Raw genomic sequence first — 576,716 nt, forward strand, 5'->3', positions numbered from 1 at the left:
AAAACCAATGAAGTAAATTAGATTTTGCGTTGGGGCTGGAATTCTCCCTGAAAAAATTAAGTGTTGAATTTACCTGAAAACTTGACATTTTTTTCCAGTGGAAGTTCAGAGAAGAATCTCCCACATTTTGCACTGAAGAGGTTCTTATTGTTCACATTGTTAAAAATCAGTGGGTGGGGTCTTTTCCCGCTGAAGTGCACAGCACCATAGCGCCCGCTGCACTTGCGCTGATCTGTCAGTGCAGAGATAGGCAGATGCGCAGTAGCCCTGCACTGCTGGCCTCCCGATTTGCTGGCCAGCTGAATCACTAGCCTCCCTCCTTCCCTACCGATCCTGGTAGCAAAATGATCCACCAGGCCCTGCCCTGTGCCTGATGGGCAGTGCCAAGATGACAATGCCCAGGGGGCACCCCTACCACCCAACTCTTGGGCAGAACCTGATTGCCCCCATTTCATTTCAGCGGGTTTGGACACTTAGGTCTCCGTTAGTAGGGAGCTACTGTAATCCCTGCTGGAGTGAACCACACTGGCAGAGATGGGGGGATGCTAGCGGGCCCAGGTCTGCTAATTACATTGAAATTATATATTAAAATGACCATTTAAATGGTCTTTGCATCTCCTCACCAATTTCAAGTGTGGAGCTGATGCTGCTGGAACTCCAGCACTGGGAGATGTTATCAGAGTGGGAACGCATGAAAAAAAATTAGTGCATTGGGATGGGAGAATCACTCCCTAGGAATCTGAGCAGTAATTTTGACTCTTGCACGTATGGAAAATTCTGTTTGCCCCATTGGCATGTTTAAGCATAATCTTGTGGGATTGGCCTCTTCCAGGTTTGCACAGATCAGGTGTTAGTGTGGATAGAGGATTGGCTGCCTAATAGGAAGCAGAGAGTTGGTATCAATGGGTGCTATTCTGATTGGTTGGTGACTAGTGGAGTGCCGTAGGAATCAGTGCTGGGGCCTCAGCCATTTACCGTTTATATAGATGATCTGGAGGAGGGGGCTGAGTGTAGGGTGACAAAATTTGCTCATGACACGAAGATGAGAGGAAAAGCAAATTGCGTGGAGGGTATGGAAAGTCTGCAGAGGGATCGGGATAGGCTGAGTGAGTGGGCGAGGACCTGGCAGTTGGAGTATAATGTTAGCAAGTGTGAGGTTATCCACTTTGGCAGAAATAATAGTAGGAGGGATAATTATTTAAAAGGTGAAAAGCTGCAGCATGCTACAGTGCAGAGGGACCTAGGGGTCCTTGTGCACGAGTCGCAAAAGCCCAGTCTGCAGGTGCAGCAGATGATCAAGAAGGCGAATGGAATGTTGGTCTTTTATAGCAAAGGGGTTAGAATATAAAAGTAGGGAGGTCTTGATGCAACTGTACAGGGTACTGGTGAGGCTGCAGCTGGAGTACTGTGTGCAGTTTTGGTTGCCGCACTTGCGGAAGGATATATTGGCCTTGGAGGGAGTGCAGAGAAGGTTCACTAGGCTGATACCAGAGATGAGGGGGTTGGACTATGAGGAGAGACTAAATTGACTGGGTCTGTACTCGGAGTTTAGAAGGATGAGGGGGGAATCTTAGAGACATATAAAATAATGAAGGGGATGGATAGGGTAGAAGTAGAGAGATTCTTCCCACTTAGAAAGGATAGCAGGACTAGAGGGCATAGCCTCAAAATAAGGAGGGGGGGGGGTGGGCAGTTTAGAACAGAGTTGAGGAGGAACTTCTTCACTCAAAGGGTGGTGAATCTCTGGAATTCTCTGCCTGTTGAAAGTGGTGGAGGCTACCTCGCTAAATTTATTTAAGTCACAGGTAGATAGGTTTTTGATAGACAAGGGAATTAAGGATTATGGGGAGAAAGCAGGAAAGTGGAACTGATCCACTTCAAATGAGCCATGATCTTATTGAATGGCGGGGCAGGCTCAAAGGGCTAGATGGCCTACTCCTGCTCCTATTTCTTGCGTTCTTATGTTTATTAGGTGTGAGACACTTCTATAAGCAAGGTAAATGCCATTTTTAAACATGTCTGGTTTGAAGGAACTCCTTAAATGTTAGTTGACATTATACACAGGTATAATAACTCAAACACTTTACCTTAAATTTCCTTTTCATTAATAATGCTGAAATGGCACTTAAACATTTTGAGAAGAAGCAACTTATATTGACCTCATAGTTTGAGATGGCAAAATGAATTTTTTGGCTGGGTGTTTAGCATTAGCATTACTTTTAGCTTTTAACAATGATTCTTTTCATTTGGCCAAATCACACACCAGTGTCCAAGGAGAGACATTACTTTTATTATTTACATATTGCGAAATCTCAAATAGGCCAACAGTTTTGTTGCACTGTTCCATCCCATGGCAATTCCATAGAATCCATACAGTGCAGAAGGAGGCTATTTAAATCTGCACTGACTCTCTGAAAAAGCATCTTACCAATGCTAACTACTGTGCCATTGTACTGCACTCCTTAAACTCACCACTCAGCATAAATTTTGTATTATAACTTTTCAAATGTCAAAACGATAACAGGAAAATAGTGTCAATTTTGCATGTAGGATGTCATGATCCATCTCGTTGACCACTTAAAACAGATGCCAAAACTTAGTGAAGGTGTGGCATTGCAAGTTCTGAAATGACTTTGATTCGATCGCAAAAAGTTACTAACTTTTTAATGTTTTAAAATGCAGTACAAAGTAATCATATTTTGCATATGCACTTTGAAGATGTACATCTTCAATCATTTGCTTCTTTCTGATGAGATTGCAGTTTTTCATTCTCATCTTTGCTCATTTGAAGAATAATGTTTTGAATAAAATTTCCACTGTTTCATGTTGGATTTTGCTGTCCTTTTTTGTTCCACAGTGGGGATATACTCAGGACTTCCTGATCCACACAAGTCTATAGGTGCAGCCCTAAGGAGGAGGGAGACTGGCTATCATTGTTAGAATGTCTGAGCCTCCTGGGGTCTTGCCTTCATTGAGCAGGAGAATGGGACAGCAGGAATGATCTGCCAGGTCCACTGACATCAGATATGGAAAGTTAAGGATCAATGTTTTCCTACATTTGACAGTAAGAACTGTCAGAAATATCAAAATTCCATGTGAGCACATTGAATTACTAAGGAATTGCACTATCTTGTCATAACTCTGAAGATAATTATTTGGGCTGACAGTATAGAATTTTGGGTTTCCAAAAGATTTGGGTTCATGTTTCAAGCTTTTTGTGGATCTGAGGTATAGCTGACACTCTAGCCATCTATGGAAGGAGAAAAGTGACTTCAGAACCTTTAAAAATGATAGTTTGGGATTTTATCTACTGTATTTTATTTGACTGACATAGAAAAACATGACCAGTATGTTTCTGTGATGCAGCAATTTAAATGTGTCTTTTCACATATGGGATCTATAGGTAAACCCAAACCACTCTAATGGTTTTGAAGACCAACCAAAGCTATTCCATTTACTATGAATTTAGGAGAAAATGGAAACTAGTTCCTAAAGTCCTCAATTCATTTCAAATATCAGCAAGTATCTCCAAGGAAACAGTGGTTTTATTAACTCATTAGAAATTGAGGAGCTCTACTTTCAGTGCGGCAGCCAATTTCAGTTAGCAGATTTGATGTATTTTTGTTTTATCCGTGGCTGCAGGTGGACATTTTCAATCATCATAGCTAAGCTGTAGCTTTGCTAAAGAAATGCATCTGGTAAATTCCCACCATCTACTTCAATTGCACAGAGCTCAGTGACCTATTCATCTACCATAAAATGCACCATGTGCAGCCCACTACTAGTCTACCTGAGTACAGTATAAAATTGAAATGCACTTTTTAATGCACTTTAGCTGTTGCTTTATAATATAAATTTAAAATTAGGATGTAACAAAATGGAAGCACTAAAAATGGAGTTCCCTAGTGAAGTACTTATTGAATAATTCAGAGGCCCAGGCTAATGCTTGGGACTTGAATTCAAATCTCTGGTGGAATTTAAATTAAATATGGAATTGAAAACTACTCCCATTAATGGTGACTACAAAATTATCATCAATTGTTGTAAAAACCTGTATTGTTCACCAATTTCCTTTTAGAGAAAGAAATCTGGCCTCGTGATACCCAACCCCCAGCAATATGGCTGACTCAAACTGGCTTCTCAAATGAATTAGCAAGCCCTTCAGTACAAGGGCAAATGGTGTTGAGCAACAAATGCTGGCCCAACCAGAGATGCCCATCACCCATGAAAGACAAAAAGTACCTACTGCTGTTCTAGAACTTTACCAGATAGAAGGCAAACAAAATATCCCATCTTAAATCTATACAAATACATCATTAACGTGCATCATCTGGACAATAAGCACTGCAATGTCTCAACCATAATGACCTTGTCTATAATGCTAGTCTAGCTTTAGCCGTCTCCTATGGTGGGTCATATAGATGTTCTGGTAAGATTGAGATGAGGTCAGATGGTCATAAAGTACATTAGTAACTGCAATAATCTTAGCTGTTTTTTAGTCAAGAAAAATAAATTTCCAAGGAGATGTGGTAGATAACAAAATAATAAGTGGAAGATAAACTGTTAGTGTGTAAAGATTATTGGAATTAAATTGAGGTGATTCTGGGAACATGAAAATATATTATCTAAGCATAGAAATAAGACAGTTGTTTTATTTTCCTGTTGGAGATGGTCATTCTCCTCTTTGCCAACATAGTAATTCAGACACACACCAATTTCCTGTCACCAACATCATTTACTGTGCACTAAAGGAAAAGTCTTCTTCCACGGCCTACAGTCAGGTAGTCTTCACCTCAGGACCTACAACTCTGGTCCAGATAAAGTTACAAGTTTAAGAACCTCTGCTGGCTGCTTCCTATAAGACAGCTTGTATTCCACAAAGCCCATGGGTAGATCTATTAATGATTTCCCCCATGACTGTCATAATAGGCTGATACCACAGTGTACGTGTGTCGTGTGATCACAACTCATTTTGATCAACTTTAGGGAGTCAGTGACCAATTTCCCAGATTTCACTTCAGCTCTTGAACTGGCTTTTAGGACAGACTATTACCTGGTTACTGATGATTGGGGTGTTGAGGGTCATGATGGCACTGCACTGTGACCGTACGGGACAAGAACAACTGGTATTCCCAAACAATTTTGTAAGAGTGTTTGGTGTATGCTTCTCAAACCTTGATAAACCCAAATAGTTTACTTAAATGTAAAATAAAAAATAAATTTACAGTTGCAAACTTTAAGAGGAACCTAGTTTGCTGATGACTAAATTCAAAAGCAACAACTTCCACCTCTTTGAGAAAATATGTTAATGACTACTCAACTGTGTAAACCACATTTGAACTACTTGTAAAATGAATGTGACCTATTGTATTTGGAAAGGGAAATTATTTGGAAAAACAATAATTAATCTCCACTTGGAGAGGTTAGGATTAATCAAGGATAGTCAATATGGCTTTGTCAGGAGGAGATCACATCTAACAAAGTTCATTGAATTTTTTGAGTGGGTGAGTAGATGCATAGAGGAGGGCAGTACGCTTGAGGCAATCTATATAGGCTTCAGTAAAGCTTTTGACAGGGTTCCACATTGGAGACTGATCAAGAAGGTAACAGCCCACAGATCCAGGACAATTGGATCCAAAAATGACTTAGTAGCAGGAGGCAGAGGGTGATGGTCAAAGATTGTTTTTGTGACTGTAAGTCTGTGTCCAATGGTGTACCATAGGAATCGGTGTTGGGTCCCTTGCTATTTGCAGTATACATTGATGATCTAAACAGGAATATGTGTGTGTGGGGGGGCAGGGGAGTATTATCAGTAAGTAGCAAGGAGAAAAACCTTAGATTAGAGGATGATATAGATGGGCTGATCAGATGTGCAGAAAAGTAGTGTTTCTACAAATAAGGTCCAGATAAAGGCTGATATAAAGACACTTTACCTGAATGCACGAAGCATTTGGAACAAAGTGAATGAGCTCATGGTGCAAATCAGCACAAATGGGTATGATCTAGTGGCCATTATGGAAACGTGGTTGCAGGGTGACAGGGACTGGGAACTGAATATCCAGGGGTATCAGGCATTTAGGAAGGATAGACAGGAGAAAAAAGGAGTGGGGAAGCTCTGTTAATGAAGGATAATATCAGGGTGATAGTAAGAGAAGATATAGGCTCCAAAGAGCAAAACGTGGAATCGTTGTGAGTGGAGATAAGAAATGGTAAGGGGAGAAAGATACTGGTGGGTGTGGTCTATAGGCCCCCAAATAATAACTTTGAGGTGCGGCAGGCTATAAACAAACAAATAATTGATGCATGCAGAAATGGAACGGCGACAATTAGGGGGGATTTTAATCTGCATATTGATTGGATGACCCAAGTTGGACGTGGTGGGCTTGAGGAAGAGTTCTTGGAATGCTGTTGGGATAGTTTCCTTGAACAGTATGTAACGGAACCTACGAGGGAGCGAGCTATCTTAGATCTGGTACTGTGTAACGAGGCAGGTAGAATTAGGGATCTTCTTGTGAGGGATCCTCTTGGGATGAGTGATCATACTATGGTTGAATTTCTGATGCAGATGGAGGATGAGAAAGTAGAGTCCCGAACCTGTGTCCTCTGTTTGAACAGAGGGGAGTATGATGAGGGTGGAATTGGCAAATGTAGATTGGGGGTGCAGAGGAACAGTGGAGGATTTTTAAGGAGATCTTTTTCAGTACTCAGCAGAAATATATTCCCATGGTAAAGAAGGACTGTGGGAGAAGAGATAACCAGCCATGGTTATCGATGGAAATAAAGGAGAGTATTAAATTTAAAAGCTGATGTGTTCAGAGTGGCTAAAAATAGTGGGCGATTAGAAGATTGGGAAAGATTTAAAAAAACAACAAAGAATGACTAAGCGATAAAGAAAGGAAAGAGTATGAAGCTAAACTAGTTCTAAATATAAAAAATGATAGTAAAAGTTTTTACAAATATATAAAGAAGAGACTGGCTAGAGTGAATATTGGACCCTTGGAGGACGAGAGGGGGGATTTAGCAGTGGGTGATGAGGAAATGGCTGAGGCTTTAAATAAGTTTTTTGTGTCGGTCTTCACAGAGGACGATACAAATAGCTTGCCGAATATTAAAGATAGAAGGATGGTAGGAGATGAGGTCCTTAATGCAATTACTGTCACTAGAGAGGTAGTGCTTGATAGACTAACGGGACTGAAGGTAGACAAGTCCCTGGGACCGGATGGAATGCGGGCTCTGAAAGAAATGGCTGAGGTGATAGCGGATGCTTTAGTACTTATTTATCAAAACTCACTGGACTCTGGGGAAGTGCCGGAAGATTGGAAAACGGCTAATGTTACGCCACTGTTTAAAAAAGGTAGCAGACAGAAGGCAGGGAATTATAAGCTGGTTAGTTTAGCGTCTGTAGTTGGAAAAATGCTAGAATCCGTCATCAAAGAAGAAATAGCGAGACACCTAGAAAAGAATGGTTTGATCACGCAGCACAGGTTCGTGAAGGGGAAGTCGTGTTTAACAAATTTATTGGATTTCTATGAGGATGTGACTAGTGCGGTAGACAGAGGGGAACTGGTGGATGTGGTGTTTTTAGATTTCCAGAAGGCATTTGATAAGGTGCCTCACAAAAGGTTGCTGCAAAAGGTTAGGGTGCACGGAGTTGGGGGTAAGGTGTTAGCGTGGATAGAGGATTGGTTGTCTAATAGGAAGCAGAGAGTTGGTATCAATGGGTGCTATTCTGGTTGGCAGTTGGTGACTAGTGGAGTGCCGCAGGGATCGGTGCTGGGGCCTCAACTGTTTACCATTTACATCGATGATCTGGAGGAGGGGGCTGAGTGTAGGGTGACGAAATTTGCTGATGACGTGAAGTTGAGTGGAAAAGCGAATTGCGTGGAAGGTGTGGAAAGTCTGCAGAGAGATCTGGATAGGCTGAGTGAGTGGGTGAGGATCTGGCAGATGGAGTATAATGTTAGCAAGTGTGACGTTATCCACTTTGGTAGAAATAATAGTAGGAGGGATTATTATTTAAAGGGCGAAAAGCTGCAGCATGCTATGGTGTAGAGGGACCTGGGCGTCCTTGTGCACGAATCACAAAAACCCAGTCTGCAGGTGCAGCGGGTGGTCAAAAAGGCGAATGGAATGTTGGCCTTTTTAGCGAGGGGGGATAGAATATAAAAGCAAGGAGGTCTTGCTGCAACTGTACAGGGCACTGGTGAGGCCGCAACTGGAATACTGTGTGCAGTTTTGGTTGCTGCATTTGTGAAAGGATATGGCCTTGGAGGGAGTGCAGAGAAGGTTCACTAAGCTGATACTGGAGATGAAGGGGTTAGCCTACGAGGAGAGATTGAATAGACTGGGTCTGTGCTCGTTGGAGCTTAGGCTGAGGGGGGATCTTATAGAGACATATAAGATAATGAAGGGGATAGGGTAGAGGTAGAGAGATTCTTCCTGCTTAGAAAGGATAGCAGATCTAGAGAGCACAGACTCAAAATAGAGGGGGGGGGGGAGCAGTTTAGATGGGAGTTGAGGAGAAATGTCTTCACTCAAAGGGTGGTGAATCTCTGGAATTCTCTGCCCATTGAAGAGGTGGAAGCTACCTCACTGAATATATTTAAGTCATGGTTAGATAGGTTTCTAATTGTCAAGGGAATTAAGGGTTATGGGGAGAAAGCAGCAAAGTGGAACTGATCCACTTCAGATCAGCCACGATCTTACTGAATGGCAGGGCAGGTTCGGGGGGCTAGGTGGCCTACTCCTGCTCCTATTTCTTATGTTCTTAAAAGTGAAAAATGGAATGAAACTTTTAAATGTATGTTGACAGGACCAATAATGTAAGGGAATAAAACAATGAATAGCAGAACGCTAGCAAGTACAGAAGGATCTTGGTGTGCATGTCCAAAGATCCCTGAAGGCAGCAGGACAAGTAAATATAATGTTTAAGAAGGTGAATGGATTACTTTATTAGCCAAGACATAAAATATGAGAGCAGTATAAAACTCTCGTTAGGCCACAGTTAGAGTATTGTGTGAATTTCTGGTTGCCACACTTTAGGAAGGATATGATTGCACTGGAAATAGTGCAAGGGAGATTCACTGGGACTGGAGCGTTTCAGCCTAGAAGAGACTGGTTAGGCTGGGGTGGTTTTCCGTGGAGCAGAGAAGGCTGAGAGGGGACCTGATTGAGGTGTACACAATTATGGGGAACATAGATGGGAATAAACTTTTTTCCTTACTAGAGGGATCAATAACCAGGAGCATAGATTTTAGGTAAAGGGCATGAAATTTAGAGGGGATTTGGGGAAAAATTTTTTCACCCAGGAAGTGGTGGGAATCTAGCACTCACTACCTGAAAGGGTGATAGAAGAGACAACCTTCACAACATTTAAGAAACATTTAAATGTGCAGCAGTACACAAGGTAACGGATCAAATGCTGGAAAATGGGATTAGGTGCTTGATGGCCGCGCAGACACGATGGGCCGAAGGGTCTCTGTGCTGTTAAACTAAAAATTTGCGAAATTTCCAATTGTACAGTATTTGAAATGAAATCCTACAGCCCTCTAGCCTCTCCTAAATAAAATTGAATAGTGTATTTCACTGCAATGTATCAACTTAATTCCCTTAAGTAGCAATTTATTAACATCCATTCTCAACCAATGACAAGCTGCAAGATCACATGACAGCACACGGGTCACATGACTCAGTGAGATGGCTGTGCTGATGTTAAGACGTGTTTTGCTGCTTCTCTGTTTCGTCCGGGAAACCATCTCATGGAACCGGAATGGCTCGGAACCAACACCGCTTGTCATTTGGCACGGCATGGGTAAGACAGCGGCAAAATAACGTAACATTAAGTCGACTTATAAACGCAATTTAACTGGGAACCAGCCGGTCACGGAAGCGCCGTGACTGTTTCCATCGCTCTCCCGTTCACTGACCGCGATCGCTTTTTGAATTAAATGTTTGTATATTTCATTTCTCGTTTTCCACATTTGGTGTAAATCGTTGATTCAAAATTCTCGAAAGAGAAGTGTACTTTTTTTAAAAAACCTACTTTGAAGTTTAGAAGATAACTGCTTTAAAAAGCTCTTCATAAAAGGTATAGTGTTAAAACTGCCTCGTGGGATCAAGTCAGGCAAATCCTATTACTGTATAATGAAGCGACGCAGTAAAAGTGAAAGCGAACTTTGTTTAAAACACGACAATAAAAAATCCCAATTTTTTTTGGGCTACACAGTGGTTAAAACTGCTGCCTGTGCGCCAGAGACCCGAGTTCAATTCTGGCCTCGGGTGACTTTGCGTGTTCTCCCCACTGTGTGCGATTTTCTCTGGGTGTTCCGGTTTCCTCCCACAGCCTAAAGATGCGCAGGTTAGGTTGCTTAGCCATGCTAAATTGTCCCTTGGTGTCAGGGGTAAATACATGGGATTACAGAGCTAAACCGTGGGTGGGGTTTGATTGTTGGTGCAGGCTCGATGGGCCAAATGGCCTCCTGCACCGTCGGGATTCTATGAATGTTTATTGAAAGAACGCACTATTTGCATTACAGTTTGGAAAGTATGTGCAGCATTTCTTGCCATAAAAGCAAACATGAAGTACATAAAATTTTAAAAGGGATTGATGAAGTAAATGTAGACCAAAGTTTCCTCTTATGGGGCAACCTAGAACAAGAGGTCACAGGTATATTTTTAAATCTACCACCTCTCAACCTGAGGTGAGGAACTACTTCTCGCAGAGGGTGGTAAATTTGTGAAACTTGCTGTCCTGTAGCGCGTTGGAATCCGAATCATTGGTTTTGAGAAGGAGATAGATATATTCCAAACAAAATAAAGGGATATGGGGACCTGTTGGGGAAGTGGATTTGAGACCAGGGAGAGATCAGGCATGATCTAATTGAATAATAGAGCAAGCTCGAAAGGCTGAATTTGCCTACTTCTGCTTCTAATTCCCATGTTCCTATGTAAAAGCAGTACTTTGCTGTTTGTTTTTCCAAATGTGATGCACTGACAGCTCAAAATGCACCTTTATTATTGGCATTTGATTCTACCCTGACCAACTGGTAAACTTGCTCAAACAAAAAAAGCCCACTCTCCATTACGCAGAGAGTGGCTAGAATGGGGAACCGGCTACCACGTGCAGTGATTGAAGCAAATGGTACTGATGGTTTCAAGGGGAAGTCAGAAAGTACACGTAGGCATGTAGTACACAAATGGGTTTAGAGATGGAGTAGGACGGAGGAGGTTCATGCCAAGTGTGACCATCGACGTAAATCACTTGGGCCAGATTCTCTGTTAAATTCTATTTAATGTATTGGATTAGCTCTATTCTACTTGCACAAATTGTTTACATTTTAGGTGATAGCTGCTGTAATCCTCTCAGTATGGGATTTGTCAAGAAACTAGTGGAACAAGAAATTCCAGGAATTTACGTTTTATCATTGGAAATTGGAAATACCATCACTGAGGTGTGTCTGAATGAAGGATAATGAGATGAAATGGATAATAATTGTGATGTAATATTTTGAACACAGAATTATTTTGTAAAAACACCAGTGGAACATTATTGAATTATTTAATATATGATTTGGTACTGCAGTGATCTTAACAGTAGCCCTGCTTTACAGCATTGCATGGATTTGATAAATACTTTCCTAAAGAATAGATTCACCCTCATCTCCAATCCATTTGAATAGTGTGATTAAATTGGGTTCTTTGTGAATGCATACTTCAGCTAAGTACAGTAAGAGTATACATTGAGATACCTTCAGAAAGAAAAAATGGAGACAAAATAAATTTAATGTGATCTCTTTCTAGCCAATGGTTGTTGTTTATGTTTGAACCTATAGTTTGTGTGGGCTGGGTTTTGACACTGGAGAGTATTACATAACATAGCCTGATGCTGTCCTCATCTTTCATCCATACTTGCATAAAAATAGAGTGGCACACTGGTTAGCATTGCTACCTCACAGCGTCAGGTCTCAGCTTCGATTCCCGGCTTGGGTCGCCGTCTGTGTGGAGTTTGTACATTCTCCCCATCTCTGAGTGGGTTTCCTCTAGGTTCTCCGGTTTTCTCCCACAATCTGAAAGACGTGCTGGTTAGGTGCATTGACCTGAACAAGCATTGTGTGGCAACTAGGGGAATTTCACCATAACTTCATTGCGATGTTGATGTAAGCCTTACTTGTGACAAATAAAGAACAACAAAGAAAATTACAGCATAGGAGCAGGCCCTTTGGCCCTCCAAGCCTGCACCGACCAGGCTGCCCAACTGAACTAAAGTCCACTACCATTCCGGGGACCATATCTCTCTCTCCCCATCCTATTCGTGTATTTGTCAAGACATCCCTTAAAAGTCAATAAAGAACAATCAAACTTTTACTTTAAATCTGATACAAGGTACTTCATGCAATTAGGAGTAAGATCTTCAGATGATCTGAGCATTCATAAAGATTGTGATGTTAAATCACAATTATATGGCCTAATAACACCAAGGCCATAGTAATCTGACTGAGAATAGCTAACAGTACAAACAGGAACGTGAATCTCTGACCTCCTATCCATATGGTTCAACATCATACGATAATCAAAACATGGTTTAAGTATCAGATCAGTCATGATCTCATTGAATGGCAGAGGAGACTGGATGGTCTACTTCTGCTACTGCATCTCATGTTCTTATGGACAAACCAGGAATGAAGTTATTAGACCCAAAAAGTTAAGACAAAAATTCAATGCTAAATATCATGAAAAATGTTGATTTTTTTTTCAAAAATAAAGAACTTGCCTAGAATTAAGTGCAATCTCTCACAAAAATCTCTGTACATTCAAAACTTTTCTTAGGACATGGAGAACAGTTTCTTCATGAATGTAAATGACCAGGTTGCGCTAGTGTGTAATATATTGTCCAAAGACAAGAAACTACAGAATGGATACAATGCAATGGGTTTCTCTCAAGGTGGTCAATTTCTGTAAGTATAACCAAATGGACCTACAGGTAATTAATTATATATTTTTTGAAATGCAGTTGAAGGGTGGTTTGGCCAATTTTTTGACACTGTTTTCTCACTGCTGGTTTGCTATTTGTTATAGGAGGGCTGTGGCACAAAGATGTCCTTCTCCTGCCATGGTAAATCTAATCACATTTGGAGGCCAACATCAAGGTAATATTTATTGGTGCAGTGTACTCAATCCAAGTTTACATTTGTTCAAATGTATAATCTTCAAATGTTGAAATTCTTATATTGTTTTAAGGGTTCAAAATCAAACCATTGGAGATTTTAAAAAATATTTATACACTGATATTGGGATCAGAGCTTTGAATAAATTACATCAATCTTACTGAATACTTCATATTCTCCAAAGGACTTCCCTTCAATCCAGATTGATTTCAAAATGTGGAAAGAAAAATCATTTTGTCTTTGTTTCAGACTAAGCTTGGACTTTGTTTCTCTTTCTCCCCCATTAGGAGTGTATGGTTTACCCCACTGTCCTGGAGTGAGTTCCCATATCTGTAACTGGATAAGAAAAATGCTGAACTTGGGTGCTTATAGTAGCCCAATTCAAGAGCAGTAAGTATAATAGCATTAAGAGCTGTTATGATAACCCTGCCTTGCACATTGTTTACCACGGGGATCTGTAATGGACCTCCCATTATTTGTCATTTATATAAATGCATTGACTCTCTGGGGGTAGGATTGGTAAGTTTGCAGATGACACAAAGATTGGACGGATGGTTAACAGTGAGGCGGAGTGTCTTGGGCTACAAGAAGATCTCAACAGAATGGTGAAATGGGCAGAAAAGTGGCAGATGGAATTTATCCCAAAGACTGAGGTGATACACTTTGGAAGGAGTAATTTGACAAGAAAGTACACAATAAATGACAGGATATTAGTAAGTTCTGTGGAACAAAGGGACCTAGGCGTGTTTGTCAAGGGAAGGGCATGTTTTTAGGGTGGTGAAAAGCATAAGGGACACTTGCCTTTATTGATTGAGGCATAGATTACAAAAGCAGGGAAGTCATGTTGGAGTTGTGTAAAACTTTAGTGAGGCCACAGCTAGAGCACTGTACACGGTTCTGGTTGCCAAATTATTGAAAGAATATGATTGCAGTGAAGTGGGTGCAGAGGAGATTCACTAGGACACTGCCTGGGATGGAACATTTAAGTTATGAAGAGACGCTGCGCAAGCTTGGGTTGTTTTATTGGAACAAAGAAGACTTGAGGGGTGGCCTGATCAAGGTGTACAGGATTATGAGAGACATGGACAGTGTGGACAAGGAGCAGCTATTCCCGTTAGTTGAAGGGTCAGTCATGAGGGGACAAAGGTTCAAGATGAGGGGGTTTGGGGCATGTGAAGGGAAAACCTTTTTTGCCCAGAGGGTGGTGACAGTCTGGAACGCACTGCTTGGGAGGGTGGTAGAGGCAGATTGCCTCACATCCTTTAAAAGGATGAGTACTTGGCAAATCATAACATTCAAGACTATTGGCTAAATGCTGGCAGATGCGATTAGGCGAGAGTTCAGGTGGTTGGAATGTGTTGGTGCAGACTCAATGGACCAACGGGCCTCTTCTGTGCTATACGATTCTATGAATGAGCAGCTCCGTTTAAGAGGAAATGTTGGGCAGGCCCAGATTATTTCCACTGGAATTTAGAGTTAGGTGTGACTTGATGGAAGTATATAAGATCCTGGACAAGGCAGATGTGAAGAGGATGTTTCATCTTGAGTGAGCCTAAAACCAGGGGGCACTGTTTTAGAGCAGAAATTTCTTCTGAGGGTTCTGTGACTTTAGAACTCTGCCTTAGAAGGTGGCGGAAGTAGTGGTCATTGAATATTTTTGAGGTGGGGTAGGTAGATTCTTATTTCAGATTTCCAAGAGTGTTTTCCGTTTTAGATTTTTGTTAGCCAATGAAAGCAAAAGTTGTGGAATTCAAAGCCATCATCTTATTGAATATTGGAGCAAGCTTGAGAGGCCGAATGGCTTACTTCTCTTCCTGTTTTACACGTTCATTAAATACCCATAATACGAAAGCAAATATGCCGTTCCCTGTCCTGAGCTGATTTGTGGATGAAACAATAAGAACCACACTCTGGAAGCTAACAAAAGTACATTTACCATGTTTTATAAAAACAGGTTTGAGTCAGGGAAATCAAGCCAGTGGGAACACTTTGAGGTGACTGATATGGGGGGAATGCGAGTTGATAACAAATCACACTGTAAGGAGTTTGAAATTCAGGGGGAGCTGAGGACAGCAAACTTGATTTAAAATTTGGTTACCAGGAGGGAAACATTTGGAGTCGAGGTCAGTTTCTCAGAGTGGTTGCCATTTGTTTATGGAAATAGGCTCACTCTCAGTAATGGGTTTAGAGGAGGTGTAGCAAATAAGTGAGGGCCAAAAGAAACAGAGGAGAATGATGGAATGGGTCTTTTTAAAAAATGATTGAATTCAATGTCAGTGGATGCAAGGTTTATTTGAAAACGACTCTAATGGGGGAGTGAGAGAAAAGAGGAATTTTTGGATTTCATGCATAAAGTGTTTATATAAAGAAATATATCAAATCAGGAAGGATTTATGAATTTACTAACCTCAGACATCAATGAGTACCATAATGGGTTTTGGGAAAACCCTACAAGAAGGATGCCGAGGCAGAGATGGTACAACGCTGCAGTGCCGAGCTATGTCCAATCCCAAGATCAAGCTATCCCCTCCCTATAATTCTGGAGTGCTCCATGTGCCTATCCAATAACCGTTTGAAAGTTCCTAAATTGTCTGACTCCACTATCACAGCAGGCAGCCTATTCCACACCCCAACCACTCTCTGGGTGAAGAGTCTACCTCGGACATCCCTCCTTTATCTCCCACCGTGAATCTTATAGTTATGCCCCCAGTAACAGCTACGTATTACTGTAGCTGTTACTGCTACAGTAGCAGGAGGAAATAGTCTCTGCACGTCAACTCTATCGATCCCTCTGATCATCTTATAAACCTCTATTAAGTCACCTCTCATCCTCCTCTGCTCCAAAGAGCAAAGTCCCAGCTCCCTCAACCTTTCCTCATAAGACCTACCCTCAAACCAGGCAGCATCCTGGTAAATCTCCTCTGCACTCTTTCCAATGCTTCCACATCCTTCCTACAATGAGGTGACCAGAACTGAACACAATATTCCAAATGTGGTCTCGCCAATGTCCGGTATAGTTGCAGCATAACCCCACGGCTCTTAAACTCAAACCCCCTGTTAATAAACGCCAACATACTATAAGCCTTCTTCACGGGATCTTTATAAGCCTTCTCCACTTGAGTGGCAACCTTCAGAGATCTGTGGATGCGAACCCCAAGATCTCTCTGTTCCTCCACATTCCTTAGAATCCTGCCGCTGACTCTGTAGTCCGCATTCAAGTTTGTCCTACCAAAATTAATCACCTCACTTATCAGGGTTAAACTCCATCTGCACTTTTTGGCCCAGCTCTGCATCCTATCAATGTCTTTTGCAGCCTGCAAGAGCCCTCCACCTCATCCACTACTCCACGAATCTTGGTGTCGTCAGCAAATTCACTAACCCCCCCCTTCAACCCCTTCTTCAAGTCATTGATAAAAAGCAGAGGGCCCAGCACTGACCCCTGTGGTACACCATTGGACCAAAGTGCCAATCTGTGCGTGGAGCTGCAAAATGTAGGTGAGGAATTAAATGAGTATTTTGCATTTGTATTTCCTATGAAGAAGGACGATGTAGATATAGAAAGCAGGAAGGGGATCTAAGCTATAACTGAACAGATTAGCTTTGAAAAGGTTGAAGTGTTAACTGTTTTAGCAGGCTTAAAAGTGGATAACTCCCCAGACTCAGATGAGATGTATACTAGACTACTGTGTGAAGCCAGGGCGGAGTTTGCAGGGGCTCTGATGCTAATTTTCAAATCCTGTCTGGCCAAAGGAGAGATGCCAGAGAACTGGAGGACAACTAATGTGGTACCTTTATTCAAGGATGCAAGTAGTGTCTAACAAGCCAGCATGTCCCAACGTCAATGGTATAGAAATTATTGGAAGAAATCCCGAGGGACAGAATTAACCTCCGCTTGGAGAGGCAAGGATTAATCAAGGATAGTCAACATGGCTTTGTCAGAGGAGATATGGCTGAAATTTTCCTGTCTCACCCACCACAAGAATCATAGTGGACGAGACCAATGACTAAATGTGTAGGTGAGGACAGTGCAGTTGATGTAGTCTACATGGACTTCAGTAAGGCTTTTGACAAGGTCCCTCATTGGACACTGATTTAAGAAGATCCCATGGGATCCAGGACAGTGTGGCACATTGAATCTAAAATTAGCTTAGTGGCAAGAGGCAGACAGTGTTGGTCAAAGCTTTTTTCTGTGACTGAAATTTGTGTCTGCAGAGCTCAGTTACTAAGTCCCTTGTTGTTTGTAGTTGTACATTATTGCTCTAGATGTGTGTGAGAAGTATGATCAGTAAGTTTGCAGGTAACATGAAAATTGGTGATGTGGTAAATAGTGAGGAGGAAAGCCTTAGATTTCAGATGATATACACGAACTGTCAGATGGGCAGAACAGTGGGAAATGGAATCTAACCCTGAAAAGTGTAAGGTGATGCATTTTGGGAGAACTAGCAACACAAGGACATACATGATGAATGGTCGGACGCTGGAAAGGACAGAGGACCAGAGGGACTTTGGGTGCATGTCCAAAGATCCCTGAAGGCAGCAGGACAGGTAGATAAGGTGGTCAAAAACACATTTGGGTTTCTTGCCTTTATTAGCCAAGGTATAGAGTATGAGAGTAGGGAGGTTATGGAGAAGTCCAAAACATTCATTAAGCCACACCTAGATTTACTGTGTGCACTTCTGGTCACCACGCTGTAGGAAGGATGTGAAAGGGCAAAGAGGAGATTCAGTCAGGATGTTGCCTGGGCTGGAGCGTTCCAGCTATGAAGAGAGGGTGGTTAGGCTGGGATTAGAGCAGAGAGGGCTGAGACAGGGACCTGATTGAGGTGCACAAAAATGAGTCTTAAGTTTATTTATTAGTGTCACAAATAGATTTGTATTAACATTGCAACAAAGTTACTGTGAAAATCCCCTAGTCACCATACTCCGGCACTTGTTTGGGCACACTGAGGGAGAATTTAGCATGGCCAAGACATCTAACCGCGTCTTACGAACTGTGGGAGGAAACCGGAGCATCCGGAGGAAATCCACACAGACATGGGGAGAATGTGCAGACTCCTCACAGACAGTGACCTAAACTGGGAATCAAACCCAGGGCGATGGGCACTGAGGCAGCAGTGCTTGCCACCATGCCATGAGGGACATAGGGTAGATGGGAAGAAATGTTTCCCTCAGTAGAGGGGTTAATAAACAGGGGGCATAAATATAAAGTTTAGATTGGATAGAGAAGTTTTTCCTCAAATCCTGAGAGGGTGATGAGAATTTGGAACTCACTCCCTGAAAGGGTGATAAAGGCGGGAATCCTCATAATATTTAAGAAGCATTTAGGTGAACACTTGAAAAGCATAAAAGGCTGCAGAACAAGTGCTGGAAAATGTGATTAAAATAAATAGGTGCTTAAAGGCCAAAGGGCCTCTTTCTGTGCTGCAAGACTCCATAGATTGAGGGGCTTTCCATGTTTTTTCCACTTGGGTATTCTCAAAGATCCCTAAACATACGTGCACTTAATTCTGTTCATTTCAGTCATCGTTCTCATTTTGAATCTCTTCAGTCTTTCCATCCTGTTGGTAGGTCGGTTATCCACAAGTTCAGTAAATGTGACACTATCCCACTCGTCATTGCCAATCTCTTTATCTTACTCGAACGTAGTTGATTGGAGAAAGGATCTGACAATGATGCCTCCTTCCCTGGATTTTCCCCTCACCAGTTTAACATAACCATGAAGGATATGGTGAATTTGAAATTAATTTGTCATTGTTTAAAAATGTCAGTTAATTCTGTTTACTTTCAATTGTTTTCCTGTTAGCTTGGTACAGGCAGAGTACTGGCATGATCCCTTGAATGAAGACCTATACAGGAACAAAAGTGTTTTCTTGGCAGATATTAATCAAGAAAGGGTATGTACTTAATGTTACTTAGTGATCAGCATTATTTTTGTCTTTCACTATTTATTTCTGAGCCTTGGGTTAACACTTTTGCTGTTCCTCATTTAATGAAATAGGTATGCCTGGGTCATACTGTAGCAGCTAAGTTTCAAAACAAGCAAAGCAGCCATCAGATGACATTTTAAGCCTGGGATTTGAATGAGATTCGAGCAGTAACTGTCCCTATTTCTGTTACAGGGCATTAATGCAAGTTACAAGGAGAACCTGATGAAACTAAAGAAGTTTGTAATGGTGAAATTCTTAAGAGATACCATGGTTGACCCAGTTGATTCAGAGGTGAGAATGCTTGCTCTTGACACTAACTTATTGCTGCTAGATTACTAGGCATGAACTAAAATTAATCAAAACACTAATTTCAATTGTTCTTGTTCTGTTTCACATTTTACAACTCTTGCAAAGAGTTATCAATGCAAGTAAGAAAACTGCAAATTGATTCCAGTATGCAGTCATGCAGTGTATATCTCCAACCGCAACCCTTCCTCCCACCAATTGTGTGTCTTGGACAATTGTGCAGTGTCCACACAAGCAGTATTCTGTCTCCATCTCTCCACAACCAACCACCTGGAAATTCCTTCTCCTGACCTCTTCAATAAGCTGTGAAGCTCATGAACATTCATTTTATCACTAAATTGAGACCATCTGTTCAGCTGCTCCTGCTGAAGTTCCCCTTCCTCTTGCTCATTTAGCTCCTTATGCACTATTTCTCATCCAACTCCTATCGAGCCTTCTGGTAAAACACAAGACCCATTTATTAATCCCTTAACTCCATCCTCACTAAATTCATCACTACACATCTATCCTTGACTGGCTTCCATGCTGGCTAATCTTGAAAATAGTGTCCTCTGAAGTGTTGTTTCTCTTTCTCCCGTCTTCCTTTTCTCTCTTCCAAAATTGGTTTCCATCTTTTCCATAACTCCTTGTTTGCATCTCTTGTGCTTGGAGACAGAGGATGTGGGTGAGATCCTAAACCAATACTTTGTGCCAGTATTCACTAATGAGAAGGACATGGAGGATAGTGAGATTAGTGTGGAGTATGGTAATATGCTAGGGCATTTTAAGATCAAGAAAGAAGTGTGTTGTAATTCTTGAAGAGCGTTAAGATGGATAAATCCCCAGGGCCCAATGGAATCTACCCCAGGTTATTGAGAGGGGCAAGAGAGAAGATCGCAGGGGCCCTGACACAGATCTTTGTACCCTCGCTAGCCATCGGAGAAGTACTGAAGGACTGGCAAGTAGCTGATGTTGTTCCTCTGTTCAAGAAAGGAAAAAGGGATAATCCAGAAAATTATAGACTGGTGAGTCTCACATCAGTTGGGAAGCTATTGGAGTGGATTCTTAGGATTTACGTGCATTTGGAAAAGTGTGGCCTAAGTAGGAAAAATCTGTATGGCTTTGTGTGGGGCAGGTCATGTCTTACTAACCTGATTGATTTTTTTTTCCGAGGAGGCAATGAAGATGATTGAGGGTAGAGCAGTGGATGTTTACATGGATTTTAGTAAGGCCTTTGACAAGGTCCTTCATGGTTGGCTTATCCAGAAGATTAAGATGCATGGATTCCACAGTGATGTGGTTCCTTGGATTCAGAATTGGCTTGATCATAGAAGTCAGATAGCAGTGGAAGGATGTTTCTCTGGTTGGAGGTCTGTGACTAGTGTGTGCAGCAGAGATCCTTACTGGGACCTCTGCTGTTTGTTATACAAAGAACAAAGAAAAGTACAGCACAGGAACAGGCCATTTGGTCCTCCAAGCCCTTACCAATCATGATGCCTGCTTAAACTGTATGCACTTAGAGTACATATCCTTCCATTCCCATCCTATTCATCTATTTGGCCTTTAAATGTCGCTATTGTACCTGCTCCCACCACCACCCCAGGCAACATGTTCCAGACATTCGCCACCACCTGTGTAAAACAAAAAACTTGCCTAGCACATCTCCCCTAAACTTTTTCCCATGCACATTAAACCTATGTCCCCTACTACCTGATTTTTCTATCCTAGGAAAGACCATCTGACTATCCAATGGATGAAAATGTAAAGGGTGGGGTAGTAAGTTTGCAGGTGACTCAAAGGTAGATGCAATTGTGGATAGCGTAGAAGATTGTCAAAGGATACAGTGGGATGTGGATCAGTTGCAGATTTGGGTGGAGAAATGACAGATGGAGTTTAATCTGGGCACGTGTGAAGTGCTGCACTTTGGGAGACCAAATGTTAAAGTAAGGTAAGACCCTGAACAACACTGATGTACAGAGGGATCTTGGGGTTCAAGTGCATGGCTCCCTCAAAGTGGCCATTCAAGTAGATAGGGTAGTAAAGAAGGCATATGGCATACTTGCCCTTATTGATTAGGGATTGAGTAAAAGAGTCATGTTGCAACTTTATAAAACTTAGATTGTGGAAGGATGTGGAGGTGGTGCAGAAGAGGTTTACTAGGATGCTGCCTGGATTGGAGGGTATGAATTATAAGGAGAGGCTGGACAAAGTAGGGTTGTTTTCTCTGGAGCAGTGGAGGCTGAGAGGAGACCTGAGAAAAGTCTGGGGGGAAAAAAAAAATGACTGTCAACTATGCCTCTCCTAATTTGAGTTGAAGTATCTAATACTAGGGAGCATGCACTGAAGGTGAGAAGGGATGTGAGGGGCAAATTTTTTTTAGTGGTAGGTGTCTGGAACACACTGCCAGGGGTGGCGATGCAGGCAGATATGATAGGGGCTTTTAGATATGTACATGAATATGCAAGGAACAGAAGAATATGGACCAAGGGCAGGCAGAAGGGATTAAATTTGGTGTCATGTTCAGCACAACATTGTGGGCTGAAAGTCTGTTCCTGTGCTGTACTGTTCTGTTTTATGTTCTCAAATGAGGGATCCATCTTTGCTGCAACATGGCCAGATCCTCCAGGTTCTGAATATCCTTCCCTATTCAATTCTCTATGGTGAGCTTGGTAATCAAATGCATAAGTCAGGCAGTTCCACAATACTTCCAAACAAATGATTGACGTTCCAGCTTAGGATGCTTCCCACTTGATAACAGAACATCAAGGATGCCAAAGTCCTAATTGGACAAAAATAAAGAAAGCTTACACATGATCAGTTAGCTGTTTTCTGGCATGCAAGTTGGGTGCACGTATTTTCCATTTATACCCACAGAACATATTTATCTCAAGTTTGGATGTTTTTTTTTAAGTATAGCTAAATGTGTAATTTTTATCCACAGCAACCTCTGAGCAAGCTATTATACTGCTCTTAAAATTATAGCAGAACAATTTTAAACTACAACTTCCAAGAAGCCAAGACACACTGCACTCCCTATAGTGCCTTCTTTATAAACAGTCTAATTTTAACAAATCCAACATTAAAGCATTGCTTCTCATCTATTCCAGTGGTTTGGTTTCTACAAGGCTGGCCAGGCCAAGGACACTTATACCTTGAAAGAGAGTGTTCTTTATCAAGAGGTAAGATATTTGTTATGTTATGTGATTTATCTCTTCTAATGTAGAAAGACACTTCCCTAGAGGATCAAGTGTCACTTAATTGAATCTGACTGGAAGTTTCAAAAAGACCCATCAAGATAAAATAGAATTGCAGATGAGCAGTGGGAAATAACTGGAGTTGGAAAGGTTATAAATCAAGTTTTAATCAAACATTATAAAAGGGATCAAATCAAAATGTGAAATTAAACATTTGGCACCTATGAAAACATAATTTCTCTTTAGCGTTTATCATTTTTAGTTATCACAAAGATCAAGGCCATTAAAGCATTCTTCAAGCCAGAGTTGAGGTTCAGATGTGGCTAAGATGAAGGTGGCAAACTTTTAATCAAGTGTCTTGATAAGTGGTGAGTAGAAGGTGGGGGAGCAAGTTGAATTATCAAACTGTTACATGATTGCTATAGCCACAACTCTGGTAATTTCGTTGTCAAGCATTGCTATAGGGATCCTAAAGGGAATTTGGGAAAGAAAACAATGTAGACTAGAAACTAAAATTCTCTGGCAAGGAGGTTGAGGAAGTGGATGTTGTCCAAATGGATTCTGTGTTCAAAGAATTTGCTTTAGTTATTGCTAAGTAACAGTGAAGAAGGTTTAATGAGTAATTCAATTTTATCTTGATTATCATCATGAGGGTAATAGTTTCTGTTGGCCACTGAGTCATGAGTGCAAATCCTGATGAGATTAGTATACAAGGCAGCTTGGGAATTGAAGCAAAATGCAATAGTTTGAAATGAACAGCTTCACCACAGTATTAGAAATAGTTCAGCCATGTCTGCAAATCACACTCTAATGTTGTAAAAGTGAGGGTCCAATTTTGAAGACTACATTTTCTTTTTTATTGGAAAAATATTTTGATTACGCAAATTCCACTGAAAACTTTGCTTATAATGGAGATTTGCCCACCAATGCCATTGTGGTGACCTTATGCTGGAGGGATCTGGAGCAAATGGAATAGAACCTGTCAGTTGTGGCTCAATGTTAATAGCCAGATGACTAAAGTGATAGACTATGCCTGTATCTGTACTTGGCAGGAGTCAAACAAATGAGTGGCTTGATACAAAATTCAGATGAACAATTGTTTTACTCACAGGATCGACTGGGATTGAAGGCAATGGATAAGGTGAAAAAACTGGAATTTCTAACTGTGAATGGGGATCACCTTCAGTTTTCAGAGGAATGGTTCATCAAGAACATAGTTCCTTACCTAAAGTGACCTTTTTATTGAAGATTAAATGATTATTCAACACATATCATATTGTAACACTGTCTATTATCTAACATAGTGCATAGATTGAGGTAAAAGGAGAATTACTTTAATTTTGCAAAAGCATGTGAGTTTTGGTTTTACAATCAAGTTACTTAGCAACTGTTCTAATGCACTGAATTCAAGTAATTAATAACTTCAAAATTTTGCTTAGCTTTACTAATACTTTTATGTACTGAGAATGTCTAATATACATACAATGTGATTCAGATTTTTTCCCTTCCCAGCTATAGTTTTTTGAATGAGAAATTACTGGTGGTTTACATTTTTTCTTCAGCATAATCAAAACTAGGTCCTACCTTTAACTGGAATGAGTTTATCCAGCCACTGGCACAAATGATAATGCAATATTACCCAAAAGCAGTTATGAGCATATTTTCTGGCAAGCCAATTTCCTTTTAAGGTATTACAAGTGCCAGGACACATTTTCCCTACAGCTGTTCATTCAAATCAAGGTTAAATAATGACAATCAGAATATTGCTGGTGGTTGTGATTGTGCATTGCTCACCATGAACAGCAGTGATTGAGTTGAGTTAATGTTGTGCCAAAACAATTGGGGAAGAAATTGTTCTGTAATGACCAATTTGGAGTTTTGGAATTTCACACTGAAGAATAAAGCTGAATGTATGTGATTGTACTGAGGTCTCATATTGACTACTGTTTCTCCAGGATTTATGTATGGGTTTGCTTTTCTAATAAAAATTCCTAACAGTTTTGTACAAGTATTATCATTTCCTGCATAATCCAACTTTGAAATTCACCCCAGGTTCAGCTCTAAACAGCTGTAGTTTAAGTATCGAATCCAGAGTTATACCTAGCCCATGAAGTTTGAGAGAAAGAGTTCCTCAAAAAATGTTCTTAACAGAACAGAATTTTTAAAAACCACTTCAGTTAACTGGGTCCATAGCACCCAGTTTTACTTGTGGTTAATAATCAGCAACCTTGAAAGTTGAAAGAGCAACTGAAGAAAAAACAAGACTCTGGATAAGCAAGTTGGCAAATTTTATTTTGCAGTTTAATTTCTGACATATACAAGATTGAATAGTAACCACAAGTAGCAAGAACTGAGTTTCCCCTCTTTGTATAGTTATGCAGATCGAAGTTGTTTAGAACATACAGTATCAGGTAGTTGACCCACTATATTTGTACAATTGATATCCTGTACAATGTGTAACTTGGTCAAAAGCACAAGAACCATTGTCCAAGTACGTGTTAAAAGCTTACTATTTCATACAAAATGAGAACTCAAGTTCAAGGCAATTTCATTATAAATTGAAGATTGAAATAGTGAAGTTAATTTGAAAGATTTTGCTGTGGCAGCCTTGTGACCCAATGTTAGCATATAAATCATGGATATTTATTGCCTTTGATAAATTCCCACCACCATTAGCAAACTTAAGGACTGCATGTATTTCCCAAAACCACCATACAGGACTCACACATGTAATTACACTGTAATCAGAGCTCAATGACCCATTCAGAAATAATATAATTTGTTAGTCCATAAGTCCCACTTGTTAGTACAATTCAATATTGATAATTTCAAAATTAAAACTAGCAAAAATGTACCTTAAATGTAGATAAATGAAAACTGAAGCATAAAATGAATGTGATATAATGATGCTTTCACTGTGGATGGAATTTATTATAAATTGAAACAAATCTTAAAAAGTACTCAAGTGCAACCTGTGCTGAAATGTTAATACCCAGTTACAAAATAGCCATATTTACTGAAACACTGAAGTAAATTAATGTTACAGAGAGGGGTCAAAAGTAATTAAACCATTTAGGATATGGAATGATTTCTAGACAGAAATTTATAGGGAAAGAACCCTCTCTGAAAGCAGGCACCAAAACTCAGGGAATGTATTGTATGAGCAATATTCTCAAAAGATGCTGCAAGAACTAGACCCTGAGAAAAGGGGGAGCAAATTATTTTAAGCCACAATGGAGAACAAAACATTGAGGGCCCCAAATTCAACTCTCAACTGTTATGCTCAGAACAAAATTCAGGCCAAGCAAACTGTAGCAGTACAATTCATAATGCCACATGGGTAAGGTACAAGATGGAACAAGACTGTGAGAAACAACGTTGGGTGATGCATTTTCACTAGAAATGCCCATCTAAGTTTGGATGGTAGGAATGCTTTAAAGACAGTTCATAATCTATCACTGCCTACATCCAAGTTCTGCAGGAAATTAGACTGATGCACTTTAAATCAGTTTTCATTATTCAAAACCAGGTCCACAAGATTCAGCAGCTAACTCCCTTAAAACTAAAATTCAGGATCTCATCCTTCCAATCACAATTTTTGGTCTGGTTCATAATCAAAGTTCCTAACCATGGATGTGTTACATTGATTGATCTATAAAAGGCTACATGGTTTCAAGGATTAAAACAATCCCAGCAGTGCAGTGAATAGCTGTTCCAACTATAATTTAAAACTAAAAGCAGTGACTGTTCCACAGAGTAGTCCCCAAAGCCGAAGTGATCGAAAGGAAGAGGGCAAGTAAATGAAACTAAAAAGACAATTGCATATCAGAACTACCTTATGCACTGATGGCAGACCTTCAAGGTTAGAATAATATCAATGCATTTTAAATTTTAGAAATAATTTATTTAAGCAAGGGCAGGAAAAAGAAAAAAGTCTCTCCTCATCCACCCAAAGAGCTCAGCAATATTAGTCTTTAATAAAATTGCATTTTGGTTCACTATACTCACTCAAGAGTTCTCTCCAATTGTTTCCATCTCTTAAGTCTGTACTACTCCCAGAGACTCATGAATATTACCAGAATCTTAGGCCAGCCATTATGCTCTAATCCAGCTACTTTAGGCCATTTTATACTGGAATTGCCCTTTCCAGTACATCTGAGGTATATGCTGTAGCAGATTAATTACCTCTCATGAGGAGTGATAGGACAAGTTTAAGAGTAGAATGTGCAGAAAGTTAGCTTGTTGCTTCTACAAATTAATCAGGCTCATCATTACTAGCGACAACATTAATATTAAGCCTGTAGATAAACGTTCTCAGTAGCTACACTTAACCGGATATTTCTGTTATTGTCGTCTCCAGTTTCTTCCCATTCCAGACAGTCTTGAATTGTTCTGGGATGGGATGCTCAACCTGGCAAAGAAAATCAAACAAGTTACCAACTGCTATAAATTTTTTTAAACTTGATGAATTTTCATAACAGTAATCTGAGGACCTTTACTTCATTAGCAGTAACAGCATCAAGAAATTTGTCAGATGTGGGCATTGGTGTTTATCTATCCCTAATTACCCTGAGATAGTAGCACTGAGCTGCCTTCTCGAACCATTGCAATCCCTGTGATGTAGGGACCCATAGCACTTTAAGAGTCCCAGGTTTTTTTTACCCAGTGACACTGAAGGAATGGCGATATATTTCCAAGTCAGGATGGTGAGGGAGGCATCCAGATGGCAGTAGTGTTCCCCCGTGTCTGCTGCCCTTGCCCTAGATGATGGCGGTTATGGGTTTGAAAGGTGCTGTCTGAGGAGCCTCGAGTTCTTGCAGTGCATCTTGTAGGTAGTACACACTATTGCAACTGTGCTTTGGTGGTGGAGGGAGTGAAAGGGGAGCCAATCAAGCAGGCTGCTATGCCCTGGAGAGCACTGAACTGCACTCATCCAGGCAAGAGGACAGTATTCCATCACAGTCGTGATTTGTGCCTTGTAGATGATGGACAGACTTTGGAGGAGTCAGAAGTTACTCAATGCAGGATTCCTGGTTTCAGACCTGCTTTTGGAGCCACAGCATTTATATGGCTCATTCAGTTTAATTCATGTTCATTGGCAATCTCCAGGATGTTGATAGTGGGGGAATTCAATGATGGTAATACCACTGGACGTCAAAGGGTAATGGTTAGATTCTCTCTTGGCATTGCCTACCACTACGTCACTCGCCACCTGTCAGCCCAAGCCCGGATACTGTCTAGGTTTTGCTGCATTTGGACACAGACTGCATCAGTATCTAAAGAGTCAGAAATGGTGCTGAACATCAAACATCCTCACTTCTGATGTTATGATGCCAGGAAAGTCACTGATGAAACAGCTGAAAAGGTTGGGCCTAGAACACTGCCCTGAGGAATTCCTGCACTGATGACCTGGAACTGAGATCATTTATTTCCAACAACTACAAGCATTTTCCTTGGTGCCTGGTATGACTCCAAGCAGACAATATTTTCAAGATGTCTCTTCGAGTGCTTTATTCAGAACAGACTCAATAACCCTATGTTCTTTTTAAGGCCAAGTGTGTTAACCAACTTCTCATGCAAAGTACATTCCAGGAAATGCCCTCCTGGTGGATATTGTAAGTTCGTCATTCATCACTATGGGTCAAGTACGATGCCCCACTTTGAAGTTTTGTTTCATTATTGAAGTTAAAAATGCAATGATCTTTTTGAACAGGCTTGAAGGATCACGTTGGCTACTTCAGCTCCCACATGCTTTTATTCAACACTTCCCGCACAAAATTGGTCATTTAGGAGGCAAGCATACGAACCACTTACCATGTCTCAATTCACTGGTGCTCCAGAATTTACTGTATCCCTAACCAAGCAGTAAACCTACTGTGTGTTGTTCTACATCAAACTGTGGATGTGTGAGCTCCTGCCATCAGACATTTTGGTGATTGAAGTGGTGGTGACAACCGTACCTGGTTAGTTCTATTTGAACTTTTAGAAAATGGCTCTAGCCTTTAGTGGGCGAGCCTCATCAGACTGTCAAGATCTGTTTGACTCAGTAAATGGTGGTATAGGCAAATCAAAAGAGAACACAGATTAAAACTTGGATCTGTAGCATCCAACACTTTGGCCAGAATCTGTGCAAAATCCAGAAGGTTTCTACTTTGGCAATTTCTAAAACAGGTTTGGAGTACATGTGACAGCAATGGAAAGAAAAAAAGATGACAAGTAATTGGATTACTGTTGTATACTCAGTGGCTCACTGGAGTTCACTGGTTCACTCTCTAATCCCTACAGAATTGCAAGAACTAAAACAGGTGACAGGATTGTACTTACAAAATCATCATTGTTTGGAATCAAGACATTCATCTCAGAGGACTTGGCACTGACAATCTCACAACTGAGGGAATCCTTACTAAGGTAGATATGGCAGCCATCAGTCTTATTAATGGATATAGTTGGCACTTTACCCAACACCTGCAAGAGGGAAAAAAAACAAAAAGAACCAGTTTGGATATTTGCAGAGAGAAAACATCTGAATGAACAACTTGGAGAGGGGTCCACTTATTAAAATGTTAAACAAATCAAAACAGATTAGTCAATTTATGCAATGCATATACAAAGATTAGTGGTATAACATAGGAAAACTAAATTAAAGAAACATGGAAAAGTACAACCCCCACCCTCAATTTGAAGGAGACAACGTCACTTGAATTTTCATATTGGATTCTTAAAAGAAACAGATCCTGATATACTGTATGTTGACCTAATTGGTTTGATGCACATGTACTGTATGCGCCAAATGTGATGTTCAATACAAAAGTATTTTAAAAGGAGCAGCATAGTAAGAATTGCTGCTTCACAGCTCCAGGGACCTGGGTTCGATTCCAAGCTTGGGTCACTTTGTGTGGAGTTTGCACATTCTTCTCGTGTCTGCGTGGGTTTCCTCTGGGTGGTCCAGTTTCCTCCCACAGTCCAAAGATGTGCAGGTTAGGTTCATTGACCATGCTAAAATTGCCCATTAGTATCCTAAGATGCGTAGGTTAGAGGGATTAGTGGGTAAATATGTAGGGATATGGGGGTATGGCCTGGGTGGGATTGTGGTTGGTGCAGACTCGATGGGCCAGATGGCCTCTTTCTGCGCTGTAGGGTTTCTATGATTCTATGAGCTAGATCATATCTAGACATTTCTGAACATTCTTTGAAAACATCATTCTTCCATTCCTAGGTATGGAGCAAATTAGCACTACAATATCAGTCATCAGGAACAGCTTTGTTAAAACCAAGAACAAAGACTGACATGTCAGAAAAGGCATAGCTTGAAAGGTTATAACTATTTCCCACAATTGTGCACAATCCCCCTTTGTGTAATCGCATTTTTCCCCCATATCAGATTCAGCAATTAACACATTCCTTTATTTTACTACTAAAAGTTAAATTAATGGGTTGTGTAAATCTGACAGTCAGCTCCTTAAAAATTCTCTGTGATTTGTGTGAAAAACGGTTATCATTCTCTCCACTATCCCTCATGTCGTCAATGCTTCCTTTGAGTTTTATTGTTCAAAAGTATGGCACACTTAATCCAGCTACATTTTTTCAAAGTTTGGCAGGGGTGAAAAAAGCAAAAAACCTCAAGTTTTACATTTACTTTTAATGATATTTTCTAAAAAAAACAAACTATTGTACAAAATGAAAATTACATTAGGGATAACAGATTTCAATATTTAGTGTGCTTGTACTACACTTGAAATCAACCAAAACTACATTTTCCTATCAGATGTCAGCTGTGGTATAACTGGCAGCACTTTTGCCTCAGTAAGATGGTTGAGAGTTCAAGTACCACTTGAAACGCAAGCATAGAAATCTAGGCTGACACCCAGGTCCTTAGTATCAGAGATGCCATTTTTCAGCTGAAATCTTAAACTAAGGCCCCATCTCCTCTCAGGCAGGCACAGAAGTCCCGATGGCATTATCCAGAAGGAAACAGAAGTCAACCATGATGCCCTGGTCGATGTTACTCATAAATCAATACCACACACAAAAAAAAGTCATTATCACATAACCACTAGTGGGCCTTTATTGTGCATGAATTGGCCACCATGTTTCCCACCTTGCAACTACACAAGGACTAGAGCTTTAAAAACTTGTGCCTTAAGGAAGTCCCAAGATTGTGACTAGTGCTGTATAAATCAATTATTTTTAAACCCTGGGCCTGTGTGTTTGCATATTTTAAACAAGACAAATGAAGCTGTCACTGATAACTATAAATTTGGTGTCATTTCCTGCAATGTTCTTTGTTAGCATTGAAAGCTGTTATTTCTGAGCAGAATGTTTCATTATTTTTCTCCTCCCCTGCTTCAATTACCTGAATTTTCACATCCTTGGAATTTATGATCTCCACAATTCCAACAACATCATCAAAAACTAGACCCATTTTCTTACAGTTATCTGTAAAAGAAAAAGTAATAAATCTGTCAGACTATAGAAATCTGAACCATTACAAATACTATGAAATCTCATTAGTGTTTGCATTTAATAAACCATTGCCAAGGGGCTTAGACAATCTGTTTAGGAATACATAGATACAAAGGACTTCATTCTTTTCTAAACATTGATTATACATTGATTAAATTAATAAAGCCTTGCAGATCAAGGCCAACTGTACCACCCCTATAGATAATTTGGCTAAATTTAACATTCATCGGGTGGCAAGCTTTGAGCCTTGAAACAGTAGCATGTTTTCCACATGTCTCATGAGGGGTCACTGGCTCAAGACGAGAGGGATGAGGTATAACTCAGATGATAGAGGGATGTCTTTTCATACAGAGGATTGTGGGGGCCTGGAATGCACTGCCAAGTAGGTGGTGGAGGCAGGCATGCTAGGGTTGTTTAAGACTTACCTGGATAGGCACATGAGCAGACTGGAGATGGAGGGGTACAAAAGAATGTTCTGGTTGAAGATCAAGAGCCTCAGGACGTTCCTGGGAATTAATAGATTCCTATCGGCTGTCCAACAAATTTTAAGGCTCACCTTGTCACTATTGAGAATCTTCCATTAATGTTTGTATAGCCTGTTGTATGTTTGTTGATGTTTACTAATGTCTCCTTTTACATCCACAAGTGATTCGGTCCACCTTGTTGGCCAACAAGGGGCATACATGCGGTGGGTTGTACGAGGGTTGCTCTTGGATGTTACTTTGAGAGTTGCCTAGTGCTTCACGTCCGTTAGTGTATGCTTAAACTGGACCAATTGACGGGCAACACGACAGCTCAGTGACTATCATTGTCTGCTGTGCAGTTACAGGGACCCAGGTTGGATCTCCAGCTTGGGTCAGTGTCTGTGGGAGTTTACACATTCTCCCCGTGCTTGTGTCGGTTTTCTCCAGGTGCGCCGGTTTCCTCCCATATCCCAAAAACGTGCTTTTTAGGCTGATTGGTGTCAATAAATTGTCCCTGAATTGGATCTCCCTTAATCCGGCGCACATATAATTACCTATATTTGCACCCCCTTTATTGTAGGGTCCACTACAGGTAGACAAAAATGTCGACGAAAGACTTGAATAAGGCACTCACTGAGTGTTAAAATGGGCAGCGTGGGCTTGTAGGACCGAAGGGCCTGTTTCCTGTGCTGTGCTGTTCTTTGTTTTTTGTAAAATGCTTACAATGTTAAAAATAGCCAGTTGATATTTTTGCACACACTGCATTTCTCAGTGGTAACGGTTAGCACTGCTGCCTCTCAGCGTCAGGGACCCGGTTCAATTCCTGGCTGGGGCCGATGTCTGTGCGGAGTCTGCATGGTCTCCTCTGGAATCTCTGGCTTCCTCCCAGAGTCTGAAAGATGTGCTAGTTAGGTACATTGCCCATGCTAAATTCTCCCTCAGTGTATATGAGTGTGGCAACTAGGGAATTTGCACAGTAAGTTCATTGCAGGGTCAGCTATTTACCATTTATATAGATGATCTGGAGGAGGGAACCGAGTGTAGGGTGTCGAAATTTGCTGATGACACCAAGATTGGGGGAAAGGCAAATTGTGCGGAGGGTGTGGAGAGTCTGCAGAAGGATCTGGATAGGCTGGGCGAATGGGCCAGGAAATGGCAAATGGAATTTAATGTTGGCAAGTGTGAGGTGGTCCACTTTGGTAGGAAGAATGGTAGGAAGGACTATTACTTACGTGGCGAAAAACTGCAGCAGGCGACGGTGCAGAGGGACCTCGGGGTCCTTGTGCATGAGTCGCAAAAACCCAGCCTGCAGGTGCAGCAGGTGGTCAGGAAGGCGAATGGGATGCTGGCCTTCATAGCGAGGGGGATTGAATATAAAAGTAGGGAGGTCTTGCTGCAGCTGTATAGGGCATTGGTGAGGCCGCAGCTGGAGTACTGTGTGCAGTTTTGGGCGCCGCACCTGCGCAAGGATATTTTGGCCTTGGAGGGAGTGCAGAGGAGGTTTACTAGGCTGATACCGGAGTTGAGGGGGTTGAGCTATGAGGAGAGGCTGAATAAACTAGGCTTGTACTCGTTAGAGTTTAGAAGAATGAGGGGAGATCTCATTGAGACGTATAAGATGATGAATGGGATGGATAGGATAGAGGTGGAGAGACTCTTCCCACTCAAAAAAGACAGTAGGACTAGGGGGCACAGCCTCAAGATAAAGGGGGGGCGGTTTAGAACGGAGTTGAGGAGGAACTTCTTCACTCAAAGGGTGGTGAATCTCTGGAATTCTCTGCCCGTTGAAGTGGTGGAGGCTGCCTCGCTAAATATTTTTAAGAAGCGGGTTGATGGGTTTTTGATAAGAGAGGGGATTAAGGGTTATGGGGAGAGGGCGGGAAAGTGGAACTGAGCCACGACAGATCAGCCATGATCTTATTGAATGGCAGGGCAGGCTCGAAGGGCCAGATGGCCTACTCCTGCTCCTATTTCTTATGTTCTTATGTTCTTACTTGTCACACTAATAAATAAACTTAAAAATTTCTCAATAATCAGAGACCAAGTCACGCCTCTAAGGATAGAAACACAGAAAATAGCAAGAGGCGGCCACCTGGCCCTTCAAGCCTGCTGCACCATTCATTTTGATCATGGCTGATCATCAAATTCAATATTCTGACCCTGTCTACCACCCTTCTCTTTCCTGCACCCCCTACTAATATTTCTTGAGCCACAAAAGGTATGTCTAATTTCTTCTGGAAAAAAAACACACAATGCTTTGGCCCCAACCACTTTGTGTGAGTGAATTCCAGAGTCACCATTCTGGGTGCAGAAATTTCTTCTCACTTCAGTGGTTTATCCCTTATCCTCAAACTATTGTTTGAACTCCCCTAGGGTCTTCTGATTTGGAAGGTGCTCAGGGGCAGGAGGTGCGCTGGCAGCTGGAGCAGATAAGGGAACCCAGAGGGCAGAAGTGTCAGCCTCTGCAGCTGTTCAACAAGTCTGACATTCTTTCAGGATGGATGAGCTGACTGACCATGGCATTGTGGTGCAGAGAGCATAGTGGGGGGTTGGGTGGAGAGCTCAAACAAGTGTAGTGGTAGTAGGGGACAGTATAGTAATAAGGAGCACTGACACCGTTTTTTGTAACAACAAATGAGACTTCAGATGTCTATGTTGTCTGCCCAGGTGTCAGGATTCTTGACATTTGCTCAGGGCTAGACGGAAACTTTCAGCAGGAAGATCCAGTGGTTGAGGTCCATGTAGGTACAAACAACAGACAGGATGAAGGAGGTGATTCTGCATAGTCTTTATGAAGAGCTAGACACTGAATTAAACAGAACCTATGTGCAGATTGGCATGGGACAACTAAGATTTCAGAAATAAATGCATGGCTCAAAGACTGGTGTTGGAGAAGTGGGTTCCAGCTCATGCAGCACTGGTACCAATACTGTAAAAAAAAAATGGGATCTGTACCATTGGGACAGTTAATATTTGAACAGTGCTAGGTCCTAATGAGCCACTTACCTAGGGAAGTAGAGAGAATTTTAAACTAAGTAGTGGGGTAAGTGATTAAATTTGGGAAAATATGTGGTAAACAAGAGCAGAGACAAGGCAAGAGAGAAAGGTACTAATATGGGAAATGATAAACAGACCATGATAGGAAGGAATGCTGAGCAAATCAGCAGATAAGGCTAGATGTTATAAAAACATAAAGGACGAAATTATAGACATTTGAAACAAAACAGATGAGCTGATAAAGAAATTAATACATACGAGCTGATAGCCACTACAAGTTCCATCCTGCAGCCATGTCTCTGGACTGAAATATTTAATGACATGCAACATTGAAGGAGGACAGGAAGTTAGGGAAAGGTGGAGAGGTGGTAGTAATAGCACAAGGATACAGATGACCAAAGTTCAGGGAACCACAATGTAAAAGTGGCTTGGGTTAAGATCAGAAATGATAAAAGTAGTAGTCACTTGTGGGAGTGGTGTGTACAGGCTCCCTAGTTGCAACTACGTAGGAGGACAGTAGGCCAGAGGGAGTATAGGTGAGATCATGGAAGCTTGTCAGAAAGGTACAGTGATAATTGTGAGGGACTTTAATTCACAGACAGGAAACAGTAGATGGGCAAGGATAGTGTAGATGAGAATTTTGGCTTCATTGGACCAACCAGAGCACAGGTTATATTACCTCACTGGCATTATGCAGTGAGGCAGGATTATATGTTACTTATTTTACCCTGCTATTCAAATCCCTCTGTGGCTCACCCCTCCCCATCCAAACTGCTCCAACCTTGCAACCTCTCCTTCAATTTCTCTTGTGCACGCTCAAGTTCATTCACCCCTCCACTGGTGTGTCACAGCATTAGTTATCTTGGCCCTAAACCTTTCTGCACATCTACCAGTTCTTTCATCTTGAAGATACTCTTAAATTCTAGCTCTTTGAGCAATCTTTTGGTCATCTATCCTAATATCTCATTGTGGCTTGGCATTAAACCTCATCTGATAAAATTTCTGGAGATTTTTACTAAGTTAATGGAAGTAGGTAAATGTGAGTTGTCATCTGCATAATCATAATAGGATTGAATTTTACATTCAGTTTGAGGGAGAGAAGAGTGCAAAGACCAGTATTTTAAAACTTAAATAAGGGCAATTATATGGGCATGAAAGTGCAGCTAGCTAAAGTGAACTGGCAAATGATGTTAAGTGATAGGTCAATAAAGGTGCAGTGACTTTTGAAGAGATATGTTGGAATACACTTAATAGATGCGTTCCAAAGAGAAATGGAATGTCTAAGGGGAGACTCACCATCCACGGTTAACTAAAAAAGTTAAAGACTGTATCAAACTTAAAGACAAAGCATATAATCACAAAGGCAGACATTGGACAGAACAATTAATGAGGGAAACAATTAGAGGATGAGAGGAAGTTAGTTTGTAATATAAAGATGGATAATAAGAGGTTTTATAGATAGTTAAATAAGACTCAACAAATTCAGTGTTGGTCCTACAGGAAGAGTGTCTGGCGAAATTATAACAGAAAGTAGGGAGATGGCAGACAAATTGAACAGGTACTCTACAGGAAACAGGAGGGAGGAACTCAAGAAACCTACAATCAACAGGGAAGAGGACAAATTCTTGGGATTACAGGCTGACAAATCTGAGTGTGGATGGATTTCAAAAGATTCTATTAGATTGGAAAGTAGCAAATAACATTCCTTTATTCAAAAGGGAAGGAAGACAGAAAGCAGGAAACTACAGGCCAGAGGTAAAATGTTTTGAAGTTATTAAAGACGTTATAGTAGAGCACTTAGAAAAACTCAAGACAATCAGGCAGCAACAACATGGTTTTGTGAAAGGGAAATTATATTTCACAAATTTATTGGAATTCTTTCAAGGAGTCACATTGGCTGTAGGAAAAGGAGAACAGGTGGATTTACTGCACGATTGTCAGAAAGCACTGGATAAGGTGCCACATCAAAGGTTATGGCAGAAAATAAAAGCTCATGGTTTAGTTGGCAAAGCTAGCTAGCAGGAAATAGTTGACATAAATGGGTCTTTTTCTGGTTGGCAAGACGCAACTACTGGTGTGCCATAGGGATCAGTGCTGAGGCCTCAAATCTTTTTCAGTTTATATAAATGACCTGGATGAAAGGGTCAAAGGTATGGTTGCTAAATTTGCTGAGGACAAAGGTAGGTAAAATAAATTGTGAAGAGGACATAAGGAGGCAAAAAAAAAAGGACATAGGTTAAGTGCGTTGTCAAAGGTCTGGCAAATTAAGCATTGTGTGGGTAAATGTGAAAAATTCTCCATTTTTGCAGGAAGAATAAAAATAAGATTATCTAAATGATGAGCAATTGCAGAGATGCCAGATTCAGAGGAATCTGGGTACCCTAATACATGAAATACAAAAGGCAGTTACAGGTCTGAGATTCAGAGGGATCTGGGTTTCCTGGTGCATGAAATCACAAAAAGCAGGAACAGCAAGTAATTAGGAAGATCAATAGAATGTTATTGTTTGTCATTTGTGAAGGGAATTGAATACAGGGGGAGGGATGTTATGCTTCAGTTGTACAGAGGATTGGTGTAGTGTTTGTTTAAAGTTTTTATTTATTATCACAAATAGGCTTACATTAACACTGCAATGAAATTAGTGAAAATCCCATAGTCGCCATACTCCAATGCCTGTTTGGGTACACCAAGGGAGAATATACCATGGCCAATGCACCTAACCTGTACATCTTTGGACTGTGCAAAAAAAAAAGCTGGAGCATCTGAAGGAAACCCACGCAGTCACGGGGAGAGTGTTCAGACTCCGCAGACAGCGACCCAAGCCAAGAATTGAACCTGGTTCCCTGGTGCTGTAATTTAGCAGTACTTACCACTGTGCCACCCTTGTGTACAGTATTTAGTCTCCTTATTTAAGAAAATATGTATGTGTGTGTTAGAAGCAGTTCAGAGAAGGTTTACTGGAAAACACTAGGAGTGCAGCAGATTGTCTTGGACAAGTTTAGAAAAGTAAAAAGCAACTTGATTGACCTTCAAGATCCTGAAGGGTTGACAAAGTGTTTGGTTTTTTTCTTGTGGGAGAATTTAAAATTACAGGTTACTGTTTACAAAAATAAAGGGTTTCTCATTTAAGACAGACTGTTCAGCTCTAAGATCATTGAATTTCTGGTGGCTTGATATACTTGTAGCAAGCAAAGTCATTGACTAAACATGACAGATGTGGAGAACTTTCTTCTTGAGGGTCATGAATCTTTGGAATTCTCTTCTCAAAAGGCAGTGGAAGCAAAGTCTTAAACATTTTTGTGGCAGAGGTAGATAGATTCTTGATTAACAAGGTGAAAGATCACAGTAGGCTGGAATGTGGGGTTTGGGTTACCATCAGGTCAGCTGTGATCTTACTGAATGGCAAACAGGCTCAAGGGGCTGAGTGACCTACACAATTTGTACGTTCATATGATTGAACTGAAGAGACACAAGTCACAATTGAGTCAATGAATTTGCTTGCCTGATAAAAGTATATCAAGCTACCAAAAATTGAGAGATTTGAGCTGGAACAGTCAAAATATTGAGACTAACCATTTGCAAATAGAACAAAGATAGAAAATGATTGAATGAAGCTTAAAGATTTAACTTTGATTAATTTCTGCTTACCAACAGTGATAGAGTTGATCTTGCCTTTGATGCTCAGTGTGCTTTGTGCACATTTGTACACATATGCAACCTGCTTCAACTCTGTGTCCTGAATCACCAGGTTACTGGCATTTTCTTGGTTTTCCTACAAGCAGAGAACAATGTATTTTTTCCCTGATAACTAAAGGTAGCATGGGATTAATTTGAAAGTGCTCCCATGTATTGAAGTATGCTTGTTATTCAAATTACTTATGCAGGAGTTATATTGCTGGTCAATCTATCAGTATTCAATTATGGTACCTCCAAAATGAAAAAGGTCATGAGGTGATGTGAAGAATTGAAAAGAACATACAAGATCCCAATTCCTCCTTTCCACACCCCACCCAAAATATCCACAAATGCAGTCAGTCAATTTTTAAAAAACGAAATTGTTTCTTTTTCCCCTTCATTTCAGACAGCTTCTTACTGGTACCCTCTGGAAATTCATCCATAATTCGTGAAAGTCTGACAGTGATTACCATGAGAGATCACAGGTGAATCAGATCATACAAAGTTCTCCACAGACGAATCCTGATAACCAAGCAAAGGGCCCTGATTAGTATACCCATTTGAACTTAATAACCCCAGTGTCCCCCTCACTCATAAGTAAACTGATCAGAAATTCAGGCGCAGTTGGTTTTCTGGTAAATTTACATACAGCCTCTGACATCAGCCCATCAACTGTCTCATTCATGCCACTGTCACCTCAGGCTCAAATTGTACCACCAATAGTGTCCCCACCCCCATCTCTCCAAGTTTTATGATCCTATCCTGCCTTAAAATCTTGCCCCTCTATCTCTATAGAAGCTTTCACAGCCCTCACAAACTCTCCTGATCATGCATCCACAGACATACAGGCACTGGGATCAAAGGGACAGCGATTGAGGTGCAATACCGATGACTTTTCTGAGTTCAGGGCTGCCAAAGCCTGTTCCAGCTGAAATCAGCTATCCAAATGAATACTAGAAATTGAACTAAAGATTATTTTGCATACATGGCACATTTGGTGATACCTGTACACACTAGATAATCAAGGGAGCTTTTCCCAAATCTCTCTGAAATCATACAGCATATTATAATTCAATCTAACTTTGACACTCACCACTCTCCATTTCTTCCCTTCCAATTCTAACATGGGTGGCTCCTTCTTGGCTGCAGGTTTTGGTGATGGTGTAGCTGCTTTGAATGGCTTTGGACCAGTGTGGGCAGGAGCATTTGTGTTTCTTAACGTTGGGTTCTTGTGAGTTTTACTGCTGTCCGGCACATGCTTCAGCTCTGGATTAACAAATAGATGCTTATAGCTTAATCCAAGACACATTTTTCTTGACATTACTGCATCTGCAGCTGTATGCATCTTAACTCCATTTGTGGAATAGGACTTTACAACAAAAGTATTCAAACTTTTGTCTTCACAGACCACGTTAGTGCAATTTTGTTTGCAAGTTCTCTGAATAATGCAGATAATCTGAGTATCTTAATTTAAGATATATCTACTAAATAAGCCCTAGCACCAAAACACCTTTCTCCAAATATTGTGACTACAGGGTATTCAGCAAATTAATGGGCCAAATGGCCAGGGCATGAGGAGGCAGGAGGCAGATGTGGTCAGTGGGCTGCAATTTGGACACTGCTTTACCACATATGCAACTCTGCCTTAGTTATATAAGCAGCACCTTCGTGCCAACTTTGGAGTCTCTGTTGGCATGCTTTCCCTTGGTTTGCACTGATTTCAAACAGAATCCAAGTATGTTAGCTCATTCTGCATTTCTACTGCTGAAATGAATTACAATTTCCAAGAGCAACACAATGTTAACTCTACAAACATTTTCAAATTTGCATCATCATTAATGGACCAACAGAATCTTCTACCTTATTACTCCTCTTCTGAATGAAGTAGCTTAGGCCTATTTTACTTTTCAAAGCTAATGGATAACACCACATTTTACTAAAGTAATGTATATGAATTCACCAATAAATCAAAATCATCATGCTTCTCACAAAGGAAAGCTCTGAAGTTAAGCAAAATATACTGCCCAAATATATTGTGATCTAACTGTTTGAATTCAGAAATATCTAGATTTAATAGATACTGTGGTCCATTTATACAAGAGTGATGATGTCAAATTAGATACCAAAAACATCCAGTGTATTACTTACTACTTGTAATTGCTGCTCCCTTGTTAAGGTCTTCAAATAGAGCTGCTCGTGAAGTAGTTGTGTCTGATTGACAAGCCCCTGAAGATGGAAGTGGTGGACCAGGTGGTGGTGGTGGGGGAATAGCTCCTCCCGATGGTGGTGGTGCAGAAAGAGATGATGATGTTGCTTTAGGACCCTTGAAAGAAAATTGAGGGGGGGGATGGGGAACGAAATCACTTTTCAAAATGCTAAGTACATCCCTATGAATATTGCTAATATACAAGGCATGATCAATTTTAACAATTCACTGCACTCAGGTGAGAAAATTTTTCCATCACAATCAAAACAAGAAAAAGCCCAACATAATTAAAAATCTACTTTTCCAAACCACTCAAATTCACACAAAGTGCAAACATATGTGCTAAGGTTCATTAATTGCATATGGGTTTGAGGCAAGTTGCGGCTTCACTCTTCTTTACCCTCATGCATTAAGTTTCACAACTTAGGCAACTCGAGCACATGGGGAGAGAGAAAAGTTGATTACTTCCAAAATAAATAATTTTAAATAATGCTGACATTGGAATATGATTTTTCTTTCAACAAAGCACAACTTTAAGATAAATCCTTCCTTGCTAGTAGATTGGAAACAAAGAATATTCAGAATCATTGAAACTTATTGTACAAAAAGGCTTGCTTCAGTCATTTCATTCATATCCCTATTAGAATCCATCACATATTCTGCTTCCCCCATTTAAAAAAATGAACATTCTAATAACACCCTGCATACGAAAAAACTCCTCCATCAATCCTGATCTTAAAATTTATGCTCTGTAACAACTCACTAAGTGGAAACAGTTTCTTTTCTATTGACTTATCAAAGCTCCTCAAATCTAAATACCCTTCAGATCATCTCCTAACATTTTCTGTCCTAATGAAAACAGATTCAACTTCTGTAGATTCTGCTCAACTTAAAGCCTCATATTTAGTGCACATTTTGATACAAGGCAAAAAAGTGCAGTGAACAGTGTTTTTAAACGATTGATAGGATAGTTGGAGAAAGCTTTGCTCTACACAGCAAAATCTCTAGGTGGTGCAATAGCAATGCGAGTTTATGTTGCAGCCAGTGTACTCGTTTAACATCCCATTAAGAATAATGATGGAAGCCACAGTCTCACTGGGCACAACTGAACAACATTATGGCTCCACGATGAATAATCTACTTTCCAAAGAACCGTACAACATGTTTACAGCACATAAATGGTCCATTATGTCACTGAAAATCCAACCCATTCTCACACTACACATTGGTGTCTATTCCATTTCACATATTTATCTGTTTTGTTTATGGAACCTCGTTTATACAAATGAGCCTCCTGCATTTGCCCATCTAAACAGCTGTAAAGTACTTGTGCAATCCAGAGGCACTAAGATGTTATACAAGTTTTTCTTTCTGGACAGAACTCCAAAATAACAACCCAGATGTTATTAAGCATAGGCCGAAATAAAGGGCAACACATTCGGCATCAAACCGGTGCCTGAGCTGTACAGTGATAATGGATGCAATAAATTTAACCTTATTTGGTGGATACAAAGTGAAGGTTAAAAAAAAAATTAGATAGGAAGAGGATACCTGGTTAATGTTACTCTTGCACTGGAAATCAAGTATTGAGTGAAGATGTACAACAAGATCAGGAGAATTCTGTAGCACACAATCTTACTTCAAAAGAATAGTTTAAAACCCAGTGGTTTTAAAAGTGAAAAATGGTGTTATTTCAACGTCATGATATGCACAGAATGATTTAACACAATTGTTGAGATTAGCTTAGTAATAATTAACACAAATATTTGGTACTCAATTGCAACTGACCATTTTCACATCTGTCAAAGTCAGTCACTATTACATTGTCTCAAATTCTCTACTTAAATATCCCCTCCTCACCACTTCAATTCTTACCCAAATTAAAAATGTCCCCAATCATGCTTTAGACACTCAGTTCTCCCCATTCTCTTGTCCTACCTCATCACCTTCCTCCTCACAGTAGAGTGAAGCCTTATTGCACACGGTGTCAATTAAAACTATTCTGGACTACAATCTCTGAATCACCAAGCTAATTAAAACTGAGCCCATTTCACCATTCAGGTAACTTGCACACCTTGGTTCTAAATGTGTGTGGAATTAACTTTGCACTGAGATGCCTTGAATAAACAACTTGCTTTTCATGGGAATGTCTAAAAGACCACATCAATTAAGTTTTATTCAAAATATTAATTATTTATAAACCTTCATATCGAGACTAGCAGTACGCATTGTAATTGGCTAATTTTTCTGCTGCCATTTCTGTAAGTAAATGGATTCCTTCAAGATGGTCCAAGTATCTGTTTCACACACCCATTTTCACAAAGCAATTTTTGAATACTGCAATTTGAAAAATCAAGGTAATCTTTTTATTCCAATGTTTGAGAATACAGACACATGCACAATACGCAGATCATAACATCCCAGGTTTGGTTCCCAATATGTACCATCTTAATATAGGGAGTAAAGGGGATGCAACTAATGCCTCAGCACCACTGGACTGAGGAGAGGGGAAGAATATCGGAGATAAAGCTGCTGTTTTCCACGTTGAATCTTTGATAGCAAAGATTAGTAGGCTCCCCTACTGTGGCAGTCAATGGATGGATACTCACACACAGGAAATTTCGAACAGGGTTCATAGGCTCACAACTTTGTTAACACTGATTCTTGCAAAGTTGGACATTGCGATGAACTGGAGCATTCCCTTTATTTACACTGAGTCCACCGCTCAACCAATGCAAACTTGGTCTATATGACAGGAGACAGTGAAATATTTTACTGAGTCAGAGATCAACACCAAATCATTCCATGCAGAAAACTGGGACACTTACTGTTTTGTTCCAGCAAAGCCCTGTGGTGTGGTGTGCCTTGATGTATGCTTGAAGTTCAGTCCAGAAGTTTATATAGGCTTTAACCCACTCCACATGCCTTTTATCGCTGAAATTGAATAGTTACACATTAAAATATTACCTTTCCACAAGCTCCTCCCATCCATCTATGTTTTCTCTTTTTTGCATCTAATCTGTTATGCTAATTTCAGTACAAGTCATCTATTACGGAGGGGGAGATAAGAGGCAAGCAGGAATTTTGAGCTGGGATGGAATTCATGACAGAGGATAGGGACACCAAGGACTGGACTGAGGCAGCAGCTATTTCCACCGCTTTCTAGCTGCATTTAGTGATGTGATCAGACCAATATTGGCTCACCATGGAGTTGCTATTGTAGTGGTTGAAGAATAAAAAAAGCCTGGGCCACAGAGTTAAAAATTCTCAAGTAGGAAAAAAGCATAAAAGGACTGGATGGTCCAGCATCTGTTTGTGTTTTGGATCTTTTCTTTGTTGCTTAGTGCAATATATGCAATTTTGCATCATTGTTCAAGGCAGTTAGAAATGTTCACCCAAACTCCCCTTTTCCAACCTTCCACTTACTGCTCCCATCGCCACTTCCAGACTGATCTCAAACTGTTTATTTTCAGAAACAAGTGCAGGGCACAAGTGGTTGAAAACACAGCAATAGGTCCCCTTAACTAAACGTGGGGAAATTTAATATTGTTCAGTACACAGGAGTAGGCCTTTCAATACCTTGAGCTCATTCTGCCTTTCAATAAGATTATGGTTGATGTGACTGGGGCCTCAAATCCTTCCCCCACCTCCAAAGCCCTCAACTCTCTCATCAATTAAAAATCTGCCTACAACCTTGAATATATTTAATGACCCAGCCTCCTCTACTCGCTGGGGAGGAGAATTCCAAACACCAGCCCTAGAAGAAATTCCTTCTCATCTCTACCTTAAATGGGAGACCCCTTATTTTGAAATTCTGCCCCCTAGTTCTAGATTTCCTCACAAGAGAAAACATCCTCAGCAGCTACCACGTCAAGCCCCCTCGGAATCTTTGCAAATGTGGGATACCACGAAGGACAGAATATGTATGATTTGTATTCAGGAATTTAAGTATATTAAATTAAAGTATATCCTTGTCTACAAAGAACGGAGTTAAATCTTCATGGAATGTTAACTGCAAAAGAAAATTAGCTGCTCTTTGGAGTTCAGGATCATCTTTAAATGATGGATTTCAATTTATTTCACTATCCTGGCATTACATTTTGTAGCATTATAGATTCCAAATATTTTTGAGAGATTAATCTATGGATCGGAAAATGCTTGCTGATCAGAGCTGCATTGGACGTGACCTAAAAGGTGGAGCGAAATGGGCAGAAGAAAAACAAGATACTTTTATGACTTGGGTATTACAAAATCATTACAGGATTATCTGAATTGATGAACATGGATACAGAAAGCATCACTACATATCAGAAACACTTGAATTTCAGTTGGTCTTTTTGTATGATTGATCATGTTGACACCCAGTTTCAAAAGATGAGTGTTTTGGTTTAAATTTTGAGGGATATGCTTGAAAATGATGAAGTTGCCATTATGTTAGTCCGGAAGATTACTCAGATAATCAAATCTATGAAAATAAACATTTTTAGAATTAATAAAACGTCTTCTAAATGCAAAAGGAGTTAAAGGAAATGATACTAAGTGGCAGTCATACGTGTCTTTGTACTCCTTCAGAACCCTATTGGTATAAAACATAGCAGCATCGGTCATCTCCTTAACATAAGGACCAGGTTTGGGAGCCTAGAAGGAAAAAGCTATTATTAGTTTTCATGTAAAGTCTTGCTGTTCGTTTCACAATTTTGCAATGTTATGTACAGAAATTATGGATGCCATTCTTAGGACTTCAAAGGGAAAAGTATTCATATGTACAATTTCCACCATCTATGCTCATCACTGGCAACCATCTATGGAGTGGCGCTAATTGCTTCTCATTTACATAGATACAAAGACAATACTTATAATGAAGCCCGTCACCTATTTCAGGCAGTTCCAGTTTTTCGCACCCTGCTAATCCCTTCGATTTAAAAAGGTTTTGCTGATTTCTGGCAAAGTCAGATCATCAAGCAATCAGCTGCTTACACACTGGATGAGATTGTTTGAATTGATATTAATTTGGACATTATTAACAAATAAGAGGCAATTTCAAAATGGAAAGTTCACGCATCCTCTAGAAAGTCTTTTATAAAATATACATGACAAATGTTTATCACTCCATGTAAAAAAAAAGCTGAATATCTAGGTAAGGTTTCCACACAAATCAATTGGCTATATTCATCTAAAATGCTACTTCATTGCTAAAATCTATTTTAGTTTTAATGCCTGTTGGTATACAGAGGACATTACCAACACGCCTGCTATAATTGGCAGCGACTGTGCTAACAATTGCAATTTGCCTTCATTTTACTCACTCCTGTTCCTCTCCTTCAAGCTGGGCATTCTCTTGCAGTTTGCTTAACAAACAAGTGATTTTAAGAGAGCTAATCTAATTCAGAAAGTATCAATTTGCACCTCTTAATATGGAGGGCTAAATATGGGAATATAATTTATAAAAACAATTTGAAAAATATATTCACTTTGAAGATTAAAGTAAATCTCTAGATAAAGTTGCAATCAAAAAGCCCACATATGAAAACTGAGGATGTCCCTGATCAAAAGCATATTAAAAACAGATGCATGCCATACCAAAATTAGGTCACAGCTCCCGTATTAACATTACTGCGCAAAATTACACACTTAAATTGAACAAGTAGAATACATACAATTGCCAACCATCCCAGGCCAGGAATGCTCTCACTAATTGCAGATAGATGATTGAAATGTTTGCCTGCACGATTTTTCTCTCTGAACTCTTGAATCTGCAGAATTTTATTGGAGAGAGGCTGAAGTAGCTGGGTCAATTCATTCTGCAAAAATAAATAAATAAAATGGCCATCTTTGAAGAAAACTAACCATATTAATAAGAAATAAGTTAAATCCACAATCTGAAAAACAGCAAATTACTTTATTCAAAACACTGAGCTTAAGCAAATCAACCACAGATAAAATTAAAGATGGACAAAAATACTTCGACCAATTATTTGCATTTTTATTTTCCAGTTGCTATATTAGTTTACTTTTGTATTTAATGAAAAAGATGAAAGGCCTGTTATGTCATTCATGCATACATAGCAATACCATTTTTTGATCCTTTATTGCTGTCCTACTTAGAATAAATGCAACAGTATGCAAATAGAGGGAACCAAAAGGATAGTAGGCTCTTGGAAAATGAATGCCGCTATTATTGCTAATTACTTTTACTAAATTATATGTTGAGGACTAGCCCAAAAAAAGAGAGAACTTTTGATCTCTTTTATACATGACATTTCCATTCAGTTTGTCTAGCTGAAAACCAACACCTCCAAAAACAATAGCATTTCCTAACTACTGCACTAAGCAGTTAGCCCACAATATGCCTCCACAGTAGAACTTGAACCCATGATCGCCCAGTTCAGAAAAGAGCACACCAGGTACAAAGCTGACAAAACATTCGTACTCAAATCTATTAGCTAGCAATGAAAACTTACAATAAATTCACATTTGAACAAATACCAAATCACGGAAAAGTAGTCAAAATCTTTTATTTGACTGCTAATTCCTTACTTTAAAAAGTACCTAGACCAAGAACAGATGAAATTTGATCATTCATTTTTTGAGAATGAGAATGCTGGAATGTAGAGGGAGCCCAAATAGTCACAAATCTAAAAAGTGAGTTTTGTCACTCTGATGAAAGTAAAGGTTAGTCTTTCAAAGATCTTCTGAGACCATCAACCGGCCAAAGGAATCCAAAGTGAAATGGTCATGAGGTACCCAAAAATGGTTCGCAAGAAGCAAATTGAAAATAGACAAGTCTACTCATCATCACATAGTATTCTCACAAAAGGAGATAAAGTTAAAATTTGCAAAGGTGAAGCAGAGTGTTTGAGGCAAATGTTAGTTTACAGGACACAGTTTTACTCTCATGTCTTTTGTAATATTTCTGATATAAAGTTACTGGTGAAAACTGCAAAATATATTTCATCATCTAAACAAAATCTATTGTGCATTACTTTAAATGGGAACAGCCTTCTTACTGGCATGTATTTTGTTACAAATGCAAGGTTATAGACTATTGTCAATGTCTTGAAAAGTAGAACAATTGTTTTCAAAAACTCCAGCTTAAAGACATCAGTCAAAGATGACAGAGGGTAGCAGTGGAAGGGTGCGTTTCTGAATGGAGGACTGTGACAAGTGATGTTCATAGTAAGAAGTCTCACAACACCAGGTTTAAGTCCAACCAGTTAACCAAAATTAAACCTGGCATTTTGAGTCTTCTTACTGTGTTTACCCCAGTCCAATGCCAGCATCTCTACATCACAAATCGTGTTACTCAGGGATCAGTGCTGGGACCTTTGCTGTTTGTAATAGATATAAAAATGATTTGGAGGAAAATGTAACTGGATTGATTAGTAGGTTTGCAGACAACACAAAGACTGGTGGATTTGCAGATAGCGATGAGGACCATCAGAAGATATAGCAGGATATTCTGGAGTGAGTCTGTTTTAACGCGAGGAGCATAACGGGTAAAACGAATGAACATAAGGCCTTAATGTTTGCAAGGAATTTAGATGTGGTTGCAGTGACAGAGACATGGTTAAAAGGGCAGGACTGGCAGCTAAATATTCCTGGGCATAAGTGTTTCAGGCATGACAGAGGAGGGTCAAAAAGAGGAGAGGGAGTGGTGTTGTTAGTTAGGGAGCACATTACAGCGGTGCAGAGGGAGGATAATTTAGAGGAGTCGGGAAATGAGTCGCTGTGGGTGGAGTTCAGGAATAGGAAGGGAGAAATCACTACGCTAGGGGTATACTATAGGCCACCCAATAGCCCGCGGGAAGTGGAAGAAAGTATATCTAAAGAAATTCTGGATAGGTGCAGAAAAAATAGGGTTGTTGTAGTGGAAGATTTTAATCTCCCTGGGGTGGATTGGAAGGTGCCTAGGGCTGGGGCTCCGGACGGGGAGGAATTTGTAAAACGTGTACTGGAAGGGTCTTTGGAGCAGTATGTAGCTAGCCTGACTAGAGAGGGGACTATACTGGATTTAGTTCTGAGAAATGAGCCTGGTCAGGTGATCAAGGTTGCAGTAGGGGAACATGTGGCAAACAGTGACCACAATTCTGTCTACTTCAGGATACTAATGGAAAAAGATGAGTGCTGTCCGAAGGGGAGGGTGCTAAATTGGGGGAAGGCGCTAAATTGGGGGAAGGCTGGATACAGCCAGATTAGGCAGGAACTTGTAGATACTGACTGGGAGGTTGTTTGAGGGCAAGTCCATGTTCGGCACGTGGGAGTCTTTTAAGGGACAACTGAAAAGGTTGCAGGAAAGACATGTGCCGGTTAAGAGGAAGGATGGGAAAGGTAGGATTAAGAGCTGTGGATAACTAGGGATATTGAGGACTTGGTCAGGAAGAAAAGAGAGGTGTATGTTAGGTCTAAGCAACTGGGAACAGAGAGAGCATTGGAGGAATACAGACAGAGTAGGAGGGAGCTCAAACGGGAAGTTAGAAGGGTGAAAAGGGGACATGAAAGAGTCTTGGCAGACAGGATTAAGGAAAATCCAAAGGCATTTTACTCCTGTGTTAGGAACAAACGGGTGGTTAGAGGGAAAAAAAAAATCGGTTCTCTTAGGGACAGAGGAGGGGAACTATGCTTAAAGTCCGAGGGAACGGGGGAGATCCTGAATGAATACTTTGCGTCAGTATTCACGAAGGACAGGGACTCGTTGTCCGGTACTGTCTTGGAGGGAGTTGTAGACCCATTGGAGGAAATATCTATTATGAGGGAGGAAGTGTTACGGTTTTTAGGTGGTATTAAAACTGATAAATCTCAGGGGCCTGATGGCATTTATCCTAGGCTGTTAGGGACACGAGGGATGAAATTGCTGGGCCTCTGATGCAAATTTTTGTCTCTTTGGACGTAGGTGAGGTCCCAGAGGACTGGAGGATAGCGAACATGGTACTGTTCTTTAAAAAGGGTAGTAGAGATAACCCAGGTAATTATAGGCCGGTGAGTTTGACGTCAGTGGTACAGAAGTTGTTGGAAAGGATTCTTAGGGATAGGATGTATACACATTTAGAGTGTGGCAATTTGATTAGGATAGGCAGCATGGCTTTGTAAAGGGGAGGTCATGCCTTACGAATCTGGCAGAATTTTTTGTGGAGGTGACAAAAACGGTCGACGAAGGACGAGCCGTGGATGTCGTCTATATGGATTTCAGTAAGGCGTTTGACAAAGTCCCTCATGGTAGGTTGGTGGAAAAGGTTAAGGCTCATGGGATACAAAGACAGGTGTCTAGATGGATTGAGAACTGGCTTGGTAACAGGAGACCTAGAGTAGTAATGGAAGGGTCCTTTTCTAGCTGGAGGTCTGTAACTAGTGGTGTGCTGCAGGGCTCAGTACTTGGACCTTTGCTATTTGAGATGTCCATAAATGACTTGGAAGAGGGAGTAAGTGGTGTGATCAGCAAGTTTTCTGATGACACGAAGATGGTTGGACTTGCTAATAGTGAGGAGCAGTGTCAGGCAATACAGCAGGATATAGATAGGCTAGTATATTGGGCAGAGAAATGGCAGATGGATTTTAATCCAGATAAAAGCAAGGTGATGCATTTTGGAAGAAATAACGTAGGGAGGAATTACATGATAAATGGTAGGCCTATTAAGAGTATAGAAACGCAGAGGGACTGGGGGTGCAGTACACAAGTCCTTGAAGGTGGCAGTACAGGTGGAGAAGGTGGCGAAGGCAACCTATGGTATGCATGCCTTTATAGGAAGGGGTATAGAGTATAAAAGCTGGCGTCTAATGTTGGAGTCATATAGAACGTTGGTTCGCCAGCATTTGGAGTACTGTGTCCAGTTCTGGTGGCCTTACTACCAGAAGGACATGGAGACCCTGGAGAAAGTGCAGAGGAGGTTTACCAGGATGCTGCCTGGTATGGAAGGACTGAGCTATGAGGAGAGTTTGGGCAAATTGGGGCTGTTCTCCTTAGAAAAGCGGAGAATGAGGGGAGATCTAATGGAGGTATATAAGATTATGAAGGGAGTAGATAGAGTGAACAGTGGTAAGCTTTTTCCCAGGTTGGATACAAAAATTATGAGGGGCCACAGGCTTAGGGTGAGGGGGGGGGGGGGGGGGGGGGGGGGGGTATAATTTGGATGTTAGAGGGAGGTTTTTCCACACAGAAGGTTGTGGGAGCCTGGAATGCACTGCCAAGTAGGGTGGTGGAGGCAGGCACACTAGAGTTGTTTAGGGTTTACTTAGATAGGCACATGAGCAGACTGGAGATGGAGGGATACAGGAGACTGTTCTAAATAAAGATCAAGAGCCTTGGGACGTCCCTGGGAATCAATTGATTCCTATGGACCTTCCAACATATTTTATGGCTCACTTGTCTTACTTCTGAGCTTCTGGAGATTCTGTAAATGTCTGTATAAGTTGTGCATGTTTATTGATGTCTTTTCTTTTAATCCACAGGTGATTCGGTCCGCCCTGTTGTCCAACAAGGGGCATACATGCGGTGGGTCATGCGAGGGCTGCTCTTGGATGTTGCTCTGAGAGTTGCCTTGTGCTTCACCTCGTTAGTGTACACTTAAACTGGACTATCTGACGGGCAACATGACAGCTCAGTGACTATCACTGTTTGCTGTGCAAATACATGGGTTTGGGCCAGTGTCTGTGGGAGTTTGCACATTCTCCCCGTGCTTGTGGGTTTTCTCCGGTTTCCTCCCACACCCCAAAAACGTGCTTTTAGGCTGATTGGTGTTAACAAATTGTCCCTAAATTAGTCTTCCCTCAATCTTCCCCAATAGACGTAGACAAAGGTCATAGGTAGAAGAGGGCACTCTCAGTGTTAAAATGGCGGCACGGGCTCGTTGGACTGAAGGGCCTGTTCCCCGTACTGTGTTGTTCTTTGATATAGATCAGTTGGAGACTTGGGCAGAGAGACGGCAGATGGAGTTTAATCCAGACAAATGTGAGGAATGCATTTTGGAAGGTCTTTTACATATAGAAATATACAGTAAATGGCAGAATCCTTAAGAGTATTGATAGGCAAAGGGATTTGGGTATACGGATACACAAGTCACTAAAAGTGGCAATGCAGGTGGAGAAGGTAATCAAGAAGGCATACGGCACGCTTGTCTTCATTGACCAGGATATTGAGTTTAAAAATTGGCAAGCCATGTTGCAGCTTTATAGAACCTTAGTTAGGCCACACATGGAATATAGTGTTCAATTCTGGTCACCACAATACCAGAAGGATGTGGAGGCTTTGGAGAGGGTACAGAAAAGATTTACCAGGATGTTGCCTGGTATGGAAGGCATTAGCTATGAGGAGAGGCTGGAGAAACTTGGTTTATGGAGGTTGAGGGCAGGCCTGATAGAAGTCTACAAGATTATGAGAGGCATGGACAGAGTGGATAGTCAGAAGCCTTTTTCCAGGGTGAGAGTCAATTACTAGGGGGCACAGGTTTAAGGTGCAATGTTTAAAGGAGATGTACAAGGCAGATTTTTTTTATATTACACAGCAGTGGGTGCCTGGAACTCACTGCCAGGGGAGGTAGTGGAAGCAGATACGGTAGTGACTTTTAAGGGGCGTTTGACAAGTACATGATTAGAATGGGAAGAGGGAAACGGTCCCTGGAAGGGTCGTGTTTTCGTTAAGTCGGGCAGCATGAGCTGTGCAGGCTCAGAGGGCCGAAGGGCCTGTTCCTGTGCTGTAACTCTTTGTTCTTTGTGATGCAAAGTTGAGTTAGAAATAACTGGATAAATCCAATGTAGATACAAATTTAAATTGATTCATTTTAGGACCAATTAGGAACTCAATATTTCACTTGTACAGTTTATATTTGTTCTTGGTACACTGATTGCAACATTTAGCACCCTTTCTTTTCCAGTTATCTGCCACTAATCCTTTGCAGCAGGAAAAGCGTTAGCATTGATGATTTTTGTGTTTATTAACTGAAGGAGAAAACATCAACCTACTATCGTCATAAAGCTTAACAAAAATCATTCACAGAGGGCAAATACGAAAAAGTAACACTTTAAACACAGTCATACCAGAGTTTGTGAGCATTAAACACTTTTGCAAGTTTCAATTGTCATAATTTGCTACTCTTTCTGAAACTATCATAATGTGGCTGCTTGTGCCTCATTTACCCACAATATTTACTGCTAAAATACAGATTGTTGTATTTTGTAGCATCCATTGTTAGCAATTATTTTGAGGTGATCAGCATTTTACAACACTTATGCAATCTAGTATTTGTTTTTTTTTAAATCAAGCGCATCAGGCATGAAAGGTGCTGGCAGAGGGGGACTTCAGATTAACCAGTCCATAGATGATTGGAAGTGCAGCTCATAATTAGCAGCTATTTTTAGTCTTATATTACACTTCAATTAGTCTCCAGTGGGAACCCTGGCGAGGATAAACAACCAAACATTGCAGAGTTACAGTTCATTTATCAGGATCGTCACAGTTGTAATAAACTGCATGAGAATATTTCCAATTACAGAAGCTCATGAGAGTACCTAGTGATGCATTTATCTCCCTGTTGGTGTTCCACCACCCCCAACTGGTGATGCAACTGACTAAAAACAGAAACACAAAAAACACTTGCCAAAACAATGTGAACAATTGATTCAACTTTAAAAGGCTTAACCCCTCAACCAGCGTTGAGTGCAATAACTTCCCCCACTGAGCGATATAATAAGCAGACCAAGACTGATCAAATTCAACTCTACACATTTAACTCTGCAACCAGATTGCTGATTGAATTCAAATAGAAGCTCTGAATGTGAAAATAAGATAAGAACTGAGTAGGACATATTGTCACTCAAGTCTGCCAGCATTCAATCACTACCTTCTACGTCAATACCATTTTTCTGCTCTTTTTCTATCCCTTGATTCATTTACTTTTGGCAGTATTGAGAATTTATTCAATGACACAACATCCAAAGCTCATAGAAGGTTCACCAGGCTGATACCGGAGATGAGGGGGTTAGCTTATGAAGAGAGATTGAATAGACTGGGTCTGTACTCGTTAGAGTTTAGAAGGCTGAGGGGGGATCTTATAGAGACTTACAAGACAATGAAGGGGCTAGATCAGGTAGAGGTAGAGAGATTCCCGCTTCAAAAGGATAGCGGAACAGAGGGCACAGCCTCAAAATAGGAGGGAGGGGCAGTTTAGAACGGAGTTGAGGAGGAACTTCTTCACTCAAAGGGTGGTGAATCTCTGGAATTCTTTGCCCATTGAAGTGATGGACGCTACCTCGCTGAATATATTTAAGTCACGGTTAGATAGATTTCTGATAGACAAGAGAATTAAGGGTTAATGGGGAGAAAGCAGGAAAGTGGAACTGATTCACTTCAGATCAGCCATGATCTTACTGAATGGCAGGGCAGGCTCAAAGGGCTAGATGGCCTACTCCTGCTCCCATTTCTTATGTTCTTACGCCCAAAGGTCAGACTTCTAACCCTCTATCACCAAGCCTTGCACTGATACTTGATCACTGATGAAGCACTTCAGAGATGCAACTTAGCATAACTCAGACTCTATGAAAAAAGTACCGGGCCCTGGTCTACCACAGAGAAGGAAGTAAAATGGATGCACAAATAAAAGAAACAGAAGTGGTGTTCAGCTTCAACTTGGATTCGTGAAACACTTATGCTAAAAATTTCAACAGAAGTAGTAAATGCAATCAGCATTCAAGTTTCCATGCGCAATCTCTGGCCAAGTATCCTACCATAGTCGTTGAATCAGCTGCTAAATAATACATAACAGGAAATAAAAGGCTTGCATTAATATGGCATGCCTTTCCGACATTAAAAAAAAGTGCTGTACAGGCAATTAAGTACTTCTTGGTATTGCATTGGTGATTCAGGAACTACAGCAGCCAGTTACTGCACAGCTAAATTTCACAAATAGCAATGTGATAACGACCAGATAACTACAGTGATGTTAGATAAGGGATAAATATTATTAAGGACTTCCCTGTTCTCCTTTGACATGATGCCATAGGATCTTGTGTCCACCAGAGAAGTTCAAAGTCTCAACTGCAAGATGGTACTTACAACAGTGCAGCATTTCTTTAGGACTGGTACTGGAGCATCAGACTAGATTTTATGCTCAAGTATCTGGAGTGGGGCTTAAACCAAAACCTTTTAGCTCAGAAGTGAGAGCGCGCTCTCACTGAATCATGAGTTACACCCAACAGAAGTTTCTGCATTATCCTAATTGATCCCATCCTCTAATTCCACCTCCTCGATTGCAGATAAAGATATTTAAATCAAGGCGTGGGTACTCAAGCGGGGGCTGGTTGAGCTCAGCTGGCTGGACAGGTGGTTAGTGATGCGAATGACGCCAACACTGCAAGTTCAGTTCCCATACCAGCTGAGGTAATTTATGTAGGTCTGCCTTTCCCCTTGCTTAAGGTTTGATGATCCTCAGGTTAATCACCACCAGTCAGCTCCCTCCTCTGACCAGTCTAATGTCTACTAGCAGAGTGTATCAAATTGTATTCAATCTAACCATACAAAAAGGTGGTGGTAATGGCTGGTTTTAGTCACACAAATGCAAAGCAGTGAAAAAAACCATTGGATCTAAAACTGATTGCAGGAGATGTTACTAACTTGAAAGGTTTTCACAAGCAGATACAACATCCAACAAATCAAACACCTACCAATGGAGGCTGCTGGCATTTGGAAGCAATCACCAGGAATGATCTTTGCATCTTCACAGTTTCAATCACCATGTCAGCCTAAGCAAAGAGTAAAGCAAAAATAACTGAATATACTACAAAATATTTACAGATGGCTAGCCCTCACTTATAGAAATCTACACTCGGGTTCAAACGTAGAGTTTGCACTTAACAGGTCAATTTTCTGATTCAAAGTACATTTGATAACAGTGTGGATGCAAAATGGAGATCTCGATTCACATCACTTTTTGTCAATGAACATTGCAGTATTGCTAATGTATCCTTCCACCGCTAGCAACTTGTTAGAAAAGTTCAATCCAATTGATTAATCATCCTAGCATTAATTTACCATTAGAAGAAAAGACTTAAGAACTACTAAGACGGAACATTTCCAACTCAGGTCAAAACCACTTACAATGTCCAGGGAAGGGACCAACAAACCAATCAGCACACCAACAGCCAGGAATGTGACAATTTCTGTGGTGCACAAGCACTAGTAAAAACACTACCATTGTGAATCAGAATTTAAAAATATGATTGCTCACACAAAATAATAGAGTTGGTTTGGATACAAATTCAGTAAATGAATAGCATTCCTGCAAAGCCTCAAGGAACTCACATCCTTGTACCTTAAAAATGGCTTTAATCAGTCAATTTTGATTATGGGCATTTCTTGCTTTCTCCCTTGAGCTAGGTGAAGACACCACATCTTTCTCAAATAGAACGGTCTATCTAAACTCAGACTGAAGGCAGCAACATAACATCACAATGGTCCCTGTACTTTTGGAGAAGAAAAAGACATTTTAGTTTGGAACTGTGTACTGTCTATGCAACTCGTCCAGATTATGTTGAAGTTTGTCACAACAAACTGGTGCAAGTTCACTTATCACTTACTGACTAATAGATTATTATGCTGGCTTACAGTTTAAGAAATGGCTTAGCGAATTGTTAATTTGTGTCTGTTAACGATCTTGTCACGGCTGACTCCAAGACCAGCTTCTAACCTCACACTTCAGCACAAAGACCACCCACTTCCATCTCCTTTACAATCAATTCACTCAAGGGCGTCTAAACTTATCTGCTCCCTTCATTACCTCTAGCTTTGACTATCTCAATGTGCTGTCAGCTGGTCACACCATTGCACCTCCATAATTTTGGAGGTCATCCAAAACTCTGCTGCCCTTATTTTAACTCGTATCAAGTTTCGTTCACTTTTATTACCGTGTTCAGCAGCCTACACGGACTCCCAGTCAAGTAACACCTCTTAACATTCTCATCCTCGTTCTGAATCCTTCCCTTGCCTCATTCCCGCCATACCTCTAACTTACTGCAGTTCCATAATCTGCACTCGTTTAATTCTGGCCTCTTGACTATCCCTGATTTTATTCATTCTGTGCCTTTAGTTGCATAAGCCCTAAAGTCTGCAATACACTCCTTACATCTCTCCATCCAACTCTCCATCTTAAAACCTGCCTCGTTGACCAAGATTTGATCATTGGGTTTATCTCCTTAACTGGCTTATGTGAAATGCCTTAGGGACATTAGATTACATTGAAGGCAATTATGTAATTGCAAGTTGTTTTTGTCTGAAATGGAGGCAATTGCACGGTTGCATAATAATTAATAATCAAGAATCTATAGGTAGTGGGGGTGGGGGGCTTTCATCCATCTATTTCCTTTCCTGAAGGTACAGCCTTACTGGTGTGTAGTTCCAGAGGCTCAAGTACCTATCTTCATGAAACTAGCTAATTACATACAAACTTAAATATTAAACTCAGGCTGATTAAGCACCTTCAAGTAAAGTTCAACAATTATACGTGGAATTTTCCTTCTCTATCCTTGTCATGTGGGTAGAAGGGGGCATTCAATTTTTCATTTTTTTTTTAAGCGCCAGACTGTTTAGGTCACAGTTAATATTCTAGGGACCCGGGTTCAAATCCCACTACAGCAGATGGTGGAATTTGAATTCAATAAAAAGTCTGGAAATAAGAATCTACCAATGTCTACTATCAAAAAAACCTATCTGGCTCAGTAACATCATTAGGGAACTAAATTTCCAACCTACATGTAACTCCAGGGCCTCAGCAATGTAGTTAACTCTTACCTGCCCTCTGAAATGGCCTAGCAAGCCACTCAACTTAAGAGTAACTAGGGATGGGTAATAAATGCTGGCAGCCAGCAATGCCCACGTCCCATGACTGAATATAAAAAAAACTTCCTACCAGAATTCAAATTAACTCATCACAAGGATTTAAACCTTAGACTTTCCTAGTGTGTTGGCTGAATTCAAATCCAGATGATTTACCTAGAGGGCTAGCACAGAAGAATTCCTGAATCAAATTTTTCAAAAGCTAATTGTGACAATTTAGCCACACTGTTTATTCTATTTTTCCACAAGGAGCAAATTGATATTGTTGGCAAAAGTAGATCTTGGGGAGGATGTGCTGACACTTCCTCCTCCCACTATCCCTCTGTACACTTAACAATCCATTAGGAACTTTTGTGGAACCAATGATTGAGGTATCATTTGACAAATCACTTAACAGAATTACTCACATGTTTCCCAATATCGCCACCAATCTCTTTACTTAGTTTCCCATATGTTGCCAATGGTCCATCAAGCAACTCGTCAAATGCCTCTACAAAAGGAGCAAGCTCTGTACAAATGAGACCACAAACCCAGATTAAGATCATGCACTAGTATAATGTTAAACAAAATCAATATATACACACACACATACACTATATTTTATATATCTCACATACACATTTAAAATTACTCTGATCAAATAATGCACATTACCCTACAAAGATTCATTAATCTAAACAGACAATGAAAAGGCTTCCACGGGACCCAAAGCAAACTTCTAATTTGATCATATTCAACAACTCAGTGAATAAATATGCAGAAACGTTTAGCTTGTATGAACAATTACAATTCGTTTTCAAGTTAAAAGAGAACGCAGAGGAAACTCCAAAGAGTGGATGGAACCTATTGCAGCACATTCTTTTACTCAAAAAGCACTGAATTATTGCAAAGTTAACATAGAATCAGTGAGCCACCAAATCCTAATTGTTCCATCCAGTGTTAAGAGAACATGGCCCTTCCTCAATAACATACATGTTGAGTTTGCTGTCAGTAAATAGGAACCAAATCTTCATCCAACACTAACTTTCAATTCAAAATGGCATTGGAGTGTGGCGACTTCTTGCGCGCTCCACCCAGCATATCCTTTAATTCTATCTTTCACTCTCATTCTATACTTCTCAAACTGTATTCTAACTCGTTTAAACTCTCTAACAATGCACTATTAAGTTGATCTTTCTCTGCACCATTACAATGACTATAACACTACTTTCTGCACCCTCCTTTCCTAAGCACTGTATATTTTATCTGTATAGTGCATAATAAACTAAATTTTCATTGCATACTAATGTGACAATAATAAAACAAATAACACTCTGCTCATTTTATAAATTATGCATTCTTCAAAAAAAAACTCAGTCTGCCTTTCATAGAATCAATATACTAGAATGAGACCAATATGTAGCACCAAAAAGTACGTGTCGAATAAACATACTTTCAAACTGCATGCACATCCCTGGTTAGATTAAAGACAGGAACAAAGGAATTCATGTCTACTATCCTGATCAAGAATACTACCTTAACAATAGCACAGCTACTGCAAAGTATTTTAACATCACCATATGCCAAACTTCTCCTCTGCTCAGGCACTCAGGATTAAGGATGCTTCCACACTAAAAATTAGTACTTGGGTGACTGAGTCCAGTACACAACCTACAGTCTGGCACAGGAGGGATACACTTTGACTGGAGGAGGGGCTGGGTGCCAGGTTGCCACAAACGTTCCCTGTTGACACTTGGCTTCAGTTTGCTCTTGGGTGATGAAACGAAAGGAATCCAGTTCCATCCTTTTTTCCCCCACTTTGAGCTCGGGATTCCTAAGTGTGGGTGGAGATATTGCACTTCTTCAAGGAGGCTTTGAGGTTGCCTTTAAGAAGCATTTCCTCTGCCCTCCTGGAACTCATCTGCAGTGCTGAAGCTGTAGGTACAGCACTCGTTTCTGGGGTATCACATGGATGATGTAGCCACCCTCAGTGTGGATTGAACGTAATCAATGCTTCAATGCTTGTTTGAGCAAGAACATTGACATTGATGGGATAGGAGCACAAATGGATTTGCAGGATCTTGCAGAGGCAGTGCTGGTGGTATATCTCTAGGGTGACTACTGTATATAGTTGACATCTGACCCATGGACGGTACCACTACTCCTCTACAGAACATAAACTTCTAATTGCCTATTAAAGTTACTCGAACAGACAGGCACTAACATCTCTCCTTAGCTATGCAACAGACTAAAATCAGCCTCAGCTGTGCTACCCAATCCCAAAGCCATAACCTAGAAACACAGACAAAATAGCTCAAACAGATCATTTAATACCACCACAAAACAGGGCAAAGTCCAGTTATGATAATTATTTGCCAATACCTTCAGAGCCACATGCTGCAACGTCAGAACCAGTTCCATGTCTAACGGATTGTTCCATTGTCTCCAATCGTAAAACAGCTTTCTCCAGCCTCTGCACAAGGGCCTCCATGTTTGCCATTGCTCAAACCTAGGGAGGGGAATAAAGACCAATAAAAATGAGTAAACTCTGGAATAGTAATCAAATTTAAAAATATGACATTGCTCAAGCTATGCTACTCCAACCACACATGGCACAGTTATTCAAAATGAATGATCACGAATAGGGCCATAGTAAACCTTTGCTAAACACTTTTGCAAGCAGTTGTATTCCCTACATGTTGATGCACAAAAAAGCACAGTAAAACCAAGTTCTCTTTCTTATCAAAGACAATTACAAGCAAGTTATGTTCAAACTAAGAACCAAGTGATATCCTAAGTCAGTGATACTTAAGGTTTTGATAACAAGACCACATAAAGACAGATTTCAGGAACATGTTAAATTGGTGCTCAATTTGGCTTGTATGAAAGCAATAAGAAGAGGCTGCAACTATTGCCATTTTTGCAGTGTTCTTAATGTGCAGGGATGAGAGGAGTAAAGATAAAAAAAGTCCAAAAATCTGTGACAACGAATCATCCGCACATTATAGCAAAAACCAGCAAAGTTGCTGCAACATGAATGGAAAATTATAGCATTTTTAATGATCTATTTGAAAAGCAAATGCTTCCAGGCCTCAAGGGGGTGGAAACGTTAGTTTTCCCTTTCTTTACCTTCTTTTACCATCAAGTCTGTGGACCAATATAAACAGACCTCAGTATTTTAGCATCAATGCAGCAAGGATATGTAATATAAGATGAAGTCCAAACAAACAACAGAACTTGGCCATACTGGATTATGTACTTGCAAAGCAAAAGGACTATGGAAAGGGAGATGCAAAGATCAGAAAAATAATTTCAAAGGACAAACTTCCACAAATCAAAATCCTGCCAAAATATAGAAATTTCTCATCCCAGAAAGTAGAAATGGCCTACAGGACATTTCAAGCCCAGGAGAAAATTGATGGGGGCCAAAGTATTTGGAGGGTTACCCAAAAGCTCAAGCAGGTGGATCTTAAAGGAGAAGAAAGTGGGATGGCATATAGGTTTAGCAAGGGAATTCAAGAGTTTTGGGCCATCAATGGTGGAATGCATCACATAGCAGAAGGATGTTGCATAGACAACAGAAATGGATTTTGGCTAACTTTCTAACCTAGAGAGATGAAGACCAATTCAAGGGACAAACTCAGTTTAGACCAGAGAATCAAACTGGGACTTGCTTAACACAATGAATTAGCTATTCACTGTATAAACGCTGCCTACTCTGTCAATTAGCACGTATACCTGCCTTTAAGTTATTGGTGAAAAATCAGAAGAAAATGATAATTCGTTTCTGTCTGCTTCCGAATTAAGAGCGCGAGATGACTCGCATGTTGGTCTATAGTTAGGGGAACATTTAGGACAGAAAGAGTAGAGAAAGAGAAGCCATTTCTGCCGGTTACAAGAGGACTCATGGATTAGGGGGCAGGATGTAAACACTTTAAGAGCGCAACTAGGAAGCGCACAACATGGTAAAAGTTTGGAATTCCTTTCAATTAATACTTCATTTGCTGTTTATTTCAAAACAAAGATTAATCTTTGTTAATCAAAGATACGAGATATGGGACACGGCATAACAATCTCCGGGGCTTCAATCAGCCATGATTTCATGCAATGGCAGAATAAGCCTGAGGGGCTAAACGCCCAACTCTTATTTCTATGTGCCTAGTCAGGGAACATGCACACCTACACATGCTTGTTCAGCTGTCTTACAGAAATGCGTGATGTTTGGTTCACAACTCCACAGAAGGAATGATTAAATCAGTGATTTCAAAGCCATTCAATTCAAAAATTTCCTCTTCAGTTCACATCTAAACCTTTGCTTAGGTCACTGCCTTCAGGACAGAAGAAAGGAGAATACCAGCATATTTTTAAAATCCCAAGAACGGGTTAATTTCAAATCTAAATAACTACCAATATTCTTGAAAGGCACAAATAAATGTTAAAAACTTAATCCTATACCATTAAGTTTGGACGTTTTACAAATATGTTCAGAATTAGGTATACATATTATAAAGTTCAACTTGCCCCACCCAACTTACTTGTGGCTGATCTGTTTAAAGTATATTACATGATATCTCCCCTGTTGCAAAATGCAACAGACAGCCCAGATACAGCACAATGCTGTGCAACCTAAGAGCCACACAGCCAAATCCACAAGCAGCAAGTTGCTTTTTTTGCTTTACTTAAGGATGGAAAACAAACACTGATCACTTGCCAGCGATGCCTGCATCGTATAAAGAATAAAAAAAAGTTTCATTCCAGTTACCAACCATTATATTTAAATAGATATCAACAACATAATGACTGACTAATTAGAGATGTTCTTCTAGAAACAACAAAGTCTGTGCAACTACAATATTATCCTGTGCCAGCTTTTAAAAGGACAAATAGTTCCTCTTCTGGAGGAGAGTACTTCTACAATCTTTAAAAACTCATGGGTTAAATAAATGAAGTCATTTCAACCAAGGATCTGTGATTCAACCACTTTCTAAATATACTGCAGCTTGAAACAACTGCTAATCTTATACCACAAATCAAAGTAAAGAAAAATGTCAATTTTTTAAAAAATGGTATATGAAAGGCCTTCATTCCAAAGATGTGTGGGTTAGGTTGATTGGCTATGCTAAAATTACCCCTTAGTGCCCTGAGATGCATAGGTTAGAGCAATTAGTGGGTAAATATGTAGGGGTATGGAGAGGAAGGGCATGGGTGAGATTGTGGTCAGTGCAGACTTAATGGGCCAAATGGCCTCTTTCTGCACTGTAGGGTTTCTACGATTCAAAGCTGAGACAAAATGGCATTTTCTGCTGCCACATGCTCAACTTCAACAGGAAAATTACCAACGCATTGCACTTAAGCAGTGCGGCTTCTGTTCACAAAAACCTTCTGCTTTCTCTGAAAAGTTAACCGTTTGATCCATTTGAAAAGCAACTATGCCTCATGGATTGTAAAACTGATTCATTAACTCTTCCAATACTGAATTATTTTATCTGAAAAAAAATTACTAAAACATACAGTTTTACTTCTCCTGAATCAAGGTCTTTCTCTTTCTTCGAGGTAGAATGTATTTGGACAAGCCAAGAACAAAAGTTACAACTGAGGTGATCCAGCGTAGATCAAACAACTGAATGCTCAATATTCACAAGACTGAAGTGTACTGCAACCAATTTAAGTCATCTTCAACTGCTAATAGGACAAACAAGACATGCAACAGAAAACATTTAATTTAGTCTTTACAGACAAGCCAAAGATTAAAGCTCTGGATTAAGGTTTTCAGGCCTGACCTCACTATTTTGTTATAGGAACATTCAGCCCTTCAAGCCTGATCCACCACCACTCATAGATTGTGCCTCAACTCCACTTTTTGTCCTCATCCATCAAAAATCTGTCCAACTCTGTCATGAATAAATCCTCCGCTTCCGTGGGGAGAATGCCACCTATTAATGGCCCTCTGCGACAAATGTCTCCTCATCCCAATCTTAAAAAGGGAGCACTTTTAGTTCTGTAGTTCTATTTTCCCCAATAAGTGAAAATTCTACTGGTATCAACCGTCAAGTCCCCTAATACGTTTCAATAAAATCAATTCCCATTCTTCTAAACTATACTGAATAAAGACTAAACCCGTTCAACCTTTCTAACAGGATAAGCCTTTCACCTTGGGAAGGAATCCTGTGACCTTTTTCTGAACTGTTCCACTAATGCAATGAAGACCAAAACTGCATAGAGTATTCCAGATATGATCTCACTACCTGGATATTCCATTTCCCTTGGAATAAATGCAAACAGTCCATTTGTCTGCCTAATCACTTGCATACTGTACCTGCATACAACCTGCAGTGATTCATGTACCAGGACACCCAGGTCCTTATCTACCACCAAGATCTGCAATCTCTCACCATTTAAATATTCTGCTTTCTCGTTTTTTCCTGCCAAAAAGTGAGTTCACATTTTGCCACATTATATTCCATCTGCCAAATTTTGTCCTTTCACTTAAACTTATCTCTCCCTTTGCAGACTTCTCTTGACAACTTTTCATATCTTGGCAGACAAATTTAGTACCATGCATTTGGTCCGTGCATCCAAAACTTGATGCAGATTGAGGCTTCAGTACTAATCCCCTGTGGTATTTCTATAGTTAAAGTTTACCAATCTGAAAAAGATCCATTTGTCCCTACTCTCAGCTTCCTGTTAGCTAACCAATCATTTATTCATGACAAATACATTCCCCTCTATACCACGTGCTTGTGTAGTAATCTTCGATGTGGTACTTTATCAAATGCCTTTTAGGAATCCAAGTACACTCTATCGGCAGGTGCCCACTTTACATCTTAAAAACTCCAATAAACTAGTTAAACATGGTTTCCCTTTCACAAACCCACGGTGACTCTGTTGACCCCATTACAATTTTCTAAGTAACCTGCTCCAACATCCTTAATAATGGTTCCCAATGACAGATGTTAGGCTAATGGTCTGTATTTCCTGTCTCTCTCCATTCCCACCCCCACCGCTCTTCTTTTGTATAAAATGTGTTTCATCAGCTATTTTCCAATCCGCTGGAACCCTTCCAGTATTTAATAAATTTCAGAAGATTATACCTAAAGCATCTACTCTCTTGGCAGCCAGTTCTTTTAAGACTATCTGGTCCTGGGGACTGGCCAGCCTTTACATCCAATAGTTTTCCCAGCACCTTCTCCTTGGTGATGGTGGTTTTTTTTTAAATTCCTGCTTCCCATTCACCCGTTAATTTCCAAGAAATTTTGGGATGTTTTCTTAGCCTTCTGCAGTGAAGACAGACAAAATACCTGTTTAGCATCTCTGCAATTTCCTTGTTTCCATTATCTTCCCCAGACTCTCTCGCTAGAGGGCCAACACTAGTTTCAGCTACTCCCTTCCGATTTAAGATTTGTATAAAAATAGTTTTTTTTATTACCAGCTAGTTTGCTCCTTTTTAAACCATTCTTTGCTGGTTCTTAAAATCTAACCAATTTTTGACCTACCACTAAGCTTTGCAGATTTTGCAGTATTTCTTTCAATTTGGTACCATCCTCAACTTCTTTATTCAGCCATAGATGATGCATCCTTCTCAAAGAGTCTTAATGGAATAAATATTTGCTGAGAGTCAAGTATCCCCACTGTCCTAGCTTTTAAACTAGTTTCCAAGGTTACTTTTGTCAGCTCTACTTTTAAATTACCTTTACTCAAATGTGAAACACTAGTCTTAGATCCACACTGAAGATGAAATTCTATGTTAACATTGCTTACCAGGTATAGAATAGCCTGCTCTAGGGTTAGTGCTTGAACACACTTAAGAGATTGTCTCACTTCTTAGGAACTAATTTTCCAGGCTACCTTTGTCAATCTGACTTGCCCAATCTTCACGGAGATTAAGTCACCTGTGATCATTATAATGCCATTTTTACACACCCATTTATTCGTTCCTGTATTCTCTGTTCTGCAATGTAACTAGTGTCAAGGTCCAAAGTTAAAATACATACCAGATTGCTACAACAGCTACAAACCACTCATTAGGCATGGGATTTACCTAATTTTCACTAAATAAAGTTGCATGCGAGTGCCTCATTTGTGTGCCATAAAACATTCTTCCTACATTTTGTTTAATTTAATTTCCAGTTGTGGCAAGTTAGGGCAAGCAAAGAAGCATAATCAAGTCTTTCCTAGAATCCCTACAGTGCAAGAGGCCATATGGCCCATCAGTCCTACACCAACAACAATCGCACCCAGGCCCTAACCCCGGGACCCCACAGATTTATTCTGGTAGTACCCCTGACACTAAGGGGCAATTTAGCATAGCCAATCCACCTAACTCTCACATTCTTGGAGTGTGGGAGGAATACCACACATACACAGTTAGAACATGCAAACTCCACACACACAGTGACCCAAGGCCGTAACGGAACCCAGGTCCCTGGTGCTGCGAGGCAACAGTACTAACTACTGTGTCACCATGTTGCTCAAGGTAAACACCGGTAAAGAGTTTTAAACTCTTATTACAGCATCCTAAACATTAATCACTCATGCCACATAATTGGATTGCATTGTTTGCACACAGGTTTTCAAATTTAATCAATCTTAATGGAATAAATGGCAGCACAGCTGCATCACAGCTCCAAGGACCTGGGTTCAATTCCAGCCTTGGGTGACTATGTGTGGAATTTGCACATTCTTCCTGTGCTTCTGGGTTCCTTCCACACTCCAAAGGTGTGCAGGTTAGGTGGATTGGGCATGCTAAATTGCTCCTTTGTGTCCCAAGATGCATAGGCAAAATGAGTTAACCCTGGGAAACGTGGGGGAGGGGGTTTATAGGATAGGGTGGGGAGAAGGCCTGGGTAGAGTATTTTATTAGAGTCAGTACAGACTCAATCAGCCGAATGGCCTCTTCTGCACTGTAGACATATCATTAATTTGAAATTATACTTCCCATTCATTCCAGAAAGATAGCCCCTCCCCCATATTCTCACTGATTTCAGTCATACAGGAAGGAAAATAACCACAAGATGACATCAGAGCAAATATATGCCTTAAAAGTTCCCACTCAAATGTCAATTTTGAGTGCATTTAAGTTTTCAGAAACTCTGGATTCCTGATCACGAGATTCATTGATTGCATGCATTTACTTAGTTTGTAGGGTGAGCGAATGTTTTATTTTATTACCAGGCTCTCCAGTGTGGAGATTCGAGGGTTAACACCACCCTTCTGCCACCAGAATACCAGAAGCGTTCTAAAATGCACTTAATCGCTGCACTAATAGTTCACCCAGATTGTCTCAGTTTTCGAATTCCTAACATGGTCAAAATAACCTTGTCAATTAGCAGGAGCTCGACCCCTATCAATCACCAAAAAAGGCTCAGACTCAAAAAACCCAACCGATCCGAACCCAACCCTTCTTCGTCCAGCCCAGTCAGGAAGTGAAAAACGACTCCCTCGCAAAACAAATTTAAACCCTGAGAACGGAGTCGATTTCTGCCCCCATCAAGGCACACTTTCCTATCACTATGGAAACCAACCTCCCCACCCCCGCCGCCGCCCTACCCCAAACCTTCATCCTCACCTGAGCGCGACAAAAATAAACACTCTTTTTAGAAAAAAAACACGGCCGCAATAATAACAGGTCGGAAAAGACGGCGGAGTTGCATATACATCAAGTGCCACTTCTGCCGTTAAAGAAGTTGAATTAGTTCACATTTTTTTTAACTCCGACCCCGCGCACTTCCCTACCTACGCCGCTCACCTGAGATCGAGCCGCTCCTCCAACACCGTAACCGGAAGTACCACCAGTATCCCACAACACCCCACGCCACCTTAGACACCCCACATCCGTTGTCGCCTTATAAGGGAAAAAAACGGCCTTTCGGCCGGGGAACGGGTTTGAAGGCTGAAGCTCAGTCATCGGAAACGAGAGAGAGGAAGGGGTAACATTTACTTTCTCCCGCATTTACTTCCTATCGCCTATTTGACTTTTAAGGTGGTGTTGTGTTTGTTAACATGAATGTTTACCCCGCGTCTTGCTTACAGGCCTCTCTAAAGTTTATTTTCATTATTGCCACAAGTGAGCTTACATTAACACTGCAATGAAGTTACTGTGAAAATCCCCAAGTCGCCACACTCTAGTTCGGGTACACTTGAGGGACAATTTAGCATGGTCAGTACACCTAACCACCACACCATTTGGACTGTGGGAGGAAAGTGGAGTGCGTGGAGGAAGCCCACCCAGACACAGGGAGAATATGCAGAATCCGCACAGTGACCCAAGGTTGGAATTGAACATGGGTCAACCTGGCACTTTGAGGTAGCAGTGCTAACCTTTTGCTCTCAACTCTCATCTATTCCTGCTTAAATATTTCCTACATTGTGCAAAGAGCTAAACGCAATCACAGAATATTATGATGACCACCTTATGTTCCGCCAAGTAGTTTTGAGAATAGTTGATTATTCACGATTTGTATATGCTGAGGTACATTTCTGCCACACCATATAAAGCACCAACAAACTGGCTTTTTCAAGCAAATTGCAAGACTGAAAACTCCAACTTTCTCTGTTGGCATACTGAAAATGCCTGGTGATATGCCAACTATAAAGGAAATCTAAACCCAAAAAGAGAAGTCAACAATGTTAGAGAGCAAGTTTCATTGTTTGAAAAGCAAATGTAAATAGAAATAAATTTACACAAAAGTTTAGTTATGTCTGTGTATCAAAGAACCAGTTTCACGCACCCAATTATGGCACAAAGTTGCCATTAAAGATGGATTTAAGCAAAATTCTTAAACGTTTTGATTATTTTTACATTTCTTTGGTTGCCAACTGTTAATATCACAATCAAAATGCTGATAATCAGACACTCAGCGGTACCAGCTTACAAGCTACTATTTTGAATACATCAGGCTCTATCTTACCACCACTTCTATCAACATACCTGCTGTTTGATTTGTCATTTTGCATATTTGACATCCAATCCTGGACATGCAAAAATTTCATCTAAGCAGCCAAAATAGTATACAATTTGTGCCATCTAACTCACCCATCACTTCTATCCTCGTTGATCTACATTAGCTCTTGACATGGCACATCTTCATTTTAAAATCCCTCCCATGGCCTCAGCCTCTTCCAAACTCAAACATTTTCCAGCCCTGCAACTTCAAAATCTCATCCAATTTTACCTCTTGGGCATCTCAAACTTTAATTGTTTCACATTGATAGTTGTGCCTTCAGCTGAATCTTAAGCTCTGGAATTCCCACCCTACATCTCTGCCTTTCCTGATCCTTAAAACCCTGCTGTTTGTCCTATATCTCCACATGTGGCTCACCACCAAATTTTGTTTGGTAACATTCCTGTGAAGCATCTGAGGGCATTTTACTGTGTTAAAGGTGTTGTTAACACCAGGACCAAAGTTGCACTCTGTTAAGATCAGCCAACTTCCTATTCACTAGGCATTCAATCTGACACCTTTCCTGTCAAGATAACTCAGCTGCTTGCTAGACACTGCCTTTGCTAGGCAATGTTAGCACCAGAGCAATTTTAGTTAATTTGTTGTTGACACACATTGCTCAGAATAGTATTTAAAGCTTATGTTTACATGGCTCAGTTATTTACCAGAAAATTTTGCTGATCCATGCCAAAGCTTTCCATAGTGTTAGAATAGCTGAGTCTGGTTTCCTGGTGATAGTATACCATATTTAGGCACACTTTGGTCATATGAATAAAGGGAGGTAGATAGCAATAATCCTGCCAGTTGTAAATATTAGTTTAACATGTAAAAATTGAACAGTTGGGGCAATGTTAATTTACTTGCCTCAAGATGATCTTTACCCTTTAAATGCAGTTTAATTGTCAGGCCCAAATCTTGCCTTTATTGCCGACCTGAAGAAAGCGAATTTGCAATATTGGGTCCAATTTTAACTTGAGTTAAGAAAATCACTTAAACGTTTCAAGAGACATAAAGTTTCTTGATTTCATTTCAGTGGTGTGCCAGTGGCAAAACACTTGCTTTGACTAGTTTTTTTTAAATAATTGCAGTCTACACTGTTGAATATCCTCCCTTTTCTTGGCACATTAGCAGAGCAAGAGGTAACTTTCTCTTTTGATTTAAATTTAAGAGTATTTGCAGAGTTGGAGTGTGCTGAGTTAACAATGTGTTCAAGGCTGCCATTTCTCATTTCCAGAGAACTGGTTTTGCTTGTAACATGGGTGTGTTAAAATATTGCCCTTTGCACCAGTCTCTTGTTTTAACAATATTGATTTATAGTTCCAAGCAAAAGGATGAAAAATGCAGTTTCATATTCGTTTGGTAGTATGAACTTAACTGCATGTTCCTTTAGCTGTTCGCAACAGGCAGAGTACAGGTCATACCCAATGAGCCTGTCCTTGCAAAAGTGTACAGTATTAAATGAGATTCTGCAGTTGGACAAAAATTAGTGACAGACAGTAAGATTCAGTTGAGCTCACCAAGCGTGGACTGGAAGCAACGTAATATTTGTAGGCAGAAAGAACATGTTACACATTTGTTTACTGGTTGTGATAGCCATTCACTGGTTCATTCCATGGGAATGACCAGTCAAGATGCCTGGTTTAGATTTCAAAAAGTTAGCTATTGCCCATTGGAGTCCCATTTCAGAGATATGAACAATTAATCCAGGCTGATACAGTATGGAGGGAATGCTGCATTGTCAGAGGTGCCATCTTTCAGACAAGTTGTTAAACCAAGACTGCCTGCACACTTCAGATACAAAATGATCCTGATCCTATGGCCTTAAAGAACAGCAAAGTAATTAATTCTGGGGTCATGTATTTCAATGCAAATCATGTTTACTACATTACTGTTGACACACAAGCTGCTGTGCTACTGTCATCACAAAGGGATTACATTTCAAAAAGTACTTCATGGATTGTAAAATGCTTTGGAACATTGTGATATGCAAAAGATAATTCAAATGTCACTTTCTCACATCCTTGTCAAATAATCCACATTCGTCTGTCAGCAATACTCAAGGCATGACAGATTTACCACCTCCCCCCCCACCCCAAACCACCACCACCAAGCTGGGACATTAAGAGCAATGTTACTCCTCATTTCTGCCCATTCTATAGCCAAGTAAAACAGATAGGAATTATGTCTAAGAAAACCTTTTGTCAAATATCACACCCAACTCTTATTTTGTTAAGAAGGCATAGCCTTACAAGGCAGTTCCTGCCAAGTTCAATACATTTATTGAATATTAATTCACTGATTAGAAACATGGATACATTCCTTGAACAAATACTCCCTTCTTGAAAACTTTAACTTTCTTGCTATGGCATATCAGGTGTCTTTCTCTGTGAACTCTTTTCTCTCTCTGGAAAAACTGTTGGGGCTGAAGTGAATTAAATTAATTGCAATGGAGAATGGTGTTCTAGACAAGTGTCTGGCGGCTGTCACAGTACTCAGCACGAGACAAGTTAAAAGATGATCTCAGCCCAAGTGATGGGCAGAGGGGAGAGTCTTATCACTGGTTTGAATATTCTGGCCAGAGTAAACAACCAGCTCTAGAAATAAAATATATTAATGGATGCTACTGGGTTGTAGAAGCAATCTTCACCTAGCCAAAGACAACGAGGAGGGAGCTTCGTAACACCTTGGCCAGCTCAAGGAGACACTATTGGGGAAAATATTTTCACCTGGCTTTGAAAATAGGCTAACAACAAGTATGAAGTTATGTTGATCAGATTGTGAAGGGCCCATTTCACATTCCTGAAAGATGTTTCATTTTGCAATGAACATAAAATATATTTGTCCCTCTCCTGAAGACAGAAGGATACAAAAATAGTTTTTGGAACAATGGACTAGGTTGTGAGGCTGAAGTTTTATTGTAAATGCAATCTAAATTGCTCTTACCTCATCTATCCCTCAAGTTCTTCCCCATGATTTTCTTCTTACCCAATCCACCCATATTTAATTTTTCTAGATCACTCTGCAATCCTGAATGTCAAGAACCGGTAGCCTGGGGCTACAGTAGGTAAATTAAACATTGTGGAGGGGTGCTACTGCTGCATAGAGGAGGCCACTTGACCTATCGATTCTGCACTGACTTTGACAGATCATCCCACCTAGGTCCTATACCTATAACCCCACATATTTTCTCCACTAATCCCCATAACTGACACACCTGTAAACACTAAGGGAAATTCAGCATGGCCAATCCACTTAACTGGCACATCTTTGGAATATGGGTGGACCCAGAAGGTGATCATGTGTTTCCTCCAAATCCATCAGACAAGTTGTTTTTGTTGGGAGTAATCCAAGAGGGGAACACAAGTCTAAAACAAACAGGGACTGGACATTCTCACTTTTACTAAGAGGGTAGCCAAGCATTCAGTTGTGCAAGCACCAAGATCAGCTAATTCAGTTTTGGGTCCTTCAGCTGTGCAAATACTGAGTAATAAAAACTTGTTTTGCCTTTGGCAATTGTATTTCTTGGAAGAGTTGTTAAGCCAGTAGATCTTATCTCAGAACACACAATGGTAGAGATAACAGAAGGACAATGCATTGGATTTCTCAACTACTTGAAGGTCTCACTTCTTCCAAACAACTGGCTCAAACTTGTGGGCACAAAGTCACATTCATTTTGCCACAAAGAAGTAATGCCATGATGCAAACTTGTGTTAATCAGTTTCCTCATATTAGAACCCAAACATTTTAGAACTTTGTGCACTTACAATTATCAGCTGCAAAGTTAGTTAAAAGGAAACGCACTACATTAGATATGAAAATGACAGTTCAATATTTTCAAGTTTATAAATACTCATTTAATTTACTGTTTATGAGCAAAGGTAACATTTCAGCATTCAAATAGGTCAATTTTAGCAATTCATGATAAAGTACTTGCAGATACAAGTCCTCACAATAAACACTATTGACTGATTACATAATTTCATAAATTACGTCAGTATTGTTTCCCCAGGTACAAGTGGATAGATGCATAGTTGATTCAAGCAAAATCATCCTCAGATGTACTACTCCCACGATATGCTCAAAGTATAGATACAATTATAAAAATCCTGAGCTGAGCATGGAATTGCAATGCAGCAATCCTTTTCTATAGAAATCTGTATCCCTATGTAAGCATTTAAAGCCAGATTTGAAATTTGTAGCAGAAATTACATCTTGTCAGTTGACTGATATTCCTGAGATGATGAGCTGGCCTGCCTCTCCATCTCATTCTGCCATTACTTGGATGAATCTGTTAGATAATAAATTCACATTGCCAAATACAAAATACTTGCATACTGATTTTTATCTTCCAAGGTAGGAAAGAAACCTAAAGAACAGAAATACTCAACTTCCAAGAATCCTGGAAGGAAGGAAAGGAGGAAAAAAAATGACCGAAGTACAACACTAGATCTTACATTTTCCTCTAATTTGGATGTCTTTTCTTTAAGAAAATGTTAAAAAGACTTGTATTGAGAATACAACAGTAATAGCTTCAAAATGGTACAGTTGACATATGAACGCAACCATATTAGAATTTCCTTGGGAGTCAGCATTCAAGATTTCAGCCAGTGTAAACAAAAGCAGGCACAAGGCTATCGTCTCTGAAGTCCAGCTGTGTGTAATATTGTTGGCTCATGTTGGCCTTGGTTCAGATTTGGAATTCCAGTCTGTAGTGGAAGCTGCATTGTATAGGTGTATCCAAGGTTGGGGTATTGAGGGGAGGCTGGGTAGAAATGTTCATAGGTGGGGTACTGTGTATACAATGCAACACTGGAATCCAGGTATGAGGTAGAAGGCAGGACCAGGCCAGGTTGAAGGATAGTCTGTGGAATCAGGTATGGTGCAACACTGGGGGGGAGAAAAAAGGTAAAAAAGTTAATCTTGCTAGTGTTGATAGTATTTGGCACGATAATATATGCAGCACCTGCTCTTATTCTTTGTGGTGGTTGGCTGATTCATTCAAGTGTGCAGAACTTTTTTCCACAACTATTAACTCATGGAACTGACTTGTGCACTGCCTGTGAACACAAGAAGTCTCACAACACCAACAGGTTTATTTAGTAGCAAAAGCCACTAGCTTTCAGAGCACTGGCTATCCCTTCAGCAGGCGAGTGGGAGTTTTAATCATAAACAGAGCATGTAAAGACACAAACTCAAACTTACAGAATAACAATTAGAATGCAATTCTTTACAGTTAATCAAGTCTTAAAAGGTACATACAATGTGAGTGGAGAGAGTGTTAAGCACAGGTTAAAGAGATGTGTATTGTCTCCAGACAGGACAGTTAGTGAGATTTTGCAAATTCAGGCAAGTCGTGGGGGTTACAGATCGTATGACATGCACCCAAGATGCCAGTTGAGACAGTCCTCATGTATGCAGAACTTGGCTATCAGTCTCTCTGCTCAGCAACTGTGCACTGACATGGGTCATGAAGGCCGTCTTGGAGAATGCTTACCCAAAGATCAGAGGCCAAATGCCCGTGACCACTGAAGTATTCCCCAACAGGAAGAGAACAGCCTTGCCTGGTGATCATCAAGCAGTGTTCATCCATCCATTGTTGTAGTGTCTGCATGGTCTCCCCAATGTACCGTGCCTCAGCACATCCTTTCCTGCAGCTTATCAGGTAGACAACATTGGCCGAGTTGCAAGAGTATGTACCATGTACCTGGTGGATGGTATTCTCATGAGATGATGGCATCCATGTTGATGATCCAGCATTTGTTGCAGAAGTTGCTGTGGCAGGGTTGTGTTGTGTCGTGGTCACTGATCTCAAGGCTGGGTAAATTGCTGCAGACAGTGGTCTGTTTGAGGTTGTGCAGTTGTTTGAAGGCAAGAAGTGGGGTGTGGGGATGGCCTTGGAGAGACGTTCATCTTCAGTGATACGTTGAAAGCTCCGGAGAAGCTAACGTTGTCTACGGGAAAGGATGTCCCGAGGCATGGTACATTGGGGAGATCATGCAGACGCTATGACAACGGATGAACGAACACTGCTCGACAATCACTAGATAAGACTGTTCTCTTCCTGTTGGGGAACACTTCAGCGGTCAGGGGCATTCGGCCTCTGATCTTCAGTTAAGCATTCTCCAAAGCAGCCTTCATGACACACGACAGCACAGAGTCGCTGAGTAGAGACTGATAGCCAAGTTCCACACGAGGTTGGCCTCAACCAGTATCTTGGGTTCATGTCACACTACCTGTAACCCCCACGTCTTATCTGGACTTGCAAAATCTCACTGTCCTATCTGGAGACAATACACATCTCTTTAACCTGTGCTTAACACTCTCTCCACTCACATTGTCTGTACCTTTAAGACTTGATTAGCCGTAAAGAATCGGATTCCAATCATTATTCTGTAAATTGAGTTTGTCTTTATATGCCCTGTTTATGTTTAGAACTCCCACTCACCTGGCGAAGGGGCAGCCAACGCTCCGAAAGCTAGTGGCTTTTACTACCAAATAAACCTGTTGGATTTTAACCTGGTGTTGAGAGACTTCTTACTGTGTTACCCCAGTCCAATGCTGACATCTCCACATCATCACTGCCTGTGAAGCAGCTTTCAGGCTGTTACATGACTGCAGTCAAGACAGAACATTGAATTCATGTGCATCATGGAATATCCAGAAGCTATTTTCTGTAAATTCCTATTGTGAAGTTAAAGTACAGTACAATAAAGCTAATATTTTCCTTTCATGGGATGATAGCATCACTGAAGGCTATCCCGAATGCCTTTGAAGATATTGCCCAAGATTCTTCAGGAGCTTTTCACAAAGTTTTTGGCATGATGGTGTAATAATCTTGTCAATGTTATCAGTGAGATTCAGTGGCAGTACTTTTACTGGAATCAGAAGATAATGGCCTCAAACCCCACTCCAGAATTTGAGTAGGCAATCTGCACTGTTCAGCATCAAATGTACATTGCTTTGGTTGCAGGCGCCTTCTTTCAAATCAGTAAATAAATTGGAGAACCCATCTGCCTGTTGACATAGGCACAAGAGATTCCATGGCACTATTTTAAGAACAGGGGAGTTCTGTGTCCTGGCTAATATTTATCCTTCAATCAACATCATCAAAACACATTAACCAGCTGCCACACCTTTAGATTGAAGATGTGATCATCTTGAAGGCTCAGTGTGACTGCATTCATTGTAGCTCAATTTCAGGAAGTCTCACTCAAACATATCCACATATTGAAGTAGTGGGCCCAATGCCCATTTCAGACAATGGCCCTGAATTTCCATACTTTAGTGAAAACTATACTCCAATTCCCTACCATATTTTACACCTGGTTTGCCATTTTTAGCCTGTAAAGCAATCATAATGGCAAATAACCCAAGTATCAACAGGCAGATAATCAACAGGGGACATTATTCTTGAGCCTCATCTTTCTCTACCCAAAGAGACACCTGCAGTACAAGTTGATGAAAAGTAATCAAGACCATCGATTTGTTTTCCTTTTCCAATATGGGCACCAATCTGAATAATCAAACTTAATAGCCAAGATTAGATCTCGAGAATACACCACCATCGATAAGGATGTTTAGAAACATGGTCATACTAACTTGTCCTCAACTGTCCAAAGGTATGCAAATTAGATGAATTGGCTATTATAAATGCATTGAGTTACAGTGATGGGATGCTCAAAGTTGGTGCGAACTTCCTCCTGCATTGTAGAGATTCTATGATTCTAAGATGGTTGGATTAGAGGAGCATTTTCATTGATGTCCTAGAACAGATTCTATGGAAAAAAACTGGAACAAATCCATTTTTGTCTCCCCCCGCCTTCAGTTAAACAACACCCACTTCACTTGCTGAGGGAGGCACAGTACAGGTCAGACCTTTCCTCACAAAAGAGAAGGGGGGCAGGCAAAGTAATTCTAAACTGTTTTTGCACACTTCATAATTCGTTTACAAATTGCATTATACTTGGCATGTGAGCAGGTTAAATCTTCTAGTTCAAATGCTGGAAGGAGATCCAAGGAGGAGGTATCAGTATGGAAACCCCTGCTTGTTCGAGATTAATTGAGATTGGGCGTCAATATCAGTGAAGTAATCCTCTGAACCTTAAAACAGCCCACAGAAAGGAAGTGGCAAAAAAATACTTTACTTGGCTGAAGTGTGGAGCAGGATGTCTAGAATAATGCACCTCTTTATTCATTAAAACTAACTTTCCTCAAGCCCAAAGAAGCATGTTTGGTTTCTTACCTATGTTACAAGGTTCAATTTAGGTTTCAACACTATGCTGTCAAGATCATAATTTAAGTAACTCAGAAGGAAACACAAACTTACCCATATGGTCTCTGTATCAGAGTTGAATGAACTTGTTGTAGACCTAGACCCCCTGTCATTTAGTAAGGGGGAAAAAAAAAGGAAAATAAAAACGTTAAGAGTAGGTTTTGATTTATATTGATAAAGGAAATTTGTCATCTTGCACTGAGATTGAGCTAAGGCTGAAGAGAATCCAGCCAAAGTATACATAAGCATCTCAACTGAGCTAGATTTTGTCAGCTTTAAACAAATTAAGTGCATGGATTTCCAGTGCTCTTGTTGAACATTAGCTATAACAGAATGGAATTTATCTAACACTTGGTTAAAATACTGAATTTCTGCTAACTTCGTGGAACTGAACGGGACGAGTCAGTAGATAAACAGGATAAATTTTCTAGCATTCAACAACATACTAAATTAAGTCCAGAGCAACAATATCTGAATGTTAAAGAAAATTCTAAGATCAAACTGCCTTCCATTAGTATACTTCCTCCTTCTGAGAAGCATGTGGATACAGCTGACAGCAACTTCTCCAAAGTTACAACCAGCAATGACCCATGCTTTTTCAACAGTGACTTGTGCCTTTGGTTCGATCACCAGATTATTTTTCACTAGGAATGTCAGCAACCACTGTAAAATAGTAACTGACAGGAACAAAACTTGACTGGTTTATCTGGGCAAATTGAAATGTAAATTAAAATTAGGATTTAAAGACATTCTGTGGATGGACATACTCAGCTTTTCCTTGTGTTAAAATAATAAATCATCTACAATGGGGATGAAGTAGAAAGGGTCAAGAGCTTCAAGTTTCTAGGTGTCCAGATCACTAACAACCTGGTCCCCTCTATGCTGACACTATAGTTAAGAAAGCCCACCAACACATCTACTTTCTCAGAAGATGGAGGAAATTTGGCACGTCAGCTATGACTCAACTTTTACAGATGCACATAGAAAGCATTCTTCTGGTTGTATCACAGATTGGAAAGGCTCCTGCTCTGCCCAACACCGCAAGGAACTACAAAAGGTTGTGAATGTAGCCCAATCCATCATGCAAACCAGCCTCCCATCCATTGGCTCTGCCTACACTTCCTGCTGCCTCTGCAAATCAGCCAGAATAATTAAGGACCCCATGCACCACAGACATTCTCTTCACCTTCCTTCAGGAAAAAGATACAAAGTCTGAGGTCACATACCAACCAACTCAAGAGCAGCTCTTCCCTGCTGCTGTCAGACTTGAATGAATTTATTTGCATTAAGTTGACCTTTGTCTACACTCCAGCTATGACTAACCCTACATTCTGCACTCTCGTTTCGTTTTCTATGAACTGTATGTTTTGTTTGTATAATGCACAAGAAACAATGCTTTTCACTATGTTAATACATGACAATAAATCAAATAAAAACATTTGAGTTACTTAATCCAGGCCCCAAACTAACATTATTGTGGATTAAAACAGAAGTACATGATTGCCTCAGAATACTTTCTCAAGGTAGCAAGAATGGGCAATAAATGAGACTTTGCCAGTAGCATCCACAGCACATTAAGTGGGCTGGTGTTTATTGCAGCTCGCAAATAAACTGCACCAGTCATGTTAGGGCAAATCCATGACCTTTTGCACTGGAGGTTGCTGTAAGTTAAAGATCCAAACAGTAGTGCTTTCTGTAGGGCATACAGGACCTGTGTGAAAAGGGCAATAAACTACATGTCTCCTTATGACGATTGTGATGTATTTCTAAAAGCAGAGCCTGAAGTTGGAAGAACGTATAAGATGATGAATGGGATGGATAGGATAGAGGTGGAAAGACTCTTCCTATTTCTTATGTTCTTAACAAGTTGGAATATTGGATTTGATGTTAAATCAGGTACTAAAATAATAGAGATTCAATTGAAAGAACAAAGAAATTAAAATTTCCTAAAATGACCACTCCAAGGAAAGAAATTCTATAATTGCAAGTTAATATTCATTGCCAGAGGGGTCATTTGGCAGTAATTAAGACTTAGCAGCATTAAAAAGGGTACATAGAACATTACAGCGCAGAACAGGCCCTTTGGCCCACGATGTTGCGCCGACCAGTTTTTTAAAAAAAACTGACCCACTAATCTAAACCAATCCCTTTTCGTCCATAAACCTATCCACAGATCTCTTAAACGCCCCCAAACTAGGCGCATTTACAACTGCAGCAGGCAGGGCATTCCAGTCCCTCACCACCCTCTGGGTAATGAACCAACCCCTGACATCCGTCCTATAACTACCCCCCCTTAATTTAAAGCCATGCCCCCTCGTGCTAGCTTTCTCCATCCGAGGAAAAAGGCTATCACCATCCACCCTATCTAAACCTCTAATCATCTTATATGTTTCAATAAGATCCCCTCTTAGCCTCCTTCTTTCCAGCGAAAACAACCCCAAATCCCTCAGTCTCTCCTCATAGGACCTCCCCTCCATACCAGGCAACATCCTGGTAAACCTCCTCTGCACCCTCTCCAAAGCCTCCACGTCCTTCCTGTAATGTGGGGACCAGAACTGCACACAGTACTCCAAGTGCGGCCGCACCAGAGTTGTGTACAGTTGCAACATGACGCTGCGACTCCTAAATTCAATCCCCCTACCAATAAACGCCAAGACACCGTATGCCTTCTTAACAACCTTATCTACTTGATTCCCAACTTTCAGGGATGTACACATACACCTAGATCCCTCTGCTCCTCCACACTATTCAAAGTCCTCCTGTTAGCCCTATACTCAACACATCTGTTACTCCTACCGAAATGAATTACCTCACACTTCTCCGCATTAAACTCCATCCACCACCTCGCGGCCCAGCTCTGCAACCTAAGTCACCCTGCAAACTGTGACACCCTTCCTCACAATCTACCACACCTCTGACTTTGGCGTCATCAGCAAACTTACTAATCCACACAACTATACCCTCATCCAGATCATTAATAAAAATTACAAACAGCAGTAGCCCCAAAACAGATCCCTGAGGCACACCACTCGTAACCGAACTCCATGACGAATATTTACCATCAACCACCACCCTCTGTCTCCTATCTGCTAGCCAATTCCTGATCCAAGTACCTAGATTACCCCCAATCCCATACATCTGCATTTTCTGCAGAAGCCTACCATGGTGAACCTTATCAAACGCCTTACTAAAATCCATATATACCACATAGTTAGACATAAATGGACAAGCCCAACTTTTTGCTTCTACCATGCTAGTACAGAAACTTCACCCTGTTAATACATTTAAACGAGCAGCCAGAAAATAATACTATTTTCCCACTACTTAGAGCAGTGACATACTGTAGATAGCAGTTCTATATTTTCATTCCAAATTTGCATGAAGTTGTTTCCCAATTTGTGTATAATGGTGAGCACCAATTCTCACTGTTATTCCTTAACATAATGGTCCAGAATTTGTGGCGAATGCTATTTGGACTCTAATAAAATCAGTGTGAAAGCATGGAATTTACTAACGTACTCTTCAAGATGTGGTGGTGCATAGCTATCAAGTATCGTGCAGGGGATAAGCTGCACTCACCCAGTGGTCTTAAATTGTGTATGTGCATGGCAATCTTAAAGGGACTGCACGTATGAAAAATGACTATACACAAAAGAGAGGGAACTTGTGTCCACTGTACTTTACAACACACTTGCTTTAGCTAACTTACACTTGGTATCCATAACAACCAGAGATTCAGTAGAGCACCAAAGAGATCTGCAAGCAGGCCATTTACCCCTTTCTCAGTTTGAGAAACAGATATCTTAACCACTAGTACTAGGCATTTCCAGTTATTTCCAAGATCGCATTTTAATCCACTGTTGCCCTCAATAGGTATCCCAGCCCTTCTGAACTTTAACCTTTACACAAACTGTTTTAGCAAACTTTAAAGCAGTGTGTCAAACTGGCATCTCATGCATATTGACCAAGACAAGCTTGAAGTGCTTCAAATACCAATTGCAAACAAAAGCACTGCCAGCAATTGAAACAAAGATAGTACCTGAATCAGAACCAGTGACCAATCTTCAAATATTTCAACCAAATGGGAATTAAACTCAAATAAAAGTCAAGACTTGAGCAATCTACTTCCTCACAGAAGTCAGGTTACAGCTGAACATTACATCATCAAGACTAACAATGACCAACTGCATGGGAGATCAACGACATGCATTAATATAACATCTTTAATGCAGGGAAAAGTGCTTCATTCACATATGATCAACAAGTGTTGTATTTAAAACTGGTGGAATCTGGATACACGCTTACCTGCCTCTAGTTTTAAAGGTTGATCACAGACAAAACTTAAAACCCAGACTTGGACCAAGTCAAATCTCACCAATTTTCTTCTGTTTTGGGTGGGAAGAATTAGCACCTGAGGATCCAAACATACCTGAATGTACCATGCGAGGTTTGGCCCCAAGAAAGGCAAGGTTCACATTAGTTTTTCTTCCATCAATGATGGGATTAGGATCTTTACACGCCCTGTCTGCTGCAGCCCAATCTGCCATGGTGACCTGGAATTTAATCCACACAAGAGAAAATGATTAGGTAAGAAGCAATACTGAAAAGGAGTATGGCTTTAAAATTTAGTGATTTGTTTTGAAAAGACAAAATCATGCAACAACAATTATTTGATAGCTTTTTAACAACTAAAATTCACACTTAGACTAGAGCAGCAGCTATTGTCCAGTGCTTTATACAAGTGGATATTCATTTGCAAACTTGGTGGGAGTATCTATTTGCAGGTTATTCAACGGATATCCAAGCTGATTCAATAATAATTTGTATAGCACCTTTGTAAAAACACAATGGCCTTCCCAGCCACATGGAGAAGATTAGGCTTGATGATAAAGGCTTGGATTTCAAGGAGTTTCTTAGAAAGAGGAAAGCAAGGAAGACAGGCAAGAAGAGCATGAATTCCAGTTGCCTGGGCAACAGAAGGCACAGTCACCAAATGATGGAACAATTGTCATGGATACTGAAGAAGCCAGAATTAGAGAAGCAGAGAGTAGCAGACTGAAGGAGGGAGAAAAAAAAGGAAAACATCAAGGGATTTTAAAATAGGAATCAGAATTTTATAAAGAATAAGATATCTGCTTGATGGGGAGCCAATGTGGCTTAATGAGCATAGAGGTAATATGGACTTATAGTTGAGACATGGGCAGAGGTTTTGGATGACTACATGTTTACATAGAGTAGAAAGAGACCAGCCATAACTGAATTGGAATAAAGAACAAACTTAACAGCACAGGAAAAGGCCCTTTGGCCCTCCAAGCCTGCACCGACCCATGCTGCCCAACCAAACTAAAACCCCTTATCCAAAGGGAAAGAAAATTACCGCACAGGAATAGTCAAGTCTAAAGGTAACAAAAGGCATGAATGATGGATTCAATAACAGATAAGCTGAAGCATGGACCAGGTCTCTGGCTGGAACGTCATCTCAGGGATACCAAGATTGCAAACCAGAGGTGCCAAGGTTGAGAACAGTCTGGTTTAGTCCCAGACAATTGTCAGGGAAGTATGTTGGTTTGGAACAAGGGCCAAAAAAAAAGTTCCAGCCATCTCAATATCTAATAAAATAAATCCTGCTCTTCTAGTACAGAATGTAAAAGAAGTACAAGTAAGTGTCCCAGGAACAATTAAAATTAACAGGCTACAAGATGAAAGCATGTAAAATCACTGGCACCAACACACCCCTCCCTGATGAGAACAATGTGTTCTATGTCCATTTTGAGCAAGAGGACAGCAAAGGCATGGCCTCCACTGCAGAAGCCTCAGATGAACTGGTATTATTGCAGATGTCAGAGCAGCCTTTGCAAAGGTCAACCCACTGAAAGTGACTGACCTGGATGGAGTACTCTGATGAGTACACAGATCCTGCCTAGACTGGCTGGCGGGTATTTGCAGACATCTTCAACCTCTCCTTACAATGACGTCCCTATCTGCTTCAAGAAGACAACCATCACCTTAGTACCAAAGAAAAGCCAAGCAGCATGCCTTAATGACAATTGTTCAGTAGCTCTGACATCCATCATAACGAAGTGCTTTGAAAGGTTAGTCATGGCACAAATCAACTCTGGCTTCCAGATTGCCTGGATCTGCTACAGTTCACCTACTGCCGCAACAGGTCCACAGCAGACACCATCTCCCTGATCCTGCACTCAATCTTGGAACACCTAGATGCCAGACTCCTATTTATTGAAGGCTGAGCTGTAGTCAACACCATTATTCCTATGAAACCCATCACCAAACTCTGTGGCCTGGGTCTGTCTCTTCCCTCTGCAACGAGATCCTGTACTTCCTAATTCAGACTACAGTCAGAATCCGTACAGTGCAGAAGGAAGCCACTTGGCCCATCAAGTCTGTACCGACAACAATCCCCCTTCAACCCCACCTATTTACCCTGCTAACCTCCCTGACACAAAGGGGCAATTTATCAAGGCTAATCCTCCACCTAACCCTATAGAAAAGTTCCCTCACTGACCACAATCTCTACACAATGACGGAGTATAGCATATCGAGATCCTCTGGTGGTCTGAGATTATAAAGGGTTATTACATGGCAAATTATTACTACTGGTTGGAAAGACTAATGAAAGAGCATCAATGTAATTATTTCCAATTATCCGTAAACAAGAGTGGAAAAATATATTTTATGGTGAAATAGTTGAATTTACCATTCACAGGCAAACAGCTATTGAAATAATCTTTTTTATAAAAAACAACAAAATTGCTTTGGAAATAGGAGAGATTAGAATTTGTGGTTTGGAGAAAAACACTTTAATGAGCAGATTTCAGGTGCTGCAAGACAGTGTTTCCAGTTCTCCACACTGATATAGTCAATCAACCAACGAGGACACAAACTAGAGTGCAGTTAGCTTGAGAATTGCACAACTAGACCAAGCCACTAACTGGCTATTCCATTTGTCTGTGCTTTTCCACAGGTGATGACGAGTAAGCTTCAAAATCATTATCAATAATCAATCATTGCCATGCTGTTTTTGATGATCATTGCTGCAACAACCTTGCACTAAAAATTATTTTGGCAACTATCTTGTTAGGTTTGCATCCTTGATTAGCTGCTGTTCAATAAGCTTTGGATGTTACATACATCTTTTCCAGAAGGATTAGTCTGCTGTCAATTTGGCAAAAAACTTGTAGGCTTTAAGGAGCATTTTAAAGGAGGAAAGAGGGGTAGAGGTAGGGAGGAATTGGGCTTAGGCAGCTGAAGAAATGAAAAGTCAGGGACATGCAAAGAGGCCAGAAATGGCAGCAATTTTAGTGGGTTGTTGGGTCGTAGGTTACAAAGCCAGGAATAGGCAAGGTGATGGAGATGGGAAAACAAGGATGATAATTAATAAACAATGTGATGACAGACTTGGAGCCAATGTAGATCAGCAAGCGGAGGGCGGATGTGCAAAGAGGAGTTGATAGCAGGGTTTTGGAATGATTAAGCTTACAAAAGGACACAGTTAAGATAGCATTTTCCAACCAACAGTCAAATCCAGTAGGGCAGCAGGAACATAGTCAGGAAAAAATTTGTGGGTGGAAGTATGCAACTTTGGTGATGGGGGAGGATACAAGATTGGAAAGGGGAAGCACATTGAGGTTATAAATGTTTTGGTTCAGATTTATTTGTCAGATATAGGGATAAAGTCACTGGCAAAGGTGTGGCGTTTAGGAGAAGACAGAAAGCAATGACATTAATCTTAACAGATATTTAAATGGAGGAAATTTCTGCTCATCTAATAGTGGATTACAGACAAGCTTCATGGCTATGGTGAATGAAAGGTCAATGTCCATACAAAGTTAGGAATTTGAAAGCACATTGAGTGATACGCTGGGGTGGAGGTATGCAAGGATGGGAAATTTTCTAGGAACAAATACAGAAGGAAATGGGGACTAGGAGGAAGATGGTCATATTACAACACTTCAAAAGGTATGTGCTTGACTGGGAAAGGCCCCATACCATTAGAGAGCCTTTTGTTACAAAGTCATCTTTGATCATGCCTTATTTGCAATTGACACAATAGGTGCAAGAGACCAGGCAACATGACGAGATCAAAGGCTCCAATTTATTAGTACCAACACCCATCCAGATCCTTCCTTCCCTCTCCATATCTGCTAATCCCAGCTCTTGCCATGTATTCGCTGTTCAGTGTCAGAGGGTACAATCAGTGCTCAGTGAGGGACTATCCTTACACTTCAATGGAATTTCAGGCTCAGCACAAGGTTGACCTCTTCAGGTTGCCTTCAACTCCTTGCTTATTTCTTCAGGCTGGAATCCTCCCCCAATCAATGGACCCTTTCACCCACCTACAGTACGCTCCCTTGGGCCTTTTATTAGATCTTTATCTTTTAATTGAAAACTGGCTGTCTTAGTTTCTGTTTCTCTCACCAAATGTAATCTGTCTTCCCCTGAACTTGCTACATTTCATTCTCAGTCTGATGTTGACTTTGTTATCAAACCTGTTGACTGGCATACCAACCTCTACCTTGCAGAGAGAGCATGCGCAAACTCAGACTCTTCTTCCTACCTCCTCCTATGACCCCACCACAAAATCATTGTTTCCAGGACTGTCACTGACCTCATCTCCTCTGGAGGCCTTCCCTTGCAGCCTCCAGCTTCAGTCACCAAACCACCTCACACCCCTCTATCTCCTTCCCAAAATTCAAAGACATCCTGGTAGACCCATTATTTCAGCCTTTTCCTGCCCCACTGAACTTATTTTTTCATATCTTGATTGTCTTCTCTTTTGTCTAGTCTTCCCACTTACATCTGTAATTTTTCTGACACCTTGCATCATTTCAACAATTGGGTTTCTCAGCCCTCACCACCACGGACATCCAATCGCTCTATACCTTCATTCCCACCTGAACAGGTGGAGGGCTCTCCACCATCCTGGAATGGAGGCCTGAACAATCCCCATTCACCACTAGCCTCCTCTGCCTGGCTGAAATTTGTTCTCTCTTCAAACAGGTTCCCAACTCATTGCATTTCCTTCAAATAAGATGTGGCTATGAGTACCCACATGGGTAGTTATGTCTGTCTTTTTGTGGAACATTCCTTTTTCCAGTACTGCTCAGGCCTCTTTCCACAACTCTTTATCCAGTACATCGATGACCACAGTGCCATTTCATGCTCTGATCTGCAAAAATTCAATTTTACTTCAAATTTCCATCCCACTCTCAATATCACAGTCCATTCTAATATTCTTTCAAAGCCCACCAGCTCCCACAGCTACCTCAACACACCCTTTATTCTGCAAGGACTCAATTCCATTCTCCCAGTTTCTCAGCCATTTTGACACTACCTTCCACATTTCAGATAAGTCTTCCTTTTCCCTCAGTGGAGGATTGCCCCACCCAGTGCCTCAGTTGTGTCCAGCCCATTTCCCACAATCCTCCCTCCCAGAACCATATTAGTGTTTCTCTAGACCTCACTTTCCATCTCACCAGCCTCCATAGTCAGGCTCATCCTCCACCATTTCTGCCAACTCACCAATCCTTGGTTGTCTCTTCTTTCTTTGGTTGATTTCCTATATTTTCCTGGGTTGTGACAGTGGCTACTTGGTAGTTTGGTTCCTGGAATGTATGATGAGCACATCATCCTGTTAGAAGGAGGTTCAAAGATGTGTGGGTTAGGTGGACAGGCCATGATAAACGTACAAGGTTGGGCCTAGGTACAGTGCTTTTTCAGTGAGTTGGTGGGCCAAGTGACCTCCTTTTGCACTGTAGGTATTCTGTGGTTTCTTGTCCTACAAAAGGGAGATCTCAACTGTGGATGTTTGAATGACTCCTCCTTTAGTTGAGTGTTTCCCGATTGGGGAAAATTTGGTGGAATCCTGTAAGACAGGGCCCCGAGTGGCATCTCTGGTGTGGCTGGAGATAGAAGTTTGCTTTGAAGCCTGGGGTGCCATGAATACTCCTGGCCTGTTGGCCCTGCTTTTAATTGTGTTATCATTGTTCTAACCTTATCTTGGCTAGGTAGGTTAGGGCAGAAGCTACTTTGATTATCCACTCCTGGGCAGCAGAGTGGTTAGCATTGCTGCCTCAGTGCCAGTGACCCAGGTTCATTTTCAGCCTTGGGTGACTGTGGAGTTTAAACATTCCCCCCCCCCCATTTGTTTGGGTTTCCTCTAGCAACATACCAAGGTTTAGGCTCCTGGGGACAGGGGGTGGGGGGGGGGGGGGGGGGGGGGAAGAAGGAGTGTCTGCAGACCACAGCATGAGCCCAGATAGTTGGGCTCTGCATTATCTGGGCTTTTCCCCCATGAGGTTAGGGCAGCTCTATTCCTGATATCCTGCATGCAAGAGCATACCCAGCCAAGCCACACCTTCTTTTGATAGGCATGCATAACAGCCCCCCAAATACTATGGGGAGGGGAATGAAGGTTAATCTATGTTGTACTGGATTTTGGGGGTTTGTTGCATTATTTGGTAAAATGGAAAACCTTCAATGAAAGCATTAACGAAAAAAAATCTTTTCTTCACCACGTCAACATTCCTTGCAGGTGAAGCAGTGATTCACTTTAATCTACTGTATTTGGTGCTCTCAGTAGAGTCTCTGGGGAGACTGAACAGCTTCGCTCAGTTCACAAACGCAACTGTAACCTTCCCTTCAATTCAACATCTTGCCCATGTTCACATTTCTGTCCTCAGCCTATTGCAATGTTCCAGGTGAAGCCCAATGCAAGCTGGAGGAACACATCTTCCAATTAGGCATCTCTTTTTGACACCAACCAAATAAACTAACTCAAATTAACTTAGGGACAAATTAAAAAGGGGCAGCTCCCCAAAAGGAAGGGGACAGCAAGAACAAAAAACAAAGTCAAAAGGAAACTTAAAACATTAAATCAAAATGTAATTGCCGGGGTCTATAATACACCCCAGCCCGTGATGCCCAGTGGGCGTGGAAGGTGTCAACTGCGCCCGTGGACACTGCATGCTCCCTCTCCAGGGACACGTGGCTGTGAATGTAGCCGCGGTAGAGGGGCAGGCAGTCGGGATGGACAACCCTGTTGATCGCCAGCTGCCTGAACCTGTTGATGGCATGTCTCACCAGGCCCAGGAGCAGGTTCACGAGGAGGTTACCATCTCGACACCCCACCAGGTGCCCATAGATAGGAGCTTGGGACTGAAGTGCAAACAAAACATCAACAAAACATGTTTAAGGAAACCAAAAATGGGGTGCACGCCATTGTGGAGGAGGCTTGACATCAGAGGTATGCAGGGTCTGGAGGCAGAAGGTCGCTACCTGTGCGTGGAGGCACACCAGATCTTGGCCGCCCCCCTCAAACAGGAAATGCAGAACGTTGGCAGAGACCCAGTGAAGTCGATTGTCCCAGAAGAACCACACAAGGGTTTTCTGCATATTTGTGACAAAGCCAGAGGGAGGGGTCAAAATGACCAGCCGGTACCACAGCATGGAGGTGACCAACTGGTTTGTGATGAGAATTCTTGCCCTGTAGGACAGCACTCGGAGCAATCCTGTCCAGCAACCCAGGCGGGCAGTGACTTTGGTTTCCACCTCCTGCCAGTTCTCCAGCCAGGACTCCTCAGCTGGGCAGAGATGGGCCCCCAGGTAGAGGAGGTTGGTACTGCTCCAGGTGAAAGGCCTGAGCTCCTCCGGAAGGGTGTCCATCTCCCACGGACTGACCAGGAGTCCAGAAACTTAGCCCAGATGATCTGGCAGAGGACGTGGCAGAGTACAATGCCTGGCCATTGTCGCATCCTTCGCAGGTCAGCCGGGTCCGTGAACATGAGGGGCACATCGTTGGCGTAAGCCGACAGGACCACCCCTACGTCTGGGTCGTGCAGAGTCAACCCTGACAACCTGTTCTGCAAGAGGCACAGGAATGGCTCCACGCGTGTAGAATAGAGTGAGCTGGACAAGGGGCAGCCCAGCCGTACTCCTCTCCCAAAGTGAAGGGGTGCCGTCAGGGACCCGTCAACCTTAATCAGACACACTGCAGCAGAGCACAGTAATTGGATCTGGGTGACGAAATGCATCTTAAACCCGAATGCCCGCAAAGTTGAGTAAATACTCGTGCTCCACCCTGTCAAACACTTTCTTCTGATCTAGACCATCCCTCTGGGAGTGGTGGATTAGGTCCCAGACCAGATGGATATTGTCATGGATAGATTGGCCCAGGACTGTGTAGGACTGGTCAGGGTGGATCATGTGGTCCAGCATGGATCCAAGGCATGAAGCCAGTGCCCTGGCAAAGATTTTATAATCCGTGCTGAGGAGGGAGACCAGGCACCGGTTTAAGTTGCCAGAGATCCCCCTACTTTAGCAGCAGGGTTAGAATTGCCCTGCACCATGAAAGGGGCATCTGCCCAGTGGCTATGCTCCCCCCCAGGACCCTCGCGTAGTCATTCCCCAGGACATCCCAGAGCGCCCTGAAGAACTCTACAGTCAGCCCGTCCAGTCCTGGAGTCTTGCCCCATTGGAGGCTGTTGAGGGTGCCGGTCAGCTCGGCCACGGTGATGGGGGCCTCGAGCCTGCCAAAGCCTTCCAGGCTGACTTGTGGGAGGTCCTCCTACAGAACTCTGCAGGCACCCTCGCTGGATGGATCCAGAGAGAATCTGGGGCAATGGCCCAGATCTGAGACGGGGAACTGTCATCGGCCAGCAGCGCAAGGAGCTGCCGACGGTTAGCCCACCCTTTTTCCAGCAAGTAGGAGGGGGAAACGACGATCCAGGTCCACTTGGAACTGGAGCAACGTCACGTACGCACCACGGGACCTGACAAGTTGCAGGTCCTGCAGCATGCCCTTTTCCTTGTACTCCAGCTGCAGGGCTGGGTCCGCGTCGGGCTGACTGAGGCGTGCCTCCAGGTCGAGCACCTCCTTCTCCAACTCCTCGAGCCTGGATTTCCACCAATTCGGCACTTTACAGACTTCTGAACCAAGTTTGCATGAACCCTGTTCACCATTTCCACCCCCACCTCTCCCCTCCAAAGCTAGTCTGTATCTCATTTTCATGTTCTGCCTTCAAACAATGCTAACCTTTATTGCACTATTAACATCTGCTTTAGTCTTTAACCCTATCATTACCACTCCCTTTGTCTTGTGTTCCATAATGTGTGTCATTCAAACCTCTCCCCATCTCATTTTGTTCCACCTCCCTCTTTCCCTTTTTAAACATAAATCCCATCACATTTCTACCTCTCCAGGTCTGATGTGTCATACAAGAATTGAAATATTATCTCTGGTTTCTTTCTCTACAGATGCTGCCAGACTTGCTGAGATTTTCCAAGACCAAAGGCTGGTCCTGAGTGTGGATTTGAGAGGTCAAATGAAGGGATGGACATGACATTTGTTTCCAGAGGAAACTAAAATGAGCCATTGCAGTTACTGCTATGTTGTATCGAGACAAAAAAAAAAGGATTTTCCTACAGATGTGCACAACGCCTTTAATTTCAGAGAGAAGTTCAATTTACTTGACAACACCAGAAATTCAAGGATCAAATCCAGCCAAGGAGTCACCATACAGCAAGAGGGTAGTGATATAGTGCAGACTAGCACTTTATTTTGGGAGAAACATGAACCATACATGATAATGGCACCTGTACACATCATAGCTTCATAAACTTAAGGATGAAAGCCAGTAAACATTTGAACAGTTCACTAACATCTGTCTTCAGAAGTTTGCAGAAAACATTAGAGGCCATAAAACACTTAAACCAATAAGTATTTCTTATAAGCATTCTAATGCCTCTTCAAAAATAGGTCATTCATGCCATTGGTGTTTGCTTACTTATAACGAGGGAGTGTTTTTAATGACTTCAATCTTTTTTCATCAGGTCATGGGGGAATTTTAGAAAATTGTCCGCTATGGAATTGCAAATCTACATAAGATTAATAGGCACCTCTGTGACCATCTGAATACTTGTGATTGGGGGGACAGTTTTGTTCAGTTGGCTAGACAGACAGTTCACGATGCCAGTAGCACAGGTTAAATTCCCATATTGGCCAAGGTTATTCATGAAGGCCTTATCTTTTCAACCTTTTCCCTTGCTTGAGGTTAAATCACCCATGAGTCAGCTCGCCTTCTCAAAAGCGCACAGCAACCTATGGTCATAGAAACTAAAAGCAGGAGATGGTCATTCAGCCCTTCAAGCTTGTTGGGCCATTAATTATGGTCATATTCAATATTCTGATTCTTCCTCCTACCCCCATCCATCCCTTTAGCCCTAAGAGCTATATCTAATTTCCTCTTGAAATCACACAACTGAGTCATTTGAGGTGATGGCAACTTTACGTTTAACTGTGTGGCTAGAGTTGGAAGTACGGGGTTGAGTCAAAATCCTCCCTAACAGCACTATTATAGCTCACCACCACTTTCTCGAGAGTAATTAGCTTTGGGCAATAAGTGCTAGCCTAGCCAGAGATACCTACATCTCATGAATTTTTCAAAAGGATTCTTTGACCTTCTTGAGCGTTGGTTGGCAGAATGGCAAAACCAAACAGTATGTTGATGGTTACAGTTGCTTTACTTCCTTGGTTACTTCATAGTGGTAATAGATGCTTGTTAAGTAAATATACAAGTGTTGAGAACAAATATAAGGCGTTTTCTACCAAGATTAGCGAGAGTGGCGAGACAGTATCACCCTTCTCACACCTGCAGGTAATCAACAATTACTGTTGGATAACTATAGAGTCTAAATAGAGTTTTGACCCAACAAACTTGTTCCTACTTTTGATTAATTTCAACCGGAGTATCTTAAAAGTCCAACTCTCCTTTTCCTTCCCAGAAAGATATGAGGATGGGACGTTTGGCCTTGGTGTGGTTGATAAATTAAGATACTCACAAAGCCATAACCTCGAGATCGCCCGGTCAACCTATCCGTTATCACCGCTGCTTCTTCAATCTCCCCGAACCTTTGGAAGTACCTCCTGAGAGATATTTCGTTGCTGTGATAAGGTAACCCACCCACGAAGAGCTTCCGAAATACTCTATCCTTGTTCATAGCTGGTAGCAAGGATGGATGGGGAAGGGGGGGGGGTGGAAGAGAGAAAAACACAAAAAATATACAACGCGTACAATTTTTAAAAAGCGTTAAAATCACGAGAGGAGCTGATTTATATGATTACCAATAGCTAACTCATTAGCGTTCAGGTAAAGATAATTTGTACTAGGCACACTTTGAGGGTAAGGAGTTACTCACTAGCCAGCTGAACGCGTGTCTGCTGCAGAATTCGCCTCTTTGTCTCACCGCTCACTCCTCCTCCTCCTTAGTTGCTTTTGTTTCTTTGTAACTCTCACAATGTATCCACACGGGAGCCGGGAGGGAAACACCCTCTCGCTAAGCCCGTTGGCTCAACCCTGGCGCCCGTACCCGCCTCTGTGAAAGGTTGTCTTCTCTATTGGATGCTCAACCTGTCCGTTACTGACACGTCCCGTACTTCCTTTAGCAGCAATCAATTCATAACGACCTAAGTGATTTTAGGTCACCACCATCTAGTTCTCAGATAATAAACCTTGCTTATTGATCAGGCTAATATATTGTTTAATTGATAACTGCGAGTCAAGATTAATATCTAGAAATATTTTGAATGACAATGTGGAAAAGGCAAGGGTAACGAAAGAACTCGGACGCCGTCTGGTGGAACTAGACGGCTAACATTAGATTGGGTCAAAAGATTTTCAAATTCATTCTTTAGATTTTTTTTCCATCCCAGCATCAACTCTCTCGATTTATTGAAGCCTATGCAATTGTCAGTGCATTGATGTAACATAGCTAAATCCAGCCGGACCCGCCCGGGCAGTGGGTTGTATGACCGCACCTATCCTTTCTTCTCCAATCTGAAGGCTACTACTGAGATTGGAGTTCAAAATGGACCTCTGCAATTACCTGCTGTCACTTTATTTTTAAAGTTGTATGTAATATCTCGATGCTCCTCTGATTCCAATTCCTTGTACAATCTCCACCATTGATGGTACCTTCCATCTCAGGCTACTAACAAGGAAGAAATGCATTGAGCTAACCTTAGCCAGGAGGCATCCATTGATGTGGCAGCCACTTGGCATAATTGTTATACAGAATTAGGTCTCCTTTTTTTCTGTATTATCTATTTAGTGTTAACTGGGGCACAGTTGGTGGTATTGAGTTATAGATTCAGCTCTCAGTCCAGGACTTGAATACAAGATTGCACTGTTTGATGTGCTGTTTGGGCGGTATGACAGCAGTGGTTAGCACTGCTGCTTCACAGCTCTTGGGACCTGGGTTCAATTCCTGGATTGGGTCATTGTCTATGTGGAGTTTGCACATTCTCCTTGTGTCTGCATGGGTTTTCTCCAGGTTCTCCAGCTTCCTCCTACAGTTCGAAGATGTGTGGGTTAGGTTGATTGGCCACGCTAAAATTGTCCTTTAGTCTTCTGAGATGTGGGTAGATATGGAGGTAGGGCCTGGGTGGGATTGTGGTCAGTGCAGACTCAATGGGCCAAATGGCCTCTTTCTGCATTGTAGGGATTCTGTGTGCTGATATTTGGCAAGGTGTCAATGTCTGCCCTCAGGGTGACTTAAACAATCCTAGTGCACTATTTTGAAAAAGGGCAGGGGGGTTAAAGCCAGTGTCCTGGTCAATATTTATCTATCAATCAACATTCCATAAACAAGATTGTTTATCACATTTTGGGAGTTTGCTGTATGCAGTTTAGCTACTGTGCTTCCTACCTTACAAAAGTGACTACACTTCAAAATAGTTTAATGGCTGCAAAGTGTTCGAGTGATTCGGTATTCACGAAAGTGCAATATAAATGCAAGTCTTTCTTTCTAAGCAAAGACATCGACAACAGCAACCTGTTTCTACATAGTGTGTCCCAATGTAACTCACACAGTGGCATTATCAAACAGAATTTTATATCAAGACACACAAGATGATATTAGCGCAGGCGGCCAAAAGCTTGGTCTAAGGATTATGTTTCAAGAAGTGACATAAAGGGGGAAAGTAAGAGAGAGCGGAAGGAAGATTTAGGGAAGGAATGCCGGAGCCAAGCACCCAGCTGAAAGCATGCCTGCCAAAGGTGCAGGAATTAAAATTGCAGATGCCTATGAGCCCAGAATTAGAAAATCTTTTGAAGGGTTGTGGGGCTGGAGTTGATTATAAAGATGTGGAGCGGTGAGGCCTTGGAGGAATTTGAAAACAAGGAAACTTTACTCAACCAATCTGTATCAGAACTTGCATATATTTAGTCACACAGGTTGTATCAAATAAATGTTCTTAGATGTTAAGAAGAGTTTTATTTACTTAATCAATCAGTAACCATCTTTAAGGGGAGATGGTGATATAGTAATGTTATTGGACTAGCTGTACAGAGCCCAGGCTGTTGCCCTGGGGACATGTGTCCAAATCCCACCATGGCCACTGGTGGAATTTGAATTCAATTAATAAATCTGGAATTGAAAGGTAGACTTGTTGCAAAAATCTGTCTAACCTTAATATCAACTGCTTTTTAAGTTAGGAAACTGATTGCTGTTTGCAGAATTTTCTTACCTGTACACAGAAACCCAAAGACCATAGCTGTTTGAGTTACAATTGTTTTCTTCTTATTCAGTTGTTCACACCATCAACTCTGCTGACTGACCTGTCATACATTTATTTATTACCTTGTATGATTACAGCACATATTATAGATTCATTATAGTAACAGATTCAGCATGAGATTACAATGTATACTTGATCCCATATTATAATAATTCAAGTTGTCGACATTTGATTTCTGATAGTTGTCGGTTGGGTACGCGAGTGAAGCTATCCATCTTAGGCACATATTTCTCAGGTGGAGTTGTTAGTTTTGCTCTTATATCCATGCTGTGTTTATCAAGACAGAGTGAGTGGGTCTTGAAGCCAATATCCTCTTGTACACGCGCAAGTTGTTTGTACAGAGCAGTCAAAGTATCTCTGAAACACAGGAATAAGAATTAAAGTAACTATAAAGCTTTGCCTTCATTTTTTAAATCTTCTGCTCTCAGCAAATTCCACCATTTATCGCAATAATTCTACACTTCACACTCAGCTGCAACATAATCTCACAATCTTAAATTCCAGAATTCGCCATGATAATTTCCTTTCTCAGCTGACACATTGATGAGGCTCTTAGGGCAGGGCAATTAAAGTTCTTGCTGCAATTTTCTTCTCACCTCAGTTATGCCACAGTTGGGGAGGCATCAAATGATGCACCTGCTTTCGCAAATGACGCAGTGGGGCGTAAAGTGATTCGCGGGATTGGTTCTGATTTTCGTGATTGGTGCCGATTTTCGCGACTGGCGCCGGTTTTTGTGACCAGTGCCATTTCACAAGAAATGGGCAACGTTAATGTATTTAAATACTGTTTAACATCTGTTTAACGAGTCCGGCGCTTAAATGTCGAGGCTTGTTTCCGCCCCGCTCCCCCCCCCCCCCGCCCCTTTATGACCTCGCCGGGAAAGGTTCTCATCAGCGAGGAATAGACATGCTCCCCATAAACGGGCAGCAGTCGACTTGGCCTCACCGGTGATAGTGGAAGCCATTGAGGGCTCCAGGGAGGCCAAGGGCAAGGGGGTGTGCCTCTTGGGCACTGTCAGATTGGGACCTGGGCAATGCCCACCAGGCACTTGGACAGTGCCAAAGGGTGAGGGGGTGTGGAGCCAGTGGGGACAGTCCAATGGGGAGGGGCTAATGGGGAGCTGACCACTGCCATTCTGCAGCAATTGGTGGGGAGGAGAGCAGCGGGGCCACTATCGGTCTGGACAGTGGAGAGGGTTGGCAGGGACTGTATCTCCGCAATTGCAGTGGGGCGGAGGGTAGCTGCTTCTTGCTGCCTGCATTAGTAGGGCCTTAGAACTCTCTCTTTTCTGTCCGACCCCTGCTACTGCTAATGTGCATATGCAACATCAGAAGCTTGCACATATGCACTACTTCCCTCTGCAGGCTTTCGGGTGCGTTAAGCGCCACCCACAGGTTTCTGCAGTGAGCAACAGGTCGCTCAGAATTTTGCAGGCGGAGTATGTGTGGGGGGCTGGAAACACGTCCAAAAGATGGATCTGAAACTTGCCCTGTTTCAAGTCCACCCAGTACTTTGTCTACACAATCGTTCAATTTTCTGATAATTATCTAATTAGAGTTTTTTTTGTGGGTGTAAATCAAATTGGCGTAGAAGGAAATTTTGAGTCAAGATGTTTGGCTTAGAGTATAAGTAGTGTGTTCATTGTACTTTTAATAAAGAAATTGTGGGAGTGCAGAAGAGAATGCTACATAGTGATTGAACACGAGCTTGAGAGTGTGGAGCAGCAGTAGAGCACAGGGCTGAGAGCACAGAACGGCGGTTTAACACAAGTCTAAACTTGTGTTCTGCAGAGGTGGAAAGCAAGTCCAAAATTGTGTTGCAGTGGTTATAAGGCAGCAGTTAGAGATCAGCAGTTGAGCTCTGACAGTTGAACCTCGGCAGTTAAAGAGTATGGAGGTCTACACAGTCCTATTTTGCAGATGGTTTACTTCAACTAAATAGTTCAATTACTTTCAACTGCCAAGTAATTATAGAGCCTCACAATTATTACAGGGTTATTTAAGATAAAGTAGTGATGGTATTTATATTCTTTGATTTTTGCATAGTAAAATTATTTTGATTCAAATAGTGAACCTTGTAATTTCATACTTCCATTAAATATTGGAATTTTCAGTGTTCCAGAAGAAACAAAAACATTACTAGCCTGTAGGGAGATCAGAGAACCTAATATTGCATTACATTTATATATTTGATGGAAGAAGTGATCCATTGCAATTATTACATACCATTCTTCCAGTTGTGTCTCTTCCTTCAAGATAAGTAAAAGTGCTAGTTTTAAAATGAAAAAAGAGGCTTTCATAGGGGCATAAATGAACATACTAGATATTTTCTAACAGTAAGAGTGTTTGAGCATAGTGGCCTGGTTACAGTTGTTAGCTACCTTAGGGTCAGTGGTGCATTTATTGGACAGGTAGAGCATCATAAAATAATTTCAATTGGCTAATTCCTAATCAGTTATATTACGAGGATGGAAGGTTGGGTAACAATTGGAAAGAAACAATCTGCAAGGTTACAGTGGGAGAAGACAGGAGAATGGCATTAATTGAAATGCTCACTTGGAGAATCAATGTAGGCACAATGGGCTGAATGGCCTCCTTCTGCACTGTTAGAATTCTGTGATTCTGTCAAGTAAGTCATTTTAGTCTATTTTTAAAGTTATTTATATGTGATTATCGAGCCCGGGACTGAATTCTCCGGGCCCAAAAGCATCTCCCACCCCACCAGTGCAATTTCACCCTGGCAGGGTTTAGAATAGCTCCCTAGATTCTGGGAACTAGCAGGAGACCCTATTGGAGTAAAGAGAGGCCATTGGGGCCCCCCAGAGGGTTGGGCAGTGGGGTGTGGTGCCCTGTGGGCATGGGCACCATGGCAGTGCCAGCTTGTGCCCCTGGCACTACCCAAGGGGCAACATTCCCTTGCCCAAGGGGCATCTTGACACTGCCCATCAGGCATGGGGCTGTGACAAGGGGCAGGGGGGGGTCCCAGTCGCCACACTTACGCAAGGATATTTTGGCCTTGGAGGGAGTGCAGAGGAGGTTTACTAGGCTGATACCGGAGTTAAGGGGGTTGAGCTATGAGGAGAGGCTGAATAAACTAGGCTTGTACTCGTTAGAGTTTAGAAGAATGAGGGGAGATCTCATTGAGACATATAAGATGATGAATGGGATGGATAGGATAGAGGTGGAGAGACTCTTCCCGCTCAAAGGACAGTAGGACTAGGGGGCACAGCCTCACGATAAAGGGGGGGGGGCGGTTTAGAACGGAGTTGAGGAGGAACTTCTTCACTCAAAGGGTGGTGAATCTCTGAAATTCTCTGCCCGTTGAGGTGGTGGAGGCTGCCTCGCTAAATATTTTTAAGACGCGGGTTGATGGGTTTTTGATAAGCGAGGGGATTAAGGGTTATGGGGAGAGGGCAGGAATGTGGAACTGAGCCACGACAGATCAGCCATGATCTTATTGAATGGCAGGGCAGGCTCGAAGGGCTGGATGGCCTACTCCTGCTCCTATTTCTTATGTTCTTATGATTGGTCAGGGCTAAAGGAAGGCCAGCTATTGGGGTGCACTGGGAGGGTGTTCTGCTTCCTATTGGGGGGGAGGGCTCTGCCTCTCAGGGTGAGCGTGTGGGGAGAATTGTCACTGCTGGGGGGGAGGGGGAGGGTGCTGGAGATCAGGGCACTCCAGGATGGGGGAAGAGGGGTCAGGGCTGGCCCAGGAATGCTTGTGGGGGCTGCGATCAGGTCATGGTCCGGGCTGGAAGGGCAGCACTGTGAGAGCCCTGGACTGGCCAGCAAACAAGAGGCTGACAGTTCGGGCCACTGCGCACGCACAGATTCCAGAACTGTCAGACTCTGGCGTGAATAGGCACCACCCCCCAGCTTTTAATGATATTCATAGTTGTGATCTGTGCAGTGCACAGCATGGGAGATTCGAGTCTGAACTATCACTGAAAAAACAATCGTGAATTACAGGAATTTTCCCGCCAATTCAGCACTTAAATTTTTTTGGGAGAATTGCTCCCCAGGTGTTTCAATTTCTTTTTAAAAACAACTTCGGCAGAAGATAGGCTGTTAGTCCTTTTTGATGGAATATATAAGCAACAGGAAGGGGGTAACAAGACATTAAATGAAAAAAAAATATTAACTGGGATATAATGATTTCATTTGATGATTAAAAAAGTATTCAGTGCACCATACTTCTGTTGACAGTATTAGAAAGGGCATGGTATGCCTATATTAATACACCTTTGCAAAGTCAACCATCAAAATAATGATACAACTAAATATTCCCTTTTTAAAGAGGCTAATGTGGACCTGACTAGTACTTTTTGGGCATCAGTCTAAACTTGATTTACCAGAAAATTAATACATTGATTTGTACACAGAAATCAAATACTTGAAAAAGTAGTCAGTAAGTCTGTGAGAAGAGAACATAAAGCATACTGAGATTGGGCAAGTTTCTGTTTGAGTGCATCGATGGTCCCCTCCAACTGATGAACCTCATCTACCAGTCCATACTGTGCCTAGGGGGAGAAATGACATACAATACTTAAGAAGAAATCTTTGCATCTTTATCAAGTTGCATAACATTCCATGAAGATAAATCTCCTTCAATTTTCCATTACCCATTTTTGCCTCACATCCATGCCTCACATCCATCCCTCGCATCCTGCCTGGATTCTGGAGCATTAACAACAGTTGTTCTAATATGAACATTATCTAAACAGACACAATATATCAAATGTGTCCTCCTGTAAACGTGAATTAAGAAATTGTGCAACTCGTGAATCACCATGTTACTTCCATTTAAAACAAAATCATTGCATTTACATAGTGCTTTTAGTGTAAAAGATGATCCTTTATCTTAAGGTAGTTCAAAATACAAAAGCGAGAAAGTGACATTTTTGTTTTACAGAGACTTGATTAGACACTATCCGGAGCACCTTGTTCAATTTTGGGCACCAAATACTAGAAAGCTGTATTAGCCTGGGAGAGCCATGGAGAATTAAAGAGTTAAATTATGAGGGCTGAGTGCGTAAAACTGGCTTATTGCTGCCTGAAATTGAGAAGGTTGATGAGTGATCTAATTGCCATTTAAAATGCTTAAGGGATGAGATAGGATAGATATTGAGAAACTATTTCCATTTGTAGGGGAATGATCTTTAAAATAGGAATTAGATCATCCAGAAGTGAAATCTACAAACATTTTCTTCTGTCCTAAAAATCTGAAACTTTCTCCTTGTGATTATGAATTAATTGAAAATTTCAGGACCGAGTTCAATAGATTTTTAGTAGGAGGGTATCAGTAAAGTTAGAGGAAAGGGGAATAATTGAGCTGAAGCACGGATCAGCCATGACTTAAATGATGGAAAATACTCTAGGGGCTGAATCACATACTCCTTCTCCTATGTTAAAAGGGTGCTTTACAGAGATGTAAAAAAATGTATGGAATTAAGGAAGGAAATATTAAGACGGGTGACCAAAAGCTTAGCCAAAAAGGTGAATTTTAAGGAGGTTATTAAAAGAGGAGAGGGATATGGAGAGGTGAAGAAATGGAGGGAATGGTGAGGCAAAGGGAAATGGAAAGGCATGAGGAGTTGCCAGGGGTTGTTGAGCTGCAAGCAATCGGAGGGGAAGGTGTGAGGCTTTAAAGGAAATTAAACATGAGGGTGAGAATTTTAAGCTGAGCTTTTGGGATGTTGAAGGAAGGTGGGGTGGAGTGTGGGGGCTAGTGTACAGGGGTTTCATCATTGTATATGTGGAAGATGATCTCGCCATTCTACTCGTGATGTCACGAAGGATGACATATACGTCAGGTAAAAAGGGAACTGAACATTGATCTTTTGGGGACTCTGGTTGCAATGGTGTGGCAATAGGAAGAAAAGCCATTTCTAAAAATAGCCTAAAGTGTTTGCCTCAAGAATTTGTGGTGGAGAAAAACACTCAGACTGGGGTATTAGTGCAACAGCATTTGGCTCAGGAGATGGGCAGGTTAGACGTACCAAACACTGGGTTGGGAACACATGCCAGAAATACTGCTAGATATTTTGTGAATGTTAGAGAGCCACCTGTTGCTGATCATCTAAAGGTGGAAAAGTTTGCTGAAAAGTCCTAATGTATTGGGTAGCAGCATATTATCTAATCAAATGGCTCACAAAGCCCCAGGTTCAATCTTTTAAAAGTGCTGAGCGAGCGGAAGTGGCCATAGTTGCTGACAGAACAACAACACCTGCAGTCCTAGGATCACAGAGTGACCCAGGTAAAAAGTAAGTGCTGTTAGGGAGGGTCTCATGGGATGGAGTTGTGAGGAGAGAGGTTCTATGGGGGTCAGTAAAAGCAGTAAGAAGTCTCACAACACCAGGTTAAAGTCCAAAGGTTTATTTGGTAGCAAAAGCCACTAGCTTTTGGAGCGCTCGCTGCTCCTTCGTCAGGTGAGTGGAAGTGGGAATAATCAAGACTTGGTTACCTGTAAAGACTCGCGTTCCAACCATTATTTTGTAAATTGAATGTGTGTCTTTATATGCCCTGTTTGTGAACACAACTCCCACTCACCTGACAAAGGAGCAGCAAGCACTCTGAAAGCTAGTGGTTTTTGCTACCAAATAAAACTGTTGGATTTTAACCTGGTGTTGTGAGATTTTTTTTACTGTGTTTACCCCAGTCCAACACCGGCATCTCCACGTCATGGTCAGTAAAAGGGCAGGGGGTTGCCATTGCCCTTGATCGTGCACACAGTAGTGGAGATCAAGGGGCCCCCTCTGCTCCAGCTGGCATACATCCTAGACAGTTTAACTAATGATACAGACTGAATGTTGGCAAGCCTGCCTGGAGCTATGAAAATTGCAAAAGAGATGGAAATAGGCCCTTTGGTGGTTATTAATTGGCCACTTAAGGGATTCAGCTGGAAGCAGGGCAGGAAGGTCAATCATGGACCTTCCTGTCCAGGACCTATTTCCAGTGGAGGTGGGGAGACGCTGTGTGTCAGTCCCAACACCAACCCACTTCAATTTTGGGCCCTCTTCCCACCTCCTTCAGTTCTGGTGGGACAGAAGATTCTGCCCTTTGCGTCAGTATTTGGGGAATGCGGAGTGGTTTGGTTGTCATGCTTCCATAATCAAAACAGTCTGCTGATATTCATACATAAAGAAAAGGAACTGTGGACTCTGTTGAAATCATAAGTTAGTACTTTTTCAGGAGAGAGAAAACTGGTGTTGAAAAATCAAACCAACAGGGCTGCACGAAGAATCCAGTTACTGCTTTTTGTTTTACAAAGTTCACCACTTAGTACTTGGTCAAGACATAACAAAGCCTATTGAAAAGAGGCTAGTGTGCAGATATACCAGGAAATTATAGGACAAGAACAGCTCATCTTCCAAATGGGACTCAATTACTTCCACGTGTTTTTCACACTTTGCATATAGTGAAGGCATTAAGATTGTGCAGATGCAGTACAAAGTTCCCTGTCATTATCTTAACAATATGCTCAAAATAGCATGCCTTGTTAATTATCAAGTCTTGCACGTTCTTGATTAAACTTCCTTGGTGACCTGGGAATATCATAAAATGTAATAAGCCTTTATTCTTACTTCATCTCTGGTGAGATCAACATTAGGTCTGTAGGTACGAGTCTCAAGCCTTGTATGAGCCACTTTTAAAGGGGCAGCCTTAGCTCGAAGATCTGCTTCAAGACGTCGAATATCCTCTTCAAGATCTGTGATCTCCTCCAATATCTAAGAACAAGGACAGAGAACAAAATTTTACCATAATAACAGAAAAAGTGAATGTAGCCCAGTCCATCACACAAACCAGCCTCCCATCCATTGACTCCATCTACATACATTTTCCTCTGCTTTGGGAAAGCAACCAGCATAATCAAGGACAGCCCCCTCCCCCGCATACTGTACGTGCTCTCTTCCACTTTCCTCCATTGGGAAAAAGATACTAAAGTCTGAAAACACGTACCAACCAACTCAAGAACAGACTTTTGAATGGTCCTATCACATCATAGAATCTCTACAGTACAGAATTACAGAGAGACCTTTGGCCCATTGAGTCTGTACTGACCACAATCTGACCCAGGCCCTATTCCTGTAACCCCATGTTTACTCTGCTAATTCCCCTGTCACTCGGGTCAATTTAGCACAGCCAATAAATCTAACCCACACATCTTTGGACTGTGGGAGGAAACTGGAGCACCTGGAGGAAACCCACGCAGACGCGGGGGCAAACTCGAGACAGATAGTGACCTGAGTCCAGAATTGAACCAGGGTCTCTGGTGCTGTGAGGCAGCAGTGTTAACCACTGTCCCATATTAAGCTGATCTTTCTCCTCATCCTATCGGTAACTGCAACACTATATTCTGCACCCTATCCTTTCCTTTTCTCCTTCGTACTCTATGAATGGTGCTTTTTTGCTGTATAGCTCACAAGAAACAATATTTTTCGCTGAAACCCATGTGACAATAATCAATCAGTTCAATTCAAGTGGCTTCATGAAATCAACACCTTCATTTTTTAAACTGGCATTTTGTAGACCACACGCATACTTTTTCTTCGAATTGTAAAGTCAGAATAAAAAGTCTAGTGTAGAACATCATCATGGTGAAGAACAGTTCAAAAGATGAGATGCGTCAGGTTTGCCACGTTAGCATTTCAAATGCCTGAAGAGGTAGACAGTGAATTCTCTAGTCTTGAGATATTGGGAAAATATAATTTGGAGTAGTAAACACTGGCTTGGATTTTGCAGTCAGCAGTGAATGGATGACACCATGCATCATGCTTACAGCTATTCAAATTTTGAATGGGCTTTTGCAAGGCAATTTGTGATCTTTGGGAGTCCCTGTGCAGTGCCCCCTACTAGGTGAACAAGGCAAGTAACACAGTGCCTCTTCAACCAGCCAGAAGAATCCTTACAGAGACACAGAGCCTAAACCAGAAAATGTAGGATGGAATATTCAATTCACAGTAAAAAAAAATCATGTACAGAAATCAAAATACAAAGAAGGAAATAAATATAGGATGAAACTCAATAGTTATGAAAGTAAATTTTCAGTGCCAGAGAGACTGTTTGGTTCAATTGAGACTTACCATGCCATTAAAAATGGGCTTGCACTTGAATGGCAAAGTCCTAGTCTTTTCTGACATGGTTAATGGGCAAGTACTTCAACATCATGATACATTCCTCAAGTATTTCAATGCCGAGTCTCTTGACATGATACTGTTACAATAAAACTTCTGGAGGAGCAGGTCAAATCCGACAGATGTTTTACGATTTCTATATTTAATTATGCATCTAGCACACAAAGTCACTGTCCGACGTACTTATTGAATAACAGTGAGTGCTAGCAGTCTAAATCATTTATTCCTACTGCAAAATCCAGAGTAACATAATCAGTTTTGAATTCAAAAGGATGTAGAGAAGAGAGAGGAATACTGGATAAATATTTTACAAAGGAATGCAAAAGAATATAATGAAAATACAAGGAAATGGGATTACAGCATGTTCTTCCAGTTAAACTGCTATTACTGGCATAGGTATAACAGGTTAAATGGTTTCAATCGCTGCTATATGTGTTATGATTTGATGAAGAAGTACAACACACTAAAGTTAGATGTAACATATCATATTACTTTTCCACCTTATTTATCTGAAAGCTTGAAGTACGTGTCTATGCATTAGTATACTGTGTTCTCCTAAATACTGATTTCAAGTCCTAGTACAGCCTGTTAGAATTAACTTTGATCTAGTAAGCATCATTGGTTACAAAAATGTCCTTTAATTGGTTAGAAATGTATATTTCTTTTAAAAAAGTTGAAATACAAATAAATATGGAAACTGTATATCTAAACAGAATGAAATCTGTTACATTTTTCTCCTGCCACTTCAATTCATTAAGCGCCTGTTCAAACTCATGAATTCTCTTCCTGAAGGCAAAGTCTGTAGCAACCCGTTGTGCCTCAATTTCATTATCAGTCTGCAAAGACAAAAATCAAGAGACAATTTATAGATAAGCTTAATTTCAAAAGATGTTTGCCACCTACTAATCCTTTCCCCTTTCTGCAAGACCTCCCCACACCCCCCACCCTGACATTTACAGTTCAATTTTGTGCTGTTCTGTAAATCTGTTGCCCTTCGTGACATAATTGACCCTTTATTTTCCCTCTCTCATTGTGCTGAGGTGTGTTCCCACAATGGCATGACTGAAATTAATAAATGAATGAAAGTTTGTGGATATGTGCCAACTTCTTACCTCTCCATGGCACATATTCCCTCCATTAACGTGACCTTTGTGAAATTTTTTGGTTATTTCCCATCAATTTTCTAGTTTTTTTTCCTCCTGTTCCGTTCCCCAGTACCAAGGTGGCCCAAAATTCACTGATCAAAATGCTTCTCTTGCAACATCAGCAGCAGAGTGTGAAAAACCACCCTTGAGCAATTCACTAATCAATTTTCCCACTCTGAGAAAGCCCAGTTTAGTGTGTTTCACTTCTCAACATGACACAAACTGTATCAACAGCTTAAACCATGAAGTTTCACGACACAAACTTAACACAATGCCAGCTATGCAGGATTACTGGTCTTCAAGCTGGAGTTTATTTTGTCACAAAATAAAGGCTTTTAAATGGGAGAAGGGAAAGTCTGTGATGATAGTAGGCAGTTGCTATAGATACATATATATTTTATGTTTCTGCAGAATGTTTAAAATATCAGCTTCTTTCTACAGACAGTGTGACTGAAAAATCATTTTACTCGAGGATTGTAAAAGAAAGTTAAATACTCATTTCAGCTAGGAATTTGTTGCTTTGATGGAGCTAGTGGACTTTTGTTTACTCAAGATTCCTTGGCAGGCTCATGTGATAATGTGGTTAACATGCAGAGAGGAAAAAAACTTTTGCAGTTTAGGGTCACTGTTGGAGGTTTGCTAAAGTCAGAGGCATGTTCTTGAGAACTCATCTCTCTGAAAGCTTCAAGACAGTTAACACAATTTATAGCAAGTATGCCTGGATTTGCTAACTACTTATTTAAAAGGGGTTTTAATCTATGCATGAATGAGACTTATTTGAAACTGGAACAGTCATAAGCCATAAAGTAAACTTCTTTCCTTTCATTTTTAAATATTGTTCAACCATTAATGGTTAGACTACTTCATTTGTTTCTGCTATTGTAATGTCAGGTTCTAAAGGGTGAAGGTATAAAGTTCTCGTTAAAACTTACATATTTAATGGTGGCTGAAATTGCTTCCCGAAGACTGGTTGAAGCTTTCATCTCTGCATCTGCACGATCCTTGTTGTACCGGCTGAACATATCCCATTGCTGTTTAGTGGTGGAGCTACCCGTAACAGGGCAACAAAAAATATAATTGAAAACCATGCTCATCTGTGCCCCCACCGCCAAAATTTTAACTTATTCTCGTTTGCTCCTTTCAGAGATCATGTGAAACTTCTCACTCTGGATTCCCCACAAGTGATAAAATAGAATCATAGAATCCCTACAGTGCAGTAGGCTGCCATTTGGTCCATTGGGTCTGCTCCAACTCTCCAACAGAGCACCCTACACAGGCCCTAATCCTGTAACCCAATCTATTTACCCTACTAATCCCTCTAACCTACGTACTTTGGGGCAATTTAGCACGGCCAATCCAGCTAACTTGCACATCCTTGAACTATGGAAAGAAACCAGAGCACCCAGAGGAAATCCATCCAGACACAGGGCGAACGTGCAATTTCCATGCAGACAGTCACTTAAGGCCAGAATCGAACCCAGGTCCCTGGTGCTGTGAGACAGCAGTGCTAACCATGTGCAGCATTGCACATGATTGCACACAATTTTTATACTGGGGTCACACCGAACAGAAAGATACCAGTATCAGTGACAGGTCTATGCTAAGTTATTCAGCCAACTCAGCAATTAGCCCCAGGTTCTGGTTGCTCACTTCAGATTGAATATTTGGTGACACATGATGGTAAATTTACAATGTGAATGTTGAGTAAGGACAAATCAGATTGAGTGTGATGTTCATGATGTTGCCTGTTGAGACTCATTCTATTAAGACTTACACATGTGAAAATGTTTACTTAGGGAACATATTATGGGGTTGCTCATGAAATTATTGCTCATCATGTCAACAGATAGGAGACAAATGTTGAGTCACTGGCAAAGAAACAACTTCATGAAAATATTTACTTCAAGCCAACAGAAAAATCACAAACTCAATGTCAGTTCATAAATCTTTAGTCACAATGGCTTATTGAACCAATTGGTCATCTCAACTTCAATGCCCCAGTTTGCGCTCAGCCAAATACATTTTGGATGTTATAAATAGCCTTTAAGCCTTCAAGGTAGAGAAGAAGTAACCTAAAGCAGAGTTCCTGCTTATGAACAATATTCAATTACTAATGTACGTGTGTGCATTGATCTCCAGTGAAGACAAAGTCAGTCTCAGCAATGACACTCTGGCTGGTGATCTGTTGACTGTCTATATCTCAGCTCACAGAAAGAGTAGCCACTTGGGCAATGTGCTTCCTGGTTGATGACACCCCTGGAACTGTACCCCAATGTGGGTTAGCACCTTGATGTAAAGGGGATGGAAGGTGGAACAGAGGGTGGAAATATACAGAGATGTAAAGTCCAGAAGGAACAGAATTGGAAAATACAAAAGCATTTCTTACCCTGGAGGGATACGTAATGGGTTCGGTTTGAAGGATATATTTGGGGAATTATTGTTGAGTGATAAGGCGACTCCATCAATATCCAAAGCTTCCTTTTTATTGCTGATATCAAAGACCAGCTGCTGACGAGCTTCCATCAACAAACTTCAAAGGAAGAACAGTACATACTGTAAGTATACATGTATAATGTACAACATATATCTGGCAATCTGCTGCTAAAACACTGTTTCTGTATCAATGTAATGTAGCACAATGTGACATTCTATCAGGAGGCATTACAACATTGCTCTGACAAAGGGTCATCGAGACTTGAAATGTTGGCTCTATTTCTGTCCCGCAGATGCTATCAGGCCTGCTATTTTCCAGCATTTTCTGTTTTTGTTTCAGATTCCAGCATCCGCAGTATGTGCTTTTAACAACATTGTTTGTATTAGTCTCAAACCATACCACTTCATACCTCAATGAGCATTGCCGTTATTCTAACATTAAAGAACAGCATGTGACAAGAGGTTTTATCTCAGTAATCACAGAACCAGTGAAATCTATTGGTACAGGGCAGTGAGTTCAAATCTTTTGCGATTTGACTGACAGACTCATTGTTGTGTTGGGAATTGGTTAGGCAACAAATGGTGTTTCATCAGGAGGAGAATGTCACTAGGAACATCAATACAAGAGATGTACTTGTTTCTAAGCCAAATACAAACTAGAATGAGTAATGTCCAGCTCCTCCAGTTGAAGGAGGAAACTATGTAGTGGTGTGACAGCAACACAAGATATCAAATGGAGAAATATATTTTAGATTTTTATTTAAGTGGGTAGGGAAAGGAGTGTAGATCTTCTCAGAGATAATTTAATAAACTCCCTCCACTGCACTGGAGAGAGGGCAAGAAGAGGACTTCAACTAAAAGGGAACTCTCGAGTATGGAGAATTTAAAAGAATTTAATATTAGACAGTTTCAGGGAGTATGATTCAAACAGCTGTTTGGAGGAAGCTAAAATATCCCGCAGTTGCAGTTATTTACATCCTAAGGACTACCCGATGTAAGGCTGACATCATGGATTTGGTTGTGTGGTAACCGCCGACAGACACAAGTGTATTTATGTAATGCTTTTAATATGGTAAGTTTATCAAGCTATGTTAGAGATGCACTTACAGAAGAATTGACTGAGACAACTTAAAGCCTGCTCAGAGAGGAAGGCTTGAAAGGAGGCTTTGTAGTTGAGTTAGAAAACAGAAAGATTTTGGGAGCGAGTTCAAGAGTCTCAGATCCATGAAGCTGACTGTTTGGCCACGCATATTGGAATGGATGGAAGGAAGATGGGAAAGGATTAGGGGGGCACATAGAGATGCAGATACAATTGCAGCTGGGTGAGGTAATGGAGCTTATCCTTGCATTTCGATTCAATGCACTCAGGGAATGGGAACAAATGGTATTTGTTGAGAGCAGGGGCAATGGGCAATGAGACTGAGAGTGGACAAGATGCAGGCAGCAAAGCTTTGGACGAGTTGACTATCGTGCAGGATTAGGAAGAGTGAACAAAACATTGGAGCATTTGAGCCAAGAAGTGACAAAGACATAATCCAAAATGCTAGATTCATGTACTCACTCATGTACAATACTGCAAGAGGGTTAAAGGGAGAATAAAATGGGGAAAACAAAAAATTAATCTCATTAGTTGCTAAGAACAAAGAACAGCACAGCACAGGAAACCGGCCCTTCAGCCCTACAAGCCCACGCCGCCCATTTTAACACTCAGTGAGTGCCTTATTAAAGTCCTTCTATCTACAGCTTTTGTCCACATCTAGTGGACTCCACAATGAAGGGGTGCAAACTTAGGGAATTCTATGTGCGCCAGATTAAGGGAAGTTCAATTTAGGGACAATTTATTGACACCAATCAGCCTAAAAACACATTTTTGAGGTGTGGGAGGAAACCGGAGCACCAGAAGAAAACCCACGCAAGCACAGGGAGAATGTGCAAACTCCCACAGACATTGACCCAAGCTGGAGATCCGACCCAGGTCCCTGTGACTGCACAGCAAACAGTAGTAGTCACTGAGCTGTTGTGTTGCCTGTCAATTGGTCCAGTTTAAGCGTACACTAACGGATGTGAAGCACTAGGCAACTCTCGAAGCAACATCCAAGAGCAGCCCTCGCACGACCCACCGCGTGTATGCCCCTTGTTGGCCAACAAGGCGTACCAAATTGCCTGTGGATGTAAAAAGGAGACATCAATAAATATACAGCAGACTATACAGACATTAATGGAAGATCCCCAATAGCTCCAACTTAAGAGACAGGTGAGCCTTAAAATTCATTGGACGGCCAGTAGGAATCTATTAATTCCCAGGAACGTCCTGAGGCTCTTGATCTTCAACTAGAACATTCTTTTGTATCCCTCCATCTCCAGTCTGCTCATGTGCCTATCTAGGTAAGTCTTAAACAACCCTAGCGTGTCTGCCTCCACCACCCTACTCAGCAGTGCATTCCAGGTCCCCACAACCCTCGGTGTGAAAAACATCCCTCTAACATCTGAGTTATATCTCACCCCTCTCGCCTTGAGCCCGTGACCCCTCGTGATTTTTGCATCCAACCTGTGAAAAAGCTTCCCACTGTTCACTCTATCTACACCCTTCATAATCTTATACACCTCTACTAGGTTTCCCCTCATTCTCCGTTTTTCCAGGGAGAACAACCCCAATTTGCCCAATCTCTCCTCATAGCTAAGACCCTCCATACCAGGCAGCATGCTGATAAACCTTCTCTGCACTCTCTCCAAGGCCTCCACGTCCTTCCAGTAGTGCGGCGACCAGAACTGGACGCAGTACTCTAAATGTGGTCTAACCAACGTTCTATACAACTGCAACATTAGACGCTAGCTTTTATACTCTATACCCCTTCCTATAAAGGCAAGCATACCATATGCCTTCTCCACCTGTGCTGTCACCTTCAAGGACTTGTGAACTTGCACACCTAGGTCCCTTTGTGTTTCTGTACTCTTAACGGTCCTACCATTTGTATAAGGATTGGCATTTGCAGAGTTTAGATGCTGAATTTGGATAATTTGTTATGGTACCTGAAATAATAGGTATAAATATTGGAAGACAAGTGACTAATAATCAGAAATATTCAGTATATAGTCCACAACTGGAGGACATACCAGAGTTGTTCAAATGCTTCACTGATTTTTTGTTGAAGAGCTTTCTTTGAGCCATCGATCACTTCAACTTCCTTAAGAAGCTGTTCATGCACTTGGTCTGTCACAAGATCAATGTCCTGTCGACCTTCCCGTAAAGTCAGATTCTCAATGGCAACGTCCAGATTTAGATTCTTGGCTTCTAAAGCACGTTCTGCTTCCTCCTTACTCTGGAAAAGGTCAAAGCAAGCAGAAATCAATACGTAGACCTGAATCTGTTCAATAGTACACCAAGAACATCCTTCCCTCTATAGAAAATTCCAAATAGAAACTCCTCTATTCAGAGCACAAAATGAGGATGAAAGGAAGGAAGGTCATTCTGGGTTGTATTGGCAGAGGGAATGGAAAAGATGATCCGCCCTCTTTTTCAGCCAGGTCAGAATTGGAGACTGAGAGACTAAGATTTGTTTGCACTATATATTTTTTTTTAAAATGATGAATTTGTTATCGGGATCAGGTTGAAAGAGCTTGGAATGTTTATTTGCTCTATGAATATATGAAACAATAAATGTATTCCTGTGTCATGCAGCCAGGAAGATCTCCAATACAACATGATCTTTGTTCAATCTCAGCTGACGCTGTGGTAAATCCAGCTTTGCAATTGACTTCTTTGTGGTACAATGAAATGGAGGACAGAGACTAGCGCCTCAGTACTAACAGAGAGGTAGGAATGGGTGATAAATCTGGAAGTAGAGGACAAAATCCTACTGATCTATAAGGCAGGGTCTCATTCAAATAAAACTCTGCAGAGTTCCCCATGGCAGTCAGTCAGATTGACTAGTTCATTGAGAAGTGATCATATGAATTTAGTTGCTGACAGTAAGCCATGGAGTTGGTCATCAATGGTTGATGGATGGAGGGGATTCTTTGGAATTGCAGTGAGAGGCCACTTACCCAATTCTTCCAGTGATTAACCAAGGCAAGCTGGTGCTGGAGGGTCTGCAAAATCCTGGGGATGCTAGGGCTGAGGAGGCCCAAAGGACTACTTGTTGGTGCGGAAGGATTTCCTTTCCATTAAGACAGAGCAGAGATCAAATTTGGGATCTTCATGGTTGATACGTTTCAGGCTATGCCAAACATTGCACTACCCATATGATGTCAGGAGGTTGAACATATTCCTTTCAGTGTTATATTTGGAATTAGATTCCTATCAATTATTTTTATTCTCAAAATATCTGGTGTTTTAAAACATCTTTGTTTCATTTTATAAATGTACATACTTTCCCTCTGCTCAATGTTCAAATTCTACTGCTACACTCAAATATTGTAATTTTAACCAAAGCTCTGCCTCTCAACAGCATAGTACATGAAGCCCCCATGTACTGCATTACCATAACACCCAGGAGTGAAGACTTGATATTGTTTCCCACATTACTGTGGAACTTTTAAAATAAACTTACTTTACTTAAAGCATCTATCTCAGCGTTAAGGTCGGCAAGAGTATTCTCTAAAACTTCTTTCCATCGTTCTACCTCATCCATACGTTCGGCGAGTCTGGTGCTGTTGTCTTCTTGATCCCATTTAGTCTGTCACAAAAATGAAAATATTCACAGTTGCAACAGATACACCTGAGTAAAGCAAAAATCCTGGCATGGAATTTTGCAATTACATTGCTGCGTTTTATAACTTTAAGAACATAAGAACATAAGAAATAGGAGCAGGAGTAGGCCATCTGGCCCTTCGAGCCTGCCCCGCCATTCAATAAGATCATGGCTGATCTGTCGTGGCTCAGTTCCACTTTCCCGCCCTCTCCCCATAACCCTTAATCCCCTCTCTTATCAAAAACCCATCAACCCGCTTCTTAAAAATATTTAGCGAGGCAGCCTCCACCACTTCAACGGGCAGAGAATTCCAGAGATTCACCACCCTTTGAGTGAAGAAGTTCCTCCTCAACTCCGTTCTGAACCGCCCCCCCTTTATCTTGAGGCTGTGCCCCCTAGTCCTACTGTCTTTTTTGAGCGGGAAGAGTCTTTCCACCTCTATCCTATCCATCCCATTCATCATCTTATACGTCTCAATGAGATCTCCCCTCATTCTTCTAAACTCTAACGAGTACAAGCCTAGTTTATTCAGCCTCTCCTCATAGCTCAACCCCCTCAACTCCGGTATCAGCCTAGTAAACCTCCTCTGCACTCCCTCCAAGGCCAAAATATCCTTGCGCAGGTGCGGCGCCCAAAACTGCACACAGTACTCCAGCTGCGGCCTCACCAATGCCCTATACAGCTGCAGCAAGACCTCCCTACTTTTATATTCAATCCCCCTCGCTATGAAGGCCAGCATCCCATTCGCCTTCCTGACCACCTGCTGCACCTGCAGGCTGGGTTTTTGCGACTCATGCACAAGGACCCCGAGGTCCCTCTGCACCGTCGCCTGCTGCAGTTTTTTGCCCCGTAAGTAATAGTCCTTCCTACCATTCTTCCTACCAAAGTGGACCACCTCACACTTGCCAACATTAAATTCCATTTGCCATTTCCTGGCCCATTCGCCCAGCCTATCTAGATCCTTCTGCAGACTCTCCACACCCTCCGCACAATTTGCCTTTCCCCCAATCTTGGTGTCATCAGCAAATTTCGACACCCTACACTCGGTTCCCTCCTCCAGATCATCTATATAAATGGTAAATAGCTGAGGCCCCAGCACCGACCCCTGGGGCACCCCACTAGTCACCAACCGCCAATCCGAATAGCACCCATTGACCCCCACTCTCTGCCTCCTATTTGACAACCAATCCTCTATCCACGCTAACACCCTACCCCCAACTCCATGTCCTCTGACCTTCTGCAGTAACCTCTTGTGAGGTACCTTATCAAACGCCTTCTGAAAATCCAGAAAGACCACATCCACCGGCTCTCCTCTATCCACCGCCCTAGACACATCCTCATAGAACTCCAGTAAATTTGTCAGACACGACTTCCCTTTAATGAAACCGTGTTGCGTCTGCCCTATCAAGCAATTCCCTTCAAGATGCCTCGCAATTTCCTCCTTAATGACGGATTCTAACATTTTACCTACCACAGACGTTAAACTAACCGGCCTGTAATTCCCCGCCTTTTGCCTGGCACCCTTCTTAAACAACGGCGTAACATTAGCCGTTTTCCAATCCTCCGGCACTTCCCCGGAATCCAGCGACGTCTGGAAAATAACCACCAAGGCATCCACTATCACCTCCGCCATTTCTTTCAGAACCCGCGGATGCATTCCATCCGGTCCTGGGGACTTGTCCACAATCAGCCCCCTCCAGTCTGTCGCGCACCACCTCTCTAGTAACAGTAATGTCATTAAGACCCTCCAGTCCTACCACCTTTCCATCGCTAACACCCGGCAAATTATTCACGTCCTCCTCCGTGAAGACAGAAACAAAAAAGTTATTCAAGACCTTAGCCATATCCCCATCCCCTACCACTAGGTCCCCTTTCTCATCCGCTAAGGGACCAACGTTCACCCTAGCCAGCCTCTTCCTTTTTATATATTTATAAAAACTCTTGCTATCCTTTTTTATATTAAGCGCTAGCCCAGCTTCATAGCTTCTTCTACCCTCCTTTATCAACTTTTTTGTCAATCTTTGTTGACATTTAAACCTTTCCCAATCCTCTTCTCGCCCACTGCTCTTAGCTACTCTAAATTCCTCCGCTTTTAATTTAACACTTTCCTTCACCTCCTTCGTTATCCACGGCTTATTACCTCTCTTCCTACTGTCCTTTTTAACCATCGGAATAAATTTCTGCTGAGCACCAAGAAAGATCTCCTTAAAGATCCTCCACTGCTCCTCAGCAGACCTACCTTCCAACGCGCTCCCCCAGTCCACATTCGCCAATTCTTCTCTCATCCTACCATACTCCCCTCTATTCAAACAAAGGACACGTGTCCGGGAACCCACTTTCTCCTCCAGCAGTCACTCAGCCAACCATTATGTGCTGGCTTTTTTGGAAGTACGGTTCAATTAGTCTCACTCTTCTGCTGTTTCTCCAAAGGTCTAATTAAATGATAAATATGATTCCCATAGAAGGATGAGGAAAGTGGGCTAAATAACTTCTCTCATCTGTACTCCTTGTGAACATGTAATGGGGGAAACATCACTTTGGATCACCCAGCTGAAGGTTTGCATCATTTATATTGAGTAATCAATGTATTGAGATATGATGAGAGAGAAATGGAAAGCAAAAAGTAACAATAAAATTCAAGGAAAAAACTATAGTTCTTATTGATTTTATATATAGGTCTTGAGATGTCACTGGTTGTAGCTCTGTCCATACTACTGCACAGCTACAGTGGGAGTATTGTGTGTTTGTTGTCTTTCCAGAACATCAACATACAGATGAAGACTGAGATCTACACCAGTGAGTACCATAGATGTTGTTAATGCAATCTGGTAATCTTTAAGTTTCCAGTGAAGCTGTAAAATACATGTCTCAATGACGTGATCAGCTCACAGTGGCACGCATAAGAACACATCTTGGCCCAGGTCTTTTGAGTAGCGGCAAACAAATGATGGAAGCTGCTCATTGCACTTACTCTAGATCTGGCCAGAATTTTACCGGCACGCCCACCCAGGAATTGGAGTGGGCGAGGCTCACAGAACGGAATTCTCCATTGGCCTCGGGGTGATTTTATGAGCCTTGCCAAGCAAGGATGTAAAATCCCGGCCAGTCTCTTTGAGCTTTTACGTTAGAACATGTGCTTATTTGAGAACTCTCCAAAGAGGATCCAGAACCTGTGTGAATAGGGCCAGTAATGATGTGTTTCCTTAACTCTTCATATTGAAATATCCTTACTGGGACAAGTAAGGTGGAACCATGTATAGATGCAAATTAAAGAGAGGCAAAGAATGATGGTTTGACAGACGGAGAGAGATAACAAAGTATATTCTTAAAAATCTCCAGCAATGATTGAAATCTGAAGGAATGAGGTTCCACAATTCTAAATAATCATTTTCAGTGCCTGCTGTAGTTATGATGCATCACACTATTAAAAATTCAGTTTTAACTGTAAGCACAAGACTTGATCTTTTGTGGTATGTTTATTGGATGTCCATCATACAAAACACCACAATTTCACACCAGTCTATGTTTCCATACAGAGTCATTTAACCAGATACTCGTGTAGCAAAGCTTTCAGGAAACTGGAAAACTCAGAGCAGTGTTCGGATTTCTGCCTTTAACTGTGCCAAATGTTGCTTTCCAATTTACTCTTTAATGACTGCGGGCATTGATAGTTCATTTATTTCTCGCACAAAATTTGGCCTATTACCTTCCCAGCTTTTTGTTGTTGAAACTTTATAAATGATTTGTGTCTTACTCAGAATTTATCTTCAAAATCGTGCCTCTTCCTCAAAATTCCACATTATTCAGAATCTGTGTTTTTGTAATTGTAAATTATACTGCCTTAAATCAAACACCTGTACATTCATTCCATTGAGCCACCCACAGTCCATCAAGAAATTTTTAAAAATGTAATTGTGCATGAACTCATTCACTAACAGTATGTTCAAATCTGGTTTTGACTCCTACCTGGTTGTTGGTTTCATTCCGGAGGGCTCTGCCTTCCTGGCGGATCTGATGGGACATGTAACGCTGCCTTTCTGAATTGGTTGAAATCTGATTATTGTTAGAGAACCAGTCTGGAACAGAATACCTCTGGGCTGCCTTTAAACTTAGTGTTGCCATTTTGATACCGTGAAATCAACTGGAAAAAAAAACCTTCAGAATTATTAAAAGTTTTGACTGGGGCTGAGCACTTTCTCCTCACTTGTTGACATTGTATGTTTATTATGATGCTTTGAATAAGAACAAATGACATTCTAATAGTAAAGAAACTGGACATGCAGAGTGAATACTCTAGGTAACAAAGCATTAATCCAATTTGAAGTTTGGGTAATGAACGCAAATTTGAATAGTTAATACATAAACTTAAGACTGAGTCATAGTCATAGTTTGGTGATCATTGATACACATGATGTTCTGGGGAGGTCTTTGAAAGAGGAGAGAAGAGTGGCAAGGCAAAGGTTTAAGAAGACAATGGCAAAGTAGAGGGCTGTGATGGATGAAGACTCCACACTGATTCAGTGGACTGGAGAGGGAAGCAAACTTTCTGTAGATTAGAATCAGAGAAGCAGAGGGACAGGCTATTTGAAATACTTTGTAGTGTTGAGGAACAACTTATATTTATATAGCACCATATTTATATAGCACTTTCAATGTAATGAAATGTCACCTGGTGCTTTACAGTATCATGACAAACCGAAGTATGACAAAGTCACATAGCAGATACTGACAGGATTTTATGGTCATGCTCATCTGAAATCATAAAATCCTGTTCAAAGTTAACGGACTTCTCCACACTCCGCCCCATGCCTGTTCCGATTCCTGTGGTGAGCTGGATGGTAAAATTCCAGCCATTAGGTCAGATGACCAAAATCTTGGATCAGCTTTTAAGAAGTGTCTTGATGGAAAATGTGTGGTACAGAAGTATAGGAAGGACATTTCAGACCTTGGGGCCTAGGCAACTGAAGGAAGTTGTAAAGGTGTGGAGGGATAGTTTATTCTTCCTCCTTCATGCTCGATTTTTTTAAAAACCACAAACTTGAAATCCTTTTTTCTTTCAAACCTTTTTCAAGTTTTGCCCTTGACCAATTTTTTAAAGGACATCAGAAATAGGAGCAGAAGTAAACCATATGACTCCTCAAGTCTGCTCTGCCATTTAATTTGATCATGGATAATCTTCTGCAGTAATTCCACCACTTTCTTGCCAGTCCCCATATCACTTAACTTCCTAAGAAATCAAAATTTTTGTCCATATCGGCCTTAAATGCACTAAATGATGGAGCATGCATAACCTTCTAGGGTAGATGATTCCAAAGATTCATAACTGAGTGAAGAAACTTCTCCCATCTCAGTCCTAATTGATTGACCCCTTTTCCTGTGATTCTCCTCCATGCTCCAGATTCCCCAGCCAGGGAAAAAAAAGAACTTAGTGTCTATCCAATCAAGTCTTTTAAAAATCTTGTTTGTTTCATTGAGATGACCGCCCATTCTTTGAAATTCCAAAGATTATAAGTCCAAATTACTCAGTCTCTCATCACAGGACAACCTTCTCAATCCAGGAACCAATCTACTGAAAATCTTCACTGCACTGCTTCCAATGTAGGTACATCTTTTCTTAAATATGGAGGCCAAGACTGTATACAGTTTTCTAGATACAGTCTCACCAGTGTCCTATGGATCATGGCAAGACTTTGTTATTCTTGTACTCGAGTCGCCTGAAATAAAAGCTAACATCTTCCTGACTGCATGCTAACTTTGAGTCCCTGGTACAAGCACATCGATGTCCATCTGATCATCAACATTTAGAAGGTTCATGCCTTTAAAAATCATCCAGCTTTTCTATTCTTATGGTCAAAATGAATAGCCTCACACTTCTCCACATTATACCCCATCTGCCATCTAGTTGCTCACTTACTTAACAAAAATTAATACTAATAAAGTGCCTTTAAATGTCCCAAGGCACAGGAATGTTAGAAAACAAATTATGTCACCAAACCACATAAGGAGATATTTAGTCAGATGACCAAAAGCTTGGTTGAAGAGACAGGTTTTAAAAGAGTGTCTTAAAGGAAGAAGGTGAGTGATCAGCCGGAAAGATGTAGGGAAGATATTCCAGAGCTTGGGACCCAGGCAACTGATGTCATAGCAACCAGTGGTGCAGTGATTAAAATCAGGGATGCACAACAGGCTAGAATTAAAGAAGCGTAGATATCTTGCTGGGTTCTGCGACTGGAAAAGGTTACAGAGGGCAAGGCCATGTAGAGATCAGAAACAGGGGTGGGAATTTTAAAAATGCCTATGTCAGACTCCTATTTATTGACTACAGTTCAGCCTTCAACACTATTATTCCCATGAAACTCATCACCAAACTCCATGGCCTGGGCCTCAGCATCTCCCTCTGAGACTGGATCCTGAACTTTCTAACTCACAGACCACAATCAATAAGGATAGGCAACAACACTTTCTCTATGATAATCCTCAACACTGGTGCCCCACAAGACTATGTTCTCAGTCCCCTACTATACTCCTTTTACACCTATGACTGTGTGGCCAAATTCCCCTCCAATTCGATTTTCAAGTTTGCTGACGACACCACCATCAGTAGGTCGGATCACAAACAATGACAAGACAGAGTACAGGAATGAGATAGAGAATCTGGTGAATTGGTGCAGCAACAATAATTTCTCCCTCAATGTCAACAAAACGAAGGAGATTGTCATCAACTTTGGGAAGTATAAAGGAGAACATGCCTCTGTCTACATCAATGAAGATGAAGTAGAAAGGGTTGAGAACTTCAAGTTTTTAGGTGTCCAGATTGCCAATCAATCTGTTCTGGTCCCCCCATGCTGACACTATAGTCAAGAAAGCCCACCAACGCCTCTGCTTTCTCAGAAGAATAAGGAAATTTGGTATGTCAGCTACGACTCTCACCAACTTTTACAGATGCATATAGAAAGTATTCTTTCTGGTTGTATCACAGCTTGGTAAGGCTCCTGCTCTGTCCAAGACCACAAGGAACTACAAAAGGTCATAAACATAGCCTAATCCATCACGCAAACCAGCCTCCCATCAATTGACTCTGTCTACAATTCCTGCTGCCTCAGCAAATCAGCCAGCATAATTAAGAACTCCATGCACCCTGGATATTCTCCCTTCCACCTTCTTCCTTTGGGAAAAAAATATATAAAAGCCTGAAGTCACATACCAACTGACTCAAGAACAACTTCTCCCCTGATGCTGTCAGACTTTTGAAAGGACCTACTTTGCATTAAGTTGATCTTTCTCTACACCCTGGCTATGACTGTAACACTACATTCTCCACTCTCTTGTTGCCTTCTCTATGAATGGTATGTTTTGTCTGTATAGCACGCAAGAAACAGTACTTTTCACTATATGTTAATACATGTGACAATAATAAATCAAATAAAATCAAATCAAAATCAAGAAGTTACTTGACCAAGAGCTAATGCAGGTCAGTGAATAGGGGTATTAAGTGATAGGGACGTTATGAATTAAGACACAGGTAGCAGAGATCTGGATTACTTCAGATTTGTAGAGGGTGGGAAATCAACCAGGAGACAGGAATAAAGGAATCAGCAGTAGATGGCCTGAGATGTGGTGATGTTCTAGTGGTGGAAATAGGTGATCTTAGTGATGGCATGATTATGAGGTTAGAAGTTAATCTCAGAATCAATCTATGTCTCTTTGGAACCTCTTTCTGTCTTCCACACAGTTTAGAATCTCACCTCATTTTGTATTACCTGCAAAGTTAGATGCATTACTCTTGGTTTTATTAACATAGATTGCAAATAGCTGAGGTCCTAGCATTGATCCTAGTGACACGCCACTGGTTACAACTTGCCAACTTGAAAATGTCCTGTTTATTCCTACCCTCCACTTTCTATCCATTAACTAATCCTTCATCCAGCTAATATTCTCAACTCCATGAGTCATTGCATATTAACCTTTTGTGACCTTATTTCCAGCTTTTTCATTATCAAAGTAAATTACACATAGTGACCCCTTTTATCCACCTAAATCAGTTACAGTCTCAAAAAACTCTAATAAACATAATTTCACTTTTGTACTACCACGTTGATTTTGTCTGGTCATATTATGATTTTCTAAGCACATTGTTAAGACTTCCTTCATAATGAATTTCAGCATTTTCATGATGATTGATGACAGGCTAGCTAGTCTGTAGTTAGTTCCCTGTTTTATCTCTTCTTTCTTGAATAGAGGTGATACACTTGCTAATTTCTTCTAATCCTGTGGGAATCTAGGGAAGTTTGGAAAATCATAAGCAGTGCCTCCATTATCATTACAGCTACCACTTTTAGAACCCTATGAAGAATGTCATCAGGTCCTACAGATTTTATTTAGTTTTAGACCCTTAAGTTTCCCTATTACTTTTCTCTGCTGGTACTAATTATTTAAACTCTTTACTTTTATTAGCCCTAGGTTACCCTCTATTTCTGGTATGCAATCTGTGTCTTCCACTACAAAGATAGAAAATGTTTTTCAATGTCTCAGGTATTTCCTCATTTCCCATGATAATACCACCTGTCTCTCTGCTTCTAAGAGACCAATGTATATTTTAGTTACTTTCCTTTTTTGTATTTGTAAAAGCTCTTGCATGAGATTTTTATATTTCTGTCATTCTATTTTCCCTCCTTCTTAACCTTTTCATCCTTTGCTGGTTCTAAGCTTAAAAAGTAGTCAAAAATAATTGTCTTACAAGTTTCAATCAGACTTATCTCTACCCATTCATCAACAGTTTTGAGTACTAATGAAACAAAGAGCTCTCCAGTGCATTTGCCAGATATGATGTTCTCCATTTATGATCTTGGATTTGAATATTAATATGCAAGCTAGCTGCGAGAAGCTTGCATTATGGAGCCTGGTTTGGTTTTCACCAAATGTCCTTCCAAGTACAAAAAGATACAAAAGTCTGAAAAACACATACCAATTGATTCAAGAAGAGCTTCTTCCCTGCTGCCATCAGGCTTTTCAATGGACTTACCATATATTAAGATGATCTTTCTCTACGCCTAGCTATGACCAACACTATATTCTGCACTCTTCTCCCCTATGCACTCTACGAACAGTATATTTTGTCTGTATAGCGTGCAAGAAACAATACTTTCACTGTATTCCAGTACGTGACAATAATAAACCAAATCAAAAAGTATAGTTTCCTGTACAAGTATAAGCCATTAGAAACAACCAAGACTAGAAACATTTGTTAATTTTTCCCCTTTCTTACTCTAGTGACCTCAATTGTTACCTGGGTTGGGACCGGGTCATTCAGGGCACTCCAGCGACTAATTAAGCTTAGCTGCCTTGCCACTTGAAAAGATGAATGTTTCTCAAAGTTTTACCATTAAATCTCCTTGCAATAGTTGAAGGTAGTAATATTATCTAAAAGTTCAACCCAATATAATGAAAATAAACGTTTCCTTTACTTAGTCACACGTTACGAAAATGCCCCAGCAACCCACTCGAATACAGTTGTGACCCAGATGCTTACCAATACTATCCGGCTTCGGGAGGGGGCTGTTGTTAAGAGGGACTCTGGATCAGGTTTTCTGGATAAGGGATCTCTGGAACAGAAGGCTGTTGATTCAGGGATATGGATCAGAATGTCTGGATAAGACGGCTGTTGTTCAGGAGATCTTGGACAAAAGATCTGGCCAGGGCTATTTGGATAAGGGGGATCTGGACCAGGGGGAGAGATTTCTGAATTAGGGGGATCTGGATCAGAGATCTCTGGATCGGAGGATCTGGATATAGATGTCAGGAACACGGAACTGTTCAGGGGATCGGGGGATCTGGATCAGGGATTTCTGAATAAAGGGTATCTGGATCAGGGGGACATGGATCAGGGGGATATGGATGAGGATGTCTGTAATAGGGGGCTGTTCAGGGGATCTGGATTAGGGATCTCTGGATCAGGGATCTGGATCTCGATTCTCCGCCGGCCCTTCCAGCCGCTCCTTTCCAACACGAGCGCCGTTGCTTGGAGACCGGAGCCTTCGCACCAATCAGAAAAGCGACACTTCGATAAACACAACCATGACAACTGAAAAAGCAACAATAAAGCGGAGACCAGAAATCAATAATTCAAACTCCGCGTTTCCTTATGGGGAGAAAGTAATCTTTGAAAAATTAGCTCACAGCCGCAGGAGCTCATTAGCTCCAATCCAGACTGAGTGTAAAAAAACAATGAAGTGACCAGAATTCAGCCGGAAGTTTTAAACTCAGCACAATCTAAACTAAACTGACATTGTAGAACCCCATGTGCGAAGCGAATAAAACAGTCTACGCCTCATCAAGTATTAGGATTAAAGAAAGTGCAGGAAACACTCAACAGGTGAGGCAAAGTTCCCCTTTCTGATGTTCAAGAATGCAATCCCCGCCTGTTAGAAGCCACATTAAAAGAACATTGTAACGGAAGCTGAGATTGGGTATTTATCTCCTGGGAAAAGTATTAACATATGCTTGGTTTACTATTTAGGAAAACATGAACACATCTGGTCCCATCAGTTGCTCAGACAAATATCAGACTACAGACTAAACTGCCAACTCAAGAAACTGCTGTAGTGTCAGGAATCTTCAGAGCACTGGTGAACTTCTTAAATTCCAGGGGCTTTGCAACGTGTTGCCTGGCGCTATATAGATTCTACATAACAAAGACAACGATTCAACATGATCTACGCTTTGAACCAGTTACTCAAAACACAGCTTTTACCGAAATTTATTGTGCACTAATACTGTGCTGTATCATTCTATGGTTTAGGCGAAAAACGTATGTTCACTTTACAGTCACTAAAACTGTGCCAAATAAGTTGAGAAAGAGAGGGGTCCATTGCATCTGAGGTGCTGCTGCACCATACAGTTGGTGGCAATGCAATGGCGTGGGTCCTAATGCTTCTGAAAGGTTGTCAACAGTTCCGTTCTATACAAACAACTGTTCGCAGTCAAATATGCCACAGGTAACTTTGTTTCCATCACATGGCTGATCAGGAATCTCTCCAAGTGTTGGAAGGATGTGCAAGTTGATAATCAACCTGTTTGGCAGTGTTATGAACGGCGTTTCCGTAGCCATCAAGCCTTGCAGTGGAGCTCAACACAGCTTCTGACTCAGAGACCCATTGCTCCACAACATATCCACACACGCTCAGAGGTGTAAAATTTTGTATAAAGGTCTGGGTTAGAAAAGGTTAATGTGGGACTTGGTACACTACTACCCACAGTGATGCAAAGGAACACATCACCTGCGTCCAATGTTGTATTGGACAGAGACCATGTGCAGAGGCAAGCATGGAGACAGCTCCTAGCTGAGACCTGATACTTTATGTATATAATTACATGTGGCTCATAAACACATCATTAAACTCTTCATAAAACCAACTATATTACAAACAGCAGCTTACACCACAAAGTAGTGATTCAACATTTGGAAGTACATCCACTTGTACAATTATACTAAATAATTTATTAATTGGTACATTGAAAATGTCACAGGCATGCTTCCCTTTCTGCTCCAATAAGTTTTGGCAATATATCCTAGTGTTAATGCTTAAGAATATATATATATTCTTGTCACATGAAACATCACAAGCAAGCATGACTGAAACATGCCCTGGATGAGCAATATACCCACTTCTAAAATTATTATCCCACCATCTTGATCATCTATAGGGACCTTAAAAATTATTTGACCTGCTTTATTGGAACTGGCTGCAGAAGCAAATGGGAAATGTAAATCTATCTTTTTTCACAGCTACGAAAATCTGGTTAACAGTGGCTGCCAACAGAATTCCCATGAACAGTTGGATAAGTAATTCAATGAATGAGAACAATAATTTTAGTTTTCTTTTTCAAAATGCAGTTTAGAAATTATATTTTTTTTCACAAAATGCCTCATAAAGCTATCACTAACACACTGCCTCTCACAGGAAGAGATTGTATATAATATGCAGCAACAGGCATTGTTTATATGTTACAAGTTATTTTGAGCAAGAATGAGTTTGCAATAAAGTATTTGTACTTCTTCAGAAAGGCAAATAGATGGCTTTGAACAGAAACAAAAATCACAAAGTTATCCCTGATGTCATGGCTAATATTTGCCTTGGTCAACATCATAAAAGAGATTATCTGTCTGTTGTCACATTTTTTTGAAGTTTACTGTATGCAAATTGAATGCCCAATTTCCTACATTATAACAGTGACTGCACCTCAAAAAGCATTCCATTGTCTTTAAAGATGTGTGGTGATTGTGAAAAGCACAAAATAAATACAAGACTCCCTTACAAACACATGGGGAAAAGTATAAGGTTATCAGAAACCTTGTCTGATATTTGCAGGGTTCCATAGAGCACAGGCGCTTATTCTGCCCACCAAGGTTAATGTGTTTTCTTACAGAGCCATTGGACTATGGAGACAGGTTCAATTTCCTGTCAATGCATGTTGCTGCATATTATATACAATCTCTTTCTGTGAGAGGCATTTTGAGAATGTGGCCACTGGGGTAGAATGGTTTATATGTTGTATAAGAAATAAAAGTGTGGGAAAATGAGAGTTGTTACAAGAGTGAGAGTAGGACATGCAAAGTTTGAGTAGGAGAAAGAGATATATTAAAGGATGAAAGCAGTGTTGAATAATTAAATTCTAACAATTCTAGTGAGGTTATTATACAATCCACCTGTGTTCTAGGAACAAAATTCTTGGCATGATTCTCCTCTGCAACTTCATCCTGATTGTGTCCCCTGCAAACCCCCCAGGGAAACTGGGTGGGGGGGGAGCGATTTTCCAGCCTCGCTGTGTCTGGCGTAGATCGTGCTGATCCCAGAAAATAATGTGCAGGCCTAAAAATGGATGTTACACTAGGCACCAAATGGTTTGGAATCATTCCAGCCCCCTTTCTAACAGTGCAAGAGGCAAATTAGCATATTTAAAGTAATATGATAGCCCATTCAACACAGGATCTTGCCACTCTTGGGGAATCAAGAGACGAGTGAGAATCACTACTGGTCTCCACTAGCAGCAGTCAGGTGTGATGGCCATACTGGAGGGGCCTGGTGGTCAGGGATATGTTTGGGCCATGCCCAGGGGCCAGAATGGACATCACTTTGAAGAGATGTTTGCTGTATTTAAATGGTGTCAATGAAGCCTGATTTCCTACCCTCAATCCAAACAGTGCCTAGCCATGTGTTGGATGCAAATGCAACTCAATGAGCTGATGGTATCAGTTGATGTGGTACCTGCAACTGTGTGAATATATGCAGACATGCCATGTTCATCCCATTCTGTTTCCCCATTTTCAAACAACTGACTTTTTCACAGTTCCCATGAAATAAATTCCATGCTCTTAGCCTCTTCAAGCTCCACAAATTTCAGTACGTGCATTACAAAATTCTTTGCTTTATGTTATTCCATGATGATAATCTACAAGCATTTTTGTTGCTTTTGGAAATGGACATCCACAACATTGGGACAACCGTTGACGATTGCTTAAGTCTGACTGTCTGAAAATCTCTTCACCGCACTTTCCCTTAACTTGTCTTAATTTGTTCTATTGTACCTATTGATTTCTCTTTCTCCCATAAGGTTGTCATTGTCACTTTCTTTTTCATAGTAAAGCCTTTGTTACATCTTTCCTCCCTGAAGAGCCATGTAGCAGTTGTTACATTTTGATGAGGGGAAAAAACCAGACAGCATCCATTATCCAGTAATTTCCTTCTGGCTGGAAAATTCCATTCTTAAAAGCAGGAAGGGAGAAGAGAGAGGGGTCCTTTTTCCTTTTTGTTCTGTTTCTCACTGGGTATGATGTGGGTATGCCGGCGTTGGACTGGCGTAAACACAGTAAAAAGTCTGACAACACCAGGTTTTAGTCCATCCTAATATATTATCAAATAAATAGGTTGGACTAAAACCTGGTGTTGTCAGACTTTTTACTGTGTTCTCACTGGGTAGCCAGTTTTTAACCTATTTTCTGTGTATTATGAGGGCAAATAGTCATGTCTTGCATCATAGAAACATAGAAGATAGGAATAGGAGCAGACCATTTAGCTCTTCGAGCCTGCTTCGCCAATCAGTACAATCACGGCTGATTATCCAGCTCATCTTAGAACTTTTTAACACTATGAGAGATAAATCAACAGGATGTAATTTTTTTTTGAATGTCTGATGAGATACATGAAACCGGCTCCATTGTCCTCACAAGCCCAGGAGATAAGTCCAGCCTTTTGAATTTTCCACTCCTTTCTTTTGGTACTTGCACAAGGTCCCCGTTATGATTACGGATGACATGCTCCCAAATTGTAATACTCCGGGGTGAGGAGAGATGAACTACCTCTCCTTCTTAATTGAACCCCCTCATAGTTGGTTGCAACAAGGTTAACTTAAAAAAGGACGTCTCCTCTCATGCATATATTTTCCCAGTCCAAGTGTATTTCTGACTTACGATGAGCCAATTTAACCAGGCTTTCTGGAGTTAAAGATTGATTAGTTACTAATAAAACATAAAACACATATATACAGATTAGAAATGAGAAGTGAACACAAAAATAAAATTCAAAAAGATACACAAATCAGTCTTTGGCTTGTCTGTGAGCAGATGATGACATGTTGTGGCCATTAACTTGGGTGATTCCAGTAGTGGACTTTAACAGTTGGTTTATTATTATTAGATTATTAGTTCTGCAGGTTATCTGAAAGGAGCTGTCCTGTTTTCTATTCAACTGTGGCTTTGCTAGCAGCAAGGGAGGCTTTTAAAGGCCAGTTAATTGAAGTGCAGGACAGGCTCATCCCTGCAAAAATGAATAGAAAAGGCAGGATTTGGGAACCATGGATGACACGGGAAATTGTAAGCTTAGTCAAAAGGAGAAAGGTCTTGGCATCTAAAAACTAACAAAGCTCTTGAGGAATATAATGAAAGTAGGAAGGAACTTAAACATGGAATTAAGAGGGCTAAAAGGTGCCATGAAATATCTTTAGCAAACAGGGTCAAGGAGAATCCCAAGGCTTTTAATGCATATTTTAGGAATAAGAGTTAGAAAGAGAAATAGTAGGCCCACTGAAGGAGAATGGAGGGAAGTTATGTATGGAGCCACAGGAAATGGGTGAGATCCTTAATGAACAACTTGTATCAGTATTCACTAAGGAGAAGGACATGATGGATGTTGAGGTCAGGGATAGATATGTGAACACTCTAGAGAACGTCAATACATTGAAGGAGGAAATGTTGAGCATCCTAAGTTGCAATAAGGTAGACTGGGGCCGGATGGAATCTATCCCAAGTTACTGTGGGAGACAAGAGAAAAATAGCTGTTGCCTTAATGGATATCTTCACATCCTCTTTGACCACAGGTGAGGTTCCAGAGTACAGGAGAATAGCCAATGCAGTTCCCTTGTTTAAGAAAGGAAGCAGGGATAATCCAGCAAATTATAGGCCAGTGAGCCTGACATCAGTGTTGAGGAAGCTTTTGGAGAACACACTGGAGGACAGGATACATGTACGTTACACAGGCAGTATGGTTTTGGGGAATATCATGTCTCACCAACTTGATAGAGTTTTTTGAAGAGATGACCAAGATCATTGATTAGGTAAGGGCTGTGGATGTAGTTTATATGAACTTTAGTAAGGCGTTTGACAAGGTCCCACATGGCAGACTAGTACAAAAATTAAAATTGCATGGGATTCGGGATGGGCTGGCTAGATAGATACAGAATTGGCTTAGTCATAGAAGCGAGAGTAGCTGCGGAACAGTATTTTTCAGAATGGATGTCTGTAGCCTGTAGTGTTCCGCAGGGATCAGTGCTGGGACCTCTGTTGTTTATATCTATATATCAATGATTCAGAAGAAAATGTGGCGGGTTTGATTAGTAAGTTTGCAGATGACACGAAGAGTCGTGGAGTTACTGATAGTGCAGGGATTATCAGAGGATACAACAAGATATAGATAGATTGCAGACTTGGGCACAGAAGTGGCAGATGGAGTTTAATTTGCACAAATGCAAGGTGATGCATTTTGGAGGATCAAATTTAGATGTCAATTATACTATAATAGGCAGAACCTTTAGGAACATAAACATGCAGAGGGATCTGGTCCACAGTTCCCTAAAAGTGGCAATTCAGGTGGCCAAGGTGATTAAGAAAGCATATGGCATGCTTGCTTTCATTAGCCAAGGCACTGAATACAAGAGTCGGGAAATCATGTTTACTGCCATATGAAACCTTGGTTAGACAGCAATTGGAGTATCGTGTGCAGTTCTTGTCATCACACTACCAGAAGAACTTGGAAGCTTTGGAGACAGTGCAAAGAAAGTTCACCAGGATGTTGCTTGGTCTCAAGGGTGAGGAGAAGTTGAGAAGTTGTTTTCACTGAAAGGTGGAGGTTGAGGGGAGATCAAATAGAGGTCTATAAAATTATGACAGGCATAGAAAGGGGGGATAGTCAGAGGCATTTTGCCAGAATTGAAGTGTCAATTATAAAAGACAACACAGTGGTTAACACTGCTGCCTGACAGCTCCAGCAACCTGGGTTCAATTCCCAGCTTGCGTCACAGTCTGTGTAGAATTTGCTCAATCTTCCCGTGTCTGTGGGGTTTCCTCCAGGTGCTCCAGTTTCCTCCCACAGTCCAAAGATGTGTAGGTTAGGTAGATTGACTATGCTAAATTGCCCATTAGTGGACTAACTAGGGTAAATGCATGGGATTATGGGACTAGGGCCTGGGCAGGATTGTGGTCAGTGCAGACTTGATGGGGTGAATGGCTTCCTTATGATCTGTAGGATTATATGATTTTATGACAAGGGGACACAGGTTCAAGGTGAGGGGGGGATGTTTAAGGGAGACGTGCAGAGCAGGATTTTCATGCAGAGAGAGATGGGTGGCTGGAATGCACTGCCAGAGGAAGTGGTGGAAGCTGGCCTATTAGTAACATTTAAGAGGCATCTGGATGGGCACATGTTTAGGGAGAGAAGAGAGGACTGAGTAAGGGAGGAAGTTTTTTTTAGGGCATCATGATTGGCATAGGCTTGGAGGGCAGAAGGGCCTGTTTCTGTGCTGTACTTTAATTATGTCTTTGTCTGCTATATCACGCCACAAAATAATCATCTTCTGTCCCATCAAATGCATTGGATATCTCATTTCTTGAATGGTTGAGGAACCAACAAAGCCATCGTGTACTGGGTGTATCGTGATGAGAAAGGATTAGTTGGCAATTTGGCAGTAAGAACACTCTTGGGGATGAGTGACCATAATATGGTACAATTCTTTGTCAAGGTGGATAGTGATGTAGTTGATTCTGAGACTAGGGTCCTGAATCTCAATAAAGTTAACGAAGATGATATGACGCATGCATTGGCCATGTTGGACTGGAAAACATTATTGAAAGGAAAGGCAGTGGACAGGCAATGGCAGGCATTTAAAGAACGAATAGGTGAACTCCAGAAGTTGTTTGTTTCTGTTTGGCGCAAGAGTGGTAAAGGGATTGTGGCCAAACCATGGCTTACAAGGGAAATGAGAGACAATATCAGATTCAAAGAGGAAGCATACAATTTGCAAGATAAAGCAATAGACCTGAGGATTGGCAGCAGTTTAAAATTCAGCAAAGGAGGACCAATGATTAATTAATAAGGAAAAAATAGAGTCTGAAAGTAAGATGGCAGGGAACATTAAAAACTGACTGTAAAAGTTTATATAGATAAACTTTGATTATACCACCGTCTTCCAAATGCCAAGTTATGAAAACCTTGACAATAGACTGGAGCAAGTTCTGTAGTACCTATATTAGGCTCACTTAAGGAAGTGGTCCTGGAAATAGTAGATCCATTGGTAGTAATTTTTCAAAACTCTTTGGACTCTGGAATAGTTCCTACAGATTGCAGGATAGCTAATGTAAGCCCACTATTCAAAAAGAGAGGTAGAGAGAAAACAGGGAACTATAGACCAGTGACCCTAATGTAGGTACTGCAGAACTTGCTCCAGTCTATTATCAAGATTTTCATAACTTGGCATTTGGAAGGCAGAGGTATAATCAAAAAGGCAATTTGTTTGAGGATGTAACCAGTAGAGTTGACCAAGGAGAACCAGTGGATGTGGTTTATTTAGACTTTCAGAAGGCTTTCGATAAGGTCTCTCATAAGAGTATGTAAAGTTAAAGCACATAGCATTGCAGGAATGTCTTGAGATGGATAGAAAACTGGTTAGCAGATAAAAAGCAAAGAGTTGGCATAAATAGGTCTTTTCTGATTGGCAGTCAGTGACTAGTGGGTGTTTCATAAGGATCTGTGCTAGGTCCCCAACTGTTCACATCATATACTAATAATTTGGAAAAGGGAACTGAATGTATTATCTCCAGATGATACAAAGTTGGGTGGGGGCGAGGGTGAGCTGAGGAGAGAGATGCTTCGGTGTGATTTTGACAAGCATGTTGGTGTATGTGTGGCAGAAGCAGAATATGTGGATAACTGTGAGGTTATCCAATTTGGTAGCAATAATAGGAAGACAGATTATTACTTGAATGGGTGTATATTGACAAGTGGATACTCAATGCGACCTTGGCATCCTTGTGCATCAGCTGCTGAAAGTAAGTGTGCAGATACAGCAGGCAGTAAAGAAGACAAATGGTATGTTGGCTTTCATAGCGAGACAATGAGAGTACAGGGATAAGAGTGTTTTGCTGCAATTGTATAGGGCATCAATGATGCCACACCTAGAATATTGTGTGCAGTTCTGGTGTCCTTATTTGAGGAAGGATGTCTCTGCTATAGAGGTTTACCAGGCTGGTTCCTGGATTGGCAGGTCTGTCATATGAGGAGGGACTCAGTCAGTTAGGATTATATTCATTGGAGTTTAGAAGAGTGAGGGGGAGGAATCTCAGAGAAACTTTTAAAACTGTAACAGTGTTAGACAGGGTAGATTCAGAAAGAATGTCCCAATGGTGGGGGAATCCAGAACTAGGGGGTCATAGTTGAGGATAAGAACAAACAAGAACAAAGAACAATCCAGCACGGGAAACAGGCCCTTTGGCCCAATGAGCCCGCGCTGCCACATCTTCCTACACCTACCCTGCCCTGCGTGTATGTGAGTAGAACCAAGGTGAGGAGAAACTTCTTCACTCAGAACAGTGAATGGGTGGGATTCATTACCACAGAATGTAGTTGAGGCGAAAAAATCTGATTTCAAGAAGAAATTAGAAATAGCTCTTGGGATTAAAGGGATCAAAGGATATGGAGGAAGGGGACGATCAGGATATTGAATTCGATAATCAGCCATGGTCAAAATGAATGGCGGAGCAGGCTTGAAGGGCTGAATGACCTATTCCTGCTTCGAGTTTCTGTTTCTATATTCAGAAGGTTAGTAGGTCCAATAGCTGATAACATAACTATCAGACAAGGCTGATAACCCTGATGAGTTCATGAAGTCCTTTAACACTGATTTTAACCTAAGAAACAATGAAATATTGGAATAAGCAAAACTTAAGAGGTCCAAAGGCCTGGGGAACCCAGAGACTCTTTCATAAATTAGTTATAGGTCAGAACATTGAATAGAGTTGAGACGTTTTGTTCAAGTTCTACGTGACATTGGTAAGGCCACACTTGGAATACTGTGTATAGTTCTGGTCACCATATTATAGAAAGGTACGTGGCGAAAAACTGCAGCAGGCGACGGTGCAGAGGGACCTCGGGGTCCTTGTGCATGAGGCGCAAAAACCCAGCCTGCAGGTGCAGCAGGTGGTCAGGAAGGCGAATGGGATGCTGGCCTTCATAGTGAGGGGGATTGAATATAAAAGTAGGGAGGTCTTGCTGCAGCTGTATAGGGCACTGGTGAGGCCGCAGCTGGAGTACTGTGTGCAGTTTTGGTCGCCGCACTTACGCAAGGATATTTTGGCCTTGGAGGGAGTGCAGAGGAAGTTTACTAGGCTGATGCCGGAGTTGAGGGGGTTGAGCTATGAGGAGAAGCTGAATAAACTAGGCTTGTACTCGTTAGAGTTTAGAAGAATGAGGGGAGATCTCATTGAGACATAAGATGATGAATGGGATGGATAGGATAGGGGTGGAGAGACTCTTCCCACTCAGAAAGGACAGTAGGACTAGGGGGCACAGCCTCAAGATAAAGGGGGGGTGGTTTAGAACGGAGTTGAGGAGGAACTTCTTCACTCAAAGGGTGGTGAATCTCTGGAATTCTCTGCCCGTTGAGGTGGTGGAGGCTGCCTCGCTAAGTATTTTTAAGACGCGGGTTGATGGGTTTTTGATAAGCGAGGGGATTAAGGGTTATGGGGGAGAGGGCGGGAAAGTGGAACTGAGCCACGACAGATCAGCCATGATCTTATTGAATGGTGGGGCAGGCTCGAAGGGCTAGATGGCCTACTCCTGCTCCTATTTTTTATGTTCTTATGTAATACAGAAAAGATTTACTAGGATGCTACTGGACTTGATGGTTTGAGTTACAAGGACAGGCTGGATAGACTAGGACTTTTTTCTCTGGAATGTAGAAGGTTGAGGGGTGATCTTATAGAGGTCTATAAAATAATGAGGGGCATAGATCAGCTGAAAAGTCAATATCTTTTCCCAAATGTAGGAGAATCTAAAACTCGAGGGCATAGGATTAAGGTGAGAGTGGAGAGAAACAAGTGTTCAGAGGGGCAATTTTTTCACACAGAGCATGGTGAGTGTCTGGAACAAGCTGCCAGAGGTAGTAGTAGTAGAGGTGGGTGCAATTTTGTCTTTTGAAAAGCATTTAGACAGTTACATGGGTAAGGTGTGTATAGAAGCAGCAATTCGGACCGGCTTCGGGGTTTAAAAAAAAAGGGCGGCATGTACAAGTTGGGCTGAAGGACCTATTTCCAAGTGTGGCCTTACCAATGTTCTGTAAACCTCTGACTCTATACAGATTGACTAAAGGCTGTGACTATGGCGACCTTAAGTTAGAGATCATAAGATTCCGAAGAGTGGTAGGAGTGGCCACTGGTATCTTCTGAATGTACTCCAATCTGAAAGAGATCAGAGTTGGAAAAAGCCATCTTAATAGTAAGACAATTGGTAATCCACCTGCAAAACTGATAACTTTGGCATGCTAAAGTTAACCTGTGGTACAGAGCAACTATAACGGTCCAGCTTCATAAACAACAAAATTGCAAGGAGACTCTGGGGCAAAAAAAAATCCAAGTTCAAAACAAGATGGTGGCAGACCATGTCAGTGCTGTGAACAGTGCCCAGCAATTATTGTGCAGTACTTTCACTGCAATTGCCTGGGACACTTTGGAAAGATATGAAAGTTCAGAACTTCAGAAGTTCAGGAGGATCCCAAACGAGTCCATGAGATAGATGAACTGAACCACACCAAGAAGTCATCCAACAATGCTTCTTGGGAGAAATCAAGGTTTCCAGATTCACATTTGGATTGCTGACATATCTGTAAACGGTCATCTTTTCAATTTCAACTAGGCACAGGAGCCAGAGTGATACTCCAGTTGGATAAGGAACCGTGGCTAGTGAAACAATGTCTAAAATCACCTACAACAGTGACCAAAAGACACAAGCTCCAGTTCAAAAGATACATTCCAAGCAACAATCCAATATGTTAACAAATACATGAGACATTATAAATGCTCTGCAACCAAATATTTTCCATCCTGTGCAGAAAAGCCTGCATTGAATTCACCCTCATCCAAAAGATTGACTAGATTAACCAGCAAGGATCTGGCTCCGATTTTAAAAGGATTTTCCAAAACTATTCACTGGGTTGGGGAAACTGAAGAGTGACTATAACATAACAGAAGTGATGCTAAACTTTGTTACTTGTTAACACAATGTTAAAAACCACACTCAATTATGACAACTGAGGCGGGGAGCAGGGGGCGGTGGTGGTTCACCTTCCCCATCATTCAGCTAACAGAACAGTTTTCTGGGATGGTCTCAGTTCCAAAACCAAACTGGTCATTTGCAGTTGTATCAACATGACACAACCCAACAAGTCAGTGGCAAAGGACATCTGTCCTTTGTCCTTGGTAGACAACAGCTTCACTAAATTCTTCAAGAGCAGTGGTCTCAAAACTTGATGCCAACAGCAGCCTTTGGCAGATTCTATTAGACGAGAAGTCTAAGTTGCTGACAACTTTTTGCCACCTCATTTGGCAGATTCTGCTTCAATCATGCCCCCTTTGGCATCTGAGATTTTTCACTGCATGATGATGGCCATCTTATGGAGGCCTGTAAGGTATCAACTGCCATATGGGTGATGTCCTTGTTTACAGTGCAACTGTCGAGGAACGCAGCAGAAGACTTACAGTTGATTTGATATTCTTGCAGGAAGCAGGGTTAATGCTAAATGACAAGTGCAAATTCTCCAAGACCTCAGTTGTTAGGTCATATTGAGAGAAGTAAAGACATCATGGTGGATCCACATAAAACTAACACACTTTATGGGTTTCCATCCCAGTCATCCATTCCAGACCTCCAAAGATTCCTGGACATCCTGAACCAGTTGGTGAAATTTCTGTCCAACTTGACACAGATAAAGAGCCTGTGCAACATCTTTTCAAAAAGATCCAGGCATGGCATTAGTATGCATAACAGCAGCAGGCATTCCATCAGATCAAACACATGTTGTTCACACCAGATATCTTGGCTCACTATGACCCATCTCTACCAACTACAATCACAGTGGCTTTCTTTTCAACAGGATTAGGGTTGGCCTGTTCTAAGAGCAGCTAGATGGATGCCACTGACCAGTATGTTATGTATACAGAAGGCAGTCAGGCACAGATGTGGAATGGAGTAATTGAAGAAGGGGACCTTGCAATAACAAGGGCTTGTGAGAGGTTCTTGGACTATATTGCTGACCTGAAGGTGATCATTGAGACAAATCACAAACCATTAGTCTCATTATTGGATTAGAAATAGCTCACCAGGATGTCTCCTCCACCCCGTCCACCAGAATTCAGAGATTCCACTTATGTTTCAAACATACAGGATAGTGTATGTCCAGGGGAAGCATCAAATGACTGTGGATAAACAATTCATAGACACAGTTCTGTAACACACAATGTCCATCTGATTGACAAACTTGAGTTGTCTGTTTGTGACAGCATAACTGCTTGCGAGATCCAAAAAGCTTCCAGATTTGCTTGGTGCTGATGTGAGATGAAGAGTGCATTCAAATTGGTCAGTACTCCATAAAGCAGTTATAAAAATTTACTTTGAACAGTAGAAACACTTCACTGTTATGATATTCTAATGTATGATGAGTGGTTGGTCATTCCCATCTCCCTCCAGCTGAAGATTCTACAGTGAATCTCCTAAAGCCGCTTGGACATCACAATGTTCACAACACAAGGCCAACTGCCAGGTGTGCACACTGCATAAACCAATCCAGAGGGAGCATCTTATTCCTAGTTTCTTGGGAATGTATCTATTCAAATACAACAGCAAGTCCTTCATCATCATTGTTGACTATTTTGCTTGGTGGATTGAAGTGAAACATTTACATACGACAGGAGATAAATCTTTCAACACCTCACCAGTTCCAAGGTATCCATAATCTAATGGTGACGCAAAAAGGGGTATCTGCACTATTAAAATGCTCTTGAAGAAAAATGCTGACTTTCCATTGGCAGTGTTGACTTGTAGATCCACCCCACTTCAGCAGCTCTGATGGGGAGAAAACTTGTTACTGAAAAAATTAATCAGGATTGGCAGTCAGGGGTCATCCGAATGTCCAGGACTGGGAACATTTCAATAGATTGCAACAAGCATCCACTTACTATATTTGAAACACACCTAAGTTAAACATGAGGTGACAAGGTTTAAATTAGCAACCTTGATATAAAAGGAATCATTGCCCTAGGGATGAAAATCAACAGCAGTCTTACTTGATGCATACTCCAGAGTGCACGATTAGAAGGAATATAACTCTTCTAATCGCTTGTGACAAACCTCCAACAAATATTTGAGTGATTCAAATGTAGAAGCCAAATAGTTGCAACACCAAGCTCCAACTTCACCTCCAGACCAAAGTCAGCCAAAGCAGTTGAGACAATCACTTTTCCAAACCTGAGGAACAATATCTGAGTCATAAAACCTCTAGACCATCAGAATTTGTAAAGTCAGGGACTTCTTGGTATGTGTGTATATGAGTATGGGGTTGTTCCATCTCTTTTTGACCATTCCTTGTTCCATGACATCTCTTCCCAAGTAAGTACTTTGTCATAGCAGTACTGAGAGCTGGACTTTGTGCTACTTAAATTTGTGCTTAAGCAAAATCACCTACATCTGTACTAACTGAAGTTCCAAAGGCTCAAATCAGGCCCTGCCTGCTGTCTCACCAGTTCTAATTTGCCACCTGATCGTGCTATCACTAGTAGTCAGCTTGTTTACCGCTGTGGAGCTACAAGTCAGTTACAAGTCTGGAATGATAGATATTACAAATCATTTAAAGTGAAATGTTAAATGCAAACTGGACTAGATTTTAGAGATCAGCTCTTAGAATTCCCTTATTCAAACCTCCAAGTAAGAACTCTGCCGCAGAGTTGCTCGCTTGATATGAACTCTGTGCTGCTTCAAGAGCTTGACTGAGAAAACTACCATTAATAACCAAGTGCAACAGAGTACCTTCTTATATTCATTCACGGATTTTTCCTCTTTCTACAAGGGCAACCATTTAGTCTTCTCTCTTTTTAATTACAGAGGTTTGTTGCAAAGGAACACTGTTATATTTGGAGAACTTGAAGTTTTGTTTTAGTCAAGGTGAGAGTCATTAATTGGTTCTGTCCCAGAGATTCAGGTCAAGTGCAACAGTTAGACAGTTAATGTTCCCTGTACTCTGACACCATCACATTCCTCCAGATTATTTTCCAGTTGTTATATTACCGATCATGCAGACTCCAAAGCCCTCATTCATACATGTCCTCTTTCCCAGTGCTACTGTGCCAGCCAAACTTCACTTCAACCAGAACTCCTCCATCTTCATCCCATTCTGCACAAAGCCCTGTTCATCATTCCTGTCCTTACTGATCTCGACTGATTCCCTGCTAATAAATTAATTTCAAATGCCTTGCTCTAGTTCACAAATCCTTCCATAACATTCCCCAAGCATAGAATTCTATTCACAGCTCCCACTTCTAATTTGGATTGACAAGAGTTCTCCTCTTCTACTACTCAAAAATTGGAGGCAGAAACACTCCCTAAATCATTCACTTGGTTAGTTCATCCCATTCTCCTACAAAAGTTTCCAAAATATATATATTTTCATTTTTCCTCAACCAGCTTTTCTCTTAGGTCTGATCTTCAAATGTGTACGTGATGTGGATATACCTGATGAAGGGGCTAACCCGAAAGCTACTGAGTTTACTATCAAATAAATCGGTTGGACTGAAACCTGGTGTTGTCAGACTTCAAATGTGTAGTCAGGGGGAATGTTGCAATGTTAGAGGCATTACATAAATCTAAACTGTAATCACCCTCATTACTAAATCCAAATCAGCTTTATATTGTGGTGGATTGAGACCATTCAAACAACATAATTTTTACAATTGGTAGAGGAGATTTTGATCCAATCAGTCTGAGCTGGATTCAACTCAAATACAAGGGCCGAAGAGTCTCGGCGATAGAGCAGATTAATGACTCTCACCTTGACTAAAACAAAACTTCAAGTCCTCCAAATAAAACAGTGCTCCTTTGCAACAAATCTCTGTAATTAAAAAGAGAGAAGACTAAATGGTTGCCCTTGTAGAAAGAGGAAAAATCCGTGAATGAATATAAGAAGGTACTCTGTTGCACTTGGTTATTAATGGTAGTTTTCTCAGTCAAGCTCTTGAAGCAGCACAGAGTTCATATCAAGCGAGCAACTCTGCGGCAGAGTTCTTACTTGGGGGATTTGAATAAGGGAATTTTAAGAGCTGATCTCTAAAATCTAGTACAATTTGCATTTAACATTTCACTTTAAATGACTTGTAATATCTATCATTCCGGACTTGTAGCTCCATAGCGGTAAACAAGCTGACTACTAGTGATAGCACGATCAGGTGGCAAATTAGAGCTGGTGAGCTAGCAGGCAGGGCCTGATCTGAGTCTTTGGAACTTCAGCTAGTGTAGATGTAGGTGCTTGAAAACAGTGGTTAGTGACTGCCCCACCTGCCACGGAATCGGTGCAGGCAAGGGGTGCACAATGGAAATGTATGTTGACCTTGGGTGGGATTTTCTGGTTCCAGGACGATTGAGGCCGTAAAATCCCGCTGATTAACTCTGTTTCTCTCTCCACAAAATACTGCCAGATCTGAGTGTTTTTCCAGCATTTTCTGTTTTTATTTCAAGTACTAGGGCTGAAAGGACAAAGTCTAAGATGCTGCACAAGCCCAAAGTTGTTAATATTTTAATTTAGAAAAAAAAACACACCAAAACCTGTTCATGTAGATGCTACTTGTATGGCAAATCATGCTGAAGATAAACAATTTTCATTTGAACCAAAGCAGGCAAAAAAATATTGGGACTTGTCTGAACATTAATGTAATTGAAATAAACTTTTATTGAAGAGGACCGTAACACTGAACAAAAAGGTTACATAAAAAATTACAATAGATTGTAGTCGTAGAACCTATAGGATTTTGTTATGGAATTTTGTGATACGGTAGATTTGCTTTTAATATGGATTAAGACTAGAAACATACCACTGGCCGACAGTGGAACAAACCACAGGACACTGCCAGGATGATGTAATGTTAATGTATAACTGTTTGCTGGGAAATGCTTCTAGATACATTTTTACTTGTCTGTGAGCAAAGCAGTTGGAAGGTGAAAAAATGGAAGGAATCAAACAATTTTAACAAAAGATGATGCAGCAATCTCAGTTTTTCTTTTGGGGATTATTCAAAAATATTTTGAATTTAGAACTGCATAATTGCAGTGTCCATATCCAATTTTAAAATTAGACAAAAAATCTGTAACACACAACCAAATAAAGCACAAAGATTTCATTGTGAACACTTTGAAACTTATTGTCCACTAATATTGTTTGATTAAATTTTATTAGCTGAGGAAGGACACTTCTCATTCCATGAGACAAGGCCAACATTGTCTCAAAATACTTTCAGAAATTTCACTCAGCAGTCATACAAACGACATTAAAAATGTATAGCAAAATCTGTGTGCAGAATCACATGGCCAACTGACTTGCATGTTGCTAATAAAATTTTTAGTTCAGTGCTTCATACGAAACAAGAAAATTCAATCCCCTAAATGAATATGGGATAAAAGGTATTTTGAAAATTTCTCAGTGCTGAAAATGATTGCTGGAATTTGCATGGGCAAACCGTCTGCCCAGTTACACAAAACTTTGGATCAGACTGTCCTTAGAACAAAATCCAACAAAGCAACTGGCAAACACATCTGTATTTTAGCAAAAAAATCAAGTTCACGATTTCTTTTTGTCACACAAATATACTGGGTGAGAAATTCTTAGAAATTATGAACACATTTACAAAAACATGTTGCGCAAGTATTAACCCTCTTGAGGACTTCAGTAACAATTATGTACCAAAAAAATAAGATTACAATCTATCTTATTCAGAGAATACTTCGAATTTAAGAAATGTTCTGAGCTCTGTGCATTTCTCAAATGTAATGTGCATCACTTGTCAAGACATTGAAAGCTAGTTTGAAGGCATTATATATATATATATAATATATATATAGATGCATATTTAGAAAGCTGTGAAACACATGTTTGGGTTGATTAATTTTTAAAAAAAACTGAATTGCTGATTATGGTCTGCCTGAGTGAGAACTATGAAATACCCAATTACCTGCTGGAGCTCGACAACCTAATGAAGTTCAACATCCACAAAAATGCAGCCACAGCTTCAGCAATGCAATTACTGGGGGGTGATTCAGTATCATTGCAGTGGAACTCTAGGGCTATGGGGTACTCAAGACACCACATTGAACATTATGGATAAGAAAGTGACTAATTGCAAACAAAACAAAAATCTCATTCAGTACTCAAGAGGCATAATACAAAAATTATGTCCTGGGAAGTCAGTACTGAATGAATCAGATATTTCTCAGCTTAATGTGAAAGCTTTATTGGTATCTATGCAGAGGGAATGCTGTTTATTCACCAAATAAAATTCCAAATTTATCAGTTTAACTTAGGTAATCTATGAGTTGATCATCATACCCATTCTTCCCCAAAGAGCTGTTTCAGGTGACATTAGCAGCCAGATTGTGTGTGTGTGCTGGGTTCCAGTGACCTATAATGTAACTCATGTTGCTCTGTCACTGCTTCTGTATATACCACAGGCAGAAATGTAGACATAAACCAGCATTACATTTATTTAAAAAAAATCTTTTTATTATATGGAAACCTGCACCAATGCAGTTAAGATTTATTACAATGTCACTGGCATGGCACTGAAGCGCATTGATACTGCAACACACCGTGCTATGGACTGGTAAAACATAAATGGCTTGCCATTCCCCACATGGTAAATTCTTGAACTCAGCCATGCATCAGGGAAGCAATCAAGGTCAGGCACTTTTCCAGAGGGAGGGGAAATTCAGCTGGCAAGTCACCCAGCACAGGCTTTCCAAATATCTGGATCAAGACTGACCAAAGATCTAGAAGAAGCTCTGCTGGTCATTTATTTTTTGGCTAGGGAATGGTGTTTGGTGCAAGGAGCATAAAAGTGGGAATTTTATGCTTTCACATGAAAAACCTGTTACGTTGCCAGAGAGTTGAATATGACACAATAAAGAAAACTATATTTGATGGCAGCAGAATAAGTTATCCAATGGGTTCAATTACCAATTCTTTGACATATAAAGGAAGAGAAATGAATACTGTCATTTGACCTCACCCACATAGCTCAGAATGGCTTTCTCAATTCCCAGGATACTACATAGTCTCACTGCTGACCAACCACATTGCTGCCAATATACGGTAAAAGAAATAATAAATTCCCAGTTTTTAGTAACTTGTACCAAAGTTGAATTTGTATAGATGCCAAAGGTCAACTTTCTATTTAGTTATAAAAATTAGAAAAAATGTTATACGGCATGAAGCTCATCTGAGGTCACTTTGGAGATTTATGGATTGACATTTGGCCATTTGAGTGGGAGAGTGTTTAATTAAAAAACATATAATGGATTTAATGTAAAAAATATCAGTGGCCTTCATTATGGTGATTTACAATACACAATACATCCTGCAATGAGTTCTATGATCGCCTGCACAAACTGTATCACTGCTGGATTTCAATTAAAAACTAGTTTTTGGTGGCTGCAAAATCTTCATTATCCCTTAGACACATTAATGCCACAATCACACTTAATGGAATTAATAAATGCATTTGTAATTACCCACTGATGTACAAATAAACCAATGTTTTTCATTTAAGATTTCATCTTTTTCAAGATTTGCTTTGACATTCTTGTAACCCTTTAATGAAGGCCAGTGATCTATTCTAAGAACCTCAACAGCACAGTAACAGGTACGACACCCAAAACATTTATGATAATTTCAAATTCACACTCATCTCCTCAAGAAAAAGGCAATAAGCGATAGTAGAGATCCTCCCTCTATGTATAATTGCAACTAATGCATATGTTACACAGCGGTACGCTAAACATTAGTAATAAATAAGAGTTAACTTTCAGAAACAACCACAAAATAAAGGCTCATTTTTCCATTAAAAATCCAATTGATAACTGCTATTAAGACAATTTTTGAACATTTTAAAGTGTACTGTCAAGCATGTGCAGCAGATATAATGTAACCAAAAGCAGTATTTTCTTTATGCAGCATATGAAGGTTACTGAGGTGCAGTGTTTTTTTTTAATCCCAAGCTTCCTTGAAACAGAACGCTCACCATACACAACCACCAACCACTACTAGTTTTGATCCTTCGTATAGTCTTCTCAGCTAGAAAGGAAATCGTGCAAGAGTTCTCCTTGAGCTTGACACAAATGGTGTTCTGTGCTAGGCTAACAGGAGGTATGCTTGCTGTGAGATGAGACATACTTGGTCTTATTTTTTTCTTTTCCTTCTCTTCCTCCCCAGCACATGATTCTTCTTTAACAAAAACTGAATGCAAGTGAAGATGTTGAATTTAAATTTCAATTAACATGAACTCAAACCACCAGAGGGTTATGAACAGTGTTTACAATAAGATTTTAAAATCAAATAAATCCCTCTTCATAAAATTCTCATTTAACAAAACATTTTACTCTACTTAGTACAGGCAACGTACAATGAACACATTCTCATAACTGGTTCCATTTGATTTACTTTTCCACATTTCATTTTTCCACTATTTCTATAATTTACATTTTCACAAATGCAACATATCTCCTTCTCCTCCACTAATTAAATAAGAAGCTGGTCCAATTTTAAGCTGCTTAAAATTATAAACTAATAAGAATGCTGATAGAGAATGAGTGCTTTAACAATTATTTGACTGTCCTGTCCAACCTCTGTTCACTAGCTTTCATAATCAACAGATAAGAATGGTTGTCAAGGAATTGGAGGGGATGCAGATTACGTTTACCAGGGTGATACCAGGGTAAGAGTTACATGGAGAGTTTAGAGAAGCTGGAATTTTCTCCTCTGAGCAGCACAGGTTAAGGGGAAGTTTAATTGTCTATAAAATTATGATGCCTCTAGACAGAGGGCAGTGAAAGGACCTACTTCTGTTAACACAGAGGTCAGAAACTAAGAGGGCATAGGTTTAAAGCAATTGGTAGAAGAAATAGAGGGGAGGAATCATTTTGTTTTCACTCGGAGGCTGGTGGGGGTCTGGAATTTACTGCCTTAAAGGGTGGTATTTAAGAACCATTTGTATATGCGTTGGAGATGTCGTAGCCTATAGGGCTATGGACCAAAAACTGGAAGGTAGGACTATAAACGATAGATCTTTTTGTCTGCCATAGATATAACCGATCACATGGTTCCCTTCTGTGCCATAAATTTTTATATGTTTCTATTTAATTGATTATTTGAAATTATGAAGGATTGTTGCTTGTGGGTCGATAATCAGAGGTCATAAACTTAAAGTGATGGGCAAGAGAAAGAGAGAAATAAGGTTTTTTTCCCCCCCCATACAGAAATATGCATGACCTTAAAAGGAAGTGGAAGCAGATTCCATAGGAACTGTCAAAAGGCAATTGGACACATACTTGAAGAGGACTAGTTTGCAGATTTGCAGGGAAAAAGATGAGGTGTGGAATGAATTGGACAACTCTTTCTAAGAGCCGACACAGGCATAATGGGGCAAATAGCCTCCTGCTGTGCTACACAATTCTATGATACTAGTGTATTGTACTCTAACTTGGTATACTTGATTCTTTGCTTTTGTTAAGATTCTTTCACTAACTTTAGAACACTTTTTTTAAAAAAAATGGGTCAATCCAGCCAAAATATGATCAAACCATCAAAAATCTAATAGATTCCATTTGCTAATAGAAAATATCATTCAAAAATACTTTTTAAGCACAATTCCAAGTACATACCGAAACATAGAGCGGAAAAGGTATCCAGACAGAGTAAGAAACCAATTCAAAATGTTAAGTTTAAAACTTTGTTAATCACGATCACATCATGTTAATTGTTTTGAAGCAAGTGGGGGATGGAAATTTTCCCAATTATTACTTCTGTTTCCTTGGAATGAAGTAAAAACTGCCAATTCACTTTGTATGAATTCATTAACACAAACAATTCAATCCAATTGGAGCAAGTTGTAGAAAACAATTAAGCAGGTATGACAAATACTCTTTTTCTCATCAATTTTGTATTCCTCTCTGTAAAGGCTTTCATTTATTGTACCATGGTCAAATGAGCAAACGTGTGGACCTGGAGACAGAATGTTGGCAAACTGTTCATTCATTGGGAATATTACAGCAGAGCCTAACCCTGTCTCATCTGACATTCACACATTTGCATTAACAGCAGAGGACATCAATCAGAAGCAGTAACCCTGCTCGATTATCACTCTTCTAGTCTATATCATAGTACCAATTGTAATACCCCATTATATCCCAGCTGATTTCATCCAACAGACAGTCAAAACAGGGCTTTTCCTCTGGATGATTCAGCTGCTGTGTTACTGGAGGAAGTTGAGAGATATTTAATATGCAAGACCATCTTCAGATTTCTCCTATTGGTATGTCATCAGTGTTAGCAACAAATACAGTCAACTTCTTTAAGATGGAAACCTTTGAATGTACACCTTACAAACAAGTAAATCTTCCAGCTCACTGGCTCATTTAGGTCTGTTCCTTTCAATTAGAATTAAGTAGTGCAAAAGAACAAATATATAATCCTCAGTGAGTGAGTCTTGGCTTCCTGAAATTCTGGTTCTACCAGTAAGCACACTTAGCATATTTGTCAAGAGGGTTCTTTCATGTTATTATATCAAATAATAAACAGTTTTTGTTTTTAAATGAAAAAAACTATTCTATGAATCCATCAGCACAAATATAGAATGAGAGCCAAAATGTATGCATACTTTTACATGTAAATACATGCTCACCATTTCAGAAACTGGAATTATGTCTCTCAGAGCTTCATTTGTTTACTGAAAAGATACCATCTCTAACTTGCAGAGATAAGATGATATAGGCCTAATTACAGGAGAAACACAGAGTGCAGTAGGCCACCTACAAAACAAAGTTTTGTTAAAAGTTACAGACAAATCACTATTATAATATACGGCATGCACTCTGTATCATACCAGTTACACTTCATAACACTCATTAGGCCTGTATAACTTATCCCTCCCTCTAGACATGAAGTTTGCAGGGGAAGGGATAGAACACAACATTGATGTATAAACATTTACAAAATAGCAAAATTCTCAACTTTGGAGACATTTTAAAGAAATGTAGTCAATTCACAACAATCATAGCTCCTATTCTGTGTCTTGGTTAGGTTGTGTATTGAGAGTGTTCTTCAAAGCTTTTTGTAATATAATCCCCATCTTGGTCCTGACTTAGAAGAAACTGCCATTAAATACATCAGCTACAGGATACTGTCATATTCTTGGCATTATATAAAACTGTTTCAGCCACATAATGAACAAAAAAAAATTCTACAGCACCAGCTTCTGTAAAGGCACTTTCTAAGGACTGATCTTCAAAAAAATAATTAAAATGGATCAGCATAAATGCTGAAACCACCCCTTTCCTATAGCAATAGACCAGTACAAATACCAGATCTGTACCCTCACAGTTTGTGCCCATACCAATACAGATACTAAACTGTAAGGTAAAGGTATTCAGTATAATCAGTTCCAGCACTTATTACATATGTAGTGGTAGATATTGCATCAAGTAGTACCAGACTTGTATTGAAAGATCATTCCAGTACACTAAAACAGATGCTTTGCTAGTAAAAGCCCCCATACTACTATAAAGTAGTACGAGATACTAAGGGGTACCAGGATAGATACAGCATATATTGCTAACTTTCTGGAATCTGTACCCGACTGACACAATTTTGATGTGGTGGTATTGTTACAGGCAGTCGGTCAGGTTTTCACGTGCATTAATTATTTTGTTTTGTGGTGTCTCCAAGTACAGGTTAACAATACTAGCATTAAAACTTAAATCAGTGGGTAACGTTTTGAGAAGAAAATGACAATAAAGGGTTTGGAAAAAGCTGACCTGATTCAATTTTTATACTGGTCAATCACTACATTCTTCCCTTCACTCTTGTAAATAGGAATCATGAGCATCTCTTCAATTCCTAGTGCAGTTATTGTCTGACACTGATTAACAAATAGCAGCTATCGGTCTCACTGCCCTCCCAACACTGGTACATAATGACGTTAGTCTGCAAATGCTGTCGGCACTTTATGCAGGCATTCACAAACTGAGCTGATGGGTATGGTACAGGGACACAGGCCCCTCCTCACAGGAAACCTCTATTTTACAGATTGATGTTAAGGAAATGTCTGTTTGACTGATAAATATGCACTATAAGGAAGCATTCTGTTTAAATGCTATCAGTTTGTAAAGTTGCAAGAGCAGCATTACATGTACACCATTATTGTACATTGTCTGAAGTAAACAGTGGTGATTTGAATTGTGATCCAGACTTGGCATTGGCTCAATTAAATTAGATCATCCATAGAGACCAAATGGAACATGACAAAGGCACCAAGTATTAAAGTCTTGGCGTGGTTTGACTGCAGAACTCTCCTCCCCTTCAAACATAACTCATAGGGAACTGGTAAGTTAATTTGAAAAATATCACTAATCCACTGAATTTATAAGATTAAATCTCATTATATCTTAAAACTACTGAGCTAGTCAGGAGAGCAGTCCTAAAGGAGTTTAAAAAGAGAGCAAAATATTTTTTATGGTTAGATTCAGGAGACTTGAAAATGTCTGTTTTCATTAGAAGTGAGAATTGTTTTTAAACCACCTAAGTGACTCAAGTGGCAAATGGAAGCAGAAGGATTGTAGCAACCTCCTACACCAGAACAGAGGATTAAAATAGTGAGATCCCATCTCAGTTGGAGTGCTTTGGTACAATATTAAAATAATAAAATTATTTGTTCCAAATGAAGAACAAGCTCTTGTATTTGCTGATTTAATTCAAGAGAAGTTGGACAGTGTACTCATCAGTGCAAATTATTAATTTTGTTAGAACAAGTGGACACAATTTGCCAAGACAATTTTCACTTTGGATTTTATGTTCCCTTTATGATATATTTGATGCCGACCTCTCCCTGCAGTGGTCAATATAGAACTCACACAACAAGCCTGCATTGGTGGTTTATTTTTGTTTGTCTCTCCTAAGCAATTTTTCAGGGAAAATGTACTGAAAAATGGTCAATACTTTCTAATGTATGAAGATCTCCAACGAATATGATGATATTCCTGCTCCTATTTTAGCCATGGCTTAGAACCATCTGATGGCCATTGTGGCCTCTCAGCTACTCAGTGAGGGATTTGAAATGATGTCAAAACCATAGCAGAATGTTGAATGGAACTATATATATCGCAAGAGTTAAACTGCTATGTATAAAAATGTAATTAATCAGTTACCAGTGTATTCATTAATGTAGCATCTGGAAGACACATGCAGGCAATGATTTTAATAGGCATAGCCAGAACAACGTGCCTCCCAAAACTTTGCTTCATAAAGAGAATCATATTCATGCAAGAATATCGACATCAGCAAATGTTTTCCAAAGATAAAAAAGTCCTCAAAATGTTTCCAGAGTAAAGATCCCCCTGAAATCAACCCTTGACATGATCTGTAGGACCTATGGCTGCTCGTCCACGAAACAAAATTCTTTGAGCAACATGCCCTGATCAGATTATTTGTGGAGCTTGCAAAAAGGAACCAGTAACATCCAATTATAAAAGCAACAGTAAAAAAATGAAACCCCATGAGGTATTTTGATTATTTTAAGGCCTTCCAGGCAACAGTGTACACCGAGAGCTGTAACACATCTGCACATGAAAGACAATATAAAGGGAGAAAACAGATTCCTTTGACTCTTTGACTAGTCTTGTGTACACTGAGATTGGTGGTGAAATCAGCACCATTGAAACCTAGAGTTCAAAAAAATTCAAAAATGGGTTTAAAGTTTTTCTTGACAACCAAGCACTTTTCAATTCACAGGAAACAGCTAATCAGAATGTGTTTTTGTTATCTGTATTTTGCCCTTACCATGCAGTACTCCTGTAACGTCTAGAACAGAATATGAATTTTTAAAAAAATGTGAATTGTACTTCACCATTTCAAATTAATAAAATTGTAAGACCTTTCAATCAATTCAGTTTGATTTAATCTGATTGTTGTTTATCACAATGGCAGGGTGGAAGGCATTATGAGAGACCAGGAAGGTTTTTCATTTTTCCTTACTGTGGCCATGCTGAAGAATCAGTTTTGACAAAATATAAATGACATCCTTCTTTAAAACTGGAGTAGCCATTGAAAACTTGCATGGCAGAGTTAGAGTATTAGCCCTTATATTTTAGGGAAGGGTGGAATAAATTGAAAAATATTTTAGTTTGCTTTAGAATCAAATGACAATGGACTTGCTTTTTGAGACAGGGGAGGAAAATTCTGCAGTTTCTTCATTGTTTCCATAAAGTTCTAGTTATTTTTTATTCTGTAAAAGTACAAATTTTTCACATGGAGGAGAGGTTGTTTTGTAGGGCTGGGACACAAACAATGCCCATCCATCAAGAAGGCTGCAGCATTTTGTATATTGCGGTTCGAGCCAGTGCAATGACAACCGTTAGATAAAATATGCAGTTCATGAGGTTTTACAAAGTGCAAACGACGTCATGAGATTTGTATCAATGAAACAAGTCAAACTTTTATGAAAAATTTCCAAATAAAAAAAATTGGTATATTATCTTAAAATGGAATGACTGAAATAAAACAAAAATATTTGAAAAAAATTCACATTTCAGTGATTAGATGTGTAAATTAAATAAAGTAATGTCCCAATAAACTAACATTAAAACGTCCCAGCCCTACTTTTTTTTTGCATTCAACTTTTTTTCTTATTAAAACTGATAAGGTTCTGAAGTGCGGAGGTGTCCACTCTCCCACGGTTATAGTGGTACAACTGCTGCTCCAGTACAGCGTAGGACACGGGCTTTCTTACCAACCGCTTATTGCACTAACGGTAGCAATGTTCTGTCAGTATACAACACGGTTACATTCCAGAACTAAATAAAATCGATGCTACTATATTTTTAAATGTAAATTCATATTAAATTAAGCATTAATTTTTTCTAATAAATATAAGGTTGCTAAAACAAAAAAAAGAAGTCACATTTAGTTGTGAGCTAGCAAGTAAACAATAAAAGAAACAGCAAAAAGTTTCTACATTAAACAGAGCCCCCAAATCTTGGAATTTTCAAAAGTTACTCTCACACCATCATTGTTCAAGCTCATCCAAACCCTGGATTTTATCTTCTATATCTAAAATTCCACTACTCTGGTTATGAAACTTAGCCATAATTAGTAGCTATGCTCAATAGTCATTTGACTTAATTGATAACCAGTAAATGGAATTTGAACAGTGGCAGTGTGGAGGTGGGACTTAATAGATCTCAAGGAGCACTGGTAAGAACTCCTTAGAGGAACCTTTTCAAACATGTCTTCATCTCCCACAAACCTTACCACACTCCCAAGTTGAGGACTGAGCAACTGGCTGGACTTCTGACCTAACTAGTGACTACTTTTGAGATCCAAGGTTTGTGGAACATTTTTCTTTGTTCCGTTTTCATGTTGCTTGATAAAGATGAGTTTTGTGCTGCCAAACACTGAGGTAAAGGCAAAAAGGAAACTATATTGAAAAAGAAAAAAGGAAAGACACAGACACAAGGTCTGACGGAGCACACGCGCACACACATACACGCACACACACAGAGCAGTTGGCTGGTTTCATATTGCATAATAGTGCTATGATCTTCGTAGGTAAACAATCCCTTTCCGTCAGTTTATGAAACTATTGTCTCCGCACAGTGAAAGTTACAGTATGGCTGGAGACATTGCTCGTAAACTGACCCCACTGGAAATGTAGGCTGCAATCTTCGGTTCCTTCCGGAAAGAAATTCCCAAACTCAAGCGAAGTACATTGTGCGTAAGGTGTCCTGGTGGATCTGCACAGCCTTGGCAAGAGCCTGTGGGTCACGTCCATTACTCTGTCCAGAAATGTGACTACCTTCAGCGCTGTGAATAGTTGGAAAAAGATGATCAGAACTGCACAAACTCCTACCTCAATAGCTGTATTTTTCATGATATTTTTGACAAAAGACATAATTAGCCAATGCATTTATCTCCAGATAGAGTATAGCCACTGTCTCGAAGTCTAATGTCTATTTTTTCATTTCTTAGTATCACAAGTAGACTTTAACATTGCAATGAAGTTACTGTGAAAATCCCCGAGTTGGCGCATGTTTGGGTACACTGAGGGAGAATTTAGCCTGGCTAATCCACCTAACCAGCACATCTTTTGGATTGTGGGAGGAAACCAGAGCACCCAGAGAAAACCCACGCAGACACGGAGAACATGCAGACTCTGCAAAGACAGTGACCCAAGGCTGGAATTGAACCTGGATCCCTGGCGCTGTGAGGCAGCAGTGCTCACCATTGTGCCACCTATTTGTGTAGAACAGTGTTATTGTCCTGGGAATTGCTGATGTGGCTTATGTAAGCGGCACTGCAAAAATTTATTGTATAGGATTAATTTGCCCCACAAAACTTCATATAATTTTTGTACAATATCTGGCTAAACAAGACATTTCTTCATTTGATACAAGTTTTAATGTCAGCATTTTTTTGGTCTTCACACAAGTATTGTGAAATGTTAGATGAAGCCAGCTTACATTTGGTATTCTGTTACTTTTGGAAGGTGAAAGATATAGTATGAAAAAGAACTGCAGCCAAAAATGTAAGGTGAACAGGAAAAATTAGTTGCATGTAGTAGAAAAAGCTATTGAAAAATCACTTAAATGTCCTCTATTTTCTAATTTTGCTCTTTGAATATGAAGAATAAATGTGAAACATGATACTCTCCCTGTTTGATAATGCGAGACCTGAATTTTACTTTGGAAGCAAAGGTTTAGGGCATTCTGCAAAAACAACATCACCCTTTCCTCTTTATCACCATCCTCCATCACCTTGGTCTACTTTCATCCCAACGCTATGCTTGTTTCAATGAACACTAGCAAGTCTTAGCTTAAATGAGCATTGCCATGCTGAATAGTCAAAAACAATTTTTGGAATAGTTTACAAAATTTTCAAATCAATAATTTATTTCAATTGGCGAATAAATAATGGGCATCGATGACATTGCAACAGAAAGGCTTTTTACAAAAAAGGATTGTGGGAATTTCACCGTCCTGAGCCACTGTTAATGATCATAATTTATTGCCCATTGCTTCTTTTATCAAACTGAGAAATATCTACACTTACGTATTCTTGTAACAAAATATCCATCAAATACTCACAACATATAGTCTACCTTACCTGTCATGCTCTTTGTCCACCAGGTGGTATCTTGCTCTAAATGCTACTAGATGTGCATAATAGGCTGGTGCTGGGATAGAAACAGAACGCGTGCAGCGCACGTAAGTGTGACATAGCTGATAGGTAAGGAGCTGAAGTTCATCTGCAGAGAAGCAGTTGTCATCCCACAAAACATGATAATGTGAGGGGCGACTCGTACCCTGAAACAGAAATAATAATATTGGCAAATTTTAAAAATTTGATCATCCTCCCACAAACATATTTACTTTCCTCTAGGCTGTCTCCTTTAGTCAGCACAGTAGCATGGGCCAAGTTACATACTGGTAAAACTTTGGCTGTATAGTATTCAAAAGTAGAAGTTAATAAAACCAGGGAGTTGGGATCCATGGTTTTATAAAGAGAATTAATTTAAGCACAAAATCAAAGCATTAATGCTAAACATACACAGATGATGGGTTATAACAAAAATAAACAATTTCTGGGGACTGTTAACAGGTACAAAAAAAGTTAATACTGGTGAGTGGTTCTGAGATGGAGAGAGAGAAATTGGTGCTTTCACTACAACAAACAAGATTTAGAGATCTGATAGAGACACTCAATATGTATTATTACTTAATCAATATTAACTATTCTGAGGAAGAGAATATGGAGAAATTAGGTTCACTAGTAAACAGAGGATGTATATTGAATAAATTTTTGTACAGAGGGTGATAGAAACAGAACTCATAACAGCTGGGAATTTGAGAAAAATTGTTTTTGAAGGGTATAGGGAAAGGGTGGCAAATAGGGGTAGATTAGTTTTTGCAAACAGCCAATACTGCCATGACGGATCAAACTGCCTCTTGTGCTGCTAAATGTGAAGAACAGCAAGGTGCTTATGCAAAACCTGTAACAAGAGGCAGCAGTAAAGCAGTGGTATTGTCACTGGACTAGTAATCCAGAGACCCAGGGTAACGTTCTAGAGACCAGGGTTTGATTCCCATTCCAAAACATCGGGGATTAAAAGCATAATGATGGCCATGAAACCATTGCCAATTGTTGTAAAAACCCATCTGATTCACTGTAGGGAAGCAAAACAGCCATCCTTACCTGATCTAGCCAATGTGACTCCAGACCCACAGCAATGTGGTTGACTCTTAAATGCCCTCTGAAATGGCCTAGCAAGCCATTGTCAGGGGCAATCAGGGATGATGGCCTAGCCAATGACACTTACATCCCATAAGTGAGTTTTTAAAAAAATTCTTAAAGCAACAACTTGCATTTATATTGTAGCTTAAAATATCTTATGATAGTTTCCAATAGTGGTATCAGATAAAATTTGTCACAAGATATTAGGACATGTGATCAAAAACTTGAACGAACTTGGACAAAGTTTTAGGGAACATCTTAAAAGAAAACAAGAGAAATGCTTAAGAGAAAATTCTAGAGCTTGGGGCTTAAGAAGTTGAAAGCCTGACAATGAGAAATTGGAAATGCTCAAGATACCAGAAGTGGAGGAACAGAGATTTCAAAGGGTTGCAGGAGGTTGTGGAGCTTGGGAGGGGCTAGGAAGGATTTGAACAGGAAAATAATTTTGAATTTGATGAGTTGTTGGACTGGGGGTCAATGCAGGGGCAGTGAGCACAGAGGTGATGGATGAGCTGGACTTGGTGCATGAAAAGATATGGGTAAAGTTTGCACTTCACTCCAGGTCAACCTGTTTCAGCTGTAATTGTCCCATGGAGTTGCTTAACAATATTGTTACACTTAAGTAGGGCTGAGACGTGTGGTTCATATAGCACCCTATTTTATAATTAAAATGCCTCAAAAGAAGAATTTTCTTGATGTGAACTGACATAAATATGGCAGTAACTCCTTTATGAAAGATCATTGTGTGAACAACAGGTCACTAGTTTATCTACTCTGGTGGTTATGATTTACAATTCCCGCGCTTCAAATTATATATTATATTTCAGCTCCATATGAATCATTAGAATAGACAGAAAGTTTAGCATCTCTTCCATGGTACGAGATAACACAAAGACTAAAACCAATGCATAACCTATTAATTGGTTGCTTAGGGTACCAGTCACCACCCATCAAAGAATGATTCCAACACAGAAGGCCATTCTGCCCATCATTATCATGTTGTCTCTCTCAGCTATCCAGTTATTTCTACCCTCCCGCCTTTTTCCTGTAGCCCTGCAATTTCTGTCTCTTCAGATAATTATCCAATTCCCCTTTGAAAGCCACAATTGAATCTGCATTCAGCACACTTCGAGGCAGTGTGTTCCCAATCCAAGGTTTCTTGTTTAGCTCTGTGGCAGTTTCATAGTCTTGCATTGAAACTGGAAGAATTTCCGAATTATTTTCAAACGTGCCTTCATTTCCATGGAAGAAGGTACTAGAATATTCAAAACCATAATGACACACCCAATCACCAATGTCAAAGTTGCATATAAAAATTTTAATTATTCCATTTATTACAACAATCAAAATTCACTCAACTACACACTGCTGACACTATGCTCCAAATGGCTTCTGCTCCCAAATTTTTATACACCAAGGATAGCATCAGAAATCATGACTATGGCAAGCTTATGATTACATTGCACGAAGGCACTTCTCCAAAATTCAACAATTTGTGCACATATGTCCCGAGGTTTCTTTGTTCCTGCATCCGATTTGTAATTATATCTTTCATTTTATGCTGAATTTTCTCATTCTTCCTACCAAAAACTGCATCACTTCACATTTTTTGGATTAAATTTCATACCACGTCTGCCCCATTTCCACCAGCCTATGTCGTTCCTGAGGTACATCACTACTCTTCTCACAGTTCACTGTACTTCCAAGTTTTGTATCATCCGCAAATTTTGTACACCCAAGTTGAGGTCATTAATACATATCATATCCTAATACCAATCATGCCTTGGAAATCCCAATCAATATCTTCCTATAATCTGGAAGACAACCTTTCACCTATCCTATTTCATGTACTATAGCCAACTTTGCATGCATACTGCCACTGTCCCTTTTATTCTATGGGCTTCAATTTACTGACCAGCCTATTATACTTCACTTTATAAAACTTTTTTGCAAGTCCATGTAGAGAATATCGACCATATTACACTCTTCAACCTTCTCTGTTACTTGATCAAAAAACTCAATCAAATTAGTTAAACATGATTTACCTTTACAAACTGCGGACCTGTTAGCTTAATGTCAATAATAGGGAAAATGTTAGAATCTATTAAGAAGATGTGACAACAAGACATTTGTAAAATAATAATATGATTGGGCAGCGTCGAGATGGATTTATGATAGAGAAATCATTAATGACCAATTTGTTGGAGTTCATTTCTGAGGATGTTACTTACAGCATAGATAAAGGAGAACTAGTAGATGTGGTGTATTTGAAATCCCACACAGATTAGAACACAAAATTAGAACATGGGATTGGGGGTCTTATGGTGGTATATATAAACATATGAAATATGAGCAGGAGTAGGGCCCCTCAGCCAATAGATCATGACTGATCTGATGGTAACCTCAACCCCACATTCTTGCTCGCTTTTCATCCCCCTTATTAATCTAGAATTTCCCTGCTTTGTCTTAAAGATATTCTAATATCTGCTTCCACCTGACTTTTGAGGAAAAAAATTCCAAAGTCTCACAATCCTCAGAAAAAAGTTCTCCTTATCTGTCTTAAATAGGCGACCTTTATTTTTAAACAGTGACCCCTAATTCTAGACTCTCTGACAACAGGAAACATCCTCTCCACATCCAATCTATCAAAACCCCTTAGGATCTTAAAAGGTTTTAATCAAGTCTCCTCTTACTCTTCTAAATTTCAACAGACACAAGCCTGTTCAACATTTCCTCATGAGACAACCCAACTCATTCTTGATATTAATCTAGTAAACATTCTCTGAACTGCTTCTAATGCATTTAGATCTTTCCTTAAGTAAGGAAACAAATATTTTACTTAGTACTCCAGATGTGGTCTCATCAATGCCCTGTACAACTGAAGCATAACTTTTGTAATTTATTCCCCTCACAATAAACACTAATATTCTATTAGTTTTCATAATTACTTGCTGTACCTACATATTAGCTTTTTTTGATTCTTGTATTAGGACACGCAGGTCCCTCTACACCCAAGAGCTTTGAAATCTCTCACCATATTGAGAATAAGTTTCTTTTTATTCCTTTTGCCAAAAATGATCATTCACATTTGCTCATATTATACTCCATTTACCAGATCTTGGCCCACTCACTTAGCCTATTGATGTTGCTTTGTAGCCTCATGTTCACTTCTGTGGTAGTTTTAAAAGATAGGTTGCAGGTCTCGAAGATTTAAACAAAGAACTTTATTGAAAGGATGCTAACATAGCTGCTGAGATAGACAGCCCGCTTGCCTGTGCAAACTGCATATGACAACATTAGTGATATCACATGATCAGTTTCTTAAAGTGAACCTATTCCACCGTTAGTGAAGAAGCAGTAGAACTAACCCGAATACGCAACAACTTCACAATTTACTTTCCTATATTTTTCACAACCATACCTCAGTTGCTTCATCCAAGTCATTTATATAAATAATGAGAGGTTGATGCTCCAGCACAGATCCCTGTGGCATACCATTCATTACATCCTGCCAACCAGAAAAAGACCATTTTGCTAACTTGCTGCTTCTTGTTAGTCAGCCAATATTCTATCCATGCCAATATGCTGCATCCTACATCATGAGCTTTTATTTTTCACAATGACCTTTGATGCCGCACCTTATCAAATGCTTTACGGAACTCCAAGTACAGTACATCCACCAATCCCCCTTTATCTATTGCATGTGATGCCTTCAAAGAACTCCAACAAATTGGTTAAATGTGATTTTCCTTTCACAAATTCACACTGACTCTGCCCGATTGCCACAAAGTTTTCCAAGTGCAATGCCAATAACATCTTTAATAATTCCTTCCAGCATTTTCCGAAGTCAGATTTTAGGTTAGCCGACTTGTAGTTTCCTGCTTTCTGTCTGTCTCGTTTTTTGAATAAAGGGGTTAGTTTGCTTATTTCCAACCTAATGGAACTTTTTCCAAATATAGAGCGTTTTGGAAAATTAAAACCAATGCATCAACTGTCTCACAAGTCACTTCTTTCAAGACTCTAGGATGAAGTCCACTGGACTTGGGAATTTGCCAGCTCTCAGCCCCAACAATACCACTCAATACCACTTCCCTGGTGATTGGAATTTTTGAGTTTCTCCCTCCCTCCCATTTCCTGAATCACAGCTGCTTCTGGGTTGTTGGTTGCATTGTCTGAAGTGAAGACAAATGCAAAATACCTGTTCAATTCATCTGCCATTTCCATACTTTCCATTATCAAATTTTCCATTTGCACTTTTGACAAAACCAATTCTCACTTCATTAACTCTTTCCTTATTTAAACATAACTTACTTTTTGTCTTCATATTTCTAGCCAAATTATATACTTTTTCTTTTAAGCTTGATACAGTCTTTAACATTTAAGTTAACCATGGATGGTAGGTTCTTGCTTTGGAATTTTTCTCTTATTGGTAATGGATTGAGAATTGATTTACAGACTGAAATCAAGAGCAAGAATAAAGAGGTCATTCTCAGAATGGCAACCTGTTACTAGTGGGCTATCACAACTGTCAGTGCTGCGGCCCACAGCTGCTCACAATCTATATAAGTGATTTGGATGTGGGGACCAAATGTAACATTTCTAAATTTACTGATGGCAGAAATCTAAATGGGAACGTAAGGTACAAGAAGGATGCAAAGAGGCTTCAAAGGGACTTAGACAGGCTAAGTGAATGGGTAAGAACATGGCAGATGGAATATAGAACACTAGAGCACAAACAGGCCCTTTGGCACACAAATTGCGCCGATCATATCCCTACCTACCGGGCCTGTCTATAACCCTCAATCCCATTAGATCCCATGTACTCATCCAGAAGTCTCTTAAAAGACCTCAGCGAGTTCACCTCCACCACCATCAACGGCAGCTGATTCCACTCACTCACCACCGAGTGAAAAACTTACCCCTGACATCTCCCTGTACCTACTCCCCAGCACCTTAAACCTGTGTCCTCTCGTAGCGACCATTTCAGCCCTGGGAAATAGCCTCAGAATCCACCCTATCTATACCTCTCAACATCTTATAAACCTCTATCAGGTCACCTCTCATCCTTCGTCTCTCCAGGGAGAAAAGACCCATCTCCCTCAACCTATCCTCATAAGGCATGCCACCCAATCCAGGCAACATCCTTGTAAATCTCCTCTGCACCCTTTCAATAGCTTCCACATCCTTCTTGTAGTGAGGCAACCAGAACTGCGCACAATACTCCAAGTGGGGTCTGACAAGGGTCTTATAAAGTTGCAGCATTATCTCCCGACTTCTAAACTCAATCCCTCGATTAATTCTTCAATGTTGAAATGTTGGGAAGTGCTGCTGTCCAAATGGACCTGGTTGCTCTATTTGTGAGTCAGTAAAAGCGAGCATGCAGGTGCAGCAAACAATTAAGAATTGACACAGTATGTAGGAATTCACCACAAAGATATTTGAGTACAGGAGTAAAGATGTCTTGCATTCAACTGTATAGAGCCTTGGTAAGACCTGAAGTATTGTCTACAGTTTTGGTCTCCTTATCAAGAAAGGATATACCTGCAATGGAGGGATTGCCACTGAAGTTCACCAGATTTAATTCCTGAGGTGGCAGGATTGATTGTTTCATGAGGTAATGTTGAGAAAACTGGGTCTCTACAGTTTCAAAGAATGAGAGGCAATTTCATTGAAGTTTACCAGGTGTGACAGGGTACATGTAGATAGAATGTTTTATCTGACTGGTGAATTTGGAACAAGAAGATACCGTAGCAGAATAAGGGGCAGGCTATTTAAGACTGAGATGAGGAGGAATTTCTTCACTCTAACAGTAATGAACCTTTGGAACTCTCAAAGAGAATTGTGGAATCCAGAAGGTTACGAAAGCTCCATCATTGTGCATGCTCAGAAAATAATTCAACACATTTCTGCATAGCAATAACATTAAGGGATATGGGGATAGAACAGGAAAGTGGCTTTGAAGTGGACGATCAGCCATGATTTAATTAAATGGCGGAGCATGCTCAGCGGCTGAATGGCTTACCTGTTCCCACGTTCACTGTAATGAATTTTATTCAGAAAATTTTGTTCACCCTTTTTGGCCTGCAGTGCTGAATAAATTACATTGGAAGGAGTTCCCTTTTGAGGCTCACACAGGTAAAATGAAAGCTACGAGAGCTTACAAAAGAAAAAGAGACCATGCAGTAACTGCACTGTTTTATGATGGACAGCAGGATGTTTGCTATTTGCTCTGTTCTCCAGTTATTTATTCATCCTCCCTCTTAACCGAATGGATACTTGTAAACCTGTGAAAAAATACTGAAAAATACTTCTATGCTCTTTTCACCTTTATCCCTCAGTAGTACACATAGTAAGTTATCTTGCTTGCATCCCATACCTGTATCCCAGCATGGCTGCAGAGATAAAAATCAAATTCATATGGGTGGGTGATATCTGTGTCTACGGTTGTTCCTGCTGGAATATTTCCACTTCTCCCAACCTTTCAGATAGAGAGAATAAACAAATGTTGTTAGGCAGCACCAAATATTATATACAAGTTCATATTCGGGTCTTTATAAGGGTAATTTGTTGAATTCAATGGATAGTTGAAGAGGCAGCTCATGTTACACAATTCCCCAAACCAAATGGATCACAGGTGATTCAGGTGCCAGTTCTTACCCTCTCATTCTTATCAGCACAGAACAGTCGAGTGTGATGACGTTTTTGCACAACAATATATGTGATGCCAGGCTGATAGTCTTTTTCAAGGCTGATACAGGCTTCTCGAATTGCCAGTAGTTCACAGTACAATACCTACAGCACAAAAGCAAATAAAGTATGATTGATGGAAAAAGTCCAGCTAAACATTGTCTCTTGACAGTACAGGACTTGAGTATTGCTTATAAAAGAGACATGCTGTTGAAGCTTTACTACATTGCACTCATCAGGACAGATTTGCAAGAATAATTGTCAAATGAAACAAACATTTATACAACACAAGGTGGTGCTGAATGGTTGGCAAGTGGACTTGGATTGGTTGAGGTGTTGCCACAGAGAATGCATTAATGAACAGTTACCTGCCAAGCTTTTGTTTGAATTCAGACCAGGCAGGTTGACTCCGACTGGTGAAGGCATTGCCACGGGGAAACAAACTAGGAAATGGCTGCTTGTTCTGAAGTAGAGCCAGATTGACTTGAAACATCAACTTTTTCTTTCTTAACAGATGCTGCCAGACCTGCTGAGTTTTCCAGCACTTGGTTTTTATTTCAATCCCAGCATCCAGAATATTTTGCTTTAATTATTAGGCTGCTTTTGCTTAGTTGAAAAATGAGCAATTTGTGGATAGATTTTTTCTGTTTGCAAAGGACAGGCCCAATGTTTCAATATACTTTCTAGCACACATAAATGAGCCTCATTCACTGAGTCCAACTAATAATCTTAAATTGGTTGTTTGTGCAAGTCTTTGCACAATTCTCTTTCCTAGTGCATTCTCTATGATAACGCCTCAACTAGAGTTTTGACAGCAATATTTAGACCTAGCCTCTCCATAAAGGTCAAGGATACTAATACTATTGAACTATCATGGTCTGGATTTTAGTCTGGAGGTATATTCTGTGAGTACTGGTGGCAGGAAGGGATGGCGCTGATCTGGTTGGAGCCAGGAAGGGTAGGATAGCTTTCTTCCCCTGTGGAGTTTCCAATCATATTGACAGGTTAAGGATTTCCAGCCTGATTGACAGAATGGCGACTTCTTGGGTGGGAACCTTCCAGAAAAGGTAGGTATAGTGGGAAAGTGAGAGACCGTTGTGCTATTGTGGCAAAGGGTTGTCCTATGGTGATTGGGAGGAGTCTTGATCACGAGAAGGCCCCATGGAGGCTCATGGCCAGTTGAAATTGGTGGGATGACGGGAGCAGGAGTTATTAAATAGGCTGCTGGACCTGGCTGTAAATATATTTGCTTCATGGATTCAACCCTTCTCACCTTCTTTAAACTGCTAAGTTTCCAAGGAAACCCTGTTAATTGCTGCAATTAAGAATGATTTTCAAAAACAAATTATTTTTGAATGACCAATTCACTTCCTGTGAGCAGGGCCTATCCCTTGTCCCACCTCCATTAAAATCAGAAGTAGGTAGGTTCTGGCCTTGTTCCAGATGTTTTGGGAGTTAGCATTCAACCCCATGGAGGAAATAGGATTGCATTCTTCATTCCAGCAGCAAACTGGCAAAGCAAAATATTCAGTATAACTTTGTTGTCACATATAATTCATATTTTTGGTGCTGGCTGAAGTCCAGGATTTGTAGCACAATTTGTCTTGAATTAGCTCGAAACTTTCATTCCGTAAGCTTTGAACACAGGATTACAACTGATTAAAACAGTTGTTTACGAGCTACACTGACCTGACGGAATTGCCCCTCAGAGACACCATCCCGGTAAAATATAATTCGTGTGGGCTTAAAACGAGTTGATTTGTAAAACTGGATGAGAAGCTCGCGAACCATCGAAGCCAGATCTTGAATGATCTCCTGTCGGGGTCTCTGAACACGCACAGTGGCGCAGTAACGACTAGGGTGGGCATCCATACTGCCTACAACCTAGAAATGGCAATGAGACAATTACATATAGACTGATCAACAACTGATACTCTGTTTATGAACAATACTGGGGGGCTGAATAATAAAAGGCTTCTGATAGACAGATTTGCATATACATGGATGGAGATACCAGTGATAAGACAGAACATTAGGCTGCCTTTCAGCTAAAATGTAAAAGTTGGAGAGAGGTGAATTTTTTTTCATCATGCGCAAACTGACTGCGTCAAAGATAAACTTTCCCACCTTATCTTTCTTGACATGTTGTATTCTTTGACATGGTTGACAACACTATCTTCTCCATGTCTCTCCCTGGTCAACCAGTCAGGATCTCTCTTCCCCTTTCTTATCAAATTGTAGCCAGATAATCACTTGCTTCTGCTCCCCCCCTCTTGTATTGTAGCTTCTGATGTTACTCAAGGATTGATAATTAGTCCACTCCTGCTTCTCATCAACATGCTGCCCCTCTGCATCATCACTGGAAAATACAGGGTTAATTTTCACACTTACTGACTCAGTCAGTCATCTGGGACATAGGCTAGGCCCCAGGTGCAGCCCTGGATTGGGAGTTTCATAAAACCATGAGTTGTTGAATCATTGCCCCTGGGTTGAGTTGGGGGCGACAGAGGAGAAGGGAGAAAGGGGGGGGGGGGAGAGAGGAGAAAAGAGGGGGGGGGGGGGGGCGAGGGAGAGAGGAGAAAAGGAGGGGGGCAAGGGAGAGAGGAGAAAAGGAGGGGGGGCGAGGGAGAGAGGAGAAAAGGAGAAAAGGAGGGGGGCGAGGGAGAGAGGAGAAAAGGAGGGGGGCGAGGGAGAGAGGAGAAAAGGAGGGGGGCGAGGGAGAGAGGAGAAAAGGAGGGGGGCGAGGGAGAGAGGAGAAAAGGAGGGGGGCGAGGGAGAGAGGAGAAAAGGAGGGGGGCGAGGGAGAGAGGAGAAAAGGAGGGGGGCGAGGGAGAGAGGAGAAAAGGAGGGGGGCGAGGGAGAGAGGAGAAAAGGAGGGGGGCGAGGGAGAGAGGAGAAAAGGAGGGGGGCGAGGGAGAGAGGAGAAAAGGAGGGGGGCGAGGGAGAAAGAGGGAGAGGTTGCCCAGATCCCTCCGTACCACAGTTCTGTAATCTATTTAAATAGTATACTGTTTTTCTGTTCCTCCTGCCAAAGTAAATAGGTCCATTGATTCTGACATTATATTCTATCCTTTCCATTTTTTTGACCACTCACTCAACCTATCTATATCCCTTTGCAGACACTTTATGCCCTCTCCTACCTATCGCTATGCCACCAGCAAATTTGGCAGCTGCATATTCAGTCCCGTCATCCAAGTCATTGATATAGATTGTAAATAGTTAAGGCTTAGCACTGATCCCTTCGGCACTCCACTAGTTATACTTGCCAACCTGAAAATGATCCTCCATCCTGGGCAAGCAAATTAAGAGGGCTAATTATGCAGTGTAAATGGAGTACATCATTTCTGGAACTGATACATCCTTCTATTTATTCCAAGCTCCCCACAAATGATCCCCATCAAATACAAGGTGGGCGGTCTTAATATCAACATGCCCTTTAACTAGCTGATCAAATTCCAAAATATGCCTGGAAAATTCAAGTGCTAAATTTAAAAAAACAACCTAACATGTTCCTTTACCCACAAACAATATTCAAAAGTACAGAATCTGCACTTGCGCACACTACACTTCCCCCGCCACAGCGCATAACATGAGAGAGTATTGTCAAAACAAAATGTGTACAAGTGAATACTTACAGCAGCAATGGAGGGTTTTTTGCCATCTCCAGCTGGTGGATGTGTGACATCAGCTCCCAGGAATATCACAGGCTGCTGGAACACAGATGGTCTACAGACATAAAATGAAGAAATAGACAGTTTTTAAATGGTCTGTTCACAATCACAACAGATTTAACACAATTGTAGCCACAGTTTGTTTCTGGAAAATTTACTTATACATCATTTGCAGAATCTGGTCAGAATTTGAGTACTTGCAAGCTACTTAAATGTGCTGTAATGGTATTATTCTAATTCCAACATCCATCGTAATATAGAAAACCAAAGGTTGTGATTGAATGGAATATGTGGTAGATGTAATGTATAGCCTGCTGAAATTTAACTCCAGCATAAACATTTACTTCTGCAGGCACCAGTTTCATGCTGGTGTGACAAGAATCAGTAAATATAATCTGGATGAAAACCATACTATATGCTAGTGATATCAGAGTCATGTGAATTAGGTCACAGAGAAGGCAACCATCTTATGCGTGAAACAATGTAAATATTGAAAACGAACTCTTAACAATCTACAGCAAAAACACTAGTGAGAAGCTATCAATAACCGCATCCATTCTTTTTTTACTTCCAGTCAAAATGTGTTCTTGTATACATATTCAGGTGCTCCAACTCCTATCTCTATCTTCCCTTTCCCTTCGAATATTTGACATCACTGGCTGGAAGGGTATTAGTAGAAACATAGTTGTCTTAACTAGAAAACTCTCAATTGAAAAAGATCGATTTTAATGCCAGTAAGCGTTAAGAGAAGATCAACTACACTGTAAACCATGCTAACGGCCACTAATCTGCTGCCTGAGTAACTACCCTCTCATTCATGTGATTCTTGACTTTAAAACTTCCACTTCTACGATAGAGAAGATTATAAAATCACTATTGGGCTCAATTCAAGTTAAGTCCTTGAGTTATTTTGTCCTGTATTATATCTAGCAAGCCTAGTTCAAATTTCCTATTTAAGCATCATGGTTGTTGTAACTTAGTTACATATATAACCTTTATATCTTCTCTGTTTTTTCTCCACATGTCTGATTGTATGAGTTTCAGTTTCACAGGTGTGATTACAATCTCAGCCTTGTAACTATATTTCATGCATGGACTCAAGACAGTCAACGCTAGAAATTTGTACTTGTATCACAACCGAGCCAGAACCTGTCTTCACCCGTTTTCAGCAGGAATCACTGAATAGTGATCTGATGGAGAAACTTACGGTGATTTTTCCTAGGTGGGGATACTCAGGTTAATGGCCTCCTATTTGGAGGTCAGCATAGTCTCTACAACCAGAGGTGAAACTTGGATTCTTCCTGGTCTCTGTGCGTCATGTATTTATTCACCAAGTTAAAAAGATATCCCAATTGAATTTCTGACTGTACATCCACTGCCTCAAGTTACTCAGTGGAGAAACACAGCCATTGCTCCACCAAAATAATCTACATGACTGTGTGGTTCATTTAGCCCCAAGATGAGAAATATTAACTTGCACTTTAAACCATAAATCAATCTTCTGTCAATATGCCTGGACAAAATATGACAAAGCACAGCTTTTGCAGTACAGGAGACTTGAGTAGCATGCAACTCTATGACTGAAACCAGTAATTTTCTGGTCATAAAGTCAAAGCATACACCAGCATTACCAACAGAACAGCAAATCTCGCAAAAGGCAAAAAAAATTGACAAATCAAACAAATACAAATTACTCAGTAAATCAAGCTTAAACTTAATTCTTTTTGAGACTGAGTCATCCAAAACTCTGCTGGCTGCATTTTAACTCACAACTAATCTTGTTCCTCTTTGCATTCTGATCTACATTGGCTCATAGTGAAGTAATGCCTTGATTTTAAAATTCTCAGCTGGTTTTCAAATATCTCCATGGCTTCACCCATCCCTATCTTTTATTTCCTACAACTCCATAACTCTGAGATACCCATGCTCCTCTAATTTTGGCCTCTAGAGTGTCCTCAATTTTAACTGCTCCATTAGCGGCTTTGTCTTCAATTGCCTCGGCCATAAGCTCTGTAATATCCTCAGTACTACTCTCTATCCATCTTGCCTCCTTTAAGATACTCCTCAAAACCTACATTTTGATCATCTGACTTAATATCTTCTTATCTTGCTTGGTGTAATATTTTGTTTTATAATGTTCCTGTGAAAGGCCTTGAATACTTCAATACTTTAAAGGTGCTACACAAGTTGTTGTCGATCATTAACGCAGGACTGACGTTAAGCACAGTAAAAAAGAAATGCACTTGCCTTTGATGTGGTACCAGAATGTTGTTGATTCCACCTAGTTTCACATTGATTTTCAGGCAGAGGTTCGATAATGTCTGTGGAGACGTTTTAACAACATTCTTCACTTGAACACACTGAGTAGCCATTCCCAGAAGAGTATCTCCCACACGTTTCACCTCGGCTAAAAGAAAGGTGAATGCATTGAGATTTCTTCATTTTTTAACATCTGTTCCTTTTCAGCAAGTTAACTGCCGTTCCCCAAAAGAGGGCATTCAGATTATCTGTAACAAAGTTACCTGAATCTCCAGTCAACTGATCTTCTGTAGGAATAAAAGTTGTAGTGTGTGACAAGATAGATGGGAGATTTATTTCTAGCACTTCATGGCCAAGAATGTGAATACTCCACTTCACCAATCACTAATGCTCCTGGCTAAAACACCTTTATAATAAATTTGTGTAAACAGTAGGGGTTCTGGTGCCATTTTTATTAAATCTTAAACAGTATATGAAAAACATCCTATCTTAATTTGATTAGCTAAAAAATAGTGAATGCCTAGTGGTAAACAAAGTTTTCTCAATATGAACATTGAAAAAAACGATAGCGATTAAAATTTTGAAAGTTTAACACAACTGAGTAAACACCGGAAGAAAACTCCAGTATGCTGTTTCACTTATGCATTCTTCTAATACTCTGGAGCATCACTGCCTTTGCTCAGTTAGTCATGATGTGGATATGCTGGCGTTGGACTGGGGTAAACACAGTAAAAAGTCTGACAACACCAGGTTTAAGTCCAACCGATTTATTTGATAGTACACTCACTAGCTTTCGGGATTAGTCCCTTCGTCAGGTGAACGGAGAGTTCTGGCCTCAGACAGAGGATATAAAGCACAGACAGTTTACAGATTACTGATTAGAATGCAAATCTTTACACCTAACCTGCTGTTCAAGTCTTAAAGTGGCCAACGTGAGTGGAAGGAGCACTGATCACAGGTTAAAGAGATGTGTATTGTCTCCAGGCAGGACAGTAAGTGAGGTTTTGCAAACCCAGGCAAGTCACGGAGGTTACAGATAGTGCGACATGAACCCAAGATCCTTGTTGAGACCGTCCTCATGTGTGTGGAACTTGGCTATCAGTCTCTGCTCAGCGACTCTGCGCTGTTGTGAAGGCCGCCTTGGAGAATGCTTACCCGAAGGTCAGGGGCTGAATGCCCGTGACCACTGAAGTGTTCGCCAACCAGAAGGGAACAGTCTTGCCTGGTGACTGTCGAGCGATGTTCATTCATCTGTTGTCGTAGCGTCTGCATGGTCTCCCCAACGTACCATGCTTCGGGACATCCTTTCTTGCAACGTATCAGGTGGACAACGTTGGCCGAGTTGCAAGAGTATTTACCTTGTACCTGGTGGATGGTATTCTCACGTGTGATGATGTCATCCGTGTCGATGATCCAGCATGTCTTGCAGAGGTTGCTGTGGCAGAGTTGTGTGGTATTGTGGTCACTGTTCTCCTGAAGGCTGGGTAGTTTGCTGCGAACAATGGTCTGTTTGAGGTTGCGTGGTTGTCTGAAAGCAAGAAGTGGGGGTGTGCGGATGGCCCTGGCGAGATGTTCGTCTTCATCAATGATATGTTGAAGACTCCGGAGAAGATGTCGTAACTTCTCCGCTCCGGGGAAGTACTGGACGACGAAGGGTACTCTGTCCACTGTGTCCCGTGTTTGTATTCTGAGGAGATCGGTGCGGTTTTTTGCTGTGGTGCATCGGAACTGTTGATCGATGAGTTGAGTGCCATATTCTGTTCTTATGAGGGCATCTTTCAGCGTCTGGAGGTGTCTGTCACAATCTTCCTCATCTGAGCAAAGCCTGTGTATACGGAGGGCTTGTCCATAGGGGATGGCTTCTTTAACATGGTTAGGATGGAAGCCGGGGAAGTGGAGCATTGTGAGGTTGTCTGGGGGCTTGCGGTACAGTGAGGTGCTAAGGTAACTGTCCTTGATGGAGATGCATGTGTCCAAGAATGCAACTGATTCTGGGGAATAGTCCATGGTGAGTCTGATGGTGGGATGGAACTTGTTGATGTCCTCATAGTTGTTTCAGTGATTGTTCTCCATGAGGCCAAAGGAAGAAAATGTCATCGATGTATCTAGTGTATAGCATCAGTTGAAGATTCTGTCTGAGGCCAGAACTCTCCATTCACCTGACGAAGGGACTAACCCCGAAAGCTAGTGAGCGTACTATCAAATAAATCGGTTGGACTTAAACCTGGTGTTGTCAGACTTTTTACTTTGCTCAGTTAGCACAGTAGGAAGTCTCACAAGATCAGGTTAAAGTCCAACAGGTTATTTGGTAGCACAGCCACAAACTTTAGGAGCACTGCCCCGTCATCAGGTGAATGGGAGCTGTGTTCACAAACAGGGCATATATAGACACAAACTCAATTTACAAGATAATAGTTGGAATGAGAGTCTTTACAGGAAATCAAGTCTTAACAGTACAGACAATGTGAGTGGAGGGTTAAGCCTGTGCTTAAGAGAGGGTGAAGCCAGGCAACACTGCCTACCCTATGACAGCATGGGAGCCTACAAAAGACTCCAATAGGGTTTGTTTTTCAGGTTTCCTTCGTGGCAATTGCAGCAGCTGCTGCAGGATAAGACCCCACTCAAGAGTCTCAAATGATAGCGGGACAGGAATGTGGTCTGCTAGCCTGTGCCAGACTTAATTGGGGCAGAGTGGGAAGTTGGTGTGATCTCCAGCTGCCTAAGCAAATGCATTCTCCCAGCAACAAATTTGCCATGGAGAAGGGCATTAAATTCTGCCGACTGAGGCAATTGGTTGCAGAATTCATGGGACAAAGGTTGGGGGGGCTAAAATAAATCATGTTTGCTGTGTCTGATCATTCATAGCTGCTGGAAGTGCAGGTTAACCTAGAGTAAGAAGAAAAGCACGCATTACTGTGATGTTCAAAATGCTTGCTCTTACTCGCAGCCATGGCTTGCACACAATGACACTTGGATGAGGTGCTTCAGGGAAATTAATGGCCATGGAACTGTATATCAGGAAAGGATAAAAATCTTCAAATTAGAACAGGTAAGTGCAACTACAAATTTCAAGAATATTTTGTTACCGTAGACAGGCGTTTTTCCAGGTAGAATGACAATGACAAGCTGGAGTCCTGAATAGGTGTTCTTCAGATGCCTGAACATCGGCTCCACACTGTCAGCTCCCTGTGCATATTTACAGAAACATGGTTGGCCCTGAATAGGCATCCCTGCGTCTTTAGATATTTTCCGCAGCTGGTCAGTAAAACTCCTAAGAAGGCAGTTGTAAATTATTGTCAATTCAATGCAATTAAGACTGTAATTCTACAAATTTAAGGCTTTTCAAAGCAATTACTTTGTTTAGAAGTATCTAGCTGGAACTAAACATTTAAAGTCACAGGAAGCTTCATCTTACTTAAGTACTTCTTCTCTACATTGTCTTTGTGCTGCAAAACATGCTATCGCCCACATTTTGATTTCAACTCCGGTATGGAACTGTTTCCCTCGCATATCCCAAACACCATGACTTGGAGTAGCAACTGTTCGATTCTGCAGAGGGGAAGAAGTTGATTAAAAAAAATCATGTCAACCTCACTTTTTTCCAAAATGAAAATCTTATGCAATTCAAATATGTTCAGAATATGAAATGGCCAAATAATATTTATGCAACTTTCACAAACAGAAACACAAAATATAAAAAAGGTCTTTGCCAAATGATTCTGAATCTGTTCATCAATATAAAATTTTTAAAACATTATTCAAGAAGGTTTGAGCTATGTGCTTGGGCTGCTGACTTGAAATGTCTGTGCATAACTGGTGAGACGAGTATCAAACTATTGATGGGATTTGCATTTTAGATACACTTTTTCAACTGAAATATAGATAAGGCAGCAGTTTACAGTCAGAATGAAGGTGTGAACTTGGCAAAATAATTTACTTTTATTTGCTCATGTTTCAAAAACCACTTCCATATAGGCTACTCATCTTTCACCCATCAGCCTCCACACTCAACGGATTGTCCACTGCTTTTTCTGCCATCTGCAGCATGATGCCACGACCAACATTATATCATAGATGTTATCTGACCTGCTGAGTATTTCTGGCATTTTCATTTTTTATTTCGGATATCTAGCATCTACATTTACTTTTGCATTAATGTATTTCATTCACTGTGCTTTCAGAATCTTTCTCACTAACGTATATGCTGACTGTTCAATGTGATTAAAGCTTTTTACCAGAAAATTGGTTGATAATGCAAGCACAGAAGATCTGATGCTGTGTAACGAACATTGTACACTTGTATTTAACTTAAGATATTTTGAAACTACATCATGCTGCTCATTTAGCCACCCTTAGTTACTTACAGTCTGTAATCTGAAATGACTTGGTTCCACCTGTAAAACAAGATATTTCATCTCAGTATGTACCAGGAATATCATCACATAACTTGTTGAAAAATAGATTCAACACACATCCAAGATATCATTCACCCTCTGAACATTGTACATCAAGACACACTCACGTACTGGGCAAAGTGAATTTAAGGAATACACATAAACAAGGTACAAAATTTAACTCCAGCGTATATAACATTAGAATGTAATTTTACCTTGGCATATATTTTCTATTGCAGTCTTAAAGGTAAAAAAAAAGACTACTAGAAAAGTTACAGTCTTGCTCAAAGAGATTTTTAAAAGACTTGAATAATGGCTCATAATAACATAAGAAATAGGAGCAGGAGTAGGCCATCTAGCCCTTCGAGCCTGCCCCGCCATTCAATAAGATCATGGCTGATCTGTCGTGGCTCAGTTCCACTTTCCCGCCCTCTCCCCATAATCCTTAATCCCCTCTCTTATCAAAAACCCATCAACCCACGTCTTAAAAATATTTAGCGAGGCAGCCTCCACCACTTCAATGGGCAGAGAATTCCAGAGATTCACCACCCTTTAAGTGAAGAAGTTCCTCCTCAACTCCGTTCTAAACCGCCCCCCCCCCCTCCCACCTTTATCTTGAGGCCGTGCCCCCTAGTCCTACTGTCTTTTTTGAGTGGGAAGAGTCTCTCCACCTCTATCCTATCCATCCCATTCATCATCTTATACGTCTCAATGAGATCTCCTCTCATTCTTCTAAACTCTAACGAGTACAAGCCCAGTTTATTCAGCCTCTCCTCATAGCTCAACCCCCTCAACTCCGGTATCAGCCTAGTAAACCTCCTCTGCACTCCCTCCAAGGCCAAAATATCTTTGCGCAGGTGCGGCGCCCAAAAATGCACACAGTACTCCAGTTGCGCCCTCACCAATGCCCTATACAGCTGCAGCAAGACCTCCCTACTTTTATATTCAATCCCCTTCGCTATGAAGGCCAGCATCCCATTCGCCTTCCTGACCACCTGCTGCACCTGCAAGCTGGGTTTTTGCGACTCATGCACAAGGACCCCGAGGTCCCTCTGCACCGTCGCCTGCTGCAGTTTTTTGCCCCGTAAGTAATAGTCCTTCCGACCATTCTTCCTACCAAAGTGGACCACTTCACACTTGCCAACATTAAATTCCATTTGCCATTTCCTGGCCCATTCGCCCAGCCTATCTAGATCCTTCTGCAGACTCTCCACACCCTCCGCACAATTTGCCGTTCCCCCAATCTTGGTGTCATCAGCAAATTTCGACACCCTACACTCGGTTCCCTCCTCCAGATCATCTATATAAATGGTAAAAAGCTGAGGCCCCAGCACCGACCCCTGGGGCACTCCACTAGTCACCATCCGCCAATCCGAATAGCACCCGTTGACCCCCACTCTCTGCCTCCTATTTGACAACCAATCCTCTATCCACTCTTCATAGGTCAAGATAAATCACAGACGATTATGCAGTTCAATACAATTTAATTATTGGCATATTCCTGGTGTATTTGTTTATTTTATTATAGTTTTGGGCTTCAGTGTACAAAATTGGATTTTGCACATCACAAGGTACAAAATGCAAGAAAAGTCACCTCAAGAGGTCATGGATTATTTGCAGACATGAATTCTAAAGTAGTCCCAGGACAATTACGACAGGAACTATGTTACCATTATAATTTTTATGTTATTAAATTTTGTCCTGTCACAAGGGCGGCACAATGGTTAGCTTCATGGCACCAGGAACACTGGGTTCGATTCCCTGCTTGGGTCACTGTCAGTGTGGAGTTTGTACATTCTCCCTGTGTCTGCATGGGTTATCTCCAGGTGCTCCGGGTACCTCCCAGTCTAAAGACGTGCGGGTTACGTGGATTGGCCATGCTAAACGGCCCCTTAGTGTCAGGGGTTCTAGCTAGGGTAAATTGCATGGGGTTATGGGGATAGGGCCTGGGTGGGATTATGGTCAGTGCAGACTCAATGGGCCAAATGGCCTCCTTCTGCACTATAGGATTTTAATTTAATCAGATGGGAAGAATCAATAATTATATCAACCCTTATGTAATTGAAATAATTGGGTGGCACTTTGAAGAGCCAACTAGTTGACAGGTGGGCCTTCCTTGGGTTTGTGCCTAGAAATCCTCACTCAAAGAAAATTTCCTATTTTAACAACCACAACCACATCACCAGATGGAGGGCTTTTCTCTCAAATTTTTGAAGTGTTAAAAACTGTGACACTGCCATCTTGTCAGGGGATTCTGTGGAGACTTAAAGGGAAAGAGCAAATAAATACAAAATGTGAAATTACAATTAAAAAAACAAAAATAGTGAACTTTAAGGGATTAATACAGTCACATTTTTTACCTCAACAGAATTCTTAAGTAAATTTCGCATTTGATTCCCTTCCCCAAAGTAAATAGTGGTTCAAATATTTTACAAACAAAATCATTTAAGACTGCGCAGTTCTTCGAGAACAGTCACCATGTTCAATAGAGTACTTCATTATCCTGAGTTGTACCAATACAGAGCCATGGAGCTGGAAAGCATGGTTATCAGAGAATTGATAAGAACATAATAAGAACATAAGAAATAGGAGCAGGAGTAGGCCATCCAGCCCTTCGAGCCTGCCCCGCCATTCAATAAGATCATGGCTGATCTGTCGTGGCTCAGTTCCACTTTCCCGCCCTCTCCCCATAACCCTTAATCCCCTCTCCTATCAAAAACCCATCAACCCGCGTCTTAAAAATATTTAGCGAGGCAGCCTCCACGACTTCAATGGGCAGAGAATTCCAGAGATTCACCACCCTTTGAGTGAAGAAGTTCCTCCTCAACTCCGTTCTAAACCGCCCCCCTTTTATCTTGAGGCTGTGCCCCCTAGTCCTATTGTCTTTTTTGAGTGGGAAGAGTCTTTCCACCTCTATCCTATCCATCCCATTCATCATCTTATACGTCTCAATGAGATCTCCTCTCATTCTTCTAAACTCTAACGAGTACAAGCCCAGTTTATTCAGCCTCTCCTCATAGCTCAACCCCCTCAACTCCGGTATCTGCCTAGTAAACCTCCTCTGCACTCCCTCCAAGGCCAAAATATCTTTGCGCAGGTGCGGCGCCCAAAAATGCACACAGTACTCCAGTTGCGCCCTCACCAATGCCCTATACAGCTGCAGCAAGACCTCCCTACTTATATATTCAATCCCCTTCGCTATGAAGGCCAGCATCCCATTCGCCTTCCTGACCACCTGCTGCACCTGCAAGCTGGGTTTTTGCGACTCATGCACAAGGACCCCGAGGTCCCTCTGCACCGTCGCCTGCTGCAGTTCTTTGCCCCGTAAGTAATAGTCCTTCCTACCATTCTTCCTACCAAAGTGGACCACTTCACACTTGCCAACATTAAATTCCATTTGCCATTTCCTGGCCCATTCGCCCAGCCTATCTAGATCCTTCTGCAGACTCTCCACACCCTCCGCACAATTTGCCGTTCCACCAATCTTGGTGTCATCAGCAAATTTCGACACCCTACACTCGGTTCCCTCCTCCAGATCATCTATATAAATGGTAAAAAGCTGAGGCCCCAGCACCGACCCCTGGGGCACTCCACTAGTCACCATCCGCCAATCCGAATAGCACCCGTTGACCCCTACTCTCTGCCTCCTATTTGACAACCAATCCTCTATCCACGCTAACACCCTACCCCCAACTCCATGTCCCTCGACCTTCTGCAATAACCTCTTGTGAGGCACTTTGTCAAACGCCTTCTGAAAATCTAGAAAGACCACATCCACCGGCTCTCCTCTATCCACCGCCCTAGACACATCCTCATAGAACTCCAGTAAATTTGTCAGACACGACTTCCCTTTAATGAAACCGTGCTGCGTCTGCTCTATCAAGCAATTCCCTTCAAGATGCCTCGCAATTTCCTCCTTAATGACAGATTCTAACATTTTACCCACCACAGACGTTAAACTAACCGGCCTATAATTCCCCGCCTTTTGCCTGGCACCCTTCTTAAACAACGGCGTAACATTAGCCGTTTTCCAATCATCCGGCACTTCCCCGGAATCCAGCGACGTTTGGAAAATAACCACCAAGGCATCCACAATCACCTCCGCCATTTCTTTCAGAACCCTCAGATGCATTCCATCCGGTCCTGGGGACTTGTCCACAATCAGCCCCTCCAGTCTGTCGAGCACCGCCTTTCTAGTAACAGTAATGTCATTAAGACCCTCCAGTCCTACCACCTTTCCATCGCTAACACTCGGCAAATTATTCACGTCCTCCTCCGTGAAGACAGAAACAAAAAAGTTAATCAATACCTTAGCCATATCCCCATCCCCTACCACTAGCTCCCCTTTCTCATCCTCTAAAGGACCAACATTCACCCTAGCCAGCCTCTTCCTTTTTATATATTTATAAAAACTCTTGCTATCCTTTTTTATATTAAGCGCTAGCCCAGCTTCATAGTTTCTCCTACCCTTCCTTATCAACTTCTTTGTCAATCTTTGTTGACATTTAAACCTTTCCCAATCCTCTTCTCGCCCACTACTCTTAGCTACTCTAAATTCCTCCGCTTTTAGTTTAACACTTTCCTTCACCTCCTTCGTTATCCACGGCTTATTACCTCTCCTCCTACGGTCCTTTTTGACCATTGGAATAAATTTCCGTTGAGCACCAAGAAAGATCTCCTTAAAGATCCTCCACTGCTCCTCAACAGACCCTCCCTCCAACGCGCTCTCCCAGTCCACATTCGCCAATTCTTCTCTCATCCTACCGTATTCCCCTCTATTCAAACAAAGAAACAAAGGACGCGTGTCCGGGAACCCACTTTCTCCTCCTCCATCTGCACCAGAAACTCCACCATACAATGATCACTCTCCCCAAGAGGATCCTTCACCACAAGGTCCCTAATTCTACCCGCTTCATTACATAGCACCAGATCCAAGATAGCTCGCTCCCTCGTCGGCTCCAACACACACTGTTCGAGGAAACTATCCCGGCAGCATTCCAAGAACTCTTCCTCGAGCCCCCCACGTCCAACATGGGTCGACCAATCAATATGCAGATTGAAATCCCCCATAACTACGGCCATCCCATTCCTGCACGCCGCACTTATTTGCGCGTTAACAGCCCGCTCCACCTCCAGATCATTATTCAGGGGCCTATAGACGACACCCACCAGCGTCTTCCTCCCTTTGCTGTTCCTAATCTCCACCCACAACGATTCTACCCTTTCCTCCTTTGCTCCAAATATCATCCCTTGCTACCACCGTGATGCTATCCTTAATCAGCAGAGCTACGCCCCCCCCTTTTACCTCCTGCCTATCCTTCCTAAACACTTGATAGCCCTGTACATTCAGCTCCCAGTCCCTGTCACCCTGCAGCCATGTCTCTGTAATGGCAACCAGATCGTATCCATTTGTGTCGATCTGCGCCATCAGCTCATCCACTTTATTCCGAATGCTTCATGCATTCAGATAAAGTGCTTTCAACCCATCCTTCACCTGGACCCTATTTGCCGGAACGCCACCAACCATACTCACGCCCCCTACTCCCTCTATTATTGGGACATCCTCGGCCTCTTCCCTTACCTGTACCCTCTCCTTAACTTTAGACCTCGTAAGGTCACCTACCCTCGCACCCCCCCCCCAATTAGTTTAAAAGCCCTGTCTACAGTCCTCTTTACTCGATTCGCCAGCACTCTGGTCCCAGCACGGTTCAGACCAACCCCATCCCGCCCGAACATGTCCCACCTACCCCAATACTGGTGCCAATGCCCCATAAATTCAAACCCATTCCTCCCACACCAATCCCTGAGCCACCCATTCACTTCCTTAATCCTGTCAACCCTACGCCCATCTGCACACGGTTCAGGCAGTAGCCCAGAGATAACCACCTTGTCGGTTCTACTTTTTAATTCCATTCCCAGCTTTTCATACTCCCTCCCCAGATCCTCAGTTCGCATTTTGCCTACGTCGTTGGCACCCACATGTACCACAATGACCAGATTCTCACCCTCCCACTCCAGGTTCCTCTGCAGCCCAGATGAGACATCCCGGACCCGAGCACCAGGCAGACAACACACCCTTCTGTGCACTTTGTCATTGTGACAAAGGACAGTGTCAATACCCTTCACCCCACTATCCCCAATCACTACTACGTTCCTTTTCCTCTTCTCTTTGCCTATGTCCTGCTGCAGCACTGTACCATGTGCAGTTTGCTCATCAACCTCACCGCCCTCGTTCTCGTCCAGCCTGGAAGCAAGAACCTCAAACCTGTTATGCAGATTAAGAGGCTGAGGCCTCCGCTCCTCACCCCCCTTCCTCCTCCCAGCAGCCCCCTCTTGTCCCTGACCCTTAGAGTTAGCCAGTCTAGGGGGGGTGGATGTCACTTGCACCCCATTGACAATGGCACCATCTCTCCCCCTGATGAGCCTCAGTGTCTGTAGCTCAGAGGCCAGCTCATTTACCCTGAGCTGGAGCTCCTCTAGCAACCTGCACTTACTGCAGACATGGTCACTGGGATGAACCCTAGGGTCCATCAGTTCCCATATCATACAGAAACCACACATCACATGCCCCTCCATTATTCACTGTAGTAGTTTTGAAAAAATTTTTTTGTTTTTTTTGTTTTTCGAACGAACTCACCTGGCCTTTTTTCCTTCCAGCCCTTTTTGATATTAAGCCCTAGTAGCTCACTCTGCTTCCCACTCACTCCGCTGCTCGCTGTCTACACCAGGCCTCCTTTTAAACCTGGCGCTGATTTAAAGCTGATGGCCCACAACTGCCTGCTAACCACTCCCTCAGAATTCTTAAAGCAGTAAATACAATAAATAAATGCTTTAAAAAGTTCTACAAAGAACAAAGTGCTTTAAACTTAATTTAAACAGGTTTTTAACAGGTAAAATCTTAGCTCTCTCTCTGTTCCTTCACTCGTCTGCTCCAGCAAACAATGGAAGGCTTCACCTTGTGGTCAGTTGATATATTGATGAGCAAACAAATATGAGGAATCTTTGGCCATTGAGTAATGTACCAAATCATAAACGCACAGAAATCAAATTCACTAGCAAGTTCAGTTTACAGCATTGCTGTATTTGATGCCCATCACCAGATAATGTTGGCAGTATAAAATATACTTATTAGTCACAAGTAAGGCTTACATTAACACTGCAATAAATTTACTGTGAAATTCTCCTAGATAATATAAAACGCTAACATTCCGAACTTTAGAAACAATTATTTTCCAATGGCTCGGGATCAAATAAAATTGTTAACTCATTATAGCATTTACAAGCATACGACTTACTCTCCCTCCATATTGCAGCATGGGAGCTGGAAGCACACGCCCGGTTACATGAGCCATCTCGTCTCTCACTTTAAACTGAAACTCCTGAACAAAAGGGTCATCGTCGTAGTTTGCACTTTTTACCTAAAAAGAAAAATAATGAAATACTCATCAAAGGGCAAAACTAAATGTTTTGAGAGTATGTATAATAAAAAGACCAAAAGTAAGGTGGTCGATTATTTGAATGCAGTTGAGAGAGATTAATGGGACAAGGACACAGGGGGAAAAATTCAGTTGAAGGTTAAAATCACCATTAGGTGTCATGGCCTGGAGCTTAAGACTGGATGGGAGGGGGATTTTGACGTGCAAATTCAGAAATTTGAGGAAGGTGGTTGTGGTAGGGCAAAGGGATGATGAATATTTTACAAGAAGTGCTTGGATGTGGAGAAGCCAAAGCAAGGCCAAGGAGATTACCCTATGACAAGAGGTTGAGTAAATTGTGTATATATTCTCTGGAGTTCGGAAGAATGGAAGGTGATCTCATTAAAGTTAAAGTTTATTTATTAGTCAGAAGTAAGGCTTACATTAACACTGCAATGAAGTTACTGTGAAATTCCCCTAGTCATCACACTCTGGCACCTGTTCAGATCAATGCACCTAACTAGCATGTGTTTTAAACTGTGGGAGGAAACTAGAGCACCCGGAGGAAGCTCACGCAGACATGGGAAGAATGTGCAGACTCCACACAGATAGTGACCCAAGCCAGGAATCGAACCCAGGTCCTTGGCGCTGTGAGGTAGCAGTGCTAATCACTGTGCCACTGCACTGTCTGTATAACATATAGGATTCAGAAAGGGCTTGACAGGGTATGTACAGAGATTGTTTCCTCTAGCTGGGGAATCCAAAACATGGGGGCACACTCGCAGGATTAGGAGACCATTGCTTAGGACTGAGGCAAGAAGCAATTTCTTCCCTGAAAGAGTTCTGAATCTTCCAAACTCTTGGTCCCAAAGGTTGTGGACGCTTCATTGTTGTATATATTTAAGGCTGAATTAGATAGATTGTTGGTTTTTCAAGGAATCAAGGGATATGAAGAGAGGGCAAGAAACTGCAGTTGATGCTAAAGATCAGCTATGATTGTATTGAACGATGAAGCAGGCTCAACTCCTGCTCCTATTTCTTATGTTGTTAACGTGAATTCTAGACATGAGTATCAAATTACCACCACAGAAAATTGAAAATGCTGCTGTAATCACCACGTTTTCGTGAATATATCAAAATGTATTTCTTCAATGAAATGCAGAGCTAGGATTGTGCCAAACTAAAGAATTCCAGTGTGTAAACTATCCCACCTAATACATTGAAATTACAGGTAGTTATAACAGAAATCTGGATTACATGCAGAAATAATCCAACACTCACTAGCTTACTGATCTCCTCCTGTCTGTCAGGTGCTGACCGTGCTGTTGCTTTAATCATTGTTGAAGTTTGATTGTCTGTCAGTTTCTTGATACAACGCTGTCCCGCGACAATGTTACACACCTAATCAAAAGTGGAACGTCAGTGGAAACACAAAAAGCAATTTTCCCACGTCATTAATATTTACATACTAGAACTATCATTTCACAGCAATAACCAATTTGGTGCAGGTACTCAATTGAAATGTCACCATTATAACTATATGCAGGTAATGTTAAAGATTGTGGTAGAATTACGATCACGATTCACTACACTTTAAAGAAATATGCTTTGCAGATAGGATTTATACAATGCTACTAAAATAAAACATTAAACATGACTGACTGATATCTTTGACAAAACCATTGTGTCTAATGCCTGAAAACTGATATCTATTTGCACCCGAGTGTCTACTGACATCAAAATATATAGCTATACTATTCAATGTGATTTTAAACTAAATTCTGCTCATATTTGCAAAATAAATACTGACTATAGTGAGTTACCGGAATTAATAAACATTGTCCTTTGGGTTCCAAAACTGACTTGCAGGTCAAACAACAGAATTTTGGGATTATGAGAGAACTACATAAAGAGATGCGAGAGCCAGGTGTTTACAGATAAAACCCAAAAGTGATTTTGTTGATTGGTTGGTAAATATAGGCATTTCCACACCTGCACAGAGAAAACTGGTTAGTGACAGGTGAGAAAAAAAGTTCAAGATACGTCAGTGCAGCTCGGCCATGTGGAATGTGCATCCTTCAGGATGTGAGAGGTTGTGCAGGCACAAAGTGCCCTCGATGACTACATCTGCGGGAAGTGTCATCAGTTATAGAAACATGAGCTCTGGGTCACATAACTAGAGTGGCGTCTGGAGTCACTGTGGTGCATTCACAAGGCTGAGAATTGTATAGGTAGTATGTTTAGAGAGATGGTTACATCACAGCTAAGAAACACATTGGCGGAGAGGGACTGGGTGACTGCCAGAGAATCTAGAGGAAATAGGCAGGTAGTGCAGGAATTCAAGGGACAGTACAAAATAAGGGATGAAACTCTAAATGATCTGCAGGAATGCATGTACATATATATACAAATTATTGAAGGTGGTAGGACATATTGGAAGAGCAGTTAATAAAGCATATAGTAAACTAGATTTGATTACTCTTGTACTCAATGCCCCTATTAAAGAGGTCGTTGAACTAGTATAAGACACTGGTTGGGTCTCATCTGGGTGCCATACCTGAGGACGGGATGTGAAGGCATTGGAGAGACTGCAGCAGAGATTCACAACAGGGATAAGCAACTGTAGCTATGAGGATAGACTGGAGAGGTTGGGTCTGTTTTTGGAGAAAAGAGGCCAAGAGAAGACTTGATAGAGGTATTCAAGATCCTGAAAGGTATGGACAGGGTACATCAAGAAATAGAAGGCACAAATTCAAAATAATGGGCAATAGGAGTAGAAGTGATGTGAGGAAAAAAGTTTTTCACCCAGAGGGTGAAATTAGAGAGAATCTAGAATGAACTTCCTGGGAGGGTATTGAAGGCAGGTTTGAATGAGGTATTCAAAAGGAAATTGAATTGTTACCTGAAAAGAAAGATGTGCATGGTTATGGAGATAAGAAAGAACATAATGTTATTTCACAGAGCCAGTTCACATTTGATGGGTCAAATGGCCTCCTTCCGCACTGTAAAGATTCTGTGATTACGTTTCTGTGATTCTGATACTTCCTAACACTGTAACCCACAACGACAGACAGGATTTTCATGATTATTTCTCAATAAGCACGTTTTCCAATTACACTTCAAGAAACATGAAAAAAAACAGTCCATTTGTCACAGTGGCTCTCCTTTTGTTTTTAATGCAGTACTGAGAAAGAACTGAACTCTCAGTACTATACTATTGCAGGTGTCAATTTTGGTTTAGATGCTAATCAAAAGCCCCGACTGCCTTCTCAGATAAACTTGAAGGTTCCAGGCCACTACTAGAAGATGGCCAGGGGAATGCTCCTTGATAACCTGGCCTGTATTCAACGCTCAATCAACATTTCTGAAAAAAGGATTATCTGACATTTATCTCATTGCTGTTTGTGGGACGTTGCCACGTGCAGACTTCCTATATTATCATAACGACAACCGTTCATTAGCTGTAAAGTGTTTTGAGCCATTGAGGTTTTGAAAGGCAGTACATAAATGCAAATATTCCTCCTTCACAGTCTGTCCAACCTCTACCTCAACCAACTGGAAAGGACAAATATTTGTTGATCTTCAAAAATTCATTCAGGAAAATATTCCAATCATAATCTAGATATTTACATGACCAACCTGATGCAAAAAGAGCAAATTACAAATTTAATTTCAGCTTCAGTTTCTTGTAAGGTGCAAATAATTGCACACATGTACAAAAATAGGTATTAAACAGGTATTCGGGGCAGCATGGTGGCACAGTGGTTAGCACTGTCGCCTTACAGCGCCAGGGACCTGGGTTTGATTCCTGGCTTCCTCCCACGGTTCAGAGGTGTGCGGGTTAGATGAATTGGCCATGCTAAATCGCCCCTTAGTGTCAGGGGACTAGCTAGGGTAAATGCATGGGGTTATGGGGATCAGGGCTGGGTGGGATGTGGTCAGTGCAGGCTCAATGGGCCGAATGGTCTCCTTCTGTACTGTAGGATTCTAAACTTGGGTATAGACAGTTGAACAATTTGAAGCAACAATATTTGAACATACTCTCTTGCTATATGTTATGTACATATAGAATACAATGTATTACTCATTGAAGGTTTATAATAAATAAACATTGTTATATATATGTGAATGCTGGTTCATTATATAAAAGGGGAGAACTACTATAGCAATACTTCACTATGTTAAACACACAAATCCAGCAGCTAAATTTAAACTCCATGAATACCTTCTGATGTATTAGTGAATAAGACACCATTCTGTTGTATTATATTAGATCAGAAAGTCTTTGGCTTGCAGTTAGGCCTCAGCACTGCTGATCTAGATAACAGTTGACAGCAATTAACCAGACGTCCAGTCTGGCTGCAACTCAAATTTCTGTTACAGCCGGTAAGATACAATCACCATCAAGGCTCATACACAAATTGCCTCTGAGGTGAGGTACCAGAGGGTTGCTGATTTGTTTGGAACAGTTTCTGGCCTTGAAAGAAGGAAGAAAATTGAAAATTTTTCCCCCCATATCCAAGTTTGTAGAAACTCTATTAAATAAGCATTAAATGCCACAGCTTCTATTGATATAGCAGAACGAAGTTACCCAAGTTTAATTACCCATAGTCTAAGTCTCTATGCTATTGGATGATTGCACATTTTTAATTAAAGATTTGGAGATTCAAGGAGATTTCATTTACATAATTAAAAACTCAGCATTCAAGTGCACAATGGCACTCCAATGAATCCAAAGTTTATACTATATTCACTAAATTTCACGAGTAAGAATGATTCCCTTGCATTCATCCCTCACCTCAAGTGGCAGGTAGGTGTGCTTCTGTTCCTGTCCCACCTGTAAACAGGGTAAGTGTGGGTACTTTAGCTGAAGGTTGTATTTCTGTTTGAAATATTGCGCTACAGTGCACTCCACAGTCTGTCCACTTTCCAGCTGCAAGGGAAACCTGGAAAGCAACAGAATAATGTTCAGTACTGGTTTGCAGCTAAGTCATGGATCAGGTAATATATGACTGGCAGAAATCAATGTAAAACACAACCAAACCATGGGTGGAATTCTCCCAAAAAAATTCTGTGTCAAATTCGCGTGAAAACTGGAGTGATTCACGCGGGTTTGTTCAGTGGGAGTTTAGACAAGAATCTCGCACATTCTGTGCACTGCAGAAGCCACCAGCTTGTGTATGATTAAATTTCAGGGGGTGGGGAATATTCCCACAGGAGAGATTGAAATTAGCAGACCGAGCAGGCCATTGCGCATGTGCCGATCTGTCAGTGCCAAAATCGGTGCATGCGCAGTAGCCCCGCACTGAATCTCACCGATTGCTGGCCAGTCCTGTGAGCCCCACAACGCTGGCTTGCCATTCTCCCTACTGCCCAGCCGTTGCCTTGACCATTCCCAGACCCAGCCCTGACTCCTACCACCCTATGATCTCCAGTACTCTCTCCTCCAGTCTCCCCCACCCTGACTGATCCCAGCTGCAGAATAGCAGTGGCACCCTCCAACTCTACTGAAAGCCCCCCAGGCCCTGCCTATCAGGCCTCACCCCCACAGGCCCTGTCCCCACATGCCCCTCCCACTTGGCACTGCCCCATGCCTGACTGGCAGTCCCAAGGTGCCCTCTGGGTATTGGCACTTTGCCTCAGGCAGTGTCAGGGGCACTGGCTGGCACCGTCAGGGTGCCCATGCCCAGGGGACATCACCAACCCCCTGGGGGGTCCTGATTGCCCTCCCCTTCACTCCAGTGGGGTGAGGCCACTAGTTCACTGAATATGGGGAGCCAGTGTAATTCCCACTGGAGTGAAACACTCTGGTGAGGAGGGAAAGGCTCGTGGGCCCGGAGACTTCAGTCTCACTAATTTCATTTAAATTATATGTAAATAATCATGGTCTGTGCCTCTCCTCACCGATTTCCGGCACAAAGCAGATGCTGCTGGAAATCCAGTGCTGGGAGACTCAAATGTGCACAAACATTGGCTGCCGCGGGATTTTCCTGGCCCGCTGCACTAACTTTTAGCACCATGGGATTGGACAATGTTGGCCCATATTTCCACACTTAATGAAGTTAATGAATTTCAATCTTAATTTGCATAATCTATATGCATAAAATAAGATTTGCACAGCTGTGGCCTTCAGATTGACCCCACTACATCAATATTCCAAATTGGTCTTTTAGTGCCAACCAAAATCCTCAGTGATCAGATTAACAGAATGCCAAAATTTGAGGAAAACTTGTTATTTAGAATAGAGGTACTCGTATGGCTATTTTGTACCATCTTTGTATATTCAAAAATGCACTTAAACTGCTGCCATATGATATTTCCAATCCTTTTTCTATTGAAAGGAAATGATTCATTTCAATTTCCTGTTTTACAATTATAATATCCCATGAATTATGGCAAGTTAGCATGGGAACAGTGGAAAAGTCCAGAAATGGCACAACTGATATACAATTGTGTGCCTCTAAAAATATTACCCCGACTACTTAGATTGCAACAGTTCTCGGTTTCATTTTCACACTTGCATAGCTTTTTTTATTCAAGTCTTCCTCATTCCTCAAACTCATCTAACTTGTGCCAATCTTTCTCCCAACGTTTGTTGTGTTTATTAAGATGAGTGAGGACTGCTACTGCTGTTAGAGACGGCACCATTTTTGGCACTGCACATCAATAGGCATTCCTCCTTCAGAAAATGCACGAACACGGAGAGAGTGCAGAGGAGATTTACCATGATGCTGCCTGGTTTGGAGGGTAGGTTTTATGAGGAAAGGTTGAGAGAGCTGGGGCTTTTCCCTTTAGAGCGGAGGATGACAGGTGACTTAATAGAGGTTTACAATATGATGAGGGGGATAGATAGAGTGGACATGCAGACACTATTTCCTTGGGTGGATGTAGCTGTTACTAGGGGGCATAACTATAAGGTTCATGGTGAGAGATATAGGAGGGATGTCCGAAGTAGATTCTTCACTCAGTGGTTGGAGTGTGGAATACACTGCCTGCTGTGATAGTGGAGTCGAACACTTTAGGAACTTTCAAGCAGTTATTGGATAGGCACGTGGAGCACACCAGAATTATAGGGAGAGGACTTGCTTGATCTTGGGTTTGGGCATAGCTCGGAACAACACTGAGGGCCGAAGGGCCTGTACTGTGCTGCACTGTTCTATGTTCTATTAATCAATCCATAACCCCAACCTCAGAGCAGGAATCTAAACCAATGTGAATGCTACATTTTTTTCAAGTTATTACACCTGGTGCCCTTACAGCTTCGAGTGGAATGCCAATTGATGAACAGTTTCGTACTGTGCCACCACATCCACCAAAAAATGAACTGTCATTTCAACTAACTGCAACTAGCAAAGAGTTGTCTTTATCTAATCATTGGATAACATCCAGAAAAAAAGTTCCTACATTCTCAAGCGTCTTTGTGAATCTAGCCTTTTCTTCCAATTTCACATCAAAAATTAAACATCCTTATAATCCTTACTTTGTACAGCAATAATTATGCAAGAAACTGGATCATTAAGAATGGCAAACCATACGAGTTTCTCTAGTGTTTCAAGGGCTATGATTAAATTGATTGTGTGCTTGCCAATATGAAATACTACGCTCTTAATAACCTTTCTCCCTATAAACATTAAGTTTCATTTGTACATGTGACTTTACTCAGCATATATGGCAATTACAATAAAATAATTTATAACTTCTTACAAAGGTTGAACAAGAGCTATACATTTCTTAGAAAAGACAGATATAATCTTCTGAAGTTTGCAACGGCATTTGAACATAAAGTAGCAAGAAATAAAATCTGGTGCATCGAAAGATGTTTAATATTGTGGCATTGTTATGAGTATATAAAGCAAAGATCACTTCTAGCCATGAGGGGATGACTCCGACCCACAATAATGACTGGAGACCCAGAAAGGAAATGCTAATGGGCAAAAGTGACCACTTCGAAAGGAAACTGATCAAGATCTCTGGTAATATCATTGATGATGGTGGCTCCATAGTAAACAGAAGATGGTGTAGCCCCAAAATGACCTATGTGCTGCCTAATCCCATGGAATGTAATAGGTTGAAGAATCTGACACTCCTATAAATGTGATTTCTTGCACTTGGAAAGCTCAGGCACAGCTATCAAGCCTGTGTAATTTCACTACTCCCGTTATTTGCCATAGAAATACTGAAGAACCCATGCAATGTTCCCACTAGGCAGTGTTTTAAAATGGTTAAGAAGCGATAGAGATCCATCCCAAGGTTCTGTCTAATAGTAAAGGAATACTTGTATTGAAACATTCAAAGGATGAAGTCTGAACAGACCATAAGAACAGTAGTAGTAGGAGCAGGAGTAGACCATCTAGCCCTTCGAGCCTGCCCCGCCATTCAATAAGATCATGGCTGATCTGAAGTGGCTCAGTTCCACTTTCCCGCTTTTTCCCCATAACCCTTAATTCCCTTGCCTACCAAAAACCTATCTACCCGTGTCTTAAATATATTTAGCAAGGTAGCCTCCACCACTTCAACAGGCAGAGAATTCCAGAGATTCACCACCCTTTGAGTGAAGAAGTTCCTCCTCAACTCCGTTCTAAACTGCTCCCCCTTTATCTTGAGGCTGTGCCCTCTAGTCCTGCTGCCCTTTCTGAGCAGGAAGAACCTCTCTACCTCTACCCCATCCATCCCTTTCATTATCTTATACGTCTCTATAAGATCCCCCCTCATCTCATCTGAGTTCAGACCCAGTCTATTTAGTCTCTCTTCATAGTCCAACCCCCTCATCTCCGGTATCAGCCTAGTGAACCTCCTGTGCACACCCTCCAAGGCCAAAATATCCTTGCGCAAGTGCAGCGACCAAAACTGCACACAGTACTCCAGCTGTGGCCTCACCAATGCCCTGTACAGTTGCCGCAAGACCTCCCTGCTTTTATATTCTATTCCCCTCGCTATAAAGGCCAGCATCCCATTTGCCTTCTTGATCACCTGCTGCACCTGCAGACTGGGTTTTTGCGACTCATGCACAAGGACCCCCCGATCCCTCTTCACCGTAGCATGCTGCAGCTTTTCGCCCTTTAAATAGTAATCCCTCCTACTATTATTCCTGCCGAAGTGGATAACCTCATACCATCATTTATAAAAGAAAGGCTTTTCAAGAAAAGCACTCCTGCTTGATTTTTCAGCACTTGTAATTATTTATTACTTACGTCTGATGGCTGGCTGGCCGCCTGGTAACATTGCACACACGGTACTTTCTCCTCATAGGTCCACAGTGAGTTACTTCAACCTTCAATCCTGTGAGAAGTTTGTCAGGAGAAGGCAAAAAGGGCAACTGTTACAAACCAATTTAACTGTAAACTCAATATTGGAAAATAGATTGACTGCTAATAGGTCAAACTTCAAATGAATGCCAATGAATGAAAAAACTGTGTACATATTTCCCTTATTCCACTTCACTCCTTTGTGGGTCACACCCTCACCCATTAAAACACTTCCATGGTTATTTAGTGAATGTGAAATATTCAGGAAAGAATAATCTGTCAATCAATCCAACATTGTTAATTCCATAAATGCTGCCATTTTCAGGAAAATTCAACAATTGCCTACATAAAACGGCATGTCTATATTCATCTAAATGCATTCAATACTAGATATTCCCCATACACACCTTCATTTTAGCATCCTCCTGAATAATGATAATTTTGGTTCTGCAATCTCTTTTGGAGTTGCTCCAGTTATGCAGATAAGAACTATTTATCTGCAGCATTTCGTTAATTGAGGCAGGAAAACAGAATATAACTGGCACATTCATATTAACTCAAACAGGCTGAAATTATAATCCACATTAAATACAACTCTAGAACACACCAAACTAAAAGCCACTGTTTGTGTATGGATTTTCAGAAGACAGTCAATATAGTGACACAAAGACAGCTTATTACAAAACTTCAGACATGATATAAAAGGAAGTGTAGAAAATAGGCGGTATGTTGGCTGATAAACAAAAAAGCAGAATACTAGAGTTAATAGATGCTACTTGATTGGGTGATGGGCTGGAAGTACTGTACTCATGGGTTAGTATTCAGTCCACTTCAGCTTTAAAAAAAACACATGAATTTGCTTTGGTATTGGGAGGGTCATATTGAAATGATAAAGAACTTGGGGGAATGGGGTTTAACAAACAGTGAGGTGGCCAGCAGGTTGGCAGACAGGATAAATGAAGTTCAATGCTGGAAAATGTGCGAGACTCTTTGGGAATAAAAATGAAACAATGGGACTATATATACTTCTAAGAGAATGAGGAATGAGGGTAAACAAATACTCAAAAGGGCCAAATACATAATGCTAGATTGTTCCAATGCACCTGGAACAAAAACAAAGATAAATTGCATTTTGGGTTTTGAGAACAAGACCAAGGAGGTAATGCTAAGGTGCAAGGGGCAATGATTTTGTTTTCAGTAGAAACGGAAGTATTGGTACTATTTCCGCTGGAGATTTCTTAAATTATGAAGGGATTTGATAATAAGAAAAGGTTATTTCTATAGGTTGACAGCAAGAGAGGAATGATAATCAACTTAACATTATTCGAGTCTACAAGAGGTTCAAAGCAATTCCTTTCTGCAGAGAGTTTGTTACAATATGTACACATGAACTATGATGAGGGCTTGCAGGAGCAGCCCTGGTGGGCAAAGAGCTCTGGGGCAACCATATTCTAGACACAGCGTGACTGAAGAACTGAAGTAGTGCTTGTTGGGGCTGGAATGCAGAATCCAGGGAAACAGTCTCCAGAGACAAATTTGAAACCAAAAGGTGGGCCAGTGACTCTATCCGAATTGGGGCAACTTATAGAGAGAATTTCAAGGCACAATCTTCAAAGGTGAAGACTACTACTCCGCACTAGAGAAAGAGTTTCAATGTGATCGGCTGACTTTGCAGTGTTTACTGACACTTGGGTGGCTTGTTGAGGCATCTGTAGAATCTGTCATGGTTGCATCAGCCATTTGTTGTGCAGTCTAGTAAGTTTGGTCAATTTGTCTGTTAAGTCACATATACCTCATAGTATTCCCGAGTGGAAAGTAAGATTTATATTGCAAATTGTTTTTTTCACCTTGTGTAGTAAAGTTTATTTTTGTTTACTCAAAACCTGTGGAATCTGTGAAAGGGCTTTATTCTCTTATCAAGTGTCTTGAATTTCAAACTTTGTCTACTTTAATCAAATATCCCTAACCAGATCTTACCAAATGCTTGGGGTTTGGTCTGGTTCAGGATCATACTACCTGTCATTCTGGATGCTCAATGTCCAAAGCATCCATTTGCATAGATCATGCCAATTAACAAGCTACGTGGCTAATGATTGCTGTCATTCTGAACAGCAGCAATCATTGGCGCAGTAGAATGCGCAGATTCTTCAGTCCCTCCTTTTCTTGCCAATCTCCTCAGGGACTTCTGTTTGGGTATTATTGGACGTGTGCTGCTTTTGTCCCTGGAAGGAGCACAAGGTAAGTGCCTCTACATTTTCATCGAGGCCAGCTCAGAACGTACGCCACTGTGGTAGTTCAACCCAAGTCCTTAGCTTGGTCCCAGTCCCTTTCCACTTCTCTGATGACTAAGACTTGGAGCTTAGTCTGTCTTTTATCTTGCTCTGCTTATTAAGCGAAAAGGCAAGAAGGTTTTTATTAGCGCGAAAATCAAGTTTTCTAATCATCATTTTTATTAGTTATATTTTTAAATCATCAGGCTGTTGTTTTGACATTTGATTTATTTTCTTCATACCTTAGCTTGTTTTTTTTAAATTCATATTTAATGTTGTGCCAAACCAGATCTCAGGCAGCTGCTACTGGGTTTCTTCCTGAAGAGGAATGAGGTGCTCACAAGAGTCTGAATGGTTTTTGGAAGGGCTGAAAAAAGGGGTTAATTTGGTTCCAGAGGAACTGCAAGTGTTGGAAGTGCTCAATACATCTGGTGGCATCTGTGCACAGGGGTCAGTGACCCCTCATCAGGACTAGTGCAGATCATGGACTCAAAACACTGATTCTGATTCTTTCTCCACAGATGCTGTCTGGCCTGCTGAGTATTTCCTGCACTTTGTTTATATTTTATTTTTTAAGCTTCTACAGTACTTTGGTCTCCTATGGTGTGTTCCATGCTGGACATTTGTAAGTATGGCTAATTTCAATTTAATAATCAGAAAATATTTATCACTCAATGTAAAGTTTTTTTTTAAACAAAGTTCACTTGTGTAAATAGAAATAGCACATTATTGCAAGGCAATTGGTTGCTGCTAATTTACTGGCAAGTTTTGCCACTTTTGGAAGTGAAACCAGGAGTCACATATCAGCAGGATACATCACTGACAGTTCAAGATATCCTCATTTATACATGAGATTGTCGTTCAAGGTGCTCATGAAGCTCAGGTCTTTTGGATGTTGCTGGCTGGATATCACATAAGGCCATGTTCAAAGAAGCAGGATAAGAATAAAACCACATGGAAACCATATGATCTATGACCTGGGCATTAGATCAGAACATGAAGAAGGTATAACTTGCATAATTACCCCTGTAGCACTTTCCTCACCAACATCTGGATAAAGGCGCTAATATTGGGAAACGTCCCAAGAATGAATAATAATTTCAAAACCCGTCATCATGGCGTAAGATTTATGGAGCCATTTAGTCACAAGAAGGCTGGCATAACATTGATTTGAACTCATCCTGAGCAAATTGGTCCTCCAAGGGCAGCGAATCGCACAGGTAAACAGCCCAACAGGTAGCAGTAAATGTTAATACCCAAAACCTGGATTTGATTAACCAGGTGGGCATTCTTCTAGCGTCGTGAACACGAGGTCTAGTGGAGAAAGTGATATTTTATGATTAATGAATCCTTACGTCCTTCCTCATAGTGACCTGCTGGCATGAGGGTTCTGTCTTTGTGTTACAGTGGACAACATAGGTGATAGAGGATCCCTATCTCCTGTCTTGTTTTGTCCATGTCTCTGTCTTATTTTCTTACCTTGTGATTCCCTGTCCTTCCAACATAGGTTATTTTGGGGAAGTAATGGACAAAATTATGGAGACTACAATTGAAGTTGAAGACTACTGATAGAAGTGTACAAAATTATGAGAGGTGTTGATAGGGTGGATAGTCAGAGGCTTTTTCCCAGCATAGAAAAGGTCAACTACAATAAGGCACAGGTTTAAAGGTGAGAGGTTTAGGGGAGACATTTGGGAAACTTTTTCACACAGAGTGGTGGGTGCCTGGAGCACACTGCTAGTGGAGATGGTGGAAGCATGCATGTTAACCATGTTCAAGATGTGTTGTGATCGACATGAGGGGCAAATAAATGGATAGAAACTGCAAATTGGTCCAGGCTTGGTGGACCAAAGGGCCTGTTCTTGTGCTGTATTTTTCTTTGCACAATCTTACATTCCCCTGGGATACTGCATGGTGGTTGAGGGATTAGAGGATTCCGAGCATTAATGAAATGCCGTTTTCACTGAAATTGGTGACCAGTTGATGGCGCTCTTGGTACAGCCATTTCACAACTTTAAAAGTACATCGCTGATTGTAGAAGGATTTTAAAATTATAAATGTATTAACAAAACAAGGAAGTTAGAATTGCTAGAGGCTAACCAAGTTTCTGCTAAATGAGAAGATGATCTCTCAAATAAACCTCTACTAAATACAAAACTGCAAGTTATTTCTACTTATTATTTGTATTTTACAGCTTTTTACTAGCATTCCTTCACTGGCAAGTACACCCATTAGCTCAGCTTTCGAAAAATGTTAGCCCAAAATTGTAGAGGATTAAGAAACTGAACAAAACTGAGAAATCCACTACCAATTACAAACTCAATCATAGAAATTATTAGAGTCCGTGAGCATTTCAAAAACAACCATAGTTTCCACTAAACAAATCGGTCAACAAAATGTTTGCAACTTACCTTTTATCTCTTTGGTGAATTTGACTCGGTGGGAATCAGTCAAAGGTCGTGGCTGTTCATCAATGTTATGTATGTCTAGAACTTCACACATGAACTGTATTACAGGCTGTGCTTTATAAAAAGCAGTGGCAGAAACTAGAAAGAAGAAAAAAATTAAAACATTGTAACGAGAGGGATGGCAACACAAAGGGATTACTAGGATTTTCTTTATAAGACGAGGATGCACACATGAAAAGAAGCTGAAGACCTACTGCTACAATTTAAATTAGATTCAATTATTTTAATTGGGCTGGGGAAGGTATAGGAATATCAAAATGTACAGATTGACATGGAAGTGTAATAAGAACGTAAGAACAAGGAGCAGCAGTAGACCACCTAGCTCCTTGAGTCTGCTCTGCCATTCAATAAGATCATGGCTGATCTTTGTGGATTCAGCTTCACTTACCCAACTGGTCACTACAACCCTCAATTCCTTTACTGTTCAAAAATGTATCTATCCTTGCCTCAACTTCTTCACTGGGCAGGACATTCCACAGATTCACAACCCTTTGTGTGAAGAAGTTCCTCCTCAACTCAATTCGAAATCTGCTCCCCCTTATTTTGAGGCCATGCCCTCTAATTCCAGTTTCACGCGTCGTGCGGAAACGCCGTGCAGTGAGAGGCAGACAGTGATATGCTTTAAGAAGATATGGTGAAATGGGTAGGCACGGCCAAATTCAATGCAGAATGAATCAATGCATTTGGTTGGAAGAATGGGGAGAGATAATACAAGCTAAGTGGTGCAGTTTTAAACAAGGGATGTTTGTGGTGCATAAATCTTTTGAGGGTTGGAGCACAGATTAACAAAGGGGTTAATAATGCACATGGGATCCTGGATTCTCTCAGTAAAACCCAGGAACTAATTCTAAACCTAAGAAATACCAGTTTGATCCCAGCTGGAGAAGTATACCCACTTCTGGGCCTGAAACAGAAGGGATTTATGAGAATGCTTCTCGATTGAGGGATTACTATTACATGAATTGACAGGAGAAACTAAGATTTCCTCTTAAAGCAGAGCAGGTTAAGAATAGATTTGAAAGAGCTGTTTAAAATCATGAAGAGTTTTAAATAAAGTAGTGAGAAACTGTTTCCAAAATCTGAAGAGTTCTTAAGCAGAGGGCACAGATGGCAAAAGCACCAGAGGCAACATCAGAAATAACTTAATAAGAAACATGAAACTGGGAATTGGAATGCACTGCCTGATAGGATGGCAGATACAGACTCAATATATTTTTAAAAAGGGGAATTGAATAAACACTTGGAGAAAAATGCAAGGATATGGGGAAAACACGGATGAGTGGGATGATCTATATTATTCCTCAAAAGAACGTGTGGATTCAATGTCTTACTGTGCTGTATTATTCCATCCCCCCCTAATTCTTTCTAAGCAAACCTCCACAACACCTTAAACACATTTAGACTTTCCGATTGGTCAGCATTGTCTTATCATTCTTCATTGAACTGCTGAGGTGTAAATACAGCTGTGTCAAAAAGATGTCATCAAAATAGAAGAACCTTCAAATGCATATAAAAGTCTCACAAACCTAATTTTTTTTTCTCAAGATGGAAAAACAAAAAACTGGGAATCACATTTCAAGAATTACTTCTAGAATCCTGTTTGAAATATGCGTGCATTTCATACCCACCAGTCCCTTCTGAATATGCCTTATTATACTATGGTTACCACTGTAGATAACAGTGCACCCATCATTCTTCTGGTAATTTGTTGGCTAAAGACAATGCTTAATGCATTAAATTATACAGCACAGACATTCCCAAGTTTAATTCCTGGTCAATGTTGATTAGTCAATGTCAGCAAGAGCAGCCGTTGCTAACACTACAAGTTACCTCTGTTCCCATGCAGTTGGACTTGAGAGGAAAGGGCTGATTTTTCTCTTTAAGGTTAAGGATTACTTCTTAGTCACTCCTAGTTGAAAACGTGTGTATAAATACGGATAAATTTAGGATTGGAATCAGCTGCGACACCTGCCAGCTTGAATAGTCTGCTAATGCTCACACAACATAAATTGCCACTTGGAGGCTGCCAGTGCCTGTGCAATAGTACCAAAATAAGAATGTGTAATTGTTATAATGTCATAAGAATGTCCCAAGTTGCTGCACAAGAGTTTTATACAGACAAAATTTGACACCAAAGCACACAGAAATGACAGGTGATCAAAGTTTGGTCAAAAGAGGTTACATTTCAGAATTAACAAAGGAGGAGAGAGATGAAGACAAAGATTTAAGGATTTACTTCCAGAGCTTCAGTCCAGGCAGCAGAAGACAGAGTTACTGTCTGACGAACAGTCTGACAAAATTAGAGGGTTTCAATAGGAGGTGATAATGAAGTTATTTTTTAAATGTCTTACTTCTGATATACAGGCTTTTGCCCTCTCGAAATGAAAGCAAGAATTTAGTCATTTGATACTTAAACATGACCAATTACATGGCAGAAAGCAGTGCTTCTATATCTCAATTCTACATCTATGTATCACGTACATTGAATTATGACATCTTTACTATGGCTGATAGTTGATCATACAGATGCAAAGGCGACAATTACTGGGCAAGTGAATTTGAATCTGAATCAGTTAGGGAAAGGTTATAAACTGGAGTTATTTGGGGGTCCAATTCTCTACATATAAAAAAAGACAAGTTCCACAAAATTACAAATTAGCAATTGATAGGATCAATGTTCCCAGACAGAGCCCAATGATCCTCTTTTTGTTTCTCAGGACTAAACTGGCATGTCATTATCACTATTGCCAAAGTGAAGTCTGGCTTACTGTCATTCTATGCAACCTGCCACATCCGACTAATAATTTATTCTTTAAAAAAAATCAATTATGCAATGTAAACAGATCACCCCAGGTGCTAACCAAGATAATTTTAAAAAATAGTAGTTAGGCAGCAGTATCAGTCGGAGGTCCAGTTTGCTGAATTGGAGAGCAGGTACTGTAGGAATTCTTGTTATGCGAAGCTGAAGGAATTGGTGTAGTTAGGGTGGCACTGGACTCTTTGTTGACCCAATTTGCAGAAAGGAGTTTGAAATTTGTTGAACAGAAGTTGTATCAGTTTGGGACATTTGGTTTTTCTTACTTGGAACAAACTGAACTCTGGGACGATAGCTTCGGTGGTGGACTCCAAGGGAAATAGCAGGATTAGGACAGAAGATATTAATGACTCTTTTAAGAGACTTTATGCCAATTTGTATAAGTTGCAACAAGCTGAGGACACTTCAGTCCTTATAGAGCATCTCATTTCCCCCAAATTTATGGGTTGTCCAGTGGAGATAGGAAGCACAAAATTTTGCATAATGATGGCATGTTGTTGTCTCCAAGCCAAGTGTCTCTGCTCCTGCTATTACTGAGGTGGAGGCTGGATTTGGTCTTGTTTCGCATTAAGATTCATTTTGTGAAATCAGAGGCTGTGCCCCTGCGCAAATTAAGTGGAGGACCCCCTCCTCCTCCTTGTTTTCTCTTTAGATGGTCCCTGTTGGGATTTACTTATCTGGGCATTCTTATTACCTCAAGTTTGCGGCACCAATACAAGGCTAACTCGCCCATTATTGGCCTCTTAAGTGAAACTTACATCATTGGTAGTCATTACTGATTTCCTGGCAGGGTAGAATTGCCTGGATTAAGATGATTGTTCTGGTTGGCCACTTTATCCACTGCAAGTGTTACCTGTTGTCTGCTAAACTTATCAAATAAATTTATGGATCATTTAGTTTTTTTGTTTGGAATGAAAAGAAACCTTGTTTAAAATTAGCTAAGTTGCAGATAGGAGGGCTAGGGATGCTAAATCTTAAAATGTACCAGTTACCTTCCCGCCTTGGATTTATGTGTGATAGATTTAGGGGAGATCACCTCCACATGGCTTTATGTTGAAGTTGATCAGTCCTTGCAGTCACATGACAGAACCCAAGCTGGTGATAGACAAGGGCAATAATCCTATTGTTATTAAAATTCAGAAGATTTGGAGAATGGTCTGTGAGTTGAAGAGGAGATCTCATTTAGCTTGTGCTCTTTCTCCCATTCAGGGTTGTCCAATCTTCCCACTAAGTTTTATGGACGACAGTTTCGATATCTGGAGTAATACGTCTCTGTAAACTAGATGATGCACTTGATGCCATTATCCTGTTATCTTCTGAGCAGTTGTGACAGCAGTTTGATATTCTGAAACACTCATTTTTGTGAATACTTGCAGCTTAGGGACTTCATCCTTAATAAGAAACTCTTCTTTGTGTTGCTAAGATTTCCATGGTGGAAATAAATCCTGCTATCTGCGCAGCCCAGACATTTAGTTAGTAAATTTTATGACAATGTGCTCTAAATCTGATGATAATACATTGGATATGCTGTGGTTTTGGGAGAGCGATCTTTCAGTAAATATTGACGAGGAGACATGGACTGATATTTGGGAATGTGCTAATCAAATTTCAGTTTCAGTTTGCAATAGAACAAAAGAAACTCAGCTTAAGATATTGCACTGTCTGCATATTGCCCCAAGTTTGCAGCACAGGTTTGACCTCACCATATCTTTGTGCCAGGAGTGCTGGGTGAATGTGGGGGATTATCTGCATTGTTTTTGGTCCTGAATTGAGATTAAGGCCTATTCGTTTAATGTTCTTAATGAGCTTAAGATCACCTTTGGTACAGCTTTACAGTTCAATCCCTTGCATCTGATACTGGGTTTTCCAGACAAAAAGATCAGTTATGCGAATGGGAAAGGCTGTACAATATCCTAACATCTGCAGCAAGAAGGAATATCTTTTGCTCATGGATTAGTGATAAGCCACCTTCAAGTCAGAATTTGCATATCATTCTGGAATTTTTGACTTGTTTGCTTCAAGTTAAATTGAATACATTAAGTTTGGGGATCTTATAGAAACTAGAAGCAGGAGTAGGCCATTCAGCCCTTCAAGCCTAATCCACCATTCATCTTGATGATCATCGAATTCAATATCTTGATTCCCCCCTTCCTTCCATATTCCTTGATCCCTTTAGCCCCAAGAGCTATATCCAATTTCTTCTTGAAATCAGATAACGTTTTGGCCTCAACTACATTCAGTGATAGTGAATTCCATACATTCATCACCCCCTGGGTGAAGAAATTTCTCTTCACTTCAGTTCTGAAAGGTTTACCCTTTATCCTCAAACTATGGCCTCTAGTTTTGGATTCCCCCACCGTTGGGAACATTCTTTCTGGCTCTGCATTGTCTAGTTTATTCCCACAAGGTTTTCCTCAAGTTCTTTGGTCTGTCACCATTGTCCTGTGAGCTTAGCTGTGCACCACCGAGTCAATTATGGCTGTATCCTGTTACCCTGATATCTCCCCCATCCTTCAATATACACTTTTGTTACATGTATATTGGAGGTGCTGAATGCAACAGGCAATGAATAATCCGAACCAACTGTGTTGGTAATTTCCCCTCCCCCCTACTTTGTTTGAAAACGATCCTGCTGTACTGTACCAATCTTTGAGAGTTTGATGAGTATTTCTGTACAAAATGAAAAATCTTCATTCAAATATATTTTTAAAAAACAGCAGTTAATCTCTCAGTTTTCCCTGAAAGGAACCAAGACCAAGTGTAACCTTCAGATGAATCACAGTCTGAGGGCAGAGAATAATTGGACCAGACAGCATAAATGAAATTCAGTCCTCATTTTAAGTCATACACAGTATTTTTTTTTAATTTCAATTATGAATTCCCAAGTCCAAATTTCTAATGGTAACTGCCTATGTAAACTCCTCATGCTGTAATTAAACTGCAACCTACAGCGCCAGTGGAGGGTAAATAATTACTATGTGACAAGCTTACATTGCTATTTTCCATTAGAAATAATAATATAAGGATTTATCATGCAAGATAGATTACAGTTTGTATAACAAATATGGGTACAAGACACAGGATAAAAACAACATCAAAATTCATGTCCTTCAAAGGCTCATTTCTAAATTGGAGAGAGTCAAAAATCGCCCACGTTTTGGCTAAATCAGTCCAATAAATTAAATCATGAATTTAATCTTTCAGATGAGACGTTTAAACTTTATCCCCATCTGAGATAGCAGATGGAACCTAAGATCCCATGACACTATTCGAATATGAATTGAGCATTTATTTCAATGTTAACCATGTTTCCCTACATTACTGGTAACAGCTCTTCAGAAATAATTAATAATGAACTACTTTGGCACACTAAGGTTATGAAAGGTGCTACATAAATGCAAGTTTTTGCTTTGCAATCTGCAGGAAGGGGAAAACCACTATTTAAAGATTTATTTAAAGTAGTGAATCATAGAACAGAACTGAGTCATATTTCCAGGCAACGCCTACCATTGGAAGAAAAAAATGTCAAAGCAAAAACTAGCTATATGTTACAACAGTAACTATTCTTAGTGCTCACCCTGAAACTCAATGTTGCATACTTACAAGTCTTTCCCTTTGTTCTTTAAGACTTGCATTTATGCAAGGTCTTAAATGCCATTTATCCAGATCACTGCTCTAGAAACAAAGTTTATGTTCTAGGATAATAAGCAGATGGCGAGCAAAAGCTTGGCAATATTTGGTTTCCAAACTACAAGACTGTCCCCAGGTAAAGGATCATTTTTTTCTAAAACTTACTCCACAATAATACTGACTTCATTTGAAGAGGGGGAATGTTTTTGTTAAGATAATTATTTATACACGTGCAATAGAAATTATTCAATTACTATTACTAATGATCTTCATTGAGGCAAATTAACTGATTCTTTAGGTGCTATTTAAGAATGGAATATTTTTCAGTTATGAGTAACTACTGTTGGTGTAAATTCAGTGGATAGTAAACGAAAGACTTCTGGGGCAACATTTATGTGGAACAGATTAGCTTGATTCAATTGGGATCATTTTCCCTTTTTTTTGTTTTTATTCCAATTCAATCAAATCAAGTCCAATTCAGAGTCTCAACAAGTTGAGACATTCCCGATCCAAGCTGACAAGACAGGGCTCTCACCTCCTGTCTTGGGTTTGATCTACATGATCCAAGCTGATTGGAGTAGTCATAGCTCCACTTCCAAGGCACAATCTCATTTGCATCTTAGCCAAAAGGCTGAGATGCCGCTTTTAAAAATGGCTTCAAAGGAAGCTAAAACGTAACCTAATGACTTCAACTAAGCACAGCATGTTGATACTACATAGGCATCAGTCAATTGCAGATTAAACAATGGTTTCAGGATTGAATGCATGGTTTTGGCTGACATTCCAGTGAGTCATTTATTTGCCTGTTCCAGCAGATAATAAAAATCCAGAGGCACTGACCATGGCTGACATTCCGCCCTCTCCTAACACCAAGGCTAAACAAATTGATTCATTATTCATTGCTTTGCTGTTTTGTAAATCTTGCTATATGCATTATTTACACAGTAAATGCACGACAAAGTTGCAGCATGAGAAGGTACCAGATGGTTCTGTGAACATGACACACTGCACAGATTCAACTTCTTAAGAATTTTTTTTACTTTATTAGAATGGCTCATGACTACATTGATTAAAGGTGGACACATACCAACATACATAGCCTGCTCAAACAGAAATGAACCACTAGCCCAATGAATGTATTTACAGAAATCTGCATGGTCACTGATGTCTTCCATTTAAACTAGATTTGAATTATTTATGGAACTCTTATACCTTACAGAGTGGCCACTGTTTTTTTTAAAACAGTGCCTCCTGGGGTGACGGAGTGGCATAATGGTGAAATTTCCTGGAATATGTCCAACCATTGCTGGAAACTTTAAATAAGGTGGAGTAATGATTAGAGGGGAATATTTATCATGAGTGGGTTTGCTGACAAAATAGCACAGTAGATTCCCAGCATTGCAAATACATGCAATTAAGAAGGTTATCACTGAGTAAAAGAGTTATAGATGTTTACAGCATGGAAACAGGCCCTTCGGCCCAACTTGTCTATGCTGCCCTTTTTTTGAGGCCCCTGAGCTAATCCTAATTGCCTGCATTTTGCCCATATCTCTCAAAATTGTGGAATAGTTCTACAGATCAGAAAAGAACAATGATTAATTTTCTCTGCCCAACAAGCTGTAAATAACTACCACACTTTTAAACATCTGCATCAGTATACATCATCAAGCCAAGAGATAATTTACACACTGCTTTGGTGTATGAAACTCTCCCAGGAGGTTCTCTGCTTGAAATTTAGTCCCTGGTTTATGGGGCTTCAGGCATGGATTTGATCCCAACGTACTGACCCAGTATTGCTAAGAAAATGATTAATTCCAGGGATTGGCCTCAAGCGGGCCTCTCAAATTATAGAATTCTTCTATACTGTGAATAGCCATCACAATCAGTTTCACAAAGCTTATACAATTGCTTTTGGTTGCAGCTGATTATGCCATCTAATAATACCGCCATGCACGGTTGTCACAAACTTTTACCTATTAACTTAGCTCCCTCACCTTGCAATTTATATGCTGTATTTGGTTATACCATTGAACTTTCTGCAAGGGAAGCAGGATAAAGTCCAAGATAAGAATCAAGGAGGTCACCATTATCTCAGATTTGACAATGGTTTAACTTGAATGGCATGGTTGTTAGCACTGCTGCCTCTCAGCCCCAGGGACCCTTTTTTAATTCTGGCCTTGGGGACTGTCTGTGTGGAGTTTGCACATTTTCCCATGTGTGTGGGGGTTTCCTCCGGGTGCTCCAGTTTCGTCCCACAGTCCGAAGATGTGGTTAGGTTGATTGGCCATACTAAATTGCCCCTTAGTGTCACGGGATTAGCAGGGTATGTATATGGGGTTACAACACCTGGGTGGGGTTGTTGTCCCTGCAGGCTCGATGGGCTGAATGCCTCCTTCTGCTCTGAAGGGTTCTATGATTCAACTTATAGACAATATGCAATTAAACACCTGTTCTAAAAAGTTTTGTATTAACAATCTAATTTTTTTTGAAAGGTTGACTAAACGCAGAAGTACATTTTCTTATAATGCACTTATTGAAGAATTACTTGCAATACGCGCATGTACAGTTGTTTTAATTTTACTATCTAAGGGCATTATAACTCTTTTACTGGTTAACAAAAGTTTGTTCGGGACACTGACTGCCAAATCATTTGTGAGCCTGCACAAATGCTGAGATGCAAAACCAGCTGCCAACTGCCAGGAAACATGACCAATACTAGAAATGTCTGTCAAAAGTATCCGCTGGTTTATCTCAGATTCTCAGGAGGCATTGGTGTGTGGCCCCTTCTACTGTTCTGATGTCAGGGCCAAAACAGAGTCAATCATTTAGAATGTCATGCACACTATACTTCTCAAATGAAAATTTGAAAAACATTACGCTTCAAATATATCAAATGTACTCAAGTGATGATCAAGTAAAATTTGACAGATTGTTACATGCCAAATGTAACAGTTTACAGGAACAGACTCGTATGGAAGCTATTTTCAACTTTTCAGTAAGTTTTGAAAAACTGCATTAAAAATCATTGCACTGAAAATCAAGAATGAAATCTGACAAGTATGAAACTTTAAATGACTAAACAGAGTTGAAAGAACCACAACCACAGGGATTTGTCATAACCACAGAAACATTCCATTTAAATGAGTCACACTTCTAACCTACCCTTCAAAACCACTGACGCTTTGTCCTCACCCACATCAGCTGATTAACATAACATTAAGATAGATCCATAGACAATAAATAGTTATCAGAGCACACCCGTTTCCATGAAAATGCAATTTTAGAGTAACTAGAAGTGTAGGGGTATAGAGGCAGCCTCTTCCCAAGCAGGGGGGGGGGGAGGGGGGGGGGGGTGTGCGGTGTGTGTGTGTGTGTGTTATATTTATAAACTACATTTAATTTGTGGCCAGCTAAATGATTACAGATGCCACAAGTTAAATCATGTGGTGCATCCACTGTCAGTAATCAAAATCACTATATGAACTTGTCAATTGCTGTCCATTGTGACACAAATAGGAATGAATAACATTTTAAAATGGTTTAAAACTCCCCAGCAACAGTGCTGGAATATAGCTCCACACCTTGAAAACATAATGTTATTTTAAATTTTTTGGAACAGTGAAGGATTGTGCATCTTATAATACCCAGGTTTCTTATGGGGACCCCTCTTACAAACAATTTCATCAACAAAAGTGGAAGGCGAGTGCTGACCAAACATGCACAACTGGTGACTTAACTATCAGTTTCATTATCTCAAGTTTGCATACTAAAGCTATTGGCACTGGTGTACAAAAGTATCAAAAAATGTCAATGACAGATTATTTACAATAAACTATTAAAACAAATAAATACTAATAACAAAAGTTATTTGTAGAGATATTTTCAGTTCAAGATTAAAATCGGGTTTTGTTTTCAGCAAATGCGTTATGTGCTTAGTAATAACACATAGTATGTGATAAGTGAGGTTTATTTACATCATGTCCTGACTTGATGATATGATTTTTGCTATTGGTGGTTTCAATGAGTCATTCAAATATCTGAAAAATTCTTCAGATGAAATCGTTCAACTATTGTGATATACCAAACAGATCATTTGAAAAATCTACAAATCAAGCACATTAATCTTTTCCTTGTGCGTCAATCTAAAAATGATCCATAGGCCCCGAGCGAAAAGGGTAGAGCAGTTCAAAAATTAAACTAGTTCTGAAACATGACTAATATGAATCTACTTCCATTTTATAAATCAGAAGGACAGTCAGAGCATCGGGCTTAAAATTGGTTTTGTAGATTTGCCTGGACACTGAAGAGTTCAAGATGTTCATATTCAATGAATATTAAAGCAAAGAGCAACACCACAATTCCCAGTATTCAAGCTTAATCCTTTATACTTATTCTAATATAGAAATACTTGTGTTTACTTCAACAAAATACTATGGCTCGTCAGAACTTTTTAACATCCAGGCAAATGTACAAAACAGATTTTGAGCCACACTGTCTTGATTTATTTATTCACGTTGATGGTAGCATTTGCTTGCACCTGTTGCCCTTGTCCTTCCAAGTGGTAGAGATTGGGAGCGTGCGACGCCCTATCAAAAAAGCCTTGGGGAGTAACTGGACTGCCTGTTGCTCATAATACATACTAGTGGTGGAAGCGAAAGCTTAAGGTAGTGAATGATGTGCCAATCAACGGGCTGATTTGTCTTTAATAGGGTCCATGATAAGCCGTGGATAAGAGGTAATAAGCCGTGGATAACGAAGGAGGTGAAGGAAAGTGTTAAATTAAAAGCGGAGGAATTTAGAGTAGCTAAGAGCAGTGGGCGAGAAGAGGATTGGGAAAGGTTTAAATGTCAACAAAGATTGACAAAGAAGTTGATAAAGGAGGGTAGGAGAAGCTATGAAGCTGGGCTAGCGCTTAATATAAAAAAGGATAGCAAGAGTTTTTATAAATATATAAAAAGGAAGAGGCTGGCTAGGGTGAACGTTGGTCCTTTAGAGGATGAGAAAGGGGACCTAGTGGTAGGGGATGGGGATATGGTGAAGGTCTTGAATAACTTTTTTGTTTCTGTCTTCACGGAGGAGGACGTGAATAATTTGCCGGGTGTTAGCGATGGAAAGGTGGTAGGACTGGAGGGTCTTAATGACATTACTGTTACTAGAGAGGTGGTGCTCGACAGACTGGAGGGGCTGATTGTGGACAAGTCCCCAGGACCGGATGGAATGCATCCGAGGGTTCTGAAAGAAATGGCGGAGGTTATAGTGGATGCCTTGGTGGTTATTTTCCAGACGTCGCTGGATTCCGGGGAAGTGCCGGAAGATTGGAAAACGGCTAACGTTACGCCGTTGTTTAAGAAGGGTGCCAGGCAAAAGGCGGGGAATTATAGGCCGGTTAGTTTAACGTCTGTGGTAGGTAAAATGTTGGAATCCGTCATTAAGGAGGAAATTGCGAGGCATCTTGAAGGGAATTGCTTGATAGGGCAGACGCAACACGGTTTCATTAAAGGGAAGTCGTGTCTGACAAATTTACTGGAGTTCTATGAGGATGTGTCTAGGGCAGTGGATAGAGGAGAGCCGGTGGATGTGGTCTTTCTGGATTTTCAGAAGGCGTTTGACAAGGTACCTCACAAGAGGTTATTGCAGAAGGTCAGGGGACATGGAGTTGGGGGTAGGGTGTTAGCGTGGATAGAGGATTGGTTGTCAAATAGGAGGCAGAGAGTCGGGGTCAATGGGTGCTATTCGGATTGGCGGTTGGTGACTAGTGGGGTGCCCCAGGGGTCGGTGCTGGGGCCTCAGCTATTTACCATTTATATAGATGATCTGGAGGAGGGAACCGAGTGCAGGGTGTCGAAATTTGCTGATGACACCAAGATTGGGGGAAAGGCAAATTGTGCGGAGGGTGTGGAGAGTCTGCAGAAGGATCTAGATAGGCTGGGCGAATGGGCCAGGAAATGGCAAATGGAATTTAATGTTGGCAAGTGTGAGGTGGTCCACTTTGGTAGGAAGAATGGTAGGAAGGACTATTACTTACGTGGCGAAAAACTGCAGCAGGCGACGGTGCAGAGGGACCTCGGGGTCCTTGTGCATGAGTCGCAAAAACCCAGCTTGCAGGTGCAGCAGGTGGTCAGGAAGGCGAATGGGATGCTGGCCTTCATAGCGAGGGGGATTGAATATAAAAGTAGGGAGGTCTTGCTGCAGCTGTATAGGGCATTGGTGAGGCCGCAGCTGGAGTACTGTGTGCAGTTTTGGGCGCCGCACCTGCGCAAGGATATTTTGGCCCTGGAGGGAGTGCAGAGGAGGTTTACTAGGCTGATACCGGAGTTGAGGGGGTTGAGCTATGAGGAGAGGCTGAATAAACTGGGCTTGTACTCGTTAGAGTTTAGAAGAATGAGGGGAGATCTCATTGAGACGTATAAGATGATGAATGGGATGGATAGGATAGAGGTGGAGAGACTCTTCCCGCTCAAAAAAGACAGTAGGACTAGGGGGCACAGCCTCAAGATAAAGGGGAGGCGGTTTAGAACGGAGTTGAGGAGGAACTTCTTCACTCAAAGGGTGGTGAATCTCTGGAATTCTCTGCCCGTTGAAGTGGTGGAGGCTGCCTCGCTAAATATTTTTAAGAAGCGGGTTGATGGGTTCTTGATAAGAGAGGGGATTAAGGGTTATGGGGAGAGGGCGGGAAAGTGGAACTGAGCCACGACAGATCAGCCATGATCTTATTGAATGGCGGGGCAGGCTCGAAGGGCTAGATGGCCTACTCCTGCTCCTATTTCTTATGTTCTTGAGTCTTCTTGGAACTGCACTCATCACGGTAAGTGAAAAGGATTCCATCATAAACCCTGCCTGGGTCTTGTAAATAATGGAAAAGCTTTGGGGAATGAAAAGGCAAATTTGCAGCAGAACATCTAGCCTCTGGCCTAGAGTCATTCATGGCACAGAGGGCAGCCATTCAGCCCATCGAGGTTATGTGAGCTCACTGCAGAGTAATCAAGTCAAGACCACTTCCCTCCACAATCCCCATAGCTGCAACTTTATTTCATTCAAAAGCCCATCCAATTTTCTTTTGAAATTATTGATTCTTTCCACTTCCACTACCCTCATGGGCAGTAGGTTATAATTACCACCATTTGCTGCATAAAAATATACTTTCACATATCTCCCTAGCATCTCTTGCTCAAGAACTTAAATCTGCGTCCCCTAATCCTAGTGATGTCAACTAACAGGAGCCGTTTTTCCCTGACTACCTTATCAAAACCTGTCATAATCGTGGGCACCTCTATTAAATCTACCCACAATCACTTTTGCTTAAAAGAACAATCCCAACTTCTGCAACCTATACACGTAGCTAAAATCACTCATCCCTGGAACCATTCTATTCAATTTCCAGAGTACCTCTGAAGGATCTTTGCTTCCTTCCGAAAGTGTAGTGACCAAAACTGGACATAATAGCTGGTGGTTAACCAGAACTTTTTAAAGATTCAGCACAAATTTCCTGCTTTTGCATTCAATATATCAATTTAAGCTCAAGATCCCATATGTTTTGCTAACAACTCTCTCAGTATGTCCTGCCATTTCAAAGATCAATGTACATCTAGTCCCACTGTTCCTGATCTTGAGAACTTGCCTCTCCCTATCCCGTCTGCCAAAATTCATCATGTCACACTTCTCTATCAAATTTCATCTGCCACTTGTCTGCGCATTCTGTTAGCCTATCTTCGTCCTGTTGAAAGTGATTCACAATATCCTCAGTTTGCCACTCCTCCAAGTTTGGTGTCATTGGGAAATTTTGAAATTTCATTATATTCCATGATACAAGTCATTTACATGTACCAAAAAGAGCAATAGCCCTAGCACTGACCCTTGGGGAACACCACTATGGGCACAGTATTTATGTGGCTGGTCCATAATTTAAAGTTTGGTCAATGGTAACCCCTTCCAAGATGTTGATGGTGGGGTATTCAGCAATGGGGGTAATCCCATTTAATGTCAAGTAGAGGTGGTTAGAGGTTGTTGGAAATGATATTGACATTTGTGTGGGGCACATGTTATTTGCCATTTATTAGCCAAACCTGAAAGCTGTACAAGTCTTGCTGCTGTTGCGACCCCTGTAGAGACTGAAAACATGTTATAAAATGTGAACTTCCAATTAATAACTGAAAGGTTAACACGACAAAATTTCAAATTTTTAAACTCCAGAACTGTCTTTACACAATGGGCTTTCCTGGAGACTTCTCTCTCTAGCAAAAGCTAGGCAAGTTATCCAGTTTTGTATTAATTCCTCACAAAACTGGTCTTTCCAGCTCGAGAACAAGCTCTCATGACATTACCAGGTGGTGACCTAGTCTTTTGTTGTCCACAGCTGCTCTCCATCGCCCTGATCTCTTGGCAGACTAACCCACCTGCCTGTGATATTCAGCGGTATTTTAGGAAAGCCTGTCACCAGATTCTTACAATGGCTTCTTCTGCACCCTTCCACTTGGCAACATGAATCACATGGACTTTAATATTTTGCTGCAGTTTGGAGACCCAAAGTCTGTCAGTGAGCGTTACAGTTGCTTTTGCCATTATCTGCAAATGTGAATACCCTGCACCTTCCACTCAGTAAAATAATCTAGAAACGGTCTTCCTATAAAATTAATATAATATTTACAGCCCTATCAACCAGAACTGTTGTCAGACAGACTAACAGAGGTCACATGACTCTTGCAATTTTATTCTAATTTTCCAAGATCTTATAAACATCATTATTGTTACAATGCATGTGGGCATCATCTGTTTTCCTACCTGGGTTGAAGAACGAGGATCCTGGACTGAGATGATTAGCCTCCAACAACCACAACCATCTTCCTAAGTGCAGAGTTGCCACTCCGCCCCCTCGCTCCCACCTCAACCAATTCTCACTAACTTCAATTTACTAGGGCTCCTTGACACCACACAAAGGCAAATTCAGCCTTGAGGTCAAGGACATTCGCTTCATCTTCGTAATACAGCTTTTATCCATATTAGAACTAAAGCTCAACTGAAATCTGGAGTGGAGCCCCTGGCAGAATCCAGATGCAGTAAGAAGTCTCACAACATCAGGTTAAAGCACAACAGGTTTATTTATAGCAAATGCCACTAGCTTTTGGAACTGTCTGTTCCTTCATCAGGTAGGTGGGAGTTCTGATCACAAACAGGGCATATAAAGATACAAATTCAATTTACATGAATATTGATTGGAATGTGAGTCTTTACAGCTAATCAAGTCTTAAAGGTACAGATAACATGAGTGGAGAGAGCATTAAGCACAGGTTAAAAATATGTGTATTGTTTCCAGATAGGAAAGTTAGTGAGATTTTGCAAGTCCAGGCAAGTTGAGGGGGTGACAGATAGTGTGACATGAACCCAAGATCGCAGCCTCAATTGGCAGCTGTATGGTAATGGAGGGAGCACTCGTGAGCGCGCGAGAGAACGAGAGCGTGAGAATGAGACCGCAGTAGGGAAAGGGCTAATAAATTTTGTACCTAGCATGCGTCACAAACGTAACCCTTTCTCATGGCTGATCTCCTTTAGTTTATGCTATTCCTGGCAGTAATATAAGTTATTTGTTCATGTCTTACATGCTTTAACTCATTTTTATAAAGACAGATAGTCTAATGTGGCTGTTATTTTGTAGACTTTGTAAATTTTACCTATTTGTGTTAGTTGGACATCGTTACGCAGATGGTAGTTTATGATACCGGCTTTTGACGGCTGCTGATGGCAGATCGCGATACTGGCTTTTAACAGGACAAGTCCTGCTGGGATCACACAAGTAACTTCAAAGACAGGGATATGGATGCCGGTACTGCTGCAGAAGTGGTTTCGAATCATGACTGGATTAAGCCTGCGTCCTGACTGCAGGACTGTAATTCCTGATTAACTCTGGGGCTGCATCATGACCCAGGAAGGAAGACCGAAGGTCTGGCCGGAATTGGAACTTTGAATCGTGATTACTACTGGAGCTCATAGTGTATAAATGCCCACTTGTGTTTGTGTTCTATGAGAAGTCTGATAGTCTGGACTGGAACCAGTTTCTCCCAAAGCTTTGCAATAAAAACCACTGTATTTTGACTCACCAACAGTCTCAGAGGTATTATTTTACCTACAACATTTGGTGCCGAAACCTGGGATCTGTTTGTGGACTCAGGTTGAATGGCCACAATCTGAGTACTGGAAGAGATCACTGAACTTAATAGGGTGAGTCAAACTACAGTGGATAAGGATTTTTGATGAGAGATTGTGTTGAGAGTTTGTGAGAATGAAAGATGTCTGAACTGAACATAAACGGTCAAGGAGGCACTTGTCTTTAAAACACCCAGTCTTAGACCAGTTAAGAGGGGAAACCCCCATGCGATGGTCAGGAGTTTGAAGTGGGTGTAAAAGACTGGAGAAAGGTGCCTTGAGTGTGATGTTCAGATGTGAGTACGAAAGAGACCGTCACCAATCACCGGAATTGAAGGAAAAGCCGGCTTAAGTTTAATAGTGTAAGCTTTATAGTGCAAGTTTACAAGTGTAAGCGGTGGTACGGAGGGCACTGATCAGCCCTGACAGGTATTACCGGACTCTGATAAGAGCAGCCTAGGGGTGGGAGAGCGAGAAGGGAGACTAGAAGGCTCCAGGTGGTCAGTATAAACTTATCTGTATTATGACGGGATCACAAGGACAGTGGGGAGCCCTGGGATCCCTGATGAATGAACATATAACTGAGAGGGACAGATTCATTGAACGGATGACAAAAGCAGGTGGGACTAATCTCATCCGTTAGACCAACAACAAAAACGGTGGGAAAATGAAAAGAAAGACAGAACTAAGAAAACTGGAGTTCTCTTAGTTCACCAATTGGCCAGATTAATTGAACAAGTCTCAGTCTCGGATGAGAAATGGGCCGACGACAAAGCAAAAATCAAAATGTTAGAATTACGCAGTAGAGAACTAGAAAAGAGAAACCAAATTTTAGAGGACTCTGGCTGGGGATCCTTGCCTCCCTATAGGTTGGCCATAAAACCCACAGCACCTGCAGGAGACTTCGACCCTGATAAAAAGTACAGGTCTATAATCTTGCTCCCATAACTTGGGGCGGGACACTACAGAACCCCACTGCCCGATATAAACCCTTTACCCCAGGAGAAAGACAACAAGTTTTGGCTTCCCTGGGAAAGCTCCAGCTCCGGAGTAACAATAGCAAATTTTGGGCAGAACTACACATCGTTCGGGTTGGACACCAGTTACACTTGCGGGATATACACCAACTGGTACAGGCCGCTTGCCCACAGGACAAGTGGAAACTAATGGGTGACGGGGCAGACCAGGCTAACGCCGTCGACCGAGCTTGGTTGGATTACCAAGGCGGAAGGTGGACGTATGTGATAGAGACAACTGCCAAGATTGATGCAATGGTGGAACCATTTAATCGGTTTAAGGCAGAGGTCCAACGAGTCTTAGGCAACGCACCAACCAACTGGTCCAGAATTACCAAAACTAAACAACAAAGGAGTGAAGAAGCTTCTGAATTTGGGGAGCGACTCTTTAGAGTACATCAAGAATGTTCGGGAGTGCCCGAACCTGCCCGAACAGATAGTTCACTAAAAAATCCTTAAAATGGGAATTCTTAGTACGCAGAACTATGATGAATTAGTAGATTGGGCATCTGGAATTAAAGATGGACCACATGAGAGACCCTAAGGAGAAATCTTAGGTTTTGTATTTCAGTGTGTTTGTGGGATCTGGTTGCTTGTTGAATATAAGTGGTTGTTGTATTAGACTGCGAGCAGGAGTTGTTTGTTCTTGTGGAGTATTTATTGCGGCAATAAATGCAATGCTTTACGCTTTGTTTTAACTTCAAAGGGGCTGAGGAAGTGTTAGAACTTTTAAATTTTAAGTGTAAGATTTCTTGAATTTACTTCTGTTTTGAGTTTAATTACAGTTTGGAAGAAAGAAGAATGAAGGCAACTGTTTGAATCCATTTTCTTTGTTTCTTTCAATGTGTTATTTACATCCCAGTTTAGAATGTTGGATTTGAATAAAGGACAATGTGGGATGAATGTTGGAAGCTTCCATGTGTGTGTTTAATAAAGTAGTTGGGATGTTTATGTTTTTGTTGTTTTTAACGTTTCAATGTTCTTTCCCTAGTTGTGATTTTACAACAGTGGGTTTGATACAGAGTTTAAGTAAAAATTGGAAAGTAAACTGAACTTTCAAAGTCAAGGTATATAAATTGAAGTTTGAAATAACCAGTTTGAATTTTGAATAATCCTGGGTTCAAATTTTGTTAAGGGATTTAAACCTGGGAAGGAACCATGTGCTCTTTCCTTTGTCTTGAAGAAATCATTTGAGACTAAATTAATTCATTTGGCTCCTAGCCAAAAGTATTTTTGTGTTTTGTTCTAAGTAGATGGTTCGTGAATGACAAGCAAGATTGTTTATCACAACCTGGTGATAATTGAGACTTGAAGAGTTTGGTTCATCAGGTTTTCTCCTTGTTAATTTTCGAATTAGTTCCTGACATTTAACTGATAGAATAAATTGAGTGCACAAAATAACCAACTTATAAATGGGAAACTGCCTGAACTTATGAGCGGTAAATAAGTTTAATTTTGACAAATAAAAGGTAATGGAAATAAAGTCTGCATGGGTTTTGTGTTTCAAAGAGGGATGTGTTGTAACATGTTCTCAGTTTGTGATGTAACCATTTGAATGTGAAACAATGTTACAAAGTAATATCTGTTTGTTTTGTGACTTTCCTATACTGAGTAAATGTTATCTGTGGTAATCCTCATGTTCACATGTAAAGTTTGTTGATTCAATGTATGTAAATGCTAATATGTTTTCTGAAAAGCTAAGGACTCTGGAGAGTGTCAATGATTTTACATCTGATGATGGGATTTTTCCAGTACTTAGTTATTTGGGGTTATAAGAGTTAAAATGCTTAAAGGGGGACAAATAAACCATTTGTGCAAGTTATGTTATTCATACATAAATTGGTAGAACAGAATGATGGAGGAGTTTCCTCTATAATTTGTTAAAAAGGAAAACTTCCAACTTTTAACTTGTACTTTAGTTACATTGTGTTAATTCGGTCATAAAAACATAGCATGTGTATGCTAGGAGATAGATTTTGAGCTGTGACTGTGGAAGTTTAAATCTGAAATGGTAACTGTGACAAGAGGTGTTTATTATGCAAATTTGGATCATTTTTAAATGACGAATACTTTGGAGAGTTAAACCTACCTCTTCAGCACTTCTTGGGTGCATGACCCTCCAAAATCCAAATTTGAATGTTATTTCTTTTTGCGTTTGTATCAATGATTTATTATTGTCCTGTGCATAATTCTGAACCTAAAATGATGTTTAGAATATGTGACTATTTGTGTTTGTAGCATATTGTTGTCTGTAACTTCTGGAATATGGGGATGTATTATTACTGTGCATGCCAATGTCTCGGCCTTGCTTGACTGTTGAGTGACTGGGGAATTCCTGACAGACACTGGTCCTGAGCTTGTGATCTGTCATGCTTCACATTTAGGATGAAAGGGGGATATGTGACCTGTGTGCCTCCAACACCTACAGACATGGCCATTGGGGACATACCCAGAGATCGGTGTGGCAGCACCTGACTAGACTCTTATCAATCAGGGGGATCAAGTCCTGATAAATTGATTAGCAATGACCAAAAGGGGCACGAAACCTAACCAAGAACAAGTTACAGTGATGGTGTCCATCGCCAGCAATGACCAGCAGTTGGAGAGCCACCACACCCAAGAAGGGCAGAAGGAAAACCAAAACCAGAGTGCCAAGCCAGACCAAAGAACTATAATACAGAGGACAACCCAGACCAATGCACAGATAAAGGCCAGTGTTTGCTTAGGTACTTGCTGGTCACTCAAGATTAGGTCAAGTTCTTGTATTGGACTTGAACTTTGGTATTTTCCAGTAAGATAACTTATTGTTGGTTGAGTGGGTGCCTATTGATTGTGTGGGCACAAAGAACCCCAAGTTGTCTCTTGTTTTTTAACTGAGTGTGGGCCCATAAGCTGGTAGCATTTGGCTTTGAATTGGTCATGCGGCCATGCTTGGCTGGGCCCAGACCAAAAGGGGGGAGTGCAGTAGGGAAAGGGTTAATGGATTTTGTATCTAGCATATGTCACAAACATAACCCTTCCTCATAGCTGATCTCCTTTAGCTTATACTGTTCCTGGCAGCAATTTAAGTTATTTGTTCATGTCTTACATGCTTTAACTCTCATTTTTATAAAGACAGATAGTCTAATGTGGCTGTTATTTTGTAGACTTGGTAAATCTTACCTATTTGTGTTAGTTGGACATCGTTACACAGATGGTAGTTTACAATACTGGCTTTTGACAGCTGCTGATGGCAGATCGTGATACCAACCTTTAACAAGAAGAGTCCTGCTGGGACTCACTAACAGTCTCAGAGGTATTATTTTACCTACAACAAGCACGTGCGCGCGAGGGGCAGCGCAAGGTGGGTAAGACTGGGAGAGAGGGACAGGGGGGTGCAGACCGGGAGAGAGCACTACCAACGTAAAATGTCTTAGACAAGTCGGCACCTTGCAAACCAGATCTGAATTCTAAATATACTCCTTTCAAGAACCATGATATACATATACTTTTCCTTCATCAAAGTCATTCATGTAGTTTGTAAATAGTTGTGGCCCCAACAATGATCCCTGCTGCATTTCACTAGTTACAGTTTGTCAACCTGAAAATGATTAATTTATTCTGACTTTTTGCTTCCAGTTTAGTTAATCAATCCTCTATTCACGCTATTACAACACCCCATGCCAGGTGTGGTAGCCGTTTATCTGGTGCTTTCTCAAATGCCTTTCAGAAATTGAGCACTTTTTGGAAATCCAAATATACTGAATCTACTGGTTCCTGTTTTCCCAACCTGCTTGTAACATTTTCAAAAAACTAATAAATGTCACACACAATATTCCTTTCATTAAACCATATTGACTCTGCTCAATTACATTATGATTTTCTAACTGTCCTGCTACGACATCCTTATGAATAGATTAAAGCTTTTTCCCCAATGACAGGTGTCAAGCTAACTAACCTATAGCTTTCAGATTTCAATCTCCCTTCTTTCTTGAATAGAGGTACTACAACGGCATATTTTAAATCCACTGGGAGTTTTCCAAATCTAGGGAATATTGGAAAATTACGACTAAAGCGTCCACCATTTCTGCGCTCACTTTTTCTAAGACCCCATAATGCAGGCCATCAGGAATATGGAACTTATCAATCTCTGGCTCAATTGGTTTTCTTATTACATTTTCCTCTAGTGATTGTTTTAAGTTCCTCCTTTTTGTGACTTGATTTTCTACTATTTTTATTGGGATGCTTTTCATATCTTTTAACCTTCCTCATCAGCCATTTCTAGTAGTAATAAACTTTCAGAAGCACAGTCAAGAAAAAAATTTTAATAAAGAAGTCCTATTCTCAAAGCTTCTCAGTGAAAGATATAATCTCCCAAACTCAGATTAGTCAGTTACTGTTTCTTCATGATCACATTTTCTCTTCCACTAGCACTATAAGTGGTGTTTAGTTTTTCCTCTTCTGTGTATTGAGGCTCCATTTCCCACCATTTCACTGATGAGTTATACTCTTCATCCCTTAATCAAATCAAAATTTTCAGAGTTTACTTCTACACTCTGCAGAATTGGCTCCAGACCAAATTGCTACCTGTAGTACAAACCCAGAGAATTACAATTTACCAACCATCAGTGATGATTGTTTCATGTTAAAGTGATTTGTAATTGTAGAGCTGTAAAACAGGATAAAACCTCAGTATGATTTATTCTTGATAAAATTCATTCATTTAAAATACATTCAGCAACATTGTTATGACTAATTCCTAAACATTGTGATTTGTCACAACAGCAAGCGAATGATAACCTTTAATTCTTCACATGAAGAATTTCCAGATTACCCATTGAGGGAGTCATGGGAGTAAAAACTTGGTATTCATCCAGCAGGGAAAGATTTGAAGAGGTGGAACTTTTTTTGCAACTGCTTCACAAGCACAACCCTATCATATTGTCAGTGACCACGAAGCATATTGGACATAATATGCTGTTCGTCCACTGTCATCAATGAGGATCTCATCACCATTAGTCATTTTGAGGCTGGTTGCAGTGTGTCCGAAGATGACTGATCAGGCAAATTCGGGCACGGAATGTCCTGGCACATACTGGACAGACTCATGTAGACACTGTAGTTGTTGCGCTGGTGGCTCTGAACTTGTGCAGCTTGCGCTTAAGTTGTGCTTCAGCAATACACCTCACTTCGTAAGCATGACAGCTTTTGTGGATGAGGCAGCGCCAGGTACGATGGTTTTGTGCCAGCAAATTTGCTGATGACACCAAAGTTGGAGGTGTGGTAGATTGTGAGGAAGGGTGTCATAGTTTGCAGGGAGACTTAGACAGGTTGCAGAGCTGGGCCGAGAGGTGGCGGATGGAGTTTGATGCGGAGAAGTGTGAGGTAATTCACTTTGGTAGGAATAACAGATGTGTTGAGTATAGGGCTAACGGGAGGACTTTGAATAGTGTGGATGAACAGAGGGATCTAGGTGTATGTGTACATAGATCCCTGAAAGTTGGGAATCAAGTAGATAAGGTTGTTAAGAAGGCATACGGTGTCTTGGCGTTTATTGGTAGGGGGAATGAATTTAGGAGTCGCAGCGTCACGTTGCAACTGTACACAACTCTGGTGCGGCCGCACTTGGAGTACTGTGTGCAGTTCTGGTCCCCACATTACAGGAAGGATGTGGAGGCTTTGGAGAGGGTGCAGAGGAGGTTTACCAGGATGTTGCCTGGTATGGAGGGGAGGTCCTATGAGGAGAGACTGAGGGATTTGGGGCTGTTTTCGCTAGAAAGAAGGCGGCTAAGAGGGGATCTTATTGAAACATATAAGATGATTAGAGGTTTAGATAGGGTGGATAGTGATAGCCTTTTTCCTCGGATGGAGAAAGCTAGCACGAGGGGGCATGGCTTTAAATTAAGGGGGGGTAGTTATAGGACGGATGTCAGGGGTAGGTTCTTTACCCAGAGGGTGGTGAGGGATTGGAATGCCCTGCCTGCTGCAGTTGTAAATGCGCCTAGTTTGGGGGCGTTTAAGAGATCCGTGGATAGGTTTATGGATGAAAAGGGATTGGTTTAGATTAGTGGGTCATTGTTTTTTAACTGGTCGGTGCAACATCGTGGGCCGAAGGGCCTGTTCTGCGCTGTAATGTTCTATGTTCTATTTCCTAGGTGGTCATGTCTATGTCAAGCAACTTCAGGGAGGCCTCGAGTGTGTCTTTGAAATGTTTCTTCTGCCCTCCATGTGAGTGCCTTCCAGCAGAGGGTTCCCCAAAAAGGAGCTGCTTGGGTGTGCGCTCGTTTGACATATGGGTGACATGACCAGCCCACTGGGTCTCCTCTCTCATCAGCTGTGTGTGGACTGATGGTAGACTTGCTCTAGAGAGAACTTCAGTGTCTGGTACTTTGTCTTGCCATCTGATGCACAATATTCTGCGAAGACAAGTCATGTGGAAATGATTGAGCTGTCTTGCATACCTTCGATACACAGTCCACATTTCACAGGTGTACAGGAGGGTAGAGAGTACCATGGCGCTGTAGACTTTCAGTTCTGTTGCTGGGCTGATTCCTCGACGTTCCCATACAGTGGAGCGCAATCTACTGAAAGCAGAACTTGCCTTTGCAATTCTGCAGTTAACTTCTGTATCAATAAATCACTGCTTGGGAGAGGGTGCTGCCAAGATAAGTGAACTGGTGCACTGCCTGTAGTTTCTGCTCTTTGATTGTCATTATGGGTTCTGTGTACAGAACATAGAAAAACTACAGCACAAACAGGCTCTTCAGCCCACAAGTTGCGCCAATCATATCCCTACCTACTAGGCTTACCTATAACCCTCAATCCTATTAAGTCCCATGTACTCATCCAGAAGTCTCTTAAAAGACCCTATCGAATCTGCCTCCACCACCACCGACGGTGGCCGATTCCACTCACCCACCACCCTCAGTGAAAAACTTACCCCTGACAGCTCCTCTGTACCTACTCCCCAGCACCTTAAAAAAAGCACATCAATAGTCCCGCGAACTTTGCAGAAGCCACACTGTGACTCAGGAAGCAGGCCCAGCTCCAGATGAGTGACCAGATGATTTAGCAGGACTCTTGCGAGGGGTTTTCCTGCGATGGAGAGCAGCGAGATTCCTCGGTGGTTGTTGCATACTTGCCAATTGCCCTTTCCTCTTGTAGAGGTGTACAATGGAACCATCTTTAAGTTCCTGAGGAATGGATCCTTGCTTCCAAAAGAACTGGAACAACCAGGTGAGCTTCTCGGTAAGTAGAGGACCAGCAGCTTTGTAGATCTCTGCGGGTATGACATCTGGGGCTTTGCCACTGGATAGCTGGCTGATAGCTTTCGTGACTTCGGCTACGACCGGTGGGTCATCCACGGTGCTGTTGATATCAACCTGGGGAATCTTGTCTATTGCCTCATTGTTAATAGATGACGGTTGGTTGAGGATGGCTTCAAAGTGGTCAGCTCATCTCTGCAGGATCTGAGTCCTCTCTGTAATGAGAGTTGTACCATCTGTACTCAGGAGGGGGAAACTCCCGAGAGATTGAGGTCTGTAGAGAGTGTTGAGGGCTTCACAGAACCGTTTCAAGTCATTTCTGTCAGCATATCCCTGTATTTCATCTGCCTTGGCGCTCAGCCAGGCATGCTGCATTTTACACAGTTTATTTTGGACTGTCCTGCAAGCACTAGTAAAAGCATTTCTCTTAGCAGCTGATGATTGGTCATTCTGACAGACCCGATGAAGATGGTGCTTTTCAACAAGTAGAGCCTGTATCTCTTCATCATTCTCATCAACCAGTCATGCTGCTTGCAGGTAGAGGGCCCGAGCATCTTCAGTGCAGATAGCGCTGCCTGCGAGGTGTAGGTCAGCAAGCTTGATTTCTAAGTCTTCAGCCAGTGCTGAAGCTATGCTGGGGTTCTTTAGCTTGGCCACATTGGTTCTTTTCATAACCTTGCTTTCTTGTGGTTGCCTCTTGAGTCTGATGCACAGGCTCATTTTGGAGACAATGAGCCCGTGATCTGTCCAGCAGTCAGCACCACACATGGCCTTGGTCACTCTGACATCCTATGTGGCTTTTCTCCTGACAATGACATAGTCAATAAGATGCCAATACTTGGAGCGGGGGTGCATCCAAAAGGTCTTGTTACAGGTAGGCAGACGGAAGGTTGTGTTGGTGATGAGGAAGTCCTGTGCTGCACAGGTCTTCATTAAGAGTAGGTCGTTATTGTTACACTTGCCCACTCCATGCCTCCCTATGACCAGATTGCAGAGTCACATCCTACTCTTGCATTGAAATTGCCAAGCAAGATCAGTTTGTTGCTACTGCTCACTGCTGATAGTAGGGCGTTTAGTTCTTCGTAGAACTTGTCTTTCATCTTGTCAGGGTTGTTCATTGTGGGGGTATAGGCGAATGGGTGATCAGGGTGGCTTGACTTCTGTTCTGTAGTGGAAACTGTAATGTCATAAGCCTGTCGTTCACATCCTTGGGTAGGCTATCAAGTTTCTGAACAAGGTAACTCCTGACGGCGAATCCAACTCCAGCATCATGACGCTCATTGCTGCTGCGAGAAAAAGTATATCCACCTCCAGTTTCAGTCAACTGACCTATGTTGGCAAAACGAGTTTCACTCAGGGCTGCAATATCAATGTTATATCTTGCAAGCTCTCTGCCAACTAAGGCTGTTCTTTTCTCTGGTCTGTCTGCTGTAGGGTTGTCCAAAAGCATGCGCACGTTCCAAGTGCCAATGGTGAGCGGTGTCACCTTGTGTTTTATTTTGTTTGTTCAACCGCAAGAAGGGATCCCCGCCAGCCGCGGTAAACTGACCAGGGTGTAGTGAAGCAGGCAATGTTTTGGGCACCTTTTCTCGCCCCTTCCTCATTCTACGGAGGTGAGCAGTGCATTCCTGCTCAGTCACCTGGGTAGACGCCGAGTTTCACTGCTGCTTCGGTCAGCGGAAAACGACCATTACCAAAAGCTGCCTGTTTGCAGGTTCGTGACTACAGTTCCAGTGTATCCACACCTGCTGCTTCGTCGCTCGCCCATCGACACAGGACTTCAAGGGTTGAACAGGACACTGATGATGATAATGATGGTGTCGAGATTAGCGCTTGATTTGGATTAAAGCGAGGGAGAGTTGCGCAGCGTCAGCCTCACTCTCTCTTCCTATGGCAGAGAAACACAGCAGTCCAATATGCTTTAAACATGATTCGCTTTGGGATCGATAGAAAGTCACATGGAAAGGACTAAAAATCTCTTCAGTGTGACAATACAAAACATCAAGACTGTGTTCAATAACACATTTTCTTAGGCAAGTTGTCTCAAAATCTTTTTGTAACTTCTATTCGCATTGTGCTCCTTTGATACTGGCTTGCTTGCATGGCATATAATACCTCACTGTTAGCTCAAAAGATAAGGTATGAAACAAACAGATCTTCAAATAAAATACGAATCTAACCACCTAGCTATCAAAGAATTGAGCCTTCAGTGGACTGTATTTCAATTCTATCAATCAGCTATTTATCAGGTTCAGAAACATTGCAAGTCTGGTGGTTTTTAATGCAAAAACACCATTTTGACAAATCTATCAAAGGTTTTCTTCTGATGCATCATGTGATGCAACCTTTTACAAAGTGCAAATCATTTATATTTTATGAATACTTCTAGGGTTCTCCTGTAGACATGGAATTTTTTTTATTACAAAAAACAGATAAGTTAATAAAATTAATGAGGGTTTGGAATGCACTTTTTTTTCCAAGTAGTACTGCACTGGATTCTAACCTCCCTAGCTTCTGATGAAATAGGTTCGAATGTCCTTACTATAGAAAATGAAGTAGGCAGCAAATAACAGCCCTGGGATCAATTCTCAGAATTAAGCTTTACCAAAATCTGAGACCATACAGTTTCTGTTAAGTTGCTTGCCTTCTCTTTGGTTGAAGATTGGTGTATAAATCACAAAGATGGTGAGGCTTTAAAGAAAAATAAGTAAATGCCAATTGAGAAGATTTATCAACAACGTTGCATCTATATAATGCCTTTAACTTAGAAAAACATTCCACGGCATTTCAAAATAGTATACTCGGATGAAAATTAACACTGGATCAAAGGTGATATTAGAAGAATAACTAAAAACTTGGTCAAAGAGGTGCACTTCATGGAATGACTTGAAGGCGCTGAGGGAGGTGGAGAGGTTCAGGGAGGGAATTCTGGAGCTGAAGGCCGACATGGCTGAAAGCACAGTCATCAATGATGGGGTGAAGGGCTCTAGAAGTATTCGCAAGGCTTAGGGGCTTGTTTTGGAGGACTGCAAAATTGTCGGATGGTTGTAGCACTGGAGAATAATACAGAGATAAGGAGGGGCAAGGTCACAGAGATTTGAGCATCAAGATAAGAATTTTAAAACAGATGTTTGGGCCAACTGCTAATTGCAGTTAGCGAGATCAGGGAAGATGGGTAATCACGACATCATGCACGGTAAGATACAAGTTATAGAGCTTTGGATGAGTTGAAGTTTATGGAAGCAAGAGATTGGAAGACCAATCAGAAAAACTTTGGAATGAGATGTTTGGTAGTGGCAAAGCCATTGATAATGGTTTTGACACCAGATTATTTCTTATGACCAAAACTCTAGATGTAGTTATGTAAGAACAGAATCAACTTCATTTATTATGTCTATTACAACAGCACCTTCACCTTCCCTCTCCTCTCCCTTGGAGCTTTCATACCTTCATTACTCAATTTCTGTAATCCTAGGAGTAAGAGTAGCTATTACTACACCTTCTTACAGACCAGTCTGTCAGAATCATTATGCAACATCTCTTAGACACTGACCGCTAAATAAAATTTGAACATGAATAGGTAAATAGGAGCGAGTAAGATTAGGTTTGTGAATGGAACATAGCCAAATCATTCTACTCACCATCTATGTTCAGCATCATTTTCCACATGGCAGGTCTGACAGACTGATGGAAACCAAACCATACTTCTCTACCCCCACCCAATGGATGGTCATATCCTTCAGGTGCAGAGAAGAAAGAGCGTCCAACAGGGGTGTACCTATAATAAAACACAGAACACAAATTAAGACCATAAGCCTAGGGTCTTATACACTACTTGCTGCTTACATATTCAAGAGATGAAATACAGCAGGAGGCCCTGGATGAGTGAATAAGGCGCTTGGTAAAGAATCTTTTAAGATCACATGGAATTATGCTGAAGAGATGAAAGAATTCTCAACATTTTGGCCAAAATTTCCATTTCAAATATCAACAAAAACAGAACTACTCATCATTCATTTCATTGTTATTTGTGCAATCTTATGATGTGGAGAATTGTTGCCATATTATCTGACATAATAGGGATTGGATTTTAAAACATTTAGTTTCATATGAAGAATTCTAGGACAATTCAGAAGGAGGAGATTGTGACAAAATGTTCAATTTGGTTCAGTTATTTGCTTTTTTTCTTTAACACTGAACATATTGCAAAAAACAAGAACAGTCAGTTATTGTTGGTGTTTTCTTGATGGCTGTATATCACTTATAATATAGATCGGCTAACATTTGTATCTTTGAACAAGGCAAATATTTTCATAGTTTGGAACTTGGAGGATGACAATACACAACACTGTCAGGGATCTGACTTCTAGGCAATTTGGCATAGATCGATGAAGCAAACTCTCTTATCCAATTCCAAAATTCTGGGCCATAGCTGTCCTGAGAACTGATTTTGTTTGGCAGCAGTGTTGGGAATGAAGCTGTAGGGGAGGCATTTGGAGGACGGTTGTGGCGCAGCCAATGTTTCTTTATAGTTTCTTTGACAGGTAGCAACGCAGAGGAGAGCATGTGATTGAGTTACATTTGGCTGTGTGTTTAGCAAATAAGTTATTCAATAAGGAGACAAAGCTGGAACGGTGACTCTGTCATAGTATTTCACACAAAGGAAAAGGGGTGACTGTTAAAGATCAATGTTATATTCAAAGGCAGCGCAGTTGAAACATGACTGCTGTTTGACATCGAAAAGAACAGCATGTATATTGTTTATACTGGATGCCAAAACGTTTGTCTACAGGTTTATAAGCTCAGCTTATATCTGATTTGCAGGATCTATTCAATCCATTTTGTGAAGGTGAAGGTACTTTGCCAGTAAGCTAGCTCAGTGCCAAGGGCTTGTTGCTCAATTTCTGGATCTCATTATTTTAGTATGTATTGGGTTTGCAGACCATTCTGATTCATAAGGAACATGGAGTCTGCTTATTTTTGTAATAGTGTACAATTTCTCTGCTTTTTACACAAGCATCTGTCTAGTCTGAATTTGCTGTTCAGTACCATAATTGAACCTTAACAACAAGGAACTTATTAATGGACTAGTTTGTTGTATTTGAACCAAGTACCAGAGGTAGAAATACAATACTGTATACTAAATCACTGTACAAAGTTCCATTTGGACAGTGATTCTCCATTAGATTAGTTGTTTAAATTTTATACTCACATTTAAAATGTTAGTGTATGGGAAATAAATACATATGTCTTTCAGTTATATCATTAAACTGAAACCAGATTTAAATGCATATTAAATTGAAAGGAATGGTAGGAATACTTTTGAAACATTGAATCAAATTTGATTACAAGATCAAACACCAATTATCACAGTACTCTACAGGCGCTGAGCATTGAAACTTTTGCAAATTAATAACCAAAGCTTATTTTAATTTCCATTAACATACTCTCAGAAGATTTACTTCTAAAATGTTTAACAAGAGCAAATGAAACATTCTTCCATTTGTCAAGGTTTAAAAGTAATTGAATGCAAGATAATTGCAATTTGCAGTGTGGAACACCAAACACTTCTCTTTGGATGCTGCAGCCTGAATAATGCCTGCTCATCAATTTAACAGCACAGCTTGCCAACAAGCATTTTGATGAGTTAATAAAATTTCAGTTTGCAGTATTCTTGAATTTAAGCATTACATAAAATCCACCGCCACTCCATAAAAATAATTCCAATCAAAATGAAGCACATCATATTTCTAGCTTACTTACTGTTACATACATTGCAAGTCATCACTTTTCACTGCAATCTTTCTTGTTATTTGATGTTTAAATGTACTAATAACAACAATTTGTAAACCCAGGAGAAACTAAAATTGTTCAACTAATTAACTTTGAAAGGAAACAAACAAGACATCAGATAAAACGTTAGAGCAATCAGAAAAGCTTAAAGAGAGCATTTCAAAATCATCTTGGTTCAAATAATACCACAGCGGCAACAAAAACCAACAACATAGTTTTATATTGAACCTAGTTGCAAAAGGATTAAGACAACTTCATTGCCTTACATTTTGATAGTTAGAGAATTATATTATTACAAGAAAGTTAACTTATTTTGTTGGATCTTCACTCTTGTGGAGATGGCGGGGAGGGGGAGCATTCATCACATTGCTAGGTTACTATGGATAGTACCACAAAATCAACATCCTGTTTTATCTTTTTTACATTAGGCTGTAGCTCAAGTAACCTACTCTTTCTAATTTGTAAAAATGCAGAGTGTTTTCTGTGATCAATTTGTCTCCCTGCAGAAGCTAAAAGGCGTGTACAAAAAGCTGTATTCACCTGCAACAGAACTTACCAAAATGGAAAGAATTGTGCAGCCCAGGGTGCAATCTAGCCCAGGTTGAAGGAATTGACTTTTCTTTGCATTAGTTGTAAATTTCTAAAGTTCTGGCAGCATTATGTACAAGTACATAATTTAAATGAAGAACTGTAAGTATTACAACACAGGCTGCCAATTTAATTCAGAAGCAATTGTGATAATAAATTTTGCAAGTTTAAGTATTCAAACTGATCCAGTAGGGAGTAGGTCCGAGGCTAAAGTACAGCATAAAGAGATTTCTATATCAAATAACAGATCAAGTACATAATATCTGTTCTGGATGTCACTGTGATCAGTGTAAACAGTGACCAAACTAATGACAACTTATGGAAGGATATGTTGCAATGATGAAGGAACCCATATTGCTTTTACAACACCTTAAACTCGATTCTGAATTCACTTTTATTTGTATTTCCATTTGAGATTTTGCTCTTCTCCACAGAAAACATTTCATTTGTCTTGTCAGGCAATATGTGACTATGGCAATAATTTGCCCCGCATGATTCATATATATTATGAACCGTGCCAGAAATATATTACATTATCTGGGTCCCCAAATTCCAATGATATCCTTGATCTTCTATAACTTTGTTGGGACACTGACAAAACCTCAAGTTAAGGTGGGAAACAGGAGGGGACCCCCCCCCCCCCCGGCCGCCGCCCACCGCCCGCCCGCCCAGACTTCCAGGTGCTGGTTTTCACAAGCCTATCCTGGAATGTTTGACTTGCATCTGACCAATGCTGTAGTAAAATTACATTTTCTTAGTTATATTAGTTTATAGTGTGGTAGCCAATATTATACAAATAAAGCAAAGGGAGGGAAGTTGTGTACTGCCAACACGAGATACTGATGAGCCTTATCATACATATATGCATGAAAACAGCTTACAAAGCAGCATAGGCAGAAATGAGGTGAACGAAAGATAACACTTTCCTGCCTTTTCACATGGGGTGTATTTCATTCAGATTTAGGGAAACAAAGGAAAGAAAAAAGCAGTACAACATTCCCAATAATAATAATGGTTTATGTGACTACTCTTAGTGGATTAGGGAATTGGAAAACAAATCAAGAGCTTAGTAAGAATTTTAAGTTGATACTTACTTCATGGAGGGAAGGTGTCGTAGGACAACATCAACAGCATGTACAGGATTTGTGCTGAGTGGTTTGTCTAGGTCCAATCCGGGCAGCAGCTCTGGCATACTACGACCTGTCAAAACTTCATGCAGCAAGTGCCAGCTCACTCTTGAAACAAATTTGATCGACACCCTAAAAATTCGGTCTTTTCCTTCTCCTGGTAACGTCACCTCCAAATCCACCTTCAAAAATAAAAGTTGTAAACCAATCTTAGAACATTCCTTCATGTACACATTTTGCTAAAGAAGTCAGTTCACTTAAAAAGCTAATTATTCACTAATGGCAAATTAGTGAAAATCATCAGGGTCTGCAGGGGTTTTCATGTGAAAATGAGTTTGAGTACTCTATTCCATTTCAGATCAACAGAATAAAACTACAACAATTATAATGATGTTCAATTTTTGTCTGTCTTCTATTTTTTGGGTCGGTTGGTGGATTTATTTGGTGGCAGAGGCTGGGGCACACTGTTGCGAATGCAAGACTTTAATAAGATGATTATGTTTATTTAAGGTAAAGCAAAACGTTCCAGAATCAGGCAGATGGTGAAGTCATACCCTGAAATGTGCTCCTGGGATTTGGCTCTCTGGGGACAGAGATCCAGGTTGAAATTCATAAAAACTCAAGTGTCAGTTTATAAACCGTGACACAAAAGAAAGGTAGCTAGTCTTGATGGATACAGACTTGCAGCCTCAATCAGACTTAGAGGCCCTAGAGAGAAAGAGGTGCCGCTCAGAGGGAGAAACAGAGAAATTTTACCTGCAAGAGCCAGATGCTGGTAATGTGAACTTAGAAGATAGAACAGACAGTACCTTTGGAGATTTTAAAACCAAGGAATCACAGAGTGGATCTTGCTGCTGTAAGTCAGTTCGAGTATGCTGAGAAGATTGAAAGAAGGGATTCTAAAAAGGAAGATGCACCCTGACTTGGCAGGGAGAAGACAGCCTGCCAAAACATTTGGAGTGATTTGAACTTGAATCTACAGGGTTACATATCCACACAGAGCATGAAATTATGACAGGTCGTAATGTATCTTGTTTGTGTGTTAACCTCATTAATAAAGCAGTACCTATTCCGTAGTCTAGTATATTAGTTCAAATACAAACATGTGTGATAACATAGTTAATAATAAAACATGTGAACACACATTTGTTTATTTTGCATTGATTTTGGTTGTTTGTTACGCTAAAAGTTTTAAGTGTGCAAAATCTAATTCAGTCACAGAAAAACTCTCATCTCTTTTTAAAAGCCAATGGTCTCTATGGGGATAATAACACAAAGGCACGAGCGTGCAGAGGATTGGAGGGTGCAACATGTATGTGGCTGCAGTGGCAGGGTGAGATGGAGCTGATGGAGAAAAGTAAGTGAATGGTAAGGGAAGTTCACCAGCAAGTTACTCTGGCTGATGGATGAGTTGGGGGATGGCATGTGAAACATAGAACGGAATGGCATAGGAAGGAAGAACGGGATGCGGATGAGATGACGGGGATAGATATATAGCATGGAAGCTTAGAAAAAATTATTTACAGGGAGGCCACTTTTTTAAATAAAAAAAGACATAAATAGTGAAGAACCTGACGAAAATCAAAACAAAAAAAATTGGAAATACCGGAATCACGAAAAGAAAGCAGGGGTTGCGGTAGGTTGAGTGAGATGAGGAACTGGATAATAACACCAATTTAAAAACATAATAGGAGCAGGAGTAGGCCATCTAGCCCTTCGAGCCTGCCCCACCATTCAATAAGATCATGGCTGGTCTGAAGTGGATCAGTTCCATTTACCCACCGGCTCCCAATAACCCTTAATTCCCTTATCGATTGCAAATTTAATTGCAAATGTTTTGCTAGTCTCTGTTAGTGTCAATCAGAAATCTTTGTACTTAGGAACTATCATATTGGTGCAGTAGAGGTGCTTTAAGTTGGTGCCAAAAGCATATTGCTGAGACGGAATTGACGCAGTTCATCTTGTAACTGGCTGTGCTATACTGGACCTGGGAGTATTTGTAGCTGGGAAGGTTTCCCATTTAGAGGATCAACAAATTTCAGGTTGACCAGCACAAAATTCACAAATAAAAATATGAGTGAGGGACATGTCAAAGAAAAGTACGTCTTTTCGATATTGAAACAACCAATACAAGTCTGTGTTGAACACTAAGGGAAAAAATTCAGAATGGTAAGAAAGTAGAGGCAAGGTGGGGGGCACAGGGGCAGTGGTGGAGCAGAGAGGCCAGGGAGGGATCAGAAAGCAAAGTTGAGAATCTTAAAATCACAATATTTTCTTGATCAAGAGCCAAGCATTAGTCCTTATACCACAAGTCAGCAAGCACAAGGGCGATAGGAGAATGGAAATTAGTGTCTGCCTACATGTGAAAACTAAAGCTTTAACTTCACATGATAATTCCTGATGGCAGGTGTAGATGAGAAACAGGAGTGAAATTCATATCATGCACCATAAAAACACATTCGAGATGCAACTCAATGTAGAAAGATTGATTAGAATTAATGAAAAAAGGCACCATCTGTTCAGCAGCCATACTGACATCTTGCTCAGTTGACCATTAAATCAGAGTTTTTAAAATAATCTTTTGAATGAATTAATTTGGTTACTAGTGAAACAGTGAGAAACTGAAAAAAACTACAAACAAAAGTTGATAATGTTGTGATTGAGACCTGAATGCTCATAAAGATGATTTGCAAGCTACCAAAACCTTTAGAAACTTATACGCTCAATGTTTACCTTGATACATGCATTCCTTCTCTGACACAATCAAGACCACCAGTTAAAATAAGCACACTCACTGACCATGCGCGTTACCTGCTCCATACAAACTGCATTCGACTTAACCTCTGGTAGTTATGAACAAGTCCATTATTTAGAGGTTGAACAGGTAATAACTTTCTTTAAATTAAGTTGAGCAGCTCTTACTCCAGTTGTGCTGACGGGAATGGGATCTGCAGTGTAGAGACTCCTTTTCCCATCATAGACAGGTCTTCTTTCTCCAAATATCTGAACTTTAAAATGCTGAACCATAGAGTCGACCACTTCCCTACAATAAATACAGAATGACCAGTGAGGAATGGAGAAAAGTACTAGAAACAAAATAATCAAATTTCAACATGTTATTTATTAAATAAAGATAACTGAGTATGACTTTTCAATTCCACCCCCTCACCACTCACCTAATAATGAACAATTATAGGTGTCCTTATATCGGGGGGATTATCTTACGACTACAGTTCATGACAGAATTGATAATGAGTATTAGTAATGCTACTGAAGCCCAGTGTGGTTTTACAGCTGGAAAGTCTACAATTGACACAATCTTCTCAGCCCAGCAGTTGCAAAAGAAATACCAGGACCACAATGTATTGCCTTCATTGATCTAACCAAGACAACTGACAACGTGAGCTGCTGGAGAAAACTGGCTGTCCTCCGAAACCGCTCGGTGTGATCTTCTCTTTCCATGATAAAATGATGGAAAAGGTCAGCTATGAAAGGACAACATGAGTCCTCTGAGATTGCGTTCTGGAACCAACATGCTTTGTTAAGTTTTTCTCTATTGTTGTCATAAGCCTTCAGCTCACCCACTTAATAGTGCTGATGGAAAGATGATCAGATTGTCAGCCTGAGGATCCAAGACAAAAACTCTCAGAGAGTTGCTCCAAGCTGAACATATCACACTAGCATCCTGAAATGAGTTGCAAATGGACAGACTCTCATGCCCATAAAGAGTTTAGTTTGATCATCAACATCAGGAAGATGATCTTATCTTGATCAAAGGTGTCCATCCATCAAAGGATATTTACAACTGACACTGAAGACTGCATGCCGATTGTCAATGGTCGTGATCTCTGGAGGCTGACTATTTAGAGGAGCACTGGAGGAGATCGGCAGAAATGGGAACTTCAGCTGGAGGAACAGAGGGTCCAGAGAAAACAAGGCTGACAATTCTTGTACCTTCTCAATCTACTGTTTTTGTAGCAAATGTAGCAGAGATTAGCATATCCAAATGTAGCTCCAGAGACACACCACACAATATTTAGTGGCACTGTGGCTAGCACGGCTGCCTCTCAGCGCCAGGGACCTGAGATCAATTCCAACCTAGAGTGACTGTCTTTATGGAAACTCGATGGGCCAAATGGCCTCCTTCTGCACTGTTGGGATTCTATGGTTAATACAGATTTGGCCAAGCCATTGCCTCATGAGACAGAAAGCTGCCAAGATTGAAGTCTAATGAGAAGCATCTTCCAACTGGGTTCTACTTTACTTTCCCACAGGTGCACTTCTTTTAGGTGATAACCACAAGTGGTTATCTAATCAGTTGTTTACCATTCTAGAACCCTCAATACCATTCCAGTTGAAAATAGCTAACCCAACACTGACCACCCAAAATTGGGGCTTCTTATTTTATACTACCATGTGAATGTGAAGGGAGTATATTGTTTCTATAATTTCCTGCAGGTTAGCCCATGAAATGTTTAAAGGATAAGCTTCTTCATGACCTCTGCCCTGCTTGGGAACACCCCAAGCAAAGTTAATCTATTACCCAACTGACTAAAAGTTCCTTTTATAAAATGGGGCCTCGTTCCAACAGTTACATCATCCGACTGCTAATGGATAAAATTCTTTCATTTAGCTTATAACCTGCCAAAGCAGAAACTGTTCTAAATAGAGTCATTTAATTAGCTGCACCAGTATGGATTACTTTACAACACTACACCTTCGTCCATTCATTTTATCAGATTCTGTTTATCATTAATCTGACAGGGCAGATTGATACTCAGGGCAAAAAAGCCTATTTCAATTTTCAGCAGAAAGTTGGCAGGCTGGTGTTCTTCAACTCTATTCTTCTCAATGATCCTCAATATAAAAGGAAACAAAGTATGCCCTGTACTTCTTGTTCCAGGGGACGAACAAGCTGTCAAGTCAACAAGCCTCACCTCTCTTGATCCCTACAGACCAAAGATCTCTCCACTGATCCAAGTCCAGCATCTTGCACGCATCAGGATAGATCATATGATTACCAACAGTAACGGGAAAAACAATTTATACTGCACAAGAAATGTGATTTGATTAGTTGGCAATTGGACTCTGCTTAGTAGAGGTGTTTGAACAGCTCAAAGTCATTGAGTTAGAGTATGAGTTGGTGACAGTGGAACAAAGGGAAGAGGAGCAGTATATGGACATTTTGCTCTCTACTTTGGTGATACCTCAGAGTTATTGGTATATTAGACAAGCACATGGCAATGATGGAATGGTTTTAATGGAGGTTTTTAAGTTTCGTATAGATTGGGATAGACACAAGGTCAAGTCAGAAGGGTAGTGAATTTATTGTGCAGTTTTCTACAGCAATACATCCTAGAGTCAACAAAGGGGGCAAGCTATATTTGAGTTAGCATTTAACAGTGTGCCAGATTTAATAAACTGCTGAACAAGATGTGGATATCAGTTCAACGCAGTGTTTGGAAGGGAGAAACGAAAAACAGCTAATAATCTAGATTTAGGAAAGGCTGACTTTAATGGGATGGTGGCAGATTCCACTGCAAACTGGGCAAATCCACTAATTGGTAAAACAATAATAGATGTTCACAAATAATTTCATATAATAAAGAACCAGCTTAAATCCATAAGGGGCAACTGGAGGTAAGAGGCAACATAAAACCAAAAACACAAAAATGCAAAGAGCAGCAGATCTTGGTGAATGTAAAAAAATGCAAAGAACACCAAAGAATGACAAAACCAAAATATCAAGATAAACTTAAAAGGGATATAAAATTTAAAAAAAGGTGGTTATGTGCGCACCTTGAAAATTGGTAAAATATTTACAGTGGAGGAACAGGTCAGCATCTTGGTTATCCTAAGGAAACTAATATTGAATCAGTGTCAGAGACTCACCAAATTGAACATCATCTAAATAACATTAATGAAAGAAAATAATAGCACCAGAGCAGCAAATTCCCAGATGGTTTCCATACCAGGCTTTAAAGAGAGTCAGGTGAGAACATTAAACATTCTACAACTACAATCTTCTAGAATTTTCTTGACTTCAGAATCATTCCTTTAGAAAGGAAAATTTGTTATTTAAAAGCGAGAAAGGGAATCCAGGGAATTATAGACCAATTCTCCTCAACCGGTATGGCACGGCAGAGTGGGGTGCTGCAAGAAGCGAGCAAGTATTCTCACAGCCATGGCTGTGGGGCAGACTCCTAACTCAACTGTGTTTTTTCCTTTCTCTCCCTGTCAATTCCCAAAGTTTGGGCTCTCGCTCCAATGGCAATATAGCAGCTATAGCCATCAGAAGAAAACAGGACTGAAGAATATCACATTATTACTCAAGCCAGAGAACTATAGACAGCAAGGTCTACATTGGTGATTTGGGAACAGGAGCTGCCATGGGAGAGCTGGAATCAGTTCTCAGCTACTATGGCCCTTTGAGGTTGTGCTTTTGTGGAGTGTGAAGACTCTGGAGATGCAGATCCTCATGATCCCTCCAAATGCATGTAGCCAATGAACAGTGTGGGTCACACTGACTACAGCAACAATCATTTAAAAGAGAGGTAGCTTGAATGCCAGCATTCACTAATTACACTGGAGTTGCTTTGGGAATTTCAATTTCTGGGTGAACTGAGCTGATCCAGTGTGGAAAGTTCTCCGCAGATCCAGAGTGACCGTGCAGTGCATTTTAACCGGTGCGCCACGGCAGTGGCTGTGAGGCAGACTCCAAGCCCAGTGGTCTACACAACTCCTCTTCAAATGGTTCCCAAGCTTGTAAAAGACGAAAATGTCATAATTCACCTAATTACGATGGAATGCAGAGGAAATTGGCTCTTTTGATATTTAACCAAAAATAAGTGGGCATTGAGTGTAAATGATTTGATTTATTATTGTCACATGTATTATCATACAGTGAAAAGGATTGTTTCTTGCGCACTATACGGGCAAAACATGCTCATTGAGAAGACAGACTGCAGAATGTAGTGTTTCAGACATAGCTAGGATGTAGAAAAAGATCAACTTAATGCAAGGTAAGTCCATTCAAAAGTCTGACAGCAGGAGGGAAGAAGCTGTTCTTCAGTTGGACAGAAGGTCGGGGTGCCTGGGGTCCTTATTGATGCTGGCTGCTTTGCTGAGGCAGTGGGAAGTGTAAATAAAGTCAATGGATGGGAGGCTGGTTTGCGTGATGGATTGGGCTACATTTGTAGATGCTTGCAGTCTTGGGCAGAGCAGGAGCCATACCACGCTGTGATACAACCAGAAAGAATGCTTTCGATGTACTCTGTAAAAGTTGGTGAGAGTCTTGGCTGACATGCCAAATTTCCTTAGTCTTCTGAGAAAGTATAGATATTGGTGAGCTTTCTTAATGATAATATCGGCATGGGGGACCAGGACAGGCTGTTGGTAATGTGGATACCTAAAAATTTGGCCATTTGGATACTGTTGAGGGGGATAGCCTGTCAGGGGGAGACATCAGCAGCAGCCAGGCCTGTGGCATCACAGTTGGTTCTGCTGTGGGACAGGGTCAGGCAAAGAGCAAGCCAGCATAGTAATAGGGGACGCGTTAGTTAGGAGGTATAGACAGGCATTTCTGTGGCCGCCAGAAGACTCCAGAATGGTGTACTGCCTCTCTGGTGCTAGGGTCAAGGATGTCTCTGGCTGCTCACCCTCCCCCTTAAGAATGTCCTGCAATTGCTCAGAGATTGTTGTACATATTGGTATCAATGACATAGGCAGGAAGAGGGATGAGGTCCTGAAATGTGAATCTAGAGAGTTAGGCAGAAGGCTAAAGTGCAGGACCTCTGCACTTTAATTTCTGGTCTACTATCAGTGCCACGTGCTAGTGAGAGTAGGAATAGGAAGATTAGGCAGATGAATGCGTGGCTTGAGAGCTGGTGCAGGAGGCAGGGATTTAGATTTTTGGATCATTGGGATCTTTTCTGGGGAAGGACTGACCTGTTCAAGAGGGATGGGTTACATCTGAACTGGAGGGGGATTAACAACCTGGCGGGGAGATTTGCTAGAGCCGCTTGGGAGGGTTTAAACTAGTTTGGGGGGGGGCGGGAGTGGGCAGCAGTAGGGACACAGAAGAGAAGGTTGAAGACAGCACAGAAGTTAAAGAGAGCACATTAAGTAGTAAAGGCAGTGCCAGTAATCGTAGTATCAGACAGATCAGGCAAAAGCAAGACGGAGAGCAAGGGAAGTCCAGGTTAAACTGCATTTATTTCAATGCAAGAGGCCTGACAGGCAAGGCAAATGAACTCAGTGCATGGATGGGTACGTGGGACTGGGATATTATAGCAAGTACTGAAATATGGCTAAGAGAGGGACAGGACTGGCAGGTGAAACAAGGTGAGTGTGCTATTTGTCTCATTGAAGTGTGCCGTGTTACTGAAAAGGTTTGCAACCAGAGTAAGACTGACATCTTTAGTCAGGAAATGCCTGGAGTCTATAATTAAGGATACAGTGACTGACTGACTAACACCTTGAAAGTATTCAACAGCTCAGAAAAGTCAGCATGGATTTACAAAGAGTGGGTCATGCTCAATTAACTTGATTGAAGGTTTTTGAGGTGGTCATTAAAATAGTGGACAGGGAATTGACAATGGATTTATTACACAGGCTTCCAGAAAGCATGTGATAAAGTTCCTCAGAAAAGACTTCGAGCTAAAATTCAATCTCATGGAATTAAAGGCCAATTATTGAATTTATTAGGAAATTGACTGATCAACATGAGACCAGTAACATGCTGCTAGGAACTATGTAGGGCCTCAACTATTTACTTTATTCATTAGTGAGTCAGAAATTAGGAGCAAAAGCTACATATCCAAATTGGCCAATAGTACAAAGAAAGGCAACATTGTAAGCAGCATGGGTGAAAGTGTAATATTAAATAAAAAAAGGATAGATTAAGTGCATGGGTAAAAGTGTGACAATGGATTTCAATGAGGGTCAATGTGACGTCACCAACTTTGGACCAAAGAAAGTATAGTGTATTCTCTAAGCGGTAAAAAGCCAGAAACAGTGGAGTTCCAGAGAGACGTGGGTGTCCACCTACATGGATCATTAAAATGTTATGAAGGGTAAAAAAATAGTTAAAATGACCAATGGATGTCTGGCCTTTCTAAATGGAGAGCGAGAATACAAAGGAGTAGAGGTCATGTTTCAGTTTATCCACAGCCCTAGTCCAATCAAACTTGGACATATTGCAAGCAGTTCTAGGCACCATAGTAAGGATATATTGACCTTGGCTTTTGCCTGATCTGTCTGGCACAGCACGGATTAAGCAGAATGATACCTGGCCGCTAAGGGTTAAAAGAACAAGGACGGATTATCCAAACATGGATTGTATTCTCTGGAATTTATGAGGTGACTGAAATGAAATGTAGGAACATTAAGGGGAACAGATCAGGTGGGCAGAGAACTTTTCTGCTAATTGGGAACATAGGACTGCCAAGTGAAGTGCCAAACCGTGCCACACAGCCGCACAGGCGGAGGCAGAGGCACACGCAGCCGCACAGGCGGAGGCAGAGGCACACATACACACATCCATAGAGGCAGAGACACGCACAAAAATTTTTGTTAACCAAAGACATTAAGGAATCTGTAAGAAAGGAAGGTTGCAGATCAACCATAATCACACTGAATGGAAAGACAGCCTCAAGGAGATACACCTTACAGATCAAGTTCCAGGCATCACCATCACTGGGTATGTCAGCAGAGATAGCGGCACAGTGAACATTTACTCCAGCCTTCATAGTTATCAGGAGGGTTCCAGCTATGTACCACACCCTCCCCAATTCTCCCAAAGCTGATTAATTCTTACTCCTGCATACTGAACACCACTTGGAGGAAGGATCAAGGATGTTAAAATTATCAATCTGGGTGGGGGACTTCAATGTCCAGCATCAGGAGTAACTCAGTAGCACTACCATAGACTGGGCTGGCTGAGTTTAAAAGGATATAGCTGTTAGATTGGCTCTGTGGCAAGTGCTGGGGGAATCAACATGAGGAAAAAATATGTTTGACCTTCTCCTCACCAACCTGTCTGCTGCAGATACCGACACTGTCATGGACAGCTGTAAGAGTAACCACTGCACAGTCCCTGTGGTGACCATCATGGATCTGCCTAGTAATAGCAGTAACAAAAACTTAACAAGGCATAATAGGATGTGGTCAACCAAGCAACAGATAAGAATCTGCCTAATGATACCAGTAGCCAGCATTCAAAAGATACGATTTTACAAGGAAAAAGATTAGCAAGCATGCAGAAAGAAACAGGTATAAATCACCCTATTAGTAAGAAAGAGCTTATCCAGATAACAGAGATAAGTAGAGGTATACACACGCTAATTTCTAGAGTCAAGTGATTTGAGAGATGCAGACAGCCAAATACAAATGAATAAAGAATCATAGAGGAAAAATGGTATAATTGCCAGCACTCAGAAGCAGTTTACATCTAACTGCCAAGAGGTCAGATTACATCAAACAATCTGAGGTCAATTCACAATTTACAACCAAAGGCTAAACTTACATCTGTGTGTGTTGCCTAGGCAATGCAACAAGGTCTCAAAGGCAGTTTAACTATCTTTGTTGGACCAGGAAAAGACGTTTCCAAGACTTAATCCTCAGCCCAGTAATGTGGACTAAAAATTGGATCTGATTTATAGATTTATTTAATTTGGATGTTATTTGGGAAGGGTGAAGTCTAAAGGTTTTCAGGGATCATAGATACATTTTGGAACAAGGTATAATTTCCACATGAGCTGTGTGTGTTTAGTGATTCATATACTTGGAGTATTGTAGTCCTGTTTGTGTGCATTTCTTTCATTAATTAATAGTCTGTAATAATTATTATATGATGACTGGACTGGTTACTCTCACTAGGGTTTCACGTGACTCCTCCATTCCAAAAACAAAACTATACACAATCACGAACTGGTGCTTCAAGTTGGGACACCCTCACAGATAACATCAGCATGATTCATGACAAGACAAAGTTCCATCTTCACATTGAGGATATCCTTCATTGTGTTGCATGACATTACCACCCTGTTAGAAGGAATAGATTTCAAACAGATCTAGCAACTCAGGACTGAAGAATCAAAGAGGAAAAATGGTACAATTGCCAGCACCCTCTGAAGCAGGCAGACTTGAGCCATCAGCAACAGCAACCACAATCTGTAACCTCATGGCCCAGCATATCGCCCACTCTACAATTCCTACCAATCTAGAGAATCAATCCTGGCGAAAAAAGTGTATGAGGGAATGCCAGAAGCAGCATACCTAAGCTACAACACAGGACTACTTACATGCCAAACAGGAAAGCAGAATGTGATAGACCAAGCCACAATCAATGAATCAGATCTAAGCTTGGCAGTCCTAACACATCCAGTCGTGAATGGCAGTGAACAATTAAAACAACTCACTGGAGGAGGCGCTTCCACAGATATCCCGTCCTCAATGATGGAGAAGGCCAGTACATCAGCGTAAAAGACAAGATTGAAGGATTTGCAACAACCTTCAGCCAGAAATGCCGAGTGAATGATTCATTCTCGCTTCTTCTAGAGGTCCCCAGCATCAAAAATGCCAGTCTTCAACTAATTTGAATCACTCTACATGATATTAAGAAAAAGCTGAATGCACTGGATACTGCAAAGACCTGGCAATATTCTGGAAATAGTACTGAAGGCATGCTCCAGACCTTTCCATGAACTTCGTCAAGCTGTTCCTGTACAGCTATAACACTGGCATCTACCTGGCAATTTGGAAAATTGCCCAAGTATGTCCTGTACAGAAAAGGCAGGACAAATCCCATCAGCCAATTACCATCCCATCAGTCTACTCTTGATCATCAGTAAAGTGATAGAAGGGATCATTAACAATGTTATCAAGCGGCACTTGCATAATAATCTGTTCACTGATGCTCAATTTGGGTTCAGCCAGTGTCACTCAGCTTTTGACCTCGTCACAGCCTTGGCTTAAAACATGGAAAAAAGATCGGAACTTCAGAGGTGAGTTGAGAGCGACTGCCCTTGATATTATGGCAGCACTGACCGACTGTGATATTAGGGAGCCTTAGCAAAACTGGACTCCATGGGAATCTTGTGGGAAACAGAATCCCTGCTGGTTGGTGCCATGGCTAGCACAAAGCAAAATGGTTGTGGTTGTTGGGACACCAAATCATTTCAGTTCCAAAACATCACTGCAGGAGTTTCTCAGGGTACCATCCTAGATTCAACCATCTTCATCTGCTTCATCAATGACCTTCCTTCCATCACTGATAATTGCATGATGTTCAGTACCATTTGCAGTTCTTCAGCAGTTCATGCCCAATGCAGCAAGACTTGAACAATTTCCATGCTTAGACCTACAAGTAACATTTGTGCCACACAAGTCCCAGGCAATGCCCATCACCAACGAGAGATTATAACCATTGCCCCTCGACATTCAATGGCATTACCACTGCTGAATCCTCCATTAACAACATCCTGAGTGTTACCATTGACCAGAAACAGAACTAGACTAGCCATATAAATACTGTGGCTACAAGAGCAGGACATAGGATAGGAATCTTGTGGTGACTAACTTACCTCCTGACTCCCCAAAGCCTGTTCATCATCTACAAGGCACAAGTCAGGAGTGCGAAGGAATACTCTTCATTTGCTTGGACCAGTGCAGTTCCAACAATATTCAAGTAGCTTGACACCATCCAGAACAAAGCACCTACTTGATACCTCAAATATTCACACCCTCTACCACTGACGGCTAGTGGTAGCAGTGTGTACTCTACAAGGTGCACTGTAGAAACTCACCAAAACTCCTTAGGCAGCACTTTCCAAACCCACAAACATTACCAACTAGAAGGACAAGGGCAGCAGATACATGGGGACACCACCACTCTCCTTACTTGGAAATATACTGCCATTCCTTTGCTGTCGTTGGGTCAAAATCCTAGAACTCCTTCCCTAACTGCACACCAGGTGCACCTACACAACAGGGGTTGCAGTGTTCAAGACGACAGCTCACCACCACCTTCTCAAGGTTGGGCAATAACTGCTGGCCAAGCCAGCGACACCCACATCTGGGCATAAGTGCATCAAGTTAAATGTATGGCTCAGCAACCAATCAGAAGAATTTTCAGCCACTCTAAACGAGGAAGTATGAATTAGAAAATTTAATTCATTGTAAAATTATGCACAGGAAGTGTATGAGAGGCAAATAAAGATGAGATTAAGGGTTGGGAACTTTTTTTAAATTATGAAATTTTCAACAATAATTAAATTCTGAAAATGAGTTTTTTCGGTGCCAGAGTTTGTTTGGCAGTAAAGTTTCTCATGCCGTTAAAAATTCACTTACACTTGAATGTACCAGTCTCAACTTTTCTGGTACATTTAGTGGGTAACTTGTGGGCAAGTGCAGCAACATAACACCCTTTCACTGATTATGGATTTCAACTTGGAATCCATAATCCATTAGGTGCCAGCATCACATGACTTGTGAAAGAGCAGGGTAAAATGGGCAGCAACGTCCTGATTTCTATACTCTGATGAATAGCATACAGAAATTCCTGACAAACTGATGCTGCACAGCATAACTAATTCCTCTGAAGACAGGAAGCTCCTGCTCCAGGAATGCAATTTTCCAACAATAAATGTGTTCCCTCTGTATAAATTGATGATCTATAATTGTTCACATTACAATTCATGAATTTCATATGCTGCCATATAACTAACTAATAAGTATAAACTCCACTAGAATCAACCTTTGAGAGAAATCAAATTTCACTAACTCACTTTAAATAGGTATTATATTTCAAGAACAAAATTCAATTCAATGGCACCTTAATGTCCAACATGATCTTGAGGCCGAAACCCAATTAAGGCCACGTCAAATAACGTTTAAAATTTACTGATCTGATAATTCAGTAGTGAAGATTACAAGAATTGGGGGCATTGTTAAATAAATTATACTTTTATTAACATCTGTTTTAGAGGATGACAACGAAGTCCCAACATTCCTTCCATCATAAGGTCAAAAGTGGGGATGTTCGCTGATGACTGCACAATCTTCAACAATATTTGCAACTTCCCAGATACTGAAATAGTCCACGTCCAAATGCAGCAAGACCTGGATAATGTCCAAATGGAAAGCAACATTCGGATTTAAAATCCTACAGGTTAAATCTCTACTGAAATACAATTCATATTTTGGGAAGTTAATAGAAGTCTGCACCACTTCAAAATTTAATGTGCCTGCAAGAGTGAAAATATACCATAGACACCACCTCAAACATTTGAATTGCATATAGAGAACACCGAAGTGCTGCAACAGCAATGACATTCACTATCAGCTTATAACAAGATATCCCTCAAACCTGACACCACATTCAGCAATAACCCTTGTATGTGGACTTCAGATATAAGCTGCTGGCATCTACCCAATGATTTGCACAGCAAGTTCCTGAAATTGAAAGCAACTATGAACTTCACAATGTGTGTATTATATATTAAAAAACCCTTCAAATTATATAATGCTACAACCTAGTTTTAGGATCCACATGACTGTTATATAATTGTTCAGGTGAATGGAAATGTCATTTGGGATTCCCAGAGATTAATGTCACATCACTCTCAGCTGTCCATTTGCCTCTAAATTACACGTTTTTACATTAACTTAGTTATCTAAGAAGTGATCTATAGTGTATTGAATTATGAAACAGTATTGTTACACACAGGAAGGGGTTTAATTTAAAACAGACCTCATTCCTCCCTTCAGCACCTGTCCGTAAGCAGAAAAGGTTTTCAATTTTTGATTCCCCCCTTTAGAAGTGGAAGAATAATTTCCTGAACCCCTCAGTTTGAAGTATCCAATCCTCTATTAGTAATGCACAAATTTGGGATAGAGTAACATCAGAGAGTTAGTTTATTTTACACACACTTAAATGTGGAGAGGGGGTATTACTACCTAACCCCTGGTACATTCACACAATAAAAGAGGGAAAAGGGAAAGAAAAAGGTACAGGGCAAAAGATCAGAGACAAAATAAAAATAATTTGTTTCACATGAGTTTAGAATCAAAAGTCCAATAGTGCATCCCTTCAGAGAGGCTAACTGATCTGGGGTAATCCACTGTTCCAACAGCGATGACTTGCACTATAGGAGAAGTTTCTAGAGATTAATTAGTCTTGCAGCAAGCACTAGTACAGAAGTTCAGACTTTCCAGCAGAAATAGTATAGATGAGGATCAGGCAATTTAAACCCAGACAGATGTCTAGTTCTAATGCTCTTTTCTTGATGGAAGATGACAGACTGCCTCCTTTAGCTTCACAAGGTTCACAACAGGTTATAGCAGCTTGGGGTGAGGTTCATGTGACAGTCTGACTTCCTCTTGGTTTGGACAAAGGGTACATATTCCAAATCTGGATTCTTGAGATGGTTAATGTTTCATTCATTTATAAGTTACAAAGTCTTTTGTCCTCGGAGATGGATCATCTCCATTGGCCAGAGCCTGCCTTAGAAATGTAAAGGGGTTTTGTGGGTCTTCCTTGGTTACCAGGGATAATAGCATACTGTAGCGGTAATAAGGTTTCAGTCAATGTAAAGCTTTTGTCCATTATATTTAAATATATATTTAACTTTATAAAGTAGGTAGGATGATGTATATTTTTTTCTTTCATGTCTTCTTGAGATGACAGTATTACTCACACAGCATGCTGAAAAACTGACTTGGAAGACGACTACTCCAGTGCCATTAAAGCAGTTTCTTTAAAATCTAAGAACTTTCCAGAGTTGTGACCTTAATTCTTCAAGTTTTCTTCTCCAAACGAAATAAAAATCTAATTTCCAATTCAGTGTAGCACCAATTTAAATTGGTGCATGCCAAGACAGTAGGTGGAATCGCAACTGAAATATTTGATCACACATTGAAGTTTATAAATGCTGGCTGCTTTCAAGTCAAATTAAATCATATTCCTTCAATAATAAAACATGCCATTGAGTGTTTTTATAATGGCTGAAATGAGGTAACAGCTTAATTGTATTAGTTATGTTATAGAAGAGTAAGCAATATTTTGGACATGCTCTGAAACTTGTCTCCGCAAAGATTTTATAAATCGTTTTGTAACATGGACCTTATGGAATAGTTGGAGATTGCAGCAGAATGGTTATTACCATTTAAATCCCAGTGATGGGGCAGTAGATTTGGGTAGTCTAGTAAAATACGTTAGATTGGTAGGACATAAGTTTACAGATTTGATTTGCTTACATGGTCACTTTTATCTGTGTGTTTGGGAAGTGCCAAGACTAAGAATTGCTTTACTAGTGGGACAGACAGAAAAATCAAACCACACCATTCGGCCAATTATTGTTCAGAAGCAACTAGATGTGGTGACAGGGTTGGAAATATATTACCACCCCACTACACTAATGAACAATTGGTTATACCCAAATGTGAAGGAGAGATGGAACAGGACACCTTCAAGTAATGAGAGTCTGAAGACATGGTGACTTGCTATTTTAAGGTATTGTGAAACAACCGTATCAGAAAATAAACAAACCAAAGATGTGCAGGTTAGATGGATTGGCTATGCTAAATTGGCCCTTAGTGTTCAAGGATGTGAACGTTAAGTGGATTAGTGATGGTAAATGTGTGTGTGTGTGTGTGTGTGTGTGTGTGTGTGTGTGTGTGTGTGCGCGCGCGCGGGGCGGGGGGGTGGAATCAGTGCAGGCTCAAAGGGCTAAATGGCCTTCTTCTGCACTGGCTGTGTCTATGGTTAAGTCAAAAAACTTTTAGTGTTTTGTTGGGTTATGAACAAATACATGAAGTCAGAAAGCAACATTTGCTGACCTTCTAAAATGTATCCAGACGTTCCCTGGTCTTCTCATAAGCCAATACCAGTTATGAGTCTCTGCATTTGTATATTGAAAGTGACTTATTACACCTCTTATTGCTCAGTTAAATATTATTTAAATGGTTATGGTACACTTTAATCTCTGTTCTTTGATGACAACTCAGCAGTCAAAATTATCCAACAATGCACTTCACATAACATGCTGCTAAACAACATAATCAGTTTGTTTGATACTCTGAGTAAGAAAGAAGCAGATATGCAAGTAACTAATGCTCCTGATTTTCCACCTCAAATATAATCCCCTTCTCCATACGCACCTGTTTACCCTGCGAGGACATTTATCTGGTTTAATATCTACCTCATAGAGGTAGACGTCAATCTTTGGGATATCTACTTGGAAGCAGTTGGCCAGCAGTTTAATCGGTTTTCCCATGGTACCACATCCTGGACGCCTTGGCACCGTGAAGAGGGGCTGAGCCCCAACAGCTCCTGTAAGAAGAAAAAAACTCAGTGAAATTAGTTGAAGAAGCTAATCAGCTCCTCCCTAAAATGATGGACCTTGACAACATCAAGAACTCAGCAACATCTTATTAGGTATTAAGTCAATCTACACTTGATTTGACATATACAACATTGCAATGCCACAGGAAAGCACAAGATTTTAACATCTATATGTATCAAAGACCTGAAATATTTAGCATTGAGGTTGGAAGCTTTTCCTTAGGTTGGGGATGAGGTTGCTTAACGAAAAAACAAAATTTAATCCTTCAAGTTTATACAATTAAAACTTCTTAATTTTACCCATTTGAAGTTGCGTCTTAGGCCATCATAAATTTCTTTAAAACTTGTTCCTTTTTTAGAACAATTATGTTGATTTAATTTGAATAAATTTCATCCATATACACAAGATATTATGACTTAAACTACTAACAAGGAAATGCAAATATACAGAAAAGAGTTGCTACAAATTGATATGTACTCAATAAACATAGTCTAGTTATATCCTGTCTACAAAAAGGAGGAAAACCAAATCTGGTCATATACTGTCCTATCTATTCTCAGTCATCAAAATGACGGAAGGAACTGTTGACAGTGGTATGAGGCAGCATCTACACGCCACTAACCTGCTTGCTGATATTCAGTTTGGGTTCTGCAAGGGCCACTTGGCTCCAAATCACATTACAGCCTTGGCAGCTGGTGGAATTCAAATTCAATTAATTAATAAGTCTGGAATTGAAATTGTAGTCTGAGAAATGGTGACCATGAAATTACTGGATTATTTTAAAAACCCATCTAGTTCACAAATGTCCTTTAGGGAAGGAAATCTGCTTTTCTTCCCTAGTCTGACCTACATGTGACTGTATAATCACAGCAATGAAGTTAACTCTCAACAGCCTGTTGAGATGGGCTAGCAAGCCACTCAACTGTATCAAATTGCTATAAGAATCAAAAAAGATAAAACTGGACAGACCCCCTGCCGTTGACCTGGGCACCAGAAATGCCCAGTCAACACTACAAAATCCTCCTCATTAACATCTGAAGAATTGTGCCAAAACTGGGAGTATCGACTAGTTAATCAAGAGCCTGATACAGTCAAACTCACCAAATCATACCTTACAGCCAATGGAAGGCTTCAATGGAAGGACTGATCCACCAGAAGTGGCAGCACAATAGCATATATAAAAAAAATCAGGAGGGAGTGGTTTTGGGAGCTCTCAGCATTGATTCTGGACCCCACAAGTCTCATGACATCAGGTGAATTTGGGGCAAGGAAACATCCTCTCCTTCAGCTGATGAATCAGTGTCCCTCTCTTTCAAATACCACTTGAAAGAAGTACTGAGGGTAGGCAACATGGGCACGGAATGTCTCTTGACGGGGCACTTCAATGACAATCTTGAAGAGTGGCTCACTAGCACCACTACTGGCTGAACTAGTTAAGTCCTGAAAGACATGACTGCCAGACTGGGCCTGAAGTAGGTGGGGTGAACAAACCAACATAAGTGACAAAGTTCCCCAATCTACTAGCCTTGCACCTAACCAAGCTATTCCAATATGGCTCCAATACTGGCATTTACCTTGCAATGTGGAAAAGTGCCCAGGTATATACTGTCCACAAAATGTAGAAGAAATCCTATCCAGCGAATTACCATCAGTCTATTCTCAATCACTATCAGGCAGAAAATATCATTGATGGAACCATCAAGTAGTACAGACATGCAATAATTTGCTAAGTGATGCTCAGCTGGGTTCTGCCATAAACCTTCGATCCCAGACTTCAGAACTGTCCTTGTGCAAACATGGACAAAAGAGCTGAATTCCAGGAGTGTAGTGAGAGTGGCTGCCTTTGACATTGAAGAGCCCCAGCAAATTTGAAGTAACTGAAAATCAAGGGTTAAGGTCTCAATTGGCTGTTGTTGAAGGCCAATTATAGCAAGCCCAGGATATTACTGCAAGTGTTTCTCAGCATAGTGCCCTAAACCCAACTATCTTCAACTGCTTTGTGGATGTTTGCTAATGGTGGCAAAGTTTTCAGTACTATTCACTACTCCTCTGTTGCTGAAACTGTAACACCCACATGCAGCAAGACCTGAACAACATCCAGGCTTGGGTTAATAAGTAATAGTAACATTTGCACTGCACAAGTGCAAGGCAATAACCACCTCCAATCAATAAGAATCTAACCATCTCCTTTGATATTCAACAGCATTACCAGCACTGATCCCCACCAACATTCCCCACCTGCACAGAGAGGGTTACCATAAACCAGAAATAGTAGAGGAACCAGTCATATAAATCCTACTGTGGCAAGAGCAGACCAGAGGTTAGAAATTATGTGGCAAATAACTCATCTCCTGATTTCACTGTTTACAAAGCATAAGTCAGAAGCATGATGAAATAATCACCACTTGCCTGGATGAGTGCAGATCCAACATTCAAGCTGATCAACACTATTCAGGCCAAAGCTGCTCACCTGATTGGCATCTCGTCCCCACTTTAAACTTTCAATCCCTCCACAATGATAGCAATGCGTATCATCTAAAAATTGAATGGAAGCAACTCGCTTAGTCACCTTCTCCAACATCTCTCAACAGGTATAGAATAACATCACACCAGATGCATGGAAACATCACTGCCTGCACATTCTTTTCTAAGTCTCACTCCATCCTGGCTTGCAACTGTATCACTGTTCATTCACCGTCACTGGATCAAAATCCTGGAACTCCTTCCCCAACAGCATGGCTAGGAGTACCTATAAATCACAGGCTGCAACAATTCAAGGCACTGGCTCACCATCACCTTCTCAAAGGCAATTCGGGATAAATAACAAATGTCAGCCTTGCCAGTAATGCTCCCTTCCCAGGAAATGAAAATGCCACAAATTTCCAAGTATAAATATATCAATTCAGTATGACAGCAATAAAAGACATAAAACTAGTTAGTGTTGATTTCCTTTATACTAGTGATTTATATGTCATTTATTTATTGATTGTAATTACAATGGCAAATGAGTGCAACAAGTACAAAGGAAATAAAAGGGTTGAAGAGAGAAGGTGTATTTAGTTGAGAAAGTAATCTAAGATTAAATAAGAAAGCTTTGTAAGTATTCTGTATGTTCATCAACAACACTGTTACAACTAAAACTGGATAGGACATTTAGAATTGATATTGTACATGTTGGTGTTTACTGCATGTTTTTTGCAGAAGAAGCAAAAACAGCATGGCTCATACGGTGAACATTCTGTCTTATGAAATATTAATAACTTCTGTGGTGACATAGATCCCTGAAAATAGTTTTTCCCCTCTACATTTGTACACGCAACTGACTCCGAAATTGGGTGAGTTTGGCTCTCCTACTCTGGGATGGAAGGGGACATGGAATCATTCAGGTAATATTCCTTTACTTTTTAGCACCAAACATATGGAGATCAAGGAACAAGGCATTATTCAAGCTAAGGAATTGCACAGGTGATGAGAGAATAAAAGAGCATAATGTGCAATGCACAGAATAAAAATGAGATTGCAATTAAGTTGTGAGCTTTTGGGTTCAAATATCACCAGGAAGAAAAAGTGAATGAAAGTTAAATGTTAAACAAAACTAGCATTCTGGAAGTTAAGTGTCCATCTGTTTAGTAATGGAAACATACAAAGCTACATAGAGACTTGTTTTGCGTTGGAGGATGGGGGATGGAACAGAAATCAACCTCAACAACGTGCAAAGAACAAATTAAAAGTCACTGCAGATTGTTTAACAACTACACTTATTTAAAAAAATAAAAACAGGAAGATGAAAATTACTGCGACACCAAGATTGCCAATAGGAAATTACAGCACATTTATTTCAGACTAGAGGCTCGAGTACAGTGTAAGAAAGCTATACTGCAGTTAATCACCACACCCCTTTCCCCAAGTGCCCTGATCCCATCACATAGTTGTGTTGCTGACCTCAATAAATGAGCAACTTTTAATTTCCATTAAAAAGGCACACGCTATAGGAAACACCCTACCACCCACAGGATACGTCAGTGATCTGGATGATTGTGTCCTCACACAAGATTTACTTCCTCAGACTGAAGGGAAAGACCAACTATTTTGAAATGTTGCAAAAGCTAACGTAACTGTTGATTTGTTGGAGGCAAAAACCAGACAGTTCCAAACGTGATTTTTCTTAAAGTTCAAATGCAAAACTATTTCTGGATTTAACACTGCCTGTTCGATTTGAATACTCCTACCCACCCACCCATGAAGTGACGCAGTCCATATCACCGCCCACAGAACACCATTCATTCAGAACTTGAAATGTCAAATAATGGAGAGGATTATTCATCAAGCAAACTTTAGAATTCACCCCCACAAAGAGTACTAAAAGCATAAAGCATCCAATGCAGGTTCAAAAACTCACTAAAGCTTTAGCCCCCACAACTTACCTTGGAAAATAAAAGAAATCGTGAACTCAATATATGTGGCCAGCAGTGGCCCCTTTTCCCCACCAAAATATCTTAATGCATATTTCAGAAATTAAACAGAAAACCTGAACCAATTCTTGTCACAAAGGATGCTGCAATCATTACAAACAATCACAATGAATTTTATAGCACAGAAATAGGTTATTCAGTGCAACAGGCCAATGCTGGTGTTTAGTCTGCACACAAGCCTCTTTATTCCTTATTTCAATTCTGCCCCTTAAGATATCCATCAATTCCTTTACCCATGTATTTATCTAGTTTCCTCTTAAATGTATCTATTTACTTCAACTACTCCATCTGATAGAGTTCCATATTCTCACCACAACTGAACTAATGAAATTTCTTCTTCTTTAGCTTATATTGGTGACCCTAGTTTTGCACTCCCTCAAATAAAAAAAAAATCAACTTTATGTAATCGTATCAAAAGCCCTCAATTTTCAAGGCCTCTACCAGGACAAGGGCTGCTGGCTCTTGGGGACACCACCAAGTTCCCTTCCATGCCATACATCATGACTTCAAATTATTTCACCATTCCTTCACCGTGACTGGATCAAAATCCTAAAACCCCTTTCCAATAGTGAACCTACACCAGAAAGACTGCAATGGTCCAGGAACAATTTGGGATGGACAACAAATTCTGGCCTTGCCAGTGACTCACACACATCCCATGAAATTATTTTAAAAAGCCTTCTCTCAATCTTCTCCTGCCTGGGGAAGAGAACCTTAGCCAGTTCAGTCTTTCTTGATCGATCCAATGAGAACTAGAAAGTTTTATAAAAAGTTCTGCTTAAGCAAGGAACCAACCACCACTTATCATTCTCTCAGAGAATTGAATAAGTAAAATATATTAGGTACGATCTGGTCACATACTTGAGGAATCAGGGTTACATTATGTGCCTAAGCGCCACAACAAGCAAGTACAAAGTTATTTTTGTGAAATTTTAAATTATGTGGGGGAAATAGAGGAACTGAAAAATAGACATTTGAAAATGAAACAAGCATGCAGACAAGACAACTGCACTGAGTACATCTATACTGACCATACAAATCAACCCCCTTTTCTACCACAAAATATTATACTTGCATTAGAAGTTGGTCTCAATTAGTCACCCCAGAAATGCACGTTTCACTCATTTTATTAGTTAGCTCACTGGATCAAGCAAATGGTACAGGCCATATTTCCAAGATGATGCATAAGAATTTAACACATGCCCACACAGAACAGAACATCTGTGACAAACAACAAACAGGAACGGATCCTCCGGCAATGAGAATGAATTAAGAAGCTGGTTTCAAATTAAAAGTTGTACCATTTGTTAATTCATCAAATAACTGTACTAAAGCGAAGAATTTGATGTTAATGAAAAACTGGTACAAGAATGGAAAATGCCCAAGCCAAGTGCACTATGAATAAAGTGCCCAGCAATGCATATATCCACATTTAAGCAGGCCAGATCAAATCCAAGTCCAGCAAAGATTTAAGAGCATCAGCTAGTTGGTGTAGCTGCTTTATGGAACATAAATGTCTACAGTTTTAGCAGAGGAAGGTGGTGATTTGTAGTGGAAGGATGATTCTGAAAACAAAAGCACCAAATGTTGTGTCAAGGCAATAAAGTAAGGTCTTCACTCTCTTGACATAGTCTTTAATGTTAGAAGTGTAATAGACAAGACTTAAGGGCATGGACTGACACATGGAAGTGAGATATGGAGTTGCCATCAGGGAGACATGGTTGAGGGAAGAGCAGAACGGGCAATTTAACATCCTGGGGTATCTTTAGGTGAGACCGTAGAGGATGTAAAAAGGAAGTGGCGTAGGGAGTCAATCACTGCAATAAGGAGGTGATATCATAGAAGCGTCTTCAAACTAGGCTTTGTGGGTAGAACTTAATATAAAAGGGAACAGTACATTCCTGGGGGAGTGTATTATAGGCTCCCAAAGATGCAGTGGGAAATAGAAGAACAGATATGTAGACAATTCATCAAGATGTGTAAGAATAACAATTGGGTAATTATACTAGGAGATTTCAGCTTCCCCAACATAAATTGGGATAGTCATAACGTAAAGGGTTAAAAAGGGGTGAATTTCTTGAAATGTATTGAGAGGAGTTTTTCATATCATTATGTAGAAGGCCAATAAGGGATGGGGGAGTGCTGGATCTTGTTTTGGGGGACAAAGCTGGACAAGTGTTTAAATGTGGCAGCAGGGGAGCATTTTAATAATAGTAACTGCAACATGGTACAGTCCAAGGAGAAAGGTGGCCTGCAAAAGATGATTTTGGTTTTTTTGGCGGGGGGGGGGGGGCGGCGGCGGCGGCGGCGGCGCGGCGTGTGTGTGTGTGGGGTCAGATTTTATTAAAATAAGGTAGGGTCTGGCCAAAGTTGACTGGGAACAGTTCCTTGCAAGGAAATCTACTACAGAGCAGTGAGAAGCATTCAAAAAGGAAATGGGGAGTACAGGTGGAACATGTTCCCTGTAGGGGGAAAACGTAGGAGCAATAAGTTCAGGGAACTCTGGATATCTAAGACATTGCAGGACTGGAAAAAGAGGAGGAGAATGGTTTTTAGCAAGTCCAAAGGGAACACTTCAGCTGTGGCCTTAGACGAATATAGGAAGTGCAAGAGGGAACAAGAAAGCAATTAGAAGAGCAAAGAGAGGGCACGAGAAAGGACTTGTGAACAAGATTAGGAAAAATCCTAAAAAATTGTATAAATACATGAAGGGGAAGAGATTAACCAGGGAAGGATAGGGCTCATTAGAGACCAAAGGGTAATGTGTGTGTGTAGCCATAGGACATTGGGAGGATGTTAAATGAATACTTCTCACTGGTCTTCACTCAGGACGAGGAAGACGTAATACAGGAAAAGGGACTGGGAGGATCTTGAGCAGTTTGACATAGGACGTGGGGTGGTATTGGACACTTTGATGGGCTTAAAAACAGACAAAGTACCAGGCCTGGATGAATTGCATCCCAGGCTGCTGTAGGAGGTAAGGCAGGAAACTACAGAGGCTCTGGTGCAAATTTTTAATTCCTCTCTGTCTACAGAGGAAGTGCCAGAGGACTGGGAAACAGCGAAGGTGGTTCGGCGATAGTTTTAGGGTGAAGGGCAGGAGATTCAAAGCGGATTTAAGAAAAAGAGATCACTCGAAGGGTGGTGAGAATCTAGAATGCACTGCCTGGGAAGATAATGGATGCTGGAAACCTTACAACCTTTAAAAAGGTATTTGGATATGCACTTGGAATATAACATTCAAGGAAAGAGGACAAGTGCTGGAAAGTGGGATTAGCATGACTTTAGTATAGTTATTGTCAGTGCAGATTTGATGGGCCTTTGGAGCAGATTTAGTCAGAGCCGTAGGGTCATATAGTGCAGCAAAATGGGATCCTCATGATAATGCCATAACTAAAATGACTTAGAATGAATTCTATGAATTTGATCATTTTGTAAATGTTTTGATTGTGGTTAAAGTTATCCTTGTAGAATTAATTGATGCATTTTATTCAATGAATCAAAGATTTAATTCAGAGCACTTTTGCAATTTAAAATGACAACCAGTAGTTCATATTTTAAAATGGACACATAAGTCGACCTCCAATTACAGAGATTTTCAGGGTTTAAAGGTTACTTGTATAGCAACATAAAAACTAGAAGCAAGAGTAAGCCATTTGGTTCTTCGAGCCAGCTCCGCCATTCATTTTGATCATGACTGATCACTGAATTCAATATCCTGTTCCCCCTTTCTCCTCACACCCCTCGATCCCTTTAGCCCCGACAGCTATATCTAATTTCTCCTTGAAATCAGACATTTTGGTCTCAACTACATTCTGTAGTAGTGAATTCCACACACTCATCCCTGTCTGAATGAAGAAATTTCTCCTCGCCTCTATTCTAAAAGATTTATCTCCTTATCCTCAAACTATGACCCCAAGATCTGGACTCCACTACATTTAGGAACATTCTCTCTGAATCTACCCTGTCTAATCCTGTTAGAATTTAATAAGTTTCTATCAGTGAATATAATCCTAACTGACTCAGTCTCTTCTCATGACAGACCTGCCATCCCAGGAATCAGCCTGGTAAACCTTCACTGTACTTCCTCTATAGCAAGGACTTCCTTCATTGGATAAGCACACCAAAACTGCACACAATACTCCAGGTGTGGCCTTACCAAAACTCTAGATATACAACTGCAGCAAACCACCTCAATTCCTATACTCAAGACCTCTCGCTATGAAGGTCAACATACAATTTGCCTTCTTTACTGCCTGCTGTACTTGCATGCTTACTTTCAGCAACTGACACACGAGAACACCAAGGTCTTACTGCGTATCCACCTCTCTCAATTTACACCCATTCAAGTAATAATCTGTCTTATTATTGCTACCAAAGTGGATAACCTCACATTTATTCACATTAGACTACATCTGCCATGCATATGCCCACACACAGCCTGTCTAAATCATACTGAAGCATTTCTGCATCTTCCTCACAGCTCACCCTGCCACCCAATTTTGTATCATCTGCTAATTTGGAGATAATACATTCAGTTCCCTCTTCCAAATCATTAACATACAAGATAAGCAGAGGGGTCTGAGCACAGATCCCTGCGAAACCCCAACAGTCACTGACTGCCAATCAGAAAAAGACCCATTTATGCCAAGTCTTTGTTTCTTATCTGCTAACCAGCTTTCTATCCATTTCAAGATATTACATGCAATCCCATGTGCTTTAACTTTACAAAGTAGTCTGTTATGCGAGACTGTGTCGAAAGTCTTCTGAAAGTCTAAATAAGTCATACCCACTGGTTCTCCTCAGTCAACTCTACCAGTTACATTCTCAAAGAATTCCAATAAATCCCTTTTGCAAATTCATGCTGACTTTGACCGATTACACCACTGCCTTCCAAATGCTGAGTGATGAAATTCTTGATAGTGGACTTTAGCACAGTATTGATGTTAGGGTCACTGGTCCTGTTTTCTCTGTACTCCCTTTTTGAATAGCAGTCTTATATTAGCTATCCTCCAATCTGTAGGAACCAGTCCAGAGTCAAAAGAATTTTGGAAAGTAACCAATGGATCTACTATTACTAGGACCATTTCCTTAATTACTCTGGGATGAAGATCATCAGGACCTGGGGATTTATCCACCTTCAATCCCATCAATCTCTACTAATGCTGGTTTCCTCCAGTTCCTCAGTAAAACTTGTGACTAAACTCACTAAAAATGTGATATCAATACTAAAACTGCATTTGACAATTAAACCAAAATCTGAAAAGCCATTCTTTTAGGAATACTAACATGTGACAATTTTAGTACAAATGCTACAAAATCTCACTGCGAGCATTCACATTTCAGCTTGTTGCAAACATCTTCATACTTGGACAAAAAGCAGTGTTTACCCACAAGGTGGTGGGTGGGAGTGAAACACTTCTGTCAATTAGTTTGACCTCTAAACATCAGCTACCTCCAAACATTACTTCGAAACCTTGAAATCCTGAACAACCTCTAGAGAAGTCAACTTGCTCTATTTACACATTACAGAGGTCAAAATTTTCAATTTAAGATTACTTCAAATTTAAAGTAATAATTCTAAATCAACATGCATTCTCAAAGGCAAGTCATGCCTAACCAATTTTCTGAAACTTATTGAACTATGGCAACATCTTGGATCACGACATTTGTCTTTCAAGGTGCTGCCATACTGTCAACTATCAGCATTGACAATGTGACACTAGAGATTTTTAAAATTCTTTCATGGGATGAGGGCATTGCTGGCAAGGTCAGCATTTGTTGCTCATCCCCAATTACCTTCAAACTAAGTGGCTTGCTAAGCACCTCATGACGCAATTAAGAGTCAACCACATTATTGGAGGTTCAGAGTCACATATAGGCCAGACTGGGTAAGAATCATAGAATCTACAATGCAGGATGGGCCATTTGACACATTGAGCCTGCACTGACAACAATCCCACCCAGGTCCTGTCCTATCCGCATAACCTCACATTTATCCTCCTAATCCCCTTGACATTAAGGGACAGAGGGGTTTTTTGGACTGTGGGAAGAAACTCCAGAGCACCTGGAGGAAACCCACACAGGCACAGGGAGAATGTGCAAACTCCACACTGACAATCATCTGAAGCCAAAAGTTTGAACCGGGGTCCCTGGTGCTGAGAGGCTAACCATCATACCACCTTGCCGCCCCAAAGGTTGACATTTCTGCTGTGTTGGGTTGAAGTTAAATCCACGTATTAGCCTGGGTCTCTGGATTACTAGGTCAGTATCACCATTTCCCTCCAATAGATAATTATATATCACAAATCTAGACTCGACAATCACCAATAATCTGTTCCTTGATGTTGAAATTAACAGAAGCACTATAAAATCTACAGCTATTATATCCAAGCCAGGTGAGAGTGGAACAGCAGCAGCTTGGCTGAGAAAATGAAACTGCTAGTCTACCAAGTCCTTGTCCTCAGCGCACTCCTCGAAAGTGGTGTTACCTGGACAAAATGTGGATGCAGGAGAAAAGGTTGAACAGGTTCCACCTTCAATGCTTCTGATGAACCCTCAGCATCTCTTGATAGGGTATGGTCACCAACTCAAAGGCCAACATGTTAAATCTATCAGCATACACTCATTACACGAGTATATCTACCCTGATTTGACCATATTCATTGGATGGATGATGGCCATATACCCAAAGACCTTCTGCATGAATTAGCCACAAGGTCACACCCTCCTGGGAGTCCCACATTTCCATTTCCTAGCATCTACAAGCCTGATATGAAGATAGTGGACACTGATGCAAACAACTGGGAGAAGTTGCTGATGGCCATGACTGGAGGCTGACCATTTGAAAGGGTTTTGGAAGAGGCAAGAATCAACAAAAAGCTCAGCTTGCAAAGAAGGGGACCCAAAGAAAACAGAAGCCAGTGAATTGTGCATTCTTGCAGCCTACTGTCTTCCTCTGCAGCAAATGCAGCTGAGACTGCACAGGCATACCTGGCAATGCTTAACATATAGTTGCCATTATTGCAAAAACCATCACCTGCTGCGATTGAAGGCTGGCACCAACAATTTGAAGTGATAAAATTTCTGCATAGGAATATTAGAGTAGATATACACGTTAACTTTTAGAAGACACTTAATAAGATATCTCACAATAGAGTGATAGAGATTTACAGTATGGAAACAGGCCGTTTGGCTCAACTTGTCCATGCCTCCCTTTTTTTAAACCCCTGAGTTCCAGTTGCCCGCATCTGGCCCATATCCCTCTCTACCCATCTTACCCATGTAACTGTCTAAATGATTTTTAAAAGACAAAATTGTACCTGCCTCTGCAGCTGCCTCTAAACTCGCATTAAATGAAATCTCTGAAGATAAGAGTTGTTAATAAATCAGATAGTTAGATAATAGGGAATAAATAGGAATGTTAAATAAATGGAAGATATCTTATTTCATAGCAAGAACCTCTGGAAAAGCCTTTGGTACTTTTCTAGGATCTACATTTATAAAACTATATAAAATTGACATCTGGGTAGATCCCAAAAATTTGCAAATTATGACAAGCCACAGACTAAATTGCAATATTCACAAGCAAATGGGATAATTATGGGACTCTTGAAGGCAGCAATTGTACACCAGAATCACAAATGGAATTTGTTATCAAATGTAAGGTCAGCTTTCTTGATGACTCAGTGGAAAACAGATCTTGGTTGAGATGATGTAAAGCTATGTGGTTCCATCAGAGTATACAGTATTCAGGAAAACATGGCATCAGACACTATAACTGGCCTTGCTATCCAAGGCCTATCAGTTTTTGAGGGAGATAGTGCAGGGAGACGGAGGGAGGCTGTGTGTAAAACCAGCAAGTTCCCATACTTCATTTTTGAAGTATGGGAAGTATTTTTGAATACCATTTATATACATGATCTGGAGGAGGGAACCGAGTGTACGGTGTCGAAATTTGCTGACGACACCAAGATTGGTGGAACGGCAAATTGTGCGGAGGGTGTGGAGAGTCTGCAGAAGGATCTAGATAGGCTGGGCGAATGGGCCAGGAACTGGCAAATGGAATTTAATGTTGGCAAATGTGAAGTTGTCCACTTTGGTAGGAATAATGGTAGGAAGGAATATTACTTACATGGTGAAAAACTGCAGCATGCGACGGTGCAGAGGGACCTTGGGGTCCTTGTGCATGAGTCGCAAAAACCCAGTCTACAGGTGCAGCAGGTGGTCAGGAAGGCTAATGAGATGCTGGCCTTCATAGCGAGGGGGATTGAATATAAAAGTAGGGAGGTCTTGCTGCAGCTGTATAGGGCACTGGTGAGGCCGCAGCTGGAATACTGTGTGCAGTTTTGGTCGCCGTACTTACGCAAGGATATTTTGGCCTTGGAGGGAGCGCAGAGGAGGTTTACTAGGCTGATACCGGAGTTGAGGGGGTTGAACTATGAGGAGAGGCTGAATAAACTGGGCTTGTACTCAGAGTTTAGAAGAATGAGGGGAGATCTCATTGAGACATATAAGATGATGAATGGGATGGATAGGATAGAGGTGGAGAGGCTCTTCCCGCTCAGAAAGGACAGTAGGACTAGAGGGCACAGCCTCAAGATAAAAGGGGGGGGCGGTTTAGAATGGAGTTGAGGAGGAACTTCTTCACTCAAAGGGTGGTGAATCTCTGGAATTCTCTGCCTGTTGAAGTGGTGGAGGCTGCCTTGCTAAATATATTTAAGACGTGGGTTGATAGGTTTTTGATAGGCAAGGGGATTAAGGGTTATGGGGAGAGGGTGGGAATGTGGAACTGAGACACGACAGATCAGCCATGATCTTATTGAATGGCAGGGCAGGCTCGAGGGGCTAGATGGCCTACTCCTGTTCCTATTTCTTACGTTCTTATGTTGATCAATACTTCAATGATGACTCAATGCAACAACATGACAAAACTGTGGTCTAGCCTTGTCCGTGAAAAATTACTACTTAGATAAGTTATTGGACATGTTCATAGCTTCTGAAATCATGCCACGGCACTACACACTTTAAAAAAATGGATGACCAGGAATAAGGGAAACATTTCTAAGGTAATAACATTGTCTTTTAGTTTATTCACAACTTTCAGCCCTTAACTACAAAAATCAAATGACTGAAGATGAAATCTAATCCTTGCTTTTAAATTTACATCATATCCCATTATCAATAGCTCACACGCTGGTGAAGCAGAATGTGCGTGCTGCACTGTTTGAGGTGTCATATTTTGGATCAGCCATTAAACTGAAGCCTTCGGTCCTCTCTGGTGGATATAAAAGATCCCATTGCGCAATTCAAAGAGTGGGGGAATTCTCCTGTGTCCCACCTAATAATTATGCACAAATTTACATTAAAATAGATTATCTGGTCATGTATTGCACACCTGGTATTTGTAGAATTTTGTTGGCTGCTATATTTCTCTACCTCGCAACAGTGACTGCACTTCAAATGCATTTAACTAGCTGTACATTCATTCGGAATGCTGAAATTGTGAAAAACACTAAATAAGTGACCGTGCCTTCCTTTAGCCATTGGTCTACTTGCTCAGGTGGTTGCATCAGATTCCACGGCACTTTGAAGAAATACAGTTCTATTGGTATCTAGTCAATCTTCTTACATCAATCTACCACAGGAAACAAATTATTTGGTTCTTCGTGGATTTGCTGGGATATTGATGCATGCCAATGTGTGACTGGATTTATCTATATATCAGAGAAACGTTAAACATACATCCAAGGACTCAGTCACCCATGTACAAATTCATCAGTTAGGAGTGTAGCTTTAGGCATATTTCTCATTTTGATAAATCCAGTCGTTGATTAATCTGACATCTGTCTGAAGAAAATATTTCCACACTGACTTTACTTATAACCATTTAGAAAGGATTCCGACTTCTGGATTGAATTTACAAGTTATTGATCTAGGTTCACAAAGTACAAATGTCAGTGCTCCATCAGAGCTGAGAGGAATAAAGCTGACTAAAAGAAAATGCAAAATATGAGTTAAACTAGATAATTCTCCTCCTGAGATTCACATCATAATAGAAACCAATCTCCAGACAATTTGATTCACTCCAAAGATGTGGGATAAAGCAAAGCATGAGCCCCAACATTCCAATCAAAGTACTGAAGGCTTGTGCTCCAGAACTAGTCATGTTCCGAGCCAAGTTGTTCCAGTACGGCAACAACACTGCCATCTATCTGACAACATACGTCCTTCCCACACAAAACAGGAAAAAATTAGTCCAACTAATTACTCCCCTGGCTTACAGTAAAACAGGAGCAAAATAATGGAAGGTATCATTCCCAATGCTATTAAGTGGCACTTACACAGCAACAATCCGCACATTGATGCTCAATTTAAGTTCTGCCAGGACTACTCAGCTCATCCTCAATTACAACCTTGGTCCAAACATGGAAAAAAAATGGAGTTAATTCCAACGTTGAGGCGAGAACATCTGCCCTGACATCTAAACAACATCTTAAGTTGATCTTTCTCTACACCCTAGTTATGACTGTAACACTACACCTGCATCCTCTCCTTCTCCCGTATGTACTCTATGAACAGTATGCTGTGTCTGCATAGCACACAAGAAACAATACTTTTTACAGTATTGTGATGTTAGTGTGCCTTTAAGAGTTTTTTTTAATTCATGCTCGGAGCCGTATGTGATGTCATTGTTGGGAGGAGACAAAAGCTGGACAGGTCAGGTGACAGGGATTCCATTTTCAGTTTCAGTCTGAGTTTTAGAAGGGACAGCAAGTTAAGAAGTGTTCTCCCTCTCTCCTTGTTGTTTTGAAAATTCTGTTGGTTACAAGATCTTGTTTTCCAGAAGGTTCAAAATCTGCTGTTGTCCAGGGCTGGACCAGGATTTCTCTGGTGTTTTGGAAGCTGTCTTGTCTTCAGACTGTTCTGAGTCTCACAAGTATTTGACTGCAGAATTCAACTAATGCCTCAATCCCAATATCATGTGAGCATTAATCTGTGTTGTGTTAAACCTGTGAAAAGGGTCTTTTGTCTGTGGGGTTGGTTTTGATCGAAACAGCTTACATATGTTCATAAAGAGATATACATTATCATGACTGTTCGTAATTGATAAAAGTTCTTGCTAATTTTATTATACATCTTAACTAGATTCTTAAATGAACTTTGTTTGATAAAAGCTCCCTAGTGGGTCACTTAAATCATACCTGAAGCGAAATCTCTCATGCTTATCCTAGCCAAATTCAAAATGCAAAACTTATGATTCAGGCAAGCTTCAGAAAACACTTTGGAATTTCAGGTATGAAATTCAGGTATGATTTAAGTGACCCACTAGGGAGCTTTTATCAAACAAAGTTCATTTAAGAATCTAGTTAAGATGTATAATAAAATTAGCAAGAACTTTTATCAATTACGAACAGTCATGATAATGTATATCTCTTTATGAACATATGTAAGCTGTTTCGATCAAAACCAACCCCACAGACAAAAGACCCTTTTCACAGGTTTAACACAACACAGATTAATGCTCACATGATATTGGGATTGAGGCATTAGTTGAATTCTGCAGTCAAATACTTGTGAGACTCAGAACAGTCTGAAGACAAGACAGCTTCCAAAACACCAGAGAAATCCTGGTCCAGCCCTGGACAACAGCAGATTTTGAACCTTCTGGAAAACAAGATCTTGTAACCAACAGAATTTTCAAAACAACAAGGAGAGAGGGAGAACACTTCTTAACTTGCTGTCCCTTCTAAAACTCAGACTGAAACTGAAAATGGAATCCCTGTCACCTGACCTGTCCAGCTTTTGTCTCCTCCCAACAATGACATCACATACGGCTCCGAGCATGAATTAAAAAAAACTCTTAAAGGCACACTAACATCACAATACTGTAAAAAGTATTGTTTCTTGTGTGCTATGCAGACACAGCATACTGTTCATAGAGTACATACGGGAGAAGGAGAGGATGCAGGTGTAGTGTTACAGTCATAACTAGGGTGTAGAGAAAGATCAACTTAAGATGTTGTTTAGATGTCAGGGCAGATGTTCTCGCCTCAACGTTGGAATTAACTCCATTTTTTTTCCATGTTTGGACCAAGGTTGTAATTGAGGATGAGCTGAGTAGTCCTGGCAGAACTTAAATTGAGCATCAATGTGCGGATTGTTGCTGTGTAAGTGCCACTTAATAGCATTGGGAATGATACCTTCCATTATTTTGCTCCTGTTTTACTGTAAGCCAGGGGAGTAATTAGTTGGACTAATTTTTTCCTGTTTTGTGTGGGAAGGACGTATGTTGTCAGATAGATGGCAGTGTTGTTGCCGTACTGGAACAACTTGGCTCGGAACATGACTAGTTCTGGAGCACAAGCCTTCAGTACTTTGATTGGAATGTTGGGGCTCATGCTTTGCTTTATCCCACATCTTTGGAGTGAATCAAATTGTCTGGAGATTGGTTTCTATTATGATGTGAATCTCAGGAGGAGAATTATCTAGTTTAACTCATATTTTGCATTTTCTTTTAGTCAGCTTTATTCCTCTCAGCTCTGATGGAGCACTGACATTTGTACTTTGTGAACCTAGATCAATAACTTGTAAATTCAATCCAGAAGTCGGAATCCTTTCTAAATGGTTATAAGTAAAGTCAGTGTGGAAATATTTTCTTCAGACAGATGTCAGATTAATCAATGACTGGATTTATCAAAATGAGAAATATGCCTAAAGCTATACTCCTACCTGAAACAGATTCAGTGGTAATTGTGAAAAATACTTGAATACACTTATATTTGAAAAGGAAATATATGCAGGGCTATAAGTGGATAGCAAAAGCATACTCTCTTTTTTTGACACAAAGTCATGCATTGTCTCAATGCTCAAGGCACTTTATGTTAAAAAAGTGCTATACTAATGCAAATTGTTAGGTACCATCTTATGGTGAAAGGTGGATATTTCTCCAAGCTTCGTAAATTTCACCCTTAACACCTGAAATCAATTGTGTGGCACCTTGCACCACCACTATTGCTTGAATGTGTCTCTCCTAGCTAACCTAGTACTATTTAGACATTCATTTTTCATTCCTATTTACATTTGCCTGCATTGTCACCTTCTATTGTTCTGCCCAGATGTACTTTTTGCAAATCATTTTTTAACTTCTGAACCATATTTTTAAAAATTTTGTTTAGCATATTATTTGCAAATCTAACATTGATTCTGATTCCAAGTCATTGGTGTAAATTGAAAATAGTGTTAAAACACAAAACCAGGAAGCATCTGAGTGTGTTCCCCAGCCAAATTAACTCCTGTAAATATATACATGGATTGTTTTTTCCAGCCTTCAATGAGCTCCTTATCAGTTACCAGAATTTTCCTGGATCTCCACAGGTCAGATATAAACTAATAGTCTTTTAGTAAATTGTAGAGGTGTCCCCACCCCCCACCCCAATTCTCTCAGCTAGTACAACTACCCTATAGCCTGGCTCCTCATACATGAAAATGAAATTCCAGCTAATACCCAAGCCCTTAATCATCCAGCCTAACTCCCTGGTCCTAGCGTTTTTCAAATCGTCAGCATGCCTTAAAATACTGCATTAATTTTACTGTAGTTCCAACAACCAGAGTGCAGACATGGAGCTCCCACGAATCTATTCTGACTGTGTTACTTGAGACATGAATGTCAACCAGAACACCAGGAAAACTCCCAACTTTGTGATTAGTACTTCGCAATCTTTTGTTTGGCAGACAAACTGGGGCAATATTTAATGTCTTTCCCAACTATGCAGTAATTCCCCAGTCAGAGTAAGGTTTGAACAGCCAACCTTCAAACTGACAAATTGGTTTTTAAAAAAGTACATTTCCCAGAACTACATGTAAAGCCACAGGATATGAACAGAATAACTGATTTACATTACAAGGGATTCTGACACTTTCAGCCGTATTTTGAGATCGCAGCTCACCGATGAGCATGATGAGGATTGGAGTATGTTTGTGCCTGTGTGTCAAGAACAATAAAGATTTAAGATCTGAACTAAACCATTGCTGGGTTATGCAAGTATCATTTTGGTAATTAAATTACAATGCTATACAAACCACAGCCATATTTTCATAGCTACTGAGGAGCCTTGTTAACCTTACATAGTGGAATCCTCTGAATAATAAAACAGGCCAATTGCTTTGTCTTAACCACCTTTCAATCTCTTCAATCAAACCCTAATGGTTCAGGTCATCTAAATGGGTATGCCTAGGAACTAAGTAGGCTTGTTATTCACACATTAACCAAGCCAATGGCCACTTGCTGTTTAAAATCAGAGTTCGGTGAAATTGTGCTAAAAAGAGGAAAGATGCAGTCCAGTGAATGAAGGTGAGCAATGTAAAAACAGCCCTGGGGATCGCTGAAGATGAATAAGATGATGTTTTGGCGGAGGAAGTGGTTCATTTAAAAACCAATTGAACAATTTACACTCGTACATTTATAAATTCTGAACCTATGCAGCTGTTTGAATTTTGTTTGAAATAATTGTTCAAATTGAGTCCAACAAGTGCACCCCATGTTTTCCAAACATGTTTTGTGCCAGTGTGTTTTCCTGCCAGCATTGCAGAAAATCTGACATGGGATGGTCAAGCCTTCATGTGTAACTCATTAACAGGATGCAAATGAGGTTCACGCCTGCACCAACAGAAGATTCCACTGTAAATTTATGTTGACATAAAACCGATTTCTGGGCTTCCCACCATATTCTCCCCCATTCCCATCAAGTTTGCTGATGGGGGCCTGGCACAATTCTATTCTGCGATTTGATCCAAACTAGATACAGGAATATTTCCTACTCTAAAAATTAGGTCATTTGTTGTTTGAAAATGCACACCTTTTACAAGCTGTACATTTACTGCAGCTTGCTCAATCAAAGACTTAATTCTAGCTTAGCTTCAATGCAGTGATTAGTTTGCTGGAAAGGAGATACCAGTGTTTAATATGCTGAATGCACTAATCTGAGCATAATATTACAGAAAACAGCTTCCACTCAAGATTAGAAATGTAATCAAATACATTTAATTTATTTTATGGGGTGTTATATTTCCATGTAGCTTAGTGATGATTCACTGGCAATACTGAACTTTTAAACAGTTCATATAACTATTAGGTATACAGAAACAAATCAGTGAAAGTAACAATGCAGATAATTTTACTTTAAAAGAAGCAAAGTATAAGGATTCATTTCTAGAAGACAGGTTTGAAAAGCAGATAGTTACATTTGTATGGAACCTTGATTAGACTACACTTGGGTTACTGTGCAGAGTTTCAGTCTCCACACTATGAAGGAGGAATGGAGAACGTGGAAACAAGATTTACTTAAACACGAGAACTGAGGTTGTACCAGTCCGGAAAAAATGAACTGGCCTTTAAGATTATGAAAAAACTTGATAGAGTAGATTTACTTGCACTTTACTTCCACTTGCAGAGGAGAAGAAGAACAAAGAAAATTACAGCACAGGAACAGGCCCTTCAGTCCTCCAAGCCTGCACCAATCATGCTGTCTGACTTAACTAATACCCTCTATCCTTCCAGGGACCATATCCCTCTATTCCCATCGTATTCATGTACTTGTCAAAATGCGCCTTAAAAGTCACGACATATCCGCTTCCACTATCTACCCCAGTATCGAGCTCTTGGCACCCACTACTCGCTGTGTAAAAAATCTGCCTCGTACATTTCCTTTAAACCTTGGCCCTCGCACCTTAAACCTATGCCCCTTAGTAATTGACTCTTGCACCCTGGGAAAAAGCTTCTGACTATCCACTCTGACCATGCCTCTCATAATCTTGCAGACTTCTATCAGGTCTCCTCTGAATCTCCGTCGCTTCAGTGAGAACAAACCAAGTTTCTCCAACCTCTCTTCACAGATAATGTCCTCCATACCAAGCAACATTCTGGTAAATCTTTTCTGTAACCTCTCCAAAGCCTCCACATCCTTTCGGTAGCATGGCGACCAGAACTGAACAATATATTTCTAAGTGTGGCCTAACTAAGGTTCTATAAAGCTGCAACATGACTTGCCAATTTTTAAACTCAATAGCCTGGCCGATGAAGGCAAGCATGCCTTCTCCACCAATGCTGGTTTTTTGAATGGTTCAATGACATCTGCATTGACTGTAATGATTGGCAATCAACTGCAAATGTTACCATCTCTTTGCAGAATAGTTGCTCCAAGTCATATTTCTCCCTCAATTCTCAACCCTAAGCTGATTTAACGTATTCATTTAAAATCCAGATATTCCTATCCTGTTATTCCTCTGAACTGCTTCAAAACCCATGTTGTCAGCTTAAATACTCTGCAATACTCCAGAAGTTTGTTAGCTCTCTTGACCTATTTACTCACCATAACATTCTATTTTCCTTATAAAGCTTTCACAGTCAATGCTTTCAACATTTAATTAATTGCACCAAACATTTCCCTGCTGCAGTTTGATGATAAACCTTCAGTGTGCAGACCATTGATATTTTTCATATCTGCATTATCCAAAAATTTACATGGTTGAACAAAGATTATAAATTATGTTTTCCCCTACTATTTAATGTTAAACACATATGGATTTCATTTTTCACACTAATCTTCCCACTGGCTAATTCTTCTACTTGGTCTAAAGAAAGAAGCTTCCAATCTCCTTGGAAGATGTAATTTTCCTATACAATGCTTTTCCATGAGAATGCACAACCAAAGCATTATACCCATAATGTAGATTAGACCATTTTACATCCATTACCAACTACTACAATCCCATTTCCAATAATTGCGACTTGATTTTGCACTGAACATTTAAGACTATGACATGATGTGACAAGTTAAATCACAATGGTTGTATTCAATACCTATTGACAAAATAATTCTTTGATTTGATTGTCACATGTATTAACAGTGAAAAGTATTGTTTCTTGCACACTATACACAGACAAAATATACCATTCATAGAGGAGGAAACGAGAGAATGGAGAATGTAGTGTTATAGTCATAGCTAGAGTGTAGAAAAAGATCTCTACAAGATCAAGTCAGCTTGTCTGACTCGCCTCACACTTTTTTCCTAGACCCTGTCAATGATTTCTCTCCAGATTATTATCCAATACTGTTTTGAAAGCCATGAATGAATCTACTTCCACCACATTCTCTGACAGTATATCCCAGTTCTGGACTGGATAGAATGGATTTGTGTTAACATTAAGTCCATTCAAAAGTCTGATGGCAGCAGAGAAGAAGCTGTTCTTGAGTCGGTTGGTATGTAACCATAGACTTTTGTATCTTTTACTCCCAAAGAAAGAAGGCATAAGAAAGAATGCCTGAGGTGTGTGGGGTCCTTAATTAAGCTGGCTGCTTTGCTGAGGCAGCAGGAAGTACAGACAGAGTCAATGGATGGGAGGCTGGTCTTCCTTGTTATCACCAAATGTAACTTATTAATTTAGCTTGGTTCCAACAAGCGTTCACTTTAGCCACAGCTATCCTGTAAATGATTTTGGGAGATCCTGAAACACTTTACAGCCAATGAAAGTATTCTTTTCCAAGTGTAATTATTGTTGTAGCATTGAGAACTGTCAAACTTATGCGCAGCAGGATCCCATGAGAGCAGTGTGATAAATGATCAGATATGGGGAACTTAGACAATCGGAGGGAAAAAGGAAGAGAACGCTTGCTGATAGGGTGAAATCAAGTAAGGTGAGGGGAAGGCTAGTATGCAACATAAACCCTGGCATAGACACTTGGGACTGATGACCCATTTCATTGTGTTTAATTGAATTTTACAGCAATGAAACCATGTTGAATATGTTTTGAAAATCGTTGCTCTATTAAAGAATCTGAGTATCTTGAGTTTTGTGCACACTGACTCACACCACATTATAACTTGTACAACAGCATAATCTGTAATAGAAACAATAGTAACACTATGACCTGAATTGCATGCCACTGTTTACTACAAGCGTACTTTTTCAACCTGCACAAGGTAGGCTGAGCAAACACTTGGTGGGACAGATTGTTAGGCTGCTACTTTCCACAGTAAGATGAATATACAGTCAAATTAGTTCACGAGTTGGATTTGTACAATACACACTTCATGAACTTTACCAGTGCCTGCAATTCTAGTGCATTTGCACTTAGGTGCAGAAGTTAAAATTTCAAATGCTAAAATGAAGGGGTACTCATACTTCTATTTCAACCATAAAAATTGGAAATCAATGATTGAAATTTTCTAGTAGCAGGGACAATTTCTGATGCAGGATCCAATAGCTAACTTGGTTCACCAAGCTGCGTTTTGCACTTTACGGATGCTGGTTTGATACGGGTGGTTCAGTCAAGTGTATTATTATATAAAAACCACAATTTCTCAAGAAACCTATATACATCTTGCTTAAGCATAGAAAGCACCAGAAAAACTTTGCCACCCTAACCTAAACTTAAAATCTCAACTAAATGAATTGGTTCTGTGCATGCGGCCATTTTAGTAAGTATCCCTCAGTTGTTTAAAATTACGTAAAAGCTCAAATTCTGCACAGATTAGTTAGAACTGACACATCTTGTCTTGAAGCTAATACAAAGGCTCCCCAGATAGTACAAAATATTTTTGTGGAAACAATTTTGTTATTTCCAAGGTGACCAAACAGGTGTCATAAAGATTGCTCGCTGGAGCGGGCGGAGTGAAGGAGCACTGAGTAAGGTAAGCGATTACCTTTTAAAATCATTTTTGCGGGCTTTTTCGCGTTTACTGCTTTAAAACTACACAGGGATTGGCTCGCGGGGATTTGTGGGTAAGGAGTTTTTCAAACTGCGCTAGGTTTAAAAGGAGGCCTGGTGTATACAGTGGGCAGCGGAGTGAGAGAGAAGATGAGTGAGCAGTTAGGGCTTAGCATCAGAGGGCTTGGGAGAAAAGGGCCAGGTACGTTTGACTCAAAAACGGTGTTTAGTATTACTAAAGGGGAATAATGGAGGGGCATGTGATGTGCTGTTTCTGTTTGATGTGGGAGGTGGTGGACCCCAAGGTCCCTCCCAGCAGCCATGTCTGCAGTAAGTGCAGGTTGCTGGAGGAGCTACAGCTCAAGGTAGATGAGCTAGCCTCTGAGCTTCAGACACTGAGGCTCATCAGGGGGAGGGAGGGTGCCATTGATAATGGGGTGCAAGAGACATCCACCCCTGCTGGACTGGCTCACTCTAAGGGTCAGAAACAGGGGGGAGGGCGGAGGGGGCATTCCTGCAAATAGGGTCCAGGTGAAGGCTGGGATTAAGACACTTAATCTGAATGCACGGAGCATTCGAAATAAAGTGAATGAACTGGTGGCGCAGATCAGCACAAACGGATATGATCTGATGGCCATTACAGAGACGTGGTTGCAAGGTGACAGGGACTGGGAACTGAATGTCCAGGGGTATCAAGTGTTTAGGAAGGATAGATGGGAGGAAAAAGGGGGGCGGGTAGCTCTGCTGATTAAGGATAGCATCAGGGTGGTAGTAAGGAAAGATATTGAAGCCAAAGAGCAGAACGTGGAATCATTGTGGGTGGAGATTAGGAACAGCAAGGGGAGGAAGACGCTGGTGGGTGTCGTCTATAGGCCCCCCAATAATGATCTGGAGGTGGGGTGGACTATTAACGCGCAAATAAATGCGGCGTGCAAGAATGGAACGGCGATAATTATGGGGGATTTCAATCTACATATTGATTGGTCGACCACGTTGGACGTAGTGGGCTTGAGGAAGAGTTCTTGGAATGCTGCCGGGATCGTTTCCTTGAACAGTGTGTGCTGGAGCCGACGAGTTTAGAGTGCTAAGAGTAGTGGGCGAGAAGAGGATTGGGAGAGGTTTAAATATCAACAAAGAATGACGAAGAAGTTGATAAAGAAAGGAAGGATAAACTACGAAACTGGGCTAGTGCTAAATATAAAAAAGGATAGTAAAAGTTTTTATAAATATATAAAAAGGAGGAGGCTGGCTAGGGTGAATGTTGGACCCTTAGAGGATGAGAGGGGGGATTCAGTGGTGGGGGATGAGGAAATGGCTGAGGCCTTGAATAACCTTTTTTGCCTTCGGTCTTCACGGAGGAGGATGCGAATAGTTTGCCGGATGTTAACGATGGAAAGATGGTAGGAGTGGAGGGCCTGAATGATATTATTGTTACTAGAGAGGCAGTGCTCGACAGACTAGAGGGACTGATGGTGGACAAGTCCCCAGGACCGGATGGAATGCATCCAAGGGTTCTGAAAGAAATGGCGGAGGTGATAGTGGATGCCTTGGTGATTATTTTCCAAACCTCGCTGGATTCCAGGGAAAGTGCCGGAAGACTGGAAAACAGCTAATGTTATGCCGTTGTTTAAAAAGGGTAGTAGGCAAAAGGCAGGGAATTATAGGCCGGTTAGTTTAACGTCTGTTGTAGGTAAAATGCTTGAATCCGTAATTAAGGAGAAAATAGCGAGGCATCTTGAGGAGAATTGTTTGATAGAGCAGACGCAGCACGGTTTCGTTAAGGGGAGGTTGTGTCTGACGAGTTTACTGGAATTCTATGAGGATGTGTCTAGTGCGGTGGATAGAGGGGAACCGGTGGATGTGGTGTTTCTTGATTTTCAGAAGGCGTTTGATAAGGTGCTGCACAAGAGGTTGTTATAGAAGGTTAGGGAGCATGGAGTTGGAGGTAGGGTGTTAGTGTGGATAGGGGATTGGCTGTCAAATAGGAGGCAGAGAGTGGGTGTCAATGGGTGCTATTCGGATTGGCGGTTGGTGACTAGTGGAGTGCCCCAGGGATCGGTGCTGGGGCCTCAGCTATTTACCATTTATACAGATGATCTGGAGGAGGGAACTGAGTGCAAGGTGTCGAAGTTTGCTGATGACACAAAGATTGGTGGAACAGCAAATTGTGTGGAGGGTGTGGAAAGTCTGCAGAAGGATCTAGATAGGCTGAGTGAATGGGCGAGGAACTGGCAAATGGAATTTAATGTTGGCAAGTGTGAGGTTGTCCACTCCGGTAGGAATATTGGTAGGAAGGACTACTACTTACAGGGCGAAAAGCTGCAGCATGCTACGGTGCAGACGGACCTGGGGGTCCTTGTGCATGAGTCGCAAAAACCCAGCAAATGGGATGCTGGCCTTCAAAGCGAGGGGGATTGAATATAAAAGTAGGGAGGTCTTGCTGCAACTGTACAGGGCACTGGTGAGGCTGCAGCTGGATTACTGTGTGCAGTTTTGGTCGCCGCACTTGCGCAAGGATATTTTGGCCTTGGAGGGAGTGCAGAGGAAGTTCGCTAGGCTGATACCGGAGTTAAGGGGGTTGAGCTATGAGGAGAGGCTGAATAAACTGGGCTTGTACTCGTTAGAGTTTAGAAGGATGAGGGGAGATCTCATTGAGACGTACAAGATGATGAATGGGATGGACAGGGTAGAGGTGGAGAGGTTCTTCCCGCTCAGAAAGGACAGTAGGACTAGAGGGCACAGCCTCAAGATGGGTGGGGGTGGGGGTGGGGGTGGGGGTGGGGTACTGTTTTTAGAACGGAGTTGAGGAGGAACTTCTTCACTCAAAGGGTGGTGAATCTCTGGAATTCTCTGCCCGAAGTGGTGGAGGCTGCCTCGCTAAATATATTTAAGATGCGGGTAGATAGGTTTTTGGTAGGCAAGGGGATTAAGGGTTATGGGGAGAAGGCGGGAAAGTGGAACTGAGCCACTTCAGATCAGCCATGATCTTATTGAATGGCGGGGCAGGCTCGAAGGGCTAGATGGCCTACTCCTGCTCCTATTTCTTATGTTATGTTCAAACATTGTGTGTGCATTTAGGATTGATATGAAAAAAGCAAAACAATTCTTTTTTAAAGTTTAATACCTATGCAGAACAAAATGCACACTAAAATTTCCTTGGGTGTGAAGAATGAATGGAATTTCCTGTTATTGGCAACTGGTTCAAGTTGTAAGTTATTTATTGGTTAAGTTCCCAATTACTTTTCATCAGTATCAAATCTAACCTACAATTTGATCCATACTTCTGAGCTGGTTGCTGACAGCCTCAACATTTACGTACAGAAGGTTGCTGACAAAGAGAAAGTAACAACATTCTCCTCTAGGAATTAGATAAATAATTAGTAACTTCCTTGCTGTAGTTGCATGAGGTTTAGGCAAATTGGAAGACTTATAGTAATATTTAACACTGAAAGCTGTCACTTTTGCACAACAACTTTCACTGAAGAATAGGGCATCCACTTTACAGTAAAGGCCGATTTTAAAGCACGGTTTGCAGGAAAGTTACCTTGTACATTAACTTGAAAAGATATTTTGCACTAAGATGTACTAAAATTCTGGGTGATCTACTTTTTCACTGCAATACTGAAGGCCAACTACTAATTGGGTAACTTTAAAACATGGTGCAGTGATACTATTTCAGAACAAAGCATACAAGATATCAGCACAACTTTCCATATCCTTATGCTTCTCTTGGATTGAGCTTAACTTCAGAAATGTATACTACCTGGGGGATAAATCAACTACAAAGTGACTACAGTCAATGAAAATCGGTTTGATGGCTCCAATTTTCCATCGTACTACAGATGTTAGGCGCAACATAAAACTAAAAGCTAAGTCACTGTACTGTATATCAAGAACACAAAATTAGTTCTATTTCAGAGATATATTTTTTATACCTAGGTTTTGAAGTTTAAAGTTTATTTATTAGTGTCATCAGTAGACTTACATTAACATTGCAATGAAGTCAAAATCCTCTGGTCACCACATTCCAGCACCCATTCAAGTACACGGAGGGAGAATTTAGCATGACCAATGCACCTAAGCAGCACGTCTTTCGGAATGTGGGAGGAAACCCACAGAGACACAGGGAGAATGTGCAGGCTCCACAGATAATGACTGAAGCTGGGAATTGAACTCGGGTCCCAGGCGCTGTGAGGCAGCAGTATTAATCACCATGCCACCCTGTCTGGGAAATGCTTCACAGATCGCTCCCCTTCCATCACCTCAAACCTGATGAATCACAAATAAAGATAATTTCCTGTGGACAAAATGACAATGGTTCTTTGGAAGGAAAGAGTTACCACAAGCACAGATGATGCATACAAACAACAATATCTTTCTATTAAATTATAACGTACCACAAAAAACATTGGACTTCACTGTGCAGTCCTGATGACGCCAAAAGGGTCATGCTTCAATCAGAGACTAAGGGCTATTTGAGAGTTAAAGGGAGGCTAGTTTACCATGCTTAATTAAAAAGTAAAAAAACCACAGCAGAAACAGGGTTTAAGAACTTTGAACAGGTCAAAGTTTGAGATTTCAGGGCAATCATGTTAACAACTCAGCTTCTTATTCCAACCATTAGAAGATGGCAAAAAGAGTTCTAGAATGATAATGGGAACAGTCGTGAGAGAGAGAGTGCGAGAGAGTGATTTATATAGAGAGAGAGAGAGAGAGACAGGGAAGGGGCAGAGAGGTTGCATTAATGCAGTCAAAAAACAGCATTGCAGAAACTTGGCTAGGAAACAGAAGAACGCCTTATTTTAATAGAAATTTCTCTTCGTTCCCTCCCTACCTACATCCAAACTAATTGGCCTTGACAACTTGTATGTTTTAAGGGTTTGAAGTCATCCACTGTCACATGAATTTGTAGGAAACAAAACACTTCAATTCCATAAACATACCTTTCCTAAATCCAAAATATTGTTTCTTATCCAGTCAGCGTTCAATAAATTACCAAAGAAACAAGAAGTCCTAGCGTGTTCAGTACAATAAGCCTCGAGTCACGTGATGAAAATAATTTTTAGTAATTTTGGAAAGAAATGGCCAATCTCTTGGAGCAGAGATAGATGACAGCCAATCAGGATTCCAATCAAAGAAAGGACCAAGAGAATATGTCTTTAACTTGAGTGTAGCCAAAGATGCACAGATTTTTGCACTTCTAGGTATGCAAAGGTATTTAATAGAGTCTACCATGGCATTAATATTTCCTGTGTAGTACTTCTGACTCTAATCAGTGCAGTATCATCTGCGTATCTCAAGTTGCTAATGATCAAAATGTTGCAATCTGATAGATCTTCTATGTTTAAAGACAGCTTCATCACCAATGCAAAATGGCAGCAGTGTATATTATCAACAAGATACAATGCAGCAGATCACCAAGGTTCCTTTGATAGCACCTTCCAAACTTGTCCTTCTCGGTAGCAGAGGTCACAAGGGCAGCAGATGCATGGGAACACCACTACCTGCCAGTTTCCCTCCAAGCTACAAACCAACCTGAACTATATTGCCATTAATTCATTCTCCAAGTCAAATTCCTGAAATTTCCTTCCTCACGGGTCTATGAGTGCATCTAAACCACACTGAATTAGCAGTTCAAGGTGGCAGCTCACCATCATCTTTGTAAAAGGAATTAGAGATGGACAGTAAGTGCTGGCCTAGCCATCAAAACCCAAACCTTATAGATGAATACATTTTTATAATCATGAAAATTGGAGTAAACAGACAAGTCATGGAACAAGTGAAAAGGTTCACGTGCCTCGGGCAGATCATTACAGATGATGGGAAATGTGATTGTGAGATTTGAAGGAGAATTGAGATAGCCAAGACCAGTTTGTCAGAATGAAGGGCGTGTTAACTTCAAAGCAATTAAAATGTGAATCTAAGGAAAAGAATGCCATAGTGCTATATCTTGTCATCCATGTTATTTGCCTCAGAGACATGGTCAACAAACAAAGGCTATTGTAAACTGAATGCATTTGATATAGAAATGTAGGAAGATGCTCTGCATAACCACAGACTGAACGACTAATAAGTGCTGGATATGGCTGGAGGAGAGGGGGAATGATATCAAAAGAGACAAAGATAGAATATTTTGGTCACATCATTAGAACAGATGGTAGATGGAGACAATAATTAGAAGAAAAGATTAACAAAACATTTTGGGGGCAAGCAGAGAAGAAAATGGATGGTGTATATAATAGACTAGATGCAGTTGACATCTATGGAGCATGCAAGGGCAGCAGAGGGATTGTGACACAATCAGACATAATCAGAAATGTTAGAAGCCTCTCCTATATCCTCTGCATTGCTTTTGGGAGTCTTGAGCATACTGATGCATTTGTGATTAAAAGTCAAAAATTATTGAACATGTTATAATTAGCAGTTAGTGCTGCAATGTCAGCCTCAGGGCACACCAAGAGCAAATGTTCTGACCAATCCACAGTCAGAGCAGAGGTTAATTCTATGGCACTTTAAAATAATTCAAATGACCCAAAAATTCATTAAAGAAAAAGCATACTGTTGGAGTAAAACCTGAAGTCAGATCAAATAACCTACATATTTTGCATTTTATTGTAGATGGCACTCTAAATTCCAGGTAATAGATTAAATTCCCAAACATATACACCTTAAATCAGAAAATAAATTGCAGTGCTAGCTACTTATCTGTACATGTCACATTGAGCAAAATTATTTTCACCAATTACTGTTATAGAAGTGAACATTTAAAACATTTAGGTAATGAACTGAGCAAAATATTTCAATGAAGTTTGCTACTTTGCTTATATAACTTATTGAAAACATAGACGCCTCCAAATTGTCACATTATTCAAAGTACTGCAAAGAGATCAGCAGCATTTTGAGAATATTAGTCTAGATATATTATGAAATTCATATCATGGTGAGTAACACCTCGTGTCGCACACCAGGAATTCCACATGAAAAGCAGCAACTAAACACTGCACAATATTTATGGCTTGCAAATATATCAAACTTGTTTCTGAATCACTTTGGTTCAATATGCATATGAATTAATAACTCTTCCAATCTCACAAAAGAGCAATATTTTAGTAAAAATAGTTATACTGCAATTAAACAAGAGAGACTTTTAACATTTAAATGTTAGGTAGATTTTCAAAATTTCCTGAAATGTGCCTGCTATTTGTCAAGATTTTCCATGTCACATATGAAATCACTGGCTTATCCATTATTTCGCAAACTAGCATAAAAACAGATAATGTTACCAAGATTTTTGCTCAAATACTGGAAATATTTTGAATGCGCAGGTACAAGTAGAACTATAAAATGGTTATCACAAAGGGAATGGAATTTAGGATGTATTTCAGTTGTTCAGAACGTTGATCAGACTTTATCGGGAGTGCTGCATTCAGTTTTTTGCACCTAACTACGGGAAAGATGTTGTTGGCCATTTTAGATACTTAGAAACTATTTCCGTTGGTTTTGGAATTCAGATCAAGAGGGCACAATCTTAAGATTACAGCTAAGTAGTGAATCCAGAAAGCGTTCTTCACAAAAAGTTAATAGAAATCTAATGCTGGCTCCTCAAAAGGTTGCGTTGCTGAGTTAGCTAAAAGTTTCAAGATTGACTGACACACTTCCGTTGAGTGAAGAAAATAAGGGATAGAGGACAAAGACAAGTTAGAGTATTAATCAGAAATTATGCAATGTTCGAGGGGCTCAATGGCTTGCTGCTGTTTTCATGTTCCGATTTAATTTCTCCACAAGACTCTTCGTTCATTTGTGTAGAGTGCTAACATTCACACGGTAAATGGGATTTGGCTTTTAAAATGTATCTGGTTAAACTAAATAAATATTTCCTCTCTGAGTCACACTACAATGTCCATAAGCAGACTATTAAGAAAAGAACTTAACTCTTTCAGATGTTAACAATTCATATCAAAATGTAAGGTTACAATGCTTTAGTTTAAAAGAAAATGAAAATGGTGAGTTTGTTTTCAAATTCTATTTCATTATTTAGCATGAAAGTAATATTGATGCCAATTGTACCAATGCAATACAGTCAGAATGCAAGGCTGCACCTAAACTCATTATGTAGCAAACTCTCTTTCAGATAAAATGTGAATCTGTAGAACTATGCAAAGCATCTTCACACTGGTAAAGAAGGTTTGTGGGTAGTCTTTTGGGACACACTTGTGCACCTTGTAGCAGCAGGTTAGAGAAACAATGAGAACACATTCCAAATCAATCTACGGTTTCTTTTTTAAAAGTAATGACCAAATCTGCTTAGTCTTCCAGAAGTGGTCAGAAATAATTAGAGAATTACAAGATAAAACATTCAGATCTGTAATTTGAATAAAACAAATGGAGGACAAAAAAAGACCATCTGACCCATAGAATTTCATCCCACTAGACATGAACATTCTCATTTTAGCAACTAGTTGTATTCAAATGCACCTACAGTCTTTGCTTCTTGATTAAAGGATGGTGTGTAGAGAAGGAGAACTAAGTGGACATAACTCAAACAGATAGGCTTGGGGGACAAAAACTAGGAACAAGTACCAAACAAAATAACTTGCCTCAAAACTATGGAGACCATTCATGACTGAAAACATTTCAACTTTACCTTCTCTTTCACTTTTAACAATGAGATCTAAAAGATCACTATAGACTTCCAAAAATACAATAAACTGAAAGAATCAAACTGAGAATTTTCTTTGGACAGGAAGCCGACACTCAAAGTTTCTTGCCAAACAGCTAAATAAAGCACAATAATAATTTTACATGATATGACATAAGAGTTGTAATTTATATATTTTTTAAATTGACTGGAGTCTGAGGTAAACATACCTTAGGCTGCGGCAGATTTTGACACTGGATCATTAGCTTGCCACATAAATGCTTATTTACTATCCCTTTTTAGCTGGCAGTATGAAATAGTACAGCGCAAAACACAAATCAATACCATGAAATATGAGAACATATTGCAATAGTTTTATAAAAAAGGTAATACCACTCATTCAAGAAAAAAAACAATTGATGCAATACAAGTAAACTACTGCTGAACACAATTGGTCTCTTTTTCCTAAAGAAAAAGTTAAAACAAACACTTTTTTCACTCAAGTTATCAACTCCTTGCTGGATTAAGATTCCACCTGCAACAAGCATTGCCTGCGTCTCACCCAATGGGTACAACTGAAGTCTGAAAGTATTCAATCACAAGGTGCGTCACAGATGAGTCTGATTTTATCCTCACTTGATCTCCACAGTTACATTTCTGGATAGAATCTCTGGAAAGTGATCAGAAGCACCTGACCATCATTATGCCCAGAGGTACTTGGCTAATTGTGTTCAACCACTTTTTCGGTACAAAATGGGATCAAACTGGAATTTTCTTGGCCTATATGTTTTGAATTTGAAGGTGTATGCTTAAATCCATTTGCCAAATTCAAAGTTTTCACTGACTTCCTTTAAAACCCTAAGTTGGAAAGCATATGTTATTGAGGATTGTCACTCCTACGTGCCATTGTTTGTTTAATTACTGTTATTTTGCTGTCATTCATTAATCATCACAAGTCCTGACCCTTACTCAATACTAGCTTCCTTGGGATACCCAGCTCATTGGCCTCTACCTCTTGTGTAATACACCTATAGCTCTTACCAAATGTTTTGTCGTTCCTTACTGTTCTTTGTATCTTTCTCATTCACCGGAATTCATGGTATTTTTTGCATTTTTGTAAGATTCGGAGACATTTGGGAGATTATGTAGACAAGTACCTCTAAGTTACTGCTTGCCGCACACTTAAGTTTTGAATGTGGGCAAGGCTTACTGTTGTCCCACAGTTCCTCAGCTCTCACTTACAACTCCCAAGTAGGTGGCAGTGTATGTCAGCAGGCCTTCCCAATATCTTTATTTTGTTTAGCTGAGGCAAGATGCCAGCAGTTTTGTTGGTGTAGATAAGGGCATCATCCCCCCAAGTGCATGATGTCTAGAATGATAAAAGAGGCAAATGACCCTAACAAGCAGATAATGGCTTTGAAGATAGAACTTCTCAAAATATGCATTCTCCTGACAAAGTGGACTTGTGGCCAGTGCCTTGGCTGGAATTCTCCAATGTTGTACACCCTATTACTGCTGGCAGTGAGAATGGAGAATTTGGCGCTCAGCCAAAACTCCATTCTCTGCAGTGGAACCAAAGAATCCCAGTTTTGGGCGAGGTTGGAAAATTCCAGCCCTTGGTAAAGCTTTGGGCCTTATCAAACATCTCCGCGTAGTTAGCAATCAAACCATGTCACAAAAATGCTGTTACATGCAGTAGAAGCATCTGGCACAACTTTTTATCCAACATTCAACAAGGAGGAATCTGAATAGTGAAGATTTTACTTTGGTTCTGTTGTCTCTTAACAATTCATCCTTGGCTTTTCTGGAAGGTGCAAGTGGTGCTCTTGCCTTTAGGGGCATAAATTATTTGTTTTCCTTGCAACTTTTTAAAATATCTCCAATTTGACTTCTATCTTTTTGCCCATTAACAGGGTTGTTTTCTTTAGAAAAGAGGCAGCTGAGGGATGATATAATTGAAGCTTAGATAGAGTGTAGACAGGAAAGATCGGTTTATCCTAGTGGAGAAGATGATTGTCGGGGGCATAAATCAAAGAAGGATTGGAGAGGGCATGGGGAGAAACTCCTTCACCTCCAGAGTGGTGGGTGACTGGAATTTGCTGCCTGATTTGGTGGTGCAGACAGAAACTCTCTACTCAATTAAAAGGTGCTGGATATGCATCTCCCACCTGCAAGATTATGGACCAGGTGCTAGAAGGCTGGATTAGAATAGGCAGCTAGTCTTTTCTCTTCATTTTGGTTGGTCTAGGCACATTGGGCTGAATGGCTACTTTTTGTGCTGTAATGTTTCTATGAATCTAACAGATTTGCCTGTTTTACTGCAGTTTCGATCTTACTTCAGTCAACACAGCCTTGCTAAATACAGAAGCTTAGTAATCCTTTTCTATTTCTCCTTTTCAAACACAATGCTAAACATGACCATATTAGGATTTCTTTTTAATAAGAATTTATTCACCATTGCGTTCTTGACTGATTACTAAATCTAAAAAGCTTGCCCCCTTGTTGATTCTTGGACATATTATTGTCGAAAGCTAACCCAAACACAAAATTCATTACCTTTCTGACATGTGCCATTTTGCCCATCCCGTTCTATATGACAGTCAACATCCGTCATTACATCCTTGTCAAATCTGTGCATTTATCCACTCCAATACTTCACAATTGCTGCCAAGAAACTTTTATATACAAACTCCTGCACTGCCTGAAATCCTTTTCTATTTCTTATTTATTTATTAAATGTTTCTCTACTTATTATATTCTCACATCTTATTTACTAAAGCTATTCCTCTCTCCTACCATTTTCTTTATATTTCCTATAGACCTAGAACCTGGTGTATTTAGGCCCCAGTCCAGACTGTCACGCGACCATGGGCTTCAGTATTGGTTTTCATGTCCTAACCACTGAGTATAATTACAATTATCCAATTTGCTCCCATGCTCGATGCATTTGTATAACTATTTTTTATTTGGGCCGTTCTCTCTAATCTATCTTTCTGTTCTAATTTTTTACTCAAATGCTCTTTATTTTCCACTCTCAATATAATGATTTTATGTATTTTAGTCTTCTCTATCTGTAATGCCTAAAGAACCATTTCTGATTAATTTTTCTTCTTTTCACTGGTTTTATAATTATTATTTAGAATGGCTTCTCCACCTGAGCCTTTGTTTCACCCTATGCTCATTTATTGGTTTAAAATGTCCTTGCTGACCTTTCTGTCCTCTTTACAAAAACCTAGCCCAGTGCAGATGGAGCTCATTCTGATGGTCCAGTTTCTTAGTGAATTGGGCAAGTGTCTCATGAAACAGGGCTATTACTTACTACCGAATTCCTCAGGCAGCCTTTTGCCTCAAACAAAGAATCCTTTATAGACACAATTAAGGATCCCAAAGGGTGTGCTGCCTACCCTGTGCCAGGTTGTGGGACATCTCAAAATGTTTGAAAAATAATCTGGAAAGGGAGAGAGAATGTTTCAGCCATTATGTTTCAGTAATTAGAAACTGAATTAAAAGAGCAGAGCATACAGGTTATAATCTTGGTAGATTGAGTCACATTCATAGGCATCAACGGATTAGCAAAGTAAACACTTGGTTAAAGGAGTGGAAGGAAGTGGTTCCACTTCATAGGACATTAGCATTAGTACTGGACTATACGTAAACTGGGTGGGGACCAAGGTCATATGAAAGGATAATTAAGACTACAAGACAGGTTTTAAATTCATAACACGGGGAACAGAGCTACTAGAAATGACAGAAACCCAATAATAAAAGAATCAGGAAAGAGAGTGAAAGACAAATTAAGGGAAGGCGCAACACTAACAAATGGACAGAGATTAGATAAATGTTATTGCACGTGCAAGCAAAATAATTACTAAAAATGAAGAATAGTAAATAAAAACAAGTTAAACTGTTGGCACAGCAAAGTACATAATATTCAAAACACAATGAGTGAATTAGAAACAATAATTTGTGGGAATATCCAGGAATATAGGAATGACAGAAACAAGGACTGGCAGCAGAAGAATGTAGGAAAGAATAGGGGGGGCGGGGGGGCAGCGGCGGAAATAACTGTGCTGGTTAAAAGTAACAAACTAGCCATAGAGAAAAGATTCACTCAGTAGTACGATACAGGAGCCAGATGGAGTGAGTTTAAAAAGGGAGCCATCACCCAAATATGGATAATAGTACCACATACCACAAACCACCAAATAGAGGGGAAGAAATTCAGAGGAAGAAACATACAGGCAACTCTACAAGGTGAGTCACAGATACAGAATTGTAGGAGATTTCACCTGCCCAAAATAAACCATCAGGGAGAAGGAGCAAAAGGAGAAAAGGAAATCAGGAAACTATACACAGGGCACCTTTCTCAATTAGTGCATAAATCATCCAACAGGAAAAGAAAATCTATTTCTGCATCTTGTAATGGGTAATGAACCGGAACAGTTAGAAGAAAGCTGGAGAGCACCCTAGTAGAAGTGATCACAATATGGTAAGGTAAGTACAAAGAACAAAAGAACAAAATCAGCCTGGGAAACAGGGCCTTCGGCCCAACGAGCCCACGCCGCCATCTCAACACCACCTCTCTACCCATGACCCCTAACTAATGTTTTATGGACAAAGGCAATTAACTGGGGGAAAATCTTGATAAAATGAGACATAAAAATGGTAGGAAATCTTCAAAAAGGTCATAAATATTGATCTTGGGGAATGCATTTCACTAAAAGCCAAAAACAAGCAAGTTGTGGATGCATAAAGAACAAAAGGATAATTGAATGAGGATGAAAGATACATTTCAAAACACTTTGGATACTAAAGAAAGATTTATTTTTCCAACTTTGCAGTTACAGTGCATCAACCAGGCAGGAAAAAGTTTCAAGGAAGAGTTGTGTAATTGTAATAATGGTAACATGACATACACCATATACATAGATGATCTGGAGGAGGGGACCAGGTATAGGGTAACAAATATGACACAAAGATGAATGGGAAAGCAAAGTGTACGGAGGACACAAAGTCTGCAGAGAGATTTGGATTGGGTAAGTGAGCGGCCGAAGATCTGGCAGATGGAGTGTAACATTGGTAAATGTGAGGTTATCCACTTTAGAAGGAATAATAGTAAAATGGACTATTATTTAAAAGGTGAAAAATTACAACATGCTACTGTGCAAAAGGAACTGGGGGTCCTTGTGCATGAATCACAAAAACTCAGTTTGCAGGTGATTAAGAAGGCAAATGGAATGTTGGCCTTTATTGTGAGAGGGGTGGAGTATAAAAGCAGGGAGGTCTTGCTGCAATTGTACTGGTGAAGCTGCACCTAGAGTACCGTGTGCAATTTTGGTCCCCTTATTTGAGAAAAGATGTATTAGCTTTGGAGGAAGTGCAGAGAAGGTTCACCATGTTGATTCCGGAGATGAGGGGGTTAGCTTATGAGGAGAGATTGAGTAGACTGGGTCTGTACTCATTGGAGTTTAGAAGGCTGAGGGGAGATTTATAGAGATGTATAAGATAATGAAGGGGCTAGAGAGAATAGAAGCAGAGATTATTTCCACTTAAAATGGATACAAGAACTAGAGGGCTCAGCCTCAAAATAAGGGGGAGTCAATTTGGAAAACAGTTGAGAAGGAACTTCTTCTCCCAGAGGGTAGTGAATCTGTGGAATTCTCCGCCCATTAAAGCAGTGGAGGCTGCCTTGTTAAATGTGTTTAAGTCACAGGTAGATAGATTTTTGATCAATAAGGGAATTAAGGGTTATGGGGAGCAGGCGGTTAAGTGGGATTGAACCACTATCAGATCAGCCATGATTTTACTGAATGGTGGGGCAGGCCTGAGGGGCTAGATGGCCTACTCCTGCTCCTACTTCTTATGTTCTTATGCTCTGCATGCCTTCTTCACTTCTTAAAAACGTGAGATTAAACCAGGATTGTTAGCAAATCACAAAATGCAGAAATACTCAGCAGATCAGGCAGCATTAGTGGAGACAGATAAACAGCTAATGTTTCAGATTGATAATCTTTCATCAGAACTGGAAAAAGTTAAAAATGTAATAAATTTTAAGCAAGTGAAAGGAGGGGATTGAAAAACAACAAATTTCTGCGTTAGGGTGGAAAACAGGAGAGATTAAATGACAAAGAGATGGTGGCGCAGGGCCAAAGTGAATGGTAATGGCGATTTACAGTTGCCTTCTGAAAGTAACAACAAGGTTAAATGACCTAAACAGGTTCAATGTCTCATCTGAGACACCTTCAACATGGCAGCGCTCCCTCAGTGCTGAACTGGTATGTCAGTCTAGACTTCTGTGCTCAAGTTTCTGATGTGAGACGTGAACCCACAACCTTCTGACTCAGGCGAGAATTCTAACAACTGAGTCACAGCTGACACACAAAGAAGTGTATTAAAATAACTGAAAGGAATCCAATAGAGGAGGACAAAACTTCCCAAAATTCTCCAGAAAATAAAGGTATAAAAAATAAGCATGGCTATCTGGCAAAAAAGCCTTAAAGCTCCCGGTTTAAGGATCATAGAATCCTATAGTGTAGAATCATACAGTCGGCCCATCAAGTCTGCACCAACAAGTGAGGAACATCTGAACTCTCCCCTAATCCCATTTACCAGCACTTGGCCCATAGCCTTGAATGTGCTGGCAAACCATCTAAAAAAATTACTACAAACTCATGAGAAGAATGTAAAGGGGAGGAAAGTGGTAAAAAAGACGCAAATAGATTTCAAAAATAAAGTTATTCTTTCAAAATGATTCCAGGGAACATGTGGTTTTATTGTCAACGTATTAGTGCACTGTAAAAACTTTGATTTTACGAGTCAGGTATCTATAATCCCTACTCTTAACATAAAAGGAGAGAGCATGAAAGGAATATACTGCGTTCAACCTCATTAGCTTCAATGGACTGCCAGTCACTCAAACCGAACAGCAGAATTAGAGTTTCATAGGTTCTCATCTGAGTTGTGTAGTGAAAAGCAGTGTTTGGTACTGAACGTTTATTCTGCCCGAGCATACTTTTGTTTGTTTCTAGGCAGGTTTATGCTATTAATATGCATGCACAAAGCATTAACAGCACTCAGTAGCACAAAGTACGTTTCACAGCAGAAGAGACAGCATGGCTGGTTGTGAATTACAAATCCAAAATGTAACAAAAGGGTTTGGATGGTGTTTCTTATTTACCAGTTAACTGATGCAATCACTGTAATTATGTTAGCAAACAAGGCAGTCAATCTGTGAACAGCAAGATCCCACATACAGGAAATTAGACAACATAAGAACATAAGAAATAGAAGCAGGAGTAGGCCATCTAGCCCTTCGAGCCTGCCCCGCCATTCAATAAGATCATGGCTGATCTGACGTGGCTCAGTTCCACTTTCCCGCCCTCTCCCCATAACCCTTAATCCCCTCTCTTATCAAAAACCCATCAACCCGCTTCTTAAAAATATTTAGCGAGGCAGCCTCCACCACTTCAATGGGCAGAGAATTCCAGAGATTCACCACCCTTTGAGTGAAGAAGTTCCTCCTCAACTCCGTTCTAAACCGCCTCCCCCTTATCTTGAGGCTGTGCCCCCAGTCCTACTGTCTTTTTTGAGCGGGAAGAGTCTCTCCACCTCTATCCTATCCATCCCATTCATCATCTTATACGTCTCAATGAGATCTCCCCTCATTCTTCTAAACTCTAATGAGTACAAGCCTAGTTTATTCAGCCTCTCCTCATAGCTCAATCCCCTCAACTCCGGTATCAGCCTAGTAAACCTCCTCTGCACTCCCTCCAGGGCCAAAATATCCTTGCGCAGGTGCGGCGCCCAAAACTGCACACAGTACTCCAGCTGCGGCCTCACCAATGCCCTATACAGCTGCAGCAAGACCTCCCTACTTTTATATTCAATCCCCCTCGCTATGAAGGCCAGCATCCCATTCGCCTTCCTGACCACCTGCTGCACCTGCAAGCTGGGTTTTTGCGACTCATGCACAAGGACCCCGAGGTCCCTCTGCACCGTTGCCTGCTGCAGTTTTTCGCCACGTAAGTAATAGTCCTTCCTACCATTCTTCCTACCAAAGTGGACCACCTCACCCTTGCCAACATTAAATTCCATTTGCCATTTCCTGGCCCATTCGCCTGTAACTAGCCTGTTAATCTGCTTTTGGCAGAATTAATTTCACTGGAAGAATTTTAGTCTGAAGAATTTTGGACACAGCACTGAGCATTGCCTCCTCCTCTCCAAATAATGCTTCGTATCTTTTACATCCAATTAAAACACCGAAACAAGCAAGATAGGCCTGCGTTCAATGTCTCAAGTGAAAGACAGCAACTGACACCCAAGTTTTGTTTCACCATTACAGTGAAGTGCCAGCTTAGATTTCATGATCAAGTCCAGGCTGGGACTTTCAGCCACATACTTCAGACACGTGTGCTATCAACTGAGCCAAAACAACAAAGTATTATCAAGGGGTGTGGAATTCACAAGCACAATTTTACTTTGGGTGGTGTGATAAACAAAAGAACAAAGAACAACACAGCACGGGAAACAGGCCCTTCGGCCCAACGGGCCCGCGCCGCCATTTCAACACAAGGAGTCCCCTCTCCACCCATGACCCTTGTCTATGCTTATGGCATTCCACATTGAGGGAAGACTAAGTTAGGGACAATTTGTTACACCAATCAGCCTAAGAGCACATCTTTGGGGTGTGGGAGGAAACCGGAGCACCCGGAGAAAACCCACACAAGCACGGGGAGAATGCGCAAACTCCCACAGACACTGGCTCAAATCCACGTATCTGCACAGCAAACAGTGATAGTCACTGAGCTGTCGTGTTGCCCAGCATCTGGTCCAGTTTAAGCGTACACTAATGACATGAAGCACCAGGCTACACTCAAAACATCCAAGAGCAGCCCTTGTATGACCCATCGCATGCATGCCCCTTGTTGGGCAACAAGGCAGACCGAAGCACCTGTGGATTAAGAGAAAAACATCAATAACATGCACATCCTTATACAAACGTTCAAGGGAATCCCCAGAAGCTCAAAAGTAAAACAAGTGAGCCAGAAAATATGTTGGAAAGTCCATAGGAATCAATTTATTCCCAGGGACGTCCCAAGGCTCCTGAACCTTATTTAAAACAGTCTCCAATATCCCTCCATCTCCATCCCGCTAATGTGCCTAAGTAACTCTTAAACAACTCCAGCGTGCCTGCGTCCACCACCTTGCTTGGCAGAGCATTCCATACCCCCACAACCCTCTATGTGAAAAACCTCCCTCTAACATCCGAATTATACCTCACCCTAAGCCCGTGGCCCCTTGTAATGTGTGTTTCCAATCTAGGAAAAAGCTTACCACTGTTAACTCTATCTATACCCTTCATAATCTTATATACCTCTATTAGATCTCCCCTCAGTCTCCGTCCTTCTAGGGAAAACAGCCCCAATTTGCCTAATCTTTCCTCATAACCCAGTCCTTCCATACCAGGCAGCATCCTGGTAAACCTCCTCTGCACTCTCTCCAGGGTCTCCACATCTTTCCGGTAATAAGGTGACCAGAACTGGACGCAGTACTCCAAATGCGGCCTAACCAACATTCTATACAACTGCAACATTAGACTCCAGCTCTTGTACTCTATACCCCTTCCTATAAAGTCTAACATACCATAAGCTTTTTCTTCACAACCCTCTCCACCTGTACTGCCACCTTCAAAGACTTGTGCACTTGCACCCCCAGGTCCCTCTGCATTTCTATACTCTTAATAGGTCTACCCTTTATCATATAACTCCACCCTACATTATTTCTCCCAAAACACATCACCTCACATTTATCAGGATTAAATTCCATCTGCCCAATATACCAGCCTATCTATATCCTGTTGTATTGCCTGACGCTGCTCCTCAGTGTCTGCCAGTCCAGCCATCTTAGTGTCATCTGCAAACTTGCTGATCACACCACGTACTCCCTCTTCCATGTTATGTTAGTGTACCTTTAAGAGTCCTTTTTTTACATTCATGCTCACAGCCTTACGTAATATCATTGTAGGGAAGAGGGAAAAAACTGTGGGCTGGTCATGTGACAGGAGTTCATTTTCAGTTTTAGAAGGGATAGCCAGCTAAAAAGAAGCGTTTTCCCTCTCTCCCTGTTGTTTTGAAAATCCCGTTGGTTAGCTGAAAACAAAATCTTGTCTTCCTGAAGGGTGAAAACTTGCTGTTGTTAGGGGCTAGACCAAAGTCTCTGGTATTTTGGGAAGTTGCCTTGTCTTCAAACTGTTCGGAGTGAATCCAGGGAACTGGAGGCTCCAACCAATGGACTCAATTTTCATGATCACATGAACAGTGGACTTTGCTGTATTGAAAGTGTTTAAAGGGCTTTGTCTATGGTAAGGCTTTTGATTTGATTGGAACACATTAACTATCTTTGCTAAGGGTTATATAATGGTTTTGTTTCTTATATGCAATTAATAAAAGTTCTTGCTAATTTTCTTACTGTACATGTTAACTATATTCTTAAATAAACTGTTTGATAAAAGATCCCTATCTCAAGTGAAACATCCGATGCTTATTCTAGCCAAATTCAAGATGCAAGACTTATGATCCAGACAGGCTCCATAAAAACACTGAAATTTCTAACCTGAATCACAACTGTGATGAAATGCAGAAGAATTCATTGTTAATATCATGCCACAATATGATCTTCAAATGCAAAACTGGAATGTTTCTCAACTAGCATCATTATTGAAAAATACTCTTTCCCCTCTTTGAAACAAAAATGAATTTCATAGGCCAACTAAGTTCAGACACATCATATTAAAGATTTCCATCTATGCTCATTGGAAATGTATTTTTTGCCATTCCATTGCCTATTACAGAGAAAAGAATATTGGGTTAACATAAGGCAGGAATATATTCAAAAGGTTCTGCAAAGCTAAGTCTAAATTCTACATTCTGAAATTTCTCTGAATAAAAAAATGTGGAAACACAGCGGACGAAATAGGCTTAGTGAATAATATCTGCATATCATACCTTACTTCCCTCCAGTAGTCCCATTGAATTTCACTGTTTCATATTATGATGTGAATAAACTGAATACTCATTCATAAATATGACACATTTCAAGTATTTATTTTTAAATCACATTTACAAAATTTACGAGTCATGGAGATGGGGAAAAAGGCCAGGGAATATAATCAATAAATACTTTGTTAGAGTGCCGATCACTCCAGTGCGTGAATCATACTGTGATCATGCTGCAGTGTGGAAAGTTAGTTTTTTAATTTCCTGGAATGGATTTATCGCCTGGTATTAGTAATACTGTTTCACTGTAGCCTTCAGATTGCACCAATATTGCATTATGCTCTTGCTCAGCACTACACAGTAGTATTAAGAGTGTTCACTTTGTATCTAAACATAGGTAATCCAATCCAATCCCATATGACTCAGTTATACTGGCACATAATTCTGCTTTTTGTTGGTACATTCTGGTCAAATTAGTTTGACTTAGCTTGAATTTTGTGGGCCCAATGAATTGAAAAGAATTATTCTTAGCACTGTTGTCTCATTGATAATCCTCAAAAATCTGTTAGAACTAAAATACGTGTAAATAAATAGAAACTTAGATTTGAACTAGATATATGGCCCCCACAATTTGAATGATAGTTCAATGTAGTCAACAAAAAATTTAAATCACCCCAAAATGCTCTTTTTGGTTGTGATGACACTGTGCCTTTAAGAAATGTGTTTAATGGCTAGGCATTAACCTGAACAGGCACTGGACTGTGGCAACTAGGGGAATTTCACCATAACTTCATTGCAATATTAATGTAAGCCTTGTGACTAGCAAGTAAACTTTAACTTTAATTTTATATTTTAATCATGTTTCTTCACAGGTTTCTCACACAGTTCCTTTGCAAGTTTTATTGACACAGTTTTGTCTGCAGCCGGTGTCCTCCAATTGTTACTGAAGCAATATAACGGGCATCATGCTTGTTTTTAATCTGCACTAATGTATGTCCTGGGATTTTGAGCCTTTTGGAATTGTTGGGTGGAGCATGATTGACAGATCAGGTGTTGTCTGGGGACAGTTTTTCCACAGAAAAGTCCATGGTTTTAGTTTTATTCTTTTCTAATGCTATTTGGATGCGAGACAGAAAACACTAGCTCTAGTTAGTTATAGTTAGAGGATGCTTGATGTAGGCACTGTCTGTTTCTCTCTCTCCAGAGGCATGCTGAAAGTTCAAGGACTGGGAAGCCTCACATGTTTATCCAAAGGACCAATTCACAGCAGGTATTAAAAAGCTGCAAAATCCAGCATCATATTACCATCACTTGCCTTTTTGTGCCAAGCTGTTTGGCTTGGAACATCACAGTTAACTGTTAAGGTTTATACTATATCATGGCTGTTTCTTATGAATGGCAAAAGTTATGCTGATTTTTCTTATTATATTTTAACTGTGTTCTTAAATAAAGGCTTTGTTTGATAGAAGTTTCCCAATGGGTCACTTAAATCATACCTGGAGTGAAACACCTTATACTCACTAAAGTAAAAACTTAGGGGCTAGGCTATCTTCATAAAACACCTCGCTGTTTCTGGCCTGGATCACGTGATGATTAGGGAGATACTCAGATACGATGTTCAGTATTTAGACATGCATGAGCCTTCGGTTAATTCTCAAAAACAGAGACTTCACCCCTTCAATCAATTATTGCCAGGTATTTTGAATGTTAAATCTGAAGAACATTAGGTATGTTTTTTGTCCTGGGAAAGCTTGAGTTTGAGCATGAGGAAGTATGTTGATGAGGATAGATGTCAATACTGTAGTTATGAAAAACATGCATATGGCATATGGTACTGCTTGAGAGGGTTCAGAAGAATAGCATATGCTATTCATGCTGTATACTAGAGTAGCATGGTGCCAATCTGTTACAAACGTAGTTTTTTATCACTTACACAATACTTCCTATGTGAGAGGGCAACACAATGGTTAGAACTGCCGCTTCACAGTGACAGGGACCCAGGTTCGATTTCAGTCTTGGGTGACTGCGTGGAGTTTGCTCATTCTTCCAGTTTCTGCATGGATTTCCTGCAGGTGCTCGTTTCATCCCACAATCCAAAGATGTGCAGGTTAGGTCAATTAGCCATGGTAAACATGTAGGATTACGGGAATAGGACAGAAGAGATGGTTTGGGTGGGAAGCTTTTTTGGAAAGTCAATGCAATCTTGCTGGGCCAAATGGCAACACTGTAGGGATTCTATGGTTCCCTTCTTCCACTAACTAAACAGTACTTCATGCCTTTATCACTTCTAGGTTTGACTCTTCCAGCATTTCCTTTGAAATGTGTGATCAATATGTTCAGTTGTTCAGCTGCAGACAATTAATTTTGTTAACCTGCTAAATTTTGAGTCTCTTGTGCATTCCCAATTTATCACTATACCATAGACAGCTGACAGCCTAGCTGCCAATGTCCCAAGCTCTAGAATTCTGCCCCTAAGATCTTTGAACTTCTGTGCTTTTCCCCTCCTTTGAGATGTTCTTTAAAACCTGCCTGTTGGACCAAGCTATAGGTCACTTGCCCTAATATCTGCTTATGTGCCTCAAAGTCACGTTTTGTTTCCTGGGATGTTTAAAGCCACTGTAAAATCAAGTATTTGTTGTAAATGGAACCAACTGCTGTTTTGAGTACGTAATCTTGATATTGCACACCTAGCTATTCACTAGTTTTGGTACCAGTATTACGTTATTGGTATGGCAGCACAAAGTATTGAAGCGTTTTTAGGTTAATGATTCTGCTCCTCCACATGAATGGGACGGATAGGATAGAGGTGGAGAGACTCTTCCCGCTCAGAAAGGACAGTAGGACTAGGGGGCACAGCCTCAAGATGAGGGGGGGGGGGGGGTTTTAGAACGGAGTTGAGGAAGAACTTCTTCATTCAAAGGGTGGTGAATCTCTGGAATTCTCTGCCCATTGAAGTGGTGGAGGCTACCTCGCTAAATATTTTTAAGACGCGGGTTGATGGGTTTTTGATAAGAGAGGGGATTAAGGGTTATGGGGAGAGGACAGGAATGTGGAACTGAGCCACGACAGATCAGCCATGATCTTATTGAATGGTGGGGCAGGCTCGAAGAGCTAGATGGCCTACTCCTGCTCCTATTTCTTATGTTCTTATGACTAATTGGATAAGCTGAACTTTGTAAATATACACCACAGTCAAAGCAAGCCAATGTTGCCAAAGCAAAGACTTTTCCTCCCCCCGTTGCTCTCTTCACATGAACATAAAGTTGGAAGATTCATGAAGGAAAAAACTAAAATAAAATTGATCTTTTGGCAGCTAGTGGATTTGAACCTCCTGATGTGTTGAATGTTTTTGTCAAGGAAATCCCCAAATTTATCAGTGTAATAAAATGGAAATCCACAACTCTATTCATCTGGATCTCCAGCACTTATCGTATCTGATGATGTATTGAGCTTACAGAACTGGCAGCAACTGCAAACAGAGTTAACATTTCAACTGAAAATGTTGACTTTTTTTCTCTCCACAGATGCTGAATCTTTCCAGCACTTTGTTTTTATTACACTTTTGCAGCATGCACATATTTTGTTTTTACTCAATAATACAAATCTCAATGATCCAATAACAAATATCACCTGAAATAAAGGGCTGCTGATGCCCACAGCAACAATGAATTTTGGAATCAAGATGGAAGCAAGCAGCAAAAGGAAAAAAATCAATTTTATTTCCTAATGTTTTGAAAAAAACTACATAAAATCTTGCTCCAAGTTCATTTTCAGTAGGGGATGCCTGTATAAACGTAACTCAAGATTATTTGCTAAATATTTGGAATTTTGTAGTTTTATTGATATCTAAATCAATAAGAGGGTTTTCTCTTGCCACCTGGGCAGCACTGCACGTTTTAAAAGAATTAAAACGTTATAAACGTTTTAATTGATTTGTTCATGGGATGCAGACTAGGCAAACATTTATTGTTCATCCATAATTGACCTGATGCGGTGTTGGTGAGCTACCTTCTTGACTGCTGCAGTCCAAGTGACGTAGGTACACCAACAGTGCTGTTAGGAAGGGAGTTCCAGTAATTTGACTCAGCGACAGTGAAGGAATGATGACATTGTTCCAAGTCAGGATTGGACTTGGCTTGGAGAGGTATTTGCAGGCAATGTTACTCTGAAACATTAGATGCCTATGTCCTTCATGATGGCACAGGTCACAGGTATGGAAGGTTGTTCTTGTGAAGGGTATGTTTAAGATTTTGCTGTTTAAACAGTCCCCGTCTTCTTGCAAGCTGAGAATGCAAAACATAATTGATCCTACATATTGGGGCATTTGTTTTAATCTGACCTAATGCAGTTTTTTTTTAGGTTGCCCCCTGGGGTTTCAGAGTAGGGTTTAATTACGTTAACAGACAAGGGAAAGAATCATGTGCTAATGGAAGGGGTTAGCCTTACAGAGATAAGCAGGCAGATTCTGCATGGGTCCGTAAGAAACAAGAGGTGTTTCTCTCTCTGGAGGTGCAATGCGATGGTCCAAAGACAGATGTCTCTCTTTCCATACGTCTCTCTCTAGAGTGTTCTAAGGCTCTAGGAACAATAACAAGTACAACCATGTCAGCCTGTTGACTGATTTTGAAGAGGAATTCGCGTGTACAAGGAATATTACTTAAGTTGGAACTGATAGAGATAAGTTTACAGTTAAGAATTGTATCTAGTCATGTTTAAGTATTTCAACTGTTAAAAGTTAAGCTAATTAATTTGCTATATTTAAATTGTATTGTTAAAATACAATTCGTTCTGATAAAAGCTCCCTAGTGTATCAATAGGGTCACAGCTGGCGTGAAACACCTTATCTGCACATTAATGCCAAAATAAAAAAAAATAGTTGGAGTCTAGTCTAACTTTATGATATATCTTGGGATTTCTGATTTGTCCCCAACATTAGCGGAACACAAAATGAACGTCAGAGAGCAGGTTAGGTACCGCTTGATAGTACTGTTGATGACCCCTTCCATCACTTTGCTGATGATCAAGAGTAAACTGATGGGGCAGTAATTGGTTAGGTTGGATTTATCCTGGACAGGGCATGCTGAACAATTGTCCATGTTTCTGGGGAGGTATCAATGTTGGAACTATGCTGGAACAGCATGGCTAGGGGGGGGATTTAGTTCTAGAGGCAGAATCTTTATTACAATTGCTAGAATTTTGTCACAGCTCTTAGCCTTTACAATATCCAGTGCCAGCCATCATTTCTTAATCACACTGAGCAAATCAAATTGGCTGGGGAAATGGCAAAGATGAATCATCCACCTGGCACTTCTGGCCCAAGATGGTTGCAAATGCTTCACCATATCTACTGCACTGATGCACTGGGCACTCCCATCATTAAGGATGCAGTACTTCTGGAGCCTCATCCAACAGCGTCAAGTCCACAGTTATCCAACAGCGTCAAGTCCACAGTTATCCAACAGCGTCAAGTCCACAGTTATCCAACAGCGTCAAGTCCACAGTTATCCAACAGCGTCAAGTCCACAGTTATCCAACAGCGTCAAGTCCATTCATGACTGGATGTTGCAGGACTGCAGAACTTAGATCTGAACCACTGGTTGTGGGAATCTTAGCTCCATCGAATGTCTTCTGTTGTGTGGCATGCAAATAGTCCTAATACAATTTTGCTGTTGCTGATGGTGTCCAGCACCTCACGGATGCCTAGTTATTAAATTGCTAGATTGGTCCGAAATCTACCTCATTTAGCATAGTGGTAATGCCACATAACGCAATGGAGAGTATCCTCAATGTGAAAATGGGACTTCATCTCCATAAGGACTATGCTGTGGCCATTCCTACCCGTAGTCACAGACAAAGGCATCTGTGACAAGTAGACTGGTAAGGATGAGGTCATGTAGATGTTTTCCTCTTGTTCCCTCGTCACCTATCAAAGACGTTGTCTCGCAAATATGTCCTTTAGGACTCTGAGTAGTGGTGCTACATATTCATTCTTGGTTAAAAAAAGTATTGGCACAATCTATCCAATGCAAAATCAATGAAACATATCACATGGTTTAAGAATTTAATAGATATTTCAGCACGTGCTGATAAAACTTAAAAAGCACATTTTGCCAAATATATACATAATGTAATATTACTACAAAGAGAATTCGAAATACACTATACTATAAGACAAATTTTGGGCATTAGCCAAAAATCCATGGAACTAACTGGTGCAAGTATATCTTAGAATAAAACGTTTGAGTTGTAAACAACTGATGCACCAGCTGCCAATCTTCACCTAAATGAATGAGTCTAATCATGGCTGACTGCACCATTCTTAATATCAAAGCAATTTGCTGCATGTGTTCCACAAGAAATGATTAATACAGAGGCCTGTACCCCATCTCTTTATGTCACTCCATTAAGGGAGGCACACCAAGTAAACTCCCCCATCACAACACAGTCACTGCAGTGTGCCTTACAATCTTCTTGAGCGTCGAGAGATCATCTGGCTAACTTTTGCATCAGGAGAACAATCAGTCATATGAAAAAGTTAAAGACAATTGTATTTAAAAAGGAGGATGGGGAAGGGAATAGCAAAAGATCAAAGTATTTTGCCGCACTTTTGGTTTCAAATCCATAATGCCCTCAAAATTATGAGCTAAGTAAAGAGCTTCTAAGCTGCGTTAACTCAGAAGCAAGATTGCAGTTGTGATTGTTTGATTTGGTGGGGAAAACAAGACACATTCTGAACAAGTTGCTCTTCTTTAGCTTTCCTCAATGTCAGCTCCATCCCCTTTCTTGTCATAGTCTCAGACTGCACCAGAGTACCCCATTTGGCCACGAGTTGAAGTTCTGACCCTACCCTCTAAAGCATAAATACTTTCATCCCTGTTTCAACTAATCATTCGTACTTCAGTCATCATAGGCCATGACTACTTAGCAGCTCTTCTAGCCAACTTTCCACCTTCTAGCCTCAGTGAAATATCTTGCACTGTCCAACTCTCCCATCAGCCCTATCATTGCCAACTTAAACTTTCTCTTAGTCCTCTTGACAACTCAAGTGTAACTCTCCAATAAGTTTATTGAAGTGCCTTTTTGGTTTTACAAAATTCCCACAACCAGAAGTTCCACCCCTTTGTCTAAAGCCACTTTTGCATTCCTTCCACTAATCCACTACTGCTGATTGTCCCTTTGGCTGCCAAGACTGTGTTCTGGAATTCTTTTCCTAAGCTCCTCCATCTCTCGCTCATCCAAGATGATCCATGAAACCCATCTCTTTGACTAACTGTTCTCTTTTGCCGAGATGACTGCAGCTCCAACAACACTCAAGGCCTTGACACAATCCAGCCTGCTTGATTGGCATTCCATCCATAAACATTCACTCCCTTCAACACTGACGCACAGCGGCAGCAGTGTGTACCATCTACGAGATGCACTGCAAGAACCTACCAAGCCTCCTAGATAACACCTACGAAATCCATGACCTCTACCACCTAGAAGGACATGGGCAGAAGATACATGGAAACACCACCATCTGGAAATATCCCTCCAATCACCAATCATCCTGATTTTGAACTATATCATTCTTCCTGGGTCCACATCCTGGAATTTGCATGTATCGACACCACATGGAGTGCAACAGTTCATGAAGACAGCTTACAAACACCTTTAATAGCAACTAGGGATGGACAATAAATACTGACCTAGGCACTAATGACCACATTGTAAAAATAATTTTTAAAAAAGTTATTCAGTCACTCTTCTCCTCCAGATCAGTGTCCAATTTTCCTTTTACACCTCTTAAAAAAAATCAGTGGGTAGTTTTCAATGTTAAAGATGCGCAAATACAAATTGTTACTGGATGACCAGGACCAACCAGCTTTATACCTTATATTTCTAAAATACTAAATTTTGGCCCCTTGTGCATCCCCGATTTCTTTTGTCCCTCCACTGGCAGCCAACCTATAGATATCATGGGTCTTAAATTCTGCAATTCCCTCTCTAAACATTGCCACCTCTCTATCTCACTGTCCTCCTAGAAAACCCTCCTTCAATGTCAGATTTTCTATCAGCACTCCTGCGAAGCACCTGAGATGTTTTGCTCTATCAAAGCTGTGTAAATGCAGACTGTCGCTCTCAGAGTATATTTGCTTATTGTTATGCCACAAGTACCAAGATTAAATTCATATCTGAACAAATGTGACTGGCTAAAACAGGCCAAGAACAATCTGCATATAAAACAAATTATACATAAACATACATTTCAATCTTATGGTACCTGTTCAGGGACAGAGTCTATTTTTCTGTTTCCATGTTTGCCAGGACATGCAAAATACACAAAACCAAATTAGGACTTCCATTTCTTTTCTTGAAGCAACTCATTTTTGCTTCTTTCTTCCTTTCTCTCCCTTAAAAATATACTGCTGCTTTATATATATTTCAAAGGAATTCATACCATAATATTAGTCATTTAATGATTATATATTTGTCCCTATTTGTAGCCACTGAAAATATTCTTAATGGTTACAAGGCTACTATGCATTTCAAAGCGTAAACTGCGACATTCAGCATTTATTCAACACACAGGAAACTACACAAATGGTGTTCTGATCTTTAACTCGTAAAGTTAACTTTTGAGAGTTAAGGCCATTAGGACACTGCCAATCACCCATCCAGTAACAATCACTGATTTAGTACTTTTCACTTCCTCAAAACATCCTCAGAGCTTCACAAGCAGTCACTTTTGAAATGTACTCACTGTAATGTAGATAAACTTGCCAGACTATTTTGCATGCAGCATGACCCCATGAAATATAATTAACACTTTAGTGGTGTGGAAGAAACATTGGTAACGACTAGGAGAATTTCTTTCCTTACAATAGTAAAAACAGAATGTTTTATATCTACCTGAATGAACAAGGCCTCAGTTCAAATTCTCGTCCAAAATACAACTCTCCTGTATTTTTGGCAATTGCTGTAATGGGGATTGAGCCCAGAGCCTGATGGTTCAGAGGTGAGGATGCTTCTACAAAGCCAAGTTGACACTCAAAAGAAAAAAAAATTAAGGTCACTGTAGTCAGACCTTTTCAGTTATATTTGGTCCAATCAGTCTGCATTGGCATTCATACTTCACAGCAGCAAGAATTCTCATATAACTGAAATCAAGAGCCATAATTATCTGTTTAAAAAGACTTCCGTTTCAGTCACAACTCTCTTGCGCTTAAATTTATATCTCTACCGTTTCTCTCGCCACTTCAACCTTTGCACACAGTCCACTCTGCCCCATTCCTTCACAATTTTAAATATGTCTATGAAATCATTTAGCAAAAACAACTCCAATTGTTTAAAGTCATTCTTAGTACTTCTATGCAAGAAAAGCACTTCATTTGCTAGAAAATGGCCCAGTTCAATGAGTGGAATTTGTGTTCAGCATGTTTACTTTAAAACTGACACCCATTACACTGTAGCCAATAAGATTTGGATGAGCCCAACTAGTCTAAAATACAACTATAACAATCTAACCCCAGTGATCTGTTAGGGCTGAACTCTCAACAGTACAATAGTTAGAATCTTATGAAGATTAGTGGCTATGGCATTACGACTAGCCTGCTCTACAACATATTTCTGTCGCACTTAATCTCTTAATTGTTCATACATTATGACAACTAACTTGGATTCTCAATACCTTTGATTTGTTTTTCACTTTCCAAATCTGTCTTGTGTTATAAAAAAGCAGAATGAATTCTCTTTTCAAACAATTCTTCTCAGCAACTGCCAATAAATATCTCAAGCCCTGTGGTAGGATGTTCCTCTATCATTATCCTGAAAGTATTACTACAGGCATTATTTTCATACTTTCTTTTAATACTTTAAAAACTAAAGAAATTTATCTCCAAGATAGCTGCCAAATTTTCTCCTCTGTAATGCCATCCTGGAAGCTGCCTTGGCAAGAGATATGCAAGGGAAAATGTGAATGGTACACAGTGCCAGAAGACCATATGTTGCTCTCCCCTTTGAGAGAACTGACTGATGGTGATTTAACCCCAGGGTCACGAGGGGCATGGTTGAGAAGGCAGGGCATTCATGAATAACCTTAGCCATTATAGGAATTGTACTTGTGCTGTTGGCTTCACATCACGAACCAGCTGTCCAGCCAATTGAGCTAACAGATCCTTGCATACATCTGTACCATCAAGCCTGAAGTTACCCAAGTCCTGCAATAATTGGTATTGTGCTTCCAAAATGTATTCCATAGGGGAAGAGAATAATTTCATTTCTATAGTGCTTTTCATGATCACCAGACATCCCAAAGCAATAGTACTCATGCTGTAATTTAGGAAATGCAGAAGCCAACTGGTGTGCAAACTCTCTCAAACAGCAATGAGATAATCTTTTTGTGATGGTGTTGAGAGATAAATATTGGCCATGACATAATTCTCCTGTTCTTCAAAATAGTGTCAGATCTTCTATGGCAACACCTCTGCTTGACATTTCATCTGAACAATGGCACCACTGATAACACAGCATTCCCCCAGTCTTGCACCTGAATATCAGCCTTAAATTTTAGTCCTCAGGTCCTGGAGTGGGACTTGAACTTATAACTTTCTGGGTCACAAGTGTGCTATGGCTAACACTGATTTATTAGAATTACAGTCAAAATTTTGATTTAAGAGATCCATGTAACTACCAATAGTTTCAAATTAATTTCAAGCAGAATAGCACTCTTGCTACTTTGCAAAGCTTCCAATTTCAATTGAGAGAGGCACTTCAAAGGAGCAGATAGCTCAAACTGTCTTACTTTCATTATCTGGAACAAGCTAGGACCAAAGGAGTTAGATCTTTTTGTTGCAGTTTGCTCTAAAGAGAGAAAGTTATTGAAATAAATTTAGGCCAGTGCTAACATGCTTCCAAAAAGCCAGAGGATTTGCCAATTTTATCAAGTTAGTACTGCAGTCACCAGCAATGCCAAATAAACAAGTCCATTTACTGACATTTCTTCATCTCTGAATTCAGCTAATCCTTGGGATTGCATGGAATATAACTTAAAATTAAATTTAATTTACAAAATTAATCAAAGTTAACTATTGCTAAACAATTGCTGAATGCAACTAATTCTGAAGGCCAATTGCATTCAGTTTTTTTTCATAGATCAGTCACACAGCAACATAGCTAATGACATGCATAGCCAAAATCTCCTCAATCCATAAGGACGTGGATCAGTACAATACAAGTCAGCAAATTTCAGAAACCTTGCCACACAAGAAATAAACTTCACCCAGACCCACTGTTGTGGGCACTCTCATGGCTAACTCAAGAGTACTCCAACAGAGCTGGGGACAATTCATAGCTCATCCACATTACTGGGCAGACAATGGTACATGGCAAGCCTAAAGGAGAAAGATTGTTAATAGAAACTGGACTTGAAGTAAATTGTCAATAGATTTTTTTGTCAGATTAATCATAAGAAAATACATAATCTTTTCCACCAACAGCTAGAATGCAATGTAATGCCTAACTTTGTTTCCACAGGCTGCTCTTCTTAATTGTTGCAATTATTTGGGTCTACTGTTCCATGACAAAAATAATCCCATCAATTCTTTAAACAATCAAATACGACTTTTCAGCTAGGACTCAAGTACGATGTCAGCATGATATTGTTGCAAGATACCACACTGTCGTATAGAAGTGACACAAGCAACTTTCATCTTATTTAGACAAAGTGCTCGAGATAGTATCTGAACTAAAAACAACACAGATTTGTGTTCTCAATTTGGAAAAGCAATACCATATAACTTCAGTAAAATACATTAAAAATACAGCGATCGACTGTGCCCATGCTGCCAACATGACCATTAGACAATTACTGTAAATACCTCCAAACATTTCAGAGAATTAATCATCCATGATTAGTCATTGTATCACAACGCTACTGCACCACCTTTAAGAACCCTTAATTTTTATTATAAGGAGTGTTTTTTCATTTACCAGAAGTTATTAAATGACTACTACCAATATAAATGGAAATTAGGTATATTAAAAGTGGGGATTTTTAAAAAAGGATACATGTTAGCAAAACTGCTTCCTTCAGCAGCAGGCAGTATCAAACATTTCATTTCATACAGGGCATTCATCTGCACTAAAACTCTCCAATCTTACATCACAGGGCAGTAAATAGTTCATCTTAAAAGTAATTTTCCTGATAAGCTTTGGCATCTTTCAGAGTACATTCAAACTGTCAACATAAAAACTAAAGCTTGCACATCAGAAATTATGCAATTAAAACATTAAAAATTGAGTGAATGCCTCAATTCATACATTTTGTCAAGTTGTCATCTTACTCAATCTTCCAAAGTAAATAATTTAACTGTATCACATTGTACAGTTTGGATAGTTCCTGTCACAATTCCCCATTTATTAATATACGCAACCTGTAAACCTGCGTCCAAATCTCATCATGGCCTCATCCACCTCTATAACCTCCTCCGGCCAGACAAACCTTCTACCTGAACTCTCTGTTCCTCTGACTCTGGCACATGCAGATTTCCCTCTACTGCTCCATTGCCACAGTCCTCAAAATCTCTCTCTTCGACCAAGCTTTTGGTCACCCCCCACTCTCTTCCCCACGCTAATAACTCCTTTGTCAGAGCGTCCATTCTGGATTGGTTACGTTTCTCAAGTAGTTAGGATATTATTGTACATCAAAGTCACTATATAAAGGTGCGCTCTTGTACAAACAGAAAATGCCAGAAACACAGGTTAATCAGCATCTATGGAGAGAACGAATAAGTTGTGCTTCAGGTGTAGACTTGAAACATTAACTTGATTGTTCTCTTGGCGTGCTGGATACTTCCAGTTTTTGTTTCGGAGTTCTCGGATCTCAGATTTTGATTTCTTTTTGTGTATATTACTGCCGTCGGTGAATTAGTCCTATTGTCTATAGTCGTTTGAGCTATTTTTTCCACACTTGGGCAATAACCGCGGGCTTAATGAAGTGTTCTGTTCCAGTTGTCAGCGTGACAGGTGGGACCAGTACATTCCAACAGCCAGCCTCTGTCTCCAGGTACTGCTACCCACAGGAAATTTATGGCCAGGCTGATTAAATTTCTTCACCCCCACCCCGAGAGCTCGACAAAGCCAGACCGTGTAGATAAGGTACAGAAAGTCCCATTTCCAGTAAGGTTAGCAGACTAGAGACCTGTGATTCTATTTAATGTCTGACTTTACCTTTTCAGTAACCTGTTCATAAATATCTCCTCCCATCCCCCTGGTCTGATAGGTTTTGTGTGTCTGCCTCTGGCCGATACTTCACGAGATCACCCCCACCCACCCCCACGCTGTTTCGGGAAAGATCTTTATGGGTTCCAGTTGCAGATAGTCCCCTCATACCTGGAGTTCCGATTTCCATTCATGGAGCCCCTTCCTCCACACGCTTGGTTTTCAGCGGCCTCTGACGGACGGGACGGGACGGGACGGGAGGGGACTGGCGGGTCGGAGGCAAGTGAGCCGCGCTTCACTCGGTTCGATCCTCCGGGCTGCTTTGGGCGGGATGGTCTCACTCTCTCTCTTCCCCCCACACCGGGGGTTGGTGCAGATCTTTGGCTAGCTGGCTGGCGGGGCCGCTCCTCTCCTCCCGGGCTCTGAAACACCGGCTGGGGCCTTTTCCGTTGACTGATCAGAGACGATTCCACCCCTCTCCGGGGAAATCGGCAGGCTGGCTCCCCCGGTTGAGTAGGAATGTGCGGCTACGGCTGCCAGTAGTCACTCACTCCGGGCCCCGCGCGCTCTCCACTTTATCTTCCGCCGCTTTCGTCTTTTTCTCTCTCCGCTACGGCGTCTCCCCAACCGGAAAAACCGTCACCTAACCGCCGGAAATGACGACTGACGGCATTCCTTGGGACTACGTCCTCGCGTCATCGTACGCTTGACACCATCACGTTTGCCGTCCCCGCCCCCCAGGCCCGGCAAACTGGTTTCCATGGAAACAGTCATCTGTTTTCTTATTATTTTGAAAGTTGCAATCATAAGAATCCCTACGGTGCAGAAGGAGCCCATTTGGCCATCAAGTCTGCACCAACTCTCTGACAGAGCATCTTACCCAGGTACTTACCCCTCGCTAATCTCCCCTTTACACATCTTGGGACACTCAGGGACGGTTTTTAACATGGCCACTCCACCTAACCCTGCACATCTTTGGAGTGTAGGGAGAAACTGGACCACCCTAAGGAAACCCACATAGGGGGAACATACAAACTGCACACAGTGACCCGAGGCCAGAATTGAACTGGGGTCTCTGGTGCTGTAAGGCAGCAGTGTTAACCATTGTGCCACCGTGCTGCCCGAAATCTTTGATGGTCTTTATTCTGAGAGGATTGTTTTCCCATCCATTCTCTCTGTTTTTAACTGAAGAACCACATTTATTTGATTCACATGGATCTCATTATTAAATTCTAGGTTCCAAATAGGACCCTGAAATCCAATTTTCAATCTGACCCCTTTTTTGGGTATGGGGGTAAATTTTCTTCCTTCTTCACTTTGGGGCTTCTTCAAGTTCAAAATGTTTCTAAAGATTAGTTTGTAGGCGTCACGTAGGCTTACATTAACACTGCAGTGATGTTACTGTGAAAATCCCCTGGTTGCCACTGTCTAGCACCTGTTCTTGTACACTGAGGGAAAATTTTAGCATGACCAAGGCATCTAACTAGCACATCTTTTGGACTGTGGGAGGAAACCGGAGCACCCAGAGGGAACCCACACAGATGTAGGGAAGAACGTACAGACTCCAAATAGACAGTGATCCGATCTGGGAATCAAACCTGGGTCCCTGGCACTGTGAGGTTGTAGTGCTAACCATTGTGCTGCCCCTCTGTGTTTAAAGGGCTGCTGTCAGCTGCTTTGCCTTTCTTGTAAAATGTTAGTGAGTGCAGGATTACAAAGCCAGGTACCAGACTCTCCATGTGCGGAGGGAATGTCTGATTCAGTTCAAATGTTCCCCTGAGGGTCAGCAATCAGTGGGTGAGCTACACACATCCAGTCCCAGTTGTGCAGCAAATCTCCCCAAAATATCCCAAAATGAGGAGATCCAATTCTGAATAAGGGCAAAATCTCCACTCCTATAAAACAGAAACACCAGATGTAGTTTAATCCTGTGAATAATTAATGACCACTACTACTCCTATTTATTTCCGCAAAAATCGAGGTTGAGTAGGATTAATCAAATTGCAAACAGGAAAGTAGGGGTGGGGGTGGGGGGAGGGGGAGGATTCTCTGGACCAGCTGGTGCTTTTTTTTGGAAGCATCTGCACATGAGGACGATAATCTGGGTACTGTATTTTTCTTGTATTTTTCGGTATTTTTGTCATGTGCATTGTAATCCTTCTGAATTTCCAAATGCAATGGTGAGAGCTTCTGTATATGATTTCTATATTTCATGACAAAAACATCTCTGGGTGTACTAAACATATTTGTTCTCTGCACAACCCATATGGTGAAAACACAGACTTTTTGCAGGGGCCCCTCTGAAAATGGCCACTAGGTGGAATAAATGCTCCTGCTTTGACTCCAGCCTTGGCTTCTGCTTGGTAACTTGCCACAGGTAAACTGGGAAACATTAAAATGTCAGGATCGTGTGTGAGAGCCTTCAAACTAATCGTGGACCTCAGTTTGGTGCTATTGATACTTTGCTGATGGCTTATATAGTTTTTTATCAGGTGTTGTTGTGGTGCAACTTTTCTGTTGCTGTTTTGAAGTTATTGGCTTCTTTAGGAGTCTCAAACCACAGACACTGATTGCCTATCAGTATTGCACCGAAGTAGGCACTCTTCTTTGTAAGTGAAAAAGATGACAGTTAGACTATTCAGCTGTTGGAAAACAACACGCTGAGCCCAATACTGTCCTCACCCAATATCCAATAGCATGCACTATGCAATATTTTAGCAGGCAGCAGATAGTGAGGCTGATCGTCCAAAAGCCAGTATGATGTAGCAAGACTTCGTTATTCCTGTACTTCAGTACTCTTTCAATAAAGGCCAACATGCCATTTGCTTTCCTGATTGCTTGCTGTACCTGCATGCCACCTTTCTGCACATCCACCAAGCACTATCTCTGCATTTGTCTCTTTTAGATACAGAGAGTGTGTAGGCCATCAGGCGAGGGGATTTGTCTGATTGCATCTAGATTGTAGTCCCTTAAGTTTCTCCAACACTTTTTCTCTCATATTCATCTTACTTTCCGCACTCTTTTTTAATACATAGGCTCACTACCCTCTATTTCTGGTATGCAACTTGTGATTTCTACTGTGAAGACAAGATATAAAATATTTGTTCAATTCCTGCTATTTCCTAATTCCCCATTATAATTACTCTTGTCTGTGCTTCTGAGGGACCAATATTCTCTTTCGCTACTCTCCTTTTTGTAAACTCGCAAAAACTCTTACAGTCTGTTTTTATATTTCTAGCTGGCTTACTCTCATGTTCTGTTTTTTTCCATTTAAATCAACTTCTTGATGGCCTTCTGCTGGTTCCTAAAACAATCTCAATCCTCAGACTTGCAACATTGTAAACCTTTTTGTTTAGTCTAATACTACCCTTAACTTTGAGCAAGATGGATCTTTCTTGTTTTTCAAAGGAATGCATTTTTGTTGGACAGTTTGAGTTGTTTCTTTAAATGTTTCCCATTGTTCATTTATCATCATACCTTCCAGTCCATTTACTGAATCACCATTGGCCAGTTCTCCCCTCATGCTTAATTTTAAGATTAATGTTTGTGATTGGAGAATGTCACTTTCAAACCTAACATGGAATTCAATGGTATGATGATCACTATTTCCCAGTCGATCTTTTACAATGACAATAATTAACCCTGCCTCATTGCATAATATATCTAGATAGCTTTAGATCTACCTAGTTCTGCAATGTATTACTTCAGGAAACTGTTTGGAAAACATTCTACAAACTCATCTTCTTGATCGCCTTTGTCAATTAAATTGGTCAAGTCTATAGAAGGATTAAAATTCCCCATAATTATTCCATTCCCTTTGTTACAACCTCCAATAATTTACTCTTTAGTGCGCTATCTAACAGTATAATTACTGTTAGGAGGCCTATTTAAACTATTCCCACCAGCATTTTCTGACTCTTGCTCTTTCTAATTTCCACCCATATTTATTCTCCTTCATGATCATCTTACGGCAGATCCTTTCTCACTAATGTCCTTACATCATCTTTACTATCAGGTCTCCTTTGCCATTCTGTCTCTCTTTCCTAAATCTTGTGTATCTTGGAATATTTATGACCTTTAGTTACAACAGCAAATTTATGAATTTCTTATGGAGGTTCATGAGTGAATGTCCAGATCTTTTTCAAATGCTTTCTGCGTCTTATAATTTGACACATGACAAAAACTGAAGACTTAAATTTTTTAAAACTATTTAGTCAAAAACTATGCATCATTTTTCATGGAGTGAGAGCTCTGGTCTATGATAGTATCAATACAAAAGAGAAGTTTGTACTGTTTTCAATGATTGAGTTTCATTCTATTTGATTTGGATGAGACATTTTACTTGAGTGGAAGGTTCAAAATTATGCCTGATGAAAAGACATCAGTTTGCTAAAGTTTTCAGGGATTTCTGTCAAAGAAAATCAGAACATAAGCCATGATCACATTTCCTAATCTGTGTCACTTTACCCAGATTAGCAACATTAGTTCTCTCCATTTATTTGCTGAGTTGATCCTCTCAAATAAATGTATTTCTTCATGTTTTTTCTGGTTTTTGCCTTGTTTTTAAATATCAGTTTCAAACACTTTCACAGCAACCCTTTGAGTGCTGCTGCTTTCTTTTGATAATCTTACTTAGGAAAAACATGTAGCGAATATGTTGGAGTTCTCTTCAGTAACTACAATCTAAAGGCACTGGACACCATGCATCCAATGCAAAGTCTTTAATTACTTGTGCACAAGGAGAACTCTCTACAGCCAATAAAGGATGCCGAAGCAGTTCTGGGGTTACAGAGAAAAAGCTCAGCAGTTATGGTCAATTACAGCAAATCAGGAAGAAGAGATTTTTCACATCTTTTATTGACGTACATATTTGCCAATTAAATCCGGCCTTTCACCCTTTCTCATTTGATTAAAATTGACTTCTGCTAATCCTTCATTTGCATGGCATATCCTCATAGCTTGCCTTTGGTATTTGTTATGGAAAAATCTGTTCTTGTTTACCCTCTGATGAAGACCGAAAAAGGAAAATGTTATTGGGCCTGTGAAAAAATAGCAAAGACTGACAGTTTTTGAAGGCCAGTAAGCTGATAAACATTTTCCACTACTTTACAGAAAAAGCATGAAATTTTTAATTTGAACACTTTAACTTCCACATGATGTAATTTCCAAACAATGAAACTTCAATGTAAACATTTTAACTTACACATTTTCCTTCTTTTTGTCCTCTAAGAACAACCTTATGGATCCTCCATGATTTCTACATCAACGTGCATTAGTTTTCTAATTTCTTCCTCGGTTGGTTCATAGACTGGGAGGACAGAGATGGGGTGCTGGGCTGTGGACAAAAGAATGAGGGCAACAGATAGAATAGATACAGCAAGAGACAAGCTGAATAACCACATACAAGACAATGAGCAAGGCCAGGCCTATAATATTTATTTATAATAGCATTTGAGAAGGGCATTAAAAAAGTCCCCAACCCACCTGCCAAGGTTAGGGAGCCAGTCAAAGGGTTTTTCCTGAGCAGCTGAGAGCAAAAGACACATCTGCTCCTGAATGGTATGAACATCTGTCTCAATCCTACGATCCTCATTAATGTAAAAACAGCATTCTCATTGACTGCCGCGCATACCCCCACCTGCGTTGCTAGCAGAAGATCAATTCTGTAGCACCATTTTAGAAAGGGACTGAAACTCTGACTTCAGGGCCTGAATGGCATCCACAGTGCTATTTTCAATTATTTCCATAGTAGTGGAAATATTAATAATGGCTTTTTCTAATTCTGAGACCCCAAGATCCGGGAGGAGAGCTCAGACAAACTGGTGGAAGCTGGTGTAATGCGTCTGAATGGACTTTTGGGCTTTCCCCCAAAAAGGAAACCTGGGGCTTTAGTTGGCTCTCCATTCAGCTGGTGAGACCCCAGTCACCTGAATTAAAAAATCACCCACTGTGTCAACAGGAGCAAAATAGAGAGGTAGGATTTCAGGATTTAATCTGGAAGATGGCAGGATCTTCATGATACCCTGTGACCAACAGCTGATCTTCTGACCACTCAGAAGTTTTATCCAGCGTTGATAAGACTCAAGTCACTCATCTGGATGGGTACTATACTCAAAGCTGAATTCTGATTAGGGCAGAGCAGCTTGCTGCATTGAATCCATTGCCAGGAGTACCAATGAAGCACAATGACTGCAGTACATATGGTACATAGGATGCAATGCAGTAACCCTTCAAGCACCTCCCTCCTCACGACCTTGATTTGCAATAAAGACAAAAAAAATTCTGGGAATAGCAACAGCTCTACGATCCCCTCCAAATCATACATCACCCTGACTTGGACCTATATTGCTGTTTCATCACAGTTATTGAGTAAGAACACTGAATTCCCTACTTAATGCCATTACATAGAAATTCAGAGAGAATTCCGATCACTACTTAAGCAAATTAGGAATGAGCAATGAGTTAGCTTTGCCAAAGTTAAGAACGTAAGAACATAAGAAATAGGAGCAGGAGCAGGCCATCTAGCCCCTCGAGCCTGCCCCGCCATTCAATAAGATCATGGCTGATCTGTCGTGGCTCAGTTCCACATTCCCGTCCTCTCCCCATAACCCTTAATCCCCTTGCCTATCAAAAACCTATCAACCCACGTCTTAAAAATATTTAGCGAGGCAGCCTCCACCATTTCGACAGGCAGAGAATTCCAGAGATTCACCACCCTTTGAGTGAGGAAGTTCCTTCTCAACTCTGTTCTAAACCGCCCTCCCTTTATCTTGAGGCTGTGCCCTCTAGTCCTACTGTCCTTTCTGAGCGGGAAGAACCTCTCCACCTCTATCCTATCCATCCCATTCAACATCTTATATGTCTCAATGAGATCTGCCCTCATTCTTCTAAACTCTAACGAGTACAAGCCTAGTTTATTCAGCCTCTCCTCATAGTTCAACCCCCTCAACTCCGGAATCAGCCTCGTAAACCTCCTCTGCACTCCCTCCAAGACCAAAATATCCTTGCGTAAGTGCGGCGACCAAAACTGCACACAATACTCCAGCTGCGACCTCACCAGTGCCCTATACAGCTGCAGCAAGACCTCCCTACTTTTATATTCAATCCCCCTCGATATGAAGGCCAGCATCCCATTTGCCTTCCTGACCACCTGCTGCACCTGTAGGCTGGGTTTTTGCGACTCATGCACAAGGACCCCGAGGTCCCTCTGCACCGTAGCATGCTGCAGTTTTTCGCCATGTAAGTAATAGTCCTTCCTACCATTATTCCTACCAAAGTGGACAACCTCACATTTGCCAACATTAAATTCCATTTGCCAGTTCCTGGCCCATTCGCCCAGCCTATCTAGATCCTTCTGCAGACTCTCCACACCCTCCGCACAATTTGCCGTTCCACCAATCTTGGTGTCAGCAAATTTTGACCCCATACACTCGGTTCCCTCCTCCAGATCATCTATATAAATGGTAAATAGCTGAGGCCCCAGCACCGACCCCTGGGGCACTCTACTAGTCACCAACCGCCAATCCGAATAGCACCCATTGACCCCCACTCTCTGTCTCCTATTTGACAGCCAATCCTCTATCCACGCTAACACCCTACCCCCAACTCCATGCCCCCTGACCTTCTGTAATAACCTCTTGTGAGGCACCTTGTCAAACGCTTTCTGAAAATCAAGAAACACCACATCCACCGGCTCTCCTCTATCCACCGCCCTAGACACATCCTCATAGAACTCCAATAAATTCGTCAGACACGACTTCCCCTTAACGAAACTGTGCTGCATCTGCTCTACCAAACAATTCTCCTCAAGATGCCTCGTTATTTTCTCCTTGATCACGGATTCTGACATTTTTCCTACAACAGACGTTAAACTAACCGGCCTATAATTCCCCGCCTTTTGCCTGCCACCCTTCTTAAACAATGGCATAACATTAGCCGTTTTCCAATCTTCCGGCACTTCCCCGGAATCCAGCGACGTTTGGAAAATAATCACCAAGGCATCCACTATCACCTCCGCCATTTCTTTCAGAACCCTTGGATGCATTCCGTCCAGTCGTGGGGACTTGTCCACAATCAGTCCCTCCAGTCTGTCGAGCACCGCCACTCTAGTAACAATAATGTCATTCAGGCCCTCCACTCCTACCATCTTTCCATTGCTAACACCTGGCAAATTATTCACGTCCTCCTCCGTGAAGACCGAAACAAAAAAGTTATTCAAGGCCTCAGCCATTTCCCCATCCCCTACCACTAAGTCCCCCCTCTCATCCTCTAAGGGTCCAATGTTCACCCTAGCCAGCCTCTTCCTTTTTATGTATTTATAAAAACTCTTGCTATCCTTTTTTATATTAAGCACTAGCCCAGCTTCATAGCTTATCCTACCCTTCTTTATCAACTTCTTTGTCATTCTTTGTTGACATTTAATCCTCTCCCAATCCTCTTCTCGCCCACTACTCTTAGCTACTCTAAACGCATCCGCTTTTAATTTAACACTTTCCTTTACCTCCTTCGTTATCCACGGCTGATTATCTCTCCTCCTACGATCCTTTTTAACCATCGGAATAAATTTCTGCTGAGCACTAAGAAAGATGTCCTTAAAGATCCTCCACTGTTCCTCAGCAGACCTACCTTCCAACGCGCTCCCCCAATCAACATTCGCCAATTCCTCTCTCATCTTACCATACTCCCCTCTGTTCAAACAAAGGACACATGTCCGGGAACCCACTTTCTCCTCCTCCATCTGCATCAGAAACTCCACCATACAATGATCACTCTTCCGAAGAGGATCCTTCACCACAAGGTCCCTAATTCTACCCGCCTCATTACATAACACCAGATCCAAGATAGCTCACTCCCTCATCAGCTCCAACACACAGTTCGAGGAAACTATCCCGGCAGCATTCCAAGAACTCCTCCTCGAGCCCACCGCGTCCAACATGGGTCGACCAATCAATATGTAGATTGAAATCCCCCATAATTATTGCCGTTCCATTCCTGCACGCCGCATTTATTTGCGCGTTAACAGCCTGCCCCACCTCCAGATCATTATTTGGGGGCCTATAAACGACACCCACCAGCGTCTTCCTCCCTTTGCTGTTCCTAATCTCCACCCACAACGATTCCATTTTCTGCTCTTTGGTTCCTATATCATCCCTTACTAGCACCCTGATGCTATCCTTAATCAGCAGAGCTACGCCCCCCCTCTTTTTCCTCCTGCCTATCCTTCCTAAACACTTGATACCCCTGGACATTCAGCTCCTAGTCCCTGTCACCTTGCAGCCACATCTCTGTAATGGCCACCAGATCATATCCATTTGTGCTGATTTGCGCCACCAGCTCATCCACTTTATTCCGAATGCTTCGTGCATTCAGATAAAGTGCCTTCATACCAGCCTTCACCTGGACCCTATTTGCCAGAACGCCACCAACCATACTCACGCCCCCTACTCCCTTTATTATTGGGACATCCTTGGCCTCCTCCCTTACCTGCACTCTCTCCTTTACTTTAGACCCCGTAATGTCACCTACCCTCGCACCCTCCCCCCCCTAATTAGTTTAAAGCCCTAACTACAGTCCTATTTACACGATTTGCCAGGACTCTGGTCCTAGCACGGTTCAGACCAACCCCATCCCACCTGAACAGGTCCCACCTACCCCAATACTGATGCCAATGCCCCATAAATTCAAACCCATTCCTCCCACACCAATCCCTGAGCCACCCATTCACTTCCTTAATATTATCAACCCTACGCCCGTCTGCACTCAGTTCAGGCAGTAGTCCGGAGATAACCACCTTGTCGGTTCTACTTCTTAATTCCATTCCCAGCTTCTCATACTCCCTCCCCAGATCCTCAGTTCGCATTTTGCCTACGTCGTTGGCACCCACATGTACTACAAGGACCGGATTCTCACCCTCCCACTCCAGGTTCCTCTGCAGCCCAGATGCGACATCCTGGACCCGAGCACCAGGCAGACAACACACCCTTCTGTGCACTGTCATTGTGACAAAGGACAGTGTCAATACATTTAACCACACTATCCCCAATTACTACTACGTTCCTTTTCACCTTCTCTTTGCCCATGACCTGTGTCTGCATCACTGTACCGTGTGCAGTTTGCTCACCAAGCTCACAGCCCTCGTTCTTGTCCACACTGGAAGCAAGAACCTGTTATGCAGATTGAGAGGCTGAGGCATTTGGTCCCCACCCTCCTTCCTCCTCTCAGCAGCCCCCTCCTGTTCCTGACCCTTAGAGTTAGCCAGTCTAAGGGGGGGGGGGTGGATGTCTCTTGCACCCCATTGTCAATGACACCCTCTCTCCCCCTGATGAGCCTCAGTGTCTGTAGCTCAAAGGCCAGCTCATCTACCTTGAGCTGGAGCTCCTCCAGCAACCTGCACTTACTGCAGACATGGTCACATGGAAGGACCCTGGGGTCCACCAGCTCCCACATCATACAGAAACAGCACATCACATGCCCCTCCATTATTACCTGTAGTAATATTGCACAGTTTCAACGCAAACTTACCTGGCCCTTTTCTCCCCAGCCCTTTGATCCTAAACTCTAGTAGCTCACTCAGCTTCCCTCTCACTCCACTGCCCGCTCCGACGCTGCCCGCTGTCTACACCAGGCCTCCTTTTAAACCTGGCGCTGTTTAAAAGCCTGCTTACCCACAAATCCCTGCTATCCACTCCCTTTGAATTCTTAAAGCGGTAAACACAAAAAGCCCGCGAAAATGCTTTTAAATAATTTAAACTGTTCTACAAGGTAAGTTCTTACTACACACTAAAAAGCCCGTGAAAATGCTTTAAACTTATTTAAACAGGTTTTAAACAGGTAATTTCTTACCTGACTCTCTGCTCCTTCACTCGCCTGCTCCAGCAAACAAACACATGTGAATAACAAAGTTATTCACATTCTGAGAACAAATTCCAAAAAAGAGTATTTAATAATCAGCCTTTGATAACCACATCAGAACTCATTGCACTTCTGGGCATTTCTTCTAGAAATACCTTGGTGACATTGTGTAGTATCTCAATTAGCACTACTGCTGATCAATCACATCATCCCCATCAGGGTAAATGCACCATCAAAATGGCCCCTTGATTAAGAACAATAATGCATATCTACAGCTATGCCATGTGATAATAGGTTTTGGTTGAGACATAATGGAATGCTAATGTCTAATGTACAAAAATAATACATTAACCTTTACTGGAACGGTCAGCTGCTGAGAAGAAACAGAACGTCTGACCACTGTGGACCGATGATCTAATTTTACAACATATGGTGCAATGCTTTAAACCTTGAATCAAAAATCAGATACTGTACCCGCTGAATAGAGCTCCTCTACATTCATGTGATAAGAGTTTGTCCTTAGCATTCAGAGCAGCTAGTGTTCAACTCTGCAAGATCATTACTTCTTTGGTAGAAATGATTGTTGGATTTGATGGAAATTGAGCTCAAGGTAGCTTGGAAACTGCCAGCGTTGTATACAAATAAAAAAACTTTGAAAAAATAATTAATTAGGTTAAACTAGAGATAAAGTTTGGGCAGAAGTTATAGGCATGATTTATTTCTCCTTATTTCCAGCATTCTCTTGCTGGCAGAAAGCTGAGCTTGGAGGTTCATGTGTACCTACTATAAATATGGTAAAGTGGTACTGTAAATAGCACTCCATTTGAATAGACAGCAACTGGTTCTTCTTAATGCTCGTAGTTCTGTGCAGGGATCAGTATGAGGGCTATTGCTCTTTTTTGTTGCATTACAACAGTGCTTATAGAGTGTATGTAATTGACTTTAAAGTATTTTGGGACATTCTCAGGTTCTAAAAGGCACAATATGAAGTGCATTGCTTTCTTTTGAATCTTCACCAATGATCAAAACCAGGTGTAAGGCTCAGTTTCAGTCTCTTGGGGTGCTATGAAAGATATGCACACAAAATTGAGGTGGTGGGATGGTTAGGCATTCCTTCTTATGCTTTATTATCATAACAGAACTGGGTCTGTTCCTATTTCAGGTAAATGCTTTACTCTGATCCAAGAATAAACCCAGGAAGCCTGTCAATGGAAATGAGACAAAGATCAGATGAGATGGATCTCCACCCTTTACCTGATCCTTGTGCCCAGGAAACACACACCTTGGATGCAAATACCACTGATATCAATTCCTGGATATTAAAAATCCAAATGTTCCTATCCACATTTATTAACTTTTCCATTATAAGTTCCTATGTCAATGTAAACTTATCAAGCTGTAGTTACATTCATGCCACACAAATGCCAGGCAATGATCATCATCAATAAGAGACACTCTAACCACTGCCCTTTGACATTCAATGGTGTAACCATCACTGAATCCTCCACTGTCAACATCCTTGAGGTTACCATTAACCAGAAACTCAGCTGGACTCATAAACACAATGACTACAAGAGCAGGTCAGAGGCTAGGAATAGTGCGGCGAGTAACTCACCTCCTGACTCCCCAAAGCCTATCCACCAACTACAAGGCACAAGTCAGGAGTGTGATGGAATATTCCCCACTTGCTTGGATGCCACTCCAATAACACTCGAAGCTTTGACACCATCCAGGACAAAGCAGCCCGCTTGAATAGCACATCTACAAACATTCAATCCCTCCACCACTGATGCTCAGTAGCAGTGTGTATGATCTACAAGATGCACTGCAGCAATTCAGCAAAGATCTTTAGACACCACTTCCAAATCCACGACCATTTCCATCTAGGAGGACAGCAGTTAAATGGGAACACCACTATCTGCAAGTTCCCCTCCAAACCACTCACCATCCTGACTTGGAAATATATCACCGTTCCTTTACAGTTGTTGGGTCAAAATCCTGGAATTCCCTTCCTAATTGCATTGTGGGTCTGCCCACAGCACATGGACTGCAGCGATTCAAGAAAGCAGCTCACCATCACCTTCTCAAGGGCAACTAGGGATGGCACTAAATCTTGGCTAGCCAACAATGCCCATGTCCCATGAATTAAAAAAAACACTCCCACCAATGGTGACAATCTGATACAATTCACATATCTCTTAGCTCTTCAGCTCATATAGCAGAGAAATCTGTATGTTGCAAACAACTCTATTTCCCAAACTGACCTAATTTTTGCTTGTTAGCTCTAGAAGTATTATTTGTGTTGGATGCATGATCTTAAATTAGGGATTGAATTATTGTGTACTCAAGTCAATGATACTCAATGGTTTAACCTCACTGCTCTTAAAAAGGAGACTTGGCCAAAACTTGGCATGTTTTTAAATTCAGCTTGTAAAACCAAGTTATGCCACTGGCTATGCAGCATGTATTCAGGAAAAAGCAGGGCTCTGCACATGAATGAACAGAGCTCCATGCAGCAGCTTCATACTGACACTATATATCCAAGAATAATGCCAGTTTCTCCAAGCTGACCTTAGAACCATTCTACTAAATCTCATCTGCACCCTCTAAAGGACTCATATCCTTCCTGAAGGAAGGATATGCCTCAGGGATCTGTTTTGGGGCCACTGCTGTTTGTAATTTTTATTAATGATCTGGATGAGGGTATAGTTGGGTGGATTAGTAAGTTTGCTGATGACACCAAAGTCGGAGGTGTGGTAGATAGTGATGAAGGGTGTCATAGTTTGCAGGAAGACTTAGACAGGTTGCAGAGCTGGGCCGAGAGGTGGCGGATGGAGTTTAATGTGGAGAAGTGTGAGGTAATTCACTTTGGTAGGAATAACAGATGTGTCGAGTATAGGGCTAACGGGAGGACTTTGAATAGTGTGGATGAGCAGAGGGATCTAGGTGTATGTGTACATAGATCCCTGAAAGTTGGGAGTCAAATAGATAAGGTTGTTAAGAAGGCATACGGTGTCTTGGCGTTTATTGGTAGGGGGATTGAATTTAGGAGTCGCAGCGTCACGTTGCAACTGTACACAACTCTGGTGCGGCCGCACTTGGAGTACTGTGTGCAGTTCTGGTCCCCACATTATAGGAAGGATGTGGAGGCTTTGGAGAGGGTGCAGAGGAGGTTTACCAGGATGTTGCCTGGTATGGAGGGGAGGTCCTATGAGGAGAGGCTGAGGGATTTGGGGTTGTTTTCGCTGGAAAGAAGGCGGCTAAGAGGGGATCTTATTGAAACATATAAGATGATTAGAGGTTTAGATAGGGTGGATAGTGATAGCCTTTTTCCTCTGATGGAGAAATCTAGCACGAGGGGGCATGGCTTTAAATTAAGGGGTGGTAGTTATAGGACGGATGTCAGGGGTAGGTTCTTTACCCAGAGGGTGATGAGGGATTGGAATGCCCTGCCTGCTGCAGTTGTAAATGCGCCTAGTTTGGGGGCGTTTAAGAGAACCGTGGATAGGTTTATGGACGAGAAGGGATTGGTTTAGGTTAGTGGGTCATTGTTTTGTAACTGGTCGGCACAACATCGTGGGCCGAAGGGCCTGTTCTGCGCTGTAATGTTCTATGTTCTATGAAGTGTTGGGACTAGGACTAGGTGTACCACAGTTGTTGCTTAATCAGAACTTTATAAAGATTCATTACAACCTCTGTACTCAATACCTCAATTTATGAAGTCCAATATGCTTGTCAATAACTTTCAATATAGCTTGTCATTTTTAAAGATGTACATGGACCCCATTTTTCATTTTTAATGCTTTGAACTGATGAATGGTTTGTCTGTAATAAACACCAAAATATAAAAGCAGCGCACAGAATCAGAAAAGTACGAAGAGATACCTTAGCTTATTTAGGTTATACTGCAGTTAGTGTAAAACCCCAGGGGTTCAGCCTAGCATTTAGCAAAATCTTGAATGCCTTCAAAATTAAGTTTTACATTTTTCAGCATCCAATTTCAATATAGGAATGAAAATATGCCTACTATTCAAGGTAGATACAAGTACCATATCAATAAATTTAAGATACAACTTAAGTATTTAAGTTGGGTCATCAAATACCCAAGCAGCTAACTTCTTTTAAGTTTTTACAGATACAATCCCTTACTGTTATTTGCATAATTGTGATAAATGTGAATTTAATATGTAACTAAATAATTGCTGAGTTCTCTCAATGGTTTAATGAATAAAGCCATTGTGCATAAAAAATTGCAATTAAGATGTCCATCAAATTTACTTTGGTCATGTTGTGGCTGCTTTTTGCTTTCAAGAACATGTGTGAAGGAGGTTACCCTCTAATACCTTAACCTATCAGTCTTGTGGATAAGCTGACAGAGTAAGCAGACACTGTAATTCAATTGGTTGAGGTAATCCATTAAGATGAAAATATTACCAGTGTTACAGTTGTAAAAACTAGACAGTCAATTACAATTTTGGAATCATTAAGAAGCATTTTCATTGTATAAATTTAACTAGGGAACTTTACAGCATAGTTCTGATCAAGCAGTTCCATTTTGCTCTATATTGCAAGTCTGCATAAGGTGCAGGATTTTGGTTGGCGTTTTAGATTTATCAGTAAATTTATGCTAGTGCTATCCTGAATTATTTCACATTGAGTGACACCTTTGTTACATTCATTGCAGTATATTTTAGATCAAGTGAAATTGCATGCAAGTATTGATGCTACTGAGAAAATAGTTCTTCAATACAGTTTCTACAAACTGTCAGATTTCAAAACTTAAATGTTTCTTGAACATCTTACATAATTGGTTTTACAGATTGTTTTTAAGTTGCCCTTTTCCATTTGGGCAAACCTATGCATCTTATTTCAACTTCTTTTCTGTCCTTTTCAGTAAAATGAATGCCAATTCTAGGATGCTCTGAATAAAATTACTTTGAGAAGTTGCTTCAAATCAGTTTTTATTTCTTAAAAACACTTGTGCAGCAAGGAAAAGGAACATAGAAAATTATAAATAGAGTTAACTTCAGTATATTGGTTCAGTGTAAGAAAATAAACCACTCTGCCTCAGTAAATACTTGAGCATAACTCTCAGCGCCAAGACAATGGTCATAGCTGACTACTTTTTTTAAAAACAGGAAATAGCCAACGTAGCCTGGGGCTCAGCTTCTACTTTCCCAGGACAATCAGATGGTATGATTGACGAATTATCAGCTGACTGTATGGTGAGAACCTGATGTACTGATCACCTCATGCCCTCAGTTAATACTGCCAAATTGTAGATGTTTCCAATATCATTCAACTTGTTATAAAAACAAATTCCCATTATTCTTCCCTCTCTCCAATTTTGAACCACTCCAGTAAAGACACTTCCACAAGTCCACGTTGACCCTTCAGGTTATTTATTTGAGAAGGGTACCATAGCCAAACTTGATCTTGTTGCCCATACCCCATACATTTTGAGCAAGTATTGGTAGTGACCAGAAACAAGCATCTCAGTCAACATTCTCCTCCCTAATTCAATGCTACTATAGTACCCACTCAAGATTGGCCACTTCAACACAGACCAGAGATTGAATCTGGAATTCAGCTAGTCACTGGATAATTTATTTGTTATTTGGAAGGTGTAATGTCATTTTTAAATGACACACACAAAAAGAGGAAAGGTCTTCATTATCGGAACTGGCTGAAGAGCTGAGGTTTAAAGGAAAAGGTGTCCAGTCAATGACCTTTTGTAAATTGTTATTACATCTTGTTATTCCACAATTTATGACAACATAGAGAAATAATATTGTGCGCTTTTAACGCCAATTTGTTTCTTTTCCTTTTGTACATAATTCTGTAACAGAGGGAATATTAGTGAGGAGCTCCAGGCTTTGCAAGTGTCTATCTTCAATAGATAACTGGGGATAATGCAAAGTAGCCCAGTCTGATTTTCTTCAATTTTCCCCTTCCTATGTAGTCAAGCTAAAAATCAGGTAGGCACATAAAAACAACATCCTGTGACACCTAGGTCACCATTTCTAGTATGTTACATTTTTGTACATTTTACACAAAAGTGATTGTAAACAAAGTTTACAGTATTATTAAGCACATTAGACATCATGCTTCTACTGCAGAGGCGGTTGATGATCTTTATCTGCTGTCACATTCTGCTCAAGGTTAAAACTACTGTCAATCCCAAATCAGTCGTCTTCTATTGGTTCACACTATAGGAAATCAACTCTTAATGGTTTCCTATCTATTTATGTATTGGTTACCAACTAGTTCTTGCACTATCAGAATAGACTGAATTGGAGTTCATTGTCAAATTTTGCTGGGTGTAGGAGCTGCCAAACAAGGTGGAGAAAACAGACACACTAAGTAGCATGATGAATTTCATTCATAGCTCCATTATATCCCAGTGCAAGAGACAGAGTAGGTTGAGGTGGTGTGGCTTGTGATCTTCCAGTGGTTGCCAATTTTAAATGTGCACCTATTTGTAAGGCAAAGCAATTAATTTTGGTGCTGTTGTTTCTAATAGGCTTCTAAAAAGTAAATGTTACAAAATGCTCCCATGGCAGCCATTGGCCAAGGCAGGCTGTAACGCTACCAAACAGGCTGGATGATTGTATGTTAAATTTTTAGATTGTATGAGTTATTTATTTTCCGTAGGGATAGGGCAAATCAGCCAGGATCTTATTCTTAATTGCTGTGGAGTGATTTCAGCTACAAAGTGAATTTGAACAAAGAATAGATTTGTGCATGGTTCTAATGCCTTCAGTATTTGAACAGCTAGTCAATGCTCACTTTCTTCATTCAGATATGAATAAAATACAAATATATGCATGAAATACAAAAGGACAGCCTGCCCCTCTGGACCATGTCCCAATGAGTCATCACCTTAAGAGGAGGGATGAAGATTGAAGAGGGAATGAGGTAAGTAAAAAAAAAACAAGCCAAGTAAAAATCCTGGGCTGTCAAATGCTCCTTAATGCCTTGGTAGTGGTTTCCTCCCACTGATTACATTTGCATCATATTTTGATTGCAGATGTATTTTCTCTGTCCATTTGTAGTGCTTTATGTATCATTAACATGAAATTGTTGACAGATTTGTCAATTGGATTGTGCTTGTTTATTATTTTATTCCAGTGCAAAATGGTGAATATAAAATTATGCAGACTAACCATCCCATTTATATTAAAATCTACATGTAGGACTTGGTTGGTGCGGTAAGGTAGAACATTCCACTTTTACATCTGAGACTTGGGTTCAGCTGTAAGTTTTGGCCAGTTGCAACTTAGTGTCATATACAAGTCATAGCACAAACTGGCCACAATTCTATTTGGCAGTTCCACTGTCATGTTGATTTAAGAAATGCAAATGAAACCTGTAGAGGTGGGGAACATTCCCTGAGGCTGAGGTTCATTCACACAATCAGGGAACAACGTAGGAAACTTTTACAGTGCATCTTGCTCATGTGATATCTGCCCAGAGGGTGATATGGGTGGTTGCAAAATTATCCAGAAAATCTTCAATTTACTAGCACTGAAATTTCTCAGCTGGAGTACAAAATCACCTTTTCTTTAAAAAAGTACTGGGTATGGCAAGAGGAAGCAAGGAGGCTTTCAACTCCAACCAAGGGCCAAGACAAAGCATTAAAAAAAACTATAACAAGCACAGCTTTTGTTCAGTTTACAGGAAAATCAGAAAAAATGCTCAATCTTTAATGCCCTTTAAAAAGATACAAAACTAACCTTTTCATTCATCTACATCTATTTCCAAAGTAGCTTCAACGGGGAATTAGTGGGAGTTCCGCTAGTGTGCAATTCTTTTGCTGGATAGCTCAAGGTTGTTCAAAGAATAGCAACTCTTAAAAGACCCCAGTTTTGCTTTATTAATTCAGCTTTCTGCTAAAACTGATAATCTCTAATCTACTTGTTTATTTGCTGCCATTTTCAGCCCCTTTTGTAGGAAGAGGGCTGAGCAGGAGTGGCTTACAATATCAGTAAAAATGAAATGCAGCCATCACAATGTTTTAAGGTTCTTATCGCGACATTTTAAAAAAATAATTTACAAGCGATCCATTCTTTCCTGCCTCACATCCAGTATTTCTACTCCCCCCCATAAATGCATAATGACTTTCAAAATCCAGAGTTTGGGAAGCGGCCACATGATAACACAACGTTCTGCACTTGTCAAAATGAAACTCAAAAAGAACAATAAAGAGTGAGACATCGTAAAGAACATAAACAGGTTGAGAACTATTGATATGTTTTCTTGCCAATTTAGGCATATACACGAAAAGAAATTCTAGCAAGTCTAACAGACTTGCAGATTCAAATAATCGTAAGTCCAGGCACTAAATTGAAAAGTTCAGCTTTTGGACCTATGGGACTTTCAACCCTCAAAAGGTGTCCTTTGAAGTAATTGCTTATCAACCATTTTCTTTTAGCCATGTGTCTCGAAAAACTAACAGGAGTTGGCAGTGGTGAACGTTTGCATTTTACATTAAAAAGTTATCAATATATTGCATAAATACGTGTAAAAAATAAAACTTGAATGTGAATCCGGTTTTCTTCATGTAGAATAGCTTGACCTCTTCTATAATTTGTTTGATCAGACTTTCCCAGTCCATATGTAATTCATTGAAAGCTATTCATTGTAAAATATATGTTGACCCCTTCCAACCTCCAAGACATGTCAGTGGAAGATGCTTGAATGTTCTTGTATGGCTGCTTTTGGTCCAGAAGGCTGGCAGGTTGAGGTGGTTGAGCTATCACACAATTAAGCGAAGTACATTGTGCGTAAGGTGTCCTGGTGAACCTGCACAGCTTTAGCAAGTGCTTGGGGATCCCGCCCATTACTTTGTCCAGAGATGTGGCTGCCTTCTCCACTGTAAACAAAATAAGAAAAAAAAATCAAAATTCTCCATTACTTACCCACTCTATAAACCTATTGCACATTAGGATGTCAGCATTTTGTTTGAACATAAAGAATCAACAGCGGGAATGGTTAAATGAAATGGTTAAAAAGAGGCTAGTTAAGGCCAGGGCACTTAATCCTGTAAGAAACAGCTAGATAACTGATGTAACAGGAAGATGATATTTTGAAAGAATAAGATCAAACGGTCAAAGGATGCTTTTTGAGAAAATTTATCTCAAATACCCCTGGAAAACATTTCCCTAAGATGCTTAGCAATGCACTGTCAAACTTTCAACTGCTTCAGGCTCAATTTGCCAAAATAACAGAGTTGTTGATTGCTCAACTATTTCTTCATCATCTCTGAAGTGTTCATTCCCAGCAAAACTATCCTTACTATTCCTTGGAAACAGGTCCCTTCTTCTTTTCAATCAGTCTGAATGACACAAGGAAGAACTGGCACACAACTAGTTCAGTTATCTGTTGGTTACTGGCTTAAAACAGAATCATCTGTTGAAATCACCCATTCCTCTTGTGGGCAAAACTATCAGCCCAAACTGCAGTTAAGTAGCAAACATTCAGTACTACATAAGTGGCAGCAGTGAACATCTCCAATGAGAGAGAATTTAGCCATCTCCCCATGAAGTTCAAAGGCATTACCATTCCCGAAACTGCTGCCTTTAACATCCAGATGGTTACCATTGACAGAAATGTAACATGATCAGCCATATCAATACAACGCTATAACAGCAGATCAGATACAGGGAGATATGCAGCATGTAACACACCATCTGGTTCCCTAAAGTCTGTCTAACATCTACAAGGCTTAAGTTATGAGTATGTTGGAATACTTGCATGGAGTGTGGAGCTCCAACAACATTCAAGAAGATCCTCACCTTTCAAGTCAAAGCAACCAACTTCATGGGCAACTCATTCACCACTTAAATATTAATTCCTTCAGTGTCAGCAGTGTTCACCATCTACAAGATGCATTGCTGCTACTCACCAAGACTCCTTCAACCGCACCGTCCAAATCTGCGATCTCTAACAAGGACAACAACAAGGGTAGCAGGTGCATGGGAACACCATCACCTGCAAATTCCTCTCCAAGGTGCACATCATCCTGACTTGGAACTAAATCAGCGCTTCTTATTGTTACTGAGTCAAAATCCTGGAGCTCCCCAACAATACTGCGGGTAGTACCTACATAACATAAACCTGAAGCAATTTAAGAAGGCAATTTACCAGCTCTTCCTCAAGGTGAACTGGGAATTGGCCAGAAATGCTCACATACTATAAATTAATAAAAATACTTCCTTTCCTCTTGCTACTTCTTCTCCGGAGCAGTGTGCCTGGTGGCCTTGGTGAGTGTTGGATTTACTTTAAAACGCTATTTGTCTGCATTTCCGGTTCGCGGGGTTTCTGTAAGTGCTTTTTACTTCTGTACCGGAAGTTAGGCGAGGGGCGAGTTGGGAAGGGAGAGCGGGGGGTATAAAAAGAAGGCAATGATAGACAGCGGGCAGCGGAGTGAGAGGTATAAGGGCTTTGGCTCGCTGGGCTTAGGCGAGAGCAGGCTTAGACGAGGTGAGTTGCAGTTTCTATCTTTCCCGTGTTGCATTTCGGCACACACAAACCCAAGTGAGGTTGGGACGTGGCAGGGGCTATGAGGAGGAGCGTTAGCTGTGTTAGGTGCCACATGTGGGAGTTCTTGGAGGCATCACGTCTCCCGAAGGCCCACATCTGCGTCAAGTGTTTACAGCTGCAGCGCTTGAGGGCCTGGGCCAGGCAACTAGAGGTGCGTTTAGAGGATGCGTTTCTGGTCAGGGAGAATGAGGAGTTAGTGGCTAGGGACCATGAACAAGTGGAGGTCCCAGGGGCTGAGGAACAGGATGGGTGGACAACTGTAAAGAGGAAGAAGAGGAAGAGTCCTGGTCCAAAGACCACCCCAGTGGCCCCCCAAAAGGCATCGACAGGGGTACAAAAGGAAAGACAGGAGGGTCAGAATGACTCAGAGAATGAAGGGGGCTGGCAATGTGATAGTGGTGGGGGATGGGAGGGTCAAAGGAACTGACAGGAGGTTCTGTGGGCAGAAGCGTGACTCCAGGATGGTAGTTTGCCTCCCTGGAGCAGGGGTACAGGACATATCGGAGAGGATAGAGGGAATTTTGAAAGGGGAGGGGACCCAGGCAGAAGTAATAATACACGTAGGGGAGAGGGACATAGGAAGGCAGAGTAGGGCAGATGTACGCAGGCAATTTAGGGAGTTGGGGTCCAAACTGAAGAGCAGGACCTCCAGGGTGGCATTCTCTGGGCTGCTGCCTAGTACAAGCAGGGCTAGGAATAACAAGATCATGCAGCTGAATGCATGGCTGAGGGATTGGTGCAAGGTAGAGGGCTTTACTTTTGTAGACCACTGGGAAGTATTTGTGAGAGAAGGGCAACTGTACAGGAGGGATGGGGAAAATTTGAATGGGAGAGGGACAAATGTCTTAGCAGGGAGATTAGCTGGAGTGTTTAGGCAGGGTTTAAATAGGGAGGGGGGTGGGGATGAGACTGATAGCTCATTAGACACTGGGGTCGGGAGTGAGTTGGGTGATAGGGTAGGTTTGGGTGAAAGGAAAATTATCAGGGGGAAGGAGGTTCTGAGTGGCCCTGGTGGGTTGGACTGCGTCTGTTTCAATGTGAGGAGTGTGATGGGTAAAACAGATGAGCTTAGGGCCTTGATGTTTGTGAGGAAGTTAGATGTGGTGGCAGTAATGGAGACGTGGTTAAAAGAAGGGCAGGACTGGCAGCTGAATGTTCCTGGGTATAAGTGTTTTAGGTGTGACAGAGGAGGGTTGAAGAGAGGTGGTGGGGTGGCGCTGTTAGTAAAGGAGCACATCACAGCAGTGCAGAGGGAGGATAATACGGAGGAGTTAGGGATCAAGTCGCTGTGGGCGGAGTTGAGGAATAAAAAGGGAGAGATTACGATGCTAGGGGTATACTATAGGCCACCCAACAGCCCGAGATCAGTGGAGGAAGGTATTTGCAGAGGCATTTTAGATAGGTGCAGAAAGAATAAGGTGGTTGTAGTGGGTGACTTTAATCTTCCTGGAGTGGATTGGAAGGTTCCTAGAGCTGGGGGTATGGATGGGGAGGAGTTTGTAAAATGTGTGTTGGAAGGGTCCTTGGAGCAGTACGTAACTAGCCCGACTAGGGAGGGGGCTATACTGGATTTAGTGTTGGGAAATGAGCTGGGGCAGGTGGTTGAGGTTGAGGTAGGCGAACAGTGACCACAAGTCTGCCTACTTTAGGATAAAAATGGAAAGGGATGAGTGCCGTCCGAAGGGTAGGGTGCTGAACTGGGGGAAGGCGAGCTATAGCCGGATTAGGAGGGAGCTGAAGGACACTGATTGGGAGGGGTTGTTAGCTGGCAAGTCCACAGTTGGTAAGTGGGAGGCTTTCAAGGGCAAACTGATAATGTTGCAGGAAAGGCATGTGCCGGCAAAGAGGAAGGATGGGAAAGGCAGGATTAGAGAGCCGTGGATTACAGGGGGTATCGAAGACTTGGTCAGGAAGAAGAGGGAGGCATATGTTAGGTCGAAACAACTGGGAATGGAGAGTGCGCTGGAGGAATATAGAGAGAGTAGGAGGGAGCTTAAAAGGGGAGTTAGAAGGGCGAAAAGAGGGCATGAAATGGCTTTGGCTGATAGGATTAAGGAAAATCCAAAGGCATTTTTACTCTTATATTAGGAGCAAGAGAGTAGTTAGAGGGAAAATTGGTCCTCTTAGGGACAAAGGAGGGGAGCTATGCATCGAGCCTGAGGGAATGGGGGAGATCCTGAATGAATACTTTGCGTCAGTATTCACAAAGGAGGGGGGTTTGGTGTCGTGTAATGTCTTGGAGGGAGCTGTAGATCAGTGGAAGGAAATATCCATTATGAGGGAGGAAGTGCTAGGGTTTTTAGGTAGCATAGAAACGGATAAAGCTCCGGGGCCTGATGATATCTATCCCAGGCTGCTTAGGGAGGTGAGAGATGAAATTGCTGGGCCTCTGACGCAAATCTTTGTCTCTTCTTTGGACACAGATGAGGTCCCAGAGGACTGGAGGGTAGCCAATGTGGTACCGCTGTTTAAAAAGGGTAGTAGGGATAACCCTGGTAATTATAGACCAGTGAGTTTGACATCGGTGGTTGGAAAATTATTGGAAAAAATTCTTAGGGATAGAATGTATGAGCATTTGGAGTGCTGCGATCTGATTAGGAACATGGCTTTGTTCAGGGGAGGTCTTGCCTTATGAATCTGGTAGAATTTTTTGAGGAGGTGACAAAAGCGGTTGACGATGGGCGAGCCGTTGATGTCATCTATATGGATTTCAGTAAGGCGTTTGACAAAGTCCCTCACGGTAGGCTGGTAGAAAAGGTTAAGACACATGGGATACAAGGACAGGTAGCTAGATGGATTGAAGACTGGCTGGGCAATAGGAGACAGAGAGTAGTAGTGGAAGGGTCCTTTTCTGGCTGGAGGTCAGTCACCAGTGGTGTGCCGCAGGGCTCAGTACTGGGACCTCTCCTCTTTGTAGTATATATAAACGACTTGGAAGCGGGCGTACGTGGTGTGATCAGCAAATTTGCAGATGACACCAAGATGGCAGGATTGGCAGATACTGAGGAAGACTGTCAGGTGACACAGCAGGATATGGATAGGTTGGTATATTGGGCAGATAGATGGCAGATGGAATTTAATCCTGACAAATGCGAGGTAATGCATTTTGGAAGGAATAATGCAGGGAGGAGTTACATGATAAAAGGTAGACCGATTAAGAGTACAGAAATACAGAGGGACCTGGGAGTGCAGGTGCACAAGTCCCTGAAGGTGTCAACACAGGTAGAGAAGGTTGTGAAGAAAGCTTACGGAATGCTAGCCTTTATAGGAAGGGGTATAGAGTATAAGAGCTGTCGTCTAATGCTTCAGTTGTACAGAATGTTGGTTAGGCCGCATTTGGAGTACTGCGTCCAGTTTTGGTCACCTTACTACCGGAAGGATGTGGAGACCCTGGAGAGGGTGCAGAGGAGGTTTACCAGGATGTTGCCTGGCATGGAAGGACTGAGTTACGAGGAAAGGTTGGAAAAACTGGGGCTCTTCTCCTTAGAAAGACGGAGATGAAGGGGGGATCTGATAGAGGTGTATAAAATAATGAAGGGAATAGATAGAGTCAACAGTGGTAGGCTTTTCCCTAGATCGGGGACAACTATTACGAGAGGTCATGATCTAAGGGTGAGGGGGGGGAGAAGTACAATTTGGATACTAGAGGAAGGTTTTTCACGCAGAGGGTCGTGGGGGTATGGAACGCGCTACCAAGTAAGGTGGTGGAGGCAGACACATTGGACTTGTTTAAGGTTTACTTAGATAGACACATAAGCGAAACAGGGATGGAGGGTTATAGTAGACAGTATTAAAAAGGGTCAGAGCCTCGGGACGACACTGGAAATGTAGTATTACATGTTAATGTTTTTGTCTCTTTTAATCCACAGGTGTCGGTCCACCTTGTCGTCAAACGAGGGGCATGCACATGGTGGGTCGTGCGTGGGCTGCTCTTGGAGGTTTTGAGAGTGGCCTAGTACTTCGTGTCGCTGTGTGTGCTTAATCCTAGACCAGCAGACGGGCACCACAACAGCTCAGTGACTATCACTGCTAGCTGTGCAGATACATGGATTTGGGCCTGTGTCTGTGGGAGTTTGCGCATTCTCCCTGTGGTTGCGTGGGTTTCCTCCGGGTGCTCCGGTTTCCTCCCACACCCCAAAGATGTGCTCTTAGGCTGATTGGTGTACCAAATTGACCCTACACTATTCTCCCCTGAATCTGGCTACATTAGGGGTACCATTCACATACACATGGGGCAGGGTAGGTGTAGGAAAATGCTTTGTTGAAATGGCGGCGTGGGCTCGTTGGGCCGAAGGGCCTGTTTCCCATGCTGGGTTGTTCTTTGTACTTTAATCATTCTGTCCCATTTTCTCCAACTCTAACAAGAAATTTGCCAAACTTCTGAAACGTCTTCAACAGTATCCACCTCTGTGACTTCCTCCCCTCCTCACTATGCCACATATTCCCCAAGAGTTCCATGCTCTGATCCAGAAGGTCAAAGTTTCTCTTTGGTTTTGCTGCTACCTAGTCCATGTCCATTCCAATTTCATCTTATTCTGGAGATCCATCTCCTATTCTTCAAATCCCATTTACACTAAACTGTTAACTATCCAGATTCCCTTCTGGACTCCATGTTAGATAATGTTGTAATGCTTCTATCATCTCGGCCCATCTGTCCTTATAAACTACCATCTCTTCTCCAATCTTGCTGTTCTTTAAATCCTTGAACGTCCTGTCGGTGTTGTCACATTTCTTGCGTTATGACGTGTGACTTCCGCTATTTCCTGCGGCACTGAACCAGGTTTATCCCAAGTAATGAATAATGTCCTTTGTAACTATCATAGTAATATTTGGCCCATCTGAACAGGAGAGATATTTCTTTCTCCTTTTAAATGTTGTATTGAATATACTACTTTTGCATTTTGATTTAAAACCTCAGCACTTCAGGGCTTTATAATTAATCATAAATTCATTAAAAATCTACGAATCGGTGGTGCACAAGAAAATAAATCTCCAGAACCTCATGAATTTAAATATTGTGTCAATAGGCAATGAAAATATGTTGAGAAAAAAATGAACTGCATGATAAGAAATATTTATATATTCAACTGACATTTTTGTACAAAGCTACAGATGACCATATGGATGTTGGAAGAAGGCAGCTGTGTTTGTGTGTGGGGAAAGCTGAGTCATCGCCTACTGACTGGAGGGGAGTACAAATTCCCTAGACAGACAGAGACTGACATAAACAACCTCTGTGGAAATGGTTGCAGAGCAACAGTTCAAAATGATAACAACAGCAACATCCACAAATTCTCTCTGTTGAGATTTCATATAATTTACATTCATTACTTTGATGACTATTACAAGGATGACTATTACTACTTGTTCCTTTCAATAGGAGAGGCAAAACTAAACCCAAAATGCTCTGTGATACACTTGATCAATGCTCTCAGCCATGAACTTGTAGGACATGCACTCACGACTCCACACAGACTAAGCTGTTATCTCAGTGATGAGCAGGCTCTGCACCACTCCCAAAAAAAAAGAGAAAGTTATCCATGGCTCATTTTCTTGAGAGACTGGCCAATACAGAAGCTTAAGATGATGATAAATAAATCAAGGCACTATCACTACCAACCAGTTTCATGCTGGCAATCATAGAATCATAGAAACCCCACAGTGCAAAAGAAAGCCATTTCGGCCCATCGAGTCTACCCCAACAACAATCCCACCCAGGCCCTATCCCCATAATCCCACATATTTAACCCACTAATCTCCCAAACCTATGCTTCCCAGACACTAAGGGGCAATTTAGCATGGCCAATGCATGTAACCAGCACATCTTTGGACTGTGGGAGGAAACCGCAGCACCCGGATGAAACCCACACATACTGTGCAAACTCCACATAGACAGTGATCCAAGCTGGGAATCGAACCTAGGTCCGGAGTTGAGGCAGCAGTGCTAACACATGTGTCACCATGTTGCCCCAGGAAACGAGGCAACACTATAGTAGGAGGCAGTATTGTACGTTTTTATATTATGTAATAAATATATGCAAATCGGTGAAGTAAATTTACGTAATTATTCAGACAATTATCAATACCTGTCGTGTTCTTTGTCCACCAGGTGGTACCTTGCCCTGAATGCCACCAATCTGGCATAATAGGCTGGTGCTGGAATGGAGACAGAGCGCGTGCATCGCACGTAAGTGTGACATAACTGATAGGTCAGGATCTGAAGCTCATCCGCAGTGAATCGATTGTCATCCCACAAGACATAATAATGTGAAGGTCTGCTGGTGCCCTGCAATGATAGGGGATGAAATTATGAATTTCAGTTATGAAAATAGCACTGAGAAAACATACTGAGATCTCTCTCTTCATCATTGGACATTATTTAATATAAATATTTTTTAAGGATCAATAAGTTTAACTCCAGAAGTCAGCTGACTTTGTTTCATACTTAAACTAACCAAAACTTTTTCAGACTTTCACATTTTAGGAAAACGCTTGCCACAAATTGGCAAGGTTTTTAATATTCCCACCCTTCTCTTTCCTACTACAAGACAAATTTAAAAATTGGAAATGACCTTCATTCTAACACCAGACAACATTGGAGACTAGTAGCATTAAAAGCAAGATACTTTCTGAAGGACAAAGAACATGTCATCCAAAGAGAATGATCCAAATAACTAGAATGAATCTATCTCATTAATACTTCCCAGTAAGCTAACACAAAGAATGATTGCTTAGCTAAGTACTGGAGCCATGTTGGTGGGATGATCTGTTAACATGGCTTACCAGTTTCAGAAGTGGAGGGAAAGGAAAGAAAATATTTTCTGTTCCCAGGATCAGCAGATCATCATCTTGGTGACAAGTTAAAACAGTATGCTTACCTAATGGGCATTCAGTACAGCAATGGGAAAGGTGGCTTAACAGTTGTTTATGAAGCTAAATGCTGAGGTTGAAAAAGTACATTCACTGAAGAAATAATTAGATTGCCGAGATTACCTGTATTATATCAGTCAATAGATTTTAATGTTCTATATGTAATCTGAGATATTAAATTTACACTATAATCTCAGAGATCACTTACTAAAACACCAAAAATCATGCAGGGAGAAAGATAATATCTTCAAAATGTAATTACTTAGGAAACATCCTAGTTTCCTTAGCAATATCCTGAAGCTAGGCTCACTGTGCAATTGGCATTCTTCTCTCCCTCTACCATTTTTTTGTTATGAAATACTGAATGTGTTGTTTTTCAAACTGAGCAAAGTATCAATGTGAAAACAGCATTAGCAGTCTTTTCATGCATCATTCAACCCCAAAAAGGGGTCTTTAAAGTAAGTAAGTAAAGCCAAAAAGGAAAAGTGAGAACAAGTGAAATTGGTCTGGCTTTAATCATATCGGTTACTAGGGGTGGCATGGAAGAGGAAAGAGAAAGGGGTTGATAAAAAAGGGTTGGATTTTCTGAAACTTAACATGAGGAAGTGGTGAAAAATTAATTACAAAGCGGTGCAAATCTCCCCTCAACCATTTAACTTTCTCTAAAGCCATATTCTACTGAGGATAAATGTTCACACATCTCTGAAGAGGCCCTTCCAACACTGAGGGACAGATATAAAACAAGCTTGTCATTTAATTGGTAATTCCCCCTCAGATGTTGTATTCTTTCAAGTCGACATTTCCATCTCCTTATTTTGTTAACAATGTTAGTGTAGTTAATACCCCTCCACTTTTACTTGTTAGCCCTTCTAAACTGCAAAGGCACCTAACATTGCTGCCCCCTAAATTCTCACTTTGTTCACACCAAGTCTTGTTGTATAACCTGTGACTTCAATTCCCTTTTCAACAAGCTCAAAACTAGAATTTCTTTACCCTTCCCTGCTCCCAGCTTCAATTTCCTCTGACAAGTGTCAGGTTTTTATAGTCACATCTTGTCCACATATATTCATTATTTATATTTTCAGGCGTGGCCTGGTTCTGTAAGGCCTCCACCCTTCATAAATTTCTCCACAAAGGGACTGCACATTATGTTTTTGAGTTATATCTAATTTATCAAAAGTTCCATCCTTAGTAATTCATACCTGCTCCTGCATATATCCTACTTTTGCAGTAGTAACTAGCACCATGACAGGTACCAAATGGGGAAGAACAGTATAGGAAATAAACAAAAATCCTAGCTAGGCGAAGAATTGTGTGTCAGAGATAAATCTGAGTCCTAATTGCCCAGTGGTGGGTTGATACATATGTATTTATATTTGGAAAGTGATTTGGAAAGTAATTTAGACAGTACTACTCATATCTCAAAGTCTCCTATTCAATTTACATGTTACTTCTTTACATACATCCATGTGAAAAAGCCATCCATTTCATGCTGAGGCTATTTATGATTGTTTCGTTTTTTTTGTTTTTAACCCCAATTCAATTCAACCAAGTCCAATTCAGAGTCTCAACAAGTTGAGACATTCCCAATCCAAGCTGACAAGGGCTCTCACCTCCTGTCTTGTGTTTGATCTACATGATCCAAGCTGATTGGAGTAGGCATAGCTCCTCCTCCAAGGCTTGATCTCATATGCATCTTAGCCAAAAGGCCAAGACGCTGCTTTTAAAGATTGCTTCAAATAATGCTAAAATGTAACCTAGTGACTTCAACCAAGCACAGCATGTCGATACTACACGATCTTAGCCAGAGATGATGGAAGTTTGTAAATTAACCTGGATCTGGCAATCTAAACAAATTTTCCATCAACAACAATTAACTTGTAACTGACCTTAAAACCTAATTAGACCAGTTCCCCAGAGGATGTATCTGAGCAGGTGCCTTAATGGGAAAAAAAAAATCAGGCCAAGGATAATCATGCTCCATACTCTGGATTACATAAGAAAGAACATAAGAAATAGGAGCAGGAGTAGGCCATCTAGCCTGCCCCACCATTCAATAAGATCATGGCTGATCTGAAGTGGATCAGTTCCACTTTCCCACTTTCTCCCCATAATCCTTAATTCCCCTGTCTGTCTATCTACCCATGACTTAAATATATTCAGCAAGGTAGCCTCCACCACTTCAACAGGCAGAGAATTCCAGAGATTCACCACCCTTTGAGTGAAGAAGTTCCTCCTCAACTCCGATCTAAACTGCACCCCCCCTCACCTTATCTTGAGGCTGTGCCCTCTAGTCCTGCTATCCTTTTTAAGTGGGAAAAATCTCTCTACCTCTACCCTATCTATCCCCTTCATTATCTTATACGTCTCTATAAGATTCCCCCCTCAGCCTTCTAAACTCCAACGAGTACAGACCCAGTCTATTTAGTCTCTCTTCATAGACTCCGGTATCACCCTAGTGAACCTTCCTTGCGCAAGTGTGGCGACCAAAACTGCACACAGTACTCCAGCTGCGGCCTCACCAGTACCCTGTACAGTTGCAGCAAGACCTCCCTACTTTCATATTCTATCCCCCTCGCTATAAAGGCCAATGTTCCATTCGCCTTCTTGATCACCTGCTGCACCTGCAGACTGGGTTTTTGTGACTCGTGCACAAGGACCCCTAGGTCCCTCTGCACCGTAGCATACTAGCATTACTACTGAACAGTGCCGCAGGAAATGAGTTAAGAGTGTAGAAATTGCCCTCAGCTCTTTTACTCTGTAATGGTCACAAGGACAAGTACCCAACAAACCTGAATTCCAGCATGACTGCACAGGTAGAAATCAAACTCAAATGGGTGGGTGATGTTGGTATCAACTGTCGTTCCTGCTGGTATGTTTCCACTTTTACCAATCTGGCAAAAGAAGAAGAAAAATCAGTATTTAAACATTTTGAACAGGAAATAACAAATGACAATTTTATTTTGTGTAAAGATTTAATTCATGTTAGCTCATATTGTTTATTAATTTGAAAAAAATGTGCATCTTGAGGTTTTGCACATTTTGAAACCAGATTATAAATTTAAGTAATACTGGTACGCTTTGAAGCTAGCGCACCATACTATTGCAACACAGGCACCTCAGCCCTAGCATAATTCTGATCTGTATTTATGCCGGTGGACCTCGTAAGCTATTAGATGAAAATAAGTCAATAGGATTATCTCTGTTCAAGTGTGCATAAGCAGACTAGACTATCAAATTGTGTTGTACTTTGCAGTAAAATATACTTTTTACCCAAAGTTGACCCTAATTTGATTATTCAATGGAAGCCAATCTGTTTGTACTGCTGAAGTCTGCTATCCCTGATATTTCTTGTAATGACTTCCACCACTATAGGCATTTCCTATTAATGTGGGTAACATTACTTATACTTGAATTTGGTTTGTTATGAATTTTAAGGGTTTTTCCTCAATAAAAGCGTCTCTTTAGTCAGCCATTCAGATCAAGAGATCTGTACCTACTGTGAACTTAGCTGATCCTAGTCAGAGGGAACAAAGAATCTCCATGTCACTCAAGGTCAGTTAGGGGTAAAATTCAGCTAGCTTACTAATTCTGAAAAATATCCAGAAAATTCTGCTGCATGGTTGATGTCCAGAAATGGAATCATTCTTCTCACGGCAGCTTCAGGTCAAACAACATGCTGGCACTTGTTGCCTGTGCTTACATATAAAGTATAGCTATTTTTGTGAGGCACTGAAAGGCTGACCCTTTCAGTGCCTCATGTATTGAGAAATGACCAATGCTTTCCAAGAGGGCAGAAAAGGTGAAAACGAAAAAAAAACACCCAACCTAAACAATAAACTCAAATTTCACCAATAGCTGCATTGAAGTTATTTCTCACCCTTTCACTCTTATCTGCACAGAAAAGCCGTGTGTGATGCCGTTTCTGGACAACTATATAGGTAATTCCAGGCTGATAATCTTTTTCCAGTTTGATACATGCATCACGGATAGCCAGGAGCTCATAGTGTAATATCTGAAAGATAAAGTTTCAAATGATTTGTTATTTTAACAAAGCATTTAAAACACTTTAGTGAGGAGTAGGAAGAAGATTGCTGCAACAGAAACATTTGGCAGGACAAAGTTATATAGTTTATGCAATGCCATCATCAGAAGATCTTTGGTTTTCAAGCCAAAGAAGTTCTAAACATTCTGATGTCAGATATAAGAACAAACATGCCTTTAGAGGAGTGATATTACATTTAAAATAGTCAGAGCAACTTTAGGAAGGACATGAAAGTGCTATTAAAATATTATCTCCAAAGTGTGTAAGGAAAGTGTAGGGAGCAGCTACTTGTCATTATCCAATTCATACAAGTACAACCTGCAATGTCCAAGTTACCACATTTGAATTACAGCTCCTTGGCAACTGAATGCAATATAGCCATCTGCTCATGGCAGGCAGAACGTGCTAAGGAAGAACATTTGATACAAAAATGAAAATCTGGTTTAAATTTTTTTGTTCACTTCTGCCTATATTGAAATCTATCAAGAAAACCTCTGCAGGTCTCTACTGTAAATGATTTACATCACTTCAGACCTTTCAAGTGTTCACTTCAGTGAGTGAATGCAACTTCAAGCTACCTGTGGCAACTGTCCTTCAGGAACGCCATCTCTATAGAAGATAATCCTTGTTGGTTTGAAGCGGGTAGATTTGTAAAACTGGATCAGAAGCTCTCGAACCATGTAGGAAAGGTCTTCAATTATTTCCTGGCGGGGTCGCTGCACACGGACTGTGGCACAGTAACGGCTGGGATGAGCATCCATGCTGCCAACCACCTAGTATGAAGAAACAGAATTCTCAGGCAAACTGATCATGCATAGGCAAAAGAATGTGAAAACAGAAAATTCAATCTGAATCCAGATTCCACGAATAACTAATTGCCTTAAGGGCTTAGTAGTTGTAGTCACTTCAAAATATGTAGAACATGAAAATGGTTGCTCCTCAGTCAACATACCCACTACCCAACCCCCACCCAAAGTCATACAGCAGACAGTGGTTTCAGGTTCAATCACTTGAAATATGTTGAATTAATTTAAAATGTCCTCAACCAGCCTGGCGTTAAAAAAAAATGGAAAAAATCTACCAATGCTCTTGCTTATTCATTTCATTTAAACTCCAGCTAGAGAATCTGAGTTCTTCCTTGAGAAGGTACAGTATGTTGTGATATTCCCTCTCCCAGTACAATTGTACAGCTTTCTAATTCATTTATCTGTAATCTCACCACCTAACCCCAAGACAGCACACAAGACATATACAGGAGTCATATATTGGCACTTTTTCTCTGCCCTACAATTCATTGTTTCCTTTTTTAGATGCCTCTGTCAGATACTCCACTTAAAAACATGCATTAATAGTGACATGAAGTAATCCAGGAGCCCTCTCTGACATATATCCAAGTAATGAGCTGGACAAAGAACTTACCTCCTGCTGCTGTAATCTTTGGCCATTCTTGGCTTTTTTTTAAAATGACAGGTCTGCCTATTCCAAACTTTCCACAGTGCAATACCCTAATGTTACAGAGGATTTAGTAAAATGAACAGCTAAAAGCCACATAACTGAGTTGACCCTGTAAATTGTATGGGGTCAGCATAAGGCTACATCAAAATCAACATGTAGATTATGTTGGGTAAGCATGAGAGAGAGTAAAGGCAAGTCTCTTGTGGGAGTGGTTTATGGTGCCCTTTAAGAGAGAGTATACTGGGGCAAAAAAACAGGGCTTGTGAAAAAAGTACAATGAAAATGATGGGAATTTTAATCTACATATAGTTGGAGAAATTGGATTGGCAAAGGTAACCTGCAGTTTCTTAGTGCAGCAAGTTTCAGAGCCAACCAGAGAGGCCATCCCAGAGTAGGTAATGTGCAATGAGGCAGGAATAATTAATGATCTCGTATTAAAGGCATCCTGAGGTAACAATGATAACATGATCGAATTTCACATTTGGTCTGAGCAAGGAAAGAGGGGATATAAAACTAGCTTGCTTAATTAAGCTGGGAAATTAGGTTAAGGGGTAGGTGAGTAGCGATGCAATGACAATCAATTAAAAAGGGCAGAATATTACACTGCCCGACCCCCAAGATGGATTCTGAGAATGGGGATTGAATGGAGCCCCACCTCCCCACCCTCCTCCTCGCGGAACTCAGCTGCCCAAGCCCGGACACAATTTCACGCTTGGGTGGGAGCAGGTGAGATGGGAAACTAAAAAAAAAACCATTTCCCCAACTCAAAGAAAGGCCCGTCAGAGTTGAGGCACCATCTTCTCTGACCTTGGAGCTCTAGGACTCCACCAGGAACCACCCAAGTTACTTTTCCAATGGTTCCAGCACCTCCCCACCCCCCATTACTTTTCCAATGGCTCCAGGACGTAGTTCCAGACAGAACACTGCACTGCAGCACCGTGCCTGACCATGTTGGAAAGCTGTCAACCAATCAGCATTAAATAGCAATGGAATTGAGTGTTATGTACAAACTCTCAGCTTAAAATCCCACACAAGCTATTTCAGAATACTTGGAAAATGTACATTCCAGTTAGAGAGAAAGACACGCAGGGAAGAACACACTATCCGTGACTTAACTAAGTGTCAAACTGACAGAAAAAATGTAAGATGCCACAAAGATACATGGCAAGTCAGATGATTGGACAGTAATATAAAGAACAACAAAGAATGACTAAAAGATTAATATGAAAGGAGAAAACTGGCATGAAATAAGAGGTAACAAGAGTTTCTACAGGCATCTGAAAAAGAATAAATTGTTTGGAGAATTAATAGTGGAAAATAAGGAACTGATGGATGAACTGAACAGATATTTTGCACCTGTCTTCAATGTAGAGGAAACAAATAACTTCACGAGAATAAATGATTCAGGAGGTGAAAGGGACAAAGAAACTTAAGATAATTACAATCAATGGTAAAACAGCACTGAGAAAACTATTAGAAGTAAAATCTGACAAGTTCCAGGTCCTGATGGACTTCATCCTAGGGTCTTAAAAGAAGTGGTTGCTGAAATAGTAGATGCATTTAATTTTCCACAATTCCCTAGATTCTGAAATGGTCCCATTAGCTTGGAAAATAGCTAATGTGACCCCTCAATTCAAGAAACAAGGGAAACTAGGAAACTACAAGCCAGTTAACCTAACGTATCATGGGGAAATGCTGGGATCTATTATTAAGAAAGTTATAGCAGGGCACTTAAAAAATCTCAATGCAATCAGACAGAGTCATAAAGATTTGTGAAAAGAAAATCAGGTTTGATTAATTTATTGGAGTTCTTTGAGGAAGTAACAAAATTGTGGATAAAGGCAAACCTGTCAATGTGCTGTACTTGGATTTCCAGAAGACATTTGACAAAGTACCACGTCAAAGTTTACTATACAAAGTGCATGCTCATAGTATAGGGGGTAACATACTAGCATTGTTAGAGGATTGGTTAGCTAAAAGAAAACAGATAGTAGGCACAAATGAATCATTTTTGGGGTTGACGAGATGTGACGAGTGCACAGGGATCAGTGCTGGGACCTCAGCTATTTACAGTTTGTATCAATGACTTGAATTAAGGGACCAAATATACATAGTTGCTAAATTTGCTGACGACACAAAGAAAGATAGGATAGTAAACTGCATAGAGGATGTAAGAAGCTTGCAAAGAGATATAAACAGGTTAAGCGAGTGGTTGGAGTGACAGATTGGGACAAAGCCATGAATACTGAAGATCAGGGAATATACTACGGGATTTGGGAGCAAGGAAAGAGAGAAGTTATGGATAAGCATTGACCAACGAGTTTGTGTTGTTAGATTGGGAAGACTTGGAGATGAGCAAGGAGGATGTTAGAAAAATTAAGCTTGTGTGTTACAAGTGGTGGCCAGTGTAAAGCAAATTTTCAAGACATCTTGGTGAGGATAGTATGTGAGGGTTTGTAACAGAACTAAAGTGAACAGGATCCTTATGATTTATTTGTGACCTAATATAATCTGAATGAGTGGCTTGACAGAAAATGGCATTTGGGGCAAGGAAATGGAGCTTTTGTCGGCAGCTGGAAATAATAGTTTTGTCTTCCAATGCTCAGTTGGAGGAAATTTTCGTTCACCCATGATTCAATCAATATCAGTTGACCAGTTTTGAAAACTACCTTTTGGATTTGTCGTTTTTCAGGGCTCTTTCCAAATCAATCACTATTAGCAGATTCCACTATACTTCAGTTTAGCAAACTAACCGATTTATAATATTGCAAAAATAGTATGCATTAAAAGAAAGTCAGTTTATAATGTTATTTTGAGTTAAACACTATGGGCTAGATATCCCCTCCTTGCACGTTTATCACTAAAGATGTGGCAGATCTGAAACCCTGTCCGGTGATTTGACTGTCACAATTCTTTCATGTTAGTTTAATTTAACAGTGGCTAAAATTCCAGGATTATTTGGATTCTCTACTGGGAGCTCCGCCCTGGGATGGTGGCGAGGGCGACATATATTACTATTGCAGCATTTGTGTGGTTGTAAGCAGCTTCAAAGAAGTGGATGCCACCAGCTACAAGAAACTTCCAGAATATGAAAAAAAGGATGTTAAAAGGCTGATAATGTAAGAGAAGAGAGGCCTCAAATTTTCTGACACTGTTGCTGAAGATTATTGGTTGAAACAAAGAAGGCAGTTTCTTTAGCACCAAAGAAGCTAATTCAAATAAAGGAATAGTGTAGCCTAGTGAAAGCAGTTAACCCTTATTGCCACACACATGCATTTTAAAAAAAAATGCTTTGTTCTAAATATTTCCACACACTTCATCTTCTTAGTTGGAACATTACTTACTTGAAAATTTAACAGATAGCAAAAGATTATTTATATTATCTTTCTCTGTAAATGTTCTTTCACTCACATTTCAACATAATACAAAGATATAATAATATTGCATTTATTTTGTGAAGGTCCTAATGCTCTTCACAGGAACACTGTCAAACGCAACTTGACAAAAAGCCACATAAGAAAATACAAGGAGAGAGAATAATCAAAGAGGCAGGTAATAAAGAGTATCTTAAAAAGAATGAACAATAGTTACAGGAATTTAGAGGGAATTCTAGAACATAAGGTCAAGGCATCTGAAGGTGCGACCACCAATGGTGGAGCAATGAAAATAGAATCCAGAAGAGGAATGCAGAAAACATGATAGGCTGTAAGGCTGGAAAATATTAGCGATAGGGAAGGACAAAGTCATGGAGCAGATGTGCCGAGACAGGTGGGGGCGAATTTTACCATACCGTTCGCCATGAGAATTGGAGCAGGTGAGGGGCGGACCATGGAAAGGTCCATTGACCTCAGGAGGGATTTGCCAGTTTTGGGGCGAGCACAGCCGATAAATCCCACCCGTGATGTAATGGAGGGAGACAATCATGGTGATAGAGAAGATATGAGTTTGGAAGCTCTGTGCAGGGTCAAATATGATGCCAAGCTTACAAACACCTTTGTTCAGCCCCATACAGTGGTCAGAGAAAGAGGTGGGGTTGTAACAATGTCCAAAGGTAATGGCATCAGTCCCAAAATTTAAATGGAAGAAATTTTTGTTCATACAATACTATGTTGGGCAAGCAGTGTGACAAGTCAGGCAGTGAAGGAGATGACCTGAATGGTCAAAAGTACACGTGGAAACTGCTGCGTTTTTGGATGATATCGCTGAAGTAGGAGGAAGCCAGTGACAGATGATGCAGACTCCAGAAGCAATAACAGAAGCCACTGTTGATGATTCTCTGGTTGTGGCTATATACGTAGGAATGAATCATATTACATGATATGGATGTGTTTGTTTTGGCATCCATTTTAAATTTCCATTGAGAAATACCTCATACTGAGGAAAACCTCTGGGTTGCAATATTTCATTTTCTTCTTGAAGAATTTAGTTGGCCAAAACAGTTGGTGAATCCATAAGACCATAGTTTCAAAAGTGTAACATCTTCTGTGCAACTCACCTTTCCAATTCTTCCTGCATCCTAGGTAAGTCACAGCAGTCAAGAACTATCTTCTAGAGGTTCCTTGCTCCTTGTGGGCCATCTAGCCACTCAATACCCATTCCACTGATCACTGATAATTATTCAAGTGAGTGGATATGCACAGATATCCAAGAGGAGTTATAGGTGAAAGATGAGGAGATATTCTTTGCTGGGCAAAAGTCAAGAAATATCATCCCTTTTCTGATTCCAGATTGCTGGGGGTGGTTGGGGGGGGGGGGAAAAGGGGGGTCCACCATTTGAATAGACTCTTAAGAGGTCATTATGCATGTTCAAGCACTGGGTACAGTGGCCCAGAATATGCTGCAGATGACAGCTTAATTGATGGGGTTCTTTAGCCACATATGCCTAGATTGTGCAGTGAGATAAGGCAAGAATAATTTGCAATTCCCCAAAGGGAGCGCTAAGGACAGTGAAGGCTTCTAGCATAGCAGCTCCAGATTTTACCATAGCTCTTTGGGAACCATAGTGGCGTGGAAAGTGCTGTATATTCTAGCCTGCAAACGTGTAGGACAGGAATACGAACAGGTGTCTATGGGCATCTGTAACCTGTTGGGGACCATTTAGTTTGCTCTCTTACAAATCAGTGCTCAAGCAGAGCCATAGTTCTGTTGTCCTAGTAGATGTTGTTATGATAGCTAAATTTACTTTAACATTGAGAAGAGGTCAGGGTTTTCAACTCCCAGTGGGCTCCACATGCATAGACTGGGGGGAAACTGCACATTGACATTTTAATGTTCTTTGGGCCCAGCTCATGTGAAGGAAAATCAATGCAAAAACCTGGGTCAGCTGATTGGGATGGAATGCCATTAAGGTAGGGGACACAAAGATGTTCAAAGAGTCCCAGATATGAGTCACGGGCAGGAAGAAATCCAAGTTCAGTTAAAAAGAGAGGAACAGAGAAAAAAAAGGCTCCATGTCAGGAAGGGCTGCAGGTAGCAGACTTTAATTGAAGAGGGATTCGCAGAAGCCCTGTATATCCAAGAAGTCAGTGGGAGGTTGGTGACTCCATGAAGTTTTGGGGCAAAGGCTTGGCGAGGCCAAAAATCTGAAATTGTCCTTGTGAGCTGGTACGAATGTATACTCAGGAGCCCAGGGAAACGGAATCTTCTGAAAAGAGACTGAAATCCTGCAGGATGGGCTGCTATTGTAAGTTGGAGTGGCCTTTGGAAAGATTCCAACATGAGATTGGAATGGTGTGGTTTGTGAATTGTGTACAAGAATTGAAGAAAGAAAAATTAAAATCCAGAGAGTGAGAAAGAGGTTGACGTTGCTCAAAAATAATTAAATAGAACCAATATTGAATAGGATTACGCAAAACTACAAATTCAAACCAAGAATACCAAGCCCTTTGGTGTGAACAATTAAAAAAACTCAATAATATCCTTGAAACAGCTAAAAGAGATTTCAACCAGAGGGGAAATAAATTGTTGACACACAAAGAAGCCATTTTGAACTTACTGTCTCAAAATGAGACTTTACCATGAATGAGAGAATGGACAAGAAAAAATACAAGCTTGGATTGTGACTATTCAATGATATTAAATACTGTCAAACCTATTTGTTACACATACTGGCTTTTGTTTTGGTAAAACCTTAATATCGTTATAAGATGTGCAACAAAACAAAAAAGGTATCTGTACAATATGCAATAAGCTATCTGTTAGATGTTTACAATGTCAGATATTTCTTGGGACGAAATTGTAAAGAAACCTTCAGTGTAGTGAAGCCTTTTTTCTTCCAAAGGGAAGGTGTGATAAGAGTCAAAGTTACCTTAATGTTGAGAGTGGAGGTTGAGAACTTCAATTCCCCAACAATTCTGGGAGTAGACTAAGAGTAGGCTGTATACAGACAATCGGCATTTTTACGTTCTTTGGGCTCAGCCTCCCTGTGCAAGGGGCCAGGTGATCAGGAGCACAGCACCATTGAGAAGAATCCCAGCCAGGGGGACAGGGTGAGTTATTGATAGAATTATAAAATGTTCTCTTTACGAATTTGTAAAGTTTATTTTTGTTTGTTCAAATCCTGTGAATCTTGTGGCTTTATTTACTGAGCAACTGTCTAAAATCTCAACTAAGGTCTATTTTTAAACAAAACATTATTGGTTCCTAACCAGATCTTACCAACAACTTGGGGGTCTGAACCAAGGATCATAAGTGTGCACATGCATAATGCTCTCGTGTGTCCTTCTACCAGCTCATGACACCCAAGACCTGATGACTCCTCAGTTATAGTCAAGGTGCAGTTTGATGCAGGTTGTTCTGGAGCCCCAACAGGTTCCACTGGTTTCTGCTACTGAGCAGTTATATTTCCCATGTACAGCTGAGTACTGAGGTTTAGATAGTGCACACTATGGTCTGTATGCAGAGGCATGGCTACCTTGAAAGTCAATGCCAGACCTCCCTTTTCCTTCACAGCAGAGGAAAAGAAGAATCCATAATGTAACCATCACCATCTACTGTGGTAAGACAGTAATAGTGAAGAGGATATAGCATTCAGAACAATGTGGACCTATGAATAAAGGCAAGGTGGCAAAAAACAGAAAAATGAGTTCAACATAAAGCAAACTGAAGATGGCTACTGGATGTTATGTCTGTCTGTCAGCAGATGCGTGGTGATCAACAAACTTCCTTTATCCAAGCATTTGTCTCAACAAGCGAACCACGAGTGCCATGGATTAAAATGAGTGTTCTATTTACTGCAATGGACGAACAATCTAGCAATCATACGTTCAAACCTGCAGCTGCAAGCTATGAAAATAAGTTCAATAAATCTATCTGGCACCAGGAAAACTTGACGGTTATCGGAAAAATATCTGCATAGTTACTATCAGCCCTATACTATGTGGTTGATTTGTAATGGTTTTTGAAATGGCCTTTCAAGCGTATTGCTACAGAAGAACAGTAAGCAGCTCAAGAAGACACCGCCACCTTGCCAGGACCACTAGCAATAGGCAATGTGACCTTGTTTGTGTTGCTGCATTGGGGAACCAACAATCAAAAGCCATATGCAAATTACATTTGTAAGTGATAGCCAGTATTTGGCTGCAGGATTCTCTCAGTCTTGGAGAATGGCAGTATAATACATCTTCAAACAGATCTTTCATTCAGCCACCCCACCTTCAACCAGAAATGGAAGATAAACCTGAGGAAACTCTTGCCTATTCATTACTTCTCACTTGAGGCTGTGCAAAGTTTCATTCTATTGCCATATGTACTTTGTGCAATTAATACTGATATAAAATGTTTTATATATTATACATACATATGAAGTCTTGACAAACAGAACCAACAAATAAAATTTTATCATTTGCCATAAAAAGGTCTTTGTTTAAGTTCCACTGATGGAAAGAGTGACATCACTTTGTACTGGTTTATGAGTCAGCTGGCAGTTGCTGTCACCAGGCAACAACCCTGTTAGCATAAGTTAACTGGTGACTCACAGAGGTACTGTTTTCAAAGCAAATGCGTGTAATGAGAAAGCATGGTATAATTTATTGGACTTTAACATATCAGGCATGGATCCCAGCACCTAATACAATAAAATTCTGAAGCACAATGTGTGTTCTTCTGGCTCCTCAAGATATTCCTTATGGAAAAGCTTCAATTATCAGATGTCCCATCATGTCGTGCGCTCAGCTCTTCATTTTTAAAGTCCATTTTATATTGAACCATAAGATAAATTTGACTTTTAAAATAAAGGCAAGGTGGCAAATTATATTCCCGCATCAGGGCATCCATGGTGTCCAGAGGTTTAGATCAGCAAGTGCACATTCTGGCAAGAACACAATTCTCCACATTCAGAATTTAGACATATCGCGAGAAAGGGTTGCTCACTCATGTTGAAATTGGGTCGCAGTTCAATACTGAGGGGGACTGGATTAACTCGTTTATTCAATTAGCTCCTAACAATGGGCCATATTATGTCTTCAGATGGAACATGGAACAAATTGGTTCCAAACCAGTGCAGACTGGAAATGGACTTTCATTTTCATCTAAATATAACTTTTATAAAATTGAATCATATGTCTGTAGATCAGAAAAGTTTGCCACGGATCTGGCATAGTGATTTAATATTTTGTGCCACTGAGTGGAAGATTAAGGATTTGTGTGTGGATGGCAAGGATTGAAAGTCACCCAATCCACAGGGTAGACAAAAAAAAATACAAAATAGAGACACAAAAAAAAGAAATCCAGCTGCTCTAGACTACTGTTTGCTAACGACCTGGGAACAGATGGGCTGTCTGCTTGTTTGGGGAGAAGGGGACAGTAGACCCAAATTTAAATCCCAGCAAAACAGAAGCTTATATCATCTGCAATTGTTGGACACACTGGGCAGAATTTTCCTGTCCCACCCACCACCGGAATTGTCGCAGGCAGCTCACGGGCCACGCAAAGATCCATTGACTTCGGATGGGATTTTCTGGCCTTGGGAGGAGCGTGGCCGGAGAAATCAGCCCATTGATTTTTTATTTGCACAGAAAAAGTTGAATCCGCATAGCTGTCAATCTCAGCAAGTAGAGAAACAAAATCAAATTGTTCTACAAAATCGTGCACTTTTGTCATGCAGGAAAAAATTCTCCATTTATAATCAGGTAAGAACCAGATTGCAACCATTGGCGAACCTCCCAGATTTCTCTAGAGGAATGAAATTACCAGATTAAATAAATTTAAAACATATACTGACATGCAAATGCTACTGTACTTCAATATAATTGAAGGCTAGCACCAAGCGAGTTTGATATGCATGAAACTAACTTTGTCTTTACTAATGGTTTTGCCATTCTATTCTGTGTGACGTTCATGTACCGTCTTCTGAACTGGAATCCCATAAATTAATCAGCAGCTCCTGCATTAATAATTATCTCCACTCTTCTATACTTGCATCAATTGTAAGGCAACTAGCTGAACTATAAGTTTACTTTGCACATGACCTACATTTGCTCATTAAAATATCTAGCACATTAACCAGTTTATTTGATTCATATGCAAAGCCTTGATTTAATTCTTGCATATGAAAACTTGGATTCTATTTGAGATTCATTCAAAGCAAGCAGCAGGATCATTTCTTTTTTCACAAGAATGTTGATAAAAAGTTCAAGGTTATTGTTCCCTGATTTCAGAAAAATGTGCTATTTGTAAGTACGTAGTCAAATTTCCTACTGGATCTCCAGCTATTTTGCCTCAAATCTACAACTTCAAAATTAAGACAATGTCAAGTTCCAAGCACATAATTGTTAGTGTTCTGATTTTGAACTTTAATTCATGAATCAGTGGGTTTATCCAGCAAATAGGTCTCAGGCTCTAGCTCTGGATTACACTGGATTTGTTGAATTAGTTGGATAAGCCATAACTGTCCTAACATTGGCCCCTGTGCCTATGATAATACAGCAAAGATCCATTCAACAATCAAAATGCTGAGCTACACAACCAAAAAAACAGCAGAATTAAAAGGAAGTTGTGATTAAGTGTGCATCTGGTCAGACATACCTGAACTAATTTGGCTAGTTCTAGTCTCAGAGTAACAGGAGGCTGTCAAGTGGAGATAATGCATAGGAAATCTGTAAAACTGACCCTTAGTGTCATCAGGTGATCTTGCAGAGTTATGATAATAAAAGCATGGAAAAAGTTCATTGAGAACATTATTTTAAACTAAATTGTGAAAGTAGGGCAAAATGATACTGGCATAAATTAATAAAAGTTGTGGAGATGCCGGCGTAGGCACATTAAGTAATCTCACATCATCGGATTAAAGTCCAACAGGTTTACATAAGAACATAAGAAATAGGAGCAGGAGAAGGCCATCTAGCCCTTCGAGCCTGCCCCGCCATTCAATAAGATCATGGCTGATCTGTCGTGGCTCAGTTCCACTTTCCCACCCTCTCCCCATAACCCTTAATCCCCTCTCTTATCAAAAACCCATCAACCCGCGTCTTAAAAATATTTAGCGAGGCAGCCTCCACCACCTCAACGGGCAGAGAATTCCAGAGATTCACCACCCTTTGAGTGAACAAGTTCCTCCTCAACTCTGTTCTAAACCGCCCCCCCTTTATCTTGAGGCTGTGCCCCCTAGTCCTACTGTCCTTTCTGAGCAGGAAGAGTCTCTCCACCTCTATCCTATCCATCCCATTCATCATCTTATACGTCTCAATGAGATCTCCCCTCATTCTTCTAAACTCTAACGAGTACAAGCCTAGTTTATTCAGCCTCTCCTCATAGCTCAACCCCCTCAACTCTGGTATCAGCCTAGTAAACCTCCGCTGCACTCCCTCCAAGGCCAAAATATCCTTGCATAAGTACGGTGACCAAAACTGCACACAGTAATCCAGCTGCGGCCTCACCAATGCCCTATACAGCCGCAGCAAGACCTCCCTACTTTTATATTCAATCCCCCTCGCTATGAAGGCCAGCATCCCATTTGCCTTCCTGACCACCTGCTGCACCTGCAGGCTGGGTTTTTGCGACTCATGCACAAGGACCCCCGAGGTCCCTCTGCACCGTCGCCTGCTGCAGTTTTTCACCACGTAAGAAATAGTCCTTCCTACCATTATACCTACCAAAGTGGACCACCTCGCACTTGCCACCATTAAATTCCATTTGCCAGTTCCTGGCCCATTCGCCCAGCCTATCTAGATCCTTCTGCAGACTCTCCACACCCTCCGCGCAATTTGCCTTTCCCCCAATCTTGGTGTCATCAGCAAATTTCGACACCATACACTCGGTTCCCTCCTCCAGATCATCTATATAAATGTTAAAGAGCTGGGGCCCCAGCACCGACCCCTGGGGCACTCCACTAGTCACCAACCGAATAGCACCCATTAACCCCCACACTCTGCCTCCTATTTGACAACCAATCCTCTATCCATGCTAACACCCTACCCCCAACTCCATGCCCCCTTACCTTCTGCAATAACCTCTTGTGAGGTACCTTGTCAAACACCTTCTGAAAATCAAGAAAGACCACATCCACTGGCTCTCCTCTATCCACCGCCCTCGACACATCCTCATAGAACTCCAATAAATTTGTCAGACACGACTTCCCCTTAACGAAACCGTGCTGTGTCTGCTCTATCAAGCAATTCCCCTCAAGATGCCTCGCTATTTCCTCCTTGATGATGGATTCTAACATTTTACCTACAACAGACGTTAAACTAACTGGCCTATAATTCCCTGCCTTTTGCCTGGCACCCTTCTTAAACAACGGCGTAACATTAGCCGCTTTCCAATCTTCCGGCACTTCCCCGGAATCCAGCGACGTCTGGAAAATAACCACCAAGGCATCCACTATCACCTCCGCCATTTCTTTCAGAACCCTCGGATGCATTCCATCCGCTCCTGGGGACTTGTCCACAATCAGTCCCTCCAGTCTGTCGAGCACCACCTCTCTAGTAACAACGTCATTGAGACCCTCCAGTCCTACCACCTTTCCATCGCTAACACCCAGCAAATTATTCACGTCTTCCTCCGCGAAGACCGAAACAAAAAAGTTATTCAAGACCTCAGCCATTTCCCCATCCCCTACCACTAAGTCCCCCCTCTCATCCTCTAAGGGTCCAACGTTCACCCTAGCCAGCCTCTTCCTTTTTATATATTTATAAAAACTCTTGCTATCCTTTTTTATATATTAAGCGCTAGCCCAGCTTCATAGTTTCTCCTACCCTTCTTTATCAACTTCTTTGTCAATCTTTGTTGACATTTAAACCTCTCCTCGCCCACTACTCTTAGCTACTCTAAACGCCTCCGCTTTTAATTTAACACTTTCCTTCACCTCCTTCGTTATCCACGGCTTATTATCTCTCCTCCTACGGTCCTTTTTAACCATCGGAATAAATTTCTTCTGAGCACCAAGAAAGATCTCCTTAAAGATCCTCCACTGCTCCTCAGCAGACCTACCTTCCAACGCGCTCCCCCAGTCAACATTCGCCAATTCTTCTCTCATCCTACCGTACTCCCCTCTGTTCAAACAAAGGACGCGTGTCCGGGAACCCACTTTCTCTTCCTCCATCTGCACCAGAAACTCCACCATACAATGATCACTCTCCCCAAGAGGATCCTTCACCACAAGGTCCCTAATTCTACCCGCCTCATTACATAACACCAGATCCAAGATAGCTCACTCCCTCGTTGGCTCCAACACACACTGTTCAAGGAAACTATCCCGGCAGCATTCCAAGAACTCCTCCTCGAGCCCACCGCGTCCAACATGGGTCGACCAATCAATATGTAGATTGAAATCTCCCATAATTACGGCTGTCCCATTCCTGCACGCCGCACTTATTTGCGCGTTAACAGCCCGCCCCCACCTCCAGATCATTATTCGGGGGCCTATAGACGACACCCACCAGCGTCTTCCTCCCTTTGCTGTTCCTAATCTCCACCCACAACGATTCCACGTTCTGCTCTTTGGTTCCCATATCATCCCTTGCTACCACCGTGCTGCTATCCTTAATCAGCAGAGCTACGCACCCCCCCTTTTTCCTCCCGCCTATCCTTCCTAAACACTTGATACCCCTGGACATTCAGCTCCCAGTCCCCATCACCTCGCAGCCACGTCTCTGTAATGGCCACCAGATCATATCCATTTGTGCTGATCTGCGCCACCAGCTCATCCACTTTATTCCGAATGCTTCGTGCATTCAGATAAAGTGCCTTCATCCCAGCCTTCACCTGGACCCTATTTGCCAGAACGCCACCAACCATACTCACGCCCCCTACTCCCTTTATTATTGGGACATCCTCGGCCTCCTCCCTTACCTGTACCCTCTCCTTAACTTTAGACCTCGTAATGTCACCTACCCTCGCACCCTCCCCCCCTCTAATTAGTTTAAAGCCCTGTCTACAGTCCTATTTACACGATTTGCCAGGACTCCGGTCCCAGCACGGTTCAGACCAACCCCATCCCACTCGAACAGGTCCCACCTACCCAATACTGATGCCAATGCCCCATAAATTCAAACCCATTCCTCCCACACCAATCCCTGAGCCACCCATTCACTTGCTTTATCTTATCAACCTTACGCCCGTCTGCACTCGGTTCAGGCAGTAGCCCAGAGATAACCACCCTGTCGGTTCTACTTTTTAATTCAATTCCCAGCTTTTCATACTCCCTCCCCAGATCCTCAGTCCGCACTTTGCCTACGTCGTTGGCACCCACATGTACCACAACGACCGGATTCTCACCCTCCCACTCCAGGTTCCTCTGCAGCCCAGATGCGACATCCTGGACCCGAGCACCAGGCAGACAACACACCCTTCTGTGCACTTTGTCATTGTGACAAAGGACAGTGTCAATACCCTTCACCCCACTATCCCCAATTACTACTACGTTCCTTTTCACCTTCTCTTTGCCTATGTCCTGCTGCATCACTGTACCGTGTGCAGTTTGCTCACCAACCTGACCTCCCTCGTTCTCGTCCAGACTGGAAGCAAGAACCTCAAACCTGTTATGCAGATTGAGAGGCTGAGGCATTTGCTCCGCACCCCCCTTCCTCCGCTCCCCACCCCCCTTCCTCCTCTCAGCAGCCCCCTCTTGTTCCTGACCCTTAGAGTTAGCCAGTCTAGAGGGGGTGGATGTCACTTGCACCCCATTGACAATGGCACCCTCTCTCCCCCTGATGAGCCTCAGTGTCTGTAGCTCAGAGGCCAGCTCATCTACCTTCAGCTGAGCTCCTCCAGCAACCTGCACTTACTGCAGACATGGTCACTGGGAAGGACCCTGGGGTCCACCATCTCCCACATAATACAGAAACAACACATCACATGCCCCTCCATTATTCACTGTAGTAGTTTTGAAAATTTCCACACGAACTTACCTAGCCCTTTTTCCCCCAAGCCCTTTTGATCCTAAGCCCTAATATCTCACTCTGCTTCCCACTCACTCCGCTGCCCGCTGTCTACACCAGGCCTCCTTTTAAAGCCTGCTCCCCCACAACTCCCTGCAATCCACTCCCTTAGAACTCTTAAAGCGGTAAATACAAAAAGCCTGCAAAAATGCTTTTAAATGATTTAAACAGTTCTACAGGTATGTTCTTACTACAAAAGTGCTTTAAACTTATTTAAACAGGTTTTTAACAGGTAATTTCTTATCCGTCTCTCTGCTCCTTCACTCGTCTGCTCCATGAGCTTTTGGAGCGTTGCCCCTTCATCAGGTAATCACAGTGCTACCAAATAAACCTGCTGTTGTGAGACGACTTACTGTGCTTAAGTTAATAAAACTTGACTTTTAGATTGCTAGCAGGATTCGAGTGTTTTTGTTGAGTTAATCTTTGTTCTATTTATCATAGACAGCGGAACCTTTGTAGAGTGATCTACACTTGGCATAGATCTTTTGGGTGGAGAGATGAAAGGAAAAACCCTGGAATCATTTGCTACATTCTATTGCATTTTTAAAAGTGGAATTAATGCATGTTATAGATAGATGAATATAGATGGGTCTATTGGTTTATCTCATCTTTGAGCTTGTGAGGGGTAAAAGAAAAAAAATCAACCAGGCTGCTTTGCTTAATTGCTATCTAGCAACTTCACTAGGAAATGAGTACAATATGGATGAATACAGGAAAACAGCTTTGGTTTTGACTACAATGCTTCCATGTCAAGTTGCCTGTCAGTACTCCCAATCTAAGATCATATACTGATGGGGCAGCAGAGCAATTATGACGCTCGCAAAACTGTACTCCAACAAGGAACCAGCACTTTTAGTAGAGGGAGGAGGATGAAAATGTTGGGAGAGAAAACTGGTCAGAAAAATCATTTGAATTCATAAAAATATTTAAACCCAAGGTTTGAAAATATGTCCTAGGTAGTAGTCTATCATTATTCTGGTGACAGCAGCACACAGATGCTCCCTGCTGGTAAAAACGTGCAGTAATACAAAACAAATACCTGGAAGTATTTTTCCTTTACTGTTTAAGATACAACTAAGTAGTTTTAATAAAGTTGACCTTGGAACTCATTGCATTTGGTGTAGCTCCCAAAAGGCTTTTTTTTTGCATTATATTATCACTGTTTCTGATGGAGGAATATTTGCCTTTGGCCTATAGTGGAACCAAGCATAATTTTTGTATCCTGATAACATGATAATGGGTCTATTATCATGTTATGTACTTATTACCTTTAAGTTAAGAACAAAGATGAAACTGTATTTGTATAGCACCTTTCATGTCTAAAAAGCATCCCAAAGAGAATCACTGTCCTTTTATTTTTTTCACTCAGTTCTATCACCTCCATTTCTGTAACAAATTTAACTCCTCACATCATTCCTGTTTCTTTCTCAAAAGTTAAAAGTTAAACCTCACCATTCATTTATCTTGCCATTCATTAACCCAAAATGTCCTGCTGACCTCATTCCACCTTCATCAGCTGACATTCCCAGCAAGTTATTCCACAAAAAAATTGAGCTGAAGTTGCAAAAAAATGGCCTAAATCACAAGATCAACCACTGCAGCAAGATCTAGCACAATGTTTAAATGTGTTTACATTTAACTATCCCTATGAGGTGCCAAAGTATGACCAAACATAGATAGACAGACACCACCTCCAACCTCTCTGCATCCACTGATATCGTCACTGGAATTCCATTATTAATCCAAAGATAGTGCTTACAAATTGGAAATATAAATCTTAGAATCACAGAATCCCTACAGTGGATAAACAAGCCATTTCACCGATTGAGTTTGCACTAATTCTCTGAAAGAGCATCCCACCCAGGGTGCCCCTCCGCATTTCGTCTGTAACCCTGCATATTTACCATGGCTAACCACTGTCCACATAACCTACACACCTTGGACACTGAAGGGCAATTTAGCACTGCCAATCTACCTAACCTAACCTGCACACCTTTGGACTGTGGTTGGAAGCACAAGCAGCCAGAGGAAACTCAAACAGACATGGGGAGAATGTGCAAATTCCACGCAGACAATCACCCAAGGCTGGAATTGAACTCAGGTCCACGGTGCTGTGAGGCAGCAGTGCTAACCACTGTGCCACCGTGCTGTTCAATATGTTAACTAGTTTTGGGCACTTCTAATTTTTCCATAGTATCTATTATGCTAAAATATTTTAAAATGCTTTGCACTAAAATATTTTTGAAATATAGTTGTGGTTGTTAAATTGGAATGTGTGTTAGTATTATTAATACAAACAGCTATGGATGATTGAGGGAGTAAAGCTGCCGCAAGGAATAAGATAATTGCTGTTATCCTTTGACAGAGTATCCTAATTTTTTAATGTCCAAACAGGTAGAAAGATAATTATGAAGTATTATTTTGAGAGAATTATTGCTTGCCAACAAGTTGAATGTGAAAGTGTCAAATATTACATAAGTATATAAAAGTGAATGTACTAACAACTGTATAGAACACTGTCGTTTTGTTACACACGTGCAAAGCATTATTAAAATACGCAAAGCCCTATGTTACGAACTAAAACTGACAAATGCATTCCGATCTACAAAATTCCTTGGCCAAACAACAATTAAATTCAATGACCTGAAGCTGGGGGTGAAATTCAATGTTGGCAGAAGCACTGAATGGGTGGCCCTGGATTGTCTGACCATTATAAAGCTGTCTGATCTTTCTCTTGAATTGCAGAATGGATAATTGGGTGGGCTGTTATACAGAAGTTGGTTGGTTTTAACACTTGTTTTGCTTGGCAGAAATTGTATTGTCATAGCAATTAGACTTTTTTTTGTCTTAATAGGGATAGGCCATTGAAACATAGCCTTACAAAAGCAGCGGAACATCCGTTCTGAATTACTCAATCAAAATAAACAGGCCATTTAATTTGTCATCACATATACACAAAAGCTCTCTCACTGGCAGATAAAAGTCCTTCAATTATGTTTCACTGACAACAATCATTACAGTACATAATTTTTCAACATCCTAAAGTACAAACTTACTGCTGTTATTGAGGGTTTCTTGCCATCTCCAGCTGGTGGGTGTGTGACATCGGCTCCCAAGAAGATCACAGGCTGCTGGAACACAGCCGAACTGGAAGGAAACAGGTGGAAATCCTTTTCTAAACTTGACTTACATAAAGTGAATAAGGTTTTGAAAGCACCGAACGGTGCCAAAGCATCAACACAACATTGTAGTTTAAGTTTTCTGTAAAAATGAACCTGTTGAATCACTGCTTTTTTTATACACAGGTTTTTCCTCAATTCCAAACGTAGTCAACATTCCATACTTCTAAACTGCATAGCCATGATAATTATTCAATGTGGCCACTTAAGTTTCTAGTCAGAAGAATGATAAATTATTCAGTCTGTATTCAAATAATTGGGTGAAAAGATGAATTTGACATGCTCTGTCAAATCATCTATCTTACTTTGCACAGGAATCAAAACTCAGTGTTGACAGAAGTAGATGGGAGATCCTGATTTTGATCCACTTTTCAGGATTTTGCCACCTCCAACTGCAAGTGCACTGTTGGAGACAACTCTTCAGAGTAAACGTAGTGGAATGAGTTTTAGTTGGCATCAACAAATACAAGCAACCCACTCTTCCTATTTCTGACTTGTAGGCCATGCCCCATCACCCTTTTGAAATTGAGCTCACAGTGCAGTTGTTTGTTGTTGATGTTTTGGTCTAAATCTAATTGAGCATATACAAAATGGCAAAATCTGTGGCTATAAACAGAGTACTAGACACAATGTCATAGTGTGCCCAATTTTTCTAATCTGAAATTTCACAATTTGCTTTTCCACTGCTGTAAGTTAATCAAACTTAAGCACAGAAATATTAAGTGTTATTATGCAGTTAATGGATTTAACTTGTAAATCTGATTGCATTTGTAAATTTGGCTGCACCTTTCTAAAATGGAACTACTTGCATTGTAGATTCTGCAGCTGGACCCTGTTATTTGGGGAATCTTAATTTTTTTTCACAACACCTTCATCTTATGTTTTACATTTTTTTATTTTATAAGAAGTTTCATATAACACAAGACAGACCAGAAATTACATGAAAAGGGATATCCTTTGCAATAAAGCACCAATCAGTTTACATTTGGGATAGGTTGAGGCAGAGAGCAGTAAGTGAAGGTGAGACACAATTCCCCAGTAGGGAAAAGGGAAACATTGGACGGTAAGCCTACCTGTAGAACTTTCTGCCAGCCAATTTGAGTGGTATTTGAAGACTTGCAGAAATGGTACATGGCACAGATCACTAAAGGTTTAGGTAAGAGAATAGAATGCTATTACATTGAGGCTTTTGTTGAATTGCTATATTACAATTCAACAGGCAGCTGATTTATTAAACTGATTGAATAGGTCAAATGTCATTTTTATTTTATATGCTTCTCATGTTTACTTTTGTTTCCTGAATCAAAATCTGGAATGCTACCTGTCTTTCCATAATCCTTTCATATCAACTCTCATCACCCCATTTCTCAAAAAGGTCGACCTTGACTCTGTGCTTGCAAACTAACCCCTCCCCCATCATGCTAAATCTTCCATTCTTCTTCAAATGTGTTGCTATTATCACAAAAATGTGTCCCTCCTCCCAGGCATTCCATTTTTGAACACCTCCAATCAAGTTTCTGTACCTTCAACAGCACTGAAACTGTTCTAATCAAAGTCACAAATGACACCCTCATGATCATGATTCATTGTCATGAAATGATGATTCATTGTCACACCCACAAGCTTGACCCATCAACAGCTTTTAACATGATTAACCCTCCTCCAAATGCTCTCCATTTCCCAGATAACTGAGACCTCCCTTGCCTGATTCCATGAGAATCTTCTGCAATGGCATCTCTTCCCAACCTAGAATCATTCCATTTGGAACTTCCTCATGACCTATTATTGCCTTCCTATATGCTGCCTCTCAGCAACATCATCTGAAGACATGTCAGATGTCGCAGGTTTCCCCTTCCCTGGCAAGCCCACCTTCTCATTCAGGATCAACAAAATAGTTTGCAACTTCTGTATCCTGTTTGGCCTTGAGATAAGCTACTGACCACATATCCTCTTTATCACAAAGACCTCTACTTCCAATTCTATAAAATCACCTATTTCCTCCCACCTCAGCTTGGCTGCAGCTGAATCCATCATCCACATTTTTATTAACCCCAAATTATTTCAATACTTTTCTGGCAGCCTTCCATAAACTTGAGCTCATCCAAAATTCCTCTGGTCATTTCTTGACTGTCACCAAGTCCAACTCATCCACCATCTCTGTGCTCGTTGACCTATGCGGGCTCTTGTTCCACCAGACTTGATTTTAAAATTTTGTATTGAATTCCTCCATGGCCTTTACCCTCCCTAAGTCTGCAACCTATCCCAAGAACCTTACGCCTCAAACTCTGCCCTCTTTGATACAACCCATTCTCCTTAACACTGGCAACTATGCCTTTGGCTCATGTACTGAAATTCTCTCTGTGCCTTTTCTCCATCATACAAATGACTTGAACCAAGGTTTTGATCACCTATCCCAATATCTTCTCCTTTGGCTTGGAATGTCTTGGGGTGTTTTTCTATATTAAATGTGCTATGTAAATGCAGGTTGTAGCTGATTCCTTATGCAGCGTATTGCAGCACTATAATTTTAAATAACCCATGTTTTTCTCCATTCAATCAGGAATGTAGGGATTGCTGGTAAGTCCAACATTTTTTGCCTATTCCTAATTGCTCTAGAGAAAATGCTGGTGAATTGCCTTCTTAAATACAAGTGGGGATTTTCACAGTAACTTAATTGCAGTGTTAATTTAAGCCTACTTGTGACAATAATAGATAAACTTTTAAAAATCTTTAAACTTTAGAATAGTTTGCTGTAGCTGTGCTGAGGGCCTGGAGTTATATGGGCCATATCTGGTACAGACAACCGATTTTCTTTCCTAAAGGATGTAACTGAACCAGACGGGTTTTTCCGACAATCCGGTGTTTCATGGTCATTAATATAGCCAGATTTATCTACCTAAATGAATTTAGATTCCCCAACTGCTATGGTGAGATTTAAACTCATGTGTCCAAATCATTAGACCCGACATCTGGATTACTCATCCAGTACCCAGACTTAGTGTGACAGAAATCAATAATTCTTGTGAGAGTTGAACATGATTGGCCATATATTGGTAAAAATACTAAAATAATGACTACTTAATGAGGTCCATTTCTGTTGCCCTTTCTTCTCCCAGCCCCGTTCAATGATATAAAATTTATTAACATCTCATTGGAACACCTCTGATTCTATTGGTAAGCGTTTTGTTTTTAAAACCAGATGGCATGTGTTTACTTCAGATCAATTTTTATTCAATGTTAGTTACTCAAAATCAATACAAACGTACTGGCAGGACATCTTAGTTACGATCCTCCTCACTCTCGTCTATTTTAAGTTCCTTTTCAGCAACGTCATTGGTCTAGTGATCATGTGACTTTTCAAATGTTATTGATACGCTTAAGAATCTGTGGCCATTAATAATCATGTGATTATTCTGTGGCGTCATTTAATGGAAATGGAGTGCTGGTAAGTACATAACCAACGCAATTATTTCATTTTCTACTGATAGTGCTCTGGATTGCTGTCAGTAAAGGAAGACCAGCTGGAGGTTTTCATATATTTTTGCTCCAGAAAGTCACTGTTCATGGATTTACTAGCACATCATATATTACCATACAATATTTCTTTCAATTTAGTGCTAAATCTGTATTAAATTGGGTACATGGGCAAAAATTACATTGAAATCTCCATGAACTCACCTCATATGAAAAATCATGTTCTAATAGGTTATATTTTGCAATTACTTGTGGTGCTTGTAAGACTTTTTGCATTAGATGCATAACATGTTGTCACATCACACTTACCATTTTCACTGATAACTATTGCCTAGACTTTGTGAAAAGTGCTACTTCTACTGCAATTCTTTCTAGGGACAGAAGTGAAATATTGCATGTTGGAAATCTGAAATAAAATCAGGAGATGCTGGAAATATTTAGCAGGTCAGTCTGTATCTGTGGAGAGAAAGAATTAACATTTCAGGTCAATGATGACCCTTCATCAGAATGACCTGCTGAGTATTTCCAGCAATTTTTGTTTTTATCCCTGTCTTATCTTGCTCTCTAATTTTGCCTGGAACTGGGCACATGTTCCATTCTTTTCCCGTTGTATGTTGATGCATATTTTAAGATCACACCGTTTCCCTGAAAAAAAATCTGACTCTGCTCCTACCAGATCCTACGACCACTTGTCCCCTCAGTATCAATGTTGATGCCACGTGACTTTATTCTTACTTGAGTATCAAATCTCATAGCATTGTGGAACTGCAGGAAAACAATCTACCATAGCCTTCAAGTATGAAATAAATTTCTGCATTTACTACCTTATATTTCCAAGATCATTGCTATTGCTTTCTCCCTGGCTCTCATCAGGTCTGCAGTTCCCTCTGTGCTTGGGTATTGTTAGTCTCAAGCATACTTGCCCCTACTCAGCCCCCCAAATTTCTTCCATCTTCTGATAAAAAATTGCACCACCTGTTCGTAATCATTTTTAACGACTTCCTGAGTCATTCTAACTCGCACCATTCTCAGAAAATTTCCTCTGTAAACTTTGGATGGATTTTAATAGATTAAATAATTCTCCCAAATATCCTTCTGAGAAAGCGTCAGGTTTAATGTTAGTTATAGTAAAGCTCTCTGCTCATTCGTCATACTGCCAAATTGTTTAGGGCTTTCACTAAGCTTCTCAAAAATAACACCTATTTGTTTTTCCCAGCTGGCATCTTTCCTTTCAAAGTGATATGAAAGACCCCAGGTGGGGAAGACAAAAAGATAAATCAATTAGCATCATTAAATTCTCTGGTTCACCGAGAGTAGTGCTACGTGGCATTTTGTAATAGGAAGAAAATGTTAATTTATATTTTTACATTCAAAAACCTTCTAATTTATATTCCATTTATGACTTTGGCAATGCATTATATTGAGGCTCAAAATAGATCAGTTTAAATTAACGTGCAACATCCTCCTCATTGATTACTAGGAACAATTAGCAGTAGCTCCAGACATCAATCACTGATGAGGTTTTTCAGTCACGTTGTTTCGGCAGACGAATCCTAGTGTTCGAAACTGCAAAACAGCAGCTTCCACAGAAATAATCATGTGGTTACCATGAACCAATAAGCCATTACCATGTAAAGAGAATCTTTCTTAATCTTCATTGCCATCTGCCCTTTTTTTTGTTGAATTCTCAATAAAACATGCCAGTCAAGTGATAAGTGTGCTTAATGAATGTGCCAGAAAGAACAAGAGAGAAATGTCACATGATCAATTTAGGCCAACAAGATTACTTAAGGTATAGTATTGCCAAGATTTTAAGGATCACAATTACTGTTCTAACGGTACACCCATTTTTAAATGATGCATGCATAGAATAATATGCATTTTACACATATTTTTGTCCAAAAGAGGCATTGGTTAGGCTATGAAAACAAATCACATACTGTAGCATGTGCTACATTAAGGAAATATACTATAACACGAGAACATATGATTCCCAAAAACAATTATATGCATTTTTGGTCATACTTAAAAGTTCTAACTCATGGGGTTTCAGTTAGCAGGAGGTGAGAAACAACCATAATCAGACAAATAATTTCAGAAAGTAATACAACCCTTGGTGAAAATTAAATTGCCAAATGTTCTCAAAATTAAAACCTGTTCTTTTGGATCCTGGAATAGAATAGTGGATTCAGGACAACATTAATTAGCATTTTTATAGATTCACAGTATATTTCCATATATCCATTCACCCACCCACCCACCCAACTTAAAATAATCACAGCTCGAGAGGCAAAAGTCATTATTTCCCAGTCGGTATTACCCACTCAGGACACCAACATTTCTTTTGTTTTTCTGATTTCCTTACTTTTTAATCATTAAGAAACTTTACTTGTTGGAAAAATATATTACTTCACGGTGTTCTTTAGAATGCATTATCTTGTACACCAGATAGGTAAAAATCAGTTTTAATTGAAAGTGTGCCTGTTGAAATGCATTTTAGCAACACAACAAACTTCTTTCATAAAACTGTTATCAGTTCTCAATAAAAACATTAATGATACTAAGTGAAAATGATTTCATTCAGATACCTTGTCGCATTCAAACTATAACTTATTTTACTATTCCTATATAGGAATCCTCCTAATGATTTCATACATATTTTGGAGATTGTGCAGAACTTGTACCCTGGATACCAAGAAGAAAATTAATTTCCCTGTGGAGTGTAGACTCTGGAGTTTACAACTGATGCTTTTTTCCTTCTTGATTTGATGTATGCTTAATAACTAAACAAGCCTTTCCAAAGCATAATAAACTCTGTGTCACATTAGCATGACATTCTGCTATATTTAAAGGGTTGATTGGAAACAATTCAGTGTGTTTAATTCCAAAACATCTGTTTCTGTTTTAACTCCCCTCGGTCCTTCAGGAAGGACTGTCAAGTTGAAGAGATTAACTTGATGTTTTTGCTCCTTTTTCTGAATTGTTCTAGTCAATCATATTACAGACAATATTTGACAAGTTGATTTTTATGCTAAAGGTGAAACATTGCATAAAAAAGCTTCTCATACAATGTTTAATTGATTGGAGGAGGAAGTCTCTCACTGCTTATTTGGTTGAATGGGTGAAATTATATGGATTTTAGCTATTTCCACAACCAAGGGGGTGTTATAAAAAACATTCCATTGGTTTTCTTTCTCTTTTCCAATGAATCCCATGAAATCAAAGACAATTCCATACCACTTCCATCTGGAGAATGAAAAACAATGACATTTATATCTCGTTTTCTGGAAGGCAGGTAAAGGCATGACTGCCACTATTAACAGCTAAATAAAATCTGACTTCCAAAAGGTAAGCTGCTGTGTCACCAATACACAGTCATTGTCAACTGCACTGTTTTCTATTCCAGTTTCCATCAAAGGGAGGGCAATGGCATGATGATATTGTCACCAGACTAGTAATCCCACCATGCCTGATGGTGAAATTTAAATTCAATAAGAACCCGGAAGTAAAACTCTAAACAGTGACCATGAAACCATTGATGATTGTTGTACAAACCTATCTGGAAATCTGCCATCTTTACCCAGTCTGGCCTACATGTGACTCCAGACGCACAGGAATGTGGCTGACTCAGAACTGCCCTCTAAAATGAGCCGAGGAGCTACTCAGCTGTATTCACAAGGCAACCAACTATTACTTTCTCAAGGGCAATTAGGGAATAAATCTCACCTTACCAACAATGCCCACATCTTGTAAATGAAATGAAAAAAAAAATAATGCTGATGAAGCTGCCAACACCATCTCCAGGGAGCTTGGAAGAACAAATGGATCTTTTCAAAGTGCCATGCTATCAATGGGATCCAGGACACACCATTATGTTTATTGGAAAACGCAAGGTATGTTGTTTATAGTATTTGTCTAATAACATTAATGGATTGAAAATCATAGACAAAGTACCTATGAGTTTTTGCTAAGGTGTCAGCTGCAACAGAAGTAGGATTTTGTAAAGTTCCTCTCAATAATTTAAAGCAGTTTTCATACCAAACTGCAGTGTTAAAGGCACAAGCTATCAAACATCATGTAGTTTAATCCTCATTTGTTTATATAAAATATGGTGCTTACCGCTGATGAGGTACCAATATGTTGTTGATTCCACCCAATTTCACATTGATTTTCAGGCAGAGGTTAGAGAGTGTTTGAGGAGATGTCCTGACGACATTTTTCACCTGGACACATTGTGTGGCCATCCCAAGGAGGGTATCACCTACTCGCTTCACCTCAGCTAAATTGAAAATGGAGAAAAGGTCAGTCACCATTGTCAGAAATTGGTTCCCCAAGATTTACTCATATTAAATATTTTAAGTTAAAGGGCAATCTGCCCAGCAGCCCATTTGTGGAAAAGTAAAGTTCCAAGATGCTTGTGAAAAGTTCTATCTTTGTCTAAAATACTAAATACTGGCCTTTTGGATAAACTAGCTAAGTTCTGTGCTCTGAGTTACATAGTTGTTGGTTCAAGTCCCAACCCAGGACACAAGCACAAAAATCAAGACTGACACTCCCACGTAGAACTGAAAGTCTGCAGGAGGTGCCTTCTTTCAGATATGTTAAACCGAGACTTTGTCAGCCCTCTCAAGTCAATGTAAAAGAAGGCATAGCACTATTCTGAAGTGGAGATGGGAAATTATCCCGTGTGTCCTGGATAATATATATCCCTCAATCAACATCACAAATTATCTAGTCATTATCACACTGCTGTTCGTAGCAGCTTGCAGTGTACAGGTTAGACACAATGTTTTCTACACAGTGACAATTTGGACTTAAACGTGGGGTCACGATTGGGACATTAGCAGGCAACATAAAGATTGGCCTAATGGACTGTATGGAAGATAGCTATAATCTCCAAAACACTATAGATGGGTTAGTGGACTCAGCAGTAAAGTGGCAGATGGATTTTGGCACAGAGAAGTGTGAGGTCATGCATTTAGGGAGGTCAGTTATAAAGAGCACACAATAAATGAGAATATACTAGTGAGTACACAATAAATGAGAATTTACTAAGTGGGACAAATGAAGTGAGAGATCTTGGCATACAAGTACACAGGTCCCTAAAGGCAGCAATTCAAGTACACAAAGGCATATGGAATGCTCTCATTCAATGGCAGAGGTATAGAATAAGGTAAGGATATAATGTTGGAATTGTATAAAACTACGAGGCCACAACTGGAGTACTGTTTGCAATTCTGGTCACCACACTGCAAGGATGTAATTGCTTGCTCTCTCTCTCTCAAGAGAGAGAGAGATTGCAGGAGGTTACAAGAATATCGGCAGGGCTAGAAAAGTTTAGCTACGAGGAGAGGTTGGGTAAGTTGCGGTTATTTTCCTCAGAACAAAGGCGGCTGAGGGGTGATTTGATTGAGATGTACAAAATTATGAGGGGAAGAGATAGAGTGGACAGGGTAAAATTGTTATCCTTGGCAGAAAGTTCTAGAACCAGGGACTATAGATTCAAGGTAAATGGTAGAAGGTGTAAAGGAATACGAGGAAGAGCTTTTTTAGACAGAGAGTAGTCGGTGTCTATAATTCATTGCCCAAGTTGGTGGTGGAGACAGAGACCCTAAATGCTTTTAAAAAATACCTGAATCTGTAAGCTGCAGCACTGTGGTGCAGGAAAGTGAGATTAGTAAGAGCATCTAGGTGTCCTCAGGCATGGCATGGACAAGATGGGCTGAATGGCCTCCTGTGCTATAACTTTTCTAATGACAACACTTCAAACATTTTACAGCCAATGAATACTTCTAAGACATCTGGAGGTGGAGAGTCATTAAAACGATGGCACAAAGCTTCCATTTTCTTTCCAAATGCCCTTTCTTAATGTGCGAGCTTTGCCAGATTATCTGACCATGAGGAAGAATCAGAGTGGAACTCAAACATGTCCTCAGCTTTTCTACCAGGTGTTACTGTATAGTGATTGGGAATGGAAACCCTACCCTATGTTTCTTTTCTCAATCCAGGGTTGTGTTCTATTGTAGTGTCACCTTTTCTTTCCCTGCTGAAATCAATTAACTCAGCAAGGACTGAACTTCAGATCTTCCTATTCCGTAAATCTTAGTTGTTCATTGAACTTGGTGAACACGCAATAGAATTAATTGATCACTTTTTCACAATGTGACCCATGGAACATAATTGGGGGGAGCAGATAATCAGATAGTATTTGGCACCAGGTTGTGCCACAGTGCTTCAGAGTCAAACAAATCTATAATGTACCGTAGACAGGCGTTTTCCCAGGTAGAATGACAATGACAAGCTGGAGTCCTGAATAGGTGTTCTTCAGATGCCTGAACATCGGCTCCACACTGTCAGCTCCTTGTGCGTATTTACAGAAGCATGGCTGGCCCTGAATAGGCATCCCCGCATCCTTGGATATCTTTCGTAGCTGGTCAGTAAAACTCCTGTATCATTGAAAGCCAAAAATTTCAATGCTGTGTTCAATGATGAGGCAATTTTCAAGAAAACCTTCAATGTAAAAATAATTTGATTGCCTAAAGCGTTGAGATGATATACTGAGCTTCATGGGCAGCCATTATCTGTTGTACTTTTGAAAACAATTCAGTGTTTTTTTTTTGAGGATCTGCCACGCAAGCAGGAAAGTCAATTAGACACATGGAAGATTCTGCTGGCCTGCTAACAGCTATTATGCTTTCCTCCTTTTTAACTGCATTTAAAACAGAAAAAAAAATCAAGATTAGCACCAGAAACAGTACTCCTAGTGTGATATACGTAGTTTTCTTCCACATTTCCTATTGTAATCTAATTTGGTGGTTATTGCGTTGCAACCAAGATGGATAAGCAAACCACAGAAAATGAATGCATGTTGCATACTACAATAGAATCCAACAGTGCAGAAGGAAGCTATTTGGCCCATCAAACCTGCACTGACAACAATCCCACCCAGGTCCTATTCCTGTAACCTCATGTATTACCCTACTAATCCCCCGACACTTAGGGGCAATTTAGCAGTTCAAGCCACCTAATCTGCACATTTTTGGACTGTGGGAGGAAACTGGAGGAAACCCACACAGACATGGGGAGAATGTGCAGTCACTCTAGGATTGAACTGAAGTCCGTGGCACTGTGAGCTAACCACTGTGCAAACCGGAGGGAACAGAGGGAAGTAGGGGTTGCACAAGGGAATAATTCTTCATGCTGGATTGCGAAATTGCTATTCACACAAAGGAGTTCTCAAAAAATATGGGTGTTCAATTTCTTTGATAACTGACCAAACCTGTGCCAATTTCAACTAACTGTAACGCTTTCACCCCCATGCTTGAAACAGATTTTACAACATAACCTTCAAAGTGCAGGTCACAAGCATTTCAAGTGTAAAAATGTAACAGTGTAACATACTCAGTGAAGAGCTAAATATTTGTTAATGCAAACCACAATGGCCCAAATCTTCCTGTCTCTGGCTCATCAGAGATGGGAGGTACGTCAGAAGACATGTGTCATGACCCTGTGGAAATCCTGACGCAGACCTATGTGAGAATTGCCTAGTAAGTTTAACTTCTGATGGGTTGAATCACTGCTGCCTGTCCTCCAGAAGTCTCTGACCCTGAGCTCAGGGCAGAGACTTACATTAGGTACACACGACTTACCTAGGTATTTGCCCTGGAAATGTTACTGATAGTTTAAAACTTGTTTTAACAGCTGGCTCATTCCACAATCAGCATCTCCCTCCCCACAATTCAGCCATCCACCCACCCAACTTAACCCCTGAATACCTGACAAACTGACTGACTGTCCAACTATCTCCTCACCAGACCTGACTCCCACCCACAATCCCCCCGCCCAAATATCTGACTAACCCTAACCACCCACCCACCTCATTGTTTCAGTCACTCATCCATTAAAAAAATGGACCTTTAACAGCTTAGTTGAACATGACAGTTAATGCTATAAAGAGGGAAGATATGTGCTCTCCTTGCCCTACTATTGAGCTATGATTGACTTAACCAAGAGACACTGCGCTGCTCTTCAGCCAGGATCAGGTCCCGGAAGAAATGGGAGGCATCGCTGGGGTCAGTAAAAGCTTTGCAGGCTGACTGGAACTAGGCCACAAACTCACAATTAGAGTTTAATACAGAAAAACTGTACAGCAAGTGTCAAATGTGTATATTAATGCTCAGCAGCAACTCAAAGTAAAATCCACAATTAGGTTTGACAGGCAGAAATAAAAATCCCTGTGAAATGAGAATTTTGAGTGATAACTGTGAAACTAAGTCTATATATGTTCCAATGTATGACAAGTTATTAATTTTTCTGCACAATTGTATTCTCACTATCCCAGCAATCCCCTTTGCTTTGGGTTTCCATTGTCAAAACTGTGTCAGTTTTGCACACACAATAGTCTGGGCTATGTTTCTCCATGTTTCCTGTAAGATCTTGGAGCAACGGAAATGGAGATGTCCTTTTACCAGTTCCTGCCAAGTTGTTGAAATCAAGTTGAACGTCAGTCAAGATTACCACTGTGACTGGTTAATAGGTAGGTGATTATGCAAACTATATCATGCCAAAAGTAACTTTTGGCAACATCATTCAACTCCACTCGCACCTCAGTTCATATCCTGCTGAAACCTTCATCTTTCCAACCATAGACTTTTCGCTTTGCTCTTTTACCCATTCTTCCTCCTTTCACTTGTTTAAAACCTACAACATCTAACTTTCCCAATACTGTTGCATAAAGTTAAATCTCACAGGATCCAGAGTGAGGTATCTAAATGGATACAAAATTGATTTCCTGACAGAAGCCAGAAGGTGGTTGTAGAGCACTGTTTCTCAAACTGGAGGCCTGTGACCAGCAGTATGCCTCAGGGATCAGTGCTGGGCTCACTGTTATTTGTCATTTATATTAATGATTTGGATGAGAGTACAGGGGCATGGTTAGTAAGTTTGCAGATGACACCAAGATTGGTGGCATGGTGGACAGAGAGGAAGGTTATCTCCAATTGCAGCGGGATCTTGATCAATTGGGCCAGAGGGCTGATGAATGGCAGATGGAGTTAAATTTGGATAAATGTGAGGTAATGCATTTTGATAGACTGAACCAGGGCAGGACTTACTCAGTTAACGATAGGACGTTTGGGACAGTTACAAAACAAAGAGATTTCGGTGTACATGTTCACAGCTCCTTGAAAGTGGAATCACAGGTGTACAGAGTGGTGAAGAAGGCATTTGGCATGCTTGGTTTCGTCAGTCAGAACAGTGAACACAGGAGTTGGGACGCCTTGTTGAAGTTGTACAAAACATTGGTAAGGCCACACTTGGAATACTGTGTGCAATTCTACTCACCCTATTATAGAAAGGATATTATTAAACTAGAAAAAGAGTGCAGAAAGTATTTACTAGGATGCTACTGGGACTTGACGGATTGAGATATAAGGAGAGGCTGAATAGACTAGGGCTTTTTTTTCTGGAGCGTAGGAGGTTGAGGGGCGACCTTACAGAGGTATATAACACAATGAGGGGCACTGACAAGGTAGATAGTCAATATCTTTTCCCAAAGGTAGGGGAGTCTAAAACTGGAGGGCATAGGTTTAAGGTGAGAGGGGAGAGATACAAAAGTGTCCAGAGGGGCAATTTTTTCACAGAGGGTGGTGAGTGTCTGGAACAAGCTGCCAAAGGTAGAAGAGGCAGCAGGTACAATTGTCTTTTAAAAAGCATTTAGATAGTTACATGGGTACGATAGGTATAGAGGGATATGAGTCAATTGCAGGCCATTGGGATTAGGTTAGGGGTTTTAAAAAAATAAGGGCAGCATGACAAGTTAGGCTGAAGGGCCTGTTTCCATGCTGTAAACCTCTATGACTCTATGATGAAAGATATTCAAACCAAAACATTCATTTTGCTTCTCTCCCCACTGATGCTGCACAACATGCGAGATATTTCCAGCATTTTCTGAGGGTATGTGTTAAGAGCAGACACATTCCCAAAAGAGGGAAAAGGGAAACTTAAAAGTCTCCGGATGGCTAAAGAGACAAAAGGTTAGAATAAGACAAAAAGGGAAGCTCATAACACTTAAGGTTTATAATGCAGTAAGGAACCAAGCAGAGTATGGAAAGTACAGAGGCAATCTAAAAATAAGGAATAAGAGCACAAAGAGAGAGTATTCAAATAGATTATCAGTAAATATAAAAGGGAACCCAAAAGTTTTTTTTAAATGAACACACAAGGAGTAATTGGGTATTCGGAGAGGAAAGGGCTGATTAGGGATAATATGGATCAAAAGCGGAACATACAAACATATACAAGGGTAGGTCATTTGCCCCTTCAAGCCTGCTCTGCTATTCAACAAGATCAAGATTAATCTCACGTTATCCCTTAAATACCCAAAAATTCATCAAGCCTTATCTTGAATATACTCAAAGACTGAGCATCGATAGCTCTCTGGGGTAGCGAATTCCAGTGTTTCACAACCCTTTGAGGAAATATTTCCGCATCTCAATCAAAAACAGCCAACCCCATGGGCTGTGATCTCATTTTCTAGATTCCTCAGAGGAAACTTTGTCTCTACTTCTCCACTGTCAAGACCTTAAGAATTTTTATTTCAATTCGATCATCTCTCATTCATTCTAATTATCTCTCCTCATGGGACAATCACCTTATTCCAGAAACCAGTCTAGCAAATCTTTGTTGCACTCCCTTTAGGGCAGGTACCTTGGTAAGAAGACCAAACTGCACACAGATTTCCTCAGTAGCCTGTATATTTGTAATAAGATTTCTTTACTTTCTCATCCTTTCCCTTACAACAAAAGCTAACATACCATTTAATTTCCTAATTGTTTACTGCACCTATATGACAACTTTCTGGTATATAAAGTTGATGGGTTTTTGATAAGAGAGGGGATTAAGGGTTACGTGGAGAGGGCGGGAATGTGGAACTGAGCCATGACAGATCAGCCATGATCTTATTGAATGGCGGGGCAGGCTCAAGGGGCTGGATGGCCTACTCCTGCTCCTATTTCTTATGTTCTTATAAAACTGTGGCATCAACATGAATCAGGGGAAAACTCTCCATACCCAACACAAAAGAAGATGGTTGTGGGTTGTTCGAGGCCAATCACTTCAATTCCAAGACATCACTGCAGGAGTTTCTCAGGATTGTGTCCTACACCCAACTGCTTCATCAACGACATTCACTCCATTATAAAGTTAGTAGAGATATTTGCTGATGATTGCACCATGTTCAGCATGATTCAAAACTCCTCAGATACCGAAGCAAGATCTGGACAATATCCAGGCTTGAGATGACAAGCGGCAAGTAACAATCACACATCACACAAGTGTCAGGTAATGATCTTTTCCAACAAGAGAGAATCTAACCACTACCCCTCGACAGTCAATGTCAATCACGGAATCCCCGCCATTGACCAGAAACTGAATTACACAAGCCATATAACATCAGTGGCCATTAGTGCAGATCCAATGTGAAGAATCCTGTGTTGAGTAACTCACCTCTAGACTCTCTAAAGCCTGCCCACCATCTACAAGGCACAAGTCAGGAGTATGCTGGAAAACACCATTTGCCTGTATGAGTGCAACTCCAACAACATTCAAGAAACTCAACACTATCCTGGAAAAATCAGCCTGCTTGATCCAACCATGCACAAACATTAACTCCCTCCACCATTGCACTGTAGCAACAGTATGTACCATCTACAAGATGCAATATAGGAACTCATCAAGCCTTCTGAAAAGACAACTTCCCAAATTCACAATTGTGATCAAATTGAAGGACAAGGGCAGCAGACACATGGGAAGACCACCTCCTGGAAGCTCCCCTCCAAACCACTCACCATCTCAACAGCGCAGTGGGTGTACCTATACCACATGGACCTCAGCAGTTCATCTTCTCAAGGGCAAATGGGAATGGGAAATAAATGCTGGCCTTGCCAGTGAGACCCACATTCCTAGAATGTATTTTTAAAAATGTACAAGGACACTCAGTTCCTCCAAATGCAGATATTTTCCCAGTCTTACCATTTAAAACATATTGTGTTTTAATTTTTCTGACCAAAACGGTAACTTCACCACATGGTATTGCATCTGCTTTCTTTTTGCCCACTTACTCCTGCTAACCTCGCCATACCCCCCACCATTTATCAGCTACACCCAGTCGCCTCACCCAAGTCAATGATTACAGATTATAAATCAGACGTGCAAGTATACATCCTTTACAGTAGCCTGCTAGTCATAGCCCACCAACTTAATTGTTTCATTTACTTCTTCATTGTTTCCTGATCATTAACCAATCCTCAATCTGTGTTAATATTACCTGCTCCTCACAAGTTCCAACTGTGTGTAATGACAGGTTGTGTGATACCTTGTCAAATTTCTTCTGAAAATCCAAATACACTACTAATGCTCCTCCCTTACTCATCTTACTAGTTATGTTCTCAAAAAAGTTCAACAGATTTATCGAACACTTTAGGAAATATGTCACAGCATTAAAACGATGCAGAAGAGATTCACTAGAACGGTAGGAACGAGGGTCTTCCGTTTATGTAGAAATACTGGAGAAGTTTTGGTTACTCTCCTTAGAGCAGAGAAGATTAAGAGGGTTGATAGAGGTGTTTAAAGTTATGAATTGTTTTGAAAGAGTAAATAAAGAGCAATGGTTTCAGGAAGGGTCAGTAAACAGAGGACACAAACTTAACCTGATTGGCAGAAGAAACAGAAGTAACATGAGAAAGTTTTTTTTAAAACAACAAGCTGAAGCAGATTCAAATGATAACATTTAACAGAAAACTGGGAAATAGTCAAAAGGGAACAAATACTGGGCTATGAGGAAAGAACAGGGAAACTGAATTAAGAACAGAAAATGCTGGATTAACTCAGCATGTCCCTCAACATCTGTGATGAGAGAAACACAGCTAATGTTTGAAGTCCATTGACACTTAATGGATAGCTCTTTCACAGAGCTAGCACAAGCATGACGGTTCAAATGGTCTCCTACGCTGCATCATTCTACATTTCTATGACTCTTCGGCAAAATACTAACACTGCATTGTCGAAGACGTTTTCTTTTGTGTGGGATAAATAAACCACAATCCTTTCTGCTTTGAACAAAGCAATGGGTATATAAGGTAGCAAAACACTATTCAGGAGCAGCGGGCTTCTGTCAATGTCCTGGCCAACATTCATTTCTCAACCAACATTACCTAAAAATAGATTAACTGATTATTTATCTGACTATATTTAAAGTGTATGGGAAATGCCTTAGCATATCCTAGGATGCTAACTCTTATACAGAATGAAAACCTCCATACTTCAGCACCTCCTCCCGACATTGCTTCTGTGGTGCAAAGCAGGCAATGGCCCAGACTTTGATCTCAATCCCATTGTAGAACTGTTTGCCACGCATATCCCACACTCCCTGATTTGGTGTAGCAATAGCTCGGTTCTGTGAAATACAACAGAAAAGAAACAATTTAAGATGAACTCAGAAGGTTTTTATTTTAATTGTAAGGTCACTGCTACATTTTCATGGACAGCACCATTCTAAGAGGCCATTGTAATGTTTATCAGCATCAACAGAAGGCTTCAGTCTCTTTTTTGATAGTTGTCCACAAACTGGTTTACCAGGTGCAATGTAAAGTGGAGGCAGCTAATTAGTCAACAGTATACATTGAATTGACTGCTAAATTGGCCTAATCATTAAGAGACAGCACTTCAGGTATCCCACCATCAAATTTTTCCCCAGGCTACTCGCACGAAGTGAAGTTTCTAAATCCAGTTTTTTCTGGCAATGGCTCAGTGTCTCTCCATTCCAACACCCATATGATGCTGTGTTTAGTTCTCCAACATGTTGCCTTACGTTATTCCAAAAAGTCTTAAATGCATGTACATTTGAGCTTGATAAATGCTTTTAATATTTTACTATGGTAAATGGTCATGGATAGCTAGCTAAAGCAAAAAAATGCATTTTCTTACTAAATTACCAGATTTACCAGTATACCTTTCTTCAAAAATCAGCTCTTTGTATGTTAGTCGAGTGATTAGAAATAACACACACTGGCCTCTTGGAAATCAGCCAAGAGCTGTGTTAGTCCCTCAATAGAGGGTGGTGCATGGCTCCAGAATGATTTAAGGGAGTTTGTGCAGCCATTGAAAACATCATTTAATCCTGAGTTATGAATAGCACCGAATCTCTCCAACTGCATAAAAGCATACCCTGAGCTCTGCACATATTAGTTTCAGCAAACCCAGAGAATAACATGTCATAAGAAAGTACAAACTTGCATCAATGTATTTTCTTTTAATGACACAAACTTCTAATGCAGTTTCCAGTCAATTTTAGTGAAAAATGATTGAAGAATTATTAGCATGGAGTTTGGCTGATATAGGAGAAAAGGTGTGTTTATAGTAGGGCAAAATAGCTGGGTTAGCTTTACCCCTTGCTATATCCAAACTGAATCTTGATATCACAATGAGGTCTGATCATTCATTTAGAACCGAACCAGTGAAATCAAGCCTTGACCATCTCTCAGAGGCAGGATATCTGCATGCTTGACTCACTGCTGCCCCATCCCTCTATATGCTCAGCTCTTATGTTAACAGGATTTCCTCCATCTGAATTCTCCCCTACTGGGCTTTCAGCTTTGAATGTGAGAACACCAGCCAAACATTAGCATGAGGAGGAAATGAGTTTACTCTCAGTTGACATTGTTGGTGTATGTTTTTCTGACTTGGGGTTCTCGATTCAGCCATGTGCAGATTGGACCCATGCTATAAATCACGATTTTGTCTGCCACCCGAGATTGCTTGGACGATATTAGACCCAATTCTTCTAGCATCGCAATCACGCTCATGTGAAATCAGTGTTTCTGGTCTGGACACTGCATCTGCATGACAAATAATCAACTCCTGAGGCAAATCCTTTTTTCACAACTTAAGGATGGCATCAAATCTCATGAAGAAGTCTGACAACACCAGGTTTAAGTCCAACCGATTTATTTGATAGTAAACTCACAAGCTTTCGAGGTTCCCCTCTTTGTCAGGTGAATCCACATCATCAAATCTCATGGAAGACAGAGAAAACCTTTTAAGGACAAAGATGGTAACTTTGATAACCACAAGGCAGTCTCAAGCCACTGCTTCAGATAACAGTTGGAGACCACCCAGGACTTTGAATATGTACTTTATTAATACTCGGATAGTACATTATGTAGGTGTGCCTCACTAATATTCAAGAAATTGTAATTAGGCAAGTGTATTGATGCTGTAACTGGTTAACTGAAATCATGTACGTCGAGTGTCATTAGTAGGAATATTGATGGAAATAGGTTATAGATAACAGTAAATTTAAATGTTAATTTTGATCGGTGTATGTAAATCACTTGTAATTGAGCCTGAAAGTACAATTGTCACTGCAATCCTTTGTTCGAGGAACCTGTAAACCACATGGTGGGAAGCAGGTTCCCTTGCTATAGCTTGAATAAAGATCTTGAACTGGACCTCCAAGTGTAACCTGGTCAGTTACGAGGAGTGAGGTACTCTATGGTCGAACAGCTGTGAAACTAAATAACCAATGTTATTTCTTGCGAATTCTTTGAGATGGAAATAATAAGAAATCATGGACATTATCAAATTCTCAATTCCATCTTCTCCCATCCTCTTATGGGAGTGACATTTGTGCTACCTAATCAAGTGGCCACTTTTCAATACAACAAAAGGAAATCACCTAAAATGATGAATAAGCAAGTTAGCCAGAGAAAAAGTTGGAAACACTTAACAGGTTAAACAGAGAAAAACAACTAACGTTTCAGGTCAGTGATCTTTGGTGAAAGATTAAGGATAACTATGTTTCTGCCGCACATACATGATGGGCCAAATGGCCATCTGTGCTGTATAAGTTCTACATTAACTGTTTCTCTCTCCATATATAGATTGGCGGGGGCAGGTTTAGCTCAGTTGACTGGACAGCTGGTTTGTGATGCAGAGCCAACAGCGCGGGTTCAATTCCTGTACCAGCTGAGGTAATTCACAAAACCCCATTTTCTCAACCTTGCCCCTTGCCTGACGTGTAGTGATCCTCAGGTTAAATCACCACCAGCTAGCTCTCTCCCACAAAAGGGAGAACAGCCTATGGTCATTTGGGATTATGGTGGATTTATCTTTGTATATAGATGATGTCAGGCCTGCAAAGTGTTTCCAGCTCTTTCTACAGCATATGGGAACATCACATGGTGGCAATCTTGTTCTCAATGATGTCCACCCATGTTATAATGTAACCAATGATAACACTGGAACCTATTATAATGCAACATGTTGAGAGAGTCAGCTGACCAGGTAGACTATGTAACCAATAGCCAAATGATGCTGACCAGCTGTAAGTAGAAAGCAGATGGGAATTGTGGAGAACTTGCGCGGCCCAGGGCATGACCAAGTGTTGTGTAAAGAAGTTCCTTTATTAAACCTTTTCCTTTGATTTATTTTGTGAAGTATCTTAAGTAACCTTACTGCTGGATGAACAACACACACCCATTTTACATCAGGGGGTCACTGGATAAAATCAAGGATAGGAATATTAATTGATGTTTCTTTATTGCAGCCCTGAAGCAAACTGTTGAAAAAAACTCAGTCGATCAGGCAATACTCGTAGAATACATTTTGGACATGGGAGATCATTCTCAGAACTGGATGTCAAGCTCTCTTCACTGTCCGAATGTTTCCAACGTTTTCTGTTTTTTCAGACTGCCAATACTTACAACATTTTACCTTTTGCACAACCAAGCTCAGCTTGCTAAGCCCTTCCTGCTCTGCACTGCCCAGTTCCTTACTGGGGTAGTTCATTTAAGACAGTCATGGGGAAAGTTAAATGAGTTAATGCACCTGCCACACTCCATTAACCACTTGCATAGTTTTAAGATTTTCATCCATGTCGAAAAAATAGGTTCACCATTTATTTTGATGCCTGTTCTAAATAAGGTGATGATTACTTGAGGGCAGAGAATGCTTTCTTTCAATATTAGACAGACTAAGGATCTCCTAAATTCATGCTACTGACAATGTATCACAAATAATCTGATGTGTAGAGCTCAATTATTGTATTTTATCGCCCTACTCTCTGAGCCATTTACCTGTCTAACTTAATATGAAGATCTGGGCATAGTTGTGACTTACCCGACCACCATACTGTAAAATTGGTGCTGGCAAAACTCGACCTGTAACCTCAGTCATGTCATCTTTCACTTTTATCCCAAATTCTTGAATGTAAGGGTCAAGGTTGTAGCTGGCATTCTTCATCTGTACATAAAACATCAATCAGCATAAAAGTCCATGATTGAAAAGCTTGGAGACTTTTAAGTTCTACATTTTTGTTTGCCTATTTTTTCTGCAGAAGGATGCTTCAAGAAAAGCAAACTGGGCACAGAACAAAGGTTTGAGTGCCAGGTAAGGAAGCTGATTAAAGCCACAGTTAGAAAGAAGTGGAAACTTTGAAAATGGGAAGAATTGAGGCAAGGGAGTTTCAGAATGCTGGGGCATGATGGCTAAAGGTTCTAACACCAATGAAAGGACACAGCATGCCAAAGTGTTAACCAGAGGCTTGGAGAGGAAGTTAGGGCAAAGTCCATGAGTAATAGGCAAAGACATGAATTTTGAAATGAATACAATGGGAGATTGAAACACAGTGGAGGTTGCCAAAGGCAAGAATAAAAAGTTAGCTGGTTTCAGTTTTCCTGTGGGATGCTATTTTGGGAAGCCAGGAAGATTATCAATAAAGTTAATCAGCCCAGTGCTAACAAGAAAGCGAAGGTTTCAATAGCGACAGGAGTGAAGGATGGCAATATTGCAGAACTGAAGGTGGTCTTAGCAATTGACATGATGTAAAGCTAAAGTTTGGCTTAGGGTCAAAATGCACCATTGAAGTCAGCCTTACTTCTGTAGGCAGTTAGAGGATTCAGGTGCTGTTTGTGATGAGGAAAAAAGTTTGTCTTGCTAATATTGAGCTGGAGAATACTCCATCTCACCAACAAATTTATGTCAAATAGGCAGTCAGATGGATAACAAAAAAACATGTTGAGTAGAGTACTCGCGTCTGTGTGGAAATTGACAACATGTCTGGGTGGCACAGTGGTTAGCACTGCTGACTTACAGCGCCACGGACCTGGATTCAATTCCAGTCTCAGGTGACTATCCACGTGGAATTTGCACGTTCTTCCTATATCTGCATGTGTCTCGTCCGCATACTCCGGTTTCCTCCCACAGTCTAAAGATGTGTGGGTTAGGTGGATTGGCCAATGTCCAATTGCCATTTAGCATCAGGGAGGTTAGCAGTGTAAATATGCGGGGTTATGGGGATAGGGTGTGGCCGGGATTGCTATCATGCAAGCTTGATGGGCCAAATGGCCTCTTTCTGCACTGTAGGGATTCTACGATTCTATAATTTGCAGGTGACAGCTAAGTAGTAGTATGTAGGTATTAGGGACCATCAGGGAGTGAAGCGGAAAGTGCAGTCGAAGATCAATATTTTTGGAAAGCTTTCAAAAACAAGGGAAGTAACAAACTGAGGCGGCTGAGGTCACAAAGATTTTCATGAACAGAAGTGTAATGGCTGGAGGAGCAGGCATCAGTGATGGGCAGAGGGCATCAGAGATGAGAAATGGACTTGTGCTGGAGCAGTGAAGATTTATTTAAGGATGAAAACGTGGAGGTGGTTTTCATGTAGTGTGGCCTGCAAGGATTTGAAAATGAAGAGCAGGATCATCAGATCAGTTTGCTATACAGACAGCCAGCAGAGCTTGGCAACAGTAGTACGATAACACGACACGGCCTTATGCTGGAGACTTTCTACGGCTGTAATGAGCTCATTTCGTATAGAACAGTACTTTATTATAGCCTTGGAAAGGACATGGTGAAGATTGACTAGAGATCTATGCTGTTATAAGTAATAGTTCTGCCACTGAAAAACTCTCCAGGAAACGTATCAGGATGAAGTCACAGTAGACAATGAACCAAGGTCTTTGGGCAGAGCACACATATTTTACCTGGCTATGGCTTTAAAAAAAAACTGGTGCTTTCATTGATGGGACGTTGAAAAGTAATGAGATTGAATACAGGTTTTCAAACTAATGATTACAAAGGTAAGCAATGAAAGATTGTTTCCTCTGGAATAAAGGCAATAGATTCAGAATTACTATTAGGAGAAGGATCAGAGTGTACAAAGCAATATATTCACACTGGTAACTGAATGTGGAAACAAAACGGTACTGAGACAAGACTTCAACATATTTTAAATGTGAAATGATAGTTTGAAAAAGGATAAAGGAAACAGAAATAGGAATTAGCTTCTGCGGTAGACAGAGGGGAACCAGTGAATGTGGTGTTTTTAGATTTCCAAAAGGCGTTTGATAAGGTGCCTCATAAAAGGTTGCTACAAAAGGTTAGGGTGCACGGAGTTGGGGGTAAGGTGTTAGCGTGGATAGAGGATTGGCTGTCTAATAGGAAGCAGAGAGTTGGTATCAATGGGTGCTATTCTGATTGGCGGTTGGTGACTGGTGGAGTGCCACAGGGATCGGTGCTGGGGCCTCAGCTATTTACCATTTATATGGACGATCTGGAGGAGGGGGCAGAGTGTAGGGTGACGAAATTTGCTGATGACACGAAGATGAGTGGAAAAGCAAATTGCGTGGAGGGTGTGGAAAGTCTGCAGAAGGATCTGGATAGGCTAAATGAGTGGGTGAGGACCTGGCAGATGGAGTTTAATGTTAGCAAGTGTGAGGTTATCCACTTTGGCAGAATAGTAGGAGGAATTATTATTTAAAAGGCGAAAAGCTGCAGCATGCTATGGTGCAGAGGGACCTGGGGGTCCTTGTGCACCAGTCGCAAAAACCCAGTCTGCGGGTGCAGCAGGTGATCAAGAAGGCGAATGGAATGTTGGCCTTTATAGCAAGGGGGTTAGAATATAAAAGTAGGGAGGTCTTGCTGCAACTGTACAGGGTACTGGTGAGGCCGCAGCTGGAGTACTGTGTGCAGTTTTGGTCGCAGCACTTGCGGAAGGATATATTGGCCTTGGAGGGAGTGCAGAGGAGGTTCACTAGGCTGATACCGGAGATGAGGGAGTTGAACTATGAGGAGAGGCTGAATAGGCTGGGTCTGTACTCGTTGGAGTTTAGTAGGATGAGCGGGGGATCTTATAGAGACGTATAAGATAATGAAGGGGATGGATAGGGTAGAGGTAGAGAGGTTCTTCCCGCTTAGAAATAGCAGGACTCGAGGGCAGTTTAGATCAGAGTTAAGAAGGAACTTCTTCACTCAAGGGTGGTGAATCTCTGGAATTCTCTGCCCGTTGAAGTGGTGGAGGCTACCTTGCTAAATATATTTACATCACAGGTAGATAGGTTTTTGATAGACAAGGGAATTAAGGGTTATGGGGAGAGAACAGGCAAGTGGAACTGATCCACTTCAGATCAGCCATGATCTTATTGAATGGTGGGGCAGGCTTGAAGGGCTAGTTGGCTTACTCCTGCTCCTATTTCTTATGTTCTTATGTTCAGTTGAAGAGTAGCATTGTCAGGTTAGCTGAAAGAATCCTACTGTGCTGTAACTTTCTATGATTATACAAAGTCAATTAACTTCTTACCGACAATTTGGTTTCATGAACTAAAATGCAAAACGAAAGTAAAAACTTGAGTATTTTCTTTAACTCATGCAGTGGTCTCACCAGTGACAGTGACAGCCAAATTAAACACAAATTAAATTCTGCATGAGGAATTAACTGTATAATGGTTTTCCAACGCTCACCAGTCGACTGATTTCTTCCTGTCTGTCAGGTGCTGACCGCGCTGTTGCTTTAATCATTGTCGATGTCTGATTGTCTGTAAGTTTCTTGATGCAGCGCTGCCCAGGTACTATGTTGCACACCTGTGAAAGGAAACAAGTATCTCAGTCCTGTAAAAGATATTTACAAGTAAGACTGTATATTTTGACGCTTTTTTTTCTGATGCTCCACTGAAGTGAATCCAATGAAGCAAGTACTCTGATGATCGACAGAAAAGAAAAGGGTGTAACATAGTAAAATTCCCTGTTCAATCCTAATATTTTACGTCAGGGAAGAGAAATTATTCAAAAAGAACTTTTATATTATTATTCAGCTGCCATGACCTACACATGCAGAACTTCCTCAGGCTACATCATGTGACAATAAACTGACTGCCACACATTTTATAATGGAAAATCCAGAGAAAACTTTTTAGCAGGAGAAAATAATATGGTAACATTTGCCCATCACTCCATAACGCCAAACTGCCTATCACCAGATGATGTCGTTACACTTTCCATTATCCGTCAGATCCAAAACCTCTTTGCATGGCTCACGTGTGCTGCACCTTGATTCATCTGTAACTCTTATTTTAAGCAATCCACTTTAAGATATTAAAATAAATGCTGCCATTTAATTTTCTTGTAAATGCAAGAAGTGTCATCAAACCTGCATCTGATCTGGATTAATCTCCACTCTTTCCTGCATTTGTCTCTCCAGTCGCATTCCCTCTGTAAATTTCAATCAATGCCATTATTTTTTTAAAATTAGCCCCAATTCCATTCCTCCTATTTAGGAGGCTCTTATCTTTGGCCTCACTAAAATTTTCCTGTATTCTTGTTGGCTCACATTCCTATAGTAAAGACAATCCCCCTCAGCTATACTGCAGTTATGCCTCACCTCGAGTGGCAGGTAGGTGTGCTTTTGTTCCTGTCCCACCTGTAGACAGGGTAGGTGTGGGTATTTCAGTTGAAGGTTGTATTTTTGTTTGAAATATTGTGCAACGGTGCACTCCACAGTCTGTCCACTTTCCAGCTGCAAAGGAAACCTGGGAGAAATGGGAACATGCGTGATTACCAAATGTTATATTTTACCAGATGTTCACACAACAATTGATACTCTTGGTTTTGCTTCCTTTCACCCATCAGCATGGCTGAGTCCCATTGTGTTCACTTACAAAATGATGCATCTTATAACACAATTTCGTTCACCATCAGGCAGAACCTGGCAGCATACAACAATTGACATCCTGTTGGATCCTGAAAGCTTTAAATCTCATGTCCTAGGGAATTGGGAAGAGTTACAGAACAAAGAGGTCTGGGATACATGCTCATAGCTCCTTGAAAGTGGAGTCACAGGTGGACAGAGTGGTGAAGAAGGCATTCGGCATGCTTGGTTTCATCGGTCAGAACATTGAATACAGGAGTTGGAATGTCTTGAAGTTGTACAAGACATTGGTAAGGCCACACTTGGAATACAGGACGCAATTCTGGTCACCCTATTATAGAAAGGATATTATTAAACTAAATATCTACTAGGATGCTACTGGGACTTAGTGGATTGAGTTATAAGGAGAGGCTGGATAGATTGGGGCTTTTTTCTCCGAAGCGTAGAAGGCTGAGGGGTGATCTTATAGAGGTCTACAAAATAATGAGGGGCATTGATCAGCTAGATAGCCAATACCTTTTCCCAAAGGTAGTGGAATCTAAAACCAGAGGGCATAGGTTTAAGGTGAGAGGGGAGAGATACAAAAGTGTCCAGAGGAGCTATTTTTTTCCACACAGAGGGTGGAGAGTGTCAGGAACAAGCTGCCAGAGGTAGTAGTAGAGGCGGGTACAATTGTCTTTTAAAAAGCGTTTAGATAGTTACATGGGTACGATGGATATAGGCCAAATGTGGGCAATTGGGATTAGCTGAGGGGTTTTAAAAAAGGGGGGCATGGACAAGTTCGGTCGAAGGGCCTGTTTCCATGCTGTAAACCTCTATGACTCTACCAATAACAAAAACTACTTATTTTCATCTGTAACAATGCTTGCCTGTGTTCTAAACTAAACCCCCACTGTATTAAGTCACAACTGTGGATTAAAGTCTCCATTCACACTTTTATCTCCAAGTTTAACTTCAGTCCTCTCCTTGCTGGTCTAACAAGCTCGCAACCTACATTATCATCCAATATTCTACTGCAGTCATTTTATCCTGTGCATCCCCATTACGGCTGGCCTCGCCAACTTCTCCTGGCTGCCGTTCCCCTCCTAAACACATCATTTATCACTAATAAATCAAGTAAGAAATTGAGAATTATCTATGCTTGGTGGCAAAATATGAAATTCCCAACCACAGGAATGGTTGACGTAAATAACATGGATGTATTTAAGCAAAACTAGTTGAACAAATAAGGGGGAAAGATATAGAAGAACATGTTGACATGGTTAGATGAAGTATAGTGAGAGGATACTCACTTGGAGCAGAATAACTTGTAACGACCTACAGGATTGCTTTAGTGCTATAAAATTCTACAAAATGATTTCAACACTCTTGTTCTCATTTAAGAATTCCCTGAAAGCCTTGTTCCATCCTAAACCTCTGGGATCACGGTGTAAATCACTGATCTTCTGCATCCCACCATTCTGAGCCATGCAGTCTGGAAGCTTCTCCCTCAATCTCTCCACCTTTTCACCACTCTGTTCTACAATTGTGCAGAATCAGTCCCACCTCTGAAATATCTCAAGGGTGGTCATTATAGTAAATGCAATACCTAAATGTAAACTGTTAATATTACCACTATATTTCAGGAATTCCAAGCAGCTTTTCTAAACTTTTGCAGGTTTCAGACTGTTAAGAAAAGAGAAATAGCATATACTGACAGTAGAGAGACTCAACTGCTACATTTTCGGTTATTGTCCTTTAAATCTTTTTGTCATTTGTGCTGTTTAAAAAACAGAAAAATCCATCTTCCAGCAATGGACACATAATACCCCTGAACCTCGTGCATCAATATATACTGATGATGTATTTAGACCTTTCATCCTTACACAGAGATGACTGAGCTAGACAAAGGCAGTAATTGTTCCTAAATACGTTTATATGCACTTATGGTTTGCAAAAGACAGAAGGCAATGTCAGCTCAACTAAAAACAGAAAATGGAGAGAGTACACAGCCTTTAGCATCTGGAAGGAAACAGCAGTTTAACATTTAACACCCTTCATTTGCAGAACAAGGCGAGAGGCAGAACTACTTTTCAGTATCTTCTGTTTTTAATTGAGTTTTTCATATTTTCTCTGCATTATCTCAGAGGCTATTTTCTGTTCTTTCTACTTCTTGAATGTAATCTTCATTTTACCAAGTGTGACACTGCATTGTTACTCTACACTGCATGGAAGTCCAATGTGCACTCTGGCATACTGATGGTGGAGAAAGATCTTACACTTGGATATCACATGGCACCAAGCATCATCAATATGGATCAGGGTTATGACACTTCTTAGGCATAAATTTAACTGTTTTGTTATAATTTGCACAATTGGTTGTGAATGCACACACTTTTTGTATCCATGAACTGATCTCTCTCATGTGACGCCATTATTTAGGTATATAATACTTGGATACTGGAGATCTACAGGTGGTCTGTAAACCAGAAATAAATGGGTGCACTGAAGTCTGCTGCAAAGCTCAGCTAACCTGACTGTGTTTCACAGATGAATGAACCACTTCAATTCCACTGTGTATGTACTTACGTCTGGTGGCTGGCTGGTCGCCGTGTGACATTGCACACTCGATATTTCCTCTTCATCTGTCCACAGTGGGTTACCTCCACTTTCAAACCTGTGGAGGCCAGAACAGAAAGGTCAAGACCAGACTAGAGGTCTCGAAGGTTCAGATGGTTAGATCACTGAAAAGCTGGCAATCACGATCCAAGGTTGCATTCACTGTTTTGAGCTGAACTAGTTGATTGGTTTTGATGCAGGAGGGGAGGAATGTCATCCAGCACCTCTACCAGAGCTACAGATATCGTTGTCCATTGAGGCCAGTGAACCATTGATCAGTGGAATCACTCGTTAACACTCACCATCTAGGCTCACACAAGAAATATGAGCATTTGAACTAGGTGTCAGGAGGCAACCCCATAGTGTAAACTTTCTCTCATATCCAGAGCCCTGAAAAATCTGTTTTTCTCTCTAATGCCTCTGAGCAAGAGTACAACTCATAAGAAAGCCACACAATCCTGGGTCTGGAGAACAATACATTTCAGAATTGCTGCACCATTGCTGGTAACGTCAGCCAATGTCTTGGGTGGATTGGTAAACCTGAAGCTAAATTAACTGCACAGTTTTGCCATTGTTGTCAAATCTGCCCATGATATAAACGAGGTAGACTCTACAACGAGGTAATACCGCTCCAAGTGATTCTTAATATAAGGGCAACAGTGAGTCTGTTTGCTTGCGTCAGAGGAATGGGCATGTGGGAAAATATTCCACTTAACCTGATAAATTATTCAATAGCTTGCAGACAATGTGCACAACCTTTTGTTATTCAGCAACAATATCAAGAGGCTACCTGCTAACAGGAAAGCCATTAACATAGGAATCTCCTTTAGAGTTTGAATATTTACGTTAGTGTTTGTGCTTTTTAGAGAGAAAAAAACTACTAGCAATTCTGTCCCTACAATGTATGAGTGATTTTGTGGTATGGGAGGAATGCTGTTGTACAGAAGCGGCAGATCGGTTGTGCTTGGTCCACTGTATAAAGACACAGATGCTGGATGGCAACTTTAATCTCAGATTATTCTCCCATAAAATATGCTCTTTGGTAGTTTCACAACTGATTATTTCCTCCTCCCTCCCACTTTCCTACAATACCATGAACAAAAGAATCTGAAAACCAAGCAGAAGCAGCATTATAGAGGTGCCAAACTATGAATAAATGTGCCAAGTTTTTTTTAAGAAGGGCAAGTTTCATACAGCAGAACATTTGGAACTAGTCCCCATCCCAAAATGTGTGTCTGAAGGTTAAGAACGACATTTTAACTGGGCTTTCATTATTACTTTTTATATTGGTCTCCAATAACCAAGTCAATGAAAATTGTACTACTAAGCATTTTTCTGTTGAATAATGAGCAGTGGAGAATGGAATTTCACTCAATAATTTCAGGTATTTATTTATGTGTGGTCTCTGGCTTTTCTATCCCCTTTCAGTTCTGTAGAAGAGTCAATGGACTTGAAATGTTAATTGTGTTTCTCTCTCCATAGATACTGCCAGACCTACTGAATTTATCCAGCACTTTCTGTTTGTATCGTTGACAACTTTGCTTGGCTCACAGTAGTTAGACAGTATTGAGTTCAAATCCCTCCCTCAAATGACGTTTCAGTAGAATACTGCAATGTGCTGTACTATTGATCTAGTGTATATTTTTAAAATTCATTTTATGGGGTGTGTGTGTTGCTGGCTGGGCCAGCATTTATTGCCTACCACTTATTGCCCTTCAGAACGTGGTTATGAGCTGCCTTTTTGCACCACCGCAGTCCCTGAGGCATAGGTACATCCCACCATGCTGTTAGGGAGGGAATTACACAGTATTTGGACCCAGTGACAGTGAAGTGACTTGGAGGAACCTTCAGGTGGTGTTCCCAGGCATCTGTTGCACTTGTCCTTCTAGATGGCTGCGAGTTTAGAAGGTGCTGTGTAAGGAACCTTGGTGAACTCTACAGTGCATCTTGTACATGGTGCACCTGGCTGCACTGTTCGTCGGTGGTGGAGGGATTGAATGTTTGTGGAAGGGTAGCAATCAAGTGGACTGCTTTGCCCTGGATTGTGTCAAGCTTCTTGAGTATTGTTGGAGCTGCACTCATCCCCGCAAGTGGCCTGACTTGTACCTTGTAAATGGTGGTCAGGTCTTGAGTGTGGGGGAGGACAGGGGGTGTGGTCAGGAGGTGCAAATTAAATTGTAGGTATGTTTCTTCGGAATGGCAGCAAAGGATAAGAAGAGTGATTAATGGTCACTGCAAATGTACAATGCCACTGACTGTTACTTGTGAAAATTTATCTTTTCCTTTAGCTATGAATTATAGTTTTCTTTGAAGAGAAAAGAATCAAGACCACTGAAGTAATTCATTCCTTTTTAAAATAAAATGTGCTTGGTCTTGAATTTTAAGTTAAAATAAATGGTGTAAGAATGGTGCACCAAGCGGAAGCTTCCAATGATATAATGTGGATAATGTGCACCTGTGTGAGTTTTAATGTGTTTTCTTCCCCAAAATGTAATTTTACATATGAGTCTCAGCATTTTGAACTCAAAATGAGGATTGTGAGATGGATGAAAAAGGAAAATTTAATTAAATGAGCTAAATGTGTTGGGATGGCAGTGACATATAATGTCACAATACCTATCCATGTGCAGTAGACTTGGGAGATTATATATTAGGAACTCAGCTGGAAGGGTGTAACATATGGAGAGAAGTGATTGTGTGCCCATACGAAATAAGGGGCCATCCCAAAGCAATATGTAGATTTAATCAAACACAAGTAAATTGTTCAATGGAAGCTGTTGGAGCTGATCTGAAGCTTACACAAACTACATATATAGGAGAGGGAGATACTATGTATATAGTAATATATAGGAATATAATTATGGATACAAAAAAGATCATGCCCTGTTCCCTAAGTGATCTTCTGTTTTACCCCATTTGTCAGAATTGGTGATCAAGAAGTGTGAATATTTGCCATCAGATATCTCAGAAATTTGTAAAATATAGGATGGAAAGGCAATTATGGGGGCTTGTGGAAAGATTGGGTCATAATGTCCCACAGCTGCTAGAACAATAAGAAGAACAAAGAGTATTGCAGTAACATGAGTATATTAATTAAAAAATTGATTATATCAAAACGCCACATGGTGGGAGAACTTATGGAATTTGAGCATGAAAGTAAATATTCATGTATGCATTAGAATTATATCATGAGTTAACTTCTGATATGCAACGACATACAAGTAGAATGCATTAACATTCAAGTAGCCAAACTCAAAATGTAACTTTAGTGAAGAACAAAATTCCCATGGGATATTAAAAAAAAAATCATTCTAACTGGATAAATTACAAAATTAGTTATTTTGATTGGAAAATATTTCTGCAGCTTGTATTTTAAAAGGGGAAGGCTATGAGTTCGGAGCTGTCCTCAACATAACAAAAATACATGAAAATGCCAAGTAATGCGTTAAAACAACAATTTTATTGAATAATGATAATTAAAATAATAGTGATGTAATGATTAGAATTGATAATATAAAAGAAAACTTCATTGAAAGAAGAAAGCACTTTATATATTAAAAGGGAGGAAGAAACACCAGCCATTAATTTTTGCAATTTTTAAAATTTTATTGCTGCTTTACTCTTGATTTTAAACTTATATTGAACATTTAAAGTTATTTTGTGTTGAATCTATCTTTGTAGACATTGATCTAAACTCAGCTTTTATTGTGCTTTGATTAATTAATCAATAATAATCCATACTGAAATTTTCCCAAGACTTTGCTTCCCATATTGGCCATCTGGTGTTTGATCTACATCCCATTTTCCTTTTCTGTTAAAATAAAACTGTATTTGATGGCCCTTTGACTACAAGTTAGGAGAATGAATGGCCTTACATGGGGTGGTCAACTAGGATGCAGAATCAGGAGATCAAGAATGATTGGTGGACATAAAATCTGACTGATGCACAAAGGATGCATAATAAACTTAAACTTTTGCCACTCAAGTTAAGTAAGTCTGCAGTGCCTGTGAGATGACCTGATAAGGATGTATGTTTACCAGACCTGTTTTGAGAATGTCTAAACAAGGCCTCAAAAAACTGGAAAGGAGCCAAAAATTTGGCTTAAAAGGGACAGTTTCCATGATCTGCTGCTGCAGCCGGAGTTGAATAGTCAACCTTTGGAGACTACGGGAGGAAAGACTAACTCTTTGTAAGGTTATTGAGAGACTTAGTGACTTAATCATGGGAATTTTACTAAATTAAGTTCCTATGGTGGAATAGATGAAATTTGGGGAACTGTTGTGAAGAGACCAATTTGAGGTTAACATTTGTAATATGGCATATTTTTCTGTATGCTCATATGTATATTAAGTAGAGTTGTGTCTCTTCCTTCCTTTCAATATACAAAGTGCTTTCTTCATTCAATGAAGTTTTCTTTCTTTTGTATTATCAATTCAAATCATTTTTAACTTATCATTTTAATTATTATTCAATAAAATTCTTGTTTTAACACTTTACTTGGCATTTTCACGTATTTCTGTTATGTTCAGAGGACAGCCCCGAACCAAAGTGAGACTCCACAAGGGACTCTCATGTTTGTCTAAAACTTTGAATATTGTGTGGGAACTGCACAGATTTTTTCATAACCAAAGTTAAATCACAAAATAGGCCTTCCAACTGACCTAACTAGTACAACAGTCCTGACTTCATCCGTCCTTTGGCTTTAGGCTACTGGGAGTATAGCATTTAAAAGAAATAATTCACTGGTTGAAAAATACTGAAGATGTGATAAAGGTAATAGAATGAGTGCAAACTCAAGAGTTGAAACCTTTAAAAAGAGCAGCAAGTTATTCAGGTCTCCTGACTAGCAGCTGTCCCTCACCAACATGCCCATAAACAGATATCTGGTCATTCATTGCTGTTTGAGTAGCTTGCTGCATGCAAACAAGTACTCTGCTCACTTACAAAATTGAGAGTAAACTCAAATCACCATAACAAAAAAAATGGTGAGACCTACCTTTAATTTCTTTTGTAAAACGCACTCTTTGTGAGTCAGTAAGAGGTTTTGGTTGTTCATCAATGTTCCGGATGTCAAGGACTTCACACATAAACTCAATCACTGGCTGAGCTTTGTAGAAAGCCGTTGCTGACACTAAAATAGGGGGAGAAATGGACTGTGGTCATTGACTATTAACAACTGTCCCTAACATTGAGCCAGTGCAAAATTTGACAGTGAAATCAGCTATTCAAAAGTGACAGCAAAAATTAAGAGAAAAAGATAAGAAAAATAAAAAATATTTCAGGAACCTTAAACATCTTTTACAACTAAGATAGCATCTTTAACACAGTGAAACATCCCAAAATGTGGTAAATAAATGCAAGCTGTCACTATCAACTCCTCATGTGAAGTTCCCTGCAGTAGGCACACTATCAAAATTAACACGGCCATTTGCTGTCTGTGATAACAGAAGAAACTTTTTTTTGTGATTGTACTTGAAATTTTTATAATCATCTTTCTTGAGCTGATTTAGCAAGTTAGAATGTGTGCATCAGAATATAAAAACAGCATATTGACTCAAACACACAATGCATTCAGTCAACATCTGCATAATTTTGAGTGTTTTCTTAAATTAAATTGATTAGTGGACAGTCACGAGTGTTCACTCTCCTATCGGACCCAACAGAGGAGGAAAATAGAGCATACAAGTCCAAGATCACAAGTCTACACTCCTCCCACTTACTCCACTCTGGCGGGTTTTGAGGCAAGAGGGAGCGAACAGGATATCCCTATACCGGGATCCCACCAAACCCAACCCAGAAGCAATTTTAAGTTGGGCTGGGCAGGGCTTTGGGGGAGGGCACTGTTCCCCAATTGAGGCCCTTAAAAAAACTGAATAACTGGCCTTGAGTGGGAAGGAGGGGTGAAGGACACCTTCATCAGAAGCCCTCTTTTGACTGGGGCACCCTTCCCTTGAGGCCCAGAGGTCTCTGAACCTCCCTGACTCTCTGGCCTATCCCCAACTATCCTGCAGCTACCCTCCAGGTGTCAGGGACACTGTACCCTCCAGGTGTCAGGGACACTGTACCCTCCAGGTGTCAGGGACACTGTACCCTCCAGGTGTCAGGGACACTGTACCCTCCAGGTGTCAGGGACACTGTACCCTCCCCTCTTGGAGACCCCTGGCACTTAGTACAGGGAGTCTGACTGAAACTAAGTTGCAGGCACATTGCTGCATTGCCATGCCTGAAGGGGCTGGACAGCTGCCAGTCATCAGATGGGGCCTCTGCTCAAATGAGAATAGAAGATCTGCTTTTTGCCAATCAATGCTCGTTAGAGTGTGAAATGGCAGCGCGCCTGTTGGTTTCAGTGGGGGTGTGTTTTCCATTGACTGGCATGGTCCCAAGCACGATGCCAACTCTGGTGGGATATTTTCCTTGAGGTTTCACCACATAACCCACCATTTCCAACCACTCTGACCAGTTATGTAATTTTATATCTTATTGTTAGTGCTATAATTAATAAAAATAAATGAAAAGCTCATTTATTTTACAGCCATTATGACTGACCACCCATGATGCTTGCAGTATATCCAAAAGATTAATGTCCAACTCCTGGAGACTAGAGGACAATTTTGGAAGGTTGGCATGCAACAGTTAATGCCATGATCTTATGACAAAGATAACCGAAATAGCTATGGTGGTGCGACACTGTAATATCAACATCAAGAGGCACTGTTGATGCCATCACATTACTGGTCTCAGCAAGAAATTTTGTAACAGGTAAGCCCCTGCCAGCCAAGATAAAATAAATCTGCAGCTTTATGTTGATGGGAAGATCAACATTGTAAAAATTAAAGCTTCAGGACTGCATGGGTACAAAGTTACACCAAAGTGACTAGAAGGACATAATAAGAACTAACCTGACCAGTTGCTTCCTACAATGTCATTGATAACAAAAGCACCCACCACTCTCCAAAAATTAATCTTTTACAAGGGTATAGTTCCACAAATGCAATTCATTATCTCGTGTGGTCATTCTTTACACTTGGACCTGTGTAATTTATTCAATCACAGAACGAGCATTGCATTTTTTAAGGCAATCTGATCTTCAATAATTGGTAAAAGGACAATCAATTCAACCGTTCAACAGAAAATGCATTACCATCAATGTTCAACATCATTTTCCACATGGCAGGTCGGACAGACTGATGGAAACCAAACCAGACCTCTCTACCTCCACCCAGCGGGTGATAGTAACCCTCAGGTGGAGAGAAGAAAGATCGGCCAACAGGAGTATACCTGAAATTAAAGAAAGGGGTTATTGATTTGATCAGCATTATTTCTGGCATACCGTAGGATGGGTGGCAGGACTGAGGCCAAACAGGGGCCTTAAGGCCACATGCTTCTTCCCAAACCCTGTCCAACTGACCAGCAAAACCCAGGCTTATGTTTATTTACTGCTGCATGCTGTTTCAATTTTGTAGATATGAATGTTTGAATGCAGTTCTTAGCACTGCTGCCTCTGGAAACTTAAAACAGAATACAAAGTATGAAGATCTCTTCAGTATTAAAAACTGACAATAAATGCAAATCGATGGAAAATTAATAGATCAGCTTAGCCTTGACCAAAACAAAATTATCAGTGGTTGCAGTTACCTGGCAGTCAACTGTAACTAAAACTTCACATTCGTTCCAATATAAAAGTTTCATGCCAAGCTAGCTTACCTGTTATATTAATCAATGAGTCATGCTAAATCTTGCATTCCAGTTCCCAATTATAGGGGCTATTTGACATTGAAGCAAAATTTGAGATGGCTCTTAAACAAAGCTGGCTGATTGTAGTTTCTGTATGATTATTCATGAAGAAACATTTCAAAAGATGGACCAGTACTGCAACACTTTGCTCAAACAATTGGCAAATTGTGAGGAAACACAGGAAAATGCAAATAAAAATTACAGAAACATTCCAAACTAGTGGCTTTTCTCCCATCTAGAAGAACAAAGGCAGCAGATAATTGGGAACACCACCACATGAAAGTTCCTCTCCAAGCTACACCTCATTTTGAACTGGAAATACATCACTGGTCCTTTACTTTCGCTGGGTCAAAATCCTGCCACTCCGTTCATAACTGTGTGTTCCTACAACACATGGATTGCCGCGGTTCAAAAAGGTAGTACACCATCACCACCACCTCAAGGGCAATTAGGGATGGGCAATAAATTGCCTAGCCAGCAATGGCCACGTTCATGAAAGAATATAATTTTAAAAAAATGTAGGGCTGGAATCAGAAGATATTTTCATTCATGTATCAGGTTTCTATAAGTGGCCCAGTCTCTAATACCAATGGAAATATTTACAAACTTACAACGCACAGGACCAGTGCATGTTATGTCTGGTCACCGGAAAGGCAATGAATAGGCTAGCATAACTCTTGTTACTAATTCCAAGTTGCAACTCATCCTGTGACAAGTCTGCAGTATTTTTCCACATACCAAACGTAGCTGACACCTAGGATTGACACATTCTAATTTGTATAAGGTCAAACAGATTCCCTCCCCACCTCCCAAACAGGACCTGTCTTCAAAGCAAGCACATTTTCAGCAAGATGCCTGGACGTGTCAATGCATTATTATCTGAGATATCGCTCTCTGTTGGATAGTGGCTTGGTAACATTTCCAAAAAAAATGTATTTTGTAAAATGTCAGAATGTATCTCTAAATATTAAATGTCCTCAAAATGTGTGCACCTATAGGTAGAAGGCTTTGATAAAATATGAACAGTTGATTGACAAACTATAAAAACAACATTAATGTATATTACAAAAGAAATGAACCATTTCCTATGCTTCACTTGACTAATCAATTTTTATTTCATAGACTATACACATCAATGAGAAAAACATGCTTATTTTAAGTAAAACTATAGGTTACAGCACAAAAAGAGGCCATTCAGACCATTGTGTCTGCACCAGCTAAAAAACCAGCCACCATTCCAATCCTACCTCCAACACTCAGTCAACAGCCTTACAGGTGCAGATCCAAGTACCTTTTAAATGGGTTGAGGGTATCTGCCTTAACCAACAATCTGGGCAATGAACTCCAGAACTTATCACTCTCTGGGTCAAAGGTTTTTTTCTAATATCCTCTCTAATGTTTCTCCCAATCACCTTAAATCTATGCCCCCTAGTAACTGACCTCCCTCCCCTTTAGGGGAAACTAGGCATCTCACTCTACTCTACCAAGGTTCCTCAATTTTGTACACCTCAACCAGGTCACTCATCAACCATCTCTGTTCAAAGGAAAACAACCCTGGCTTACCTAATCTTTCCTCACTGCTGCAATTTTTCAGTGCTAGCAAAATTCTTGTAACTCTCTCCAGGGCAATTATGCCCTTATGTAAAACTCAGTTGTGGCCTCACCTGCATATTATCCCTGCTTTTGTATTCTATATTTTGTGCAATAAAGGAAAGCATTCATACACCTCTTTTACCACGTTATCTACCTGTCCCGCCACCTTCAGAGACCTGTGGAAATACACTCCAAGGTTTCTCACTTCCTCTAGCCCTCTCAATAAACTCCCATTTATTGACTATTTCCTTACTTTGTTTGCCCTCCCAAAATGCATAAGCTCACTTCTATGGATTGAATTCCATTTATCACTTTTCTGCCCAAGCAGAATTCTACAATCTTCTTCAACTACATGGCCGATATTTGTGTCATCTGTAGATTTCACAATCAATCCTCTTAAATTTAAGGAAACCATTATTATATCACAAAGAGCAAGAGACCCTACACTTTGCCCTGGGTAACTCCAACGGAAAGCACTTTCCATTTGCTAAAACAATTGTCAATCATTACTCTTGGTTTCCTGTCACTGAGCCAATTTTGGATCCAACTTGCTATGTTCCGCTGTGTCCCAAGGCTTTTACTTTTCTGATCAGCCTGCCATGTAGGACCTTGTCAAATGCCTTACAAAATTCTATGCAGACCATATCCACTACACTGACTTCATCAATCCTGCTTGTTAAGTGCTGTAAGTGTATAATGCTTTTCCCCAAACATTGTATTAACTGACTTACAGAATCATAGAAAGGTTGCAATACAGAAGGCCATTCTGCCCACTGGCTCACTGCAACAGGATTCAGCCAGTCATACTCCCCTGCCCATTTTCTATAGCCCAAAACATTTCCCCCTTTTCTATGGCCCCAAAACATTGTTTTTCTTTAAGTGCTTAATTCTATTTTCAAAAGCTCTATCAATTCTGCCTCTACCACACTCTTAGACAGCACTTTCCAAATCCTAAACTGTGACTGTACAAGTGGTTTTTCTCATTTTGCCTTTGATTCTTTTACCTTAAATCAGTGTTCTCTGATTCTTGAACCTTCCACCAACGAAAACAGTTTCTTTCTACCTACTCTGTCTAGGCCCTTTATGATATTGAACACTTCCAACAGTTTTCCTCTCAAACTTTTCTTCTTGCCTTAAATGTAAAATTGAAACAAAAAAATCTACATCAAATATTTAAACAATTGGCTATTACATAAATCCTTCTGGTAAATCCACAGGATGTTAGATTACCTCATTGATGCCAGGTGCCTCATTGCTACATCCAGCGCTTGAACAGAGTCTAATGGAACCTGGATTCGACCACTGACCAGGGCTTCATGCAGCAGCCTCCAACTCACCACTGCCAACCATTTAATGGAAACCTTAAAAATCCGATCTTTTCCTTCACCAGGGATGGTCACCTCAAAGTCAACCTGACATTTAAAAGGAGATCAATTAAACTTTAATGGCAAGCTTGTTTACACTGGAGCTGATTTCACAATGCAAGCTAAAAACGACAGAACATCCTAACTGATTGCAATAAATTTAATGGGGCTTCTATACTTAAACAGCAACATAGAGTTCAAACAACTTCGCTGTGACATTTGCCATGTTTGGCATGGGCTGGTGACAAGAACGACGCAAACAAAGGGGCTGGAATTCTCCAATGTTGTACACCCCCACCACCACTGCCAGCAAGAACGGAGAACTTGGCACTCAGCTGAATCTCCATTCAAACCAGTACGACCAAGGAATCCCAGCTGTGGATGAGGTCAGAGCATCCCAGCCAGTAGCTTTGTACTATGATTTGAACAGTGAGCCCTATTGTAATGTAATCTTGTGACAGTTTTTCATTTTCTTTTTGGCGTTGGGACTTTGACTAGGATTCCCTGTGTGGACTCTTCTCATGAAGCTTCCTTTGGAATCTAGTCTCTGGCAGTACCATTATCTTCCCCAGGCAAGTCTGGGTACTGGCACAGAGTGTGGCACGAACACGACAAACAAGTACCTGGTCTCAAATCCAAATGCTGCCTATTTTCAACTTTCCAAGGAAAGAGTGGTCCACCCTCAACAGGTTCAGGACCAGCCGCAGCCCTGCTTGGCCAAAGATGGAGCATTAGTGCCAGCCCCCTATGTGCCTGTGGGAGAGAGCAAACTATGCACCACAGCATAGAAGAGTGCCCAATCCACAGCCTCAGCAGAGGCCAATCTGCACTCGACACACAGGACTGGAAGAAACTGCTTGGTTTAGGGACTTTTTAAATTTGCCAATTAAATAGTTATCAACGATCAACTGATCAGCTTGATTTTAAAGAATGCACAAAAAGCCTGAAAAATATGCACCCTAAAACCAGCTTTGTGCAACTGCTTACTTGCTTAATTAAAGTATGTAAATACAAAATTGGAATATGATGGTAGTGGGGTGGATGAAGAGACATCTAATTGGAAACTCTGGATAAATTAGAATTGTGTCATTTAAATTTAAGCAGGAGATAGACACACGTTTAATTAGTAATGGATGGAGAGTGGGTAGGAAAGTGGAGCTGAGGCAGGGACAAGATCAACCATGATGGTATTGAATGGTGGAGCAGGCTGAATTGCCCACATATTCTCCTTATGTTCTTACATTTACAGCTGGGATACCATGTGTGACCCATCAACAGCAGCCACTCAAGCATAAGAATATTGCTAAATTAGATGATCATGTACATTATCTACAATAATAACCTCTGTGTCTTTAATATAGGAAAAAACCTCAAGGTTTCACAGAAGCATAATCAGGCAAAGACTGCCAACAGACCAAAGATGATACCAGGATAGGGGGCTTGCTTAAAGAAGGACTAAGGCAGAGAGCTTGGGGATTTACTTCCAGAGCATAGGGCATAGGCAGCTAAGGTCAAAGACAGAGAGAAGCATGTGGGAAGTCATTCAAAGAATGTAGAATTCTTGGACAGTTGTAGGGCTGGGGAAGGTTACAGAGGTAGGGAGGGTAAAGACCACTGAAGAATTTGACACAGGGATGAGAATTCTAATGAAGACATTGGCAAACTGGGAGCCAATGTAGGTCAGTAAGCACAGGGGGTGATCAGCAAGCAGGATTGGTGCAGGTTAGGATAAGGCAGCCCTGTCTGTGATGTTCAATAAGAAGTCTCACAACACCAGGTTAAAGTTCAACAGGTTTATTTGGAATCTCAAGCTTTCAGAGTGCTGCTCCTACATCAGGTGAGTCAACCTGATGAAGGAGCAGCACTCCGAAAGCTTGTGATTTCAAATAAACCTGTTGGACTTTAACCTGGTGTTGTGAGACTTCTTACTGTGTCCACCTCAGGCCAATGCCAGCATCTCCACATCACGGGATGTTCAAGTTTATGGAAGTTGAAAATAGGATGCTAAGTGGGATAGCATTGTCTGGTGTTGTCAGAAGCAGTGATGAGGGTTTCATTCACAGGTAAGCAGAGGCGAGGTGAAGATAGGCAGCCTTTTTAATAGAGAAGATATGGAGTTAGAAGCTCAGTTTAGGTTTGGAAATAATGTGAGAGGCTATGGAATTGTTGCCGATGGCATGGTGGTTGAGGTGAAGGTGGAAGACAGTGGCTTCAACCTTCATTACTGTTAACTGGGGAAGACACTCAACTGAAGAGAATGTGTTTGAGGTAGTGATTGTGTTGAGAAAAAGGAAATGCAAGCTATAGCGTTGTCACCATACACGTGAAAACTGATGTCAGATCCTGCGGAATGAGAAATGGCAGGAGGGGTTGAAAACTCCAGAGTACAGAAAGAGGCCATTTGACTCATCAAGTCTGTACTGATAACAAACCCTTCCAGGCTCTATCCCCTTAATCCCACTACTAGTCCCACTGACACTAAGGGACTACTTGGCATGACCAGTCCACCTAATTCACACAGCTTTGGAATGTGAGAAGAAACCGGAGCATCTGGGAAGCCTTGCAAGAGGTTCTCTGGATAGAACACGATAGGTAAGATTGGAAGCAAGAGTAGTTCCACAGACAGACCCAAGGGGGAATGTGCAAACTCCACAATGACAGTTACCCAAGGCCAGAATTGAACCCATGTCCCTGGCGCTGTGAGGTAGCAGTGCTACCCATTGTGCTAAATTACACTGTGTTGCACTGAGCCATGCAGGCTCTACTGTCAAACTGTTCTGAGTTATTTGATTACACTTTTTTGATGTGTTTTGGGATGTTTTTCCAAGTTAATGACACTGTATAAATTCAAGCTATTGTTGAGTTAGTCAACTCAGCCATTGGCTGTTCACTTCAATGTCTGTGGAGTTGGGGGAAGTTAACACAATTATTGGAGTTTTCACTCAATCACACTTCAGTATCTCGTACTACCATGAATGCTGGGTGCGAGTGCAATCAGGTTTCCTGTGATGGTTCTTCCAATTAATTGCTGTTTGAGATTACACAAGAACAGCAGACACTTGAATGAGGTGGATCCTTTGTGAAACTATAATCACTGCTGAAAACCACTGCAGTCGTGGATAAATTTAGTAATTGTATAAAGTCTGAAGAAAAGAACATTCAGAGCATTGTTACAATACTGCCGTGTGTTTCACCAGAGTGTTTGGTGGGTGTTAAAGCAGCGGAGTGAATCCCAGCCAATTATTTCTCTACACTCTAGGCTGGAAATATTAATTGTATTAACTATCTCTACATCAGCTAACAGAGCACACATCACGAATCACCATAATATCTTCTAATTGTTAAAGCTCAGGTTCTACAAGGCAGTTTTGAGACTTAAACAGAATTTCCACTTGTAGGTTGAGATGAAAGACTCTCCCCAACAAGTGATTAGTGGCATTTTCTCATACCCGATCCTGGCCAATGGGCAGTAGTGTTGCTGTATAAATATTCTTCTTCCCATCATACACTGGCTTCCTGTCTCCAAAGATCTGAGGTTTGAAATGTTGAACCATGTATTCCACTACTTCCCTGCAAAACAAAAGAGGTTCAAAAAGAGACTTTTCTAGGTCACTTTTAATCATCTCCCTCTTCATAAAGCACATGCTTTTTTTGAACCTTAATACAATTTAAAAAGGCAAAATGGTCAAAATGTATTAATTGGAGGCACATTTGGCAATGTGTTATTTACTTTTGTTATAGCGACTGCAAGAATCCACAGAGATCACACTTAAAGTTGAATGTGCATGAAGCGGACTTGTGACTTGCACCGACTACTGCTTGATTGTAAAATGTGCGCCTTATAGTACTATATTATGTATTCCTAGGTGTTTGTAACGAGAGATCACACCACACCTTAGAAGGTGGAATAGAAATCACTGAATAGCAAGAAATCACTGAACAGCAATGGGATCCTTGGATGTTTTACCTCTTTTTGTTAATTTGAAAAGTGGTAGTTTCAATAGGCATAAGATTGATTCAGACACAATAAAGTGCCAAATTATTTGTATTGTCAAGATAAGCCATTTCATCTTTCCTGACACATTATTACTTTCTGAATTTTCTACGCTTGTGATTTTTAAACTAAAATTTTCAAATTTGATTTAAATTGGAGCTCTGTAAGCTTCCTCAACCCTCTGAGATGACAGCACCCCTACAAGTCTGGCTTTTTACAAATTCCTGATTTTAATTCTCCATCACAGGCGGCTGTGCCTTCAATTGCTGAGCTCTAAGTTCAGGAATTCTCTCCTTAAACCCTGTCGCCACTCTACCCTAAAGTTTTTGGTCAAATGTCTCTTTGTGACTTGGCATCAAATGTTGTTTGATACAGCTTCACTGGACATTTTGAAACTGCTATAACTGATTTCTAAATCAGCCAGTTTTAAAAGTCTAGCACAGTTAATAAGGAGATTTTTTAGATCGGAGATTATTTCAAATACCAACAGTTTACAAATACATTTATATCACTAATGATAAGAAGCATCATGCAATTAGATGGAATTTTACTGCTACACTACTTTAACTATTCTCATTCATCTTCAAAGCTACAAAACGTCTCAAATTCACAAACCATTGCCAAACAATATTAATCAATCAATTTCTTTTTCACAGAACCTTAAAAATAGTATAATATTAAGTATTATTATTTACATAAAAACAATGTAGCCCTATTCCTTACATTGCCTGGATCCTCAATGAAATACTTAAAAGATGAAATCTCAGAATTGTTATGGTATGGAAGGAGGCCATTTAGCCCATTATGTCAACACTAGATCTTCAAACAAGCATGATGACTCAGTGTCTTTCCCCTGTACTCTTGCATGTTGTAAGTCTTTATGTATTTCAATGTTTGTAATTTAAGAATGGTGTTCCGGAGTTGAGCTATGAGGAGAGGCTGAATAAACTAGGCTTGTACTCATTAGAGTTTAGAAGAATGAGGGGAGATCTCATTGAGACGTATAAGATGATGAATGGGATGGATAGGATAGAGGTGGAGAGACTCTTCCCGCTCAGAAAGGACAGTAGGACTAGGGGGCACAGCCTCAAGATAAAGGGGGGGGGGGGCGGTTTAGAACGGAGTTGAGGAGGAACTTCTCCACTCAAAGGGTGGTGAATCTCTGGAATTCTCTGCCCGTTGAAGTGATGGAGGCTGCCTCGCTAAATATTTTTAAGACGCGGGTTGATGGGTTTTTGATAAGCGAGGGGATTAAGGGTTATGGGGAGAGGGCGGGAACGTGGAACTGAGCCGCGACAGATCAGCCATGATCTTATTGAATGGCGGGGCAGGCTCGAAGGGCTGGATGGCCTACTCCTGCTCCTATTTCTTATGTTCTTAATGTTGGTTTGCAATTTTAATATAATTTTAATTTAATATTTCTTTTAATTTCCCCATCCACCGCTTTCCTGTTACCTGCTGAATTTGCCTATTTTTTGTTCCTATTGGATTGCCATACGTTTCCATGTTTTTAACTTGGTTACTTAGACTTCATATGAATTTTTGATGCAAGTCACACTTCAGTGCAGCCTTTTGGCTACAAACATGTTCTTCAGTAAAATATCACTATTTTATAATCCTCTGAAAATAAACAAAACGTGATATGCTGCCATCAGGAAATCAAAATAAACGGCAATTTTTATGATTTTTCAAATTCATTTATGGAGTTGAATTTTACATTGCTTCTACAGTGAACAGGGAACTATAAATAATACATATATTAATCCCAATGTTATACTGGTGTACAAGTGCATTTGGTATTTACCAGTATCTATATGGAGCTCAAGAAAAGACATGGACGTCTTTTGGCTTGTTATTAATGTTGCTCATAAGTGATCAATAGAGGGAGTAATTCTAAGTTTGATTAGGGGTCTATATGGCTGTGTTTCATTAAGTGATCATTCCAAAATGCTAGGCAAGTTGCCAATAACAAATGCAGGTCTTAAAATTTTGGATTAAGTTAATAGTGCACACAGCTTTCCTAATAATGCTTAAAAATATACGTTAAAGAAAATTATGCATGCATGGCCAGGAGGCAAACAATCTACTGTGCCATTGAACTGCCTTTGAAGATTATCATACAAAACACCTCTGTTTGGATTTATTATTACTGTAATAAAATGTACTTGGGCTTATATCATTACATTTGACACTGAAAACAACATTAAATAGTTCTCAAAGCAAATTAGACATTAATATGACAATGAATGTAATCCAAATTGCCAAAAGTGCAAAAGCTGTCCTTCAAGTCTTTATACAGTAGAATTATTGTGCAGACCAAATGGTACCTGTTTACTCTCCTTGGACATTTGTCTGGCTTTATATCCACCTCATAATGGTAAACATCGATTTTTGGAATATCGACTTCAAAGTAGTTGGCTAATAGTTTAATTGGCTTGCCAATTGTTCCTATCCCTGGTCGTCGTGGTGCTTGGAACACCTGCTGCAGAGGTGGCACATATGGGCCAACTGCTGCTGAAAAAACAAGAAAGAAAAGTTCATAATCCATCAGGGGTTGCAGACAAATCTTATAAATACAAGGTATGCAACCAAATAATCAGCAATTACACAAGAGAACCAAACAAATAAATCACAACCCATTACCACAGAAACATTAAATTGGCTGTTTTCTTCGTGGTGGTGACTTTTTTAATACTATTGCTTCAGAGTCGTATATGCGCTGAATCAGTAAAGTTCTCTATTCTCTACCGCAGAGGGCTGTGGATGCTCAATGACTGAGTATGTTCAAGGCAGAGGTTGATAGATTTCATACCAGTGACATTGAGGGATACAGGGATAGTGCAGGAAGATGGAACTGGGCAGAAGACCAGCCAAGTTAAATGGCAGACCAGATTTGTGAGGTCAAAAGGCTTACTCCTGTTCCTATTCTTTACTCTGGAAGAGTGAATTAATTTGTCGTTACAACTACACACCTCATTGTCTACATTGGTTAACAGCCAAAACTGTATCAATAATTGGGAAGAACATGTGACAGACGAGGGAATAGCTTTTAAAAAAAAACTTACATTCGAAACAGTGATGATTCAGAGACGGATCAGGCTTGGTACACATGCAATCACTTGCAATTTGTAATCACATTAACACTGAAGCACTTGTTCAAAAATCTCAAAAATGCAGCACACCACAGCTTATTAATGTACATACAAAAATCCCTAACTAGATCTGTCCAATGCATTTTTTGTACTAACAATGCAACACAGGAATGACCAAAAACAAACTGGCTTACATACTTCCAACGGCTCTCCATGGTCCAGTGATTTAAAAATCTACTGCCCACAGATGAATAAGGCAAAAAGCATTTGAAAACTGATGGAAATTTGCAGTAATCTTAATCTGTGGCAGAAGTATTACTGAATGGCACCATCTTATGCAGAGGAGAATGACCATGAGCTTTAAAAACATCCCACACAGAAGATTATGATGCAATGAACCTACACCTGTTTCAAAATTCCAAGGTAGATATGCTTTGACTTCAGTTTAGTATGCCAGCTTGTCTCTCTCTGTTGGTAATGATGAGTCAGAAGGTTGGTGAATCAAGCCTCACGTCAGGACTTTGAACAAAATCTAAGCAGACAGTTCAACGCAACACTTTGCCGTTTTATCAGGGTTATTGCCCTTCAGGTAAAATGTTAAACTAAAGCTCTGCTTGCCTATTCAGAATGATATTGAGGGTCCTCTGATCCTATTCAAAGAAAGCAGGAAATTTTCCCAGAACAAGCCAATGTTATTTCTTGACAAAAGGCACAAAAAGATCAATATTTAGTAAACATTGTTATCTGGCACTCCACCAACCCGAATTTCTGATATTCCCTTAATATGAAGTCATTTTACCAACTTGAAGCAATTCTGAAGTTATCTGGAACCTGCACTTACTTACTCTATTATTTTATACTTTGTTTTTATGTACTGTTGAAGATTAAAAGTAAAAAGAATACTGTTCTGGTATTTCCTGAGTACTCACATATTAGTTTGTGCTACAAGTATTGCACTGTGTTTGATTGTTAAATGAAATTCTCTTTACAGACATCACCCATTTCTAGTGCATGCTGAATAATAAAGATTTTACTGCAAGATCAAATTCAATGAAGTGCGGTGAGGTGCAATGCAAATACAGGACTTTGTTTTGCTTTGAACACCAATAATCTTCTCAATCCTGTTAAGAGAATCTTCAGAAATCATCTAAATTTGAGGCAAAAGAGCCCCGTATTTTCTGTTTTTATTTCAAATTTCCAGCATCTGCTGCATTTTGGTTTTATAGGAAAGTTAACATCAAATCATTCAATAAGATCGTGGCTGATCTGATTGTGACCATAACTTCACATTCCTGCCTATCTCACGACAATGTTTTACTCCTTTGTTCAAGAATCTATCCAGCTCTAGACAGGGGATAGCTACCTTGAATATGGGATAGTCCCAAAGCATTTGATAAGGCACTGCACAAAAGGCTACTTAATATGCTATTCCCCAAAGCATTGGGGAGTAGCATATTAACATGGATAGAAGATTGGCTAAAAAAAAAAGCTGGGTAAGAGAGGCATTTTTAGGATGGCTGTTATTTCAAAGGGAATAGAGTATAAAAACAGGGAAATCTAAAAGCAGGAAAACTATACAAGGCACTAGTTAGACCATAGCTGGAATCTTGCGAATAGTTTTGGTTCCCTTAGTTAAGGAAAGATATACAGGGATAGGAGGCAGTTCAGGAGAGGTTCATCAGATTGATCTTGGGAATGGAGGGATTTTCTTATGAGAAGAAGTTGAGTAGGCTGGGCCTGTACTTACTGGGGTTTAGAAGAATGAAAGGCATCAAGTAACATCCAGGATCCATCCAGAATTTCACCAAAGCCTCTGCACTTCAATAACAGATATACAGGATTCTTAAGGGGCTTGAGGATAGATGCTGAGTGGTTGTTTCCTCTTGTGGGAAAATCTAGGACCGGAGGTTATATTCAAGAAGCTTGAAATGCTACAGCATACGAGGCTATGAACCAAGTGCTGAAAAATGGGATTCAAACAGATAGGTGCTTGATGGCCGGCGCTGACATGAACGGCCTCTTTCTGTGATGTATGACTCTAAGTTCACTGTGAAATGAATTCAAACATTGTGGATTTTACTTCATTTTTGGGCAGCATACCCATGTGAGCTAATTACCACTTTGTATCTTTTTGCAATCTAATGAAATGCAGATAAGCAGCAATAATAATAGCCATTTACTCAAAACATTGAGCTGAGCTAAAAGGTGGCAGGTATCATCATCCAATTCTGAAGGCACCTTCCTTGAATGGCAATCATGAGAAGATTGATCTGGAAATTCTTGGTGTGTTTATTCAGCCTTTGAGAACAATGGAACCAGAACTCCCATCTTGGAGCAGCAGTAATACAACCTCCTAACCTCCACTAGCCTGAGGCACTTCCTCAGTAGAATCATCACAAAAAATTCCAGTGGGACAGATAACAAAAACACCCTCAAGTATAAATAGGGTATAGCTTGTATTTAAGAAGGTGTGTAGAGGTGACCTTTGTGCTTTAGCAGTGATTGTTGCTAAATTAATCATGAAAGTAGGGGACAATGGGGCTGCTAGTTTTTCTAGCTGCATGTTTCCTGCTTTCTATAGCTCCTTGTGGAGCATCCTAATGTTTCCACATTTCAGGTCAGCAAATTGATTCCCCAGGAGAAATCCAAATTGCCCCATCTTTATGCAGAGAAATAAAACAAAATTGGAATGCCTTCTGTGCCATTTTTATACTACTTACCTGGAGAATGCCAATACAGTTTAATTCATTCTCCCCAGAGTATGTTTATCATGACATGCCGATTCAGCAGATTACAAAATATGACACAAATACCTAACATTATGCCTGAAAAGCAATGAGTTTAAATATTTAACTTCCCCAAACATTAAAATCACTAACTGCAACTTTGAAGTAAACCTCAAACATAATTCAACAATGGAAGCGTCAGCATTTTCATGAGCTCTGACTACTTATTTTTAAATATTTTTTTTAATCCTGATACACAGCCCATAATTATTCGATCTTGATGTGTATAATCTATGCTATATTCCTGGAAGATCTTGGCTGAATTTTGGCATAGGGTAGCTGAGTTAAGTCAAGAAAATCTTTGTTTGATTGAGGTAGTCAGAGGTGGCCAGGGTAGGCCCCAGTTCACTGATGAATGGGTCTATGCTTTGGTGGTGCTGTTGGCATCGAAATGAGTGCCACCATTAGGTGTGAAGTTGTGGATGATGGTCTCGGCTGCCCAGCACAGATTTTTGGTGCTCATATTGATGAACTGCTAGATATCCTAAAAAAGAATGGATGAAGCAGAGAAGAAAATCCGGTCAGTCAAGTGGGCAGCTACCTTGGTGAAGGCTCACCTTCAGTATTTGGAAATCCTGCTACATGTTATGTCAAACATCCTGGTTAATACAGAGAGATGGGGTCCGGGGAGGAGTAACCTGGGGCTAGTCTCCCGATAGGAGCTGGGGATGAACTCATGGCCAAATTTCAGAACTGGTTGCTATGTTTTTACAATCTGAATCTGAGGGCTGGGCATCGAGAACTTGATGGAGCACGTTGTATCTGGTCTTCGAGGCTTGGGTTTGCCAGAAGACTCTGATCACTGTTTTACATTGTCTTGTCCTCGTTGTGCATTGAGAAGGGTTGGAGGCGACCGGAGGTGTCAGGTCCTTGTCAGAACTTTGGGATGATAACATGGCAGAGGTGCAGAGGCTTCGGTGAAACTCTGGATGGATCCTGGATGTTGCTTGATGATCTTGTCTTGACTTTGGCCTTTTCAAACTCTGTGGATGATCATATTATCCTGTAGTTCATTATTAATCCTGAACTTTGTTTTAATCATAGAAACCCTACAATGCAGAAGGCTATCCAACCTAACGAGTCCACACTCACAACAATCCCACCCAGGCTATATCCCAGTAACCCAACAATTTACCCCACGAATTCCTCTAATTATGTATTGCAGGACACTAAGGCGCAGTTTAGCATGGCCAATGCACCTAATTCGCACATCTTTGGACTATGGGAGGAAACCGGAGCACCCAGAGGAAGCCCACGCAAACACATGGAGAATGCGCATGCTCAACATAGACAGTGACCCAAGCCAGGAATCGAATCCAAGTACCTGATACTGTGATGCAGCAGTGCTAACCATCCTGCTGCCCCCTTTCATGAGATTATAATCCTGATTTTGTGATATTGTCTTTTATCCCATCAAGACTGTTTGATACATGAGCACAGAGGCATTTGTCACCTGTTATCCTGCAAAAATATTTCTATTTTTTTCTACTATTCCAAAGGAAGTACTTCCCAAAGCAAGTACCCGCAAATCCTCAGATTCTCTTCTGGCTAATATGAGTTGCCATGTTACTCTCTGACTGAGTAGTGACCCATATGTTTACATGCTTGCTGCATGGATGTTGGGAGTGCAATACATTATCTTTATGCTACTCAAAGCTAGAGGCCTGCCATTGGCTGGTCGAGAAATAGATTTGGGTCAACAGGGATGATTCAGTTGGTCAGAACCGCAGTCATTACTCCAGCTTTGCTCAAAAGGGCTGGAGGAAAAACAGAAATTATGACAGGAACAGAAATTATGGAGCACGTGCACTATTACTCCCAGCATTCATGTTAGGTAGCGTTTGCCAAGTTTAAAATGAGTGAGTTGTGTAGTGAAGAACTTGGTCATTCGTCTTGAGGTTGCAAAGCTAAATCTTCATGCTTCTTTCCAATTGGGAGCAGATTTCCTAGGAATTCGTAGAACCCCTACAATGCAGAAGGAGGCCATTCGGCCCAGCAAGCCTGCACTGACAGCAATCCCACCCAGGCCCTATTTCAATCTCCTGACAGTAAAGAGCAATTTATCATGGCCAATCCACCTAACCCGCACATCTTTGGACTATGGGAGGAAACCCACAGACACGGGAAGAACATGCAAAGACCAATCACCCAAGGCTGGAATTGAACCTGGGTCCCTGGTGCTGTGAGGCAGCAGTGCTAACCACTGTGCCACTATGCTGCCCCAATTCAAACATGCAGGTACACAGTTTATTTCAGGTAATGCTGCCCTGAGGTTTAGCCTCAAAATGTGAGCAGCCAACCACATATTGTTTTGAGAATTGGCAAGATTTCTGATGCATTCTTGCCTGCTTTCTAAGCTGAAAAACCTGCTAACACATTAGAACAGCACCTGAAACATGCCCTTTTGAGTAGTTGAGCCCGTACCTAGATAGCTGGCCATAATGTGTGATGGTCTCAAAGTTGCTCAGGTGCAGAAGGTTATTCTGCACCTGAGTCCACACCTGCAGGGGTTCAGGCTGAATAAACTAGGCTTGTACTCGTTAGAGTTTAGAAGAATGAGGGGAGATCTCATTGAGACGTATAAGATGATGAATGGGATGGATAGGATAGAGGTGGAGAGACTCTTCCTGCTCAGAAAGGACAGTAGGACTAGGGGGCACAGCCTCAAGATAAAGTGGGGGGCGGTTTAGAACGGAGTTGAGGAGGAACTTCTTCACTCAAAGGGTGGTGAATCTCTGGAATTCTCTGCCCGTTGAGGTGGTGGAGGCTGCCTCGCTAAATATTTTTAAGACGCGGGTTGATGGGTATTTGATAAGCGAGGGGATTAAGGGTTATGGGGAGAGGGCGGGAATGTGGAACTGAGCCACGACAGATCAGCCATGATCTTACAGAATGGCGGGGCAGGCTCGAAGGGCTGGATGGCCTACTCCTGCTCCTATTTCTTATGTTCTTACGTTCATTCTTATGGCCATAGTTGTGGGTCTGATGAACAGACCAACCTGCTTGAGCTGCTGTTGTAGCAGGAATGATGGTGACACTTATTGTTTAGCTTACAGAGAGGATACAGGTTGCAGCAGAGGACTTAGAGCCATGTCTTAAAACGTAAATCCCCTCCAACCCCATGGATTCTCTCTTCTCTTCTAATTCTCTCCTTAAAACCCATCTCTTTCATGCAAACTTTTGTTCACTTGTTCCAATATCTCCTTCAATTCAGTCTTAATTTTATCCCCTTATGCACAATGTAACTGCAACTTATATATTCAATGAATCTCCTAGAATGACTTCTTCTTCCATACTTACAAGGAGCCTCCTGCAATGCCTTTGATGTCCACCCCCATGTACATTCTGCATCTCAGTAACATTATCTTCATGCATGAGGTCAGTTTCTATTCATGTGGCACTACCTATCTCTCTGCAACCATTTTGGAGTTCATAGCAGGGTTAGTTGGCTGTCATTTTGATTGAGTCAGAGGAAAACCAGAATCTCCTGCAGCAAATTACCAGCAAGGTAACAGCCACTTCTGTTCGAAAGAAACACATCTTTGCCTGAAATCAGTGGCTTTCCTTCGCTGCACACAGACTGAAACTGCAGTACACAGACATTGGGTCACACTCACCCCAAACTGAATCATAAAACCCACTCTACCTGCACAAATCACACAAGGTCCAAAACATCATTGGATTCCATTTGGTGTTCTTTGAACAGTTGAGAGTTTGTATTTTTGCACTTCTAATATGGTGTGGAAGGAACGAACCTTTAAAAAAATGTCAAGCATTTCTATTTGTCAAAAAAGTTTGATCAAAATACCTCCAGGCCAACTGTAATATATATTTAAATATTCACTGCTCAATTTGCCACTTGGTAGGCTTAGTCTAATGTAAAGCATTGAAGAGGCAACATAAATAAAAATTTAACAAAATACTTGCACACTGGTGATGTAAATAAATCAACTAAATTACTGCAGCCAAAGCTGTAGCAAGCACTCTCCAATAAACACAATAAAGCTGGCAGAGGGAGCCACTGGAGAAATGGCTTCTCTTTGTAGCTTCAGACTAGTGTGGGGCTGCCTTTTCCTCACAGCTCCTGGATACAGAGGTCACACATACTTCACCTCTCCATGGCAGAGGCAGCTAAACTCACACTTTGTTATGGAGATTTCAATGATGGGACAGGGGCCGTGTGTCCCTCAGACACAATACACTCACTCAATGGTGCAAAATCTGCTCTTCATTAGAAATGCAGCAGCTTGGGACACCAAGCAGTTGTTCACACGCTGCACTGGTCTCTGCACACTAAAGTTCCTATGACACTCGCAACTACTGGCAATGTTTTTAGGAAACCCATTGGGCAAAAACTTCTAGTCTGAGGAGAAATAAAATGTCAGGGAGAGCTAGCGAACACAAAACACCTCCCCATGCTTTAAAAGATGAAAAAATGCTGAATATTAAAAAATTATGGGCTTTTGTTTTTAAAAAATGCTTTGTTTGCTACAACTTAATGATATATCACCTTTAAATTAGAAAATGTTTCCAAGGACTTTCTAAAAGTAAAGAAACATTCAATAGTTAAAAGCTTGCATCTGTGGGCACCAGGTGATGATAAAAATGTGATCAAAAACTTGCTCCAAAAGTTTTAAAGGATTGTTAAAGTTGCAAAGAACAGACAGGGAGTTCAGAGAGCGAGTTATTTTTCTTATATGCTTATTCATAAAATCTGTAAATGTACACTGCAAAGCATTTCAACTTGAAAATTCCAGGAAGTACTATAAATTTTGACTTGTTTCCATACAGTATAATCTATTCCTGCATGTCTAAATAATTGTAATTCTCTCAACATTTAAAATAGACATGTCAGGTACACAGCCTGGGGGCAAAACACTGATTTGAAAAATTACACAGAAGTGGAATATATTTAACTTTCCTTCATACAGAATATTCTTCTCTAAGCTGCCTCAGTACAATTTCAATACTATTGATATTCGAAAAGTACATTTGACATCCGCACACAGCCAGAGAGGTTCTACAAAGTTTTCCAGTCCCTAGGTGTACAGAACTTTCAAACAAGTGCCAAGAAATATATTTTCTTGGTGGCTGTAATGAGAAAGAGACAACTGTTCACTTCCTTCTGGAATGTGCCATTGCAAAGGTGATCTAGAGCGAGAGGCAATGGCTTTTGTTAAGATTCATCTAGAGCAGCTGTGATGCAGACCTCTATGCTTTATAGGCTTTTCTCGGGGAATGTACATCAAGACAAACACCAATGTTTTGAAAGGCCTTAAGACAGTGACCTTTCTCCATTGCAGCAGTTGCCCCAAATTTCAGTGCACCCCTCAGCATGTAGACCTGGACCTTGGAATGTGCCAATCTGCAACACTCAGTTGTGGACAACTCTTTGCACTAGAAGCCAGCAAGTTTCAGGCAGACCAAAGAACCTCTTTCACTGAGCTGATGATCCTCCAGCCAAGTTGATGTCTGTCTTGGAGTGCGTCCCTGGGAACAACCTGTGGAACACAAAGTCCAACGTCATGGAGCTGCTCCAGATGAGCTCAATAAAAGCCATCTCATCTTTCTCCAGACCTTCGTAGCAAGGCACATTCCACAAGGTGGTGAATAGTCTCTTTCCCACCACAGCCACCTCAAGGGCAATGTGCAGAGCAGGTGAGGCTCCCAGCTTGTTGAAAGGGTCTGACAAGAGTGTCTTTTTCACCACTAGACAAGATATGTTTTGGTGCTTGTATGAAAGTTTTAGCAATGAGGGATTCTGTCAAATGACTGACTGACTGCTCAGGGAATCATTGTTAGGATTTATTATCTCCTTTTACCCCTGCAGGGCCTCTTGAAGATTATGTGCAGACCACTGCCTGATAGATTTGTGCTCAAAGGTGTTTTACTGCATAAGCATTTCCACAAGAATAGTTGGGTGGTACAGTCAAACTGCTCAGAGGGGTAGAATCTCAGCATGCAGTGACACTTGGTGTTTGTGCTCCAAGGTGGCCATCAGGATTAGGGTAATATTAAACATGTTTCCCACTTCCTGCTTTATCTAGAGATTTGTACATTGTGCCCCTACAAACATGGTTCATTTTCAACCCTGAGATAAAGTGGAAGATGGCTCAGATGATCGCCACAGCATAGCAGTGAACAAGCCAAATCTGCACCCCACCCAGCAACATCGAAAGCCCGATGACCAGATTCTTACTTGCAACGAAGAAAAAGCATCATTCCCACATGCCCAGTTTTTGTTTAACCCGAGCTACTTTCATCTTCCAGTTTTTAGCCCATGACCCACTTCTCCCTGGAAAAACCATATTCTTAGAACCTTCAGGTGGATTGACCCGATGGTGAAGGAGGCAAAGAATTGGTTGGTCCAGTTCCCAAAGAATATGGCCTTGCTCTTGCAGAAGTTTATCTTGGTTCTGGAGTTCCGTTCAAACTGGTTGCAGATGTTCATCAGTTTGTGCATGAACAGCAGATCGGAACAGATGAAGGAGGAATCATCTCCAGATCCCAGGCTCTGACCAAGTGTCTGGAATCTTATGTAGCAATCCAACTTGACGGACTCAGTAATAGGTTCTAAGCAACACGTGAACAGGACAGGGTAGAGGGCAGCCTTTTGATTCCTGAGTGAAACTGTGTTACTGATGTTTGAGTCGAGCAGTTGGATCCAATTGTGGTTTCCCTCCCCAAACCAAAAGTTGAAGAGCACATCCATCATGTAAGTATGCAATATTCTGTCAAAGATCTTCTCCTGGTCAAGGCTGAAGAGGCAGGTATCCATCCCCATCATGCACATAGGCAATTCATCCTTGAGTGGCCAGGCTATCAGAACTTCCTGCCAGGTACACTGTCCATCTGACTGGCAATGACCTCGGACAAGGTCTTCTCTACACACAGCAGTGAAATGTGTCACCAATCTCTAATTTCCTCTCTTTCCCTCTGTAGATGAGGGTAATTATGCTTTTCTTCATGGATTCTGATGCGCTGCCAGAATCAGATCCTTGTACATTTCCAGTATGCTTGGACCAATCCAGTCCTATGGAGCCATCGAGTTTTACTTTAAAAGGACAGCAGGGTCTTGGCTCAAACAACGTTTTTTACCCAAGACTTGACGGTGATAGAAGACCAGAAGGATTGGAGGCTATGCAGTACGTGGGCTTCACATCACATAAACTGCCATTAAAATCATTTGTTGATCCTCAAAACATCAGACTATGATGCCATCTTTTCCTTCAGCTTGCTGAACACAGATCGCTCCATATACATTTGAGAGCACAGAGCAGATTAGATAGTGAACTTGGAGGCCTACAAGAAAAAGTGCAAGGCTTCCTTTAAATGACAGTCAGCTAGAAGGAGGCAGTGGTCAGATATGGTGGTGGATCTGATCATGAATGCTCAGAACACAAACTGCAAGTCTATCCTGGAACAGGCGCACCCAACTGGCCATTACCAGGCATATCTGTGCTGCCCTTCATGAGCAGTGTTCCTGAAGACGTTGTGCAGTTTGGCATCTAAGACTGTTTTCAGCAGGAGTCTAGTTATGGCATCCGGTTTGCTGTTGGCCCTGCTGGATCAGCCAGTCACCTCCATGATGCAGTTGAGGTCATTATGGAGAATGACTCACCTGAACGCCGACAGTAGCAGTGGGAGCTGAAGGACAGCCAACCACTGTCTGTTTTAAGATGTCATGATGTGGATATGCCGGCGTTGGAGTGGGGTAAACACAGTAAAAAGTCTGACAACGCCAGGTTTCAGTCCAACCGATTTATTTGATAGTAAATTCACTAGCTTTCGGGTTAGCCCCTTCATCAGGTGAAGGGGCTAACCCGAAAGCTAGTGAATTTACTATCAAATAAATCGGTTGGACTGAAACCTGGCGTTGTCAGACTTTTTACTGTGTTTTAAGATGGGCATACACTTTAACTGCAGCAGAGCATTATTGTGCATTACAGTAGCACAGTGGTTAGCACTGGTACCTCAGTCCTGGGTTTGATTCTGGTGACTGTGCAAACTCCACGCAGACATTCTCTCCATGTCTGCGTGGGTTTCCTCCACTGCTCTGGTTTCGTCCCACAGTCCAAAGATGTGCAGGTTAGGTGGATTGACCATGGCAAATTACCCTAGTGTCAGTGGGATTAGCAGAGTTTACAGAGATAGGACATGGGTAGGATTGCCGTAGGTGCAGGTTCGATAGGCTGAATGGCCTCCTTCTGCACTGTAGGGATTCTATGACTCAATGGGTCACTGCTTTCACTGCCATCTCAACCGTGTTACATACCCATTGATTTGAGGCTCAACTGGTTGCAGCCATCACCTCTAAGTTCCTAATGTTAGGCTTTGGAACCCCACCAAGGAGAAGATACAACCAAAGAAGATCTTTGAAAACCAAAAAGTAAGAGGCCTAAGCCTTTGCCGAAAACCTCCAAATAGGAAATGAACCTCCTCCCCAGCAATTCCCGACCAAAAGAAGCAGACTTGCAAACGTCCAGAGACAGTCATGGTCATTGGCTCGTCCTACCAGGTTTCAGAGAATGCAGGCAGTTGATGACCACCTCAAAAGGGAAAAAAAGATGCACAAAACACCAGTCAGAGCATACAGAAGTTGCAGTGATAGCATAGGGTCATGCTGTGGAGGGATTTCAAGGCACTGTGCGAGTATTGAAGGCAAAGGATCAATGCAGATGTGTTGGCAAAACAAGGTGTAGCAAAGGATACATTTTGAGAGTTTCAGGTCTGGGAGCCGGCACCAACTTTGGAAAATTCAAGTCAATCTGGGTGCTGACTCTGTACACTTTCATGACATGGAGATGCCCACATTGGACTGGGGTGGGCACAGTAAGTAGTCTCACAACACCAGGCTAAAGTCCAACAGGTTTATTTGGTAGCACGAGCTTTCGGAGCGCTGCGAAAGCTCGTGCTATCAAATAAACCTGTTGGACTTTAGCCTGGTGTTGTGAAACTACTTATCGTCTATATACTTTCAAAAGGGACCTGGACCAGTTCTTCACTGATGCGGAGGTCACATCATACAGAAGGTTCTCTTTACAGAGAACACTTGGCCCACGTGATTGATCCCTGTAACAGGTTGCAAAGGAATATTTCAGAGTATTTCCCCCTGTCAATTGCCTGGGTTTTTCACATTTTATTTCTTCCCAGGAGATTACATAGGTGGTGTTGGGGGTGAGGGGCAAAGAAATGGTGTGAGTGAGTACTTCTGACGTTCCACCCACCATGAGGCTGAAGCAGGCTTGATGAAGCAGTTGGCCTATCCAGCCCAACAATTTTGTACTTCATATGTTTATTCACGAGAGATTCCTCAGAACTTCGAGCCAATGGCTGACAACAAAAAAAGTGAGCTGCTGGGTGCATCAAAAAGGAATGAGTTAAACAAATAAATCTTGCCCCAGGCCATTAGTTCACTGGGTTCTGGAGCACAATAGTGAAAGAATGTAGCTGAACTGGAAGTACAAGTTAATTAATGCCTCAAGATTGAAACATAGGAGGATAGATTAAGGAATTGGGATTCTTACTGCTGAAAAGACGACAATGGAGGGGCAATGGAGGCATTCAAACTAATGAAGCTCAGTGAAGAGACAGCTCAACAAAGAACAGTACTGCACAGGAACAGGCCCGTCAGCCCACCAAGCCTGCAGCGATCACATTGTCCTACCCTAAACCAACTGGCTGTATGCCTCTATATCCTGCCTATTCACGTACCTATCCAGATAAGTCTTAAATGTCACTAATGCATCTCCCCCAACCATCTCACTAGGCAGTGCATTCCAGGCCCCCACCACTCTGTAAAAAAAAAACTCCCTGTGGAGTGCCCCAGGGGTTGGTGCTGGGGCCTCAGCTATTTAGCATTTATATAGATGATCTGGAGGAGGGAACCGAGCGTATGGTGTCGAAATTTGCTGATGACACCAACATTGGTGGAACGGCAAATTGTGCGGAGGGTGTGGAGAGTCTACAGAAGGATCTAGATAGGCTAGGCGAATGGGCCAGGAAATGGCAAATGGAATTTAATGGTGGCAAGTGCGAGGTGGTCCACTTTGGTAGGAATAATGGTAGGGAGGATTATTACTTACGTGGCGAAAAACTGCAGCAGGCGACGGTGCAGAGGGACCTCGGGGTCCTTGTGCATGAGTCGCAAAAACCCAGCCTGCAGGTGCAGCAGGTGGTCAGGAAGGCGAATGGGATGCTGGCCTTCATAGCGAGGGGGATTGAATATAAAAGTAGGGAGGTCTTGCTGCGGCTGTATAGGGCATTGGTGAGGCCACAGCTGGAGTACTGTGTGCAGTTTTGGGCGCCGTACTCACGCAAGGGTATTTTGGCCTTGGAGGGAGTGCAGAGGAGGTTTACTAGGCTGATGCCGGAGTTGAGGGGGTTGAGCTATGAGGAGAGGCTGAATAAACTAGGCTTGTACTCGTTAGAGTTTAGAAGAATGAGGGGAGATCTCATTGAGACGTATAAGATGATGAATGGGATGGATAGGACAGAGGTGGAAAGACTCTTCCCACTCAGAAAGGACAGTAGGACTAGGAGGCACAGCCTCAAGATAAAGGGGGGGGGGGGGGCGGTTTAGAACGGAGTTGAGGAAGAATTTCTTCACTCAAAGGGTGGTGAATCTCTGGAATTCTCTGCCCGTTGAAGTGGTGGAGGCTACCTCGCTAAATATTTTTAAGACGCAAGTTGATGGGTTTTTGATAAGAGAGGGGATTAAGGGTTATGGGGAGAGGGCGGGAATGTGGAACTGAGCCACGACAGATCAGCCATGATCTTATTGAATGGCGGGGCAGGCTCTAAGGGCTAGATGGCCTACTCCTGTTCCTATTTCTTATGTTTATTCAATCTCTCCTCATAGCTAATATCCTCCATGCTAGAAAACCTTTTCTGTACTCCCTTCAAAGCCATCACATCCTTCTGGTAAGTGTGACGGCCGGAACTGGACACTATTCCAAATGCGGCCTAAACAATGTTTTATATTAGGTGGATTGGCCAGGCTAAATTTTCCTTTAGTGTACCCACACAGACGCCGCAGTGTGGCAACTGGGGATTTTTCACAGTAACTTCATTGCCTACTTACGATAATAAATAATAAACAAACCGTAAATCAGCAAGACCTTTTTCATACTGAGGAAGCAGAATGAGAAACGTGACCATAAACCACGGAGAAGTTGGTTCTGGAGCAGCTTACTGAGGGAGAGTAAGGGGGCAAGTAACTTTAACCTTGAAGATAAAACTGAAAAACTGTCTTAAGAAATGGATTATTGTATATACAGTTGTACAATATGTACATTGTGAACAAAAGAATTCAGCAGGGCACATTATTTCACACCTTAGATCATCATTAATTACAGTAAGACTGCTGGACAAATGCTTGTACGTTAGTTTTGAAGAAACAACCTGAAGGGGTTCACAGAATTTTACAGTTTGCAAGTTCTGTAATTATTTCAGGCCCGGGAATATTTGCTTTAGCAGCATTAGCTTTACATGGAAATTGAATTTTCTTTCCTTTCTCCAAAGATAGGAAAACACTGTTGTTTTGACTATGAGTTGGGCATAATCAGCTCACCCCCGCATAAATGAGCATTCAAATTATAAATTCTACAGAAACCACAGAATCAATCTAATCACTTCAAAAATACAATGGGGTATTTTGAATTTCTCTGTTGAGGAAAGGGTAAATTTTCACATCCCACAAAAGGATTATAACGTGGGAAACATCACTGCAAACAAAGACTGAAGCTGGCGTGAATCTTATGACCCTGGAGGGAAATAGATAAACACTTGAGAAGAAGTTAATGGGAAAAGAAAGTGCAGAAATAGGAGTTTAGGAAGCTCTGATGTGGAATTACTACAGGCACGATAGATTGAACGAACTCCTTTGGTGATTCCATGAACGCTCAAACTTACAACTTCATAATTTGGAGCAGTTTAGTTGTCAAGTTAAAACGAAGATTGGAATAAGCTCTATATATAAATTAATTTAAATCATTCTCTTACTGCAAGGTAAAAGCATCTCAAAATAGTCTCTTATGAACAAGATGATCTACAAACTTACTCGGGTCACAATGTAAAGAACGTAGCATTCACAGCAAAATAATCCACTAAAATAAACGTACCAAAATCCAGTGCCATAAGCACACTGAAGGCAACTGTTCATGCCAATTGATTGAGCTCAACTACCTTACATATCCGTGCAGGTAAAAATAATTCTTCCATGTTTATTTGATGCAAGGAAAGTCTGAATTTAGGCAACATGAACATATGTTAAATAGGGCAGCTAGTAGGAGCACATGAGGGGGGTGGTGGGGGGAGGAGATAAGTAATTCTAATCTGGGAATTTTATAGCAGCATATGTCTGAATAGTACAGTCACTAAGAACTCCCAAAATCAGCACCAATTCAAAAAAAGTAACATCACCTATTGTTAGTGGCAATTAATTGTGAACTTGGCTGGGTTGCAAACTGCAAGCACTCTGCAAACTCAATGAATAAAACAAAAGACAAAACACAAATTTAAGCCCAAGTTATCCAAATACAAAAAGTTACAAAGTTAAAATATGCAAGTAGCACTAAATCCACCATCACGGTTACACTATGTCTAGCCGCCTCCTGTCAGGTTATTTATTTGTCTAGTTAAAATTAAGATTGCAAGAGTAATGGAAAAATGCAGAATCAATCTGCAACAGCACACCAGATTGGCCTATTCTTTCAACATTACGTTTTCCACACGCGCCAGAACTTATTTCAATCTAGTGAAACCTAAAATCCAAACGTTGGTGCTAAATATCTTTTTTCCCTATCGGTCCCTCACACCACATGGCATTTCTCACTCCACAATTAAATTTAATATGCTTTATCCCTTTGTGACAGCCTTTCCTTCTGGTTTGTCCATTAAAACCTTTGTCCATTTTCTCTATACTACCATCTGTCATGCTGAGTCTGTGTCCATCCTCACATACAAAGGTAGGCCAATTGTCACAAGCAATATATCAGCTCAAAAGCATCTGTGGGTTTGAACATCTGACCTTAAGAATGCAGCAAAGGACAACTACATAGATTTTTGAGGCACCTGTGGGCGTCTGAATAACAAAAATATAAATGAAGACTTATTATGGCCTAAACAGTGTAAAATTAACGTGTTAAATTTTCACACTGAAGAATGGAGAGAAAAAGTGCATAACCAAGTGCGAGAAGAGGTGAGAAATTATTTAATGCCCGCAATGGATTTGAATAGAGATGAAATTATTTTGTTGGAACTCCATTGTCACATCAGCCTCCTCCCATTATTAGATTATTTAAGAATGGTTTTTAAGTACAGCTGGGAAAAAAAATTTTGTCAAAGCTCTTCATCTTGCATTCATCAGGAGAACTGTAACAATACCAATGTCAGGGGACACTGCAACTTTACACCACATGAGAAGATGGTGCAGGTTGGTTGGCAACTGGACTCTCATTGGTAGCTGTGTTGCAATGGAGAATGCACCAGTTGATGATGACTGACAGTTAGCTGGCGAGCATTGTCTGAAAATTAAAGCAGGCAGCTTGACTCTGACTGGTCACTGAAATTGCCGAAAAGTAGCTCACCTCTGAAAAATGCCCAGTCTACCTCAGTTTATCCTGGAAGAGAAAGGAAAATTTGAGCAACAGGTGAAGGTAGCTGCTTCAAACTGTTACTATGCAGTAGCAACACAAATAGAATTTGCCAGGATGCCATAGTCAAGCCAAAAAGACTGTCTGGTTATCACAGAAATGAGTAATGTGGAATATGAATTTCAGTACTAGTGTGATGCTCGGTACTTAGGCCATTCATCCCCACCATACTGCACAGGCAACACAGTGGCACAGTGCCAGAAGCCTCACAGGTTCAGAGACCCAAGTTTGATTTTGGCCTTGGGTGACTGTGTAGGGTTTGCATGCTCTTCCCGTGTCAGCATTGGTTTCCTCTGGGCGCTTCAGTTTGTTCCCAGTCCAAAGATGTGCAGATTAGAAAGACTGACCATCGTAAATGTGTGGGGTTATAGGGCAGAGTGGAGGGTCTGGGTAGGATGCTCTTTCAGAGTCTGTGCAGGCTTGATGAGCTGAATGGTCTCTTTCTGCACTGTAGAGATTCTATAATTTTATGACTAGCAGATCATGTTAAACAGAATGTTCTTTCTGCTGCTTGCAATGGGCAAAGTACAGACTGCATCCAACTAGCCTATGCTGGCAAAACGCTGTATGCAATGTCAGATGTGATTTCGCAATTGGACATTTGCTAAACCATCCTTAGTGTGCTAAAAACTATGCTTGCAACCAATTAAATAAATCAGTCAGGCTTGCAGTGCTGTGAATTTGCATGTAACTAAATGTTACATGTACTAACACACAGGATTCTGTTCTTTACAGATAGAAAGAACACATACACACATTGTGCCTGCTAAACAAAATAAGTGATAGCCATTTACTGGTTCATTCCTCAGGGCAACATCTTGCCCAATCTGCCAAGCTGCCTGGTTCAGATTTAAAACAATACTTGGCATTTAAAGTAAAAGCTTATTTATTAGTCACAAGGAAGGCTTATGTTAACACCGCAATGCAGTTACTGCAAAATTCCCCTAGTTGCCAGAGTCTGGCGCCTGTTTGGGTCAATGCACCTAACCAGCACATCTTTCAGTATGTGGGAAGAAACCCAAGCACCTGGAGGAAACCCATGCAGACACAGGGAGAATGTGCAAACTCCACATTGACAAAGACTCAAACTGGAAATTGAACCTGGATCCCTGGTGCTGTGAAGCAGCAGTGCCAACCACTATGCTACTGTGCCACCCACCTTATCTGCCAGTCACCATCAACTGGTGCATTCTCCTTGGCAACACTTCCACCAGAATCTAATTGATAATCGCATCCAATTTCCAGTGGTAAAACTGAAAAATACAGTTCCAAACTTCACAAGCTACTTTTTAATCAACCTCCCAGAATATTTTTCTCTCATTTTTAGTTCCTCCTGTACAGGGATGGTCTGATTTGCAGGACTTGCTCATCTTCAATTCATATATAAAAAAATCAATTAATACTTGGGTTGTATGTAGTACTCTGAGCCATGACGAGGGGCAGCTGAAGTCCTGTCATTGGTCCAATCCCTCTGAGCTGCCATACAATAACAACTCTGTCCCCTGAACCTATCAATCTCCTCCTCTCTCTTTAGTGTGCAAGTTCAGTTATAAGATTGCTTCTATTTAAGTAACCTTGGATTGGTCAGCACCAAAATGAATAACCATCAAGGAGTTGTTAAACATAAGAACATAAGAACATAAGAAATAGGAGCAGGAGTAGGCCATCTAGCCCTTCGAGCCTGCCCCGCCATTCAATAAGATCATGGCTGATCTGTTGTGGCTCAGTTCCACTTTCCCGCCCCCTCCCCATAACCCTTAATCCCCTCTCTTATCAAGAACCCATCAACCCGCTTCTTAAAAATATTTAGCGAGGCAGCCTCCACCACTTCAACGGGCAGAGAATTCCAGAGATTCACCACCCTTTGAGTGAAGAAGTTCCTCCTCAACTCCGTTCTAAACCGCCTCCCCTTTATCTTGAGGCTGTGCCCCCTAGTCCTACTGTCTTTTTTGAGCGGGAAGAGTCTCTCCACCTCTATCCTATCCATCCCATTCATCATCTTATACGTCTCAATGAGATCTCCCCTCATTCTTCTAAACTCTAACCAGTACAAGCCTAGTTTATTCAGCCTCTCAATGGAATCAAAAACCAAAGAGTTTACAAATTCAAGAAAAGTGAGAGGAAACATGTCAGAAGTTTCTTCAGAAGGAACTTTTCCAAAAATGCAGATATAAAAATACAACAAAAAACTTACTTCAACTTATAAATCAAAGGATTAATAAAGAAACATCGTTATTCCAAACTTGGGGCCTCACCCTGGGCTACTCCAAACTCTCCACAATTCTACATGGATTTTTATTTATAGTGAATCAGCTTGTCAGCAGACTATTACATCACTCTGTAATTGGTTCCATGCTTTACTGGGTCAGTTGACCCTTACACCTTGTTCCCATCGGTCACATTACAACCAATTCAAAGTGGTTACCGGTTACACACTAACATCTGTTGCTAAAATATCAGCCTGGCCCTTTGGTAGCATTGTCACCTCTCAAGCCACAAAGCTGAAGGCTCAAGTTCCACTGCACACCTAAGCAGTGTTGAAATGTTTGCACAGTTATGTTACCAGAGCTGCCACTAAAAATGGCCTCATCTGTTCATTCAGTCACCAGAAAAGACCCTCAACATCAGCTGAGGAAAAACAAAGTTCTCCTGCAGGACAACATTCATCTCTCAACCAAAAACAGATCTATCTGGTCATTTAAAGCATTTATTGTGTGCAAAATGGTCACTTTTTGACAATGTCACAATCGTGATTTAAAAAAAATTAAGACAATGCACGTGAAGCAGTTTGACGTATCACAGAATCCCTACAGTGCAGAAGGAGGCTATTTGGCCCAGAGGGTACACCGAGCACAATCCCACCCAAGCCCTATTCCCCGAACCCCTCATATTTACCCTGCTAATCCCCACTGACACCAGGGTTAATTAGCATCGCCAATCAACCTAACCTGCACATCCTTAGACTGCAGGAGGAAACCCACACAGACACAGGGAGAATGTGCAAACTCCGCACAGTGCGCTGAGGCCAGAATTGAACACGGATTGCTGACATTGTGAGGCAGCAGTGCTAACCACTGTGCCACCTAGAGTGATGTGAAAAGTACTAAATATATGCAGATTACTTCTTTCAAACAGATAAAAGCTAATGCACTTGTATTCCAGAAGAAAAACCTACAGACCTAAAGAAGCAGGAGACATTTAAAAAGCTTTAAAACAGGGTAGTTTTAATACCTAGAGCTGGTACTTCAAAATATTAGTCAATGTCCAATGCAGCTCTGCAACATGAATGAGGTGCACAGATAGATTTTCTAGCTCCATAAACAATAATAAACATATCCAAATACACAAGAGTCATCATAAAAATTCTCTCATATACTTGAAGCATTTTATTTGGAAATCAATTTTCCAAACACAACCAACATTTATGTTCAATACTTAAACCTGTCGTGTGTAATATCTTTATCAGTCCTTTGAAGCAGCCATGGAAAACTGTGACATTGCAAGCCAATCTGGTTCAAGCAGAGTGAAAACAAATGTCCACGAGTGCACACATGCACAATGACATTAGTGAAGATCAAGATGCTTCCACATGAGGAAGGGCATCTGGATTCGCCCACTCAGAATTCTATGCTGCTCTTCTACCATTGCTGCATCTCATTATTTCCAGTCGATCCCAGGACTCATCTCCACCCGAGCCTGTAAATCAACCACTGATTATCTGAATAAAGACACTAGTACTAAAAGTACCTTTTACTATCTTGAACCTGTGTCACCTTGTTCTATACCCACAGATTTATTGGGGTCCCAGATTAACCTTTACAGTACCACTTACTATCTTATCAGCAAGGTCATCTTCAGATGTTTTCTCTGGTCTTTTCCCTCAACATAGACAATCAATCAGATATCCGTTCTCAAGGCTGCTTCTAATGCTTGAATGACTGCTTCATTTGCTTTCAAGCAGAGCAGGACACTACTCAAAGTGTGATATAATCAGAACATTGTATCCACTGAACACAACTCTGTTATATTTTGGCTATTGTAGTTCAATATTTTGTTTGCTTCATAGAATCCCCATAGTGCAGGAGGAGGCCATTCAGCCTATTGAGTCTGCACCTACTTTCCAACAGAGCATTTACCCAGGCCCTATCCCTGTAACATCACATATTTACCCCGCTAATCCCCTAACCTACACATCTTTGGACACTAAGGGGCAATTTAGCATGGCCAATCCACCAACCTTGCACATTTTTGAACTGTGGGAGGAAACCTGGAGCACCTGGTAGAAACCCACGCAGACACAGTGAGAATGTGCAAACTCCACACAGGCATCCAAGGCAGGAGAGAGGCAGTAGTGCTAACCACTGTGCCACTGTTGTGTACCATTTGAAAGGGTGCCAAGTTTACCAAGAGGTTGTAGCTTAAACAGCATGTAGCGTGCGCTTTGTATTTTTTTGCAAAGTCCATACAAATAAGAGGCACATGTACCATTGTTTGCATCCATGAACAATTCTAATAATATCCCTCAAGGGCATTTTGCTGCATCTCCGAAGAAGTGGGGTCTAAACTAAACTATTTTGCCAATGCCCTGTGATTATATGTGCTGACTGCACATCATGCTTCTTACTGGCACACAGGTTTGGCAGAAAAATTAATAATGGGAAAAGGCTCTTCGGCCCATTGAAATTCATCTTTCTAGTTGTCCAGTGCTACATTTATGCCAAACAAGTGCATTTTTAACACAGCTGCTTGTCTTTCTGCGAGATCAATTCAAATGTTTATTAAATTGCTACCCTCTATTCATAAAACCTCATAAGAAGGCATGTTGATTTACATGCCTAGCTGCTAAAGAACGTGTCCCATAAACTAATTCTTCATTGCTGTGTTGAGGAAGTGCTGTCTATCAAATAAAATGTTAAACCAAGGATCCGGGATCCCATGATACTATTTGGATATCAGACAAGTCCTTGCCAGCATTTATTTCTTAAACAACAGCACCCGTACAGATTTCTTGTTCATTTACTTTGTTGCTGTGGCTGCAACTTGGTTATACATAAATCGGTTGCAATGTTTTCTTACGCTACTGAAAGGTTACCATACTTTTAAAGTTATTAATTGGTTATTCTGCACTTTGGAACATTTGGAAGAAATGCGCTGTTTCTTTCCTTTATTGATGTGATGGATGTTGGATCCCTGCACTGCTATACTGATTTTCAAAAATTTATCAGAGGTATACTGGACTATCCAAGTAACACACATTGTGCACCATTTTCTACATCTTGGGAAAAAAATAATTTTGCATTTACTGGAGTGAAGGGCAGCCAATGTTGAAGCAAAAATGAGAAAAAAAATCATTTTCAGCATACATAATGTTTCAAGATGATTTTATAACCAGTGAACCAGGACGCTGCTGTTTGGTCATTTGTGTCAATGCCACTTCTTTGCTGAAGCAATCCAAATCTCACTGCATTACTCTTGGCTCACCCTGTACCCTTCCTACTTCAGAACTTGGAAAATGGGAGATTAGAGCAACATGATCAATGTGTATCTGGAATAAAATCCATACGCCACCATATATTCGCTATGAAATATCTAATGCAGCTGTATTAAAATAGGTCTATGGGCAATGCACTCAATTCACGACATCAGTGAGAAGCTTCACAATATCTGAGAATTGACACTACATAAAATATCTGACAAGTACTTTGGAACCAAACAAAGACAGCCTAACAAACAGTTAGGGCCTTTTAAAATTACATTCAAGTTGAATCTCTTGAGCTCAGAAAAAAAAATCCCAATCCGTGCCAAACAACCCAGTTCTCATTGCTTATTGCATTAAACACCTAAATTCAAATGCACATTTTTCCTTCTAAGACATGCCTACATTCTCTCAAGTCAGTCAGCAGATTGATATAGGACCATACACAACAGTGAAGTCCCAAAATTGATCCATGCTTTGTGCCAAGTTAGGTGCGCTACAATTAGACTCGGCATCTTGGCTAAGTGAACTAAAAATCAACTTACACCCATTTGTTATCCAGTGACCTTTGTTAGAAAAATGGATGCTGACCTTGGATGAGGCCAGATTTGAGTGCAATCACAGAAGGCTGATACATGGACAGCAGCCACAACAATGGTAATGCCTCTGAAAGTATCCATGACTCTAATTTACTGTAATATCAACTGGTTCAGAGAAAGTAAGTGTTATGCACAGTCTCTGCGCTATTTCCTCTCAAAAGTATTTTTGTTTGAATAACCCTTTTGGATTCGTTTTAAGTATGCAAAAAAGCCCATGAAACACACCCTTCTTCACTCCTTGGTTTGGTGCGTCCAGAAACTCACCACCCTGGAAAAATTAATGTGTAAACTTGCATCAGCACAACATATGCACTGTGCTACTAAGTTGGTAATAAAAACATACAAAACAGCTGGTGTAGAATGTGCTACAAATCACAACATGCTCTTGCCATAGACACAAAGAGATGCTACAATTAAAATGAATTTATTGGCACTCTGAAATTTCAGCTTTTCATTGGTAAATGTTGTGCTGCCAGATGAACAGTTCTCCCAAGTCTGCTATTATTTATCACCCATGTGGTAATTTTACACTATCTAATGGCTTTGCCTAAAGAGATTGTTATCATTAGAAAACAAGAAAAGGGAATAGGTATTCAAGTAACATTTATGTAACATCCGTAACACAAAATAACATTGTAAGACATCTTAAGAGTCACAATCAAAACACTACCAAGTCAAAAACAGAAATTACGAATGGTGACCAAAAGCAAGCAGAAGTGTTGGGAGAAGGATGGTGCAACTGAATAATGAAACTGAAAAGGGGATTATGTATCAGTCATGGGGAATGAATTAATGACTTGAATTTGGGCAGAGTTGACAATTTGAGAGATTCAAACAGAGTTATGGGAAAGTTGGGCACATATTTGGGAAACATTATTTCCAAGAACTTTGGGAAAATATTATATTCACAATGGAAAATGTGCATAAAGAACAGTTCTTCTGTTAACACTGGGGATATTTCACACGTTCTACTGAATAATGTCATTTTGTCATCCACTGAATTTTAAATATTAAAGGAAATAGAGGAAGATGTGAGCACTGATCCCATGTTCAACTAAGTACAGCTGCCATTTAAATTCCAGCCACAGGCAGTTGAGACAAATCAGGAAATATCAATCGCCAGAACAGTTGTGAATATATACTGTTTCAGCATCCTAGGATAAATAACAAACAAAACTGGTGAATATCCACCAGAATGTCAACGAAGGTCCTTCTGCTTGATGGCTCAGTGATTAGTGCCTCAGTTCCAGGGACCCTGGTTTGATTTCCGGCTTGGGTCACTGTCTGTGTGCAGCCTGCATGTTCTCCCTGTGCCTGCATGAGCTTCCTCCCACAAACCGAAATATGTGCTCATTAGGTGCATTGGCCATGATAAATTCTCCCTCAGTGTACCCAAACAGGCACTGGAGTGTGGCGACTAGAGGATTTTCACAGTAACTTAGTTCCAATGTTAATGTAAGCCTTACTTGTGACACAAACAAAAAAAAAGCTTTTTCTGGCCTTCACATCAGCAATCTGCAAGGTTGGAGAAATAGGAGTTAACATCTTCCTGATAGATGGCTGGAATTCCTGCTGGAGGTGAGAGTTCAGGTGCAGTTTCACTGTCAAAAAGTCTGCTGTCTAAGCTGATACATGGAGAATGGACACCTATGCGAACAACAAATGTTGCCCATAGAAATGCACCCAAGTAACGGTATTTGAAAGTTCATTAGATTCAAAGTTTTCCCTTTATGAGGATAAAATTTCTTTATTTTGCTGATTATTAGTTAACTAACCAGCAAACAGCACAGGAATCTATTACAAAAGCATGTTAAACTATCCACAAAGACCTTGCTGCCTTGCATAGTTTAATGAACTTTCAAATACCCTTACTTGGGTGCATTTCTATGGGCAACATTTGTTGTTCGCATAGGTGTCCATTCTCCATGTATCAGCTTAGACAGCAGACTTTTTGACAGTGAATTTCCAGAGGTTTTAGAAAATCTAGAAATAATTTTTCAGTCACCAAGAATTACAGCAGCGAGCAGTTTAATGCATCAGCGCTGATCTTGACAGCTCATGTTGAACTTGTGTGCTGCAGCATAATAATTTTAAATGAGTCAAATTGTAATTATTTTATCAGCCGCAAGTCCACAAAGGACCATGCACATTCCTCTTAGAAAGGGGCAAGTGGTTATATTGCTTTAGGGGCACCACTCCACATCAAATGTGGAGCAAGGCAAAGAGACAGGCTCCCACAAATTATCAGCCAGAACACTGAACACATGCTGTTGGCATAATTCTGCACCACAGTTTGGCCATCTAAGCTAACCAACTCCCACAAATGTGTAAAGCTTGTGATGATTACCGTGCACTACCATTTGTCCTCCAAGATTACAAAGTTATTAAACGGCAAAGTTCCAATTTGATTTCTTATGTAAATAAGGTTTAATTGATATATGAACACACCTTTTAAAAGGGAGTTTAGGGTCCATAATTTGTTCCAATGGTAGATAAATGATCTACGGATAAAGCACAACTGGTGAATTTCAACAAGTCCATATCTTTACAAATGACTGGGTTAGAGTGAGTGATTCAGAGGTATTGAAACAAGCTAATTTTGAGAAAACACGCATGCTTAAGCTAAAAGGGGTGCAAACAAGAAAAAACAATTGTAAAACATTTAATGTTTCACAGACTGAAGACATTTAGCATTAATTCTAAGGTGTAATTAAAGTTTATACTCAGTCTTTGCAGACACATAAGGCTGTTTTCAATGTAAATCAACTCAAAATGGTTTATATTTCAGAATAAAATTATATTAACATTACGCAATTTCCTGCAACTTTCTCAATGAATTGGAGATTGTGCTTAAGCATCAAGCATTAAGAACTTCTGAGAAAGTTGATTCTGTACAAAGTATTATCTTGTAGCAGTTTGAAAAGCAACAAGCTGCAGATGCTGAAAATCCAAAACAAATACACCTGGACACTCAAAATGAAGCTCAGTTCAGTACAATCCGCTGCATAGATACAAAATATGGAGGTGACGTTGGGATGTACTTGGAATGGACAAGACGTCAAGCTGATCATTCACTATGAAAGTGGTTTTGTGATGTCTCAGAACAGCTCAACCGTAGATTCATCCAGTACCCTTTTCCAGTATCCGTTTGAAAGGTTGAAAATGTCAGCTGATGATGGGATCAGAATGCTTTATTTGGACTTTGGAGGGCCAGAAGGAGAGCTGGTGAGTGTGGAATTTGTAAGATCTGATTTTTGAAACTCATTCTTGCAAATGGTGAGACTGGAGGCTCCATTTTAATGCTTCCCCTCTTCTCATTCCTAAACTAAAGTAATTATTGGCCCCTTAGAGGCAGGCACAAGATAAATTATTACAGTGAATGAGGGAATGGAAGAGTCCTTAAACAAATATTTTTTGCTGCTTTAATGGTAGAAGATATCAATTATACAACGGAAATAGAACTGAACCTTGGAGTTAATAAGAGTGAGGTAGTTGATATCAACAGAGAAAAGTATTGGAGAAAACTAAGGGAGTAAAATCCAGCAAATTCCCAGAACCTAATGGTCTATATCCTATGGTTAAGAAAAGAGCTGCAGAGATATAGTAAGTATATGGTTATGATTTTCCAAAATGTTATAGATTCTGGAATGTCTCAGTGGATTGGAATTTAACATAACACTGCTATTCAAGTAAGAAGAGAGAGAAAATGAAACTACAGACTGGTTAGCCTAACCTCAGTCCTCAGGGAAATGCTAGAATCTATTGTTAAGGAAGTCTCAACAGTGCATTTAGAATATCATAATATGAACAGACAAAGTCAGCTTGGTTTTATGAAGTGAAAATTGTCATATCATTTCATCAGTGTTTTTTTAAGGATGTAATTAGAGTAGAAAAGGGGGAACTATTAGATGTAGTATACTTGGATTTCCAAAAGGGATTCAGTAAGATACCACAAATGGTTTATACAAGATGAGGGCTCATGGAGTTGGGGGAGATATATTAGCACAGATAGTAGATTGGTTGATGGACAGGAAGCAGAGAGTAGGGATCAGTGATGCATTTCTAGTTGGCAGGCTGTGACAAATGGAGTGCTGCAAGGGTCAGTGCTGGAGCCTCAGCTGAATATAATCTATATTAATGACCTAAGGTGAAGAGACAGTAATGTATCCAGGCTTTCTGACTATATAAAGCTAGGTGGAAATGTAAGTTGTGAGGGCTGCAAAGAGATATAGACAGGTTACATGAGTGAACAAGGTGGCAGGTGGAGTATAATGTGAGCAAGTGCATGATTATTCACTTAGCCATTAGAATAAAAAAGAATATTTTTAAAAGATGGAAATGTGTAAATATTGATGCTTAAAGGAATTTGGGTGCACTCGTCTATGGAATAAAGCAGGTTGGCATTCAAATACAAACAATTGTAAGGAAAACAGAATGTTAACCTTTATTACAAGAGGATTGGAGTATGGAAATAAAGTCTTACTACAATTGAATAGGATTTTGATGAGACCACACCTGGAATGCCATGTGTGGTTTTGGACTCCATATATCCAGAACAATATTCTTAACTTGGAGGCAGTGCAGCAAAGATTCACAAGACTGGTCCCTGGGAGGGTTGTCCTATGATGGTTGAGTAAATTAGATACGTACTCTGGACTTCAGAAAAATGAGAGGAGATTTTACTAGAATGCAAGATTCTGAAGGGACTTGATAAACTGCATGCAAAGTTTGTTTCCCCTGGCTGGGGAATCTGGAACATTGGGGCACAGTGTCAGATAATGAGTCAATCATCGAGGACTGAGCTGATAATCTTTTCACTGAAATGTTGTGAATTTTTACAATTGTCTACCCCAGGTTATGGATGTTTCATTGTTGAATATATTTAAGGCTGAGAGGCACCATTTTGGTGTCTCAGGAATCAAGAGCGTGAGGTGCAGGCAGGAAAATGGATGATTGGAAACCGTGACTGGAATGAATTGTGGAGTGACTCGAGGGCTGAATGGTCCCGTCTCATTTCTTGTTTTTTGAATGGTGAGACTTGCACCTCTTACTGCTAGAGAAGCAGTGCGGATTTCCCGATCAGTCTTGACTGAGGTATAAGTAACAAGGAGGGTAACGGGCAAGACAGACGATCTTAGAGCCTTAATGCTTGCACAGAATTTGGATGTGGTTACAGTGATGGAGACTTGGTTAAAAGGACAGGACTGGCAGCTAAATATTCCGGGGTATAAGTGTTTAAGGTGAGCCAGAGGAGGGGCTAGAAGAGGTGGGGGAGTAGCAATACTGGTTAGGGAGCATATTACAGCAGTACAGAGGGTGGATAATTTAGAAGGGTCATGTAACAAGTCACTGGGTGGAACTCAGAAACAGGAAGGGTGCAGTCACTATGCTGGGGGTTTACTACAGGCCTCCCAACAGCCCACGGGAAGTTGAGGAATGGATATGTAAGGAGATTCGGGACAGGTGCAGAAAAAATAGGGTTGTTGTAGTGGGAGACTTTAATTTCCCTTGTATAGACTGGAAATCAATTAGGGCTGGGGGTCTGGACAGGGAGGAATTTATAAAATGCGTACAGGAAGGTTCTTTGGAACAATATGTTGATAGTCCAACTAGACAGGGGGCTGGCTATACTGGATCTAGTACTGGGGAATGAGACCAGTCAGGTCATCAAAGTTTCAGTAGGGGAACATGTGGCAAATAGTGACCACAATTCTGTAAACTTTAGGATAGTAATGGAAAAAAAATGAGTGTTGCCCAATGGGTAAGGTGCTGAATTGGGGGAAGGCTAACTATAGCCGGATTGGGCAGGATTTGGTGGCTGTTGATTGGGAGAGGCTGTTCGAGGGTAGATCCACATCTGGCATGTGGGAGTCTTTTAAGGAGCAGTTGATGGGGCTGCAGGACAGGCATGTGCCTGTAAAAAGGAAAGATAGGAAAGGTAGGATTCGAGAGCCGTGGATAACCAGGGAAATCGTGGGTCTAATCAAAAAGAAAAAAGAGGCATATGTAAGGTCCAGGCAGCTAAAAACAGATAGAGCACTGGAGGAATACAGAGAAAGTAGAAAATAACTCAAACAGGGAGTTAGAAGGGCAAAAAGGGGACACGAAACGTCCTTGGCAGAGAGAATTAAGGAGAATCCTAAGGCATTTTATACATATGTTAGGAACAAGAGGGTTGTCAGGGAAAAAATCAGATCTCCCAGGGACAAAGGAGGGGAATTATGCTTAGAGCCCAAGGAAGAAATGGCAGAGGTGATAGTGGATGCCTTGGTGGTTATTTTCCAGACGTCGCTGGATTCCGGGGAAGTGCCGGAAGATTGGAAAACGGCTAATGTTACGCCGTTGTTTAAGAAGGGTGCCAGGCAAAAGGCAGGGAATTATAGGCCGGTTAGTTTAACGTCTGTGGTAGGTAAAATGTTAGAATCCGTCATTAAGGAGGAAATTGCGAGGCATCTTGAAGGGAATTGCTTGATAGGGCGGACGCAACACGGTTTCATTAAAGGGAAGTCGTGTCTGACAAATTTACTGGAGTTCTATGAGGATGTGTCTAGGGCAGTGGATAGAGGAGAGCCGGTGGATGTGGTCTTTCTGGATTTTCAGAAGGCGTTTGACAAGGTACCTCACAAGAGGTTATTGCAGAAGGTCAGGGGACATGGAGTTGGGGGTAGGGTGTTAGCGTGGATAGAGGATTGGTTGTCAAATAGGAGGCAGAGAGTGGGGGTCAATGGGTGCTATTCGGATTGGCGGTTGGTGACTAGTGGGGTGCCCCAGGGGTCGGTGCTGGGGCCTCAGCTATTTACCATTTATATAGATGATCTGGAGGAGGGAACCGAGTGCAGGGTGTCGAAATTTGCTGATGACACCAAGATTGGGGGAAAGGCAAATTGTGCGGAGGGTGTGGAGAGTCTGCAGAAGGATCTAGATAGGCTGGGCGAATGGGCCAGGAAATGGCAAATGGAATTTAATGTTGGCAAGTGTGAGGTGGTCCACTTTGGTAGGAAGAATGGTAGGAAGGACTATTACTTACGTGGCGAAAAACTGCAGCAGGCGACGGTGCAGAGGGACCTCGGGGTCCTTGTGCATGAGTCGCAAAAACCCAGCTTGCAGGTGCAGCAGGTGGTCAGGAAGGCGAATGGGATGCTGGCCTTCATAGCGAGGGGGATTGAATATAAAAGTAGGGAGGTCTTGCTGCAGCTGTATAGGGCATTGGTGAGGCCGCAGCTGGAGTACTGTGTGCAGTTTTGGGCGCCGCACCTGCGCAAGGATATTTTGGCCCTGGAGGGAGTGCAGAGGAGGTTTACTAGGCTGATACCGGAGTTGAGGGGATTGAGCTATGAGGAGAGGCTGAATAAACTGGGCTTGTACTCGTTAGAGTTTAGAAGAATGAGGGGAGATCTCATTGAGACGTATAAGATGATGAATGGGATGGATAGGATAGAGGTGGAGAGACTCTTCCCGCTCAAAAAAGACAGTAGGACTAGGGGGCACAGCCTCAAGATAAAGGGGAGGTGGTTTAGAACGGAGTTGAGGAGGAACTTCTTCACTCAAAGGGTGGTGAATCTCTGGAATTCTCTGCCCGTTGAAGTGGTGGAGGCTGCCTCGCTAAATATTTTTAAGAAGCGGGTTGATGGGTTTTTGATAAGAGAGGGGATTAAGGGTTATGGGGAGAGGGTGGGAATGTGGAACTGAGCCACAACAGATCAGCCATGATCTTATTGAATGGCGGGGCAGGCTCGAAGGGCTAGATGGCCTACTCCTGCTCCTATTTCTTATGTTCTTATGTTCTTATGTTTCTACTTGTAAACCTCAAGCATTCTCAAGTCAGCTAATGATTACAAACATGCAGTTCCATTCTGTCCCAATAACAAGCCTTATGTAAAAACCACCAATAGGACATTGCCATTTCCTACACCATAGATCCCTGTGGTTATCAACGAAAGACTAATTTTCAACAAATTCCGGTGTTTTGTGCTGTGGGTTTGCATGAAGTAGGTTGAGGTAAAATAATTCAAATCCATGTCAATCAGGGCTGTTGCAGTGTGCAATGAGACAGCATTTCTACTTATCATACACACATGTCCGATTCATGGAGCTCATTAAAATTACACTGAAGTAAATGTTTGTCGTCTCAAAATAGGTATTATAGCCAACTTCAGATTGATGGTAAATTCAATAAATTAAAAAGTTACACATCCACATGATCATTTAAGCATGTTTTCATTTACAGAAGGTGGAATATTCATTTGCATCTGCTGTACAAAGACGGAACAATGGATAAACTTGCACTTAGATAGTGTCTTTTACTGCCATTGGCTATGCCAAAGCTCTTCAGTTAATTCAGAGAATCAAAACAGTATAGTACAGAAGGTGGTTTTCTGGCCCATTGAGTCTTTCAAAGAGCAATTTATTATTCCCACTTCCCTGCTCTTTCTCAATTTGTTTCTCCTTCTGAAGGCTGTATCCAGCACATTCTTAGGAAGTGCATTAGAATTCAAAACGTTCATTGCTTTCCTCACATTGTTGCTTCTAGCTCTTTTGCCAATCACCTTAAATCACTGGTCTCTAGCTATTGACCCTTCAGACACTGGATACAGTGGATTTATTAAACCATTCACGATGCCGCTATAAAATCCTCTCTATTTGAAACAACAATCACCCCAGTCTCCCTAGTTTAACCGTTAGAACTTTTATTCCCTATCCCTGGGATTATTCTGATAAATCTTCTCTGTTCTCTGCCCAAAGCCTTCATGTCCTTTCTGAAGTGTGGGGTGCAGAACTGGCAAATACTTCTGTTGGGACTCTGGGAACAACAGTAAGCCATTTAGCCCTCCAGCCTATCCAACCAATGTGACCCAACACTATATGCTCACCATTGCCCTATGTGACTCACTGTCCCTTAATTTAAAAAACAATCATTCAATCTCAGGTTCAGAAGAAAGTTCAAAACTTCTATAGCCATTTCTGTGTAAAAGTGTTTCCTAATTTAGCTCTCATACAGTCTGGTTCTAATCCCTAGCCCCAGGGACCATAAGCAGCAGAAATAGTTCCCATCTATCCTTAATGCCCCTCATATCATCTAGGAAATTTAAGCCACACCATCTCTCAACTTTCTAAATTCCAGGGAATATAAGCCTAGTTTATAAAATCTCTCCTCACAATTTAACCCTTTTGACTCCAGATATGATTCAGGTAAATCTACAGTGTCCTCCTTCCAAAACTAATACATCCTTCCAAAAGTCTGGTATCCAGAACTTCCTCAGACTCCAGGTATGATCTAACCAGGGCTTTGTATAGCTCCAGATGGCTTCTAAAATCTTGACATCTAGTCATAATTTTAAAACAACTACAAATTGAACAATAGGAACAATCAAATTATCCAATAATTTAGACTTGGTGATGATGGTTAAGAGAGATGGCTGGGATACCTACCAAATACTGCCATGAGATCTTTTATATGACATTATTGAGATAAGACTGCAGGTAATAATATGCTGGCCTGAATTATGAACTTTCAGCTCTGGAATGGCGCCTGATGCTCATGTACTGCCAAGCCGGTGACTTTCCAATTCCATTTTTTTTGCACTACAAGAATGAGTTTCTTAAACTTGTGTGTATAAACATGCATTTATTGTTTAATCCCAATTGCCTTCAACTGATTTAAGAGTCAATCACATTGATAAGGATGGCAAAGTACCTTCCCTAAGGGTCACCAGTGAACCAGATGGGTTTTTACAACAATTGACAATGACCATGAAACCATGGTCATTACTAGACTATTAATACAAATTTTTATTGAATTCAAATTTCACCATTAGCTGTGGAATTTGAATTAGTGTATCTCTGGATCAGTGCATCCCACAGCATCTCTAAATCACTAGTCCAGTGACAACACCGCTATCCACAACTTTCCTTTTGAGGTGTAGGTATTGCTGTTAACTAAACAAACACAGCAGCCAATCTGAACAATACGTAGACACGAAAAAGTGCAATAAAACAGTTTTGGTGATACTGTTAGCCAACACATGATGTGAATCAGAAAATTCTTGAATATTTATATATCTGCTTGACATAGAATACTCATCAATAATTTGTACCTACAGGAACAATGTTTCTTATCACGCTGTTTATTTTCTACACTCTCAAAAATCACAATCTGTCTTCATCTACACCCTATTAGAATAGTTATCTGATTCTTAAATGACCAGGACAGTTTTGTCCATTAACCTACATTAGAGTAGTGTTCAATATTCTCTGAAGAAAATTTTCCAGGTCCAATTCCATTTTTTCACCAGACCAGCGCCATGACTATTCCCTGCTGGTATCAGATTTTTGAACTGACCTATTCTTACATTAAGTTGATCTTTCTCTACACCTCAGTTATGGCTGTAATGCTTCATTCTGCACCCTCTCCTTTCCTTCTCCCTTACGTACTCTACGAACAAAATGCTTTGTCTATATAGTGTGCAAGAAACAATACCTTTCACTCTATACTGGTAGATGACAATAATAAATCAAATGTCTAACCAGATTTTAAGCTATCTACATTGTTTTGTGTACTTTCAAGGGAGCCCTCTTATTTCAAGGACAAAATTTATCAGCTTTTGTAGTCTTCCCCCATATCTTCTATGCTGTCTCTTTTACTACATCCCTTAAAAGGGCCTGAATATTTCCCTTTGCTAATGAACAAAACCAGCCACCACACAACATATAGACTTACTAATGCCATATACACATTACATCTTGAGATGCTGCACTCTGCAGATGTGAGAAACACGTTTATTTTTTGATCGGTCCATAGTTCATTGCACTTTATTTTACCAGGTGATAAGTTCCTCAGTGAATGGAATGGTACAGGAGCTTGTTGGAGATTGTGCAGAAATGGCAAGAGCCATTTCTCCATCAGATTTCACCGCAGGTGATGCAGCTGAGCGCAAAGTTTGAATGTGAGCGGATCCTGGGCGCTCTATTCTGGCGCTGTCCCAGGTGGATGTTTCTTTCCCCCCCCAGCCGCAATCCGCTCCTTCTCGCCGTTTTTAAAACAAAATTACAAACTCTGGCTGCTGCGGCGCTGCTCCTACTGCGCATGCTCTCCTCACAGACCCTAATCCAGAGCGCGCCCCCCCCAACCTCACCCAAATAGAAATAATCAGACGCTCAAATCCCGCGTCCCAGCCGCTTACCTGCTGCCGCTGGCCCCGCTTCCATCCCATAGGCCGCGCGTGAGAGCCGATTTCCCCGGGTGTAACGGCTCGAAGCCCCGCGTCCTCCCCGAGGAGCGACTCCACTCCACACAACACAACACTCACACTGATACCACGCATGCGCTACCCGCTCCTACGCACGCGCCTCATAAGCTCCGCCTCTCCCGGCGGCCCAGCCCTCCCAGTTGGGCATGCGCCAGACAAGCCCCGCCCCTCCCGGCGGCTCAGTGCTCCCCAACTGCGCATGCGCCAGAAGCTCGCCACGGCCGCCACCACCTCCACAACAGCGGCGCATGCGTTACTCCGTAACGTGATGACGCACAGTTAGCCGACCACGGAAAGGAAGGAAGGTAGCGCCGCTTCGGGGCCGCTGCAGGAATAGCAGGTGCTCTCCGCTGCTGGAGTAAACTCCTTGGATCGAGCGTGCCTACGGGAGAAGGTAAAAATGAATCGTGTACACACCACCTCCACTTTTCAGCTGGAACCGCAATTTTACAGCTCATGCCACAGTAGAAAAGAGTCAGTTAAACCAAAGTATCCATAAACTACAGCAAACATAAATGCCCAATCAAATTTGGCCAAGATCAAATCAGGTACAGTGCACTTTCTTGTCACCTTGGATTTTGTATGGCTACCATTAATTTAATTCAATGGGATTTTAGCATAAGCAGGAACTTAAGTTTATTTTATTCGTGTCATAAATAGACTTACATTGACACTACAATGAAGTTACTGTGAAAATCTCCTAGGCATCACGCTCTAGTGTTCAGGTACACTAATTTAGCGTGGCCAATGCACCTAACCAGCATGTCTTTCAGACTGTGGGAGAAAACCAGAAATTCCAGCCTCCCAAACTATCTGGATCCTAGTTTGCCTACCGCTGCAACAGGTCCACAGCAGACACCATGTTCCAGGTTCTACACTTATCCCTGGAACACCTAGATAAGAGTATGACATAGTTGTCTTTGTTATTTATTGATGACAGCTCAACCTTCAACACCACTGTGCCCATGAAATTCATCTCCAAACTCGGTGTTTGGATCCTGAACTTCTTAACTCACAGACCATAATGAGCAAGAATGGGTAACAACACCTCCTCCATGATCATCCTCAACACCAGTGCCCCACAAGGCTGTTCTCAGCCCCCTACTATACTCCTTATACACCTATGATGATGTGGCCAAATTCCCCTCCAATTTAAATTTTCAATTTTGCTAACGACACCTCCGCAGTGGTCAGATCTCAAACAACAATGAGACAGAGCACAGGAACGAAATAAAGAATCTGGTGAACTGGTACGGCAACAATAATCTCTCCCTCAATGTCAACAAAATGAAGGAGATTTCATCGACTTCAAGAAGGCGAAAGGAGAACATGCCCCTGTCTACATCAATGGGGATGAAGTAGAAAGGGTTGACAGCTTCAGGTTTTTAGATATCCAGATCACCAACAAGCTTTTCTGGTCTCCCTCCATGCTGACACTATAGTTAAGAAAGCCCACCAACACCTTTACTTTCTCAAAAGACTAAGGAAATTTGACATGTCAGTTATGAATCTCACCAACTTTTAGAATGCTTTCTATGGTGCATCTATTTCTGGTTGTATCACAGTTTGGTATAACTCCTGCTCTGCCCAAGACCACAAGGAACTACAAAAGGTCGTGAATATACCCCGATCCCTCATGCAAACCAGCCTCCCATCCATTGACTCTGTCGACACTTCCTGCTGCCTCAGCAAAGCAGCCAGCATAATTAAGGACACTCTCTCTTCTTCCACCACCTTCCATCGGGAAGGAGATACAGAAGGCTGAGGTCATGTACCAACTGACTCAAGCTTTTTCCCTGCTGCTGTCAGACTTTAGAATAGACTTACCTTGCATTAAGTTGATCTTTCTCTACACCCTAGCTATGACTGTGACACTACATTCTCCACTCTCTTGTTCCCTTCTCTATGAAGGGTGTGCTTTGTCTGTATAGTGCGCAAGAAACAATACTTTTCACTGTATGCTGATACATGTGACAACAATAAATCAAATCAAAATCGGAGCACCTGGAGGAAACCCAAGCAGACACAGGGAAAAACATGCAGACTCCACACAGACCCAACTGGGAATCCAATCTCAGTCCCTGGTGCTGAGGCAGCAGTGCCAACAACCACCAAGAATTGGCCTTGCAACTTTAAGAATGGAGTAAAAGTCAGAAAAACACAATGCAACATCAAAACTTCAGCAAAGACTCCAGCTCAAAAGGAGCAGTGGTCTTTATGTTGTGGTCAGCTGTGAAGCAACGTCAGAATCAGTTCCTGGTGGAGAAATTTAAATTCAATTGATAAATCTGGAATACAAATCAGTATCAGCAATGCTGACCATGACAACTATCATTGATTGCTGTGAAAACCCATCTGGTACATAAGGTAATATAGAATCTCAGTGCAGGAAGTGGTCATTTGGCCAGCAAGTCCACACCGACTCTCAAAGAGCATCCTACCCAGGCCCACACCTCTGCCCCATCCCTGTAACCCCCTGTTAATCCACCTAACCTACACATCCTTGAACACTAAGGGGAAAGGCCAAATGCCCTTTAGCAAAATAATCTGCTGTCCTTACATGGTCTATCTTACAAGCGACTCCAGACCCACTGCAACCTGGTTGACCCTTAACTGTCCTCCGAAATGACATGGAATAGTACATTCTGGAGTCAGTCAGAGAGCAAGCTATATTAGCCCTGGTATTGTGCAATGAGATAGGATTAATTTATAACCCTATTGGGTAGCAGTAATGATAATATGATTGAAATCTATATTCAGTTTGACTGAGGGAAGAGCGAGTCCAAGATTTGTCTTTTAATCTCAAACATGGGCAACAAAAAGAGGGATTGAAAGCTGAACAAACCAAAGTGAATTGCCAAATGAGGTTAAGGAATAGGTCCATCAAGATGCTAGAAAAAAATTTAAAGATATATTTTGGAATACACAAATAGATACAAAAATTCTAAGTCACCATCCACATTTAAAAAAAGTTAAAGATGGTGTCAAACTTAAAGAAAAAAACAAATTGCACTAAGACAGGTGGCAGATCAGAAGATGGGATAGAATATAAAGAACAGGGAAGATTGATAAAAGGTTAACAGGTGGGAAAAATTCTTGACACAAAACTAGCTAGAATTATAAAGTTTCTGTAGATACTTAAGAAAAGTTAAAGTGATGGCTGGTCTTATAGAAAGTCAGTCTTCGGAATTAATAATGAAAAATAAAGAAATAGCAGGCAAGTATTTTGCATCAGTCTTCATTATAGAGAACACAAGTAACATCACAGAAATGGCTGTAAATCAGGAATTGGAAAAAGGGAGGAACTCAGTAGAAGTATAATCAATCACCAGGTAAGTGGTCCTTAGCAAAATTGTTGGAGTTGCGGGCCAACAAATTCCTGGGTTCAGATGGACTTCATCCTAGTGTCTTAAAAGAAATGGCTAGTTAGATAGTTGATGCTGTCTTTGTGCTGACATCACTCCAACTTCCTAATAAATATGTAAGAAATTAAAATTCTTACATCTGCACATAACAAAACATCTTTGTCATACTTGTCAATATGTCAGTTTTGAATTTCAATGTCTATGATGGAAACTGCCAATGAAAATCTGTGACATTGATTATATAATCCCGCAGTTAGTACAATTGACCAAGTTTTGCATCTCAGCTTTTCACCCTGTAATGCAAGGAAACCCCTCTATTCCAACTCTGAATCTGCTTCCCAAATTCCTGTAAGTTTTGCTGTTCATATAACAGATGATAAATACTTTAATTATATACAAATAGGGAAAAAGATGTGACTTTAGAGGGGCTCTGAATTATGTTTGTACCCCTTGGTTTAATTATTCCTATCCTCCTAATCTGCTTTACCTGAAAAGTGGCCAAGACCTTGATTCCTGGTACTGTAGGAGATTGACTGGTCATATTTAATACATGCATAAAATGAGATTTTACATTTCTAAATTCCTGAATGTTTTATACTTGGCCATAATAAGTGGGCAGTGTCACAAGGATGGCGTGGGAGTTTGGGCCTGAGTAGGATGCTCTTTTGGAGTCAGTGCAGATGCAATGGGCCATATGGCCTCCTTCTGCATTGGAGGGATTCTATGGTTTACTCTGTGGGATTTGCAAGGGTCAGAGACTGAGGAACACAGTGCACAAAGAAGCCATTTGGTCCATTGAGCCTGCACCGACAATAATCCCATCCAAGCCCTCTCTCAATAATCCCATGTATTTACCCTGAATCTAAGGGTTAATTTAGCATGGCCAATCCACCTAACCTGCACAGCTTTGGACTGTGGGAGGAAATCAGAGCACCTGGAGGAAACCCAGGCAGAAAGGGAAAGAATGTGCAAACTCCACACAGTTACCTGAGGCTGGAATTGAACCCAGGTTCTTAACACTGACCAAGTGCTACCACTGTGCCACCATGCCAGACTATGGACAAACTCATTAAACTTTTTGGTCAGTGAATCCAGTTCAACCTTTTGGGTATTTTCTTTTGTTCAAACAGGACACCCTTTTCAGAAATAAGACATTCACCAAGGCAATTATGCTGGCTTGCCCTTACAGCAGCATTCACTCCTTCTTTCCTCTAGGTCAAGGCTTAGTACTGGCGAAAAAGCAGGCAGTGCAGACATTCATGAGTGAAGTATGTGTTGGTTTATCTTCTTTGTCATGACATTGCTAATGCAATCAGATTACTGTTTTCAATGAGTGATGATCAAAGATTCTGTACAAACCGTGACCATTATTTGCTTTAAATATAGTTTTAAATTCGCCCAGGGTCGCTTTCAAAAGCCACCTGGAGATTGATGGTGAATCCAGTAGAGTCCCAACCTTTCCAATCCAAGTAAACTTGTACATACACTGAAAAAATACACCCCAAAAGAAACCCAGCCTTTCCAAGAGGGTTAGAAACCCATTCTGGAAAGTCCACTGTACGAGAAGAGGTGATGCTGGACTCTCACTAGCTCGCCTATATTAAATCCCGCCCCCAAATCAAGATCGTGATTGAATTGCAGGTGGTTGTGTTCCCATGTGTTTACTTGCCTTTGTTCTTCCAGTTAGAGGTCCAAAGTTGGAAGGCGTTGTCAAAGGAGCCTTGGCAACTTTTTAAAAACATGGTAGCAGTGCCACAATACTTGGGAGGGTGTCAATGTAAAGACAGACCGTGCTATGGTAATTCTCAATGCTGTCATGTTCAGATGTGCCTACAAAAAGGTAGATTGCAAAGGATGAAGTCATTTTTCCCTCTTGTTGGTTCCCTCTCCACCTGCTGCAGAAAATAATTGGCAATGTTTGTCTCTTCATTTAATCTAGCTATATCCTTTTGAGACTATTTGTATCCTAACAACTTGCTCTCCCCTATGTGCATTATCAGCAATTTTCCTACAATACAGTCTGTCCTTTCATCCAAATCACTACATAGATTGTAAACTATTGAGGCCCCAGCACCGATTCCTATGCCACCCCACAAGCTAGTTTTCCAATCTGCAAATGACTAATACATCTCAAGACTCTATTTTCTGCGAGTTAGCATGGATAGGGATCGACTAAAACATATGATCACCACACTCCCACCCTTATACCTCCCCTCCAAAAAACTCCTTTTATGTGATGTATTAAATATGTTTTGGAAGTCCAAATACACCACATCTTATTAGTGCCCTTTTATCGACCTGATGTTAAGTCCTCAAAAGATTAAAAAGGTAATTAATCATACATAACTTTTTCATTAAACCATGTTGACTGTGCTCGATTCATAGAATCCCTACAGTACAGGAGGCCATTTGTACAGCCCTTGTATTAATATTTGTGCAATTTTCAGGGCATAATTGCCCTGCAATTATGGATTCTAGCATTTTTTTCCTAATGATATTCGGCTAACTGATCTGTTTCCTGCTTTCCGTTTCCTTTCTTTCTATATTATCAAGTCCAGCTCTCCTTTCCAAGATTATTCCAGAATATTACAACAAGTTTCTTTCTGTTGCAAACCATCTTCATAAACCATTCTCCCATCTCTCCCACCTTCACCAGTTGTGAAGAGCTGATGGATTTGTCCCAGAGGTTGAGACCATCTGTTCAGCTGTCTCTGTTGCTTCCCTCTCTTCCTAGTCCATCAGATCAAACTTTGACAAAAGCTTTCCCAGTCCTAGCCCTGAACTAGCATCTTTCTCTAGTTTCCCCACGTCTGCATGTCATCTCCAAGCTTATCTTGTGAAGAAGGCCCACCTCTCATTCTCTGACCTTATTACCACTCAGCTGATCAGTTTGCTTTTCTTCTTGAAATGTAACCCCCCCCCCCCCCACTTCCATGTTAGCTACAGTCCTCGTTTCAAATCATCTTCCTCCATCACCCTTTCCTAAAAAAAAATTTTTTGATGCCTTCAAGCCTATGTAACTATTACCCGCATCTCCAACACACTTTTAATATTGAGAATCCTTTAATATGCTCCCAAATTCAAGCCCTTCTTTCCTGGTATTCTATGCTTGAATCCTACCAGTTAGGGTTCTGCCTCTCCTTAGTACTGAAATAGTTCTCAAAGTCACAAATTATATCATGTGACTGTGACCATGGTAAACTTTCTCGTCTTTTCCTGTCTGAAGCCTCTGACACAATTGAGCTCAACATCCATGTCTCTACTGACTTCCAGCTGGATGGCATTTCACTCACCTTATTCCATTATGAGCTATTCAGTTGTAGCCAGCTAATCAACTGCAATGGCTTCTCTTCCTGTCATATGCTAAGCCAGACTGTTCATCACATTAGTGTTACATTAGATGAAGATCTAACCCCATTTTGTACCATCAAGACCTCCACTTCCACCTCTGTAAAATCACTTGATCCCACTCTTCCCTCAACTTAATTGCTGCTGGAACCGTCCTCTACATCTCATTACCACTAGGCTTGGCCAGCAGCAGATTGAAATAGTCAAGTACTCATCTTCCACCCCCTCCAGATTCTGAATATTTGCTGTCTGTATTTTAAGTTCACCCCTCACCCGTATTTATAGAACTACATTGGCTCCTGGGTCAGTAATGCAGATTTTAAAATATTCATTCTTGTTTTCAAATCTCTTCATTGTCTCATCCTTGCCTATATCTAACCTCCACCAAATGTAGATATCTGTACTTCAATTTTGGTCACTTGCACATCTCCTATTTTAATTGCTCAACAGTTGATAGCCATGCCTGCAACCTGGGCCTTAAACCCTGGAATTACCTCTGCCTCGCCCATCTTCTTTAAGATGCTCATTAAAGCTTACTACTGACCAAGATTTTGGTCAAGTTCAAATATAATCTTATGCAGTTGTGTCAAATGTTGGAAGTGCCATGGAGTGTTCTACCGTATTCAAAAGGTGCTATACACGTTCCTTTTTCATGAAGACTCATGTCCCTGTGTGTTTAATTCAATGTATTTCAATTGACAAGTTATTAGAATTTGCTCCCGCAAAGCACTTGTTTTATATTCAATGGATATGTTTTTATTATTGATTTACCATCTGATGGATGCCAATTTCAGGGACTGTTTGCAAGCTGAAGGCTACACTAAGAATGTCTGAAAGCACGTTTCATCCAAGAGCCAAGTCAAGGTTCCAACTGTATAATGTAGCCAGACGATTTTCCTCATGACAGAATCCCGACACATGCAAGTGAATATTTCCTTTGGACCTTTCAAGAAATTTTAAGATCAGAACAATGGTTTGTGGAAAAATGGGAAGCAGTTTCAAGGACAGAAGTTCAAGCCTACATGGAAACACTGCAATTAACAGAAGAGACAGATCTTGTCTTTACTGGTTCCTTGCTCAGATGATCCAAAATTAACTTCTAACTAACCACTAACTTCCACAACCCTGGATTAACTTTGGCTTCAATGGTCTCAACTAGCCCACACATGTACCCATCTTACATTTAAAAAGTTGTCTGTCTCCTCACACAGTGAGGCATTTAAATTATGAGCCTCCATCACTGTCTCTCCAAGCAGTGGAAATTGTGTTCTCAATGACCTTGGCAAAATCTCTAATGGTTTAACAAAATCTAATTAAGACTATTCTGCTTTCTCTATTCTAAAATAGTCTCCCATTATTTGTACAGTTCCTCATCCCTACATTGAAAATGTAATAAGTTCACGAGAAGGAAATGTTAGTCACACCTCTTTGCCAAAACCACTGTGGGTCCTGTATTTGGCAGTGGTCAATAAGCAAATCTGTCTTGTAGCTCTGTGCTCAAAACAAATTGATCTTCAAGATGGCAGACATGATGCAAAATGTCCTGTATAGGTCCTTTCACCAAACTGAAGGCAGGTGCCCATCATGTAGTTAGTGAGGAGACATATTTACAGAAAACAGTTACTGCAAGCCATTCCCTGGGGACTGGTGCAAGAACATGTGTTCCTATATCCACAGCTTGGTATTTAAGTGTGCTGGAATTTTGAGGGACACTAAATAAACTGTACAGGGTACTGGTGAGGCCGCAGCTGGAGTACTGTGTGCAGTTTTGGTCGCTGCACTTGCGGAAGGATATATTGGCCTTGGAGGGAGTGCAGAGGAGGTTCACGAGGCTGATACTGGAGATGAGGGGGTTGGACAATGAAGAGAGACTAAATAGACTGGGTGTGTACTCGGAGTTTAGAAGGCTGAGGGAGGATCTTATAGAGTCGTGTAAGATAATGAAGGGGATGGATAGGGTAGAGGTAGAGAGAGATTCTTCCTGCTTAGAAAGGATAACAGGACTAGAGAACACAGTCTCAAAGTGGGGGGGGGGGGGTTGCAGATTAGATCAGAGTTGAGGAGGAACTTCTTCATTCAAAGGGTGGTGAATCTCTGGAATTCTGTGCTCGTTGAAGTGGTGGAGGCTACCTTGCTAAATATATTTAGATAGGTTTTTGATAGACAGGGGAATTAAGGGTTATGGGGAGAAAGCAGGAAAGTGGAACTGATCCACTTCAGATCAACCATGATCTTATTGAATGGCGGGGCAGGCTCGAAGGGCTAGATGGCCTACTCCTGCTCCTATTTCTTATGTTCTTATAGCAGGCATCATGCACACTTAATCCAAATGATATCAAGCAGTGAAGAGGAAAGAGGCTTTACAAACTCGTGGAATTTTTTTGTGGGAGTCAGGAGGAGTAGAGACTATGAAGGGCTGCAGCTTAGGCTCTTTTTCTTTTTCCTTTTCCATTACTTACCACTGCACCCCCCCCCCCCCCCCCCCCCCATGACTTACCTGCTGTTTGACTACCCAAAACCAGGCCAACAAGTTGCAACAGAATGTCCTTTTAAGATGTACCAATTACATAATAAAGATGTGTGTTCCAGATTAGTCAGGGAATCAGTGCTGCTGTGACAACTTGTACTTCAAGTTGGGGCTATGGATAGTGATGGTAGAGCTCCAACTTTCTTCCAATCACATGGCTGACCTGGAATCTCTTTGGAAAGATTTGCAGGTTGATAATCAACTTGTTTAGCCACATTATGAGGACTCTTTCCTTGATCATCAAGTACTTGGGTTGGACCAGAAACCAATGCTTCTGACTTGAAGGCAGTGTTACATCACAAGATCTCCCAAAAACAGAAGCATGACTGTAAATAAGTGGGGCCTCCCATGAATGGGCAATGTTCCACCCAGCACCTGGAGTTACATTCTGTACCCATTTGTTCACATGAATTCCTTTCTGTTAATTTCTCTAAAATGTACCCTATAACTTAATTAAATGCAGAAATTGTAGAAGAATTTAGAGTGCAGCCATTTCGCCCAAAGTGAAAATACTATCCAACATCTTAATTAAAAGTAGCTCGTGTTCCTGAAACAATTTGTAAAAGTTTACAAATTAATTAGCACGAGATACTATTTATTTTGCACCCCAAATCAAATTCCACATCGTGAAACCAACCAGATAAACTGGACCATTTTTCCAGGACCTAAATACCAAGATTAATTTCAACATAAAACAGGAATCTCTTACAAAATGATCAAAAATACAAACATAATCTGTAAGAGATCGGGAACAAACCCTTTTCCATGATGAATTAAGTTCCCTTTGAGTAGAAAGTCCAAATCTGTAATTTTAAAGGGCAATTCGGAGGCATACCATACCTTATTTCAGCGGCACACGTAGAATCCATGTCAGAACAGAATGCTGTGGAAAGGAAAACAAAATTCACATTTCATATTGGTGCTCAAAGAATCCAGCTCAATTGGCAAAAAACAATGTGACATTACCTAAATGTTACACTCATTTGAACCAGTTGTGTATATTGTATCCAGGCTTTTGTAGTGTGGTAAAGCAATGCCTCTATTGGCTACTCATCCAGCTAGTACGGTGGATTCAACAGTTATGGAAAATCACATATTGCACTGCTGCTGGGCTAAATGACCTTATTTGAAATTTAATCTTTGGCCCTCAACAAGTAACTGGTTAGCACATTAACAATTGCCATGTTGGTGGTTTACTGTCAATGCAACCTTTTGGTGGGGCCTGAAATCTACCTTCAGTATTGTCCAGAGCCCAAATCAGCATACACTAATAAATATGTTGCAACCAGTAGCAAAAGAGTGTAAAAAATATGAAGTTGATACACTTTAGAAATTCTGGCACAAAAATACCATTTTATTTTTGTCACATGAACACAAATTGTCCCTGCAGGCTAAAAATCATATTGCAGTACAGCTTTGCAATGCAATCAGCCAACATCTTTTAGCAATGTAGGGAAGGTTATCACATGTTATCCGTACCTACAGCTCAGGAAAGTACCTCGTATTGGTAGACATACGCACAAATCAAAAAAATAAAAATCAAAACAGCACTTATCTAAACATTCGTATGGGAAGCAAAAACAATTTTTTTCAATTTTACTTAAGAACGCATACATTGTACCAACAGCTTTTCCATGAACTACACACAAAATTGGTTACAGCAGAACTATGCAGCATAAAATGCTTTCAATGCAATTTTGTACAGCAAGGGCTGGAGCCTTAATACCATGGATTACCAGGCTAATTTACAGTACTGCTACTCACAAATGCCAGTATCAAATTTATTTTTCTTGGGGATGCAAGATAAAGGACTCTAATTACCAATAAATCAGTTGAACTAATGAATAAAAAAGTGACAGTATTTAGCATTAGGAATCAGCAAACTGCATTCTGATTTGGATGAATGTGCATCCCAAACATGCATTAAAATCAGTTTTAAACTGGCAGTGAACATAAACACCTACAGTAAATGGCAGTGCATCAGATTAGATATCCAGTACTGTTCTAAGACAAAGAGCTGATTCAGGAAAGAGGGGAAAAAAGTGATTATTGCTGAGTGGCATTCTGTCTGGGCAATTTATTAAAAACCATTATAACCAATTTATCATAATGACCACTCAAGAATTAGCGATCAGCAGCACTTTTCGCAACTGGAAATTTATACCAATAAGACAAAGTTTGCAAAACGGCAATATAAAAACCAGGATCAAATTTAAATAGTTCCACACCATTATCTCTAAATTCATACAAAATTATGAGTATTGCTTGCTGGTTAATATTAGGGGAGTGCCTACCATGGTGAGTCATTAGGTCTACTACCTGGTGTAGTAATAACCCATGCAGACCATGAAGGCTCCAGGTACGATCCCGATTCTGTGCTCTATTAGCTGCAGAACGATCACAGTTTGAAAGAAACACTACAATGTTCCCACCAAATTCCCGACTGGTGATCCCTTTGGGAAGATGTGCATCTGGACAGAGTGGGGCCTGGTTTTCATCTCTCCAGATGGGTGAAATAATTTGCAACAGCATTGGAGGTTCTAGTTAAAAATATACATTTAGGTGAGTTACTTGAGGAACATTGCATTTATGGAAGTGTACTCTAGCTTATGTCACCTTTCTAGAGGAAAATGGGAGGAAGACAAGCTCAATTGTGTTTTTTCTATATTTATAATGCACAGTTCAGTCAGATGGTTTTGGATAGATTAAATTAGCAAGTTTCACAGAATGAAAGCCTGTAGACAATAAAAGTCTGGCAGAGGGTTCATCAAAATGCAAAGCACAAAAGGTAGACAATAGTTACAGACGTGTTTTTTTATTGGGGAGGTGCAGGGATGGTGGTAATAAAAAAGAACCAAAGTTTTTGTTTGCAAAATAAATCATCCCATGGATGATGAACAACCTGCAATTCTGAAGAAATGGATTTTTGAATTGTAATTATACATCAATAATTTACTTAAAAATACTCCTAAAATTGCAGGACATTGGTTACATTTATTCAAATCTTTGGACAGCAGAGTAGCTTTCAAAATAGTGCACTTCAGTCATTCATCCAAATCATAATTCTGGTATTAACAGCATTTGAAATGTATTTTTTGTCAGTTCATGTGCAAACCAGATACAACACAATTGCCAAGGCAAAGGGAAGTTACAAAATACGCGTTACAGTAGCTATCAATAAGCTATGGCTACCATGAAATCCACTAAACATGTCGTCCTTCTCTGTTATAAATAAAAACAAACACTTCTAGAGGTGGGGAGAAGACAGATAAGGAGAATCCTGAAAAAACGAGAGCACACGGCAAGCTTCAAAGCAGAATGGTAATAAATGTGACAATGGTCATGGTAACACATCATTGAACAGACAAAATCTGACCAGTAGCCAGAGCTGGTGAATCAGTAAGGGTGTAAACATTACAAAATGGTGAGGTTAGGAGTTTATTTAGATTACAGAAGTGCAGAGGGCTGTTAATACATGAAAGGCTATACCAGTATGTGGTGGACTCAGTAATGGCTTTAGAGGAAAAAAAATAGAAAAATGGAGAAAAAAGGCATGGGGAAAAAGTGCAGAAGAATGGGACTAAATGAATAGTTCCAAGAACCTGATCAGGTGTGATGGGTTGGATGGTGTCCTTCTGTGTGGTGAAATTCTTTCATCCAATGGCCATTAGGTACAAAGTCATTGCAAATGTCTTACCTATTTCTGTTGGCTTCTAGAACCATGGGATTTTGTTCATATGCAAGACTATAAATTAGTACACCACCTCAACAAAAATTTCTCTAGTTAGCTTTAACAACATCATTCAAAACACGCTCAAGTTTCATGATCAGACTTGGAGTTTCAGTACATAATGGATCAATAAAGTGACATACCATCCCAGAAATCCCTGCTGCAAGCAGTTTCAAATCAACTGGGTTTCTTTGAACTTGAAACTATTCTCCCGTTCTTTGCAGTACTGCATATATTAAACTCTCAGCATTAATTCCTATGCAAGCACTTATGCTTCCAGGCTGAGAGTGAGTGCATACAATGTTTTCACTCTCATGTTCAATGAGGTAATTATTTCATTGAGGTGGAAACATATCCAATTTGTTTCAGTTACAGTAAATTTAGCTGGTGGGAGATGCCATAATAAATAAAGTGACAGATAGTTTACCCATAATATTAGGAGTTACAACCTCAGAGGACACATTTTCTCGTAGTTCTAGGCATAAATAAACAACTGCAATTTTCCCTCAGCATAAAATGAAATTGATTTTGTATCCCTGAAATTCATTCCAAAATGTGCATTATTGTATTCAGTTATTTAAATTCTGCTCACAAATGTCATTCACACTTGGAAAATAGTTATGTGAAAATGCCCCATCCTCCAACTCTAAATCACATTTGTCACATTCATACAAATAAGATGAAAATAAATTGCAGTTAGTCCCCACCACTAATAATGCAACCTCTACTGACCCAGCTACCCTTTAGATAAATTTCAGAACAATGAAATTCAAATTGATATAGTCATATAGCTTATTCAAAAATTAATAGAAACAGAATCTTGTAATGAAAAGTCCAAGCTGTTTGCATTATATAATCTTACATTTGCAAAAGCATTTGCATTCGAGAATATGGATCCAATATTCCACAAATATACATTTCTATTACAATTAATAAACTTATTAAAGAAAATATAAAATACACCCTGTATAAGGTGTGCCTCTCACTGAAGGGTTTTTATACTCCAAGATCTAAAGACTATCCATTGTTTTCAGGGATCTGAACAGCAATGTTTTAAACAAGAACTTTGAAAACTTATCCATAAAAATATTGTTCATAAAAATTATTAACAGCCTCGCCTTTCAAGCACCTTTGGCACCATCTAGTTGAAGCAGTTTAATCTGGAGGTACAGGTACCAGTAATCCTATGTGCCTCAGTTAAGAAATACTATAATGCTGGCTAGGTGAATTGGCTACAAAATGTCGGGTACTGAAAAGTATGAAGCATTAGTTCTGCTGGTAAAGTTCATTGCAATAAGATTGCAAAGTGTGCACGAGACAAAAGTCTTATTTCAAATGGTAAAATTATTTGTCATTTAAGAGGGCGGGCCTTTGAAAAATGTTGCAGACATCATTACTCAAGCCCAGGCAAGTTTAAAAACACCACAATTCATAAAAAGGCGCATGTTTTTTAAAAAGTAAATAAGAGATAGAAACCCTATTTCAATCCCACTCCCCCAAAAGTGAATTGGTCTCTTTACTGATCCATTTATTGCCAGGGTCACATACCCCAGTAATCCTGTGGTTTTCTTTTTAAATACAGCAGCAATTTCGTGAGCAACATCACATTCAAAGTGAAAATTATAATATAAAGTTGACCATAAAGATATCAGCTACCTGATTTAGAGCATTTAAAAAACCCTCAATGTTAGCTGTCACTAAGATCAACTTTAAAAGAAACAACCTGTGCTAATTTGCAAATGCCAAGATAAAGATTAAATGCAATGCCAGGCATGCATGGTAATGAAACACAGGTCAGTCACCAAGTTATAATGAATCATTTCAATTGTCAAGGACACTAGTCTTTTGGTATTGTTTGTGGGGTCAGACAGAAAGACGACATGTCCCCTTTTCTTTCTTGCTCTGCCTCTTTTCATTTGGCTCACCTCCAACCCTAGTTGCCCCGTGATGCCTCGCCCTTCTATTCTGGCTTGTCGTCTTCTGGACCTTTTCCTTTTTATTATTCCTGTTAGTCTTTTCTTGTATGGGGCAGTGGATAGGAGTGTAAGGAGGTATTTATAGTTCTCACACGATGGACAATCTTGGCTGTTATCCTGAAGGCTAACAGGATAACTCGTAACAGCCAAAAACCTTGAAAAAGGTATTTGTGGCCATTTGTTTGAAAGCAGTCAATAGCTACACTGGAGATAGTCTGATAGAAATATTTTTCTATATTAAAAACCTCCTCAGCACTACTTTCATCTATGGAATGTCAAAACGTATTGTCGAAAATTTGACAAATCTTTTTAAGGTGCAAGCAAACAAAGTAATTGCTTTAAGGGGAGGGAAAGGTTGACAGGATGAAAGCAATCACAAGCTGATATTCCTCAAACAAACAGTCTCAAATGTTCAATAAAACTTTTAACATTTAACTTAAACAGGATTTTGCTTTGGATTTCTTTGATTCCCTTATTAGCTGGTTTAAAAAATGCAAAATTTTGTTGCTCAGCTGGAATACTGATGTGCTGCTTATCCCCATTTTTAAAAAAGGCTCACAAGCCATGTAAAATTGTAGTCTAAAACCAGAATGCAGAATCACATTATGAATCAGTTTTTCTGTCAAGACTTTTCTGAATTGGACGACAGGATATAAAAAGAAGGCCGTGTTTCATCATAAGCACATTCCAGTGACTTCTCCTTTACAGTTTGCTTGTTCTACTTTTGAACATATTGCACAAGTTTCAAACACAATAAGGAACACAAAGTATGCACAATTTAAAACAAAACAGAATTACGGCCTGATTATGAATCGTGATGTCTCTCACAAAAGGATTCAATTTGTACCATAGTATTATACCCAATGTCTCAGCCTCCTTCCCAGTTTAGCAAGTTGTATCTTTCTTGCCCAAACTATAAAGTGATCTTGGACAGTCCAGCTGGCAGAAGCCCCAAAGTAAATACAGTCAAGTATTTTTCAAGCACCATAACAGTTTCTGCAACTTTTCTGCTTCCATAACCTATCAAGTAGGCACCTGAAGGTTTCTGTACTGGAAACTCAAATGCAGCAAAAATAGGTACTTAAAAGGTTTGAAATTGACAAACAAAAAAAAAAGACCTGACAATTACAATTTATAATTCTGCATATAAAGTTCAAGAACGCTTTTTTCAAAATATCCAAGTACAGTACACTCCACATATGCAGTTCTACTGAGTCTTTTGCTAATTACAGTTTTAATTTTGTTATATGCAAGTCTAATTTGAGGATTTTTTTCCATATGACATTTCTACCTCTTTCAACTATGGATTAAGATTTTACGGTAAAAATCACATTAAAACTTTTAGTGCAAAATGCCTTTAAAAAAATTGAAATTCACTTTCTTGTATCAGGGATGGAATTTATCAGAGGCAGCTTGGGTAGACTGCCATTACTATAAATTAGGATTGTCATGGCAAAAAGATGTCAAACTAATAACTTGAATTGAGAATCTAAGATTTACAAAACCACCAATCTTTGATTGGCAGATTAGTTAAAATAGCCAATTGTAGGAAATACATTGTTGTTGGTGTAGCACAGATGGGCGAACTAACTGGGGATGGACAGTCCAGCTGGCCTTACTACAAAAGGAATAGAATGGTCAGATTACCAAAAAGATAACAGTAGCGCACCCATTATCAGTGCAAATAATCCTAGAGTTAGGCATCTCACACATCTCAGGATATTTGCAAATGTTCACAGCAAAACATTTTGAAAGCATACAATAAAACCATGAAATGTTGGAGATATTCAGCAGGCCTGGCAGCATCTTTGGGAGAAATAAGGTTAATATTTCAGGTCAATGACTTTGAGTGGGATTCTTCAGCTGTTCATATGGCTGAGTGCCAAATTCTCCATCCTCATTGGCAGCAATGGTGGGCCACGAACAGCTGGAGAACTCCAGCCCTTGTATCAAAACTGGGGGAAAAAAATTGTTAGCTTTTTCTAGTTCTGATGAAAGGTATCAACTTGAAATGTCAACTTTGTTCTCTTACCACAGATGCTGCCCGATCTGCTGAGTACCTTCAGCATTTCCTGTTGTCATTTCAGATTTCCAACATCTGCAATATTCTGCTTTTCGACTTTGGAATCATAATTCGTTAAAATGGTTCACTTTATGCTTATATACAGTTAAACTTCGCTTTAATTCCTAGCATAAAACTCTAGTATTTTTAACCAACTTCAATCTCTTTGAAGCTGTGAAGTCATGAGGAGTACAAACCTTGCCAGGTCAATAACTCTTTTGACATTATCTGAGTGCATAATCATAGGGTTTGCCTGTACTTGTATAGTTTGGAAACACTTGCCCCTTTACAGCTGTATAAATTTCAAGAGTTCCCTTTGAAACTTTTGCACAATAGACATACTCAAAACTATCTACAAAGTATCCCTAATGTTCATTTTCACACGCGCATACCCACATCAGTCTGTTTGTAAAAGATTAAAAATAGATGGGAGTTTTACAACAGTATTACCTCGTATAAACAGAGAAAGAAAACACACAATATCAAAACTTGCTACTGAATGTAGTAACACCCAAAGTCATTCATGCATATTTTCCTTAGGATGTTCGGCCTTGGTGCCTTGAGGTAAAAAATATAAAATCAGTACAGTGGAAAAAGCCACCAGTATTGTCCTCGTATAGTGCTTCTGATAGACTTTGAAGAACAATGGCTCATTTCTCTGTGCATTTAAATCTGTATGAGCAAATGAGTCATTCAGTGCGTTGCATTCTATTCACTGGTAGACTGCGGTCTAAAACCAGCTTGGCCCTCAAGAGTTTGTTTAAAAAAATTAGCACTAAGTAAGGACATTTCAGAACGGCACAGTATGCTGCAAAATCGTTGGAAACTTCAGGTTTTATGCAAAATACATTGTATGCTGAGTATCATGGTGGACTTGTACAGCCTTGGCAAGTGCCAGTGGATCCCGTCCATTACTCTGTCCAGAAATGTGGCTTCCTTCAGCACTGTAAAGATTAAAGAATTAATTTTAAATATACATGGAAATATGTTTTCAATTTTTGATCCAATATGGATGTATCATGTACATGTTGGACAATACATTAATGTTCTCTATTTCAGAGCTAGTTCTTCAAAGTGAAACATTTAGCTTTTAATGTATAATCCTCATTAAAGGGTTCCAATTATCTTACTGCTGCTACAACATTAAGTAATTTCCAAAGACTCAAATCAACCAATAATCGGTAGAATGTCAGCAATCAAATACTTTTTTTCATTCTTCTGATGAAAAAAGGAATAAACATAAACTAAACATGACTGAATGCCGAGCTTTTCAATTGTAACTCATAGTTAACTTGTGGCAGTTAACAAGTTCAATACTCAAGAATCACCCAAAATTGGAGATTTTCTTTTTAATCTGAAAAAGGCCTCAACAGCAACCGTGAAGGAGAATGTGGTTCCTTCCTTGTCTACAATAGAGAACAGAGTTTGTTTGATAATCAAAAAGGGAGTTTGGTGAATTCTGTTCTATTTAGTGCAATCTTTGCACCTGGGCAGAAATTTCAGGCACATGGGCTGATTTCCACTTTCACTTGGGTTTGCAGTAAGATTAGGACAGGGGCCTCTCAACATCTGATGCTGTATCCCTGACCTGGCTGCTATTATGTGTTAGCAGATTTTACCGATTGGAAAATACCCAGCCCCAGCTTATTTTCAGCCATGATCTTATTGAATGGCAGGGCAGGCTCGAAGGGCTAGATGGCCTACTCCTGCTCCTATTTCTTAAGCTCTTATGTTTATGTTCAGAACGTACACACATGCTAAGTGATGAAACGGCAAATGCCCATCATACCACAACAAAATTCAAAGCAAAAATTTAAGTAGTCAATGACTTAAAACCATACAAGTATATGACTATTGACTTCTTAAAGCCCTTGCATACTGGTGTCAATGATTTTGAAAGTCATTTCTTACACAGTTGGCAACATACCTAAAGAAAATTACTAAAGCAATTTTTCAACCTTGGAATTATCAAGGCTGAACGAAACCTTCAGGAACTGGTGGCACAAACCTCCAATGACTCAATAAAAAGGGAACAGCCTCAGTAAGAACTACAGTGGCAATTAATTTTAAAGGGCACAATGTTCTTTCAATTTTCCTTCATCCAATGTACTTTTTCATTCAGGAAGGTACGAGGGAGACAATTACTTTTCAGTGAAGGGGCCAAATTTGATTACCTTTGTCGTCATATACTTTGCACTGTCTGTAGCATCTTCTTGTAACGCAGAATTTTGAACGCAAAACCAAAGGTCAAAAATTGAACTCCAGTTAACAACACTCTACATACATGGATGCCAGAAAAATGCAACCAGCAACTGGGTTAATTAATTAAGCAAAGTTGTATATAAAAAAAAAAATGGAGAAATCAATTTTTCACTAGGTCACTGTCTTACCTGTCATGATCTTTGTCCACAAGATGATATCTTGCTCTGAATGCAACCAGTCTGGCATAATATGCTGGTGCAGGAATCGAGACAGAACGCGTGCACCGCACATAAGTGTGACACAGCTGATAGGTCAGTAGCTGCAATTCATCAGCTGAGAAACAGTTGTCATCCCACAAGACGTGGTAGTGTGAAGGACGGCTGGTACCCTGAGAATACAAACAAAATGAGACTAATATTTGCGATGATGAGGACAGAGAAAATTCCTGACATTCTAACTCAGTAGAGTCTGAAAATGAAACGTGCACAAAGAAAATTCACTAATTTTTCAGTCAGAGCAATAGACTGCTGAAGCACACAACTGAAAGCTTACAAAGAGTGAATCGCTGCACTCATCTCTGCCTAATCATTGAAAAGTAAAGTCCAGGAATTTTCAAACAATTTTACAATATCAAAAGATGGTGGCAGAATGTACTGTACCTGAATTCCTGCATGACTACAAAGGTAGAAATCAAACTCTGAGGGATGGGTGATGGTGCTGTCAACAGTGGTACCAGCAGGGACATTGCCACTTTTACCCACCTGTCAATTGAATAATAACCTGAATTATAAGAGGTGTCAGAAAAACAAAAAGCTACAAATGACCCGTAACAGAGTTACTGAAAAAAGTAACTGAAATTTATAGTATCTTTTACAACAAGATATCCCACAGCATTTTGTAAGTATTTTTGAAGTTTTGTAATTGCTGCAATACAAAAAAAATACTCTTTCATGGGCCGTGAGCATTGCTGGCTACCTTCTCCAATTGGTGGTGTTGAACCACTTTCTTGAACTGCTGCGATCCATGTAACGTAACTACATCCACAATGCTGTAGGTTTCAACTCAGCAACAGTAGAGCACAGCAATATAGTTGCAAGTCAGGATGTTGTGTGGCATGGAGGGCACCCTGCGGATGGTGGTAGTCCCATGCATCTGCAGGAGCTTGTCCTCCTAGGTGGAAGAGTTTGCAAGGTTGGAATGTGCTGTTGAAGCAGTCTTGGTGAGTTGCTGCACTGCATCTTGTAGACGGTGGACAGTGCTGACTGCCAGTAGTGGAGGAGTGAACGTTTAAGGTGAATGGGGTGTCATCAAGCAACATTTGTTCTCGAAAGTGTCAAGCTCCCTGACTGTTATTGGAGCTGCACTCACCCAGGCAAGTGAACAGTATTCCATCAGACTCCTCACTTGTGCCTTGTAGATGGTGGACAGGCCTTGAGAAGTCAGGTGGCAAGTTGCTTGCCACAGAATTCTCAACCTATGACCTGCTCTCGTAGTATTTATATGCCAGGTTCAGTTCACTTTATACATCAAGTCTGAATATTGTCTACATCTTGCGGTACATGAACATGAACAACTTCAGTACCTGAGCAGTCTTAAAAAGTGAGCATTGTGCAGTCATCTGTGAACATCCCTACTTTTGACTTTGTGATGGAGGGAAGGTCATAGAAGAAGCAGTTAATGGTTGTCTAGGATATTACACTGAGATACTCCAGCAGTAACGTCCTGGGGCTTAGATGACTGACCTTCAACAACCACAGGCAAGTACGATTCTAACCAGGGGAGAGTTTCCCCCAGATCCTAATGCTCCTTGCTGCCACACTCAGTCAAATACTACCTTGATGGCAAGGAAAGTTACTCTGACCTTTCAAGTTCAACTTATTCATGTTTGGACCAAGACTATTATGAAAATTGTACTTCCCTTGCTGGGGAACAGAGGTCAGAAATTTTAACATTGGACAGACCTTGGACTTTCTGCACATGCATAGATCAGGAGTGGGCTGCAGATGGACAGTTCTAGCACAAGAACCTGGGTCTGGTGACTAGGATCAGAGTTCCATGACAGATTAAATGTCCCAGGGATAGGGAGAAATCTTAAAAGAAGCCTCTGGTATGGTTCAGAGATGGGCCCCATTTATGAACAAAATGGAGAAATACATTACAAAAAGTAAAAAGGCAGTAGGGACCAGAATTTAAGTGAAGAGGGCAGCCAAAATTTGGTGACTCTATGATATATCAGTATTCGAGGCAGTCTTGAGAAGGTTCACAAATTTATTCCTGGAAATGGGGAGATCATCTTATGAGAAGTTGAGTAGGTTAGAATTGTACTCATTGGAGTTTATAAAAATAAAAGGTGATTTTCTTAAGACATATAGGATTCTCAGGGCCCTACAGGGTATAGCTGAGAGTTTAGTTTCCCTAAACTAGAGAGTCTAGGTATGGAGATGCTGGTGTTGGACTGGGGTAAGCACAGTAAGAAGTCTCATAACACCAGGTTAAAGTCCAAAAGGGTTTATTTGGTAGCACAAGCCACAAATCTAGGACCAGAGGGCATAATCTCAGATAATGGGGTTGCCTATTTAAGACCAAGGTGAGAAGGAATTTATTTTCTCAGAGGGTAGCAAATCTGTGGAATTCTTTACCTCAGAGGGCTGTAGATGCTGGGTCATTAATTATGTTCAATGCTCAGATAAGAGATTGTTAAAATCAGTAAGGGATTCAAGAGGGATGGGGATAAGGCAGAGGTCACATCAAATTAGTCACAATCTCATTGAATAGTGGAGCAGTCTCAATGGGCCAAATGGCCTACTTCTGCTCCTACGTCTTGTGGTCTTAGTTACCCTACTGGTGCAGTAGCCTTCTGCTTGGTACAGCTGAAAATCTGAAGTTGTGTCTGTAATTTGAGTGTAGACTCAGGATTCAGGGGAACAGAATCTTGAAAGACGAGAGTGAAATCCTGCTAAGTGGGCCATAGTCTGGTAAAGGGCTCAAGAGAAGCCCCAAAGTTCAAGAAAGCTGCTGAAGGTTGGTGATTTCATGCTGTGAACCATGGGGTCAAAGGTCCTTCTTTGGCATGGTAGTGTTCTGCTCAGTGTGGCCAATGAGCTAAAATTATGTTCACCAGTGGGTGCTGGAGGGTAGACTCAGAAATCCAGAGGACAGAAGCTTGGGAGACGAGATTGAAAGCCTGCAAGGTGGGCTGTTGTTGAAGCCAGCCATGTTGGAGTGACCTTTGGAGAGAATTCCAAGGCAAGATCTTTGAAGGTGAAAACCGGAAATCCTCAAGGAACAGAGTTTCAGTGGGATTGACTGACTCACAGCTTTACTGATGTCTGGGTGGATTGTTGAGAAATCCAAGGTGTGTGTTTTGGTCACCATTTGATTCAATGTGCAGTGTGGTGTGCTCAATTACAGTTTGCCTGTTAATTCACATGTACCTTATAATAACACTGAAGAGTAGAAGATAGATTCTGACCAAGTATAGTAAAGCTTATTATGCTTTTTTTTTTAAAAAGCTGTGGAATCTTATGGTTTTCTTCATTGAACAAATGTCTTAAATCTCAAACTTTGTCTATTTTAAACAAAAATGTTAACCGAATCTTACCAACTTGGGGATCTGGCCAAGGATCATAACTTGGCAATGAGGTCAGGAGCTGAATGGCCTTGAAGGAACCCAAACTGGGCATCTAAGTTATTGCAGTATAAATGTTGCTCAATAGCACTGTCAACGACACCTTACAGATCTAATCTACATGCAGCAGAGTTCAGATAATCAGTTTCAGCAAATGTTGTTTGAGGGATAAATATTGATTTGGCACTGCCCTGCTCTCCTTCAAAGTAAAAAGTCTGACAACACCAGGTTTTAGTCCAACTGATTTATTTGATAGTAAACGCACAAGCTTTCGGGTTAGTCCCTTCGTCAGGTGAATGGAGAGTTCTGGCCTCAGACAGAGCATATAAAGCACAGACAGTTTACAGATGACTGATTAGAATGTGAATCTTTACACCTAACCTGCTGTTCAAGTCTTGAAGTGGCTAACAATGTGAGTGGAAGGAGCACTGATCACAGGTTAAAGAGATGTGTATTGTCTCCAGACAGTACAGTGAGTGAGGTTTTGCAAACCCAGGCAAGTGTTGGGGGTTACCGGTAGTGCGACATGAACCCAAGATCCTTGTTGAGACCGTCCTCGTGTGTGGAACTTGGCTATCAGTCTCTGCTCAGCGACTCTGCACTGTTGTGTGTCGTGAAGGCCGCCTTGGAGAATGCTTACCCGAAGGTCAGAGGCTGAATGCCCGTGACCACTGAAGTGTTCGTCAACAGGAAGGGAACAGTCTTGCCTGGTGATTGTCGAGCGATGTTCATTCATCCGTTGTCGTAGCATCTGCATGGTCTCCCCAATGTACCATGCTTCCCGAAGCAAGACTGTTCCCTTCCTCTTGGCGAACACTTCAGTGGTCACGGGCATTCAGCCTCTGACCTTCGGGTAAGCATTCTCCAAGGCGGCGTTCACGACACACGACAGCGCAGAGTCGCTGAGCAGAGACTGATAGCCAAGTTCCACACACATGAGGACGGTCTCAACAAGGATCTTGGGTTCATGTCGCACTGTAACCCTCAACACTTGCCTGGGTTTGCAAAACCTTACTCACCGTACTGTCTGGAGACAATACACATCTCTTTAACCTGTGATCAGTGCTCCTTCCACTCACATTGTCAGCCACTTCAAGACTTGAATAGCAGGTTAGGTGTAAAGATTTGCATTCTAATCAGTAATCTGTAAACTGTCTGTGCTTTATATGCTCTGTCTGAGGCCAGAACTCTCCATTCACCTGACGAAGGGACTAACCCGAAAGCTTGTGCGTTTACTTTCAAATAAATCGGTTGGACTAAAACCTGGTGTTGTCAGACTTTTTAACTGTGTTTACCCCAGTCCAACGTCGGCACATCCACATCATGACTCCTTCAAAGTGCCATGAAATTTTTTAGGTCTGTAGGACGATGCTGATGGGGCTTCTATTTTACATCTCATTCCAAAGCTAGCACTTCAGACAGTGCAGCAATCCCTTAGTGCTGCACTCTTATCTGTATAGATTACGTGCTGAAATATCTGGAGTGGAATTTGAACCCACAATCTTCTGCTTCGAGTGTGAGACTAGAAAAAAATTGATTTTCACATGAAAGGTTGAAATCAAAATTGCTAAAATCCACTGATGAAACCGCCATTGCAAAGAACCTTGTTTCATATTCAAAAATAATATCCAAGAGGATCTTAAACCACACAAGTACAATTGAACAAGTTAGCCCACCAGAGCAGAAAGATTTCAGTGTGCCTAATCTCATGACCGATGAGTAGAAGCAATTTGGCCAACAAGTACATAAAAAGTTCTCCCTCATTTGATTTAGTCACATGAATTAATATACAATGAGAAGTATTATTTCTTGCATGCTACACAGACAATGCATACTGTTCATACAGAAGGAAAGGAGGGAGTGCAGAATGTAGCGTTATTGTCATAGCTAGGGTGTAGGGAAAGATCAACTTAATGCGAAATAGGTCCATTCAAAACTCTGATGGCAGCAGGGAAGAAGCTGTTCTCAAGTCGGTTGGTACGTGTCCTCAGATTTTTGTATCTTTTTCTGGAAAGAAGACGATGGAAGAGTGTATTTCCAGGGGCAGCGGAGTCCTTAATTTTGCTGGCTGCTTTTCCAAGGCAGCAGGAAATGTAGACAGTGTCAATGGGTGGGAGGCTGGTTTGCGTGATAGACTGGGCTTTGTTCATGACCCTTCAAAGTTTCTTGCAGCTTTGGACACAGCAAGAGCCATACCATACCAAGCTGCAATATAACCAGAAAGAATGCTTTCTATAGTGCATCTGTAAAAGTTGGTGGGTCATAGTGGACATGCCAAATTTTTTTAGTCTTCTGTGAAAGTTGAGGCGTTGGTGGGCTTTCTTAACTATAGTGTCAGCATTGGGGGGGGGGGGGGGGGGGAGGAGAGGGGGAGGAGACGGGGGTCACGACCAGGACAGATTGTTGTTGTTGATCTGGATACTTAAAAACTTGAAGTTCTCAACCATTTCTACTTTGTCCTCATCGATTCAGACCGGAGGATTGTCCTGAAGTCAGTGACAATCTCATTCATTTTGTTGACATTGAGGGAGAAAGATTATTGTCGTTGCACCAGGTCACCAGATTCTACATCTCTTTCCTGTACTCCATCTCATCATTGTTTGAGATCCGACTCTCTATGATGGTATCATCAGCACACTTGAAAATTGAGTTGGAGGGAAATTTGATCACACAGTTATAGACGTATAAAGAAATATAGTAAGGGGCTGAGGCTACAGCCTCGTAGGGCAGTGATGTTGAGGATGATCGTGGAGGAGGTGTTGTTGCCTAACATTACTGATTGCAATCTGTGGGTTTGGAAGTTTAGAACCCAGTTGCAGAGGGAGGAGCCAAGGGCCAGGCCACAGAGCTTGGAGATGACTTTTGTAGGAATAATAGTGTTGAAGGCTGAGTTATAGTCAATAAATAGGAGTCTGACATAGGCGTCTTTGTTATCTAGGTGTTCCAGGATTGAGGGAAGGACCAGGGAGATTGCGTCTGCTGTGGACCTGTTGCAGTGGTGGGCGAACTGCAGCAGATCCAGGCAATCTGGGATGCCAGAATCGACTCGTGCCACGACCAACCTTTCTAAGCATTTCATAATGGTGGATGTCAGAACCAGCAGCCGACAATTATTAAGACACACTGCTTGGCTTTTCTTTGGTATCGGGATGATGGTTGTCTTCTTGAAGAAGGTAGGGACCTCAGGTTGTTGTAAAGAGAGGCTGAAGATGTCTGCGAATACCCCTCCAACTGGATGCCCAGGATCTGAGTGCTTGTCCGTGTACCCCATCAAGTCACTCTCTGTGGGTTGACGAAGGGCAAAGGCTGCTCTGACATCTGCAATGGTGACAACATCTGAACTGCAGGATTAGCATTTGAACTACTTTGCAACTGGTTTATACCAGAGGAAAAAATATCCAATGAGATTTACATAGCACCTTTAAACACAAAATGAAACCTCTAAGATACTTCATTAAGGGTGTGGAGGAAATGAATACCAAGTCAAAGGAACAGATATTAGGAGAGGATAACCAAAAGTTTGGTCAGGGTTGACTTTTAATATAGGAATTAAAGATGCAAGGCTGATGGAAATGAAGAGGCCAGAATCCACCACTTTGAATCCAAGAAAGACAAACTGTAGAAATTTGGAACTGTTGGTAAGAGAAATTTGGTGTCAAGTACACAAAAAAAAAGCAAAGATAAAGGCCAGTAGAAAGTTGGAAGAAAAAAGAGGCCCAGCTGTGAATTGGTAATAACAGTCACACCACCATCATGGCAACTAGTAGAAAATATAACCAAGTAAAGAATGTCCCAATAAGGGGGTGTCAACACCCATGTTTTGTATCATTTGAAACCAAGATATAAATGTAACCATCCACAAAGAGATCAAGAGTGGTAAGGATCTTATTTAGAAAAGTAGTGACGTTTCAGACAGAAAAGCAAAACAAGGCAAAGAATGATCCCCAGAACAGTCCAAGAATACAGTAATGGATACAGTCAGCATGATAGGAAGCTGGTTAGCAAGGGTATCCTTCAGCTGGCATATTGGATGGGAAAGCTAGAAATATGATAGGGCAATTGGGATTGCTGCTTCAATGAGGCAATGATGGATACCTTAAAGGACCCTATAGAGAACTTAATGAGGTGCTAACAGAAGTGTTATTCAAGGGGAAATTCATGTTCGAGATCAAACATCAGCATTCCCAACAATCATCCATAGAATCATGGAAACAGAAGCACAGAAAGCAGCCAGCCTATTGTAGCTGTGCTGCCAAGCCTAGTCCAACATTCCAGTCTTTGTATGTCACTCCCTCATTCTCTTTCTCAATTTTATTTATTGAATCAGCTTTCACCACCTTTTAAGTAAAACATTACAGATCACAGCCAGTTTTGCTTGGTTTTGTTTATAGGAGGTAGGTAAGCAATTGTACAATTAGCAGGACCAACTTGTAGTGCCCACAGCAGATGTCAGTCCTACTGTTTAATTGCAATCATATATCATGTATTTACTAAGCTACATTCATGTCCATAGTTTTCAAAAATAATTATTTTGTCCTCTCCATAACTACACATTGCTGAAAGAGTTCTGGCTACATTTGTAGGAGCTCTTATTTATTTGTAGTCTTTTCACTTGTATAATTAAGTAGCAGTACTGCAGTTTAAGCACCATGGCATTGTAGTTGCTGCCTCCAAGGGGGCTGTGGGGTCAGGAGGTTGTAACTGGGTGCTAGCGGTGATGATGATCAGACAAAACAATGCTTAACATCTTAATGATAGCGGATTACAAATAAAATGCAATTTTGTAACACCTTTTAAAGAGCATTCTATATGAAAAGCATTCTTAAGCAATTTCTTTGCAACTGGTTTTCACCAGAAAAGAATATTCAAAGACATTCATATAGCACCTTTAACTTAAAAAGAAACCTCTAATGATACTTCATTAAAGAAAATGAATGCCAAGTCAAAGGAGGAGATATTAGGATGGGTATTTATTCAATAAATAGACCAATGACGTGTACTAAAAATTTTTATAGAAAAATAAAATAAGTGCTGTTTGTTTCTCCGCTAATCAATTTTCTTCCCTTCTCTCCTGAAGGCAATTGTAAGGATGCGTGAAAAACTACAGTATCTTGTCTAACTGGTTGCACTGACAGACTATTTAACTTGGAATCATGGCTTTTGAGCTCTATCCTAGCTTTCTTCAGATGTGATGGAATTCCGAGAGGGGTTAAGGGACAGAGATCAGCAAGTAGTCAAACCAGGGCAACGGGAAGAAGGCACGTGGGTAACTATTAGGAAGGGGAAACCTCAGGTGATGGACAGCACACTGGTGGATGTCCCCCTTCAAAATAAGTACTCCTGCCTGAGTACTACGGGGGGGGGGGGGCGGAAACAGCTCATCCGAGGGAGGCAGCAGTGGCCAGGTCTCTGGAGCTGAGCCAGTATGTCAAAAAATTAAAAAAGAGAGCAGAAAGGTAGTATTAATAGGGGACTCCACAGTGAGGGGGGCAGGCAGGCGTTTTTGTGGATGTAGACGTGAGTCGTGGATGGTGGTTTGTCTCCCTGGAGCTGGGATCCGGGATGTCTCTGGGCGTCTCCCAGACATCCTGAAGGGGGAGGGTGAGGAACCGGAGGTTGTAGTGCATATAGGTACTGCTGACGTAGGCAAGAAGAGGGAGGCAGTCGTGAAAAGGGACTATAGGGAACTAGGTAGACAGCTGAGGAAGAGGAAAGCGAAGGTAGTAATCTCAGGATTGCTGCCTGTGCCACGGGAGAATGAGGGCAGGAATGGAATGAGGTGGAGGCTGAATGCGTGGCTGAGGGACTGGAACAGGGGGCAGAGATTTCGGTTCCTAGATCATTGGGACCTCTTTAGGGGCAGGTGTGACCTGTACAGTAAAGACGGGTGGCACTTGAATCCCAGGGGGACTAATATCTTGGTGGGAAGACTGGCTAAGGCTACTGGGGGGACTTTAAACTAGAAAGGATGGGGGGAGGGAATTGTGATGGGGAGACTGGGACTGAGGAGGTTAGCTCCCAGGTAGGGAAGGACTGCAGGCGGTATGAGAGGGAGGTTAGACGGGGTGGAGAAGGGTAATGCCCAGACTGAGGGGCTGAAGTGTATCTATTTTAACACCAGGAGTGTAGTAAATAAGGTAGATGAGCTTAGGGCGTGGATTGCTGCTTGGGAATGTGATGTGGTGGCCATTACAGAGACTTGGATGTCTCAGGGACAGGACTGGGTACTTCAGGTGCCAGGATTCAGATGCTTCAGGAAGGACAGGGAGGGAGGCAAAAGTGGTGGTGGAGTGGCACTGTTGATCAGGGACAGTGTCATGGCTGCAGAGGAGGAGGATGCTGTGGAGGGACTATCTACAGAGTCTCTGTGGGTGGAAGTTAGGAACAGCAAAGGGTCGAAAACTTTGCTGGGTGTATCCTATAGGCCGCCCAATAGTGACAGGGAAGTTGAAGTGCAGATAGGGAAACAGATTCTAGAGAGATGTAGTAATAGCAGAGTTGTCGTGATGGGGGACTTCAATTTCCCAAACATCGATTGGAATATCCCAAGGGTAAGGGGTTTGGATGGGGAGGAGTTTGTTAGGTGTGTTCAGGAAGGTTTCCTGACACAGTACGTGGATAAGCCTACGAGAGGAGAGGCTGTACTTGACCTGGTACTGGCGAATGAACCAGGACAGGTGACGGATCTCTCGGTAGGAGAGCATCTTGGGAATGGTGATCATAATTCTCTCCCCTTCACGATTGCATTGGAACGAGATAGGATCAGGCAGGCTAGGAAGGTGTTTGTCTGGAGTAAGGGGAAATATGAAGACGTCAGGAAGTTAACTGGACAAATAAACTGGAAGGAGGCATTCTTAGGGAAAAGTACCAAAGGAAGGTGGCGGATATTCAAGGAATGTTTGTCTGGAGCTCTGCACGACAACATTCCAATGAGACAAGGAGGTTTTGGTAGGTCGCGGGAACCGTGGTGCACAAAGGCTGTGGTGAACCTAGTCAGGAGGAAAAGGAAGGTGTACAAAAGGTTCAGGGAGCTAGGAGATGTTAAGGATCTTGAGGAGTATAAGGATTGTAGAAAGGAGCTTAAAAGGGAAATTAGGAGAGCCAGGAGGGGTCATGAGAAGGCCTTGGCGGGTAAGATTAAGGAGAATCCCAAGGCCTTCTATAAATATGTGAAAAGTAAAAGGATGAGAAGAGAAGGGATAGGACCTATAAAAGGTGAAGGGGGAAAGGTCTGTGTGGAACCAGAAGAAATGGCAGAGGTGCTTAATGAGTACTTTGCCTCAGTATTCACGGTGGAAACTGATCTGGAAGATTTTGCTACAGGTTTGCAGCAAACGGAAAAGATTGAGTATGCGGATATTAAAGGAAGAGGATGTGTTAGAACTTTTGAATTCTATCAAGATAGATAAGTCGCCGGGACCAGATGGGATGTACCCCAGGTTACTGTGGGAAGTGATTGCAGAGCCCCTGGCGATGATCTTTGCGTCGTCAATGGAGACGGGAGAGGTTCCGGAGGATTGCGGATGTGGTTCCTATTTTCAAGAAAGGGAACAGAGATAGCCCGGGAAATTACCGACCGGTGAGTCTGACCTCAGTGGTTGGTAAGCTGATGGAGAGGCTTCTGAGGGACAAGATTTACGAGCATTTGGAGAGGTTTGGCATGATCAGGAATCGTCAGCATGGTCTTGTCAAGGGCAGGTCGTGCTTTACGAGCCTTGTTGAGTTCTTCGAAAATGTGACTGAACACATTGACGAAGGAAGGGCAGTGGACGTGGTGTACATGGACTTCAGCAAGGCGTTTGATAAGGTCCCCCATGCAAGACTTCTTGAGAAGGTGAGAGGGCATGGGATCCAAGGGGCTTTGGCCTTGTGGATCCAGAACTGACTTGCCTGCAGAAGACAGAGAGTGGTTGTGGATGGGTCTTTTTCTGCATGGAGGTCAGTCACCAGTGGAGTGCCCCAGGGATCTGTTCTAGGACCCTTGCTTGCTGTTTGTCATTTTCATAAATGACCTAGATGAGGAAGTGGGGGGATGGGTTAGTAAGTTCGCCGATGACACGAAGGTCGGTGGTGTTGTGGATGGTCTGGAAGGATGTCAGAAGTTGCAGCGGGACATAAATAGGATGCAGGACTGGGTGGAGAAGTGGCAGATGGACTTCAACGCGGATAAATGTGTAGTGGTCCATTTTGGCAGGACCAATGGGATGAACGAGTACACTATCAAGGGCAGAAGTCTTAGCAGCGTTGAAGAGCAGAAGGACCTTGGGGTCCGGGTCCACAGGACTCTTAAATCGGCCTCGCAGGTGGAGGATGTGGTCAAGAAGGCGTATGGTGTACTGGCCTTCATAAATCGAGGCATTGAGTTTAGGAATCGGGAGGTAATGCTGCAACTTTATAAGACCCTTGTCAGGCCTCATTTGGAGTACTGTGTGCAGCTCTGGTCACCTCACTATAGGAAGGACGTAGAAGCTATTGAAAGGGTACAGAGGAGATTTACAAGGATGTTGCCTGGATTGGGAGGCACACCTTATAGAGTTAGGTTGAGGGAGCTGGGACTCTTCTCCCTGGAGAGACGAAGGTTGAGAGGCGACCTGATAGAGGTTTATAAAATGTTGAGAGGAATAGATAGGGTGGATTCTCAGAGGCTATTTCCCCGGGTTGAAATGGTCACTACGAGAGGACACAGATTGAAGGTGCGGGAAGGCAAGTACAGAAGTGATGTTAGGGGTAAGTTTTTCACTCAGAGGGTGGTGAGTGAATGGAATCGGCTGCCGTCAGTGGTGGTGGAGGCGAACTCGCTGGGGTCTTTTAAAAGACTTCTGGATGAGTATATGGGATTTAATGGGATTGGGGGTTATAGGTAGGTCTATGGATTGGTAGGTATTGATGTGATCGGCGCAACTCGTGGGCCGAAGGGCCTGTTTGTGCTGTAGTGTTCTATGTTCTATGCTGGACACTCCTGCACCATATGGTTTAATTTCATAACTTGCAGTGCATTTACCCAGAGGGATAATTCTGTATAGCAGCATATGTGTAAACAAGGACACCTACCCTTTCACTTCTGTCGGCACAGAAAAGTCGAGTATGATGTCGTTTCTGAACGACGAGGTACGTTATGCCAGGTCTGTAGTCCTCCTCTAGGCTGATGCAGGCTTTCCGAATAGCAATAAGCTCAGGCCAAGCCACCTACATGCAGGTTTGAACAAAAAACACAAGGAAGAGTGAGGGTGCAGGAATATTTCTAGTTCAGGTGAATATTATGACTTTGTTGTACATTTTTCAGCAAATCATTTATTCCTCCAACTCTCATCCTAAAAAATGGACAGAAATAATTGTTTGAAGTACAACAACCTGTCAAATTGACCATGTTTTTTCCAATATAATTTTCTTCCAATCCTTCAATATAACAGAGTATCCAAAGAGGCTTAAGTACAAATGTGACCACTTCCATTTGTGGGAGAGACGCCTGCCACTAGTCACTGCCTCAACAATGGCAAGATCAAAATCAGTAACTTGTAACTCTAGAATTGAGAACTGATTCTGCATAATCTCAGGAGAGAACTGCCACGAAGCAGCTGGGCCACTTGGCGTAGGAATATCAGGGGACAAGATTCATCCCTAATAGTAATCAAAACACGATCATATAATCTTTACACTGAAAAATTTGGATGAAGTACAATGTCAAGTTTCAGGAAATTAACATTAATGGCTGAAAACAATGGATGTACTGAATCCAAAAGCAATGTGAAAACTGGTTGTCGCATTTTCTATACTATGACACAACCACTTCAAAGAGTGATTTAAAAAGAGAGTTTAGATGGAGTAAATAAAGAGCAACTGTTTTAGTAGCTGAAGGTCAATAATCAGAGGGCAGAGAGTTGAGATGGCTGGCAAAAGTGCCACAGATGAGAAAAGCAATTACAAGACCATAAGATAAAGGATCAGAATTAGGCCATTCAGCCCACTGAGTCTGTTCCACCATTCAATTACAGCTGATAAGTTTCTCAACCTCATTCTCCCGCTTTTTCCCCATAACTTTTGATCCCTTTATCAAACAAGAACCTATTAACTCCATCTTAAATGCACTCAATGACCTGGCCCCCACAGCCTCCTGTGGTAATAAATTCCATTGATTCACCACCCTCTGGCTGAAGAAATTCCTTCTCATCTCAGTTCTAAAAAAAATTGCAGTATGCAACTTGAAGGGTGGTAGATATGGATTCAATAGTACCTTTCTAATGGGAATTTAATATATGCATGTAAGAGAAGAAAAAGGGAGGGATATTGGAAAAGAACTAGGAATTGGAACAAAATGGAGTGCTCTTTCAGAGAGCCAGCCCAGACTCAATGTGTTGAATGGCCAGCTTCTGCCTTATCCTATTGTATGATTCGCTAAGCACTTCACCAATCTCACACACAAACCTGTTTCATTTGTCCTTCAGAAACTCCACCTCTGTAATAGATGATGCGTGTTGGCTTGAAGCGGGTTGATTTGTAAAACTGAATTAGGAGCTCCCGCACCATGTTGGACAAATCTTGGATCACCTCTTGACTGAACTGAAGGTCCTGAGAAGTTTCTTGTCTTGATGTCTGCACACGTACAGTTGCACAGTATCGGCTGGGATGTCCATCCATACTACCTACCACCTAAAAAAAGGAATCAAATTAAAATCTTATAATTAACTATAGCTTTTGTGGGTTACACAAATGTCACAGCTCCAGAGGCATCTGTAGAGGGAGAGACTATCTTTGAATGTTCAGATACAAGATATGTAATTGAATACATATAACATAACAACTGTTTCCCATTAACAAAGTTTGAAAACCTGCCCAAAGTATGGCATGTTATTTTACTCTTGCATGCTCCTCAGCTACAGATGTAATGTCACCGCCCCCACCACCACTTTTACCACTTAACTCTCCTTGTCACATGAATATAACACAATGGGCATTGGCATTTATGCAGTCATTTCTCATAAAAGCCCTAATGATTACAATGCTCCCAACTGACAACCAAGTTTTATGATGGTAACACATTTTTCAACCAGATAGCGCACTGGCTAATTTCTCTTCTGCTCTGGGTATTAAATTCAAATCAAATGTTTCAACCACTGCCCTGTTAACTTCAATATTTTGTTAGCACTGTTGTAACCCAAAACACATTTTTAGGTTAATCAACTTTTCAACATTGCCAGGAATAGCTTTCTGATGGTGTTTAACAACTTACAGCAGCAATGGAGGGTTTTTTGCCGTCTCCTGCTGGAGGGTGTGTGACATCAGCTCCCAAGAAGATAACAGGTTGCTGGAACACAGATGGCCTGCATACAATAAAAATCTGTATTTTTAAAATGCAATACTAACTTAACATTATAATACTTAACTGATTACTGAACAGTTGTAGTTTAAGTGAATCAAGTTAACAGATATATATATTCCCCACCCTAATTAAATTGAGTCACTAAATCTCCAGTGTTGTGATGTCTAGTTGCAATAATCATGCACGTACATCAATACGTAGCAAGGAGGGTGATCACCCTGAAAATAGCATCCAATGATGAAGTTACAAACTCTTTCTTTTAGGTTTCAGTATTGGCATTAAGTGTTCTTTCATTGGAGTGTTCATAACCTGTAGGAAATTTTAGCACGAGTTTATTTTTCCCCAGCATAGTAGCAAAGATGAAGGCGATAAAAGATGCAACGAAAATCAGAATTACAAACTTGCATCATTAACTTAAGCTTCTTTGACATTTAATTACTCTTGACTCGCATATGTAGATTTCAGGTGTACAAATAATAATTGTTATCTGCATTTCCAAGGGGAGGAAGTCTTTTCTGTACTAATGCATTTATTAATGATGTTCTACATCAGGTTTGTGCAAAACAGAGAGTCATGTGTGTTTAGTGTGAAAAATGCTTCAAGTTTCTGCTTGGCCTACTAAATGACCCTGCGAGAAGATGGAAACATACGATTGAGGAATGTATCAACGTACTTCTCATTTCCACTTTATAATTCATATGTCTTAACGTAGCTACTCTTCTACAGCTACAACACTCGCACCCCCTCAAAGTGGGGAATTGCTAAGGTATGCAATGTTGACAAAAAGCAGGACAAATCCAATCCAGCCAAGCTCTTGCTGGGTTAAAATCCAGAAATGCTCTAATGATATTGTGGGTGTACCTAGATCACATGGACTTCAGGAGGTTCAAAACGGCAGCTCACCCCACTGTCTTCTCAAGGGCAATTAGGGATGAATCATCTGCCAGCACACTTCATGTAACAGCTAATGAGCGTGCTTAAAATCTGCCACCATTGTCCACCATTCTTTGCTCAACCAATATACATGAGAAAAAAATAGTTGATTCCCCTCCTCATTGGTATTCAAGGCATATTTTTGATTTAGAACTGCCATGTTGGCATCCATAAGTCGCTTCCCTAAAGCGCTGACAATTGGAAAAAAGTGCAAAATTGAATTTACTCACCGTTGATGAGGTACAAGGACGTTATTGATGCCACCGAGTTTTGCGTTGATCTTTAAGCAGAGGTTTGATAATGTCTGTGGTGATGTTTTGACTACATTCTTCACCTGAACACATTGTGTTGCCATTCCCAATAGTGTGTCACCTACACGTTTCACTTCAGCTAGGACAGAAAAGCAAGTTTGGAAATACTATGGGTTCCCAAATAGGAAAAGATCTAAATTCTGCTCCTGCTGACATGAACGTTTATGAAAATTATATTCAAAAATATAATCCAAATTATTGTTTTGACAGCTCATCTGAACAAATCTATTTTTGCTGGGAATTTTCACATTAGATTATTCAACAGTACAAAAGTAAAAGTAGATTTTTCATTTTACAAAGCATAACCTTCCAATCAGGGTTATGGAAAAATCAAGCAGCGATATTTCAGAGAGATTGCTACCCACTCTATGAAGCAAATGGTCTAAGAGAAAAAAAATTAGCCCATTAGTAAAAGATTAATTTATCGTGATCTTTAACCTGTAAACAAATACTCAAATTATGAATTTCAAATTATGAAATTTCTTGACAATAACATTTCAAATTGTTCTCATTTTTGTTCCCACTTCTCCTAATAGCTGGTACAAAAGGGTGGGTCAACATCAGCATTAGAAATTTGCTGAAAAACTGCTTCAGCTGGCTTTTAGGAGGCACAGATGCAACATTTAATGTACTCCAGTCTATGGATTTCCCTCCTGTGAAGAAGTCCATTTCTTTCAAAATTACTTAAGATAGGAAACTCGGTTTGCAGAATTTCAAAATGTGAACTTAAATCCCCATCACCTGTGTCACAATTAAAACTTTGGATAACTCAAAACATTTCTTACAAGTGCACTATAAAAATGACCAAGACTGAAATGTTTCACATTTAGAGGAACCCAAAGATCTAGAAAAGCTGAACATTGATATGAACTAATGGATGGTTTCAGCATTTACAGTGTGGCTGCTAAAATAGTTAATTTCCATATTTAGTCCTCATTGACATCCAGAGTACACCCTCAGTACAAACTTTGGAAAGATATATTGCAAGGAAAAACACATTCATATTTCACATACCATATACAGGAGTTTTTCCAGGCAGAATGACCACAATCAACTGCAGACCAACATAGGTCATCTTCAAGTGTTTAAACATGGGTTCTACACTGTCGGCACCTTGAGCATATTTACAGAAACATGGCTGCCCCTGAATAGGCATTCCTGCGTCTTTTGAAATCTTACGCAACTGGTCAGTAAAATTTCTGAAGAGAAAAGCAAAAAAGCAAGGAACATAATTAAAGCTATTTATTTGGTGCTCCGCATCTGTACCTATACATGTTAAGTGGCATTGATCAAACAAATCCATTCCCACCTACACATAGCACTAAGTGACTGAACTTCAACCAACCAGTTTCAATGTGATGCCTTTGCCCTCAGATATCTGGCACAAGTTCACAAGCATTTCAAAGATACAACATTTGTCATTTAAAAAAATAACAAACAATAAAAAGGACAATAATCAGGAGTATATTTTCAATTGTTTAAACCAATTATGCAAACTAAAAAAAAATACAGAAAACCTTGGATTGAAAAAAAGTTAACCTAGATTAATGAGAAATTTTCCAGCTCAATAATTGGCACCAGTGCTCTCCAACAAACAGAAGCAAATAAACTATAGATTAAAAAAGGGACAAGCTGCTTACTTTAAAACTTCCTCCCGGCACTGTTTCTGTGGTGCAAAGCAGGCAACTGCCCAGACTTTGATTTCAATGCCAGCATAGAACTGTTTGCCTCTCATGTCCCATACCCCTTGGTTTGGGGTAGCGACAGTCTTATTCTGAAATAAATGCACAGGGGTTGGGAAGGTGAAAAGAAACCTGTTAAAGACCGACAATCAACAATTACCTCTGTTTCTTTGCACTATTCCCACTCTGAAACCCATGTCCAACAATGTGGAATTGAAAAGCTTAGACCAGTCTTTATAGTACCCAGAATTGTGGGTATAGTCAAATATCTGTAGAAGTTAACTAATCATGATTTCCAACAGGAATGGGCACAAAGTGCTTCCTTACTTAGTTCTGGAGTGCCAATAATGAGGCAGGTAAGCAAACTTAAATTATGCTTGAAACCAAGTCCACAGGCATTAAACTGAATATTGTGATAACAAGATATCCATTCCCAAAATCATTATATGGTGCAAAGTTTTGAGCATATTTCTAGTTGCTTCCCAGAGGGAAGTAGAATCTGTGCAAAGAAAAGGGGAAAAAAATTAGCTAAATTTAAGCAGGATTGTGATTGGATTTAATTCATTTTCCAAAAAGCTTACATCTTAAATATAAACTACTCTAAACACTTCCAAGTGAATATATTCATCCTGCAAATGAATTGATAACAAAGCCCATGGATCTCTGCAAACAAATCCAATTTGGCTTAAAGCATCCAATAATTTTATAGCAAATCCTGGGCAACAAGGGTGGATTCTAGCTTTTGGAAAATAGTCCTCATCCTTCAAATGAATTACCCTCCCACAACCATGGGATAAATTCCCAAATCCAATCATGGATTTAAAAAACCATGAGGACACAGTCCTTTTGATAGACTTCAGTTAAATGCAACTGTCTATTCCTGCACACTAACTGCAACCCCACATGGCCATCTTCATTATTTTGGATCACGGGGGCAAAGTAATGCAAGGTTAGGAAACAAAATTCCAGTGTCCATTCCCCTAGCAGGGGAGATTTATCTTCAGACAACTGGCAAAGAATTCTGCAATGTTAATAATTAATAAAACGAGCTTGTGAACTACAAACGTAGCTTACCAGTAGTTAATACAAGCAATGTTAAAAGTTTTAAATCAATGAAAATAAATATACTGGAAGGACAAAGACAGAAAAGTACAGACAATGCCTTCAGAGGATGCAGAATTTATGTAACAGCCATTTGATTAAGGGATAGTTTTCAACTTCCAAACGGTTTCTGTCCGACTGCTTAATATTCACTTGCTATGGACAACTTCAACAGTATCATCTTTCATGATAAGAGAAAAAGTTTCAAGATCAAAGACAATAACAAACAGCACTGATCAAACTGTAAATCTACTCGTCAAGTTTAAATAACTGCAGCTCTAAACATTATCAATTGACTGAACACCCAATTGCTTTAACTTATGGAATCAACTCAAAATGCTTTTTTGCAGCTCTCCTGCACTTTCTGCATCAGCAAATTATGCAGTTAATTAATACACAGTTGTGGCCAGAGTCCTATACTACGTATGTGAACTGAAAATCTATTTCTCTTAGCCTCTTGGTTCTCCCTACATTATCAAAGTCCAAGTTGGCTTGTGGAGCTCGAGTGTCTTGAAACTGTAAAGTCAAAGGAGATCACAAAGAGAACAAACTTGCAAAAGTATATTTACTGTCCTGATGTATTTCCACACTGCTACTGCCACTTTTCTCACTCACCAGCACAAGAAAATTCAAATCACTGGTTTAATTACTACTAATAACTGTGGATCCCAAAGAAAGTTATTAGCAGATCATGCTTCTAAAATCTGCATGTGGAGATGCTGGCGTTGGACTGGGGTAAACACAGTAAGAGGTCTGACAACACCAGGTTTAAGTCCAATCAGTAATCTGTAAACTGTCTGTGCTGTTATATGCTCTGTCTGAGGCCAGAACTCTCCATTCGCCCGACGAAGGGGCAAACCCCGAAAGCTTGCGAGTTTAGTATCAAATAAATCGGTTGGACTTAAAAAAGTTGGACTTAAACCTGGTGTTGTCAGACTTCTTACTCTAAAATCTGCTCCACTGCACAATAGTATGACCAATCTTTGATCTCAGAATGGGAACGTTGATTTTATCTCCATTTCTCTCAATTCATTAAGTGTCAAAATAATCTAACAATCTCAGGCATGAATATAATCAATGACTGAACATCCCCAGCCCCCTGAGTAGAGGATTCCAAAGATACCTGACACTATCAGTGAAAAGTTTTTAATATCAATCCCAAGACAATAATGTCTAGTCTGGAACCTAATCTGATTTTTCAACTGACCCATTACCACATCCCTTTTAAGATGTCAGATTAAGTTGTCTATAGTTTCCCATTTTCTCTCTCCCTCTTACTTGATTAGTAGGGCTATATTTGCTGTCTTCCAATCCATTGGAACTGTTGTTAAATCTAGGGAATTTTGGAAGATTAAAACTAACATATCTAGTATTTCTGCAGCCGTCTCTTATAACCTGAGCAAGTAAGCCATCAGGTTCAGAAGGTTTGTCGACTTTTCTTCCCTTTAATTTTTCCAGTACTTTTTTTTAAAGCATATTAGCAACATTTAGTTATTCACTCTCATTAGACATTAAACACAAAATCTGTGTGCTTAATGACAATGCATTAAATGCATTGTTAGCAATGCTAACAATAGCTAACCCAATGCTGTTACACCCTACTGTAATTACACTTAGTCTGGCATCTTTAAAAGGATGTGGTGACGGGCAGTTGAAAAATCATTAGGCATAGTCAGCACTCAAACGAAATGAAAGTTACGTTTGCCAAATCTTTGATTGTTTTATGAGTAACTGCAGGATTGTTGAAGGGGAGCCAATGAATAGTCTATAAGGATCTTGTAAAAGCACCTGGTAAGATACCATGCAAGATTGGGGCTCATGGAGTTGGGAGCCATGTAATTTCTCCCGCCATTGCCTTTAAGGAGACTCACACTCACTTTCGATAGTTTCTTATTTTTTTTTAATATGTGTTGCAAGAGCGGAGATCAGAAACAAATCAGAGGGGTTTATAAGACATTTAGCTGCAGCTCAAGGACATGTGGCATGGTAGCACAGTGTTTGGCACTGTTGCCACAGTGCCAGGGACGTGGGTCCAAATCCAGCCTTCGGTCACTGTCTGTGTGGAGTTTGCTTGTTCTCCCTACGTCTGTGTGGGTTTGCTCCAGTTTCCTCCCACAGTCCAAAGATGTGCAGTTAGATTGACTGACCATGCTAACCTGACCCTGTCAGGGGGATTAGCAGGGTAAATATGTGGGGGTTATGGGAATAGGGCCTGGGTGGAATTCTAGTTAATGCAGACTCAATGGGCTGAATGGCCTCCTTCTGTACTGTAGGGATTCTATGATTCTATATGTATCTTACTTATTAGTGTAGAGAATAATCCCCAGGGTTAAGTCAAAGACATGCTAGGAGAGACTTAAAGCTTTATTGAAGGAGTCTATAAAACAATAGTCAAAATGCTTTCCCTTGATGGAAATTCAGCAACTGTAACCTTAAGCATCAGCTTTATCAAAAACAAAGAGAGGCTGGGAGGTTTTTTTTCAAAAAAATAGAATGTGCATTATGGCAAGCATCACTAGGTCTCTCAGCTGTGCACCTGAAGAGCAAGTGTAGGATCACATAACATAGTAGATTGACGCAATGAGCTGAATGGTCTATTCTTTGAAAGCGCCAACTAATTGCTTCGGCATTTTGACACAGACCTACAAATTTTCAAATATGCACCCCATTCCCCTCCGAAAGTCATGACTCACTTCAAATAGTGCATTCAAGATCATAGTTTGCTCCATGAGTTGTCTTCATTCAATTTGAGAAATTTTGAAAATTTTAAATTTGCATGTCCCAGCAGAAACAGCTTTATTGTGTCTAAACACTTAATTTTGAACATTTCTATTCATTCATTCTTTTAGTTTTCAGACTTAGCTCAGATGACTGGAACAGTGTGAAAAAGACCATGGTTGTGGGTTTAATCACACGACTGACCACTAACATAGAATATTCTTAGAGGTCTCGACTGATTAGATGCAGAGGTCATTTCCCCTGGCTGGGGTGTCAAGAACCAAGAATGATAATCTCAGGATTAGGGTCCAGCCATTTAGACAAAATAAATTTATTCAGAGGATACTGAATTCTTGGTATTCCACCCAACAGGGTTGCGAAAAGACAGTGATTGACTTGTTTTAGATAGGTAGTTTTTTGGATAATGAAAGAATCAAGGAATATAGAGATGGAGCAGAAAAGGGGGAGATGAATTAGAAGTTCAGCCATGATCTTATTGCATGGTGGAGCATGACTGATGGGGCTATAAAACCTACTACAGCTCCATATATATCCTTAACCTTCTATGCTTCAAGAAAAATTCCAGTTTCCAGAGTCTCCCCCAGACACCCTGCCATAAAGGAGGTTCCTCATTGTTGGCTTAATTCTATTATATCTGGTCAATAAACCATTTCAGTTTAAGTTTATTTATGTGTCACAGGTAGGCTTACATCAACAGTGCAATGAAGTTACTGTGGAAAATCCCCTAGTCGCCACACCCTGGTGCCTGTTCGAGTACACCGAGGGAGAATTCAGCATTGCCAATACACCTAAGCAGCACGTCTTTCAGACTGTGGGAGGAAACCACTGCGGCTGGAGAAAATCCACGCAGACATGGGGAAAACGTGCAAACCACACATAGACAGTGACCCAAGCTGGGAATGAAACCTGGGTCCCTAGCACTGTAGGGCTTCAGTGCTAACTACTGTGCCACCCTGAGACTTGTACACAAGACTAAAAACACTTAGGTCTGTTTGAAAAAGAGCTCCCTTTTCTCAAAGGAAGGACTTAGTATCATAAATTTAACTGCTTTTCACAAGTTCCACTTCTGGTCCAGAAGTGGGACCAGTTAACTTCTGGACCAGAAGTTAACTGGTCCCACAGGGGAGTTCATTGCTTTCCAAGTATAGTGATGTTAGCAAAAAAATACATACATCAAGATGCAATCAATAAATTTAAAGAAATGGTGGAAGGAAATTTAACCAAGTCAAATTTCAAGGAAAAGTCTTGGTCTGATGCAAAGCATATTTAATGCTGTGTGTCTAGTCTTTCACTGCAAGAATATAGAAGTGAAAGTAGAGAAAGTGACCACCCAGCTTATATTCCTTTTACCAGCATAACCTCGAATTTTGACGCTAAACAAATTAATCCAGCATTCTCTGGAAGCTTTTGACAGAATGAAAACTTATGGTTCAAGACAGAATAATGACACATGTAACTAATTATGAGACAAGACATCCAACTATTTATACAAGTTAGAATCTAAGACTCGTGTGTTTAATGGAAACATGTTTTATAAATCTACCAGAAACTGTCATAAAAATTCAATTGGCTGAAACAGCTTGAACTTAAAAGAAAACAAATCTGTCCACAAGTAGGAAGCAATGCACAAGCAACAGCTGAAAAAGTCAAAGATGGCCACGAGGGCTGGGTAGTCAAAAGGACTAAGTTTTTAAACTGGGCTTTGCACAATGCAATTTGTGCAATTTGTTTATTTCCCACTTAAGCTAAGATACATGGATGGCAATGTAGGAATGAGAAATGAATGATAACTGAAGAAATATGTATTTATAAATGAAATCTCCATCAAGCACTTCACACACATATAGGAAGAAGGGTTCAACTTGAAAATCCTACTTAGTCCCGCTGAGCTTTTTGAATTTTGTTTTCAACAATTATATGGCTACACAAGAGAGCTGCAACTTAAGCGGCTTGTTTAGCTCTCATGGCTATCAAAGAGAAACACTACAGTAGATATAGCTCAGTTTTTGTTTCCAGGTGCTTGAGCCAACTGGTAGATTCAGATGGTCATCTTTAGAATGGTTTCAGAGTGTATTAAAACAGAGGCATACTCCTCCCAATTCAGGAAATACTACCTACAAATACTTATTTCAAAATATTAATGGGGGTGGTCATGTGATGTAAGCACAGGAGTGGTTGCATTTTCACGAGCTCTGGCATTAATCATATTTTAATTAGTTTTTTAAAATCCTGATGTACAACCCACAATTATCCAATCCTGATGTGCATAATCAATGCTGTGTTCCTAGAAGATCCTGGCTAAATTTTAGCAAAGGGGAGCAAAGTCAAGTCCAGAAAATCATTGTCTGATCGAGGTGGTAGATCAGCCAGGGTGGCCATTTTGCTGGCGAGCAGGCCTACGCTTCAGTGATGTTGTCAGCATCGAGCTGGTGATTGTCCCAGCTCCCCGGTACACATTTCAGTGGCTTCTTTTAATGAACTGCGAGATATCCTAAGGAGAATAATGTAGTGGAAAATCCCATCAATGTAAAGAGCAGTTTCCTTGGTGAAGATTCAACTTCAGTTTGTAAAAGCCTTGCTGTATGGTGTGTCATACATCCTTGATGACTTGGGGAGATGGGGCCGGAGAAAACAGCATCAGTGCTTTCGGTTTCCTGAGGGGTGATGGGGATGAACTCCCCAGCTGAATTGAGAAGTGGCTGCCATGCTTTCACTTGATTTGAGAGCTGGGCATCTCTTTCAACTAAGCATATGGTATCCGGTCTTTAAGGAATGTGATCTGTCAAAGACTCCACCCACTGGTCCTAATGTTATCTTGCCCTCTTTGTTCCTCAAGGAGGGTTGGAGATGGCTAGACATAACAGGTCCTTGCATCCGCCAGGGCCTAGGCTTTTCTTTGCTAGGGCTTTGAGATTATATAGTAGAGGTACAGAGGCTTTGGTGAGACTCTAGATGTTGTTCGATGAGCTTTTTAACTTCCATGGATGATTATATTATCCTGCAGTTCATCTTTAACCTGAATTTTGTACCCTAAGATCATAATCCTGATTCAGTGATTGTCTTTTATCCTGACAAGGGTGTATTACATATGAGCCCAGGGGCATGTCACCCGAGATCCTATTACACTGCAAAAATCAGGATTATCTATTTTTTTTGATGGTATTCATCCACTGGCATGCTCTGACAGTGGAACAAAGGAAGCGGTAGCTTAATTGTTTGTGGGTCTTCTCCATTGGGGAGCATATAGAATTGGTTGTATGACATGATGATTGTGCGGTATTTACCTGATTTGTTTTTTTTCTTTTTGTGCGTTGCAATCCTTGCATTTACACTGAGGGACTACAACTTTTGGTACCCTTCACTTTATTTTTTTGATAAGTAATGCACAGCAGGGTGTTATATGGATGGTTTGGTGCAGAGATGGTCGATAGGTTGTTATAACTTCTCGTTGTGGTTAAGGTAAGTCCCCCATTAGAACTATTGTGGTCATGTTTCTCTTTCGTATTTTTACTAATTTGGGATTCGGGAATTCTTGCTTTATTTCCTGAGAAAGTACGACTGATCATGTACCCTAGAAAAGGCTGGCCTTTTTTAAAATCATTGGTGTCTCTTGTGTTATTAGAGTAGGGGAACTATGTTATGGTGCATGCCTGGGAGTAACTGACCTATCCTTGAATGTGTGGCCACGTTAGGTTGATCTTCTATTTTGATTTGGCTATGCAGGTGGTGGCAATAGTTGTTTGACTGCTTGGCTCATGGAAGGGACTATCCAGTTGTTGGGGTTTCTCTCATTTGCAGGGGAGGGTAATGGGTGTAATCTCACCAATAGCGAGGTCTAAATGGCACGTTTGGGATACCTAGAGTAGAGGATAATTTGCTTTGTTCAATGTATAGGGGTGATGAGAGTATTTTTGGCCTGTTGGCCTTTATTTCAGGGTGTCATTGAGCAGGTTAGGCGAGTAGTGGCTTAATTGTCCGGGTCAGGGGGAAGGTATGTGGGACAGGGGAGTTGGTTGCCCTCCTCCAAGACGTTCCCTTTTGGGGGCTTCTGGACCGCTTTCTCTCCAGAGACTTGGGTCCCCAGGGGATGTAATGTCCTGTTGGTAGTGGGGCCTGAGTACAAGTCTGGGGGATATGATTCAGTAATGTTGGAGTCCCCTTTCACTTGGAGGTTACATCACCTCCTCCAAGTGTTCTTATGTGGAGACTTCCAGTCTGTCCATCTTCTATGTTTGGGCTCCCCTTTGGGGGCAGTGTGCTGTTCCTGCTGAGATGGCACTGTTCTGTTTTTGGTATCTTTTTGCAAAAATGTGCGAGCGTGGAGAGAGTTTATCTGAGATCTACTGGATAATCCTGATGCTCCTCTGTCTCTCTGGGCCTTTCATTCTTCATTTGAGTTGGTGGGGTGTTGAAAAAGCCCTTACTGGTTACACTTAACCCTGGAGAGAGTTTCCATTGTCTTGTTGGGAGCGAGGTACCCCAAGATAGCTTGTTGATGGGTGTCTTGATGATTCTTCTCCATTTTAGTGGGGCTTCTTTGGAGGAAAATGGTTCAAGTTTTCCAGTAATAGGAAGACTAATTGGTGCCTCTTATGTAGCTGGTGAATGGTGTGTGTGTGTGTGTGTGTGTGTGGGGGGGGGGGGTAGAGTTTGTTAGGTGGCAAGCCTAGGCGAGGTCAATGAATCCTTGGCTTACTGGTTTCTGTATCTAAGAGCATATACTGCCATGCCACATTTTTGTACCGGTATTCTGGTGTTCCCTTTTCCTGGTTATCTTTTCATTGCTCGGAGGTTCTGGCATGTTGAGTTAGGCCTGGTTGATTACATATTATCCTACAAGAGATCACGTATGGTGTAGTTCTGCCTCAGTTATCCTTTGGAGGAGGGTGCGCACTATGGGGCCACGTTCTCATGATCATATCCTGTGATCTCTTTGCATCCTTTATCCATACGAGAGGCGACTCTGACAACAACAATTACAACGATTGATAATTGGAATAATTTGTATGAATATTTGCTGGTCTTTTCTGAATGTTCATATGGAATGATGGCCACTCTGTACTGTACCACAGCTTGGGGGATTTGTTGAGTTTTGTGGCAAATGAAAAGCTTAATTCTTTAAACAAATTACACTAAGTGCTAAAATGGTAGCGACCAATTGTGTGACCAGGATTATATTTGCAGCTTCAATTGCTAAGTGAGAAATGTTATGTGCACATATAAAAATGAAAACACAGACACCTTTAAACCAGTTTTTAGTGCTGATAGATCTTCCATTTTTAAATTCAGATGGAAAAATAAAATATTTCAAACCTGAAATTGGATGCTACCTTATGTTGAGAATAAAAAGTCTCCTCTGGAGCACTGTGTTTTTCAATCAGTTAATTTTATGTTAAACTTTAAACAAGCTTCAATTGTCAAAGATGACTATTTCTCTCCCATATCCATAACCACTCCACTTTCTGATGGAAAGAATATTGATTTAGCTGTCATTTTTCACAGCAATGTAGAATTTTTAGCCAATGCAAATTGCTGAGTTTCTGTTTGGGCACCGAAATTAGTTATACATTTGAAACACTTAAAAAAGCTAATGTATAGAAAATACTTCACAGGAAAATTTTACCACCAACATATTTTCTCTCAGAGATAATCTCCTCGGCTTTGTCTCCACGAGGAAGAAAGGAAACTTAAGTACAACATGAAATCTATTTTGAACAGTACTTTGGACACTGTCAAATATAGCAGAGCAGCAGCTTCCAAATGAAGCAAGGATTTTAACTTGCCAGATTAAACAGTTGCTGGTAAATACTTTTGCTTAAAATAGTTTTGCTGTATAGCTCATACATATTGCGTAGCAGTGTGCTATATCACTTACTTCAAGTCCTGTGCATTCACAATTCCAGCTGCTTCCGTCCAACATCAGACTTACCCTGCCTCCATACTGGAGCATCGGTGCAGGCAGCACCCGACCTGTAACCTCAGTCATTTCATTATGAACGACAATACCAAACTCCTTTAAATATGGATCTGGCCCGCCAATCATACTGTTACTCTTCACCTTTGAAAAAGAAAACAAGTATTCCAAAAGTTACTTTCCAAGACATATTTTAATGATAGGAGGTTTAAAATGCTATTTTAATGCAAACTTTTACAGGATAATAGGTGTACTTCAAGCCATTTTCATAATTTGACAAAAAATACAGCTCAGTAGCCTTCATGAGGCTCAATTAAGGACATTTTAGCAACAAATTGCATATCAATTAGATGGAAGGGACAAGTGACCACAGGAAACACATATTCTGGCTGTATTTTCTGATTTTACACAACAAAAAAAGTGTTGATTTATAGTGGCTCAGATTTCCAGATTTACAAAATGGAATAAAATAATTTCACTAGAGTTTGCTTGAACAGTCTTCTGCTTTGCAAAGAGTAAGTTCACCATAACTGTGGGTACAAGTGATACAGTGCTGGATATTCAGTAGTACTAGCCATCAATCATGAACAGCAAATATAGGTGCTACCCAGTTAATTGTTCAAATTTGAAGGATTTTACTCAGAGGAAATCATTGTGTATACCAAATATGAAATGTCACATTTTTACATGATGCTTAAACGAGAATGGCAAGCAACATAGTAAAAGACAAACAAATAAAAGCTTGTAAACAGAAAGCGCACAATTTTCTGAAACACAGTTGTGTTTTAGCCATCAATTAACACAGTTCTTGTTTTTTTTAAAATCAAGTGATCTGCAGTCCTAGGAGTTCCTGAAATTAAGCAATTCAGAAAGATACACCCTCCATATTTGACTGTGTTGTGGCAATCTTCACTTGAATCTTATTCAGAATGGTTACTGGATAAAAACTGCTTCCCTTTTAAAAAGATCAAAGCAGAAGAATCTCAAGCTATCACAAAGTTTAATTCTCTCTCTCCCCCCCCTCCCAGATACTGGCAGACTTCCAACAAAATCAAGGTACCATATGCGAGGCAAGTGCCATTCTCAACCATGGTCACACAGGCACACTTTCCAACAGAAATCAAAATTACAGGCAGGAATCTTGAATGATCATTTCCCCATCCCTAACTCAGGATCACGAGGCCAAATATTCTAACCATTACACTAATTGGAGATCAGCTAATTCAGAGACAAAGGGGCAACTGAACAACTCTCCCATCTTCATGCTTCAGTGTAAACAAATTTCTTCAAATTCAGTAAGTCAAAAAAAGGTGTTTATTTTCCATTAGCTGCAAAAGATTCTGTTTTTAACATGAGCTTAGCTCTAGGTGAATTTGCACCATATCACTTAAAAACGATAATCCAAACTTTAAATTTTGCTCTCATTTACCAGACGACTAATCTCCTCTTGTCGGTCGGGCGCTGATCGTGCTGTTGCTTTGATCATTGTTGATGTTTGATTGTCTGTTAATTTCTTGATACAACGCTGCCCGGCTACAATGTTACATACCTAGAAATGGAAATTGACACAATAAATGCATATATTTAGAAGTTTATTGTTTTTAGCATGCCTTACAAAACCAGGTTATAATATGCATAGATGTTAAATGGGTATCTTTCCCTCAATTGATCTAAATGGGTAATATTTACGATGTGAATGTAGAGAAGGGAGAACACAAGATATTGGGCAATTGCTTGTGGCTCTGAACTACTAGAATGATAGAATGGTTACAGCAGACAGTACAGGAGTCCACTCGGCCTATCTAGTCTCCCTTAGCTCTGTGCAGGAACAATTTAGCTACTTCTATTCTCCTGCCCTTTCCTGTAACACTCATTTCCTTTTGTATTTCAGATGCTTCTTCAATTGCCACAACTAAATCTGCTTCCACCATCTCACTCAGTACATTACATATCTGAGAGATGAGGGTTTGGAAAGAAGTTTCTCAAGTCAACTTTGGTTCTTTTGTCAACGCTCCAAATCTGTCTCTTCTGTTTCTTGACCGTTTTTACTGACACACAGTAATGACATTTTCTTCCCCTTCTACTACCAGACTGAAACAACGGCTAGAATCATAGAATCCCTACAGTGCAGAAGGCCATTTTGCCCATTAAGCCTGCACTGAGGACAATCCCACCCAGACACTATCCCTGTAATCCCACATATTTACCCTGCTAGTCCCCCTGATATTACAGAGGCAATTAACAATGGCTCATCAACCTACTCTGCACATTTATGTGCAAAGGTAACGTTAAACAAAATCTTTTAATAGTTCATGGGAAACATGGAAGCTTGCAGGTGACTCAATAATTGAACTTCATTACAATTTCTCATTTTAATATACAAATCCCTCCATTTTAATCTTACCTCAAGTGGCAGATAGGTGTGCTTCTGCTCTTGTCCCACCTGTAAACAAGGTAGGTGAGGATACTTAAGCTGCAAATTGTATTTTTGTTTGAAATACTGTGCCACTGTACATTCCATTGCTTGCCCATTTTCCAGTTGCAGAGGAAACCTGGTGAGGCCAATAATTGAAAACCATGAGGAACTGCCAGGTTGTCAATACAAAGAAAGAGTGCAAAAAGATGGATTCAAAAGTGTTTACATGTGCAGACATCAATGATGCAAAGAACGAATTACAAAACAACAATATCAAAAGGCATTTCGGCTGGAATCGGTACATCTTAAAATCCTCAAATGGAAGAGGAAAAATAAATCCATGAATGAATTTCAATTCAGGATTCCAACATAAAAAGAAAAACGGTCAGAAAAGCATTCTATAAATTCATCTTCCAAACTACCCGTGTTAATTTGATTAATCTTTGTATGATAGACAGAAGTCCCCATAGTATTATACTGCCTTTGTTATAAGCTCCAGTTATTTCATGCTTAACGCTATGTCCAATGATGTAACTGTTAGGGGACCCAAAGTTTTCTGACCCACACAATTCCTAATCACCATCTAATCTTCTAAAACAAGATCTTGCCTCTCTGCTAATAAAGGGGTGGGCCATTTAAAACTGAGATGATGAGATTTTTTCACTCAGTGGACAGTAAATCTTTGGAATTTTCTACTCCAAATGGCTGTGGAGGCTCAGGTCATTGAGCATATTAAAGAATGAGATTGATAAATTTCCAGGGAGTAAAGAAATGAAGAGACATGGAGATAGTGCCAGATAGTGGCCTCAAGGTATAGAAGGTCAGCCATGATTTAACTGAATGGCAAAGTAGAGTCAAGCAGCCAAATTGCTTCCTCCTATTTCCCAAGCTTCTACTGTTCTTACATTATCCTTCACAATCAAGGCTCCCTTTCTTTTCCATTCTGCTTGCATTTTCAAAACATTGTGGGTGACCAGGAATACTTGTTTCCCCAACCACGGTCACCCTGTAACCATATCTCAGCTACCCAAATTGCTGTTCAACTTGTACAAGTTGTAAGTTTTCTGCTTAGTGGATGAAGTAAGTGAAGTCAGCATTAATTACATAAAAGGCAATTAAGATTTATACTTCCAAAAATTGTACTGACTGAAATTAGTAGCCATGAAGCAAAGATGCTCACGAGAACATTTTATACATGTTTCCACGAAAAGAATATGGATTTATGTGCAAGGGCTTACAGTGAGGAATTTAACCCTGCACCACTAATACTTCAGCATCTTATGATCACTATATTCTAATAGAGCATCCCAGGTTATTACCTAATAGACTTAATCAGTATTTCACAAAAGTGTAATGTCCACATGTTTAGTACTCAAATTTTCAGTAGTTCGTTCAACTTTGTTGCACTGGTGCTGGAAGTATGGATATTACACGGGAGAGCATACTCACGTCTGGTGACTGGCCGGCCGTCGGGTGACATTGCATACTCTGTATTTCCTTTTCATTTGTCCACAGTGAGTTACCTCCACTTTCAGACCTAATAACAAACAGAACATAAGAACGTAAGAAATAGGAGCAGCCCTTCGAGCCTGCCCTGCCATTCAATAAGATCATGGCTCATCTGAAGTGGATCAGTTCCACTTACCCACTTTCTCCCCAAAACCCTCAATTCCCTTGCCTATCAAAAACCTATCTACCCGTGACTTAAATATATTTAGCGAGGTAGCCTCCACCACTTCAATGGGCAGGGAATTCCAGAGACTCACCACCCTTTGAGTGAAGAAGTTCCTCTTCAACTCTGATCTAAACTGTTCCCCCCTCCCCCCCCCCCCACTATCTTGAGGCTGTGCCCTCTCGTCCTGCTATCCTTTTTAAGCGGGAAGAATCTCTCTACCTCTACCCTATCCATCCCCTTCATTATCTTATACGTCTCTTTAAGATCCCCCCTCATCCTTCTAAACTCCAACGAGTACAGACCTAGTCTATAAACAGAACAGGTCAATACGAGTTGCAGAAAGCAGGACTAGCATTTGTTACAAATTTTCATTATATTTATCTTTTGTTGCTTGCGGCATAAGAATTGTATTTGCAAATTCCTAGAAAGATCAAGATATTTTGAAAGATAGAACTTCGAGTACAAAAAACTTAAGCATGCACTTGGACTGTGCTGGTTGGTGGCGTTATTGTATGTCCACAGCAGCATATTATAAGTTTATAGCACAACTGCAAAAAGTACAGAAGGGAAATGGTGTATGATAACCCTCACATTTCTATGATAATTGAAACTCTGATATTTACAAAAGATAGCAGCTTTTTGTTCTAAATGTTGAACCCAATTTAGAAACAAGTATACTGAGGGATGTGAAAGTACATATTCCATCCTGTTTCTAAAAAAACAGTTACAGCAAACTAATTAAATTGAGGGAATTAGATGATTTTATTAAGGATGCCATTAGTTGTTATGCAGTATAAACTCTTACTTTGTATTTCAAAGCATGGCATTCATGTAAACAATTGTCCATTTCTTTGTTTATGCAATTCATTGGAGTCATGAGTTTTTTTATAACTGCTGAGAAATAGCAATTCACACAACTTTAAAAATATATTAAATATATTTTAGAATAGACATTCACGGTTCAAATTTGATTTTTAAATATAAAGTGAACAGATCACAAGAATATACATCATAAACAGAAAATTGGAACATGTGGAACTAATTGAGGATTTAGCAATCTTAAGCGTTGATAGTTGGCAATCGTACCACAATGATGTGTTTCTATTAACTACTAAAAAACGTCTTGGTTCACTGGATTTCAATAGTCCAAATACTGAAATTACAAATAATTGAGTTTAAAGAAAGAGTTTCATAAAAATTAGACCACTTTTCCATAAACAGCTGAACATTCTCTATTGCAGCAATTACAAAATTGCTTCTTAGTGTTCAACATTACCTCTTATTTCTTTGGTAAACTTTACACGCTGAGAGTCAGTTAATGGTTTGGTTTGCTCATTGATGTTCTGAACATCTAGCACCTCACACATGAATTCAATGACTGGCTGAGCTCTGTAAAACGCAGTTGCAGATACTGAAAGATATAAGATAAATCATCAGTTTCCAAAAATCAGTTCAGGCTTCAAATTCCCTGCAGTTCTCTCCCAGCACTTTGCAACCACTGATACCCTTCAGGTGGTAGGAGTGTGGTGCAAGCTCTGAAATTTCATGAGCAAAAGGTTAAATTGAAAATGTAAGCAACAAGGAGAGTGCATTCTCTCACCTTTCCTTCTCCTCTCCTTGCTGGACAAAATATTTATAGGATAAAACCAACCTGCAACTTCTTCAACAGTCAAATTCAGAACTGATGAAATGTAGGTAAAATTATTCAAAGTTTCAGGGCACTCTCTCATGCTGAAAAACTAGATTAAAAATATACATATACACTTCAAAGTGTCAAGATATTTCTTAGTTTACATAATTCCTTCTATACAAGTTATACTTGGTACACAAAGTACAAGCTGTGCATTAATTTTTAGGATGCAAAGATTTATTGTGTGGCAAAAGAAAACTCAGTACACTAACACCGCTTTTAAAAAAAGTAATTGTACATTTGGCTCCTGAGTAAAAAACACTTGCGCATGTTTGTGCATTTCATGACCACTGGATTTAAGTACATGATTGGCTGTAAAGTGCTTTGAGATCTGCAGTCACTTTTATGTCACAAGCTAAGACAAATATATATACCATGGAGCATTTCAGATCACTGCACAAAGCATCCACAATTCATGCACACAATATTCTCTCAGATTTTGCAGTAAAGATAACAGCGAGGCAGTGGTCAGAGCAAATTGGATAGAAAGTTCCAGTGACTGCACATGTACAGTTAAACAAAAATCAGAAGTTGATATCCAAACTGCACTGCTCCTCCAGAAGTTACACTATAAATCGGTATCATGCTGGAGTACTCAGCTTGAAACACATGGAATGGTTTCATATCGTGATGGGTCCATAATAGGTACCCACTGGATTTACCAGAAAAAAAGCTATGGCTTGCCCATTCCTGTATCAGTACATTTTGTAATGATGCATCAAGTTAATTGTTGATGAACAACCTCTGTGATACCAAAAGTTAAGAGATGCTTCTTATTTCTTAAGATTTTTAAATAATAAAAAATTAAGTACATTTCACTTTTCTCGTTTCATCTCAATTCCATCATTCTTCCCCTCCATTTTGCCATTTATACACTTTTTGGAATTGAACTATTCTAATTTGCACTTCCTAGTTCAGACACAGCATGCTGCATTAAGGTTCTTTAATCTAATTGGTTAAGAAGCAAAGTTTGTTTGGTCTGTTTACTCAGGTCTCAGATTTCGTGTAGAGGGCGCCACATAGTTTTTGCACTATTGTCATTGGCTTGCTGCTGTAAGTGATGCATTCTAGTCACTGACTTCATTATCCTCCCTCCCTGGCCCAACTGCAATGCTAAAACAAGATTGTTTGCAACCTTAGTGCTATATTTAACCCAAAGACATATGGGTGTCATTACCAGAACTGCCTATTCCTACCTCCGCAACACAGCCAATCTCTCTCTCAGCTCTTCCAACGAAACATTCACCCATGCTTTTGTTATGAACTTTTTAAATAGTAGAGATAGCCCATTCGGATCCTCCGGCCTTCTCCACCATTTGATAAGATAACGGCTGATCTGTTTGAGATCAAATTCCACATTTCCATCTATCACAATAACCTCTGATTCCTTTGCCTAACAAGGATCTCTCTACCCCCACCTTAAAAATTGTTCCATGACCCACCCCCACCACAGAACAACTCTATGGGGGTGGGGGACCACAGGATGACTATGGTGGGGCAGACCACAGGATAACTCTACGGAGAGAGGGCAGACCACAGAATAATTTTAAGGTTGGGGAGAGTCACAGAATAATTTTAAGTTAAGGATGAGTCATAGAATAATTTTATGACCCACTCCATCTTAAAAGTTATTCTATGACCCACCCCCACCACCTGAGGCAGAGATTTCCAAAGTCATACAACCCTCAAAAAATTCTCCTAATCTCTGTCCTAAAAGTGCAACATCTAATTTTAATTAAGCAATACTTCAATTTTAAAATCACAAAGACAGTTTTCAAATTCCTCCATGGCTTCATCCCTCCTTATGAAAGGGAAAAAAGACTTGCATTTATATAGCACTTTTCACAACCACCAACCATATCAAAGTGCACTAAAGCCAATTAAATACTTTTGGAACTGCAGTTCATGTTGTAATGTACTCCTGCTCCTATTTCTTATGTCTTAAACATGGCAGCTAATTTGTACACAGCAATCTCTCAAATATATTTTGAGAAATAATGCCATTGGACCTTTTAGATCCATCCATGCAAGACTCCCTTAGTACTGCACTGGAATATCAAGCTTGATTTTTGTGCTCAATTCCTGGATTTGGACTTGAACCAACAACCCTGCAATTAATGACAAGCATGCTGCTAGCAGAGCCATAGTTGATGTAACTTGTTTAATTAACTTCTAATTTGCTTCAGCTCCACAACTCCAAGTTCAAGTACCCCTGCTTTTAACTGTTCCACTATCAATGGGTGTGCATTCAGCTGCCAAGGCAGTAAGCTCTAGAATTTCATTCTTAAACTTTTCAGCCTATGGGCACACCTTAAAACCTACCTCTTTGATCATCTGCCTTAACCTTCTGGCTTGACATCAATCTTGCTGTGAAGCACTTTGGACATTTTGTCACATTAAAGGCATTATAAATACAAGTTAGTGCAATGATTAGAAAGCCAAATATCAAGTTCTAATGGAAAAGCGCAGAGTCTCTGGGCAAGTGTAACAAACAGTTGGTGACAGTTTGCCTGCTGCTGATAGTAAAATCTAGACCAACAACACTAAAAAAAACCACTGCAGGTTTAAAACCTTCAATAAGTGATCGATTTGATGAAAAAGGATATATGGCCTCAAGAGTGACTTGGATTTAAGGATGCTGAGGGATATTACTACATGAGGAATTAATGATAGCCTCAGACATACTAGTTTAGGGAAAGAGTTGCTGTTTTCATTTATATAAGCAGCTTAAAAAATGAGTCTTAGGATAAAAGTTGCACTTTACTTGAGATTATTATCCTTGGTATGATTTTCTACATTTTTCTGATATAGTTAAATTTTCCTGTTATACAACTAAGGGCACAGTATTCAAGATTTTGTACTTTTATTGCTGTTTTCATTTATATAAGCAGCTTAAAAAATGAGTCTTAGGATAAAAGTTGCACTTTACTTGAGATTATTATCCTTGGTATGATTTTCTACATTTTTCTGATATAGTTAAATTTTCCTGTTATACAACTAAGGGCACAGTATTCAAGATTTTGTACTTTTATGAGCACCTTTTTTGAAATAGGATGTGCAGGGATTGGGGGGCGGGGGGGGGGGGGGGGGTGGGGGGCGGCAGGGGCAGGCAAGCAAGAATTTGAACATAGCGCTGTCCAACATTTGCCCTCATTCAATCTTAGATTATAAAATTATACTATTTTCCACCTGTAGGACTTGGATATTTGGTATTGAACTGACCATTGTTCTCACCTTTGTGATTATCTGCTATAAACAGCATTACACCGCGCTGCCTTTTTAAGCTTGCTGTCAAAATTTCTTTTTAAAGATTAGTTCATAGGCTATTCCAAATTATACCTGTATCTGGCCTGACAATAAGGAAATGTGTTCCACCTATCGTTTTAGACACTCAGCAGCCAATAGGCTTGCTTAAACCTTTTAATCAAATAATTTCCTAGATTTGATGACAACATGGAAATAAAAAGGTAAGACACAAAACTCACTCATATTTTGGGAAACAAATATTATATAACTTATACTGCGTTAACCCAATGAAAGGAATGAAACAAAATTGAGAAATGAATATTTAGAACTTTTAATCAAGGGATTAAAGTTGAAAGCATTCATCAACTATAAATATGCAACAGAATCTGTGTATTTGTGCAAGTTTTAAAAAAATGTGCATTCCATTGGATTAGATTAGAACTTAAGCAAAATATTTTGATCCCAGATATAACTCAATTTTCCATGTAATTCTGAAACACGAGTTTCTCAACAAGGAACAGAGGGAAGGGTTTTAACAGTCATTCACTAGTTTAATGAATTTGGTGACACATGTATAGGCAAACACCACATTTACAAAAGAAGTGGAAAGTATGTATGTATGTTTACATGTATGTTTTCAGCACAAAATATGCTTTTTCTGGATGGTAACCCACTACAAAACAGGATAAAGACAACCAATGCATTAATAAACTCTTGCTCCCAAAAATCAATGCAAAATAAGGCCCCGAATTTGCCATTTCTGGTTCTCTATCCTGAACTATAAAGGCTGTCAATGACTTGCTGAGTACTTCTGAACATCAAAAAGCAGCAGTTAAGCAGTAATTTGGATTCTGCACTCTTCTGTTTGATTATTCAGAGAACCCTCAGAAACAAAGATTACAAAATAGAAACATTGTCCATTTAAAAACATTTGGTTACAGTAATAAGATTCAAGTATAGGGCTTGGGATGTTTTGTTACAATTGTATAGGGCGTTGGTGAGGCCACACCTGGAATAGTATGTGCAGTTTTGGTGTCCTTACCGGAGGAAGGATGTCCTTGCTATATAAGGAGTACAGCAAATGTTTACCAGGCTGATTCCTGGGATGGCAGGTCTGTCATATGAGGTCAGACTAAATCGCTTAAGATACTCACTGGAGTTTAGAAGAGTGTGAGAGGGAATCTCATACAAACTTTTAAAATTCTAACAGGGTTAGACAGGATAGACTCAAAGAATATTCCCAATCGTGGGAGAGACTGGAACTACAGGTCATAGTTTGAGGATAAGGGGTAAACCTTTTAGAAAAGAGGTGAGGAGAAATTTCTTTACCTAGAGGGTGGTGAGTGTATAGAATTCACTACTACAGAAATGTAGTAGAGGCCAAAACATTGTCTGATTATTTCAAGAAAATATTAGATATAGCTCTAGGGGCTAAAGGAATTAAAGGGTGTGTTGGGGGGAGGGAGCGGGGTAGTGGGGAGATCGGGATATTGAATTTGACGATCAGCCATGATCAAAATGAATGGCGGAGCAGGTACGAAGGGCCAAATTCCTGCAGCCTATTCCTGCTTTTAGTTTCTATGTTTCTATGAGATGACCAATTGTTTCACTGAAAAGGAGATTAAATGGACCAGAAGGTTTATTCGTGCAAATCTATTTTGTGATCATGTCCAATGCTCTTGAAACATTTAGCACCAACCTGGATCAGCCAATATTGCTGGAGATGTACTAAAATTTAATCCTTTCTCAGTAAATCTGTTTTCAAATGCAAATTAAAAAAGTCTTTACAAGGATAGATCTCAGAGATAGACTTCTAAGACAGAATGATCTGTAGCCTCACTTACTGCAGTATACTGTATATGTCACTTTTAACAATATGTTGTCATAGTTTTTCATGGATCATAGAATCCTACAGTGCAGGAGGTTGTTATCTGGCTCATCGATTCTGCACTGACCACTATCCCACCCAGGCCCTATGCCCATAACCCCATGCATACTAAGGGGCAATTTAGCATGGCAAATCCATCTAACTTGCATATCTTTTGATTTGTTGTAATTGTAGCTTTAAGATATTATTTCCCCCACTGGAGCCGCATATAGTATCATATTCTAATCTGTGCTCTTAGTTTTCTCCTCCAGTTAGCTTTTTACAATGCTGAAGAGAGACACATCAACAAAGCTGTAATGATTCTCAGTTTCCAATGGAAACTCAAGACATAACTGAATTAAAAAATTGTGGTATAACAGGGCCTCAAACAGAAAATAATTTTTATTTTTGCATCATCTAATAAAACAAGTTAGCTCAGCTAGATTTAATGTTTTTACAAACCCCATTGTACTGATCATTTGATTCCCTTGCCTGTCATGTGTTGCAGTTGATTGCAAAATATATTGCATTGAATCCCTTCATAATATTACCTTATTGGATTTTATAATGAGAATTTATAAGTCAGGAAAAAAAAATCAAAAACGTTTTAAGATCAAGGTAATAAGTATGTGCAACTTACCATCAATGTTTAACATCATATTCCACATGGCAGGTCGAACAGACTGATGGAAACCAAACCAGACCTCTCTACCTCCACCCAATGGGTGGTAGTAACCCTCTGGAGGAGAGAAGAAGGAACGACCCACTGGGGTATACCTAAGGGGAGGGTGGGGAAGGGAAGATAGTAAGACTCTAGAATTTTTGTTTTAAAAAGAAACTAACCTTTACAATTTTGCTTGCCAAAAGACATTTAGATAGCAGTGATTCAGCCTGAAACTTCAATGACCTAAGAGACATTTCAACGTAGCCTACCGTCTTTCTCAAAGCCATTTCTCATAACGGGAGGAAACAAATTCCCCAAAAAATTTCTCAGGTTTATATACCGTGTCTGATGAAAAGTAGGAGGAACTGCGAATTCAGAGAATGCAACACAAACTACAAGGTTGGTAGGGAAAACTGCAAATAGGTAAAGACAAACAGGATAGACCATTCAGCATTGCAAACCTGTTCAATTAAAATCATGGATCGGGATCACAACTCCATATCCCTTGCCTTAAAAATTGATCTCAAATCTTGTAAACTTCACATGACCAAGCATCACAGCTTTGAGGGGGAGTTCCAGATTTTCACTAACCTTTTTGTTGGAAAAAGCACTTCTTGATCCCACTCCTAAATAACCTAATTTTAAGATTACCTTCTCTTGTCCCAGATTAAATTTAATATGGATTAGTGTAAAATACTATATATCTGGAAATAAAATATTGACATATTCAACAAATAATGTGGAAACAGCTACAGATACATTTAAAAGAAACCCAGTAATATTAGTAGGCCTGGCACACGTCATTGTTTTCCAAGGTTATGTATTGGTATGATCATGATGGCGATGACAACGATGACGATATGCAATCTGGCACAATCGGATGCAATGAAAGCAGGTTTGCCAATAGAATTACTGAAGTTGAATGGTCAACTGCCAGTAGGTCTCACCTTAGCTAATGGAGGCCAATGATCCAGAGGCAATGGATTGGACATCAGATAACATAGGTACAAGCACAGTTGTTTGCTGCAATACAAATCTGCTCCCTGCCTTTTTTTGGATGCATAATCTTGCTTTGATTATTTCACATTTGAGCCCTAATCAACCGTCACCACAGGTATCCAGTCACTGTGTGGGGGCAATCTTACCAAAAAAAATTCGAAGTCCAAGACGAGCATGAAAACAGGAAAGTTTCTGATCCATTTTGTGGACGAGTCCAAATCTGCTATCTTAGTCACTTTGACTGGAAAAAAACCCCCTCAAAATGGTTTCTCATCTGTAGCGGGTGAGAGTGGTGCTTAAACTGCCTGAAAGCTGAGAGCAGTAGAGGCACAATTATGCATGCGCAGGTCTCTAGCAGCAGAGGCCTGTCACTCAGCCTCTGCTGTTGTTAGCCAGCTTCACACATAGTAACTCACAGCTACCACAGGGGCCCGCAGCCTATCAGCTGGTTCACCATGTTCTTTGGGGAAAGAAATCTGCTGTCCTTACCTGATCTGATCTAAATGCGACTCCAAGTCCACAGAAACGTGGTTGACTCAAGTGTTTTGAAACGGCTGGGCAAACCACTCAATTCAAGGGCAGTTGGGTTGGCAATAACTGCTGGGCCAGCCAGCAATGTCCACATCCCATGAATAACAAAGGCTACTAGCTGTTCCATTATTGTGGATATTAATCTTTGAACTCTTCCATTGTCCTCCTAGTTTCAAATTTTGATGAAAAGTATATACCTGATGTGAATCCATTTTCTAATTTTAGTAAGCTGTCAGCCTTACTATGCATTTCCAACTGATTACATCATTTACAGTTATTTTCCCCTCCATCTTTCTGTCAAGGCTGGTTCTAAAGTTGCTAAAAATGCAAACTTATATGCACACTATTTAAAAGACACGAATAACATGCACTTGTGGGCTGTCACAAAGGTCCAATGGGGCACATTTTTCACAAAAGCAGAATTCAGGGTTTAATCTGAAAACAGAGTAAAAACGCATCAGCACTTACCTCATTGAGGGAAGATGCCGTGTGACAACATCGAGTGCCTGTACACAATCCTCAGGAACTTCACTAAGACGCCCTGCCAAAGCTTCCAACAGCAACTGCAGACTGACAACGGAGACCCATTGTATAGAAACCTTGAAGGTCTGATCTTTGCCTTCCCCAGGAAGGGTCACTTCCAAGTCAACCTATAATAAAATTCAAAATCATTACAGACTTCTTTCTTTATACTCTTAGCCATGAAGTATTGTAGCATACAACACATGATATACAGTGCAGAGAAAGTTGTCCTGGGACATCTTATTATTGACTCAGGACCCTATGAAGTCTCATGGCATCAGGTCAAATATAGGCAACAAAACCTCCTGCTGATAACCCCATCTCCCCCTACCACCACCACTGCCATTGGCAGTCGCAACGGTGGCGGCGGGGGAGGGGGGGTGGGGGTAAGGGTACAGAATGTATTCAGGGTGGGGAACTTCACTGTCCCTCACCAAGAATGGATCAATAACACCAGCCCAGATACTCAAGTCCAGAAGGAAATAGCTAACAGACAGTGTTTAATCGCAAATGGTGAGGAAACAAACAAGGAAAAACCTACTTGACCTCATCCTCACCAACCTGCCTGTCACAGGTCCATTTGCCCTTGACAGTATTGGCAGAAGCTCCATCTTCACACTGAAGATATCCATCATCACGTTATGTGGCACTACCATTGTGCTAAAATGGAATTCATTTCGAACAGATCTAGCAACACAAAACTGGGCAATCATAAGGCACTGTGGGTCATCAGCAATGATGTGGAGATGCCGGCGTTGGACTGGGGTAAACACAGTAAGTAGTCTCAACACCAGGTTAAAGTCCAAACAATTTCATTGATAGTAAACTCAAGTTTTCAGGGTTTGCCCCTTAGTCAGGTGAATGGAGCGTTCTGGCCTCAGACAGAGCATATAACAGCACACACAGTTCACCAGATTACTGATTAGAATGCAAGTCTTTACAACTGATCTGCTATTCAAGTCTTAAAGATGCAGACAACATGACTGGAAAGGGCATTAGGCATACGTTAGAGATGTGCATTGTCTCCAGACAGTACAGTAAGTGAGGTTTTGCAAACCCAGGCAAGTCATGGGGGTTACAGATAGCAAGATCCATCTGTAACCCCCATGACTTGCCTGGGTTTGCAAAATCTCACTGTACTGTACTGTCTGGAGACAATACACATCTCCGTAACCTATGCCTAATGCCCTTTCCACTCACATTGTCTGCATCTTTAAGACTTGAATAGCAGATCAGTCGTAAAGACTTGCATTCTAATCAGTAATCTGGTGAACTGTGTGTGCTGTTATATGCTCCGTCTGAGGCCAGAACTCTCCATTCACCTAAGGGGCAAACCCTGAAAGCTTGTGAGTTTACTACCAAAGAAATTGGTTGGACTTTAACCTGGTGTTGAGAGACTTCTTATTGGGTCATCAGCAATAGCAGAATTGTACTCAGTCTGTAACCTCATGACTAATAGGTTGAAAATCCCTAGCCCCCAAGAGGTAAAAACAATGAATTAGTATCTTAAGTTTCAAATATACACAATATTGCTTCTCGTGCATTATAATTAAATGAAAGTAAAAAGATTCAGATGTCGAATCACAGAATTGGTGTGTTTTGAATTTTACAAACATAAATTAACATTTATACTTCACACCCGAGGTCAAACTCTATTAACACCAGAATTTTCAACAGACCAAACTTTATTCAACCAAAACGTTTTTTCAACATTCAACTATCCCACATTTAGCTCTCCACACCTGCAAAGGGATGCCATTCCCATCTGAACCTGGTACACAAGACAATGTAATTCATCTAATTTTCCTACCCTTTTCTCATTCATTCATACGTGCCCAGCCCCAAGGCATGATCTGGAGGAGGAGGGAACCGAGTGTATGGTGTCGAAATTTGCTGATGACACCAACATTGGTGGAACGGCAAATTGTGCGGAGGGTGTGGAGAGTCTGCAGAAGGATCTAGAAAGGCTGGGCGAATGGGCCAGGAACTGGCAAATGGAATTTAATGTTGGCAAGTGCGAGGTGGTCCACTTTGGTAGGAATAATGGTAGGAAGGACTGTTATTTACGTGGCGAAAAACTGCAGCAGGCGACGGTGCAGAGGGACCTCGGGGTCCTTGTGCATGAGTCGCAAAAACCCAGCCTGCAGGTGCAGCAGGTGGTCAGGAAGGCTAATGGGATGCTGGCCTTCATAGCGAAGGGGATTGAATATAAAAGTAGGGAGGTCTTGCTGCAGCTGTATAGGGCATTGGTGAGGCCGCAGCTGGAGTACTGTGTGCAGTTTTGGTCGCCGCACTTACGCAAGGATATTTTGGCCTTGGAGGGAGAGCAGAGGAGGTTTACTAGGCTGATACTGGAGTTGAGGGGGTTGAGCTATGAGGAGAGGCTGAATAAACTAGGCTTGCACTCGTTAGAGTTTAGAAGAATGAGGGGAGATCTCATTGAGACATACAAGATGATGAATGGGATGGATAGGATAGAGGTGGAGAGACTCTTCCCACTCAGAAAAGACAGTAGGACTAGGGGGCACAACCTCAAGATAAAGGGAGAGCGGTTTAGAACGGAGTTGAGGAGGAACTTCTTCACTCAAAGGGTGGTGAATCTCTGGAATTCTCTGCCTGTTGAAGTGGCGGAGGCTGCCTCGCTAAATATTTTTAAGACGCGGGTTGATGGGTTTTTGATAAGCGAGGGGATTAAGGGTTATGGGGAGAGGGCGGGAATGTGGAACTGAGCCACGACAGATCAGCCATGATCTTATTGAATGGCGGGGCAGGCTCGAAGGGCTAGATGGCCTACTCCTGCTCCTATTTCTTATGTTCTTATGTGCTTGACTCGCTGTCTGCTGATGCTTCATCATGAGCTATTTTCAACTGTTTATCAGTGATGGTTTGTCACTGCCTGCCACTCTAAGGGACAAGACAAAGAGGCAGATTTCAAGTCTACCTCATCCAGAACAGGAAAGGGACTAACACTGTTGGGGTTAATCAATCACATGCTAACCACTGAGCCAACATAACTTTGTTTCTCCTTCCCCATTTTCCTCTTCTCTAACCTTATTTTACATTATGACACTTTCTCCTTTCACCCTTCATTTAAATTAGGCACTCTCCAACACTTCCAGCCCAGTTAAGCAGACATTCTTTCATTCCACCAGCTCTCACAAACAGTGGTCCCACCTTTCCCTGAGGTCATGCTGAAACTGACCACTCCACTCCTCCTTAGTCAATGCTGATACTGTCCTTCCTCCCAAAGTAGCATAATGAGACTCTTCCCTTCTCTTTCCAACTAAAATTACTACTCTGACCATTATTACCCATTTTCCCCTACTCCTTCATTGTTGTTGCCAATATGACAATTTTTAAAAAGTTATTTCACAGATTTGATCATCACTAGCTAGACCATCATTTGCTGACAATTCCTAAATGCCCTCGAGAAAATGGTTATGAGCTACTTTCTTGGCACTCTGCAGGTCCTCTGATATAGGTATACCCACAAAGCAATGAGGGAAAGAGTTCCTAGATTTCGAACCAGCAAAATCGAAGAAACAGCAACACAATTCCAAGTCAGGATAGTGCAAGACTTGGCAGGGAACTTGCAAGTGATGGTGTTTCCACGCTCTAGTTTGAAAGGTGCTCTTAAAGGAGATTTGGTGAGTTGCTGCAATGCATCTTGTAGATCATAGAAATCCTACATTGCAGAAGGAGGCCATTCAGCGCATTGACTCTGCACCAACAACAGTCCCATGGGGAGAATGTGCAAACGCCACACCGAGTGACCCAAGCCAGGAATTGAACCCAGGTCCCTGGGGCTGAGAGGCAGCAGTGCTAACAACTGTGCCACCATATTGCCCACAATGGTACACACTGTTGCCACCGTGTGTTAGTGCTGGAGGGTATTTAAGAGGGCAGATGGGGTATTAATTATGCGGGCTTTGTCCCAGATGCTGTCATGCTTCTCAAGTGGTGTTGCAACTGCACTCACCAAGACAGTGGAAGATATTATACCAGCATCTCAGTCCTGACTTGAGCCTCGTCAGTGATGGACGGAGTCAGAAGGTGAGTTACTTGATTAGGAACTTGCATATTTTTAAAAATCTGCAAAAATTGACGTACTTCAAACATTTTCAAAGGCTGCAGGATCAGTTTGAATGGAAATCTCATACTTACCCTCTCTCGCCCAATTGGTAATGGATTTGCAGTGTACATATTCCTTTTCCCATCATAACCTGGTTGTCGATCCCCAAAGATTTGCATCTTGAAGTGTCGGACCATGGTATCAACCACTTCTCTAGAAATAGAGCAACATTCGTAATGAGGACCTGAAACTTGAATGTCGAAATATACAGACTTTGGACCTCTTATTCTTAAATGGTAGAGATGTTGCTTTTTCACCTTCCTGATGGAGTCTAGATTTATCTCCACAATGACAAGAATACAAGAATGGTTTAAAAACAAACTGGCCCCAAAGAAGAACGACTTACTTGCCAGTACATGCCTCCTGGTGAAAACCATGAGAATGAAAAACTTGGGAACTTAGCTACAATACCCCCAAAAAACCCAGCAATGGTCAATCCCAAATAGGCTTTGCTGATTTTGTACAAAAACAATCCTGACCTTGAACAAAAATGGATATTAAGTCTTTTAATCAAAGTTTCATTTAAAAATAAACTGCTGACAAGACAAAGTCACAGCAAAGACAGTTGTTTATTGATGTGTTGTTTTCAGCAAAGAGAAATTCCTGTTAACAAATCAACCATTTAATACAAGTTGTATTTATTGTACTTCCTACAGTCCTGCTATGTGTCAGTGGGGATGTATAGAAGGATAAATTATCAGCTTTTCTCAATTGTTTCCAAATAGTGAAAGCTTTTCAGGTTTTAAAAATTATCTTCCACTAAAGATTAGATTGTCATACTAGTTAGTCTGAGGGCAAGTTCTTCTCTCACCTGTTAACCCTGCGAGGCCGTTTCTCGGGTTTAATATCCACTTCATAGTGGTAAACGTCAATTTTAGGAATTTGAACCTGAAAGTGATTGGCTAGCAGACGAATAGGCTTCCCTACGGTGCCAAGACCTGGCCTGCGAGGTGGCTGAAATAAGTTGGTTGTAGCAGGAGGGCCTGCAAACAAAGAAAGAAATAAGTTCAAACTAGAACATATTTGAAACGTGTCAAATTTAGACAAAGGACTATTCAAATTTCCAAGAGCTGCAATTTTCAATGAGCATTTAATAAAAGCTAGAATCAACATTCTCCCTCCTTTTCAAAAGAAATATTCTCCCCACTTCAAATTCCATTGCATCATTCATTATACTCCAAAGAGTGAGAAAATACTCCCAATTTTTCTGCTCTTTAGTACAGCTAAAAAGCAAAAACAAAACTGGAAGCATTAAATGGCAATGTCACAATAGTTATCAAAGTAAAATGAATTCAACTGTAGTACAATTCATATAGTGCCTCAACAATAGACCAGTAAACCAGAGTTAGAAGACCATAATCAAGGTTTTATAACTGATTGATGAAATAGCTTTCTCATGTGCACAATGCTTTTGGGTTTCTCTCGTCAATGTAAAAATTCAAATCCCTCCATGGCAGCTGCATAAATTTTAAGTTTGACTAATTAAAAACATTTGGAATGAAAAGCTAGTCTCAGTGATGATGATGAAGAAGCTACAAGATTGTCATAACAAGCCATTTGGTTCACTGATGTCCTTCAAGATAAAACATCCACCATTCTTATCTAGTCTGGCCTACATGGGACTTCATGATCACAGTTGTGTAGTTGACACATAACTACTGAAATGGACCAGGAAACCACCCAGTGTATCAAACCATCACACAAAAGTCAAAAATGAACAAAACCAGATGGACCATCTGACATTGAGCTAGGCAATGGAAATGACAAAGGTCCACTCTTATCAGTTGACCAACCTTGCAAAGTCATCGTCACTAATAACTGAAGACTTGTGCCAAAATTAGGAGAACTGCTCCATATACTGGTTAGGCACCAGCACGACAGTCAGACAAACTGACTCATACCTTAACAGCCAATCCTCCTCCAACACCGATCCTGGGTATTACCTGTCTCATTGGCATGACAGAGTCAAAGGTGGTAGCAGTGATATACAGTCAGGATGGGGCAACCCTAGGAGTCTAACATTAATTCCAGCTCCTATGAAGTTTCATGCTATCAGGTCAAGCATGGGCAAGGAAACCTGCTGATTACCACCTTCAGCCTCACCATAGCTGGTGACTCCTGCTGGTATAAAACCAGTTGCAAGAAGCACCAAGGATAGCAAGGATACAGAATGTAATCAGGGTGCGAGATTTCAATGTTCATCATTTAGAATGGATTGGTAGCACCATCACTGAGCCCCGAATGGAATACCTGCCAGACTAAGCCTGTAGGCAAGACAGCAGAGAGAAAGCTGCTTTACCTCATCCTCGCCAACCCAGCTGTTGCAGATGCATCTTTCTCTGACAGTCTTGATAGAAGTGACAAAGGTACAGTCCTTGTGAAGGCATTGAGGACAGCTCTATTGTATTATGTGGTTCTACCATAATGCCAAATGGGATGAACAAAAGCAAGCAGCTCTAAACTAGATATCCATGAAACAATGTGGGTCACCAGCAGCAGAATTATATTCAACCATCTGTAACCTCATGGCCTGCCACCAGGGCCAGGGAGGGAAATAATGGACTCTGGTGCTTCTCTTGTTTTTGGACTCTTTACACTTCACCCCCCCCCACGCCAGCCGCACACTCTTCACCCCCCCCCCCCCCCCACGCCAGCCGCACACTCTTCACCCCCCCCCCCCCCCACGCCAGCCGCACACTCTTCACCCCCCCCCCCACGCCAGCCGCACACTCTTCACCCCCCCCCCCACGCCAGCCGCACACTCTTCACCCCCCCCCCCACGCCAGCCGCACACTCTTCACCACCCCCCCCACGCCAGCCGCACACTCTTCACCCCCCCCCCCACGCCAGCCGCACACTCTTCACCACCCCCCCCACGCCAGCCGCACACTCTTCACCCCCCCCCCCACGCCAGCCGCACACTCTTCACCCCCCCCCCCACGCCAGCCGCACACTCTTCACCCCCCCCCCCCACGCCAGCCGCACACTCTTCACCCCCCCCCCCCACGCCAGCCGCACACTCTTCACCCCCCCCCCCACGCCAGCCGCACACTCTTCACCCCCCCCCCCACGCCAGCCGCACACTCTTCACCCCCCCCCCCACGCCAGCCGCACACTCTTCACCCCCCCCCCCACGCCAGCCGCACACTCTTCACCCCCCCCCCCACGCCAGCCGCACACTCTTCACCCCCCCCCCCACGCCAGCCGCACACTCTTCACCCCCCCCCCCACGCCAGCCGCACACTCTTCACCCCCCCCCCACGCCAGCCGCACACTCTTCACCCCCACACCCCTCCAGCCAACCACACTCGATATTTTTTCTTCTTTCAACATTCACTGAACAATCACAAAGGTCTTAGTAAAATGATAACAGCCGTTGTTGGCAATGTACACAGTCTGAACACTTGACATGAGCACCATTCAAAATATACTTCCCAGGAGACCAAGGTACATACTTGACTATTACAATTATAACATTTGAGCAAGAGAATTAATCCCTAACTGGAAAAAATATATAAAGCTTACAGAAAACAATTATTTGGTGACAAAAAACATTGTCTGATTTTGTTAATTTCCATATGGGCAATCACAAAAGGAGAGGCAAATAAGGAACAAATTGACAAGTCATATAATCTACAGTGCAAAGGGCGGCTATTTGGCCCATCGAGACTGCACTGACAACAATCCCACCCAGCTCCTATCCCCGTAACCCCACATATTTATCCTCCTAATCCCCCTGACGCTGGACAAATCGTGGCCAATCAACCTAACCTGCACATCTCAAGTGTGGGAGGAAACCAGAGCACCTGGAGGAAACCCACGCAGACACAGAGAACAAACTCCACACTGACAGCGACCCGAGACTGGAATTGTACCTGTGTCCCTGGTGCTGAGAGACAGCATTGCTTACTGCTGCGCCACCTAAGTCAGCCATTGTAAAAACTGTCGAGTGCAAGTGGTCAGTACTGAAGTCAGGAAGGTTGCTAAGACTTTTACTTGGTATAAAATTTGTTTCCTCCAAGGTCAAACTTTTAGCATCCCTCAGATCAAATGTTATAGGAGTATATTTAGTGAGAGTTATTGGAAATTGGAGCACAATGCACAAAATACATTTGTCTTCATGTCAAATGCTAGTCTATTTAAAAGCTTAAATTAAAATGGTATTTGCTTATGTGTGGTTTGGTTCTGATCTCCAAATGGACTATTACAAATCATAGTAAAACCAGCAAGTCCATCACAAATATCATATGCAAAGTGATCATGGAAGATACAGCGTATGGATTTTCTTTTGCTGTTTAATGTGGCTTAGCATATCAGAACACAAACTTCTTACTCAAAGTCAATTGTTTTTGTGGTGAATTAAATATCACTAATACTTCTGTTTATTTGGATGAGATGTTTAACATAACCACATGCATAAGAATAGGATAGTGGTTTTGTGACTGGACTAGTAAGCCAGAGGTTTGCATTCAAATCTCACCACAGCAATTAGGGAAATTAAAACTCAGTTGATCAAATAAATTTGGAATGAAAGGCTGGTATTGATTATGATGACCACATAATTACCAGATTGTTGTAAAAACCCAAATGGCTTATTTACATCCCTTAGGGAAGGAAATCTGATGTCCTGACTCATCAGGCTTAGTTGTGACTCTAGAACTACAATACAGTAATGTGGTTGACTCTAAACTGCTCTACGAATAACCAAACAAGCCACTGTTGTCTTAAAACTGCGATGGTAGTTCCAAAAAAATGGTCCTGCCAACTGCTCAAGTACAATAAATGCTGGCCTCATTGGTAACACCCACATCCTGCAAATGAACAAAGCAAAACACACGACCTGATGAGGTATCGGTAATATGGTCGCTGCTCCATGATATGCAATTGCCTCTATGTGATGTCTGTTACAACCATAACGTCCATCACATATTTTAAAAGTTGAAATAATTATGTAGATTAGTATTGGGAAGGAATTACAATGTTCAGCAATGCCATTCCTTACCAATAAAGGTCAAGATCCCCAAAGCATCCACTATCAACTTCACAAATAAATAGAGCTGTTGACATCAGGGACAGCAATATGCAGTTTTCAGCAAATCAGCTACATATCAAGGGGGTCCCTTCAACTAAAGTCTGGCCCGACAGTCTTACCAGGATCCTTCCATAATCACAATGGATTCTCTAGTCCTCTATATATATATTTTTTAAAAGGAGTTTGTAACCTAGCCACAACCAATTATTACATGACCTTTCAATTGCGTATTATATAACTTCAACAGGATTTTCATAAACTTTCTCTTGTTTGCTGACAGATAACCGACTATGGCTCTAGAGAAGCAGCAAATTGTATGGAAACCTTCCTCTGAAAATATATATGAAGATTTGCAAATACACCTCAAATGCCCAAAATGTTTATGATCAGCAAAATATTTTGCACAAAAAATGCCAGATATACCACTTCCTTTTGTTCTGAATTGTAATCCTGTTTGAACGTGCAGATTTCGTAGATTATGATTTCACACATTGCAGTTACGTCAGTCAAACACGGCATTTAATTGAAAGATCCAATGCACAGTAGTGTGATTAGTTAATATGACTGCCATTGTTAAATTTAAATTTATAGACATGTAGGTCTCATTTATTTATTACGTAATGTAGATCTCATTTATTACATATACATGCTAACTTCATGTCTGTTATAAGCACATGCAAGATACAGTAGCTTACAAAATACAAGCCTTGAAGAATGCAACAAGTGAGCGAGGATGGCATGGGAGAGGTTCTTTCCCTATAATGAATCTGCAGGAATTTGAGACTGCTCAACATTTGACAGTACAGTTCCTACAAGGAATCACCACATGGATCCTGTCTGACAAGATGTGAAACAAAATTAAACTAGAGGCAAAAGACAAAAAGCGAAAACTTTTAAATGTGCTGAAACAGGATCTGTCAGATGTTTTTCAATGTATAACAGATTACCAGCAGATAAACCACAGAATTGAAAACAATCTTATGACAAGGACTGGTGATTGATTGGATGGTAGGAAATAGTTAGAAAAAGCAATTTTTTTTTTGATTGGGACGAGCAGTGTTCCTCAGAATCGTACACAAATTTAAAATTTCCACTATAAATGGGCAAAACTATGGCTAATTGAGTTCAATATCAACAAGTTAAATCATCTACGTTAGAAAAGATCTTGTTTGAATACAAGTGGTGAGAAACTAGGAACTGTAGAGCATTAGTGGGATTTAGTTGTTCACGTACACAAATAACTTTTGTACTTGTCCAGATGTGTACTCTTATCATGCTTACATTTTATTATAAAGATGAGGGGGGATCTAATTGAACCTTAGAATATTGAAAGGCCTGGATAGAGTGAATGTGGAGAGGGTGTTTTCACTAGTGGGACAGACTAGAACTCAGGGCACAACCTCAGTGTGAAAGGATGTTCCTGAGACGAGGAATTTTTTCAGCCAAGGGGTTGGGAAATCTATGGAACACATTGCCATTGAGGGCTGTGGAAGCCAGGTCATTGAGTGTATTTAAGACAGAGGTAGATAAGCTCTTGATCAATAAGGGGAATCAAGAGTTACAGGGAGAAGGCAGGAGAATGGGGGGTCAGAATCATATCAGCCATGATTGAATGGCTGAACACACTCGACAGAACTGAAAGAACTGAAGGCACTGTTGGTAAGTTTGCAGATGATACAAAGATATGTAGAGGGACAGGTAGTATTGAAGAAGCAGAGATGTTGCAAAAGGACTTGGACAAGTTAGGGGAGTGGGCAAAGAAGTGGCAGATGGAATACAATGTAGAAATGTGTGAGGTTATATACTTTGGAAGGAGGAATGACTACTTTCTAAATGGGCAAATGCTTAGGAAATCAGAAACACAAAGGGACTTGGGAATCATTGTTCAAGATTCTCTTAAGGTTAATGTGCAAGTTCAGTCAGCTGTTAGGAAGGTAACTGCAATGTTAGCATTCATGTCAAGATGGCTGGAACATAAGAGTAGGGATGTACTTCTGAGGCTTTATAAGGCTCTGGTCAGACCCCATTTGGAATATTGCAAACAGTTTTGGGCCCCATATCTAAGGAAGGATGTGCTGTACTTAGAAAGGGTCCAAAGGAGTTCACAAGAATGATCCCTGAAATCCAAAGATTGTCATATGAGGAATGGTTGAGAAATCTGGGTCTCTACTCATTGGAGGTTAGATAGGATGAGGGGTGATCTTATTGAAATTTACAGGATACTGCGAGCTCTGGATAGAGTTGATATGGAGAGGATGTTTCCACTAGTAGGGAAAAACTAGAATCAGAGGGCACAACCTCAGGCTACAGGGATAATCCTTTAAAACAGAGATGAGGAGGAATTTCTTCAGCCAGAGAGTGGTGAATCTGTGGAACTCTTTGCCACAGAAGGCTGTGGAGGCCAGGTCATTGAGTGTCTTTAAGACAGAAATAGATAGGTTCTTGGTTAATGAGGAAATCAGGGGTAATGGCGAAAAGGCAGGAGAACGGGGATGAGAAAAATATCAGTCGTGATTGAATGGCTGAGCAGACTAAGTGGGCTAATTCTGCTCCTATGTCTTATAGGCTGAATGATGCCATTGTTTTTATAAACCAAATAATGCAACATACACAAAGTCTGGTCAGGTAATGGTATGTTCTGCTCAATTATGTGAATTTCTTCCAGCACTTCCAGTTCCACAGATTTAACCAATGACATCAAAGGTCTTAAATTTAACCGAAGCTAACTGCTGCTCTTTGGAGTTGGTTTCTGGACTTGTATATCTTCCAAATCAAGAGACGGCTGTTTGAGAGTTCGTTGTGGTGTATATTTTCTTTAAAAATAGATTTTAAAATTCGATCATCAAAAAAAATGATCCTGTAGTACATCCCTGGCTCAAGGATAGCTATGCTTGCTGTTTGGTTTGACTGCATTGAAATGGCTTCAGAAGAGCTTCTACACAATATTTAAAGCAATGACTTCAAATTGGATTATTGTACATTGAACATTGTAATACTTATTGCTTGAATTGTCCAATGAAACCCTAGTTCTTATCGCATGGTTGTTTTTAGGATTGTAGATGGGGAATACTGTAGCAAGGGTCAACTGTATATATTAATGAGTGTTTTTAGTTGTCTTAATTTTTATAAAATGAAAGTATTGTAGAAAATAGTTATCTGAAAAGTGGAATAAATGGACATACAAATCCGAAAAACAAAATTGGCAGCATGGTAGCACAGTCATTAGCATTGCTGCCTCACAGTGCCAAGTATTGGGTTCAATTCCAGCCTCTGGCTGTGTGAAGTTTGAACATTCTCCCCATGACTGTGTGGGTTTCCTCCGGGTGCTCTGGTTTCCTCCCACAGTCAAATGTGTAGGTTAGGTTGATTGGCTATACTAAATTGCCCCTTAGAGTCAGGGGGTTACGGGAATAGAGCCTGGGTGGAATTGCTGTCAGTGCAGGCTTGCCCGGGTGGAATTGTTGTCAGCACTAAATGGCCTCCTTCTGCACTGTAGGGATTCCATGATTCTAAATCACCAAACAAAAGCACAAGCACAAAACTCAAAAAGGCAAACTGAATGCTGTTCTTTCCCTCAAGGGAATGTAATAGAAAGGAAAGTTATGCATCAGTTGTATAGGAACTTGCTCAAATCATATGCAGCGCACTATATTAAGCCTTGGTCACTGCATCATAGGAAAAATATACTGATTTTGGATGGGACGCACATCAGACATACCAGACTGTTCATTTTAGAGGAATAACCTTTGGAGGATAGTTTTCACAAACTTGGTCTGCAATCCTTTGCGTATGGAAAATTGAAGGGTAATCTAATTGAGGTGTTTAAAATATTAAAAATATTTCATAGGATAGAAATCGTATTTTCTCCCCTTGCCTCCACAGAGAAAATAGTCCATTAATCAGGATCAGAGATAGCAATGATAAAATTAGAGCAAGAAAAATTAGAAGCAAAATCAGGAAGCATTTTTTTAAAAAAATCATAAAAGGTGTAGCAATTTGGAACTCTTCTCCAAAAGGTTTTGGATTCTAGTTTCAATACAGTAAGGATTACGAGGAGATCAACTTAGAACAAAAAACAGGAAAATAGGTTTCAAGTAGAAATCAGCAAATGTCAAGGGATACACATACACCAAAAAAAAAGGAATTTGGATTTGAGGTAATGATCAGGCATAAAGTAACTGAATAGCAGAGCAAGCTTGAGAACTGTACCTACAAGGATGTGCTTCGATAAAACAAAGTCACATAATTTAAACTAACATAACTCAATAAATTTCCCCTGATGCAATTCAAGATGTAGCTTTTGATAATTTCTTGGGAAATTGCAACCTCATGCTATATTACTCATCTGTATACGCAAGCTGACATTAAGATTTTAACGAGTAGTCATTTAAGTTTCAGACTGAACGGTATAAAGTATACAAAACATCAAAGTTCCTTTTTTCTGATTTCATATTTTTGAAAGCTGAATCACTGAATTGGAAAAAAATGTAATTTAATCAAATAATCTTGCATTGCAATTGATTTTTTTTTTAAAACAATGGGCCCAAATTATGAAAGCAGCCAGAAGCTCTGTGTAAGTATCCAAAGGGGCAAAACATACCCTGCTCAAGATGTAATATATAAAAAAAGCAGGAGTTATTTGGCTCCGTAAGCCTGCTCTACCGTTCTATAAAGTCATGGCTCGTGATTGTGACCTTAACTCCACTTTTCCAACTGTTCCCATAATCCTGGTCTCCCTTGTAGATCAAGTCTAACTTAATTCAATGATATAGCCTCCAATGCTCTCCGGGGTAGGGAATTTCAAAAATTAATAATCCTCTGGGAGAAGTAATTCCTCCATGCCTCTGCCTCTGCCTCACATGGAAAGCCCTTCATTTTGAGATTGTTCCCCTAAACTCTAATTTTCCCCACCAGGGGAACAGTCCCTCAGGAACTACTTTTTTGAAGTTCCTCAAAATCTAATACATTTCAATGAGATCAACTTGCAACCTTTTCTTATAAGACAACCTCTTCAGAAGAAGAATCAATCTTATCTACCTTCTCCAAACTGCCCCCAATGCAAGTATGTTCCTCCTAAAATAAAGTGACCAAAACAGTAAATAGCACTCTATTGTCTCATCAATGCAATATACAGTTATTGAAAATATACAGTTATTTCTTTCTTACATACTTCACCACTGCCTTCTTAATTACTTGCTGCAATTGCATGCTGACTTTGTGATGTGTGTGCAAGAACATCCAGGACCCTCTGGGCTGCGGCATTCTGTAGTCTCACTCCATTCAAATAATATTCTGCTTTTTTATTCTCCCTGCCAAAGTGGACAACTTGGAGTTTTCCTATATTATTCTCCATCTGCAATTTTTTTTGTCCACTCACAACATATCTGTATTCCTTTGAAGGTTCTTTGTATCCTCTTCACAACTCACTACTCCACCTATCGCCAACAAGTTTAGCTACTGTACACTCAGTTCCTTCATCCAAGTCATTAATATAGATCTTTGTGGCACAGTTCCCAACCTGAAAATGATTCATTTATTGGGAATCAATTTGTGTTTGTTAACTCTGTTTATGCTAATACATTACCCCAAACATCATAAGCTCTTATCTTGTGTAGTAACCTTTTATGTGGCATTGTTAGAATGGTTGCGTGCAACCGACATTTTGAATATTTGCTATCAGTTCAGATTTTAAAACTTAGGTGCAACAATTCTGTACAGTCTACTTTAGCATCTACAAATAAATCAATTTCAGCTAAATACTACTTAAATCAAGATGTACCTAAACAACTATAATCTGACAAGAGAACCCAGAAGGCCAAATAAGGAAATCAAACATTCTTACTGACTTGATCCTATAAAATCAGTAATAATTGAAACGTTTTACACACATTTCACTTTGATACACAATGTGAATTTGTCCTTTCCTATCTGTGTCCTTCTGTTTAAAAGTAAACAAAAAAACAAGTAATTCTGCTGTAGAATTATCTTGCAAATTTCAAACACATTCATAAATTTTTCTGATTGCTTGGTAGTTCACTAAAGTATTGCTGAAGACAAAGAGTTATACTATTGAAGATTTTCATCTTGCACTCATCAGGACAAACCCAAGAATGCAAATTTCAAAGGGAGCAACAACTTATTTTGAGTGGGAAAAGATGGAATGCCTGGACATGTTCCTTTTGCCTGGAGAGGACACGTACCTGCAAATGAATATATACAGCATTTAACAAGCATAAGTGAGCCACATTGCAAGCTAGACAGATAATTTTAAATTAGTGAAATTCCCAAAACACACCAGGATTGTTCAGAAATTGCTGTCCAATCACAAAATCACATTTAACGCTACGTTCTGAGTTTTGCCAGTGCAGACTGGTTCCGCACTGTGTCCATTGCAAATAGCCAAGGAGATGAGCTACTCTATATGAGCCATCAGTTGTTTGAGATGTATGGCCTACATACCTGGCACTAAATTCATATACCACACTTATCATGTGTGTGGCAGACAGAACACAGTTTTGGATTGACTGCAGCATTCTGTTAGTTGGAAATAAAGCATGCAAACAGCATGTCCCCACATGCAATAAAGCTGTGCAATGAATACAATCGATTAGAGACTGGAATAGGATAAATGACACTCAAAGTGCTCAGGTAGGGTAACCTTTTGAAGTAATTGATTACTAGAACAGCAGCGCAGGCTTGAAGCTTCAGCTGACTGCTAGGTCACTGGTTCAAGTAATTGATTATATTTCTGTCACAGCAGAACATGTCAATATAGACTAATTTGATGCTAGTAATCTTACTTTTGGAACTAATTGCTGGAGCAGCATGGCAAATTTGATCAGTGGCTTCAGTTGACTGCTGCTGAGGTCCTTACAACACTCACTGCAGTGTGACAAATATCTCACTCCCATCAAGTGCAATGCCATCACTGAGGGCATGGCCACTTTTGCAGACAGGGACTGTTTTGAGCAAAGACACATCTGAACTAATAGACAAGATTAAAGATATGAGAGTGTAGAGTAGATGACAACACTTGTGCTTACTATTTCACAATAGTTTGCCTTATTTCATTTGAGTCCAGTCAGAGTAAGCCATAATCAAGTGGAAATTCCAGGCCATAATGTGTCTGGATGTCCAGGCTAACTCCAGTCAGATCTGGCCTGATCATCTCAAATAATATTAATTCTCTTCTAAGTAGTCAAACCTCTCTAGTAAGAGAAAGATGTGCATTTTTAGAGAGTATTTCATAACCTCAGGAGTTTGTACAATCACTGCTGCAACTTTTAAAACACAACAGCAAATTTGCACACACAAAACACCCACAAAATGTTAGCACAATAACAGTTAGATAATCTGTTTAGCAGTATCGATAGGTAGATGAAGGATAAAAATTAGTCATGATTCCAGGGAAAGCATCACAGTTCTTCTTCAAGAAAGTACCAAGGGATTGTTTACACTCATCTGAGGGGGCAAATGGAACTTTGATTTAATGTCTTATCTGGAACACTCCCTCAGTGCCACACCGAATACCTTGATTTTGTGTTCAAGGCTCTGTAGTGGGACATGAACTCTCAACATTCTGACCCAAAGTCAAGAGTGGTATCCACTGAGCCACAAATGACACTACACCATATTAAGCCCCTTTTTACAGTATTTACTGTCCCCTACTGATCATAGAACCCTACAGTACAGAAAGAGGCCCTTCGGCCCATCGAGTCTGCACCGAAAACAATCCCACCCAGGCCCTACCCCGATGTCTCTACATAGTATGGCCACTAATCCCTCTAACCTACGCACATCTGGTCACTAAAGGCAATTTCTTAGCATGGCCAATCAACCTAACCCGCACATCTTTGGACTGTGGGAGGAAACCGGAGTACCCGGAGGAAACCCACACAGTCACAAGGAGAATGTGCAAACTCCACACAGACAGTGACCCAAGCCAGGAATTGAACCCTGGAGCTGTGAAACAGCAGTGCTAACCACTGTGCTACCATGCCGTCCAAGTCAGAGTTTACAGCATGGAAACATGCCTTTCGGCCCAACTTGTCCATGCTGCCCTTTTTTTTTAAAACCCCTAAACTAATCCTAATTGCCCACGTTTGAACCATATCCCTCTATACCCACCTTACCTATGTAACTATTTAAATGCTTTTTAAAAGACAAAATTGTACCTGCCTCTATTACTGCCTCTGGCAGCTTGTTCCAGATACTCACCATCCTCTGAAAAAAAAACTGGCCCTCTGGGCACTTTTGTATCTCTCCCATCTCGCCTTAAACCTATGCCCTCAAGTTTTAGACTCCCCTACCTTTGGGAAAAAGATATTGGCTATCTAGCTGATCTATGCCCCTCATTATTTTATCGACCCCTGTAAGATCACCCCTCAGTCTTCAAAAAACTCAAATTTGAGAGACAAGATTTTCCACTCACAAAGCAATGCTGACTGTCCCTAATCAGTCCTTGCGTCTCTAAACACCTGTAGATCCTGTCTCTCAAAATACCTTCCAACAACTCACCCACCAGATATGAAGTTGAGTATATGACTGCCTTTTTGACCTGCTTCCTTTATGAAGATCAGGAGTTTGTTTACACAAAAACATATTGAATGTAATTTTATTTTTTGTAAGTTGAGTTTGTTGTTTATTGAAAAGTGTAAAAATATTTTAACAGCATTACATTTTAATATTTACCATATTTCTACAATAAAATAATTACTTCAGTTCAGATGTGTTTCACGAGCTCTTAAGTGTTTTCGGTTATTCTGAGGCAAGAGACACAGCATATAGACTACACTCAATGCCTCTGTATTTCATTTGAATACAAGTTCAGTTACACCCAAAGTGAAAAATCAAACACGAGACTAGCTCCAGAATAACACTTTCAAACAACTTAAATTACACTTTTGCAGAGAAGAGCCAATATTATAAAATTGTGAAAAGGCGCATGATCTGCCAAGAAACGTTCCAGGTATTAAGTCACCTACATACCTGGTGAGCTACAACAAACCTTGCCAATGTTATTTTCATTCTTTTTCAGTTCTCACCAAGTGCCACATTGTTTACTCATACTGTTGAATTAACAATTCTAAAGCTACCTTCTGTTGCAAAAATTTCCATTTATTTAGACAACATTTAACTTGAACAACCAACCCAAGAAGCTGAATAAGAAAAACTGACAAAGTCAAAGGAGGTATTAGAATGAGTGACTAAAAGATTGATCAAAGAATTAGACTTCACAAACATCTCAGCTGAACAGAATGATGCAGAGGTTTAGTGAACAGCTTTCAGTCCAGACAGCTGAAAGCATGGCTGATAATATTGCAGCAAAGGGAGTGGGGAATGCAAAAGAGCTAAAGGGATACAAAGAAAAAGACTTGCAATGAAACAGACCTTCAAACGCCTCAAAGCATTTTACAACCAATGATGTATTTTTGGTACATAATGTAGAAAACACTAGCTAGTTTGCACACAGTGAACTCCCACAACAGTAATTTGATAAATAATACCAGAAAATCTTTTTTGTGATGTTGATTGACAGATAAATATTTGCGAGGACATTGGGGATAACTCCCCTGCTCTTCTTCAAAACAGTGCCTTGGGATATATTACATCCACCAGAGCAGGTAATTAGAATCTTAGTTTAACACCTCAACCAAAAAGTTGTCGTAGAATTTTAAGACTAGTGCAGGTGAAATATAGGGACAGCAAGGCCATGGAGGGATTTGAACACTGAGTGGTCCTATCACACATTAAGATTATTTTTCTTTTCATCCTATTGGTAACTGCAACACGATATTCTGCACCCAATCCTTTCCTTCCCCACTATGCACTCTATGAACAGTATGTATTGTCCATATCAGCTCAAAGAAACAATAGTTTTCACCATATCCCTATACATGTGACAATATAAATCAATTCAATTCAAATTTTAAAATAGAGGCATTTTGGACTGCGAACTAATGTGGTTCAGCTACTGAGGGTGAGAGGTACGTGGGACTGTGGACTCGACAACATTAAGGGCATTTAAACGGTCACTGGATAAACATATGGACGATATTGGAATAGTGTAGGTTAGATGGGCTTTAGATAGTTTCATATGTTGGCGCAACAATCGAGGGCCGAAGGGCTGCACTGCGCTGTAACGTTCTATGGTGCAGCTTAGGGTATGGGCTAAGGTTTGAACAAAACTATACAAAAGGACAGAAGATGGTGGTCAACCAGGAATGCATTAGAATAGTCTAATATGGAGGTAACCAAAAAACTGCTAATGGTTTCAGCCGAATTAGGCACAGAGATTGTTTAGTTCATTATACTATTGTCACAAGTAGGCTTACAATAACACTGCAATGAAGTTACTGTGAAAAATCCTCTAGTTGACAGGCTCCAACACCTGTTCAGGTACAGAGGGAGAATTTAGCATAATCAATGCACCTAACCAGCAATGTCTTTTGGATGATGGGAGGAAACCGGAACACCCAGAAAAATTCATGCAGACACAAGAATGTGCAGACCCCACACAGACAACGATGCAAGCCAGGAAGTGAACCATGGCCCCTGGTGCTGTGAGACAGCAATGCTATCCATTGTGCCACCATGCCACTCATGGGAGGCAAGTGAAGAGGTGGAAGGTCTTTGTAATGGGGAGAATATAGGTTTGAAGTTCAACTCGGTTGAAACAGGTTGCCAAGATTGCCTACAGTTGCCAAGAATTGAAATGGAATTGATGGCGAGCAAACAAAAGTTTGGGGGTTGAAGACTTTGGTCTCCTGAATGTTTAATCAGAGAAAATCGTAGTGGTTAGCCTCACAGCGCCAGGGGCCCAAGTTCTAATTCGGCTTCAGGTCGCTGTCTGTGTGGAGTTTGCACATTCTCTGTGTCTGCATGGGCTTCCTCTGGATGTTTGGTTTCCTCTCATAATCAAAGATGTGTGGGTTAGGTTGACTGGTCATGATAAATTGACCCTGGTGTCTAGCAGGGTAAATACGTGGGTTTACGGGAATAGGGCCTGGGTAGGGTTGTGGTCAGTGCAGACTTGATGGACCAAAAGAATCCCACCAGTGCAGAAAGGGGTCAATGAAAACTGGAATTCATCCAGAAATTGTGGGAAAAGTTGTCTGATAACAGTGGAAAATATTCACATCCAGGTAAAAGAAAACTCAAAACTGCAGAATAAACATACAGAGAACTACTATATTATTAAACAGAGAAAACATCATTTGACCAAAAGTAAAATGTCTCAGGAGTGCATTCTTGGAATCCTAGGAATTATAGGCTCCTTGCGTATGTTGGTCCTGCAATTAAAGATACGAACATTGATCCAAACAAAAAGCAGGGCATTAGTTGCCTTTAGAAAGGTTTTGCTTCTTTCTACTCCCACTCCAATCCCTTCTTCTATAGTTAATAAAATTGGCATATGTTATTTCACCGCTCATTCTTTAAAATGCACCATGTGCCTGAAAATGGACAATCTTCGACCATTAAAGGCATAAACCGATCTTATTAAGCTAGAGGGGCTGGACGATTCACTACACCCCCCTCCAACAAGCTTGTATATAACAGTAGTGTAGAACTCCCTTCAAGAAGAAATCTAACACCCCCCTCCAACAAGCTTGTATATAACAGTTAGATTTCTTCTTGAAGGGAGTTCTACACAACCCAACAGACAAGCTCTTTAAACCCATTTATAAACACACTTCGCTGTCTTTTCATACCTCCCTCTCCCAGGTGAATGCAAAGCTGGATGTCAGGCATTTGCCCAGAGTGAATCCTGGCCTCCCCAGCCCCAAAGTCCGCCACCCCTGCTGGGAGGGGGAAGGGGGGGGGGGGAGGGGGAAGGGGAAGGGGGGGGGGGAGGGGGAAGGGGAAGGGGGGGAGGGGGAAGGGGAAGGGGGGGGGGAGGGGGAAGGGGAAGGGGGGGGGAGGGGGACGGGGAAGGGGGGGGGAGGGGGACGGGGAAGGGGGGGGGAGGGGGACGAGGAAGGGGGGGGGGAGGGGGACGAGGAAGGGGGGGGGGAGGGGGACGAGGAAGGGGGGGGGGAGGGGGACGAGGAAGGGGGGGGGGAGGGGGACGAGGAAGGGGGGGGGGAGGGGGACGAGGAAGGGGGGGGGGAGGGGGACGAGGAAGGGGGGGGGAGGGGGACGAGGAAGGGGGGGGAGGGGGACGAGGAAGGGGGGGGAGGGGGACGAGGAAGGGGGGGGGAGGGGGACGAGGAAGGGGGGGGGAGGGGGACGAGGAAGGGGGGGGGAGGGGGACGAGGAAGGGGGGGAGGGGGACGAGGAAGGGGGGGGGAGGGGGACGAGGAAGGGGGGGGGAGGGGGACGAGGAAGGGGGGGGGAGGGGGACGAGGAAGGGGGGGGGAGGGGGACGAGGAAGGGGGGGGGAGGGGGACGAGGAAGGGGGGGGGGGAGGGGCGGGAAACACAGGAAGGGCGGGGAAAGAGGCGAAGAACAGCCGGACACAAAGTTCGTATGATCTCGGAACAGCTACTTCCTCCTGGACTCCAGGCCGCAGCTCTCAGCCTGCTCTCCGGGCCTTACTACCTCCCCTCTCCCCCCTCCCGTTCCCGCGGGTACTCACAAACCTTTTTACCTGTTTACAAACACACTCGATGGGGTGGGTTTGTGTCCGCTGGGCCCCACTCGCAGCCTTCCACAAGGCTTCTCACGCGACCGCCGGGGAGGAAGCGGCTTAAGGCCCGAATCCCCAGGCACCCCGCAGAGATTCACCGGTGAAACAATACATCGTGCCCTCAGTGCGACGCGTCCCCCGTCCCCCACCCGGGCTGCGAGCTGGAGACTGGGCCGCGAACCAACCCTTACCTCCCTCTATCCCTCAAAGTGTTGGACAACTGCCGATTGCCCGCCACTTAGGCCGGGCCGAGGCCACCGCTGCGAGTGCTTACCTGGTGCCACCGTCTCCATTCCCCCGGCCGCCGACCCCCCCGCCCCCCGATTCCACTCCAATACGATCCCCTCCCCCCCTCAGCGCGCGCGCACACACACACACACGCACACACAATCCGACGCTTCAGACAACATGCTCACTGCGCATGCGGCCCCGTAGCCGGAGTACGCGTGCACGCCTCGGGGATCTTTAAACCATGTGCACGCGAGCCAGGGTCAAAGGTGTGTGGCTGTGTACGTACACGCGCACGCGAACCGGGGCCAATAGCGTGCACTTGCGCCCCGCCCCCGGCTGGGCAGAGCATGTGTTTAAACAATTTGCTTCGCAGAGCCTTGCTATGTGTGGATCTTCACTGGCGGAATGAGCTCTCCAACCTGCGCGCCCAGGGTTTCCGAGAACTGGCGACTGAATCGTTAAAGTCAATGGTCTTGAGCCGCTGGATAAAATATTATCACAGGAGAATGAAAAAAAAGGTGATAAAATTTCAGACACTTGTAGAAGCGGGTAAGGGGAAATATTGAATGTTAAACATTGTGTAAAATTGCATAGTATGTGATATGAATAGTCCTTGATGGTTCTTCGTGTATCTGGGATGACTGGACATTGAGAAGTGTCTCGATTGAATTATTAAAAGCAGTGGACGAAACAATAATAATACAAAAGTCCAACGGGTTTATTTGGTAGCACAAGCCACTAGCTTTCGGAGCACTGCACCTTCATCAGGTAAGTGGCAGTTTTGTTCACCAACAGGACATATATAGACACAAACTCAATTTACAAAATAATGGTTGGAATGTGAGCCTTTACAGGTAATCAAGTCTTAAAGAGACGTATAAGATAATGAAGGGGATGGATAGGGTAGAGGTAGAGAGATTCTTCCCGCTCAGAAAGGGCAGCAGGACTAGAGGGCACAGCCTCAAGATAAGGGGAGAGCAGTTTAGAACGGAGTTGCGGAGGAACTTCTTCACTCAAAGGGTGGTGAATCTCTGGAATTCTCTGCCTGTTGAAGTGGTGGAGGCTACCTCGCTAAATATATTTAAGACACGGGTAGATAGGTTTTTGGTAGGCAAGGGAATTAAGGGTTATGGGGAGAAAGCGGGAAAGTGGAACTGAGCCACTTCAGATCAGCCATGATCTTCTGGAATGGCGGGGCAGGCTCGAAGGGCTAGATGGCTTACTCCTGCTCCTATTTCTTATGTTCTTAAAAGTACAGACAATATGAGTGGAGAGAAGGTTAAGCACAGGTTAAAGAGATGTGTATTGTCTCCAGCCAGGACAGTTAGTGAGAATTTGCAAGCTCAGGCAAGTTGTCGGGGTTACAGATAGTGTGACATGAACCTAAAATCCTGGTTGTGCAGTGTCCATGGGCGTGGTTGAAGCCTTCCACGCCTGGAGAGCACTGCGGGGCTGGGGTGCATTATTGACCCTAATAATCACATTTTAATTTGATTTTTTTTAAGTTTCCTTTGTACTTTGATTTTGTTTGGCCTGTTCCCCTTCCTTTTGGGGAGCTGCCCCTTTCACTTTGTCCTGATTTGAGTTTGATTATTTGGTTTGACCTTAAACGAGGCCAAGATCCTGGTTGAGACTGTCCTTGTGTGCGGAACTTGGCTATTAGTCTCTGCTCAGTGACTCTGCATTGTCATGTGTCGTGCTGTGTCGATATGCACACTCTTCTTGGAGATCCTCTCCACTTGGAGGTGGCAGTTTGCGGTGTTGATGGTAGCCATGATGTGTAGCCATTAAACCTGTTGGAGTTTAACCTGGTGTTGTGAGACTTCTTACTGTGTTTACCCCAGTCCAATGCTCGCATCTCCACATCATAACTAGAACAGAGCCACGATTTATTTGACAGATCCAGGAAGCTAATATTCCTGCCTATGGAGGAGGCTGAGGGGTTCATGAAGTGCACATTGTAGGGCACCCTCTCCCTCATCAATAGAATTGATAAACAGACAGACTATACAAATCCCAAAAAAAGGCAGATAAGATTCCTGGAATGGGATAGCAATTGTGGCAGATGATTCTAGAGTTGGAATAGTTTTAGTTGAAATAAAAATAAAATATTATCACAAGACAATGAAAAAAAGACGAGGTGATAACCTTTAAAATACTTGCAGAAGTGGGTAAGGGGAAATATTGGAGGATGCCACCTCCAATGAATGGCATACTGCTTCATGCCGCTGAGGGTAGGCCAGAGAATCTCGCCTGTTAACTCTGCTTCTCCCACTGCACAAGCTGCCAATCACAGAGTATTTCCTATTTTTATATCAGATTTTCTATTTTTCTATTTTTATACCAGATTTCCAGCATCTGCAATATATTTAACTATGTTAAGTACAACATTTTCCTGATCCCATATTTAACCTCTCAGTCATGATGATTTCCAACACCAATTTGCTGCTCACTTTTCATACTGTCCCAATATATATGTATCAAGTGCACATTATATCACTGGAGATTTCCTCTGGATTCTGCCGATTTCCCATTGCAGCTTTGAATCATAGAATAGAATGGTTACAACATTAAAGAAAGCAATTTGGCCCTTTGAATCTGAACCAGCTCTCCACAAAAGGATTTTAGCCAGTTTCACTCCTCTGTCTTTTCTCTGTAGCCTTGCAATTTTTTTTCTTTTAAATTGAAGTTTATCCAATTCCCTTAAGAAAGGCACAAATGAATCTACCTCCATCATCCTCTGAGTGCATTCTAGATCTTAACCACTCACTGCATTTAAAAAAAAGTGTTTACTATGTGATTTTTGGTTCTTTTGCCGAATACCTTAAATCTGTGCCTCTGGTTCTTAACCCTGCTGTCAGTAAGAACCATTTGCTTCTATCTATTTTGTCTATAACCCTCATTTTGAAGTGCCAATTCAACTGATAATCCTGGCATAAGGGAGTAATTTAAGCACATATAATGTGTATTAAAAAAAGTGTATGGAAATAAAAGCAGAAAGGAAGAGGAAGTGGTAAATAATAAAGATGTGGAGTTGCTGTCGTTGGACTGGGGTACGCACAGTAAGAAGTCTCAAAGCACCAGGCTAAAGTCTAACATTGGACTTTAACCTGGTGGTGTGAAACTTCTTACTGTAAATAATAAACACGTTGCAATGAAATTGAAGTACTGAATCAATGTATATACAATACGTATTTAACTATCTATAATTGACATGGTTTTCAAAGTATAGTATCTAACGTTTGGAAAATGAGGAAATTTCCAGCTCACGGCATATAATTGGTAAATATTTGTTTATTATAAAGACATTTAGCTTCAAAGTGATGCAAATAGTAATAATTTGCAATTCTGAAAAATGAAACCATAGTATATTGCTAATGCAAATATTTCTACATACATATGCATTTTCCATTTACAATCAATGAGTGACTTAGAATGCAGACTGTAGAGTGCCAAATTTCCTGAATTTTTAAATTTTTCAATGAAATACATTTTTGTCTGTATTTTTAATTCAAAATTAATGTATTCCACTTTGCTGCCATTTAACACAATAGAGAAACAATCTTACAAGTAACATGAAATCCATTACATTTTGAAACTATTTTTGTTAATTTTGTTACTCATTGCTGTACCTTGGCTTGCTTTCAGCCCCCAAAAAATTACCTTGAGCTGTCTTTTGGTAATTTCACTTCATAAAAGATTGAAAATATTTACATCACAATGTGAATTAGTTTGTTTTCAATTACAAGTGAAGATTTTCAAAACATTTAAATGAACACTAATATTCTATTTGTCTTTGAATACTTTACTGAATTGTTCAGTTTTGGGAATGTGGTGTTGACAGTTGAAGGAGCAAAGTGATAATAACCATCTGTTGAAAACATTTTTTTTCATATTTACTACTGCTGAGCCAAGAACAGTGAAGCTACAAACAAAAAGAGTAGAATGCTTAATAATTAATCAATTAATTGCATTCCCATCAGTTTGAGTACATCCAAGTGTTTTGAGAAATCACCAATGTACCTGCACTAGAAGTTAATGCAGTTTAATGAGTATTTGTGAACAATTCCAACAGAATAAGTAAAACTGATCCATACATTATATTGACAACTAGAATATTGCACAGGAAATAAAATAATATATTTCACTAGAAAAAATACATGGACTATAATAGAACTGGACATCTAAAAATAAAAAAAACTACATGTGAAAAGAAATTAACAAGCCGGAGGAACAATAAATTAATTATAGCTTAACCTAGTTTACAGTTTACATTTCTGACACTTTGGACTTTGCACTACTTAACTGTTGAAGATATAATAAATTTGATCAATTACCAACTGGAGCACCCTATGAATGATTGTGCTTCACCTCAACAGAGGAAACGTCAACACACTAGCCTTCATTCAATGAAATAATTCAATGTGCACACAATAGCAATGCTGATACTAGGATTTGTATTGATGAGAGAGAAAAAAATGACTACAAGTATCAAAAATGCCCAGTGTATCTCTTTTTAAGATTCACCTTTAACATCTCTCACTGACTATAGCATGGTATTAGTTGTTTTCCAAGCAGTAAGTATTTTTAAGTGGCTTTGGGACTACTTTTGCTTTTTCTCTTCACCTGTACTAATTAAACGTCGTCCACCATTTACTAACCTGCTAGAAATTACTATTTTTTAAATGAGAGCAAAGTTTGAGATTAATACATGAATAACTTGATTGATAAATACACTACCACAGTGTGGAAGTGAGTCATTCAGACTTCAGGGTAAATTTCCATCTGAATGTCAGAGTGTGTCTCAAATTTGTCTGTAGAACTTTTCATCCATCATTTGAAGCTGAATCTAAGAACAAAGAATTTGTCACCTGACAATTGGAAGTTGGAACTTTGGTTTCCATAAAAATAGATGCTTTCACCCAGTGTTGGAGTAGAGGTGCTACCTTTCCTTTCATTACTCTGGCAATGGGGGTCAGAAGCAATCAGTAAAAGTTTTGTTCCTGAATGCTACCCCATTATTTCTACTAAAAGGTACCCTGTTTACAATCACACAGAATTAACATAAGAGATGGTCACCATGGCACAAATTATCATCTTGCAAGACAGAAGACCAATGACATTTATTGTGCAGGCCCACAAACAAAAAATTGAATAATGTACTGGATGTTTGTTTGTATCTTTGGCATTGTTCCCTGGCTTAGGGGGACCACTAACAAAAGAAAATTAGAAAAAGAAAGTAAAGGAATCAACTTCCAATCTTCCAGCCTAGAAATAAATCTCTCATAACTTCATAGCATCAGAAGGAGGCTATTTGACCCATTCCCACAGCCCCGATCCTATCCACGCAACCCAGCACATCAACCATAGCTAATCCATCTAACCTACATGTTAAAGGCAATTCAGCATGGCTAATCCACCTAATGTGCTCATCATTGGACTGTGGGAGGAAACCAGAGCCTTGAAGGAAATCCATGCAGATATGGGAAAAAAGTGCAAATTCCACCCAGACAGTCAACTGAGGCCAGAATTGAACATGGGGCATGGCATTGTGAGCCAGCAGTGCTAACTGCTGTGTCACCATGCTGCCTACTTGCTGGAGTCTCTCAAAAACTTTAGAGAATTTATATATCAGGGTCCTATTTTCTAGATTCATATGCTTAAAAAGAAAACTTTCATGAGAAGGAAGAGCTGAGGTTTGTTTCACTATCCAAGATTTTGACCAGGCTTTGTGTTTTCTTCGATTTTAGTTTTGATGTTGTAGATCTGTCAAAAATAAAGATTCCATGAACAATTTAATTTTGGTAATAGGTGAAAGATATTTTTGGTGAAATACTAGAACACAACATTTTTTAAGTTCCTTTTGATGTAAAAAATGAACATGAAATAAGGGGTGATTTTATGTTTTGTGAAAGTCCTGTATTAATTATGGAAATTTGTATTGCTCCATAGTGCATTCTATCCAGAAATTTATGACTTTTAAAAAAATTTTAGTGCAGTAGCTCAATTTTCTGATTCCAGGATTGTAAAACTTTTATTTCAAAATACAGGAAATGCTAAATGTTGGAAATAGTAACATTTTAAACAGCAACTTTCATTTCTAGAGCACTTCTAACAATAACTTCAATTTGTATTGAATGTTTAATGTGAAGGAATATGCTAAGTCATTTCATAGATGGTTGTCGGAAACAAATGGCTGCCAAGAAAGACAGAGTTTGAAACAGCTGGTGAAAGGACTAATTGAACAGTTATGTTGGGAGATTTTTAAGGTTGAAGCATGAGGTGGAAAAGAGATTAGGGAGAGATACAATGGCTGAATTTTCCAGCATCAATGTTAAGGAGAAGGGAAGCTGAAATGGAAAGCCAGAATCAGAGTAAAATAGAGGTTAGGATATACTTAAAGAGAAAGAATTGTATGAGATCACTGGGGAATTTAAAGACAAAGGAGGTAAGGGAACCAATAATAGTCAACAGCAAATGGGGAATGATGATATAGATATCAGAGAATCTCTGCAGTGCAGAAGTAGGCCATTTGGCCCACTGAGTCTGCACTGACTCTCTGAAAGAGCATCCCAATATAAACATGCTTTAAAAGTTCAGTTTAAGAAAAAAACTACTTGGCTTACAACTTCTTAAAAGTATTAATCAGCCAGAGCCATTCATAGTGGTAATAGCAAAAGCTTTCAACCACTTACGTAAATTAATCTTGTATAAATAAACACAAGAATTGAAAACCCACAAAGAAAAGACTAACTCATTTCAAGGTAATAAAGCCGACAACATTCTCTGCTGAATGCATTTTCATTTTTGGAACTCGACTAAGTATTCATAATGAGACCATCTTCAAAAAATAGGTATCTAGCCTTTTGTTCTACAACTTCTATGGATACAATGCCAGATGGTTTCATTATGAGAAAGTAACAGGGACAATTAGTTTCAAAGGGAATGTGTTTTTTTGGTTCCTGACACACAACTCTAGCGGGGTCTAGTGTTCTCTTATGGTTCATCACCTCTAAGATACAGTGAACCACATCTCCTAACTGAATTGGCCTGGCTCCATCTTCGGATGGTTTGAGATACCTGTCTTTGACATGGAGCGAGTGAAGGCTCAAGAGCTGTATGTGGGCTGGCTACCTGCAATCTTATCTCTCGCTGGCAAAAGCTGACGGAAATGGGAATGCAGTTGGGATTCCTGGAATTGGGTCCCACCTACCATTTCTAAAGGCTTTCCGACTTAATCCTACTCACAAAAATCCAGGTCCTTGAATCGCCAGCTGGTGGTGTTTTTGAGTTGACTCTACTCTGGGCAAATGTCATGGTCCACATCAAAATTAATGCAATCTTTTTCAGAATACATAAGTATTTAGCTTTCTCAATTGTCTTACAGGAGCATCCAGAAGACTTGTGGAGATAAAATGGCAACTTTCTACTTGCTTAAAATAACTAAATTAAAGAATATTTTACTACACACATTTTGGTTTAGAAAGGTTAAAAAAAAGCTTCAGTTTCATTTAGATTTTGTTCATGAACCTTGGTGTCCAGATAGACCTGTCACTAAAATGTGCCAGATTCGTAAGACATAGGAGCAGAAGCAAGTCCATTCAGCCTATTGACTTTTTTCTGCCATTCAATGAGATCATTACTTATCTATGATAATCCTCAACTCCACTTTCTTGCCTTATTTCCATAACCCTTGATTTCCTTACTGATAAAAAAAATCTGTTTATCTTAGCCTTGAACATACTTAATAACTCAGTCTCTACAGTACTTTGGTAGGAAGAAGATAAAGAATTCCAGACTCACAACCTCTCAGAGAAGAAATTTGTCCTTGTCTCCATCTTAAATGGGTGACCTTATTCTGGAATTTGGCCCCGGTCCTAGGTTCTCCACAAGGAGAAACAGCCCTATTGCGTCTATCCCATCAAACCCCTGAGAATTCTCAGTCTCAATAAGATGGCCTTTTATTCTTCTAAACTACAATGAGTCTAGGCTCAACTTAGTTGACCTCTTCTCATAAGAAAATCCCTCCATACCCAATGTCAACTAGTGAACCTTCTTGGGACTGCCTTTTCCAATGCCAGTACATCTTTCCTTAAATAAGGGAACCAAAACTGTCCATAGCATTGCAGGTTTGGCCTAACTAGTGTCTTGTATAGTTTTAGCAAGACTATTTTTATGCATAATTTCCTTTGAGTTAAAGGCCAACATTCCATTTGCCTTCCTTATTACCTGCTGAACTTGCATGCTAGCTTGTTGTGATTTATGCATAAGAACCCACAAATCTTTTTGTGCTGTAGCTTTCTGCAGTCTTTCTCCACTTAAATAGTATTCAGCTCTTTTATCCTTCCTACCAAAGTGCATAATTTCACATTTTCCTACATTATATTTCATCTGCTAAGTTTTTGACACTCATTTAACCTGGTTATCTCCCTCTGTAGATTCTTTGTATCACCCTCACCACTTGTCTTACTAGTTACTTTTGTGTCATCCACAAACTTGGCAATAGTACATTCTCTTCCCTTATCCAAGTAATTTATATATCTGTTGCAAAGGTGGTTTGGGTACTTGTGGCACTCTACTAGTTACAGATTGTCATCCTGAAAATACCCCTCTTATCCAACTCTGGATTCTATCAGTTGACCAACCCCTATCCATACTAATATACTTCCCCAGACACCATAGGTTCTTATAAAATAATCATTTGTGTGGTATCTTATCAAAATCTTCTTTGAAATTCAAGTATATTACATCTACTAATTCCCCTTTATCTATCCTGCTCATTACTATTTCAACTAATTTTAATAAATTTGTCAGGCATGATTCCCACTTCATGAAACCATGCTAATTCTGCTTGATTATACTATGTACTTCAAAATGCTCTGCTATTACATCCTTTATAATAGACTCTTAACATTTTCCCAATGACAGATGTTAAGCTAACTGGCCTATAGTTATTTCTTTTTGTCTTCCTCCCATTATGAATAAGATTGTTACATTGGCCATTTTCCAATCCTCAGGGACTTTTCCAGAATTTAAGGATTATTGGAGTATTACTATCACAGCGTCCACTATCTCTGTAGCTACTTCCTTTAATGCAACCGACAAGGTCCAGGGGACTTATTGGCCTTTAGCCCCAATAGTTTCCCTAGTACGTTCTCCAGTGATTATTGTACTTATCCCCTGCATCCCTCCCCACCACCCACCATCCTCACTTCTCCTTGATAATTTAGTAGTTTTGGAATACTATTAGTATCATCTACTGTGAAGATTGATGCAAAGTATTTAGTCAACTCTTCTGCCACTTCCTAGCTCCCCATTAATACTTCCCAAGGCTTATCCTCTAAGAGGCCTATGTTCACTTTTTCTCTCTCGTTCTCTTTATATATTAAAAGAAACTCTTACTGACAATTTTTCTATTACTTCGTAGCTTACTGTCTTTATTATTTTTAGGTTGTTGATTTTTAAGACTTCCCCGATTCCCTAGCTACCACTAATCTTTGCCACGTTGTATGTTTTTTCTTTGTTTGATACCAATATTAATTTCCTTGGTTAACCATGATTGATTATCACCTTCCTAGAATCCTCCTTCCCCACTGGAATTTTTGTTGTGAGTCATGAGCTATTTTCGTAAACATCAGCCATTGCTAGTCAACTATCTTTTCTGCTGAGTTTCTTTGCTAGTCTATTCCAGCCAATTCTGCCATCATTCTTTTGTAATTAGCTTCATTTAAGTTTAGCATAGTTGGTTCTGACCCAAGCCTCTTGATCTCAGATGGAATGCTAAATTCTACATGTTGTGGCCACTGTTTTCCATTGGATCTTTTACTCTAAGATTGTTTATTAAACCTGCTTCGTTACACATTACTGGATCCAAAATAGCCTGACCCCTGGTTGGATCCACAACATACTTTTCTAGGAAACTGTCCCTGAATACACTATGAATTCTTCCTCATGGTTGCTTCTACCTATTTGACTTTCCCAATCCACATGAAGATTAAAGTTACCTATGATTAATATACTGCCTTTTTACATGCCGTCATTATTTTCTGGTTTATTCCTCATCCTACTGTATAGCTACTGTAAGGTCTTTTGGATTTGTTTGCGAATATATGCATTTTAAGGAGGTTTTACAATCTGAAATAAAGGAAATGGGTTGAAAGGGGTTGGAAGTTCAGTGATTCAGAAAACAGAACAAAAAAGTAGAATCAGCTTTGCAATTGTTCTGCAAAAGTGAAGTGACAGAGGCAGAAAAGGGCAGGCGTGAAGAGAGAGAGAGTTGATATTGTGAGAAAGAAAAGACGAGGGTTGAGCTCTCTGAGAAGTAAAACTGCAAGACCATTGGGACAGTAGTTAACTGAGTAATCGGCTACAGGACTCAGTAAAGTGGTCAATTGAGCTGAAGTGCCACTGGAAGACTCTATTCAGGAATTCATATGTTTACCCTGCAGTTGAAGAAACAGGAACCTTAGAGTTCAGTTTTTGGGTGTCTTGAGGGATACAAGGTGGATGGAAAGCATCAAAGGAATGCTTGGGAATTCACCAAACGGAAAATGTTTGCAACTTGCTGGTCTGAAGCGAGAGGCCTTTTTAATCAATCTGGTTGCAACTCTTTATTGATTTGTGTCTGTAAAGATATTCTGGGATAATGGAATAGTGGGAATTTAAATTGTCTTCTTGTGTTTGAATTGCAATCTTGCCAATCTCTTAGTTTTGTTTTAATAAATATTTTATTCTTGTATTAAAGGTTCATCAGCATACTCCAGTGAATTGGTTGTACCTTTACTCCACAGATTTTAAAATTAAAACTAGGATCAGTCAAGCCAGGTTTCCCTCTGGGATCTGATGTGTCCAGCATTAACTGCAGCTGGTATTATAATTCCAACAATAATATGAGCTATTTCAAAGTTTGCACATGATACGGGATTCTACAGAACAGCAAACTCAAGTTTTAAAGATTGAGTACAGCTTGTTGAAGAGAAGAAAAAACATTTTCTACAGAGTTCAAGCATCATTAAATCAATGCACCAAACCAATGATTAAAATGCCTTAAAAGCAGGACCGCAGCATCGTTAACTTTATTTTAAAAAGGCAAGCTGATTAATGATAATTAGCTAAATGCAAATCTTAAAACAAGATCATTACCTTTACTTGTTCAAATTAAGTTCTGTCAGATTTTTCTACTTTTGCATCATTGGCATCTGGATTCTCAGTCTCCAACAGGTCTTGATTAAAGATATTTGTACTTTCCAGTACTTCGCTGCAAAGTAAACAAATTATATAAAAAGATGGATACATTTAAGAAGTAAATAATAATCAAATACCCCAGAATTCTATGAACTTATATTCTGAACTGTTAATTCAAAATGCATTTATGATGTATGTTCTCTCATTCAACCACTATATTGGCATCACAACTGGAATGCAAAACAAAGCAATTGTCTAGCAACTTCTTGGCAAACTTGCATTATTTGTTTAAAAAAAACACTACTTCCATTATTTACGATATTAAAACTAAAATTTGGGTTGAAACTATATAACATGGTACTGCTAGGATTTTACTTTACATATATGGCATTGCACAATTAAGGACTAAGAAACAAACAAGAAAATCCTTAGGCCCTTATAAGAGGACCCAAAAATGAAATTAAAGAATGATATGGCATAGAAGAGGCCGATTGACCCATTGCAACTGTGCTGGGTCTTCAGTGGAGCTATTTAATACCACTCTCCTGCTCTTTCCCTACTGCTCCAAGATAGCTGAAGCTTAGTATTGCAGATGAAATAGAAACAAAAATTGAGAGCAAAAAGCATCAGAATCAGGGAATAAAAAAAAATGCAATACTGAATATTCATTGGGATTAATACACACCTTGTTATAAAAAGTACTACTTGGGGAATATTTCATGATTCAAATAGCACAGTTCATTGGTGAATTTTTTCAAAAAATCGCAACGTGTCAGCTTCTGACTGAGAACTAGTATGTTTCTCCCAGAAAAACAGGTAAGTTTTATCTCAAGGTCTTATGATACTTGACCATTTTAAAGCTGGTGGTGTGTTTTCCACCATCATTGTGAGGGTTGAGCCAAAGGATGCCAGCAAGGCTAACTCCAAAGAGATAAGGGTGCATTTTTAAAGAGCACTCAAATCACAAATTACCATTAAAGACCACTCGCCCAATTTGCTGGCAATGGGTTTTTGCGGCAGCATTGGAGCATTGGCATTCTTCTCGCATCACCCCATTTTCCCCTCCCTACTTGTCCTGCAGACCTCATACTATGTGTTGCCTATAGGTCCATCCTCCATGGCACTGTCTTGCTACTCCCTGACCACCCAGGGGCTGCACTGGCCTCTGCCTCCTTGGCAGATTTTGGGCCAGGCAAGATCTCATTTTGAGATCTTCTGGGCACAAGTCCCGTTATGGCCCTCTTGCCAGAGTTTCCAGCCAGAATGGGATTTGTGTCCGTTACAAACAGGGCCAGAAAATCATTTCCCATAATGTGATCAGTCGCTGCCCATAATATTTTCCTCCTTCAGATACAAAGGCTGGGATTCTCAGATTTCGTTCACTGTGCCACCGCTGCCAGCGAGAATGGAGAATTTGGTGTTCAGCCAAAACTATGTTCAATGCAGCAGGATTGGAGAATCCCAACCATGGGTGAGGGCAGAGTAAATTAAAAAGTCAAGAAGCAAACTATAGAATGGCAGTAAAGTTCAGTTCTTATCCATGTAGTGTTTGATATTCCGTTAGTGTCCTTGTGTTGTTTACATGGAGATCAAAGTGAACCTCTGCCCACTTACCTTTGTAAACACTGGGATCAGCTAATTTAAATAAGAACTGTGCAAACTTTATAAATACAGCCTACAGCATCTCAAAGTTGGACAAAACACTACAGGCACGAATCCAGACCAAAACATATAAGAGTCAGAGGAATGCAGAAATAGGAAGGGGCAAGACCATGCAGGGCTTTAAACATGAGGATGAGAAGTTTAAATTCAGGCATTGGGAGATGATAAACTAATTTGGTGAATGAGAACAGGACTAATGGGCAAACTGAATTTGATTCCGATGGAGGTACAGGCAGCAGGATTGTAGGTGAAGCTTTTAAAAGAAATGGAGAGGACAGCTATGTGAGCAACAGTACAGTTGCATTTGGAGGTGACAAAGGCATTAATAAGGCTTTTGAGTAAGATTGGCTGAAGCAAGTAAAGTTTTGGGCAATGTGTGCAAACAGAAAAAGGTTGACATTTTTATGGAAAGGATATCTGTCAGAAGCAAGCTTGGCATTGGATATGATACTGAAGTTGAAAATGATCTCATATAACCTGAGTCACCAAGAATCAGTGAGAAGGGTACAGAGCTAGTGACAGAGAATGAAGTCAATCACTTTGGTCTTCTCGATATTTAGCTGAAGCTTGGAGGACGTTATGAACCAACCAAAATTGAATGGGGTTGGACAAGTAGTCTGACAACATAGAGGTAGTAAACTGTAAAGTTTACACTTAAACTGTAAAGATCTCTGTAAAGATACCTGTTAACTTTTAAAAGAGATGAATTTCCTAACAACCAATGGAAAAAACCTGAAGGAGAGGTTTAGTGTTTTAAGACTTTTATTGTAGCAAACAAAGGAAAATCAAATCAAACATTAATTAACAAGCAACCAAAACATCAAATTAATTGGAAGTTACCATTGTATTAATTAATATAACCAAAATGGATCTTATGAAACACTGTTATGCAACAACCTATCTATGTCAGATATGTAGCATGAGAGGATCACCCCACAGTTACTCTTCCCACCATGCTAAGTTAAAACTTCCAGTGCCTTTCACCAATCATTCCATTCAGCCTGGATTTTCCTGGATACAACTGCTATCAGAAATGTACTCCAACTCCCTGTTCTGGATATTTTCTAGAGCCCTGTCTTTTGAACAGAACTGACCTCTTACAAGGATCCTTCTTGTCTTGTAACATATTCCCCCTCCACTTTTCCACAGCAGTACCTCTTTTTCAGAGAGCAGCTGATTTTTTTTCTCTGTGAGATGTTATGAAAAAGTATTAAAACTGTCATTTGACCCTCAAATGGGTTTGTATTTGAGTTTCTCTCTAAAACGCAACCAGATCACAGGAGCATGATTCTGAGCTGTGGTGTTAATCATAACTTCATCCTCCTCCTTTTCGGAACTTTCTATTTCACTTTAAGTTAAAAGAGACATTTTAAAACATAATTATCTTGCAAAATTTAGTGTTTGTAAAAGGTGGGGTTGAGAGGTAATGGAGAAATACAGCTAAGTGTACATGGGGAAATTGATCAATTTCTATAAATGTTGTCATAAAGGTCAAATTTTTAAATAGAAGTAGTGGAGGTTAAGGAGCAATCTTTGGAGACTACCAAGAGTGGACAGAATTGTTAGGCTTCAGAACAGTGCAAAGCAAAACCAAGTGTATGCATTGGAGCTGGATTTTTATAACTGCAGCTGACATGAACTAATAGAATTTCTTTGGAAGACACAACTAGTGAGGTACTTAGATTGCTGACCCAGCAGAGAAAGAAAATAGAAGACAGTGAGGTACTGAACATAGGTTTTGAAGCTATCTGTCTCTTAGTCTTTCTTTTTTGGAATTGCTGTTAGGTTCTACAAAGTAACCATCCAGAGAAATCTACTACAAACCAAGACCTTTTGGAATGAAATGTGGAAATTTGCTCCATATAACTATACCCAGGAAGAAAACTGAACAAATGGGTTCAGTGTGGAATCAACATATTGAGACCAGCCAAGGTACAGTTAGCTGAATACTCTGTTTTATTTTTCATGAACTGTGTTATGATCCCAGCTAATGTTACTGCTGGACCAATCAGGTCACAGTTAAACCTAGCTTGATGGATACTAACTTATTTTTTGTACATGGGCAAGGATGAATGGAGTCACAGGACTTTTCACAAAATAAAACATTTATTAAACAAGAAAAGACTATAATATCCTACTCCGATACCCCAGCTATACCTTTACATATATATGCAGATTTGTAAGGATAACAAGCCACAAAATGTAACTTCTATATTCTAATATTCTTAGTAAATACACAGTCCGTGTAAACCAATAGGCTAACTGTGGTCAGCCAGACTCACACTGTGAAACCAAGTGACAGATGCCACCTAATACAACTTATGTGGATTTCTCCAAAATTCCCCAGATGCTTGTCACATTGTGAACCAACAGGTCTCACTGGAACTCTGGCTTTAACATGAGGATTTGCAAACTCCAATCTCGAAAGTCATACTTTGGAATCTTATCCTGACAAAGCTTTCTCTCAGATGTCTTTACCAAGGATCCACATCCAGATTTCAACCTCTCCTTTCAGTATTCCACTTGCACGGACTCTCTTGTACTTAGCCATGCCACAGAACATCACTGCTTCATAGACTGTGTTAAGGCATCATCAACTTTAGGATCAGCATGGATGTCTAGCATCTTGCTAGCCTCTCTCTTTTTAATTCAGAACCCTTTATCTGCTCTTTGCTTTAAGTTCGCTGAACAAGACCTTGAGCAGATTCCTATTCTTTATTCTGTTAACTGAGCTGTCTTCCTGGGAGATTCCTTTGTCCCCACTCCCTGGTTTCTTGATTTCTCTCCTTCAGTTTTTTGGAATTTGCTTTCTGTCCCTCTACATTGTTCTGCCAGTACTGGCAGATTCTGTGGAATGCTTTTGGCCTTTGAGGTATCTGGTTCAAACTGGCTCTAACTACTGCTGTTTTCACAGTGTGAGCCTCTGGTTGCTAAGTAATGGCATAGTTTTTAAAAAAACCTGTAATTGCTTTTATTTTGTAAACCCTCGTTACAATGCAAGCTTTGCTTATGTTTAAGGTGAAACTAAACCTACAGACTTGTAGGCACCTTTGTTTAACATGAAGCTAAACTGAAATGATTAATCCTTTCTTAGCAGAAATACAGAAAAACAGGTTAAACTTAAGCTTATACCTTATTTCTAATACTTGCAAAAACAAATTTAAATGATTTAGGCAAAATGCTGCAGATGCTGGAATCTGAAACAAAAACAGAAAATGCTGGAGAAATCTAGCAAGTTTAACAGCATCTGTGGAGAGAGAATAGAGCCAACATTTTGAGTCAGGATGACCCTTCATCAGAGCTACATTCCTGAACACCTGAAAGGAAAAGGAAAAGTTTCTTGTTAATGTGTCAGATGAGATGAAGAATGAATTGGAACTGGGACAAGGACAGCTTTGAGACAGTGTGTCAGTGTTGCTGGAGAGAGATATCGAAAGTGTGCGTATGGCAGGACATATCACTGAGTATGGATCTATGGCAGCAGTGAGAACAGCAGTCTGAGGAACATTGTATACCCTGGAGATACCTGTAATACTGTGTGTATTCGAAAGATAAATGATTTAACCAATCTCTATTTCCTAACAAAAATTAAAACAGCTGTATAGCATATCTATCCTCTTACTCTGTCATTTGTACAGCGGTGTGTGTATGTGTGGGCCCAGATAAATGTGGCATTGAATGATGATTGCAATTTCCTAGTTTTGTTTTAGTTTGGGAAATTGTTTTAATAAACATATCTTGTTCTTTGTTTAACCTAAGAAAATCTTTCTGGGTCTTTTTTACAATGTAAATATTAGAACTCCTACAGAATGGGCAAAGTGCATGCACTCAAAATTCAAAAGAATCCTGTTATATTCAAATCTGGAATGAGAGAATACAGGAATCATGTCACTCCTGCTCACGTGGTAGTACAAACATGCATGCTTAGACTAACTACATGCAGTAAATTGGAAGAGACCTGGAGGGTGAGTGGAACTGGAAAGTGAGAATATGAAATAGATAGAAGCACATGATCACCTTGAATGTTTTCAGCCCTGCTGATGGCTCTGGACTGGAGTAGTTGCACCAATAATTGCCTGCACTGTTTCCTCCAGGAGGGTGAGAAATGCAGCTGTGCCTGTTCCCCACCAGTTAGATGCTGATATCACTTAATATGTCACCTTGTCCTGCAACAGAGAGGAAGTGAATGTGGTGCAATCTACTTAGGAGACTTGTCTGTTATGGTTGAATACCTGGTAGGGTGAATAAATGGAGAGTTGCAAGTGGAGTTTGCAACTGTGTTAAGTTTGTGAATGTGTTGCGAAGTAATGAATTTTAGGTTGTCAGTTATGTTGACGGAGAATGTTGGTAGGTGAATGAAGGGGTGTTGATGAAAAAATACTGTGTAAGAAGGTAGTTCATTTGTAAAGATATGGTATCTGATGATGCATTCACTGACCTTGACCCTTAAACCTCTTCCTGCACTAGCTCTAAGATATTGGGGCAATGCTTACACTGACACATGGCTAATTTTTCAATTGTTTTCTCAGTGTTTGGGAGCTCCCCAGAACCTGTGGGAAGATGGCTTCTTTCCTGCAGTCTATCACCTACATCAGGTTGGTTAGCATGTAAAGAATGGCAGAGACTGATTAAAAGGTTAATTAGGAGCAAAAGATTAAAGCATGAGAAGAAGCTAGCTAGTAATGTAAAAACATAAGAGTTTCTTTCGGTATTTAAAAAGAAAAATAGTAAGTAAAGTGAGTGTTGATCCTTTAGGGAGTGGCAATGGGAAGTTAATATTAGATGATAAGGAAATAGGAGATGAAATGCACAAATATTTTACTTCTTTCCTCCCTAAGGATACAAGAACATTTCAGTAATAGCTGTAAATCAAGAGATAAAAGAGAAAGGAGAACCTGGTGAAACTATAATCACTAGGGAAGTGGTACTGAGCAAACTGATGGAGCTATGGGCTATCAAATCTCTGGGTCCTGATGGACTTCACTTTAGGGTTTTAAAAGAAGTGGCTAATGAGGTAATAGATGTATTGATATTAATTTTCCAAAATTCACTAGATTCTGGAAAGGTTTCATCAGACTGGAGAGTAGAACACATAATCCCTCTATTCAAGAAGGGGGAAAACAGGGGTCTGAATCTTGATGTCCGTCAAAGGGACGGTGTTAAAATCGATCATTGATGTGGTTATAGTTGAGTAAGTGCTCAAGAACCTCAAGCTAATTGGGAAGAGTCAGCATGCTTTTATGAAAGGGAAATCTTGCCTACCCAATTTATTGGACTTTTTTGAAGGAACAACTGTGGATAAGGGGGAGCCTGTAGACATGCAGTACTTGCATTTCCAGAAGAGATTTGCTAAGGTGCCAGATTAGAGGTCATCGGCAAAAATATTAGGTGGACTCTTGAGCCCAGACTCTGCACACGCTCAAAATTCAGAGAGATTTGAAAAACGTAATTCTTGATGGCAAGATGGCATTTTGCAATTTGGACCAAGCCCACCAGCAGAGCTGTGGAATACACCACAGAACGTTGGAAACTTCATTTTAATACATTAGCACTTCACTATCGAGCACTCGCTCAAAATATTGAGCCTGCGTGAATATTCAGCCATTGATAACAGCTCCAATCTGGCGCCTTCACCTCTGAGGAGGATATTGGAGATGAGTGATTAGGCAGCCATTTATCCTCAGCCTGTCCAATACTCAAGGGGACACAGGTAAGTACAGTTCGGAGCTAGGGGTGGAGGTCACTCTTGCCATACAGTGGGGGTGGGGTGGGGTCAGATACCATGAGAAAGTGGAGGCTCATTGCTATTTATCCTGGTGATGCCCAGGAGAAATAATGTAGGGATGTGATTTGTGCTGTTGTGTCAGAGGTGATATTGGGAGGGAGAGCAAATATTCATTCAGTGAATGGGAAACACTTGTGTGGAAGGCATAGAGGGATGAAGGTCAGGGCTGTGGTAAGAGTCCTCGTAGCTCACTGTGGCGTTCTCACTCTTTCAGTGCATGACTCAGGAGATTCATGGAGCCTGTGAAACTGGCGTTTCTACTAATTGCGATTGACCAGCAGCAGAGACAATAATGTGCTGCTGCACATGCCCAGCTGTCCAGGAAGCAGGAGCACAGGATCAACTTCAGAGCTAGTACTGATCTAGAATTGTCCAGAGAAGGTTCCCATACCTTCAGATGTCAGAGCCTCAGTGCCAGAGAAGGCTGTGTCTGTTCTGGGGGATGATGGACCACCTCTGCCACATACTGTACGAGCTGACACGCCATGGAACTGGAGGCTGTGGCCCTTAAGATCACAACTGCACTAGACATTCTCATCAGGGCTCCTTTCAGGGCAGCAAAGGGACATCTGCAGCATCTCCCAGTCTGCCATTCACAAATGTATCAGGAAAGTCACAGATGCCCTGTATGAATGGATAAAGATATTTATAAACTTGGATTGGGATCGGGCAAACCTAGACACTAGGGCCATGGGCCTCACTCCCTAGCAGGGATGCCCCAGGTGCAAGGTGCCGTTATCTGTATTCATGTGGCTCTTAGGCCACCGTCGCAGCAGGCGGCTCCATTCATGAACCACAAGGGATTCCACTCCCTCAATATCCAACTCGGTCTGCAATCAGACACTGTGCATCATGCAGGTGTCTGTCCATTTCCTGGGGAGCACCCATGACAGTTATATTTTAGGTCACTCACAAATACCAGCTATCTTTAAGGGAGAGCAGCGACTGGAGGGATGGCTCCTTGGGACAGGGGATACCCACTCAAAGTGGCTGATGATGCCAGTGCAGAGGCCACAAACATCAGCAGATATGCAATAGAATGAGGCTCACATTTCAGTGCACGTGCTGGTGGAGCAGGCCATTGGATCACTGAAGATGCTGTTCCGGTGTCTGGATCAGTCGGGGGTTCCCTACAGTATAGGCCCCACGGAGTCTTCTGCATTATCGTCGTGTGCTAAGCACTCTGCAACTTAGCTTTATGGGGGAGGACCAGGAGGTGACAGATGAGCGCCACATCTCCTCATAGAACATAGAACGTTACAGCGCAGTACAGGCCCTTCGGCCCTCGATGTTGCACTGACTGGTAGAACCAACCTAATGACCCCCTAACCTAAACTATTCCAATGTTATCCATATGCCTATCCACTGACCATTTGAACGCCCTTAAAGTTGGCGAGTCCACAACTGCTGCAGGCAGGGCATTCCACGCCCTTACTATCCTCTGAGTAAAGAACCTACCTCTGACATCCGTCCTATAATTACCACCCCTTAATTTAAAGCTATGTCCCCTCGTGTTAGCTGTCACCATCCGAGGAAAAAGGCTCTCACTATCCACCCTATCTAACCCTCTGATCATCTTGTATGCCTCAATTAGGTCACCTCTCAACCTTCTTTTTTCTAACAAAAACAACCTCAAGTCCCTCAGCCTTTCCTCATAAGACCTTCCCACCATACCAGGCAACATCCTGGTAAACCTCCTCTGCACCCTTTCCAATGCCTCCACATCCTTCTTATAATGCAGTGACCAGAACTGTATGCAATACTTCAAGTGCGGCCGCACCAGAGTTTTGTACAGTTGCAGCCTGACCTCACGGCTCCAAAACACAATCCCTCTACCAATAAAAGCTAACACACCGTACGCTTGAGGAATGACAGCGTGTCTTGAGGATTCTCATGTTTGTCTGCTGTCGCCACTTCTCCTTCAGTGCAGGTGCACTTTTCCTTCTCCCCAGCCAGTTCAAGCACTCTCCTTCAAAGTGCATGAGGTTCTGAGCTCTCGCGTGACTCTGACTGCCTATACCCACTCATGCTTGTTGTGGTTGAGTTTGTCCTGCAATGACACAAAAAGGGAGAATGTAGGCAGAAGTTGGGAGATTGAAGATGGTCATGAGGTATGGCAGGCATGGAGCTGGAGTTTGAGGAACATAATAGCTATTGGGGGAACATTGTGAGTGGGGATGCTGGGAAAAGGGCCTTGTGCCTGGTGCTGCGAACCCTGAGTTGCTGGTGGGCGATGGAGTTCGCGATGCGAGGGGAGTTGAGACAGAGACTGGAGGTGGTTCACTTACTCTGGGTAAGCAAAGAAGATTATTAATTTTCTTCTGACACTGCTATCCCATCATCCTTTGCAGTGACAAGGGCTGCCACTGTATTCCGGGCAAAGGAGGTGATCTTGCTGGAAGGCCGCCTTCTGGAGCAAGGGTAGAATGCACCCTGACTCTGCTGCACACCATTCAATAGTCTGGTCAGGGCTCCCTTTGAAAAGTGAGCTGTGGACATCTTGGTTGCCTTCCTTGGGATAGATCTGGAATAAGTGCTGGAGAGTTCTGAGCAGCTGTTTATATGGAGCTCCCCAATGATTAAGTTGTGGTAGAACGGGCGAATCAGAGGGGAACACTGCGCATGGCATGATTCTCGTGTGCTTGAAAACTTTTACTAATGAGGCATATGATTTGGTCAGAAATCGAGGTGGCAGCAGCATCGGTGGGAATCACTCTGCTTTTTATATTCTTGTAAGATTCCACCTAAAAGCTCATGGTGTAGGCGTAACATATTAACATGGATAGAAGACTGGCTGGCTGGCAGAAAACAGACTATGCATAATTGTGTCTTTTTCTAATTTGTAGGATGCGACAAGTGGAGTCCCACAAGGATCTGCAATAGGGCCTCAACTTTGAACAATTGATATCCATTACTTAAATGAGGGAAGTGAAGGCACGGTAGCTAAGTTTGATGACGACCTGAGGATACGTAGGAAAGTATGTTGTGAAGAGGATATGAGGTTGCAGATGGATGTAGATAGGTTGAGTGAGTGGGCAAAAACCTGGCAGTTGGAGTGGAATATACGAAAATTTGAAGTTGTTCATTTTGGTGGGAAAAATAAAAAGCAGAGTATTACTTAAAAAGAGAACAGCTGCAGCATTCTAAGTGTTCTAACACATGAGTAATAAAAAGTTAGTATGCAGATACAGAAGGCTAATGGAATGCTATCCTTCATAAGTAGCAATGTTATGCTTTAATTATACAGAGCACTGATGAGACCAGATCTCAGATATTGTCTGAAGTCTCCTTATTTCAGAGAGGAAGCAGTTGAGAGGAGATTTACTAGATTGATGCTTTGAGAAAGGGTCATCTAGACTCAATGTCAGCTCTTTTCTCTCCTTCCAAATGCTGCCAGACCAGCTGAGATTTCGTAGCATTTTCTCTTTTGTTTTTTTTAACTAGATTGAGACCTGGAATTAGCAGTTAATTTTATGAAGAAAGATTAGACAAACTGGGCTTGTTTGCACTGGAGTTTAGAAGAGTGAGGGGTGACTTGATTGAAGTATATATAAGATCCTGAATGGTCTTGACAAAATGAACGTGGAAAATATGTTTCTTTGCCTGGGTGAGTCCAGAACTAGGGGGCACTGTTTTCAAATTAGAGGTCTCCTTTTTAGGACAGAAATGAGGAGAATTTTTTTCTCTTGGAGGATTTGTGTGACTTGGGAACTCTCCAGGAACATCAAATATTTCTAAGACAGAGATAGACAGACAGACAGATAGATTAATAGATCCTTGTTAGGCAAGGGAATCAAAGGTTAGCAGGGGTTGGTGGGATGTAGAACTTGAAACACAAACACATCAACCATGGTCTTACCAAATGACGAAGCAGGCTTGAGGGGCCAAATGGCCTACATCTGCTCCTACGTCATATGTTCATATTGATGGTAGTTTCAAAATCAATAGTTTTAGACTATTGTTTTGTAATTTGAATTAATATGTTATTAATCATTTTGTGCCAAATTGACAAAAGCTAGTAAAAAAACTGTACCTGCATTTTTGGAAACAGACCAGATTAGTGAAATAGACAGCCTTAATTGTGAAACAATTAAAGAATAAATAATGGATATATTGGGAAGGTTGGTAATGTAACCTGGAACACACAAGTTCATAACTTTTATAAGTATTAATGATCATATTAACGCTTTATTAATACAGATTCCTAAAATGCCATGGGAATTATAAGATGTTCCTTACGCGGACCAGAAAAAACATGAACAGTTTAACCTTGATGGAAGGAATGAATTGGTTCCTAAAGTTTAAACTTTAAATGACAAGCAGCTATGTTAACTAATTATTGGTTGGTGCTTGGAGCTAACTCAAGGTAAGAGATATAGCTTCGGAAAAAGTATTGTCTTAAAGTTGAGACAATGGCTAGAATTTTACTGTCTTGCCCACCATGGGAATTGGAGCGGGTGAGGGGCTGGCTGTGGAAAAGTCTGTTGCCCTCGGGTGGGATTTTATGGTTTTGGGTTGGGCGAGGCCATAAAACCCAATCTGTGTAATTAGCTAAAAACCAATGGGTTAAAGTCCAACAGGTTTATTTGGTAGCACAAGCTTTCAGGGAGCTGCTTCTTCATCAGGTGTGTACTCAACTGAGGAAGGAACAGCGCTCTAAAAGCTCCTGCTACCAAATAAACCTGTTCAATTTTAACCTGGTGTTGTGAGACTTCCTACTGTGCCTACCCCAATCCAGCGCTGGCATCTCTACATTAAAAGCCAATGGGTTAACTCTTATTTCATTATTGGGAAGTTATAGACCAATTGGCTATTTTCCAACAGTTGACCAAGATGGATATTCAATAACTTTTAAAGTATAAAAAAAGGTCTCAAAGCCGTATTATTAGAAAGAAATGTTGGTAGCAAGAGATGTTTTAACATGTTTTCCATGTTTTCGGAGCCCTCGTTTCACATCATATTCGAGAAAGATGGTGAGAAGTCTGTTCAATTGAAGTTAAGCTTTCTCCTGTTTTAATTACTGTGAGTTGGAACTTATCCAATTAGCCCCCTGCCCCACTAATATCCTATTTATTTAACAATTACCTTGTGCGACATTAGTGTACCTTTAAGAGATTTCTTTTTCTAACTCATGTTTTCTGCAGTTGTAAGCAGGCCTTTTTGCCTTCAGTTGTTTTTATCATCAAGACTGGAGATGTCCTGTTATTGCTGCTTAAGCCGGGTTTGTTCATTTTTACTGGGATGTTTATGACTCAGCATTGTAAGGAGAAAAGTTGGGTGGCGGGTCAGGTAATTTTTTTTTCATTTTCGGTTTGGAGCTGCAAGTTTGGGTTTTAATTTTAGAAGGGACAACAAGCTGAAAATAAGTTTCTCTATCTCTCTTTCTCTCTCTCTCCCTGGTTTTGGAAATTCTGTGGGTTAGCTGAAAGCCTTTCTGGAATAGAATGTCTGCTGTTGGTGGCTTTACCAGAGTCTACCTGGGGTTCTGGGAAGCTGTTCAGACAGACTTCAAACTATCCTGGGTGTGTCAAGAGGACTACTAGAACTTACAAGACTGAGAGTTTTCAATTCTCCAACCAAAGGACTCAATTCCAATATCACACTGGCATTAGATTTGCTGTGTTGAACCTGCTGCCTCTACCCACTGTTTAAAGGTTTTTGTCTATGGCAAGGGTTTTGCTTGACTGGAACATTTTAGATATATTTGTTGAGGATTTTGCATTACCATGGTTATCTTGTATTGTTAGTAATTGATAAGTTATTGTTAATATCCTTATTATCCATGTTAACTATATCATTAAATAAACTTCGTTTGTTAAAAGCTCCCTATTGGGGCATTTGAATCATACCTGAAGTGAAATTTATCCTGCTTATCCTAGCCAAATTCAAGGTGCAAAACTTAAGATCCAGACATGCTCCATGTAGCACTTTGGAGTTTCTGATCCGAACCATAACACTTGTGTGTTTTTAAATTGTTCTGCCTTGGTCAGAAGGAATGGTAACAATCTGTACGTACCTTTGCAAATTAAGATTGGTCTTGTACAATTTATTTCTTAAGAATTTTTCTTTCCGTTTACTGTGTTGAAATTTCTTCACATCAGGAACTTGATCCGGTAATCCTGGGAATCACTACATATTGTCAGTTAACATGAATTATGTAGACCAAGAAAAGGAATTAAATACACAATATTGATCTATAAAGTAAGATATTGCTTTAAAAAGGGACATACTGTTGAAGCTTTTCATCTTGCGCTTATCAGGACAAACATGAGCATTAAATGTATAATATACAAACGCCAAGATTTGATTACTGTATGCAGCTATATCTCAATTGGATTCTTTAACTCTTAATGTTATTTTAACAAACTTGTTGGAATGACCAGCAGAAAAAAGTAATAAATCATCTTGCAAATTGAAAAAATAAACAATTTTTGAGTCACATCAATAAATTGTTTATTAAAGGACAGTGAAACACCTAAGCTTTGTTCTAGCAATAGAATTCAACAAGCCAGTATGCCCACCATTGAGACACTGATCACTCAAAACCATCTCCAGTAGACAGGACATCTCATTCATATGCCTGACATCAGACTCGTGGAACAAGTGTTCTCCTCGGAACTTGGTCACGACTGAAGACTTCCCCTGGAGGACGGTGGAAATACTTTGGAGATGTCCTCCAAAGATTAAGAACAAGGCGCAGGAGTAGGCCATCTAGTCCCTCGAGCCTGCTCCACCATTCAATAAGACCATGACTGATCTTTTCGTAAACTCAGTTCCACTTATCTGCCCACTCACCATAACCCTTAATTCCTTTTACTGTTCAGAAATTTATCTATCCTTGCCTTAAAAGCATTCAATGAAGCCTCAACTGCTTCACTGGGCAGGGAATTCCACAGATTCAGAATCCTTTGTGTGGAGAAGTTCCTTCTCAATTCAGCCCTAAATCTGCTTTCCCTAATTTTGAGGCTTTGCCCCCTCATTCTAGTTTTAGGGAAACAATTTCCCTGCTTCTATTTTATCTATTCCTTCGTAATCTTATATGTTTCTATAATATCTCCCCTCATTTTTCTGAATTCCAATGAATATAGCTCCAGTCTACTCAGTCTGTCCTCAAAAGCCAATCCTTTCAACTCTGGAATCAATCTTGTGAATCTCCTCTGTACTCCCTTCAGTGCCAGTATATCCTTTCTCAAATAAGGAGACCAAAACTGTACACAGTACTTCTCACCACAGTGAGCTTCACCAATACCTTATACAGCTGCAACATAACCTCGCTGTTTTTAAATTCTATCCCTCTTACAATGAAGGACACAATTCCATTTGGCTTCTTAATTACCTGCTGCATCTGCAAACCAATTCCTTGTGATTCTTGCACCAGGACACCCAGGTCCCTCTGCATGGCAGCATGCTGCAATTTTTTACCATTTAAATAATAGTCCATTTTGCTATTACTCCTACCAAAATGGATGATCTCACATTTACCAACATTGTACTCCATCTGCCAGACCTTCGCCTGCTTAGACTAACTGTATCTCTTTGCAGACTTTCAGCATCCTCTGCACACTTTGCTCTGCCACTCATCTTAGTGTCATCTGTGAATTTTGACACACGACACCTGATCCCCAATTCCAAATCATCTATATAAATCATAAACAATAGCGGTCCCAACACTGATCCCTGAGGCACACCACTAGTCACTGATCGTCAACCATAAAACACCATTTACCCCCACTCTTTACTTCTTGTTAGTTAACCAATTCTCTATCCATGCTAATACATTACCCGTAACACCGTGCACCTTTATCTTATGTAGCAGTCTTTGGTGCAGCACCTTGTCAAATGCGTTCTGGAAATCCAGATACGCTGCATCCACAAGTTCCCCATTGTCCACTGCATATGTAATGTTCTCAAAGAATTCCACCAAATTAGTCAAACATGACCTTCCCTTCATGAACCCATGCTGTGTCTTACCAGTGGGACAATTTATATCCAGATGTTTCACTATTTCTTTCTTGATGTTAGATTCAAGCATTTTCCTTACTACAGAAGTTAAGCTAACTGCCCTATAGTTACCCGTCTTTTGTCTACCTCCTTTTTTAAACAGTGGCGTCACATTTGCTGTTTTCTAATCTGTGGGAACCACCCAGAGTCCAGCGAATTTTGGTAAATTACTGTGCATTTGCTATTTCTCCTGCCAGCTCTGTTAGTACGCAGGGATGCATTCCATCAGGACCAGGAGAGTTGTCTACCTTTAGCCCAATTAACTTGCCCAACACTACCTCTTTCATCACGATAGTTTCTAGGTCCTCACCTGCCATAGCCTTCCTGTCATAAATTTTTGGCATGTTATTTGTGTCTTCCACTGAAGAGTGACACAAAATACCTGTTCAATGCTCAGCCATTTTCTCATTTCCAGTTATTACATCCCCCTTCTCATCCTCTAAAGGACCAATGTTTACTTTAGCTACTCTTTTTTGTTTTATATATTTGTAGAAACCTTTGCTGTCTGTTTTTATATTGAGCTAATTTACTCTCGTAAGAACATAAGAAATAGGAGCAGGAGTAGGCCATCTAGCCCTTCGAGCCTGCCCCACCATTCAATAAGATCGTGGCTGATCTGAAGTGGATCAGTTCCACTTTCCCGCTTTCTCCCCATAACCCTTAATTCCCCTCTTCCTCAAAAACCTATCTACCCGTGACTTAAATATATTTAGCGAGGTAGCCTCCACCACTTCAACGGGCAGAGAATTCCAGGGGTTCACCACCCTTTGAGTGAAGAAGTTCCTCCTCAACTCTGATCTAAACTGCTCCCGCCCCCCCTTATCTTGAGGCTGTGCCCTCTAGTCCTGCTATCCTTTCTAAGCAGGAAGAATCTCTCTACCTCTACCCTATCCATCCCCTTCATTATCTTATACGTCTCTATAAGATCCCCCCTCATCCTTCTAAACTCCGAGTGCAGACCTCGTCTATTTAATCTCTCTTCATAGGCCAACCCCCTCATCTCCAGTATCAGCCTAGTGAACCTCCTCTGCACTCCCTCCAAGACCAATATATCCTTCCGCAAGTGTGGCGACCAAAACTGCACACAGTACTCCAGCTGTAGCCTCACCAGTACCCTGTGCAGTTGCAGCAAGACCTCCCTACTTTTATATTTTATCCTTCTTGCTATAAAGGCCAACATTCCATTCGCCTTCTTGGTCACCTGCTGCACCTGCAGACTGGGTTTTTGCGACTCGTGCACAAGGACCCCCAGGTCCCTCTGCACCGTACGTGCTGCAGCTTTTCGCCTTTTAAATAATAATCCCTCCTACTATTATTTCTGCCAAAGTGGATAACCTCACACTTGCTCATATTATACTCCATCTGCCAGGTTCTCGCCCACGGATCGGAATCCGTGCTGCATCTGCTCAATCAAACCATTCTTTTCTAGGTACCTCGCTATTTCTTCTTTGATGATGGATTCTAGCATTTTTCCAACTACAGACGTTAAACTAACCGGCCTATAATTCCCTGCCTTTTGTCTGCTACCTTTTTCAAACAGCGGCATAACATTAGCTGTTTTCCAATCTTCCGGCACTTCCCTGGAGTCCAGTGAATTTTGATAAATAATTACTAAGGCTTCCACTCTCACCTCTGCCATTTCTTTCAGAACCCTGGGATGCATTCCATCCAGCCCTGGGGACTTGTCCACCTTCAGTCCCATTAGTCTATCAAACACTATGTCTCTAGTGACAGTAATCGCATTCAGGCCGTCAACTCCTACCATCCTTCTATCTTTAAGACCCGGTAAACTATTTGTGTCCTCCTCCGTGAAGACCAAGGCAAAAAACTTATTTAAAGCCTCAGCCATTTCCTCATCTCCCACTGCTAAATCCCCCCTCTCATCCTCTAAGGGTCTAACATTCACTCTAGCTAGCCTCCTCTTTATATAATTGTAAAAACCTTTACTGTCCTTTTTTATATTTAGTGCTAGTTTAGCTTCATAGTCTATCTTTCCTTTCTTTATCACCTTCTTAGTCATTCTTTGTTGATTTTTAAATTTTTCCCAATCTTCTAATCGCCCACTATTTTTAGCCACTCTGAACACATCGGCTTTTAATTTAATACTCTCCTTTATTTCCTTCGATAACCACGCCTGGTTATCCCTTCTCCTACAGTCCTTCTTTACCATCGGAATATATTTCTGCTGAGTACCGAGAAAGATCTCCTTAACAATCCTCCACTGTTCCTCAGCCATCCTACCAACCAATCTGCGCCCCCAATCTACATTCGCCAATTCCGCTCTCGTCCTATCATACACTCCTCTGTTCAAACAGAGGACACAGGTTCGGGACCCTACTTTCTCCTCCAACTGCATCAAAAATTCAACCATACTATGATCACTTGTCCCAAGAGGATCCCTCACAAGAAAACCCCTGATTCTACCTGCCTCGTTACACAACACCAGATCTAAGATAGCTCGCTCCCTCGTAGGTTCCGTCACATACAGTTCAAGGAAACTATCCCGACAGCATTCCAAGAACTCTTCCTCAAGCCCACCGCGTCTGACTTGGGTCATCCAATCAATATGCAGATTAAAATCCCCCATAATTATTGCCGTTCTGTTTCTGCATGCATCAATTATTTGCTTGTTTATAGCCCGCCCCGCCTCAAAGTTATTATTTGGGGGCCTATAGACCACACCCACCAGTGTCTTCCTCCCCTTACTATTTCTTATCTCCACCCACAACGATTCCACGTTTTGCTCTTTGGAGCCTGTATCTTCCCTTACTACCGCCCTGATATTGTCCTTAATTAACAGAGCTTCCCCACTCCTTTTTTACTCCCGTCTATCCTCACTAAACACTTGATACCCCGGACATTCAGCTCCAGTCCCTGTCACCTTGCAACCACGTTTCCATAATGGCCATGAGATCATATCCATTTGTGCTGATCTGTGCCATTAGCTCATTCACTTTGTTCCCAATGCTTTGTGCATTCAGGTAAAGTGTCTTTATACCAGCCTTTATCTGGACCTTATTTGAAGAAACGCTACTAACCTCTCTCATGCCCCCTACTCCTTTTATTATCGGGACATCCTCAACATTTTCCCGCACCCGTACCCTCTCCTTTACTTTAGATTTTGTAATTTCTCCCACCCTTGCACCTTCCCCCCCGCCCCCCGCAGTTAGTTTAAAGCCCTATCTACAGTCCTAGTTATGTGATTCGCCAGGACTCTGGTCCCGGCACGGTTCAGACTAAGACCATCCCATCTGAACAGGTCCCATCTGCCCCAATACTGGTGCCAATGCCCCATAAATTCAAACCCATTCCTCCCACACCAAACCCTGAGCCACCCATTCATCTCCTTAATCCTACTTACCCTGCGCCCATCTGCATGTGGTTCAGGTAGTAATCCAGACATAACCACCTTGTCGGTTCTGCTTTTTAATTTGATTCCCAGCTTTGCATACTCCCTCTGCAGATCCTTAGTTCCTATTTTGCCTATGTCGTTGGCACCCACATGTACCACAACGACCGGATTCTCACCCTCCCACTCCAGGTTCCTCTGCAGCCCAGATGAGACATCGTGGACCCAAGCACCAGGTCAACAACACACCCTTCTGTATTCTTTATCCTTGTCACAAAGGACAATGTCTATCCCCAATTACCACTACATTCCTCTTTACTTCTTCCTCTTTGACCTGTGTCTGCACAGGTCAGTTTGCTCGTCAACCTTGCAGCCCTCATTCTTGTCCACACTGGGAGCAAGAATCTGAAACCTGTTGTGCAGATTCAGGGGCTGAGGCCTTTGGGTCCCCCCCTCCTTCCTCCCACCTTTCCTCCCCAAACCCCCCTCCTTCCTCTCACCTTTCCTCCCCACACCCCCCTCCTTCCTCCCCACACCCCCCTCCTTCCTCTCACCCTTCCTCCCCTCAGCAACACCCTCCTGTTCCTGACCCTCAGAGTTAGCCAGTCTAGGGGGTGTGACTCTCTCTTGTAACCCATTATCCAGGTTATACTCCCCCTCCCTGATGAGCCTCAGTGTCTGAAGCTCAGAGTTCAGCTCGTCTACTTGGAGCTGGAGCTCTTCAAGCAACCAGCACTTACTGCAGACATGGTCACTGGGAAGTACCTTGGGGTCCACTAGCTCCCACATCATACAGAAATAGCACATCACATGTCCAGACAGTATAATCCATCTTAATCCATCTCTCATAATCCATCTTACTTCTCTTTATAGTTTTTTTGTGGCTTTCTGTTGACTTTTAAAGATTTCCCAATCCTCTAGGTTCCCACTAATTTTTGCCACTTTTGTATGCATTTTCTTTCAATTTGAAACCTTCCTTTATTTCTTTAGATATGAAAGGCTTATTATCTCTTTCTATAGTCCTTCCTTATCACTGGTATAAAAGTTTGCTGAGCACTGTGAAAGATCGCTTTGAAAGTCCTCCACTGTTCCTCAATTGTCCCACCATAAAGTTTTTGCTCTCAGTCTACTTTAGCCAACGCCTCCTTCATCCCTTTGTAGTCTCCTTTTGTGTAAGCACAAGACACTGGTATTGGATTTTACCTTCTCATGCTCCATCTATATTTTAAATTCAACCATACTGTGATCGTTTCTTCCGAGAGGATCCCTAACTGCAAGGTCATTAATTATTCCTGTCTCATTATACAGGACCAGATCTAGGACAGCTTGCTCCCTTAAGTTCCATTACATAATGTTCAAGGAAACTATCATGGATACATTCTATGAACTCCTCCTCAAGGCTGCCTTGACCGACCTGGTTTGACCAATTGATATGAAGATTAAAAACCCCCATGATAATTTCTGTACAACTTTTATTTGCATCAGATATTTCTTTGTTTATTTCTTGCCCCACCATGTCATAGACTATGCCTATCAGTGATTTTTTTTCTCTATTTCTAATTTTCACCCAAATGGATTCAACTTTTTTTTTCCCCATAGAACCTATATCATCTCGCACTACCGCCCTGATCTCATCCTTAAATATCAGAGCAACACCACCTCCCTTATCTTCCTGTCTGTTCCTCCGAGCAGTCTGATATTTAACTCCCAGTTGTGACCATCTTGCAACCATATCTCTGTAGTGGCCATCAAATCATACTTTTTCGCAATGATTTATGCCATCAACTCATTTACCTTGTTTCGAATAGTATGAGTGTTCAGATAAAGTGTCCTTAAGCTAGTTTTTGTACCTTCCTTTTAAATTCAAACACTTCTATTAATAACATCTCCTGAGTTCCCCTTCCTTAACTTTTTTTTCTGATTTTCAATGTAGTTGGAACATTCTCCCCACATTTGGTCCTTTCTCCTTCCTTCTCGGACTCCTTATATAGGCACCCATCTCCCTGGCACATTAGTTTAAACCCTCCCCAACCACTCTAGCAAACACTCCCCCTAGGACATCGGTCCCAGTCCTGCCCAGGTGTAACCTGGCCAATTTGTAGAGGTCCCATCTCCCCCAGAACCAGTCCCAATGCCCCAGGAATCTGAAACCCTCCCCTGACACCATCTCTTCAGCCACACATTTATCTGATATATCCTGTCATTTCTACTCTGACTAGCACGTGGCATAGGTGGTAATCCTGAGATGACTACCTTTTGAGGTCCGATTTCTTAATTTTCTTCCTAGCTCCCTATATTCTGCTTTTAGAATCTCATCCCTTCTTTTACCTATGTCATTTGTACCAACGTGTACTATGACCACTGGCTGTTTTTCCCCTTCTTCAGAATGTCCTGCAGCCACTTTGAGACATCCTTGACCCTAGCACCAGGAAGGCAACATACCATCTTGGAGTCTTGTTTGCAGCCACAGAAACGCCTGTCTATTCCCCTTACAGTTGAATCCCCTATAACTATTGCATTGGCACATTTTATTATACACACACACACACACACACACACACACACACACACACACACACACACACACACACACACCGCCCCACACCCCCTCCTGCATTAGAACCAACTGTGGTGCAACAAGTTTGGCTGCTGCTGCTTTCCCTAGAGAAGTCATTCCCCTCAACAGTATCCAAAGCCGTTTATCTGTTTTACAGGGAAGTGGCCACAGGAGATTCCTGCACTACCTGCCTATCTTTCTTGCTCTGTCTGGTGGTCACCCATTCCCTTCTTGCCTGTGGAGTCTGAGCCTGTGGTGTGATCACCTCTCTATACGTATTGTCCATGATATTTTCTGACTCACGGAGCCGCCACTTCAGCTTTGAAACTCGAGCTTCCAGGAGCTGTAGCTGGAGACACTTCCTGCACACATGCTGACCCTGGGGACTGGAACTGTCCCCAGCCCGCCACGTGGAGCAAGAGGAGCAAACTATGGTTTGGAGCTCTCCTGTCATGTCTTACCCCTTTAATTTAAACTTTTGAAAGATGTTTTGTTTCAGATTTTATCCAATTTTCTTGGGCCCTTCTTTCCTGTTCCTTGTTACTACCGAATATAACCTTTTCAAACTATAAACCACAGAAATTACACAGAAACACTACAGTAGTGTACAACAACAACAACAATACCAAGAGCAAAAAGAAAAAAATAACACCTACTTACCAATCAGCACTCCCCCTTGTAGCTTCTGCTGCTTGTTTCACTTAACTCTGTGTTCACCCAACTCCAAAAACACTCCTCTCAGTCAAACAACACTCACTGTGCAGGCATCCTCATCGACTCGTGGGAGTTCCTGGCTTGTGACTGGCCGAAATGAAGGTTAATTTGGGATGACAACAAACTTATTGAGAGGTATTGATAGGAGCATGCAGAGGCAAGGTTGAAGCATTTGGGGTGAACATATAAACCTCCAAATATCAGGCAACATCTGGCTTGCATGTGACACAGTCTAAAGACTGGGCATTTCTCGGAGCCCATCAAGCTGGAGTGAAAGCAAATCATCTTGGAATTTGAAAGACTTGGAAAAGGAGGATTCACAGCACTAACATTAAGATGGCCATCGTTGTGGTAGCCACTGAGGAGAAGGAAGCCAGCCCAGGACCAGACGCCACACCAGGAGGGCAGGGGCCAGGATGTGGCAGCGCATCCTCTCGCAGGGAGAACCAGGGGAAGGAAGATGCGGAGGGATGACAGAAGCCATGTGCCTTTGTAGGCTGTCGCTAAGTAAGAACATAAGTAGGAGGAGCAGGAGTAGGCCATCTAGCCCTTCGAGCCTGCCCCGCCATTCCAGATGATCATGGCTGATCTGAAGTGGCTCAGTTCCACTTTCCCGCTTTCTCCCCATAACCCTTAATTCCCTTGCCTAACAAAAAGCTATCTACCCGTGTCTTAAATATATTTAGCGAGGTAACCTCCACCACTTCAACGGGCAGAGAATTCCAGAGATTCACCCTTTGAGTGAAGAAGTTCCTCCTCAACTCCGTTCTAAACTGTGCCCCCCCCCCCTTATCTTGAGGCTGTGCCCTCTAGTCCTGCTGTCCTTTCTGAGCGGGAAGAATCTCTCTGCCTCTACCTTATCCATCCCGTTCATTATCTTGTGCGTCTCTATAAGATCCCCCCTCATCCTTCTAAACTCCAATGAGTACAGACCCAGTCTATTCAGTCTCTCTTCATAGTCCAACCCCCTCATCTCCAGTATCAGCCTAGTGAACCTCCTCTGCACTCCCTCCAAGACCATCCTCATCGACTCGTGGGTCGATGCGCAAGTGCGGTGACCAAAACTGCACACAGTACTCCAGCTGCGGCCTCACCAGTGCCCTGTACAGTTGCAGCAAGGCCTCCCTGCTTTTATATTCTATCCCCCTCGCTATAAAGGCCAGCATCCCATTTGCCTTCTTGATGACCTGCTGCACCTGCAGACTGGGTTTTTGCGACTCATGCACAAGGACCCCCAGGTCCCTCTGCACCGTAGCATGCTGCAGCTTTTTGCCCTTTAAATAGTAATCCCTCCTACTATTATTCCTGCCAAAGAGGATAACCTCACACTTGCTAACATTGTACTCCATCTGCCCGGTCCTCGCCCACTCACTCAGCCTATCCAGATCCCTCTGCAGACTTTCCACACCCTCCGCACAATTTGCTTTTCCACTCATCTTTGTGTCGTCAGCAAATTTCGACACCCTACACTCAGCCCCCTCCTCCAGATCATCTATATAAATGGTAAATAGCTGAGGCCCCAGCACCAATCCCTGTGGCACTCCACTAGTTACCAACCGCCAATCAGAATAGCACCCATTGATACCAACTCTCTGCCTCCTATTAGACAACCAATCTTCTATCCGTGCTAACACCTTACCCCCAACTCCATGCCCCCTAACCTTCTGAAGCAACCTTTTGTGCGGCACCTTATCAAACGCCTTTTGAAAATCGAGAAACACCACATCCAGCGGTTCCCCTCTGTCTACCGCACTAGTCACATACTCATAGAATTCCAATAAATTTGTTAAACACGACTTCCCCTTAACGAATCCATGCTGCGTCTACTCTATCAAGCAATTCTTCTCTAGGTACCTCGCTATTTCTTCTTTGATGACGGATTCAAGCATTTTTCCAGCAACAGTCATTAAACTAACCGGCCTATAATTCCCTGCCTTTTGCCTGCTACCTTTTTTAAACAGCGGTGTAACATTAGCCATTTTCCAATCTTCCGGCACTTCTCTGGAATCCAGCAAAGTTTGATAAATAATCACTAAGGTGTCAACTATCACCTCTGCCATTTCCTCCAGAACCGTGGGATGCATTCCATCTGGTCCTGGGGACTTGTCCACCATTAGTCCCGCTAGTGGATCAAGCACTACCTCTCTATTGACAGTAATCACATTCAGGCCCTCAACTCCTACCATCCTTCTATCTTTAATATCTTTAATAAGTAAGGAAACAGTGTGATACCTGTGTCAGGTCCTCATGGATAGAAGGCCATCCGATCTCAGTGGAAGTTAAGGTCACAGCAGCCATCAACTTCTATGCCATTAGTTCCTTCCAGGCATCCAGTGAGGGCGCCTGTGGCATATTGCAGGTATCTATGCGCAAGTGTGTCTGCCAGTTCATGATGTCCTGTATGCCTGGGCTGGCCATTACATATACTTTGATGTGGGCCAGGCCCAACAGGACGTTCAGGCTGCAGGCTTTATCGTCATCACATGCCAGTGATGAATCCATGCAGGGGATTATGGATAGTACACATTTTGCTCTGCAGTTGCTGCTAGGCTAAACACTGCAGTTCGTTAATAGGAAGGGGCTGCACTCTCTGAATGTGTAGATTGTGTGTGACCACAGGCTGATGATCATGCACATGTATATGCGCTAACCGGGGAGAGTGCATGACAGTTATATCCTCGAGTTCTGACATCCCTCGGCTCTTTGAGAACCAATCCAAACTGCCGAGATGGCTTGTGGAGGGCAGGGATACCCACTGAAGACTTGGCTGATGATGCTAGTGCAGAGGCCAGAGACCGAGGTGGAGACTTGCAACAGTGAAGCTCACGATGTCACCCAGCCTATAGTGGAGCAGTGCATCAGGCTCCTGAAGATGCTGTTCTGATGTTTGGACTGCTCTGGGGGTGCCTCAAATACTGACCTCTCCTCAGTGGCATCCAGCAGCTGGCCCAGCTCAGCATCCATGAACCTTGGAGCACTTCTCCTAGTTGCCGTATTTCTGGCTGTCCATCGTTAGAGCTTATATAAAACTCTTCCTTGTTAGGGGAGTTCAGCTGCGAGCAATTTGGGCAAGTCATGTTTAGCCAGTTTCCGGGAAAATAATGTAGAGACTGCTTGGTTTCAGTAGAGGGGGAGGCAAGAGCTACTTTGCAGATGTGTTGATGGAGTTATTCTGCAAAGGACTATGTCCGGAAGGGGGTGGGGGGGTGTGAGGGTCAATGCTAATGGGCTTAACACTGTAAAGGGGATGATTGAAGAGAAGGGGCTCACTGACGGCCCGGTGATGTCCGGAGGAGGGGTGAGAGTCCAGGGGTCTGTGGACTGACAGCCCAGTTATATCCAGGGGAACAGCCATTTCCATGGGGTGGCAGGTGATGTCCTTGGGGGAGATGTAAACAGATCTCCTGATATACTGGGAGATCGGGTGTATGCGCAAAGGCGCCCTGAGAACTCTTCTGCTGGCCTCTCTGGTGGTTTAGGCTCTCTTCCCCCCCACTACTGTCATGAATCTCTCTTGATGGTGTCCACATTGCAAAGAATGCTATAAATTATCAAGACTGAACTCGCTGAAAAAATGGGTGAGAAAACTTTGTTTTCTTGCTCGTTTTTCACTTAGAATTTTTTGGGGAAAATTCCACCCATAATTTTTTATTGAATAAAGAGATGTGTTAAAAGGGGTTGGAAGCTTAGTGATTGGAAAACAAATAAAAAGTAGAAAAGCCTTTCCTGTTGCCAAGTGACAATGATCCAGTGATAGAAAGACAGAAAGAGACAGCATTGGTGAGAGAGTTCAGTGTGTTTAAGAAAGAGATAATGAGGATTTAGCACTCTGAAAAGTAAAACTACAAGGCTACCTTGTAGTTGAAGATACTCCACCTCACACAACTATCAATGCTGTCAGACTCACATCCACCTCTTGTGGTCACCACATATTCAGTTATGGTAGTCACATCATAGAAATATATTTTCACAGGATATGGGAATCGCTGACTGGACCAGTATTTGTTGCGCAAGCTTAACTGCCCTTGAGAAGGTAGTTTGAGCCACATTATTGAACCCTTCACCACCAATGTACAGTAGCAGCAGTGTGTACCATCTACAGATGCACTACAGGAACTCAGGGTTCCTCAGGCATCACCTTTCAAACCCATGTCCACTACTATATTAGAAGGACAAGGACCTGCGAGCAACACCACCTGGAGATTCCCCCTCCAAATCATTCACCATTCTGACTTGAAAATATATCACCATTCCTTCATTGATGCTGGGTCAAAGTCTTGGAATTCCCTTCCTAACAACAGCTCACCACAGCCTTCTCAAGGGCAACTAGGGATGAGCAACGAACGCTGGCATAGCCAGAGCTGTACACATTCCTTAAATGAATAAAATAAGGAAGAATCGCTACAGTCCATGTGGTGTAAGTACACCTATAGTGTTGTTAGTGAGGGAGTTCTAGGAGTTTGACCTAACAGCAGTGAAGGAATAGAACATAGAACATAGAACATTACAGCGCAGAACAGGCCCTTCGGCCCACGATGTTGCGCCGACCAGTTAAAAAAAAACAACAACAATGACCCACTAACCTAAACCAATCCCTTTTCGTCCATAAACCTGTCCACAGACCTCTTAAACGCCCCCAAACTAGGCGCATTTACAACTGCAGCAGGCAGGGCATTCCAATCCCTCACCACCCTCTGGGTAAAGAACCTACCCCTGACATCTGTCCTATAACTACCCCCCCTTAGTTTAAAGCCATGCCCCCTCGTGCTAGATTTTTCCATCAGAGGAAAAAGGCTATCACTATCCACCCTATCTAAACCTCTAATCATCTTATATGTTTCAATAAGATCCCCTCTTAGCCGCCTTCTTTCCAGCGAAAACAACCCCAAATCCCTCAGCCTCTCCTCATAGGATCTCCCCTCCATACCAGGCAACATCCTGGTAAACCTCCTCTGCACCCTCTCCAAAGCCTCCACATCCTTCCTGTAATGTGGGGACCAGAACTGCACACAATACTCCAAGTGCGGCCGCACCAGAGTTGTGTACAGTTGCAACATAACGCTACGACTCCTAAATTCAATCCCCCTACCAATAAACGCCAAGACACTGTATGCCTTCTTAACAACCTTATCTACTTGATTCCCAACTTTCAGGGATCTATGTACACATACACCTAGATCCCTCTGCTCCTCCACACTATTCAAAGTCTTCCTGTTAGCCCTATACTCAACACATCTGTTATTCCTACCAAAGTGAATTACCTCACATTTCTCTGCATTAAACTCCATCCGCCACCTCTCGGCCCAGCTCTGCAACCTGTCTAAGTCTTCCTGCAAACTATGACACCCTTCCTCACTATCTACCACACCTCCGACTTTGGTGTCATCAGCAAATTTACTGATCCACCCAACTATACCCTCATCCAGATCATTAATAAAAATCACAAACAGCAGTGGCCCCAACACAGATCCCTGAGGCACACCACTTGTAACCGAACTCCATGATGAATATTTACCGTCAACCACTACCCTCTGTCTCCTATCCGCTAGCCAATTCCTAATCCAGTTCCTTAGATCACCCCCAATCCCATACATCTGCATTTTGTGCAGAAGCCTACCATGGTGAACCTTATCAAACGCCTTACTAAAATCCATATACACCACGTCCACTGCCTTACCCCCATCCACCTCTTTGGTCACTTTCTCAAAAAACTCAATAAGGTTAGTAAGGCACGACCTACCCGCCACAAAACCATGCTGACTATCTCCAATCAACTCATTACTCTCCAAATAACTATAAATCCTATCCCTAATAATTTTTTCCAAAACCTTGCCCACAACAGAAGTGAGACTCACCGGTCTATAATTCCCAGGGAAGTCTCTGTTCCCCTTCTTAAACAATGGGACAACATTCGCTAACCTCCAATCATCTGGTACTATACCAGAGGCCAACGACGACCTGAAGATCAGAGCCAGAGGCTCTGCAATCACTTCTCTTGCCTCCCAGAGAATCCTGGGGTAAATCCCATCCGGACCAGGGGACTTATCTATTTTCAGACCCTCCAGAATATCCAGCACATCCTCCTTATCAACTGTAACGCTGTCAATTCTACTCCCCTGCAACCCAGTGTCCTCCTCAGCTATATCCATGTCCCCCTGCGTGAACACCGAAGAGAAATATTGGTTCAATGCTTCACCAATCTCCTCCGGTTCCACACATAACTTCCCTCTTCCGTCTATAACTGGCCCTAACCTTGCCCTAACCAACCTTCTGTTCTTGACATACCTATAGAACGCCTTAGGATTCTCCTTAACCCTATCAGCCAAAGTCTTCTCATGTCCTCTTTTAGCCCTTCTTAGCTCGCTCTTCAACTCCCTCCTAGCCAATCTAAAGCTCTCTAGTGCACTATCCGAGTGCTCACGTCTCATCCGAACATAAGCCTCCTTTTTCTTTTTAACCAACGAATCAACTTTTTTGGTGCACCACGGTTCCCTAGCCTTACCAATTCCACCTTGCCTGACAGGGACATACCTATCACAGACTCGCAGTAGCTGCTCCTTGAAAAAACTCCACATTTCGGACGTTCCCAATCCCTGTAATCTCCTAGTCCAACCTATGTTTCCTAATTCTCTCCTAATAGCCTCATAATTACCCTTCCCCCAGCTAAAACCACTGGCCCGAGGTTCATGCCTATCCCTTTCCATCACTAAGGTGAACGTAACCGAATTGTGGTCACTATCACCAAAATGCACACCAACTTCCAAATCCAACACCTGATCTGGCTCATTTCCCAGCACCAAATCCAATATAGCCTCACCTCTAGTTGGCCTATCTACATACTGAGTCAAAAAACCTTCCTGCACACTTTGCACAAAAACTGACCCCTCTAACTAGCTAGAGCTATAACAATTCCAATCAATATTATGACAATGTAGTTCCAAGTCAGGATGCTGTCTGGCTTGGAGGAGAACTTGTAGGTATACAGTAATCAGCAAAAGGTTTCTTTGCCCATGTTTGAGCTGATTTCATGAGTCTTCGTGGGATCCAGAGTCAATGTTGAGGATTCCCAGTGCAACTCTCCTCTATCTGTGTTCTGCAGCCACTGCTGGAACAGGATATACCAAGAGCTGGTAATGGTTGTGTCTGGGACATCATCAGCAAGGTATGACCCCCATCAACCACAAGTCGTCCCAAGTGCTATATCCAGCCACCTCTTGAATGCATTCAATGTTTTGCCATCAACTACTTCCTGTGGTAATGTGTTCCACAGGCACACCACTCTTTGGGTGAAGAAATGTCTCCTCACCTTCGTCCTAAATGGTCTACCCTGAATCCTCAGACTGTGACCCCTGGTTCTGGACTCCCCCACCTCCCTGCATCTACCCTGTCCTGTTAGAATTTTGTAAGTCTCTATGAGATTCTCCCCTCATTTGTCTGAACTCCAGCGAAAACAATCCTAACATAGTCAATCTCTCCTCACACCTTAGCCCACCATCCCCAGAATTGGCCGAGTAAACCTTTACCATCGGATCCGCCCATCCAGATTCAGCATGAAACAAACATGCTCTACAAAAGTCTAATTCGGGCACTCCAGCTATTGAGGAAGTAAGTGCTGAGTGTCTGACAGCTCTCTGCTTGAGATTGGGGGTGGGGTGGGGGAGGTGGAGTTCTGCTGCCATTCTGCTTATGATAAGTGAGAGGGAAGGGGGTCTGCTGCCACTCTGCCTGTGATCAGTGAGGGGGAAGGAGAGGGCAGTCTGTTGCCATTCTGCCTGTGACCAGTAAGAGGGAAGGGGGGGTCTGCTGCTACTCTCCTGAGATCAGTGAGGGGTAAGGGGGGCAGGGTCTGCAGCCACTCTGCTTGTGATCAATGAGGGGGAAGGGGGTTCCGCTGCCACTCAGCCTGAGATCAGTGAGGGGGGAGGGGGGAATCTGCTGCCATTTTGTCTATGATCAGTGAGGGGGAAGAAGGGTCTGCCGCCACACTGCCTGAGATCGGTGGGGGAAAGGGGGCTCGTGATCAGTTGGGGGTCAGTCATGTTGCGAGGGGTTGAGCAACGTCTGTGGGTACCAGGAGGAGGCATTACCCGGCTTGGGAGTGATGTGGCAGGTGAGCCACATTCTATCTTTTATTTCCGTGCGTGTGCAGTTGGAGGCGCCGATCAGAGCTGCTTTTTGGGCGCATTAAGCGCTGCCCACAGGCTTATGCAACATGATTCAGAATCGCTGATATTTTTGCAGGCAGAGTGCATGTGGGGGCGCCTGAGAACAAGTCTAAAAGTTGGATCTGAAACACTCCCAGTTTCAAGTCTGCCCAGCATTTAGAATCAAAATGGTAAAACAGGGGCTCACTGAGGCCCTTTTTAATTGCAACACGTCCCTGCTTCTATACTCGAAACCTCTTGCAATGAAGGCCAACATGCCATTTGCCTTCTTTACCGCCTCCTGCTTGCTTTCAGTGACTGGTGCACAAAGATACCCAAGTCCCGCTGCATATTCCCCTCTTTCAATTTACAGCCATTCAGGTAATATTCTGTCTTCTTGTTTTTGCTTCCAAAGTGAATAACCTCATATTTATCCAAATTATATTGCATCTGCTATTGATTTGTGCACTCACCCAATCTGTCCAGATCATTCTGAACAATCTCTGCATCCTCCCTCACTCTCCCACCCAACTTGGTATCGTCTGCAAACTTTGAGATGTTACATTTTGTTCTCTCATCCAAATCATTAATATATATTGTGAATAGCTAGGGTCCCAGCACTGATCCCTGTGGCACCCCACTAGTTACTGTCTGCCAATTTGAAAAGTACCCATTAATTCCTACTCTTTGTTTTCTCTCTGCCAATCAGTTTTCTCTCCATCTCAATACACTTCCCCCAATCCCATGCGCTTTAATTTTGCACGATAATCTCTTGTGCAGGACTTGTCAAATGCTTTCTTAAAGTCCAAATATCTACTGGTTCCCCCTTGTCAATTCTACTGGCTACATCTTCTAAAAATTCCAACAGATTTGTCAAGTATGATTTCCCCTTCATAAATCCATACTGATTCTAACTGATCCTGCCACTTTCTAAATGGTCAGTTATAAAGTCCTCGATAATGGATTTGAGCATTTTCTCCATTACTGTTGTTAAGCTTACTGGTCTATAGTTTCCTGTTTTCCCTCTACCTCCCTTTTTGAATATTGGAAATTAGCTACCCTCCAATCTGCAGGGACTATTCCAGAGTCTATAGAATCTTGGAAGATGACCACCAATGCATCCACTATTTCTAGAGCCACTTCCTTAAGTTACCTGGGATGTAGCTTATCAGGCCCTGGGGATTTATCCACCTTCAATCCCATCAATTTTCCCAGCACCATTTCTCTACTAATATTGATCTCTCAGTTCTTCCCTGTCACTAAATCTTGCATTCTCCAACATTTCTGGCATTTGTGAAGACAGAACCAAAGTATGTATTCAATCGCTCAGCCATTTCTTTGTATCCTAATACACAGTCCATCATTTGCCTTCACCAACCTCTTTCTCTTCACATATCTGTAGAAACTCTTAGTGTCTGTCTTTATGTTCCCTGCAAGCTTACTTTCGTCCAGTTTTTCCCCTCCTTAATCAATCCCTTGGGCCTTCTTTTGCTAAATTCTAAACCTGCTCCCAAACTTATTATTTTTCTTGGCCAATTTATATGCTGCTTCCTTAGATCGGATGTTCTCGCTAATTTCCTTTGTAAGCCATGGAATGGCCCTCTTACCCATTTTGCTTTTGTGCTAGACTGTGCCAGAGTCAATATTGAAGACTCCCAGTATGACTCTCCTCTACCTGCATACCACTGTTCTGCAGCCACTCTGGGGAATCTGTCCTGCTCTTGGAAGAGGACATACCAGGAGAGGGTGATGGTTGTGTCTGGGATATTATCAGAAAGGTATGACCCCCATCAACCGCAGAGCTGGTGGAGAATTCATCCACACCAACTCAATTGAGCATCGATTGGCAGCAGGCAGAAGTTCTGTCTGCGCTTGGATAGTAGCCCCGCTTTGGAGTGCTGTAGGCCAAACTGATTGGCAGCACTCATTGTGCCATCCAGGCACAATGCTGCAAAGGCCAGAGTAGGTACTATAACACTGTACCTGGAACTAAGTGCAGGGAACGAGTGTGAAGGTTATGGCAGGAGTCCCAGAAAGCAGGGGGAAGGGGAGTGTTCTAGGCGTTGCCAGGGCGATGATTGGGTTGTTGGAGAATAGGAGGTATCCGGTCACTGAGGAAAATATAGCCCCAGTCAGAAAGGAGTTTCTGAGGAGTTCATATAGCTGACTCCTGCTTCTATTTATTATGCTCATATGAAGCTCAGAACTGGCACTTATGTAGCTCAGTGAGTTATATCAAGTTGGGATCTGCATGTGATACATCACTGGGTCTGCAGCCATGCTGGGGAAAAGGATGGTTCATGTGCAGCTCCCTAAAGAGAAAGCTCACAGATAAGTAGTACTACAAGAACTTTGGATTCAGACCTTGATGGGAGGAGCATTCAGAGTAATTCTGATGAGCATGCACACTGAGAATGCTGAGTGGATTGGTTCATCCATCTGTACTTGTCAAAGAGCTTGGAAGAGTCCAGCTTTAAGTTGGGAAGAGCTTGCCCTCTTCTCTGCTCCATCTCCCTGTGTCCTGGAGACCCTGAACTTCTGGCCTACAGCTTCAATATTACTTTAAACCTTTCAAATGATTGGTCTTCAGTGTTCCCAAACAAAATGTTGTAGATGAAATCCAATACCAGGGTTTACGCTGAATCTTCCTGTTCACATTCAAATCACATGGTAATCTTTAGCCTATGAAATTGAGACAAGGAAATGTGATGTACCTCTGTTATGTTGCAGTTCAGAGACTTTCTGCACTACTTCCTGCAGTCTGTCTATATCATTCTGTAATTCCTCATCAATGATTTTTTGCTGAGATTGTAGCATTTCTATTTCATGTTGCACTATCCATAGATGTTTTTGTAACACAGCCAGTTTCTTACTCTTTGATCTTACAATTAAAAAAAACAGATGTAGTTTACTGTTTCCGTACCATTAACCTTGATTTTGTGAAATGTTTACAAAAATCAACTAAGGAACTATACTATCAAGATGAAAATACATGGATTAAATTAATTCAAAAACTAAAACAAGGTTCATATCATAGCCAGGAATAGATGTTGCCCACAAGCTACAAAGCTGTGAAGGATTAGAAAATGCAGCACCATTTTCTATTAACTGGTCCAAAAAAATCCTTTTGCAGAAGCCTCTTCATTATTCTGCCCTGCGTTAGAACATTTGACGTGCATTTCCCTTCAGGTTAGATATCCGTAATGACCCAACAAACATGCAGAAAAGGTATTATTTAAGCACTAGTAGGTTATTTTTAACTCTGCCAGGCTGGTAGAAAGAGAATGAGTTGGCAGTTAGAAATATCTACTTTGGTCCCACTGGTTGTAGTTTTAATTTGCTCTTTTGAGCAGGGGAACAAATTCCTTAAAGTTGGAACTATTCTTGCCAATCTATTTTGCGCCCTCTCTAATACCTTCCCATCTTTCCTAAAGTATGGTGCCCAGAACTGGACACAAGGGGTAGGATTTTATGGCTTTGCTCAAACGTGGATGTTCTCCCCCTTCTCTAACAGCTGCCTGATTGCAGAGTGCACAGTGCCACCATCCTCCCCCCACCTCCATGCATCCGTCCCCTCCCCCCACCCCCACTCATCTCTCCTTAGGCCCTGTCCCCTTCAGGCTCACATCCTCTCCTTTGGCCCCACCTCTGGCACTGCCTGATGCCTAGTGGGCACTGCCAGAATGCCTGACTGGCGCTGCCAGGGATCCAGGTTCCTGGTGCCAGGCTGGCACTGCCAAAGGGGCACTGCTCCCTGTCCCTAACCACCTGAGAGGTCTCAATGGCTTTCGGTCCCACCAATGAGGCCATCATGTCTGGTCCCCATTGGTGGGGGACCAATCATGATCCTTGTTGGTGAGGACCTACACTGGCAAGTCAAGTGAGCCTGGATGATTGTGTCCCAGGCTCACTAATAATATTTAAATTTAAATATTATAATCAGCCTTGTGCTCAGCTAATCATGCCGGCTTCACAGTGCCGTTAATATCGTGAGAGGTGAGAAACTAGACGCGAAGCGGTTTTTTTGCCTCTCACATGATCTTACTGGCTCAACTCACCAGTCAACAGGCGGAACAAGCTGGTAAGATTGCACCCATGATCTTACAGAAGATAGGCAATGGTTCATAATTACTAGAAACATAGCAAGGAGATCTGTAGGTGTATCAGTAATATGAACAATATCTCTATCAATTACATAAATCACCAAAAGCAGTGACACATTAATAAGTTCACAAAGAAAGTCATGGGATCACTTACAAAGGGATAGAATTGAAAAGAGATGAGGCAGATCAGGATCTGGCATGAGGGACCGGGTATGGAGATCAGAGGACATAGTTAAAATCAGAGGCTGAGTTAAGGGAGATCTGAGGCCTGGTGAAGAAGATCAGAAACATGAGTAGGTTGTAGGCCTCATGGAGGTCATTGGAACAGAGGATAGAATAGATGAAAAGTGTTAGGGAAGATTAGAAGAATTGCGGGGTGAAGTTGGGATGGCGGCATATGTGGGGATGCCAATCCCAGGCATTTTATAAAAGGAGGTAAAATTGATCAAGCAGGTCAGTGGTAAGTGGGAAGGGCATCCCAGCATTTGATTCTGAAGTTTCATTACCTTAAGCTGGAATATATGCTACCTTAAAGTCCTGACATAAACTGCAGAAGAAAACAAGAGCATGTTCAAACTATTTTAGATACCAGAATATATCTGTTTTTCCAACCTGATATATTCTGTAGAAATGCTGGTGTATTCACTCAAACTTGGGGAGACAGGCCTAATGCAAGGGACAAAGGAACTTTAACTTGGGCTTTATATTACATAGAATTTACACAATTCACTTACATGATCATGTAAAATGTACTTCAGCTTCAAATCCATGTTCAGCATGTGGTTCCAACAAGAAAATCTAAAGCTAGACTATATAGCTACACTGAAGTGGGAAATGTAAAATGAAGAAAAGTACTCAAAATGAGCCGTCTTTTCTTATTCTGGATGTGAATGTTTTTAAAGTAGTACTTACTGTTGAGGTTGTTGCAGGAGATAGGTCATGGACTCTGCTTCATTCTCTTTTGGTATTCCAGTAATTATATTTGTGCAATTACTGACCATTTCCTAAATATGCAAACAGAGATACTCCCCATTACCATGGATAAACCTTGTCTAAAAAATTGCTCCATTTTCATGCATGGGGGTTGCAATTTGCCATCTGTTAGCACCACTTTCTTTGGGGGTGGGCAGCACATGAATCCTGGTTACCAAGATTGCAGTGTAGGATTGAGTAGATTCCATGCAGCTGGCTGCCTCTGCATTCAGCAGGAGATTGAAAATCATTGTTCTGGTAGCGCATGGTGCAGCCAGTACTCTGGCAGTAAACGCTGTCTCACATTTTAGAAGGAAATGTCACAAATTAATATTGTTGCATTTTAAAATAGGAAACACCAGCACAGAGAGAAGGTTCCAGGGTGCCACATGTAGTGCTGGAAGTATTAGAGGTGTAGGTACGTAAGAGGAGAGACTATAATTCTGAAGGAGCCAGTAGTCCCTCATAGACCCTCAGAGAGAGTGGGAGCAGATGGCTGGGGAGGCCAATTCTCAGCATCTGGACCTGGCAGTAGTGTCACTAGAACTCGAATGACCTCACATGGGTGGTCAAGATCAGCAAGCGGATGGAAATCTCCTATCCACCACATCATTGACCTCTTATGCTGCTTAATGCACCACAACTACATTCAATCAACAGCACTCCCTGGCACACGTCCAGATACTCCCTCACTCTTATATACTTTACCTGTAAGCCTTACTCCTAGCCTGAGGACCTCAGACATGAGTTCCAGAACTCCCAGCTCATGGTTGGTGAGGATTATGAGGTTAACCATCCCACCACCAGTGCCATAACTGAAAGTGTTGTTATGGCTACAGTTCTCCTGTAAGTGCGGAGCTCCATTGAGTACTGAGCCCTCAACCTCCAGTGCCAACATGGTGGCACAGTGGTTAGCGCTGCTGTCTCACAGCGCCAGGTTCAATTCCCAGTTCGGGTCACAGTGTGTGTAGAGTCATGCAATTTCTCCCCGTGTCTGCATGGGTTTCTTCCATGTGCACTGGTTTCTCCCACAGTCTGAAAGACATGCTGATTAGGTGATTCGGTGAATTGGCCATGTTAAATTCTCCTTCTGTGTACCCGAACAGGCCCTGGAATGTGGCAATTGGGGGATTTTCACTGTAACTTCATTGCACTGTTAATTTAAGCCAACTTGTGACACTAATAAAAAAACTAAAATCATTCTATTACAACCCCTCTTCATCTCTGAAAGCCATCTGGACTTTTCCAACTCCTTTGCACACCTGCCCCTTTTATGGGCTTCAGATCTTCTCTCCAGCGTTAACATGCATGGGCAGAAATGTATACTGAGAGTCCCAGAATCCTGCACCTTTGAATGAAATTAGGCACCCTTCGCCATTTACCACACTGGAAAATCCCACTCATAACTCACCTTTGCTGGGCACAAAAGATCATTGAACTCTTTCCAGCACTGTATCCATGTGCGCCAGACCAGGTCACGTCCACTGACCTCAGCTGACACCTCTTCCCAGGCTTCTTGGTGAGATGGGGTGGCGTCCTCCTTAAATCCTGTGGCATAAGGATATGCTTCCTGGTTGCCATCACCTCCACAAGGGGCACACAGACATATATTAGAAAAATGGAGGGCGTATTGGCACATAGGAAGTTGGTTGTGGTTGTAGAGGGTCAGTCATCTCAGCTCCAGGAGTCCTTCAGGGTAGTGTCCTAGGCTTAACCATCTTCAGCTTCTTCATCAGTGACCCTTCCTTTGTCATGAGATCAGAAGTGGGGATGTTCACCGATGATTGCACAATGTTCAGCACCATTGACATCTCCTTAGATACTGAAGCAGTTCATGTTTAAATGCAACAAGATCTGGACAATATTCAGGCTTGGGCTGACAAGTAGCAAGTGACATTCGTGACACACAATGTCAGGCAATAACCACCACTAAGAGACACTCTAATCACTGCCCCTTGATAATGGTGTTACCATCGCTGAATCCCCCACTGTCAACATCCTTGGGGTTACCATTGACCAGAATCTCAATCGGATCACCACATAAACACAACGGCTACAAGAGCAGATCAGAGGCTAGGAACACTGTGGTGAGTAACACATCTCCTGATTCCCTAAAGCCTGCCCACCATTTACAAGGCACAAGTCAAGAGTGTAATGCAATACTCTCCACTTGCCTGGATGGGTGCAGCTTTAGCAACATTCAAGAAGCTTGACACCATTCAGGACATAGCAGCTCACTTGATTGATACCATATCTACAAACATCCACTCCCTCCACCACCAATACTCAGTAGCAGCAATTCACCAAAGATCCTTAGACAGCACTTTCTAAACCCACAACCACTTCCATCTAGAAGGATAAGGGCAGCTGATATATGGGAACACCACCACCTGCAAATTCCCCTCCAAGCCAGTCATCACCATGACTTGGAAATATATTGCCGTTGCTTTGTAGTCACTGGGACAAAATCCTGGAATTCCCTCCCAAATGGCATGGTGGGTCAACTCACAGCATGTGGACTGCAGTGCTTCAAGAAGGTAGCTCACCACAACTTTCTCAAGGGAAACTAGCATGGACAACAAAGGCTGGCCAGCCAGCAATGCCCATGTCCCATGAATGATAAAACAATTGACATCATGCAGGGGAACATGACATACATTGCACACAAAATTCTGGCCTATTGAGATTTGACTGATGGGAGTAGAAATTGGCCAGGTAGGATTTGCAATGCTTTTATGGGGATGACATAATGATTAATTTCCACTTCATCAGCTAGATGCCAGTGTTGCAGCTGTATTGGAACAACTTGGCTAGAGTCACAATTAATTCTGAAGCACAATAACCAGCATTTTATCAGGGCGCAACGCCTTTGCACTCCAGTGCACTCAGCTGTTTTTGATATCACATGGAGTAAATCGAATTGGCTGAAGACTGGCATGTAACTTTTTTTACTCATTAATAGTATGTGAGTATTGCTGGTTAGGCCAGCATTTATTCCCATCTTTAATTGCCCTTGAGAAGGTGGTCTGTTGTCTTCTTGATTCATTGCAGTCCATGTAGGAACACTCATGGTGCTTTTAGAAAGAGAGTTCTAGGATTTTTACCCAGCGACTGTGAAAGAGGAGGCTAAAATGGATCATATAGTTGGTACTTCTGGCTGAAGATGGTTGCAAATCCTTCAGCCTTGTCTTCTGCCCATGTATGCTAGATTCCACCATCATTGAAGAAGGAAATGCTGATATGGAGTTTCCTTATCTCCTTAGTTGTTAAATTGTCCACAACTATTCACTACCTTATGTGACAGGACTGCAGAGCAATTACTATAGTTATTGATTGCAGGATTACTTAGCTTTGTCTATAGCATGTTGCTTCTTCTGTTTAATCTGCATGTAGTGTTGTGTTGTAGCTTCAGTAGGTTGGCACCTTAGTGCCTGGTGCTGCTACTGGCATACTCTTGCACACTGCTCATTGAACTAGAGTTCATTTCTAACTCAATGGTAATGGTTGAATAAACAACACGATCCCCTGTACATCATAGGATTCAATTTATATATTAAAAGGGGCCTATCGTGAACTGAGCGAGCGCTTCAACTAGCCTGTGGTAGGTTCCTTTAAGAAAGGTGGTAGCTGTGAAGGGAGGCAGAGACTTCTGGAGGCCCAGCGTTACTAGAAAAGGTAGCGAACAGAAGCCATGTTGTTTGATTATAGAATTTGAAGAAGCATTTTTATATATGAAAACTTTAACTGTGGTTGGAACCTAAAATGTGGTTCCTAAAAACCTGCATATCAACCAAGTTAGCTTGAATGTAGTTGATACTGGCTGCCACAGGGTAAACAAATTTTATAGTATTTGACAAGTCTTTCTGCCTGTTTTGGGTGTGGGCATTGCACAATTAATTTTTACATCTTTGCCAAAATTGCAGATGATCTACCTCAGACTTGTAAACAGCATACACATATGCTCCAATATTTAGGAGGCTGTTTGGTGCCCCAAAAACATGTTCCATGCAGACAATTTTCTAGGCCAGTTTACAACTGCACTCAAAACACCCCCCACCATTGTCAGTGAATATCATTAAATAAACATTTTCAGTTTTGTTAGCAAATTCTACCTTAATTTTCAATGCAGGTTTTATTAACTTTTTCTCCTCTTCTGAATTCTGAATTTGTTCAAATGAAAAGGTATTTAGTGTGCTCAGATTTTTCATCCTGTTGGATTGTACAGTTAATGGTGCACAATTCTCTCGTACAAAATTCTGAAATATTTCCAGCTGCAGGAAGGGAGCCCAATATTTTTCTGCCTGGAGTATAATATTGATTCTCTCCATTATAATACTGGTATTCAAATGCTCTTGAATTCTAAATGGAAAAAAAATATTATTTTTAAGGGTTTAAATAAAATGCCTCTTAAGTTTTCAAAAACACGATTTGTTGTAGAACCCAGGGAAGCAGTGGTAGAGGCAGTCTTATATAAATGCTTTAACATATTTTCTCAAATGCATGATATGCTTCATACACACATCAATCAGTGTCATAAACTATTATAGAATAAAGCAATAGAACTCTGGAAGTAATGATTCATCAATCACTTTGTCTCTAACAAAAATAGATGCTCATCTCCAATACAGTGATCAAAATAATACAATACAGTACCACCACCGTCATTGGAAGCAAGTTCCTGGTCATTATCACTTAGTTTTACCCAAAACCTTAAATCTGGGTCTCCTTGTCCTTGCAATGGTGACCCTCAATACAGTTCACTGGATTGAGGTATAAGGAGAGATGAGGGAAACCTGAGCTTTACAGAGTTGAGAAGTAACCTTAGTGGTATACAAGATAATAAATATATAAAGAAAAGGAATGCAAATTTCTTCAAAATAAACTGTGTGAACAGGATAAGGTGGTAAAGGTAAAAATTAGGAAAATATAAATTAAAGATTGATCAAGAAGTTTTACTCTACAAAGAGTAAAAGAAAATTGTAAGCCTCCAGGTAATTAAATCCACAGAACTTTGTGCAGATTGAAAGGGAGGCTTTATGGAGCAAATGCAGCTGAACCAACTAAAACTTAGAAGTAGTGCCAATAATATGTGCTAGTGAGCTTCTGCCCTTTTCATTAAAGCATCACCTTACAAATGATGATGGTTGATTGTGTTTAATCACAGCTTTCTGTGACATGGCTGTCCCTTTAGATCTGGCAGTGAAGCAGGTTACTGGCCAATCAATAACAGCATTTGTGGCATTATAAATTTGTCTGTATTAAGTATTGGATTATCCATCACAGAGGATTGACATAGTTGCAATATGCAACTCTAATTACTTACCTTTCGATCTTCCAGAAGTAGGTCATAGACCAAAACAGGATTTCTGCATATTTCTAGGAAAGCTGTCGGGTGGACGCAGTTTAAGGAAATGCCCAACCATCTATTTTGCAGCTCCGAAAATAAAGAAACTGCCCAATGTTACCGATTTGATACCAGTTACTTAACTTGGTAAAGTTCAAGACTGTCACACAGCCTAAATTCTATGGATGATATGTTTGAAGAATTACCAAGCATATTTGATGAATGGACAACTCGGGCAAAATTCTTTACAGGCAAGGGGAATTGGGTTTGTGTACTTGTAGCGAGTTAAATCTCTAAAAGTGCCTTTGTATTATAATCCCACATCATCCTGCCCTTTCCCAGGTTTCCAGACAAGTGGGCAGCCCTCCTGGAACTGTTGGTTATACTCTTGAATGTTCTATTAGGTAATTTAGTCCTATTTTAGCCAAAGAGTTTGCAGGGGTTGGGGAGTCACAGGTGATTATCAATCTTTTAGAAGTCATTTCACCTGTCTTGCACTTCATTAACTTTCATCTGCACATCCCTGCCTTCACCATGGCATGGCAGCCACTTATGCAAATTTATGTTGTATCTCTGACGAAGAGCAAGAGGAGCTGCAATACTTAACATTGTTACAAATGAGTGTGAGGGAGTGAACCGGCTCTCCTTTAATCAATCTTCTTGGTTGGTTGCAACAACTGATTTTCATAAAGTTAATTTCCCTCATTTTAATAAGGCACCAATCAAACCAAGTTTTCTTGAGTCAAAGAAAGAGTAAGTTTATTAGTTATTAAACTTGAGAAAAAATAATAAAAGATGCAACAACACAGACACACAGATCTCAGTACTAGAAAATGACAGGGGTTTTCGGCATTATGGGACTCTGATGAAAATATGAAGTGATGAAACTCTTATACTGAATGTTTTGACTATTGTGAGGCAAACAAAATGGCAGAAGATATTAAGTTGCCCAATTTCCTGAGCTTGATGCGGGTGGGGGTTGAGGGGGGTGGTGGTGGTTTATACTCCTCAGAAATTAGGTGCAGCTGGAGAAGCACGGCACTAAAATATCTGAACAAAATTGTAGATATTTTGCAAAAACGTTTTTCGCCACAGCCTTTGGTGACTGCTGAGTGCGTCAGATTCAGAAATTAAGAGGGGGGTTCAATTGAGCAATTTGTGGCTTTGCTAAAAAGACTTGCTAGATATTGTGAATTTGGTGATGTGCTGAATGACACAACTTGTAACAGATTTGTCTGTAGTCATCAAAGTAAAGCAATACAGAAACATTTGCTAACAGTGTAGCCTTACTCTGAAAAAGGCCATGGAAATTGTCATTTTGATGGAGTTGGCTGCAAAAGAATCATAGCAACTGAATTTGTGTACTCAAATACACAAAATGTTTGCTGAATCAACATCTAAGAGTTTTGCAATGCGTACTTGTCACCAATGTGTGAAGACAGTGCATTTAACTGTGGAATACTGGTGTAATGATATAATATGAAGAACTGTGGAGAAAAAAGGACACATACAGCGTGCCTACTAGAGAAAAAAAGCAAGCTATGAATTAAAATAATAAAATGCCAGAACAAATCAGCGTATAAACAGAATATGCCGTGCAAAAAGGTAGAGAGAAACAAAGTGACTCACACTCTGAGGATGAATTAACACTGAATGTACTAGCCACTACTGGTGCTATGATTGGATACTGAGTCACTGATGGATGGACAGCCAGTAAGGATGGAAATTGATGCTGGGGCAGCATCTCACTGGTTCCACAGATTGTATTTAAGGAAATACTCGACATATTTCCTTCAGTTTCAGGAGTAGTGCTGAAGACATACATAGGTGAAGTGGTTCCTTTGAAGGGTTACATTGAAGTAGCTATGCCTCTTCACAGAAAAACAGCAGATCTGTTTTTACATGTAGTAAAGGGCAATTATCCAGTATTGATGGGTTGAACATGATTAGAGAAGATTCGACTGAAATGGGGCAAAGTCAACCTGACAACTAATGAAGAATCAGGCCTCAAAAATTCTGAAGAAACATTGTTGTGTTTGATAAAGAACAGGGACGTATGAAAGATCCCACAGTTAATTTGAACATTAAACAAGGAAGTCAAGCAAAATGTCTATAGCCCATGCTATGAGGCTGAAAGTGGAGACTGTCTTGGAATGATTTGTGAAAATGGGAGTCTTGGATCCTGTCAAAATTAGTGAATGAGTTACACCAATAGTACCAGTCATCAAGAAGAATGGATTCATAAGGATTTGTGGAGACCCCCAAGTCACCCCCAATCCAGTATTATTTGCGTAACAATACCCATTACCCCACATCGATGACCTGTTTGTGGAATTGGCAGAAGGCCAACATTTTAATAAAATCAACCTAATCCAGAATTACTTATAGATGAATGTAGACCAGGTGTCACAGGAATTTCTGAGAATTGTGACACAAAAGCTTATTTTGGTACAGAATATTGCTGTTTGGTGGTACATCTGTTCTATTTTTTCAAAGATCCATGATCAGATCTGTGAATGTTTGCAGAGCAGGCAGGTACAGCAGGCAGTAAAGAAGGCAAAGAGAATGCTGGCCTTTACAGTGAGTATAGGATTAGAGATGTTTTACTGCAATTGTATAGCGCGATGGTGAGGCCATATTTGGAGTATTGTGTGCAATTTTGGTGTCGTTATCTGAGGAAGAATGTCCTTGCTATGCTGGGAGTTCAGCAAAAATTTGCCAGGCTGATTCTTGGGGTGGCAGATCTGTCATATGAGGAGAGATTAAGTTGATTGGGATTATATTCATTGGAGTTTAGAAGAGAGAGTGGGGATTGCATAAAAATTTATAAAATTCTAACAGAGTTAGGGCAGATTCAGAAAGAATATTCCAGATAGTGAGGGAGTCCAGAGCTAGGGGTGATAGTTTGAGAATATGGGGTGCCTTTTAGAACTGAGGGGAGGAGAAATTTCTTCATCCAGAAAGTGGTGAATGTGTGGAATTCACTACCATAGAAAGTAGTTGAGGCCAAAATGTTATGTGATTTCAAAAAGAAATTAAACAAGGCTCTTAGGGCTATAGGGATTAAGGGATATGGGGAGAAGGGGGGATCAGGATATTGAATTTGATGATTAGCCATGATCATAATGAATGGTGGAGCAGGCTTGAAAGGCCAAATGGCCCACTCCTGCTTCTACTTTCTACGTTTCTATGACAACAATCAGCATGCAATGCTGATTGATACCAATGATGCCATTTTGGAGATAAATGCTCCAGGTGGTGCCTTTCTTTAACCTCATGCCCTCTTAAAGCAGCAACAGGAACAATCCACCATTCAACCCCCTCCCCAAAGTGTTGCTAGTTAAACGAATTATCACTGCTACAAGTTAGTTATTGATTGGTTAATTTCCTCTGGCTGTTGCTTTGGTCTACAAGTGTCTGGTGCTTTGTATTGTTTTTAAAACTATATAAATCCAGCCAATCAATAGCATTGTAAGTGCTGGCTGGATGCTGAAATAATTGAAAACAGCAGACAGCAGAAATTGTTTACAATGGGATCAACAGGCATGGGTTAAATGGGCATTGCAATCCTCGCACTCATTTTAAAGTGCTTTTGAATTTAGCTGCAGTAATTTGAGTAGCAGAAAATATAACCTTGTTTGAATTGAGACAAACAAACCAGGATACTGGTGCAGAAATAGAAAGCCACACATCTTTACACTGTTGTGATAGGTTTGTGCAAAACACTTGGATTCACCAAACCAAGCAAACAGCCTTTATTCTGAGTGTCTGTAAAAGATGCTGAGATGGAAAAGAGTTTAGAAGATTAGAATTCTACACGCTCGACAAAAATGGTTTGTAAACTTTCCTTACCTCATATATGTTTTGTTCATTAATGCAACAAAAATACTGAAACACAGGAATGAACTTAAGCCAATATGAGTTCCAATGATAATGTAAGTTAAATGAAGATCACGAGCTTCTAGATATTCCCTATTCCAGTCATCCAAAACACTAATCCGAAACACAAAATAAAATGATTCATCGAAGGTTTTCAGCTCGTCTGTTCCTAAACAAATGCAGAAAAATAATAGTAAAACAATAAAAATTTTGTAGAATGCAACAAAGTTAAGAGAGTTGTTCAATTAAATATTTGTTTTATGTTGGCTTCTACCATTTTGGTGAATATTAGAATAATAATGATTTCAAAACATTTTAAAAAAGAATAAGTATGTGAAACACATTAGAAGTTCTTACATTTAACTGAGTGGATATGCTTAGCGTATTTTCATCAATAGCCATTCCTCCAGATATACATGCAACTCTCTCAAGCACCACATTGACCTAATCTACAAGTCCTCACCTGACTATCAAGGGATGTCTGTTAGGTACCTGCAGTTTGCTGATTTTATGATAGTGAGGTCTTAAGTCCATTTTGTGCACCTGACACAAATCCATTGAGGTTCAGGGATCTTTATCTGTTTGCATTCTATGGGAAATTTCAAATTTCTAGAGTACTTTTTATTTCATCAATCTTTTTATTTTCAGTTACTAATTGTTGCCACTAGTACTATGGGCACAATATCACTAAGATTGGATTGGAGTGCAAAAGATGGCCAACTGTGGGCAACAAATGAGTGCTATTGTGGGATACATGGGACTATCTAATCTCAACAAGGGTGCCTCATTATCATTTTATGACTGGGTTTTGCAATGGGTTTGACATACCTGCATCATCTGATTTAGGATCAGCTTAATTCACAGATAGTAAGTTAAAGGCTTAATTCACAGATGGTAAAGAAGATTTGGAATTTTGCATTTGGAAGTTAGCAAACAACACAAGCTTACTTGCTGGGCTGCCAGTCCGCAAGCCTTTGAACAGTTCTGGAGACAGTGTGATAGAGGTACACCTGTCTTTTGACACTCAAACATTAATCTCCATAGAGAAAGAAAAATATCTCTTGCTTCTTTAAAGATCAAGCAGAAACTAAATTGCTTTCCTTGTAAGCTTGGCTCCACCTATTCACATGACTCTGTCTCTGGTTAATTAAACCCTACTCTGAAACCCCAGGGGGAAAAATCAAAAATGAACAAAAATGCATTAGCTCAGATTAAACAAATACCCCATTATCTAGGATCAACTATTCTCCTGCATTCTCAGCATGGAGCTGCCTGGATTGCAGACAGACTGGCACCATATAAACTAAAGTTGAATTTAAACATACCCCTCACAAGAAACATGATATAAATTCATTTCTTAAAAGGCACAGCATCATCGCAATATGAATCCAGTATAAGAAGAGTTCAACAACCTAACCAGATCAGAAAAGGCAAGCAAAGCTGCCAATTCACCAAATCAGAAAAGGCAAGCAAAGTTGCAAATTCACCAAATCAGAAAAGGCAAGCCAAGTTGCAAATTCACTGAATATGGTAATGCACCTCCTCCTCACTCCGTCCTGCTAATATACCCCATTCACATTGTTTGTCAGACTCAAACTCTGAACACCAACATGTCTATCGCCTTGCAATTCCTGACGTGCTGCCGCTTCTCCTGCTGATCTAGTCTGTCCTTGCACATTTGTAGGTGGCAAGACCATCATGGCTTGGAACAACCAGATGTCATTGTCCATGAGCACCTCTAAAGTTAGAACTGGAATCGAGCAGTGTGTTACTATTGCTGCTCAATATAGAGGGATTGTACTATATAGAAGTGCCAGAGGCAGAGAAAGACTTTGCAGTTTCCTGAGGGAATGCATATGTGTTTTTGAAATTTGTTAATATACTTATTTTACACCATGTTAAGTTTATTACTTTGCCCCACTTTCCAATATTCCCCATTCATTGAATAGAATCATACCACAGAAAATAAGACAATTGAGGCCACTGAACCAAACTAAAATTGAAGAAAGCAGCATATTGAATATAGGTGTAGTAGGAATGAGAGATTATTAAAAAAATAAGGAAAATGACTAAGAGATTAGGAGAGAAAACATAGAGATAGAATAAGGCGTGAATCTCAAAAAGTATTCAGAAGAACTGTCAAATATTTTAAATTCTATGAAGAGAATTGTTAAACATGAGTTATGGTTTCTGATAAATGGCAGGAAGTTGCTGTCACCTTGCTGCCATTGGTTACTGCAGATTTTACCTTTGAGTCAGAAAATTGTGCAGTCAGACCCACTCCAGAAATTTGAGAACTTAATACAAGATTGACATTTCAGTGCAGTAATGAAAGAATATTGGACTGGTTGATGTGCCCTCTTTCACATAACATGTAAATCTGAGATCCTGAATTTCCTTTCAAGTCTGAAAGAAAACAATGTCACTATCAGAAGAGCAAGGGAATTCTCCCAGTATCCTGGCTGGCATTTATCCCTCAACCAGCATGAAAGACAGCAATATTTCAGATCACTGCATGTCATTGATATTTGTGGAATCTTGTGTGAAAATTGGTAGTAATTCTTCCTACGTTACAAACGTGATGACGCATCTTAATATTTTATGAATTTTTCTGGGAAAACATAAGACTTTTTTTATGACTGGGGATGGGAGGAATGTGATTGCACAATTTGTCTCATTGTTTAATTCCCTCACTACAATGACCAATCATTTAACATACACTAACACACACAAATTAATACACAAACCAATACACACGCAAACACTCAAGTGGATGTCTGAAGTTCCCACCAATGGAGCTTCAATGTGGGGAGAGTTGGATCAGTCCTTCTTGAAACTCAGTTGAAACTGGATGGACCAACAGGCATCGATCTAAGCACTAGAAATGACAATGGCAAACCCAACCCTGTCAACCCTGCAAAATCCTCCTAATTAATCTTTGGGGCTTGTACCAAAATTGAGAGAGCTGTCTCACAAACCAATCAAGCAAAAGCCTGATGCAGTCATACTCATGGAATCATATCTTGCAGATAATGTCCCAGACACCATTATCACCATTTCTGCAGACGTAGTGGCACAGTGGTGTAGAGTTGGGAGGGAGTCCTTAATGTTTACTCTGTACTCCATAAAGTCTCTTGCCCTCAGGTCAAACATGGGCAATGAAATCTCCTGCTGTTCACCCTCAGCTGATGAATTAGTACTCCTCCGTGTTGAACACTCTTGAAGGAAGCAATGAGGGTGGCAAGAGTGCAGAATGTTCTCTGGGTGGGAGATTTTCAATGTTCATCACCAAGAATGGTTCAGTGGTACCACCACAGACTAAGTTGGCTGAATCTTAAATGATATTACTGCTAGACTGGGATTGTAGCAGATTGGGAGGGACCAACAAGAGGAAAAAAAAACCTGACCTCATCCTACCATCACTGCACAGTCCTTGCGGAGACAAAGTCTCATCTTCACATTAAGGATACCCTCCATCATGTTAAATGAGGGAGACTTTGAACAGATCCAGCAACTCAAGACTGGGTTTCCATAAGGCATCGTGGGCCATCAGCAGCAGCAGAATTGTACTCAAACACAAACTGTACCTTCATGATCTGGCATATCCTGCACTCTACCATTACCACAAAGCCTGGTTCAGTGCAGACTGCAGGAGGCTATGCCAGGACCAACACCAGGCATACCCAAAAATGAGATGTCAACATGGTGTAGCTACAGCACAGAACTGCTTGTGTGCCAAACATCATAAGCAGCAAGTAATAAACAAATGCAAAGCAATCCCACGACCAATGGATCAGATCTAAGCTCTGCAGTCCTGTCACCTCCATCTGTGGATGGTAGTGAAAAATTAAACAACTCACTAGGAGGGGGCTCCACAAATATCCCCATCCTCAATGATGGAGGAGTCCAGCACATCAGGGCATCAGAAAAAGCTGAAGCATTTGTAACAATCATCACCCATAAGTACTGTGTGGATGATCCATCTTGGCCTCCTCCAGAGATCTCCAGAATCACATATGTCAGTCTTTAGCCAATTCGATTCACTCCATGTGATACCAAGAAAGGGCTCAAGGCACTAGATACTGTAAAAGCAAAGGGACCTGACAATATTTTGGAAGTGGTATTGAAGACTTGTGCTCCAGAATTTTTCACCCCCTAGTCAAGCTGTTCCAGTGTAACCAAAACACTGACATTTACCTGGCAGTGTGGAAAATGTTTAGGTATGTCCTATCCACAGAAAGCAGCACAAATCCAATCTGGTCAATTACTGCTTCATCAGCCACTTCGATCATCAGTAAAGGGATGAAAGGGGTCATCAACAGTACTATCTTTTGTTTCTTCAGAGTAAGGAGTTTCAGTTTGTCATTTCAAGATGTAAAGTATTCCAGTGTTATCAATGGTTGCATAGGTCTTGACAGCAGATAAAACAGGTATGGACTTCAGTTTGTCCCTTTAGTGTAGAATGTCTGCAGTAATTTTCCAGTCTTTATATTCCACCACTTTATGTCGCCACCAGTAGAGACCAATGTCTTCTTACTGAGAGAAAAGTGAAGATCTGCAACCACCCCCCATTTTTGGAATCCTCTGATTATTCCGAATAAATATGAGGTAAGGAACCATCTTAAACCTTCCAGATCCTGATTTCACCATTGTCATCCCTGGTAGCCAAGAATTCATTATTCTAAGTGAACTTGCAGCTTCGGACACAGACATTGTGATCAGTCAAAACAAGAGACGCTGTATTGTTCAGGCTCCAAATATTGGCAGTTTTAACTGCAGAAACAATTTTAATACCAATGAATAAGAACATAAGAAGAACATAAGAACATAAGAAATAGGAGCAGGAGTAGGCCATCTAGCCCTTCGAGCCTGCCCCGCCATTCAATAAGATCATGGCTGATCTGTTGTGGCTCAGTTCCACTTTCCCGCCCTCTCCCCATAACCCTTAATCCCCTCTCTTATCAAGAACCCATCAACCCGCTTCTTAAAAATATTTAGCGAGGCAGCCTCCACCACTTCAACGGGCAGAGAATTCCAGAGATTCACCACCCTTTGAGTGAAGAAGTTCCTCCTCAACTCCATTCTAAACCGCCTCCCCTTTATCTTGAGGCTGTGCCCCCTAGTCCTACTGTCTTTTTTGAGCGGGAAGAGTCTCTCCACCTCTATCCTATCCATCCCATTCATCATCTTATACGTCTCAATGAGATCTCCCCTCATTCTTCTAAACTCTAACGAGTACAAGCCTAGTTTATTCAGCCTCTCCTCATAGCTCAATCCCCTCAACTCCGGTATCAGCCTAGTAAACCTCCTCTGCACTCCCTCCAGGGCCAAAATATCCTTGCGCAGGTGCGGCGCCCAAAACTGCACACAGTACTCCAGCTGCGGCCTCACCAATGCCCTATACAGCTGCAGCAAGACCTCCCTACTTTTATATTCAATCCCCCTCGCTATGAAGGCCAGCATCCCATTCGCCTTCCTGACCACCTGCTGCACCTGCAAGCTGGGTTTTTGCGACTCATGCACAAGGACCCCGAGGTCCCTCTGCACCGTCGCCTGCTGCAGTTTTTCGCCACGTAAGTAATAGTCCTTCCTACCATTCTTCCTACCAAAGTGGACCACCTCACACTTGCCAACATTAAATTCCATTTGCCATTTCCTGGCCCATTCGCCCAGCCTATCTAGATCCTTCTGCAGACTCTCCACACCCTCCGCACAATTTGCCTTTCCCCCAATCTTGGTGTCATCAGCAAATTTCGACACCCTGCACTCGGTTCCCTCCTCCAGATCATCTATATAAATGGTAAATAGCTGAGGCCCCAGCACCGACCCCTGGGGCACCCCACTAGTCACCAACCGCCAATCCGAATAGCACCCATTGACCCCCACTCTCTGCCTCCTATTTGACAACCAATCCTCTATCCATGCTAACACCCTACCCCCAACTCCATGTCCCCTGACCTTCTGCAATAACCTCTTGTGAGGTACCTTGTCAAACGCCTTCTGAAAATCCAGAAAGACCACATCCACCGGCTCCTCTATCCACTGCCCTAGACACATCCTCATAGAACTCCAGTAAATTTGTCAGACACGACTTCCCTTTAATGAAACCGTGTTGCGTCCGCCCTATCAAGCAATTCCCTTCAAGATGCCTCGCAATTTCCTCCTTAATGACGGATTCTAACATTTTACCTACCACAGACGTTAAACTAACCGGCCTATAATTCCCCGCCTTTTGCCTGGCACCCTTCTTAAACAACGGCGTAACATTAGCCGTTTTCCAATCTTCCGGCACTTCCCCGGAATCCAGCGACGTCTGGAAAATAACCACCAAGGCATCCACTATAACCTCCGCCATTTCTTTCAGAACCCTCGGATGCATTCCATCCGGTCCTGGGGACTTGTCCACAATCAGCCCCTCCAGTCTGTCGAGCACCACCTCTCTAGTAACAGTAATGTCATTAAGACCCTCCATTCCTACCACCTTTCCATCTCTAACACCCGGCAAATTATTCACGTCCTCCTCCGTGAAGACAGAAACAAAAAAGTTATTCAAGACCTTCGCCATATCCCCATCCCCTACCACTAGCTCCCCTTTCTCATCCTCTAAAGGACCAACGTTCACCCTAGCCAGCCTCTTCCTTTTTATATATTTATAAAAACTCTTGCTATCCTTTTTTATATTAAGTGCTAGCCCAGCCTCATAGCTTCTCCTACCCTCCTTTATCAACTTCTTTGTCAATCTTTGTTGACATTTAAACCTTTCCCAATCCTCTTCTCGCCCACTGCTCTTAGCTACTCTAAATTCCTCCGCTTTTAATTTAACACTTTCCTTCACCTCCTTCGTTATCCACGGCTTATTACCTCTCTTCCTACTGTCCTTTTTAACCATCGGAATAAATTTCTGCTGAGCACCAAGAAAGATCTCCTTAAAGATCCTCCACTGCTCCTCAGCAGACCTACCTTCCAACGCACTCCCCCAGTCCACATTTGCCAATTCTTCTCTCATCCTACCATACTCCCCTCTATTCAAACAAAGGACGCGTGTCCGGGAACCCACTTTCTCCTCCTCCATCTGCACCAGAAACTCCACCATACAATGATCACTCTCTCCAAGAGGATCCTTCACCGCAAGGTCCCTAATTCTACCCGCCTCATTACATAGCACCAGATCCAAGATAGCTCGCTCCCTCGTCGGCTCCAACACACACTGTTCAAGGAAATTATCCCGGCAGCATTCCAAGAACTCCTCCTCGAGCCCACCTCGTCCAACATGGGTCGACCAATCAATGATACATCACATGACAGAACTGCTGCTCCCTTATGACAATCATAGTTCTTCAACAACTCACCATTGATGTAATTCCATACCTTTTCAATACAATTATCCAAATGTGAGATAGAAAGCATATCACTTTTGGTGATGAAGTTCACTTTCCTGTATTCAATACAAAATCAATGGGCAGGATATTCTGGCCATGCTCGCCCCAAGACTGGAAATTCCTGCCTGAGATCAATGGATCTTTGCATGGTTCACCCCCACCCGCTATGATTCCCATGGTGGATGGGATGAGAAAATTCCGCCCTCTGTGTTCCATCCAGATTCGGCACCATTACAATAGGTGAACTTCAATCACTAGAACTTAATCCACTTATATCCAATACATTTTTGTACCTGTGATAGCTTTGCTGGATTAACCGATATGGATGTTGTTTCATTGGAGCTGTTTCACGTACATTTACATCATGTATAGCTACTACACTTCTTCCTTATTTACCCCCACATGTACAGTTACAAGACTGTAGTAACTTCTTCGGCTTTAACTTGCCTTGGCTTTAATTTAGCAAGTTGTCTAAATTTTTGAGTACTTCCTCATTCCCCAATTGAATTCGAGGAAAGTCATTCTCAGAATTTCGCCCTTTTTCACCCTGCTTCACTAATATTAACACATCTTGTTTATCGTCACCTTTCTCAATCAAAATATTTCTTAAACATGTTAATGTGACACAGCTTGTGATATTTGTGTCCATCTGGGGTGCATACCAAATAATTTACTTTGACTTTTTCTCAATTTGGCATGGACCACTAAACCTAGATTTTGACGGCTCACCTGATAATACTGGTAATAAAACTAGCAGTTACTCCCCTGCTGCAAATCTATGAATCTTCTCTTTCTTATCAACCTCAATTTTCATTACTTGCTGTGATACTTCCTTGCCACCTCACATGCCCCACTCAGTCTCTCTTTGAAATTTGATACACAGTCTAAGAGTATATTTTCTGATTTCTTACCTTTTTGTGTATTAATTTTAGTAGTCCTTTCATTTCATGTCCATAAACAAATTCAAAAGGATTAAGTCTTGTAGAACCATTTAGTGCATCCTCAATGGCAAATAATAAGAACTGATTTCCTTTGTCCCAATCATGTAGATATCTCCGACTATATACCTTTCATCATTGTTTTCAAAGTTTGATGCCATCTCGCTAACACTGTCTGTGTGTCCAGATTATATGTTGATATATTGTTTTATCTCCATGTTATTCATGCCTTCCTTAAATAATTCTGTCATAAAACTTGACTCTTGATCTGATTGAATTTTTGTTTTGGTAAGCCATTTCTGGTAAATATTTTGGTTAATTCTTCTACAGCTTTCTTTGCTGTAATGTTTCTTCACAGAATGATTTCAGGAAATCTGTTTCACACATCCATAATTGTAAGAAAGGAGGTGGCATGTGACATGCATAGGTGACTGGGATCAAGTGGATTCCTTGAAGAGCATAAAAGGTGTAGGAGTAGAGTTAAGAGAGAAATCAGGAGGGCAAAAAGGGGACACAAGATTGCTTGGACAAATAAGGCAAAGGAAAATACAAAGAGCTTCTGCAAATATATAAAAGGCAGAAGAGTAATTAGGGAGAGAGTAGGGCATCTTAAGGATCAACAAGGTCATCTATGTGCAATGAGATGGATGAGATCCTAAATGAATATTTCTTACCAGTATTTACTGTTCCAATATCTTTTAAAATTTTAATATATTTACTCACTCAATTCTGCAAATATGGAAAGATTTTTCCTTTATACACAAAGCCCTTAAACACATCAGTCACCTGCTATTCACTCTGCATCTGAGCAATCAGTTTGCACACATTCACAGCTCCATCCAGTCCTATTGTTTGTTCCTTTCTGTATATAACTCTTACTGTTTTTCTTGTTTCACAATCTCTAACTTAATATTTCCTGTCTTAAGTCACATATTTCCAACTGGTTTGCCTACTAATCCCCAGCATACTGACTTTGTATAGCCCAGTTTATTACAATGAAAGCATCTAATCCTCCTCAGATCCCTTGTGCCCTCAGCATCTTTTTTATTCTAAGGTGAATTCTTTTTGGAACTTTCAACTATTCCTTCTCTTAACAGACTGCCCTTTTTTTTCTCACCTTCCCATTTTCTATCCCTTTCAGACATAGAAGACTGTCAGTAAAATGACTTTGATCTATGAACTAATTCATATCATCAGCAAGCTCTGCAGCCAGGTGGTAGCTTTTACTCTTTGATTCTCCCCAGGAGTTCTTATCATTGAAGGTAATAAATCTTTGAATTCTTCCAAAAGAAGAGCCTCATAAATCCTTTCTAGTGTTAATACTCTTATCCACCTATCAAAATTACTTTGTTTAATCCTTTCAAATTAAAGATAATCCGTCCAGACTGTTTTCCTGCATTTCAAAACATTTGTATATAACCATCTGATACTAATTCATAAGCACTTAGCATTACTTTCTTCACTGTACCATACTCGGTAAACATTTCTTCTGACAAAGACACATACACTTCACTAGCCCTACCTACTAGTTTACTCTGTAAAAGCAATGTCCAGATCCCATTCAGCCATTTCATTTGTTTATTTTTTCAAATGTATTAGAAAATGCTGCTATGCCGTCATCAAATTTTGGAAATGCTTGCATGAATCTAAACATCTCTCCACTAAGTTCTTGTCCTTCCTAGACTGCTCAGGGAGACAAGAGATGAAATTGCTGGGCCTCTGATGGAAATCTTTGTCTCTTCACTGGACAATGGTGAGGTCCCTGAGGATTGGAGGATAGCGAATGTGGTACCGTTATTTAAGAAGGGTAGTAGGGATAACCTGGGTAATTATAGGCCGGTGAGCTTGACGTCTGTGGTAGGGAAGTTGTTGGAGAGGATTCTTAGAGATAGGATGTATGCGCATTTAGAACAGAACAATCTCATTAGTGACAGACAGCATGGCTTTGTAAGAGGGAGATTGTGCCTTACAAATTTGGTGGAGTTTTTTGAGGAGGTGACAAAAACGGTTGATGAAGGAAGGGCCGTGGATGTCGTCTATATGGATTTCAGTAAGGCGTTTGACAAAGTCCCTCATGGCAGGTTGGTTAAGAAGGTTAAGGCTCATGGGATACAAGGAGAGTTGGCTAGATGGGTAGAGAACTGGCTTGGCCACGGGAGACAGAGAGTAGCAGTTGAAGGATCTTTTTCCAGCTGGAGGTCTGTGACCAGTGTGTTCCGCAGGGCTCTATACTGGGACCTCTGCTAATTGTGATATATATAAATGATTTGGAAGAAGGTGTAACTGGTGTTATCAGCAAGTTTGCGAATGACACAAAGGTGGCTGGACTTGCAGATAGCTATGAACATTGTCGGACAATACATCAAGATATAGATAGGCTGGAAAATTGGGCAGAGAAAAGGCAGATGGAATTTAATCCAGATAAATGCGAGGTGATGCATTTTGGAAGAACTAATGTAGGGGGGAGCTACACAATAAATGGCAGGGCCATCAAGAGTATAGAAACACAGAGGGACCTAGGTGTGCAAGTCCACAAATCCCTGAAGGTGGCAGCACAGGTGGAGAAGGTGGTGAAGAAGGCATATGGTATGCTTGACTTTATAGGACTTGGTGTCGACTATAAAAGCTGGAGTCTGATGTTGCAGCTGTACAGAATGCTGGTTAGGCCACATTTGGAGTACTGCATCCAATTCTGGTCGCCACACTACCAGAAGGACATGGAGGCTTTAGAGAGAGTGCAGAGAAAGTTTACCAGGATGTTGCCTGGTATGGAGCGTCTTAGCTATGAGGAGAGATTGGGAAGACTGGGATTGTTCTCCCTGGAAGGACAGAGAATGAGGGGAGACCTGATAGAGGTGTACAAAATTATGAAGGGTGTAGATAGGGTGAATAGTGGGAAGCTTTTTCCCAGGTCGGAGGTGACGATCACGAGGGGTCACAGGGTCAAGGTGAGAGGGGCAAGGTATAACTCCGATATCACAGGGACATTTTTTACACAGAGGGTGGTGGGGGCCTGGAATGCGCTGCTAAGTAGGGTGGTGGAGGCAGACATGCTGGCATCATTTAAGAATTACCTGGATAGTCACATGAGCAGCCTGGGAATGGAGGGATACAAACGAATGGTCTAGTTGGACCAATGTGCGGCACAGGCTTGGAGGGCCAAAGGGCCTGTTTCCTGTGCTGTACTGTTCTTTGTTCTTTGTTCCTCACTTTCCTCTGGTGTCTCTTTTAACTCCAGATTAAAGTCCAACAGGTTTATTTGGTAGCAAAAGCCACTAGCTTTCAGAGTGCTGCACCTTCGTCAGGTGAGTGGGAGTTCTGTTCACAAACAGGGCATATAAAGACACAAACTCAATTTACAAAATAATGGTTGGAATGCAAGTCTTTACAGGTAATCAAGTTTTAAAGGTACAGACCACATGAGCAGAGAGAGAGTTTTGTAAATTGAGTTTGTATCTTTATATGCCCTGTTTCTGAACAGAACTCCCACTTACCTGATGAAGGAGCAGCGCTCCGAAAACTAGTGACTTTTGCTCCAAATAAACCTGTTGGACTTTAACCTGGCATTGTGAGACTTCTTACTGTGTTTACCCCAGTCCAATGCCAGCACCTCCACATCATGTCTCTATTAACTGCCAGCTTTTAAGCTGAAATTTTGTCTCTCTCCCTTTCTTTCTTCCTTTCCAAATTTTTACACTTC

The 576,716-nt window shown here is 41.0% G+C and overlaps 8 protein-coding genes and 1 long non-coding RNA gene across 16 annotated transcripts in view; 3 read left to right on the forward strand and 6 right to left on the reverse strand.

Annotated features, from left to right (window-relative positions):
• Positions 1-2,811, forward strand: part of LOC145357841 (palmitoyl-protein thioesterase 1-like) — a 15,395-nt gene extending 12,584 nt beyond the window's left edge. The window contains exon 9 of the mRNA XM_080211378.1: positions 1-2,811. This exon is cut by the window's left edge and continues 627 nt beyond it. The gene's annotated coding sequence lies outside the window, so the exon portion shown is untranslated.
• Positions 2,812-9,679: 6,868 nt separating this feature from the next.
• ppt1 (palmitoyl-protein thioesterase 1 (ceroid-lipofuscinosis, neuronal 1, infantile)) lies at positions 9,680-24,569 on the forward strand. Its single transcript, XM_080211389.1, has 9 exons — positions 9,680-9,811; positions 11,341-11,450; positions 12,826-12,953; positions 13,075-13,145; positions 13,451-13,553; positions 18,967-19,057; positions 19,283-19,381; positions 22,483-22,554; positions 23,681-24,569. Exons 1-9 carry the CDS (start codon positions 9,697-9,699, stop codon positions 23,801-23,803), a joined length of 912 nt encoding a protein of 303 aa, XP_080067515.1. The 5' UTR covers positions 9,680-9,696; the 3' UTR covers positions 23,804-24,569.
• Positions 24,570-24,840: 271 nt separating this feature from the next.
• Positions 24,841-67,012, reverse strand: cap1 (CAP, adenylate cyclase-associated protein 1 (yeast)). Of its 2 annotated transcripts, none has more exons than XM_080211416.1 (13): positions 66,915-67,012; positions 59,552-59,678; positions 57,598-57,698; positions 55,024-55,101; positions 46,032-46,175; positions 44,927-45,012; positions 43,203-43,308; positions 40,317-40,491; positions 39,262-39,434; positions 38,142-38,265; positions 30,923-31,005; positions 28,894-29,034; positions 24,841-26,980 (listed from the first exon to the last, which is right to left on the reverse strand). In XM_080211416.1, the coding sequence occupies exons 2-13, from the start codon at positions 59,667-59,669 to the stop codon at positions 26,897-26,899; spliced, it is 1,413 nt and encodes a 470-aa protein (XP_080067542.1). In that variant the 5' UTR covers positions 59,670-59,678; positions 66,915-67,012; the 3' UTR covers positions 24,841-26,896. The 2 variants fall into 2 exon arrangements, with proteins under 2 accessions (XP_080067542.1, XP_080067543.1); XM_080211417.1 differs by lacking the exon at positions 66,915-67,012 and adding an exon at positions 66,735-66,753.
• Positions 67,013-71,433: 4,421 nt separating this feature from the next.
• Positions 71,434-91,671, reverse strand: LOC145357865 (RNA-binding protein 38-like). 2 transcript variants are annotated; one of them, XM_080211420.1, is made up of 5 exons: positions 91,595-91,671; positions 91,238-91,398; positions 80,811-80,934; positions 76,436-76,487; positions 71,434-72,996 (listed from the first exon to the last, which is right to left on the reverse strand). In XM_080211420.1, exons 2-5 carry the CDS (start codon positions 91,394-91,396, stop codon positions 72,741-72,743), a joined length of 591 nt encoding a protein of 196 aa, XP_080067546.1. In that variant the 5' UTR covers positions 91,397-91,398; positions 91,595-91,671; the 3' UTR covers positions 71,434-72,740. The 2 variants fall into 2 exon arrangements, with proteins under 2 accessions (XP_080067546.1, XP_080067547.1); XM_080211421.1 differs by lacking the exon at positions 91,595-91,671 and adding an exon at positions 85,922-86,030 and having other exon boundaries at positions 91,238-91,320.
• Positions 91,672-94,010: 2,339 nt separating this feature from the next.
• On the reverse strand, positions 94,011-121,364 carry tekt2 (tektin 2 (testicular)). 2 transcript variants are annotated; one of them, XM_080211419.1, is made up of 11 exons: positions 120,907-121,364; positions 115,344-115,518; positions 111,237-111,362; positions 109,801-110,006; positions 106,640-106,783; positions 105,186-105,300; positions 103,837-103,944; positions 101,558-101,701; positions 98,415-98,494; positions 96,201-96,243; positions 94,132-94,331 (listed from the first exon to the last, which is right to left on the reverse strand). In XM_080211419.1, the coding sequence occupies exons 2-11, from the start codon at positions 115,497-115,499 to the stop codon at positions 94,251-94,253; spliced, it is 1,203 nt and encodes a 400-aa protein (XP_080067545.1). In that variant the 5' UTR covers positions 115,500-115,518; positions 120,907-121,364; the 3' UTR covers positions 94,132-94,250. The 2 variants fall into 2 exon arrangements, with proteins under 2 accessions (XP_080067544.1, XP_080067545.1); XM_080211418.1 differs by lacking the exon at positions 96,201-96,243 and having other exon boundaries at positions 94,011-94,331.
• Positions 121,365-137,885: 16,521 nt separating this feature from the next.
• LOC145357810 (protein argonaute-3) lies at positions 137,886-296,261 on the reverse strand. 3 transcript variants are annotated; one of them, XR_013889371.1, is made up of 21 exons: positions 295,798-296,261; positions 239,428-239,599; positions 225,190-225,310; positions 222,235-222,449; positions 218,401-218,537; positions 189,861-189,995; positions 185,126-185,213; positions 180,733-180,880; positions 177,216-177,335; positions 175,815-175,937; positions 168,490-168,519; positions 167,541-167,674; positions 167,212-167,396; positions 164,114-164,273; positions 161,831-161,921; positions 159,885-160,079; positions 158,166-158,300; positions 157,885-157,986; positions 150,381-150,580; positions 148,917-149,081; positions 137,886-144,034 (listed from the first exon to the last, which is right to left on the reverse strand). XR_013889371.1 is itself a non-coding variant. In XM_080211327.1 (20 exons), the coding sequence occupies exons 1-20, from the start codon at positions 295,814-295,816 to the stop codon at positions 148,973-148,975; spliced, it is 2,619 nt and encodes an 872-aa protein (XP_080067453.1). In that variant the 5' UTR covers positions 295,817-296,261; the 3' UTR covers positions 137,886-148,972. The 3 variants fall into 3 exon arrangements, 2 of the variants coding, with proteins under 2 accessions (XP_080067453.1, XP_080067454.1); XM_080211327.1 differs by having other exon boundaries at positions 137,886-149,081; XM_080211328.1 differs by lacking the exon at positions 295,798-296,261 and having other exon boundaries at positions 137,886-149,081; positions 239,469-239,558.
• A 15,164-nt stretch (positions 296,262-311,425) lies between these two features.
• LOC145357999 (protein argonaute-1) lies at positions 311,426-426,594 on the reverse strand. Of its 2 annotated transcripts, none has more exons than XM_080211668.1 (19): positions 426,472-426,594; positions 392,011-392,197; positions 389,139-389,259; positions 385,556-385,737; positions 382,140-382,276; positions 379,995-380,129; positions 374,968-375,055; positions 372,133-372,280; positions 371,217-371,336; positions 367,596-367,718; positions 363,740-363,873; positions 356,682-356,866; positions 354,540-354,699; positions 346,824-346,914; positions 328,516-328,710; positions 327,773-327,907; positions 326,685-326,786; positions 323,109-323,308; positions 311,426-315,352 (listed from the first exon to the last, which is right to left on the reverse strand). In XM_080211668.1, exons 1-19 carry the CDS (start codon positions 426,494-426,496, stop codon positions 315,244-315,246), a joined length of 2,577 nt encoding a protein of 858 aa, XP_080067794.1. In that variant the 5' UTR covers positions 426,497-426,594; the 3' UTR covers positions 311,426-315,243. The 2 variants fall into 2 exon arrangements, with proteins under 2 accessions (XP_080067794.1, XP_080067795.1); XM_080211669.1 differs by having other exon boundaries at positions 392,011-392,194; positions 426,472-426,570.
• Positions 426,595-437,110: 10,516 nt separating this feature from the next.
• On the reverse strand, positions 437,111-509,079 carry ago4 (argonaute RISC component 4). 2 transcript variants are annotated; one of them, XM_080211415.1, is made up of 19 exons: positions 509,049-509,079; positions 491,926-492,097; positions 491,147-491,267; positions 486,929-487,110; positions 484,907-485,043; positions 478,740-478,874; positions 477,238-477,325; positions 475,777-475,924; positions 474,802-474,921; positions 473,388-473,516; positions 463,577-463,710; positions 462,951-463,135; positions 461,856-462,015; positions 460,603-460,693; positions 459,798-460,022; positions 458,427-458,561; positions 446,407-446,508; positions 445,936-446,135; positions 437,111-444,489 (listed from the first exon to the last, which is right to left on the reverse strand). In XM_080211415.1, exons 1-19 carry the CDS (start codon positions 509,065-509,067, stop codon positions 444,381-444,383), a joined length of 2,592 nt encoding a protein of 863 aa, XP_080067541.1. In that variant the 5' UTR covers positions 509,068-509,079; the 3' UTR covers positions 437,111-444,380. The 2 variants fall into 2 exon arrangements, with proteins under 2 accessions (XP_080067541.1, XP_080067540.1); XM_080211414.1 differs by having other exon boundaries at positions 473,334-473,516.
• A 22,678-nt stretch (positions 509,080-531,757) lies between these two features.
• On the forward strand, positions 531,758-533,681 carry LOC145357812 (uncharacterized). The gene is made up of 2 exons (XR_013889372.1): positions 531,758-532,002; positions 533,059-533,681. It is a non-coding gene; the product is annotated as an uncharacterized LOC145357812 (long non-coding RNA).
• Positions 533,682-576,716: the final 43,035 nt, after the last annotated feature.

The sequence above is a fragment of the Carcharhinus amblyrhynchos genome, chromosome 24 (assembly GCF_965287045.1).
Source record: "Carcharhinus amblyrhynchos chromosome 24, sCarAmb.v2.hapA, whole genome shotgun sequence".
Lineage (NCBI taxonomy): Eukaryota > Metazoa > Chordata > Chondrichthyes > Carcharhiniformes > Carcharhinidae > Carcharhinus > Carcharhinus amblyrhynchos.

Excerpts from the sequence above, each read along its gene's own strand:
- LOC145357999 (XM_080211668.1), bottom strand. The coding sequence starts at position 426,496 with ATGGAAGCGGGGCCAGCGGCAGCAG. Across the intron at positions 380,130-382,139 it reads AATGATGTTGAACATTGATG|TGTCAGCAACGGCTTTCTAC; the intron begins GTAATGCATTTT and ends CCCCTATTTTAG. Across the intron at positions 367,719-371,216 it reads AGGAAGAAATCAGTCGACTG|ATGAAGAATGCCAGCTACAA; the intron begins GTGAGCGTTGGA and ends TTTTATGTACAG.
- LOC145357865 (XM_080211420.1), bottom strand. The coding sequence starts at position 91,396 with ATGAACAAGGATAGAGTATTTCGGAAGCTCTTCGTGGGTGGGTTACCT. Across the intron at positions 80,935-91,237 it reads GATCTCGAGGTTATGGCTTT|GTCACCATGGCAGATTGGGC; the intron begins GTGAGTATCTTA and ends ATTAAATTCCAG. Across the intron at positions 72,997-76,435 it reads CTGATACAGAGACCATATGG|TGTTGCACCATACCTGATTC; the intron begins GTAAGTTTGTGT and ends TCTCCCCCCCAG.
- cap1 (XM_080211416.1), bottom strand. The coding sequence starts at position 59,669 with ATGGCAAACATGGAGGCCCTTGTGCAGAGGCTGGAGAAAGCTGTTTTA. Across the intron at positions 57,699-59,551 it reads TGCAGCATGTGGCTCTGAAG|AGCTTGCTCCTTTTGTAGAG; the intron begins GTATTGGCAAAT and ends TCATTTGTACAG. Across the intron at positions 43,309-44,926 it reads CTGAAGGAGTACAAAGACAC|CGATAAAAGGCATGTGGAGT; the intron begins GTATGACTGCCA and ends ATTCAATTTCAG.
- LOC145357810 (XM_080211327.1), bottom strand. Across the intron at positions 222,450-225,189 it reads TTCCCGTCAGCACAACTGGA|GTGGATTTGGAGGTGACGTT; the intron begins GTAAGAGCTGCT and ends TTATTTTTGAAG. Across the intron at positions 150,581-157,884 it reads GCAGCCATGCTGGGATACAG|GGTACGAGTCGCCCCTCACA; the intron begins GTATGGGATGCA and ends TTTCTGTTTCAG.
- ppt1 (XM_080211389.1), top strand. The coding sequence starts at position 9,697 with ATGGCTGTGCTGATGTTAAGACGTGTTTTGCTGCTTCTCTGTTTCGTC. Across the intron at positions 19,058-19,282 it reads CAGATATTAATCAAGAAAGG|GGCATTAATGCAAGTTACAA; the intron begins GTATGTACTTAA and ends TTTCTGTTACAG. Across the intron at positions 22,555-23,680 it reads AGAGTGTTCTTTATCAAGAG|GATCGACTGGGATTGAAGGC; the intron begins GTAAGATATTTG and ends TTTTACTCACAG.
- ago4 (XM_080211414.1), bottom strand. Across the intron at positions 473,517-474,801 it reads AAGAGGAGATTAGTCGTCTG|GTGAAGAGTAACAGTATGAT; the intron begins GTAAATGAGAGC and ends TCTTTTTCAAAG. Across the intron at positions 444,490-445,935 it reads GTGGACAAAGATCATGACAG|TGCTGAAGGAAGCCACATTT; the intron begins GTAAGACAGTGA and ends TAATCTTTACAG.
- tekt2 (XM_080211418.1), bottom strand. The coding sequence starts at position 115,499 with ATGGCAACACTAAGTTTAAAGGCAGCCCAGAGGTATTCTGTTCCAGAC. Across the intron at positions 103,945-105,185 it reads TTTCAGCCACCATTAAATAT|ACTGATAATGAAATTGAGGC; the intron begins GTAAGTTTTAAC and ends TTGTCTTTGCAG. Across the intron at positions 101,702-103,836 it reads TGAAGTGGCAGGAGAAAAAT|ATATTGGAGGAGATCACAGA; the intron begins GTAACAGATTTC and ends CCTTGTTCTTAG.